Source organism: Sus scrofa, chromosome 8 (genome assembly GCF_054392235.1).
Source record: "Sus scrofa isolate SSC_HxYL_T2T_F1_AM1 chromosome 8, Sscrofa_HxYL_maternal_Yorkshire_Landrace_v2.0, whole genome shotgun sequence".
NCBI classification, from domain to species: Eukaryota; Metazoa; Chordata; class Mammalia; order Artiodactyla; family Suidae; genus Sus; species Sus scrofa.
In genome coordinates this window covers 121,793,685-122,370,400 of record NC_139390.1, presented here as the reverse complement: position 1 = coordinate 122,370,400, position 576,716 = coordinate 121,793,685, and the positions used below count along the sequence as shown (strand labels likewise).

General features: G+C 37.2%; 4 protein-coding genes, 3 long non-coding RNA genes and 1 other non-coding gene across 30 annotated transcripts; 6 read left to right on the top strand and 2 right to left on the bottom strand.

The window, feature by feature from the left end:
- Positions 1-8,609: 8,609 nt before the first annotated feature.
- Positions 8,610-8,691, top strand: LOC146401018 (small Cajal body-specific RNA 18). Its single transcript, XR_014814184.1, has one exon.
- A 17,947-nt stretch (positions 8,692-26,638) lies between these two features.
- Positions 26,639-106,672, top strand: NPNT (nephronectin). Of its 12 annotated transcripts, none has more exons than XM_084973276.1 (15): positions 38,996-43,236; positions 43,309-43,413; positions 44,054-44,318; positions 44,778-44,828; positions 58,863-58,955; positions 63,706-63,798; positions 68,294-68,413; positions 69,348-69,467; positions 71,086-71,220; positions 71,451-71,573; positions 73,221-73,616; positions 93,225-93,311; positions 94,053-94,151; positions 102,334-102,590; positions 103,979-106,672. In XM_084973276.1, the coding sequence occupies exons 7-15, from the start codon at positions 68,341-68,343 to the stop codon at positions 104,087-104,089; spliced, it is 1,401 nt and encodes a 466-aa protein (XP_084829402.1). In that variant the 5' UTR covers positions 38,996-43,236; positions 43,309-43,413; positions 44,054-44,318; positions 44,778-44,828; positions 58,863-58,955; positions 63,706-63,798; positions 68,294-68,340; the 3' UTR covers positions 104,090-106,672. The 12 variants fall into 12 exon arrangements, with proteins under 12 accessions (XP_020957362.1, XP_084829400.1, XP_020957363.1 ...); XM_084973277.1 differs by having other exon boundaries at positions 44,655-44,828; XM_021101703.2 differs by lacking the exons at positions 38,996-43,236; positions 43,309-43,413; positions 44,054-44,318 and adding exons at positions 26,639-26,937; positions 29,074-29,174.
- Positions 106,673-116,454: 9,782 nt separating this feature from the next.
- On the top strand, positions 116,455-133,611 carry LOC146401017 (uncharacterized). Of its 2 annotated transcripts, none has more exons than XR_014813259.1 (3): positions 116,455-116,501; positions 117,800-117,891; positions 132,248-133,611. It is a non-coding gene; the product is annotated as an uncharacterized LOC146401017 (long non-coding RNA). The 2 variants fall into 2 exon arrangements; XR_014813258.1 differs by lacking the exon at positions 132,248-133,611 and adding an exon at positions 121,612-124,750.
- A 42,242-nt stretch (positions 133,612-175,853) lies between these two features.
- LOC146401016 (uncharacterized) lies at positions 175,854-198,564 on the top strand. Its single transcript, XR_014813260.1, has 5 exons — positions 175,854-176,066; positions 181,820-182,050; positions 182,435-182,528; positions 183,219-183,336; positions 195,177-198,564. It is a non-coding gene; the product is annotated as an uncharacterized LOC146401016 (long non-coding RNA).
- On the bottom strand, positions 186,236-410,182 carry TBCK (TBC1 domain containing kinase). 6 transcript variants are annotated; one of them, XM_021101698.2, is made up of 26 exons: positions 409,872-410,182; positions 404,872-405,093; positions 387,707-387,779; positions 352,117-352,231; positions 348,919-348,992; positions 343,396-343,537; positions 336,681-336,741; positions 335,518-335,579; positions 335,269-335,330; positions 334,183-334,331; positions 330,225-330,363; positions 328,632-328,731; positions 325,762-325,811; positions 325,458-325,587; positions 324,370-324,468; positions 322,323-322,385; positions 321,471-321,597; positions 319,844-319,894; positions 317,924-318,007; positions 305,567-305,652; positions 289,014-289,050; positions 287,626-287,787; positions 268,831-269,006; positions 223,997-224,172; positions 213,946-214,105; positions 186,236-188,969 (listed from the first exon to the last, which is right to left on the bottom strand). In XM_021101698.2, exons 2-26 carry the CDS (start codon positions 405,062-405,064, stop codon positions 188,859-188,861), a joined length of 2,682 nt encoding a protein of 893 aa, XP_020957357.1. In that variant the 5' UTR covers positions 405,065-405,093; positions 409,872-410,182; the 3' UTR covers positions 186,236-188,858. The 6 variants fall into 6 exon arrangements, 5 of the variants coding, with proteins under 5 accessions (XP_020957357.1, XP_020957359.1, XP_084829391.1 ...); XM_021101700.2 differs by having other exon boundaries at positions 409,876-410,182; XM_084973265.1 differs by lacking the exon at positions 319,844-319,894.
- Positions 410,183-410,436: 254 nt separating this feature from the next.
- AIMP1 (aminoacyl tRNA synthetase complex interacting multifunctional protein 1) lies at positions 410,437-452,161 on the top strand. Of its 4 annotated transcripts, XM_084970625.1 has the most exons (9): positions 410,437-410,501; positions 411,991-412,063; positions 422,246-422,350; positions 423,646-423,779; positions 425,641-425,754; positions 428,253-428,417; positions 435,375-435,586; positions 438,677-438,845; positions 449,539-452,161. In XM_084970625.1, the coding sequence occupies exons 4-9, from the start codon at positions 423,671-423,673 to the stop codon at positions 449,703-449,705; spliced, it is 936 nt and encodes a 311-aa protein (XP_084826751.1). In that variant the 5' UTR covers positions 410,437-410,501; positions 411,991-412,063; positions 422,246-422,350; positions 423,646-423,670; the 3' UTR covers positions 449,706-452,161.
- Positions 452,162-459,312: 7,151 nt separating this feature from the next.
- On the bottom strand, positions 459,313-542,475 carry GIMD1 (GIMAP family P-loop NTPase domain containing 1). Of its 2 annotated transcripts, none has more exons than XM_084973284.1 (5): positions 542,339-542,475; positions 474,278-474,378; positions 473,464-473,566; positions 471,628-472,022; positions 459,313-462,876 (listed from the first exon to the last, which is right to left on the bottom strand). In XM_084973284.1, exons 3-5 carry the CDS (start codon positions 473,555-473,557, stop codon positions 462,616-462,618), a joined length of 750 nt encoding a protein of 249 aa, XP_084829410.1. In that variant the 5' UTR covers positions 473,558-473,566; positions 474,278-474,378; positions 542,339-542,475; the 3' UTR covers positions 459,313-462,615. The 2 variants fall into 2 exon arrangements, with proteins under 2 accessions (XP_084829410.1, XP_084829409.1); XM_084973283.1 differs by lacking the exon at positions 542,339-542,475 and adding an exon at positions 479,408-479,567.
- On the top strand, positions 532,906-572,872 carry LOC106504749 (uncharacterized). Of its 2 annotated transcripts, none has more exons than XR_002346840.2 (6): positions 532,906-533,028; positions 557,743-557,877; positions 559,294-559,376; positions 564,361-564,479; positions 567,728-567,946; positions 568,494-569,729. It is a non-coding gene; the product is annotated as an uncharacterized LOC106504749 (long non-coding RNA). The 2 variants fall into 2 exon arrangements; XR_014813257.1 differs by lacking the exon at positions 532,906-533,028 and adding an exon at positions 571,159-572,872 and having other exon boundaries at positions 557,742-557,877; positions 568,494-568,651.
- Positions 572,873-576,716: the final 3,844 nt, after the last annotated feature.

Here is a 576,716-nt window from a genome sequence, read left to right as displayed (position 1 = left end):
TGGCTTTTATACATAGTTCTGCTATGAACACTGGGGTCCCTGTATCTTTTTTAAATTAGTGTTATCATTTTTTCTAGATATATACCCAGGAATGGAATTGCTGGATCATAGGGTAGTTATATTTTTAGTTTTTTGAGGAACCTCCATACTGTTTTCCACAGTTGGCTACACCAATTTACCTGCCCACCAACAGTCTATGAGGGTTCCCTTTTTACCACATCCTCTCCAACATTTGTTTTTTGTGTTCTTTTTGATGATAGCCATTCTGACTGGTGTGAGGTGATACCTCATTAATAACTAGTGATGTTGAGCATCTTTTCATGTTCCTGTTGGCCATCTGTAAGTCTTCTTTGGAAAAGTATCTATTTAGGTCTTCTGTCCATTTTTGATTGGGTCATTTTTTTTAATATTGAGCTATACAAACTATTTATTTATATTTTGGATTGAAATATGTAGTTTTTACCTTAAAGCTGTCATTTTAAAACTTGGCCTTAAGGATTGTGAGAGGTCAGCTGAAGGGCAACTGAAGCTGGTCAAGATCCTATTTCAGGGATAACCAAGGAGACTTCCCTCCCTTCTCTGCTCCCTTTCTCTCCCACTCCCATATTACACTTTTGTACAATTATGTCAAATACTTGAAGAAAATTATTTTGCTTTACTTTTTTTCCTTTTTTTTTTATTTCCCCAATGCAGTTTTTTTTTTTCCTACTGTACAGCATGGGGACCAAGTTACATGTACATGTACACATTCTATTTTCTCACATTATCATGCTCCAACATAAGTGAGTAGACATAGTTCCCAGTGCTACACAGCAGGATCTCATTGCTAATCCATTCCAAAGGCAATATTTTGTATCTATTAACCACAGGCTCCCCAGCCACCCCACTCCCTTTCCCTCCCCCTTGGTAACCACAAGTCTATTCTCCAAGTCCATGATTTTCTTTTCTGTGGAAAGGTTATAGTAGATTCCAGATATAAGTGATATCATATGGTATTTGCCTTTCTCTTTCTGACTTACTTCACTCAGGATGAGAGTCTCTAGTTCCATCCATGCTGCTGCAAATGGCATTATTTTGTTCTTTTTTATGGCTGAGTAGTATTCCATTGTGTATATATACTACATCTTCCTAATCCAGTTGTCTGTAGGTGGACATTTAGGTTGTTTCCATGTCTTGGCTATTGTGAATAGTGCTGCAATGAGCATGTGGGTATACATGTGTCTTATTTAAGGAAAGTTTTGTCCGGATATGTGCCCAAGAGTGGGATTGCTGGGTCATATGGTAGTTCTAAGTATAGTTTTCTGAGGTATCTCCATATTGATCTCCATAGTGGTTGTACCATCTTACATTCCCACCAACAGTGCAGGAGGGTTCCCGTTTCTCCACATCCTATCCAGTATTTATTTGTGGACTTATTAATGATGGCCATTCTGACTGGTGTGAGGTGGTATCTTATGGTAGTTTTGATTTGCATTTCTCTAATAATCAGGGATGTTGAGCATTTTTTCATGTGCTTGTTGGCCATCTGCACATCTTCCTTAGAAAAATGTCTATTTAGGTCTTTTGCCCATTTTTCCATTGGGTTTTTGGCTTTTTTGCTGTTGAGTTGTATAAGTTGTTTGTATATTCTAGAGATTAAGCCCTTGTCAGTTGCATTGTTTGAAACTATTTTCTCCCATTCTGTAAGATGTCTTTTTAGCTTTTTTAATGGTTTCCTTTTCTATGCAAAAGCTTGTCAGTTTGATTAGGTCCCATTGGTTTATTTTTGCTCTTATTTCTGTTGCTTTGGGAAACTGACCTGAGGAAACATTTGTAAGGTTGATGTCAGACAATGTTTTGCCTATGTTCTCTTTCAGGAGTTTGATGGTGTCTTGTCTTATATTTAAGTCTTTCAGCCGTTTTGAGTTTATTTTGGTGCATGGTGTGAGGGTGTGTTCTAGTTTCATTGATTTGCATGCAGCTGTCCAGGTTTCCCAGCAGTACTTGCTGAAAAGACTGTCTTTTTCCCATTTTATGTTCTTGCCTCCTTTGTCAAAGATTAATTGACCATAGGGTCTGGGTTTATTTCTGGGTTCTCTATTCTGATCTATTGGTCTATATATCTGTTTTGGTACCAGTACCACACTGTCTAGATGACTGTGGCTTTGCAGTATTGCCTGAAGTCTGGGAGAGTTATGCCTCCAGCTTGGTTTTTTGTCCCTTAGGATTGCTTTGGCAATTCTGGGTCTTTGGTGGTTCCATATAAATTTTTGGATTGTTTGTTGTAGTTCTGTGAAAAATGTCATGAGTAATTTGATAGGGGTTGCATTGAATCTGTAGATTGCTTTGGGTAGTATGACCATTTTTACAATATTAATTTTTGCAGCCCAGGAACATGGAATATCTTTCCATTTCTTTACATCTTAATTTCCTTGATTAATATTTTATAGTTCTCAGCATTTAAGTCCTTTACCTCCATGGTCAGGTGTATTCCCAGGTATTTGATTTGTTGGGGTGCAATTTTAAAAGGTATTATGTTTTCATATTCCTTTTCTAATATTTCATTGTTAGTATACAGAAATACGACTGATTTCTGAATGTTAATCTTATATCCTGCTACTTTGCAGAATTTGTTGATCAGTTCAAGTAGTTTGGGGTTGAGTCCTTAGGATTTTCTCTATATAGTATCATGTCATCTGCATACAGTGATAACTTTACCTCTTCTCTTTCTGTTTGGATGCCTTTTATTTCTTTTGTTTGTCTGATTGCTGTGGTATTTTGCATTTACTTAAAGTATCTCTAATGGCCTTCTCTTTCACTAAGAATTTCTCAAACAACTCTCATGTTCTCTGAGCAGCATAAATTAGGCAAGTAGTAGTGAAGTTATTTTTTCTTCCAAAAAATCTGTCAATAATATAAAATTCACTTGCTAACATAATATTTTGTGCAAATACACCAAAAATGTTTAATACCTAACTTTCTTACTTCTGCCTGCATATTAACATGATTAGAAAATAGTTGTGGCTAGATAGTCATCAGAAAGTAAACATTTAGTCACCTAACTGTTATTCTCAAAATTATTTCACTATGTTTAAATGGAATTTACTGCTGACCACAGTAATTCTTATCTCTCTTAAAAGAAGCTATTGTTGCTAATATCTTCAAGAGTATTCAACAGCCCAAAATAAAAGTGGTGGCATATTTTTTAAAAGTACTGCTCAAGTAAAATTTAGCATTTGCTAGAAAATGGTCCTCATTCTTTTTTAAAAATTTTTATTTTTTATTTTATTTTACAGTTTTTGTTTTTTCCATTATAGTTGATTTACAGTGTACTGTTAATTTCTGCTGTACAGCAAAGTGAGCCAGTCATATAAAGATAGATAGATATTCTTTTTCTCACATTATCCTCCATCATGTTCCATCACAAGTGACAGAATATAGTTCCAGGTGCTATACAGCAGGATCTCATCACTTATCCACTCCTCATTCTTTTTAAAAAGGGTATATTGTCTCAAAGACTATAGCTAATAATAGGACTATATGTAATAATAATTGTAATTAGCATTGTTAAAGCACTAACTATGTGCTGGTTATGTGCTAAGCAGTATGCATAGAGTACTTTGTTTATCTAAAAAAATAAGATACTTAGGGGAGTATTATGTGTGGATATTCCTATATACATATATATGAGCATATGTATGGCATATCCACATGTATGACAGATTATATAGTATATACAATATATTTACTTAAACACATATAGAAAATTTCTGGGCAGATATTGAAACATAGTTAATCATCTTTACTGTGGCCATCACTGGTGGTTGCCTGCCCAATAGCTGTTGCCTTTCTTTCTTGCCAGCAGAACCCTGGTTTTGTTGAGGCAGCCATATGCCAGCCCAGGGAGGAGTCGGCATGGCCCTAAATCAGTCATGGCTGTCCCATTCTCTTTTGTTCACAGTGGGTCTAGGGACAGGAGTCAGTTCTCGTCTGGGGGATAAGAGATAAGGGGAAGTCTGCTTAGGACTTCTGGGAGAATCCCCACCTCAGAAAATAAGGATGTGTATTAGGAGAAGCCTCTTTTTCTTCTACCCTATTCCTTCCTGCTTAGAAAACTTTCATTTGAAAATGTACTGCCTAGAGCTGTGTTAGTCTCCTTGTGACAATGAGGTGTGAGGTTGCTGGTGCATGGTGGCTTCTTGATTATGTCACAAACTACAGAACCAATTCTGACGCTAGCTACCTCTGAATTTCATGTAAGTTAACAATAGCCACTATTAAGAGGTGTTCTTGTTACTTGTAGCCAAAGCATTCATGACTGATATAGTTGCTTCTGAGGAGTGGAACTGAGGGTGCAGGAGGGGAGAACAGAACAGTCTCTTCTATTTAATTACGTATTGTTTTGTTCTGCTTTAATTTATTTTAGAATATATGAGCAATACTTTCAAAATTTTAAAGCAACTCATTTAATTTTTTAAAAACTGCATTTCTGAATAACTGCTATATCAATTTGGAGAAAACTGAGAGCCATAATAATTCAAATAGTACCCTAACTCATTGCCCACTATTTATACCTGGACAGTCTTTGCACCAGTATACACATATGCCATCACTTGGAGTATTTGAGCAGTTAGCTAATTTTGAATTTTAACATCACATTCTCCTTCTTTCAAAACTATTTGTGAGCATTTGTGTCTCCCAAACAATGTCAGTATAAAATGAGTCTCACTTACATGTGTTTGGGAGTGGGGGGGTGGGGTGGGGGGAGATGTTTCGTGTGCCTGCTGTGATTTATTTCCCACCCACGGTTGTTTTCTGAAGTAACTGAGTGAGAATGAAGAGCCGCTTCCATTAGCTGGAGCTAATCTGATTCAGGGGATATTTATGCCAGGTAGGTGTGTTGACCAGAATAAGGAAGAAGGGCTGAAGCATCAGGTAACATGAGCTCAAGTGCTCACCAGAGTTTTTCCGAGAAAGAACCTTTATCTTTGTACAACCCAGCTGATGCTAACATCAATTTAACAGCTATAAGCCTATGAGAAGGGTTATAACGTCATCTGGCATGCATTTGTGCAGGATTTGGGAGACCAGGCTGGTCAGGGAATCCATTATTTTCTTCCCATTTTTCCTCGGAGCTCTCACATCTCAGGCTTCTTATCCCCTTAAGTGAGGGTGTAGGAAGTTGGTTCTCAGAAACGCCTGCCTGGAAATGACAAACTACCGCATCGCAAAGAAAGAGCTGACATCCCTATCCTCAAGAGCAAGATTTAATCAGATGGATACAGGGTGAAGATCAGGATCAAGACAGTTAGAGCCAGGTTGGTCATAATACTGCTGCTGCTATGACCCTTCCAAGGAACAGTCCTTGAATTCAGGATCACATTTGCTTCATTTATTTATGATGCCATATTCCATGCCTGTTCCATCATCAAAACCTGGTGAAGGTTTTTTTGGTTTTGGTTTTTTTTTTTTTTTTGGTTAAAGTCCTTGAAAATTTCACTTCTCTTTTTCAATTCCCTGAACTCTTTTGTAGCTACAATATCTTCTTTCCAGATCTTCACTTCTCCAGTTCATTCATATTATTTATAATAATCTTTCTTATTTGTGATCATATTATTTCCTACCTAAGATTTACTAGGAGAGAGAAACAAACATTTGAACAAATGGAGAGATTCCAAAATTATTTATTTAATAACCAAGGATGGGATCCTCATTTTTCCAAGAGATATTCCTTCCAATTTTTTGCCCCACTTGTCCAGATAAACATTTAGGGATATGGATGAAACAACCATAAATATATTATTTATTTTTTTATTCAGTTACCCTCACACTTAAAATCACAAATATAAAATTTTAGACTGATTAATTTAAAAATATTTCTTTTTCTGGAGTTCCCATTGTGGCTCAGTGGGTTAAGAGCCCAGCATAGTCTCCATGAGGATGCGGCTTCCATCCCTGGCCTTGCTCAGTGGGTTAAGGGTCTGGCATTGCCATGAGCTGTGGTGGAGGCCACAGATGCAGCTTGGATCCTGAGCTGCTGTGGCTGTGACTGTGACATACAGCTGTAGCTCTGATTGGACCCCTGGCCTGGGAACTTCCATATGCTGCAGGTATAGCCTTAAAAAGAAAAACAAACAAAAATATTTTTTTTCTCATCACCGAAGGAAAAGAATTATTTAAACTGTTTCCATTGCAGCTTCTCTACCACGTCTTTGCCATGATTAGAGCTCCTCTTTGTCATCTCACAGAAGCAGACATGAACTGCTTTCTCTGGGGGACTTAAAAGGAAGAATAACTGAGAACCATGAGGAGGCTCTGAGGGGAGATTAGGAGGCAGAACCTAAGTCTCCAGCAGGAAGTGCTTGGATAGGGCATCTCCTGGCCCTAGGCCCCTGGCTCTGATACGCCCATTCCATAGTCTGCTTAGATGTTACATTTTGAATGAGGGGTCAGAGGAATGTCCTGATTTTAAATAGTTTCATCCATGACTCTTCTTTTTTTAATTAAAAAAAAATTTTTAAGTACTCAATGAACTTATTACATTTATAGTTGTACAATGATCATCACAATCCAATTTTATAGGATTTCCATCCCACAACCCCAGCACATCCCCCCACCCCCCAAACTGTCTCCTTTGGAAACCATAAGTTTTTCAAAGTCTATGAATCAGTATGTGTTCTGCAAAGAAGTTCAGTCTGTCCTTTTTTCAGATTCCACATGTCAGTGAAAGCATTTGATGTTGGTGTCTCACTGTATGACTAACTTCGTTTAGCATGATAATTTCTAGGTCCATCCATGTTGCTAAAAATGTCAGTGTTTTATTCCTTTTAATGGCTGAGTAATATTCCATTGTGTATATGTACCACTTCTTGATCCACTCCTCTGTCAATGGACATTTAGGTTGTTTCCATGTCTTGGCTATTGAAAATAGTGCTGCAATGAACATTGGAGTACATGGGTCTTTTCAAGCCATGGTTTTCTCTGGCTAGATGCTCAGGAGTGGAATTGCTGGATCATAGGGTAATTCTATTTTTAGTTTTCTGAGCAATCTCTATACTGTTTTCCACAGTGGTTGCACCAATTTACAATGCCACCAAGAGTGTAATAGGGTTCCTTTTTCTCTACACCCTCTCTAGCACTTATTGTTTGTAGACTTTTTGATGATGGCCATTCTGGCTGGTATAAAATGGTTCCTGATAGTGGTATGCGTTTTTTGGCCATCTGTATGTCTTCTTTGGAGAACTGTCTGTTTAGATCTGCCCATTTTTTGGTGGGGTTGTTTTTGTTTTTGGTATTGAGCTGCAGAAGGTGTTCATAAATTTTGGAGATTAATCCCTTGTCAGTAGATTCATTTGCAAAGATTTTCTCCCATTCTGTGGGTTATCTTTTCATTTTGTTTAGGGTTTCCTTTGCTGTGCAGAAACTTTCAAGTTTAATTAAATCCCATTTATGTTTGTTTTTACTGTCAATACTCTAAGAGGTGGATCTGAGAAGATGTTGCTGTCATTTATGTCAGAGAGTGTTTGGCCTATGTTTTCCTCTAGGAGTCTTATAGTATCTGGTCTTATATCTAGGTCATTAATCCATTTGGAGTTTATTTTTGTGTATGATGTTAGGGAGTGTTCTAATTTCATTCTTTTCCATGTGGCTGTCCAGTTTTCCCAGCACCACTTATGGAACAGGCTGTCCTTTATCCATTATATATTCTTGCCTCCTTTGTCATAGATTAGTTGGCCATAGGTGCATGGGTTTAATTCTGGACTTTCTGTCCTATTCCACTGATCTATATGTCTGTCTTTGTGCCAGTACCATGCGGTTTTGATGATTGTTGCTTTGTAGTATAGTCTGAAGTCCGGGAGCCCCATTCCTCCAGCTCCATGTTTCTTTTTCAGGATATCTTTGGCTATTCTGGGTCTTTTGTGCTTCCAAACAAACTTTAGAATATTTTGTTTGAGTTCTGTGAAAAATGTCCTTGGTAATTTGATAGGGATTGTGTTGAATCTGTAGATTGCCTTGGGTAGTATAGTCATTTTGATAATATTAACTCTTCCAATCCAAGAGCATGGCATGTCTTTCCATCTAGTTCTGCCATCTTTGATTTCTTTCATCAGTGTCTTATAGTTTCTAAAGGACAGGTCTTTTGTCTCTTTAGGTAGGTTTACTCCATGACTCTTTACTTTAACTTATAGAAGATGCTATGACTTATGTATTCTTCTTAGTCTCAGTCTTTGCCCAGTCAGCTGAGTATAAATAAATGGCTTCGAGGACTTTTCCCAGTAAGAAAATCTCCAGAATCCCACAATAGAAAACAATGTTCCTTTTACCACCCTGTAATACTGTCAATCTTAGACCACTCAGAAATAGACTAACCCTGATGCACAGACAGGGCAGAGGCCTGGGCCACTTGGGCAGGAGACTGGAGTGAGAGAGGTGCTGTGAGCATCATGGGCTGAAGTTCCCCCAAGTGAACCCCCAGTACTTTCCTCACTGCTGTGGTGCTTGAGAGGGTTATGGAAATGTGTTGTGAAGTGTGGCCAGCAGACCAGGGTCAAGGAGATGAGGGACAGTGGGTTAGGTTGGAGATGGGGAGGTTTAAGGGAGGAGCCTTCCATCTCTGTAACTATGAGTCCTGGTCGATGGTGATGTGACCACTGTGCAGACTGAGTTTTGGGAACCAGGTGATGGAGTGTGTTCTGAGACGTGGCAAGGCGGGGTGGGGTGGGGTGGGGAATGGAGTAGTTTTTATGTTTCTTTTTTTTTTCCTGTAATCACACTACATCTATGAGTCTACTTCTAGCTGTAATAATCCAAACATAATGAGAGTTTACTGCCCAAGGCTCTATAGCCAATATACTGTTAGCTATTTCCTTCTCTTTTACAGGAGAAAGTAGGTTGTCATAAGGTTATCGTAAATGTAATTTTGTAATGATGGAGTGAGATAATCACTTTCCTACTGCCCCAGCATGCCCCTACAAACACATACACTTAAAACAGAGCTTTTAAATTGAAGTGGACTCTAACCAATTCAAACACACATGTCCTCCAGTCCTAGAAATACCCGCTGTGAATCCAAGTCTGTGAAACCATCAGGCCACAGGATCTATAGAGCATGGATTTCAGAAGCAGGCACACCTGAATTAGCAACCAGACTCTGCCACTTACTAGCTGTGTGACCCTGGGTGAATTACTTAACCTCTCTAAGTCGAAGGTTCCTGGTCCGAAAACCAGGGATAGTACTGACCTACCAACACTGTTGTTTTTCCTGGAAAAGTAACTGAAAAAATGCTGCTTAGTTGTCTAACTTCCTTCCCCTTTCTGCAAATAAAGGCCAAGGAATAAGTAGTGTATGCCAAGTGCCAACACCCAGTCAATTGCAGATACATTTTCTTTCCCTTCTGGAAACATGTCACTGTCTTTCATTAAAAACTACGGTTGTGGAGTTCTTGTTGTGGCTCAGGGGGTTAAGAACCTGACACTGTCCCTGAAGATGCAGGTTGGATCCCTGGCCTCCCTCAGTGGATTAAGAGTCTGGCATTGCAGCAAGCTGTGGTGTGGGTTGCAGATGCGGCTCAGATCTGGTGTTGCTGTGGCTGTGACATAGGTGGTAGCGTGGTAGCTTTGACCCTAAAAAGAAGAAAAGAAAAGAAAAAAAAAAAAAAAAAAACTATAGCTGTGGAGTTCCCTGGTAGCCTGGTAGTAGTTAAAGATTCAGTGTTGTCATTATTGTGGCTCAGGTTTGATCCCTGACCTAGGAACTTCTGCATGCTGAATGCATGGCTAAAAAACTATAGCTTTTTTTTCAAAAATAAGATATCTCAAGTGTTAGAACCATCTAAAACTCTTTAAATTTTTTTAGCTTTTGGCTGAAAATGACAACCACTAAGTTATACACAAAAGTTTAATGTAAAAGGATTGAAACAAGACAATGGCAGAGTGACATAGAAACTAGATTTCAAAAGAAAAAAAAATCATGTATGGTTCAGAGAGAATACAAAATCAAAATAATGGGCAAAAATAAAAATGTTGTAAATTTATAAAAATTTTATTTATAATTTTATACATAAAAATAAACATTTTATTTTTAATTGTTTGAAAACTAAAAAAAATCCAAGTTTCAAAGTCTTCAAAAGAATATTTACAACTGTATAATCAAACAAATAATTTTTTGGCTTGAACAGGATGTACAACCTTTTTTTTTAAATAATGGATGTAAACAGTTTAATATTTAAAATATTGCGTATCTTATGTTTTAATTGAAAAATTAACTATTAAAAATAATTCAAGTAGTTCCTGCTGTGGCACAACAGAATCGTCAGCATTCTGGGAGCACTGGGACGTGGGTTGATTTCTGGCCTAGCACAGTGGGTTAAGGATCCAGCATTGCTGCAGCTGCAGATTGGGTTCAGGCTGTGGCTCAGATCGCTTCCCTGGCCCAGGAACTCCATATGCTGTGGGGCAGCCAAGAAAGAAAAAAAAATCAATGTTTTTATTTTTTACTTATTTATTTAAGTTCTTTTTTTCTTTTTCTTTCTTTCATTCTTTTTTTTTTTTTTTTTTTTTTTTGATATTGTTTTGTCTTTTGAGTGCCACACCTATGGGCATATGGAGATTGCCAAGCTAGGGGCCTAATCCAAGCTATAGCTGCCGGCCTGCGCCAGAGCCACAGCAATGCCAGATCTGAGCTGTGTCTGCGACCTACACCACAGCTTAGGGGAACGCAGAATCTTTAATCCACTGAGCAAGGCCAGGGATCGAACCCACAACCTTATGGTTCCTAGTTGGATTCGTTTCCACTGCACCATGAGGAGAACTCCAAAATCAGTGTTTTTAAAATGAGAATATTTAGCTATTAAACTATTCCACTCCCAGAGATAAATTCTGATCCCGAAAAAATGGCCCTGGAAAGGTGAGGTCAAGCCTGCTAACTACACCCCATGAAGACCCCTCTCTCCAGCCCCCAACTCTGGGCAGGGTTAGGATGTAGCTCTGAGCTTTGATTCTTTTGAGGGGTAATGGTGGCAACAGAATCTAGTTTTCTAGGAACTTCTAGAGCCAGGCCCTGCTCTCATTTAGAAGTAAACTCCAACCCGGTTAGGTGATTGTATCAGGGGAAAAAATGAAAAACGCTACTCTCTGCTGAAAAACTTTTCACATCTCAGTCAAATTATAGGACAATAAAAAGGCATTTTGCTTTAAAGTCATGTATTGATCATTATTTATTGTATATACTTGATATGAATATTCTCTGCCTAATATATCACATTATGTTGCTATCAGATATACTACTTCATTGCTGTTTGTCCTAAAAATCTTCGATTAAGGTTCAAATGTGTCACTGAAAGTTTTTATTTCAATTTAGAATTTCACTTTACTGGTAGAGAGTAATTTATGAGCTTACACCTTATTTTGTGGAGACCAATTTACATATATATTGTTTTCCTTTTTAACGGCATTTTCCCCAAAGCCTGTACCAATATTTGAATTGTCCTTGGCAGTCATTTAAGGTCCTGTGAGGGTTCCAGGACACTAGGGCCCTGGGTCCAGATCATAGTGATTAGAGATACATTTTGAGATTTCTTCCAGTTCTCTTAAAGAACATCTCTATCTTTGGCCAATTAGAACACCAACTCTGAGCCTTTTTTTCCTATATTTATACCAAATAAACCCAACCCTCCTTGATTAAAAACAAAGATGGGCATCTGATCTGTGAACTCGACCAGCCTGATTATTTTTTTTCTTGAGAATTTGAGCCGAGAGACTCAGGCTGGGGATCATGTGCTGGTGGTCACTAGAGCTGCAAGGTCCTGTTGAATGAGAGACTCTGACGGCTATTGAGGAGCACACACAGAGAACCAGGCTGCAGACAAGGCAGGGAAAACAGAAGAATGTAGGCCAGAGAACCTGTAGCCCAAGAACAGCTGCAGAGTCTGGAAGCCTTTTCCGTTTCCAAGTCTAATTCCCCATGGGGCTCAACTGTCCTTCCTGTCTTGAATTCCATGAGGAGCTGCTATATAATGAATTCTCTTTTACATCAAGTAGGCAGAGTGAGGTTCTGATCTTGCAACCAAATGAGCCTGAAGCCCGAAGCCTTATTGTTTTAGAAATTCTACCAGTCTCACTCTGTTCATAGCAAGGGAGTATTTGATAACAACATCTTCTTTGAAATACTTCCACCCAAGATTTCTGGATTCATTCTTCTGAGACTAACAACATTTAAAACTCAATGTTAATTATAGTATTGGATTAGATATATATGGCCTTAGAGAAAAATCAGACCATCATATTTTGTAATTTAATTCCTTTGAAGAGAGCGAGTTATAAAATTTATGACTCACTTTACATTTGCCCTACACTTTTCAATGTGAAGATGCTTCATTTTCCTTGAAGAAGAAGAATGGCAGCAATTGGATGGCTTTGCCTGCTCCTGGCATCTGTTCACATTTACCATCTTCCCCAAGCTTATTCTTTTCATGGCAGTTTTCCCCTTCTAAACACTGTTAAACAAGTTCTGGGGGCAGTAGCATTTTTGTCCAGCTTCAACTTCTTTGGGATACAGCAAAAGACTACTTCTTTTCTTTCTCTCCCTCTCCCTCCCTCCCCCTCCCTCCCTCCCCCACTTCCTCTCTCTCTCCATATACATGGCATGCAGGCCAGAGATCAAACCCATGCCAGAACAACTTGAACCACAGCAGTGACAATGTTGGATCCTTCACCCTCTGAGCCACCAGGGAACTCTACAAAGGACTATTTCTGCTATGAAGTCCGTTCATTTACCTTTTAACCTAAGGGATAGGTATAAGTAAAATGAATTTGGGGAGATACATAAATAGGAAAATGAACAATATGTAATAAAAATAATTGCAGCAAAGAAATGAGTTAAGAATTCACTTTGTGGGGAAAATACACATGACTGCATAGGTTCTCAAGAATGTCCTTACAGCCAAATGGAATAGCTTGAAATTTCCTGTGTGATCATTTATCTTTCTGGGCATCTCTACAAATATGGTCTTTCATAGCCAAGGTATGTGTTTTTTGACAGCCACAATTAGGATGCTTCCACCCTTGCCCTAGTGAACACCACTCTCTCCCTCTACGTCTCTTGTTAATGAGCAATGTTATAGAGAGAGCAGTAAACATTATGGTTACCAGCAGGCTCTAATGCCAAACTGTTTTGGACTGTAGTTCCACCACTGAATAGCTGTGTGACCTTGCTGCAGTGGGACTCTTCACCTACTGTGCCACAGAGGGAACCCCCTGACATGTTAGGTTTTAATCTCCATTCTCCTGGCCTATCCTAGGGTTAATGTGATGAGTAAAAAAGGATTGACTCAGGAGTTCCCATTGTGGCTCAGGGGTTACAAACCTGACTAGTATCCATGAGGATGCACCTTTGATCTCTGGCCTTGCTCAGTGGACTAAGGATCTGGTGTTGCCATGAGCTGTGGTGTAGGTCCCAGAAGAGGTTCAGATCTGGCATTGTTGTGGCTGTGGTGTAGGCCAGCAGCTGCAGCTCTGCTTCACCCCTAACCTGGGAACTTCCATATACTGCAGATGCAGCCCTAAGGAAAAAAAAAAAAAATTTGATTCATTACCATGCAAAAGGCAACTACATGGTGACAATAATCAGTTTTACAGGTTTGGGGTAGGGGTTGTTTGAGAAAACGAAACCAAATTAAATGACTGTAAGGGATGAAGCTGTCTTCAGTCACAGCCCAAAGTCTGGATAGGACTTAGATGTAATGTAGTCCAACACACACAAGAGTTATGCAATAGATACTTGTTATTTATTGAAAAAAAAAATCTCTCTTCTAGACTTTAAAGAAATCTGAACTGATTGCACCAAGGGTTGACATAAGCTAAGACGACATCTCCTGCCTGGCAGGGAACATTTGGCTCCGTTCCTAGAATCTGAACCTGGGTATAAAATCCAGCCAGTGCTTGCTTTTCCGTCTTTTGAGTTGGTATGTGTTACTTTCATCTTTATTTCATTAAAAATAATAAACTCATTGTATCTCTACAGTCCAGGTGAATCCCTCCCTCTCTGGAAGCTTAAATTGGCTCTTCTGTTGGCAGAATTCATACCTGTTGTTGAAAGACAGAAGCCTCTGCTTCCAGCTTCTGTCACATTAAGAGACAGGAAATCCCTATGGCCAAAAAAAAAAAAAAAAAAAAAAAAAAAAACCTGTTGATAAAAATGCAGAAATGGTCCAGCATTCCTTTCTATCCCTGATGCTGTGTCAAGAGACAGAGGTGCAGACACTCCACAGCTGCAAATTCAGATAAAGCTTGAGCATGGACACTGATCCAGATCCTACATGTTGGAGTTATACCTTCTACGTTAGGCTTGCTTTTCCTATCAGCTACCATTAATTGAATGTTTTCTACATACCAGGCACTGTAATGATGGTGTTATATTTTAACTCATATTTTCTCAGCAACTCTGCAAGACACTTGTTGGTTGTTCTGCATTCTTTAATGAGATGGTCAGTCAGATGAGGCCACAAGAGGAGTCAGACGAGAGGCTCAGGAAGAAACAGAATTCATTACCTTCACAGGAGGCACACCAAGCAGGGACATATGGAAAAAACCAGGGTGGTTGGAAGGCAGAAGACAGGCATGGGGGAGGGGTTATTTATTGGGGTTTCCATGGAAAGGCAAGGCTGGACAAGGTAAATGTTTTAGGGTTGGTGAATTTGAATAATTTCAGTTGGCTGTGGCCTATCGGGTGGTCCCTAGTTGCCTAGCACCTGGCCTGGGGATGATTAAGGCAGAGGAATATTGCCTCTGGGATGTAAATGCCAGATAGAAGAGATAGGGTCTGGAGAGGTTAGTTTGCATATCAAAGTCATGCTCCAGGCTGTGCCCTTTGCCTTCTCTAAGAATGAGCCGGGCCCTGGAGGGTCAGTCTCTCTCCAGCCAGAAACATCACAATATACAGAAAATTATGTATATATAATATATTAGTATTCCTATCCAACAGAAGAGAAAACTGAGGTTCAGAGAGGTTCAGTCAGAGCTCAACTGGTATTTATCAGAGTAGGATTATTTGAAGTCTGACTCCTTAAGTAAAATTCTTCCAAATCACACTGGATCCCTAGATAAAAATTGAGACATACTGCTGGAGTGCTTTGATTTGTTTGATGGATTATTTTGCAGATTGATTGTAGTTAATGTGTGGTTAACCAGAACTGAAGACACTGTAATTAAAAACATTAATCTACTGAGAGTCTTCAACTATTCAATTTTAACAAATTTTATATTTTGTGTTATTTGCACTGGGAAGTAGGGCTTGCTCATTCCATAGATCATATAGCTTGAGCTGTTTATTGTACGATGTTTTGCTTCTTTTTTCGTCTGGGACAGAACAAGTAAAAATCGTCTTCACTGATTTAGGTTATACATAAGGAACTTTCCCACAAAGAGGTCTTACTATTGCATTTCACATCTTCATTTTGGAAAAGGCAATCTAGTCTATGGGAGACACATGTTGAACAGAGGGGCAAAAGTGAACCGTTATAAAGAAGGCGAACTACCTATATGTAGGAAAGATAGTACAATTCAAAATTTAAGACCTTCTGGAGAACAGACTTAATGTTGGAAGCAGGGAAAAAAATCTTTGATGGGAAATCCTAAAACAGCAAATAAACGACTAAGCTATAGATTTTAGGTCAAGCCTAAATCTTAACAGTTGGGAGACTTATTTTTATCTTTTTATTTATTGAATTTATTTTGGTCCTGCTTCTTTCCAAAAGGAGAAAAATCTCAAGAAATGACAATATAAAATAAAGGTAATAAAAGTCTGTTTCTTCCTACTCACAATACTTCTGACACCAAATGTGTGGATTTTCCATGCCAAGCAATTCTCCAGTTTTCTGTAACACCAGCTGGGTTTAATTCATCATGACGCTAACTACCCAGAGTTAACACAGACCCCACAGGCTAAGGGCTCAGTCCTGTAAGGCTGCCCTCAGTGCAGACACCAGTCCCAAGTCTCAGGTTGTCACTGGTACTTCTGACTAACCGCCTATAAATCAGAGGTTTCCATGATCGTCTCCTCTCATTCAAAACTTTGCTAGAATGTCTCACAGGACTCAAAGATATAACTCTACTTACTATTACCAGTTTCTTAAAGGGCTACAACTCAGGAACAGCCAAACGGATATGCATGGAGCAACATATGTGGGAAGAGGTGAGTAGCTTCCATGCCCTCTCCAGACCACCACTCTGCCAGCACGTGGATGCATTCCCCAACCTGGAATCTCCCTGAACCCAAGTCCATCGAGTGTCTTATGGAGGCTTCATTACATAGACACGGCTGATCAAATCTTTGGCTATTGGTGATTAAGTCCGTCTCCTGTCCTTCTCCCCTCAGAAATCCTCAGAGGGTGGGGTTGAAAGTTTCAACCATCTAATTGCACAGCTGGTTCCCTTGGCAACCAGCCCCAATCCTAAGGCTATCTAGGATCCCATCAAGAGCCACCTCATTAACTTAAACACAGGTGTGGTCAAAAGGGGCTTCTTATGAATTACAAAAGACACTCCTCTCACCCTATTATTCAGGAAATTACAAAGGTTTTAGGAGCTCTGTGCCAGGAACCAGAACAAAGACCAAATATCTATTTATTATATCACAACATGTCAGATATGAAAATAGAAGATTGGGACCAGTGAAAGAAGGAAAAGTTAAAATAACTCTTGTGGCAGAATTTAACTCTGAGCTTCCTGGTAGGCACTTTATATATATATATGAATGAATAAATGAATTATTCTTCCAAGTTTATGTGAAAATTTTACTTGTAAATAATATTAAACAAAAATGCCATATGAAGTTTAAAGTATTGGGGAAAATTAATGACAAACATATGTACTCTTTTAAGAAAATTAATAGATTTTTAGAGCAGTTTCTTTGGGGTTTTTTAGGATTTTTGTTTTGTTGTTTTGTTTGCTTCTTTGTTTTTGTTTTTAGGAGTGGACCTGATGCATATGGAAGTTCCTAGGCTAGGAGTCTAATTGGAGCTGTAGCTGCTGGCCTATGCCACAGCCACGGCAATATCACATCAAGCCACATCTTCAACCTACAGTACCGCAGCTCACGGCAACCCCGCATCCTTAACCCACTGAGCAAGACGATGGATACTAGCTGGATTTGTTTCTGCTGTGCCACAACGGGAACTCCCTAGAGCAGTTTTATAGTCGCAGTAAAATTAAATGGAAGGTTTAATTTGGAGATTAAATGGAGAGCTTTGCCATATACTCCATGCCCCACACCTGCATAACCTCCCCCATTATTAACATCCTCCATCAAAGTGGTACCTTTGTTACAGTCAGTGCACCTGCATTGATCATAGTCACCCAAAGTCCAGAGTTTACACTAGGGCTCTTGGTGTTGTACATTCTCCGCATTTTGACAAATGTAAAATGACATGTATTCCCACCATCTTGTATAACACAGAATAGTTCCACTGCCCTAAAAATTCTCTGTGCTCTGCCTCTCTTCATTAACCTGGGGCAACTACTGATCTTTTGACTGTCGCCATAGTTTTTTTGGAGCCACTCTTAAAAGGGAAACTTGATATAGTAAGTTTTCATCAGAAAAGAGAAGACATAAAAATTTTCTCCAAAGAGGCTAAATTTTTTTCTTGGCTCAAAATTCTGTAAGAAACGAATTATTTAATGGGATCAAGATACATACATTAGACAATATCCACAACAATCTTGCAGAAAGTGAAGGTACAGATCTAACTCTATCTTATAATAAACTTATAAAAACTGTAAGTTGAGCTGAGTAAGAAACGTCTTCCATTGCATATTCTTGCCTCCTTTGTCACAGATTAGTTGACCATAGGGGCTTGCATTTATTCCTGGGCTTTCCATCCTGTTACATTGATCTATATTTGTTTTTGTGCCAGTACCATACTGTTTTGATGACTGTAGCTTTCAGTATAATCTGAAGTCCGGGAACCTGATTCCTCCAGCTCCATTTTTCTTTCTCAGGATTGCTTTGCCTATTTGGGGTCTTTTGTGCTTCCATACAAATTTTTAAATATTTTGTTCTAGTCCTGTGAAAAATGCTATTGGTAATTTGATAGGGATTGCATTGAATCTGTAGATTTCCTTGAGTAGTATACATAATAGAAAAAAGTCTCTTCAATAAGTGGTGCTGGGAAAACTGGACAGCTACATGGAAAAGAATGAAATTAGAACACTCTCTAATACCATACACAAAAATAAACTCAAAATAGATTCAGGACCTAAATGTAAGGCTGAATACTAAAAAACTCCTAGAGGAAAATATAGGCAGAACACACTTTGGCATGAATTGCAGCAGTATCTTTTTGGATCCACTTCCTAGGTAATGAAAATAAAAACAAAAATAAACAAATGGGACCCAATTAAACTTAAAAGTTTTTGCACAGCAAAGGAAACCATAAATAAAATGAAAAGACAACCCACAGAATGGAGAAAATATTGGCAAATTAAGCAACTGACAAAGGATTAATCTCCAAAATATACAAACATCTCCTGCAGCTCAATATTAAAAAAAAAAAACCCATTAAAAAATGGGCAGAAGATCTAGATAGACATATCTCCAAAGAAGACATAAAGACATACAGATTGTAAAACAAAAAAACACACATATGAAAAGATGCTAAGCATCACTAATTATTAGAGAAATGTAAATTAAAACTTCTATGAGTTACCCCTTATGCAAACCAGAATGGCCATCATGAAAAAGCCTACAAATAATAAATGCTGGAGAGGGTGTGGAAAAAGGAACCCTCTCACACTGTTGGTGGGAATGTAAATTGGTGTAACAACTATGGAAATCAGTATGAAGTTTCCTCAAAAAACTAAAAATAAATCTACTATATATATATATCCAGCAATCCCACTCCTGGGCATCTACCTGGAGAAAACCATAATTTTAAAAGATACATGTACCCTAGTGTTCACTGCAGTACTGTTTATTTTTTTTTTTTTTTTGTCTTTTTTGTCTTTTGTTGTTGTTGTTGCTATTTCTTGGGCCACTCCCGCGGCATATGGAGGTTCCCAGGCTAGGGGTCCAATCGGAGCTGTAGCCACCGGCCTACGCCAGAGCCATAGCAACGCGGGATCCGAGCCGCGTCTGCAACCTACACCACAGCTCATGGCAACGCCGGATCGTTAACCCACTGAGCAAGGGCAGGGACCGAACCCGCAACCTCATGGTTCCTAGTCGGATTCGTTAACCACTGCACCACGACGGGAACTCCTGCAGTACTGTTTATAATAGCCAAGATATGGAAGCAACCTAAATGTCCATTGACAGAAGAATGAATAAGAAAGATGTGTATAATGGAATATTAATCAGCCATAAAAAAATAAATAATGGCATTTGCAGCAACAAGTATGGACCTAGAAATTATCATACTAAGTGAAGTTAGACAGTGAAAGACAAACATCATATGATATCACTTATATGTATAATCTAAGAAAAGGATACAAATGAATTTATTTGCAGAATAGAAACAGACAAATAGACTTTGAAAAACTTATTACGGAAGAGGACAGGATAGGCTTGGGAATTGGAATATTGCCAGTGAGGTATATGGAATGATTGGCCAACAGGGATTTGCTTTATAGCACAGAGAACTCTACCCAATATTCTCTGATAGTCTATGTGGATGCAGAAAAATAATTTGAAAGAATGGCTGTGTGTACATGTATAACTGAAACACTTTGTTGTACAGCAGAAATTAAAACAACCTTGTAAATCATCTATACTTTAATAAAGCTTTTAAAAAAATAGATTTTAAAAAGAGAGAGAGAGAAGAGCCTGCCAGCTTCTAAGTTAAGTTCCAAGAGACTAACTTGATCCAAGGTTAATACTTGGGAAATCCAGATGAGTTGTTATATAGCACATTCCCTACCTGGACTGGATTCTGTAAATATCATTTATTTTAACAAGTATTTTTACAAGCACTAAAGTTTTGCCTAAAGAATTGGTTTTCCATGTTGCTTGAGAACAGATCCATGTTTCAGAGACCAAAAAGAGTAACTCAATAATTTATTATGACCAGTGAAAAGCTTAACTAGTATTTCCCCCATGTGACAGTGAGATGCAAGAGGATTTTAGACAACTGAATTTACTCAAATACTTTGATAAACCTAAATTGAGATTCAAGATTCCCAGCACAGTATTGTCAGAGATGGATTAGGCATGGAAAAGCTTAAAGCAAGTATTGATAATTGCCTATTTTGGATATAGAGAAAATCTTAGAGAAGCATTAAAACCTTCCCGGCAGTAAAACCTTCCTTTGAGTTGAGGAGATAGTATTTGTTGAGCACTTACTACATGTATATACGCTTAACTAGGTACTTTATGCAATTTACTTAATCTAATTGAGTGAGTTATATGTTAAGAATTCCCAGAGAAATATATTGACTTACTGTATGATGAAAATCAAAGATGAAGTGAATTTTGGAAAATGATTTTCAAGTACTATGATTTTTCAGTGATATCATAGTGTTAAGCTTTTTTTCTGGAAGTAATTAAATACTAAGTTGACTCATTTCTTTTTTTCTTTTTAGGGCTGTACCTGCGGCATATGTTGGTTCCCAGGCTAGGGGTCAAGTCAGAGCTGCAACTGCCAGCCTGTGCCACAGCCACAGCAACACAGGAAACGAGCTCTGTCTGTGACCCACACCACAGTTCATGGTAATGCTGGATCCTTAACCCACTGATCAAGACCAGGGATCAAACCCTCATCCTCATGGATAGCAGTTAGGTTCAATACTACTGAGTCACAATGGGAACTCCAAGTTGGCTCCTTTCTTGAGGCTATGATAAAGACAGTGCTAGGAATTCAATTAAAAATTTTCACTTTTGTTCTTGACACATGGAAATACATATTTTTCAAATTCTCTTGCAGTAAAGTTGGAGCCATGTAACTAGGTAGTGGCCAGTATAGTGCCACAAATTCCCAGGTGTGATTGACTGGATTCTCTCTCTCCATGTGGCTACAGGAGAACTCCAGGAAGACAAAACTACTGGATGGAAGGAGCCCAGATCCCTGAATAGCCACTTGCAAAGGATCATTTAGGAGAGCTGTCCAACCTGCATTAAATTTTTGTACTAACAAAAGGAATTTAATTGTGTTAAGCCAAAGATATTGGGGGTAAATGCGTTAAAGAAGCTGATTAGTGTTACCACCCCTGCTTTTGTGATTCTAAAAATTTATTGTCAACATAGATGAATCTTTCTTTCATCTATGAATAAAAATTTTTTAAAAATTTGTATCAGATCATTAAGATACAAATTTAAAAGAGCTGAAAGGTAGGAGACTAAACACAACAATTTAATAACTCTTGAGACAGCTTTCTAAATTTGTTGGTCACTGATTCATGTCTATTTCAATTCAAGTACTATTCAAATAGAATTAAAGGCCCATCAAATAGTCTTCCATTGTCTTTACAGAATTATTTGAAGATGGATGAGAATCATTGCCAGTAGAGTTGTTCCTCTATATTTGCAGGGGATTGATTCCAAGACCCCCATGGAGATCAAAATCTACAGATGCTCAAGTTCCTTAAATAAAATGGTGTAGTTCAGTTGGCTCTGCTATATCTGTGGGTCCCCCCACATCTGCAGATTCAACCAACAGTGATCCATTTTCAATTCCATCTATCTCATTGGCATATTGTCCAAGGTCTATGCAAGGGGCATGCCCAGTTATAAAAGGCACTGAACTCAGACTGGTCCAATGCTGTGGTTTGCCATCAGGCATACTTGGCTCTCTCTCTTTTTCTAAATGTGGTTTACCAAGCAGAAGCCCATCCTTTTTTACCAGCAACATAGCAACATAGTTCGCAAATCACCTTATCAGGTTGCCAGGGGAACAGTGCTAAAAAGTTAACATAAGGTCAAATTCTCATGCAGAAGGGGAAAGGCTTTTGTTAACCCTTTATCTACATAGAGGTTTCTGTCAACTTGATTGTAATGGATTATTTTAATATATTCCTGGATTGTAATGGATTATTTTAATATATTCTTGGATTATTTATTAGTATTTTTAATATGTTCCTTTACTAGCATAATAAATGATATCACTAATCATTTATTAGGGGCTTTTGCATTGGTATTTATATCTGTATATATGTGTGTATGTTTGTACACATATGAAAAGAGTATTTTTCCAGGTTTAGATATCAAAGACTTCTCAGGAATAATTTGTAAGCATCCCTTTTTGGATACTTTAGAAGAATTTAAATAGTACTGGAATTATCCTTTGACGGGATGATAAACTCTGATTGTGGTTAGCTATAGCTGCTATGTGTAGGCTGGAAAGCTCCTGACATTTATTATGTTATTTTTGTAAAATCATTACCTATGCTTACTTGGAAATTACAATATATATCCACATAAAGGGAATATCATTGTAAAAAATGAAAATGTTAGTATATTCACTGCTCCTTGTTGCTTTCATAAGATACCTTAAGAAAGAGATGAGCTCAGGCAAGAACTGGTTGTTTTGTAAGCAGAAAGGAAAGGCAATGAGTACATCTAGAAATGTGGGGCCTCCCGGGGTTGAAAAAGACAACTACTTTTATGCCCTGAATATTAATATAAACATAGGGATCCAAGCCTTGTGGCAAGGATCAGAGTAAGGGTGTTGCTCTTCCAAACAACCCTATTATTTGGGCTAGCCTCAAGGTGGCCTCCATCAAGATGAAAGAGTAAGGTATGGATACAAGGAAGCAAAGAAAGAAAGCAGGCTTAAAAACCAGGACCAGAAAAGACTTTGGTTATGGTTATCTGCACAAGGAACTGACTGGAAGCAAGTAGATCAGAAACCTATTAGTGTTTTAAGGGAAACTTAAAGCCACAGAAACCCTGAGTCTGGCCTGAAAATGTGCTGTCTCTGTTAGGTCCTTAAAGGCAACACTGAGGAGTTCCCGTCGTGGTGCAGTGGAAACGAATCCGACTAGGAACCACGAGGTTGCAGGTTTGATCCCTAGCCTCGCTCCGTTGGTTAAGGATCTGGCATTGCTGTGAGCTGTGGTGTAGGTCGCAGAAGCGGCTCAGATCCCATGTTGCTATGGCTCTGGTGTAGGTTGGCAGCAACAGCTCGGGTTAGACCCCTAGCCTGGGAACCTCCACATGCTGTGGGTGCTACCCTAAAAAGACAAAAAAAACAACAACAACAACAAAAAAAAACAAGCAACACTGAGGCCTTCAAATTTGTACCAGTAGAAAAAGAACTGTAAATGATGTACAGCTCCCAAGGAAGGCAAGAGTCACTTCTGATAGGGCTCTGGAGGTGAAGGGACAAGAGAGTGACTTGCCACAGGCGGGGGGGAGGGGGGGTGTTGACTGTCTGACCCAGACACTTCCTCTGCTGCCAGAACAGAGCATCTCCATAATTCCCACTTAGCTGGGGGTCAAAATTGCTGTGAATGAGCAACTGTGTGTTCCTTATCCTCTTTTCTTAGTAGGACTTTCTGAAGCAGTAATCCTGTCCCTGTGTCACCACTGCATATGGGATAGGAAGAGCAATAGCTCGCCCAACAGCTTACATGACATTAAGAGAATTTGATAGAGAAAATACATCTTCTGGCCCTTTTGCTAGAACACCACCCCCACCCCACAGCCTCACTTTATTCCAACTCTGCTCAAATCTCCTCTCCCAGAGGTGACCAAATCACTTCTACCAAAAGTCAGAGCCCATCTCTTTCTACCACCTTATCTTTGCTTTACTCTCTTTACACCTTCATCCTCTCTTCATAGCATCAATTTTCTGGTTCTGCCACTGCCATGGAAACTCTTTCAGGGCACAACTCTGCCTCATTGCTGAAGTCCTAGCACCTAGGTGCCAATCCATTATAGGTTTGTAATAAATACTTGCTGGAAAAAAAAAATGACTAAAAAAATTGCAAGTTTCTAATTCCCAGGTGTTGGAAGATGTGTTTGATTGGTTCTATTTTGCTGTTTATCTGCATCATATTGTAACCAGTGACATTATTTGTGTGCTCGGAAATTGGGATTACTACTTGCAAGGTGGTATGAAACCCAAGCAAAACATCATTTTACCAGAGAGGTACAGATATTGCTAAAAGCATGTTGTTTGGTATGGTTCTTTCTTGTTTGTTTTTAAGACTGAGAGAGTGTGGAGTTTTCTTGCAGCACAGCAGGTTAAGGATCTGGTGCTGTCACTGCAGCAGCTTGGGTCGAGGCCATGGCTTGGGTTCGATCATACAGGCTTAGCTTTAAAAAGAAAAAAAAAAAAAGACTGAGAATGAAATATCACTCCCATGGGAACTGCATCTCTTTTTGTGAAATGGTTGCCCGGTCATAACTGCAGCACACTAACCAGTTGGAATTCCTTTAGAGCCCTTCTCATCCCATGATTCAACAAAGAATGATATAATTAGCTACGGCTGACTCAAGGGAGAAGCTGAAGTTCATCAGGCAGAATTCAATCCAACCCATTCCAATCTATTTCCAATGGCTGAATTTAAGCTTTGTGCCAGGCACTGTGCTGGGCACAGGGGATATGGCCCTTGCCCTCTTGTGGGTTGGATTAGTGTCTTGAGGGAAATTGAGAGTTGGTGGGGGAGCAATTACAGCTTCGTGCACTTAGTTGCCCTAGGGGAGGCATAGGGCTGTAGAAGCACATATTACAGGAGTCTCATCCACGCAAAAAAATCACAAAGGCTTCTTGCGTTAAGTGTCAGCTAAGCTTGGAACCATAGTATAAGTGGAGGGTCCATATGAAGAAGGAAGATGAATGGAGTGTTTTCTAGGCCAAAGAAAAAAATATGGGGGAAAAAAATAAAAGAAGGTGGAGCAACATCTTACTGCAGATACTGTCCTATTTTCACTACCACTCACCCTCCTTTCCCTCTATCTCTAGTTTTTAGCCTGTAGGTTAGTCCATTTCACCCTAGTCATCCATTGCTCAATCAGGAACCAATAAACAAAGACAATGGCTAAAGAGCAGCCACTGGAAGCTGGAAGCAAGCCTACATCACACTTACAAAAATTTTTCTACAGAAAAAATATTTTGACTCCTACATTTTTGGAGTTCATTAGAAAGATCTGAAATGGATGACACCAAGCTGTTTGCCTAAAATAATGTCCCAAGCCTGAACTGGCATGAATATTTCCTGAGATTAAAATAGAAACTTGTTTTGCTAACAGAAAACAACTTGGAAATCAAAGAGTCACTTAAGTTGAAACCATTATTTTTCCTTTTCTTGCAGAAAATACACTAAGAGATCAGGATAGTGAAGTCACTGTCAGAGAATTTTCCATTAAAAATTTAAAATTGGAGAAATCTCAAAAAGATAATAATGATGGGGGAGTCTGTAATGTAACAAACTCTTTCAATAAACATTAATAAGCACCTACTACATGTCAGGCACTGAACAAAGAAACCTGCTCTGGCAGAGTTTGTATCCTAGTAGAAAGAAGACAGGCCAAGTAAGAAGTAAGCAAATTCTATAGGAAACAGATCAAATAAGTGGTTTGGAGAAAAGCCAAAGTAGGACAGGCAAGGGACATCAGGAAGGGACAGGCTGCAATTTTAAATATGGTGGTCAAGGTTGGTCTCCTCAAAGTGGTGATCTTTGAGCAAAGACCGAAGTGAGAATGTGAGCCACGCAGATATCTGGGTCCGGGCAGAAGTAACAGTCAGTCAATGGCCTGAGGCAAAGGGCACGCCTGGAGTGTGAGAGAAAGGCACCGAGGCCCTTGATTAGGATTAGGACACATGCGATCGGGTCAAGAGGTATAGGAGGCCTTGGGCAGTCATTCCGGGAAGGGTTTGGGAAGAGAAGTGACTTGATTGGACTGATGTGTTCACGTGCAATTTAGGTTAATCACTGCGTGTTTTCACTTGAACACAGTCCTTTAGTACAATACGTTTTACTCTACAATAACAGCAATCATTGCTCAAAATGGTTTCTAAATGGTCTCCGCAAGATCAGGCACCACATCACTGCTAAGTAATAACTGCCCTCCCTGTCGGTCGGGCACGTGCCCCTGGAGAGGTAGCTGTTGATATCCCTCTAATGTGCTCAGGGTTGAGCCGGCAGAGAGAGAAACAGTCTGCAGTTCGCAGCCAAGCGTTTCCCTCCGTTGGTTACAAAATTAAAAAAAAAAAAAAAAAAAATCTGTTTCTGCCAACTCCGCGGGAGAAGCAAACTCCCAGAGTTTGCCTTTGCTAATTTGTCCAAGTCGTGCTTTGGTTTCACTAAATGCAGACACTGTTCAGCTCCAGTCCCACAGACCTCTCTCGCCTTGGACTTCGCCCTCTGGTGAAAGCTACGGCTTGTCCCTGCGGTCACCACCTGTTCGGAAGGAAGCCTCAGAGCATGCACCTTCGCCTGGAGCCCCTTTCCTCTCGGCTCACACTTTCCTGCCAAGCACCCAGCTCTCCCTCTCCCCGGCCAGGCTTGCAACTTTCCTCCCAGCTTGGCGCTCGCCCCGCTTGGCCGGTCCCCAAGGGACACTGCTTTCCCGCAGCGCCCCCGCCCCCGAGCTTCCCGGCGAGGGGCCGAGCGCCCTCACCCTTCATCCCTGGCCGGTAGAGCAGCTAGTCGAGCGCAAGCGCGCCCCCCGCCCCTGCGCCCCTCCCCGCAGGCGGCGCAGCTCCCCCTGCAGCACCTCCCCTCACGGGGAGGGAGGTGGAGGGGCCCCGGACGCCGCGCGCAGACTTGCTCCGGCTGCTTGCCGCGCCGCTCTCCGCTGAGATTGGTAGCAGTAGTCGCGGAGGCTGCGGGGGTTCCCGGCGCCCGCAGCTCCTCCGGGGTAGAGCAGGAGGCGAGCGCGCCTCTCCCGCGCCTCCTGTATCCCAACCTGCTCCTCGCGCGCTGCTACGCCGCTGCCCGGGACTCGCCGCTCGACATGGATTTCCTCCTGGCGCTGGTGATCGGGTCCTCGCTCTACCTGCAGGCAGCCGCGGAGTTCGACGGGAGGTGAGTGGGCCCCCGGGGCTCCCTCTCCTTGCCCCATCCCGTGCTAATTTCACCCCGGCCCTGGGGTCCTCTCTCTCTGTTCTCCGTCAAGTTGGGCCCCCGCACACCCTCGGCGGAAGCAGAGCCGTCGAGCCGCCTTTCTACCAGTGGAGGTGCCCCAGGCCTGGAGGGCGCGCCCCCTGCGCGTCTGGGAACCAGCCGAGGTCTTGCGAGCTGCCCACCCCCGGCTTGGGAATGAGGGCGGCAGAAAAAGGGAGGCTCGAGTCCGGCATCTGGGCTCTGAGGGCACTGGTGAGCCGCCCCAGAGGAGGTGACATGCGGGGCATCCCTCGGCCAGGAAACTCCCTGTTAATTTAAAGAGCTCTGCAGTGGGGAAACTTCCAGGTGGTCGGGGCTGTCAGGGCCGCTCACACAAAGAGTGGGGGAAAGGAAGCGACTGGGCTTCCAGGGGGGGACCTGTTTGCCTCCTCACTAGGTTTCCTTGAGGGAGGGCACACACAGTAATTATTGGGGGGGCGTAACGCTGCGTGTGTGCGTGTGTGTGTATGTGTGTCTGGGTACGCACGCACACACAGATCCCGAGACCGAGGGCGAGCTTGATTGCAGCGTGCTCTGACAGGTTCCAACAACCTCAGGCTCTGCTCCGCTCCGCTGTCATTCAGCCTGTCCTCCCGCCGCGGCGCGCGGAGCCCTCTCCCCAGCCGCCGCCGGATGTGTGTGTGTGTGTGTGTGTGTGTGTGTGTGTGTGTGTCGGGGGGGGGGGGAGCGACCCCGGTCACCCCCACCTCGGCGCAATTACAGACCAAAGTCGCCCTGAGCGCAGGTCGCTGCAGCTTGAGCAGAAACCTGGCGGGAGCAATCAGGAGAGGTTTTAGCTTGGGTCACACCGCCATCCAGGCGCCCTCCTACAACGGCCCCCCGCCCCCGCGCAGCTTGAAAGACTGCAGCACCTGTTTTACCTGCAATCTTGAATCAGTTCCACGGTGTATTGGGCTTTCTTGTACCTGGAAAGAACGGAGGGGAGCCAGTGGAGCGCTGAAGAGAAAAGGCGCAGCCTCTTGTTTACCACCTGGTCGGAGGAAATGGAAAGTTCGGGGTTATTTGTCCTTTGGGCTTTGGGGGCCAAGGGGGAGATGAAGGAAAGGGGGGTTGAAAGATGAGGAAGCTTAAGAAAACCTGGGTAGCAGCCAGAGGCTGTTTTGTTTTAAGGCAGTCATTTGCCCAATTCGGGCATGTTGTGCGTTTCTTGCACACATTTGCAACCAAAAATACATCACATGATTATGCGTAAGATTTTCATGTAGCCTTAAAAAGATAGCTAAAACAGACAATTAAAATATTGATCCTCTTGGGGGGGGCATTGAAGTGCGAATCTAAACAAGAAAATGATTTACCAAATAAGGTGTCAAAGTGGAATCTGGTGGTAAGCAGTATTCTGAAATTGAGTGCTTGCTTTAGTCCTTTGCATTTGAGAGTAGGATGACACGAATTGTTGATGCAGGAAAGTTTTAAACCTCAAGGACACTTGAGATGTTAGCTACACTTTAAACACTTCTTGGTTTTATTTAGACTTATTTCTCAAATACATTTTTTTTTTAATTCTGGAAAGTTTTTCTGTTGAGGAGTCGTATCCCAAAGAGTTTTGCTTCATTTGATTTTCAGAAACCTCCTGTCTTTCTTCTCCTCCCTACATGTACAGAAAGATTTTTTTTTTCTGCTTTGACATGTCTTATTTAATACTTTTCAGTTTATGATGATGAAGTCAAAACTGGCTCCCTCCTCCACCCCAGTAACAGGTGTGGGTTTTTGAGGAATCTGTTTTATTTCAAGCTTCAGAAACCATCCTGTGAGTGGCAGTCTTGAGAGTTCTTGGTTTTAGCTGGTGTTATTTCCCTGTAAGAAAGGATCCGCCCCTCCCTTTTTCCTCCTTGTTGTATATGTTTGTCTGATGTTTGAAATTAGATCATCGCAGAACTATTTCCCTGAAGGTGTTTTATCCTTTAATTTCTCCAGGCATTAAGGAGTTCACAGAAACTGTTAGGTGTGATTTACACTTTTTTTCTAAACTAATAGCACAGAACATTATCTTTCATTTCAAAAGTGTCTTTATTTCTTTCGAATCTTTTTGTTTGGTAGGTGGCCCAGACACATCGTGTCATCCATTGGCCTGTGTCGTTATGGTGGGAGGATTGACTGCTGCTGGGGCTGGGCCCGCCGGTCCTGGGGACAATGTCAGCGTGAGTACCATCCCTGGGACTCCAGCCTCCGTGGAGGGCGGGCTTTCCACCATCAGTCATGGCTTCACTCTGCAGAGGGCTCATTTCTGAGCAGGGCGTACTAGTGTGGTTGTGATTGGGAGTTTTCAGTCCCTGACCCCTTATTCTGCCCCTTTCCCACATGAGCTCTCTGTAGTAAGGTGCCAGTTTTGTTATTTGCAGAGAGCCACCTCAGATGCTCATTTTAGCGCTGGTCCCCAGTATCCCTAGCTCCAGTTTTCCCATCAGGCTTACTCTTTTCTTTGCTCTGGGCTTTGAGATGGGGGTAAGATAGTGAGTCTAGACTATGTTTACATTAAATAAACTCTGAACCTTATAGCACTTATAAAATCCTTACCTTAGCTGTTGTAGAAAGTGGCTGATTTGTCAATCTCTTTTTGAAGTGAGATTGTGTCGACTGTGTTCTAAATGGACCACCCAGTAAAATCAAATAACTCCTCTGAAAAAAACATTTTTAAGTCCTATAAATAATCAACATCATGTAATAAGTGCCAGATCAGAAACATGATTTTTACCTTTTCCATGATCACAAACGGATTTTTGTTTTGTTTTGTTTTGTCTTTTTCGAGGGCTGTACCTTAGCATATGGAGGTTCCCAGGCTAGGGTTCTGATCGGAGCTGTAGCTACCGACCTACACCAGAGCAATGCGGGATCTGAGCCGTGTCTGCAACCTATGCCACAGCTCATGGCAATGCTGGATCCTTAACCCACTGAGCGAGGCCAGGGATAGAACCCGCAACCTCATTGTTCCTAGTCGGATTCGTTAACTGCTGAGCCACGATGGGAACTCCACAAATGGATGTTTTAATGGTAGAAATCAGACCCATATCCCAGAAATTTGTTCCCAGCCTTTTATCTAAACCTTAAAATTTTATCCCGCTCTAACAAACAAACAAACAAATCCACAAACGATCAAGTAACTTTCTGAGGTATCTTTAGAGCACTAGGTTGGCATGTCTGGTTAGATGGTGGGAACTGAGTCCCAACTGGGTTCCATAGAGCTCAGTGTTTTATTGCTAATGAGAAGGGGGGAAAGATAGTTAAGGCTGGAGCTGGAAAGGGAGGAACTTGCTTTAGAAAAGTGTTGGACAGGTGAGCAATCAGGTAAACTTCAGCTCAAAAAACAAGATGTTCCCTTGTTTATTTTAATTTTTGAGAACTGCCTGTGCTCTCTGTCCTTAACTTTGTGAAGGAGGGAGAGTAACGGTCCCAGGTTGACGTCTCTGGTTAGGGATGGAAAGACAAAGGGGACTAATGTTTGTCTCCCTGCTCCCTGCAAGCCACTGGGTGAGACTTTTTGCACAGTTGGGTCATTGCTTCTTCATATAAAAGAAGGTGGTGGTAACTCCAGTTTTCGGTAAACAAAAGAACTCGGTAACGCTTCTGTGCCTCCACTGGTTAGTCTATTCCACGTTGTTTTTAAGGGAAGATGGTCAAAGAGAAGAATGGTACCTGGTGGATGTAGTCTTCTGCAGTTATGCCACAGAGGCAGAGGTATTTGCATAGCTGGAGGCTGCAGGTGTGGAATTTGAAGAGCAGTCAGATGTTGATAAGCAGGGTGAAGAAAGGATTCTTCTCCTGGTCCATACATACACCTCTCCTGAAGAAAGAACAGATTCTTTGCAGAAAGGGAGAGTGTTTCCTCCTCCTTCAGGGACTTAATGCTTAGCACACTCCCACAGCAAACGCTGCAATGCTTTGGGGTGTGCACAGCGCCCCCTGCCCCACAAGGCTGCACTGGCAGAGTGCCCTGAGCCCAGTGAAGAGCCCTGAGCCCCTTCCCTGCAGGCAGACTGCCAGATGACTGGCAGCAGCAAGCACAGGAGTATATTTGCACTCTGCCAGATGTGCTAAAAAGAACTGCAAGGAAAAAACTCCATCTCTGAGAGGTTTGTTGGCTGTGGAGTTCCCCAGAAAGGACCTCTCAGAGCTGTCCTACATCTCTTTACCTTGGAATTAAATTTTCTTGAATGCACACCAGCTTGGTGGTTCTGAATTTGAATGGATGTGAAGACCTTTAAAAGGTTCAGTGGCATTACAAAATTTAAACATCCAAGTGATTTCCTAGCATTTCAGTTTCTGCACAGTAGCCTTTTCCCAGAAGATACAAACACTATTCTATTATCTTCCATACCTTCATTTTGTTTCTAAAAGGTGGTCAAATACAGTGTTTGATAGTATTTCTCTTTTCCTTCTGAGGAAGCTGCAGCATGGCACGAGTTAATTCTTGAAACGGTAAAACATGTGTAAAATGATCCTGCACAGATTATCTTAGATTTATCTGGTGAAAGTTTGAGAGGCGGTGTAATGGAGGGAACGTGAACGCCAGAGCTAGACTGCCTGTGTTTAAATTAGTTCCACCTCTTACTAGCTGTGTGACCTTGAGCAGGTAATTCAGTCCCTCTGTGCTTTATTTTCCTCATCTCTAAAATGGACCTGAAATAATACAATACCTCCTAGGACCATAAGGCTTAAATAAGTTATGACTGTAAAGCACTTAAAATTACTCCTGGCACAGAGCAAACACTATACATGTGTTTGGTGAAATTAAAGAAGTGTAAAGGAATGCTGCTATTGACACAGTGTTGTGGGATGGGGATGGGACATATCCGTGCTATCAGATTCTTTGTCCTTTAGGCATAAATGTATTTTTGCATGTATACTGCCAAAAATAAAAAAAAAAATGGTTCAAGTTTCTCTGTGTTGCAATAAAATTAAAATGCTTTTAAACTAAAAAGGGCCAGATGGATCTTTACCATTAATAGTGTAGATGGCAGAGTTGTAAAAATGAGTTCAAAGATGGATGTTTCCTTGTCTGTGTTTTATTTTTACAGAACCTCAGATGGTCCAAATGCTTCTTGCCAATTCAGAGATTCCCCCTGTCCTTGTTGTGCCATAAACAGGTAGAGGAATGTGGGGCGGGAAGTCACTCAAAATGGGAAGGAAGAACAGGACCCAAAAGAAGCTTGTTGGGGACAAATGGAAAACTCCTGATTAATTTTTAAAGAAGGCTTTTGGGAAATTAAAACCTTGGTCCCTATGTTTGTTCAAGGAAAAGGCCTCACTACTCTTTAGTAATTACATCCAGCAATGGAGTACCTATAAAAATTCCAAACAGCCTCGGGGAAATGTCGTGTGAAAAATGTTCTTGCCTTTCTGACTGACCCTCAGATAATCTCACAGTTCTCTCCCATGAGAAGCATTCTCCCTTCCTATCAAAGATGCCCTGATTCTTGTTTTTCTGAATGATTCACTTTGGAATTTTCCTTGAAATCACAGCAAAGGAAAAGGAAACTATTGCCACCTCTATGCAGACCCTTCCAGTTCATTCCTTGGAAGATGCATCAGTTGGGGGAGGCTGTACCCTCATTGTATTATTTGTCAGATCTCACCCCCTGGAGCAGGGACCCTTTGGTGAGTGTTTGTTCCATCTGGTTGAGCATAGGTGAGATGTTTTGACTCATTATTCAAGAGAGTTGAGGAGTTCCCATTGTGGCTCAGAGGTTAAGAACCCGACTCATATCCATGAGGATGCAGGTTCTATCCCTGGTCTTGCTCAGTAGGTTAAGGATCCAGCATGCCCAAGGTTGCGTAGGTTGCAGATGCAGCTTGGATCTGGCATTTTGGAGGCTGGTGCATAGGCTTACAGCTCCAATTCAACCCCTAGCCTGAACTTCCATATGCCCGGATGTGCGGCCATAAAAAGAAAAAAAATTCATGGGAGTCAAGTATATACTTACACAAAATACTGCGTTGCATTTTCATTTGCTGCCCCCCTTCTCATGGACTTATTGGGAGAGCACAACTCACCTGGCAGGGTGCTTGCATTGCTTAGTCTCTCTCCTGACTGAGTCCAGCCAGACTTCCTGTCCTTCCCTCTGGGACTGAGGAAAGAAGGGCCAGAGAGGCCACCCACACTTGCGCAGGAGCTGTCTTCCTGCTCCTGCCACCCAACATTCCCACCCCGCTGGGGAAAGCACAGCCTATTCCAGAAATAGGCAGGTTGGGTTTTCATTGGTCTTTCCGAGGTCATACCCTTACCTTCTTTCTATCCTTTGATTCTTTGTTTTATATTCTTGACTCATAGATGGCTACAAGTTAAGGATTCAAAATTTGGTTTTCTAATTAATTGCCTTGGGCTTTGCCTTTATTGACTGCTGATGTGGCTCTTGATTCTAAAGGGGAAATATCTTAATGTGTTCATAACACACTGATAGTTGCCTTTTTACAGCACTCAGAACCTTGGTCACTCAAATTGTCGCAAAATACTTGTTTCTCTTCTCTTTCTGTGGTTATTCTTAATCTTTCCATCGTATTAATGCATATTTCATTTTAATCATTTTAACAATTTCTCTACCCCTACCAACTGGAGATCTCTGTAATCAAGTTTCTTCAGGGCTTGTATATCTGATTTTAAAAAGCTGTGTATACCATGGAAACAGTTCTTAAAGCACTAGACAACTTGGGACAACTAGGCTGAGCCCTGACTTTTGTATCTGATTAGCTGTGTAACATTTTCTCAGCTGAAATTTTCTTAGTTTACAAGTGAATTTCTAATGTGCCTTGCAGCTCTAAACTCTGTCTGAGAACTTCCTTAATATTGAAAAGTGTGTAGGACCTAGGCTTTGCATCTGTGTGCTTGTCTTTCTGCTTACTTGGAGATTTGGTTCTATACGTGGCTATGACAATGGCGTTTCTGTTGAAAGCACTTTGTAGTGGTGAAGAAAAACTCAAAATACAACTAGTCCTAGGTCTCAACAAAGCTATTCAGTTTCTGAGTTCTTTGTCATTGAGCAATTTGTCATTTTTGAAAGAAATTATATGAATGAGGATCATTTTGTATCACTTTTCCTAAAGACCAGGCAAACACAGGTGTTTTGTTATGTTTCTTTGGAGATTTTGGTAAGATGTAAAACCTACACCTAGAGTTTGACTTGGCTTTATTAGTTCTAAACCTCATTTCCTCCTACATCCTCCCTGAGGTTAGTAAAGGCTACAGCTGCGCAATTGTTATGTAAAGTGGAAATTCTGGATTCCTATCAGCACTAGTTGCACAGGTTAGTGCAACTTAAGGACCAAGAAATGGTAATTCATTCTGAATCTGTTTTGGAGTTGTCAAATAATTTCACTCGGATAATGTATATTACTGACTAATGATCGTGAACCATTAGGAAAAATGATGAGCAAATTGTTGAATTAATTATTTCTGTATTTCAAGTGAAAAGGTTATTAGTTTAAGCAAAGAATTTTGATTTAGTAAGTGAAATATTTAAATTTCATCTTTCATTCCCTATTCATATCTGAGTTTAGGAATCAGTCTCAGAAAAGGAACACACTTTATTAATTTTTGCTACCTATACTGGTCATTGCTTTCCTGTCCTTAGTAATAAAATTATATAGATTAGACCCTTCTTTGATTATTTAGGTTTTAAATACTTTAAAAGAGTCAAGACTAAATAAGAAATATTGGAAGTGGCTTTGAAGCCCACACATGGTGTTCCCCTGCAAAACTGGTTATGCCTTGTGAATGCCTTTCCTTTAGTAGCAACTTCCACTGAACATGAATCAGCATTTATAGATAAAGGAGGTTTTTATACCCATACAAGTCATACACACTCCGCAGTGATTGGGAATCTCAAGGCAGGTGGTGCCGCTCAGAGCAGGATTGAAGGTTGCCAGCAGATCCTGAGCCAGATTAATGGAGCTGAACACTTTGCGGTCTTGATGTTTAGCTTCCTCCTTTGATGTTGTGGTGAGATGGCAAAATCTCACGTTTTATTTTTTGGAGGTAAGAATAAATGCAAGGCAGTGGACAGTCTTATAGCTACCTTCAGCGCTACACCGGAATCATGGGGACGTGGTTTTTGCTTAAGATTATTCAACACCACTTTCCATGAAAAGGGTGTTTAAGAACAGCATGTACTTTGCCTAACTTCGAGTGGTTCTGGAATGCAGATTCCAAACGAAAATGAGTGTTGAAGAAGTTTGACTTTTTCCCACAGGTAGACGTAGAGGATGTGTTGTCTTGAAAGTTGTTTCAGAGAAATTACCTTATTCCTTCATTCTACCCCCCCCCCCCACCCCCGTCAGCAGTGGTCTTTATCTGCTCATTTCCAAAGAGCTCATAAATTAATTTGGCCAGATCTTAACCTTTATGGACTGGAATCTTTAGTGTTTCTCAACCTGGAAAGTCAGGCCGAGAAAAAAAAAAAGCCCTTTAAAGGCTGAAAGTTTAGCTACTCCACGTGCCCTCAAATCCCTCCCTGCACTGGGAGATACTGCAGAAGAGCCCAGACGCCCTGCGCATGCGCGTACACCTGGCCTCGGGCTCTTCTGCCAGAAACGACAGCTTGTTGCTTGGAAACTTTTTCTGTTAAGCTTTGGGATATGTATGTGTGCTTCCCCCCTTCCCCCCTTCCCCCCTATGGCAGTGGTAATGGTGGTTTTCATCTGTAGAATTCAGATTATATACATTTTGAGTCCATCGAATCAACAGCATGCTTTTAAAGTGACAATCTAGTGAGGTTGAGTGGTTCCCTGCAGTTTTCTTCAGTGAGTAATGGAAGATATTCTTCCTAGGGGCTGGGCCTTCCTCTGGGGGGGGGGGGGAGTAGAGGGGGCAGGGGGTAGAGGGGGTGGGAGCGGAGATGAGGGGGCAGAGAGGAGGGTTCTGAGGGTCTAACCCTCATTATTGCCCTTCCCCCACCACATAACAGATACTTTTGCCCCTTTCCCACTGATTCTGTGCAGTTTAAAATTTTGTTCCCAACAATCTGCTAAAAATATTTATTTTTTTATAAGAGAAAATGCATTCATGTTCTCAGATACCCCTCCCGTAGAACGATAAGTATTATTGGATTTTTGTATACCTTTCAGAAATATTTTACATACGTATGGGCAAATTCTTATATATCTCTACCCTACCTCTTTTCCGCAAATGAAAACTGCTAGGTACACCACTTTTACCTTTTCTTTCTTAGAAATACATATTTTTTTTCCTTCTTTATTTATTTTATTTTATTTATTTATTTTTTTTGTCTTTTTGTCTTTTCTAGGGCTGCTCCCACGGCATATGGAAGTTCCCAGGCTAGGGGTCTAATCCGAGCTGTAGCCCCTGGCCTACGCCAGAGCCGTGGTAACTCGGGATCTGAGTGGCATCTGCAACCTACATCACAGCTCACGCGATGTTGGGTCCTTAACCCACTGAACAAGGCCAGGGATCGAACCTGCAACCTCATGGTTCCTAGTCGGATTCATTAACCACCGCACCATGATGGGAACTCCAGAAATACATCCTGAAAGCCCTTTTTTTTTTTAGTCATCAGCACATGAAGAGCCTGCTCATTTTGTATGGATATGTAGTATTCCACTGCATGGCTATTCCATAATTTATTAACCAGTTTCTTATTGAGGGACATTTACGTTGATTCTAATACAAACAATTCCAAAATAAGCAACCTTGAACATACATTGAAAAAATATTGCTTTGCGTGTGTTATAGTATTTCTGCAAGATAGCTTTTATATGTAGTCAAATGACATGTACGGTTATAATTTTGACCAGTTGGTTAGTGATTTCTTGCTTGGTGGTAAGTAGATAAAGGAAAGACCTGGATCTCAATCCTGACTTAAGGCTCTGGTGATCCCATATCCAGAATCTGATCTGTTGCTTGATTCTAGGATGCTCTGATCTGTACTCTTTCCCCCCAGAACCCCTCTGACAAGTCAAGGAAGGTCCCGCTGCCCTGATTTTTAACCTCTGTTCTTGGGCCAGAGTGAATTGGTTGGGAATATGGGGTGAGGTTTGTCTATTTCCCAGGACCTCCACCTGGCTTCCTGCCTATCAGTTGTCTACTTTTTAAGGATGTGAGTCATTTTTAATTGTGAGAAAGACTCACTCATTCCTTTAGAAACTGCTTAATTCATTGACCTTTATTATCTTTGTAGTTCAGCCATCACTTTTATAGCTAGATGTATAGTGCTTGCTTTTCCACTAACCCAAAACCTGTGAGGAAGGAGTGTGTAACATTGCAGTATCTGAATAAAGTTTTTTGGGACACCTGTTATGACATAAGTATTTTCAGGAAATATTAAACTGTTGTACCAAAATACTTTAAAAAAAGCGACTTTAAAAATGTAGGGGCATATCATTTCCATTAATTATTCTAATCCTTATTCCAAGTATATCTTAAGTTGTCTTATTTTTAAAAAGGAAGAAATGCATGCATAAATTAAAAATGAAAAGACCCAGACTGGGAGACAGAGAAGGCAGTGAAGGTTAATCTTTCTAAGTTACTTGTTTTCCTAGTTTCAACCCCCAACAAGCAACTACTGTTTCCTATTGAACTTTGCAGGGATTTCTAGTCATTTCCAAAATTTTCCTTGATGGCATAAAATAAGAAGGAGTCTATATCTTCTTTTTCATATAATATTACATTTTGGATGCCAGTCCTTATCAATTCATGTAAACCTGACTCATTCTTTTAAATGTGGGTGTTTCATATTTCTTTTAAAAATGCATGTAATATAATTAAATTAATTTTAGAATTAATTAAAAATCCTTTATGTACACTTAGGTGATTTTCAATTTTTTTTTTTTTTACAAAATATTCTGTAGTGACTGTCTTTACATATTTATCATCACTGTTATATACATTCAGCTGTGGGAGAGTTGTAGAGTCATCCTGTTTTCATGTAAGTGCAATTATTGAAGACCTTTCATTTTATTTTTATAAATTTTCTTATATAAAATATGTAACTTAAAGGAGATTAAGTCATGGATAATATTAGAGTGGAACCCTTCCATTCAGTCACTTTCTATTTTTGATTCCTTAGAAGATACCTTAAAAGACAAATAGAATGGATTTATTCCTATGTTTTTATGTCCTACTTTGTTTGGGAAAGGATGTGAAGTGGCTTCCAGGAATGAATGCAGTAAACTAGGAAAATAGAGTTAACAAAGGTTAGAGGAACAAAAAAGATGGAATAGAAGTAGGATGTTGGGAGAGTTAATAAATGCAGATATATAAGCCACAGGATTTAAATTATGTTTTATAATTTGGCTCTTAGTCTCTGGTAGCCAAAGGTAAAAGAGAACTTTTTATTGCTCATATTATTCATGTTTGTTAGGGAGAAAGGCAAACCCTGTTATTTGGGGGCAATTATGGCTTTTCCCACCTAGAGTTCTGAAAGAAGCCTTTGATGTGGTCTTCAGAGAGTGGGAGTGAATGATGGAGTAGAAGAAGCTACAGCAACATTTTTATCATGATACCAGTGGTGGTTTTGTAAAGCTGTTCCATAGAAGATCCTCCAACCTAAGATGAGGCCCTTACTGTAGAAGTGCAGTTCATGGAAGGCTATTCAATATGCAGCTTAAAAAGCATTATATGTACTTAGCTTTCTGATGGCTCAGCACAATGGCCCAGAATCTCTGGCAGTGATGGGTGAACTGTTTAGGGCCTTGGATGGGCAATTCCGGGTTAGACAGGACCGTTTCAACTTCAGATCTCTAACAATATCAGATTAACTGTAATACTGATTAAAAGCTAGTCCATATGTTTTTTATTTTTTTTTAAGCCTATGTATTTTAAAGCTCATTCAGCAGTTGATGGAGCTGATACCTAAGGCATTGAGGATAGAGTATAGATAGGTATCTCCTAGGATCCCGTATAAGGAGGCTCTGCAAAGAAATCAGGGGGAGAATTTTTTTGTATCAGATTTGTATGAAATATTACTATAATATTATTATTATTATTATTATTATTATCATCATCATCATCATCATCTGCTTTTTAGGGCTGCACTCATGGCATATGGAGGTTCCCAGGCTAGGGGTCCAATCGGAGCTACAGCTGCTGGCCTACACCACAGCCACAGCAACACTCAATCTGAGCCACGTCTGTGACCTACACCACAGCTCATGGCAATGCTGGATCCTTAACCCACTGAGCAGGGGCAGGGATCAAACCCACAACATCACGGTTCCTAGTCAGATTCATTTCTGCTGAGCCATGACAGGAACTCCTGAAGTATTATTTTTGTATTCTTTGAATATTAGTATATAAAGTCATTACCAGTTTGTAAGTACTCATTTCCATGCAAATTATGACTTGGGGTAAGAGGTGAGCCACACACATTGCTCCCAACATCATTTATCCTAATTACACTGTTATGTGGAATAAAGGCCCAGTGAACCCAAGAACAACAAAATCTTTAACCAATGCTCATTGGTCATAGGTGTGAGAAGGAGCCAAAAAGATCCTTAGTTTTTTTTTTTTTTTTGTCTTTTTTTTTTGCTATTTCTTGGGCCGCTCCCGCGGCACATGGAGGTTCCCAGGCTAGGGGTTGAATCAGAGCTGTAGCCGCTGGCCTACGCCAGAGCCACAGCAACGCAGGATCCGAGCCACGTCTGCAACCTACACCACAACTCACGACAATGCCAGATCCTTAACCCTCTGAGTAAGGCCAGGGACTGAGCCCGCAACCTCCTGGTTCCTAGTCGGATTTGTTAACCACTGCGCCGCGACAGGAACTCCAAGATCCTTAGTTTTTACCCTAGTTCACCTGGATCTCTTGGAGGGATGCTTTAAATAAGCCACTTAGATGCTTAAATAGACTCAAAGCAGGTCTCCTGTCACCACACAGACACAGACTTCTTTTCACTGGGGCGTGAGGAAAGGCTAATTCTCATGCACTCCTGAAAATCCAGTGGCAATGGAACCAGAAACTCTGAGGCACATATACCCAAGGAAAATCTCTCTCTCTCTCTCAAAAAAAAAAAAGAGGGGACACCAATCCAGTGCTCCCTCTCCTTGGGAGAAACAGAGAAAGGGGACTGGAATGCCTTTTCTTGGAGATCAGCCCCAATCAAGAATCTAACCCGTCCAGGAACTGTCACCCTATATCAACCTGGAAAGGAGCTGAGGAGTTTACATGGCCAGGGCCAAGATCTCCCATTTATTTATGGAAATAAATAAATTATCAGTTCTCAAAGACAATGGATTGTAGCCAAGGAAATTTGGCATGAAAAAATTTCAAAGTAATATCAGTCACTGGAGAAAAATACCGTGGTGTATACCTAATGTGATTGACATTGCATCCCTGGGACTCTACCAGAGAGAATTGGTTGCAGAATATATACTTAAAGATTGGTTTGTTACAAGGTCTAGAGTTCAGTTAAGTAATATCAAATATAAAGAAATTTTATTTGTGCATTTAAAATTATTTAGTGAATTTTAATGTACTAAAGCTTCATTTTAAATTTTCCAGTTTCATCACTTCATCACTGATAATGCCTAATTGAGGTAATTATGGTCATAATATAATTACTAATAAAATTCCTAATAAAGGCAGCATAAAGGAGTACATTACAGCCTAGAACTGTTAAAGTGTTGTAAACTAGTGACAGATATCCATGTGTTCATTACATATTTTTTCATATATTCTCTCAAGAATTTTAGCTTTAACTTAGCCTGATGAAACACTGTTAAGTCACCTTAACTCTGATAGAAGGAAAAAAGAGATGAATAATCAAATTGGGTTTCTTAGCTTTAAAATATAGTAGTTGATTTTGTAGAAGGAGCAATTTTCTTCCTAATTATATTTAATTAGAAGCCCTCTTTTCTGCCCTATATTAACCAAAGGCTGAAGGCAGCCGTGGTAGGTACTAGAAACCAGGGGGGGAGCCAACTTGAGACCAAGGGTTTCCTGTAGGTGATTTGCATGAGGATAATCTAGAACCAACTGAATTTTAAAACTGAACCCTTCATTTGGTCAGTATGTCTTTAACAGACTTGTAGGTTAATGATAAAAATTCTCCAAAATTGACATTATTTTTCCGATTATAATATCATCAGATTACAAGGTTAAGGTTGTCTTTTGTAAGTATTATTGACTTATTCTGAAGTTGTAGGAACTATGTCATCATAGTTTAAATTTGCACTAATGTTCGCAAAAGAAGAAACTTTTGGACATTTCTGGGTTTATGCTTAATTTGCCAGAAATAATGTTGTTTTTCAAAAATCTTTAGCCTTGTTTTTATAGATCAGAGTTTTCAAACTCAGTTTCTATGAAGAAATCCCTAAATGGTCAAAGGTGTGTGTTGCTAAATTTACGGAAACTACTTCTTGGATAGACTTGATGAATATAAGCTTCCTGCCACTCAAAATATTTTTCTAAAGCCTTAGCACCTCCTGTTTTATTTCAGTGGTAAGACTTTGTAGTCACTTGGCAATTATCTGCTAAGTGTTTTCATGCAAACAAATAGCAAATAATAGAAAAGCACAAATTGCAGCTCATGCCTAATTGTATTTTTTTAATGTACATGAGTGTTTAGATTTGATCCTATATAACTTACTATGGTCATAGTTTCTACTGGATAAATTGTCCAAAGTTCATCTGATTACATAAATATTTCATGGTGTTTCACATTATTAATAATGTGGTTTCAAGTTTTTTGTCCCTTGGGTTGAGTTTTTAAATCACTGATGCATTAAAAGGTTCATTGCATCTTGGTGTCTATGTATAGCCAAAAATTAAGATATTCCCCTATAGTTTATTTCCCAATTAAGGCAGAATAGTTTTTTTCAACAATTAAACTGGGGGAGAAAATGTAGAATTATGAAGAAATGACTTGTAGATTTACTACATGTTCTGCTCTCTAATCTTGTGTTGAGGTCTGATGAATTCTTTAATACCGATAAAGTATTGGACTAAAAGTTGGGATCATCCAAATTCTTACTCCATATTCTTACTCGTGGGATCTGTTATACTGGATGTTGGTGTTATAAACATGCAGAGTCGAAGAGTGATCTTTGAATCGAGTTCATCAGGCTAATATTAACTTTTATTGGCAATGAGAAATACGTGAAATTTAGGGTAGGAATATGGAGAGAGTCTTAGACTTACTACTTGTTCTAGCTGGTGCTTAGGGTTGGAAGGTAGACCATCACCTTTAATCTGTGTACCTGGCATTCATCACCTGGAAGAAGGTGCGTGTATCATCCTTAAGAGGCTGTGTGACAATACACCAGAAGGTAGAGATACCTTTGGGTAATAAGGAGGCTCAGTTCTTAGGGGGTTTCTTATCCCTCTTTTCCTTAATGCTGTCCAAAGCCCAGGATTGACTCCAAATCTGTAACCTGTGTTTAGCAGGCAAGAAAAAGTCATCTCTGAATAGTTTAGTTTCTCTGGCTTATATCAGTCACAGTTTTATAAAGTCATCAGAGTGCTTATGATCTTGAATCATGCCTAATAACCACTGAGACCCTCAGTAAAGTGCAGTGTGTCACTGGGAGCCCTCAAGTGAACTGACCCAGTGGTCTGGTGCAGGTTGCAGGAGAAGGTTCTATAGTTGTGAACTCTCACTGGGTGGCTCGGCTGGCAGGCTTGCATGTGTCAACCACTGGGGCTCTTTGACAATGGCTATAGAGAAACAGATTATCAGGAGAGAATGGGACAGATTTTTCTATTGTATGTGCTGCTAAGGAATCCTATTTTAGTGTTTTTCACAGTGGGTTTATACCACAGAAAGTACATAGAGGGCACTTATTTTTGGCAACTTTCACAAAAATTGTGGTAATGGTTGCCTATGAAAATTTCCTCATGGATCAATAGAGAATAGATTCCAGAAACTTCCCGGAAATAATCCATTTGAGGTTTAACATTGCTTTGATTTAAAATGCAGTTTTGTATAGTTTTAAAATGCAAATTTTAGAATATGGGACATTGGCTAAAATTTCATGCTAGAAAGCCTCATTTAATGGATATACACACTGATACCATAAAACTTGCTGAATCTATCTGTGTCAAGACTGATTTATGGAGAAATGTGATCCAACTCTAAGATGTGAGACCAAAATAAACTATACAGAACTGTTTGGTTGCTTGGTACTAATTTAACTAGTTAGAAACTAATGATGTTTGCTATTCTTTATTGACTTGTTTTACCTTTGTTTAATTTAGTATTTTTTTCTTGATAAATTAGATGATTCAAAATTGGCACTTAAGAAGTATTAAAGAAACGGTATCCTTTTATATTTTCCCCTTCTTTTGCATAACCATAGTCATAAACAATTTTCCTTAATATGTGATCCAGAATATAATTTGGAACTTATGCTTCGATTTATTTTCACCTTTTGGCTTACTGTTACTGATATATTTCATTATTTTATTATAAGAAATGTATCAACCTCAAGATATGGTGAGTTCTTTTAAAGTTAACAACAACAATAAGAACAAAACATTCAGAGTTCCCGTCGTGGCGCAGTGGTTAACGAATCCGACTAGGAACCATGAGGTTGCGGGTTCGGTCCCTGCCCTTGCTCAGTGGGTTAAGGATCCGGCGTTGCCGTGAGCTGTGGTGTAGGTTGCAGACGCGGCTCGGATTCCGCGTTGCTGTGGCTCTGGCGTAGGCCGGTGGCTACAGCTCTGATTCAACCCTTGGCCTGGGAACCTCCATATGCCGCGGGAGCAGCCCAAGAAATATCAACAACAACAGCAAAAAGACAAAAGACGAAAAAAAAAAACCAAAAAAACATTCATTTGTTATAAGCTTAAGTGATAGCAGCAGAAAACCTCTAACAAGCAAATGTAACGTGTGCCTTTAAAAGTACAGAGCAGTCATTCCGGATTGATAGTTAAATTGTTACTTTAATTGAATCAAATTGGACTTAATAATTTTTTTCTTCTGGTAATACCCCAAAGAAGGCTCCATTCACCTAATTTTAAATTATACAAATAAATACACAAACGGAGAGTTATAGTGGATATTTTATGCTTTAAAAAAGGAAAGGCATTAATCCAAAAGAGAAATAATAAAATTATTTCTTCCCTTCCCTTAGGATCTCTAGGCTGGTTGAACACTGACCATTACTAGTAGTGTTTCCAGTTTCTTCCATTTACTTTCATTAAACTGGGTTATTTATCTATCTTCAAGTGAAATGGCTGAGCTTTCACACTAATTCTTGTTGCTACTGACAACCAAAGCAGCCATGCAAGAAGAAAATGCTGTGGAAGGAAAGAAAAAAAAAAAAAAAACCCACAAAACTTTAATATTTCCTCCCCAAAGTTGGAGAAAAAAGGGAACACACAGTATGTAAGAAACAGGTGAGTAAAGCTGTATCAATTTAAAAACTATCAGCCTTGGTTACTAACTGATTAAAAGTTTTAATTTTTTTCAGATATTTTTGTCTAACACTCATTTAAATAAAAGGATACTGTCTCTTGGAACCAAAAATTAATATTCTGAAAATGAAAAATTGGATTGGAAGGTACAAGTGTCACAAAAGGTCTGAAATATTTTGATTTAGAATTTGAACTATGAAAGAATAGCACAACTTCAATTATAGGTTAATATTTTTCTTGCAAAATGTTTTTTAATGACAAAACGGTGACTAAAATATTACTATTTTAAACATGTCCTAGATTTTTTTTTTGTTTCAGAAAAGCACTGAAAGTTGCAAATGTGTAAGTCTCCGGGAATGTAACAAGTTGATAAATACCCAAGTCCAGCCTCCTTACAGAGAAAAGATCTGGAATTTCTTTTTTTGGACATTTGTTTTGCAGCTTTCTACGTCTTAAGGCAGAGAATAGCCAGGATCAGGTGCCAGCTCAAAGGTTAGATGAACATATTTTTTGAAATAATTTTGGCTAATCTATGACTTGAAAGGATACTTCTAAATGATAACTTCACAGAGTTATTAATAAAACTTACACACTAGTTGTGTTTTTGAGTTGCTTTACGGGGAACTTTATTCCTTAGAGATGTGTTTCTTCTGTTGGTAATTTTATTTCCGTTATTACATTAAATTTTTCCCTTTCAATTTATAATTCCTTTCTCCTGTTTTATGAATCTAATAAATTGACCTCCATCCTAACCTAAAGGACAGTTTATATTTTTAATACTTAAAGAAGCAAATTAAACAAAAAAGTCTACCAAATGAATTTACTAACACCATCCTATCATTAACCCAAGGGAACTGTATCTCATATTCATTATTTCTCCATGGGAAAAATCAGGTAAGAAATCTTTTTATTGTATAAAGTATGTAAGATGTTATAATAGTACCTCTGAATATTCATGATATTGTGTTGGTACATAAAGTGTTTCTTATTTTAAATATTTTGGTGAGTGAACAGTGTCACCTGACAAACCTCCCTTGTGATACTTCAGTGGAAAATTTTGGTGAAATATGTGAAATTCTATTTAATGGAATTGTTGCCACGAAGACAACGTGCTTTAAACTGACAGATGAATAATACTATCATGTAGCATGGAAAATGGTTTTAAGGGGAGATTTTAATAAAAACATTTGGAAACAATGGAGTTCCCGTCGTGGTGCAGCAGAAACGAATCCGACTAGGAACCATGAGGTTGCAGGTTCGATCCCTGGCCTTGCTCAGTGGGTTAAGGATCTGGCATTGTCGTGAGTTGTGGTGTATGTTGCAGGTGAGACTTGGACCCTGTGTTGCCATGGCTGTGGTGTAGGCCAGCAGCTGTAGCTCCAGTTTGACCCCTAAGCCTGGGAACCTCCACATGCCACAAGTGTGGCCCTAAAAAAAGCAAAAAACGACAAAAAAACATTTGGAAACAAAATGGATAGTTCTAGAAATAAAAGTTAAAAAATTTGTTTGTTCAGGGACACTTAAAAAATCAAAGCATATGCGCCTTATGTTTACTACCAGCTGTAGGATTAACTAGCAGAGCTATGGCTGAGATTAAGGAGGCAGTGCCAGATGAAGAGTATAATGTAGGCTTTGTCACCAACAAATATGGGTTCAGGACCTGTTCCTATGACTCACCCTCTATGACATACTAGATATTTTGTTTATCTTTTCTGAGCCACAATTCCTAGTCTTAAACCTACTTGGCAAGATCGTCACTGGCCATAAGGAGAGGGCATCGCAGAGAACAGTTCTTGATAAATGTTTGCTGTTCCCTTGTGTGGCCAATATAAAGCACACAAAAGAGCTTTGAAACAGTGTTTTTTGTTTTGTTTTGTTTTGTTTTTGTTTTTGTCTTTTTGCCTTTTCTAGGGCCGCTCCCGCGGCATATGGAGGTTCCCAGGCTAGGTGTCAAATCCAAGCTGTAGCCACTGGCCTACACCAGAGCCACAGCAATGCAGGATCCGAGCTGCGTCTGCAACCTACACCACAGCTCAAGGCAACACCAGCTCCTTAACCCACTGAGCAAGGCCAGGGATTGAACCAGCAACCTCATGGTTCCTAGTCGGATTCGTTAACCACTGCGCCACGACAGGAACTTCTGAAACAGTGTTTTACTAGGGTCCATGATACTGTCCATGGTATATAACAAATTTTAAAATACGTTTTGTTTGCCATGCCCATAGTTTGGAAATAATCCATTGGAAGTAGTAGAAAATTTATCACATGATTCATTTCTAAAATAAAAACTGGCATTGGATAGCTGCCTGTGCTTCTGAACCATACTTTTTCCACTTCTTTAATAACGTCCATTTGCAGATGTCAGAGGGACATGGATTTTGGTCACCTAACTCAAGGAGAAGCAACTGGAAAGACTGAGAATTGTATTGTAGAATTACATTTAGAGTTACCTAGTGATTTATTTGACATACATTTGAGAGCTTACTAGCTGTAAAGAGCTCAGTTACGTTCTGAGAGAGATACAAAGATTAGTCAAGCATGGACTCCTGCTTATGAGCAGCTGATTTAATAAGATGGTGGGAGTTCCCGTTGTGGCGCAGTGGTTAACGAATCCGACTAGGAACCAGGAGGTTGTGGATTTGATCCCTGGCCTTGCTCAGTGGGTTAAGGATCCGGCATTGCCCTGAGCTATGGTGTAGGTCGAAGACGTGGCTCGAATCCCGAGTTGTTGTGGCTCTGGCGTAGGCCGGCGGCTACAGCTCCAATTAGACCCCTAGCCTGGGAACCTCCATATGCCGCAGGAGCGACCCTAGAAAAAGGCAAAAAGACAAAAAAAAAGATGGTTGTCTCTTATTCCTTCCAGGATTTGAAAGTAGGCAAGAGTTAGGGATAAAGAGTTGAAGCTGTTTAGAGGAAGAATTGCTTCCTGCTGGAGAGGATCAAAGAAGAGTTCCTGGACTCAGCAGTGTTTAGTTGATTGATTCATTCAGTAGCTACATAGTGAGGGCTGTTACCTGTCTAATCCTGGGCCAACCACTGCAGACATATCAGTAAGGTGAAGCTACAGATTTTCAGCAGGGAAATTACATAATCAGATTTCTATCTGAGGATGTTAAGCTGGTGCTCACGGGTCCGGTCTAGCATACAGGTGAATTTGGTTTTGCTCACAGTGTTTTAACTATTTCCAAAAAACACCAGGCACTTCTCTGTAAAAGGTGTAAAAGTGTGGGCATGATTTAATCTTAACCAGCAGAATGTGGTTGTAGGAAAGAATTTACTGGGAAAAATGAATGTATTTAACTTGCCTATCTTATGACCTTATTACATTATAGCTCTTAACTCTTGGTTAACGTTTTTAAAAGAAATTAATTGACATGCTTGAAAACACAAAGTGTAATCTGATTGTGTTGTCTACTGCTTACAAACTGTTGCTTGTTTGGCGTTATGGATAAATACTGATTCTTAGAGTACGAAGTTCTTTAGGATGATGATTGTCGTGTCCACTCCATCGCAGTGGACTGCCCTCGCATTGCCAGACTGCTCTTTCATGCTGCTTGTTCTGAATCAAAGACCCTTCACCATCCACACAGTGAATTCCTACTCATCCTTTAAGATTCAGCTCACATTTCCTCTTGCAAGCCTTTGCTGACATTTTTCCTAGTCCTGCCTGTCTGCAGAGAAATTCCTTCTTTATTCTTTGAACACCTTATACACCTGTCATGTCTGTCTTTGTTAGGAGATTGTATGCTATTTCAGAGCAGGCACTATGTATTTAAAGAGCTCAAAGTCTAGCGGAGAGCTAGATAAGAAAAATAACTGTGATAATATAGCATGACATAATGTGGATATATGTATAAATATATATGTATTTATAATTTAAAATTATATATATATGTAGATATATAATTTATGGCTGAAGTATGCACAGAGGTTCATAAAAGCACTGATGAGAGCTCCAAACTCAGAATAGGGGCTAAAGCAAATACTGTTTTTTTTTTTTTTCGTCTTTTTGTCTTTTTGCCATTTCTGGGGCCGCTCTTGTGGCATATGGAGGTTCCCAGGCTAGGGGTCGAATCAGAGCTGTAGCCGCCGGCCTACGCCAGAGCCACAGCAACACGGAATCTGAGCCGCGTCTGCAACCCACACCACAGCTCACGGCAACGCCGGATCCTTAACCCACTGAGCAAGGCCAGGGACCGAACCCGCAACCTCATGGTTCCTCGTCGGATTCGTTAACCACTGAGCCATGATGGGAACTCCAGCAAATACTGTTTAAACTGAATATCGAAGGCTGCCTAGATGTTAGTCCACCGGGCAAGGGGAAGAATGGCATTCCATGTAAAAGCGCGGAAGTATTAGAGTATGCTATTTCCTGGGAGCTGCTATTAGTTGGTGTATTTGTGGATGGGACTGGAGATAAGGCTTGTGAGATAGCTAGGAATCACGTCATGGATGTGGTGTTGAATGCCATTCGAAGAGTTTGAAGCAGTATGATGAGCTCTAAGTAAACATGATGCATCATTGGTGCGTATAAGGGGGAGAACGACGCTGCGAAATCTTGGTGAAGCTTGTGATCAGCAGGGTCCCTCTAACAGCAGATTAGGCCTGGATTGACATCCACAGTGCTGGAGGCAGGAAGACCGTGGGCCATTACTTATTTAATCAGTCCCTTACTGAGGGACATTTAAGTCATTTCCAGGTTTTCATTTAAGGTTCTTTAACAGATACATTTGGAACAATTAGTGAATTCATGCTTTCCTTTAAAAAAAAAAAATGCATGAGCCAAACTGACAAATGCCTCAAATCCTATAATTCTATGCACAGTCACAAAGTTGATTCCATTTTATAGTTAATAAATGGCTGGCTCTTTATATAATAGGGACACTTTAAACATAAGGATTTTGGTTGCTGGAAGAAGTGGTGATGGTTACATTTAAAATTTTCTGGTCTTTTGTGATGATTGCTCAATACTCCTATTCAAAATTAGAGCATCATGTCCTTAACTAAAACACATCGAATTTTCACCTAAAATGCACTTTATTATATCTCAGTGAATTCTTACATTATGATATGCAATGTCTTGTAATTATTTTTGAAAGAAATTTTGTGGCACAGCTTCCTTTCAAAACCTCTTCTGACTCTCTTAAGCCTGTGTAATTGATCACTTCCTCTTCTGTATCCTCTGCATGCATCTAGGACATCTTCGCTTACTTTCTTCTCTCCTTACTAGACTTGCCTACTTGAGGTTGAAGACTTGCTCTTATTGATTTTATTATCCCCCGCACTTAAGACAGTTTCTTAGACACTCTTGCTGTTCCTCTTTGTCATTCTTACAATTCTTATTATAGATAACATTTGTTTTAGCTTTAAGTATGAGTTGAGTACCGTTCTAAGTACTTTACTTGGATTTTTCTCATTTAATCCTCCCAAGAAACCCATGGGTAAATGCTGTCTGCACCGTGTTGGTTTACTATTTGTAAAGTAAAAATGGCCATGCTGAGAACTTCCTCTGGTTCAACCTATGATCTCCATTTTAGAGCAAAGAAGAGCTGGGTAGTCTGCATAGGTCACACATTTCCCAAGTGGTAGAGCTGGGACCCCAGCAATCTACCTCCAGCATCTGTGCTCTTACCCTCTTCTCTACAGCACACTGATAAGTGGACAACAGCTCATGGTTAAGAAATATTTGTCAAGGTATGCATATTAGCCTACCCATGTTTATAAATTTTCCCTATCTTTATATCTGAAAATTTGCAAATCCACAGAGGAGTTGGAAGTATAGCAACAGTAAATAGCCATGTACTCTTCATGTACAATTGTTAACATATTACACGTTTGCATATATGCACACACTCTCTTTATATATATATATATATATATATTACATATATATATATATGTATTTTACTGAGCCATTTGAAAGTAACTTACAGACATAATGGCTCTTAATGCCTACATTCTTCAGCATGCATCCATTATCACACTTAAGAAATTTAACATAGGTACAATCATATTATGTAATAAGCATTTTATACTTAGAGTTCCCAAATTATCCCCCGAATGGTTTTTATGGATTTTTTTTCTTTTTTATTGGACCCAATCAAGGGCTATTTATTGCAATTAGTTGACATTCTTCTTTGGTCTCCTTTAATTTAGAACAACTTTAGAACTGTTCGGTATCTAATTTTTTTTTTCTTGACAATGACATTTTTCGAGAGTCCAGGTCAAGTGCCTGATAGAATGTTGCACAATCTAAATTTATCCAATATTAGGGTTAAACCTTTTTTTACAAAAGTACTAGATAGATGATCATATGTTAGGACATTCCCATTGCATGTAAAGTCAATTTGTTCTTTTGCTGGTGATGCAAAGTCTAATCACTTGATTAAGAGCCCATCTACCTGACTTTTCCATTGAAAGGCACTCTCTCTCTATAATTAGTAACTAATCTAGGGGATGATACATTGAAACTGGATATCCTGTTTTCCAGCAATTCATCTTTAACATCTATGGATAATTTTTGCTCAAATTATTTCAGTGGTAGTTGTAAAATTATTTTTTCAAATTCTGTCATTTCTTCTGCATGGTTGCTGGCATTCTTCTGGAAAGAGGAGCTCTGTTTTCCTCTTTTTGTCTTTTTTTTTTTTTTTTTTGCTATTTCTTGGGCCGCTCCCGCGGCATATGGAGGTTCCCAGGCTAGGGGTTGAATCAGAGCTGTAGCCACTGGCCTATGCCAGAGCCACAGCAACACGGGATCCGAGCCACGTCTGCAACCTACACCACAGCTCACAGCAACGCTGGATCGTTAACCCACTGAGCAAGGGCAGAGACCGAACCCGCGACCTCATGGTTCCTAGTCGGATTCGTTAACCACTGCGCCACGACGGGAACTCCTGTTTTCCTCTTTTTTAGAATCATTTTGGACCCATGGATTCTTTTATTATTTAATGGTTATCAATTACTATTCTTATTCTTCTTGGTGCTTAAATTATCCCAAATCTGACCAGTGGGAGCCCCTCCAAGCAGCTCCTGTGTCCTCTTTACTTATTTCCATTGTTCTTTGACTATATCCTTGCTTTTCATCCCAGCAAAATATTTCAGCCCATCTGCCCCACCCGATTCCTTATGTAGTGGGATGGCATTTAGAAACAAAGATCTGGGTGTTATGTGTGCTCATTGCTACTGTTACTCTAGTTAAAAACAAATAAGCAAGCAACAAACAACAGCAAAAACAACCCACAGATCTACCTCACACTTCCAGATAAATAGTAACTTTTCTGATGTGTTCTTAAAGTCTCATTTGGCATTAATCTAAATTCCTGTCTTTAACCATAAGGAAAACAGAAAAGTTAAAATTTTAAGTAAACTGAAAGCAACAGCATTTTTCAGATTTCTTAAGTGAAAAGGGATAGTGTCTAGTTATGGTCAATAAAAATTAGCTTGAGATACAAAGATGCAGAAGCAGGAGGTTATTTTCTTTGGTCAACTTGAGGAATTAAAAGTTAAATAGTGAGAGATGAACTAGGTACTTGAGAAATTCCAGCTGGATGCTCCCAAAGACAAAAATAAAATGAGTTAACTAGATAGCTCTTGGGAAATAACAGTATATAGAGAGAGCAGTAATCCTTATTTATTATTTTAATTTCATACTCTAAATTAGTTAACATTTATAGTTAATTATTGGTTGAAATTCTTTGTCCTTTTTTTTTTTCCCCCAGGGCTGCACCTGCGGCATATGAAAGTTTCCAGCTAGGGTCAAATTGTAGCTGCAGCTGTGGGCCAACACCACAGCCACAGCAATGCCAGATCCTTAATCCCCTGAGCAAGGACAGGGATCGAACCCGCATCCTCACGGATACTAGTTGGATTGTTACTGCTGAGCCACAACAGGAACTTCATGAGTTGAAATCTTAATAAAAATAATGTTACATAAAATATGACAGCAAAAAAATCATGGATGGAGTAATATATCAGAAGGGATAACAGTTCTATATTTCATTAATGATTCAGAATCTGGGCTCTGTACAAAACAAACAATGGAGTAAAGAGATTATTTTATGTTGAGATAGTCTGGCAGGATTACTTTAATTTTCTTAAGTTATAGATTATATTCTTTTTTTTTTTTTTTTTTTTTTTTTGGTCTTTTTAGGGCTGTACCCATGGCATATGGAAGTTCTCAGGCTAGGGGTCAAATTGGAGCTACAGCTGCTGGCCTATGCCACAGCCAAAACAACACCAGATCCAAGCTGCGTCTTCGACCTACACCATAGCTCAGGCAACACCAGATCCTTAACCCACTGAGCGAGGCCCGGGATCGAACCCGCAATCTCATGGTTCCTAGTCAGATTCCACTGTGCCAAGACGAGAACTCTGTAGATTGTATTCTTAACTGCAACTTTTCTTTCCTACAAATGTAATTTAATACTTTATGCCTTTAATTACGCTTGATACTCTCTATCTTTCTCATCCTTTCCTGATTAGTGTTTTTACCATAATCTCACTCTCCTTTCTTCCAAATCCACTCAAAATGCTGTTTCTAGCCTTTTTCTGAATACCAGAAGAATTAGCAGCTTGACCATGGAACTGGATGAGAAATTTTTATTGAAATCAGGCAAGTCACTTAACCTTCTGTGCTTTTACTTGTCTGGTGGCAAAATGAAGACTATGTTTGTCTCTCTGCTGCCTTCTATGGATATTGTGGGGGTAAATTTAATCAGTCATGTAAAATGGTTTTGCATTCTGGATTCATGAGATCGTTTAGTACATAGTATTTTATAGTGATAACAATCACAGGCACTTTTATTTCAATTTTTTACTACAGAAGGAATTTACATTTGAAAACAGGATATTTGATGCTAGTATCCAGGATAAAAGAAGCCTGCAGAGTTGTTTTCCTCTGGAGATCTTGTAATCTGTAGGATTCTTCCCTCTGGATTTGTTGTACCTATGACATACCTATGTGTATAGGGAGGCTCAAAGCCCTTTCCCGTGGAGTCCTTGTAAAGCTCAGCCTCCATTTCTTCCAGGTCCATATAATACAGCAATGACTTGTCTAATGCTTCTTTCAGCAACTCTTTCTCTTCCAAGGCCAGTTGCTCTTTGAAAAAAGATATTTCTTATTGTATGTTCCTGTTCCCTTCAAATGAGTTTGTCCATATCTCAGTTCTGTGGAGCTTGTTAGAGGTCATGAGAGCTCTTGGAGATCTCAGTTTTGTATCCATTCATCCTTCTGCCTTGCCCATGCAGACTTCTGTGTCACCTTTGCTTCTAAATTATAGACCCCAGAGGACAAGGTTCTTTGTTCTGCTTTAGTGGTGCCATGTCTGAATGGCATCGTGATGTAAGACTGAAAAAATTACGAATGATTCTTAGGATTCTAAAGACAATCTCACTTACTTTAAGAAAATCCTTCTCAAGAGTTCCCACTGTGGCACAGTGGGTTAAGGATCCAGTGTTACTGCGGTTGTGGTATAGGTCAAAGCTTTGGCTTGGATTCCATACCATGGGTGTGGCCAAAAAAGAAAAAAAGAAAATCCTTCTCAAGTTACAACGTCTGAGGTTGAGTCGGCTTTTCTCTTGTCACTTTCCAGAGTCACCATCTGCTTGGGTATCTCAACATGTCCTTATTTTATTTTATTTTTTATAAATGTTGGCACTTGACTCCCAAGTATGATTAGATTACATAAGAAATATTATATAGAACTGATGTGAGAGTTTATTTTCCCCTAACTTATTTGATAACTTTGTCCGACTCAGTGTCAGAAAGCATTGCCCAACTCTCAGAACCCCAGTTACATCAGTAGGATGAATTTTTAAGAGTAAAATTTTAGATTGGAGTCAAACAGAAGAGGCTTGGACATGTGACTTAAAGAGCTATGTTTGCTTTGCCAGTTGAGACTTGTTTCTTTTTCTAGTTAAAGTAATGACTTAGGGTTATTTTAAGGGCACTTTGGAGACTGTGCAGCGGGATTGTTGGAGAGTAGATTTTGAGTGTGATTTGCCCATTTGAGCTTAATTCTGGTGCTGGATTAAGGTGGGTGGGAATCTGTCATTCATTGACTGTGATCCTCACCTGAATTTATTACCAAGCTGCTAAACCATTTGAAAACAGGATGCTAGTGCACAGGGGACCGAATATGGCCCAGGCTTCTTATCCCTGATCCAGGTGAGGTTCAGAGAAATGCTGCCTTTTCTGATTTTCTGTAGCGACAACAGACACATTATTTCCTACAAATCAAGTGTCTCCTCTCTTTTTTGATATTTTTAGAAGCTCATTCTAGAATAGACTAGTAAAAATAGTCCACTTAGTTTGTTTTTTTTCCTGACCTGCCCTTCACAGAAGGTGGTAAAGTTTGTTGTATGCCAGCCACTGAGAGCTCCCATTATAGTGTGGTTGATTTTCAGAGGGTGGTTCTGTTTACAGAATTTGGGAATCATTTTTCTCTAGTCTCAAAGTGAATATGTATTTTCTAATTTTTGCATATAGAAATGAAGTTCTTTAGATATTTCTGAATATGATATTATAGGTATAAGATAACTTTGAGAAGTTATATTTCTTTACTAGAGTTTCATCCTAAAATTTCTATTCTAACTGCATATACAAAGAAAGCTTGATGGTAAACACAGATGAGGTCCAGATTCCACAGCCTTGGGCTCAAGGATAGTCAGTTAGCGCTTGTAATTTTAACTGTATTGTAATTACACTTGACTGCAAGTAACACTGACACAGAGGCCAGCATCCTAAATTGCTAGGATGGCCATTTAGGGTTAATATTATTATGACTTCTAGCTCTGCCTCTTTTTCTTTCTTAAGATTCACCTCATGATCACAGAGTAGCTGCTGTAGGTCAGCTATGACTTCTACATTCCAGGCAAGGAGACAATGGTGGGCATACTCGTCAACCACCTTTTAAAGTAGCTTTTAAATTCCAAAAGCTCCATGCAATAACTTCTGTTAACATACAATTGGCCAGAATTTAGTCACTTGGCTACCCAAATGTGTCAGGGAAGATAGGGAAAGTACTTTTCCATTGCTAAGTCATTACCCACTCAAAAAAAAAAAAAAAAAAAAAAAAAAGGAAGAAAGAAGGAAAGGAAAGGAAAGAAGAAAAAAGCCATTCTATTTTAAAAGAAGAAGGGGGAAAATAGGTATTAGTAAGCACAGCAGTTTCTACCACCAATGTCTTTTATGATCTTTGATCGCATCTGCTGTTCTAAGCACTTGACGGTATAGCACCACCACAACTGTGGCCTTCTTAGAGAACCCACTCCATTGTCCTTCCCCAGCCTCCGCTCATATCCTGAAAGGCTATCTCTGCCTCTTACTTTTAAGGTACGAGGCATTTCCCGTCGGAGGCCTTTCCAGGGCTTCGGGCTCAGTTATTATTTGTCCCTTCCCCCTCTTTCATCTCATCTCTCTGTCATAGCCCCTGTTAACTCTCAGCCAACATATTAAAGTTTCACAGTTAATTTTCATACCCTCTGCAACTCCCTCAACCCCCACCCACCACTTGCCAATAGAATAATTCATCTTTTAAATGTTCAATACCTGTTTATTGAATCCCATTGCAGACCCAATGACAGCAAAATAGTAGAAGAAAGTCCTTTTGTGCACCATTTTTCAAAGGGTTTTCTTTTTATAAGAGGAAGAAAATTGGTTATATCATCACTGTTCCAATTAATAGCTATTGGTTAATATATAGGTCATTGGTTCCTTCAGTAAATGGTCTGTTGGATAGATGTGCAAACAGCAGTTTGAAAATACTGGCTCCCTAAACGCCAATGAAACATTAACAGTCTGGGTCTCTTGGAATGAGGGCATTTGATATGTCCAAGGTTAGGCCACGCCACTGAGAACAAACAGCAAAGGGGTGGGAGGGGAGAACCATAAAAACTTTTGTTTCTGAAAAGGTCCTGGAAGTACTATAAATGGATGCTTGTCAAGGTGATCAGTGGCTAAGAAGGCAACACAGGCTGGGTGCCTCATACTTATTTATTTCATAAAGTGTCCTCTTCCAAATGAACTTTTCCATGCTTTTAAGTGGTACTTTCTCAACTTCTTGTTCATGTTTTGAGAGATGTTTTCAAATTCCAGTTATTTGAGGAGGTTAGTACCTTGACCTGAATTTAATTATTTTAAGGTGTTTACTTTTTCAATATGACACTTCGGTTACCTCAGTGATACTTGACTCATTCAGGCTGTATTCATGTATACTTGTTAAGATTTATGGAACATCTCTTTTCAAGATGAAAAAAACTTTCTTTTTAACTTGAATTTCCTGGTGATTGGACCTAGAAATTGCATAAAGGATGGCTTATTTCTGGGCCTTGTTTTTAAAACTGCACGTACACTGTCTCCCAGGTATACAGTGACTAACGCATAGTGTTGGAAGGTCCTCCTAGAGAGTTCATTTCCTCTCCCAGAGCTGAACAGAATTGCTTCCTGTTGAACGTCATGCCATAATCTAAAATCGGATTTTTATGCATTTCCCCAGTGTGTTTCTCTGCCATTTACTTGTTACACTCTGCTTGTCCTTTCTTTCTGTAAGCTTTTACACTACATCCGTATAGAGCAGCACTAGGGCTAGTTGTGGTACAAGGTCCAGTTGGGTGACAGCTACAGGCAGGGGAGGCCTGAAAGGAAGATTGGCAAATAAGCCCGGGGCTTTCCAGGCTAGGGGAGGGTTGCTGAGAGCTGAGTGAGGAAATGTAGAAAACACCAAAAATAACATGCACGTCAGTTTCACAGGGGGGTTAGAGTTTTGAAGGAAAGGATGTTTGAGAATTGTCTGACACTGGGAACATCTCCCAGAATGGAGAAAAGCATGGGCTGATAGGGGAGGAAGCAGGTGTCAGGGACTGGAGAACACAGGGTCACTGTTGCCCCCACTCCCCTTGGTCTTCAGGACCCATCTGCTTTTCACCCAAGGGTTAATGAAGCCCATCCCTTCCTGCCAAACCCATGAGACATGCCTTCTGCACATCAGCGAGTGTCTAGTCCATCCTATGTATCATCACAGGCTGATAGCCTCAGAGTTTTAAATTTTTATCAAGTAATTCTGATGATGATGATGATGATAAGGTTTTCATTTCCTGTGGATAAAGTGTATATGCCTCAATCTGAAATTTAGGGAACATCATGGTCTGGTACCACTCACCTATGATTGTCTACCTCTTCCTCTTCCCCCAGCATTTACCCATCTCTTTAGCTTGACAAGCCTCCTCAGTGTCCTCTAAATAAATGATGGCCTGTTTTGCTGTACAGTTCTCCATTCCTTGGATGGTCCACTCTCTTCTCTGTCTGCCCGGGCTTCAAGATCCACCTCAAGATCTCTTCCTCGAGGCTTTCTATGTGACTCTATATGGATATGCCTGTGTGATGATTTCGTCACAAATTTCATATGTGCCCCTGATTTTGCTCATCAATAAATGTTGTCTTGAATGAAAAACATGATTGTTTTGTTTCTTCGTCTAGATTGTAAGCTCCTTGAGACCAGTGCCTACACTATAGAATGATTTTTCATGTGTTCTAATATCTGGTGTAGCACCATATGCATATTTGTTATAGAGCAAGATTACTCCATCTGGAACCATCACATTTGAGACTGGATAACTTGTTTTGTGAGGGTTTATCTGAGCCCTGTAGGATATCTAGCAGCATCCCTGTATTCTACCCACTAGATGCCAGGAGCCCCTCTTCCCAGTGTAACAATTAAAAGTGGCTCCATTTGTGCAAAATGCCCTCTAGGCAGCAAAAATACCCCTAGCTGAGCAATCACTGTGTAGAGTAAGCAGAATAAATTTGAACCTGTATCTTGGCAGGAGTTGAAGACTATGAAAAGATTTGAGTGATGATTTATAGCATTGTTGATGGAAGACCGGAAATGTAAAATAGAACTTTCTATTTTCTGTGATAGGCTGTGGAAGGTCTCTTATAGATTGATGAGCAATTACAATGCAACTTAAAGTTAAGAAAGGGCAGGATGAGAGAAATGTTCTTAAGTTGACATTTCGAAAAAAATGAGTTTCAGTTTTTAATTCATTTTGAACCATTTTGTACTTAGGAATACCTCTTCCAATAAAATAAGTATTTTGTTATTTAATTGGAAATTTATCTGAAGCTCACACTTACCTTTGAATTAAGAACTGCATTTCGAAGCATATTTGAGAAAATGTGTTTGAAATTATGGGTGCCAGTTATTATAAAGTTATAACTGTTGACAAACATCAGTTGTGTTTCTACATAATTTTCCAATTTTTCCTCTTTTTTGACTATTTGAGTATTGTCCTCACGTTTAGCAGAATTTCCAGCCCCAAGCAACACACACATACATAACACGTATATGTGAAAGTGTGTAGTCTAGACAGTGTTTACTCCTCCAGGACACAGTGATTTTTATATATTTCTGTTACTTACTTTAAGTTCTTAGTTTTTTTTTTTCTTTATCAAACTAGCACATGACATAGATACTGCATGGTTGATATACTGCTGACCTAGAAATAATACATGATATCCTCTTTTCACAGCTGTGTGCCAACCACAGTGCAAACATGGTGAATGTATCGGCCCCAACAAATGCAAATGTCATCCTGGTTATGCTGGGAAAACCTGCAATCAAGGTAGGGAAACCGTGTGACCCAAGTAAAGAGTCATGTGCCCTCTCTACACTTGCCTGATAGAAAAATTTAGGTTCTCATGCAAACTACTTTTCCATGACCATCGTCCTCAAATAGTTGAGATGCCATTTTGCTGAAAGATAAAAACGTAATAATGGTAAATCTTTTAAAATCTAATCAGAGGACAATTAAAAGAATTTCACCCTCTTAGTGTTAATAATGAAAATGTATTTCGAAAAAGAGAAAATTGCAGCATCAGTAACACTAGAAGCCTTACCTTCTGCTCTTCCTTGATCTTCCACTAAGTGGTTGGGAAGCGTCTCCGTTAGATGAAAACACTTTAATTCTCAAAGTCAGGTAGGAGGTCCGGCTTGAAATGTTGAGGTCCCTCTGACTCTGAGCTCTTTCATCTTTATGAGGAAATTCCCTTCATTTGTTGACCGGTTCGTAGTGTTTGTCAGAGAAACAAATATCTTGATTAGCAAGTTATTTTTAATTGGTGTCGCTTGCTTATAAAAGCAAATATTTATTTAGCTCTCATGTACTTTACATATATTACCGATTTTCATCACTCTAACAGCAGAGTGTTATTTATTATAATTAAGCTATAAATAATAGTATTGTTTCATTTTTCATTCGAAGAAACCTTGGGGATATTAGGTGTCCTGCCCAAAGTTCATAAAATGAGTTGGTAAAAGATCTACTCTGTCACCTTAGAGCTATTGTCTATATAATTCATGTCTCTTTCCACCAGTGTAATTTTGGAGGAAGAAAATATCACTGGAAATGTGATCCTCTGACTCATGCTGCACAACAAGGCTGACAAGGCTTGTCTTTTTAATTAATTTTACTCGAAACCTTTCTACCATTAGGTGTTTACAAAACTGAAGTAAAGAAAAGATAGGCTTAGATTTCACTAGAAGGATGCAAGTATAAAGGCGTCAAAACTTTCCACTTAGTCCTTCAAATAATATTCCCTTTCATTTTAAATGTCAGATGAAACAGTTAAGGCCTCACTGTTCCATAGATACTTAGTTGACCTCATCTGATCCAGAAATGATCTTGTTGAAATATTCTTGTTCTTCAACATCTGAAAGTCCTTGAGGTATGTCACGTAAACTCATCATTTATAGACATAGTTTTCACGAGAATCAGGAACACTGGTATTTGAAAGTATATGTGATTGTTCATGAACTGCCAGCTGAAATCCACATTAGTAGAATGTGACCTGTGCGATGGGGCGGGGCGAGGACAAGCTGTGCTTCTAAAGTGTGTTCTTTATTATCAGCTGCTTATTGATGACTGATGTTTTCCAAAACTTCTTTTCTGTCGTACAGTATCTATTTTTAAAGTGGAATTTGCCTACATACATGGGTAGTATTTTGAAATAAGTAGGGTTCTTATGATCTCACTTTCCTCTTTTAAAAATCCAGTTGATTTTTCTTCTCCAGTGTGAGTTGTCAAGTGGCAGCATGTTCAGGTCTGATTATTGAGTTGTCAGTGTTCTTCTTAGAGTGCCAGCGTGCTCCTTTTTAAAGTGCTGAACGTAAGCCATCAGAGGCGTCATTAATGTGTCAGCACCATAAAACTCTGTTGTCCCAATGCCAGGAATTTATACAAAGAAGATTATTACAAGAAACGACTGTTGAGATGGCAGAGAAATTCATTTAAATTTATTTGCAGGCGCTGCATCAACTTTAATGTGGTTCAAAGACACTAAAACTATCATTGGAACACGGATCCATCTCTGGGTATCTCTTATTTTCAGAAAATAGGTTTACCATGTACTTTTTCCTGCAATACGTACTTATTTCTCTCAAGAAAAATTGAAATATACTGAGTTGAAATCTTGCCTGCCCAAATGAAATATAGTTAGGGGGAAGAGAGTTTTATTAGTGGCAAAATGGGATTTTACACCTGCAGAATGGTGCTGCCACTGAAAATGTAATTTCAAGTTCAATCTTGTATATAAAACTCCAGACTACAGTAAACCTGTGTGTTTTAATCATCTCTCTCTTTTCCTTCCTTACCAAAAATGCAGCTCTAGCAAGTTCCTGATGGGAAGGTTTATATTGTTTGAGAGCAGGAACCCTTTGTGGGCTGCCTCTGACTTCTAGGTTCCCCCAAACTATTATTAAAATGATTTGCACATAAGCACACATTAAATACTTCTTTAGTGGCTGCTTCGTGTAATAATTCTTGGTCTTGAACACCATAGTGACTTGAAGAGTTCGAGGGAATTGTCTGCTACAGCTCCTTAGTCCCTGAATCCATGAACTGTCAGGGTGAGAGGCTGCTGTGAGTGAGCTGGTTAAGTGGGGTAGCTGTTAAGAGACCCCCAGAAATGTTATTAGAGCAAATTGTCTATATCTGCTGCATAACAAATTAACTCAGAATGTTTTTATCCAGACTATATCTTTTTTTTTCTTCTCTTTCCTCTTTTCTTCTCTCTTTCTCTTCTCTTTCTCTCTTTCTCTCTTTTTCTTTCTTTCTTTTCTTTCCTTCCTTCCTTCCTTCCTTCCTTCCTTCCTTCCTTCCTTTTAGGGCCAAACCTGTGGCATATGGACGTTCCCAGACTGGGGGCTGAATCAGAGCTGTACTTGCTGGCCTAACTACAGCCACAGCAATGAGGGATCCAAGCCACGTCTGTGACCTACACCACAGCTCATGGCAATGCCTGATCTTTAACCCACTGAGCGAGGCCAGGGATCGAACCCGTATCCTCATGGATACTAGTCTGGTTTGTAACCCGCTGAGCCACAGTGGGAACTCCTGGACTATATCCTTTAATAAAGTGGAAACATGCCTTCGAGATAGGGGTAATCAAACAGGTTTCTTTTTCCTTGAGAGAAATGTTCGGATGAGCTTAAGTTGAAATAATTTCCACAGGACTGGAAATTAACATTTGCTTCAACGTAGGTTTTGGTACAAGGCAAGTATCTGCTAAAAATGGTGCTGCAAGCTGTGTACTTTAGGAAATTCACCCCTTCCCTTCCCTCAGAATCTTGCTTGGTGGAGTGAGCAGCTTGAATAGAATACAAGCACTTAATAAGTGCTTTCAGAGCTTCCTGGGGAGCCTCAGGAATAGCAGGACAAGCCCACTTTGGAACTGGCTTAATTTAACAGCCTTGTCACAGGCTTAGTATGAACCTGCTGGTCATGGCTTGTGCCCTGAGTCATTCTTCGGATTTGCTATAGCCGGATCATGTGTAAAGTCGTGGGCTTGGACTGACCATATTCTATAACGCACACACACAAAAAAGTGCCTTTCACAGTAAATGAAGTTCTAACCTGAACTCTGGCAAGATTTGCTTTTTTCCACCTTAACTCTCTCTGGTAATTTTATTCACATGGCTTTTCCTCCTCCTCGAGTCTCTGTACTCATACAAGCCCCCTTACCCCCTCAGCCAAAAAGAGTGTACTATTATAGATAACACCCTTTTACATGACTTTCCCATTGGAGAATAATTTGGGGCATGTACTGTATCATCTCATTGCATATTTTCAGGAATAAAAGATATTCTTTTGAATGTACAGTGTGCTTTATAGTAATTTCAGAAGAAACAATTTGCAAATATCAATTCCTAATGTTTTGTTTGACATGGTTTATATTTCATATGTTGAATTCCTTATCTCAAGAAATAAATCAGTATCTTGTAGCCCAGAACCAGACAGTAAACTTTGGGAGCTAGTTAAGTCTGAGTTGATTGCTTTCCTTAGCACAGCAGTTTAAATGCTTTAACCCTAATATTAAGGTAGTTTCTTCAGGCCTGACTTTTTTTTTGCTTTTTAGGGCCACACCCGCAGCATATGAAAATATGGAAATTCCCAGGCTAGGGGTCGAATTGGAGCTACAGCTGCCAGCCCACGCCACAACCACAGCAACTCGGAATCTGAGCTGCATCTGCAACCTACACCACAGCTCACTGCAGTGCCAGATCCCCGACCCACTGAGTGAGGCCAGAAATGGAACCCTCATCTTCATAGATACTAGTCACATTTGTTTCTGCTGCTTCACAGTGGGTTATTCCAAGGCCTGACTTTTTGAAAGGTGTGGAGTCCCACCCCAGAAACCAGTGTTCATTTAATTTGGGAGGTTTAATTGTTCATAATATGATAGTCTTTAAACAGGATGTGATTGCCCTTTTGACCCTACTTTAGGCCTCACCCATCTTATAACATTTTGGTGAGCTAATAATGGCAACAGTTAATCTTTTTTGCAGAAAACTTCTTATGTATATTATTTTTCCAGCCCCAGCCATCTCAAGTATTTTAAACTATTGTACAAAGTAATATAGGAAAGATTTTAAGTTGGTCATTTGAGACCTAAGTGTACCTAAACAGAGCAAGTTGATTATTATCAATTTTTGTATAATCTGTTTTTTTTTTTTGAGTTGTCTCTTTCTTGATGACTAAAAACGACTATCTCATTTTGGGGGCTTAAAAATTGGTATGAGGGTGATGGAATGTAAACTTATAGTGTGTGTGTGTGTGTGTGTGTGTGTGTGTGTGTGTGTGTGTGTGTGTTCTTGGGAAGCAAGATGGCAGAGATAAGTTTTAAGGACAATAGAAATTAAAATTTAAAAAGAGAAACCAGAAGAACGAGAAACTTATTTTTGTCAAGTATCTAGGGCATTCTTTTTGAACTCCAACAACTTTATGTAATTGTTCAATATATACTTACAAAGATTTTTAGGGCTAAAAATGACATCAGTTCAAAGTTGACTCTTATTACCTTCTTCCTGGTGTGAAGACGAACACTCCTACCCAACTCCTCTTGACCAAGGCAGTGAACAGCCTCTTTCACAACCCCCGGATCATCAAGCCACGAGTTTACCTTCAAGGGGTGAGCGTGCCTTGTTTCAGGTGGTCTGCTCCTCCCACCTGCACGGCTTCCTGCAGTGTTGTCACTTCTTGCCCGTGTTCTGAAGACTCGCCCCAGGAGTGCCCAGTCCTCCGCATCCTGAGCATGCGAAGCCAGCAGCAGAAATTGCCACCTGGTGCCAATTCTCTGTGCTCTAAAAAGCCTGGAGCCTCCCTTGTCCTTTCCCTGCATCAAGTATCCGTTGCTTTTCTTCTTTTTTTCTGGGTTTCAAAATATTTTCTAAAAATCAGATAACAAAAGAACTTTTGTTTTTCTGTGTAGGTGAAGTCAGGAATTCCGAAGCAACTGAGACTGGGGTTATGATGGCTTTGGCTAAGTAGATTTTTGAGATTCTCAAGTCCTCTTCCCCAACAGTACATTTGGGATGTAGAGTTTTAGGTCACCTGGAAATCAAACGATAGCTTGGCTTCCTTCTTTTGTTGGACATTTTGTCATATTAGAAAGCCTGAGTTCTGCTTCTAGCACAGCCCTTAAATAGCTATATGATTACGTGCAAGTCATTTAATGTGTCTGCGTGTAAGCAAACCAATTGGTAATAGGAAAGTGATTCCTGCTCTCTTCACCTGCAGGGCTGGGGTGAGGCTAGAAACACCAAAAGTTTTAGCATCTTCATTTAGGCTGGAAAGTTTTGTAGAAAAATTGAGTGGCCGCCTGACTTTACAGTATTTCTTCCTTTTTTTTTTTTTTTTTTTTAAACTTGCACCACGGCAGTGACAATGCTAGATCCTTAACCATGGGCCACCAGGGGACTCCTAAAAGACATTAGGACTTTTTCCAAAAGATTTTATTTCTCGCTCACTCATAGATTTAGGAACTTATAATGACTGAGTTAAACTCATTTAAATTATTAATTACTGTTTCTGCTCATTAGGAACGTGATGCATTTGGATCAAAAAATTGGGGCAGTGAGATTAACTTCAGGGTGATTGAAAATTTAAAGAGTAAAAGTTATGGCAGTTGACATATTGAGATCTGCTTGCCTGTGACCTCCACTTGAATCAGATAAAATGTAAAAGCTTACGACTTCTGAGACATAACACAGTTTAAACCTCAAAGGGAAAAAAAAAGGTCCAAATTATGTTAAATGAATGAAAGATTATTTTCTTTAAAAATCCATTGGGTTATCTTACTCAGTGAATCTCTTCCAGATTTTCAAGCTCCTTGTCAGTGTTGCATGCTAATAAACTTTCTGATTCTTTTTTCTTCCTGAAGTATAACTATAATGCTATGCAGCTTGCATTTTTGTTCTGGATCAGCTCCTTTCCCCCACCCCACCCCACCTAAGCTCTTGAATTCATCAACTTGCTTAAATATACTCTTGACTGTAATAGATGCTCCTTCAAAATTATATAGATAACAGTGTAAGCATTTGTGTAAGTGGTTTAATTGTAAAGTTCTGTCCTTTGATGTGATGAAATAGGTATGTGATAGAATTCATTAATTTTCTATTATAGATTGTCCTTATAATGTATATTACATCATAAACTTCTAGAGAAAGAGCAAGATTTAAATAAGTTTAAAATGAAGACACTAAAGTTTTCTTTCCTAGGTTCTTTTATCAACTTTTAAGATTGATTTGTGAAAGTACAATCAGGAGGATTTTCTTGTTCTTTAAATTCTGTTTATTATTTTTGGAGCATTTATTATAAATTAGAAGTGTCATTTTTGAATATCTGACTTAATGTGGTAGTAACACAAGCATTACTAGGTCTATAGTCCAAGAAATTTTGGAAGCAGTATATATTAACTCAATTTTATAAGCCATTCAATCAATAACAAAAAGGTATAGTTAGCATAGACTAGAAACCCTGAAGCAAATTGAGGAAAAAGAAGTTCATCGCCAGGACATGAGTTGCTTTTACTCTTTTGAAGCTCCCTGATTTAGCAAAGTTCTGCTATTTGGTAAATATTGATGATTGTGGATTATTACAAAATCCTATTTTATCATCTCCACAGTGGCTTTTGTAAGGGTCAGTGGGAAGTTTGCAGGTGACACAGGCGTGTGGCGGAGGGGGCAGTGGAGGCAGTCCCTGGGGACATCAACAGCAGCCACCTGTCAGGGTGTCTCATGCAGCCCATCACCAGCTGTTAAGAGTACAGGTTTCTCAAATTGCTTTCAGCATATTTGGAAGCTTATGTGACAATTTAATAATAGTAAAATATCCAACAAGTGTCTCTGCATTTGCCCACTTAATGCTGCATGTTTACTTCCTTTTCCATATTATTTCATAAGTGATTTCCAGGTATGTTTGGGTCTTTTGGGGGAAATTTTGACATCTTACTGATTTTTTTTTTCATTTCCTTTCAGTTTCACAATTCTTAACCCCAACATGCTTTTTCTTCTAGGAAGGGAAAGATAAATTTGGATTGAAAATCATCAACATCCCCAGTCTGGATCATAGACTCATAGCAATCCTAAGGGGACCTTTATTGGCCAAGACTGGAGCTGCCTCAGCGGAGCTTCAGCTTTCGTTCATGGCCGTAGTGTTTGAAAAAATACCCATCAGCATAAATACACCTTGTATATGAGCCGCTTGGAGCTATAAACATCTAACCAGTTCCCATCAGAAACCCACAGAGGTTTCAGAGGCTCTTTAAAAATAAACCTAATGGCTCTTAATTGACACCTTTTATAGCTATCAATATTCTTCACTTGAGATAGAGAATTCAATCTTACCCTATTATTTTGTTGTACTATTATGTTATATTTATGCTTAGTACAGAAAAATATTAGTACACAAAGCCTTCTCTGACAGTGTATTCAGATTTAATTACTATTTACTATAATGGCAATCAGAGGTTTATCAAAGCCAGGTGTGAATCTGTAGGGATATTAGGCATGATAATTAACTATCTTAGAAATGAGAAAAGATTCCCTGACTCTAATAAGTATTGATCAGGTAGAAGACTATGAGAAGTGGAGTGAATTTTTTTCTGTCTTTCCTCCTTGATTTAAAAATATTACTTCATTTTAACAGAGGAAAAAAATCAAATTTTTGTTGATAACTGTAATTTGCAAATCACCTTTTTTGAGGAAATTAAAAAAAAATTTTTTTAAATAGGATCCTGTTTCAGGCAAGAGACTATAAAATTTAAAATTAAAGAAAGCATAGAAGATGACAGAGGTATCTGGTTTATTTATTTAACCTTCCCAGATTTCACCCTCTGGGGATCTGCTTACAGTTTTGTTAAGGTTAGAAAACAGACCAAGTTGGGAAGTCAGTAAAATATAAAAACAAGTTTAGATGGAATTATTATTTGGTGGTTTTAAAAAACAATGTAAGTTGGTGTTTAATGAAGTGTATATGTGTATATATATGGATAGATTTTTTTTTAATGAGCAGGTCAGATTTCAATTTGGTTAGATTTGAAAACAACTTGTAACTAGATATATCTATATTTCTGATTTGACGACATGGGTTAGTAGATAATTAAATTAGTAGTCAATTAAATTAAACTAATCAAGTGCCTACGCTGGCAGTCCAGACAAAATAAACATATGGTCAGATTTCTTTTTAATGAGGTCTATATTTTGGGCATAACTTTTCAGTGTATTTTTGTCATCATGAGTTTTATTTTCACTTGAGGCAATGTTCAGCTAGGATTAGAAAGTTCTTATAATGTGGTTTATTGCCTTATTTCATATTGATAGTTAAACCAATAAACCTAAACTACATAATGATAGTCAATTACGTTTTGTCCATTAGTATTTCTATATGCCCTTCCTAACTGCAGAAGGAATGAAAATATGGAAGGTCTCTGGTTTTTTTTTGTTTTTGTTTTTTGAAATTTATTTTGTGACTTGAATGCTAAAGTTTCTTCTTTAATCTGAGATCAGTATTGATTGTTTAAGATTGAGCAGGAGGAACCTCCATAGTGATCCTTCTAATTCAATGAGCTTCTGTCCTCAGCAAAAAAGAGCTTGTCTTTAGGAAGGTCAAAGCAGTCTAATGTTAAAAATCCGTACACTTTCTGCAAACTAAGATAGGCTCTCAGTGTCTTCTTTGAACAGGAAGGAATTGAAAGACAAAGATTGCATTGTTAGGAATGAATCTAATAGAAGAACCCAGATATTTAGAGGATATTGGAGTCAGATAGCTGGTTTATAAGCTGCTCTTTCTAGGGATGATAAGCCATGTGTCTGTGAGAAGAATCTTCCCAACTGTCTGTTGTAAACAGAGATTACACGTACTATAGTATTTAAGCTCAAGAAAATCACAGGGCCTTCCACCATTATCAGGCTTTTGGTCACCTCTGATAGGAGACTCCTGGTCACCCCTAGTGTAACTAGCATTAAAGTGAGGACATTGTGTGCAGGCTGTACCTCTTATGTACATGACTGGGTGCTGTAGCTTGGCTGCCTTCTCCTTCATTCTTCAATGCAGAGAAGAATTTTCAGTGACTGGCATTAGGTTTGAGGTTTTGTCATCTTTCTGCTTCAACCCATTCTTTTCAGATCTAAACGAGTGTGGCCTGAAGCCTCGGCCCTGCAAGCACAGATGTATGAACACCTATGGCAGCTACAAGTGCTACTGTCTCAACGGATACATGCTCATGCCGGATGGGTCCTGCTCTAGTATGTCAAGCATCTTCACTGTTTCAGAAGTGCTTTGGGCTTGATTTCATGCTGGGTTCAGGGAGTGTGTGAAAGTGGCTGCCCAGCTCCCCTCCCCCGCAAACAGGATGTGAGCGTGTGTTTGTATGCATGCCTGAGGAATGGAAAATCAAAATAAGTGCTGCCCATTTTAGACATCTAGCAGCCTTTACCATGGGTGCCAGTGTTAAGTTGATTTGGAAATGGTATTTAGAACAAGAATCGCTAATGTGTTCTAATGTGTTTTCTAATGTTTTTCCTACCACATGGACCCCTGTCTTCTATCTGGGCACAGAACTGTCCCACATAGAAAAAGAACAATAGTGACCACTTGAGGACTGTTGTACACTGTCCACAAGGATGGACAGTAAACTGTTTGCTGGGAAAGAATCTTTCCAGCCTGGTGATTGGGTATCAACCATCCATAAATACCTCCTCACTTCATTCTTACATTTCTTTTTCTTTTCTTTTCTTTTTTTTTTTTTCTTTTTCTTTTTTTTTTTTTTTTTTTTTTTTGCTTTTTATGGCCGCACCCATGGCATATGGAAGTTTCCAGGCGAAGGGTCTCATCAGAGCTATAGCTACCAGCCACAGCCACAGCCACAGCCACAGCAGGGCAGGATCCGAGCTGCGTCTGCGACTTACACCACAGCTCATGGCAATGCTGGATCCTTAACCCACTGCACAGAGCCAGGGATCAAACCACATCCTCACGGATTCCAGTCTGGTTCGTTCCTGCTGAGCCACAACAGGAACTCCCCTTCCCCATATTTTTAACTTAGGCTATTGAAGAATTAAGACCTTTTCATCTTCGTTGTAGATTCAGTGTCACTGATGGCTGGACAAGTAGAAAACGTAGTTATTTTAGGTTCAGGATATGTTTTCTGCCTCAGTCAGATGGTCACTCTCTTTCCAGGTGCCCTGACTTGCTCCATGGCAAACTGTCAGTATGGCTGCGATGTTGTCAAAGGACAGATCCGGTGCCAGTGCCCCTCTCCTGGCCTACAGCTGGCTCCTGATGGGAGGACCTGTGTGGGTGAGTTGCAAAATCAGGCATCTCTGTCAGCAGCCTCTGTAGGATAAGGAAGAAAGTGAAATGTGATGGAAGGAAGGAAAAAGGGTGGTTACGGAACATCAGGTAATTAGCTTTCCTTTAGAGGCTGTCACTTGTCTCCTTAGGGCACCTCTCACTATGAAAAGACCATGAAAACCTTGTTTCCCCTGAAAAATGAGGGACAGGAGGAAACCACACGTGCAAAGGCACTGACGTTTAAAGGGAGCACAGTGTTCAGAGAAACAGGAAGCGCTCAGGACTTCGAGAACATAAGAGCTGAGCAGGTAGACAGGGCTAGACTGTTTGTATTGCACAGGAGGATTAGATTTGCCCCCCACCACCCCGTAAATTAGGAAGGCAGTAAAAGATCATAGGTGAGAATCTGGGCTTTAATTTCAAACTTGGCTGTGCCATATACTTGATATGTAGCCTCAGGTAAGAGACTTCCTTTCTTTGAGCTAGCGTCATCTCATTTTAGAAGTGGGAGTAATTTCACATAGAACCTCTGTGAAGAGTGAATGAGGTCATGGATGCAAGGAGCTTAGCATAATACATCGCATGCTTATTGCACTGAGTGAATGGAGGCATTTAGGACCTCAAGAGATCTTTACTGAGTATTTTCTATATGTCATGTACTGGGCTCAGTGCTAGGGTATGCAGTAATGGACAAAGCAGACAAGCTTTTAATCCTCACAAAGCTGATATTCGAATGGAAGGGACAGTAAAGAAAGAAATATCCAATACACATTAACAAACAATACTAAGAGTTAATATGGGGTACTAAGAGACTGAAAAACAGAAAGGGTCTATTTTAGAAAATGGTCAAGGAAAGCCCTAAAGTAAGACTTGGACCATTGGCCACTGAAGAATCAGCCAAGCAAGTGAAAATGTTTTGGAGCGCTGTGGTGGAGAGGTTGGCTTCTTTAAGGTTTTGCAAGGAAGGAGGTCACGTCATTATGTACATTACGTCATTATGTAGTAGTGTGAGGGGTGGTGGCTTGAGATACAGCGGATGAGGTAGGTGGGGACTTAGTGCAGGGCCTTCGAAGGCGTGGTGAGAGATGAGGAATTCAGAAAGCAGGTAGAAATAGTTCAGAGATTTAAGCATGGTAGTAGTCCCATCTTATGTCTTAATCGAATCTGTTGTATACAGTTGAGTGGGAATGCTTTGGAGGGGTGAGACTGGCAGAGAAAAGGGCAGTGTGGAGGCTCTTGTAAGAGTCTGCTCTGGGAGATGGTGGCTTGGACGAGGCAGTGGATGAAGAGTGGAGTAAAGGAATTCAAAGACTCTGTCAGAGGTAGATTGAGCAGGGGTTGATGATTTGGGGGTTGTCAAGGAGATGACTCATGTTTCTGGTTTGAGCAACCAGGGGGGTGCAGGTGCAGTATGTGTGAGATTCGGTGCAAGAGGAGGATGGCTTGAGTTAGGACAAGGTGCAATTTGGAGACGTGGAATTATTGCAGGGCAGCCAGCTGGATAACATCGATGATGAGCCACTATGTGCCAGGCAACCATTTGCAGATAGTTGTTTACTTTAAAATTGACTCCATCTGAACCTGCTGTGGCCCTTCCTAAGATGCAGTTGACTTATGTTTCTAGACATTGATGAATGTGCTACTGGAAGAGCCTCCTGTCCCAGATATAGGCAATGTGTCAACACTTTTGGGAGTTACATCTGCAAATGTCATAAAGGCTTCGACCTCATGTATATCGGAGGCAAATACCAATGTCACGGTAATGAACTCCAACCATTGCTCTGTGTTATTTTCTCCTGTGGAGCGAAAAGGTCTCTTCATTATGGTGCTGATTGGGATGGCAGGGGCGGGGGAGGGTGCTGGCATCAAATTAAATGAACATAAGTGAAATTCAAATGCCAGTAGCTCTGGACTTTATTTCTTCTATTTATCTGCTGAATCATATTAATCTCCCAAATACACTGCTTCTTTTCCTCCTTCCTGATGCAGATATAGATGAATGCTCCCTGGGTCAGTATCAGTGCAGCCGCTTCGCACGGTGTTACAACATACACGGGTCCTACAAGTGTAAATGTAAAGACGGATACCAGGGCGACGGGCTGCGTTGTGTGTGTGAGTAATGCTCGTCTCCCAGCTCTAAATTCCACCAGAAGGTACAGGATTACACAAAGGCCATTCCAAAGGAAGATTAGTGATCAGATTAATTATCAACGAAATATAATTGCTCATAGCTACTCATACGAGTCTGTGATTTCCACAAACAATGAAATCACTTCCCCAGGAATTTTTAAAAATTAAAAGCTCAGTTATACATTCTAATCTTAAAAACATTCCATTCCTCAACTAAACTCTCTCAATAGCTTCTCTTTAGCTGGTAAGAAATGATACCCCCTGCCCCCCCCAATAAGAATTTGATTCGGCTCTAATCAGAAGGAAATGTATGTTTGGCATTAACATTCAGTGTTCATGGTGGGATAATCTGAATAGCGTCTCCATTTTTATTCCTCTGTTATAGGCCTCTAAGTCTACTATTAAAAAATCATTTCCTTATTTATTTTCTCTACATTCAGAGCTGTTTTGCTTTTTAAATTTTTATAAGTTCTATTTGGAGTATGGCTCTGTTAGTAGATAAACATGAAAAAGATACTCTCCATGATGAATACTTCACAAACCAAAGGCCATAAGTTAGCCTGCATTTCATGCAACAATAGATTATTTTTTAAGTTTCTGGAGTAAAATATTTCCTAAAAATCATGGGGCATAAAATCATGAGGATTACAGGATTTTCGAAGGGTCATGCCGTCATACTCCTAGTCTGGAGTATATCACTCCAAGAAGATTAAATATTAATTCCTTTTGGTGAATACCATCAGGGACAAAGTTTCCACAGATGATCTTGGTGACCTCTGACATTTTTTAAGGAAAGCAATTGTATAAATTAGTAGAGGGTAAGGAAAACCAAATATGAAACAATAAGTGGAGCACTTAATGAAAATGTATTTGTGTGAATTGAATTTGTATAAAGTATGGAAAAGTATTAGTCCTTAGACAATTCTAAACATGATTTTTTGTCTCTCTCTTTTTTTTTTTTTTTTTTTTGCCTTTTCTAGGGCCACTCCCGTGGCATATGGAGGTTCCCAGGCTAGGGGTCTAATCGGAGCCATAGCTGCCAGCCTAGGCCAGAGCCACAGAAACACAGGATCCGAGCCGCATCTGCAACCTACACCACAGCTCACGGCAACGCCGGATCCTTAACCCACTGAGCAAGGCCAGGGACCAAACCCTCAACCTCATGGTTCCTAGTCGGAATCATTAACCACTGAGCCATGATGGGAACTCCCTGAGCATGATTTTATGATGTATGTGTACCATGGGGACACTTAACATAGTCTCTCAACATACATCTCTCATATTTTAAAATTTTATAATGTCTGCATTTAAAAAATCTTACTGATTCTTGTTTCTTTTCACTTTACAAATACTTAAAATTTTTTGTTTCAAATAATACATTTCATTACGAAAGCAACAATATAATTTTTGTGTATGTCCACCAGACGGATTATGTGTGTATGATTGTATATGTGTATATTATATATACACATATATATTTTTTGTAAAACAGCATGACTTACAGTAGGGGAATATTCTAAATGTGGAAAAAGCATGAGGTATTTTAATAGATCTGTTTTGTACAATTTGGTATTTTACTTCTTAAGGAGAGATGGTTACACACTAATTTAAGTATATTTACTCTTTTAGATATTCCAAAAGTCATGATCGAACCTTCAGGCCCAATTCATGTACCAAAGGGAAATGGTACCATTTCAAAGGGTGATGGAGGACAGAGTAACTGGATTCCTGATGTTGGAAGTACGAGGTGGCCTCTGAAGACACCATACATACCTCCTGTCATTACCAACTGGCCCACTTCTAAGCCAACAACAAGACCTACACCAAAGCCAATGCCACAGCCTACCCCTCCCCCACCCTCACCCCCACCCACAGAACTCAGAACCCCTCCACCAGCAACAACTCCAGAAAGACCAACCACCAGACTGACCACCGTAGCACCAGTTGCCACTACGTCTCCAAGAGGGTTCACGGTTGACAACAGGATACAGACAGATCCTCAGAAACCCAGAGGAGATGTGTTCAGTAAGTCATAAATGTTAGCACATCTTTTGAGGGTTTTTTTCTTTTTCCAGTTTTATTGAAATGTAACTGACATACTGCACTGTATAAGTTTAAGGAGTACAGCATGATGGTTTGACTTACACATGTCATGAAATGATTATCATAGTGAGTTTAGTTAACATCCATTCTCATACAGATACAAACGAAAAGAAAAAAATTTGTTTCCTTGGGATGGAAACTCTTAGGATTTACTCTCTTAACAACTTCCACAGACGTCATACAGCAGTTATAACTGTAGTCATAATGTTGTACATTCCATCCTTAGTGCTTATGTATCTTATTTTTGCATGTGTGTCTTTTTTTTTTTTTTTTTGCCTTTTCTACGGCCACTCCCATGGCATATGGAGGTTCCCAGGCTAGGGGTCAAATTGGAGCTGTAGACCCTGGCCTATGCCAGAGCCACAGCAACGCAGGATCTGAGCTGTGTCTGCCACCTACACCACAGCTCACAGCAACACCAGATCCTTAACCTACTGAGCGAGGCCAGGGATTGAACCCGCAACCTCATGGTTCCTAGTCGTATTCGTTAACCACTGAGCCATGTAGGGAACTCCCAAGTGCTTATTTATATTATAACTGGATTTGTACCTTTTGACTGCCTTCATCCCTAATCTTCCTTTTCAAGTAACCACAAATCTGATCTCATTTTCTGTGCATTTGTTCTAAGATTCTGTATGTAAGTGAGATCACATACAGAATTTGCCTTCCTTTGATTTATTTCACTTAGCATTATGTCCTGAAGATCCATCCATGTTGTCACAAATGGCAGGATTTTCTCATTTTTATGGCTCATTTTTATTATTTCCATGTCCTCACCAACACTTATCTCTTGTCTTTTTGGATAGCCATTTTGACAGGTGTGAGGTGATAGCTCATTTTGATTTTGATTTGCATTTACCTAATAATTAATGGTGCTGAGCATCTTTTCATGTACCTGTTGGCCATTAGTACATCTTCTTTGGGCAAATGCCTATTCAGGTTCTTTGCCCACTTTTTAATTGGATTATTTGGTCTTTTGTTACTCAGTTGTAAGAATTAACTATATATTTTAGATATTAACCCCTTACTAGATGGATGATTTGCAAATATTTTTCCCACCCCAATAGGTTGTGTTTTCATTCTGGTAATGGTTTCTTTTACTGCACAGAAGCTTTTTAGTTTGATGTTATCTCGCTTATTTTTTATTTTGTTGCTTGTGCTTTAGGTGTCACATCAAAAAAATTACTGCCAACACTCGTGTCAAGGAGCTTTCTTCCTATGTTCTCTTCTAGGAGTTTTATGGTTTCATGTCATATGTTCAAGTCTTTAATTCGTTCCAGGCTAATTTTTGTGAATGGTGTAGGATAGGTATCTAGGTTCATTCTTTTGTATGTGACTATTCAATTTTCCCAGCATCATTTATTGAAGAGACTGAATTTTTTCCATGAATATTCTTGAATCCCTTGTTGAATATTATTTCACCATAGATGCTTGGGTTTATTTCTGGGCTCTTGACTTTGTTCCATTGGTCTATATGTCTGTTTTTATGCCAGTACCATAATGTTTGATTACTGTGTCTTTATAGCTTGAAATCAAAGTGTGATGTCTACCACTTTGTTCTTCTTTCTCAGAATTGCTGTGGCTATTTTGGGGTCTTTTGTGCTGTACATTTTAATACGCTTTTTATGATGGCATCCAAACCACAGGCCATGCCTTGAATAAGACTCATAAAAAGGATTACTTATGCAAAGTATAAATCATACATCCCTATTGTTAAATATTATAAAGAGATATATAAAAGTCAGTCAGCTGGGCAAATAAGAATGTGAATAGAAATGGAAGGAATATCACAAAGTCATACAGTAGATCGCAGCTCCTATCCAGTATGAGAATTCTCCTAACATACTCAGATTTACTTGAAAACTCTCAGAGATTGAGAACTTAATATACCACATACTATTTAACGTTTAACCTAAATGTTCATTCAATCAATAAATATTTTTTTTGTGCATTTTAGGGTGGCAAGCCCTGTGTTAGGCATGGGTTTACAAAGATAAAACAGAAAAGCTTATAACCTGGTGGGAAAGATAGTTGCCCACAAGCCATCTGTGGTGCTTTGTTAGTGAAAGAGATTTGTGTGGGATGTTACGGAGGAGAGAGAAGGTTCCCAACCTGTCTTTGGCTAGGGACAGTTTGGAGCATGGGGAGGCTTCTCGAGTGAATTGGGGCAAAGGGCATGAAGAAAGGGAGGCATTATAGTTAACGAGGACAGCACAACGAGGACAGCACAACATAGCATAGCATATGCAGGAAACTACCAACAAATTGGAGCGTTGAGCCAAGGATTGTTGAGAAACATTGGGCAATTATGCCCTTGTATTTACTGTAAACTAGTAGTTAGATCTAAATTGGAGCTAGGCTGAATTTAAGATTCCAGATTTTTAATGGGTGACTGGGAAAGGGTGATACCACCCATGAAGAGAGAGGCTGTACGTAAAGAAGTTTTGAAGGGAGAAGAGGTTGTTCCCTTATTACCAGACCAACATTTGTGATTTTTAACCTCTTTCTGAGCTTTTCAATGTGTGCTCTTTTTAAAAAGTCTCTCTTTTTTTCCCCCATTATGAAAATACACGTATGAATTAAAAATAACACTGCAGTTCACTAATAGATCAAACTGGGAAGACATGCAGTTCTGATGATGCTTGAGAGCACTCGTTCTAAGAGAGTGTGATCTTAAAGACATGCCCCGGGAAAGACTTACCTTGATCCTGTGCCAAGGCTGTTGCATGCCACAGATAGCATTGCCGCCTTGGGACACTCCTGCCAGAAGTTAAATTCCACTCCCATTTCATCCTCAGCCGTAGCTGCTGGTTAATGTTAACCTCATGAGGATCTTTGGGACACTGCTTAATTTGCTGTCTGGTGACTGCAGCGTATATTCCAAATAAGGGAGTGGTTCCAAGTTTTCAACTCAGAACAAATGACTCGTATTCATTCATTGTGAAAGCAGAAGGGAATCCTAGTGCCGTTTTAGGTCAACGCCATTTAATTCATTGAATATTTTCTTCACCTCTGGTGTAATAATTTCTTAAGCCATCCTTAGCCTCCACTGGTCCGAGAAGAGACTTTGGCGCTTCTCATTTCATGCGTTTTCAGGTAATATTAATTACAGCAACGGTTGGGCCATCTCCAGAGAGCCCCATACTTCAATTGTATGTTCCTTTACATTGAAAGGGTATATATTTGTTGAATGGAAGAGGAAGAGGTTGTTAAACAGGGCTTTTCTTTATAAGATGTGCATATCTATGTGTGTGCACATGCGTGTGCAGGGGAGAGAGAGAGTATTGTTCCCTGAGAGAAGACTATAAAGATATTCTAAAAGGAAATTAAAGAAGGAAAAAATTATAACACAGATCTGTGGCCCAGACTTCTCCCCAAATCCTAGGCTTGCTTATCACTAGCCTCTTTAACCTCTCCAGTGAGATGAAGGTACACATCTCAGACTCAGGATGTCTCATTGTTTCTGATCGTCACCCCAAACACACTCTATCCCCAGCTTTTCCCACCCCAGGAGATGGAACCTCCATCCAGCCAATTACTAGGCCAAAGAACTTGGAGGCATCTTGAGTTACATTTTACACCCACATCCAAGCCGTCTGGAAATCCTGTTAGCCCTTCCTTCAAATTGTATCTGAAGTGTGTCTTCACCTCACCATCTCCAGTGCTGCTGCCCGTCCACTGGGGTACAGATCTGAAATGCTTTTCCAGAGGGGTTTTGGAATATAACATTTTTTTTTTAATTTTAGAAAAGTAATAAGGTGCATATGCTGTGCATTACACACCAAAACATATTAATGTTTCTAAGGGAAACATGAATGTTTAAGCTAATGTGGCTACTGAAGCCATTTAGCTTAGGTTAAGTGAGGGTTAGTTTTGCCTCCTAATGAGTTAATGAAGCAGCTTTTGGATTTGAGAATGATGGGCGAGGAACCCTGGATCTGTTCTGCAGTAACCTTCCAGCCCATCCCCTGCCTCCATCCTTGTCCTCCTCTTCCCAACCCAGCAGAGGGTCATCTTTTAAAACTTAGATGAGACGTCCCTGTTCCATCCTTCATAAGGATGGAAGCCCTTAGCCCTTCTGCCATTTTACCAAGTCCGAAAATGGCATCTCCTAGCACTCCCCCTCCCCCCATTCATTCACCCAGCCTCCTCGCCGTTCCTCCAACTTCTCCTATCTTAGGATTTTTTCTCCAACTGTTCTCTCTTTTTGGAACACTCTTCCCCCAGCTATCAGCTTGTCTCACTTTCTCTCCTCCTCAAGCAAATCTCAGCTTAATCAGTGAGGCCACCCTGATCCGTCTTCAATATTGTGACCTCTCCTAACTATCACCAGCACACCTGAGCTCACAGCTCTCTCCTTTGTTTTGTTTTGTTTTGTTTTGTTTTAGGGCCACACCCATGGCATATGGAGGTTTCCAGGCTAGCGGGTCGAATAGGATCTGTACCTGCTAGCCTATAGCACAGCCACAGCAATGCCAGGTTCAAGCCACATCTGCGACCTATACCATAGCTCACAGCAATGCCGGGTCCTTGACCCACTGAGCAAGGCCAGGGAGCAAACCCGCATCCTCATGGATGCTGGTCAGATTTGTTTCCGCTGAGCCAGGATGGGAACTCCCTCTTCTGTTGGTTTTTTTTTTTTTAATTGCATTTATCACCTTCTATACTCTCTTGTCAGCTTATTTATAATGTCTATTTTTGTCTCCTCTGACTAGAATATAAGCTTTTTGAGGAGAGGGATCTTTGTTTTGCTCATTGTTATAGCTCAGGAATCTAAAATAATGTCTGGCACATAATCAGCAATTGAATACTATTTATGGAACATAGAAATGAATGAATAGATCAATCATAATGTTTTAGAATACAATAAATTATCGTGTAATCCCTTTTCCATACAAAAGCTAGTTTTTAGTTACACATTTAATCTATATTTGATGATTAAAAATATTCTTTCCTGATTGTTACTTATTTTTATATTCTGGGGAGCTTTTCTATTGTGCTTCCTCTATGCTTTTTTCTCCTTCTCCCTTCCTTCCTTTTGGAGATTCAGTGGATTATTAATTCTGAAAATTCGGTGTTAGTGAGAAGGAAAATGATGTTAGAGATAATATTTCAAAGTATATATTTTCTAGCTCCTAAAACTAGCTGAGATAATTTTTCTGTTATACTTTCATTATTTGAAAGTTGGCCTGTGTGAAGGTACACACATTTTTGAATGTAAGAAAAATTTAAGAAGCAACCCCTTAAAACAATGTTCCCTGTAGGTATTAAACAAAATACTCTTGAAGCCAGAATTTTATTCTTTCACTACTCCTACAAAAGAAGGGGATTTAAAACAGTGAAAAAAGTTATTTAAACTTCAAATTAGTAGTCCAGATAGAATAGCCATAATAGCCTTTTCACATTTTAATTTGGGACCTAAAAGTTTCATCTAAACCAACATCAATTAATTATACAAGTATAAGATACTTATGAAGTTTAAAAAAATTATCCCAATTATATCTAAAATCTCTAAAGGTAACTACAGACCCTCCTAATACCCATCCCCCTGTTGTTAGGATGCTCTGTCTTGTATTTAACCTGAATTCATGAAATTATAGTTTATACCTCTTCAGTATTGTCAGGTTACTTGGGGCTGATGGACACACCTGAGCATTGTCTCCAGACCCCCTCTTGGGAAATTACTAATCTGTTTATTCTTTGGGCTCAGTAATTTCTGTTTCATAAAACAATTCCTAGAAATAATTTTTTTCAACCCACATATCAATCTTTTTGGCTTGCCTTTGAACTATCTTTGCTTTCAAGGTCTGTCTTAAATGATGGGGTCCAAAGATACTTAATAGTCAGATCTGACCTGATATTGATTACAGGGGGGAATTTTTTTTTTTTTTGGTGGTGCCAAAGTTCCCAGGCCAGGATTCAAATCTGCGCCACAACAGTGACCCAAGCCACAGCAGTGACAATGCTAGATCCTTAACCCACTAGGCCATGAGGGAACTCCTGCAGGGGGAGTTTTTAGAAACATGCTTTTCTAATCTAAGTCTTTTCCTTCTGTTTTCAGGTATGTTATACTGCAGATTTATTTACAGTGCAGAGCTATTTTATCCTCAGATATTTTTTCCTCCAACATCCATACAATGTCTGGCACATAGTAGTCACTCAGAAGTATTTGCTGAATGAAGTGAAATGGACTCTTATCCTGGATCCAACTCTCTTTCAACTATTCAATAGACTATTGATTCCAATAGTCTGTCCCCAAATGATCAAAGCTATTTCAGATAATGGTCTTTCTCTTATTTGGATACAGCTTAACATAGCCATTGAAAACAAATATTTTCTACAAAACTCTAAATCTAATATTCTTCTAAACTTTAAGCACGATGTTGATAATTAGTTAAAAGACATTGAAAAAGACTGTGAAAATAAGGTTAAGGCATATGAAAAAGGAGAGAATTTTAACTACTGCTGAGGATAGAATACCTTGAATCAAAAGATCTAGTTTTGATTCTCACCTCTATTTTATTATATGTGAGTTGAGTGACTTTGGACAGGTTACTGTGTTTTCCACCTGAATTTTCTCACCTCTAAAATAGGGGTGATAACCCTAGTTATCTGTTCTCATAGAGTATTTTCAAGGGTCAGACATAATACAAGAAAAGCGTTTGTGAATTACCTAATATGAGATAAAAGATTACTGTATTTTATAGAAATAACTATGACAGGAACATTTAAATAATATGTAACTAAGGAAGTAACTTTTTATGTATGATATGAGATGTTAAACATGTATTTTTTAAATAATGTCAACTTGAGGAACCCTAGGTTTTTCAGGTTGTGTGAATTGAATTATATAATCAGACATAATTGCAAGACTAGGCCTACAGGCATCACTTGAGTAACACTAAAGGTACCTGATGGAGCATGAAATTATTTTTTCTTTGCAATGTTTGGATTTTTTTCTTTTTAAAATTTTTATTGAATTATAGTTGATTAACAATATTGTGTTCATTTCTGCTGTTCAGCAAGTGATTCAGTTAATTCTTTTTCATATTCTTTTCTGTGATAGTTGAATATAGTTCCCTGTGCTCTATAGTGGGACCTTGTTGTTTATCTACCCTATGCATAATAGTTAGCCTCTGCTAATCCAAAACTCCCAATCTTTTCCTCCCTCTTGGCAACCACAAGTCTGTTCTCTATGTCTTGTGAATCTGTTTTTTTTTTTTTTTTGGTAGATATGTTGATATGTGTCCTATTTTAGATTCCACATATAAGTGATATCATATGGTATCTGCCTCTTTCTGACTTCACTTAGTATAATCATCTCTAGGCCCATCTATGCTGCCACGAATGGCATTATTTCATTCTTCTTAATGGCTGAGTAATATTCCATTGTATATATGTACTACATCTCCTTTATCCATTCCTCTGTCAATGGACATTTAGGTTGTTTCCATGTATTGGCTGTTGTGAATAGTGCTGCTATGAACATTGGGGTGCATGTATCTTTTTGAATTATAGTTTTGTCTGGATATATGCCCAGGAGCAGGATTACTGGATCATATGGCAACTCTATTTTTAGTTTTCTGAGGAACCTCCATACTATTTTCCATCGTGGCTAAAGCATGAAATTGTTATTTCATCAATGGGACAGACTAGTTCTTCTCAAAGTGTATTTCATAGAACATTAATTTTCTGGAATATTATATAAGTGTACACCTAAAAAAAAATCTGAGGTCAAATAAATTTGGGAGATTCTAGGTTTCGTCAACTTAAATAGGTTTGGTAACTGTAGGACTTTTCAGTGTTCCAGTGGGCACTGTGAATCTCTTGGAGAGGCATATAATGTACATCATTTCCCAAGTGGATTTAACCATTGGGGTTAGAGTTTATTATAACCAACTTTGGATCAGGCTGGGCTGAACTAAGACCTATGGGGACCACGCTCTCCACACCAAATGGCCCATCCCATGGGCTCTCATTTGCATGGTTTCTAAGACCCGATGGATTGATCTTGGATCTGGAAGAGCCTGGCAGGGTTGGAAGGGGGTTAGGGAGTGCAGAACAGTGCTGGACAGACTTAGAGCGAGGAAAGCGGATTTAACTGTGGGCTGTCTATCCGAACACCAGAGGTATGCTGCAGGCGATTGCTAAAAAGTTAGACTAAGCCAGCACCAAAGTAAAACCTGGTATCAGAGTAGGAAGGAGCTATCACAGAGCAGAGCAAAATTTTTAAAAACATCATGCGGTAGTTCCCATCGTGGCTCAGAGGAAATGAATCTGACTAGTATCCATGAGGAGGCAGTTTCCACCCCTGGCCTCGCTCAGTGGGTTAAGGATCCAGTGTTACTGTGAGCTGTGGTGTAGGTCACAGATGCAGCTTGGATCTGGCGTTGCTGTGGCTATGGTGTAGGCCATTGGCTATGGCTCCGATGTGACCCCTAGTCTGGGAACCTCCATATGCTGTGGGTGCAGCCCTAAAAAGACATGAATGAATGAATGAATGAATAAATAATGTTAGCAGAAACCAAAGTAAAGGAAATTAGGGGAAAATACAATTCTCATTGAGTAATGCAATGAAATATAATGCCATAATTTTTTTAAAAAAACATTTAATGACATGGAAGGTACCTATATTATAAAAATGTTAAGTGAAAAGAATATACAAGATTGTATATACTGTTGACCCCAATTAGTTATAAAATACACATCTCCGTATGTCTAAATGAATATAAAGGTCTGACAGAAAAAAAGACCAACATAGTAACCATGGATATAGCCGGTTTATGTATTTGAGATGATTTTCACTGTTTTTTGTTATCTTCATGCAGTGATTTTTAATCTCCCTGTTCCTCTTGTCACAGGTCACAGTAATTTGTTATTAGCGGTCATTCCTTAGGAGAGGGGTTGGAGGTCATAGAATCCCACTCTCCCAGCTGGAGCATTGAGTTGTATGTTATGAAAAAGTACCCCCAGGGGATCCTGATTGTGAATCATGTTAGCTTTAATTAGGATGTACAGATTTTTAAAAAATTATTAAAAGTTTTATCAACTGCTATTTTTAACCTTTCAAAATGTCTTTGCAATTGCGCATGTCAGACCTGTGCTCAGAAGCTCGGAAAACAGGGAATATAATGGCACTTGGATCAGGAGGTAGATTTTTCTCAAATGTTATCAGAAGCCCAGCTGAACCAGAATAGCCTAGCATGCTTATTTAAAACGTAGATTCCTAATCCCTGCCACACATTTCCTAAATCAGACTTTCTAGGGAAGCACTTCTCAGTCTTTAGTGTGTACACGAGTCACACAGGGAGTTTGTTAAAATGAAAACTTTGATTCAGTGGGTCTAGGATAGGACCTGAGACTCTATGTTTTCAAGAGGCTCACAAGTAACACTGCTGGTCTGCTAACTATGCTGAACGGGGCTCTCTAAATCAGAAGGGCAGCTCCAACCCAGAGGAACCATGTCTTGAATGGAGGCAGAATTAGCCAGATGTGGATTGATTAAAATGTAGCAACTGTGCCTAAAGTGTAGTGTATAGCCTCTAGGTCATATAAAGGAGAAAGGTTGTTGCAGCATAAAGATTATAGAATATAATGTAATATGTATCAGTTGGTCTCATGAATGGCCATATCAGAGAAGCAGACTGACTGGTTGTTGCCGTGCTATTCCAGATCATGAGAATGTGTTGAAATTCCAAACCATCAGAGAGAACAAAGTCGTTCGCATTTTAATGATTGCTGCTTTGCTGCCTGCTGTCCACAGGTCCTTTCTCTAATTTCCCTTTTATGGATTTGACAGAGTCTGTGGCTGGTGTGATCACATAGTTCTCAGCCATGGAAATATGATCTCTTTTCTGATTCTGTGTGGTGATGAGTAAAAAGATGGTTTCTGCTGAGGGGTGAAAAGGTCTCCAAACTAGTTTGCTTTCTAGTAAACAGTGAGACCTAGAGAGACCTTGAGAAGTTGCCCAACGCCTCCCTGAAGATGAAATTTCAGTGAGTGTTTTGAAGGACTGGTTATAGGTCAGATTCTGGTGCTGTGAATTCTGCAAGTTTTTAAGACTTTTTATTTATATTTTAATTGGACCCTATGATGGCTGGAAAAGAAATATGTCTCTCTCTGGAAAGTATAAATTGAGTTCTTGGTAAACGTGACCCAAGTCAGAAATCAGCTTTTTTTTGGTAAGTTGTATGCACATTTGTCTATAGAGTTGTAATGAAAATTGTGCTTCTGGCCAACTCTGGGATTTGGGGCATGTTACTAAATCTTCCTATGCCTTTGTTTCCTCATCTAAGTGAGGATAATTATGGTATTTACCTCATTGGGCTATTGTGAAAATTAGATGAGCAGGTACTGATAAAACTCTCACCATAGTGCTTGGCACATAATAAGAATTCAATGCAAAATAGCTATACTACTTTTATTGATGTTGTTGAATTCATTTATATGGTAATGATAACATTTCCTACCTAACTCATAAAAACACAGCCCTATTTTGTGTTCTAGTTCTGAGTTGATATTTTTCTGATGCGTTTTATTATGGTTCATTACAGTTGTAATGTTCACCACATTTTAAATGTTATTTTGGCTAACCAGATCCTTTCGAAACAAATTGATTTGCAAGTGCGAGCAATTAGAGGAGCAGAGAAAATGAAAATAGAAAGCTGCTACTTCATAGATCGTTTACTTATGACCAAGTGATTGGAACATCGGGTTTTGTTTAGGAGTTTATATTTACCTAGTTGATCAGTTGTGATGTTAAAACAGAGACAGCTTCACCTCGGCCTCTTTACTTTGCAGATAATGACAGCAGCCTTTTCAGAGATGAATCTGTCTAGATGGGAAACTTACGCCATGGGCTTGATAAATGTCAGAAATGAAAGTTTCCTTTCTTTAAAGTGATTCCTTTGGACCGGGGGCATCAACGCATGTCCTGCACAGTGGGTGGGCATCTGTGCCACCCAGGTGTTCAGGCTACCTTCATCCAAGCAGCTGTAGTCAAATAGCAGGCAATGGCACTGCCCGTGTTCCCCCGCTCAGACTCAGTCCTGACAGGAACCAACTTTCGTGGCTTCCATTGGCTTAGAAAAGGGCAAGGGAACAAAATCTTTCCAGTGGCAAGACCTAGGGTTTTTTAGAGATGACAGAGTGGGGCTGAAAGACAGGGGTTCCAAGAGGCCTCTCTTTCCATCCCCACCCTCCAGCTTCTCTCCCTCCACATTCCCTGTCAGATGATCTCTTGATCTTGAAAACTTGAGTCATCACCCTTCAGAGCCATTGCTCCTGCCCACTGAGTGCAGCCAGGGATCAAACCTGTATCCTCCTGGATACTAGTCAGGTTCATTACCGCTGAGCCACAGCGGGAACTCCAAAAGAAACTCCTTTTAGATCATCTATTCTCCTGGGATTGCTCCAGGCAGGACTTCAGGTTGTCCTGAAACTATTAGAAGAGAAATAAAAGAGTCGTAAGAATTGGGCTTATTTATGATTAGCTGTGTTTATGTAACACCTTTCACTAGAGATTTAGTTTTTCCCAGATCTGTTCTTTACTCCCAGCCCAAAGGTGTGTCTTTTCAACTTCTTAGGCTTTTCCCACACAATACAAGCTTTGGCAAACAAGGGCTCATTTCTGTGGAGGCCGGCAACCCTTTGCTTTTTGCTAGTCGTGATGATGGCTATATTTTCTCTAACGATAGTTAAGGAAATTTCAGAATCTCTCTTCTAATCTTTTTATTTGCTTGTCTCAGGTGATTTAAAGCTATAATGCATATGTTCTTCATCTGAAGAGGGAAAGAAAGCGGCAGGGGCGAGGGGGAGGGGGAAGAGATTAAGAGACGCCTCTTGAAACCCTCGTCATTGATCCCCATTCCATCTCGAAAGACCCCTAGGTTTTGCCACCAGAAGGAGCCTTCAGGATATTAGGAAAGTTATATATGTACCATTCTCTTCAGATGAACTAAACCCCCAAGCGTAGAAGGAATTTAAGACAGTGTTATCTTTAATCTTTTAGTCCTACAACAAATGCCAGAACTGGCCTGCGTAATGTCATGGTAGCCACCCTAGAACAAAAGCAGAGCTTGCAAACCCACCTTTAATAAATTGTGCTTACATCTTGCTATAGTAGTTACTCTTTGGAAGAAGTCTGGCCATGGGAGGGTGTGTGATAATATTTACATTTACTTCACTGTGCTGACTTTGAATGCTTTTTGGTAAAAATATGCAACTATTTGGGAAACCTCATTTATGAACACAGACTATATATTCATATTATAGCCCTGGGGAAAATATATTTAGTAGAAAGTTCTGGGCCAGAGTTCCTTTTAAGAAATTTCCTGCTTATCTGTGTGGCTAATGCTTTTCACAGGTTTCAGGGTTCCCAGGCTTCCCAACCAGAGGAACGCACTGAGCCGCAAAGCCCAGTCCAGCCACGTTTCTATCTGGCTGTCTGCTTGCTTCAGTGCCTATACGTTCCCTTTGTTTCAGTTCTTGCGGAAATTGTAAGAAGCAATAGGCAAGAAATATGTTTTGGCAGATGAAACACTGAGCAAAGGCAGAAAAATTGGGGGGATATAAACCTTTTAAAGAACATAGGGACATTCTTTGGTTTATGTTAATTTGGTCATAGCTGCCCTTTGATAGCCACTCCCTCCTCCCTCCCATTCATCCTCTGGGCTCCAGCCCAAATGATGTACCTATCTTGGTTCTCTTGGTGCTTTGGAACTTCTAGTTTCTACTATAATAAAGTGTATCATCTTCAAGTGTTTTATTTTTTTTTAATTTTTTGTTTTCTTAGGGCTGCATTTGGAAGTTTCCAGGGTAGGGGTCAAATCAGATCTGTAGCTACCAGCCTACAACACAGGATCCAAGCCATGTCTACAACCTACACCACAGGTCACAGCAGCACCTGATCCTTAACCTACTGAGCGAGGTCAGGGATCAAACCCTCATCCTCATGGATACCAGTCGGGTTTGTAACCTGCTGAGCCACAATGGGAACTCCTCCAAGTGCTTTCTTAAAAGGCACTGCAGGGTCTGCCTACATCTCCAGCTTCATTTGGTGCCCTCCCTCCCTCCCTCCGCCTCTCCCCCTGTGAGTGCCACACCTATAATTGATGTTTCTGCTCACATCTCTTCGTTCTCTAGGGTATGAGCTCACCCTTCCTGTCACAGTGTGAGAATCACTTCTCAGAGGTTGTCCTGCGTCTGTCCTCCCAGCTGGCTTGGCCAGCCCCCTACTCCCCACCACCCAAAGCCCATACTGCATCCTCTACTTTTGCTTTAAAGTGTTCATTAAATGGGAGATTGTTAGAGTCTGTCTTCACCGCAAGAATGTGGATCCCAAGAAGACAAGAATGTGCTCATTGCTTTACAACAGGGAGCCTAGTGCCTCAGACCGAGGGGATGGCCAGTCTCTTGATTGAGAGCTTTCATAATCAGTGGATGGAATAAACAGATCGAGGAGGGATAGACAGGTGGTGGAGGAATTGTGTTGTTAGCATTTCTCTTGTCCTTTCTTCATCTTTAAAATTATACCATTCTGGTGTTCCCATTGTGGCTCAGTGGTTAGTGAATCCAACTAGGAACCATGAGGTTGCGGGTTTGGTCTTTGGCCTCGTTCAGTGGGTTAAGGATCTGGCATTGCCGGGAGCTGTGGTGTGGCTCAGATCCCCAGTTGCTGTGGCTCTGGTGTAGGCCGGCAGCTACAGCTCCGATTGGACCCCTAGCCTGGGAACCTCCATATGCCATGGGTAGCCCTAGAAAAGACAAAAATAAATAAATAAATAAAATTATATCATTCTGATTCTAAGAATTAATAGTCAAACCACAGAGGATATCAGATATGTATTTGTTTTTACAAAACATGTATTATGTATAAATTGACTATTAACCAAAATAAGAAGCAGGGAAGAATAATTAGAAAAATCATGTACCAGCATCTCTCCTAGTTATACTCTGTTTTCAGGCAAGCTTTGTTATTTATTTTAATTAGCATTTTCTGCATCGATTAGAATAGTATCTTGAATCAAAGCATTTGTTCACGTTTCACAAATACATTTCCAATTCATAGCCTTACATTTAAGAATAGGTTTCAAAACTCTTCAGCATTCTCTTGGAGCAATCAAAATACAAATAATGGACACACAGTTGCTGTGGGGCAGGGGTCGGTATACTTGCTCCGACAGCACTCCCTCTTTCCTTTCAGTGTTTCTGGTAAGTTTTTTCATAATAGAAATTCTTTATTTTTATAAACAACTTTAAAAATAGAAAATCATAGGGAGTTCCCTGGTGGCTTAGTGGTTAAGGATCTGGTATTGTCACTGCTGTGGCTCAGGTTCCATCCCTGGCCCAGGAAATTCCACATGCTGCAGGTACAGCCAATGAATGAATAAATAAATAAATAAATAAATAAATAAAGGAATTATGAAAGTCAAGACAATCCAACAAGTGAGAAAACATCACTTCTATTTCTCGTATTTGGACTACCTCTATTAGTATTTGTGTATTCCTATTTTAAATTAAGATTTAATTGACATATAACAGGTTCAGATGTACAACATAATGATTTCATATTTATGTTGCCAAATGAACATCACAAGAAGTCTAGTTTACACTTGTCACCATACATAATTACAATTTTTTTCTTGTAATTACAATTTTTTTCTTGTAATTTTTCTTGTAAGATTAGCTCTCTTAGCAACTGTCAGATATGCAGTGGTATTATTAACTATAGTCACCATACTATGCATTTCATTCCCATAACTTATTTGTAAGCAGAAGTTTAAACTTATTTGTTAGCAGAAGTTTAAACTTACCCATTTCACCCACTACCTCTGGCAACCACCAATATGTTCTATCTTTGAGCCCACATGGGGTTTTTTTGGGGGGTGGGGAGATGCCACATATATGTGAGGTTACACAGTATTTTTCTTTCCCTGACTTATTTCATTTAGCATAGTGCCCTCAAGATCCATCCATATAGTTGCAAACAGCGGGATTTTATTCTCTTTAATGGCTGAATAATATTCCTCTGTGTGTGTGTGTGTGTGTGTACGTGTATGCATGCACACACACCACATTCATTCATAATCCATCAGTGAGCTCTTGTTTGCATATGTCGGCTCATGTAAATAATGCTGCAGTGGACATGGGGGTACAGATATCTTCAAATGAATGTTTTCCTTTTCTTGTGATAAATACCCAGAATTGGAATTCCTGAATCATTTGGTAGTTCTTTAATTTCTTTGAGGAAACGCCATACTGTTTTCCATGGCAGCTTTACCAACTTAACAATCCTACCAACAGTGCACAAGGTCCCCTTTTTTCCACATCCTCATCAACATTTGTTATTTCTAGTATAGTTGACCCTTGAGCAACACAGGGATTAGGGGTACTGATCCTATGCACAATTGAAAACCCAGGGATAACCTTATAGTCAGCCCGCCATACCTGAGGTTCTGCATCCTCAGATCCAGCCAACCTCAGATCGTACCTCTAGTACATATTTCATGGGGAAAAAAATGTGTGCATAAGTGGACCTACACTTTCAAACCTATATTATTCAAAGGTCCACTGTATTTTTGATGACACCACATCACACCTATTAGAATGTCTGTCTCCTTGTGCTTTTGATTTGCATTTGCCTGATGATTAGTGATGCTGAGCGCCTTTTTATATTCTGGTTGGCCATCAGTATATCTTTAGAAAAATATCTGTTCAGATCTCATTATTAACCAACTTCTTACTTATTTTGCTATTGAGTTGTTTGTGTTCTTTATGTATTTTGGATATCAACCCCTTATCAGAGATAGGATTTCCCAATATTTTCTTCCATTCAGTAGGTTAGCTTTTCATTTTATTGATGGTTTCCTTTGGTGTTCAGAAGCTTTTTAAGTGGGAGTCCCACTTGTTTGCTTTGGGTGTCAGATTCAAAAAATCATCTCTAAGACTGATGTCAAGGAGCTTATTGCCTATGTTTTCTTCTAGGAGTTTTATTTATGGTTTCAGGTCTCTCAGTCAGTCAAGTCTTTAATCCATTTTGATTTTGTGTATGGTGTAAGAGAGTGGCCCAGTTTCATTCTCTTGCATGTGGCTGTCCAATTCTCCCAGCATTATTTATTGAGGAGACAGTCCTTTCTCCAATATATATTCTTGGTTCTTTTGCCATACATTGTGTATTTCTTATCATTGTTTTTTCTAATCTTTTTTTTTTTTTTACATAGTTGAAATCATACTGCTTGAATGAGTTTTCCCAACTATTAATGTCACTTAATGCTTTTACATAAACTGTAATATATACCCGGGAGTGGGTAGTAAACCTTGTCTTGACATTCAGCAGGATGCTCTTACCAGTCCAACCTGGTACGTGTGAGGAAGGAGGATTAGTACAATAACTTGGCCAAGCTGTAGGCTGGAGCACACAAGCTTGTAAGGACAAATAGCTGCAGAGCAGTTTAGGTGTCTAGATTCCTTGGAGTGTTTCCCAGGGAATTGCAGTGAAGGTGCACCTGATCATCCGCTGCTAAATTAAATGGTTCTTGGAAACCAAGTGCCTCAAATACTAATGAACCATCTGGCACGTTGCAGGTTGTGAGATGACTAATTCTTCAGTTTGCTGTTTTCCAAACGTGTGTCTTGGCCCTTCCTTTCAGCCTCCCCCATCCACCACCCCCCCACCCCCGCCCTGGCCTAGGCTTTCTTCAGTTCCTTGCATCCTCCAGACACTGTGAACTCCTTTCTCTAGATGTCAGGGCACTTTCCTTATACACTTGCTGCCTGAAACACTCCCTCTCCCCTACGCCAGCACTATTTTTTTGCTCAGAAGAGTCCCGGGTTCTTTCCCTCTCAGAATGAATAGTGCTTGCTCAGTGAGGGCCTCCTTGATCTCCCTTTATAAAACACACCCTGTGCCAGGAAACCTTTGTAACATTCTCCACCTGTACACCAAAACTCTATTTACCGTTTGACTGCCCTTCATCTAGAAAAAAAGGGGGCTGACAAACCATCATACTCCCCCTAAAATATGGTACTATAAGAATCGAGCTATTCCAATGCAGAGGTGGTTTGTGTAAGTTATGAGAAGAGGGAACAAAAAAGTGATTGCTCTGTGGAGTTTTGTTTTTCTAACTTTGTCATGAGAGAAAAAGCACGTGTGTCTATAACTCATAATATTTCTAGTAAATAAGAGGAGGCCTCCCTCTTAAAGGAGGGAATGGAAAGCTGGAATTGGACATCATTGCTGTCAGTCATCTGCGTGGGAAAGAGGGCACCCATTTGCCTTCTCAGAGCACCTGTGATCAGATCATGTCCCCAGATCTTGTCCATTGACCAGCCTCTCTTCTTGCATCCATCTCTGTGTAGATGGGTATACATGAGTGGGGAGTGGAAGAGGAAGGGGCTTCTCTGTTGGGACTTCTCAACAGAAGGAAAAACTCCAAGAGCAGTAACCTAAAAAGAAAAAAAAAAAAAAGAAAAAATCAGTGTAAATATTATGGGATTATTACTTGACTTGGCGTTCCCATGGTGGCTCAACAGTAATGAACCCAGCTAGTATCCATGAGGACGTGGGTTTCATCCCTGGCCTCGCTCAGAGGGCTAAGGATGCAGCATTGCTGTGAGCTGTGGGGTAGGCCGGCAGCTACAGCTCTGATTCCATCCCTAGCCTCGGAACTTCCATATGCCTCATGTATGGCACTTAAAAAAAAAAAATGGGGAGTTCCCTGGGGGCTTAGCAGTTAAGGACCCACCATTGTCACTGTGGCTTGGGTTCAATCCCTGGCCGGGGAACTTCTGCATGCTGCAGGCATGGCCAAAAAATATTGTTAAAAATAATGGGAACATTGTTGAAAAAGAACCCTTTTGACTGATGTCTGTTCCTTGATGTTCTAGTCTTTTACTCCCTGCCTTATAAAAACACAGCTAATTAAGTTCTGGCAAAGGAAAGGGAGGATTCCCTGGTGTTTGGCCAAGAACCCCCTTCCACTACCACTAACATTCTCACAGGCTCCCTGCCCCCAACCCAGCTACCCTCCCTGACGTCATCTGGTGTGTATTTTTCCTTCCTAAACTTCATCAGAATTCAGAGTTGTAGTGTCCATTTATCAATGTTTGCCTCTCCCATTTGAATGCAAGCTCCGTGGGGGCAGGTCCCTGTTGGTCTCTTTCACTCTCTCTCCTCAGGACCTGCCCCAGTGCTTGACATGTGGCTGGCAATCAAACCTACATTTAATGAATAATACTGATTTCTGTGAATCCCCTTTTTAAAGTGTATTTTTAAGCTCTGTCCCATTTGTCTCATTTGAGGAAAAGGGCTGACAAAGTCCGTGGCTTTCTGACAGGATCTTCCCATTCATTCAGTAAATACTTATTGAGTGCCTGTCACTAGGTCAAGCCCCGGAAATGCCACATGAATAAGACAGGATTGATGCCCTCCAGGACTTCAGAGACCAGCAGAGGGACAGACACACGTGTGTGTAAATAACTGCGATTCTTTATAAAAGATGTAATAGAGGCATGCAAACATGAGCCGTCAGAGTACAAAGGGGAGGAATTTAATTCTCTTGGAGCATGAAAGTTTTCACCCAGGCGGTGATATTTGTGCTGGGCCTTGAACAGAGAGGGGAAGTTTGGCTGGTTAATTAGCAGGAACAAGCTGGGATAGGGTCAGGAGACGTGAAAATGAATGGCATGTTTGGACAGTGTTGTGTGTTTTGGGGGGGAGGGTTGTGAAGTCTGCGCCAAGGAGCTTGGATTTGATCTTAAAGGAGCCAAGGAACCTGCTTAAGGCCGGGAGGCCATAGCATCTGCAGAGTTCACTGGAGAGGAGTCCACGCTTTGGTTGGAAAAAAATCAAACCATTCACTGCACTGCGATGGCAGGCCTTTTCCCACTGGAACAGCCTTAATTTAGAGCTCATAATGTATCTTTCATAGAGACCAGTTTTAGAATTTCATAGTGATATTTTGCCAGAAATTGGTAGCTGTTTTAAAATGTATTTTAATGTATTTGCCAGATAAAGACTTTTTAATGTATTTCATGTTGGACTTTAGAAACATTTGAAACCCAGTTTTAAAAATTGTACCCAGATAGGCGTTCCCATCGTGGCTCAGTGGTTAACGAATCCGACTAGGAACCATGAGGTTTCGGGTTCGATCCCTGGCCTCCCTCAGTGGGTTAAGGATCTGGCATTGCTGTGAGCTGTAGTGTGGGTTGCAGACGTGGCTTGGATCCTGCGTTGCTGTGGTTCTGGCACAGCCCGGCAGCTACAGCTCCGATTCGACCCCTAGCCTGGGAATCTCCATATGCCGCAGGTGCGGCCCTAGAAAAGACAAAAAAAAAATTGTACCCAGATAAATGTTACAGTACAAGATCTCTGCAGAACAAACTTCATGAATCTTCATGTGAAATGTAATGAAACATTTTGGATTCTTTAGATGAGTGAAGTGCCTGTGTCCTTCCCCCCAGCCCCATTGTCAAGTGTAATGCCTCTTTGTCAATACAGCATGGAAACAAAATACATCTCTCTCTTGCAGTTCCACGGCAGCCTTCAAATGACTTGTTTGAAGTATTTGAAATTGAAAGAGGAGTCAGTGCAGATGATGAAGCAAAGGATGATCCAGGTAGATATACATATTCTTAGTACCTTTATGATGATGTTTTATTGTTTCCCTCCATTTCATGAAACTTTTTTTTTTTTTTTTTGTCTTTTTGCTATTTCTTTGGGCCACTCCTGCGGCATATGGAGGTTCCCAGGCTAGGGGTCGAATCAGAGCTGTAGCCACCGGCCTACACCAGAGCCACAGCAATGCAGGATCCGAGCTGCGTCTGCAACCTACACCACAGCTCACGGCAACGCTGGATCCTTAACCTGCTGAGCAAGGCCAGGGACCGAACCCGCAACCTCCTGGTTCCTAGTCGGATTCGTTAACCACTGCGCCACAATGGGAACTCCAAACTTTTAAATTGTAGACTGGTTATATCTGGGAAAATCAGACTTTTTTTTTTATAACTTGGCTTCCTCTGTAGTTAAATAAGTTGAGCAAAAATAGCGAATCGTCATTATCTTCTTTTAAAAAAACAGTAAAGCAGCACTTAAGATGAGGAGGAAATCATACTTCGTAAGTGACGATGTAACAGGGTCATAATTTGGCGATGACTCTGTGTTCTATGTTTACAGCTGAGCACTCATGCACAATTGTGCTGAGAGAGGATTCCTGCTATTTCCTTGTAATCTCATGGAGAGACGTTCTAGGGGACAGTTAGGTGTGGATTGGACACTTGTAGCCCTAGTGCACAAATTTGTTTTTGTTGTTAGCTGTTGGGCTTGTGGTCTCCTCATCTTTCTGGTCATTTCCTTGCAGGGGTTCTGATACACAGCTGTAATTTTGACCATGGGCTTTGTGGATGGATCCGGGAAAAAGACAGTGACTTGCACTGGGAACCAGTGAGGGATCCAGCAGGTAAAACCATTTGTTTAACTTAACCCTGGTACGCATTTCAGGTGGATCCTCTCTGAGGACCCCATTTCTGCTAGTCAAGGACACTAACATGGCTCTGGGTTTACTTAATAGAGAGGGTAAAGAAGGCTTGTCCAGCATTCATCTTCCAGTTTATAGGTGAACTGAATTTGCTAGCCATCAATTAGAATTATAGGTAGACAGGTGTTTATTAAAAGACCAGCTAATTTCTCTCTCTCAAAAAAAAAAAAAAAGCCTGGTAAATGTAAAACATGTAGACCCATTCTAATATTCAATTTTCAAGTTATTTGTAGTGCCTCATGCCCAAGGGTAAAAGTAATACAGCAGTCCGGAAGCCATCATAAGCATCCTTGGCTGTTTTTTCCTTTGTTTTTAATTTTTAGGGCCACACCTGCAGCATATGAAAGTTCCCAGGGTAGGGGTCGAGTTGGAGTTGCAGCTGCTGGCCTACACCACAGCCACAGCCATTCCAGATCCAAGCCAAGTCTGTGACCTACACCACAGCTCACAGCAGCACTGGATACCTAACCCACTGAGCAAGGCCAGGGATCGAACCTGTGTCCTTGTGGATACCAGTCAGGTTCTTAAGCAGCTGAGCCACAATAGGAACTCCAGCTGGTTGTTTTCTCAGTTATGTCTTTTTTTTTTTTTTTTCTTGAAAGACATAGTAGAAGGAGACAGTGGAAATTTCTGTGAATTTGTGAATATCTCTCTGAAAAAAAAAAATGACAGTCTAATTTGGTTGCTGGAGAACTTAGTTAAAAATTACCACCACTTATTCCACAAGAGAGAATATCAGAAAGGTAGATTTAAACATACTCCTTTGGAAAATAAACAGACTTTTAAATGATATACTTCTTAAAGTTTCAGAATTTACAAGATGTTTTATTGTCGTGTCAGGAAATAAAGCTACATGTTACTGTCGTTTTTTTCCCCTCCCTTCAGCACTTAAATCTTTTATGGCTGAGACTAACTGAATGGAAGGGTGAGGAGTTTGGTTTCTTTTTTCTTTTTTATACGCTTAATTCTAGACTTAAGAATTAAAGACATGGAGTTCCCACTGTGGCTCAACAGAAATGAATCCGACTAGGAACTATGAGGTTGCAGGTTTGATCCCTGGCCGCGCTCAGTGGGCCAAGGGTCCAGTGTTGCCGTGAGCTGTGGTATAGGTCACAGATGCGGCTGGGAGCCTGCGTTGCTGTGGCTGTGGCATAGGCCGGCAGCTATAGCTGCAGTTAGCCCCTAGCCTGGGAACCTTCATATGCTGCAGGTGTGGCCCTAGAAAGACAAAAGATAAAAAAAAAAAAAAAAAAATGAAGGACATGAGGCATGAAGAAAAGTATGTTCTTTGTTTTGAAAGCGTAGTTCCTACATCCCATCCCAGGTACATAGAGCACAAAACATATAAAAATTAACTTGAGGAAGGATATGCTGTGTTAAACCAGTTCTTCTCAACTTTCAGTGTGCATATGAATCAGCTGGGGGCCCTGCTAACATGTAGATTTTGATGCATTTCCCAAACGCTCCTTGGGGATACTTTTGGGGCTCATCTTTGATGCACATTTTGAGTAGCAAGCTATGAAAGACAGTGCAAAAATATATTCGTTAGAGCCCCTAAGATCAAAATGGTACAGATACTAAAAAATGAAAATTCGAGGTAAGCTTTTACAAAATGAATATCCAATAAATTCCAATAAGTTTTTAGATTTAACTATAATTTTTAATGCCACCTCTACTCCCCCCCGCACAGTGTCATCTCTCTCATTCTCACTTTTGTGTTCACCCTGTCACTTATTTAAGGTTAATTCTGAGCAGGACATCATTATTAATGTCACAGATACCTGTGAATAAGGGAAAAACCAACATGTATTTAATACCTACTATAGTCCTGACTCATTCATCATCTCCATTTTGTTTACGTCCCTCATCTGCCCTGTGAAGCAGGTAATAGTGTTTTTGTTTCACAAAGGCCCAGAAGTTGCAGCAGTGTCTTAAGGCCACAGAGCCAAAGAATGGACTTCTGGGCCAGGCCCCTCTGTGCTGCCCGTGCAGCCACCTGGGAGGTTCAGTGCCAGAGCGTCTGCAGCATTATTCTGGGGTTTTCACTATCCAGTCTGGCCTCTGTGTGCTGGGCTAGTGTACACGATCTGAATAACAGATCTCAGGCCTGTAGATTTGAGTGACCGCTGACCTGGAGACGTTTGCTACTGAAGGAAGGATCTTTAGCAACCACGTCTGATAGGGTGGTGAATAATGTTCACGGTGATAGTGAATAACTCCGTCGCATAAGGCACCCCAGGGAGAGTAATTCATGCTAAACTCAGAGAAGAATTCATTGTACTGCTCTACAGACAGTCTATGTAAAATAGCTGATTTTAGAATTTACATGTTATTTTTGAGAACCAATTTGCAACACTATTCATCACATAAATGTTTAAAGTTGTTGTGACCCCAAATCCACTTGCCCTCTGATCAAAAAATGAGAAGAAAACTGGCAGTGGCATTGTAGACAAAAGGTTGGAAACGGTCATTTGGCTGCGATAATACGGAACAAATTGACAGGAAGTGGTGGCTGCTTGGATGACTGGAGAGCTTCTGGTGATTGGCCCTGGTCCCGCAAGGATGCTCTTCTGAGTTTGCTCCAGGCTTTTACCGCCAACTTGGATGTATTGGATATTGTCAGCATACTAGCCAATCGGTGGGTGACTTAAAACCAGAGGAGAAATCATCCGAAAGAGTAGATCAGTGGGGCACACTTGAGAGGGTGGAATCTCCTGGGGCTGAATGCAAGGTAAAGCTCGTGGTCTAGAAACCACCTGCACAGCCGTGGGAGAGAGAAGATGTGCCTTAGCAGTAGGCGTGAAAGACTTTATAGAGTTTTGGTGGGTGATAAAATCAGTATGTGTGAATGCTCTGTCATTGCTGCCAAAAAGCTGGGTCACTTCCATAGAAATTGGTATTTTTTCCAACATGGAAAACACACGTTGGTGGGTTCTTTCCAGTTTGAGAAGAAGAGAGGTAATTGTAGGTCACTGGGAAGAGAATGACCTGGATGGAAAGGCATCTCAAAGGCTGCAGAAAAACAGGGGAAAAACCCAGAACTGTTTAGCCTGGCGAACAATGGAGCAGGGCAGCTTTTCAAATGCATGACTGACAACATGTGTCAGTTGTTCTGTGACCACAGGGGGCTGAGAAGTTGGGTCAGTAGGTAAAAACAACAGGGGGATCGATTTTTGTTCCCTTCCAGAGGTCTTTTCTGTAGTCAGAGCTGTCTAAAGAGAGATCAGGCAGCCGTGGAAGTAGGGAGCTCTCTGTCAGTAGAGATGTTTGCCTGGGTGACATATGACAAGATGTTGTTTTGAGAACTGGACAAGGGTTGGATTAAAAAGCCTCTTACACCAGCTCTTGGAGCCTCTGGCTCAGAATGGAATGTGCCAGGTAGTCCAAGGAGCTCAGTGAGCAGGTTTCTGGCTTGGAAAAAGGATGGGAGGCCAAAGATGGCAGAGAGAAGAAAGGGTAGGAGGGCATAGCACATGTCAGGGTGGAATTGCAGGTAGACTTTCTAGAACATGCCAGGGAATTCTAACCATGTACAGACTCACATATACAGACTCACATATACAGATGGACAAATACTAACAAAGTTACTTTCTTTGCTTGTTTTTCTTCATGGAAGTTCAGGTGAGGTTGTGTGTGCATCTTACAGGCTAAGGTCAGAGAATATTACAAGGAATTTAATGAGTTGTTGTATCTTATTCTAATTACCGAATGAATTGCTTGTTTCCATATAGATTATAAGATTTGTAAAGGAGCATATGTTTGGATTGCCATGGTTCTGACTGATTTTGATGTAGTGCATTTCTTATCCAAGATCGAGATGTGCAAATATTCTTATACAATAATATCTCTACGAAGAACCTCCGTTAAACAAACTTACAACTTTGAGAAACAGCTGCAAAATAAGTGCATTTACTGGCTCCCCTTCCCAGTGCTCATTAGGTTCGTCATCACATTCAGGCTTGAACTTAATTGTGAGATAGTGAAATTAATCCATCCTCTAGGGATTGGAAAATTGTGCTCCTGACGGCCGGGGGTGATGTGCAACAGCCTTGTAGCTCTGGCCCTAAACACATGCTCTTCTTTTGTGCTATCAAAGGCTAAAGGTGAGCGTGAGGCCCTTTTCCTGGAACCCTAATCTCTGGGGATCAAGAGTTAAAGGCAACTGACTCAACACCCAGTCTTGCTCCCGATAGTTACAGGGAATTAATTCAAATATATAACAAATATGCCAGCATGTACATACACACATGTCTATTGTGGCATTAAAAAAAACATTATTTGAAGTCCATGAAATACCTAAAAATGGAAAAACAAATCAACGGTGAAAATAAAAGCTCCCTTCCAGCCCTGGCTTCTAGTTGCCTTCCCCAGATGCAGCCAGTTTCTCGGTTACCTTTTTGGAGATGTATTTTTCCACACAAGAGGCCCCTCTTCTGTACCTTGCTTCTGCAACGACATTATCTTAAGAGTTAACTTGAGTATGGACTTTGAAGCCAGAAAGCCTGGGCTGAAACCCAGCACCACCACTTCCAAGCTTTGATCTTGAGCAAGCTGCTTAAATGGGGTAATCAATAGTGTCTACTAAACATGTGTAAAGCATTTAAAGCAGTCCCTGGCCCAGAGTTACCATTGAAATAGTATTAGTGAGTTTCGTTGAAGATTGTCCTCTATCAGTATGTACAGCGGGACACCTTCATTCTCATTAATGGCTCTCCTTATGGGTTTTTTTTTTTTTTTATTACTATTATTTTGGCTGTGCATGTGGAAGTTCCCAGGCCAGGGAATGAACCAGTGCCACAGCAGAGACCCAGGCCGCACAGTGACAATGCTAGATCCTTAACCCACTGTGCCACAAGAGAACTCCTGGTGACTCCTTAAATGTAACTAACCAGCCATCCACTGAGGAACATTTGGTTGTTACCAGCATTTTGTTAGTTCAGACAATACTGCAGTTAAGTAACCTTGTGCAGATATCATTTCAAATATGTTTACATACATCTGTAGGATAAATTCCTAGATGTAGAACTGCCAGGTCCAAGAGACTCTGCAATTTGAATTTTGATAGATTTTACTAAAATACCCTTCATAGTGGTTGAAGCAATTTATGCTCCTACAAACTCTAAGAACCAACCCCCACGTAGATCCTATTAAGCAATTTTTTTTTTATTTTTGCCGAACTTATAGATGACATCTCATTTTAATTTGCCTTTACTGTGAAAAATTTACCATCTTGTCATACATGTAAAGGTCATTTTTTTGGTCATTGTCATTTATTTTTCTTTTGTGTTCTTTTTATTAATTTGTAAAAGTTCTTCATGTAAAAAGGAAAGCGGGCCTTTTTTTCATGTGTTGCAAGTATTTAACTTTTTGCCTGTCTTACTACTCCATATTTTCTTAAATGAACATTTGGAAGCCTACACTGGCTAAATTATTAATGACATACTTGCATGTCTGAAAAATATTTGTTGATAGAGAAAATAGCTGGGGTATGTTTATGAAAAAAGCAAGTTATAACACTGCAAAAAATGTTCACAGTCATGTACTTTTGTGTGCATGTATTTACATAGGAATACAAGAAAAGTTCAGAAACCAAAATGTTAGTAATTATCTCTGGGTTTGAGGATTATGCTTTACTTAATTTTTTATGTTCTGTTGTCTCTTTTTTTTTTTCCTGCAAGAGGCATGCACTACTTCTTTTATTAGAAAAAAAAAAATGAAGGTATTTCCATTTGAGGGGTAAACACTAGCAAACCATAATTATCTTAGTTCTACTTGGGCTGGTTTCTCAAATAGGCCAAAAAATACAAATTAATCACTGCAATTCTCTCATTTTCTGACCCCATGGTTAACAGGTAATTAATAAATTAAAATTTTATTGCCTTTATTTCTGACGAGTTTTATAGCCTCTATCATTTATCAAAAGAAACAACTTTCAATATGGTGATGCTTTAAATTGAATCCATATTTAGTGTAATTTTATATTTAAACAATATTTTGGAATCAGAAATGAAATTTTTATTTAGCAGGTAATTTGTTTGGAGTGCTAAATCAGTTTTGTCCCTTAGCAATTCTTCCAACTTCGTAATATTTCAGTTTATTAAAAAGGGAAAGAATTCTCTGTGGTAAAAATAACATCAGTCAAAAAACCTGGTGGCCACAGAACAGCTCTGCAGGGGAAGTGCAACTGTAGCCTCATTTATAGAGCTTTCAATATCTGTATAAAAGGACTGTATGGCTCTTTTATTAGGATGCCTTGGGTTTTGCTAGGTTGTCTTGTTGCAGGCAGCATCGAGTGAAGTGATATTAGTATACATTCCACAGGGATTTAAGATAATCCTGGTTTTCTTACAACTTGCAGGTTAACTGTAACAGCCTTATATCTTAGTTTTAACTGGAATACCTGTGATTCAAAAGCTGATTTATGGAGAGACATTTAAAATCCATCTAAATATTTTGGCTCAAAATATTGTTTGGATTTTATTTAGGGAAAATCAGGGCAGAAAGGAGTACAAAAAAAACCCTGTGTTTGTTTTTGGTGAGTCGAGTACATGACTCAAGGGGTCTATTTCTCTGTAGTTTGCTTTATTTTGGAAACATCATTGATTCAACAAATGGCATTAAACTGCTGCCATATGCTGGGAATGTAATGGGGTGCATTGGGGGAAAAGTTGGTTCTGCCATCAAAGAGTTTACAGTCTCTTGAGGGAGAGAAACGTGTAAACCTGTGCCAAATAGGGGTTCAGGCAGTTCTCACCTCAAACCCTTCCTCTGCCAGTCACTGGCTGGCCCTTACACCTTGGATGACTTCACCTCTCAAAGCCTTAGGCTTCTTTTGCAGATGCAGAAGCGAACAGGTGTTCGCTTCAAAGGCTTGTTAACAGGGTTAAATGCGATGGTCCCTGCAGAGCACTGGCACAGATGTGATGTGCCTGGCACTTCACAGGTACCCACACATCACCTACTTGGGCCTTTGGAGGAGGCTTGGAGGGACTTGACAGAGGTGAAGTCACTTGAAGAGTAGGACACCCCGATCTCCTCATGTCTTGTACAGATGAAGCAGACGAAATGATGGTTTCTCTTTTCAATGAAAAATAAGTGGAGGTTCTAGCAAAACAGACACACGTGTTCAGCATTCCAACCACATTTCTCCTGTAGGTAAGCCCGTGTTGAGACATACAGCGTGTTCCAGTAGACTGCAGTAAAACAGCCTGAGGGGAATGGCATTTGTCTTGAGTTTCAAAGTACTGCTTAGAACTTTCTCTCTCTTGTGCAGCAGCATCCCCCACTTAACTGCTGCTCAAACTTTTTTTCCTTCCCCTTAATTGTAGTTCTTCTAACAATAGGGGAAGCAAACTCTGTAGCTCTAGGGATCCAAGGCTTCAGCATGCCCTTTGCAAAGGGAAAGTTTTTGTTCACATTTTGTATTCCTGTATGTGTAATAGAAGATTTATGAATCATATTGTTATGGGTTTGTTTTTTATGTAGTAAGTGTTTTAAACTACTTAGCTCCAAATAATATTGATGCTCTGGAAAGATGTGGCAGGTTTCCAGAACACTTCTGCATCTTTTTGAGGTGAGAGAAGCACAGTCAACGCATTTTTAAAGGATCCTTCTCTCTTTAGAGATTTTTTTAAGTGAGGAGAGAAGAAACAGATCTAGAGCCCCTTTAAATCACCATCTGCTCTATTGCTTGGAGGTAGAAAATCCACCTATAAAATTCTTCCCGGCAACTTAGGTCAACCACCCTACCAGCCAGCCCGTGAGACAGTCTAGTCCTATGTCCACGAGGATCGGGAGTTGCTAAATGTGTCTGTGTCTGATCTTATTTAACTGAGAATATTCATAGTGTTAGGAGTACTAATTACTGTGTCTGTGGCATAATCTATAGTCCCCTGAGCCAAGGGAGCATTTTCTGCAAATACAGAACCACAGAATTTAAGACAGCAAGAAAATGTCCTATTTTTCTCCTTCAAAAATCCGAATTCTCTGCAAATGACTGTCACGGTCTGAAGTTTCCTAAAGCGAGAGGGGTAAACCTCCCGTCCCCACTGTCGTGCCGGAAGGGACAACGGCGCACACACACGGCCCTGCTCTTCCCCTGCAGGTGGACAGTACCTGACAGTCTCGGCAGCCAAAGGCCCGGCGGGACGGGCCGCTCGCCTGCTGCTCCCTCTCGGCCACCTCCTGCACTCAGGGGACCTGTGCCTGTCGTTCAGGCACAAGGTGACGGGGCTGCACTCCGGCACGCTCCAGGTGTTTGTGAGAAAACACGGTGCCCACGGAGCAGCCCTGTGGGGAAGAAATGGTGGCCATGGCTGGAGGCAAACGCACATCACCTTGCGAGGGGCTGACGTCAAGAGCGTAAGTAGACCGAGCGCCCAGGAGGCGCACCGGGAGCTGTCCTTTCAGAGGAGGCTTCCAGGGTGGCACTGGAAGCCTTGCTCTCTCCATGCAGACACATCGCCAGGGCTTTTTCCCAGCGTGGCGACCCCCCGCGTTGCCTCTTTCTGTGATCCCTTTGTCCCTTTTCCGTTGCAACCTCTGACCACCCTGGCGAACAGCCTCTATGTTTAATGGAAAAAAAAATTTCGGAGTTGCAAAAGTGAGAAAAAAATCTTCAAAGGGTGGGGGGGGGGTGGAGGTGGGCTTAACCGTACCCGCTTTTCCTTTTCCTCAAACCCCTCATACTTCAAACTTTGACCACCATGAGAGTTACACGAAGGTGGTGTGTTTTTTTTTTTCTTTTTTTCTTTTTTGAAGTGTTTCTTTAAAGTCCTTTTTTTCCCCTTTGCCTCAGAGATCATGGTTAAGCAGCCTTGGGTGGGAACCAGAACAATATGTTTGGAAAGAATTATTCTCTTCAGGCCAGGATGTGGGAAAAGCTTTGATTGAATATATAAATTTTATCTTAAGTAATCAAGTCATAAATGGCAATAAAATGATCTATAACACCCCGTTGAGATAGTGAACGTATTTGGAAAACGTGTCTTCTTTTATGTCAGTAATTATAAAACATATTAGGGAAGTCTCACTCTATACCTAGAGGTACAGTGTCTAGCAACTGTTTTTAAAAAGAAAGGATAGACTCCATGACCAGAGTCTTGGAGTCTGTTTTATTATTTGTTTGTTTGTTTTTAAATTTTTCTTCATTTTTACATTGTTGGGCGATACAAAGTCAGTCATGTCACATCATAACGTAGGTTTCTGTTTTTAAAGGCGCAAGCATGCTCTACAGAAGATAAAACACAAACAAGTTTTACATAAGTGAAACAACATGATTGAATTGGGGTGTTTGGTCCTATTCTATTTTAGGCAACAAAACTGTATTAACTGGGAAGAGGAACTAGAGAACATGTAAGACAGGCTGCGTGATTATGATCTTTCAGATCTTTGGCTCCTAATTTCTGCCACTTCATATTCCATCACACACTTTACTTCTGACCTTGGTAATCTCTGACAAATGTGTCCACTTGATAATCATTCCTAAATGGAAGTAGTCTATCATTCAGCATGACTTTTTAGAGATGAACTGATTCTGGGTAATGCGGTCCGATTAACAGTTTACTGATGACTATCAAGTTTCAACCAAAAGGCAAGCCTCAGGTAACACTGGCAACTCTGGCTAGTCTGTCCTTCTGTTAAGTACGTTTATTATTTAGTTTGGGGCAAGTTTGCCTTTATTTTGCTAAATGAGCAGGAATTGGAAAGGGGCAGAGGAGGCTTGACCAGTGTATGCATTCTCTCCCTAGGTCATCTTCAAAGGTGAAAAAAGGCGTGGTCACACTGGGGAGATTGCATTGGATGATGTGAGCTTGAGAAAAGGCCACTGCACTGAAGAACGCGAGCAACTCCAGAACTAGCAATGAACCCCCGTGTTGCTCCCTTTTCTTTTTCCGATATTCACTTCCTGTCCTCTCCTCCCCCTTATCAGGCCTAGAGGAAGAGTGGGTCAGGAGAAAGTCTGGTGGGTGACCCACATCTTGCTGGCCTGCTTTTGTGCAATCCCAATGAACAGTGACACCCTCCTTGAAATACAGGGGGGCATCTCTAGACGCATCCAAAGCCATCTTTGGGTGTTACCTTCCTTCCTGAATCTCTTTGAAGAAAGCCTTTGGCATGGGTGACCTATACTATCCTTCATCCTGGTTACAGGGTGTTCCTTGTAGCTAATTATGGGAGAAGTTTTCAAAAGAAATCTGTGCAAATGGCCATTCTGTTATTTGTTCAGTGTTGTACCATGAGTAGTATTGACTTTGCCTAAAATGCGTTGTACAATGTGCTTGTGAAATTGGTTTCTCCTCTCCACTTTGTTAGTTCTGGTCTGACCTGAACACTGACTTTTACTGCCTTCACTTTATAGAAGAAGGGTGTGGAACACGTGGCGATGCCTTTGTTCTTGTTACCTGTATTTTTCTCTTAAAGATAGTTATGTAGAGTGGGCACGTAATCCCTCATCAGTAGTCCTGTGTTCTGTGTATATGTGCTATGGATATTAAAATAGTTCCATGTTCCTAATATTTGCAAACTCTAGTTGCAAGGGGAAAGGCAGCTTGTGATCTCTCAAGTTAAAAAATACACAGTGGATTGTCATCCAGTTCCATGAGAAAATTGGCAGAGGTTGTCGAGTTGCGGTAGTAAGGGGATGAATGTTTTAATGGCCTTGAGTTTGGTCACTGCAAAGGATAGTAGACAGCTCAAGACAGGAAACTGCAGTTAACATATAAAACTCTCACCGTTTCAGGTTACACTTTAAAACCAACAGCTCTTACCCTAACAGCCTGGCTCTTTCTGGTAATCCATCAGAAGCTTTATGAAAGTTCTCGTTGTTTCAGAGGAAAGATTCTGTTTATGGAAGCAGGGTGTGGGGCAGCTCCGTTGAAACAGATTTTCATACTAATTTTTAAATCAGTGTAAATCTAGGCAGATCTAGATCATAACTTACGTATTGTGTCAGGATGGGACAGGAAGCAGGTCCCATGCTTTGAGGCACCGGATGTGCTGGAATGGGATTCATACTAGAGTCAACGGGACAAGATTGGCATTCTTAAGACCCGTGAGCCCCCAGCTTTATTTCCTCCCTGCAGGTTTTACCTTTACATTAACAAATACCTAAGTTTTAAAAGGCCATTTTTTCCTGAGGCTGATTTCTGATTAAATAATCAAAATATTTTCTGCTGTTTTTGCCAGGAGTCACAAAGATGATTAAAGGGTTGGAAAAAAAGATCTATGATGAAAAAGTAAAGGAACTGGGATTATTCAGCGTGGAGAAGAGAAGACTGAGGGGCAAACCATTGCTGGTTTTCAAGTATATGAAGGGTGGGTACAGAGAGGACGGCGACCAGCTGTTCTCCATATGCACTAAGAATAGAACAAGAGGAAACAGGCTCAGACTGGAGTGTGAGGGAACATTTCCTGGCAGGGACAGTTGTTAAATTAGAATCCTTTGTTTAAAAATGAAATTTTTTTGAGGCTTTAAAAAAATGTGATCATTTTTCTATTTAAGATGGTTAACGATGTTCTTACCTCAAGGTAGCATAACAGATTACAGAATCTCCCCAAAGATGTTTTGCTCCTATTCCTATATCATGAAAATCTCCAGAACTAGGTAACTTGGACTAGACTAAGGTCTAATTCAGGTTATTTCCCATGCGGCCTCCTAATGGAGAGCAATCAAAATCTACCAAATGCTGAGCTCACTAAAATGTCTCCCCCTTTATGGCAAACCTAGCAGTATTAAAAAGAAAAAAAAGAAAGACAAAATTAAAAATCTCTTTATTGCAAAGAGTATGATGGATAGATATTTTAGTATCTCAATAAGATCCTAATGTGTAGTATATGTATTTTTTTTTGCTTGGTAAAGGTGTAACCCTTTCAGTTGCGAAAGGGATGATATTTCAGATTTTTAAAGAGACCCTATCAAAGAACACAGTTTAGAGAGATTTTTATTTGGTTCATTCCCTCTGCAATGTGTGTTGACAGCTTAACTTGGCTACTGAAAAAGAGGGCCATGCCTACCACCACTGCCAGGACCTTCCCTTCACCTAATGATACAGGTTTCTCTGAGTGATTGGAATCTCCCAAATGGTATTATTTTTGGAACAATAGATACAATAGGATGTCTTTCATCATTTAACTTGGTGGAGGCAGGGCCAGAGGGGGACTATAAATCAGTAAGCCTTTGAGTAAGGGCCAGAAAATATGGCCTTAGATCCATTTCTAATGATTCATTTCCTTTTTGGTCATATTAACTGCACAACCGAAGATGAAAGGGGAAAACAGAAAATTTCACTTTTAGGTGCCAATAATACATTGCACTACACTGATGGAAGAAGTTATCCAAAGTACTGTATAACATCTTGTTTATTATTTAATGTTTTCTAACGTGAAAAATGTTAGTGGTTTTCCAAACAGCCAAATAAAAAGAATTTCTTTGTAAATTAAAACACTTAATACTAGTTATCTGTTTCTTGTTTTGAGTTTTTTCCTTAAACTGTAAGAATTATTGAGGTAATTTGATTTTTCACAAAAACCATTCATAGTAGCCATTTATAAGATTGGAGTCAAAGATATTAACACATAATTAAGCTTTCTAGGTTAAAAAAATGAGACTTTTCATCAGCACACACAGGCAGAGAGATCAGAAGATCACTGTAACGTGTGATAGCTCAGCAAATTGCTTTAGTTATGTTTCCTCATGTCATTTAGTTGTAAACTGCCTCAAATCCTTTTATGTAAAAGGCAGGATAAGCTATAAGGATAAGATATGAATAAAAGCTATAAGGACCTGTGCAGAGTTTTTAACTAGTGCTGATTTTGTTAATTTATGACATTTTACTCATTCTCTAATAACTTCTCCTAATGGAAAAATTAATTATAAGGAAATAGAACTAATGAAATCATGCAAGATCAAAATTAGTTCTCCTGAAGAATTATAAGAAGGTCAGTGCTTAATGGCTTCTTTCTTTTCAATATTCAGAGAACCTTAGTGGCTATAAAACTCAAGTTTTGGATAAATACGCACTTTAAGCAAAAGATAAACTGTAGCTTCCTTATCTCAGAGTGGTTTCCGTATCTCCGAGATCCTTCTTAATCATCCCCAGATCATCTGGGAAAGCTAAGGTGTTCCAGCTATGTTAAGAAGTTAAACCTCTTCTGAAACTGTTTTGAGATGGGAGGAAGCAGCTAAGTATGAGATCCCCAAGTCCAGTTCATCAATTTTCTTGAGAGATTTTACAGCATTTACCATGGTCGTGACTGTAGGGTACAAGAGTAAGCAGATTCCCCTTTGCAGGAAGGGTTTCCTTCTAAAGGGGAAGATGGACATTTAGCAAGGTTATATGAATAAATACAAAATTGCTATTCTCAAAACTGGCCTATGTCGAAGGCTCAAAGTGTGGTGGGTTTCGGGACCTTTAGCCCATTGCTTTTCACACTAACATGCATGTGTGTGGGAATCACCTGGAGAGCTTCTTAAAATGCAGCATTTGAGTCAGTGGTTCTGAAGTGGGACTTGAGATTCTGCATTTCTAACCAGGGGATGCCCATGCTGCTGGTGTTGGCACTCAGTTTGGATTACCAGCCTTTAGTATATAATACACTGAGGGCCTGGGGCCTTCACTGCTGTTAACATTCATTATTGGAGGCCCTAAAGGTCTGTGGCTGCAAGGTTTACGTTCACAAATATTCACTAAGTTCTAGTACATTTTTTTTTCCCTTCAAAAACCTTTTGGGTCTCAACAAATAGAGAATATCAATCAATAGACAAGTATTATTTTAAAAGAACAGTAATCCTGAATTTAATAATACAATCACTAAGAAAAACTGACCAACAGTCTCCCAAGACAACAGAAATAAAAGCAAAAATAAACCAATGGGACCTAATCAAATTGACAAGCTTTTGCGCAGCAAAGGAAACCATAAGAAAAAAAAAAAAAAAAAAAGACAACTTACAGAAGGGGAGAAAATAGTTTCAAATGATGTAACTGACAAGGGTTTAATCTAAAATATACAAACAACTTATACAACTCAACAGCAAAAAAGTCAACAACCCAATTGAAAAATGGGCAAAAGACCTGAATAGACATTTCTCCAAAGAAGATATACAGATGGCCAACAAACACTTGAAACAATGCTCAACATCACTGATCACTAGAGAAATGCAAATCAAAACTACTATGAGGTACCACCTCACACTGGTCAGAATGGCCATCATTAATAAGTCCACAAATAACGAATGCTGGAGAGGGTGTGGAGAAAAGGGAATCCTCCAGCACTGTTGGTGGGAATCTAAATTGGTACCACCACTATGGAAAACTATGGAGGTACCTTTGAAAACAATACATAGAACTACCAAATGACCCAGCAATCCCACTCTTGGGCATATATCTGGACAAAACTTTCCTTGAAAAAGACACATGCACCCATATGTTCATTGCGGCACTATTCACAATAGCCAAGACATGGAAATGACCTAAATGTCCATCGACAGATAATTGGATTAAGAAAATGTGGTATCTATACACAATGGAATACTGCTCAGTCATAAAAAAGAACAAAGTAATGACATTTGCAGCAGCATGGATGGAACTAGACACTCTCATGCTAAGTGAGGTAATTCAGAAAAAGAAAGACAAATACAATATGATATCACTTACATCTGGAATCTAATATATGGCATAAATGAACCTTTCCACAGAAAAGAAAATCATGAATAGACTTGTGGTTGCCAAGGGGGAGGGGGAGGGAGTGGGATGGATTGGGGATTTGGGGCTCATAGATGCAAGTTAGTGCCTTTGGAATGGATAAGCAATGAGATCCTGCTGTATAGCATTAGGAACTGTATGTAGTCACTTATGATGGAGCATGGTAATGTGAGAAAAAATAATGTATATGTGTATGTGTAACTGGGTCACCTTACTGTACAGTAGAAAGTTGACAGAACACCGTAAAATAACTATAATGGAAAAAATAAAAATATTAAAAAAGAGAAAAACTGACCAAGGTATTCAACAGCAGATTTGAGCTGGTAGGAGAAAAAAAAAAATCAGGCAATTTGAAGATTGGATAATTTCAACTGACCTATGTGAGGAATAGAAAGAAAGCTCTATAAACAACTAGACTCAAGATCAACAAGAAAATACAAGAGCTGAAAAATGCTATTAAACCACCAGACCTAACATCTATAGTGCACTGCACTGAACATAAGAATACATGTTTTCTCTCAATTGCATAGAGATGCTGACAGATATAAATCAGGCCATAGGCCATAAAACACTAACCCAAGTTTAAAAGGATGGAAATTATACAAAATGTTTTTACAACACAGTGAATGAAATCAGAAATCAGTAACAGAGGGAAATTTGAGAAATTAACAAACATGGAAATTAAACAATATGCTTCTAACTAATGGCTCAAAGAAGAAACCAGAGGGAGATTGAGATATATTTTGATATTAATAGTAATTAAAATACAAGATACCCAAAATTATGGGATACAGCTAAAGCATTGTTTATAGGGAAACATATTTGTAAATTCCAATATTTAAAAAATCTAAACTTCAACCTTATAAATGTAAACACAAATTAAATCACAGTAAGTAGAAAGTAGGAAATAAAGATTAAAACAAAAAAATTTAAAAATATTAAAAAAAAATCAGTGAAACTGAAAGTTGGTTCTTTGAAAAGATGAACATTTAGCTAGACTGAAAAAGAGAAAAAAGACTAAAAATCAGGAATAAAAGAGGGAACATCATTACTGAACTTAAAAGAAATACACAGAATTTTAAGGGAATACCATGAACGACTTTGTGTCAACAAATTAAGATAACCTAGATGACATGGACAGACACAAACTATTGGAAAAGGAATCAAGAAGAAATAGAAACTTCAATAGACCAGTCACTAGTAAGTAGATTTGTGCTAATAATGAAAAACTTTCCAGAACAGAAAGCCAGTGCCCCAACAGCTTCAATGAAGCTATGATGTAAACCAAATATTTAAGAATATTGTCTTCAAAAACTCTTTCAATTTAAAATTTTTTTAAAATAACTTGTGTGCCATAATCATCATAACAAAATTTTATAGCTTTTCCCTCCCAAACCCTCAGTGCATCCTTCCACCCCACAACCTGTCTCATTTGGAAACCATAAGTGTTTCAAACTCTGTGACTCAGTATCTGTTCTGCAAAGAAGTTCATTGTGTCCTTTTGTTAGATTCCACATGTAAGTGATAGCATTTGATGTTGGTGTCTCATTGTCTGACTGAGATAATGACCATGATAATTTCCAGGTCCATGCATGTTGCTGAAAATGCTGTTATTTCTTTCCCTTTAATGGCTGAGTAATTTTCCATTGTGTATACATACAACATCTTCTTTATCCACTCCTCTGTCGATGGATATTTAGGCTGTTTCCATGTCTTGGCTATTGAAAATAGTGCTGCAATGAACATTGGAGTACATGGGTCTTTTCAAGCCATGGTTTTCTCTAGATAGATGCCCAGGAGTGGAATTGCTGGATCATAGGGTAATTCTATTTTTAGTTTTCTGAGGAATCTCCATACTGTTTTCCACAGTGGTTGCACCAATTTACAACCCCACCAACAGTGTAATAGGGTTCCTTTTTCTCCACACCCTTTCTAGCACTTACGGTTTGTGGGATTTTTGATGATGGCCATTCTGGCTGATGTAAGGTGGTTTTGATTTGCATTTCTCTAATAATTAGTGATGTTGAACATCTTTTCATGTGTTTTTTGGCCATCTGTATGTCTTCTTTGGAGAATTGTCTGCTTAGATCTTCTGCCCATTTTTTGATGGGGTTGTTTGTTTGCATAAAGTCTTAATTATATGGAGGAAGATACACTTTCAAACCCATTCTATGAGACCAGTAAATAGAATAGTTTGGAGATTACTGCCATCTTAAGTCTTCGCTTTCATGAACTAGGATACGGCAAAAGCAATACTCAGTGGCTTATAGCAGTAAACATCAGTAAATAGTGAAAAAGAAGACCTCAAAACCAATATCTAAATTCACATTAAGGGACTAGAAAAACAGGTACAAATTAAACCCAAAATAGCAGGAGGAAGAAAATAAAAAGAGAAAAGAAAACACATAGAATCAGCACAAGGAAAAATTGATTCTTTGAAAAGATCAACAAAATTTTAAAACCTTTAGCTAGACTAATAACCAAAAAAAAAAAAAACCCCAAATATCTAAATTCAGAAATGAAAATGGGGAGTTACTACTCACCTCTCAGAAATATAAAGGATAAGAGAATGATATGAACAATTACATGCCAATGAATTAGATGAAAAGGACAAATTTATAGAAATTTAAAAAAACCTCAAGACAACAAAGAAAATATCAATAGACTTATGACAAGTAAAGATGAAGCAGCAATAAAATATACCCAAAAAAGAAAACTCCAGGACTAGCCAGATATCTTCACTGGTAAATTCTACAAAGAAAACATCAGTTCTTTACAAGAAATCGAGGATGAGAGAACACTACCTAATTTGTGCTATGAGGACAGTATTACTGATACCAAAGATATAACAAGAAAAGACAACAGCTGACCCTTAAACAACACGGCTTGAACTGCTCAGATCCACTTACACTTGGATTTTTTTCAATAATTACATATAGTACCACATTATCCAAGTTTGACTGAATCCATGGATAAAGAACCATAGATACAGAAGGCCGATTAGAAAGTTTACTCAGATTTTCAATTTCCACAGAGGGGGAGCAACACGAACCCCTGTGTTGTTCAATGGTCAACTGTATAAAACAATATCCTTTATGAATATAGGTTCAAATATCCTCAACAAAATATTAACATAATGAATCCAATAACATGTTAAAAAGATGACAGGATTTATGCCAGAAAGGCAAAGGTGGTTCAAAAAAAAAAATTTTTACTGGCTGTTCTAACTAAAGCACTTAGACAAGAAGTAAGATATATTGCAAAGTAAGAAGTAAAACTATATCTGTTTACAGATGACATGAACCTACATATAGACAATTGCAATGAATCCACAGAAAAGCTACCAGAGTCAGTAAACAAATTCAGCAAAGTTGCAAACTATGAAATTAACATTAAACTCAGTTTTTCTTTGCACCAGTAATAAGCAATACAAAAAGGAAATTAATAAAATTTCATTTATGATAGCATCCAGAAGAATAAACCAAGAATACGTTTAACTGGAGTTCCCGTCATGGCGCAGTGGTTAACGAATCGGACTAGGAACCATGAAGTTGCAGGTTCAATCCCTGCCCTTGCTCATGTCTGGCGTTGCCATGAGCTGTGGTGTAGGTCGCAGCAGACGCGCTCGGATCCCGTGTTGCTGTGGCTCTGGCGTAGGCCAGTGACTACAGCTCTGATTAGACCCCTAGCCTGGGAACCTCCATGTGCTGCAGAAGCGGCCCTAGAAAAGGCAAAAAGACAAAAAAAAAAAAAAAAAGAATACATTTAACTAAGGAAATGAAAGACTTCTACACAGGAAACTAAAAACACTGCTGAAATAATGTGATGAAATAAAAATTATATTTTATGGAAAGATGAGAAAATTTTTGTTTCAATTTTTCTCTGTTTGAACCTCCTCCATTCCATTTAGTGTGAATTGTGCATTTAATTTAACCAGAACTTAGGAGTTAAATGTCCTTAATCTTGTAAGAGGCCATGATGATCCATGACCCACTATTCACTCTGTACATGTAGATCTGGATTCTGTAATTTCTTAATAATATTGTCATTTGATGTAAAACTGTGCTCTGACCTTTAACAGGCAGAACAGTCCCCAGAGCTTTCTGAAAGACTACCTCCTGGGTTATAATCCTCAGGTCAGCTTGAATAAAATTTTCCATTTCTTTCTTAGATCAACTGTTGTTTAATTTTTTATCTACAAATGTAAGACCTAAATAAATGGAAAAACATTACATATTTATGGATTAAAAGATAATATTAAGATGTTGCTATTACCAAAACTGATCAACATATTCAGTACAATCCCTGTCAAATTCCAATGACCTTTTTGGAACAAACTGGAACACCAATGTTCAAACTGACACTGAATTTCAAGGAACTGCCAAATAGGGAAAATAATCTTGAATAAGAACAAAATTGGCAGATTCACACTTCCCGTTTTCAAAAATCACTGCAAATCTACAGTAATCAAAACAGTGTGATATTGGCATAAGGACAGACATATGAATAGGTGGAATAAAATTGAGGTCAGAAATAAACCCATACATATGGTCAATTGCTTTTTGACCAGGGTTTCAAGAGCATTCAATGGCCAAAGGATAGCTTCTTGCACAAATGGTGCTGGGACAACTGGATATTTACATGCAAAAAGATGACATTGGACCCACACACACACTACATACAAAAGTTAAGTCAAAATTGATCAATGACCTAAATATAAGAGCAAATACTATAAAATTAAGAAGAAAATTTACAGGTAAATTTTCATGACCTTCAGATTTAGCAATGGATTCTTAGGATATGACACAAAAAGCATGAGTAATAACAACCATAAAAAGAACAAAATAATGCCATTTGTAGCAACATGTATGCAACTAGAGATTATCATACTAAGTCAGAAAAAGACATTTACCGTAATATCACTAATATGTGCAATCTAAAATATGGCACAAATGAACCTGTCTACAAAACAGCAACAGATTCACAGACATAGAGAACAGACTTATATTTGCCAAGTGGGAGGGGGGGAGGGAGTGGGATGGACAGGGAGTTTGGGGTTAGTAAATGCAAACCACTACATTTAAAATGGATAAACAATAACATTCTACTTTATAGCACAGGGAACTATCTCCTGGGATAGACCATGATAGAAAAGAATATTTCAAAAAATGTGTTTGTGTCTATGTACACACACATATATACATATATAGTATAGCTGAGTCACTTTGCTGTACAGTAGAAGTGGCACATTATAAAACACCTATACTTCAATTAAAATTTTTTAAAGTATGAGTAATAAAAGAAAAATAGGTAAAATGGATTTTATGAAAATTAAAACATTTCATGCATCAAAGGACACAAGAAAGTGAAAAGACAACCCATAGAATGGGAGAAAATATTTGCAAATACTGTATCTCATAAAGGCCTAGTGAACAGAATATGTAAAGAACTTTCACAACTCACTCAAACAACCCATTTTAAAAATGGGTAAAGAATTGGAATAGATGTTTTCTCAAAAAAAATTTTATACAAAAGTCAATAAACACATGAAACAAATACTCATCATAATTAGTCTTTGGGTATTCTGAGACTCAATTTTCCCATACATGGGGGTATTCCCCACACCAACAAACAATTATCAGACACCCGTAGGGTGTGAAGAATTCAACTCAATTCTGAAATTATCTATCTGGAGATAGCAGCACATCCCACGAGTTAAGAATTCTATGTTACAAGACTGTCTTCCATGTCCTTGCTTCTGACCCCAGCTGCAAGCCCATACTGTTACCTGTGTTTCTGACTGAGAAGCTACAAATGGGAGGTGCCTACAACCCCCTCTTTGGGTGCAATCAATTTGCTAGAGTGGCTCACTGAATTCAGAGAAACAGTTTACTTATTTGATTACTGGTGTATTATAAAATGATATAACTCAGGAATAGCAGGATGGAAGAAATGAATAGGACAAGGTATGGGGAAAGGGCATGGAGCTTCCGTGACCCCTCTAGGCACCACTCTCCCAGCACCTCCACGTGTTCACCAACAAAGACGCTCTTCAAACCCTGACCCTTTGGGGTTTTATGGATCCTTCTTTACATAGGCATGATTGATCAAATCATTGCCAATTGGTGACTGCTTTAACCTCTCCAGCTCTTCTTCCCTCACCAGAGGTCAGGAAATGGGACTGAAATGTCCAACCCTCTAATCTCAAGGTTGGTTATCTTGACAAGCAGACCTGTCCTTGAGATGAGGTCCAAAGTTACCCCATTAACATAACAAAAGAACTTTCATTGTTTACTTCATTTAGGAAATTTCAAGGGTTTTAAGCACTCTGTGCTAGAAACAGGACAAAGACTGAATATATATCTCTCATTATAAATCATATCACAATTAGTCATTAGGGAAATGCAAATTAAAACCACAATGTGAGATCACTTTTTACCCATGAAGCAGGCGATAATCCAAACAATGGAAAGCAGCAGGCGTTGTGAGGATATAGCGAACTTGAGTATTACAGGTGGGAATATAAAATGATACAGTCACTATAGAAAATGGTTTGACAATTTCTCAAAAAAGTTAAACAGTTAAAATATGACCCCGAAATTTCACTCTTAGGTCTATACCCCAAATTTTGACAATAGGAATTTAAATACTTGTACGCAAATTTTTATAGCAGCATTATTCACATTAGGCAAAAAGTGAAAAAACCACATGTCCATTAACAGAGGAACAGATAAGCAAATTATGATGCATCAATTCATGGAATATTTATTCAGTAACAAAATGAATGAAGTACTGGTGAGTGTTGCAATGTGAATGAACCTCCAAAACATGTGAAAGGAGTCAGACATGAAGGTCACACATTCTGCTATTCCATTTATGTGAAATATCCAGAAAAGACACATCAATGGAAACAGAAAGCAATCCTCTGGTGGTTGTTAGAGGAAGAATGGAGAGTAACTGTTTAGTGGGTTTATTTTGGGTGATTAAAATATTATGGAAGTAACTAGAGGTCATGGCTGCACTAACACTTCGAGGGTAATAAATGCCACTGAATTGTTTACTTCAAAATGGGTAGTTTTTGGTCAGGAGTGTTATTTTATAAAATATTTTTTAAATTTTCAAATAATGTAGCAGTAAACATGAAGAATAAACAGATGAGAAACAGAAAAGAGCAAAATGATAGATTTAAGCAAACTCAGCAATCACATTACGTACAAATGATCTAAACATCCCAATTAAAGAGACTGTCAGATTGGATTTTAAAAAGCAAGACCCAACTATATGCTGCCTAGAAGACAAAAAATAAAAGAAAAAACTAGACAAAACTTTGGCACATGGAATATTTAAGCTTGTTAACCTCGTACAGAATGTTGCTTTATCTAATAAATGGCAGGACCTTCAGAATAAGAAAGTCATAATTGAGGACACTTAACTATAAGTGAGGCAGCGATCCAGGAAGGCCACATTTTAGAAACAAAGGGACGTTCATAAATTGGGGATAATTTACTCGAAATTCTTTTCAGGGCTCCAGGATGCAGAAACCTGAAAGCAACTTGGAACTATAGCAGAGGTTAGTGCCAAGTTAATTATTTGGAGTTAATTCCCTAAAAGTTAAAAATTGAGCCTTCACTCATAACCTGGTAATTTAATTTTGAAGAGCATAGAGTTCTAATTCTGTTCCACCGTTTCAGGCATATCTGCATTTTCCAGACCAAGCCCCCTCAGGTGTACTGGATCTGCTTGTGGATGAGTCTTTTCAGTTGTGTTGAATTATCTAAAGTTACAGTTCCCAACTGGGGGTGATTTTGACCCTCGGACATTTGGTAATGCCTAAAAATATTTCAGTTGTTGCAACTCAGGGGTGCTACTGGCATCTACTGGGTAGAGGGCAGATAGGTTGTTAGATGGCCTATACAGCACAGGACAGGACAGCTCCATTCAACATGGAATTATCTGGCCTACAATGGCAACAATGCCAAAGATGCAAAAGCCTGATCTAAATCAGTGATTCTAAACCAACAATTTCCAAAGAGTGCGCCCCAATTGTGCAGCACCGGTACTGCAGGGCTTGGGCTCCACATCTGACCTGCAGAGTTAGAAGCTCTGGAGGTGGGGCCCAGCCACCTGTGGTATAACAAGGTGTAGAGCTGATTCAGATAATGTTGGATTGAGATTAAGTTTCCTTACTAACTCCTGCTTTCTGCTGACTATCTAGACGAGTGACTTACGGGGAACTCATCCTCCGTGCCTTACTATCAGTACTCAACTCTTTATCACTGTTCTACCAAAAATGCTTTTTTTCAAAGGTAACTTGTGATCTTGTATATGGTTTCACTGTTCAACCCACATGGATCATCGCACCTGTGGCATTTAGCAACAGTAATCGCTGCTCCCACTTCCCTGAAATCCTCTGCTTCCTTGGCCTCCAAAAACTACACTCCTACCTTTCCAGCCAATTACTGGAAAAATCCAAGGAGCCTCAAACTTACCAAGTCCCAAACTGCATGATTTATAATTTATTATTCCTCCCCTTTTTCTCTCCCCCAAACCTTCTCCTCCTTGCTAATTCCCTCCTTTTCTGAATAAACGCAATACCCTATCAAAGTCATTAATCCTTGAAATCGGGCATTGCTTTTTTTTTTTTTTAACTTATTTCTATTAAGTCACTGACAAATTCAGATTGTTCTGTCTCTGAAACAGTGCTTCTGACTCTGTCCCACACGAAAAAAAATGCAAACTATTTGAGATGACATTTTTAAATTTGAAGTTAAGAGCAAGAATGATGATTTAATTCACAAGGCATTTTAAACGATGGGTCAACAGTACTGCTCTGTCCCCTCTCATGAACTAGTTTTGTCTCTTTGGCAGGCAAGAGCCACGGATCCAAAGCAGAATTTTTTTCAGTTATCTTGTTGTGCTGTATGTCCTTTGATGAGCTCTTTCTAATGTTATTCAATAAGGTAAGTCAAACAAAACAACAAAACATACCTGGGTTCCTGCAGGGTTGAACACCACGCAGTCCACGCTCCCTGAGCAACCGGTTGAGGGCAGGAAGCTTGGGATATTTAGGAATAAATAGGAAACAGCCTCTTGTTTTTTTGATAGAAATCAAGTGCAGAGCCAGGAGCTGTACCTCTCAGCGTTGCTAGTCAAAGCATGGTCAGCAGCCTAGTAGCATAGGCGTCACCTGTGTGCTTTGAGAAACAGACTCACCAGTTCACCTTAAACTTTAATGAAGCAAAATCCACAAATAACAAGAGTCCATGGGTGATTTGTATGCCCAGGCACCACTTTATAGTGCAAAGCTTTTCTAGAGATCTTAACTTTTCCCACGTGAACGCCTGTGAAGCAAACTTACCCAGACTTACCGTGCTTTTGAGTGGTGGGCTCTCACAATGTGGTCCCAGTAGCTTCATCATCACCAGGAAAATTGTCAGAATTGGAGTATTTGGAGCTCCTGTTGTAGCTGAGTGTTAAACCCGCGGAGTATCCATGAGGATGCAGGTTCAATCCCTGGCCTCACTCAGTGTGTTAAGGATCCAGCATTGCCATGAGCTGTGGTGTAGGTCACAGACATGGCTTGGATCCTTTGTTATTGTGGCTGTGGCACAGGCTGGCAGCTACAGCTCTAATTCGACCCCTAGCCTGGGAACTTCCATAGGCTGCAGGTGTGGCTCTAAAAAAAAAATAATAATAAAATTAAAAGAAAAGAAATTCAGTATCTCAGGCCACCCCACACCTACTGAATCAAAATTAAAGGAGAGCCCAGCTGTCTGAGTTTTAACTGCTACTACCTTAAGAGATGGCTGTTCTGGAACATAGATGCACAGAGAAGCTCTCTGCCTTTCTTTTTTTTTATGACTTTTATTTTTTTCCATTATAGTTGTTTTACCAGTGTTCTGTCAATTTCTAGTATACAGCAAAGTGACCCAGTCATATATATATATATATATATATATGCACACACGTATATATATTCTTTTTCTCACATTGTCCTCCATCATGTTCCATCACAAGTGACTGGATATAGTTCCCTGTGCTGTACAGCAGGTTCTCATTGCTTATCCACTCCAAATGCAATAGTTTGCATCTATTAACCCCAAACTCCCAGTCCTTCCCATTCCCTCCCCCTCCCTCTTGGCAGCCACAAGTCTGTTCTTTATTTTTTTTGGCTGTGCCTTCGGCATATGGAAGTTCCTGGGCTAGGGATGGAACCGGCCACAGCAGTGGCCCAAGTCACTGAAGTGACAACACCGTATCCTTAACCCCCTAGGCCACAAGAGAACTTCCCCTCATGGCTTCTTGAGTGTCTGTGAACACCGGCACTGCTGCAGACACGGTCAAATACCTAAAACGTGATCGAGGGCTAAATTGTAATTAGGAGAAGCTGAGTCGATGTTCCTTCATGAGTATTGTGACTAATAACATTTTGGATATCCACACAAAAATGTAGAGTTTACGAAGTGTTTTTCCTGCTATTTATTTTAATTCTCACTGCAATACAGGGACAGATCTATGACTACCTCCCAAGCAGATATGAAAACTAAGCTTGAGAAAGATGAAGTGACTTTCTAAAGGGCATGTTGATGAGAAGGGGCAGGGCCAGCCTTGGAATCCAAGAGCAGCATTGCAGAGATCTCTCACCAGCTGTTTGAAAAGTTAAATGGAGGAGGAGTTTCAAATGTAGCTGAAAACTCCCAAATATTTTTACTTCTGGGAAACAAATTTCAGACACTGAGATTAATAAAAAAGACTCTTAAGGAGATCCTGTCGTGGCTCAGTGGTTAAGGAATCCAACTAGGAACCATGAGGTTGAGGGTTTGATCCCCGCCCTTGCTCAGTGGGTTAAGGATCCGGCGTTGCCGCGAGTTGTGGTGTAGGTTGCAGACGTGGCTTGGATCCCGCTTTGCTGTGGCTCTGTTGTAGGCTCTGTCGTAGGCCAGCAGCTACAGCTCTGATTAGACCCCTAGCCTGGGAACCTCCATATGCCATGGGAGTGGCCCTAGAAAAGGCCCTAGAAAAGACAAGAAAAAAAAAAAAAAGATTCAAGAAAATTCACAACTCTTTCTAAAGTTTCAATAAGAACCACAAAAATATGAATACATAGATAAAGCAAATGATGCAAAATGTTAACATTTGGTGAATCTAAAGGAAGTATTTCTGAGCTTTCTTTGCCCATTTTCTGCAACTTTTACTTGAAAAGTAAAATCCACAAGGCTTTAACATGTGTCTGTGTGCTGAAGTAGATGAGATCCTATCTATAGGTAAGACGTCTTACCTATCATTGTGTATGTTTTTAGGACTTCTGGAGTTCCCTTTGTGGCTCAGTGGGTTAAGAATCTGACCTTGTCCCTGTGAGGCTGCAGGTTCAATCCCTGGCCATGCTCAGTGGGTTGAGGATCCCTCGTTGCTGTGGCTGTGGTGTAGGCCACAGCTCTGATTTGACCCCTAGCCCTGGAATATCCATATGCTGCAGGTGCACCGGTTAAAAGGAAAAAATAATTAAAAAATTTAAAAAATGATTTTAGGAGTTATGTCAAAATAGCTTCCAAGTATAAAAGAATGTATCTATGTCTGCATTGTGAGAAAGCAGGGAATAGACATATGAGTAACAAGCAAGGTGTATTTACATTTTTTCCTTTTGCAGTGAAGCTTATTAACTTATTCTAATATTCTTCATGGGATCAGTAATTCATTGTCAAAGGGGTGGCTCTGAGTTGCAGTTTTTATTAGTATGGTTGCTTTCAGTCTAGCCCCAGGCATAAGACCAGTCTCCCACAGAGAATCCTGAGGCATCTTTAGAGAACCTGGCTTTTTTTTTTTTTTTTTTCTTTTTAGGGCCACATCCACAGCATACAAAGTTTCCCAGGCTAGGGGTCTCATCAGAGCTACAGCTGCTGGCCTACGCCACAGCCACAGCAAAGCCAGATTCAAGCTGCATCTGTGACTTACACCACATCTCACAGCAAGACCAGTTCTTAACCCACTAAACAAGGCCAGAGATCGAACCTGTGTCCTCAGGGATACTAGTCAGGTTTGTTTCCTGCTGAGCCACGACAGGAACTCAGAGATTCTGGTTTTTGAATGTGCTGCGGCCCCAGTGCTATATAGGAATTCAACCCTGTAGCCAGGACCCACATTCGGCTACAACTCAGGACACTTCATAAGCTGTCCTTCTGCCTGTAATCACTTTCCTCACATTTCACAGCTAGGGTTTCTGAAAGCCTTTTTAAGTTAAATACTGAATTGGGGAAAAAATAACTAGAAAGACCTTTTTGAGACAACCAGAGAAATTTTGATTTAGATAACAGCATTTCTGTCAAAAGTGAATGTTGATGCCCACACGCACCCATAAGCCACTTGTAAGGAGCAGCCCTGCCACCCTAGGCTTGGGCGCTCTCAACCTCTCCTGTTCCTGTTGGACAGCAAGGAAACTGTGATAAGAGGGAACAATCACACATTGTTTACAGTTGACAAACACTTTTCCATTTACCATCTCATTTGGCCTCGTTTGACAACACACCATTCCCTCACTTGACCGCAGGGCTGGCAGACAGGCAGTATCAAGTTCCTTATTTCATAGACAAGACATCTGAGGGTCATCGGGTAACTAAGTTTCCCAGGGTCACTTGGGCAGTAAGGACCAGGTCTGATTTTCAAAGCGTTCTCATCTACTGCAGAGCCAGAGCAGCAAGTCACACCAGGGCCCTGCAGGACGTGGGCCAAGGCTGGAACAAGAAGAGGCTTTAGGGTCTGCACATCCACTCAGTGGCACCCAGAGAACCCAGCAGACATTTCTGAAAATGCCACGACTCATACATGCTTATTGGAGAATATTTGGAAAATTCAAAAAGAAAGGAGAAAGGAAAGAAGGAAGGAGGAAGGGAGGGAAGGAAGAAAGGCATGATACCGCAACCCGGAAGTAGCCATGGCCGCCATGTGAGCATATATTCTCTCAGATTTCTTGTTTTATCTAAACCCATGCTCTCCAAACCTTCAGGAAGAGGCTTATGACTAACAAAGCTTAATGCACAGCTTTCCTTGAAGTCGAACATGCCTCTACCTCCCCGTGTGAATGGCTGCATAGTATTCTATTGAGTAGCTAAACCACAAATATTGAGTGGTTTCTTCAGGACTTAGGACTGCCTCTGTAGACTCTAGAAGCCTAATTATGCTGCAGGAAATGATTCACAGTCCGTTTGTAATTGCTGGCCTCTTTCCTTTTCTTCACTTGCTCCAGTGAACCATGGAAACATTGCCTGGAGGCCTGGGATATAGGGCAGAAGGTTAGATTCCCAGAGAAGCCAGGCCTGAGTAGCTGGTAGTACTTTAGAAACAGAAATAGAGAAGACACCAGCCAGTAGGAATCTTTCTTTTAAATACCAAATAATTTCAATGAAAAACAACACAAAAACAGGGGCAGTACAATGTGCTGTTCCCTCCCAACTGCTCCACTGGCCACTTGCAGGGGAATTAGCAAGAAGCAGTAATGGGAGTTTGTAGGTCTGAAGTTTCTGCAGTTGAGTGCAGTGGATTATTTCTCTAAAGTTTTGGTAATGAAAGCGTCATAACAGTGAGGCAAAAGTTAAGGTTTAAAGGTCTTCGTGGGTAACTCAACTTCATTCTGGAATTCTACCACAAAAGGCAAAATGCCCGTGAGCCATATTGGAGATGGAAAATCAGGTAAAATTGTGGCCAGACCAGGGCAAATGTTGGAAAAACTAACTTGCCACTGTATCTCTAAATGACTGTGGAGCCCTCTGGAAATATCATTTTCTACATTTGTTTGCTTTAAAATGGCATTTTACTTGAAGAGCTACTTAACCTGCTGGATATTAGCCAAAATTGCATTGCTTAGGATTAAATAGTGCAAGAATTCTTCATAAAAACCATAGCAAGTCTGGGTGCTTCTGGTGATGGGTGAAAATAAAACAAGCAACACTAACAAACACAAAACCAATAATACCTCCTTGCCTTACTTGGCTTTGAAGAGTGTTGCTTTTTAGCCTTCACTGTGTTCACTGAACAAAAGAAGATTTTTTTCAACAGAGGTTAAAATTGTTTGGGAGTCGGCCTGTTCCCTTCCCATAGGCCTACTTGAGCAAACCGTCCTGTTTGATCGTGGACATGTGTCCTACCTCCTCACTGCTGGTTCACTGTCCTTTGGCTTCCAAGCTCGGGGGCCCTCCACTCTTGCATCCCAGTGGATTTACCTAGGCCGCTTTCCGGCCATCCTTTGCAATCAGTTCAAGCTAGGATCAAACACCGAGACCTATCAGCCATCCTAGAGCTAGAGTTTGCACTTAGATTTCACAGCAAGGCTCTAAACAGTTACGTGACTTTCAAAGAGCTGGGATGAGGATTCCTCTAGAATTACTTTGATTCAGGGTGCTCTTGGCCAGTTCACACAATTCTCCCTCATATGGCATATAGTCTGATTTCCTTGCAGAGTAGATGCTTCTTTACAAATCAGAGGTCCTGGTTCCCATTAGGAAATTTGAACACAATCAAGCTTTGGAATATATCTACCCACAGGTTAGGAAAAAAGCTCAGCTATCTCTTCTCCCACAGGGGAATGTGAGATGTGGGTCTCTGTGGGCCTCTCATTGTCACTGGCAGGCGGCTGTTGGAGCTGTTTTCAGCTGTATTGGGTTGCTCCAAAGGACCTCTTGATCTAGCAGCACTATTAACCTGGAGAAGTCACGCTCCAGAAGCAGAAAACAAAATAGGTCGAAGAAAATTTGCCTTAAGTGGTTTTTTTTGTCCCACCTCATGTTATATTGCTAACAAAGAGGAAAAATAATGACCTGGAAACCTCTGTTTTAAAGAAGTCTGTTCTCTGCCTTAAAGAGAAAGATGTACCTACTGTTTCCATATTTGCATTATGGTTAATTTTTAAAGGTCTCATTCTGGTCTAATAAGAACTATGTGGGAAATGGGGTTTTTCCAATGTCCTTTCAAAGCTTGATGAGAGCATAGTGCAGAGAGTCAATTGTCTGGTCTTCCATGGAGTATAAGGTCCTGTATCTCCAAGGTGTATATGCATTGCTGCAGGAATATGACGATCTTCTAAATGCCAAACCCTCCTCCAGTCTATGTGGTCAATAGGTGATGTCTGAGTTAGATCCTTGGCATCATTTTAACTACACCCTGAAGTATTTATACCACTACCTGTCCATTTAACTTTTTTGTGGGCTCCATTAAATATATCCTCTGACACCAATGACTAACAGTCATTCCACTGTAGGAAACAGATTATCTTAGTTTTCTATCATTGTCTAACAATATTTCCACAAACGCAGCAGCTTAAAACAACACACATTTATTATCTCACAATTTCTATGAGCTAGGAGTCTAAGCATGGTGTAAGTGGGTTCTCTGCTTCAGGGTTTTGCAAGGCTGCAATCAAGGTGTCAGCCAAGGATGTGGTCTCATTTGAGACTCGACTGTGGAAGGATCCACTTCCAAGCTCAGGTAGTTGTTGGAAGATTTCAGCTCCTTGCATTTGCCTTCTTTCTTCGGATGAAGGCTAGAGACTGCCCTTAACTCCTTGAGGCATCCTATAATTTCTTCCCACATGGGGCTTCCTAAGATAACTGCTTGCTCCTTCAAAGCCAGCAAAGGAGAGACAGCAATAAGATGAGTATTGAAATGTTTTATAATATAATCATGTAATCATTTACATGTAATCATACAATGATTCATTTAAATACATCTGATTTGTAACACACAAAGATTATCCTAAGTCCTGCCCTATTATATGCTTTTAAGTATATTGTGTTTGTTGTTCCTACATGGGAATAAAAAACTTGAATTATTTCTTTGCCTCCTTCAACATTAGAAGATGGTTCCTCTGCTTACAGCAGACTTTCAAAAAACTGTGCTCCTCCTTGGAGGAAAACTTTGCAAAATATTGTTTCCACTTTGATGTGCTAGCTTTTACCCTACATTGAGAAGCAAGTGTCTCTCTAGTCACATTTTTAGGCAATCACTGGGGAACAGATCTGCCATAAATTTCTCCTCTAATGGGTCACACTTGGATACAAAGAATACCAGGTTATTTTTATAAAAATGTTAAGTCTCTAGGTATTTTTAAAAATAGTATTAATGGGGCATTCTGTCAAGAGTACATAGCTATTCTTACCAAGTCTTTTCAAGTTGGTTGCAACTTGATTCACCCAAGAAGATTAGCCAGCTGTCTTAAACAAGTTTTTTTTTTTTTTTTTTCTTTCTTCAAAGCTTGTGTCGCCTTATTAGAACATCCCTAGGGAGTCCCACCCACAGCACTCAGTGTTAAATACTGGCTTGATTCCCACCCTTCTGATCGCCTGCTATACAAAATCTGTGATTTCTTGGGGCATGAAGGAAATCCTCCCATTGGTGGGAGGGTTGGCAGCTCCTGATATGGGATCACTGGCTATTTTGTCCAAGGTGCAGCATTTCCCTTTGACCAGCAATGCCATTTCTAAACTCACAGCATTTTCAGAGGAGATGAAAAATGCCATATTGAAACGTGGATTATTCTGGTTGTTCTAGTAATTTTAAAATCCTGAACTCATTAAATAATGAAGATGTGATTTTAGTTTATGAAGTTCTTAGCTGCTTTAACAAAAAGTGTCATTCATTAAAAAAATTTTTCCTCCTGGGAATCTGGGGTTAATGGATGCAAACTACTGCCTTTGGAATGGAAAAGCAATGAGATTCTGCTGTATAGCATGGAGAACTATATCTAGTTATTCGTGATGGAGCATGATAGAGGATAATGTGAGAAAAAGAATTATATGTATGTGTGACTGGGTCTCCTTGCTGTACAGTAGAAAATTGACAGAATACTGTAAACCAACTATAATGGAAAAGATAAAAATCATTTAATAAAAAAAAAAAATTCCTGTCAGAGTTCCCACAGTGGTTCAGTGAATTAAGAAACCAACCTTGTCTCTGTGAGGAGGTGGATTTGATCTCCAGCTTTTTTTTTTTTTTTTTTTCTCAGTGAGTTAAGGATCCAGCATGGCTGTGAGCTGCAATGTAGTTGCAGATGTGTCTGGGATCTGGAGCTGCTGTGGCTGTGGAGTAGGCCTGTAGCCGTAGCTCCAATTCAACCCCTAGCCTGGGAACTTCCATATGCTGCAGGTGCGACCCTCAAAAGAAAAAAAATTCACCCTTAACAAAACTTATGAAAAGGATATTTTTGAGTGTACAAGTTGTTACTTGAGGATGTCAACTCTTCTCCTTAATCTTTCGTCTGTAACCATAGTGTGTTTATATCTCAGTGCATAACGTTCAGTAATTTTCAAAACTGGCTATAAGATAGCTAGGTACTTGAATCGTTCTTCAGGATATTTCCTATTTCTAATATTTCCTTCTTTTTTATTTTTTAATTTAATGGAAGAATTGCAGAGATTTTTTAATATTTATTTATTTTGCTTTTTAGGGCCACACCTGTGGCATATGGAGGTTCCCAGGCGAGGGGTCCAATCGGAGCTACAGCTGCTGGCCTGTGCCACAGCTACAACAAAGCAGGATCCAAGCCATGTCTGCAACCTACACCACAGCTCACGGCAATGCCAGATCCTTAACCCACTGAGCAAGGCCAGGGATCGATCCCACATCCTCATGGTTCCTAGTTGGGTTTGTTTCCACTGCACTCCAGTGGGAGCTCCTAATGTTTCCTTCTATTCCACCACTTTTTTTGGCCACTTTTTTCTGCCTTGTCATCTTTTTTTGTCTCCGGAAACTTCTTTTCTGTTGCTTGCGGATACAACACTTGGATGTGTGCGGGACTGGGGATTCAAAACGGGGTGAGTGGTAATTGCCAGGAAATCACTGCATTTCCCTTCTCTCCTCTCCCTTCCCTCCACCTCCAAGAACAGTGACTGGTGTCAGGACAGATTCTTGGTCCATGGTTCCCTGTTGGGGGGTTTGGGGGTGTGTTCATGGGGCCTCGCTTCTGTCTCTCTTTGCCTCCCTGCAGTGTCCACAGGTTTTTCTCAATCTTGTAAGCCCCTCAGGGAAGATCTTTCCCCCAGAGGGGGATGGGGTGCAGTCATGTAATTATCCAGCTGCTCTGGCTAAAAACATCTCTTAGGTAAGTGGGGAGGAAACCATTTGGCTTGCAGATCCAAGCTGCCTTCTCAAATCTTGCTTTAGCAATGATACAACTAGTGCGTTGGTGTCTATTTGACAACTGGGTCTTTTTGGTTTGTCCCTCATCTAGAGGCGAAAGGGGGGCTATGAATTAATATCCTCAAATACCAACAAAGTGCTATCGACCTGGATCTGCCTCACAGTGAGAGAGTCTTGGGTGGAAGTCGGGGGCAATGGGAGTTTTGTGGGCAGCAGAGCTTGTGATCAGCTTCACAGGGCCTGCTCAGGAAAGCAGAAAAAAGCCGGATGTCCTATGAAATGAGGGCGTTTGGGATGTGAGCCACTAAGCCAAGTTTAGTTCTTCCTGATTCTATCCAAATCATAGCAGTGTTGCCAAAGTTTCAGTGGAGACTCTGGACAGGAAGCCAGGCTTGAGAAACCTGCTCAAAACATGCCTGGCGAATGCCCAGGGCACAACTCAGAGTCCCAAAAGGTGGACATCCTCCGTGAGTCCTGCTGACAGAAAAGGACAAGCTGACCATGGCCCTGATGGAAGTGGGCTGGCTCACAGCTTCAGAGTAACAGTGTGTCCCCAAACTGCTACCCTCCAAATTAAGAATCATGACTTAGACCAACCAAGCCCTTCAGGGAGGTAAACTCAAGGCTTCCATTAAAAAGAGAGGAGGGGGCCCCGCCTGACTGGGAAAGTTATGTAGAGAATGGACCATCCGCGCAGAAGCTACAATGTCCTGTTTCATCCAAATGAACAGCATGAAGGACTCCCCCAACCACCTGTCAGCCCTAGCCAAGGTTCAGGCTGAGCAAAGAGAAGTGTCTTGGACAGACAGGGAAAAGCAAGGTCTTTATTTTTCCCTCTTTGGTGATGGGAGCAAATTTATTGAATGAGATGCCTCAAAACCAAAGGAAATGCAGTGTCCACCCCTGGGTGCTTGACAACATCACCAAGAATGATGGCTCCAGCCCCATGGATCTGCCTTTGGATTCTCTTTGCAGCCTCCTCCTTTCTCCTATAGGTCTGTGCCTGCCTCAGGGAGCATGGGGTAGATGGAGTAGGTGAGAAGGGGCTGCAGGCCCCCACTGGCACTAACTGTGTTCTTATTCACCTCTACTTGATGGTGACTTGTCCTCATCCTGCAGCCCAGGGCCTCCTGGCTCACAGGCACAGGAGGCTTCTTGTTATCATCATTGTCACAGACTTTTTCCACACTTCAATAATGTACATCTCTGCCCATTACCAGCTGTGTGACCCTAGGCAAATTAGTCAGCCCCTCTGATCCTCATGTTCCTTATCTTAAAGAGATCATATTTTTTTTTCAGGATTTATGTGCATATTAATTTGAATAGTATAATATTTGTATTGCACTTAACAGAGCATCTGGCCATAAGAGGCATTTATTAAGTAATGTCATTATTATTATCCTCAGTACCATCATTAACACTGTCATTACTGTTATTACTGGTAGCTTATTTAGATTGCCTATGTTAATATGTTTGTTATACACCTCTGTGTATAAGTGGACCTTTGAACAACGTGGGTTTGAGCTGTGCCAGCCCACTTATACACAGATATTTCCACTAATTACATACTACAGTACCTCATGATCCATGGATGGTTGACTCCATGATTGTGGAACCAGGGATAAGGAAGGCAAACTGTGAAGTTATATATTCAGATTTTCAACTGCTTGGCAGGCCAGTGCCCCTAAATTCTCATTGTTCAAGGGTCAACTATATTCACATATACACACACCAATTTCTGCATCCAAACACTTAGATCTTTGAATGACTAGCACTTGTATTATATGGTATAGCACACATATTTTATGTACAGAATATATCTGTTATTTTTAGGGCAGCAGGATGAACACCCAATGAAATTTTATTCCTATAGCTAGTTTTGGAATAAAAGAACAGTATTTGGATTTTAATTCCCCATTTTCATCATTCATTTGGCTTGGGGAATAATATGGATGTCCATTATCTTAGTTTAACCAGGCTGTTGTAACAAAACACCATAGACTGAGTGCCTGAAACAAAAGCAATTAGTTTCTCACAGTTTTGGAGGCTGGGAAGCCCAAGATCAAGGTGCCGACCAACTGGATTCTCTGAAGAAGTCCTGCTTCCTGGCTTGCAGACTACTGCCTTCTCACTATGTCCTCACACGGCAAAGCTCTTCTTACAAGGGCACAAATCCCATCATGAGGGCCCCATCCTTCTGACCTCATCTAAACTTAATTATCTCCAAATGCCGTCACAATGGAGGGTTAGAACTTCAACATATGGATTTGGGGGAACATAATTCAGTCCAGGGCAGTCATGTTTAGCTCTCTCTAATCTAGATCAGTCCAACAAAGGATCTGGGTATTTCTCAAGATGGAGAAAGCAACATAAGTGGAAATAGTATTATGTGATACATTTGCTTTAGGAAACAGATCTAGCACAAAGGAACTCAGTGGCTAGTGTTTATAAGACCATGACTGTTTACTTTGGAATATTCAGTCATCTTAGAATGCCCATGAGTGAAAAGACATGTGGAATTCAAACCCCATCTGGGCCAGTAGGCTCAGATTCCTCAAGAGCATAAAACATTGGCATCCAAATTAACTAAAATCATTAATTAACCACAGGACAAGACGTGTTAGAAATGAGTTACATATTTTTCATGTTGTGTGAATCTAGAAAAGGTAATATAGGGACAAAGTGCATTCACTTTGCCAACAACTAGAAACATACCAGAGAAAAATTAGAAAGCCTCAAAGCCACACACACACACACACACACAAATAAAAATTGTTTATTGATGGCTGCTGAGCTGTATTGTTTTATTTAAACGTCACAACAACTTTAAAGAAATACTATTCTATAGATGAGGTATCTGAGGCCTAGGGAGTTTAAACAACTCATCCCAAAAAGAGGAGTTAGTAAGCGGCAGTGGAGCTCTGAAGTTGCAAAGAAACCATATACCACCTCACTACCCACTGAATTAGCACCACTGCTGCACTGGTTGTTTGTACTGTGTATAGATAGCACCATTTTAAAGCATGGCAGTTGAAGCAAATGTAGGAGTAGAGGTGGGAGCACATGGACTGGGCATTCAAATGACTCCTCTCCTCTTTTTTTTTGCCTTGGGAGCAGCAGCTTGATGTGGGATCTCAGTTCCCAGACCAAGAATTGAACACAGGGCACTGCAGTAAAAGCACTGAATCTTAACCACTAGACAACCAGGGAACTCCCGAGAGTCTCTCCTCTTAGAAATCCTGTGATGGGTTCCTGAACCATGTTATCCATTAGCATTTATGTCCTGTTGACCACTAACATATCAGCCATGTTTCTAAATAATATCTGGGCACTTTGACAAGCTGACATTTTTAAAGCAACAACAACACTAAATACAGTTTCCCTGAGTATCTGAGGGGATTGGTTCCAGGACTCATGCAGATACCAAAATCCAGGGATGCTCAAATCCCTATATAAAAAAGCACAGTATTTGCATGTAACCTGCACATATCCTCCCATATACTTTATATCATCTCTAGATTACTTATAATACCTAATACATGTAAATGCTATATAAACAGTTACCAGGCATGCAGCAAGTTCAAGTTTTGCTTTTTGGAAGTTTCTGAAATTAAAAAAAATATGTATCTTTTCCATCCATGGTTCGTTGAATCCACTAGACAACTAAACACAGGGCCAAGTGTTCTTTTCCTTTTCAATAAATTTCTCATTTAAAAGACAATACAATTTTTTCAGAGTCCAAACCCTAAAATACAGCAATGATTCCATATGTCTGGAACATTTCCACTTAAATAGCTCCCCTCTTAGGCTTCAGTGGATAAAGCCCCTCTCCGGGACCCTGTGTGCCAGGAATGGAGCAAAGTACTTTCCGTTGAACTAATCCTCACAGTCACCTTACACGTACCTGCTACTGTGTGCACACCCTCTTCCACAGATGAGGAAATGAATGGATACTCAGAGAGTTTTAATACATTATCCAAAATCACAGGGTGGAAGCAGAAATCAACCCCCAGCTGAGGGTTCCACAGTGCCGACCACACTGCTGGACTTTGTTTCAAAGGGGCAGGTATGTTCCCACCTGGGGCAAGAACCCACCAGGAACTAGCTGGGAGCCTGGGGCATTTCTCCCGGTGACTGTTTGAAAAGGTTTCGCTCTATACCAGGGCTGACACCTCTGACATCCACACTCAGAGTAGAAACAGTGACTATTAGTGAAGCAGGAAATCTTCCAATGATAATAAGGAGACCCCCCTCAGTGTGCCCTGCCAGCCCTGGATCCTGTCCGACAGGTGTATGGCCTCGAGCCACTGCCTGTCCTGTCTTCCCAGGAACAGCAGAGCAGCCGGGTCACCTGCACAAGGAATTAGAAGGTTTGCGTTCACCTCCAAGTCTTCCCCTCTGCATAAGCTTCAGTTAACTATACTCATTCCTCAATATTTTTCTGTTCCACAGATAAAATACCTCCTCTCTTATATTCACTTATAGGCAATGAATAACTACCTCATGAGGCATTGACTCATTTGTGTACCTGGGAGCAAAGTGAGACATAGCAAGATTCCACCCTAACAATAAGGAGTATTATTATCCTTATTTTACAGAGGAGAAAATTTGAGATCAGGGAAGGCACACAGTTAGGAAACGTGCCTACTGACTGATCCAGAGTTCACACGTTGATATTGCCTCCAGTGAGTTAGTGGCACAGGTCTAGAAGCTGAGCTTCTCAGCATTCCTTTCAAAGTCCTTCCCTGAGATGAACTGAGAATTATGTCACCTTTTCCTAATATACCTCAGTGCTGGCATTATGAATATATTATTAATGTATGTTGAAGAAGCAGCTGTCAAGGAAGGTGCTGTGGAATACAGAACAATTGGATGCTAGCGCCCGTAACAGCCCCAAATTTGATTTTCCTCAGATGGTTCTGACTGTACTAGCTTTTTATTCTCTTTTTTCTTTTTTTCTTTTTGGCTGCACCTGTGGCTTGCAGAAACTACCTGCCCCCCCCCCCAGGCCAGGGATCAAACCTGTGGCACAGGAATGACCCACCTCACAGCAGTGACAACACGAGATCCTTAACCGCTAGGCCACCAGGGAACTCCTGTGCTTACTCTTTAGTTCCTAACCTCTATTACTTCAGTTAGAGTGAAATATGTCTTTTATAGCATAACCATCTTCTTGCAAAATTAATCCTCCAGTTGAAAGCTGAAGCAGCCTCTCCATAAGTGAATCCTTCATCAGAGCTCACATGGCAATGCTGGCTGTCTGCACAGTGGCAGTGAAAGTGTCATCGAAGGTGCAACGAACAGCTCCTGGTCAAGGGCATCTTCACATCTCTCCCACCCTGAGTTTACCCTTGGGCTTTTGTTGGTGGCTTCCATATTATTCATTTCCCCTTCTCTAGGTGATGGAAGCCTGACACTAATTAGGTAAAAATGCTCTTTCCCCGCTTTTGACAAATGCTTCTAGTGGACTCAACCCCATCCTGAACTCCAAGATAGACTCTCTCCCTTAGCAGAAAGTGTTTCATGTACCAGCCTGTAATACATACTTGGGCAGAACAGCGTACTCCCCTTGCTCTCATGATGGATTCGTATGTGGGCCTTCTACCCAAGCTGGTCAAAAGCAAGTAGATCTCCTAGTTACTGCTGAGAAAATGAACAAAGAGACTCTCCCTTCCCTAGACAATGTGGTGTGAGGGGGACTGTCTTGTGGCAGTGGCAGCCACTTGCCACCATCAGGGATACATCTGGAGCTACCACAAGAACCCTGGAATCTGAGGATAAACTTGAAAAAGACAGTGAGAACCTGAGTCCATGGAGACATGGCTGAGCTGCCAGTCAAGACTCACTTGAGGTCAGACTTCTCTCCTGGCTTTTGAGTTATGTGAGCCAGGCAAGCCTCTGTATGGTCTAAGCCAGTTTTCTGCTCCTGTAACACAGAGGGCTGGGCTCTTGTCTGTGACGACAGAACTAATTTGTCTGTGCTTCTTTCACATCTGCTAACACTGTGCCTTGCTCAAACTAGGTGCAAACACAGTTTTGAAAAGTAGAAGTACTTCATTATTCATTATTCAATGCATCCATGAAATCAGCCTGTGTTGCTGTGGTGCTTATGACTCTCCTTGATAAGCGAATGTTTTTTAATAGCTAGACCTGTGCACTGATCTGACACAACAAGGCTGAAAATATTTAGTTTTCTAACAAACGCTGAATGATGCATGTAGAAAGCACATAATGAAAGTGAGATTTGTGAGTTGTATCTTGTTATCACACACAGGAGTGATTTTGGTCCTCACATCAAACAGTATTATGGCCTTTCATAGAAAAATGTGTTTTTATTTATTTGATGGGTTCATTACCTTATAAAGAACTGTCATATTACGAAGAATTTCTGGATCTGAGATCAAGATGGTGGAGGAGTAGGACATGGAGCTCACCTTCTCCCATGAATGCATCAAAAAAAAAAATCTACAGAGAGAATGATTATTACAGAATATCTACTGAAAACTTTCAGAAGACCTCAGAATTCTACACACAACTGGGTAGAGCAAAAGGAAAAAGAGAGAGAGAGCAGAGAAAAAAATGAATCGGGAAAGGACGAGTACTCCTAAGAGGGTGCTCGTAAAGAGGAAAGGAATCCACACACTGGAGCCACCTAACTGGCTGGGAGATCAGCCAGAAAAGAGCAAGAGCCTCAAAGCCTCGGAGAAAAGTGCAGCAAAAGCTCTGAGGAGGGCAAAGACCATGAGAGAGAAGTGCACAGATCATTGGTACTACCACCCGGGACACCACAGCCTGCGATACTCAGGCAGGGTCTCGGTGCTAAAGCTGAGGCTTTGGAGGTCAGTTATGGAGGTCAGCCAACTACTGTTGGCTGTGTGAAAAAGCCTGATGGGGCTAGAGAGTGCTGTGCCACGGCAGAGGGCCTGCAGGAGGAGACCTCTGCCCACCAGAGAACGAGGTGCCATTATTGGGTTTTGCAAGATGAGGAAGGGTGGGATGGCTACGGGAACTTTTTTTTCTCTGTGCATGCACAGGCTCTCAGGTGATAGGGTCTATCTTGCGTGGACTATAGGGGTAGCTTCCAACTTCTGCAGCCATCTTGGACTCCAGAGATGAGCATGGGCCACCACCAGTGAGGGTCCTGTAACCAAGAACCACCTGCCACCCTAGTCACCCTAGTGGTCACAGCCATGGAGGCCCTGAAATTGAGTATCACCCATTGTCCCCATCTCTCTGGAAACACTCATGCCCCACTGTTGCCACTGCCAAGGACCCTGTGATGAGACACCGCCTGCAGTTGCCACCAATTACCTCCACTGCCCTGGCAGCACACATAAGCCTTGCACCTGCACACCTCTAATCAAAACCCAAAGCAGTCCTCACACCAAAAGAATAGTAAACCCACAAAAGTTACCCAAGAAGGCTTCTGCATATAAATAGCCCTTTAGGACTACAGTAGATAACTATTTCTCCTAAACTCACAGTTAAGAAAAATACATGCAAAATGAAGAAGTAAAGGAACCATTCCCAGTTAAAATAATAGGAGATTTTCCCCAAGGAGCAAACAATGAAACAGATATCTGCGGTCTAAGAGACACCAAGTTCAAAAAGGAAATAGTGAAAATACTGAAGGAATTAATAACAGCTATTGACAGTAATGCATATTACTTTAAAAAAGAATTAGAAACTATATGGAGGAGCCAAGAAAAATTAGAAAATTCATTTGCAGAGATGAAACCTGAGTTAAAGCATGGAACAGCAGAATGAATAATGCAGAGGAATGAAGTGACGTGGAAGGCAGGATAATGGAAATCATCCAATAAATCAGGACAGCAGACAGAAACCAAATGAAAAAAAAAATGAAAGTAATACAAGAGATCTATGGGACAATATAAACCAGGACAATCTACACACAATAGGGATCCCAGAAGAAGAAAGAGAAAAGGAAATTAAGGATATATTGAAGAAATTATGGCTGAAAACTTTCCAAATCTAAAGAAGGAAACAGATATCCAGATAGAGGAAGCACAGAGGGTTCCAAACAAGTTGAACCCAAACAGACTTAACCAAGACATATCAAAATAAAAAGTGGCAAAATTTAAAGATAAGGAGAGGATTCTAAAGGCAGCAAGAGGGGATTAAGATGGCGGAATAGAAGGACTGGAGCTCAACTTCTCTCCTAAAAACAACAAAATTCACAACTATAGGCTGAGAAATCTTCACTTGAATGGACTAGAAACCTTAAAAAAGATATCCTACTCCAGAAGAAGTGGAGGAAGCCACATCAAGAGGTAGGAGGGGTGATTTTGTGATACAAACAACCCTATACCTCCCAGGTGGAAAGCCCCACAGACTGGAAACTAACTGGTTCACAGAAACTCACCTACAGGAGTGAGAGTTCTGAGCCCCACATCAAACTCTCACATGTGGGGATCTGGCACTGGGAGAAAGAGCCCCTGGAGCATCTGGCATTGAAGGCCAGTGGGGCTTGTGCACAGGAGCTCCACCAGACTTGGGGAAACAGAGACCCCATTCTTAAAAGGTGCACACAGACTTTCACATGCTCTGGGTCCCAGGGCAAAGCAAAGTCTCCATACGAATCTGGGTCAAACCTGACTGCAGTTCTTGGAAGACACCCTGGGAAAATAGGGGTGAATGTGGCTTGTTGTGAGGAAAGGACATTGGAAGCAAAGCTCTCGGGAATATTCAACAGCCTGCATTTCTCTGGAGGTGGCCATTTTGGGAAAACCTAGCCCCACCCCTCAGTCAGTGCTGAGAAGCCCCAGGGCAAACAACAATCCAGGTGGGATCACAGCCACGCCCCTCAGTAAACAGGCTACCTAAAGACCCCTCAGGCACACAGCTGCCTCTAATCCCATCCAGAGACTAAGCCCCACCCACCAGAGGGATTAGAATCGGCTCCACCTACCAGGGGGCAGGCATCAGCCCCTCCCATCAGGAAGCCTACAGCAAGCCCCCCTACCAACTTCAGCCACAAAGGGGGCAGCCACCAGAGAGGCTACAACTCTATTATCTATCAAAAGGTCACCACACCAAAAACCTATAAAAATGAAAAGACAGAGAACTATAACTCAGATGAGGGAGAAAGGAAAAACCCCAGAAACTCGGCTAAGCTGTGAGGAGATTCTCAGCCTCCAGGAAAAAGACTTTAGACTGTTGATGCTGAAGATGATGCAAGACATTGGAAATAAACTGGAGGCAAAGATGGATAACTTACAGGAAACACTGAACAAAGAGATACAAGATATAAAACTTAAACAAGAAGAGATGCAAAATACAATAACTGAAATACAAAATTCACTAGAAGCATCTAACAGCAGAATACAGGAGGCAGAAGAATGAATAAGTGAGGTGGAGGACAGATTAGTGGAAATTATGGATGTGGAAGAGAAAAGAGAAAAAAGATTGAAAAGAAATGAAGAGAGTCTCAGAGAACTCTGGGACAACGTTAAATGCACCAACATCCATCTTATAGGAGTGCCAGGAGAAGAGAGAGAGAAGGGGACAGAAAAAATATTCCAAGAAATAATAGCTGAAAACTTCCCTAACATGGGAAAGGAACCACCCACTCAAATCCAGGAAGCAGTACCATATAAAATAAACCCAAGGAGGAAGACCCCGAGACATATGTTAATCAAACTGACCAAAATTAACGACAGAGAAAATCTTGAAAGCAGCTAGGGAAAAGAAACAAATAACATCCAAGGGAACCCCAATAAGGTCATTGGCAGATTTTTCAGCAGAAACTCTACAGGCCAGAAGGGAGTGGCATGATATACTTAACGTGATGAAAGGAAAAAACCTCCAACCAAGATTACTCTACCCAGCAAGGCTCTCATTCAGATTTGAAGGAGAAATCAAAACCTTCACAGACAAGCAAAAGTTGAGAGAATTTGGCAACACTAAACCAGCCTTACTGGTTGGTACTAAATATTAAAGGAACTTCTCTAGGCAGAAAAGAAAAGACAGCAACAGGAAACAAAAATGCCACAAATGACAAGGCTCACCAGTAAAGGTATATATACAGTAAAGATATGAAATCATCCATGAACAATTATACCACCAAAATCAGAAATCATGAGAAGAGGTGGGTACAAATGCAGGACACTGGAGATGAACTTGCAATTAAGAGCACAACAACTTAAAACAATCTCATATACACACAGACTCTTATATCAAAACTTCAGAATAACTGCAAACCAAAAATCTACAATTGATACACAAACAAAGAAAAATCAACTCAAATACAACACTAAAGACAGCCATCAAACCAGAAGAGGAGAGAACAAGAGAAGGGAAGAAAAAAGAACAACAAAAACAAATCCAAACCAATTAACAAAATGGCAATAAGAACAAACATAACAATAATTACCTTAAATGTTAATGAACTAAATGCCCCAACCAAAAGACACAGACTGGCTGAATGGACACAAAAACAAGACCCATATATATGCTGTCTTCAAGAGACCCACTTCACTTCTAGGGACACATACAAATTGAAAGTGAGAGGATGGAAGAAAATATTTCATGCAAACAGGGATCAAAAGAAAGCTGGAGTAGCAATACTCATATCAGACAAAATAGACCTTAAAATGAAGAACATTTTAAGGGACAAAGAAGGACATTACATAATGATCAAAGGATCAATCCAAGAAGATGATATAACAATTTTAAATATCTACACACCCAACACAGGTTCACCGCAATATATAAGACAACTGCTAACAACCTTAAAAGGAGAAATCAATGGTAACACAATAATAGTGGGGGACTTTAACACCCCACTTATAGCAATGGACAGATCAACCAGACAAAATCAATAAGGAAACACAGGCCCTAATGAAGCATTAAACCAGATGGCCTTAATAGATATTTATAGGACATTCCATCCAAAAGCAACAGAATACACATTCTTCTCAAGTGCACATGGAACATTCTCTAAGATTGATCACATCCTGGGCTAAAAATCCAATCTTGGTAACTTTAAGAAAATTGAAATCATCTTTTCTGACCACAACACTATACGACTAGAAATCAACAGCAAGAAAAAAATCTGCAAAAAACACAAACACGTGGAGACTAAACAACATGCTACTAAACAACCAATGGATCACTGAAGAAATCAAAGAGGAAACTTAAAAATACCTAGAAGCAAGTTACAACAAAGATACGATACTCCAAAACCTACGGGGTGCAGCAAAAGCCATTCTAAGAGGAAAGTTTATAGCAATACAAGCCCACCTCAGGAAACAAGAAAAAGCTCAAATAAACAAGCTAACTTTACATCTAACACAGCTCGAGAGAGAAGAACAGACAAGACCTAAAGTTAGTAGAAGGAAAGAAATCATAAAGATCAGAGCAGAAATCAATGAAATAGAAACAAAGAAAACCATAGAAAAGATCAATGAAACGAAAAGCTGGTTCTTTGAAAAGATCAACAAAATTGATAAACCCTTAGCCAGACTTATCAAGCAAAAGAGAGAGAGGACTCAAATCAATAAAATTAGAAATGAAAAAGAAGTAACAACAAGGGCTTAATCTCTAAAATATACAAACAACTTATACAACATAACAGCAAAAAAACCAATGGATATCACAGAAATACAAAGGATCATAAGAGACTACTATATGCAATATATGCTAATAAAACAGAAAACTTAGAAGAAATGGACAAATTCTTAGAAAAGTACAATCTTCCAAGACTAAACCAAGATGAAATAGAAATGATGAATGGACCAATCACAAGAACTGAAATTGAAACTGTCATTAAAAAACTTCCAACAAACAAAAAGTCCAGGACCAGATGGCTTCACAGGCAAATTCTATCAAACATTTAGAGAAGAGCTAACACCTATCCTTCTGAAACTATTTCAAAAAATTGTAGAGAAAGGGATACTCCCAAACTCATTCTATGAGGCCACCATCACCCTGACACCAAAACCAGACAAAGATACCACAAAAAAAGAAAACTACAGGCCAATTTCACTGGTGAACATCAATGCAAAAATCCTCAACAAAATACTAGCAAACCACATTCAATGATACATTAAAAGGATTGTACACTATGATCAAGTGGGATTTTTCCCAAGGATGCAAGGGTTCTTTAATATCCACAAATCCATCAATGTGATACACCACATTAACAAACTCAAGACTAAAAACCATCTCAATAGACACAGAAAAAGCCTTTGACAAAAATCTAACACCCATTTCTGGTAAAAACCCTTCAGAAAGTGGGCATAGAGGGAACCTACCTCAACATAATAAAGGCCATATATGATAAACCCACAACTAACAACATTCTCAATGGTGAAAAGCTGAAAGAATTCCCACTGAGATCAGGAACAAGACAAGGATGTATGCTCTCACCACTACTCTTCAACATAGTTTTGGAAATCCTAGCCACGGCAATCAGAGAAGTAAAAGAAATAAAAGGAATCCAAATTGGAAAGGAAGAGGTAAAACTATCACTATTTGCAGATGACATGATACTATACCTAGAGAATCCTAAAGACTCTACCAGAAAACTGTTAGAGCTCACCCATGAATTTGGCAAAGTTGCAGGATACAAAATTAATACACAGAAATCGACGGCTTTTCTATAACAATGAAAGAGCAGAAAGAGAAATTAGGGAAGCAATCCCATTTACCATTGCATCCAAAAGAATAAAATACCTAGGAATAAACCTACCTAAAGAGACAAAAGACCTGTACCCTGAAAACTACAAGCCACTGATGAAAGAAATCAAAGATGACAGAACCAGATGGAAAGACATACCATGCTCGTGGATTGGAAGAGTTAATATTATCAAAATGACAATACTACCTAAGGCAATATACAGATTCAAATTACCAAGGACATTTTTCACAGAACTTGAACAAAATATTTTAAAGTTTGTTTGGAAGCACAAAAGACCCAGAATAGCCAAAGACATCCTGAGAAAGAGAAATGGAGCTGGAGGAATCGGGCTCCCGGACATCAGACTATACTACAAAGCAACAATCATCAAAACCGCATGGTACTGGCACAAAGACAGAAATATAGATCAGTGGAACAGGATAGAAAGCCCAGAATTAAACCCATGCACCTACAGCCAACTAATCTATGACAAAGTAGGCAAGGATATACAATGGAGAAAGGACAGCTTGTTCAACAGGTGGTGCTGGGAAAACTGGACAGCCACATGGAAAAGAATGAAATTAGAACACTACCTAACACCATACACAAAAATAAACTCAAAATGGATTAAACACCCAGCTATAAGACCAGACGCTATAAACCTCTTAGAGGAAAATATAGGCCAAGCACTCTCTGGCATAAACGATACCAACATCTTTTCAGATCCACCCCTTAGAGTATTGACAATAAAAACAAAAATAAACAAATGGTACCTAATCAAACTGAAAAGTTTCTGCACAGCAAAGGAAACTCTAAACAAAATGAAAAGATAACCCACAGAACGGGAGAAAATGTTTGCAAGTGAATCATCTGAAAAGGGATTAATCTCCAAAATTTATGAACACCTTCTGCAGCTCCATACCAAAAAAACAAACAACACCATCAAAAAATGGGCAGAAGATCTAAACAGACAGTTCTCCAAAGAAGACATACGGATGGCCAAAAAACACATGAAAAGATGTTCAACATCTCTCATTTTTAGAGAAATGCAAATCAAAACCACTATGAAGTACCACCTTACACCAGCCAGAATGGCCATCATCAAAAAGTCTACAAACAATAAGTGTTGGAGAGGGTATGGAGATGAAGGAACCCTAGTACACTGTTGGTGGGATTGTAAATTGGTGCAACCACTGTGGAAAACAGTATGGAGATGGCTCAGAAAATGAAAAATAGAACGACTATTTGATCCAGCAATCCCGCTTCTGGGCATCTATCCAGAGAAATCCATGACTTGCAAAGACACATGTACTCCAATGTTCACTGCAGCACTATTTTCAATAGCCAAGAGATGGAAACACCCTAAATGTCCATCGACAGAGGAGTGGATCAAGAAGATGTGGTACATATACACAATGGAATAGTACTGAGCCATAAAAAGGAATGAAATACCAGCATTTTTAGCAACATGGATGGACATAGAAATCATCATGCTAAGTGAAGTTAGTCAGACAGTGAGACACCAACATCCGATGCTTTCACTGACATGTGGAATCTGAAAAAAGGACAGACGGAACTTCTTTGCAGAACAGATGCTGACTCACAGACATTGAAAAACTTATGGTCTCTGGAGGAGACAGTTTTGGGGGTGGGGGGATGTTCTTGGGTTATGGGTTGGAAATCCTATGAAACTGGATTGTTATGATCATTATACAACTACAGATGTGATAAATTCATTTGCGTAATTAAAAAAAAAAAGAATGGTTCCAATGACAAAAAATAAAATTAAAGGCAGCAGGAGAAAAACAGTAAATTACAAGGGAATGCCACAAGGCTAACAGCTAATTTCTCTAGAAACACTATAGGCCAGAAGCGAGTGTTAAGGTATATTCAGATTCTAAAGGGGAAAAATTTGCAGCCTAGTATATTCTACCCAGCAACATTATCATTTAAAATAGATGGAGAGGAGTTCCCATGATGGTTCAGTGAGTTAAGAACTTGGCATAGTGTCTGTGAGGATGAGGGTTTGATCTTTGGCCTCACTCAGTGGGTTAAGGATCTGGCATTGCTGCAAGCTGTGCCATAGGTTGTAGATGTGTCTTGGATCTTGCACTGTCATGGCTGTTGGGTAGGCCAACAGCTACAGCTCCAATTCGACCCCTAACATGGGAACTTATGTATGCTGCAGGTGCAGCTCTAAAAAAGAAGTAGGAGGAGAAGAAGAAGAAGAAAGAGAAGAAGGAGAAGAAGAAGAAGAAAGAGAAGAAGGAGAAGAAGAAGAAGAAAGAGAAGAAGGAGAAGGAGAAGGAGAAGGAGAAGGAGAAGAAGAAGAAGAAGAAGAAGAAGGAGAAGGAGAAGGAGAAGGAGAAGGAGAAGGAGAAGGAGAAGGAGAAGGAGAAGGAGGAGAAGGAGAAGGAGAAGGAGAAGGAGAAGGAGAAGGAGAAGGAGAAGAAGAAGAAGAAGAAGAAGAAGAAGAAGAAGAAGAAGAAGAAGAAGAAGAAGAAAGAAAGAAGAAGAAAGAAAAAAAATAGAGGGAAAATAAAGAATTTCTCAGACAAGTAAAAATTAAAAGAATATAGCAATACTAAACCTATCCTAAAAGAAATATAGAAAGGTCTCCTCTAAATAGGAAAGAAGTAAGAAGATATAGGATGGAGGAAATCACAATTGGAAAGTAAGATAGGCCAGTATAAAGAAAAAATCTAAAAAAAAAACCAAAAAGAGGGGGAGGGGGGAGATCCCGTCATGGAGCAGTGGAAATGAATCTGACTAGGAACCATGAGGTTGCAGGTTCAATTCCTGGCCTTGCTCAGTGGGTTTAGGATCCAGCATTGGTGAGAGCTGAGGCATAGGTCACCAGACACAGCTCAGGTCTGGTGTTGCTGTGGCTGTGGCGTAGGTTGGCAGCTGTAGCTCCGATTGGACCCCTAGCCTGGGAATCTCCATATGTCGTGAGTGCAGCCCTAAAAAGACAAAAAAAAAAAAAAAACAAAAAAAAAACAAACAAAAAAAAACCTAACCAAACAACCCCCCCCATTTGCGAAAGCAATAGAGATGATAAACACAAAGGATATAAATAAAGGTGTAAAAAAGGACATAAAAATCATAAAATAAGGGATTTTCCTGATGACTCAATGGGTTAAGGATCCAGCATTTTCCCTGCTATGGTACAGGTTTGATCCCTGGCCTTGGAGCCATGGGCATTGCCCAAAAACCCATACAAAACCAAAATACCAGGAGTTCCTGCAGAGCAGCAGAAACAAACCTGACTAGTATCCATGAGGACATGGGTTCAATCCCTGGCCTTGCTCAGTGGATTGAGGATCTGGTGTTGCTGTGAGCTGTGGTGTAGTTTGCAGACATGGCTCAGATCCGGTGTTGCTGTGGCTGTGGTATAGGCCAGCAGCTATAGGCCAGCTCCGATTCGACTCCTAGCTGGGGAACTTCCATATGCTGTGGGTATGGCTCTAAAAAGACAAAAACAAAAACAAAATTATAAAATGTGAGGAAGGAGAGTAAGAAAATCTAGACTCTTTTTTTAGAATGTGTTTGAGTGTATATGATGATCAGTCTAAAGCACGCAGTTATAGGAAGGGATTAACATACTTGAAAAACAGGGCAACCAGAAATCAAAAACAAGTAAAACATTCACAAAAACAAAAGGTACAAACATAAAAGGAAATAATCCAACAAACAAAAAAAAAAGAAGAAAGGAAAAAAGGAGAAACATAGAATCAACCAGAAAACAAGAACAAGGTTGAAAATGAGAATAAATACCAAACTATCAATAAAAATTACCTAAATGTCAAGGGATTGAATGCTCCAATCAAAAAACATAGAGTGGTAGACTGGATGAAAAAACAAAAGCTTACAATATGCTCTCTAAAAGAAACCCACCCTAGGACAAAGGATACATATAAATTAAAAGCAAGGGATGGAAAAAGATATTTCATGCAAATGGAATAAAGTAGGTGTTATAATTCTCATATAAGACAAAATAGACTTTAAAACAAAGGCCATAAAGGAAGATAAAGGACACAATTTAATGATAAAAGGATCAATTCAAGAAGAGGACATTATATTTGTCAATATATATGTCCCTAATATAGGAGCACCCATATACATACAACAAATACAAACAGACATAAATGGAGAATATGATAGGAACACAATAATAGTAGGAGGATTTTACATCCCACTCACATCAATGGAGAGATCTTCTAGACAGAAAATCAATTAGGCAACAGAAATCTTAAATGACAGAATAGAACCCTTAGACTTAATGGATATTTTCAGGACATTACATCGAAACAAAATAAATATTATTTGCACATGGAAGTTTCTCTAGATGGACTGCATACTGGGGGACAAAACTAACCTCAACAAATTTAAGACCATAGAAGTTCATATTTCAAATATCTTCTCTGACCACAATGGCATAAAACTAGAAATCAACAACAGTAAAAGAAATGAGAAAAAAAATGACTACATAGAGACTGAACAACATGCTACTAAAAAGCCAAGGGGGTCAACAAAGAAATTAAAAAAATACCTTGAGACAAATAACAATGAAAACACAACCATACAAAATCAATGGGATGTTGAAAAAGCAGTTCTCAGTGGGAAGTTCATAGCAATAAAGGGCTTCCTCAAAAAACAAGAAAGATTTCAAATCAACAACTTTGCTTGCCACCTAAAATAATTAGAAAAAGAAGAAAAAACAAAATCTAAAGTCAGCAGAAAGAAGGAAATCATAAACATCAGAGAGGAAATTGATAAAATAGAGATTCAAAAAACAATAGAAAAAATCAATAAAACCAAGAGCTGGTTCTTTGAAAGGGTAAACAATATTGACAAACCTCTGGCCAGACTCACCAAGAAGAGAGAGAGAACCCAAATAAGCAAAATAAGAAGTGAAAAAATGAGAAATCTCAACGGATACTGCAGAAATACAAAAAAAAAAAAAAAAAAACCCATAAGAGAACACTACTAACAACTATATGCCAACAAATTGGACAACCTAGAAGAAATGGGCAACTTTCTAGAGACATACAGCCTGCCAAAACTGAATCAAGAAGGAATAGATAATTTGAACAGATTGATCACTAGAAATGAAATTGAATATTAAAAAAAAAAAAAAAACTCTGGCAAACAAAAGTCCAGGACCAGATGGCTTCACAGGTGAATTATATTAAGCATTCAAAGAACTGATACTAATCCTTCTTAAACTCTTTCAAAATATTGAAGAAGAAGGAATACTCAAGACATTCTATGAAGCCACCATTTCCCTTATATCAAAACCAGACAAAGACACTACCAAAAAAGGCCAATGTCTTTGATGAATATAAATGCAAAAATTCTCAACAAATTTTTAGGCAATTGAATCCAAGAACATATAAAAAAGATCATACACCATGACCAAGTGGGATTCTTCCAAGGTTCACAAAACTCATTCAATATATGCAAACCAATCAATGTAATACACCACATTAACAAAAGAAAAGTAAAAAGCCACATGATCATCTCAATAGGTGCAGAAAAAAGTACTTGACAAAGTTCAACATCCATTCATGATAAAAACTCTTACCAAAGTAGGTATCAAGGGAACATATCTCAACATAATAAAAGCCATTTATGACAAACCCATAGCCAATACAGTACTCAGCCTTGGAGGAAAGCTGAATGCCTTCCCACTAAAATCTGGAATAAATCAAGGATGCTCACTCTCACCACTTTTATTCAATACAGTATTGAAGTCCTAGCCATAGCAATCTGACAAACAAAAGAAATAAAAGATATCCACATTGAAAGAGAAGAAGTAAAATTGTCACTCTATGTGGATGTCATGATACTATATATAGAAAACCCCAAGGACCCCATAAAAAAACTATTCAATATGATCAAAAAATTCAGCAAAGTAGCAGGATACAAGATTAACATTCAGAAAGTGGTTGCATTTCTGTATACTAACAATGAAATATTAGAAAAGGAATATTAAAAAACCTTTTAAAATCACACCAAAAAAAAAATTAAACATCTAGGAATAAACCTGACCAAGGAGGTGAAAGACCTGTAGACTGAGAACTATAAAGCATTAATAATGTAATATAAAGAGGATTCAAAGAAATTGAAAGATTACCTATCCTCCTGGAATGAAAGAATTAATATTGTTTAAATGGCCATACTACCCAAAGAAATCTACAGATTTAAGGCAACTCCATCAAATTACCTATGACATTTTTCACAGAACTAGAATGATTAATCCAAAAATTTATGTGGAACCATAAAGACCCAGAATTGTCAAAGTAATCCTGAAGGGAGAAAACAAAGCAGGGGGTATAACTCTACCAGACTTCAGACAACATTACAAAGCTAGAGTAATCAAGACAATGTAGTACTGGTACAAAAATAGACATGTGGCTCAATGGAACAGATAGAAAGCACAGAAATAAACCCAGATACCTATGGTTAATTAATCTTTAACAAAGGAACAAGAATATAAAATGTGAAAAAGTCTTTCCAGCAAGTAGTCCAGGCAAAACTGGACCACTGCATGTAAATCAATGAAACTAGAACACACCATCACATCATGCACAAAAATAAACTCAAAATGGCTTAAAGACTTAAACATAGCAAAGACACATGTACTCCAATGTTCATTGCAGCCCTATTTACAATAGCCAAAACATGGGGAGTTCCCGTCGTGGCGCAGTGGTTAACGAATCCGACTAGGAACCATGAGGTTGCGGGTTCGGTCCCTGCCCTTGCTCAGTGGGTTAACGATCTGGCGTTGCCGTGAGCTGTGGTGTAGGTTGCAGACGTGGCTCGGATCCCGCGTTGCTGTGGCTTTGGCGTAGTCTGGCGGCTACAGCTCCGATTCAACCCCTAGCCTGGGAACCTCCATATGCTGCGGGAGCAGCCCAAGAAATAGAAAAAAAAAAAAAAAAACAATAGCCAAAACATGGAAACAACCTAAATGTCCATCGACAGAGGAGTGGATCCAGAAGATGAGGTACATATACACAATGGAATATTACTCAGCCATCAAAAAGAATGAAATACCAGCATTTTTAGCAACATGGATGGACCTAGAAACTATCATGCTAAGTGAAATCAGCCATACAATGAGACACCAACATCAAATGCTTTCACTGACATGTGGAATCTGAAAAAAGGACAGACGGAACTTCTTTGCAGAACAGATGCTGACTCATAGACATTGAAAAACTTATGGTCTCTGGAGGAGACAGTTTGGGGGGTGGGGAGATGTGCTTGGGCTGTGGGATGGAAATCCTGTGAAATCAGATTGTTATGATCATTATACAACTACAGAGGTGATAAATTCATTTGAGTAATTAAAAAAATTTTAAATAAAAATATTTACAGTTAAAAAAAAAAAAAGACCTAAACATAAGTTACCATTGTGAATCAGTGGTAATGAACCCCACTTGTATCCATAAGGCCTGGGTTCAATCCCTGGCCCCACTTAGTGGGCTAAGGATTTGGCGTTTCAGTGAGCTGCGGTGAGGTTGCAGACACAGCTTGGATCTGGTGTTGCTGTGACTATGGTGTAGGCCTGCAGCTGCAGCTCTGATTCAACTCCTAGCCTGGGAACTTCCATATGCCTTGGGTGCGTCCCCCTCCCCCCAAAAAAAGGTCCTAAGCATAAGATATGATACCATAAAACTCCTAGAAGAGAACATAGGCAAAACATTCTCTGACATAAACCATACAAATGTATTCTTAGGTCAGTCTACCAAGACAATAGAAATAAAAACAAAAATAAACAGATGAGACATAATCAAACTTAAAAGATTTTGCACAGCAAAGGAAACCATTAAAAAAAAGACAACCTAGGGAATGGGAGAAAATATTTGCAAATAATGCAAATGACAAGGGCTTAATCATCAAAATATACAAACAACTCATACAACTCAGCGATGACAACAACAACAAAAAAACCCAATTGAAAAATGGGCAGAAGACCTAAAGCGACATTTCTCCAAAGAAGATATACAGATGGACAACAGGCACATGAAAAGATGCTCAACATCAGCAATCGTTAGAAAAGTGTAATGCAAAACTATAATGAGGTACCACCTCACCCTAGTCAGAATGGCCATTGTTAATGTCTATAAATTACAAGTGCTGGAAAGGGTATGGAGAAAGGGAACCCTCCTACACCACTTGTGGGAATGTAAATTGGCACAACCACTATGGAAAACAATATGGAGGTTCCTCAGAAAACTAAATATAGAACTACCATATGACCTAGCTCTCCCACTCCTGGATGTAGATCTGGACAGAACTATAACTCTAAAAGATACATGCACCCTATATTCATTGCAGCACTATTCAGAATAGCCAAGACATGGAAAAAAACCTAAATGCCCATCAACAGATGAATGGATTAAGGTGTGGTACATATATACAATGGAATACTACTTAGCCATAAAAGAGAATGAAATAAAGCCATTGGCAGCAACATGAATGCAACTAGAGATTCTCATACTAAGTGAAGTACATCAGAAAGAGAAAGATAAATACCATATGCTATCACTTGCATGTGGAATCTAAAGTATGAACCTATTTACAAAGCAGAAACAGACTCATAAACATGGAGAACAGACCTGTAGTGTCCAAGGAGGAAGGGAGTAGAGTGGACTGCTATTTTGGGGCTAATAGATGCAAACTACTACATTTAGAATGGATAGACAATAAGGTCCCACTGTATAGCACAGAGAACTATATCCAAGCTCCTGGGATAGACTACAATGGAAAATAATATTTTTAAAAAGTCATACAAAAAAAATATGTATGACTGAGTCACTTTGCGGTGTAGTAGAAATTGGCACAACATTCTAAGTCAACTTTACTTCAATAAAAAAATTAAAAATGAAAGAAAGAATTCCTGGAGAAACTTCTAATTATTTATAATTTTCTATACAACTAAAGGGATTAAATGTTTAGAGTCTATTACCATGGTGGAATCTTGACATATATCTCTTGTACGAAATGATGTATTTTTTTGTGTGTACCCATTCTTGAGGAATACAAAAGCTTTTATAACTTCTTGCATTGAGGGCTATGATTTTCTTTCTTTCTTTTTTTGACCATGCTCACAGCACGTGGAAGTTCCCAGGCCAGGGATTGGACCTGCACCACAGCAGCGACCCAAGCCACTGAAGTGACAATGCCAGATTCGTAACCCACTGTGCCACAAAGGAATTCTGAGGCCTATGAATTTGATCCCTGAAAAATACCTGTGTCCCCTTGAGCAGGTTAGTTAACTTCTCTGGGCCAGATCTTCCTCGGTAAGACAGAAGAATGGGTCTCAGGGAGTTCCTCTGTTTTATTTATTTATTTATTTATTTATTTATTTATTTATTTATTAGGGCTGCACCCAGTGGCATATGGAAGTTCACAGGCTAGGGGTTGAACCGGAGCTGTAGCCACTGGCCTACATCACAATCACAGCAACAAGGGATCTGAGCCACATCTGTGATCTACACCACAGCTCATGACAATGTCAGATCCTTATCACACTAAGTGAGGCCAGGGACTGAACCCACAACCTCATGGATTCTAGTTGGATTCGTTCCCACCACACCATGATGGGAGCGTCCTCATGATGGGAACTCCTCTCTCTGTTTTAATATTACTTAGCTGCTCACTACAAGCAGTTGCCATTTGGAATGTTCAACGGTGTTTCCTTCCAAGGACTCAGAAGTGATGGGAATTGCCCTCATCCCTAAAGTGCCTTGTCTGGAGCCTGGAGCACCTGAGCCCTTCTAAGTATCAGTGGAAGGAAATTTAAGAAGGGAAGCGTCAATCCTGTTTAAATCAGTCTATCTGAAGAATGGCTTAAACACTACCTCTGTGCTTTACTCTGGCGAAGGGTGGAGGCAGGAGTGTGTTCTGGCCCTCACCTCAGGTTGCTTACTTCTTTGCCAAAACAAACCCAACGTACAGGCGATAGTAACAGAAATGACAGTTCACAATTAAGTGCCCATGTGTATGGCATAACCTGTGATGAGCTGATAGAATTTAGATGACCGGGATGCTCAGAGGGTAGAAAAGGTTAGAAGATAAAGGCCTTGAAGTGCTCCTGAAAAAGAAGGATTGGGGTGGGTGGGTGTGTCTGTGTGTGTAGGAAGACGCATCCGGGAGTTAAGGTAGAAGCTAATAGTGGAAGCTGTGCTCTGCCTTAGCTTCTGATTTAGTTACCTGGGACTCTTGCCACTGCTGTATCTTTAAAGCTTTTTACTGCTGTAGAAAATCGCCACTCACTGGGGCTGGATAATTACAGCCCTGACTTCAGCCTTAGCCTCAGAGTGCACACATTTCCTGCATGGCAAGGCAACACCATCGGTAACATAACCCCCACATTAGGGAACCAGTAAATAAATAAACCTTAACATTCCAGATCAATCCATCTAGTCTCGGACAATGACTTAAGGCTTGTACTGCGAGGTTAAATATTAGTCAAGGCTGCTGGAGTCTGCTCACACACTGAGATTTCCAAAGGAAAAGTGCATCAGCCATGAGCCTGGTCTGTGAAGACAGCCTGAGCCCCTCAAATGAGATCATTTGGATGTGAAGCCGTAGAAAGGGGGGCAGAAACCATGCAAGTAAAATGCCTTCAAAATACAGCAAATCCACTCATCCAGATAAAGTAGAACACTGCCCACAATTGTTTTCAAAGATAACACAAGTAAATGGAGAACCTCCGAGGGATTCATTGTCTTAATTTATACCCTAAGAGAAGTGTATTCAGGAGTGCTCATAATAATATCGGCTTCCATTCTAAAATGCTCTATGGTTTATATTCCTTCATTGATATCAACTTTATGACCCTGAAAGGTAGGCCTCATTTCCATCTTAAGAGGAACAAAACAGGTGTCAGAAAAGAAATTCCGTATTCAAAGATGCACCCTTCCAGCTGTACCCATTTCCACAGCATACAGAAGTTCCTGGGCCAGGGATCGAACCTGAGCCACAGCAGCATTGCAGTGACAATGCCAGATCCGTAACCTGCTACGCCACTAGGGAACTTTCTAAGTATTCATTTTTATAATGAGATTTAAGAACAAACCCGAGGATGCACTTGCCCAACCATGTACCAGGACGCTGTTCGTAATGACGAAACATTGTCCCACACTGTGGCTTTCTAAAATAAATTACAGTACACCTATACAGTGGAAAACTCTGCCATTAAAATCTATCCTGAGGACTCATGTCTACTGACATAAAAATATATTCATGCTATATTGCTAAGTCAGAAAAACAGTTACCAAATTGAGTACGGGGTAAGGTTCTCTGCAAAAAAGAAGTCTGGAATTTCTACCATGATCACTTTTTGGATGAGAACTATTTCAAAAGACATGAATTCCTGGGGCAGGGCCACTAATTCCCATTCTCGAATCCCTGTGGCTTAGAGACAGATGAGCTAACTGCCATCTAGAAAACTAGAGTGGGCCTTGCAGGAAGTTCACGTTTGCTCCACATCCAGGGGCTGCTTTCAGGAAGGACAGAAACTCTTGGATCTTAGGAACAAGTAAAAGGAGGTGGGAAAGGGAAGCAGGAAAACCAACACTCTTGCTCTTGGTGGTGGGAGGGAGGATGACCAGATGGAGAGAAGCATGAACCCCCATGGCTGGTAGCTGTCTCAGCAACTGGTCTCAGCTGGTGTCAAGTGGCAGTGAAGTTGGTGTAAGTGGAAACATGTCTTTAGCCTGGTAAAGTCGAGCTCTAGACCCAGATGAAGAACTATTTAGAGTTTGGGGCCAGGGGATTAACCTCTGCGAGGAATTGAAGGTAGGAGGAGGCTGGAGTAGGTAGGAGCCATTGAGCCCTTGAAGAATTAACCCTTAATTATTTAATAGAACCACTTGACTCTGACCTTATTATTTGACATAGCACTATCAGTTGCTATTTAGTTATTTGTTTGTTTCTTTTTGTCTTTTGAGAGCAGCACTCACAGCACATGGAGGTTTCCAGGCTAGGGGTCTAATCGGAGCTGTAGCTGCTGGCCTACGCCAGAGCCACAGCAACTCAGGATCTGAGCCACGTCTGCGACCTACACCACAGCTCATGGCAATGCCAGATCCTAACCCACTGACGGAGGTCAGGGACCGAACCCGCAACCTCACGGTTCCCAGTCAGATTCGTTTCCACTGCATCACAACAGGATCTCCCTATTGCTGTTTAAAATAGTTGGACCAAGGGTTTCCATTACTGGCAACAGAAGCCTCCTCATGAATCCACCCACACATTAAAGCACACTTGTGAAAGCACACTAATGTGCCAGGCATTGTGCCTGGGCTCTGTGTGTATTACTTCATTCAGTCCTCACACAGCCCCACGACAGACACATGACTGCCAGTCTCTGTGAGAACATAAGGAGGGGGGCTCTGGGGGCAGTGAGGAAGGCACTCAGGTTATACAACTGTGGGAGACTGGTCTGTGTTTGAACATAGACTGGCTGACTTGAGAGCCCCAACTGGAGTGTCTCAGAATGGTTCCATTTACATTTCTCATGTATCATTAGTAACACGTGAGATTGCTCAGTTGATGTACTATATCTAAGAATTAGTGAGTGAAAAGAATTGAGCCACAGTTCCAAGCACATTTTCTCCTTTGTGTACTCTCATATCCTCTGCAAAACCCAAACTCTGTGCAACTAGCTCGTTCAGAAAGAGATGCTGGGTGGGAGGATTTAGGAGGTGAGTGGGGGTGGGGAGGGGGGCAGCCTAAGAAGCTTATCTCCTGGCTGTTGAGCAAGGTATTAAATTTTCCAAGCCTCACTTTCATCATCTATAATAGGGGTGGTGGGGGAGACCTATCTTTCAGAGTCAGCACACTGAGTTAAGACAGATTCATACAGTACCCAGAGCCCGCAACACTGAGCCTAGCTGTCTAGAGCCTAGCTAGTTACAGAGAAGAAAGTGCTGACTGGGAAACAGTCCTGTGCTGGTTAGAAACACAGGCTTGGAAATTCAGGCTGACCAGGACTCCAATCTTGCCTCAGTTTCCTATTTTCTCATTAAAATGAAAATAATCACCCATTTATTACGTATAAGTATATATTACATAAATATTTATCTTTTATTTGGCCTCCATTCTGGACCATTAGCTGAGATAATAGTGAGTTACAACCATGTACAGATAATAGTTTCCATTATCTTGGAAAGTGCAGTCTAGTAGAGAGACAGAGACAAAAAGAAGATAGCAATATGGTACATGAAGTTCTAAGAAGAAGTTCAGAGTTCACTGGAAATGAATGGGAGTTAGATTCAGCCTGGGCTTTAGTGTCGGGGGAGACTCCCCAGTGGAAGGGATTTTAAGGTCAGCGCTGAGCTGGGATCCGGGTAGGAGGGATCCGGGTTGAGGTCGGCATGGGGAAGCAGGAGGGGAAAGAGTCCTCAGTTGCAGACTATTTAGGAGGTGAAATATGACAATGTATGTGAATTGCTTAATCGAGTGCCCAGCAATATATGCTCAATCAATGGTAGTCATTTCCTTATTTTAGAACACTTGAGATACATTTTTTCCTATTTACATTTCTAGTTTCAGAACGAATGTTTTCCATTAACTTTCAAGTGGTTTTCTGAATTCCCCAGAACTACTTTATATGCGGTCTTTTAAAGAACCGCCTTGTGCTCTGATTGAAGTCTTGGAGCAGCAGTCGAGAGGATGCCACTCTCCCGTTCCTCATGGTCAGTAAGTGGCAGCGAGAGCAGAGCCTCACTAAGTGAAGGCAACAAATGTTGGCCATTTGCTGAGGCTGCAGAAACACACCCATAACTTCCATCACCAGTAGTTCCATTACTTTTCATTTCTTCCAAGAGGAAGGGAAAACTTAGAATTTCATAATAGTTCACTGGTCAGATCATATTTACCTTGCAGACAAAGTCTAGTGATGCCCTACCTTGCTTCTGCTTCTGCTCTCTGGCAGGTAGCCTGTATCTTAACATATGATGATGATGCTTCAGAATAATTTCTCCTTTGAACCCGACGCTCCACTCTACTGGATTATTAGGAAAAGACAATAACATCCTAAGAGAATAACGTCTTAAGAAGAAGATGAACAAAGTAAAGTATATAAGCAGGAGAAGGTCCCAGACTGTGAAGAGCCTGGGAACCACTTTAAATGAAACCAAGTGCTGGGCCATCACGTCACTTGCACTGGTGAGAGTACCAGTGGAGCTGCTTGCTCCATTAGGCTGTGCAGAGAGGGTCAACAGTAAGGATATCCATCTGGTGTCATTAAAAGTTCAGGTGGCAGCTTTTAGAAAAATCAAATCTGAAATTGAAAAGTCTTTTAAACACTGTCATCAAAGGTGTAGAGCAATGGTGTTCTCATCCACGGCTGGTGGAAGTGTAAACTGACACAACCCCTTCGGAAAATGGATTGTCTGGTAGAGGGAAGATACACATCTTCTGTGCCTCTCGGCAGTTCCCCTCCTAGGGAATGTCATGCCCACAGAACATCTGCACAAGAATGTTTGCAGCAATACTGTTCATAATTACTCAATGCTGGAATCAACCTAAGTGTCCACCAAAAGTAGAATGGATAAATAAGTTGCATTATACCCATACAATGGAACATTATATAGCAATGAGAAAAAAAATTTATAGTTATAGGCAACAATGTGGGCAACTATAATGTATAGGAAAAAAATTCAAAGTAATACACATTATGTGATTGCATATATATATAAAGTTCAAAACCAAGTCAACCAAATTATGATTTTAGGGATGCCCAAATATCTAGGTGGTGAAATCAAGGAGGTGATTATAATGAAAGTGAAGATGGTGGGGAGGGAGGATATGACAATCAGGAAGGGACACACTGGAAACTTCTGGGGTCTAGCAGCGTCCTATTGTCTGACCTGGGAGGTGTTATCTAAGTGTGTGTTTTATAACTATTTCTTACTTGTATGGTTTTGTCTACTTTTCTATATGTAAAAATGTAAAAAAAAAAATTCTACGACCTTCTGAACAAACAGTGGCCTGTCAAGCAAATCATTAATAAACTCATTCTCTAATGAACTTCCACAGAGAAAATCATTCTCAAAGAGCTTCTGTTAAGCGCTTAATTTATCTCTAAATTCAAGACCTTTGGACACTGCTGGTTTGGCTATAACCAGGAAAGACTTCTTTCCAGACATCAGATAATCTGGCTCTCATTCTCTGAAAAGCAGGGCGGCAGACTGGAGGAAAGATTTTTCTATGATAACCTGTTGCTGGTGAACAAAACAAACTGGGGAGATCTGGTACAGACTAGAAAGTCAGTGTGTTTCTGAAATGAGGGTAATTTTTTCTAGAGAAACTTGGAAACATTAACCAGCGTCCCCAGGGGAGGGCCGCCTGATGTTGTATTTTTGCTTCTTTCTTGGACAGATTAGGAACAAAACTTGAGTTTCACTCTTGTCTACATGTCAGTATCTATTAAACAAATAAAGCAATATTAAAAACTAGAATTAATGAAAATGTGTTGTGCATTTTTTTATTGCTCTCATTAAGGACCTCGTGGCTTCATTACTCTAAGTGGACAGAAATTTTCAGGCACAGGTTATTGAATACCAGAATTATTCCATTTAGAAACCTTTTAAAATATATATAAATTAGCATCTTACACTTTATAATAGAGTCACATTTTATTTATTTATTTTTTAAATTTTTTTGTCATTTTGCCTTTTCTAGGGCTGATCCCATGGCATATGGAGGTTCCCAGGCTAGGGGTCGAATTCGGAGCTGTAGCCGCTGTTCTACACCAGAGCCACAGCAATGTGGGATCCGAGCTGCATCTGTGGCCTACACCACAGCTCACGGCAACACTGGATCCTTAACCCCCTGAGCAAGGCCAGGGATCGAACCCGCAACCTCATGGTTCCTAGTCGGGTTCGTTAACCACTGAGCCACGACGGGAACTCCTGGAGTCACATTTACATACAAACTTCATGTTTACAAGTGCAAAGGTAAAGAACTTCAAAGAATGGAAGCAACCATAACGGACTATATATCAATTCAGATAAATACTATTGTCCCTGTTCCCTATTTTTTTTTTATTTTAAAAGAAAATCTTAAGTGTCATCACATAGGTACACTCGACTCTTATTAGAGGCTGGAGATTGTCTGTAGTTCTGCACAAATATGAGTCTCTACATAACTGAGATTCCAACATGTTCCAGATCAAGTTGGCCAAGAAAGTCATACATCGCTTGAGTTTCATTGCTGGTGAGGATCAAACTCCCCAAGTTTTTAAGACCAGTACTCATCATCTGTGTTTTTATGCTGCTCTCTAGAGCAGGTGCATCTTTAGTAGTGAAGATCCCCCCTGGTTGAGTTTCTGAGTCAGATGAATGGAAAAGCTGGAGTGTTTCAGAACATGCCCAGGCAGATGAAGGCTATTGTCTAACCATGGGTTTAGGTCTGTCTGCAGCTGCATATTAAACAGTATGGATGAAGGATTTTGGTGCCCCCAAGCACGTCATATTTCACACTAGAGATTTAAAACTTCTTTCCATTCAGTTAAAGAAACAAATCAAAGAACATCTTTGTGGACATGTTAATCAAGAATATAACCTAGAGGAAGAAATCCTTTCTCTTTTCCTTTTGAAATTTGCCAGATTTAACACAAATCTAAGATAAACTAGTTCACAATCTACAAAAAAGCTAAACTAAATGTTTTATTTTTAATAAAAAAACTGTCCAAGCTGTGAGGAAAAAAAATAACTTTTTCAGGGAGAATATACAATAAACAATTTGGCAGATAAACACTGGGGAAGCAATCCATGCCTTTCAACCGAATACCTAGCCAAATGGCCAAATTCTGAGATCACAACCTTCAGACCATAAAATCATTCTACAAAGGCCCTGGCATGTCAGACATATGGCAGCACACTGAAGAAGGCTGTGGTCAGAAATCCATCAGTTTCCCTCTCTTTGAAACACTGATTCACAAAAACAATACCTGTAAGTACTGCCTTAGGCATAGAACCAAGAGGAAATGATGGGACTACAACTGCCACGATGACCTGAATCACAACAGGACATGATGGAAAATAAAATTCTAACACTGAGTCTTGCTGAAAAACAAACAAAAAACCCTTCTACTTTCTATGAATTTCAATAATCCCTAGAAAATGAGAGCAGACAGAATTTTAACCAAAGGTAGCCTCGTTTCCATATTTGGGATTAATTTGAATATGGCAAATTTCAATGTCAAAGCCATAATTTTCAAATCCCTCCATCAAGAGACCAGGGGTAGACATGTGAGCATAGAAAGTTGCCCAATAAGGGCTGCTTGGCTGCTCATCTGCCTTTTGGGTTGCTCTCAGGTTTTTCCCACTCTCTGCCTCGCATGAGACTTACCTGGTAAACTCTATTTTCTGGGCAGCCTTGGCTTCTAGGCTGTAGAAACACCCCCTTTTTCTTTGTTCTCTTTAGAACTAGGGGGGTTATGGATTTCTGAATGGCTGTATTGTCCCTTTTTGCCTTTTGGGGTCTTCTAGCAGGTCTACAACTAGTTCTTCATATTAACTACACTCTTTTCTACCATGTGGCCTGGGTTGTGTTTTTCTTGCCTGGATCCTGACACAGGACCTGACACAAGACAGTAACTTGTATTATCCAGCCACAGCCTCTCCCTTGAGGTTCTGGCCCTGACTGAGAACTAGCAGCTCGGTAGACTCTGGAGTAGAGAGAAACAGAGTGGTAGAAAAGGCAGCCACCGAGGCACCAGGGGGACCCGAGCTGTAGACTCTCCTGAACCATGACTGTGTTCTTCATGACTTCTAATTTTGCAATTTCCACTTTGTTCTAAAAGATATTCTGTTTCTCCTGAAAGCAGTCAGTGTGGGAGTTATGATTACTTCCTCCCTTTCTTACTTCTCTATATCCTAAGACATAGTGTCATAAGAATGTACCTCTGTTCCTCATAACAGGAAAGAGTCCATCACCTGAATGAGAGAAGCTGAGGTGGCAAATCTGGAAAGTGCTCTAGAGATGCAAATGCTGCAATGCATGGTGACGTTGGTCTCCAGGCCATACTGAAGGAGACACTAAGCTCATTTTTTTTCATTTCTTCTCTGTTCTAGTTTCAGGTAACACCATGAAATACACCAGCCATAATTTATGAGCTACAGTCTTGGACAGTGGGGTATACAAGCATAGCTGGTGTATCTTTTCCCATTCTTTTACTTTTAACTAATTTGTGGCTACACATTCAAAGAGGGATTCCTATAGGCAACATACAATTAAATGAATAAGTCACTTCTCTTTTCGAATTGGGATGTTTGGATAACTTTAATTTGATTATTCATATGGTAGAGTTGAAATCTACCATCTTGCCACTTGTTTTCTATTTGACCCATCTGTTATTTGTTCCCCATTTGCTTTTTTTTTTAATGTCTTATTTTAGATTAGTTGGGTATTTTTTATGGTTCCATTTATCTCTTTTGATAGCTCCTCGGTTATAACTTTTGGGTTTGGTGTGTGTGTGTGTGTGTGTGGTTGCTTTAGGACTGATAGGATAAATCTGATCATTGCCCAGTTTTAAGTAACATATCACTTCCTATACAGTAAAGAGCACCACAGGAGGATACTTCCATTTCTTTCTCCCTGCCTGGTGCTGTTGCTGGTGTATATATTACTTCTAAATATGTTTATGTTTGATTTAAACAGTCAACTATTTTTTTTTCTCTTTTGCCACCCACCCACCCATGGCATGTGGAAGTTCCTGGGCCAGGGATCAGATCCAAGCTGCAGTTGTGACCTACAACACTGCAGCAGTGCTGGATCCTTTAACCCACTGTGCTGGTGAGGGATAGATAGAACCTGTGTCCTGGCATGGCGAAGATGCCAATCCCCATTGCACCACAGTGGGAACTCCTAAACAGTCAACTATTTTTAAAAGATATTTTAAATAGACCTATGCCATAGCTGTAGCAATGCCAGATCCTTAACTCACTGCACGTGCCAGGGATTGAACTTGTACTGCCTGAAAAACAATACCAGATCCTTAAGCTACAGTGCCACAAAAGGAACTCCTGCAAGCCTCCATTAACACTTTAAATAGAGCACGTCTTCCCGCTGATGAAGAATTCTTTCAGTTTTATGTATTTTAAAAGTCTTGTTTCTGATAAAAACTTTCTAGACAACAGGCATAGAGGGAACCTACCTTAGCATAATAAAAAACATTTATGAAAAATCCACAGATAACATCATTCCAATGGTGAAGAATTGAAAATACTTCCAGTAAGAGCAGGAACAAGACTACGATGTCCACTTTCACCGCTATTATCCGACATAGTTTTGGGAGTCCTAGCTATGGCAATCAGAGAAGAAAAAGAAATAAAAGGAATTCAAATCAGAAAAAAAAGAGGTAAAACATCACTGTTTGCAGATGACATGATACTACACCTAGAAAACCTTAAAGACAGCACCAGAAAACTGTTAGAACTCATCAATGAATTTAACAAAGTTGCAGGCTACAAAATTAATACACAGAAATCAACTGCATTTCTATATACTAACAGGAAAGATCAAAGAGAAATCAGAGAAACCCATCACATTTACAATCACATCAAAAAGAATAAAATATCTAGGAATAAATCTACCTAAAGAGACAAAAGACCTATACTCTGAAAATTATAAGATGCTGATGAAAGAAATCAAAGATGACACAAACAAATGGAAAGATATACCATGCACTTGGATTAGAAGAATCAACATTGTCAAAATGACTACATTACCCAAGGCAATCTACAGATTCAATGCAATCCCTATCAAATCACCAAAGATATTCTTCACAGAACTAGAACAGAATATTTTAAAATTTGTATGGAAGCAAATAGCCAAAACAATATTAAATAGCCAAAACAATATTAAATAGCCAAAACAATATTAAATAGCCAAAACAATATTAAATAGCCAAAACAATATTAAAGAAAAAATGGAGGAATCAAACTTCCTGACTTTAGATGATATACAAAGCTACAGTCATCAGAGCAATATGGTACTGGAAGTTCCTTTGTGGCACAGCAGGTTAAGGATTTGGCGTTGTCACTGCATCACCTTAGGTTGCTGTCACAGGTACGATCCCTGGCTTGGGAACTTCTACATGACATGGGTATGGCCAAAAATACAATGAATTTAAAAACTGTAGAAAAATAAATGCTTCTTTAAAAAAACTTATGGTACTGGCACTAAAACAGAAATATAGATCAATGGAACAGATTAGGAGTTCCTGTTGTGGCTCAGTGGAAACAATCTGACTAGTATCCATGAGGACGCAGGTTTGATCCCTGGCTTCACTCAGTGGGTTAAAGATCTGGTCTTGCTGTGAGCTGTGGTGTAGGTCTCTGACACGGCTTGGATCTGGCACTACTATGGCTATGGCATAGGCCAGAGGCTACATCTCCGATTCGACCCCTAGCCTGGGAACCTCCAAGTGCCAGGTACAGCCCTAAAAAGAAAAAAAGAAAAGAAATAAAGAAAGGAACAGGATAGAAAGCCCAGAAATAAACCCAAGCACCTATGGTCAACGAATCTATGACAAAGGAGGCCATAACATACAGTGGAAGAAAGATGGTCTTTTCAATAAATGGTGCTGGGAAAACTGGAAAGCTATACATAAATGAAAATAGAACACTATCTAACATCATACACAAAAATAAACTCAAAATGGATTAAAGACCTAAATATAAGGCCAGATACCATAAAACTCCTAGAGGAAAACATAGGCAGAACCCTCTTTGACATAAATCACATCAACATCTTATTTGATCCACATGGGAAAATAATGACAATAAAGACAAACATAAACCAGTGGGACTTAATTAAACTTAAAAGCTTTTTCACAGCAAAGGAAACCATTAAAAAACAAAAAGATAACCCACAGAATGGGAAAAAAATCTTTGCAAATGATGCAAGAGACAAGGGCCTAATCTCCAAAATATGCAAACAATCATACAACTCAATAACAAAAAATAAACAATCTAATTGAAAAATAGGCAGCAGATCTAAATAGATATTTCTCCAAAGAAGACATATGGATGGCCAACAGGCATATAAAAAAATGCTCAATGTCACTAATTACTAGAGAAATGCAAATCAAAACTACAATGAGATACCATATCACATCAGTCAAAATGACCATCATTAACAAATCAACAAATAACAAATGCTGCACAGGGTGTGGAGAAAAGGGAAGCCTTCTACACTGTTGGTAGGGATGTAAATTGGTACAACCAGACCACTATGGGAAACAGTATGGAGGTACCTCAGGAAACTAAGTATAGAACTACCATATGATGTAGCAATCCCATTCCTGGGCATATATCCAGACAAATTTTTCATTGAAAAAGATACATGCACCCCTATATTCACTGCAGCACTATTCACAATCACCAGGACATGGAAACAACCTAAATGTCCATCAACAGATGAATGGATTAAGAAGATGTGGCACATGTATACAATGGAATACTACTCAGCCATAAAGAAGATGCCATGTGCAGCAACATGGATGGAAGTGGAGATTCTCATACTAAGTGAAGTAAGCCAGAAAGAAAAAGATGACTATCATATGATATCACTTATTTGTGGAATATAAAATATGGCACAGATGATCCTGTCTACAAAGCAGAAACAGATCAAGGACAAGGAGAGCAGACTGGTGGTTCCCAGGGCAGGGGGGAAGAAGGAGGGATTGGGATGGATGGGAATTTGGGGGGTTTCTGGATGAAAACTCTTATATTTGGAATTGATGGGCATTGGGCCCTACTGTATAGCACAGGGAACTGTGTGTGATTGGGTCCATTTACTGTATAACAGAAATGGAAGAAACACTGTGAATCAACCGTACATTAATTAAAGAAAAAAGTCTTTAATTTTCCTTCACTTTCATTAGCTGTATTTCCTGGGCATGGAAGTCTAGGTTGACAGGAATTTTTTTTTCCTTTTGGTACAGGAAGACCTCATTTTATTGCACTTTATTGCACCTCACATATATTGCTTTTCTTTTCTTTTTTTAACTAATTGAAGTTTTATTTTAATACTGCACCAAGTGAATCTATCAGTACCATTTTTCCAACAGCATTTGCTCACTTCATATGTGTGTCACATTTTGGTAATTCTTACAATATTTCAAACTTTTCCATTATAATTATATTTGCTATGGTGATCTGTGATCAGTGATCTTTGATGTTACTCTTATCACTCACTGAAGGCTCATACGATAGTTAACTTTGTTAAAGAATTATTTTTTATTTTTGTTTTATTTTTTGCCACATCCATGACATATGGAAGTTCCCAGGCCAGGGATCCAACTTTTGGCACAGGAGTGACCCAAGCCACAGCAGTGACAATGCCAGGTCCTTAGCCTGCTGAGCCACCTGGGAGCTCCAGCAACAAAGTATTTCTAAATGAAAGTATATAAAGTACATAATTTTTTAAGACATAGCACTATTGCACACTTAATAGACTTCAGGATAGTATACATATCACTTTTATATGCACAAGGAAACCAAAAAAATTCATGTGACTCACTTTATGGCAATATTCACTTTATTGAAGTGGTGGAACCAAACCCACAATGTCTTCAACATATGCCTGGACTTTAAAGAAAGGGTTCCACCGGCTCTTTTGCTTATTGTTTCTAAAGAGAAATGTACTGTAATTCTTCTCTTTGGTCCTCTATATATACTGTGCCTCTTTTCCTCTGGCTGCTTTTACGGTTTTTTATTTACTAGCAGCTTTAAGCAATTTGATTCTGATGTGCCTTAGTGTAGTTTTCTTCCTGTTACTTGTGCTTTGAGTTTGTTGAGTATCTGAAACTACATAGATATGGGCTTAGAGTTTTTATTAAATTTGAAAAAAAGCCTTTATTTCCTCAAATATTTTTCTTGTTCTTTCTTCCTTTTTGGGGGGATCTTCAATTACAGGTATATCAGGTCTCTTAAAGTAATTAAAATTAAATAATTAAGTAGTAATTAAATCTTTTTGTGTGTGTGTTCTCTATTTCACTTTAGGTTGTTTATGTTATTGCCTTAAGGTTATTAATTCTTTATTATACAGTGTCTAATCTGCCACTTTATGCTATATGTTTAACTTATGTATTATATTTGTCATCTCTAGAAGTTTGAGACTTTTGTATGTCTTTCCTATCTATCTTTAATATACTCATGCTTTCTTGAACATGTATATAGAAATAATGATGATTTTAATTTCCTTCCATACAAATTCTATCACTGTTTCTGGGTCAGTTTCAAGTCATTGATATTTATACTCATCATGGGTCATAAATTCTGCTTTGCATGCCTGATAATTTTTGATTGGCTGCCAAACATTGTGAATTTTATCTTTTTATGGGTGCTAGATATTTTTACATTCTTTTATACATTTTTGAGCTTTGTTCCAGGAACTTAGTTACTTGGAAAAAATCTGATCCTTTTGAAGCTTGCTTTAAAGCTGGTTAGGAGGTACCAGAGCAGCCATTCATCCAGGGTTAGCTGTGTTCCACTACTGAGGTAATTATTTTCTTAGTACTCTACCCCATGTCCCATACATTATGAGGTTTTTCCATTGGCTGGTGGGAACATGTTTGCAACCCTTATGAGCTCTATGAATTTTTCCACCTGTTTCTTTCTGATTTTTCTTTTTCTCACAAGTATGTGCCAATCCTTACTCAGTCTAGACCCCAGGTGAACCCTCTGCAGTTCTTTGGAGTTCTATCTCCTGACTTTTACTCTGCCTTGTGAAATTTACTCCTCTTGGCTTCTGCAAATTCTGTTCTGACTCCTCAACTCAAGGAGACCACTGCCTCTGTTTGCTACCTTTCTCTGGGTTGCAGCCTGCAAACTCTCCAGGAGGTAAGCTGGGGCAGTCATGCTCCCTTTCCTTTGTGATCAATGTCTTGCATTGTCTGTTGACCAATATCTAAAAATCACTTTTTTTTTCATGTATTTTGTTCAGTTTCTTGAGGTGTGTATTCATTTCCTAGGGCTGCTGTAAAAAATTGCTTTCTTGTAGTTCTAGAGGCCAGAAATCTGAAATCTGAAGTTATAGGACCACATTCCCTCTGAAGGCTCTAGTGGAGTTCTTTTCCCGCCATTGGTGGCTGTCCTGGCATTCCTAGGATGTGGCCATATCACCTCCATCTCTGCCTCTGTCTTCACTTTACCTTTCCTCTGTGTACCTGTGTTAACTCCCTTTGTTTCTACCTTTTCTTTTTTTTTTTTTTTTTTTTTGTCTTTTTTAAGACCACTCCCACAGCATATGGAGGTTCCCTGGCTAGGGGTCAAATCGGAGCTGTAGCCGCAGGCCTACACCACAGCCACAGCAACACAGGATCCAAGCCACATCTGCGACCTACACCACAGCTCACGGCAACGCCAGATCCTTAACCCACTGAGCAAGGCCAGGGATAGAACCCATAACCTCATGGTTCCTAGTTGGATTGTTAACCACCAAGCCACGAGGGGAACTCCTTTTTGTTTCTCCCTTATAAGGACAGTTGTGATGTTTAGGGCACACCTAGATAAATCCAGGATAAGCTCATCATCTTAAAACCCTCAATGTGTACATATGCAAAGACCCTTTTTCCAAGTAACATAACACTTACTAGTCCAGAGATTAGAACTTGATATCTTTGGGTAGATACTATTCAACCTACTATATGAGTAAATTAGGCCCCTGTTACTCCATTTTGGCCAGCAGCCAAAGTTAGTGGGGAAATATAGAATGGGTTACAAAAAAGGTATATGGAGTGAGGAAGAAAGAGATCCCAGAGGGAGTTCCCAATGTGGCTTAAGAACCTGACTAGTATTCACGAGAATGTGGGTTTGATCCCTGACCTCTCTCAGTGGGTTAAGGATGGAAGTGGCCATAATAGTATCAGTGCAATTTAGGAGGGGGCAGGAATCCTCAAGCCTTCCTCTCTTTCTAACCTGAGAGGTTTTGTGGAAAATGTTTCTAGCATTTAATTACCCTGCCTATTCAGTGCTCATTGACAAAATTGAGTTTAAAAAACAAAACAGAAAAGAAGTACAGATTAGAACAGAATTAAGGTCTAGGATGTGCAGTAGTCAGATAAAGAGTATCTGGAATTTAGCTTAAATCAGATCATTAAATTCTCACAAGATAGAGAGTTCCAGTTGTGGCTCATTGGGTTACAAACCTGACTAGTATCCATGAGAATGTGGGTTCAATCCCTGGCCTCGCTCATTGGGTTAAGTATCTGGCATTGCTGTGAGCTGTGGTATAGGTTCCAGCCGTGGCTTGGATCCCACGTTGCTTGGCTGTGGTGTAGGCTGGCAGCTGCAGCTCCCATTGGACCCCTAGCCTAGGAACTTCTATATGCTGTGGGTGTGGCCCTAAAAAGCAAAAAACAAAGACAAAAAACAAAACAAAACAAAACCTCATCACGAGATGAGTCTTATTACCCCTATTTTATGGGTGGGGAAAATGACTTTCAAAGAGGACAAGTGACCCACCCAATGTCACTCTAAGTTGTAGAGCTGGGATTGAAGCCCAGTCTGGCTAACCCTGGAGCCCAGGTCTTTCCTATGACCCAAGGCTTCCCCATTAGTTAGTTTAAAGGGTGAGAATCATCTTATCTTCTGGGCTCAGGGCTCACTTCTTTCGTGATGAGGTCAAGCTTTCTGGCCCAGGGAAAAGTCTAGACTGGTTTCCACAAAATGGAGCAAGGGAAGCTGTAAATGGAAATATCCATTGCTTGAGAACTATTTCCACTGTTGGAATCTCACCACTAGGTTATATGAGATCATGAATGAGCAGAGTAGGATTAGGATTGATTAGGAAGAGAAACGTGGAACGGGAGGCCAGCCCATTAGCTAACATGACCCCTACTGACATCAGGCCAGAAAACCTTTCAACTTGGGGGCAACACATTAGCCAATTTAAATGCTGTCTCTCCACCTCTCCGATACCTCCCCACCTCCCCTACCGGCCACTTCTATCTCCGCGCTCTGCCAGATTCGCGAGGCCATTTGTAAGGAAGGAAAAGAAGCGGGTGAACAGGCTGCGTCTCTGTTAACAATGAGCCTGCTTATTCTCATTATGCTTTCTTCTCAGGTCCTCTGTAAAAGGTGCCGTTGTTTATCATCTATTGCAATACCTCAGAATCAAATGTCAGTGACATTGATATGGGAGCATAAGAGCTCTTTCAAGGTGAAATGGGTGATACTGTGTGGTTTGTTTATCACACAGCCCAAGGGGAGGAAGGAAGGGAAACAGGGACGATGGAGCAATGTCCCTCATAGGGGGAGATGGGTGAGCCATGCCAACAGCCGGCCCTTTGCAGAACACCAAAAGAGCCATTGTTACCGACCCTGCTTTAGCCACCACAGGAGACTCAGCTCTGTTTAGAGACTTATTTCTGCTGCAGAACTAAGCAGTCTGTCCTGACACAGAGAGGCCTGGAGATCACACACGCCCGCCTGGCAGCCCCTGCTGGGTCGTGGGCTCTGCTGAGTCTCTATTACACATGGTGGAGGCTGCACCCACTGGGGTGGCTTTTGCCCGTTCCTACGACTCTTGGGTCTTCAGGGGTTCATGGTGGAGTTCTTGATGTGGGGGCTCCCTGACACTCTCCCTTTGGCTCTGTTTTATTTTGCCACTTTTCCAGCATTAAGGCCCCCATCAAAATGACTGAAAGGCAGCCGAGAGAAAGGAGATTTTTTGCTTTGGGTTCTCAAGGTATTTCAGGCTGAGTCCCTTGGGGACCGGGCTCCAAACAGATCCTGGCATTGGGAAAGATTTGGATTCTTTGACTTTCCTACTACTTGGTATAGAAAATTCAGTTGCGAGTTGGGATAGCAAGCAAGATGAGGTTTGTGTTACAGGACCCGGTGGCAGAAAGCCACCAGGAGCAAGAAATAGTGGGCATGGAGCCACTGAGAGGAACTGTAGTATCCTGTCTCTGAGGGTCTGATCTCGTGATGCCCTGGGGGAAGTGATAGACTCACTAGGAACCAGGCCTGACTAATGCCTGGAGATTTGGTTTCCAAGCCGATAGTGTCTGAGGTGAATTAATAGAACAGACGAGACTCCTCCAAAATTAATTTAAAAAAAAAAAAACTTTCTAGAATGAAATGCCTCATAGCTTAAAAAGTAACAATATGAGGGTTAAGCTGACATCCTGAGAAGGCAGCAGCTCCGTATGAGAAGACGTTTAGTGTGGGCCCCAGTCATGCCCGGCTAAATAAACAGGCCTTGAACTTCCCGGCAGCTGCAGCTGAAGCCCTCAACAGTTCTTTTGTTCAAAGAAACTGAAGGGTGCAATTAACAATTTCCATGACTGGGGCTTCATTGCCTTCAAGTTACAAGAGGTTAAACAAGTAGGAAAGAAATGAGAGACGCCAATATTTCAGAAATTATGACCTTCAAAGGAGGAGGAATAGGTCCAACCACAGGGAAAGTAATCAGAAATGTGATACCCTTTTCGTGAGAGCACAGGGAGACCCCAAACTGCCAAACCACTATATCCAAGGAGGCATTGCTGGGGCTGAAGTTTCCAGCAACCTTTGAATGGCTCATTTATTTTACTGGAGCTGAAGCTGATGGGGTAATTGTTAGGAAAGGCTGTGGATCTGATTGATGCTTGGGCAAGCGGGCTTGCACTAGCAGCCAGGAAGCCCTCAGTAATTACCCACTGCCATGGGCCGGGCAGACCCGGGGGTGCATGTGTGTGTGTTAGAGGTGGGGCATAGGGGGAAGGATGGTCCGTCTGTGTTTTTCTTTTTTTAAATTAATTAATTATTTATTTTGCTTTCTAGGGCGGCACCTGCAGCATATGGAAGTTCCCAGGCTAGGGGTCAAATCGGAGCTGTAGCTGCCTGCCTACGCCAGAGCCACAGCAACGCGGGATCCGAGCCGCGTCTGCAACCTACATCACAGCTCATGGCAACGCCAGATCCTTAACCCACTGAGCAAGGCCAGGGATCGAACCCACAACCTCATGGTTCCTAGTCGGATTTGTTTCCGCTGCGCCACGATGGAAAATCCTCCTCTGTATTTTTAAATCCAGGCCAAGATTTGTCTCAGGTTGGCCATAGTCATCAGACAGAGGTGAAGGCGTCAAAGTTTTCTATATACTAAACCCTACACTAAAGGTGAATTTCGGTTCCTTCTGTAGCTCAAGCTTCCACCCGCCTCCTACTCTATCACAATGAGATTGATGGTAACAGCCTGAATATCGCAGGCTTTCCCCCCAGGCAGCAGGGCCCAGAAACTCCACCTCTTTAAACTCTCGCCCAGTTTTGGAAACTCCCCTGGTGGGGTCTCACGTGACCTCAGAAACAGCCCTTTTATGCTCTTTTTGTTCTGGGTTCCCTGGCTGGCGAGTGAGAAGCCCCCAGAGGGTGGCGGTGCCTCTCCTTACCTCTGCTGGGCTGCATGGTCTTCTCCACAGTCCAGATGTCCGGGCCGGGGTGTTGTCTTTTTCTCGTGGCCCGAATCAGCAGGATCTGAGGAGCTGCTGCCGTTTCCGGGGTTCTCGCTGGGCTGAGGCCTCCTATCTCTCCCATTCTGTCAACTTTTGCCACCTAGGTAGCCAGGCTCAAGCTGCCGGGTCGTGCATGATCTGTGAGAACATAGCCTTCATCTTCACGCAGGGCAGATAAGAAGTGGGGAGGCTAGGTGGGAGGATCAGCCTTCTCATGCTTCAGCATTTATTAGAGCCACCTGAAGGCTTTGTTAAGCACTTCTGGGTTTAACCCTAGACTTTTTGATTTACTAAGTCTGGAGTAGGACCCAAGACCTGACATTTCTTGTGTGTGTGTGTGTGTGTGTGCGCGCGCGTGCTTTTTATCGAGGGCCATACCCTCAGCATATGGAGGTTCCCAGGCTAGGGGTCTAATTGGAGCTATAGCTGCCGACCAACGCCAGAGCCACAGCAACTTGGGATCCGAGCCACATCTGCGAGCTACACCACAGCTCACGGCAACGCCGGATCCTTAACCCACTGAGCGAGGCCAGGGATCGAACCCACAACCTCGTGGTTCCTAGTCAGATTCGTTAACCACTGAGCCATGACAGGAACTCCCCAAGATCTGACATTTCTAATGAATCCCCAGCTGATGCCACTGCTGCTGGCATGGGGATCACACTTTGAGAACCACTGTTCTAGATCAGCACTGGGCCTACCCAGGACCCCAATGCCGTTAACTATCTTACTGGTGATAGGACGGACATGCTTAGTAATGTCTGGATCTTAGCAGAGGGCCCACTTTAGGTTGGAGGTAGCACCTCCAAACCACCATAGAAGATACTGATCCTCCCATGTTTTGCTTTTAAAGCAGACATTACCTACCTATATGCTGGAAATTTAGGATTTGATTTAGGAAGTTCAAAACTTCATGGGGCTTATGTATAAATAGTTGACCAACACCTGCGGGGGGGGGGTGAGGCTGGGGGTGGGAGGGGCTCTCTTAAATGCTGAAGATTTGTGTGGCTTTCCTTCTTCTGACTACAAAAAGTATTCATGTGGGGGATAGACTTTTTTCCCCTTGGTAAACTGGTAAAGTTAATGACGTGTGGGGGTTCTGAAGGGTGAGATAAGAAGAACTGTAAAGCCAGGGAGAGGAAACAGGGGAAAAGTGGACTAAATGGATGCCTTCCTGCATTCAGCCTTTGAGGAATACTCTCGGAACTATAATTTCATCGCGGATTAAATGGGCTTTGAGCAAAGGACCTCCTGAAGTCTAAACCATGCCAGATGTTTCTGTCTTATGAGAAAACACTTCACTTACCAACTGGAACTCAACTTGCTGCAAATTAAGAGATTCCAGTAAATGTTTTAAAGGTCTTCTCTCATTTGATCCAGCAATCCCACTCCTTGGCATCTATCCAGAGAAAACCATGACTCAAAAAGATACATGTACTCCAATGTTCATTGCAGCACCATATACAATAGCCAAGACATGGAAACGACCTAAATGTCCATTGACAGAGGAGTGGATAAAGAAGATGTGGTACATATACACCATGGAATATTACTCAGCCATTAAAAGGAATGAAATACCAGCATTTTTAGCAACATGGATGGACCTAGAAATTATCATGCTAAGTGAAGTTAAGACAGTGAGACACCAATATCATATGCTATCACTTATATGTGGAATCTAAAAAAAGGACACAATGAACTTCTCTGCAGAACAGATAATGATTCACAGACTTTGAAAAACGTATGGTTTCCAAATGAGACAGGTTGGGGGTTGGGAGGATACGCTGAGTGTTTGGGATGGAAATGCTATAAAATTGGGTTGTGATGATGGTTGTAGAACTATAAATATAATAATATTCATTGAGTAATAATTTAAAAAGATCTTCTCTCAGCGATGTACCTTCTTTTGCTCTCATATATTTATCATCCATCATCCTATGGGGGAAGCACCAATTAAATCAGGCATTTGCTAGGCTGTTGAGTTACTGCTGCTGTAATTGGGTTTCCCATGTTTTTTCCATGGAATTACAGAGCTCATTACCATGGAATCTGCTAGGCCTGTGATGGATAAAAATGGAAGTTAGTATGGAAAAGCCAGGCTCCTAGAGATAGCTTATGTAGTGTGAGATTTGATCTTCTGGAGTTTGGCTTAAGGTGGCTCTTGGTGACAATGGAACAGGAATGGGGCCCTGGAGAAAGGAAGTGTGTGAGAGCTGAATCTCCCCGATTTCAGGAACTCCAGGGATCTTCATATTAATCTCATTTAACTGCTCCATGCTACAGGTGAGAAACTGAGGCCCAGAGAGTTGATAGCCACCCAGCCTGAGTGTGGGACCAGCGTGGGGCTCCAGTACTGGAGTTTCCTGAAGCCAGCCTCCTGCAGAGCACTCAGTGGCCCACCAGTGTTTAAGGAAATTAATGAGTGCTAGGTGAGATGGGTTCGGAAAATGCTAGGTTACTCATTAAATGAATATCTTTTTGGTAGAGTCCTTTTAAGATCTAGTATGAGATATGTATTATGAATCTCCAAGAGCAATTATGGTAGGTGGCCTCATTTTCCCCTCAGAGCATTCTGTAGAAGTATTACTCCATGGAATTCCCTTTGGGAAATGCTCTATTTTGGACATCATTCTTAAGGCATCCCCACTGGATCCATGGCATTTAGAACAGATTCGCACAAGACCCTGAGGGGAGCAAGTTTGTCTGATAAAATACGGGATACCAGGTTAAATTCTGTTTCGGGTAAACAACAAATAATTACTTAGTATAAGCATGACTCATGCAATATTTGGGACATGTTTAGTCTAAAAAAAATTCATCCTTTGTCTGAAATTCAAATTTAACTGAGGAATCCTATATTTTCATTTGCTGATCTGGCATTCCTTAACCAGGAGAGCCTTCACCAGAGTGGCTCTGGAAATGAAAGCAGGCAGAGAGGAAAGACCCTTCAGTGACAGGCAGGCTGGTGCTCTGCTTTAGGAAGGCGATAAGCACAGGTGAAAACACCAGCCCCTGGGCTCTCTGAGCCAGAGAGGGAGCCCAGGTGCTCCCAACCCATTGAGACCAGAGGTTCTCAAACACGAGTGGCTACGGCCCCTGTTTTGGAAGTTCATGGGGCAGTTTTCGTTGTGACAATTGGAAGAAATGTCAGATATCCTGTAATGTGTGGGACAGTCCATAGTTCCCCACCCCACATGCTTTTTGAGTGTCCTACCTAATATTCACATGAATAATTACTCTTATCTCCCTTAAATTCCAGTGTATGCATTTTATGCCGGTATAAGCACCAGACAAGCTTCTTTAATGTCTCCTAGGATGGCCCTGCTTCAGTATTTATGTGATGAACTATGTCATTCTATTATGAGTTACTTTCCTTTTATTGATCCTCTTTCTATAGTTAAGGGCATGTGTGTGTGTTTAATTATTAATGCTAGTAGGCAATATTCTCTGTGTCATTACCGGGGAGTAAAATAGGTGTTAGAAAATATTCATAATAAAAAGGGACTATTTGAGATCCCTGGTGGCCTAGAGGGTTAAGGATCTGGTGTTGTCACTGCAGTGGCTTGGGTCACTGCTATGATGCAAGTTTGATCCTTGGCCTGGGCGCAGCCAAAAAATAAAAATAAATAAATAAAAAGGGACTGTTTGATAGAAATCACTCAGCCACACTGCTTTTCTTGACTATGGTTAAGGTGCGAGTTCTGCTTGTTCATTGGTTGTTCTAGTTAGAATTAGGTTTGCCTGTGTTATAATAGAAAAACAAAACAGTAGTTTAATAATATGGATATTTATATCTATTTCACAAAAAAAGATATTCAGAAGTAGGCAGTTTGGGTTTGGGAGGCTTCATCCTTGCAGGTCTCTGCTCTGCCATCTACATGGTATTTGTTCTCACGGTCAAGGCGGCTGCTAGAAGGCATCTGCCAGTTGGAACACTCCTTTTGGAAGCCAACTTCCATTCTAAGGAGGACAAGCAGACACAGGCAGAGGTCTACGCAGAGGGGACAAAGGACCCCAGCAAACAGCCGCGTTGGAGCTGCCAGCCGGCAGCTGTGAGGCTATTCTCAGCCAGCACCTTCTAGCACCCCAGCTATCACCACGTGAGTCTGAAGAACTGCCTGGTTAATTCACAGAACTGTGATAAATAATATGTTGTTTTGAGCCACAATGTTTTATTACTTCCACTTGAGGGTGAAGAGAGGTTGGGATGCAGCAATTGATAACCTAAAGAGCATTCATTCATTCATCCATCCATTATTCATATGCTAAGCACTGTTCTAGATGCTGAGGATCCAGGTGTAAAAAGACAGAGCATGTCCCATCCTCACAAAGCCTACCTTCCAGCTGCCTCCTTCCCCTAAGCACATATTTCAAATCTTCATTATATTCTCCAGGCCACCATTCCCCTTTCTTTACAGAGAAATTGGAAACTCTTAGGGATGTGAATTCTTCTGACTTCTTTCTCTCTTAGCTCCATTTCCCCAGATTTACACCATCTCCTCTGCCTTTCACAGAGCCCTCCTTTCGGCTGCTCCTGGCAGAACCATCCCATCTCCTGCCTCTGCCAATCCAATCCGTCTACCTGCTCTGCTTCCCCTCCTTCCTCTCACTCTGTGTCTAGTTGCTTCTACTCCATGAGCTCCATTCTTTCATCATGTAAACAGATTCAAGTCTCTTTTGGTCTAAAAACAAACACAAAATAAAAAGCTCCTCTTTCACCCTCTAGCTTCTGCTCTCTCTCTCTCTCTTTTTTTTTTTTTTTTTTTTTTTTTTTTTTTTTTTGTCTTTTTGTCTTTTCTAGGGCTGCTCCCGTGGCATATGGAGGTTCCCAGGCTAGGGGTTGAATCGGAGTTGTAGCTGCTGGTCTATCTCAGAGCCACAGCAACTCAGGATCCGAGCCACATCTGCGACTTACACCACAGCTCATGGCAACGCCAGATCTTTAACCCACTGAGCAAGGGCAGGGATCAAAGCCGCAACCTCATGGCTCCTAGTCGGATTCGATAACCACTGTGCCACAACGGGAACTCCCCTGCCCTCTCTCTTTTTTCCTTCACATTCAAATATCTAGAAGTTGCAGTTTTCTTACGCTTCCTCCATTTTCTCACTTCCAGTTTACTCTTCAATCTCCAGAACCAGGTTCCATGCCGCTGAAACTACTCTCAGCCAAGTCACTAGAGATTTATTGAGCACCTACTGTGTGCCAGACTAAGCATTGGGGGTATGGCATGAACAAGACTGGACGGCCCTGCTCGCTTCAGCTTGTAGTCTGGTAGGGGGGACAGATTTTTAACAAATTGACTTGGAAATAGAGACACAATTAGAAATCGGGTTAAGTGTTCGAAAGAGAATGGGAAGGAGATATTGTCACAGGGAAGGGTTGTGGATGGTCTCTAGGAGGAGGTGACTGTAAACTGACAGTCACCATTTTATAATTCCCTACGTTACTTACCTTTCACCAGCATTTGACATTTGTAACCATTCTTTTCTTCAACTACACTCCACACCCTTGTTAAGCTGATCTCTTTCTCCAGCCCATCCAGCCCTTTTCCTCTCTGTCTCTGCCCATCCTTTATTAGGTATTGTTCAGGCTCCCACCCTCAGCTTTCTTGTCTCACTAATATCTTCCCCAGCCACTTACATCCACATCCGTAGCTCCAACCACTGCCAATGTGCTGAAGCTTCCAAACCTGTCTCTCCAGCCCCGATTACTGCCCCAAGCCCTTGCCTCATTTATCCAGCTTCCTTCCCAGCAGCTCCATCTGGGTTTTCACAGACAGCTCAAGTCCAGAGCTGAACCCAGGCTTCTCCTCCTACCACCCCTTATTGCCATCCGCACTGCTTCTTGATGAAGCCTAAAACCAGGGAGCCAGCCTGGATTCCTCCGTCTTCCTTCTGCCCCCTCACCCACACATAACATTTAATAAAAAATTGCTAAGTCCTGTTGACGCTATATCCTTACTCCTATCTCTATTCTTCCATTTCCATGCCCATTACTCCTCCTGTTCAGACCGACAGCTGCCCATCCCTGCCCACCCCACCTCAACATGAACAGAAGCCTCACTAGACTCTCTTCCCCCAGGTCTTTTCTCCCATCAGCCCTCTGCGCTGCTATATGAGAGAGTGACTTTAACATGTACAACTGATAGATCATGCTGCCATTCAGAATTCATCAATGGCCTCTGCTCTGGGTCCTGCTCCATGCTTTAGTCCCTCTCCCCACCCCAAGACCCTCTCCCAGAGGGATGTGCACAAATTGAGCCTGTGCCTCACCTGCCCCCCACCCACACCCCAGTTCAGAAATCCAGAACTCTGGGGTTCCCTGTGCACACAGTGCTGAGGGCCACCATCTGTGTCTTTACACGAAGGACAAGACATCGTGTAGTACTGAGGGCAGACAGTTTGCCCCCCTCGCACCTTCCCCACTGCTCTCCTCATCTCCTAGCACTGGACATTCTTTTTCCTCTGCTGGCACTGCCCTCCTCTTCAACCCATCAGAGTAAAACTCCTAGGCATTGTTGGCAGCTACTCCCTTTTCTTTGTATTTCTAGCCCCTCCTGTGCCAGTAGCCACCATGCATAAAGGAAGCTACCTCTATGAGCCAAGAAATGCATCCTGCTTGCTCAAGTTCAACATTGCTTACATTTCAGTGGCATGAGGATTTAGGAAAAGCATACCCCAGCATGGGTATGTGGTATCTTACATTAATACCCTGTGCATTGAGTCTTTTCTTTGTGCCAGGCACTTTGATAAGCATTTACATACATTATCATATTTACCTTCACTTTAGCCCTGTGAAACACACGTGGCCATTAAACCTGCTTTACAGACACAGAAACTGAAGCTCAGCAAGGCCAAATTAAAAGTCCCAGGTCACACAGCCAGCAAAGGAAAAGTCAGTTTCTCATCTAATGACTCTCATGCACATACCGCTGCAATGGCTCATGCCTTTCTGCATGCTGCATTAGAGTAGTGCATCAGAGCATTAGAGCTGCATTAGAGCACTGTCACGGTCGTTCCTCTTCCAGCCAGTACAAATGCATTTAAACACAGCAAGGTATTCTCAGGGAAGAAATTCCTGTATGATCTGCCACTGTTTGTCCTTAAAGAGAGAGTATAGAAAAATAATCAAAATAAGCAATTAACTTGCTAAATTTTACCTCCAATTTATTTAGTATGTGTGTTTGTAATAAGAGACATATTTAAGGTAGTTTTTTGAACTTAGAAGTCCCAATAAAAAATTTGTTCCAAGTGATTAATGTGTGTTGTGTGTGTGTGTTTAGATAAAGCAATTAGACTGCTTCTAGAACAGAAATAGAAAGGGAGCAACAATGTCATGAATTAAAATTTCTTCCCTCTTACCTGAACACATGAATCCTCAGATAGTCAAAATACTAACTTACTACTAAATATCAATAATTAGGCAGCAGAGGAAAGATTTATCATGGCACTTATGTGCTCAGAGGCATGAGAATCATGTGCTAATCCATGCATCAAGATAAAATTCCTCCGCTGAGGTGCCCGGGAAGGCGTGCTATCACCACCTGCAGCAGAATTAACTCACGGTGCTTTTAGGAAATGGATGCATGTTAAGAATGAAGGCAAGAGAACATGCTGGCAACTGGCCAATGGAAAAGCTTATCAAGGCAGAACTGCACAGCTCCTCACAGTCTCTGGGTAGATTTTCTGTAAAGGGACAGTGCAGAGCAGCAGCAGCTGGCCAGTGCCATGTCTGTCTTCCAGCAGGCAAATCCCCGATGGCTTTCAGGGCACCTGCCAAATAACTCTAGCCAACAGGTGCTGTTTCCCCAAAGATCAGCAGGAACTGCACCGAATTCCACAGCACCCGGCTAATGGCTGTTTAACACTCACACCCTCTGGATGGCCCTCAGCTTAGGGTAAGTTTCTCAAAGAAAGGGCCCTATTTCCTTCTTCTCTGGCCCTCATCATGCTCACTGCAAGCCTTAATACTTTTTCTGTCTTGGTTAGTTAATAACCAGTGGAAAAAGACTTCAAGTATGGAGACATCATGACATTGTGCTTTTAAGGGTAAACTAATGATAAGGTAAAAAGCACTCCTCTTGTAGGTTAATGATAACAAGCATAAAAATAACTACTTCTATTTTTATGTGCTCTATGTGCTAGGTCCTATATGCCTTATAATCATTTTCATCCTTACTCTTTACACCAAGCCCACAAAACAGGCATTGATCGATCCTGTTTAACAGATAGAGCAACGGAAACTAAAGGAGGCAGAACGACTTGCCTAAGGTCACACATTCAGTGAGTGGCGAAGCGTCTAAGTCCAAAGGGCAAAAGCTCCCACCTTGAAAAGTGATCTCGTTAGGGATAGTCCGGCTCACAGGGAAGTACCTGGCCCAGCTTTGCTGAGGGTAAGTGTAGTGTGTGCCACAAGTTATGTCATTGCTCACTTTTTTTTGGTCGTTGCTCCCTTATAAAATTCCTTTGTATGTGCCAACCCTTCTAACAGGGACCACATCTACCTCTTTAATATCACCCGCTGCATATCCCAGGATGCAGGCACATAACTGGTAACTTATTCATTGTCGACTGCGGCTTTTAGGTTGTGAACAGTGATTCTCTTCATTCCTTCCATAAACATCCTGGAAGCCCACTTATGTGCTGCTGATGTACTGGTTTCTATGGAAATAGCAAAATGAAAATGCTACTCATTTTGCCCTCAAAGAAATCTAGAAAGAGGAAAGAGTCATACATAGATGTAAGGAAGAGGAACCATAATCACGTGCTGTCTGTTCCTCTGCCCTGCTCCTCCCCACAAAAGGACGGAATGCTAATCTGACTGGTCTGCCTCCATTTTTGGGGATGACACTTACTGATGAGCAGGTGTAATGGTTAATTTTATGTGTCAACTTCACCGAGCCACAGGGTACCCAGGTATTTGGTGAAACACTACGGTAGGTGTGTCTGCAAGGGTGTTTTTGGGTGAGATTAACATTTAAATTGTCAGGCTTAGCAAAGCAGATTGCCCTCCCTAATGTGGGAATTGTGGTTCAACCACTTGAAGGCCTGAATAGTACAAAAAGGCTGACCCTCTCTCAAGTAAGAGAGAATTTTTCCTGTTTGATGGTCTTCAGAACTGGGCATTGGTCTTTTCCTGTCTTTGGACTTGAACTGACTTATTCTGGGTCTCAAACTTATGGCCTTTGGGTTGGAATTATACCGGTGGCTCTCTAGCTTGCCAACTTACCCTGCAAATCTTGGGACTTGCTGGCCTCCACAATTGTGTGAGCCATTTCTTGCAATAAATCATATATTCTCCCCCCGTTCCTCTGGAGAATCCTAACGCAGCAAGCTATTCTTCTCAGGAGTTCCATTGTGGCTCAGCAAGTTATAAACCCGATTAGCATCCATGAGGATGTGGGTTTGATCCCTGGTCTCATTCAGTGGGTTAAGAACCCTGTATTGCCATGCGCTGCAGTGTAGGTTGCAGATGCGGCTTGGATCCAGCATTGCTATGGCTGTGGCTGGCAGATGCACCTCCGATTTGACCCCTAGCCTGGGAACTTTCATATACCACAGGTATGGCCGTAAAAAGAAAAAAGGAAAAAAAAAAAAAAGGAAAAAATTCACTCTTCCCTTACTTCCATTGCAATAGTACAAATTATAAGTTGAAGTAAGTCCTCTTTAGTTACCTGGCCATCTTTTTTTCTTTGTTATTGTTCTTATCTCTTTATATGAATACTTAAACTTATTAGTCTTTTGTTTTAGTTTCCATACACAAACTAGAAAATAAGATTCCAAGATTTGGATTCTGCCTTCCCTTGAAGCACAAATGATACTTCACTGAGTCTAAGCTATGGTCTTTAACTCAGCTTTATAAAAGCTCTGCATTAGGGAGTGGTGGTCACTGGCCCAGCTATAGATTGGTACTTGGTTTTGTACATGGTGTTATTCCTGGTACATACATTTCATTTGGGAGCTTGAGAGAGAGGAGGATGACTGGCAGAATTTTTTAGGTCTTTCTGGCTTTAATACCACAAGACTACTAAAACTTTCCTACCTGACATAACCCCTAGCTACATCACAGAGATATAACAAGGTGTTATTATCAGAGTACAGCCATATGCTAAGGGACCCCAGGAACCATGAAGTTTCAGGTTTGATCTCTGGCCTCACTCAGTGGGTTAAGGATCCGGTGGTGCTATGAGCTGTGGTGTAGGTTGCAGACGCGGCTCAGATCCCGCGTTGCCGTGGCTGTGATGTATGCTGGCAGCTGTAGCTGCCCTAGAAAGCAAAAAAAGAAAAAGATTTGAGGGCATTGGGAAATGTATGTGCTTCTTAGGTTTCTTTTCCAATACTAGTTTAAGAAATAGCCTTGGAATATAAAGAACATAGACTGCTAAGCAAAGCATGTGATAGGGCTGGGCTAAAGTGTGTCACCACTATTTGCAAAGGGATTGATATACAACCTAGGTAAGGAAGGCCAACAACTTTGGCCATATCTGCACTAGGAAAACAACGCTTTTACTTCTCTATATGGAAATAGACACCCACACTCATTTATTAATTTTCTTAGGCATAATCCTTAAAGCCCACAAAATTCAAATAACTTTTCAGGTGCCTATTAGAGAATGTGATAAGCTCTGTAGTTTATACCCTATCACTAAGTCCAGACATAGCTTAAAACAGTCAAACAAACAAACAGAACAGGGTCAGGAGTTCCCTGGTGGTGCAGTGAGTTAAGTATCTGGCATGATCACTACAGTGGCTCAGGTTGGATCCCTGGCCTGGGAACTTACATGCCCTGAGTGTGGCCAAAGGAAAAAAAAAAATCAAAAAATCAGGGTCATATTCAATAAGTCTAAACTTATACTCCAAGCACCAGTATTCCAATATTTTATCTGTTCTTGTTAATATATTCTGTTTAGATGTGATCCTATCCATTTTAAATGGGCACCACTCTCTTCTTATAATGGTTTTGGGGTGTGTATTCAATTTACCTCTTTCCTCTGCAAGGCAAAATGGCTATGGGTCTCACACAGATGCTACTGAGTAGAATGACCTTCAGCAGGCGGAGATAAACAAGAGCTGCTTTTCATCTCCCAACCATTGATTTTCTGCAAGGCAAACCACAAAGCTGCTTTGAAGTCCAAGAGAGAGCTGCAAGGGAAGAGGGAGATAAAACTGAAGGAAAGAGTGGATTTGAAATAAAGTTAATCTCTTGCCATCTAGGAGTAGATGGCTATTGGCAAAGCTGAAACTGCCAGATTTTATCAGGAGAGAATTTAGATTACTCTTAAAAGAGGGTATTTTAAGTTGGTAAAACTGGGTGAGGGGAAGGGTAGAGTAGAAAACAAAGAGAAATCTGAAAGGATCTTGGATAAAACTTAATCAATTTAGCAGAAATGGTTGCTTTTAAGCAAATAGTAGCTAGTGTGTGGTGTACAATCTTACCACTGCTCATAAAGTCTTCTTTTGTGTATATGGTATATTAGGACCATATACATGGATTGTCAGAGTAATTATTTTTTGTGTCAAAATTTCTTTTTTGAAAACAACGTGGCAGACAAAATCTTTGGCCGGATAGTTTTACAGATCAGTTAGGACTTTCATAAAACTTGTAAACACATTACATTTGAATAATTTTCCTTTTACAAAATGCTTTTTCATGAGCTTCAGTGTAGGCCTGGGAGCCTGGCTGGATCAGTGCTATTTCTCTGTTTTACACATGAGGAACTAGAGCCATAGAGAGTCTCAGTGAATTGCACAGGGGCACTCTGAGAGCATCAGTGGAGAGGCCAGAAGAGTCCAGGTTTTCTGACGCCTGGTCTCCTCTTTCCATAGGCGCCCTCTAATTTGTGTTCTTAAAGGGAGAGGAAAAACTCTCTCTCTTCTCTTTCTGAAACATGTATTGTTTTTCTCAGGATGGTCTTTTGACAATTTACTCTTCATGCACTGGCTCTGGGATCTTATTCTCAAGGTGTCTGGAGGTTAAATTCTGCCAATGGAGATCGGGAGGTCCCACTCTGAGGACAGCCAGGGTGGGTGGAGGTTGAGCTTCCTAAATAGTGCTATAAGACATGAGATTTATCATGATTCTGAGGGGCTTAAGGGTACTAAGGGTTGTGAAATGAAAGATCCTTGAGAAAGTTCAACCCCTCTCTCCACTATGAACACCAAACAGCTGTTAGCCAACCTGAAACCCAGCTCATAGTTCTTCCTCATTCCAGCCTTCCAAGACCTGGGTAAACAAAAACACACATGCCATTTGAGGGGCAAGGCGTCATGGAGGAGTTAAGGTTTCACATGCCCTTGAGATAGCTGGATCACTCATGTGCTCTCATGGAGCAACAAAAACATCACCTGAAGCTGAGATTTGCCAGGTAGATGGTCTGTTTTGGAAATGACAGACTCTGAAGTTGCCACTGGAACCCTTTGGCTATTTTTACACAATGAATTTGTATCAGATATTTAACTGGGCATTTTGTTCAGTTCCTAAAAATCATTGCTTTGTTCTAGGTGGCAAGTGATAAAGTAAATACCCAATAATACGCTCAAAAAATTTCAATCAAGCTTTACAATACATAGCTAGTGCATTTTAAAAAGGCTCAATTAATGTCCTAGGCAGGACAAGCTAATTAAAAGGGCTAAATAATGGCAAGAATTAATTTCCTCATTAATTTATTTATTTTTGATTTAATAGAATTAGTTTAGCTGACAATAATGAACTTCAATATGAATTTTTATATTACTTCACTTACTCAAAAGGGGCAGTTTTAAATTCATTTCAGAATGTCATACATTAATTATTTATAAGGTACTTAATATAGAGCTGCTTGAGCTATTGTCATCTTGTGGGATGGTTTTTGAATGAGTATGTAACATCTTGCTTTACGTAAGTTATATAAACCACCAGTGAAATTTTAAATAGGTGTTATACTCCTGCATAAGATTCATGTTAAAATGACATTTTCAGAATTTATATTGAAATGAGTGGGTTAAGATGTAAATTACTTATTAAAATTACTCCTTTAATTCATTCACTTACACACACAAACTTTTAAAAATATGTGATTTACTAGTAAACATATTTTGGGATATGTACTTAAATGCCAAGTTAGCACATTTCATGTTCAATAAGTTTTGTAAAGTATTAGTTAACCAGCAGCCAGACAAATGTCTATAGGTATATTTATTTCCGAAGTCTGAACTAGCCCTTCTCTAATACCTGGGATGCTGTTAGACTTAATCCCTCTAGGATTTATATCAGTTAATTTAACATAAAAAGTGGGAGGGCTATTTTAAAAAAATTACCTTCTTATCAGGAAAACACTCATCTTATGTCTCTTTTTAGGTATCAAATGGTGGCATAAATCAAGATGATTGCCTGATACCAACAAGCCATGTTGATATGAAAAAAAAATCTTGTTACAAACTAAATATAGACAAACCACAGTTCAGGGGGATTATATAGTCATGGGTTATAGTAGCTCCAAAGTAAGGTTAAAAAAACCTTTTTAACCATGATCAGCCTCTATCAGATTAATTCAGGAAAGTACATAACTCCAACTAAACTCCTAGCTCTGTATCAATATTTTGTGGTGATTTTTTTTTTCCTGCATAGGAGGTAAATGAATAAATCATTTAAATGAATTCTGCCTGTCTCCAGCTCAGGGTAGGCCTTTGTGCCAAGGCAAATCTGAGGAAGACCTCTGCAGAGCACAGTCACACTGGAGCAGGTGGAGGACCGGGTGGACAACACTTCTGGGACCAGAATCTCCTTTTTAAACAGGATGAACAGGAATCAGGCTCAGAATAAGGAGTTAAAATGATCACACTGAGCATGGCATTTGATGTTTTATCCTACCATCTTGTACTGCCATACATAACTCATGATAATGTGAGTACAGAGGTTAATTTTAATCTTCATTACCCATTAACAAAAAAAAGATCCTCTTTCTAGGTTGCACATCAGTATGCAAATTACCGCCTGTATCATTTGGCCTCCATTCAGTAGTCATATTCCTCATGCGCCTTTCAGGTCCTTAATGACCCTATATGGAGTCCTGGCGATGCATGCATAGTACATAGGGTTATTAATGACCTTAAAGAAAATTTTAGAAAAGATATCATATCTGACAAGTAATAAATTATCAGGATTGTTTATCTCAGGGCATAAAAATATATTTTTTAAGTTAGCAAATGATCTAAATGACCTCTATTTCTTCTTTTATGATTAATAGACTGAGAAACAAGCTAACTAATCCCCTCTCTCCCTTGTTAGTTCCCCTCCTTGGCTTTCCATACATGACTGGGAGGCTGGTACAGGATTCCAATCTTTTGACCCTGGTCCCTGGCTAAGACACAGAAGGCAAAAGGTAAAGGACTCGACTGTGAACAAAGACAACGTGATTCTCTACCAGAGATGTGTTTAGTGGGTAATGCTGTCTTGGAGGTGAAGAGGAAACAATATAGAGCAAGATTTCCTGAGAACAGTGGTTCTCCCCTTAGACTGGATACTAAACTGCATTCTTTTTTGGAAATCTTTACTTTTGAATGGGTAGAATACAGGAAGGGTGATGAGAGTGGCATCTGCTAGGAGCTGATCTTAAGTGGCACTTCTACATCATAGAGTCAACAGGGAGTTAAATCAACATTTTTCTGTGCTTCATTTTTATAGCCTATGCATCATATAACAAATGGCCTGACCTACATTTGTAGTAAATGTGTAATGTGTTGAAAGAGGTGTCTTTTACCTTCTCTACCTGTATGCGGTCGACAGAAAAATGTGTTAAGGATTAGGAAAGCATAATTGTAATTGTGGATTTGTCTTTTACTAGCTCTGTGATTTTTGCAAAATCATTTCACTGTTCTTATTGTTTGGACAATCATGTTTGAATTGGATGATCTTGAAATTCCTTTTACCTTCATTATTTATCATCCATAGAAAATATAACAACCACTGGATGGTAAAAATCAGTAGTTCTATGGCAAATATTATTGACTGATTTTCAAAAAGAAAAAAATAGAAAAAAGCTGTGATTTATAATGTTTGTCTATTTCTACAGTGTAAATACTCCTGCTGTGGCCAATTTTAAGCTGCCAGTGTGAGATCATTGACTGTGGAATTGGGAAGAAATGGGCACATTCAGCTGTTCCAAGCCACCAGGAGCCAGTTCCAGCACGGTATAAGCCCTAAAATACTAAATTATTCTACCCTAATGGATTGAAAAGTATGCTAATATAGTTGAGAAAAAATTAATAATGATAAACAAAAAAAGTTCCTAGGTTTAATGATAAAATTAATGCATGGATTGTCTCAGTTTTTATTTATTTTTATTTTTGCTTTTTGGGGATGTACCTGCGGCATATGGAAGTTCCCAGGCTAGGAGGTTAAATCTGAGCTGTGGCTGTTGGCCTACATCACAGCTCATGGCACCACCAGATCCTTAACCCACTGACTGAACGAGGCTAGGGATCCAATTTGGATCCTCATGGGTACTCGCTGGATTTGTAACTGTTGGGCCACAACAGGAACTCCAAGGATTGTCTCACTGTCTCAGTTTTTAATACTTTTGATGAGTGACCCCACTATAACAGTTTTTTAAAAGAATGATAAGCCATGTAATGTTTTTTGAAAAGTCATAGATAAATATAAAGGCAATAATAGTTCCAAAAGTTGAATCTTTTAGAATGGCAGGAAGCAATATTTATAATCTGATCTAATGCTTTACATGAATTTGCTATTGCATCAAGATCAGTTTTAAGCCAAGACAGGACATTGTTTATATCTTCACCACCTGGAGGAGTAACATATAATATCAAAGAATGTTGCCAATACTGTGCCTTGGTACCCATCCATACACTGTTTATTGGTCACCATGAGCAGTAGAACAGAACGGTATTATTGAAATGCTAAAGACAATGCAAACTAAAGTGAGTCTCTGAAAGAGATGAGAAAGGATATCAAAGAATGTTAATCCAAGTGGAGACATTAGGCCTGAAAGTCACTAGTACGAGCTACAAATATCACAATCTATCTATAGAATATGGAATATGCCAAAGATCCAAGTTTAGTCTTCATGTGACAAGCATCTATCATAAGACATTAACAAGAAAATTACCCAGAAAAGATATAAATACATGCAACTTTTCAAAAAAAAATAGCTGTTTTAAAATAGCTTCTTAATAATGTGAACTATTTCTAACATTAAATGACATAGAACTGGTGTGAGATAAAACTGTCCAGTTTTATCTAATATTATTAGAAATAGTACACATGAACTGAGCACTTCAATAGAAAAATCTATCATAATATTACTGTTTTGCTTCCACTTTTGGCTTACTTATGAAGAAAAATACATTATTTGGTTAACAACAGGCATATGAAGAGCCAGCAGGTATACCAATGAGGTAATTATTTACGACTGATAGATTAAAACATCCACAATGCTATGGCAGGCAAGGCAGCAGTCTTCTCCACAAATAGTAGATTTCACCAGATGAGACTATTGCCTTAGACCCTTTTGAAAGGCTGTACCACACTTTTGATATTAATCTCTAAAGCAGTATTTTTTGACAACTATTTGGAGGAGGAAACAGAGGAGTTGAAGAAGTAAGTACCTGGCATCAACTATGCTTTCCAAAAGTTTGATATAATTCATTGTTCTCATTTGTAAATAGTCAGATGAGCACATGCCCTACAGTCTGTTCTAATTTGGAGATTTCCTCTAGCCTTTCCATTGAAGGCTGTCCTCCATCTGTCTAGCACAGGAGATCTATCTTTCTTCACTCAAAACACAAGGCCATGAACATCTCTCCTACAGCTTCCCTGATTTGGTATGAAGTTATTTCTAGTAATCTCATGAGTGAAGACTTCTTTGAAATTGTCACTTGGTAAAGTAGTCTTAATACCAACGCCCTACCAGCAAACCAAAGGCTTCTATCCCTACGCACATGTTAAAACCACAGTTTCTAGAGCCTGTGTTGATTGCTGATATCCCACAGAACTAACAGTGTTTCAGTTCCTCTTCATAGCTGCTATCAAGGAATTTCTGTTTATTTCTTTCAAACTATGTTAATTTTTAGATATTTTTAATATTCTCTCCAAATTTAACATTTCTATGTTTTGGAAAGGGAATAAACTAGCTTAGCTTATTCTGTTGTTAGAAGTTATCTGTTCCAGTTTCTAGGATTACAGAATTTTAGAGTTGGGTAGAAGCCTATTAGAGATCCTTTCTTCACTCAGTGAACTGATATTTCGATCTATATATTTCTTTTCTTCTTTTTTTTTTTCTTTTTAAGGGCTGCACCTGTGGCATATGGAAGTTCCAGGGCTAGAGGTTGAATTGGGGGCTACACCACAGCAACACCAGATCTGAGCTGCATCTGTGACCTACACTGTACTTGTGGCAATGCCAAATCCTTAATCCACTAAGCAAGGCCAGGGATGGAACCCACATCCTCATGGACACGATATTGGGTTCTTAACTGAGCCACAATGGGAACTCCTCAATTTGTTTATATATCATCAAGTACCAGATAAGTTTGACACTTGAAAAAAATTACCTGGTTGTTTCAATTTTTTCTATTCATATAGATTCTAAAATTCGTAAGCTAAGTATTCAATGTAATTTTACATTTATCATGCATCTCCAGTGTACTGTGTTGCCAAAGATAACAAGAGGTTTAAATTACGGCCTCTGACTTTAAAGGAGCTCATATTTTAAACAAGGTTCCACATGTGAACGGATGATTGCAAAATGGTGTAGTAAGTCTATTGTTAGAAGTATGAATGGAATGCTTTGATAGATTTGAGGTTCTTAATATAGCCTCAGCGAATACAGGGAAGTCAGAGGAGACTGGAGGATATGCTACTAGTGCTGGATTATGAAGCATTTACAAATGCATGCGTGTGTGTGTGTGTGTGTGTGTGTGTGTGTGTGTGTGTGTGTGTATGGGGCTGGTGGAGGTAATAAGGGAATTCAAGGAAGAAGGAAGAGATTGCTAGTGAAACAAAACAGTGCTAATAACGACAGTGCAGGAGTCAATAATACATTACAAAAGGACCTCTACAAATCATGGGTTATATACAAATCATAGGTTTAATTCAATGAGTAGTTGTTGAGGTCAACATTACTGAAACCACCTGTCATCAAAGAACACGCCCTACATCATAAACATGGCAGTGATTGTATGCTCTTTCTTGTTTTACTATTGAGAAGAGTAAATATTATTAATAATTTAAATGCTTAAAAATCTTTTTTTTTTCAAAAAAAGCCTAAAAGTATCAAGTTTTAAGAAGGACCAAATGCAAAATTGTGACGGAGGCTGCCTACCACTGTCTTCTCACCAGCTCTCCTCATAACACTCAGGTCTTTAACCTCTCTCGCTACCTTCCTCCCCATCCAGTTCAAATCTTAGCCACCACCCTGCCACCCCAGCTTTCTCTGCTTTCTCAGTAAGGCAAAAATTAAGACTCAGAACCATTCCTTCCAAGTGACCATCAGTGCTGCACTATGATTATGGGGTCAAATAAGTCATCAAAGACTGAAGGGAAGGATGGGAGTACTTATTTTCCTAACCTGGGTAGATAATAGCCCAAAAATGATGCTAGAGAAATTATGGCAAATTTTCTTTTCTCATTAATTTTCACATTTTTCTTTGTATATTACATAAAAATCACAGAATAATATGACCATTGAGTATGTCAGTGTCTTATACACAGTAGGTATCCAAAATGTATTTGGTAATTGACTCAATGTAATTTCATTGAACAAAACAAACAAAATAACATGGCCACTGGGACAACTTGATATCCACATGCAAGAATGAAGCTGGATATTTATGTCACTCTGTATTCAGAAATTAAAGATCTTGGGAAGAATCAATGGGTAATACTGATAATTGGTACAGGATTTCTTTTTTGGGCTTTGAAAATGTTTGGAAGTTAGGAATGATTGCACAATTTTGTGAATCTACTAAAAAACATGAATTGCACATTTTAAAGGGGTGAATTTTATGGTATGTAAATTATATCTCAATAAAAAGATGCCCCCCCCTCACAACCAGCAATAATAAAACCAGAGTCCAGAAAGTTAAATTGAGGCTGTCATTGAAATGTTCTACACAGGCAGCCCTAACACTGAAAAGGAATATAAGTTAAAGATAAAAGAATATGTTTTAGTTAAAACAAAACTGAAGATAGTCAAAAAGATATATTGTATCTTAATAATTCTAAAATGCATATTTTTCACATTTCTGAAGTGGAAATTAGTCATATAATTGACAGTATGTCACAGTTTATTTCACTGCATTTTTTTCTTCATGGCACCTAAAAATGTAATGTACCTTAGATTCAATGAAACACTTACTTAAAATTTTTTAAAATTATTATTATTATTTTTGGCTGTGCCTGAGGCATGCAGGAGTTCCTGGGCCAGGGGTCAAACTTGAGCCACAGTAGTAACTCAATCCACAGCAGTGACAACACCCAGTCCTTAACCACTAGGCCACCAGGGAACTCCAATACTTAATGTTTAGCAGAATGTGACAGAGGCTGCCAGCTGTCCTTCAGTGTGTTCCCCTCTTCCCACACAGTAAGAACAGTTTTTACTGGGTAGATGGTTGCGTGGCCAAAACTGTACTCCAGGTTTCCCTGAGAGCTAGTTGTGGCCACATGTCTAAGTTCTGGCCAATGGTATGTAGCAGAAGCAATATGTGCACCTTAAGGTTTGTGCCCTTAAAGAGAAGGAGCATGCCCTCCCTTCTCTCCTTCTTTTCTCCTTCCTTCCTCACTCTTTTCTCCTTTTCTCTTCTTCCCCCTCTCCTCCTTTATCCCCTTCCTTCTAAATTGGAGATGTAATGGTGGGAGGAGAGTGGTCATCTTGCTCCATGAGCTAGAAACCAGGTGTTGAGGATGGTAAAGGAATAAGAAAAGACACCTGAGTTCTCAATCATTATGAAACCAACATACTAGCCCCGTAGTGACCTTGCAGACATTTATGTGAGAAAGACATAAACATCTAGTTGAAGTCACTCTTATTCTGGGTTTCTTGGCTATAGGAAATGAATACATAACTTATAATATGAATGGTTTCTTTCATTTTTCTGGAGGTAAACTATTATTACTTTCTCCAATGAGCTAAATTCTTCTCCCTTTAAACACACACGCGTGCGCGCGCGCGCACACACAAACACACACACACACACACATGTCTGAGTCAAAAAGGAGTTGTCAATGTGGCATTTACTCAGAAGGAATGTATTGTGAATAGCTTTTCACTTTTCATTATCATGGAAGGATGATCTCAGCCCGCATTCAGTATATATTTGTAAGGAATACCTTTGTTGAGACTCTCTGTTCAGTGCAATGGAAAACAGCTTTTTCAGTGCAACTGAGATTTCTTGATAATGCTAAATCTACCTCGTCAGCTGAATTCTTCTGGCTTTGTGTTGGTGTGGTGAAAATACATGATCGGATTTCACTGTTAAGAAAATTCTTTCAGCAATACATGTACTGTCAAGTTTGTTGCCTGGATAGCTGAACATTTGGATCATGAGATTTAAAAAAAAAATGTCTCATGACAAAACTTTATGGAAATGCAATAACCTGGAAGTCTAGTTTTGTCTTAGAGTGGCAAGGCTGTGAAGAGCTGTGCTGCCGGGGTGATGCCACTTTGTCCTTTTGTCAGCCATACTCTTGTCCTTCATATCTGAGGAGATGGGACAGTGAGGAGGCCTGTTGGCTTGATCTTATTAATACCACCATCTAGAATACAGATTCTTGGATATTTCATCTTCACAAGATGAGCTGCAAACTGAAGAAAGAAGGACAAATTTTAAAAGGATACACACAATTGCTATTTCTCTAATCTCATTTTTTTCCTCAAGTTGTGAAAGACAAAACTAATGACATTACTCTTGTTATTATTGTATCACCAAATCATTAATTTGTTTTTTAATTAAATCACAATATATTTATACTCTGGGATAAATGTGGTATCTTTAGTTCTTTTTTATTACTCCACTGAACCACCAGGGAACTCCCTCTTTAGTTCTCTTTTAAACTTGTTCAAATAGGCAATAAATAGATACAGTAAATAATTCAAACAATATAAAAGGGTATACAGTGAAATGTAAATTCCTCCTACCTCAGCTCTCAGTTTCCCTCTCTAGAGAGCATTAATATTCTTATTTTTCATGTATCCTTCCAATGATAGTCAAAACATTCTCAAATCTACATTTTGAACATTTTTAAAAATACTGTTGTCAGTGTATTAGTTAATGCAATTACATGCACAATGTCCCAGGGAAGGCCCATAAACTGGTTTTGGGAGCAAATGCAATTAGCAGTTTGAGACCATAAACTTGGAAGGAATAAACTTCTGGAAGGAATGCTCCAAGAATTCTTCTGGATGCCTAGTAAAGCAGAGCTGTGAGAAATTATCAAGGCATACACATATGTCCCTGACTTGGCCCCTGTACGCCTATTCATGTTCACTGACTATCTTTTTCCACTCCTCGTCCTTTATGATGAAGCGGTCCTGGACCGTAATCAATTCCCGATAGATGGGATCACTTTAGGATTCAGAGCCTTTGGCTGTGCACCCTCTGTTGGCAACATGTTCTATTCCCCACTAGCTCCTTGCCTCCCTTTTAGTTTCTCTGCAAATCACTCACCCCACCCCACTCCCCCAACCCCACATCTGCCTAATTTCTACTTATTTTCCTACTCTTGTCTAGGAGCTAAGTTTCCACTAGGGGCCCTCTTCTCAGCCCCTCTCCCCCCAAATTTCTCATGCAAATCTCTATCTTTGGCTTACTACATTTATTTAAATTTCCTATTTAAGAGTCTGCTTCATCTTGTAAACCATAAACTCCCCTAGGCCAGAGAGATTGTTCTGTTTCTTTTTATCCCCAGTGCCTGGCACATGGTAGGGGCTCAATATATGCATGCTGGTTTGAACTAAACTATGATAAAGGAAGAACAACCTAGGGCAAAAATGAAGTGCAGAAGGTTTTCTTTGGCTCTCTGGCCACTCTCTCTCTGTAGGTGGTATTCTATTCCTCTTCCTTGGGTGTTGTGTCCTTGGGTTCTTTTCAATTACTTTATCATAATCTGATCTCAGATTCTTCAAGAAAAATAACAAATACCTGCTCACAGTGCCAGTGCTTTTTGGGAGTGTTTGAGGCTTAATACTGGTGAAGTCTGAAGCCAGCAGTCTAGACTTTATGGTTCAAAAGACTCAGTTGATGGTTTGGTCAGGATAACTTCAAGGCTTCATTCAGAGATTTTGCTTTGTTAATCTGGGGCTCAGGAATGTGTTTTTTTGTTTTTATTTTTAAACAAAAATCACTAGATGAAACAAAAGCAGGAAGTCTGTGGACAATTTTTTTTTGGTCTTTTTAGGGTCACATCTGCAGCATATGGAAGTTCCGAGGCTAGGGGTCAAATGGGAGCCGCAGCTGCCGACCTATGCTACAGCCACAGTAATGCCAGATCCAAGCCGTGTCTGTGACCTACACCATAGCTCACAGCAACACTGGATCCTTAACCCACCGAACAAGCCTAGGGATTGAACCCACATCCTCATGGATACTAGTCGGGTTCATTACCGCTGAGCCTCGACGGGAACTCCCCGTGAACAGTATTTTGAAAAATACTATCTTAGGCCAAAAGGATAAAGGCATCAGTAAAACAAGTGAAATAGATGTTGCTGGACTTGGATCTTAGCAATCTTCAAAACAACTCACAGAAATAGATCTCAATACTGCGAACACCAGTTATCTTCTCCACCATCCTCTGAAGTGCCCTAAGAGAGAGTCAAACGGCTATTCATATTGCTGAGCCCAAACTCTTTTAGAGCCACCTGAGGGCACCCTTAATGATAATTAATGTTGAAGAGAAATAGCACACCTGTATTTCAAAAGGTATCAAGTGAGCTAGCGTGCCAACGTGAGCTGGTCTTCATCCTGTTTTTCCCACTTTTTTTTCTCTTCAAACCTCAGTCCTTAAGAACAGAGGCATCAGATTCATCTGCCTAGAGTCATGTGCAGGCAGCACAGTCCTTGGTACCATGTGATTACTGAAACATCTTCCTTCATTCTCCTACATGCAGCAGTACACTTACCATTTAGGTCAGAATTCTAAGATAAACATATCATTACTCAAAAGGGCTTGCGGATAAGCAGTCTTGGCATTTACTACTTTTAAAACACTGTAGAAGTGGAAAAATGAGTAAGAAAGGACTTACTGTACATTTAACTAATCTCTCAAACTATGCTGTAGAGCTGGAAAGAGCTCCCACTGTGATTGTCAGGAGGGACATAACAATTACTGAGCTAGAAAACAGTAAAGGCAAAGCAGGCGAAACAGAGCACTTTCAGAACAATCAGGCTGCTATGATGTGGGAGGTCTAAGAAGAAAAGCAGAAATGGAGTGCAAGGAGAAGGCAAATTTTAGGCGCCTTGAAAAGAAGCAAGCCTGTGCTTCAGTAAGGAAAAAGAGCAAATGTTGAGTTTTCAGGTTAAGATTATGGCACTGTTCCAGTTTTCACAGTGCTTACAGTTCTGTACAGGAGATCACAACAAGGTATATCAAGCAGTGTGGCTATTACCAAAGCAGAAATTCAACATACTCCTGAATTTAACAGGGCTGAGGAGCTGCTGCTCCCTCTCCATTCCTTTTTCATGATTAATGAGAAGCCAGATGTGATGGCCACAGTTGTTAGACTGATCAGGGAGTGCTCGCTGAGGCTGTGGCTTTGACAGGTTAGGGAGGAAAGAAAGGGCTATGAAGCCACTGTGTGCAAAAAGCCACACTGCTCATGGAGAAGCTAGTTGGTGGAACAGAGGAGAACCACACAGGCAGGGTTCAGAGTTTCAGCGATCTTTCACTCTCCATCTGGCATTGCCAACTTTAGTGGGTAACCGTCAGGGCATTGGACTTGGGTGATGAAGGGCCTGGTGGAGACTGCAGCTGTAGCTTTTTGTAGCTGACTTGAAAGAGAAATCACAAGCCTAGACTGAGTGATATCCTTGGTGTAAGTGGTGGGATAAAATATTGGACCCGTGTCATGAAGCCGCCAGAATCATCCAGGTGCTTTTAGTTAGCGGCGATATCCAGCCTCACTCCAGACCAGAAATAGGTCAAGTTTTTTTGGATGAAGCTTCAGCATCAATTTTTTTTTTTTTTCACCTAGAATCCTAGGTGATTCTATTGTGTAGACAGGTTGAGAATCATTTTATTAGATATGGAGACTCATTTGCTGGTCAGGTTTGTTTGGGACCCTAAACTGCAATTTTTATAAGTATAGCCCTGTGTAGAGAGCAAGTCACTATGCAGCATGTTGTAGGGCTGGAATTTGTGAGACCGAGTCTTGTGTGGAGACAATGGGGTTCCTGAAACTGCACAACCAGTGGAGATCCAGTGGGCAACATCCTACACGGAGCTGGCAGAATATGGTATTTACTGGGATAGAATTTTGGGAATCACAGAGTGCAGGGGCAGCTGCATTTCTTGTGGCAAGTCCTCTCATGTGGAGGGGGCAAAGCTTTTGCATTTTTGTCATTCTCCTGGTTAGTGGGACCTGGTGGTGGTATTTGTTTCCAGAGCTTAGGTAGGCACACCTCAAATCAGAACTGTCTGAAAGTGGCAGGCTCTTTTGGGTGCCACTCCATCTTTTTTCTCTTTTTATCTTGCATCTTAACTTGGACTAAGAGGCTGGTATGTTTGTCTAGAGGAAGTCGAGTTTTACTGAAGCAGGAGAATGAGTGGAGGAAAGGTGTTTTTTTTTTTTTTTTGATCTGCCACAGCGTAGTGCAGGTTAACTAAGGCCAAGAAATTAAAGCCGAGACTAGGTAAGACTTGAGAGGGGGCACAGAACAGGATCATATTGTTTCTCACTGAGTGTCCCAGGACAGTTTTAGGTAGATCCTATAGTAGTAGCAGGATGCTAAGAAAACTGAGCTGCTGCAAGAGTCTGCAAGAAGTACCTTGTAGGACAGTTAAATTTCCAGATGTGAAAATTCAGCCTTGTGAGTTTTAAGTTCATATTGAGGACTGGACAATGGGCATAAATGACTGACTTACTGACGAAGCTCCAACTGAGAAGTCTTTCTCTTCCATTTTATTTCTTCATGCCTTTCCCCCCAAATAATGGTAAATTTGGGGTAACAGTTCAAAAGCGAAATATCACTTTTGGCTGAGTATGAAACTGAATAAGGGAATTGGCAATTTCTCATAATGAGCAGCTGTAGTAATTTCATTTTCTTGGTTTTATGGATATGAGGCTGATGCTGTATATCTTATGTGTCCTCTTGACTCTCTGGAACACTGAAACTATGGTACGCATTTAATATTTCTGGTATGTGTGGTGGGGGATAGGCTGATACTTTATGCAAATCATATACCTATTTCTAAGAGTTGGCTGGACAACTCAGATAAGCATATTTGAGATGAGAATTAGAATATGGTGTGATTTCTCCATCTAGAATACAGGGTGGTCCTGGGTCAAATACAACTTAAGCACTGTCTAGTACTGATTATTTAAGAGATTTCTAGGGTCATTAATAAATGTCTTGATCATTTTAATTGCCCAATTCAGTGATCTCAATCAGAAATATAAGAATTGTGACAGAGATTAGTAGGAAATAGGTAGAAATGATTTAATTAAGTTTCCAGTGATCTCTTCCTTCGATTATAGTGTCAAGTATGATTTTAAAATGTCATTTTTTCTTCGAATCATTATTATGTTTCTCCCATAACTGAGAAGAGTATTCTACCTTCTGCTAGTTTTCTACACTCAGATATTTTATAATTAACACACTGATAATCATTTTCTTAGAGTACTATAGAAGTTTATTTTCATAAATAAACTGCATGAGAAAATCCTTACACACTGCTCGTAGGAATATAAATTGTTGTAGCCATTATGGAAATCAGTATGGTGGTTCCTCAAAAATTTAAAAATAGAACTATCAAATGATCCAGCAATCCCACTTCTGGGCATACATTCAAAGGAAATGAAATCTGGATCTTGAAGAGGTATCTGCACTCCCATGTTTTTTGCAGCATTATTCACAATAGCCAAGATTTGGAAACACCCTAAGTATCCATTGACAATGAATCAAGAAAATGTGTTGTGTATATACAATGGATTATTATTCATCCTTAAAAAAGGAGATCCTGGAGTTCCTGTTGTGGCTCAGCAGGTTAAGGACTTGATGCTGTCTCTGTGAGGATGCAGATTTGATCCCTGGCCTCACTCAGTGGGTTAAGGATCTGGCATTGCTGTAAGCTTTGTTGTGGGTCACAGATGTGGCTTGGATCCGGTGTTGCTGTGGGTGTGGTAGAGGCTGCAGTTGCAGCTACAGTTTGACCCCTGGCGAGGAAACTTCCATATGCCACAGAAGTGGCAGTAAAATGAAAAGTTAAAAAAAAAAAAAAAGAGGAAATCCTGATATTTATGACAACATGGGTGAACATGGAGGGCATTATGCTCAGTGAAATAAGTCAGACACATAAAGATAAATACTGTATCATTTCATCCACATGTGGAATCAAAAATGGTCAAACCCATAGATGCAGAGGTAGAGGGTGATTGCCAGGGGTGAAGGGTCAGTGGGAGGAGACGGGCTGGTGTTAGTCAAAAGGAACAAAGTTTCAGTTATGCAACATGAATAAGTTCTGGAGATTTAATGCACAGTATGGTGACTACAGTTACTCTGTATAGCAAGTGTAATAATGCTGTATTGGATACTTGAAATTTGCTAAGAAAAAAAGAAGAAAGAAAATAGTAACTGTGAAGTGATGGATATGTAAATCAGCTTGATTTTGGTGATCATTTCATAATGTATACATATAGCAAAACATCAAGTTGTACACTTTTAATATACACAATCCTTCTGTGTCAATTATATCTCATTAACACTGAAAAAATTATAAAGTATGAAACCAATTTTCATAGTATTAACATCTAACAACAATTAGGCAATGGCTACTGTACTTCTTATTTCACTCACAGAGGTAAAATCAGCAGTGGGGCAAAACCAAGAAATGAATACAAGGTCAGTAATCGTCTTACACCCTACCAGAGGCACTTGTGACAAGTAAGAAGCAGGACAGGTAAGCCAGGTTATTACTCTAGCATATTATATACTGGAATGTAGTTAATTATGCGGTAAGAAAAAAGAATGGGAGAGTTTACAAAAATAGCCATTACATGGTCTAAGCTTTCTGGTCCATGTTTATTTTAGAGATAACTATTCTAACAGTGTCTGGAATATTCAGAATCCATGCTAGGGTGTATCTTAGTTGTCTATTCTTGGGACTTTGGGGATTAGGAAATGTGATAGTGTAAAGATTTTATCTTAAAAACGTTTTTTAGAGGTTGTGTTATATAAAGGGACATATAAATAAGTGTAGTGGATAATTCAATGTTTTCTTGTTTTAATTTTCTGTTGCCTATAATTTCTGTCTCCATTTCATCTCTTCCCATTGTTTACTTTTTTATTAAGAAAAATGTCCAAAAAATATGAAAATAGGCAAGAATGGTATGAACCCCTAGGTATCCACTACTCAGCTTCCACAGTTATAACTCATAGCCAATTTATTTCATTTATTGCTTCCACTCACTCCTCTCAACCACATTTACTGTTTTGATATAAATCCCACACATCATTTAGCATATAAGTATGTAGCTCTGAAATGACTCCAAAAATATAACCAAAGAACTATTATCACACCTAGAATATATTAATAATAATCCTTTAATATAATAAAATATTTAGTTAAGTGTCCAAATCTCTTTTTCTTTTTTACTTTTTAGGGCCGCAACCACGGCATACGGAGGTTCCCAGCCTAGAGGTCTAATCAGAGCTACAGCCTACATCACAGCCACAGCAATGCTGGATCCTTCACCCACTGAGTAAGGCCAGGGATCGAAACTGCAACCTCATGGTTTCCAGTCGGATTCATTTCTGCTGTGTCACAATGGGAACTCCCAAATTTCTAACTACTTCATAAATGTCACCCACTCATCCACCTATCCATCCATCCACCATCTACTTATCTGTATCTGCAGTCTGTTCATTTGTATCAAGATACAAACAAGGTCCACACATTGTGACTGATGGATGGATGTCTTTTAAGTTCCCCTTAAGTTACAGGTTTATTCTACCTCTTTTCATTTCTTTGTAGGAAGCCCATTTTCTCTTGTGTACACTCCAATCAGACTTTTATTTCCATTGCTCCCTCCAAATACTCTTATAAAGGTCAGTAATAATATTCACTTTGTCACATTGTCAAATCTAGTTTTAGGATTCTATTTGAACCTGACCCATCATTATCATTATCATCTGAGACATTTGATTATTTCCTCCTCTTTTCAAAACTCTCTTCCCTTAGCCTTCAGTATACCAATTTCTCCGAGTTCTCCCATCTCACCAGTTGAGTTTTCTGGTCTCCTTTGGTGGATTTTCCTCATCTTCATGACTTCCCCATGGCTGTCTTCTGTCTATCTACTTTCATCCCCTAAGTGATTTCATTTAGTTTTATGGCTTTAAGTCTTATCTATACGTTGATGATGTCACATTTATGTCTTTTGCCTCTTCCCTGAATTCTAAACTCATAAATTTGTTTCCTCAATATCTGCACCTAGATGTCTAATAAGCTTCTCAAATTTAACAGATTCAAAGGAGAATAACTGATTCCTACCTTATCTCTACCTCCAAACCCTTCTTAAAGTCTTCTCCATCTCAGGATGGTGCAATTCCACTCTTCCAATTTCCTAAGCAGTAAACTTGGATATATACTTGTTTCTTTTTTCTTCTCTACTCACGTATTATGTAGTTTCTAACTTTCAAAACATACTCAGAACCTGATCATTTCCCACCACCTATGCCATTGCCATGCGAGCCTAAGCAACCATTATTTTTTATGTAGATTCTTCTACATATTATCCTAACTGGTCTCTCCTGCTTGCATACTTGTTCCAATGGTCCACTAACCACACATGAGCGAGCCTCTAAAAACGTAATTTAGATATATAATCTCTATTTCCAAAGCACTTTAATGGCTTCATGTTCTATTCAGAATAAAATCTAAAGTCCTTACCAAAGCCTACAATGTCCTACACAATTTACAAATCTGCAAACCCTTCCTTCACCCCCATCTTCAACCCCTCTAATCTCATCTTTTAGTTCAAGCTACCATTACCTCTTAGACTACTGCAATAACTTGTGAAACTGCTTCTATCCTCATCCTCTACAGCTTTTTTTTTCTTAACATGGCAACCAGAATGATTTTCTTTAAATGAAAGTCAGATTATATAAAAACCTTTTGTTTCCCTATGTTCTAGTGACTTTGCATCTCACTCATAAGGGTTTCCTAGATCACCTTATAAAGAAAAACCATCGGCACTCTATTCCTTCATCCTGCCTTACTTTTCATTTCAGCATTTATAACCACTTGATACATGTATGTTTGTTTACTGACTGTCTCTCCCAATATACTGTAAGCTCCATTAAAGCAGGGACTTTGTTTTACCTATTATTGTTTTTCTAATGCCCAGAACAATGCCTAGTACATAGCATTTGCCCTATTATCTGCTGAATAACAGGTTCATTTATTCAACAATTTTTTTTTTGAATATCTACTGTGTACCAGGCACCATTCCAGGCACTGGTTAAACTGCCTTGCTACCAGTGGTGGAGACAGAAAGGATTTTAGGGCAAATAGAAAGGAAATTATCCAACTGGTTCTAGTAAGAGTTGAGTGCTATTTTGTTTTATCCTTTACTAATGGTTATTCACTCAAATCTTGTATATGTTGACAGAGGTAAGATGACTTAAAATGTCTTCAAAAGTTATAAATATGCAAACATTTATATAAAAAGGTAATGATGAAATTTATAAGTATAGAAATAATCAGCTATTGTGTGATAATTTTAACACAGAAGCCCATAGAGCAGTCAGATGAGAGACAATGTCCTCAGTCTATTTCCACAGTTAAGAAACTGAAGTAGATGAAAGAACATGAAGAGGATGCTATGAAAGTTCCACTCTCTACTCTTGACCTCCAGGCTTACTTCTTGGTCCCTACTGCCTTAATGAATTTCGTAATTTTTAGTGGTACATGGGCCATTCAAGAGCCTTATGATAAGTTGGGAGTGCCATTGTGATGCAGTGGAAATGAATCCGACTAGTAACCATGAGGTTCGATCCCTGGCTCTGCTCAGTTGGTTAAGGACCCAGCAATGCCATGAGCTGTGGTGTAGGTTGCAGACGCAGCTTGGATCCCTTGTTGCTGTGGCTGTGGCATAGGCTGGCAGCTGTATCTCCAATTCAACCCCTAGCCTGGGAACCTCCATATGCCACAGGTGCAGCCCTAAAAAAAAATAGGAAAAAAAAAAAGAGCCTTATGATAAGTTAATATTTTCAGGTGCAATTATAAATTTCTCTTCTTTGGAGTTCCCGTTGCAGTGCAGTGGTTACCGAATCCGACTAGGAACCATGAGGTTGCGGGTTCGGTCCCTGGCCTCGCTCAGTGGGTTAAGGATCCGGCGTTGCTATAAGCTGTGGTGTAGGTCGCAGACACAGCTCGGATCCTGTGTTGCTGGTGGCTCTGGCGTAGGCTGGTGGCTACAGCTCCGATTCGACCCCTAACCTGGGAACCTCCATATGCCACAGGAGCGGCCCTCGAAAAGGCAAAAAGACAAAAAAAAAAAAAAAAAATTTCTCTTCTTTGTCTGTTGTATTTTACTGTCTTATGTACAATTCTAACAAAATCTCTTGAGGAATAAAGGAAAAGCAGAGAATTTAAAAGTTTTAAAGCACCATATTTTGAATAGAAATGGAAAGAAAAATAAATATTTCCCAAAGTCTTGTATATGATATCTCAAAGTATATGATATCGCAACATATACATAAGTCGCTGTAGCTTTTGCTCTGTTATTTGCTTTGATTCTATCTCAGTAACAGACTTTTTTCTCCTCGCAGGTCCAGTTGGTGTTTTCCTTTCCTTCCTCTTCCATTTTCCTCTGATTTCTTGTTTTCTTTGTTGATCTCTAAAATCACTTGCACTAAAGCAAATTTTTCTTCTTTATAATCTACTTTCTAATGGAGAGAGTTGGATTTTTACAATTTCTTGAAATAAAAATAACTTTTATCTTTCAATAATGTCTTATTTAGACTAGTACCAGGATTTGTTTCCTTTTCTGAAATAATACATTTATAAGTTTTTACGTTTAGTTAAAGAAAAAATCCTACATCCTTTTTCTGTACTGTAGAATACTAAATGTTTATCTCATGAGTAGAAGGATTCTATAAACGCCCATCCAACTCTCCTTTGAATGCGAGTTGAACTTCTAAATGGTTGACTGACGTTTTTTATACTGCTGTCACATTAGCACTTCAAACTGAGTATGTCCAAAATTCATTACATTCCCTCCAAATCTACTTTATTTTTCTTTTCCTTAAAGGTATCAGCAACCTTCCCCAAAACCAAACCTGAAAACTTTAAGGTGATCTTCGGCTTTTTTTTAAAAAAAACCTCCTCTGGCTGCATATTCAATTGGGCAGGAAGGTGTGTTAGTTCTGTGATTTACCTTGTATCCATTCCCTCTTTTCCATTCCTCTGCTCCTCCTTCATTTTAGACCCCAGTTACTCTGGGATTAGTTCCTAAGTGGTTCTTGTGCTTTCAGTCTTTCCCTTTCCATTTTACCCGGTACTCTGCTGCTTACATGGTAATATGATGGCAGAACCTTAGAAAAGCCTGAGACCCCAGTAATTGTTGTATAGATATTTTCCCTCCTAGGGTTACTGCCCTTCAGCAAGATGAGTCAAGATCTGTGGATCCCGTCTAAGGAATAAATGTTTATCTATAGTCAGTAAGGACAACTGTTATACCTAAAAGCTCTTATTCAAAGTTTCATTTTGATAATATGAAGTCTAAAGTTTCTTCAAATTTTGAGAATGATGAATGATTAGACTTATAAGTGCCTATTCTTTATATAAATACATATATTTATTTATATTTAAATTAAAGGTTAAGGAGAAGATTATCTTTTAGTGTCCCACATAAGGTAAGAGAAGGTAAGCAGATGTTATTAGATGCCTTGAATCACATAGTAAAAGCAGTGAGGACATTTCTGGAATCTTCCTCTGAAAGTTGTGGAGCTTTGTCTATCAGTCTGAGACAGACCCCTCTGTTGTCTTTTTCCTAACAGTCACATGAGCTTTGACATGACATTGGGGGCTTGGAAACTATTTACAGAGTGGGAAATTGAAAGCTTGAGACAGAAGGTGAACTCAAGGTAGAATCTGGGAAGAATCTGCCGCTGAATGAAACAGACTGGGAATATATTGAGAGTGAAATTCTTTAACTGGTCTCTGGTAATTGGTATTTTAAAATTTTGATTTCATTAGAATAATGGGCAAAAGAGAAGGGAAACACTTTCAAAGTAATTTTCCAGATGACTTTCTAAAACACACCTGATAGTGTCACTTTCCTCCTTTGAAACCTTTAAGAGCTCCCTACTGCTAAAATGTAAACCCCTTAGCACAGCATTTAAGGCCCTCTATAACCAAACTTTCCACCTATCTTTCCAGCCTTATCTGTAGCTAAAATGCTCTTCAGAGAAACCGTGTGCTGTCTAATCAGCCTGTGCTATTTCTTTGCCTGGAATGTTCCCTCCTGACTATGGTCCTCCCAACATGTAACCTCACTGAAATACTACCCTTAATTTAAGGTCTAGGTCCATTATCACCTTCTCCACGAAGCTTTAGAAATCCTTCATTTAACTGGAAAAAATTGCTTCCTTCTCATTGATTTTCTAGAACTTTAATTATAAATCTCATAGCACATGCCTCATTTCACTTTGTGTTTTAATCAGTTGTATACCTGTCATCTTCTTAACTAGACTGGAAGTTTTGTAAGGGCAAGGGACTGTCTTTCTCAATTCTGTTTCTTCATAGCAGTGTCTATCATGTAGGCACTCAATGTCTGCTGTCTTAGCAGTTTATACTAGCATTTTTCTCTTTAATGTTCCTTTTTACCAATTTCTGCAAATGCATCTTATACTGCAAACTATTATTTTTCAGGTGTTCATTCTTAGTCATTAATTCATCCCTCAAATATTTACTGAGTGCTTGCTTCTTAAAAGGCATTATGCTAGGGGTTGGGGTACAACAATGAATACAATATAATCCCTATCCTCAGTGCGTTTGGAGTTCAGTAGGAGATGCAGATAAATGGATAGGCAATTACAATGCCATTTGATAAATGCTACAAAGAGCCATCACTTACGGTTGTACAAATTGTGCCTTACATGAAAGAACTTGGAAAAGGGGTAAGTGGAGCATGAAATGGAGCTCCATACTCTCCTTTCCCAGTTTTGTGCCCTTACATGGTGCTGTATGGCCCTGAAGGAAGGATGGGTTTTTATCTAACGTACACAGAAACTCTATATAAGAAAGTGGTCCCAATGCCACTATAAGAGTAAGTAAAAGATTTTCTTTGAGGGAGTTCCCATGAGGGAGTTCCCGTTGTGGCTCAGTGTAAACAAATCTGACTAGTAGCCATGAGGATGCAGGTTCAATCCCTGGCCTAGCTCAGTGCGGGCCTAAAATGACCAGAAAAAGAAAAAAAAAAAAAAAAAGATTTTTTTTTTTTTTTTTTTTTTGCGTGTGTCTTTTTGCCTTTTCTAGGGCCGCTTCCTGCGGCATATGGAGGTTCCCAGGTCAGGGGTAGAATCGGAGCTGTAGCTGCCGGCCTGCACCACAGCCACAGCAACATGGGATCCAAGCCGCATCTGCAACCTACACCACAGCTCATGGCAATGCTGGATCCTTAACCCACTGAGCAAGCCCAGGGATCGAACCCACAAACTCAAGGTTCCTAGTCAGATTCGTTAACCACTGCGCCATGACGAGAGCTTCAAAAAAGATTTTCTTTGAGCACTTGGGAAGGGTCCTTAGTCCCAGACTTGAGGAGTTAAAGAATGAATTCTATGAAGAAATGTTCTATGAAGTTCCCGTCGTGGCGCAGTGGTTGACGAATCCGACTAGGAACCATGAGGTTGCGGGTTTGGTCCCTGCCCTTGCTCAGCGGGTTGACGATCTGGCGTTGCCGTGAGCTGTGGTGTGGGTTGCAGACGCGGCTCGGATCCGCGTTGCTGTGGCTCTGGCGTAGGCCAGTGGCTACAGCTCCGACTGGACCCCTAGCCTGGGAACCTCCATATGCCGCGGGAGTGGCCCAAGAAATAAAAAAAAAGACAAAAAAAAAAAAAAAAAAAAAGAAAAAAGAAAGAAATGTTCTATGTACAGCTTTTTAAGACAAATGGCAATTAGGTGACTAGAAGTGAGAAGAATGCTTCAACTAGAGAGAAATACCAAGAGACAGTTCCTATATAAGGGACTACAGTTAATTATGGCCAGAATCTAAGAGGGTGAGGGAGAGCTTGGAAAACAGAGCAGAGTCCAGATCATGAAGGGCCTGACTAGGGTTTGAGCTTTGTTTTGAAGGCAATGGGAAGTCATAGAGGCATTCTGACAATGATTGGATTGACATTTCAAAAATCTCACTGGTTGTAGGGTAGAGCTGGGGGGGAAGAGGCTGCAGGCCAGGACAGTGGGAAGATGTAGCAGGTCAGGCATGAGATATTAATAACCTGAGTGAAGACACTTAGGAAATGGGTACCAGAGAATCTCAGGCCTACTTCATAGGATAACGAGACAAATGATAATATCCCATAAAATTTGTTCCATAGGTCAAAAGGTGAGTTAATTCACATTTCAATCAAGGTGACAAGGAGGAAAGTGTAAGAACTTCATAATTACCATTTTATGGGTCACATATACTTTTGGCAATCAGAAGAAAACCATGAACCTATTCTCTAAAAAATAATATAGCACACATGTATAACATTTTATATATAATTTTAATTATTCAAAGACCTTCTAAAACTCATGATAGACTGTAGGTTAAAATTTTTTCTTTATATTAATTCATTTAATTTTTAAATTTATGTAGTTGATAGTGAACTAGTATTTATGCATATGGCAAGTTGGGATCTTTCTCCACATTTACATACAGGTGTTTAAAAACAGCTTATACGTTTAAATAAGTTCTCTTAGGAATGGCGCCATGGAAGTTTTCTGAAAAGTTAATGTTAAAAAAATAGGTGAATATATTTTAGATATGACATAAAAATTTGTTCCTATTACATAAAAGCATACTGGCTCATATTAGAGGATAAGCCTCTTCTGATAAAATTTTATTATCTAATACCATCATGCATCAGGAGTTCTAACGAGTTTTGTGGCAGATTTTCCTATGACCTGCAATATTTGGAACCGGAATTTCAACACAATCATTTATCCAACTTCCGACAAATGAGAGCAAGCCACTGATCATATTACACATAGTATATTATGCTCTGAAAAGGATGTCTACAATAAAAACTCAGATTCAAAACAGGGCTGTGATGGAACACAGCCAAGTCCCAAACTTTAGGTCAAGCGGGAGGGCGACTATGATTAGTTTCTTACTCAGCCACAAACATTCCTGTGGTAAGGAGTAATTAATTAAATGGTGGGCTGTGGAGGGCAGGGTAGGTATGTAGAATAACACATACTGAGACAGAATAACTTTTATCTTGTGACAGGTCATGAATATAGGTGCCAGAGATCACAAAATTCAGATGATGATTTGGCAGTTTTTCCTGGAAATTGGAAATAAGCTCCCTCTAGCTTTGAAAAAATTGCTTGTACACATAATATATCCAGTAAAAATGTTAAAAAAACAAACAACCAAAGCCTGGGTTAGGTGTTTTAAGGTTCCTTTTACTTTAACTTCTATACTGCTTTTTACTTTAAAAAAACTTTTGAAAGCCTATGAACATAGGGATTCTACAGGTTTTAGTTTTTGAATCTTTTAAAGAAAGACATTCTCCATTACTTAGCAAATGCAGAGTTATACGGAAGAGTTTCCTAAGCCTCATATGATGTCTAATGTGTTCAAGTTGCATTAGTATCTAAAATGTTTCCTTATAATCTGATACAAACCCACAGACCAAAATTTTTGCTGACTAGAAGGCAAGGAAAAAGTCAGGAAGAGAGCCAAGTTTAATCATAGCCGATGCTTATAGGTCTAACAAGACCAAGAAAGAATTCCTTGCATATTTGGAACTCATAAAGGAAATTCACTTCCTATTCTTTATCAAAAGCTTAAGGTGCAATTATAAAGATCCCTAAAACACTTTCTAACAGGTAAAAGACCTCATACAAAGTAGTTAAAATTATTATATTAATCTGATGAACTACGTAGATACTATCAGGAAGTAGAGAAATTTGCTATAGTGATAACACATATGCTGAATTGGTTTAAAGTGTTTTCAGAGTCACATATGTGGCCCCCTTTGAGCACATACTTGGAGTAGGACAATCTCAGATGCATGGGGCAAAAGCTAGAAGAAGAGCCTGAGCAAAGAGAGCATAGGAGACAGAGCCAGAGAGAGGAAAAAGGACTGGCAAAAGGTAAGGGCTACTGGTGATCATCATAGTATCACAAAACTTGTGACACTATGGGATCCAGGAAGTAATGGAGCGGGACTAAAAGGTGGAAGCCTTCTATTACCACAGCACATACTAACTTCCAATCTAACATCCAAAAGACAAATAACCTTGGCCTCCAGGGGCATGTAAATGAACACAATTGGAGTATTATTTTAAAAAATAGTTGCAATGGTATACTTTGTTTATTATAAATCTGATTATTTTCATTTTAAAACAGATGACATATTTTAAATTTAATCCTTACATGCCAGGGTAGAAAAGCATTAGTTACTCACACTAGTCATAGAATCTCCACAAAAATCATCTCTTGTCCAGGTTTCTGAATCAAATGTTATTTAGAAATATTCATGTTATGCTCTTTTGCTTTTTTTCAGTTTCGCTTTGTTTTGTTTTAAAGGAAAGATTAGTAACACACATGGCTTATTACTGCACCTGGTTTTTATCTTCTCAGGTGAATATTTCTCCTGATGATAGAGAAAAAGCACTGACTTCATGCCAAGAACATATCATTTTAAGAGTCAGATGATCTGTTCCTAAAATTTTCCAAAGTGTTGTTGACAAGTCAAAGTGAAATGCAAAGATGCCTTCAATTTCTTTCTTAGATAATCTTTTGATGTGATATACTAGCAATGATGAAATTTTTGTGGTCTCATAAGCATTAAATATAATATAGATAGGAGTAATTCTATTTTTAAAGCCTTAGGTGTTTCAGTGACTAGCACAGCGATATGATATTTACAGTTTTTCTTAAGGGCTTACTGAAAGTAAATACCAGTTGAAGTTCCATTTTGCTCTGGTTGATGTTGTTGGCCATTTTCCTGAGACCCATCGCTAGCTCAAGAGTTGGATCTTACTACATTGTGGCTAAACATTATAATTTACTTTTGGGGAAGAGGTGGATTCACGATGATGTTTTGTCAAGCTGAGATATTTGAAACTTTGACCTTAAGTTGGAAGTAGGGCAGTGTGAGTAATGATTGCTATGAGTATCAAACAAACCATACATTTTTCCCTAGGTAATATCTGATTAATGTTAAAAATTAAAATTTCCTACAAATCTAAGTAATCTGCTCAAGGATATAACAATGTTCCTTTGGGTTCATTTAACCAATGACATGGATAGTAGACTATCTCTGCCTCCCCTTATTGGATCTGAATAGTTATTGCCTTAATTTTCAGATGTACGCACTTGCTCTCTGAGATTAATTTAGCATGTTTCACTTTTATAAGAGGTATCCTTTATGGGGCTTTCTATATATATCATTCTGTCCTGCTTCCCTTATATGCCCAGGAAATCTGGTTTAGCAAATAAAGATGAAGTTTCTCAAACATGAGTTTCTAAAAGTTTCTCGAATACAGTTTCTAAAAGATGACTATCTTTTCAAGAAGACAAGAGTGAGACTTGCCATGTTTTTCACTTAAAATGTGCCACAAAGCCTGAGTTGACTTTACGCCCTTATTTTGATACAGAGGTGGTCCTACTCCCATAAGCCCTACCAACAGATGCAATCTGTACTTGTTTGGTTTGTCAAATTAAACTTGACCATACAGCAACAAAGATCAGCACAAAATCTGATCCACCACTGGAACAGTGGTCTACATTTCAGAGACCAGGGCCTCCATTCACTTGAGACTATCTGAATTTCCTTTATGCTGACATAACTTTGTTCACAACATATCTGGATATGCTTGGTTACATAATGACTCACTGCTTTATTTAATCTGAAGGGTAAGGTGAATTAAAGATTAACTGACAAGTGAGATTTAGAAGGACTTAATTCTGGTATGAAGAAGCCTCTACATGGAATCCTAATTAAACTAAGATCTTTATAGTACTCCCTTTTGCCCTCGTCTAGGGGAAAGCAATGTTTTATCCAGATAAGAAATGGGAGATTCTAAAAGTTTTCTGATGTATTTAGTGTGGAAGCTAGGCCAAATACAAAAGTCTTATGAAGTTGTAATTATAAAGAAGCCAACTCAGAGCCAAAAAATGCTAATGAATTGCAATTACAGGAAATAGTTAATGAATACACAATTAAAACGGTATCATATATCTTTCTATTATAGTTTTTCAGTTACATGAATAAGCATTATTTATATGATATGTTCTTCCATATGATTTTAGAAAATACATTCAATACATCTGGTCATTGTAGAGTACTTCATTCATATTTGTATTATAGAAGATACTCCAGCCCTAATTTGTATGTCAAATGGGTGATTTTAATACTACCATATTTTAGACAAGTAGTTCATTTATTCTCTCTTGCAGTTGTTCAATGTTGTAAATTCAATATTGAAAGACTTTTTCTTTTATTGAGCTATACTTTTCTTTTCTTTTTTTTTTTTTTTTGTCTTTTTGTCTTTTTTGTCTTTTGTTGTTGTTGTTGTTGTTGCTATTTCTTGGGCCGCTCCCGCGGCATATGGAGGTTCCCAGGCTAGGGGTTGAATCGGAGCTGTAGCCACCGGCCTACGCCAGAGCCACAGCAACGCGGGATCCGAGCCGCGTCTGCAACCTACACCACAGCTCACGGCAATGCCGGATCCTTAACCCACTGAGCAAGGGCAGGGACCGAACCCTCAACCTCATGGTTCCTAGTCGGATTCGTTAACCACTGCGCCACGACGGGAACTCCGAGCTATACTTTTCTTTTATTGAGCTATACTTGATTTCATTTACTATTTTCATTTGTTGAAATTTCAGTCTAATTTTATTACCAGATCTTAACAAAAGATGTAAAACCAGAAAAATTACAATTAGTGCCCACCATTTTGCAAACAGAAAATTCCCTAGTCCAAATATGGGTTTGACATAAAAATCTCAGACATTCATAAAGATAATTTGTAACCATATTGACCAGCACTAACCATACTGCTTTCCTTACACAGCATTCAACTATCTTAATCTTTTCAAAATAGGACTGTGCCAGTTGCAGTGCACCACTTTTAGCTTAGAAAAAAGTTGCTACTTGCTTGGATATCACTGCTTTGTTTTTAATACCCACAGAGGAAAAAGATGAGACTTGATCAAAACAGCTCTTATGAAAGATTCTTCACTTCTGTTTGGCCAAAAACTGATAGCTCAGATGAACTGGAGACAGTCAGGCAGCCTGAAGATATCAAACCCTGGAACTTTCAGGTATGCAATTCAATGGCATTAAGTGTATTTGCAATGTAGTACAGCCATTACCACTGATTATTTCCAAATGTTTTTTATCATCCTGAACAAAAACTCTTACTTATTAAGCAAAAACTCCCTTTCACCCCTCCTCCAGCTTTTAGTAGCACTAATTTACATACTGTCTTCATGAATTTGCCTATTTTACATATATTGTATAAGGGGAAATCACATAATATTTGTCTTTTTGTGTTTGGGTTATTTAAACTGTTTTCAAGTTTTACCCATGTTGTAGCTTATATCAGAACTTCTTTTTATGGCTGAATAATATTACATTATACACATATGCTACATTTTATTCATTCATCTTCTGAGGGACACTTGGGTTGTTTCCACTTTTGCCTGTTGTAAATAATGCTGCTAAAAACATTGGCCCACAGGTATCTTTTTTTTTTTTTTTTTTTTTGTCTTTTTGCCATTTTTTTCTTGGGCCGCTCCCGCGGCATATGGAGGTTCCCAGGCCAGGGGTCAAATTGGAGCTGTAGCCGCCGGCCTACGCCAGAGCCACAGCAATGCAGGATCCGAGCCACGCATCTGCGACCTATACCACAGCTCAGGGCAACGCCAGATCCTTAACCCACTGAGCAAGGCCAGGGATCGAACCCGCAACCTCATGGTTCCTAGTCAGATTCGTTAACCACTGAGCTGCCATGAGAACTCCCACAGGTATCTTTTTGAGCCCATGTTTTGCAATTCTTTTTGGATATTTGTGTAGGAATGGAATTGTTGGTCATATGGTAATTCTATGTTTACATTTAGAAGGAACTGCCACACTATTAAACTGTTTACACAGAGGTTGCATCACTTTACATTCTCCCCAGTCATGCACCAGGGTTCCAATTTTTCCAAATCCTTGCCAACGTCGTCTGGGTGTGAAGTGGTATCTCATTTTAGTTTTGATTTGCGTTTCCCTAATGAATAATGATGTCAAGTATCTTTTCATTTTGTATGTCTTTCAGAGAAATGTCTAAAATGTTTAGAAATTTGTCCATTTAAAAAATTGGTTGACTTTTTATTGTTGAGTTGTAGGAGTTGTTGGTGAACAGGGTTAGGGCTTGTGTGTTAATTTTGTATTCTGATGACCGTTTTACATATATAATTTAAAAATATATTCTCCCATTTTGTGGGTGGCAATGATCACCAGCCACCACCAGAAGCTGGAAAAGGCAAAGAAAGATTCCTCCCAGAGCTTCAGAGGGAGCATGGCTGTCACCTTGATTTCGGACCTCTAGCCTCCAGGACTATGCTGTATTAAGTCACCCAGTTTGTGTTACTTTTTAATGGCAACCTGAGGAAACTAACACATGTTCAATTTTGATACCTTTTATTTCTTTTTCTTGCTTAATTGCTCTGGCTAGAATTTACACAATCTTTCTTTTTTTTTTTTTTTTTTTTTTTGTCTTTTTGCCATTGTCTTGGGCCGCTCTCGCGGCATATGGAGGTTCCCAGGCCAGGGGTCGAATCGGAGCTGTAGCCACCGGCCTACGCCAGAGCCACAGCAACGCTGGATCCGAGCCACGTCTGCAAGCTACACCACAGCCCACGGCAATGCTGGATCGTTAACCCACTGAGCAAGGGCAGGGACCGAACCCGCAACCTCATGGTTCCTAGTTGGATTCGTCAACCACTGCGCCACGACGGGAACTCCCCTACACAATCTTTCTTAAACCCTTCCAACAAACTGAAGAGCAGAGAACATGTGCCAACCCATGCTACTAACCAGCGTTATTCTTCTACCAAAGCCAGACAAAGACACTGCAAGAAAGGAAAACTATAGACAAATATCCCAGATGAACAGTGATGCAAAAATCTTCAACAAAATACTAGCAAACTGAATTCAGGAGCCTAATGAAAGGATTACGCACTATGACTACATGGGATTTATGCTAGGAATGCAACAATAGTTAAACATATGAGACTTAATCAATAAAATATACCACATTCATAGGCAGAAGGGAAAAATCCCACATAATCATCTCAATTGATACAGAAAAAGTATTTGACAAAATTCAACACCAGTTCTTGATAAAAACTAGAAATAGAAGAGAATTTCCTTCATGTGACAAAAGCTATACATGAAAAAAACCCAACTAACATCGTATTCAATGGTGAAAGACTGAAAGCTTCTCCCCTAAGGTCAGGAAGAAGGTAGAGATGCCTGCTTTTGCCACTTCCATTCAAGAAAGGACAGATTCTACTTGTTTTCAATGTTTCTATGGAGGATTGGGAGATTGGAGATACCCACTCTGCCATTTTGCTGATGTTATTCCCAAATGCCATCATCAGGCATAAGACAGTACTCGTTAAATTCACATATATGCAAATGATAGTACTGAAAAAAAAATAACAGCTGAAATTAATTGAGTGCTTACTACTATCAGGCATTGTCCTGATCTTATTGCCTAATGTGAAATCGTAACAACAATGCCATGAGGCAAGTATTATCTTTCCTTCCTATACTGGAAGACATCCAGTTCAACCATGGATACATAGTAGAATTCCAATAAATATGCTTTAAATTGAGACACTTTCAACTTGGTGGGGGGGGAAGCATTAGTAAAGGCACACAGAATTGTACAGCAGACAAAAAGATGATAGAACAGCATAAGTAAATGAATATCTAAATTGTTTTTAGTCACATGATGAGAAAAATTATTAAAGGCACATTTGTGGACAAAGAATGTCACTTGCTAGGATATTACAGCCATAAAGCCATCAGCCCCTATAGCAGCCCCTAATAGTGCACTCTAAGGGGAGTTCAGGGTGGAGAAAAACAGGATATTGGCTCTAGATAGTTAAGATGCATATCAAAGGAATAATTTTAAGCCTAGACTCTTGCACATTCCCATACACAGAAAAGCACTAAAACCATTAACTTGAGATGTCTGTTTTGTTTTTGATTAGCACTAAAAAATCTTTTGATTTTTTGTTTTGTTTTGCTTTTTTTTTTTTTTTTTTTTTTTGCTTTTTAGGGCTGCACCTGTGGCATATGGAAGTTCTCAGACTAGGGATTAAATTGGAGCTGCAGCTGCTGGCCTATGCCACAGCAACAGCGACAAAGGATCTGAGCCACATGTGCAACACTATAGCTCATGGCAACGTCAGATCCTTAATGCATGAGTGAGTCCTGGGATCAAACCCACATCCACATGGATACCAGTCAGATTTCTAACATGCTAAGCCACAACTGGAACTCCCTTTTGATGTTTGCATGTATTTGTTCTCAGCAAAAATCCTATATATCATGGCTCCTCCCTTATCTCTTTAGAACAGTCCCTGAGAGCTATCCAAAAGGCTATATCCCTGGCTTAAGTCCTCAGTAAGTCTGTCAAATAAAACATAATGCTCAAATTTTAGATTGTGCATTTTTTTCAGTTGACACATCTCTACACAAATATTTAAAACTGTTTCTCAAAAATCACTTTCTGTTGTTGGATTAAAATATTAATGGCTGAGCATACAATTTGTTTAGTCATTGTTGTTTACAAGTATGAATAATCATAAAGTTTGAAGAACCTGCTCATGATAGCATCTGGTATCTGATAAGTAAGACATTGGTTAATCTATTCAGAATGAAATGGCTCTTTATTAACTACCATTATTATCATATACTGATATTACTTTATTTAAATAGTCTTGGTTCCAGAGTTCCTTCATATGTGTTGAACTTTTAAACTTATTCACATTGTGATGGATTAGCATTTCACACAATGTCTTGCATATAACATGATAAATGCTTTATAATTGATCATTTAGTGAAAGAATATAATTATTTATTTATATATATGTTTTGACCTTTATTAGATACTATCTTTCAAATGGTGAATGCTTCATGCAAATAGAGCCTTAAACTTGTTAGCACTTAGAGCATAAAAGTTTATTTCAGGTCTGGGAAGAACTATTGCTCCTATTGAAAAATCAAAATAAGCCTATTAAAAAAAAAAAGAGGATAGGAGCTCCCATCATGGCACAGCAGAAATGAATTCAGCTAGCAACCATGAGGTTGTGGGTTTGATCCTTGGCCTCGCTCACCAGGTTGAGGATCCGGCATTACCGTAAGCTGTGGTGTAGGTCGCAGATGCAGCTCGGATCCTGCATTGCTGTGGCTGTGGCATAGGCCAGTGTCTACAGCTCTGATTAGACCCTTAGCCTGGGAACCCCCATATGCCATGAGTGCAGCCCTAAAAGGACAAACAGACCAAAAAAAACCAAAAAAACAAAAACCCATGATAAACGGCAGCATTCAGACTCAAAAGCCTTAAGTGTTCACTGAATTAAAAGTATAGCCTAGAGTGATACAGACATGTTTTAATTCTGGCTCTCACACAGGCAAACTATCTGTTTTCTTCTTATGTAAGATATATAAATAATGCCTCCCTTGTATAATTCTTACGAATAAAAAGAGATAACATAGGTATAGTACTTATCACAGCACCTAGCACATAAACACCAGTCAATAATTGGGATTATCATCATTGTAAAGAAAGGAGTTCCTTTGTGGCACAGCAGGTTAAGGATCCCATGTTGTCATTGCAATGGCTGAGGTCACTGCTGTGGCACAAATTTGATCTGTGGCCCAGGAACTTCTGTATGCCATAGGTGTGGCCAAAAAACAAATAAACAAAAAAAAACCCCACAATATTTCTTCCTAAGGCTGTATATTTCTTGGAACTCAGAAAAATTATGATTTTCAATAGTATTTCTGCAGCTTGAATGTATTGATATGCACTGTAAATGAAAATGGGTATTTTTCATGGGAATGATATGGCAATGAATTAATGTAGCAGCAATTGTATTGTGGCAGTAGTAAAACAATAATAATAATAATAAACTTACATTTAAATAATTTAGATCCCATGGCTTTAGTTCTAAGATGTTCTCATTTGGTTAAAATTGTACATTAGTTATTTATTATATTTTCTTTGAAATAGGCATATTTAGATTATTCCCTGTCAGACACTAGATCCAGTTATATAAAAGAGAAGTGAATGATTTAAGACTTACAGCTCATATCCATTCAGATACTTCTTTAGTTTGGTCAATTAAGCTTACTTATCAAAGATGACCTTTACTTAGTGTCAAAAGCCAACACTACCATTAGCCCTGTACTTTTGATATTTAAAATGTACTGTATGGTTAAAATGGTCTCAACCAAAAGTCTTAAAGTGTTCATTTGACTACATGTCCATTGGTCACCTTTCTGTATCATTCAGTGTATTTGCATAAGTTACCTACAGGGAGCAATCTATCTCTGCTTCTTTTCCAGGAGCAGATTCTTCTGTTCTTTTAGAAAAAGGGTCTCTCCTGGTTCAATGTTGCCTACATCTAGATATGATTTTAAAAAACAGCTTTATTGAGCTATAATTAATATACAATGACATTTACATATTCAAAGTATATATTTTGATAAGTCTGATTGAGGGATTTGTAAGCAAGCCCATTTGGCTCTCATACTCCATATTCTCTAACTTGTCTTTTTAGAAAAAAAACAAAGGAGATATTTTGACATCCAAAGGCTACTCTGTTTTATTTTTCAAAATTTTTTAGAACATAGGCAGAAGAGCCAAGCCATTTCATTGTTTCATATACTCCTCATATCTGAAAACTGATATTCTTTATCATCAAAAAGCTTTGAGGCTATAGTAAACAAAACACTCAAATCCAACAATGCCTTCATGGCCAGCTTTCAGAAACTTGAATCAAGCCCCAGTGTTTTTCTTCAATGAAAGGAACTGAAGCTACTTCTTGCAATTTCAGAACACAATTTTAAAAAAGCAAAATACAAAAAAACCAAGACCAAAACAAAACACCATCATTTGGAGTTTCCTAAGCTTAGGAATGCTGTGATGCTGCATGCACATTGAGGAAAAAAAGCTTAGATTCTTTTAATGGGAAAAGGTAGACAATCTCCTTTTCTGTAAGAATATAGACAGATCTTCAAAGCTCATTTGATTTGTGACCAGCTCCTAAAGAAGTATTCTTTTAAACAATCTGTTGTAATGGATGATGATGCCTATATAACATTTCTGAGTACACTTACCTCTGCTGTGTGCTTTGCCACATGCCCCACAATGACAATGACCTTTCCTCTGAAGCTCTGGAGCATGGCAGTGTAAGGGCCCTGGGTAAGCTCCCCTTCTGCAGTGAATGCAGTGATGAATGGAATGTTGATGCTGCCAGAAATATGACCTCGAATAAAACTGAGAGAAAAAGTTAAGGAAAACATTTATTTTTATGCAGACTTGAATGTGTGAGAGAAACTCACAGAGGTTTGATTCCCAGATGATAGTACCATTAAAATCAAACACAAATGGAGACCAGACTTGAAAATTCCCTGAGCAGAAAAAAACAGTTTAGTTACACAAGCAAAGCTTAATTTGGTTTATTTTGCAAGACAAGTGAGGCTAACTTGACCTGGGTCACAACTTGTTTATGCTTCTGAAAATCCTAAATGAAACTGAAATTGTTCTTCCAAATTGATATGGATAATCACTAACCAATTCCCTTTCATTTAAGAAAACTAATATTGTAACCAATCACTGAAAAATAGTCACTGCCTCCATACTGAGGCAGCTTATTGTTCAGCTGCTTTTTAACAATACACCTCTGAGCCTCATTCCATATTCTGGTTTGATTGCCCCTGCCTTGCAAACTGTCTTTTGGTGCATGGACAATAAACTTTTACTAATTACTACTTCAGTTATTCATCAATTTTACTTCTGATTTTTTTCTGAACTTTTGACAGTTATAAACATCTTCCATGACCATATGAATATTAAACAAAGTAAGTCACCTCTGCAAAAAAAAAAAAATGTGCAAATGGATTGAAAAAGAGAAAGGAATAAGACTAGCCAAAGATGGAAAGATTTCCTGATTATATTAAGCATCATGAAAGTGATCTGATACAGCACATCAATGGCCATTACATAGGTTGTATGATATTCATGGCTTTCAGTTCATAACTACTATTATGATTATTTTAAAGCTCTGAAAGTAATATAGCCAAGTGGGTATTCTCAGATCTAACTTGATATTTTAAAAGCTTATCTACTTTGGGTAAGCAACTGCTAAACTGGATTCTACTTAGAATTGTTAGATGTCACTAGCACTGGTTGGAAATATTTCTGTTGCTGATTTCTCACTTAGCTATTTCCATTCTTTCCAATTTTACTTTCTCTAAAAGGAGGTGGTTTTATTATATTGTATTTTAGAAGGGCTTTAATGATTTCATTGACCATCGTAATTTTGGAATTAAAAACTAAATTAAAAATATTTAGAAATAGCAAAAGATCTTAAAGAGAAAAATATGTCTCTGAAAGTAACTAAAAATTACAACATAAAAAAGTGAAATTAAAAAGATGAGTTTTCATATGGTCTATAGAGAAATATATTAAATATTATCATTAACCAAATAACTCTTCAAAAAAGCACAAAATAAATGCTGTGAAAACTGCTCTGAAAGAGAAGTGTATTATGCTTTGATAGGCTGTATCAATTTGAGGAGGACAGAGAAGGTTTCCACTGAGGAGTGACAGCCAAGGCAAAGTTTGAATAATTAATAAAAGTTAATTAGGTAACAGGATGGAACGTAAATGATACAGGGTGGTAGAAGGAGCAATCATTTCAGGTAGCAATGTTAAGCTTATACTGGGGAGGCACAGGACCAATAAGGAGAAATGAAGGAAGGCCAGACCCAGTGGAATATAGAGAGCAAAGACCGCATAAGGTAAGACAAGCCAGGAAACAGATGCAGAGGCTAGATCATACAGGGTCTTGTAGATCATGCCGTTAATATTTGTCTTTATCTAGGGCAATACCTATCAGAAAGTATTCGAAGCAGAGAAGTAACAGATCACATTTGCACTTTGGCAGCAATGTGTACAAAGGCTAGAAGGGGAATGAATATGAAGATTAGTTTATAACATGTCTAGGCAGTATCTTGTCTCCTCCGTAACGATCACTGATGATGACATGAAGAGATGTTTGTGTTCATTAGAAGCATTTCCCCCATACTTCCATTTATTTGTTTATTTATTTTTGTCTTTTTGACCTTTCTAGGGCCGCTCCCGTGGCACATGGAGATTCCCAGGCTAGGGGTCCAATTGGAGCCGTAGCCACCGGCCTACGCCAGAGCCACAGCAACATGGGATCTGAGCCGCGTCTGCAACCTACACCACAGCTCACGGCAACGCTGGATCCTTAACCCACTCAGCAAGGCCAGGGACTGAACCTGCAACCTCATGGTTCCTAGTTCGATTCGTTAACCACTGCACCACGATGGGAACTCCTATACTTCCATTTTAGATGCATTCTTTACAGAAAGGAAAAGTTGTAGAGTTTTACAAGGTTATGCCACAACTATTATTATTATTACTACTGATATTATTATGCAATTATTATTTCTTCCCCCCAAAACTCATCAGTCATTGCTGTAGAATGGAGAAAATTATTTATTGGAAGTTTCTCAACTGCCCCAGTTTGTAGGTTCACCTTTAGAACACGACTTCTCTCTTTCTGATTCTCTCTCTTTTCCCCTCATTAATGGAGAGAGGAGAAATTTGAGGCTCCTTCTGTCAAGAATGATGGTGGAAGTTGAACACATATCTTAAATTTCTAGTCAACTGTTGCTTCATCCTTTTTTTCTTTAAAGAAAAGTATTTGGCATTAATAATGAGGGAAAGGGCTGTAAAACATTCTGAAAATGAAAAGACAGGTAGAATGAACATTATCATCCCAGTGTACACTGTTTAGTTAGAGTCTTCTAGAATGAACAGAGAATTTATGGTCATGGGCATATCATCCCTGGATTTCATCAGCACTGGTTTTTCAAACATTTACAATTACTCAATATTCAAAATATCAACTGAGGTTTTCATGAACGGAAATGACTCTGTCCTCAGCATATAATTACTCTGATAGTACTTTAATCTTCAACAAAGATATACCTTAGACACAAACCATGAATCTAACAATTCAATCACTCCCAGCAAGTATCTACATCTGCCACTCTGAATCAGTTGCCAGATTTTCTGTGTTTATCAAACAGCCCATATCAGCTGTGAACATTTTCCCTTTCTAGTGCTTTTTCTGTAGCAAAAGCAATACAAATCCACCCTAGTCAGATGTTGCAGCGGACATACTTGTGTTGCCTGCCCACCCCCACTTTCTTGTTTGAAAGGACCTCAACTACTGACCCTGAGAAGGGGTGAGCCTAGGCTGTCATGTTTCCATCAGTATATACTGATCCTGCCACAATTAGGACTGACAGGATAGTAGGTAGGGGGAGGAGGAAGGTAGATACTTGACACAGGCTGTGTCAATTAGATTCTCATCCTTGAAAATCAAAATAAAAGATAAAAGTCACATTTGAGTCCCTCCTATACACAATTTATTCAGCCACTTGTTAAAGAATTAGTGGCTCAAGAAATAAAATTATTTCTTTTACAAGATAAATTCTATAAGTAATTATACACTATCTATATACTATACAGATACAGTATTTGATATCTGTATGCAAACACTCAGTATCTAATATCTGTATCTAAAAATCATAGAAGAGCATCCATATAATTTCGTAGGTTCCATATCACCAATTTACCATGAGATTTTTTTAAAAAGAAGATTTTGATTCAAGTTGCCTTTTAGTCACTACAAGTATGTCATAACCTCATCATACTAGAATTTTCTGTTGTGCATTATGGTTTGGTTTTTTTAAAAATAGATTAAATTTTAAAATGCTTGACAAAATATGATGGTGACAGCGTCTTTTGGGGAACAGAAAAGTTGTAATCCAAACCGCAGAACTATTTCAAATCTTTTTTAGGCTATTTTAATATTTTGGAAGATAGGACACAAAAGAAAAAGTCTTAAACCACAACTCCCCTATTCTTAGTTTAGTGCAATTAAAAAAAAAATCCTGGAAAACGTAAATAAGCACTCATCCAAGAACACTCTCATCATAAAACTTCTAGTGCAAATAAGACTGGATAAGCACAAATGCTTGTAGACAGGGTGGTCAAACCTCTAAACAGCCTTCATTAACTACGTGACTGGCAAACAGCAGAGGAGAACGAGACTGGTCTAGTTACATATTAATACAGTTACAATGAACATTCTCTTTTTAAGTAAGTTGGACAATGAAGACAATTTTGGTTATTTAAGGATCTTGTTTCCTTGGTAATTATTTACATTTCACTGCCTCCATTAGAAATTCTCACATGACACAAACGTCATACAATGAAGCAGAACTTCTTTAGGCAATTTCTAAACATTTGAGAGGCTGTCAGATTATATTGTAAAAAGTAGGCAACTGAATACTTTTTTTTTAGCCTTCTGAATCCTTCATGATCAAATTATTAGGTGTTTGAAAAATGAGCGAAGAACAGATTCTCTATACGTTGTGTTAAGTGGACTGAATTACTAAAATGAAAAAGAAGATAATTTCTCATATACAGTGACTGATTCTCAAAATCAACCCTGATCAGTCCTGGGCAATGACAAGGAGAGCAAAATGATAGGGAATACTCTGAAATAAGCACTTTCTCTGTGCTCCAAGGAGTTATGTTTTATTTCACTGTACTGCAGTGGAAGACAAGAATATAAAAGTTCTATAAGGTAGTATTAGAGATGAACATGCAACAATATATATTTTATGATTATGACTGTAACTTCATTGCTCTCCTCCTTTCTAGACAAAAATTTGGATCCTCTGCATTTTCCTTTTTGCATTTAGAAAAGCCACTGCTTGTCAGCATAAACACAGGAAGGGGGTAAACAACACCCACCTTTAAAGAGGTTCTAGTGAATGTACTACTCAACAGACAGGTATTACTCCATTTTATAAACTATAAACTTAAAAAGCTTCAGCTTCAAAGTACCCAGTTCAGAAACTATTAAGGTAATAGAAACGCAAGTATTTATGTGGTAATTGGCCCCAGTCATATATACATCTTGAAAGTGTAATTATAATAACGTCCACCATAATTTTCAGATTGGTTTTGGCAAAAACCACAATAAAAAACAATGGCACCCATAAACACTAGTTTTATAATTTTTCCGTGTTTAAAAGACATTTTTGGTATCGGGATTTTTGAGGATATATTTGAAGGAATGAAAAGTTACAAGACATGATTAAAGAAGTCAGCAGTAATTACAATGAAATCACTGCTATGGAGTAACAGTAGCTCTAAAAGCATAAATGCATCGGTTATTAGAGCAGTCACATGGTGAGGTGTTTGAATGGAGCTGTTTACTACCCTGATTACACTCTGTGATATACTCTAGTAAATGTGATTTTTCTTTGGCAACTAGTGACCTTATACCCTATCTTGCAGAAAGCTGTTTCCCTACACCAAAACATACCACTCAGCACAACATTCCATTTGTCAAACATTACTGAAAAGTATCCAAGTGTGTGCTTATAACAAAAAATAAACTTTCACACTAAACGAAATCTGGTAGCCCAATATACAAGTAGATCAGGAAAAGTACCTTAAATTTTTTTGTGACAAAAATATTTGGATTATTAGAACCTTATTAACAGGTAAGGATGATGTGCATTATCTTGTAGGTTGCTAAGGTAGAGACTTTCCTGCATTACTAAGTCAGTCTATATAACAATATTACAAGTAGATGCATCATATGTTAATCAAACAGATAGAAAAAAATATGTTCTAAGAATATATAGATAAATTACATAGGTAAATGTTCATATTCCAGAAGGATTTTCTTTAAAGATTTTAAAATTCCCTTAAAATATTTGATGGCTCAAAATTCAACACAGAAATAATTTATAATAATAATCTATAATATAATACTAATGTTTTCCAAATCCTAAAAGAACACAGCATTTCTCACTTAGTGACATCATACCTTTATATACAAAGGACACCAGTATCTTACCAGACCACTTCTAAAGGTATGCACAATTTTAAGTTGGTTTGTTTAACTAATGATAATTAGTGTTAAAGAGCTCAACGTAAAGGCTATACCTTTAGTAGATCAATAACCAAAAGGGAATATGGACTTAAACCCAAAGTTTCTTATTATATAACTAAACAGCATTAACGGATTAAAAAATTATATCTTTAGATGTCATCATTTTTCTTTGCTAAATCTATTGGTGCATTCCTTGAATAGCATCACCATCTCCCAAATTAGTTTAAAACCTCATTTGCGTCATCTCATTAGTGGCAACATCCAACATTCTATGTACTAATAAATCCCATCCTCCTATCTCTATTCTCATTACCACTTGCCAAATTCAGACACTCATTACCTTGAGCTTAGAGAATTGCAGTAGCTTTCTATTTTCTCCAACTTTCATCTTTCCGCTTGGAAATCCATTCTATTCACAATATTTTTGGATTAAAACTTTAAAAACAGGAGTTCCCGTTGTAGCTCAGTGGTAATGAGCCCGACTAGTATCCACGAGGACATGGGTTCAATCCCTGGCCTTGCTCAGTGGGTTAAGGGTCTGGTGTTGCCATGAGTGGCAGTGTAGGTTGCAGACGTGACTTGGATCCCAGGTTACTGTGGCTGTGGTGTAGGCCAGGAGCTGCAGCTCTGATTCAACCCCTAGCCTGGGAACTTCCATATGCCAAAGGTGTGGCCTTAAAAAAAGGTAATTTCCATGACTGCAGGGAATTTTTCATTTTGTTCACAAACAAATCCTCAATATCTAGCACGCTAACTACTGACTAGCACATGCTAAGACAGCCAGGAAGTATTTGTCGAATAAATGAATGTGAGATTAGATGACTGCTTCCAGCTCTAAACTCTGATTCTACTGACTTCTTGTAAGTATAGTCTTCCTTCTGGATTTAAAGGAAGAAAACCTCAGGAATCACTGGATCACGTGAAGAATACAAAAGGGCTTATTTATTGTCAGCTGTTTCCTTATACATAACTTTGAAGGGCACAGATAGCAGAGTGTGGAACACTGTGTCTGCCATCCTGCTTTTTTCCTTATATATTTTCTGGGGCTACAAAATTTACCTACTTTGCTTCTCCTACCCAGGGATTATTTACTTGTTGATGCAGTTTTGTTTGTACCACTCATTTAGTATTTAATACATATTGTCTTTACTGTTTATTTTTCTGCATGAAGTATTTTAATGTTTTATGTTCATACCAAAAGCAACCTAGTGAATAAGAACTATATTTTATACCCCCTTCTTAAAAAAATTATCCACAGCACTATAGAGAGTAATATTTATTGGTTGCTATTAATAATAATGGTATCTAAAAAAAATCAAACATTACATTCTAACTAATTTGGAGCACTTAATTTAGAATCGCTTTATTACTATGCACACACTTTTCTCTTGCCTTTAATTTCTTGAGAAAAGGATTTAATATTAATAGAATTTGAAGTAAATATTACTTATTTCCTCATAATGTAATCAAATGCATATGCATCATAAGAGATTATAAAAGGTCTATGACTTTTCCAGCCTTGGAAGGCCATAGGCAGGTAGCTCAGATACCTCAGACAAAGGGGATTTTAGAAACCACAGCTCTCCATTCTTCACTCTGTTCTTGATACTAGAAAAGACCTAGTGGTTACCAACGATTCTTAGAAGTCAACAGGCTTGGGTTTTTCTCTCAGTGCCCTAGGATTGATGTACAGGTGCCACTGCTTGTTACTTAGAGGTGAGACAGAAATAGAAATGGTAAAGTAAGGGGATACCAGAAGGAAAAAGTAAAGGATACCCTAAGGATAAATGGCCCAACTTTAAGAAACCTTGGTTTTAAGGCAGGCTTTGAAAGGAGATTTAGAAAATTTCACAAGTGAGGTCCTTTGGGAGGGCCATAAAAGTTAAGTGACTTCATTTTCCTTTCTTCATTCCCTTGGACCTATCCTTACTTTAAAGTGGCACAGAGAAATACTGATTCATTTCCTTGACTTGTAATTAGAGAGAGTAAAACAACTTAGCCAGTTTCTGCCTAGATCCAACTTTGAACCAAGTGTTGCCAGATAACATAAATATAGTCCTCATTGGGCAACTCATCTACACTTATCAGAGAATGATATGCAGGTGAGCTGCTCTGCTTTCTGCTGTTCTATTTCTATTTTTCCCCAAAGAAAACAAAGGAGAATATCACTAAAAATTAAAGTCAGGCTACAAGGTTTGGAAAACTGGACTGAATGTCACTTTTGTATTGTATATATTTTAATATTTCAAATACTTAAGTAATTTGAAGGAAAATATCAGGAAAGCAGTGTGTACATAAACTGTTTCAATCATTTTAGTAATAGTCTTTAAAACTGGAATAGAGCACTATAATGTTATGCTTTTTTGATGGTTTTATGAGACCATAACTAAAGGTTCAACCAAAAGAAACATAAACTAAAAAGTTTAAAAAAAGTGCAAGTGTTTTAAACCCTTGATGTAATACATAAGGGGAACCTCTATATCAGGGGGTCCCTGACCAGTCAACGTGAATTGAATGCTCCTTTTGGTGGTCCACTCACCTACTCTGCTAAAGAAACTTCTAGTTAGTTCCTGAAGCCCTAATAGCAGGAATATGAACATTTATATTCTCTCCAAACTCAGGGGTCTTACAGTTTAGAGAAAGCAGAAACTTTGCACAAAAAGATGATGATGTATCATTTGAAACAGTGGGCTCTCACACTGTATTTTCAGTAATCTAAGATCCTAGGGAATGCTTTGGGAGTTCTGTAAATGCATGCTTTGAGTTTCATTTTAAAATTTCATTTCAAAAATTAGGATTGAAATTATGCACATGAAAATTTATATGCCGGTTTTAGCATATAAGAAACCACCAATCTGCTAACACTTATCTACACCTGTAGTCAGTAAATGCCAAAAATGCTAATTTATGAAGAAACAATTATTAGAAAATTCTTTCTTTTTTTCTTTTGTCTTTTTTTTTGCTATTTCTTGGGACGCTCCCATAGCATATGGAGGTTCCCAGGCTAGGGGTCTAATTGGAGCTGTAGCCACCAGCCTACACCAGAGCCACAGCAACACGGGATCCGAGCGCGTCTGCAACCTACACCACAGCTCACGGTAACGTCAGATCCTTAACCCACTGAGCAAGGCCAGGGATCAAACCTGCAACCTCATGGTTCCTAGTCAGATTCGTTCTTAATATATTGATTTTCTAAGAAATATTTAATTTAATTTTTATTTAATTATTATTATTATTATTATTTTTATCTTTTTGCCATTTCTAGGGCCGCTCCAGCAGCTCCAGCTCTGATTCCCAAGCTAGGGGTCGAATAGGAGCTGTAGCCACTGGCCTTCACCAGAGCCACAGCAACGCAGGATCCGAGCCGCATCTGCAACCTACACCACAGCTCACGGCAATGCCGGATCCTTAACCCACTGAGCAAGGCCAAGGGTAGAACCTGCAACCTCATGGTTCTTGGCGGATTTGTTAACCACTGAACCATGACAGGAACTCCATAAGAAAGATTTTATTTTAAAAGAGAGTTACTTGGTCCAAAAAAGGTTTGAAAACCATTTACCTACATTCTAGAGTATAGAGAATCAAGGCAGATGATGAAACTGTAAGCAGACTGCACTATTACTATTTTGTAGCTTTTCATACTTTAATGCCAAGCTAAACCACTAGAAGTTATGATACATTTAATAGTAAAATATCACTGGAAAATACTTTAACATGTTCTCTATAAGCCAATATTTTGAAAATTGTAATAAGTAAAAGTTCAGTGTTGAGATCTGGCAAACCTTCTCTTTAAGCTATGAGGTAGACCAGGTAATAAATACTTCCTTTTCACCTTTGCCAAAATTTTATCTATACTGGGAAGGATTCAAATTCTCCCAAGAACAACAACATGCACCAGAAAAACACAAAAACCAAAAAAAGAGCCCACTATTCTGGTGTTGTTTGGAAAACATTTTAAGGTCTCTGGTATGTAATGTTATCTTACGAAACATTATGAAAGTATATCTTGGCATCCAGTTTGAAAGTTACTTAGCTATCTGAATTCAGAGGAATCCCAGATATGTTCATTGCTTCTACCACATGCCCTTTAAGTGGAAAGGAAGCAACATGAATAAAGCAGTACCACCCTTTAAAACCGCATGTATAAAGGATACTCTTCACTATTTCGGATATCAACTACCAGGAGCTTTGGTTTACTGGACTTGGTCTTCTTGGTGGGTGTTTTGAAGTGGCCTGTCACTGTAAGCTCACACAAATCAATCAGGTCTTCTGCTGAAATCCGGGGTGATACTTCTGACTTTAGGTCATTTAATGGAATGGATTCTCTTGACTGAAAAAAAAAATGCACAAACACCACAAATAATAAGAACAGTAGAGAGAGACAAACTATAGCCAGTATACAATATCTTCGGGTTTTTTAGATCAATCACCACAGCAAATGGGAGAACAGGAAATTGTGTCTTATTTTAGCAGTCCACAGTGCAACTGTCCACTACCACTGGTGTTTACTTTATTAGTCACACATATAGGAGAGCATGATTCTTTTGCTTCACTTCAGGTTGCTGGCTCAAATGTAAAGAGAGAAATGAGTCTGACTTTTCCTTAGGAGAGAGCACTATTTACCTTTAGAAACAGCTCCTTTAAGCACACTTCATTTTTCTTCAAGTATAACATACCGTTGTGAATTGCATTAATTATAGCTCTGGTAATGTGAGAAACTTCTTTGTGACCAGTAACATACTAATTAAAGGAACTGGTTCCAATACGTAAGGGACTGTCATTTTATTTATTTATTTTTTTCCAGCATGTGGAAGCTCCTGGGCCAAGGATAAAACCCATACTGTGACTACACTGGATCCTTAACCTGATGAGCCATCAGGGAACTTCCTGTATTGGACTTTTTTTTCTTCCTTTTTAGGGCTGTACCTGAGGTTTATGGTTCTTGGGCTAGGGGTCCAATCGGAGCTGCAGCTGCCAGCCTATGCCACAGCAATGTGAAATCTAAGCCTTATCTGCAACTTATGCTGCACCTTGCTGCAATGCCAGATCCTTAACTGACTGGGCCACAAGGGAACTACTGTATTGGGCTTTTATGACATGATTCATGTTATGTGTGAATGGTTGAATGGAAGTCAGATGTTCAGAAATGAAGAATACAATGCTTTCTTAGATATTAAAGCAAACTGACAACAAATCTTAATTGTAAAGGAGGTAAAATCAGACTCCAGACTATCAAACCAGTATGTGCCTGTTATATGCATAAAACTGATTCAGAATAAGGGCTATTTACAATTATTCTTCAAGTTATTTAGTAGGGAGGATTCCTCCGGCCCTGCCCCATAAAAGGCAATGCAGTACAACTCAACTTGATTCAATATAAATTAGTTGAACACTAGTAGTCACTCTTGAAAGCTTATTTAACATAATTCGAGAATTTAGAAACTTTCAAAACTCACTTGATTTAAAATATGGGAATTCAAAAGGAAAATCTTATTTATATGCTTAGTAAGTTTTCAAAATTGCGTTTAATTATTTAAACTTTCTCTCTTTTCTCATTTCCATCATGGGATTCCACATAAACAATTTCCTATTTATCCTATTTAGACTTCCTAGGAAGAAAGGAATAAAATCTTTGAATCACTTATTAGACAAACTTATTTTGAAAAAAAAATATCTTCAATAGGAGTTTGTCAGCTCTCATCTCTTCAGTTTCCCTAACTATGCCATAAATTATTTAGCGGTAAAGCACTCGTTCTCTCACTTCATTAGTTTTAAAATAGAAGTGGAAATTGCTTAGCTTTATGGGTTTATTGCTCAATAAAAATAGGCATTAGAAATTTTAACTTTTTAATACTAGGAATTAAAGCAGCTTAAACATTCGGAAATTAAAGGTGCTTCAGAAAGATTAAATCTCTATAGGTATATTCCCCAGCTTTCACATGAAGCTGTACCTTTATGAAGATAAAATAAAGAACTTCTGATTACCCTAGTTCAGCTTTCAATCATTTAGTAATGAATGTGGCATTTCAAAAAGAGGTTTTGTCTGAACGAAAGGTGTGTCTTGATGAAGAAAAGAATTTGACAAAAGTATTCTCTGTGAAGAGCTGATTAAGAAAGATTTGACCTTGGCTTTGGTTCCAATCAGATGCATCATTTGTGAGGAGTTTTTCAAAGGAGACAAGTGCCTTGTGAAATGGTAAGAACAGAAGGAGAAAGGAATCTGATAAATTCATAATGTTCTGAACTTTGTGTATCAGCAAAGAACTTTAATATGCTGCATGCATGTTCCTCTGCAAATTAACTTTAGGAGATTAGTAAGTTATATTTAGGACAAATTATACTACTTTGCTTTTGAAGAAAGTGACTATAGTAGTAAAAATACAGAATCTAGTTTTTCTTTTATTAGAAGGTTTATATGCAATTTTACTATTTATTGTATAATTTCCACTTGGGGGCATAAAAATAAAACTTTCTCTATGCAGTCTGGCTCTTATTTATATTATTGACATTGGCATTTTCTTGTGTGACTAGAGTTTCAAATTCATGGAACTTCATTTATGGACAATGGACAAAAATTTAGGGTAACTATAGAACTATTCTGAAATGTCTATTATTATTCCTGCCCAAGAACCTATATATACAATGTATACTAAACTTAGATATCAAATATCAGAAACCAATTGGTATGAGAATGGCTTTTTAAAATATTTAATATTTATATTTCTAACCCAGAGTCAGAATTTATTTAGCAGTGTTACTAACAAAAACCATCTTTCAGTAGAGGAGCTCTCTGAAAGGGTTATCTGGATATATTAGTGATATTGCTAAGCAAGCAAGCAAAACTCTAAACCTGGTAATAAGACAGGTATTTTGCTGTGTCCATTAAACTACTGGAAGAATGACTCTGGCATGGTACCTAACAGTCTGAAATGGTGGACTTTTTTAGTTTGTTTTTATATAAGGTGTTAGAGGATGTTCCAACTTCATTCTTTTACATGTAGCTATCCAGTTTTCCCAACACCACGTATTGAAAAGACTGCCATTTCTCCACTGTATATTTTCACCTCCTTTGTAGTAGATTCACTGACCATGGGTGTGTGGGTTTATTTCTGGGCTCTCTATTCTGTTGCATTGATCTATGTGTTTTTGAGACAGTACCATACTGTTTTGATGACTGTAGCTTTATAGTATAGCCTGAAGTCAGGGAACCTGATTCCTCTAGCTCTGTTCTTTTTTTTTCTCAAGATTTCTTTGGCTATTTGGGGTCTTTTGTGTATATATACAAATTATAAAAGTATTTGTTTTAGTTCTGTGAAAAATGCATTGGTATTTTGATAGGAATTGCACTGAATATATAAATTGCCTTGGGTAATATGGTTAACAATATTAATTCTTCAAATCCAAGAACATAATATATCTTTTCACCTGTTTGTGCCATCTTCAATTTCTTTCATTGTGTCTTATAGTCTACCAAGTACATGTCTTTTACCTCCTTAAGTAGGTTTATTCCCAGGTATTGTATTCTTTTGATTTGATGGTAACTGGGCTTGTTTCCTGAATTTCCCTTTTTGATAGTTCATTGTTAGTGTATAGAAATACAATATATTTTTGTGTATTAATTTTATATCCTGCAACTTTACTGAATACATGATGAGATCTGGTAGTTTTCTGTTAGTGTCTTTAGGATTTTCTATGTATAGTATTATATCATCTGCAAATAGTGACAGTTATATTTCTTCCTTTCTAATACGGATTCCTCTTATCTCTTTTTATCTTATTGCTGTGGCTAGGACTTCCAATATTATGTTGAATGAAAGTGGTGAGAATAAGCTTCTTTGTCTTGTTCCTGGTCTTAGAGGAAATGCTTTTTTTCTGAGTATGATGTTAGTTGTGGGTTTGTCATGTTATGTTACGGTAGGTTCCTTCTACACCTGCTTTTTGGAGTTTTTATAAATGTATAATAAAAATTTTAATAAATGTGTGCTGAATTACGTCAAAAACTTTTTAGGCATCTATTGAGATGATCATATAGTTTTTATTCTTCAGTTTGTTAATGTGGTATATTACACTAATTGATTTGTGGATATTAAAAAAATCCTTGGATCCCTGGGATAAATCCCACTTGATCATGGTCATATAAAATTTGTGGATATTAAAAAATCCTTGGATCCCTGGGATAAATCCCACTTGATCATGATCATATAATATTTCTAATGAATTATAAGATTCAGTTTCTTTTTTTTTTTTTTTTTAAGATTCAGTTTCTTAACATTTGCGGAACTGTAGACTTTTAATGAGGGTATGCCTATTTCCTCTTAAGTTGCATACACAACCAGCAAGATAAGGGTATAATTATATACACTTAAGTTTTAAGAAAAAAGGTCCTAAATAACTATAAAAACATATTAAATATGAAAATACAGAGCCAGTAACTAGAACACTCTTCCCGTATTTTCCGTCATGGATGCAGGCACTAACTTCAAGTTAATTACCCAGAACATAAATCTGAAAGTCATCAGATTCTTCCCTATTCTTCACTTCCGTCTAACATACCCCAAGTTCCACCAAAATAACTTTTAGGATTTGTTCCCTAATTCACTGCCCCTAGGGCCTCACATGGATAGGAGGAGATTTTGTCCCTCTTCCTATCTCTTTTTATCTCTGCTTCCCTCTTCATCTAAAGGCATCCTTTCTAATCTATATTCTAAATACCATTTGAGTTAAAAATAAAAAAATCTAATCATGTAAATTTTATAATTAAAAACACTTTAATGGCTTCTAGACACTGATAGAGTGAAATCCAAATTCCTTGATATCACATATAAAGCCTTTTATGAATTGGTCCCTGTCTATAATAGGCAGGAGACAATAGGCTTTGGAGTCATATTACCAGGACTCAAATTTTGGCCAGCCTACTCATCAGTATTTGACTTTGGGTAGGATATCTAACCTCTCTTCCCAATTTGTTCATAAATAAAGTGGCATAACAGCAGTTATCGGAACTCTCCTGGGTTACCGTAAGGATGAAACACTAATCTATATAAAGTATTTAAAATACTGTCTGACACACTGTCAGAGTTCAATAAAATTTTGCTTTCGCCTTTTTCTCACTCATCACACTTTGTACCTTATGTTTCGGCACTGCAAGACTATTTGCCTTTTCATACCACTGTGCCTTTGCCCACTTTGTTCCCTCTACTTAGAACGCCACAACATGTCCATCTAATAGATCCCTGCTCACCTTACAGGCATCAACTCAAATATTATTTTCTCTGTGAAGAAAGTCTTAAACTCCTGACAGGCTGATTTAGTTTCTCTTCTGTGTCCTCATAGGTGTCTGGTATACATCTTTATTGTAATAGGATTATGTACTTTCCACTAGACCAAAAGCTCCTCAAGGATAAGGAAAATAACTTCTACACCTATGTTTTCCATCTCAGAATATTACCTGACACATAAAAGGTATTAAAATGTATTTGCTGAATACAAATGAATAAAATAGCATTTCTAAATCTTCTATTACTTTTCCTGAGTACCTTTGTGCTATGGGGTATGTATAGCACTTGCATGTACATACCTCCAAACAACATGTATATGCCTTCATCACAGTAATTACTATACTCGTAATATATTATCTCTTTCTCCACCTGACTTACAAAAACCTTGAATGCAGGTTCTACATCTTTTCATCTTTGCTTCTCCAAAAGAAAGCACAAAATCTGGGACCAAAAAATGCAATAGATACATAATGAATAAATGAATGACTAAAATATGATAAAATAATGTTACAGAGCAGAATCTATTCCTATGTCTGGATTCCTAGAAAGACTCTTCAGGGATGGCAAATCATCAGATTCTCTCTAGCCTCTGGGCACTGTGACAGTTAATCAAGAACACTGACATCTATATCTACCTCAGTAATTTCTCACAGTTCACCTTTCCTTTCCTCAACTGAAAAATTGAAGATGACAGCTGCTACCCTATAAACTTGCAAAATGTACTCTAATTAATTGAAAGAAGGTAGATAAATACAAAGAAGGCAAAAAATAAACACAGAGAGAAAAAGAGAGACAATATAGTGGAGTACAAGGACTCAAGCTCATCTCCTCTCATGAAAACACCAAAATTACAACTGCTTAAAAACCATTGACAAAATAACTGGAAGATACCAAGAAAGATGTCCTACAACCAAAGACAAAGAGGTCACATCAAGACAGTAGGAGGGGCACTTTTGTGATATAAGCAATTCCATACACATTGGGTGGGTGACCCTTAGACTAAAAAATAACTGTATCACAGGAGTGAGAGTTCCAACCCTCATGTCAGGTTCCCCAGCCGGGGAGGTCTAGCATTGGAGGGAGGAGCCTCCAGAGCATTTGGTATTAAAGGCCAGTGGGGCTTGAGTGCAGGGGCTCCATAAGAATCTGGGTCACACCTACCTATGAGTCTTAGAGGGTCTCCTGGGGAAGCAGGGGAATGCTGTGGCTCACTATGGGGGCAGAATAGTGGAGACTGAGGTCCTAGGGAACAATTACGGCTTGAACTCCCCTGGAGGTGTCCATTTTGGAAAAAATCTGGCCCCACACATCAAGGCAGAAAATCTCCAGGCCAAACAACAAACAGGGTGGGAACAAGTCCCATCCATCACCAAACAGGTTGCCTAAAGTCTTCCCAGGCGCACAGACACCTCTAATCACACAAAGAGACAAAGGCACACCAACCAGAGGAATAAAACTCAGCTCTACCTACCAGTGGGCAAGCACAAGTCCCTTCCACCAGGAAGCCTGCCACAAGCTTGTTATCAACTTTACCTATAAAGATGGAAGACACCAGAAGTGAGAGACTATAACCCTGTAGTCTGCAAGAAGGAGACCACACAAAAAGCTATACAAAATGAAATGACAGAGAAACATGAGCCAGATGAAGGAACAAGAAAAAAAAAAAAAAAAAAAAAAAACCCAAAACCAGCTAAGTGAATTGGAGATTAGCAACTTCCATGAAAAAGACTTTAGACTAATGATAGTAAAGGTCATCCAAGATCTTGGAAATCAACTGGATTGATAAATTACAAGAAACATTTAACAAATAACTAGAAAATTTAAAGATTAAACAAGCAGAGATGAAAAACACAATAACTGAAATAAAAAAAAACTCACTAGAAGGAAGCAACACAGAACACAGGAGAGAGAAGAACAAATAAGTAAGGTGAAAGACAGATTGGGAGAAATCACTGATGCAGAACAGAATAAAGATAAAAGAATGAAAGAAATAAGGACAGTCTAAGAGAACTCTGGGACAACTTTAAATGCACCAATATTCACATTATAGGAGTGCCAGAAGGAGAAGAGAGAGAGAGAGAAGGCTGGAGAAAATATTTGAAGAGATAACAGCTGCAAACTTCCTTAACATGGGAAAGGAATCATTCACTCAAACCCAGGAAGCACAACAACAATCATATAGAATAAACCCAAGGAGGAACACCCTGAGACACATATTAATCAAAATGACCAAAATTAAAGACAAAGAGAAAATACTGAAAGCAGTTAGGGAAAAGCAACAAACAACACACAAGGGAACCCAATAAGGTTATCAGCTGATTTTTCAGCAGAAACTTTGCAGGCCAAAAGGGAGTGGCATGATATACTTAGTGATGAAAGGAAAAAAGCTCCAACCAAAAATACTCTACCCAGCAAGGCTCTCATTCAGATATGAAAGAGATATCAAAAAAGCTTTACAGTCAGGTAAAAGCTAAGAAAATTGAGCATATCCAAACCAGCTTTACAACAAATACTAAAGGAACTACTCCAAGTAGAAAAGAAAAGACCTCAACTAGAAACAAGAAGATGGCAAATAGGAAGGCTTTAGTGTTGTGTTTGGATTGCTTTTTTTCTTATTTGTGTCTGCAGTCTATTGCAGATTTTTGGTTTGCTATTACCATAAGGTTTTGATGTAAGACCAGATGGACTTAACAGATATTTATAGACTATTCCATCTAAAAGCAGCAGGATACACATTCTTATCAAGCACACAAGGAATATTCTCTAGGATAGATCACATTCTGGGCCACAAATCAAGCCTCAGTAAATTTAAGAAAAATTGAAATTATATCAAATATCTTTTCTGACCATAATGTGATATGACTGGAAATCATTACCACTACCCTCCCAAAAAAAACCCTATAGAAAGACAGGGTGGACACTAGATAATATGCTACTAAACAACCAATGGATTACTGAAGAAATCAAAGAGGAAATCAACCAATACCTAGAGGCAAATGAAAATGAAGACACATCAATCAAAAACCTATGGGACACAAATGACAGCAACATCTTCTCAGATCCACCTCTCAGAGTAATGAGAGTAAAAACAAAAATAAACAAATGGGACTTAATCAAACTTAAAAGTTTCTGTACAGCAAAGGACACCCTAAACAAAACGAAAAGACAACCCACAGAATGGGAGAAGATCTTTGCAAATGAATCAACTGACAAGGGACTAATCTCCAAGATTTATAAACACCTCCTACCGCTCAATACCCAAAACACAAACAACCCCATCAAAAAGTGGGCAGAAGATCTAAACAGAGTTCTCCAAAGAAGACATACAGATGGCCAAAAAACACATGAAAAGATGTTCAACATCTCTCATCATTAGAGAAATGCAAATCAAAACCACTGTCAGGTACCACCTTATACCAGCCAGAATGGCCATCATCAAAAAGTCTACAAACAATAAGTGCTGGAGAGGGGGTGGATAAAAAGGAACCCTATTACATTCTTGGTGGCATTGTAAATTGGTGCAACCACTGTGGAAAACAGTATGGAGATTCCTCAGAAAACTAAACATAGAATTACCATTTGATCCAACAATCCCACTCCTGGGCATCTATCTAGAAACAACTATGACTCAACAAGACACATGTGCTCCAATGTTCACTGTAGCACTATTTTCAATAGCCAAGACATGGAAACAACCTAAATGTCCATTGACAGAGGAGTGGATAAAGAAGAGGTGGTACATATACACAATGAAATATTACTCAGCCATTAAAAGGGACAAAATACCAGCATTTTTAGCAACATGGATGGACCTAGAATTTATCATGCTAAGTGAAGTCAGTCATACAATGAGACACCAACATCAAATGCTTTCATTGACATGTGGAATCTGAAAAAGGGACACTGCATTTCTTTGCAAAACATACTGACTCACAGACTTTGAAAAACTTATGGTTTCCAAAGGAGACAGTTTGGGGGGTGGGAGGATGTGCTGGGGTCGTGGGATAGAAATCCTATAAAATTGGATTGTGATGATCATTGTACAACTATAAATGTAATAAATTCATTGAGTAATTAAAAAAACATAAAAAAACAAACCTATGGGATGCAGCAAAAGCCATTCTTAGAGGAATATTTAAAGCAGACTCATCAAGAAAAAAGGGAGGGATTGAATCAGTAAAATTAGAAATGCAAAAGGAGAAGTTACAGTGGACAACACAGAAATACAAAGGATCATAAGAGACTACTACAAGCAATTATATGCCAATAAAATGGACAACCTAGAAGAAACAGGCAAATTCTTAGAAAGGTATAATCTTCCAAGACTGAACCAGGGGAAAAGATGGACAGACCAATCACAAATACTGAAATTGAAACTGTGATTAAAAAACTTCCAGCAGGGGGACTCTTCTCCCTCCCAGCAGCCCTGGGAGCTATTTGCTTTCCTATAACAAAAACTTTGCTTGCTTGCTGCCTGTGTATGTTCATGAAGTTCACTCTTTGACTGTGTGAACAAGAACCCGGATTCTGGTAACATCTTTCTGGCATCATCTTTTGGGGGGTTGTCTGGGATCTGATCCAATACACCAGTGCTCACAAGTGGTGAGCTTTCTACTTTTTTCAGTCTCATTTGCCTCTGAAAGGAGGGTGAGTGTGTGAATGAGTGTGCCAATCTGAAACTCATCCTGGACAGGAAGCTACTGCGAAGTCCCAATCCACGGTTCTGTTTAAGCTCCTGAGTGACCTCGTAGGGCTAAAAGGCAGCCCTTCTGAGTCCAACTGGGCCAGGAGTCCGGGTCGGTGGTTTAAACCGTCCTGCCACATGTCAAGAGGCACCAAAGGGGTATCCCAAGAGGGAGACAGCCGGAGACGGACGAAGCGAGTCACGAGGGAAACTTTCCTTCCCATTCCCCCCACCCTGAAATCTCCTCTATGTACTCTAGTCTTTGTAAAGCATTTGGGAAATCATAGATTACTATATTTCTGAAGGTTAGCAATTGTTGAGAGGCAAGTGAGGAACAAAAATGCTGTTTTTTTTGGTGAATTCTTGAAAGGTGATAAAGGGTTTAATGCAGCTGTTCCTAACCCCTTAACGAGATTCTCACTCCATGTTCCCTGCTTCCTACAGTATGTTAGGACCTAGCATTTTACAGTAAATGATGTTAGCTGAGTGGCCAGAGTCCAAATTTTGATGGAAATCTATCTTTTAGTAGTGTCCCTAAGAGGACAAGACACAAGGAGACCCCTTGCACTATGGGGGGTGGGGGAAATGTTAAGGGCTATACGGACAGAAGTCCTCATAATCCAGTTCCATAAGCTTAGGGAATTCCCCTTGAATTATAAATCCATCCCATTAAATCATACTTCTGGTCTTCTACCCTTTGCTATTTTTAGCTAGTTCAGCACCCCTTGGGCTCTAGGCCAATTATTACCACTTCTTACACAACTTCACCCTTGCCCCTTATGCTGGGTTCAGTCACTGTTATATTCTTCTTGTCAAGTGATGCCCAGTCGCCTTAGGGGTTCTTTAAAGGGCTGACTAATCCGATCCTTTATCATTTCCTTTGCTATTACCTAGAATGGAGCTGTGGGAGCAAAGGAAACAGACCTCTAGATGTTAAGACCACCCTGAGTTATTACCATGCCTGTGAGGGAGGAGTTCATAATTAGTATTCATCCGAATTAGGCCAAGTGTTTAACCTCAGAGCCTGGGCATGGTCAGTTTTGCTCTTTGCTATGTACTTTCACCCTGGTTGGAGAAACTGGCAACTGGTTCATCCAATTTACCGGTTAACTGTGGCTTTGTAGCTTTCCTAATATTAACAGAGGGCATGTCAGAGCGAGCATCTTAGGATTTCAAAGCTCAGGGCAGGGACTCTATGCCTGGGTTTTCTTCACCTCTGTCGAGAGACAGACAATGGGCAGGGACAATGGGAGAAGAGGCTACGCTGGTAATGAGTGGTTAATTCCAGTCAGCCTAAGGTTGGATGGAACATTTGACCACTAATGTCTATATGCTCTGTACAAGAGAGGGGACGCCCTCACACAACTGAGAAAGGACAATAGGTGCTGGACGCTATTCTTTTCTCTTTCTCAGATGGGAGCCACATCCTCAAGCCTAGTGCATGGCTCAATAGCAACTCCCCTGACATGTGCCTTGAAGAACTGGGAAAAGTTTGATCCTCAAACTCTGAGAAAGAAATGTGTAGGTTTTTTTTTTTTTTTGCACGAAAGCCTGGCCACTATATAACCTGTTGGACGGGGAGTGATGGCCATCTGAAGGCTCTCTAGATTATACTACTATTCTCCAATTAGACCTATTTTGTAGATGAGAAGGGAAATGGTGAGAGATGCCTTTTGTTCAGATGATCTTTACAATGAGGGAAGATACTAAACTGAGGAAGGCTTGTGGACTTCCCCAGTGCATTACACCAACTCCCTCAGGAGCTAGGTGCCCACCATATCCTGGCCCAACTGGGTCAGACCTTCCCAAAGTTAATCAGCCTTCTTCAACACTGCCCAGGGCTCCTCTTCTCCCCCCTCCAGTGCCAAAGTTATATCCCTCTTTACTCCCTTTGCAAGAGGTAGCAAGCGGAAAATAGGGACCAGTATGGGTCCATGGCCTTTTTTGCTTCAGGACTTAAGGCAGATAAAAATAGATTTGGGAAAATTTGCGGATGACCCAGACAGATATATCGAGGTCTTTCAGGGTCTCATGCAGTCCTCTGAGTTAGCCTGGAAGGACATCATGTTCTTACTAAACCAGACATTGACTATAAGTGAAAAAAATAAAGTCTTAGAAAATGCTCAAGGCTAGGGAGATGAGTGGTATGCTATAAATGTCAGAGGCAGATCAGAGAGGAATGAATAAGATTCCCCACAAGGGTGTCAGGTGGTTCCTACAGAGTGATCCTAATTGTTCTACTGATAAGGGGGATAAAGACAACTGGCACAGAAATCATATTTATTACTTTTATAGTTGAGGTACTATAAGCTGCATGAGTAAAGCCTGTTAACTACTCCAAACTATTGGAGGTTTGTCAAGGGGAAAGAGAGAGCTTTCTTAGAAAGACTCAGAGAGGCATTGAGAAAGCATTCACCAATGGACCCAGAATCAACAGAGGGCCAAATAATTCTTAAAGACAAATTTATAACTCAGTTGGCTCCAGATATACAGAGAAAGCTCTAAAAATTACCTTTTACCCCGACCTGGAGCACCTTCTTAGAGTAGCAACTCAAGTATATTATAATCGGGACCAGGAAGAACAGGAGGACAAGAGGAGAGACAGAGAAAAGGCTGAGGCTCTAGTTATGGCACTACAGGGAATAAACTTGGGAGTTTCCAAGGCGAGAGGACTAGGGCAGAGACCTAAGCCTGGAGCCTGTTTCCTTGGTGGAAAAGAGAGATACTTTAAATGGGAATGCCCCAAGGCTCAGGCTAAGCACCTAGGCCACGTCCCACATGTCAGGGAAATCACTGGAAGAGGGACTGACCCTGAAGACAGAGGTCCCTGGGGTTGACCCCTTAGTTCCCAGGATCAAGACTGACAGGACCCAGGGCTTTTCATATTGGTTCCTGTCCTTATCACCACTCAGGTGACTACAGATGTAGGAGGACAGTCTATTGACTTCCTCCTGGATACAGAAGCCGCCTTTTCCGTCCTCCTCAACCCTGGGCCCCCTTCAAATAAATGTGCCACTATTCGTGGTATTTCTGGCAAGCCGGTTACAAAATTCTTTACACAACCTTTGAGTTGTAACTGGGGGTCCATTTTCTTTTCTCACGCTTTTCTGATTGTTCTGGAGAGTCCAACTCCACTTTTAGGAAGAGATACCTAGTCAAAGGTTAATGCCTCAATTCACATGACAATGGAGCCTAATCAAGGTTTACGTCTCCCTTTGAGGGAAGTATTGACCCAGATGTCTGGGCCATAGGAGGAAAGATAGGAAGAGTGAAAAATGCTCAACTGGTGTCAGTAACTCTTAAAGATCAAAATTTATTTCTTTGCTAAAAGCACTATCTTCTGAGACCCGAGGCATGACAGGGACTTATCCCAATTATAAGAAACCTAAAAGAACAGGGACTATTAATCGAATGCAACAGCCCTTGTAACACCCCTATATCTGGAGTGCAAAAGCCTAACAGGGATTGGTGCTTCATGCAAGACCTTCATCTGGTAAATGAAGCAGTAGTCCTATTACCAGCAGTGGTGCCCAACCCCTACTCTCTCCTCTCACAAATTCTAGAAATAGCAGCCTGGTTTACTGCATTAGATTTAAAAGATGACTTTTTCTTCATTCCCTTGGCTCAGACTTCACGATTTATATTTGCTTGTGAGGACCCCTCATACTTGTCCACATGATGAACTTGGACTGTCTTGCCTCAAGGGTTTAGAGGCAGTCCTCATTTCTTTGGATAAGAAAAAAATGCATTTTTAGAAATTATAAAAGACAGTCCGTGGTTGCTTTAGAAAAGTAGAATGTGTGTGCTTTCAGTAAAGAAGGAATGAGGAATGGAATTGCATTTTATTAAGGGAAAAGAAAGATAGTCTATCTTTAGCTTGTTGCTCTGGATGGAAAAATAACGGGCAGACTAATATGGATACAGAAAGTGATGCAAGGTGTGTGGGAAGTGGATACTGAAAAGATTTTGTGCATGGTGGGGACTAAGTTTAGAATAAATTTAATTTTAAAAGTAAGGTGGTGCCATAAATCACATTCCTCACAAAGACAAGGTAACTTTCTATTATAGGCAGACCAAGGAAACAGCATAAAAAATTTTTCATGACCGGCTGGAGAAATCAGAAAAATCATACCGGTTAAAGGTATTTTAATCAATTTAATCAAATATAGGATCAATATATGTGGATCACTCCTGAAAAGGGTTATTTAACCCAGCCCGCATCTAATTGCTGGGAGCAAAATAAATATTATGTTGGATTTGGGGGGCAACACCTATCCTCTAATGAGCTAAAACCTTTAGGACATTTAGCAACTAAATATTGTTTACAAATCACTCAGGTCACATACAGTCCAGATATGATTCCTGCAAGGCCTGGAATCAACTGGGGATTTAATCCTGGAGTAAGTTGCCTATCCCTGAATGAAATTTATTAATTATGTGGAACTAATCTGTGGCCTTGGCTGCCCCCAGGATGGGTAGGGCAATGTACTCTGGGATTGGCTTTTATTCATGGCAACATTATGAAAACTCTGAGCTGAGCACCAGCCAACCTTCCCTATTTACATGCTAGATGGGCCAGATCAGTATTCTACTGGTATGATTACTTAACAGCGATAGTTGTGCCTTCATTGAGAACTACTGACATAATGCTGTGGGTGGAAGCCTTAACTAACTTTATTCAAGCTCTTAATGATACTGCAGAACTATTTCTACCCTAAATATGGAACAACAACAAATAAGAAAAGTAGTGCTACAAAACCAAATGGCTTTAGATATGCTCACTGCAGCTCAAAGAGGTACCTGTACATTATAAAATGTAAATGTTGTGCCTATATTCCTGATTATTCACAGAATGTGTCTGATTTTCTGCTAGATATCCAGCAGCAGATTCATGAGATGTCTGATCCAGCTCCAGCTTTTGGAGCTGCCCTCTGGAACTGGTTGACCTCCTCCCCTTGGGGGAAATATTTCCTCACCAGAGTCATTGTTGTGAACTTGATCCTTTTATTTGGACCCTGTGTAATTAATTGTACTTCTTGCTTCATTACATCCCAATTAAAAGCTATCAACCTTCAAATGGTGATAGAAGGGATACCCAATGGCATGTATTGAAGCCCACTTGACCATCCCATGAGCGGAGACCTAACTGCTTTCCCCTAATGACGCCCCTTTTCAGCAGGAAGCAGTCAGAGTGGTCGTCACCCCTTTTCTCCCCACAGTTAGAGTTTCCAACTCTAGAAGCGGGGATTGAGGCAGAATAATAACTCAGGTAGTCAGTGTAGGAGCAGGGACTTTGACACATTCTTTGATTTGGCTATTGATTAACATTTATGGCTTAAGGGCTCAGGGAGTAACATCCCCACAGGGCTTGTTTACTAGGACGTGTACCTACGCCCAGGTGGACATTAATCCCTATCCCCTTGTGACTCAGTTTACGTGAAGAAAGTTTATGGGAAGAAGTTTATGGTAAAGAAACCATGAAACTTACGGACATTTCCACCCTTAAAGCACTATTGGATAAGAAAGGATATAGGTAATTGAGCAAGGCCAATGGGAGAAAACCACATCTTTCTGGACCCCACCCTGGTATCCCCCATCTTTAATGGATAAAAAATTCTACAGGACAACAGAGAGTGGGGGGCTCTTCTCCCCCTTCCAGCAGCCCTGGGAGCTACTTGCTTTCTTGTAATACTTTGCTTGCTTGCAAATAAATAAATAAATAATAAAATAAAATAAAAAACTTCCAGCAAACAAAAGTCCAGGACCAGATGTCTTCACAGGTGAATTCCATCAAGCATTTGGAGAAGAGTTAACACCTATCCTTCTGAAACTATTCCAAAATGTTACAGAGGAAGGAACATTCCCAAACTCATTCTATGAGGTCACCATCACTATGATACCAAACTACACAAAGATACCAAAAAATAGGAATATTACAGGCTGATAACATAGATGCAAAAATCCTCAACAAAGTACTCACAAACTGAACCCAGCAGTACATTAAAGGGACCATACATCATAATCAAGTGGGTTTTCTCCCAGGGGTGCAAGGGTTTTCCAATATCTGAAAATCAATCAGTATGATATACCACATCAACAAATTGAAGAAAAAAATGATCATATCAATATGTGCAGAAAAAGCACTTGACAAAATCCAACACCCATTTCTCATAAAAACCCTCCAGAAAGTGGGCATAGACGGAACCTACCCTCAGTATACTAAAGGCCATATATCACAAACTCAGCTAACATCATTCACAGTGGTGAAAAGCTGAAAGAAGTCCCACTAAGATAAGGAATGAGACAAGGATGACCACTCTCCTCACTTTATTGAACATAGTTTTGGAAGTCCTAGCCATGGCAACCAGAGGAAAAAAAAGAAATAAAAAGGAATCAAAATTGGAAAAAAAGAAGTAAAACTGTCACCATTGTTGTTTGCAGGTGACATAATACTATATATTCAAAATTCTAAAGATATTACCAAAAAACTGTTAGAACTCATCAATGGATTCGTAAAGTTGCAGGTTACAAAATTAATACACAGAAATCTATTGCATTTCTACATGCTAACAATGAAGATCAGAAAGAGAAATTAAGGAAACAATCCCATTTACTGTGACATAAAAAAGAATAAAATACCTAGGAATAACCTATCTAAAGAGACAAAACACGTGTATTCTGAAAACTAGATGATGTTGATGAAAGAAATCAAAGATGGTACAAGCAAATGGAAAGATATACCATGCTCTTGGACTGGAAGAATTAATACTGCCAAAATGACTATACTATCCAAGGCAATCTACAGATTCAATGCAATCACTATCAAATTACAAGGGCATTTTTCACAGAACTAGAACAAAAAAAATTTAAATCTGTATAGAAACACAAAAGACCCCCAACAGCCAAAGGAATCTTGAGAAAGAAAAATTGGCCTGGAAGAATCTGGTTACCTGACTTCAGACTATACTACAAAGCTATCATAATCAAAAGAGTATGGCACTGGCACAAAAAACAGAAATACAGATCAATGGGACAGAATAGAAAGGCCAGAAATAAACCCACACAGCTATGGTTTACTAATTTAAGACAAAGGAGGACAGAATATACAATGGAGATAAAGTCTCTTTAAAAAGGTGAGTTGGGAAAACTGGACAGCTACATGTAGAAGAATGAAATTAGAACATCCTCTAACAACATACACAAAAATAAAGTCAAAGTAGATTAAAGACCTAAATATAAGACCAGATACTATAAACTCTTAGAGGAAAACATAGACTGAACACTCTCTGACATAAACTGCTACAATATCTTCTTAGAATCAACCCCTAGGGTAATGAATATAAAAACAAAAATAAACAAATGGGACATAAATAAAAGCTTTTGCACAGTGAAGTAAACTATCAACAAAATGAAAAGACAATGCACAGAATGGGAGAAAATATTTGCAAATGATGTAACTGAAAAGGGATAAATCTCCAAAGCATATAAACCACCCATGCAGCTCAATATCAAAGAAAAAAAAATCAAAATAGGCAGAAGTTCTAAACAGACATTTCCCCAAGGAAAACATACAGATGGGCAAAAAAATGCTCAATGTTGATAATTATTAGAGAAATAGAAATCAAAACTACTTCGAGGTATTACCTTACACCAGTCAGAATGGCCATTATTTAAAAAATCAACTAGCAATAAATGCTTGAGATGGTGTGGAGGAAGGGGAACCCTCTTACAATGTTGGTGGGAAAATAAATTGCTATAACCATATGGAAAACATTATGGAGGTCCCTCAAAAATCTAAAAGTAAAACTAACATACAATCTAGCAACCCCACAGTTAGGCATCTTTCGGGAGAAAACTATAATTCAAAAAGATACATGCATCCCAATGTTAATTACAGCACTTTACAATAGACAAGACATGGAAGCAGCCTAATGCCTGTTGACAGAGGAATGAATAGAGAAGATGTGGTACATATATACAATGGAATATTTCTCAGCCATAAAAAGAATAAAATAATGTCATTTGCAGCAACATGGATGGACCTAAGTGATTGTCATATTAAGTGAAGTTACACAGTTAAAGATCATATACAACTTAGATTTGGAATCTAAAAAAAAAAAAAAAAAAGGATACAAATGAACTTATTTGCAGAAGAAAAACAGACTCACAAACATTGAAAACAAGCTTATGGTTAAGAAAGGGGACAGGTGATTGGAGGAGGGATGGACCAGGGGTTTGGGATTGGCAAATGCACACTATGTAATGATTGGTTAATGGGGATATTAACCAATCAGGCATATTCCAGGAATGAAGGATGGCTCAATATAGGCCAATTAGAACAAGGAACTCTACTTAATGTTCTGTGATGGTCTATGTGGGAAAAGAATCTGAAAAGAATGGATGTCTGCATGTATATAAATTTGTTGTATAGAAGAAATTATCACATCATTGTAAATCAACCATACTTCAATAAAATATTAAAAAAATCAAAAACCTATCCTTAAGAAATTAGGTAAATTAATTTGGTGATGATAAAGATATGAATGAAGGAAAACACAGCTAAGTTCTAGGATTGATACTTTGGGGAGAATCAATAAAACAGAAAAATATGTATATGAACTGTGTATACAATTAGAAATATGAAAAATATAAACAAACATGTTTTTATATTCTTTTTATTTCTGTATTTTCTTTCTCTTTTTCTTTATATATTTCTAATTATCTATAAATGAAAAAGAATATAAACATGAGAAATATTTGAAAAAATAAAAAATATTGATTCAAAATATTCCCCAAAGAGTATAAAATATGAATAGTCTTATATATCTATAGGATTAACTACAGCTAAAAGAAATGATGAATGGTGCATGGGTGTTATTCAAAAGTCACATAAAGGTGAACAGACTTTTTAAATACAGGTAAGATTTTAAAATTTTCAAATGATTACATTAAAGAAAGGTGCCAAAGACATCTTTTTCCCCAAACAATTCTATCTCATATTCAAAAAATAGGGAATCCCTAGGACATAACAACTGTACTAAGGCAAAGAAAACACTGAAAGGTTATTTTATGAAGTTACCCTAACCTAATACTTAAATTTGAAAAAAATAGCACCAAACACACACACACACTAATATTCTTTATGAATACAGATTTTTTGTTTTTAAATCTCAAAACTAGAAAACTGAATGCAGTAGCAATTAAAAAAATGACATACTATATATAACTAAGTTGGGCATATTCTAGGAATGAAGGGTGGCTCAATATAGGTCAATTAGGAAAAAATTTTTTTCACCTTTAATTAGTCAAATGATACAAAGTATGCAATTATCACTATAGGTGACATTAAACCATGGTGATAAAACTTCATATTTATTCCCAATTTTATAAAAAGTCATGGTAACCACAAATCAGAAGGAAAGTTAATTAAAATGATGAAAGATTTCATTGACAGATGTTCTTTACCTCAAATATTTGACATTCTACTTGATGAACCACAGAGGCAGATTTATCAAAATAAAAATGAAAACATAAATTGTAGCTATCAGCATTACTATTTATTATTGCTATGAAAGTTGCTTTGAACAATAAGAAAATAAAGAAGAGGTATAAATATTGTAAATATATATATGTTTTTTAGATAATATAATAGTATATTTCTTATATACTTATACATAATAGTATATTTCTTATAAATATATATTTCTTAGATAATATAATAGTCTTAGAAAATCTAGAATAATCAAAGGAAAATCCAATAAAACTGGTAAGAATTTGTTTTAGTCATACACACACAACAAAAGCATTAGCTTTTTTCCACAGCAGCAGCAGCAGCCAGTCAGAAAACACATGAAGCTCATAACATCAAAATATTCTCCAAAATGAAATACTTAGAAAGAAGAGAATCACCTTTAAAGAAAATGAAAGAGTTGTGTGATGGGTACCTGAAAAATCTGAGAGACATAAAATACAATCTGGAAAGAAACATTCAATATTGTAAGATTCTTTATTTTTTCTTCAGAAGAGTGTATTAATATAACAATCAAAATCCTAAAAGGGTCTTCCTTTTTGATATTGAAACATAAATCCTAAGGTTCATTTGACAGACTAAACAGGTGAGAATGTCAAAAAAATAAGTGAGAATGTCAAAGAAATACTGAAAGATAATATATTGTTACCTATTAAAAATGAATAAACAACACTCTATGATACTACATCAGAAGAGACTAGATTAACAAGACATAATGGGATGTATAGAAACAGACTCCAAAACATTTAAATATTTGGTAAAAGAATAGGAAGCCATGTCAAATCACTGGGGGAAAGGGTATATTATTTAGGATACAATGTTGGCATCATTTATTACCTGGAATAAAATGAAATCATGTTTCTATTTTATACTGCAAAGAACAATGGTTTATAAGTGGAGCAAAAAATTATGTGGAAAAATTAGAATCACTGAAGAATAGAAAAAAGTACTTGATGACTAAAAATACTTGACAAAAAAGCACAAACAAGGTAATGAAATTTTTTTCCCTCACTAATAATTATAGAAATAGAAAACACACATATACACAATCATAATCATAGAAAGACAAAATGTAGTTTAAAGGTTCAGGATACCTTTGTTTTGCCCCTCCAGTTCACTCTCCACTGGTTTTTTCCTTGCTCTCTCCTGCGGGGAGACAACCTGTTTGGAACTACAAGAGGGACCCTATGTCCTCTGGCTTTCAAGGGAGTACAGACAATAGGGAGAGTAAGGGAGGATATATATTCCCCTGGTTCCCTGCTTGAAAAGTCACCTTGGCCTGGCTATGTTTGTTGGCCAAAGGTCACTGTTCCTCTCAAGATGGCTTTCTTTACTTGCTTCTCTTTCTTCATGTTCTGAAAACCTCTTCCTCCCTCATCCCTTTTGGCTTTTGGGTGGTAACAGGGCTGTTGCTAATGTCCAAAATTTACTGTATTATCTCTTATATTTTCATCAACATTCCACCATCATCTTTGTAACTATTTTATCCTAATTTGAGTGTACCATCTTTACCTGTTGGTTGAATTATGACAGTAAGTGTGTAGGGAAGAACTCTAAAATACACATGTTTTAGATATATAAATCCACATAAACTTTCTGGAAAAAAATTGGTAATATATTAAAAATATTCAAATACGCTTGCCTTTTAATAAAGAACTGATTCTTAGAAATTTGTTCCATGGACATAATCACAGACTATACAAGGCGGTATGGGAAAATACTTATCAAATATATTGTCCTCTTAAATTTTGAAAAACTTGAAATAATGTCAACCCATGATAAAAAGGATAGGATAAATGTATAATAATGAATATATATAAAGAAATACCATTTACTCATTAAAATCATATTTTAGAAAAAATACTTCTTAATAGAGAAAATATTCAGGATATATTACCAAAGCGAAAAAGACCCTATAAAACAATAAATTCACTATGATACCAATTTGGTGGTGCATATCATAGTGCATATGTGAGTGGCTATATGGATAAACACATGCATGTATGTACAAATATATTTTCATATACATAAGAATGATGCATAGAAATTATGAAGTGGTAGTCTGTGAGTCAGAGAAATTAACTTGAAATTCAAAATTTTAGCTGTGAAGAAAGAGGGCTGTTAAAATTAATGAAGGATACTCATTTGTCTCTAATCATTTATTATAATATACTACAAACCATTCCAGACACTTCTTATAAGAATATAGATACAGAAGTTCTAATGTTCAAAATGTAGTCAGCTATATTTTAAACTTCTTTCACATAAATCAAGAGATTTTGATTTTAATGAGATCATAAAGATTATGTATTTGCTACAACCAGGCTAAAGCCAGAGATCACTAAGATGTACTTCAGGTTTATAATACACAATATTATAGACCATGAACTGATAAATCTAAATGGATCCTTTCTTTTACCAATTAACATTAACCAGTCTTAAATAGGTTAGTACCCATTTAAAAATACTTTCTTACTGAAAATAAAAGTATTTCCAGGATAAATTAATTTTTCAATTCATTTAAGATCTGAAAAGAGTTCTAGATTCTAAAACATAAACTGGGCATGAAAAAAATGTAGCATTTAAATAAGAAAATCTATTGAATTATTTTTATTTGTTTGGCTATGTCCAGGGCATGCAGAAGTTCCTGGGCAGGGACTGTACCACACCATAGCAGCAACCTGAGCCACAGTGACACCACCAGATCCTTAACCCACTACACCACAAGGGAACTTCCTAATAAATTATTTTATTTACAAAAAGTCTGTTAAATATAACAGCAACTGCAACTAAAATTATCAGGTATAATTCAATAGATAAATTACTGCAAAAATTTAAATATATTCTATTTTAATGTTGTTACATTAAAAGACATCTTTGTATCTTTTTTTGGCTTAATATAACTTAATTTGCAATAAAAAGTAATTGCAAAAAAGGAAAAAAAATTGATAAAGGAGTTCCAGACAATATTTTCTGTGGTGAAGTAAATCTTTAAAATAATATCATAACTATAAAACGCATAGATGTGTTTTAACAATTATATACTCTATTAAAAATTCAAAAATTTTCTTTGGAATTTCTGGCCACATTGTCAGACATTCGAATGTGTTCGCAAGCATTTTTTTATAGGAAAAAATTAAAACAGATATTTTGTTGTAAAATCACACAATAAATTTACTGATTAAAACCCACAAGGCTACTCTAATTGAAATGATAATAGTGCTGTAAATGGTAAGAATACTATATATAAACAAGAATTAACCAATGAACGACAAATAGATTAAAAAGCCACAAGGTGATATGAATCTCTCAGGAAAGATAACTTAAAATTATTTGCTATTATACATTACTGTAAATTATTATCTCCTTTCCATCTAATCATATATAAATAATTTCTTAAACAATAAATTTCTTTAACAAAATTTATTATAACTTTGGCTGATAAATTTTCAGTAAGGTTTCATTGGTCTTCGAGACTAATCAATTTTTTTTCTCTCTCAAAATCAAAAATTCATACTTATTCAGTGAATTCTTACAATATTTTCACCCAATGGTGAAGAAGGACTTTAAAAATAACTCTGGCTTAAAGTAAATATTTAGCAGTTTCTAATAGGACTGATACCCTCTACATAAATAGAAATTAGGGCAGAGCCTAGATTTAGAGCTGGCCCCAAAAGCTAAAACAATAAAAAGACAAAGGTCAGGAGTCAACAACCATCATGGTTATCTTCACTTCCTACTGAATATCAGAACAACATGTTGAAAGACATTTGATTAAATGCTTAAAAAATCAGAATAAATCATTCTTTCAAAACATGATAAAACTCATCTCTTAAGCCAAAACTTATAAGTAAGACATAAGAAACACTTCCATTAAAACTAGGTGTATCCATATGAATTTTAAAAAATTCTGTTCTAGTCCTGTGAAGAATGTAGTTTGATAGGATTGCATTGAATCTATAGATTGCCTTGGGTAGTATAGTCATTTTGACAATTTTGATTCTCCTAATCCAAGATCGTGGAATATTTTTCCGTCTGTTTGTGTAATCTTTGATTTCTTACATCAACATCTTTAGTTTTCAGAGTATAGGTCTTTTGTCTCTTTAAGTAGGTTTATTCCTAAGTATATTATTCTTTTTGATGCTACTGTAAATGGGGTGGTTTCTCTGATTTCTCTTTCTGATCTTTCATTATTAATATATAGAAATGCAATTGATTTCTGTGTATTAACTGTAGCCTACAACTTTGCCACATTCATTGATGAGTTCTAACAGTTTTCTGGAGCTGTTTAGGGTTTTATAGTTATAGTATCATGTCATCAGCAAGGAGGGACAAACTGAAAGGTTACATGTGAAAGAATGAAAGTAGAACATTATCTAACACCATATACAAAAATAAACTCAAAATAGAGTAAAGACCTAAATATAAAGCCAGATACTATCAAACTCCTAGAGGAAAACAGACAGAATGCTCTGACACAAATCACATCAACATCTTGTTTGTGATCCATCTTCTAGATTAATGACAATAAACTAATTAAACTCAAAAGCTTTTGCACAGCAAAGAAAACCATTAAAAAATGAACAGACACCCCAGAGAATAGGGGAAAATCTTTGCAAATGATGCGACAGACGAGGACCTCATCTCCAAAATATACAAACAACTCATGAAACAAAACAACAAACAACCCAATTGAAAAATGAGTGGCAGACCTCAATAGATTTTTCTCCAAAGAAGACATACACATGGCCAAGAGGCATATGAAAAAATGCTCAACATTACTAATTATTGAGAAATGCAAATCAAAACTACAGTGAGGTACTACCTCACACCAGTCAGAATGTCCATCATTAACAAGTCAGCTAATAACAAATGCTGGAGACGGTGTGGAGAAAAGGGAACCCTCCTACAATGTTGGTGTGTATGTAAATTTGTACAACCATTGTGGAAAACAGTATGGAGGTATCTCAGGAAACTAAATATAGAACTACCATATGATCCAGCAAGCCCACTGCTGGGCATATAGACAGACAAAACTTTCATTGAAAAAGGTACACGCACCCTATATTTGTTGCAGCATTCTTCACAATAGCCAAGACATGGAAACAACCTAAAAGTCCATCAACAGATGAATGCATTAAGAAGATGTGGTACATGCATGTAATAGAATATAATTTAGCCATAAAAAAGCAGCACATAATGCGATTTGTAGCAACATGGACGGAACTAGAGATTCTCATACCAAGTGAAGTAAGCCAGAAAGAAAAAGACAAATACCGTATGACATCACTTATTTGTGGAATATGTAACAGATGATCCTATCTAAAAAGAAAAAAAAACAGCAACAGAAACAGATCATGGTGAAGGAGAGCAGACTTGGGGTTCCCAGTGGGGAAAGGGGAGGGAGTGGGATGGGTGGGCATTTTGGGGGTTTTTTGGATGCAAACTGTTATATTTGAAATAAATGGGCAGTGGGGTCTACCATACAGCACAAGGAAATGTGCTGTGAAATGTGCTGTCACTTTGCTATACAAAAGAAATAGAAGAAACACTGTAAATAAACTATAATAATTACGTAAATAGATAAGTAAGAATAAAGTTTATATTAAAAAACACTCAATGATAAAAAGTTAGGTAATAAAATAACAAAATCTTTATAGACCATTAAAAAAAATCTAAGTGTAAAATAAAGATGTCCACTACTACCATTGTTATTTAACACTGTTCAAAGAAATTATGTGAAGCAACTAAATAATAGATATAGGATGTATAGAACTGGAAAAAGCGAAACAATTTTTAGATGCTATATAACTGGAAAATATAAATCAAATGAAAAACTTATAATGACAGACTATTAATGTGGTAGATAAATGATGACAGTGAAAACTTACTGAGCGTTTACTATGTGACAGCAATGTTCTGAATATATTAACTAATTTCATACTTAGAATAATCCTATGAAGTATATAATACTAGTATCTCTATTTTATGGACAACAAGGAAACAGCTGGTGAGGCAGAGCTGGGGGTTCAAAAATTCTAGTTGGGGAGTTCCTATCGTGGTGCAGTGGTTAACGAATCCAACTAGGAACCATGAGGCTGCGGGTTCGGTCCCTGCCCTTGCTCAGTGGGTTAACGATCCAGCGTTGCTGTGAGCTGTGGTGTAGGTTGCAGATGTGGCTCGGATCCCACGTTGCTGTGGCTCTGGCGTAGGCCAGCGGCTACAGCCCCAATTAGACCCCTAGCCTGGGAACCTCCATGTGCCGTGGGAGCGGCCCAAAGAAATAGCAAAAAGGAAAAAGAAAAAAAAAAAAATTCTAGTTGGTGCGCTTTACCACTACACCAAACTGTTTGTAAAATAAATACTCTTTCTGTATATGTAACCAGCTAGAAAACATAATGAAATAAAATATCCCAATGATAATGGCAAATACAGGTTAAAATAGGAATAATCCTAATAAGAAATATATGAGAAAACTTTAAAATGCCACAGAAGAACTAAAAGACATGAATAAGTAGAAAGGCATACCCTGCTTTTAGAAAAAATACAACTCAATATCTTATGTTAATTTCCCCTACTTATTTATAAATTTAATTTTATAAATCTCAATGTTTTTGGTGGGGAGGAAGGAAAGAGACAAGCCAATTCTACACTTCACATAGAAACAATGGAAAATGAATGATATAATTTTAATAACCTCTTGGTACTGGAAATGAAACTGCAATAGACAAATATAATTAAAAACAGGATCCAGAAATGGATATAAAAACACATGGGTCCATAAAGGGGTGTCTGAATCAGTGGCAATCATTTATTTAAGAAAAATATCTTATTAAACTAACTCAAATACCTATTTGATCAGCATAGCTGTTTAAACTGTATTAACGAGATCAAGACTGTCAGGACTCTATTGTCTACTTTTTTTGCTAAGTGTTTTACTTAATTTCTGCATAATTTTGGAACAATATAATTCAGACAGATGTATTCTGGAATAATTCTAGTTTAGATGCTCATTTTGGCTCTGGGGGGAGTAAAGAAAGAAAGAACCTTTAGCAATGATTCTCTAGCAGATGTGAGAATGCTATATATGGACAGAAGCTTGTCCTTTTCTCATTATGTGCCTTTATTTGTTAAATACTGTGTTAGCGCCTGTAAAAATCAGGTTAACAAACCTACTTTTAGTAGTAGATTTATTTCTCATAAAACAAGCCTAATTTATTTATTTTGCATGTCTTAGAGGATATTCTGGGAGAATGGCTGGGGGAAAAAAAAAAAAAAAGACATTTATGCCCTGGGATTGTGAAAATCATTCAGCTAACTGAATCCAGTATATAACATCTGCCTCTGTTTTTGCTAACCTTTCAGGAGAATTGTGCCAGAATCTATTTCTCTTTAAGTGCCATGGAATGTCATTGACACATGAAATGAAATCCTGGACTCCCAGGTTGCATAAGGAAGAAGTCAGTGCAAGACCGCAGACATTTATTAGCAAGTTGAAACTGCTATCTATGCCCATCACTCTTCATGAAGAAAATATATTCCGTAGACTTACTCATGAAAAAACACGACTATAGGAGCTGTCTCAAATCAATAATGAATTCAATCAGGCTGCAAAGGAATAAAAATTGTCACCAGTATAACCTTCCTATCAACTGCAATGTAGAAATGCTAATGCTGTGTCAAAGCCTTGCCCTCGGTCTGTAGGGAAGTGTGCCTTGTCTCAGATCAGTTCAGCTGCTAGCTTTGGCTAATTCAAAGTAGGATACTCTACCCTAAATCATGACAATTGTTACTTTCCCCAAAGAGGACAATAATTCTTATTTATTTTCTTCATTTACGTTTTCCACCAAGAAACCCATCCCCCACACTTCTACCTCAAACTTCTAAATATCTTTCTTTTCTTTCCCAAGATCCATCCCCTCCCCCTCCAAAAAATCTTTTTTTTTTCCTCAATATAATATGCTCTAGGAATTTAGTGCTCTTTCAATAATTATTTGATTCTCGTCTGCTCTGGGTATTCTTCCAGCCCTTGTTTCACTTGCTGTATTTAGACAGCACTGCTCCATTCAGAACAGAGTGTGAATACTGAAATATCTACATTCGGAAAAGTAGCATTTACTAATTTGATGATTTAAAGTGAGAAGACTCAGGAATTTCTATAACTTTGAGGAAGATATATCTTTAATATGCAACTATGAATTTTGATTTCTCATAATTTACAGAAAAGGATAATAGCAAATGTTTAAAAATATAGCGACAAGATATGCAAAATGTAAATGTTTCAAGCTTTAGACTGCTGCAGTGAAACAACTAGATTTTTAAAATGAGAAAAAATATGGGAGTTATCATGGCTCAGCAGTTAATGAACCTGACTAGAATCCATGAGGACATGGGTTCAATCCCTGGCCTTGCTCAGTGGGTTAAGGATCTGGCATTGCCATGAGCTGTGGTGTAGACTGCAGATATGGCTCGAATCCCATGTTGCTGTGGCTGTGGTGTAGGCCAGTGGCTATAGCTCCGATTCTACTCGTAGCCTGGGAACCTCTACATGCCACGGGTGCAGCCCTAAAAGGACCAAAAAAAAAAAGAAACAGAAAAAGAAAAAATACGAAGGGTCAATGAGAAAAAGCAATGATAAACATGCATCACTAATTTACCTATTCTTGACCTGGAAATTAAGAAATACCCTTGAGTTATTTTGTTACATATATTTATACTCTGTTTCATTCGCAAAGGAATTGAGATTTTTGGTTCAGTTTACCCTTTCAAACAATCTAATAAATATTTTTTTTCCCCTTTCTGATACATTATTTTCGTCTGCCAAAATAGTTTTCTGGTGTGTTGAATTAAATTACACCCCAAATTTGCAACTGATATACTGTGGGAAAGGAAGTTTATAGAAAATGATAAAAATCTTGCTAACTCTGGACTTGAGGGGCTCTGTTTTAAATAACATTTGAGACTGGAAAATGAACAGCATGGTAGTAACAGGGGCAAGGCTGGGGCACTGCTGATCATTTCCTTCAAATGATCTGAAGATACATTCCCAGCCACCTTTCTCAATGTACCCTCAGTTAGCAAAATACTTAGAGAAGATGCAGTCCATGCTACTATGAAATGAGGACTGCGAAAACCTCTCTATAACTGTAAAGCTCTTAACAAATTAAATGATCATGTGCTTGGCATTTGGTGAGTGCTCAACAAATGTTTGCTGAATGAATAAAACAGTCAAAATTCTCTTAAAATGATAAAAAAGGAAAAGTAAAATTCAGTAAAGTTTTTTGGGGAAAAGATCATTGTCTATCTCTTGGTTCTTCCCTAATCTCTACCAACATTTTGCTTCTTCACATTTCTTATCTTTAAGCAAAACTCTTCATATTTTCAAGTTCTTAGGAAGGAGATAGTTTGTCACTTTCAATTCCTGATGCTTTCCACGTTATATGACAGTTTTGTTTATACTCATTCCTGTTCATACATTTATATCCCATAATTATTACTTGAATCACTACATACACTTAAGTTGATTAAATAGGGTTACTTTTTACTGATCTAAGAGCGAAAGCATAAAGTGTCAGTAGGGAACATAAGGTTTTTGAGTCCCAGATGAATTTCTCTACTTTATTGCCATACAAAAGACCTCTGAAATTCCAGTGCTATATGTCTTTACCACTGATTAAAAGTGGAACAAGCGGGAAGAAAAGCCGGGAAGAGAGAGAATTATAAGAGGGCTGGTCCTTGGCAGTAAAGGCAAGAGAAGAGGCTCAGAGAGTGAGTGAGTGGGCTGAGATTACTGAATAGCGGAGCAGGTGTAGTTTTGGCTTATGAAAGGAAAGTTAACTTGCTAAAAATATTAGACATAAATAACTATAAAACAAATAGTTTAGTACTAAAATAATACAAAAAATCAACATAGAAAATAACACTATCACCATAAGTATGAATGTCTTATCATTGTGGTTTCCCCCTCCATGAATAAACATTTTTGTTTAGCTTAAAAAAAATATGAGTCATGAGAAAATTGTGTACACATCATGTTAAGAATCACTCAGGGACTTCAGTTAAAACAGATTCTAGATGACACTCCTAAGAGATTGATTAGTAGAGATGGGATGTTCTTGGAGCCCCTACTATGCATTTTCAACAAGCATTACAGAAAGATCTTAAAAACCATATTTTACATACATTGTCTTATAGGAAATAGAGTAAAACTCTTATTAATTAGAGATAAATTTTTGTTAATTCATTCAAAAATGTTTATTGATTACTAGGTACTATTTATTTTCTGGTATGCGAGGCACTATGGTAGATTTTGGGGATACAGTGGAAAACAAGAGGTAAGTATAAAACATGAAAGTATATAATTACCAGTAAATTGCATGCTATGAAGAAAATGTAGATAGAACTGGTATGCCTGATGAATAAGGAGTTATGACTGAACACTTTGTTCAACTGACCAGTATAACCTTATTTGTGGTAAAGACTTCAATTAAATACACATATTTTGAAAGCACACTATTTCTTGGGCATTGAATTAGGTCCTGGGGGGGTCCTTAACATACCCATAAACTATCAGGAAAGAATATATGCAATTATTTCATTTATTAAGAGGTTATACTGTATCAAGCATTATATTATACTAAGCAACAAGAGCACAAAAATCAATAAGGTGCAGTTCCTAACCTTTAGGAATTTCATTTAATAAAGAAAATATAGGCAGATATAGAAACCATAAGGCAGAAATATATATAGGGTATTCCTAAAACTGGGAGAAATTTAAAGCATAAAAAAGCAAAAAGGAAAGACACACTAATAGAAGAAGTTGGTAAAGTAGGCAATGTAAAGTTTACAGGGCCTTTTAGACCATATCTTAATTTTTATTGTAAAGATAACGGGAAGAATGGCTGGTGTCTTTATAAAAAGGGGAAATTTGGACATAGTGACAAACAGGGAGAGGGAAGACCATGTGAGGACACTTAAGGGGAAGATGACTGAAATGAAACATTTACAAGCAAAGGAAAATGGATCATTGGCGAACACCAGGAACTAGAAGAGAGACAGGATTTTCTCCTTTCAGCTATAAGAGAGCTTGGCTCTGCCAACACTTTGATTTTGGACTTTTAGCCTCTAGAAGTTTGAGACAATAAATTGCTGTTGTTTTATGTTTTATGTTTAAAAACAATTAAAAAGATTATTCTAGCTGAAGTCTGAAGTATGGGTTAAAGAGGAATAGGAATGGATACAGGAAATTGTTGTAGGAAAGCAGGTAAGAGATGATGGTGAACTTGACCAAAATGGCATCAGAAATAGAAGAGAACAGATTTGTAAATAGTTTTCCTTGATTGACTGGATTAAGGGAGGCAAGAATCAAGGATGAATTTAGATACTGACTTGAACAAGTAGGGGAATGATAATGGTGGTTACTGATACAGGAAATGCTAGAGGAGGAGTAGCTTTAAGGGGAAAAGAAAAATTCAGTCTTGGACATGCTGGCTTAGAGGCTGCCTGTGAAACATCCAAGTGGAGTGTTGAGCAGGCGTTGGATATGGGCCTCCTAGAGCTAACAAGGGAAGCTTGAGCAGGAGCTAGTAACCGGAAGCCATGGTCACTGCTTGATGCAAGTACACAAGACTGTCCAACATCCATCTTGTGAGAGACTACACAGAACCCTGAGGAATGTGATATTAAATGACACAGAAAAGCAGGTTAAGACAGTGAAAGATACTGAGTGAAGAGAGGAGAGAGAAAAGATGAAAACAAGGGAATTGAAGTGTAGCAAAAACCCAGGAAAGATAATGTTTAAAAAAAAAGAGATCAAGTGAGATGAGAGATTGAAAATAATAATTTGAGACTTTTGTCAGGGGAATGGAGAAAGTGGAATTCAAAGTGAAGGCAGTGTAAGAATAGGTAAGATGTACACCCTCCGTGTGCATTTGTGTATGTGTATGTATATGTGTGCGTACATACCTATAAATAACAGAATAATTTAGTTATGGGAAAAAACTATTGTAGATTGGTGATATTCTCTATCTTTAGATCTATATGTAATTAAGACAATAATGTGAACTTCTGCACATATTCCTTTTCTAAGGATGTGGGTATATTTATCAACAAAAGTTTAAGAATTTGTCTACATGAGTTCCCTGGTGGCTCAGCAGGTAAAGGATCCATTGTTGTCACTGCTGTGGTATGGATTCAACCTCTGGCTTGGGAACTTCTGCATGCTGCTGGCATGCACCTCGCCCCCCCAAAAGAATTTGTCTAGGAATTTTAATGTAGTTTTCAGTTATCAGCTAACTGATAATAAATGAATAATCTGGCAACCTCATGATCATGCTAAATGGATTAAAATATAGTGATAGGCTATTATAAATGATTAACAAAAATAAACATGTATAGAAAACAAAAAGAATAACACTAAAGAATAAAAAACAACATGGATTTAAAAGTACTATTAAACACTAAAGAATAACAAACAGTATGGATTTCAAAAATAGTAAGGCTGCTTTATCTATTAAACTTCATTTTCCTTAATATGATGTTAATAGATACAGCTTTTACATATAATTTTAACCTAGTCAGTCCTTGATGAAGCATTAGATTCTGACAGACTACACAGTGTGAGCTGTTTACTTCCTTAACTTCAGAAAGAAGTTCTCATTAGCTCTGTCCAACTTGGAGGAGTTCTCTCTCTGACTAACAGAAATAAAAACCTGACTTAGCCACATCAAAGATATTATCCCTCTGAAGAGCAGCGCTGCTTAGGAATGACTATTCTTATCAAGACTCCCTTTTTAACACTGGACAGACTTCAGAAATCTTGCTGCAGTAGTTTTTGTACTCTCAACCAACCAAGGCATTTTCTGCCAAAGACTCAGAGCTTCCACTAACACCATTTTTCTCAGTATAAGGGCTCATAACTAAAAAAACAGTACTATGAAATTAACTTATATTAGTGCAGCTTAAGGATATGCCTCTTTGCCATTTCTTCTGATATTCTTTTCCCCGCTCCTCATTCAGCAACTTACATAGCCTCATTTTATAAATATGAAGTCATACATTTTTTCCCATGATATTTGCTATAGAATGGAATATACTTTTGAAAGCACTAAAGTCATCACTTAAATAAAATGTAATAATTAAATACCCCTTGGACACACAGTAAAATGCTATCAATAGCTAATAAGAAGAAATTATCTCTGGTAGGCTTAGACTAGAGAACTCAAGAAAGGTATATTCAAAATAAAAGATGATTAAATGTATAATTAGAATAACTATAGTAAGGTATTTAAAATATAAATTCAAATCCATGTATATAAGAGCTCCTTTATTTCCCTGCAGATAATTACAACTACTCAGCTTCTTTCAACTTTTTATGTACTTAATATTGACAAAGTCACAAACTCGTGTTATCATAAAATCTTGGCCCCTCCATACCTAACATACGAGAACAGTGGAAATCTATAGTCTAGCAAGTTCCCTCATTAGTAGAGGAAATGTGACCTATTCCAGTGAGTGGGCTCTTTACCAAAGTACAGTATGCTTTGGAAAAAGTAAGTAAAACAAAATTAGGTGAATATGCAATATTATTTTTATTTTCCATAAATCTTTTATTAGGATAGTGTTGAGATTTCTCACGGTGATAAATAAGAATTCTTGATCTTCTTTACTTACATAAACCCTATAAATCTTTCAAAAGCTAAGTAAAATAAAATAAATTGTGAGGGGCAATCAATCAATATCTAATATACGTAAGCATCATGAAAGTGATAAGAAAAACACCTACTTTAGCTGTACCCAGAGGTTCTGATGTGTGTGTAGGGTTCTTATACCTTTTTCTAGGTATTTTAGAATTTTCATTTGAAATGTCTTCCTTATCTGAAGAGTTAAGAAAGAGATTGTTTATTTTCTTTTTCCTTTTTTGGTTTATTTTAAATTTCTAGGTAGTAAGAAAATTTTGTTTTTATATATATTACTTTCTAAATGAATGAATATGATCTGAGAAATAGTATCTGTATTATTCCTACTTCTTAAAATTTACTGAAATTTATTTGTGGCCAAAAACATGGGTTTTTCTTCATTGTGTGTTTGTGTGGCAGTGAAAGCTCCATGATCCCTTGAAAAGGTTTGTGAGTACAGATGTATAACAAAATCTTAAAAATAACATCTGTCCAATAACTATTATACACATAGAATAACAGGAATTTCTTTTCATCACATGTGTATGGTAGCAAAATGAAGACAACAAGAATTGAAGGACTTGGATCAATTCTATAAATACTGCTGAATTGTTCTATGGTATTTTGAATCTCAAAGAATGGAAAACAATAGTAAAAGTACACTGTAGTAGTTTTCACTGCTATGATACTAAGTACTTTGAAAAATAATCAAAATCTAGCAAAAAGTACATAACCAAATAGAAAACACCAATTTTTTTTGTTTATTTTCTTTTTAGGGCCACACCAGCAGCATATGGAAGTTCCCAGAATAGGGTGAATTGGAGCAATAGCCACAGGCCTACACCACAGCCACAGTAACATGAGATCTGAACCGCATCTGTGACCTATACCACAGCTCACAGCAGTGCTGGATCCTTAACCCACTGACCGAGGCCAGGGATCGAACCTGCATCCTCATGGATACTAGTTGGGTTGGTTACCATTGAACCACAATAGGAACTTCGCAAACAGCAAATTCAATGATAAAAATGATCCCTGGAAAACACACAGCTATCCACATTCACAATAGTTCCACTGTATTCAAAAGACCTAATATATCTGACATACTTCTTCTTTAATATGTATGTAAATTTCTTGGAGTTGAAAATTATATGTGTGGGAAGTTTCCTGTGGTGCAGGATGTTAAGGATCCACTGTTGCCACAGCTGCAGTGCAGTTTGCAACTGTGGCATGGGTTTGATCCTTGGCCCGGGAACTTCCACACACCATGGGTGTGGCCAGAAAAAAGAAAAGAAAAGAAAAAGAAAATTGTACATGATTACATTACCTATTGCTTTTAAAGCTAATATTGAGGCTGAATCAGTAGCAACTTAAAAAAAAAATTCAGCAGTTCAGTGGTAGTGATAAGGTGCTGCCAGGCATCTCACTTGAAGAATTCTACGAATTTCCCACCATTCCTCAAATCTCATGGTCAAAGCACTAATGTATAACCCTCACACCCCATCCAATAGTTCCACTCAATGTTTGAACACTGGACAAGAATGTATATAAGTGTGTATGTGTATAAATATATGTCTATATACATAGCAGAGCCTTGGTAAGTAATTAATCTCAGAATGATGGGAAAAAAATTACTTGGTTTGCTCAACTATGATTCAGTCTCACTTTGGTGTACATCTTCGAGTTTGGACATACTGAAGTAAATACCAAAGAACAACTAAACAATAAAGTTTATTCTTTTAAGATGTAGACTGGGGAAAGGATAGGAAGAAGAGGTTAATAAAGGATATTGACAATTACACAGATATATTGTCTATATGCCCTAGGGAAATTGTGGCAGTTTAAGGTTAAACCACTATACATATTTTGTACATCTATCAGCAGACAAAATAATTGTTTTGTTGTTGTTTTTGCTTTGCTTTTTAGGGCTGCATCTGTAGCATATGGAAATTTCCAGCCAGGGGTCAAATCAGGGCTATAGCTGTAGCCACCAGGCTACACCACAGCCACAGCAACAGGAGATCCAAGCCATGTCTGTGACCTACACCACAGCTCACAACAACACCAGATCCTTTAACCCACTGAGTGAGTCCAGGGATCAAATCCGCATCCTCATGGATAGTAGCCAGGCTCATTAGCACTGAGCCACAGCAGGAACTGTCCAAGATAATTATTGATATTAACTTTCATAGCTTGTATCATAAACATTCCTCCCAATATAGAAAATTATTAATCTAATGCTGAGTATATTTTTTTCCAATCTCAAATGTTCTAAGTGTATGTGATTTCTCCATTTCTTTCCTCAAATTTATTCTCTTATAGTCTAAGCTACTTTTCAACATGATAAGAAATGTGAATGATTCATCTAGTCTCAACTGAGTATTACTATAACTAGGAATTCTTCACCTCATCTAGCCAGTTCACTAGTGAAGACTGTCTCCACTTGTACAAAGAACAAAACAACAGGTAAAGAACTAAAGAGCCCAGTGTTGTTGAGGATACAGGGAACTATGCATTTTCATTTACTGCTGTTGGAAGTTTAATTGATTTAAAACTCTTTTTCTGGAAAACCACCAGCAATATATTAAATACCTTTAAAAAAAGAGGTCACATAACTGCTTTTCCTTCTACCTTATTGTAAAAACATTTCAACTTATTTAAGAGGAGGTACATAGGTGATTGCATGACTGTATATAAATATATGCATGAGGGAAACAAAAGAAAATTTTAAAAAGTTAAATAATTATAGAGTAAGACATGATATATAGTAATATATACACTTACAAGAATAAAAAAGAAAAACACACGATTTATATTACTGATAAAGTTAACTTGCTTTAAGTAATCTTCTGAATTTTCTCGACTCTAAAATGGGGATAAAAATACTTACTTCAGAGAGCTGTTTAGGAACAAATAAAATAGAGTACCTGAGCACCTGAAAACTATAAATCATTGTGGTGTAGTTTTTAAATTGCTCAAACTATAAAAAGCAGTAGAGTTATTATCAAGATGAAACTTTGCAGACTAGCATTTATAACAGACTTTCAGATCTATTCTAACTTAAAGTATACAAATGTATTTTAAAGTTTTTATGTACACTAAGCTCATATTTAATCCATACTTAAAGCATAGCCATAAACTAAGGATAATTCAGTGAATGTTTTTCGTACTTTATGACAATAGTATAAACAAGCAGTTATTAATATTACATAAAAACCAAATTTTATTTAATGAAATTCTAGACTAGTATATATGTTCATAAACAAGAATAATAATTCTTGCTTATTCATGGTGTACATGCAACTAAAGCCATTCATCAATAAGCTAATATGGTGATTAAATTTTAAAGAAATTCAGTGTTGAGCAGTCTTTCTAAAATACATTCAGTTTTCAAAATAATCTATTTTATTCTATTCATCAGTTACATACTTTTACATATATATAATACATACACATATGCATACATAATATATTTATATTTTTCTCTCAGTTAATAAGCTGTAGTTAGAATCATCAAGTACAGTCTTAGTTATTTAAAGAAAAGTAGATGGGAAAGATTTTGGCACTAGATAAAACAATCCCTCTGGCAATTTTTGGGATCAAAATAGTATTAAAACTAAGAGGTAAAGGTCAATGTGAAGTTTTAAACCGAAATTACTGAGGTAAAACTGCCAGAAAAATTCTTTCTTTGGAGACAGCCTCCCTCTTCCTCACTCTCCCTATTGTCTGGCAGTTAGAGGTAAATCACTATACATATTTTGTACATCTACCAACAGACGCTTTATCACTGTAATAAAGCTAACATAGCCAAAGGGAAACAGAAGAATAGAGAACATCTCTTCTTTTGTACGTATTATTTAAATACAGAAGACTTTCAGAAAATTTTTATGTAGTTTTCAAGGTTGAAACATTTAACCTTTAATTATTAAATGTGTAATAATGATTGTTACAATTTTTTGAATGCTTATCACATATCAGACACTGAATTAGGTGTTTTATTCAAAAACCCTGCAAAGTAGGAATTATTATAATTAAGCTCACTTTTACAAACAGGGAACTAGAGAGGTTATGTGAATTATTCAAGACCATAAGACCAAAAAGGAACAGGGTTGAAATTTGAAACCAAGTTCATCTAACAGCAAAGCTCATGATTTGTTACAATAGTCTGCTTCTGGGAATCAGTATGATAGACACATGCATAAATTATAGTGTAATTTTCTTCTTATAGCTGTTCCCAAGCTTCTATTCTACACGTAACAGAGTGTAGTTTATGTTTCAATTTACAAAAGCCATTTTTTATCTGTTATAGAATACGACATGGAATATACAGTATACAAATCTGAACTGTGATTATCCTAAATCTAACAAATATGTTTTTTATAAGGTATACATATATAATTTCTTGTATCTACTTTCTTTTATTCTAACATTTAAATCTGAACAAAGAAGAATTCAAACAAACAATTCTAGAATGGAAAAGGGGGACAAAATTTGAGGTAAAATGTAAAAACAAGTAAACATATTTTGTATAAAGAATTACATAAATATAAAAATTAGACAACATAGACACTTAAAAGAGGGTTTTGATAAAATCAACATGGTATATGGATGGCCAAAAGGCACATGAAAAATGCATAACATCGCTAATTATTAGAGAAATGCAAATCAAAGCTACAGTGATGTATTGCCTCACAATGGTCAGAATGGCCATTATTGAAAAATCTATAAACAATAGAAATAAATCCTGGAGAGAATTTGGAGAAAAGGGAACCTTCCTACACTGTTGATGGGAATGTAAACTGGTACTATAGAGAACAGTATGGAAGCTACTGAAGAAAACTAAAAATAAAAATACCATATGATCCAACAATCCCATTCTTGGGCATATATCTGGAGAAAATTATGATTTGAAAAGTTACATGTACCCCACTGTTCACTGCAGCACTATTTGTCATAGCCAAGACATGGAATAACTTAAAACGTCCATCAACAAAGGAATGGATAAAGATGTGGAACATACACACAATGGAACATTATTCAACCATTAAAAAGAAAAATGAAATAATGCCATTTGCAGCAACATGTATGGACCTAGACATTATCATACTAAATGAAGTAAGACAGACAAAGACAAATATCACAGGATATTATCATTTATCTATGGAATCTAAAAAAATGATGCAAATGAACTTATTTACAAAACAGAAAGAGACTTCAAAACAAACATAATTACCAAAGGGAAAGGGAGGATATAAATTAGTTAGGAGTTCGGGATTAATATACACACACACTATTGTATGTAAAATTGATATTCAATAAGGACCTACTGTATGGGACAGGGAACTCTACTTAATAGTCCATAATTACTTACATGGGAAAAGAATCTGGAAAAGAATGGATATATGTATATGTCTAACTGAATCATTTTGCTGTACATCTGAAACTAACACATTTTAATTCAACTATACTCCAGCATAAAATAAAAGCTAAATTAAATCATGGTAATAAAATAGATAATTTTAAAGAGTGAATTTATAAAAACTGACTCAAGAAGAATGGATAATCAAATATCTCCCTGGTTAAAAGGCATCAGACTCAGGTGGTTTTACAGACAAGTTTTTTACTCAGTCTATAAGAAACAGGTAATTCCCCTTCTATTAACAGAGTAGTAAAAAAAGGGAGAGAGAAATATAATTTTAAGATCAAAGAATGACAAGGACAGACAGGAAAAGAAAACTATAGATTTATCTCACCTATAAGCATAGATGCAGAAATTCAATATTAGCAAATACTAGCAAATAGAATACAGTTGGCATTTCTTTTTGTGATCTACTACACTTTATCTCAGAAATGCAAGGGCCATTCAATATCCAAAATTTTAATAATGTAATACATTATCAGAATAAAATAGCAAAAAAGGTGATCCTAATCAATCCTTACTAATAGAATATGCATTTGATAAAATTTAATACTCATCCAGGTACTCTTAGTAATATGCAAAAAGAAAGGAAATTCATTACCTAAACAGAGTATTCGTCAAAAATGTCAAACTCAATGGTGAAATTAGAAGCATTTTCATTACATTCAGCTACATAAAAATCCACCCATTCTCATCACTTTTATTGTACTTTATATTAAGTGGTCCTATACAATGCAATAAGATACATATATACACAAAATCAGAGATATAATAATAAAAAAGCAACTACAAAGAGATATAGTTATCATATGTATAGTTGATTGGATTAGCTACATAAACTTCCAAGAGTGTTTACAATTTGTTAGATTTGAAAAAGATAATCAACTCCAAAACACTTGCTATTTACCCAAAGGAAATGAAAATGTAAAACCACACAAAAATGACACATAGGTGTCAACAGCAGCATTATTGACAACAACTAAAACTTAGAAGCAACCAAGATTTCCTTCATTTGGTGAATAGTTAAATGAACTGGAGTTCATCCAATGGGCTATTATTCAGCATTAGAAAATGTGCTCTCAATGGAGGAAACAACTATATGATATTCTAATGAAGGCAAAAATAGGGAGACAGTAAAAAGATCTTAGTGGCTGGGGGCAAAGTGGGGATGAATAAGTAGAACACAGTGGATTTTTAGGGCATATATGATGCATATATGTCATTTATACATATGTTCCAAACCCAGAGAATGTACAATACTAAGTGTGAACCCTAACATAAATTATGGACCTTGGGTGATGATACTGTGTCAGTGTAGGTCCATCATTTGGAACAAATATACCACTCTGTGAGGGATGTTGATAACAGGGAGGCTATGCATGTGTGGGGTAGGGAGTATATAGGAAATCTCTGCACTCTCCACTCAATTTTGCTAGAAACTTAAAAGCGCTTCAAAAAAAATAAAGTCTCTTAAAAAAGAATCAAACTAGTTTGTTGATTATAAAATGTAAAATAAACTGATCTACTAGTAATAATCAATTACAAAACATAATAGCTTAAAAGATATTCATCATAAAACTAACAAATTAATGTACTTCTTCTTATTTCTATCTAATAGAAATCTCTAAATTCACATGTTCAAAACTGAACACTTGATTTTTACCTTCCAATCTGCTCTTCCTACAATTCTTTATATCAGTAAATGAATACATCAAAACACCACCCTTCTAGCTTAGGCCAGAAACTTTGGGTTCATCCTTTATTACTTTCTCTTTTGTACCTCACATTCAATGAGTCAGCAAAATCTGTTGTTTCTGCTTTCAAAATATATTTACTGCTGTAATAGGGAAGAACAAATCTGACTCCATAATGTATCTGCTTTCTTTAACTGAAATCTTTGTATTCTATTGCTTTTCCTACAAGAATGCTGCCTATAGCCTGAAATATACAGATTAACCCATTCTCATGGCTCTGACCTCTAAAGGCACAACAATTTCCCACACATAGAGAGAAAAGCTGCAGAACACAGAATAATATTTATCTTGTTAGAGGACTATAGGAACATTGTGACCTGACCTATGTGAACAGCTTCAAGAACAAAGGATTCCAACATCAAAGAGTTGGAACAACAACCAACCACACCCTTTTAATACAAAAGAAGAAGTTGAATTTTAACTTGGGTAAGATGGTTCTTTGGAACTCTAGTCCACCATCTTCTCAGACAGCTGGCTTTCCAAATAAAGTTGCTATTCCTTGCCCCAGCAACTCATCTCCTGATTTACTGACCTGCCATGCAACAAGCACTCCAGGTTGGACTTGGTTAACACCACCTCTCATCACCTCTACTGCTACCCTTTGGTTACAAGCCATCATAGCTTTGTCCCTGGTCTCCTTGTCTTGCCTTTGTCCCTCCTATTTTCTATTTTCTGTATAGTAGCCAAATAATCCTTTTACATATAAATCTGACCCTGTTACCATTCAGCTCAAACTGAAAAATGAATGGCTTCTCATCTCAATTGTCATAAAGTTGAAGTCTTCTTATTACACAAGACCTGACCCACTGATCTCCGTAATTTTACATTTTCTACTCTCCTCTTCACTTATTCCATTCTATATATAGTCCCCTTACTGTTCCCCAACATAAAAAGAATGCCCTACATTGAACTTGCAAGATGAATTTTATTCCCCCTTAAGAAATCAATATAACTCACTCTCTCACTTCCTTTAGGTTTTGTTCACAACTTTCTTTGAATCCCTTATATAAAAATAGTAACTTTTCTTTAATGTTTTCCAACCATTCCCATCCTTGGCATTCTCTATTTCCCTTCTTCTTCCTCTTCTTTTAAAAATTGAAATATAGCTAATATACAATATTATAATAACTACATAGTGATTTGACATTTGCAGACATGAAATGATCACCATTAGAAGTTTAATAACCATCTACCCCCATACAAAGCAAGTAAAATGTTATTAACCATATTCCTTACGCTGTGTATTATATCCCTATGGCTTATTTATTTTCTAACTGGAGGTTTATACCACTTGATCATCACCTATTTCATACATAATCCCCTGCTGACCCATTCTCCTCAGGCAACCATCGGTTTGTTCTCTGTATTTATGAGTCTATTTTCATTTTGTTTTGTTATTTGTTTGTTTTAGATTCCATATATGAGATCATATGATATTTGTCTTTCTCTGTCTGACTTATTTCACTTGCCATAATACCCTCAAGGTCCGTCCATGTTGTTGCAAATGACAAGATTTCATTCCCTTTTATGGCTGAGTAGTACTCTATTATGTATCTATATATCATATCTTCTTTATCCATTCATCTATCAGTGGACACTTAGGTTGCTGCCATATATAAATAATGTTGCAATGAACCTTGGTGTGTAGTTGTCTTTTTGAATTAATTTTGTTTTTTTGTTTTTTTTTTCCAGGTAGATACCCAGAAGTGAAATGGCTAGATCATATGGTAGTCCTACTTTTAGTTTTCTGAGGAAACTCCATATTGTTTTCCATAGTGGCTGCAGCAATTTACAATCCCACCACCACTGCACAAGAGTCCCCTTTTCTCCACATCCTCACCAACACTTCTTATTTGTTTTGTTTTGTTTTTTTTTTTTTTTGATGATAGGAATTCTAACATGTATGAAGTGGTATTGCAGTGTGGTTTTAATTTACATTTCCATGATGATTAGTGATGTTAATCATATATTTGTTAGCCATCTTTAGGTCTTCTTTGAAAAATGTCTATTCAGGTCCTCTTCCCACTTCTTTTTTAAAAAAATTTAACATCTTTTATTAAAATTTTTTGTTACTGTTTTGCTTTTTTGTTTTTCGGGTTTTTTTTGGCTTTTTGCCTTTTCTAGGGCTGCTCCTGTGGCATATGGAGGTTCCCAGGCTAGGGGTCGAATTGGAGCTGTAGCTGCTGGCCTACACCACAGCCACAGCAACACGGGATCCAAGCTGTGTCTGCAACCTACACCACAGCTCATGGCAATGCCGGATCTTTATCCCACTGAAAGAGGCCAGGGACTGAACCTGCAACATCATAGTTCCTAGTTGGATTCGTTAACCACTGAGCCACGTCAGGAACTCCTAAAATTTTGTTTTTAGTTTTTGGAATTCCCAGGCCAGAGATCAAACCTGTGCCACAGCAGTGAAAATGCTGGATCCTTAACCTGCTAAGCCATCAGGGAACTCCACTCTGCCCATTCCTCAACTGGGTTGTTTTCTTAATGTTGAGTTGTATGAATTCTCTCTCTCTCTCTCTTTCTCTCTCTATATTGCTTCTTAGGGCCACACCTGTGGCATATGGAGGTTCCCAGGCTAGGGGTCTAATTGGAGCTACAGCTGCTGGCGTACGCCACAGCCACAGCAACATCAGATCTGAGCCACATCTGCGACCTACACCACAGCTCATGGCAACACCAGATCCTTAAGCCGCTGAGTGAGGCCAGGAATTGAACCTGCATCCTCATGGATCCTAGTCGGGTTCATTAACTGTTGAGCCACAAAGGGAACTCACGAATTCTTTGTGTATTTTTGATATTAGTTCCTTACTGGATATAGGTTTGCAAAGATCTTCTCCCATTCACTAGCCTGCCTTTTCATCTTACTGATAGTTTCCTTTGCTGCACATATATTCACAGTGGAATATCACTCGATCACTAAAAAAAAAGAAACCTTGCCATTTGTGACATCATGGATGAACCAGAGGGTATTATTTTACATGAAATAAGTCAGAGAAAGATAAGTACACATGATTTCACTTATATGTGGAATCTAAAAAACACAGTAAATATTTACTTTTTTTTTTTTTTGCTTAGTGTCTATACGACTTCCACTGCCAAATGCAAATTCTATGAGGGAAGATACCTTTTTTTTTTTTTTTTTTTTTTTTTCTTACTGCTATGGCCCCAGCAATTAGAATAGTATTTGTTCTACTTTATGGTATGTATTCAAATCTATTGTTGAAAAAACAGACATTGGTTTTTATATTATTCATTATATTTTTCTTTATGGTTGAAATATATCAGAAAAAGAATGAAATAAATTCTAAAGAAAAGTGAACTAAAACTTTAATGTTCTTCAGATAGCAACTGTTCCTGTAAATAATGTGGTATATTTTTCTCTTCCATTCTTAGTATTGTTGTTGATAAGGATAATAGATTTGACCTATGGGCACACAAAAACATTTGTTTTCTATCACAACGTTTTAGCGAATTGACCCAGAACTCGGAGACCTACTATAATTAGGAATGTATACAGGATTTGGGGTTTAGTGACATTTAAACTATTAAACTTTTAAACAAAAATCTAATTTCTGACAATGATGCAAGTGGAAGAATTTAAAACTATTTACTCAAATTTAAAATAAACAGCAACTTTTCTTAGCAAAATTTTACTTTATCACAAAATGAAACTCACATTTCTTGAACTGTCAATATTTCTTTCTGACCTTTTAAAATCAACTACCTCTCAACCTTTTTGCTTCACTCAAGAATTAAAATATAGTAGACAAATAGCATAGAGTATGAGTGACATCAGTGGAATGGCAGAGCAAGGATCTCAAAAAAGCTGCTCTTCCAAAATCATAATCACAATACTGGCAAAGATTATCAAATAAACTTTTTAGAACTCTGGAAATTAAACAAAGATCTAAAGCAATCTATGGAGTACATAATGAAAAGAAACACCTCCTCAATTTCAATAAGAGTGTGTTTGTGGTTCTTTGCCCATTCTCATTTCCCTCTCATCAGCTCCAAAGTCACCTTAAAAATCAACAGTCTCACAAACTAGAAGTCTAGCAACCACTGAACAGGACAGAATGGTTTTAGAGATCCCAAAAGTATCATTTCAGGGAATTGTGATTATTTGACCTGTCTTCCAGTTCCCTAGAAACCTCTCCTCACAGTGCTTGCCTTTATTTGACCTGACTCAAAGCTCTCTTGGTGCAAAGAGACCTTCCTCTGAAAGCATCTGTCAAAAACAGTCAGCAGCAATTGTTTAATATTGTAGCTGCCTGAGGTAGCCATAACTGTTGGGGCAAATAAGAAACTGACAATAATTAAATATTAAAATTAAAACCTGGGGAATACAATGTTTATACGGGGCTTTGAAAGATCCAACATGATACTGGGAATCTAGAAGTCTATCTCTGTGTACACAGGATGTCTGCCTGTCCAGGAAAGCCCTAAGAAGGTCCTAAGCTCTCACCTTTGGTTGACCTCAAGACATGAAATAGCTGTGTGAATATAATCATATATTAGAAAATAGCTATGTTAGAAGACATAAATAGTAACAGCATTATGAACTATAATGATATTAACATATATTAATTCAACATCCATCTTCTTTTAGAGTTTATAAATTAAATTTGCCAATACATACCAGATCTGTTTTGGGAGGATCTGGACACTCAGTGGAGAAATAAGGTGTTGAACTTCTGACTCCGCTGCTATCAGAAGCTGACTTTGGAGGTTGAGCATGCTGTCTGTAAGTAGCACTTTTAGGAGTCCAACAAAACAGGTTGATTGATTCTCGCACACAGCGTTCAATGTCTATTTCTGGAGAGAAAAATATTTTTTTAAAAAAGCACACAAAGAAATTTAATTTCTCTGTTTATGTAAAAACCACAATCTTTTATAAATGCATATATACAAATATGGCTAAGATGATAACTAATTAGAAAAGATGTCAGTAAAAAAATAATATAGATATTAATCAGCACATTTATGACTGGAATGGTAGAGGGTACTTTGTATTACTATGTAGATACATATACAGATATATTTGTATATGTGTTTGTATACTTCAGTATATTGTTATTTAAACCTCATAGAATATAACACATATCCTTATTTAAGAGTTTGCTCCATTAACTTTGATAATATTTCCACTTCCTCAAAGTAAAATATAGGTTGGGTGGAGGGATTCAGATGTTAATTCATCATGACTTCAAGTATGCTAAAAGTTTAATTTCCACCTATTAAAGAACATACAAAATAATCAGGGCAAAATTTACAAAAATCTCAATTCAGCATTTCTCTGTTTTTAAAATAATTTCTTGACTTAACTGCAGAAAAGTATGAGGCTTCATATAGACAGAAATTAAATCTACTTGACTAAAATGATACAAAATTTCATAGATTTCCCTTTCTTTCTCAGTTTTGAAATTTAAGCTTTTTTGACATAGAAGTAATATACATAGGAAAATTATTACTAATATGCCAAATTATTGTGCTTTTTGATAGGACTGTAACTCTTTAGGAGGTTAATATTCCTGATGGAGAGTAAGATGTTCCTCTACGAGGAAAATGGACTTATCATAGAAAGGCAGTAGTAATTCAAGAAACTGCTTAGGATGAAGTAGTTTAGCATGAACTAACTTTTCCCTTCCTATTCATCATATTAGTACATGGCAGATATTATCATTTCCTCTGCAGAAGTCCAAGTGTGTTAGTTCAGATAAGCAATGGAGAAAAATATACTACATGTTTTAAATTTCAAAAGAATAGGTCCCTATTTCTCTTTTTGAAATAATGAGCCTCTATATAAGGGGTAAAGGAAATAGTCATTTAAGTTGATTCTGTGAATAGTGCACGAGTCATGTGTTTAGAGTTGTCTGTTTTCATAAAGTGGAAAATCCTTAGAGAGGGGCAGAGGAATGGACACTTAGTGAGCATCTATAATTTGACAGGTGTTGTATACTTTCACTTAGCCCATTTAATTGCCTTTTTTTTTTTTTTTTTTTTTGCCATACCTGTGGCATGTGGAAGTTCCCCAGCCAGGAAATGAACGTGTAACACAGCAGTGACAATACCAGATTCTTAATCCACTAAGTGGCCAGGGAAATCCTAGCCCATTTAACTCTTACAGTGGTTCTTATAGATGTATTACAATCTCCTTTATTTCTGTTGAAGATGAAATATTAAAAAAATTTTAAGACATAAGGAAGCTAAGTGAATGTGTTAAGTGTTATTAAGAATAGAATGTCTGAGATTACTACAGGGTTAAAAGGTATCTTTCATTTCCCAATTCATTTAGATTTAGGAAGTAATAGCCAGCAGGTCTGGAAAGACCAGTTACTCAATTAAACATTCCTTTATCTTTTATTAGTGATGTTTGCCAACTTCACAGCTGGTTATTTCCATGGCTGCACAAAGAGGTCAAATTTCATCACCCCCATATGCTATTCCTAACATAAAATCTATAAAACAGAGTTAAATATAGTTCTTTTTTTTTTTTTTTTTGAGGCACGGGTCTAGCTATTTGAGAAATTGTCAATATTAGTGAGATGTATTCCTTCAAAAAACTCTATAACATTATCAAGTTGATACTCCACAAAGAGAAGAAAAAAGACACCAACTAGAAGAAAAATAAAAGTTATAAATACGTTCTTCTACTCAAGAAGGAAAAGATATGCTCAATTCATTAAAATTTTTTTCCAATAACCATTGTTAAGATAAAAATTTGCAGCTGAAGAGAAAAAAAAACTGTCATATTAAAAAAGTTTATCTACTTAACACTGTTTATTCTCCAAAGGAAAAGAATTTTGGACCATAGGTTTTGCATCTGCAGTGCTCAAATCAGCCTGACCTATCTGACACCCATTAAAAGCTGAGGTCAAGTCACTGATCCAGATAAGAGGTTGTAGTTCAGTACTTAAAACTCTGGCAATGGAAAAGTCATTTATATCTGCTTCCAAAATATCCTATGAATACCATAAAAGGTTTATAGTGAATCTTGAGAATTTATTGGCATCCATCCTGATTTGAGCCTGATTATCAGCAGTACTGGTAGATATCCCATTCTCTATTCACTTGACCTGTGTCACCCTTCCAACGCAAAATCTTTTCCAAAGTTCTTTATCATAACCAAAATCCAAAAGTACTTTGTAGACTGTACGTTAAAATATGTATTTATTCTTTTAAAAATAATCTCTCATCCTAGGGTACAACTGCATTCTATCTTGCACTATCATTTAATATAATGCATTGTGGAAAAAGTGTGTACCCTGGACTATAGTTTCAAACAGGTTTGATTTCAAACTCCATGAGGTACTTTGTGACTCAGAGCAATAATTTCTCTAAATCTCAGTTTATCTTCATCCATTATTATCGTATCTCTCAGAAATAATGAACTATTTTCAAAGTGATAAAGTGCAACATAGGTTTCATTTGGATGAGGGTAGGTGGAAGAGACATCTCATCCCTCTATTCTCTTGCTTTAATGGTCATAAATTACTTGCTAGATTTAGTGAACAGTTGCTGACATGGCACTTCTCTTTACCATCATCTAATTCCCTTTGGTTCTCCTCTATACTTGATCGCTGGAGTTCTACTGTGGTGTGGCGGGTTAAGGATCCCAGTGTTGTCACTGCAGTGGCTTGGGTCACTGCTATGGTATGAATTTGATCCCTGGCCTGGGAACTTCCACAGGCTGTAGGCATGGTCAAAAAACAAATAAAACAAAAATTTTAAAATAAATGATCTTTTTGCCTCTCTTACTGTGTTAAAAAGACAACTAGCTACTTAAAACCAAAATAACAAGATTGTATTGTGGAGTTTATTACAAATGGAGATGTAAAATATAGAACAAAGTAGACAGTGTGCTATATGGAAGGTAAATGGAATTACACTGTTGCAAAGTTCTTACATTTTCCATTAAGTTGTACAATATTTTGTTTTTGTTTTTGTTTTTTGACTTTTTGCTATTTCTTGGGCTGCTCCCGCGGCATATGGAGGTTCCCAGGCTAGGGGTCAAATCGGAGCTGTAGCCGCTGGCCTACACCACAGCCACAGCAACGCGGGACCCGAGCTGCGTCTGCGACCTACACCACAGCTCATGGCAACGCTGGGTCCTTAACCCACTGAGCGAGGGCAGGGATCGAACCCGCAACCTCATGGCTCCTAGTCGGATTCGTTAACCACTGAGCCACAACGGGAACTCCAAGTTGTACAATATTAAGTCTATGTGAAGTATGATAAGTTAAGACACAGATCATAGTCCCTAGAGCAATAATCAAAAAATAATTCAAGGAGTTCCCTTTGTGGCACAGAAGAAGCAAATCCAACTAGTATTTGCTAGTATAGGCTGCAGCTGTAGCTCTGACTCAACCTCTAGCCTGGGAACCTACATGTGCCTCAGGTGCAGCTCTAAAAATCAAAAAAAAAAAAAAAAAAGGAGTTCCCGTTGTGGCTCAGTGGTTAATGAATCCGACTAGGAACCATGAGGTTGCAGGTTCCATCCCTGGTCTCGCTCAGTGGGTTGGGGATCCAGCATTGCTGTGAGCTGTGGTGTGGATTTCAGACATGGCTCAAATCTGCTGCTGTGGCTGTGGTATAGGTGGGCAGCTATAGCTCTGATTGGACCCCTATCCTGGGAACCTCCATACGCCACAGGTGCGGCCCTAGAAAAGACCAAAAAAAAAAAAATCAAAAGACAAAACTAAAATTCAACAAAGATATTAAGATAAAATGTTAAATATATTTAATCAATCAAAGAAGTCAGAAAGGTAAGAAGGTAAACACAGAGCAGAGTCTACAACTAGAAATAAACCCAACCATATAAATAATCATATCAAAGGTAAATTGACTGAACATTCTATTTATTTACTTATTTTTTTATGGCCTCAATTGTAGCATATGGAAGGTTCCAGGCTAGGGGTCAAATCAGAGCTGCAGTTGCAGGCCTACAACACAGCCACAGCAATGCCAGATCTGAGCTGTGTCTGTGACCTACACCACAGCTCACAGCAACTCTAGATCCTTAATCCACTGAGCAAAGCCAGGGATTGAATCTGCATTGTCATGGATGCTAGTCAGGTTCATTACCACTGAGCCACAATAGGAACTTCTACAAAAGGGATATACTTTAAATATATAATATTTAAAATTAAAGTCACAGAATATATATGCAGTATTTAAAATTAAAATCATAGATAGGTTGAAAATATAGAAAAAATACCATATGAGAACTAAGCATAAGAAAGTTTATATGATTATAATAATATCAGAAAGAGTCCAAGATGAGGAGTATTACTGAGATAAAGAAGCACATTTTGGGAGTTCCCACTGTGGCTCAGCAGTAACGAAGCTGACTAGTATCCATGAGGATATAGGTTTGATCCCTGGCCCTGCTCAGTGGGTTAAGGACCCGGCATTGCTGTGAATTGCAGTGCAGGTTACAGACCCGGCTCGGATCTTACATTGCTGAAACTGTGGCATAGGCCAGCAGCTGCAGCTCTGATTTAATCCTTAGTCTAGGAACTACCATATGTTGAGAGTGCAGCCCTAAAAAGAAAAAAGAAGCATATTTCATAACGATAACAGATTCAGTGTATCCACATGACATATCAATGCTAAGTACATACACATTTCAAAAGAGAGCATCAAAATATAAACGCAAAAGCTGACAGTATTAAGGTTAAAACAGAGAAATCCATAACCATAGTTGGAGAATTTAATATCTCTCTACTATAATGTATAAATCAAAGAGGGGAAAAGCCCAGTAAGGACAAAGAAGACTGAATCATAACTATTGACCTACTTGACATTCATAGAGCACTTAAAAATGTAAACATTATTCTAATATGTATGTGGGACATTTGTTAAACAATTAGCTTACGTAAAGTTAAGTTTCAGTAAGTTTTTAAAATTGAAATTTTGGGGAGTTACCATTGTGGCACAGCGGAAACGAATCCAACTAAGAACCATGAGATTGTGGGTTCGATCCCCGCCCTTACTCAGTGGGTTGAGGATCTGGTGTTGAGTGAGCTGTGGTGTAGATGACAGATGCTGCTTGGACCTGGCATTACTGTGGCTGTGGCATAGGCTAGCAGCTACAGCTCCAATTTGACCCCTAGCCTGATAATCTCCATATGCCATGGGTATAGCCCTAAAAAGACAAAAGACAAATGAATGAATGAATGAATAAATAAATAAATAAAATTAAAATTTTGATCGAAAATTTTTTGCTCAAAAAAGTCACAACAAATTAGTTAATATTTTTAAAGGAATAATAATGAAAATACAGTATAACAAAATTTACAGTATAGCTAAAGATGTGCTTAGAGGGATTTATATTAGAAAAGATGAAAGTTATAATTACCTAAAATGAAGAAAGAAAAAGAGAGCAACATTAAATCCAAAGAAGGTGGATGAAAGGAAATAAAAGACAAAAAAAAAGGAAAGAAAGAAAAAGAAAAAAACCCAGAAATAATAATAAAAGTTAAATTAACATTGGAGAATAGTAGTAAACTTGATAAACTAAGCAAAATGGTCGAGTTTTTTTAAAAAGGAGCAAATTATCCTTATCAAGAAAGAAAGAAGATATGACTAGACAGAAATCAGATGTTAAAAGGATAGCAATGTTATACTATGAACAATTACATGCCAATAAATTTGCAAATAGAGAAAATACACAAATTCCTTGGGAAATGAAACTTATCAAAACCACAATTTGACACAAGAAGAAATAGGCAAGCTATGTAATCACTTATCTTTAAAGAAATTAATTCTTAATTTAAAAATTCCCAGAAACAAAACTCTAGATTGATAGTTTCATTGGTAAAATTTATCAAAATTAAAAGAAGAATTTCAACAATCTTATGCACCTGAGAAGATGGAATACTCCCAACCTATTTTAAGACTATAATCTTTAAATAATCTGATATAAACCAGTATAATCCTGACACCAAAATCTAAGAAAATTTAAAAACCAGTACTTCTCATGCACATATACATAAAATCCAAATATTAGTTAAATGTGGTAGGCTGAAAAACGGTCCCCTAAAGATGTATATATCCTAAGCCTCAGAAGCTATGAATATGTTACCTTGAAAATGTGATTAAATTAAGGATCTGGAGATGGGGAGATCATCCTGAATGATAGAGGCAGGCCTGATGTAATTATAAATGGTCATATAAGAAGGAGCAAGAGTTCAGACAGAGTAGAAAGAGATGTGACAACACTATGTAGCTTGTTCTAAAGATGGAGGAAGGGGCACAGACGAAAAAAATGCAGGTGGTTCCTGCATTTTAGAAGGTGGCATAAAACAAAATGGCTTTTCTCCTCAGAGCCTCCAGAAGAAATAAGCATTGCTGACACCTTGACTTTAGTTAGCTCGGTGAGACTGGTTTTGGATTTCTGATCTCCAGAGGTATAAGATAATAAATCTGTGTTATTTTAAGCCACTTAGTTTGTGGTAACTTGTTATACAGTAGCAACAGGAAACTATAAACAAGGGTTATCCTAGGGCTTATCCCACTAAAACAAACTTTTCTATTCACAGTATTTCTGACATCAAATGTGTGGGGTTTCTCCTCACACCAAACAACCAATTCTCTAACTCTGGATACCAGAAGGGTGTCCTACAATTTAATTCAATTCTGAGACCAACTGTCAGACAGCACAGACCCCACAGGTTAGTGCTAAGTCCCACAAGACTGCCTCCATCTCAGATGCTAGTACTTTTGATCAACTGGCTATAAACTGAGAATCTACATTCCCTTTCTCAGGTTTGATAATTCAGTATAATAACTCACAGAACTCAGGGAAACACTTTATTCATATTTATGAATTTATTACAAAGGATATAAACAGCCAGATAAAGAAGTAATAGGGCAATGTTCAGAAAGATCCTGAGTACAGGAAGGAGATTCTGTCCTCATGGATAAGGCGTACCTCGCAGCATGTGGATATCGGCACCAAGCCAGAGGCTCTCTAAACATTTTAGCTTAGTTATTTTTATGGGGGGTCATCAAATAGACATGAATAAATATTAACTCAATCTCCAGCCTTCTGTTCTCCCAAGAGGATAGGGATGGAACTAAAAGATCTGAGGTTTTATTCAGTACCAGTCCTCATCTTGAAGCTCCCCAGGAGCCCACCAAGGGTCATCTCATTAGAACAAAAGGCATTGCTATCACCCAGGAAATTCCAAGATTCAGGAGCTTTGTGTCAGGAGCCAAGGGCAAAGATCAAATATTAGAACAAAAGATGCTCCTAGCCTCCCTATCATTGAGGAAATTATAGGCATTTTAGAACCTCTGTGTCAGGAACCCAAGGGCAGAAACCAGATATATAGTTCTTCTTACGTCACATCCAGGAATGCAAAGTTGGTTTAACAAATGAATTATCAGTCAATGTAATTCTTCAACTTAACATAATTAAGGAGAAACACTATATGATTATCATAATAGATGCTGAAAAAACATGTGAAAACATCACTCACTGATCCACACTTTAAGATTATTGGCAATGAGTATCATGTACTTCAAGGAACATATGAATAGGAAGTTACTACTAGATAGAGAGGATTCTAACACAAGAAATCTGCAGTGGGAGACTAACTTACTAAGATTCTTCAGGTGCTAAAGAGTAAATAGCATCTGCAAATTCTCTCAGGACTTTGTCATGCTAATTATTTTGGTAAAGATCTAAATTTCAATAGATAATTATTTTACCATATTCTTGAATTGGCCAGCTGCTCTCTTTCCATTACTTAGAATTACATAGCATTTTAGAGGTGTTCAATCCATTTTTCACACTATACACAGGATCATTTTTCTAAAATACAAATCTGCTCATGTCATTTTTTTCTGTTTAAAATTTTTTAATTGCACACAAAGTCCATATTCCTTGGCATGTCATGTAAGGTCCTCATAATCAGGACTCCTGTCTTTCACCAATTACTATCATCACCAATAGTGATATGTCCCCAGCCCACGCACTCTAAGTATCTTTATCTCTCATACTACCCTCCAGTCATTCTCTCAGTATCCGACTTACATTGTGAGGGTCATGCAGTCACATAACTCTGTCATCCGTATGCTCTTTTCTAAGCCTCCAGTACTTGCTTTCTCCTCATCCTCCTACAGGGCTGGTACTATGTCTTGTCTTTATGGCTCCAGTGTATAGTACTATGTCTGTCATATAATTGTGTTTATTGAACATATGTTGAATGAATAAACTTACCTATCCTAAGTTTTCATAGAAAGTGGCCAAAATTTCCTGACAACCAGTTCATCTACTGTAAGTGCTTCATAAGTCAAAACAACTAAAGCAAAGTTGATGAGTCTCATTGATAAATATTATTGAATGTTATGCATAAGTAAGTGTACCCTTGCCTTTTTGTTCTAAATGTGGTCTTTTGTATAAGCCACATCTGTTGAGGTTTAACCTTACTGACATTATTATTAATTTACATAATATTTTTTGGAAGATTTATCCTTGTTATGTGTCCCTTGTCACATTCTTAGTTTAATTCATGCTTTGAACCTCATGAAGATCACACAAAAAAAATCTCCTTGTGCTTCCCGCAGGGAGTGGGGAAAAGTAGCCATTTAAAAACATGCCCAGGAGTTCCCGTTGTGGCACAGTGGAAACGAATCCAACTAGGAACCATGAAGTTGAGGGTTCGATCCCTGGCCTTGCTCAGTGGGTTAAGGATCCGGCGTTGCTGTGAGCTGTGGTGTAGGTCGCAGATGTGGCTTGGATCCCGTGTTGCTGTGGCTGTGGTGGAGGCTGGCAGCAAGAGCTCCAATTAGACCCCTAGCCTGGGAAGCTTCATATGCCTTGGGTGTGGCCCTAAAAGGACGAAAGACAAAAAAAAGAGAGACCAGATAATTTTTTTTTTTTTTTGTCTTTTTGCCTTTTCTAGGGCTGCTCCTGCAGCATATGGAGGTTCCCAGGCTAGGGGTCTAATCAGAGCTGTAGCCGGTAGCCTATGCCAGAGCCGAGTCTACAGCTCATGGCAACGCTGGATTCTTAATCCCACTGAGCAAGGCCAGGGACTGAACCTGCAACCTCATGGTTCCTAGTCGGACTCGTTAACCACTGAGCCACGAAGGGAAGTCCAAGACCAGATAATTTTGTTCTCTTTAACAAGGCCCTCAAGGGAAACTCTCTCACCAGAGCCTAAGTGACCTGGCGGAAGGAAAATACTTGACTCCAGCCTCTCTAGCCTTCCTGTCTCACCTTAGGGGGCCCAGCAATAGGAAGCACTGTGAAGGTCACAGTCAGGGGCATGGACTCAATAAAAGACTGAGACCTATTTCTAGAAATAAAGAACATTTCCCCTCCTTTACCTATCAGTAACGCTCCTGTATAATATTAGGGGAATGCAACTAAATGAACTGCATATTTCAGATCTTATTTAAGAAGGAGTCTCTAGGAATACTCAAAGATAACTGGGGAGACAAAAACAAGGATGCCAGAGGAAATTATAGTCTCTTACTAATCTTTAAGTTGTACTTGTCATTTTGTCTCTCAAAATCTCTATCAGGAGCTCAGTTTCTCATCCAGGAACCCCATAAACAGCCTAAGCACATAGCTAAAACTTTACTCACTATCTTTCCTAGTACCATGCACACTCGCTCATCCCTTACTTGCTCCCACTTCCTACCTCGGTTAAAGTATACCAAAACATTCACACACCTAACACTCCACTGAGTTCCAAATCCTATTGATTTAACAGAGCAATTCCAAAAGGGAGGTTGAATTTCCTCACTGAAAAATTAAAGAGCTAATGTGCAAGCTAGTCAGGTGACTTAGTGGAACCAGGACTTAATACAGCACATAATTAATATAATCCAAATTAGAAGTGTTAGTCATAGTTACAGGGTACCATTGGATCACCTTTAAATAATTATGCATGAATGCTCTGGGCCAATACAAGAATGATAAACCAGTAATAAGATTAATTATTAATTATACACATACATACCTAATACACATTAACACACACACACTCCCCTACCTGATATTTGTTGAATGAATGACTGAATATATTTTATAAACACAATCTTGGTTATGCAGTCTAAGGGGAAAGGATGGTACAATACATTACTGGGCTCCTTTAATTCACTCAGCCTTTCAAATCCATGATATGTGCATGCAATTACTGGCACATTTTGTGAAGCATCTATCATCTCTGCTGCTTAATGCCCACAATGAAGTGAGAAATAAATAGGAAATGCAATAAGCACTACTGATATATGGATACTTAAACTGTTTTCTATTCTTAACGTAATTGTCTTTATCATTTAGTGGCTGAGTAGGTAGATATTATGATGCAAAGCAGCTGGTGCTGATAATGGCACACAGCTCACTTCAGAAAAAAGAACAACGCAGCAGCTTTGAAGATTTAGCACAGGTCGGCATTAGCCATCATTTTCTCTTTTTCTTTTACACTTAATATGGACTCTGAAACAAACCCAGAAATCTGATTGTTTTTGGCAACAGAACCTTGTAGTTAAGTTCAATAAGCATTTTTTTAATGTGACTGAAAAATGTACTAAAGGGCTGATATTGTTTACACTGTTCAAAGTATTTTAATGTAGTTTCTTGTAAAAAAGAAAATTCTAGTTATTTTCTCCAACACTGATTAACTAGCCTATAAGCACACTGGCATGTTATTCCTTTTCTTTTTCTCTAATCTAGTCCATTAGTTTGTTTTTCACTTTGTTTTGACTCAGCATGCTCGCTGCACACCTAGAGAGGACATGTGGTAAGAAGCTATTTTCCATTCTGTTGAAGATCACCATTTAAGAGTCAACACATCAGATTATAGCTGACTCCTAAACAACTCAGGTTTTGAATTTCACAGGTCCACGTGTTCGCAGATATTTTTCAGTGTAAATATCAGTGTTCTACACGATCCATCGTTGGTGAACTACAGATGTGGAACAAAGTGGATATGGAGGAACCACAGATACAGAGGAACTGGTATCCAGAGGGCCGACTATAAATTCGACTTAGATTTTCAGTGGTAGCAGGGGTCAGTTCTCCTATGCCCACATTATTCAAGGGTCAACTGTACTTTCATTTTTGTATAGAGTATAACGCTAGGTAGAGGAGGGAGAAGAAAGAGGACCTAAGGGTTTTATTGTATTATTAAAATAAAAGTCACATATAGAACAATGTAAGTTAAATGCCATTTTAAATATCAGACATATACATTTTGGTCCTTACATTATCATTTGCATTATCCATCAGCAGTATATGTGGGGAAATTTTAAACATATAAAGATTTTTGAGGTTGCTCATTTTTTTTTTTTTTCCCATTTCTTGGGCTGCTCCCACGGCATATGGAGGTTCCCAGGCTAGGGGTCAAATTGGAGCTGTAGCCCACCGGCCTATGCCAGAGCCACAGCAACACAGGATCCGAGCAACGTCTGTAACCTACACCACAGCTCACAGCAACGCCGGATCCTTAACCCACTGAGCAAGGCCAGGGATCGAACCCGCAACCTCATGGTTTCTAGTCGGATTAGTTAACCACTGAGCCACGAAGGGAACTCCCCTGAGGTTAATCATTTTTAACATAGTTCAAAAGTATAAAATGTTCTGTATATTTTTTTAAATGTTTCAAAAACAAAAGGCACATATAAACACTCAACAATAAAACAAATTCTATCATTGGTGTCTGAAACAAAATATATTTAATAATTGATATGGACTGGAAGATAATTTTTGGACTACTCCAAAAAACTCAGAAAGCAGAATCCCTGTAAATCATAAAATAAACAGCTTTGGTATAGAGAATTGCTTTCCTATTAAATTCTTGAAACCCTGGGACCAGGTTTAAGATGTACTGGTACTCTAATCTACTCTCAATTTTCAAGATGAAGTAGAAAATTCTGAAAAATCAGCCCTTACTTTATTTTTCATCATAGTTTCCAACACATAAGAAACTTTTAACTTGATTTACATATTGCTAACCTAGCAGTATGGTACAAGAGCAACAACTAGATCAGTGTTAAGAGAATTTAAGCTTCCTGGAATCAGCTCACAATTTGAGTCTTTACCAGTTATCCTACCAGACTTGTATTTTCCATGGACATTTATTTTCACCTTATAAGTCATGTACCGTAACATCTGATTTCAAATTTTCCTCTTTTCCATAAAATAATGCAGTATTTTCCCCTCTCCCAAAACAAGGTGATATAAGCTAATGAGATTTTGAGAATAAATTTTCATGCTTTTATTTTAGTGAATATATGATCATGTTAATAAAAACAAATTACTCTTTCATACTCTATTCATAATCAATTTTAAACTCAGAAGAACTTAATATTCCATCTAAATTTTAATGTTAGTATGTAATTTTTATGGGTGTGGTAAGGAGAAGAGGACCTTAGCACAAATCTCCATATTTAGTTTTTCATTGACTGTCTTTTTGCAACTCCATGAAGATGTGCTTAGAAATAGACATGGATTAACATCGAGAAGCTATAAGCAGAAAATGTGAATAATTAATGCATTCTCAGCTTCAGGTAAAATGGTATTAAATCTGATAGGGCTAACAATATAAAACTTTCATTGAATAATTGGATACTACCATTGCTCTACTCATCCACCAAATCAGCTCTCCACAAGCCAGAAAAAAAGAAATCAAGAATAACTATTTGGAGCTTTGTGTTAAGAATTCTTTGCTTTGCTCCTGATCGAGCTCCTTGAAAGGAATGTACGGAAGCAAGAATGTTCCAGAAATACCAACAGAGCATTTGATTTTGGGACCTGATGTTCTCTTTAGGGGTACTTTTTTCATTCTTTTGAAAACATTGAAAAGAAAGAAAATACTACTACAAAATATTTTAAAATGTTCTTAATGTGGCCTACAAATCCTGCATGATCACTTTGTCTACCTCTCCATTCTCTTGTCTAGTCATTTTCCCTTATGCACGACATATACCCTCCAAATACTTGAGTTTTAACGAGGGTTTTGAAGCATTTTCTTCTCTCTGTCTCGAAGATTCTCCCCTCTTCACATCTCACTCTCAATGTCAATTAATGTCAAATATTACCTTAAACATCACTTAGAAGGTTATTTACCTCTCCCAGACTTGGTAATGTCCTGTTATAAATTCCTATTGTTTTCTGTAGCATTTACCACCATCATATCTATTTATTTAAAAAAGGGGCCACAAATTAGTAGCCTACTGGCCATAATCAGTTATACCTGGTTTAAGTGTTACAGTTTTTAAAAATTTGAGCCACTGTTTACAATTTGGAAATTACACATAAATACTATGATAACCCTATTTCATTTATATTTATTCCAAAAAGAAAAGCAAGAAACTGTTAATTAAACCCCACCCATGATCAAAAAAAAAAAAAAAGATCACTTCTTATTGCTCTTCTTTCCCACTTTTTCACCATAAGTATTGTCAAAAGTATCTAAAAAATCTAGGAAACTTCATAAATTGAACTGAATTGCTCCCTCATTCTCCTATTCTCATCACTTTCCAGTTCCATCTTGGGGATAAACAGGAAAATAATAAGACATGGCTTTAAAAAGTTTGCATGTTTTAGTACTTTGCTCTATTTCTTAGTTTTTAATAACCTATTTTCTTTCAGTCCCAACATATTTGTATGTTATTTGAAAAAGAAAATCAGCCTGGATTAGTTATTATAATACAATAACAGAGTTGCACAAAAAATGTACTGTTTTCATGAACTATTCCAGGCTATGCTAAATAATGATAAAGACTGCATTATAAAAGTTCTTTAGGTCAAAATAGATAAGTTTCTTTTTCCAGCTACTTAAGATATCAACATAATATTTTTGAGGAACCAGTGAAGTGATACATAATAGTGAGATACTACCAGTATGTCATGTATGTGTTGAAAATGAAAACTTGTGTGAAGACATAGGTAACACTGAGATAAAATATTAACATTTTACTTAAGACTTTCTTTCAACAGCGCTTCTATAATAAAATATATATATTACAATTAAGATGTTTCAGCCAAATTCTAATTTCTTCCTGAAAATAGGATTTGAATTTTTCATATGTGCAAGTCTCTTCAATATACTCAGTATTTCCTTAAAAAAGTTTATACATACATATTTCTTTCTTTTAATGTATCTATTTTAATCTCTGTGAATAAATTGTGTTCTTCTATAAAGATTTCCTAGTTTCTCTCTACAGGTTCTCTAAGAAAAACTCCTTTCCTGCTTTTAAAGACTCCTATCTTTTAAGATGCTCCACTCTATAACGATATGAACTCTAAGAATTTATTTCAACCATAATGACATAAATATGTTGAATTAACTTTCTGTTGTACAAAGGCAATATACCAACAAAACAACAACAACAAAAAGAATTTAAACACCACAGCTACTGCAAATCCAGTCTTAAAAAATTATCATTTTGGTTTTTTATTCAGATTATCATACTCATCTTGGGAACTGCTTGGATGTAGCTTCAAAAATGAGTTGTTTTTTTTTTTTTTTTTTTTTTTTTTAAGTCAGCCAGATGGACACTAAAGCAAAATAACATCAGAGAGAGCAGGTTGAATCCTGACAGACTTCATCTTATAACTGGGCTTAAAGGGTGGTAACCTTGGAAACCGTTCTCTTAACACCAGTGGCCAACATCCAGTATTGGTTGGCACTATGAAAAACTCAGTATTTTTTTCAAAATACCCTACCACCATTTTGAGATTATGTGAGAAATGCCAAATATATTGCTCTCAGGGTTATTTCCTCTAGTACTAAAATGACACACATTCCAATATATGTCAAGAACTTTTAGCAAAATTTTCTAGCACCACTTGTACTTCCTTGGAATGTAACATCATACTATATCATTTACTACAAGGGAACAGAAGTTGGAAGCAGTTTTTTGGCAAAAAATAGTAATGCCTTTCTGCCATATTCTCTCTTCAAGAATTAAAGGGTTAGTATAAAGTTAAAGAAGGAACTCAGAAAGACTGAAGTTTACACATTTTTTGCATGTTTAAAGTATTAAATGCTACGTGTACTTTAGAAAATAGTTATGCATACTTGGTACCAGGTTTTGTATCAAGTGCATTATGTATATTACCTTTTGTGCTCACCTTAGCACTAAAGCAGATATTACTATCTCCACTTTACTGAAACTTTCATAATGAATAGGATTTTCTTTCCAATGAGATTAAAAATCTGCCCAAGTTTACACAGCTACTATATGCCAGAGCTGAGATGTGAACTTTTATATAATTTACAGACTACTCTTTTCAGTGGCAGAACCACACTGTAAATTTCCTAATTCACACAGGTAGTGAGTGGTGCAATTAGGATTCAAACCTATATGTTTTGACTCCAAACACTGTGCTCTCTATCCATTCTATTATACTGTCTATGAAAAATGAAGAGATATTTTTAGTCCTAATATACATTTAACACTGAAGGCTTACTTGACTTCTTAAGTAATTCCTCAACTGATTTTGCTAACAAGGACATCTGTATAATTCATATCCACCTTAGCAATTTACAGAAAAAGCCAAATAGGGTGATTCTCTGTTTATTCTACCAATATGAAAGCATGTCATAAAAAAGTGAGGAAAATCATAATAATGATGATACTTACACAGAACTTGCTCTTTGCTAGGCACTGCTCTAAGTTATTTAGATATACTGATACATTTGGTACAACAACCCTAGGAGGTAGGTACTATTATTATTTTCATATAATCAGGGTTAAGGAAATAGATACAAAGTAATATCCCTGAGGTCATGAAACTGTAAGTGGTAGAGCTAGGCTATGAAACCCAGGTGACCCGGCTCCACATTCCATGCTCTTAACCACTAGGCTATTGGGCCCCTCTTCGGAGAGAGACAAAGCTGAAAGGACAATTAAAAACACACACATACAAAACCCCACAAACTTATTTTGTTTACAAGGTTACCAACGGGATGGTGTTTCTATCTTTTACCATCAACAAGTGTTTTGAATAGTGAATTCACTAATCTGATTCAGCAAAGAATTTAGTTAAATTTGTTCTGATTGCTTACTTATGCCTTTAAACTCAGTTAAGTGGGGATTTCAGTAAAGCACAACATATTCAGCAAGTGCAAATTAATGTTTAATCCTAATCTATCTTTATCTACAAAGTCTGTCTCAAGAATTAAGGTGAAACATAGAGTTAGCCTATCTATCCTTTTTTTTGGTGTGGACTTAATAAATGGCTTTTTCTTTCTTTAAATATGTTCTGAATTATGTAACATAATACCTTGCTTAGAAAGGGCACATTCAGTGTATTTGTGTGTATATTAATCTCACTTTTTAGAACTTTCCATGACCACTTCTCAGTTTCTTCAAGCATCAATTACAATTTAAAGGACTCAACATGAGGAAAAAAAAAAAAAGACATCTTTTAGATCAAATTAGGGAAGACATCCCAAATTCAGTGCACTGGGATTAAAAACAAAACAAAACAAGGCATACTGAAGGGCAGAGTTCGCATTTAAACTCCTCCCCTTTTTAAAGTCACATTTTCTTCCCCAACTGGAATCAAACACAGTAACCAAGTAAGTGACAAGCCAGAATAATGCAGTAAGGATCAAGGCAATTCACATCAATAGGAGGCATCTATTTTCATTAGTAAGTAGTGTTTACCTTTTTGATGAGTCAGTTCTAACATATATTCTTACTTTCTGATTTCAGAAATAATCTTATTTTAATGGACAAGCAGAGTTACCACTAATCTGCCTATGTAATATGAAAACAGATTGCTTCATCAGTAACTGGAACTTTTGTGGATGGAATCAGAAAGGTATTAAATTTGCCTGACTTGAAAATGCAAAATCATCATTCCTTATATATTACTTAGAGCTGACAAGATAAATTCCTTTAATCCTAATAAATCATCCTTTATTTATTCTGGCAAGTTAGGAACAATGGGAAAACATCTGCAGGGTACAGATAGTATTCATAGTTTGTTAAACTAGATCTCAGTAACTATTCACCTCCAACAAAAGAAAAAAAAATAACTTGATTTTCATAATATCCCAGAAAAATAACATAATGACTAAACTACTATTTATTCATATCAACATTATTAAAATTTGATAAATTAGAAAGATAGTGATACTTTTAATTTGAGGGGAAGAAGGGAGAAGTTTTAAATAAATCCAATAATTTTTATTATTTTCTTAAAAAGGAAAAAGAGAAATAGTGAAGTACCAAGTATAGCTCATCCATTAAAAATACAAATTGGGGTAAGTGGCAAGTTTCTTATTTTTCCGGAGAGTGATTATTAAATATATAATCTTAAGAAACCTTTCTTCTATTCATTGTTTGGTTTTCAGGCAGATTTATCTTGAGTAATTTTAAGTGTGTTTATTTTCAACAATTACTTGTGCCTGCCTGAAAATATGGAGAACAGCAATAAACTTATATAAGGTTTGGAACCAGTGAAATCGTTTGAAGAAAGAATTTTTCTACCTGAGAAACATTTGATTTCTGAAAAAAATGTAGGTTTTTTTCCTCCACAGATTGGTACGCTTTGGTATCCTATGGAACCATATTACTTTCATCTTGTCAACCACTGCATCAAAGCTTAAACCATAGTTGCATTCCGTATTTCACACTTAAGCATTCAACTCCGAGATTTACAAGCTCCTCACTTGTGAATACAATATTTGGCTTAACTAACTATCCTGCATTGTATAACACCGAATTTCCCTGGAGTGTGATTTGCTTTCTCAAGAGGATGGTGTTTCCTTTCCTCAAACTGCCAAATTGTTAACAAGCAGCTGTGGATAGGAGAGAGCAAAGTTCCATGTGAATTATGTCTTTGTATAAACTTCGATTCTCAAACACTTTCCCAAGTGGCCTTTATTTACTTTCTATCAGCTAAAGATAAACAAGCCTATCCTAAGCAAAAGGCAAATATGTCAAAGCACCCCCTCTCCTTTACCTTTTTGGTGGCATTACATGATAACATGAAGGTAAATGACAGTGAGCTAGTATGACCCAGTTTTGTATCTACAATTCTGGGCTAGCAGAAGAGGTAGTATACACAGGAGAGAATACTGAGAAGGAGGATGAGGCTCAAAATCAGAAGAGATATTGAAGGCTTGTATGCTTATTTTTGTAAATTGCTGTAAGAATTGTCTCATTTTCCTATAATTAAATTTCATTTGGTGATCCCATTTATTTTATTTTATTTTTCCCTTTCTGGCTGCACCTGCAGCATATGGAAATTCCCAGATCAGGGACTGAATCCAAGCCACAACTGTGACTACACCTCAGCTACTGCAACACAGGATCGTTCACTTGCTGTGTTGGGCCAGGGATTGAACCTGTGCCTTTGCAGTGACCTGAGCCACTATAGTCATATCCTTATCCCACTGTGCCACAGCAGGAACTCACTGGTGACTTTTACATATCTAGATCTATATCTCCATACCTGGTAAATCAGAGAAGAGAAGAATACACTCATTAAAGCCATTAGCCAAAAGCCGGTCACGCAGCTGCTGAAGAATCGCTACACCAATACAGAATGGAAAGGAGGAATTCCCAAGTAGTAAAGTATCCCAGAGGTGGAAAATTTTGTGCAGTGGAAATACATCTGTAAAATGACAAATATAAATAAATTAATTAAAAATTTAAAAAGTGAAACAGTAACAAGCTGCTTCACTAGACATATGATAATCCCCTTATGGTCAAAACTATTAAAGAATAAATACTACCAAACTGTTATAATAAAATGTTATTTGGCCTTGTAGGTTTACTGCTTCCTAAGGTATCTTAAAAAATTGAAAATCAGATTGATCAAATAGATGACATTTTCTAACCTCCATTATTAATTTCAGTTAGTTGTTCCATTCAATATATTTCTTCCTAGAATTTTCCAGTTATATTATTCTTGCACATTTATTAGAAGAATGTTAGTATTGTTATAGATTCAGTATCATTACACTTCTATTATATACTCTAAGAAATGCTTTTTGAAATTCCATCAATTTTCTATTTTTTTGCAACTTTCTTTTTTCCTTTAACAGTAGTCTGGATATCTTTCTAGGCCAGTGCATACAGATATACTTTAATATTCCATTTGTCATATGTACATACCTAAGCAGGATATCTACTATATTAATATATAATTGATTAAAGCATTACTTATTCACATAAACTGTTTAATTTCTAGAGGAAATCTAGTTTAGGAAATAAAAGTAATAGTTATTAGATAATCTGTAAAAATTGAGTCTGATTTGGTAGTAAAATTTGTCTTCCAAAATTTTATGTAAATATAGTTAATATTAATTTATTTTTCAATAGAGAGCAGAGATTTTTTTTGAATGTCATCACATGTAAGATAGGTTTTCATCCAATAGAAAGAACACTTTTTTTTTTTTTTTTTTTGTCTTTTTTTGAGCCACTCCCGTGGCATATGGAGGTTCCCAGGTTAGGGGTCTAATTGGAGCTGAGGCTGCCAGCCTACGCCACAGCCACAGCAACTTGGGATCCGAGCAACGTCTGCGACCTACACCACAGCTCACAGCAACGCCGGACCCTTAATCCACTGAGCAAGGCCAGGGACCGAACCCGCAACCTCATGGTTCCTAGTCGGATTCGTTAACCACTGTACCACGACAGGAACTCCAAGAACACTTTTTTGATATTCAGTAGTCAGAACAATTGAAAATTTTTTTCTACCCAACTAATACCTTAGAATTATCTAAATATGTTTATGTAATTAAATTAGCTTAATATTATTGTCACTGAAGTATACTGGGGAAAAATGGAGCTATTCCTTTGCTAATAAAATATAAAAAGAAAAGGGAAAATACTTACGAGTAAACATGGTGAGAAACCAAGGGATGGCATAAAGCTATGAGAGAAAAAGAAAGGGATGTATGGGAGAGATAAAGAGTAAATAAAAGAGGTAATTAGTATGGCTTCCAACAAAATGAATGGTAAAAAATGTTCTACGTTTTTATCTACTTCACTATTAAAATAAAAGAGAATATATATAATTACAATTATTGTCAAAAATATTCTATTATATAATGATATCTATTACAAATGCTGCAGATCACTCTTTTGCCAAGGCTTATTCCACAGAATGTCTTCATTTCACCAAAGGACACACTCAAGACAGTGTGTAATCCAAACACAACATTACTATGCTAATACTAATTTCGAGGTCAATTTTTCAAAGGAGAACTTTTGTTCTTAGGAGAAAAATATTCCTGAGATTTGAATATTCCTCACTAGCGTTGAGTTACCCATACTATTTTTTTTGAGACATGATGTGATGATATTTGAAAATTATCCAAAAGGTCATATTAAAATGTTAGGGAGTGGGAATTTGGGGTCAATATATGCAAACTATTGCCTTTGGAATGGATAAGCAATGAGATCCTGCTGTCTAGCACTGGGAACTATATCTAGTCACTTATGATGGAGCATGATAATGTGAGAAAAAGAATGTATATGAGTATGTGTGACTGGGTCACCTTGCTGTACAGCAGAAAATCGACAGAACACTGTAAACCAGTTACGATGGAAAAATTTTTAAAAATTAAAAAAATTAAAGCATATGCTTTCTATTAACATTTTCTAAATTAATGGAGAGTTTCATAACAGACTAAGAGTAACGAGATCTCACAATGCAATGATTTGCTTCTTCAGCTGAGTGACAAATTTATTTATTTATTTATTATTTATTTATTTAACTATTCTGGTTAATCCCAAGTTAACCAGAAATGAAACACACACATATACACATACTTTCAACTAATTTCGTGAGATTTTGAAAGTGAGAAGTCATTCTTAATTTCTAAAAGTAGAATAAAATATCCTTTGTTACTATTGAGTATCAAAAACCAATAATTTATAGAAAAAATTATAATACAAACCAGAATTTCTTCATCTCAGAACTATTTATATTCTCGGTTAGATAACCCTTTTAAAGTGGCAGGTTGTACTTTGTATTTCAAGATTTTTGCAGCAACCTAGCCTCTTCACTGGATGCCAGTAGAATTTGCTCAGTTTTCCAAAAATGTCTCAGACCTTACCAAAATCCCCTGGGAGGCAAAATTGCTCCTGAGTGAGGACTACTGTATAAATCTTAAAGAAACCAATAAGATTCCAGATATAAGTGATGTCATATGGTATTTGTCTTTCTCTTTCTGACTTACTTCACTCAGTATGAGAGTCTCTAGTTCCATCCATGTTGCTGCAAATGGCATTATTTCATTCTTTTTCATGGCTGAGTAGTATTCCATTGTGTACATATACCACACCTTCCTAATCCAATCGTCTGTCAATGGACATTTGGGCTGTTTCCATGTCTTGGCTATTGTGAATAGAGCTGCAATGAACATGCAGGTACATGTGTCTTTTTTAAGGAGAGTTTTATCCACTTATATCTGGAATCTAACATAAGGCACAAATGAACCTTTCCACAGAAAAGAAAATCATGGACTCGCAGAATAGACTTGTGGTTGCCAAGGGGGAGGGGGAGGGAGTGGGGTGGTTGGGGAGCTTGGGGTTAATAGATACAAACTACTGCCTTTGGAATAGATTAGCAATGAGATCCTGCTGTGTAGCACTGGGAACTATGACTAGTCACGTATGATGCAGCATGATCATGTGCGAAAACAGAATGTGTACATGTATGTGTAACTGGGTCACCATGCTGTACAGTAGAAAAAAATATTGTATTGGGGAAATAAGTATTAAAAAAAAAGAAACCAATAAGAAAATGAAACAAAGAGCTATAGTAATTGTGCCAACAAAAGATTAAACAGAAACACGCACACACACAAATATCCAACAAATGGAAAGAAGATAGATAAAAAGGAAAAAGAACAAAGAACTGATGGGACAAATAGAATAAAAATAACAAATTGGTAGATTTAAAGGCAACTACATCAATAATCACAATAGAAATCAATGGTTCTTGTGATGCTTAACTTTACGTGTCAACTTGACTGACATAAGGTGCCCATATATTTATTTAAACATCATTCTGGGTGTGTCTTTGAGGGTGTTTCTGGATGAAATCAACAGGACTGTATTTTTTCTTCAAATGTCATGAGGATGTTCATTTATAGCTCTATCTAAGACCCCCTTTTCTGAATTCCAAACTTGTACATTCAAATGCCTATTTGACATTTCCACTTGTAAGTCTGATAGATTTGCAAAACATGTTCCAAACTGAGCTCCTGAAGCTTCTTCCAAAATGTGTGTCTCCAAGTACAGTCTTCCAAATCTTAGGTAAGAGCAACTCTATTCTTCTAATTCCTCAGGTAAAAAAATTTTGGAATCATTCTTACTCCTCTTTCTCACACATTGTACATTTGTCACCAGCAGTCCTGCTGGCTCTACCTTCAAAATATATTCAGAATATGAAAACTTTTCACCACCCCTACTGATAATTTCCTGATTCAAGGCACCATATTTCTTGCCTAGATTATTATAATAGCCTGTGACTGATCTTCTAGATTCCATCCGTGCCTCTCCTTGGGCTTCTCTTACCATAATAGGTAGAATTATCTTGTTAAAATGTTTAAATCAGAACTTGTCATTCCTCTTCTCAATAGCATCCAATGGCTTTCCACCACCAACAATAAAAACTAACATTCTAACTATGTCCTATAATCCGATCTGACCCTCCAACTACCTCTTTGACCCTCATCTCCTTGTTCACTCTGCTCTAGCCACACTGGTCTCCTGGCTGTTCTTTCAACATCCCTAGCATGCCTATACCTCAGGGCTGCAGCTCCTGTTGTTGCTTCTGCTTGGATTGAGCTTTCCCTCAGTTCCTTAAGGCATTTCTTCAAAAGGCGCCTTTTCTGTTAGACTTTCCCAGGCTACCTTTTTTAAATATTCAGTTCCTCCTTAACCTGAACACTTAACCTTCATATAGCATATTTATCTTCTTTATGGTCTATCCCCTACTAGGATATAAATTCAATGAGGGCAGGCATTTTGTCTTTTTTATTTTTTATTTTTATTTTTTCATTGATGTACCCAGGGTCTAAGAAAATGCCTGGTACATGATAGGCACTCGAATATTTTTTGAAAGAATGAGATATATAATGAAGATAACTGAAAGGGATAGATTAAAAGACTAAGTAGTCACAAGATTATACAATTTTTGAGAAGTTTTCAATAAATATGAAGTAATGAAAAAACCAGTTAATCTTCATTGGGGTGTGTGTGTGTATCTCCTTCATAGTGAATGGTGAACAGTACTGAAAAAATATCAAACTTGAAAATTTGAATTCTATACCTACACTTTGACAACAACTATGAAAACAGCTATTGGAAAAAAGTAAAATGACATATATTCTAATTGATACTTGAAAAGCAGTAACTCGAGTTGAATAAATTTCTTTATATACAATAATTCCTAGGTGCTCAATAGCACCAGTCACTTCTCACCAGCTAAATTAAAGTTCAGAAAATAAATATAAAATATATTCTGTAAGACTGTAATACCTATTATTTATTGCTTGTATATTTTTCCCTCTTAAAAATCTAATGAATATTTTCAACTTAAATAATTTCTTAGTATATTGTAATACAGTCTGATACAGAAAAGACAACAAAATAAGATAATTCTGAATACTAGGATGGGTTCGGGGTTTAATTTTAAACAAAACAAATAATGAAATATTTTATTATAAGTATAAAATTAGTCTTACTAAGTTAGAGATATTATTAGCTATTTCCTGGTTTAAAGTTGGAAGCAAACCCAACAAAAAGAGATCATACAATCTTTTAACTTTTTTTCAGATCATGAAATTAGATATTTTTAATTTGGTTTAGTGAGTCTGCTAAAAGAGTCAGCTGAGTAAATACTGCCCCCTAGCAATAGTAAGAAAGAATAGCTATATTTAGCATTTCAGAAGGTTTTTTCATATTGTCTGGAAATGTCAAAATTAAAATAATCAATAGGAAAGACAAAGGCAAGGGGTCAGTAACTTGATTCTGAAAAGCAGAAAATTATGCCTCAAAACTTATAAATGTATAAAAATGAAAAAAACTAAAAAAGTAAATACTTCTTATACACTCTAGATGAGTATTTTTTCAAATGGATTTTTTTATTTACGACAAACTGTGTTCTCTCTATATACACAGACATACATAGTAACAATTATTACTATTATTAATACAAAAGGGAGCCCCTTCTATGTGAATTTATCTTTTATGAGCATATTTTATTTATCTCAAGTCAGAAGTAGTTTATTTTTAAGCTACTGTAAGCTTTTTACTATAAGAAGAGATGCTTGAAAAACAGCAGGTTTTCAAAGCAATAGACTATCATATATTTTCTTGAAACTTCAAAACTCTACAGTTTGTAATCTGATAGTTACTTATTTTTTGAACCTTTAGGATAGCTGTGAAGATTAGTTAATGGCTCTAAAGACCTGTCAGAAGATGTGGCATTTATATCAGTATAGAAATTATAATTATCATTCTTAATAACAGTACAGAAGCTTTTATAATAGGAAAGCACTTCAACAACCCAAAGTTCTGAGGTAAACTCTTGAAGCCATCTAACAAAACATACACAGGCTTTGGAATAAGAAGGTAGGAGTGGAAGGTAAAGAGAATAGAATCTTGAGTTCTGAGAACAATAGGTGTTTCATACGTTGAGGTAGCCTCAATTAATGCAAGGCATAGACCGAGGAAGCTAAAGAATTTACAGTCCTGATGGCTCTCAAAGTCAACATTCCTCAATCTCACGTGAGCTATTCTGAGTTCACAAAATTTCAAATATTCTTACATAAAATTTTTTTCCTCAACTTTTCCAATTCTACAGGATACTTTACTCTGTCTGACTCACTATTGCCTTCTTAACTACTTATGGAATAAAATAATATGATACAAAAGAAAATTCTTGAAAACCAAGAAAATGTTTCATAAAAGATTTGTATTGTTCCATTGTGCTATTTGCTTTCAAAAGACTATTGGCTTTTTCAACAACGAAGAAAGATGGCTTATGCTACATCAGGATAAATTTGGCGAAATGGGAAAGAGTTTCACATAAACAAAATCATACATAGTCCAGGTAATGCAGTAGTAAACAGTTCTCCTTATTAAACAGTACTCCCTGTCTCCTATCTTAGAATCTTGGGGAAACATCCTCGACTACAAAACCTGCCTTCATTCCTACCACCAGCAATAAGAAGACAATCGTTAGGGAGTGATAATTATATATTCATATGATAACTGAGTGATTCACAGAGCAACTCTTCACAATATTTTAAATAGAAAAAATTATACTTTGATATTTTTGTGAATCAGTAACCATGAAGCAAAAGATCATTTCTAATCTTTATCTTAATAAAGCAGCCAGTATTAATGCATTCTTATGTGTAGAAACCATTATGCTAGGTGCTGCAGCAGATACAAAGAATTATGAACACTTGCTGCATACATTTGAAAAGATAGATAAAACAGAGTAGTATGGAACACAGTGCCTGGCACATTAACGATTGTATTTGAATCAGTGTCATCTAGACTCTTGCCAGGGTTTGAAATTAAGCTTACAGAACTTGAATTTCCAAGTTCTTTGTTTTCTGACAATCAGAAACTTTTATCTATATCCAATTTTTTATCTACATTTAAATCACCTGGCTTTCTCTGGCAGATTACTGATGATAGATCCCTCAGTGATGATGCAAGTGTTTCTTTTAAACTATCCTGGTAATTTGTTTGGTTTGAGACTTGAAACTTCTTAGAGGATCTGAGCCTTCTTTCTTCAATTAACATGTGCTCACATTACATCATCACCCTTCTTATAAAGTATTTTCACAGAAGGATGGTACAGAATTAAAATGAATCATCATTATTATCATCTTTTATTTTTTCTATGATGTCATCCAAAGTACCTCATCATCTTTCAAGAAGAGAAAAAAAGATATAATTGATATACAGCACTGCATAAATTTAAGGTATAGAGTACAATAATCTAACTTACATCATGAAATGACTACCACAATAAGTTAACATCCATCATTTCATACAGACATAAAAATAAAAATTTTTTCCTTGTGATGAAAACTCTTAGAATTTACTCTTAACCACTTTCATATATTACACACAGTAGTGTTAATTATATTTATCACACTGTATATTATACTCAATACTTATTCATCTTATAACTGGAAGTTTTTAGTACCTTTTGACTACCTTCATTCAATTTCCCCTCTCCTCAGCACCTCACCTCTGGTAATCACAAATCTGATCTCTTTTTTCGTAGGAGTTTGTTTTTGAAATATAACTGATCTACAATACTATTTTAGTTCCTGGTGCACAACATGGTGATTTGATATTGCTATATGTTACAAAATGATCACCACGATAAGTCGTTACCATCTGTCATCATGGAAAGATGTTATATTATTATTAACCTAATTCTCCACACTGCACATTTCATACCCATGACTCATTTATTTTGTAACTGGAAGTTTGTAGCTCTTAATCTTCCTCACTCAATTTTTGTGCTTTTTTTTAAAAAAGAATTTTCAATGAACACAGTTGAGAATTCACAACTTCTCATTTTCCACCTTTACTAATAGAAGAAAATTGACAAAGGACAAAATTTCAAAATTATCAGACCAATCTGAAGATTGGTTGTGGTATTCCAGGCTCTGGTGAAATTATACCATTGGTCATATAGTGAAATTTCAAACTGTGAATGCTCAGATGATGTTTTAGATGAACACAAGAATCAGAGGAAGAAATGTTAACATTTGAATGGGAAGGACCTCCTCACACAATATTTTACAACATGAACCTGGACCATCCTAGTTTGCTAAAAAGATGTGGGAGAGTAATCTTTAATTTTTAAATGATATTTATGCACCAAAATTTGATATAATTTGAGTAGACAAATATGAAAGGTGGTATGTTTACAAAGTGATTGGAAGGAAACTGATGGTTAGAAAGCAAAAAAAAAAAAAAAATCAGTAGATTATTATTCTGTTTGTAAATCTAAAAATGAAAATATTTTCCAATTATGGAACAAAAAAGATAGCTGTTCTCCAACAAAGTTAAGAATCTTGTCAATGTTTTGTTCTTTTTTATAGTATTTTTTATTACTCAATAACATTTATAGTTACACAACGATCATCACAACCAAATTAAGAATCTTGTCAATGCTTTGTTCTAATAGTTGTATCTTGACTATGTGTATACAAGAGGAAGAACAACAGACAAGCTGGAACCTATTAGAGATGTGTTTGAAATCTGGTATGAGTATTTACATGATGGATATATGTTCCAGTTCATGCATGACAGATGAGCAATAAGTTCAAAGGACAGTGCCTATTTCATATACATATACTTTCAATATGTGGAATAAAATTTGGGGTTTGCTATGTTTAAATTCTTACTAAAATTTTATTAATTATTTTACTATGCCTTTATGCTAATTCTACAAATCATTTAAAAAATTAAACAAAAATAATTTAAAAGGTTCACTGGACCCAGATGATAAATGGTTCATTTCCTTTCTCTTGTATACCAAACGACACATTAGTTACATCTTTTGCAAGTAATGATTTTCCTAATACTAAAAACAAAGTATCATATAAAAAATAAGTAACTGCATAAACATAGCTTTATTTATTATCACTTGACTCACAATATTTAACTAAAAAACTATGAAGTAGAAATTAACAATAAAATCACTTTGACAATTTAGTGGTTCTGAAATCCACATTATCAGTTTGGGGAAGAATTAGCTATATATCCAAAGTGCCTTTCAATTATCTTATTGAGTATTATAAAAACTTTAAAAAATTCCAAATTATTAATTTTAATTTAAAAGACTCCAAAACATCTATGTTGCACAGAAAATACAAATAAAAGCACATAAAAAGATTAAAATTTAAAGTGGTGATTGGCAATCTCACCAACTCAAACGAGAAACTCTTTATTGTTAGTATCATACTTTCTGCAGCAAAGTATCTTTGTTAATTAATGCAGCAAAATAATATATCCATTATAGTTAGTAATACAATGCTTTTCTAAATGTAAATCATACTGATATGACAAAAAAAACACAATATGATCAGATTCTAATAAGCCAAAAAGGGTTAACTCCTTAATACTTACTAAGTTCCTGGAACTGTGCTAAATGGTTTACATGTATTATCTCATTTAATCATCATAATAATCCTAAGAGGTAAGATTTATTACAGCAACATTAACAGTAAGAGGTCTGGGGATAACTTAAATATTTAGCTAGTAAGTTAATGAGTCAGGATTAGAACCTGGTCCATTTGTCACCAGTGCGATTGCTTATTCTCAACACCAGCTTTCTCAAATTGTAGTCATGGACTCCTGGGACCATTCAGGGGCCCCAAGTTCAAAGATATTTTCAAGACAATATTAAGATGTTTTTGCTCTTTTTATTTTTACCATGTTAACATTTGTGCTAATGGTGCAGAACCACTTATGGATAAAACTGCTGGCACCTTATTGCACCTTAGGTAGTGGCAATAAAAAAGTATAATAGTCATATTCTTATGAAAGAGTAAAAGGTATTAATTTTATTAAATATCTTTTTTAATGTTCCATGAGACAAAATGGGAATTATGCATAAAGCATTTGTACTGTGTGCTGAACCACAAAGACTGCCTCGAAAAAAATTTGGGATGGATGGGTGATGGGGTCCTGCTGTACAGCACAGGGAACCATATCTGGTCTCTTGGGTAAGAATCAGATGCAAAATGGAAAAAATAACAATGGGTGTGTATGGGTGGCTGTGTCACTTTGTTTAGAGCATAAATTGAAGGAATAGTGTAAATCAACTATACTTTAATAAAAATTTTTTTAAAAAGCCTTGGACAACTGTTTGAGCTGTGACTCAACATAGGTACGTTTTTTAAGAAATGCCATTTTTTTACTTGAAAGAGTGATATAAAACAATTTTTTTCAGGTTTGGATATCTGGCAGACATTTCTCAAAAATGAAGTGAGTTTGTCACTTCAAGAAAAAAATTCTACCTGTCAGATGAAGATGAAAATTTTGGAAAACTTGCATTTGCCACTCTGAGCTTGGCGGCTTCCCAACACTTAATGAATTTTTGGATGAGGTCAGTGATAATATTAATGAATGTGATTTTTTTGACATCATATAATGAAATGTGTCATAGTTGAAAGATCTGCATAGTTCAGTGCATCAGTATATTCCAAATGACCAGCGCATGACATTACAAAATCAGGTATGGGTAAAAAAGCCATTCAAAGTACAAGACAGACTGATGGATTTGAATGCAATAGAGTATGAAAAGTTCACTATGTACCTTTAAGAAATTAGCACTGTCTGAAAAGGCCCTTTGCCATTACATGTCTGTGTAAGGCCACCAGATTTTCTTCATGTACTTCAACCAAAACAATGTACAGCAACAGGATTGAACTCAGAAGCAGATACGAGAATCTAACTTTCCTTCCTTAAGTAGAAACTGCAAAAATATATAACAATACTATTCTTCCATTATTCTTTTTGTTTTGGAAAAAATATTTTTCTCAAAAATATTATTTTGTTAACATGCCATGGTTCCATTACTGTCATTTTAAAATAAATTAATATATAACTTTAAAAAGTCTCAGTAAATATTGATAAACTCACATTAAAAACTCTTTGGGATATTCCATAATTTTTAAAAATGTAAAGGGGTCCTGAGATCCAAAAGTCTGAGAACTGCTGCACCATACTATATTTCCTTTTTTTTTTTTTTTTTTAAATTGAAGTATAGATGACTTACAATATTGTGTTAGGTTCAGGCATATAACATAGTGATTCAATTCAATATTGTTACTGGTTTTTTTTTTTTTTTTGCAGTTTATATCCATTATAGGTTATTACAAGATACAGGGTATAATTCCCTGTGCTATGCAATAAATTCTGTTGCGTATCTATTTCATGTATAGTACTTCCTCTGTTAACACCATGCTCCTAATTTTTGTTTTGTTTTGTTTTTTTGTTTTTTATTTTGTCTTTTTTGCCATTTCTTGGGCCGCTCCTGTGGCATACGGAGGTTCCCAGGCTAGGGGTCTAATCGGAGCTGTAGCCACCAGCCTACGCCAGAGCCACAGTAACGCAAGATCGGAGCCAAGTCTGCAACCTACACCACAGCTCATGGCAGTGCCGGATCCTTAACCCACTGAGCAAGGCCAGGGATCGAACCTGCAACCTCATGGTTCCTAGTCGGATTCGTTAACCACTATACCACGACGGGAACTCCACCATGCTCCTAATTTGTCTCTTCCCTGATCTTTTTCTCCTTTGGTGACGATAAGTTTGTTTTCTATGTTTGTGATGCTATTTCTGTTTTGTATATAAGTTCATTTATATTATATTATTTTTAATTCCACATATTAGTGGTATCATATAGTATTTGTCTGTATTTGACTTACTTTACCAAGCATACACTTCCTTTTAATTCTCTCAACCAGAATAAATTACATTGAAAACAGAGTGAAGATTTGCTAAATAGGGTAACTTACTGGATATTTAATTTGGGCGTATGCATTCTTAGCAAAAAGGTACCAAAATATTATTTTGTCTTTATTTATGGAATTAATAACTCTTTGGTTTCTAAGATAGGAGAGCTTCCTGCAAGGTAATTAAGCTCTATTGTGAGAAAGAGAGCTCAACAGGACTTTTTAATTCAAGGGCCTTAAAGAATCCAAGGTCAGTAGGTTAGGAACGTCAAGGACCACATAGCAATAGTCAGATAAAGGACATATCCTAGCACTTCGTAGATGAACTAGGATAGGTTAGTAGGAACTCTTCTTATGGGAGATTTCAAATAAGATGCACTTTCTTAATTTACCCTGTAACCATATCTTGGTAAAAATCTAAAAAGTTCATTGTCAACAGTCTCCTTTGTAGACTAAAATCTAAAATTCTTTAAGTAACAATAACAACATGAAGGCCAGGAGTGAATGAACAGATGAACAAACAAAACAAACAAAAATATTTCTAAGAAATTATTTCAAATTTTGTTAGTACAAACTGAGCTAAATATAAATTTTCAAAATGACAGTGATAAACTTACAGAGAAAGAGAAAATCAGTAGTAGTATAAGCATTCATTAAGACTGTAGCTAAATGGTTTTGCCAGCATACTAGCTTATCACTGAATTTGTTAGCTTTACCTTCAGCAGTGACAGTAGCTTCAAAAGGCATGTATATAATATGGAGATACAGCCCTTATCACTTCTCTTACTGGCTACCTGACAAGTTTTCATAATTTGCAAACTGAATGCTATTCTTTGTATTTCAGAAAAATAGTTTCCTCAATAATGAAGAAGCATACTTTCCTATTCTCATTCTAAAGGCTTGGTATATTCTCAGAAACAGAAATATACACCAAGACAGAAATGATAAAAATCACTCTGGCCCTAATTTTGCCAAATACACATTATTCACCCCATTTATATGTAAATCACATAACTACCATGATATACATAATCTAAGCATCACATCAGGGCACAATATTCCTAACTACTCAAGCTTCAGCAGTGTTCAGTATACCATGTGACCCATGGTAAATGGAAAGGAGCCAGAAGTCACAATCTTTCCTGCAATGGGAGCCTGCATTTTGATGATGGAAGATTAATGAGGGCTTACTTTGGCAGGATTAGTTATTGAGCAGGAAACTCAGTTTGAGACCTCATTACCAAAGTGCTCATCCTCGCCCTTGATGAATCCTAGCCTGTATTGTTGTTGGAGGTACAGAAAGTCACCTAAAGGATTGCCTTAAAGATAGAATACTGAAGGCAATAATTTGGGGAAAAAAGAAAGAAAGACTGCACATACAAAATAATGATAATATGCAACTAAAAATATGTGATTAACAGAATAAGAAAAACGTTAGAAAAATTCTCTATTTCTTTACACCTCAACCACCTAACAATCTTTCTATTAATATTTTAACTTTCTTAAAATAGTCATTGTCAATAATCTCTATATTAAAAATATCAAATCTATTTTCAAAATTAAATTTATTTATTTATTTGATTTATTCTGGGGGGCTGTGCCCGTGGCATGTGGAAGTTCCTGGGCCACAGATGGAACCTGCACCGTAACAGCAACACAAGCTGCTGCAGTGGCAATGCTGGATCCTTAACCTGCTGCATCACAAGAAAACGCGTCACAATTAAATACAAAAAGAGTCTCAACATTTTCACACTATCTACAAACTTGAGAAACAAGACAAGAAAACACAATAAGACAAACCAAAAAAAGAGGACAAAAGATTTCAAAAACAATCTTCCTATCAACATTTTATCTTTGTTAGATACCTTTCATTTTGCCTTTTCCCTGTGACAAAAGAATAGTTGTAGAAAAGGGAATTTTTCCAGATTAAGATATATTTTCTTTTCCCTCACTTCTCTTCGTTAACTCTAAGATTCTCATTAATAATAGAATTGTTCCCTACAGGATGTTTGGAAATGTATGTGGAGTCATTTTTCAGAAACATGTAGGTATTTTATTGTCACATGATTAGGGGATGCTCAGCATTTGCCACCTACTAGACATTATCATCCCACAAAGACATGCTCCTCATCCCAGCGTGACTCGTGAATGCCTCGTAAGACTCATCACACTAAATACATTAAGTCAATGTTACTTTCACATTATTATCATTTAAGTTTTTAAAAGAAGTTATGCAAAAATATCCCAGTAATTATAGGAGGGGGTCATAGCAGATAGGAAGCATAAATAGAATAAAGATATACAAAATTACTGATATATTAATTAACTCACCCTATGCAGCAGCACATTCACTCTATGTAACTAATGGACCCTCTGCTCAGATTTAACTAACATAAACATTTCATCACAAATGAAGTTTTTAAATCAAAATAATATATCATCAACAGAAGGGAAGGCCCCTTTCTACCACTGCTCAATTTTAATTCTCTCTTTTTAAACTATGATGTTTTGTACTTTCTATAAATTCTGTAAGAATTTCTTCCTGGATGGAAATTATAAATATGACATTCCACCTTTAGGTCTTCCAGTCAATCTAGAACTTATTTTTATGTATGGTATGAAGCTGACTTTGATGTCCACCTCCCTCCATAAAGTCACTCAATTGTAACAGAGCCATTTATTCAATAATATTTTCTTTTCAAATTGATTTATGGAGCTATCTTTGTCATATACAAAATTCCATATCTGGATGGGTCTGTTTTGTGTTTTCTGTTTTACTAGTTTATATTAACATCATTTCATTAGTTTTCTTTCGTTTAATATTTGCTTGATGTTTTTCAAATCTTTTTTTTGACCAATATTAATTCTTTATGTTTGTCTCTTTAAATAGCATATAGATTTAAATACCATAGGATTTTTAAAAATATCTAAAAATTTCCTTTATTACGCTTAGCTTAAATAGCTTAATTTACTTAGGTTAAACTCTTTCTACATTATTTCCACATTCGTACAGGGTTGGTTGACTTTCCTTTGTTCCACACTCTCCCCTTCTATTTAAAAAAGTTATAATACAGTCTCTTTCTATTCTTTGAGTGATTGCCATTAAAATTTTAATAAGGATACTTATCCCTCTACATTTCTTGTGGACAGAGATACTAACTGCCCTTTGTTCTGGATTATATTTTCAAATATGTTTGTATAAAAATAGCCTTGGTAAACAGAGATACAGTCTTTTTTGCAGCAATAGAGAGGTTTTCTTATAGCTTTGGAAGAAAATCTCTCTCTCTCTCTTTCCAGAGTAAAGGGAGGATATGCTGATTATCCATTAAAAAAAAAATCTCAGGGTTCCTCTGCTATAACACAACCCACTTCATATACCGGGTTGTTTGCTCTGTGCTGTCTGAATCCTCTGTGTTGTCTCTATGGGGTTTGGAAGCAAGGGAAACCAAGGCAAATAAGCTAATGCTCATGATGTTTGCTGGGCTGTGAGTGATAAAGTCCTTTGTCTCTGACACAAAAGTCTTGGGTTTTCTGCCAGTATCCATGAAACAGTAACAGGCTTTTATTTTATTTTAAGTAGGATAAAATCAAATCCCAGATCTGAAGGGATTCCTGACTTGATGTCTAAATAGAATGAGCATACTTATTTTCTCCTCAAATAATGCAAAGTCATTAGAACACTTTTAAGTTGAATTCCCAGCTCTCACCTTTCATATTGTTATCTAGAATTTTATTTCCATCTTGCTATTAGTCTTTCTCTACTAGATTTTATGCATAAATATTTAAGTCGTTATCTAATTATATTTCAAGCTTGTGAGGATTAGATGAGTGTTTAAAGAGGGCTGGGGTAGTGTTTGCTGCACAGAGTAAATATGTTCATATTTTTATGTTTTAACAATGGTTTTGCTTGCCAATTCTCATATACCATACTCTTTCAGAGTTCAATTTTTCTGATAAACTGAAGCAAAGATTAATTATTTTATCTTTTGTGATTTTTAAAATACCACCTACGTTCATAATATATCTAAGGATTTTATCAGACTGTCTTTAAAATTCCATACAAATTTTTCTGTATAAATGATTTTTGTCAGTCTATAACAGTGACTAAACCAATGTAGTTTTCTGTTTAGCCACTGAGCACAACTAGATGAATTCAAGAAAACTTTTGAAAATAATTATCCTTTTTCAGTCTGTATCTTAGGTTTTTTTTTTTTTTTTTTTTGTCTTTTTGTCTTTTTGTCTTTTCTAGGGCTGCACCCATGGCATATGGAGGTTCCCAGGCTAGGGGTCTAATCGGAGCTGTAGCCACCGGCCTATGCCAGAGCCACAGCAACGTGGGATCCTAGGCACATCTATGACCTACACCACAGCTCACAGCAATGCTAGATCCTTACTGAGCGAGGCCAGGAATCGAACCTGCAATCTCATGGTTCCTAGTTGGATTCGTTAACCACTGAGCCAGAAGGGGAACTCCATCTTAGTATTTTTTTTCCTCAAAAATCTAACACTATCATGAACTTGGCAGTCAGGTCCTCTATAATTCTTCAACTCTAGCCATAAGATTTAATCCAACATTGTATTACAGCTCACATTTATAATGTGAAGCAAGAAAGGTGAGGTTATATAAAAATGAATACTTAATATGATAATATGTATGGTTAATTTTTACAAGTTTTTTCTCTATCCATAATTAGAGAGCTTATTCTTATGTGTTTTATAATATATATATATATATATTTATTTTTGTGTTTTGTTCTGTTTTGTTTTTTGAGCCCTCAATGAGCCCTCGATGAGTAAGCCATGTGCTCAAATAAAAAGCATTTCCTCATAGGTCTAGAAGTAAATGACAGCATATATGTTAAGATGGTTACTCTAGGTCTGATGAAAACATCATGGAGAGTCATAGTGTAATAAAAGAGCAATGAACTAGGAATAAGTACACCTGTGTTTTAGTTTCCATTCTTCCACTGGAAGAAACCAGACTGGAGGCAGAGGGTTGTTAAATTATGTAAATTAAAGTTTTAGTTCTGAGACTATTTAGTTTTGTTACGTACCCAAACACTAAATTTCCTATCCATTAAATGCTAAAACAAATCTGCTTCATATACCTTGGAGATTTGTTTTGAGAATCAAATGAAATGTTTATGAACGGATTTTTAAACTACAAGACACCCTGAAAGTATTTACACGGTAAGTGTTATTATTATCACTTTACATGCATTAGAAGAATGTTAATATAAACATTTTTCACCCCTAATCTTAGCATCAACATGCTGGCTTCTGGGGCTTCGGAAGAAAGGCATGATCAGGAAACAAAGACTGTTTAGATAGAAATAAGAGATCGTCATCTCGAAAAGGGTTTTCTTAGGTTTACCAAACCCCGGGATACTGCACTCCAACTCCCTTTTAAAGAAGAGTTGTCACATACTCCATGTCACATGCTACATATGAGTAACAGACCAAGCTACAGCGTGGCTAACCTTTTAACGTCAACTCTGACTTTTGGTTTGATAAGGAACTATGAAGAAGCTAATGAATTAAGCCAAACTTTGGCACAGCTTCCAAGGTGATATATCAAGCAAAACACAAAAGCAGCTACTTAATTTACTCAGTGCAAATTTCCTAATTCTTCAAAAACAGGCCTGAATACTATAAAATACAAGTGAAAACTGAAAGCACAGTTAAAACAACATTCACACTAACAGGTTTTTCTGAAATAATTTAACACTATCAGTTTAAGATACCTTTCCATTACCTAAAGTGAGAATATGGACGATAAGCACACCAACTTTATAAGAGAAGGCTACAGTTAGTAGCAGGACTTTAGATTCACGGACTTCATATCACAACAAAACTTTAAAAATAGTACTCTTTCGTGCTGCCAGTTTCTGCTTTATCTTCTACCTCATTTCTACCAATGCACAAAGCACTTACATCTGGAATAAATCCAATCTCATTGAGGTGATTGCTTAGTTCTGGATCATGGAAGGCAATCATCTGAGAGAACACAGTCAGGTACTCTGAAATGACAATAAAGTTTAAGACAATTACTGTTTTGACATGGCATTTCAAATAAAAACATTAAATCCACATAAATTAAAGGTCTATTTACATTTTGCAATGAGACTTAGTTTCTCCATGAAGAAAACATAATTTAATAGATAATTTTCTGTTCTGTTACCACTTTAATCACTTACAGGTAGCTACTAAACAAACAAAAAGCTATGCCACAACTTCTTTTCTTTTTTTTTTTTTTTTTGTCTTTTTGCTATTTCTTGGGCCGCTCCCGCGGCATATGGAGGTTCCCAGGCTAGGGGTCCAATCGGAGCTGTAGCCACCGGCCTACGCCAGAGCCACAGCAACGCGGGATCCGAGCCGCGTCTGCAACCTACACCACAGCTCATGGCAACGCCGGATCGTTAACCCACTGAGCAAGGGCAGGGATCGAACCCGCAACCTCATGGTTCCTAGTCGGATTCGTTAACCACTGCGCCACGACGGGAACTCCCACAACTTATTTTCTAAGGGCTGTCAGTTCATTTCTTGAATGACAAATTATTCACATGATGTTTTCCTATTAAATTCAACAAATACATTTTCTCTAGTGATATTAAATCTTATATTTGTTATTTGTTCAGAAAGTCTAACAGATACTTAAATAAGGAACAACACAGTCGCAAATAGAAAAATACATCTCAAATTTGTTTATGTATATACAGATGTAGGCACTTGCTCCCATTCTAATTTATTTCCATCTAAGACTCTGCATCTGGCATATTTGTGAATAAGAATAACATCATGTTAGTCAGAAAGTAGGCATACAGTAGACAACTGAAAATACCTTTTGTTGATTCTAATCCTATTCTAATTCACAGATTTTAATTGGGATGTGAGGAATAGTTCCTTATTTTTTCCATTCTTTGCCCAAATAGCTATTTTTACCAATTAGTAAACTGTTTACTAATCTAAACGAGATATTGGCAACAATCCACTCAAGGGCATGTAATCATGATATTTTCATTAATTAAAAGCACAAGATTAACTTATACTGCTAAGAGCTCAAATTCTTTTTTTCTTTTTGAGATTGAAATGATATAACTCAATGAAAGTTTTCTCTTAATAACTTTAACTCCTTCCTTCAGTAAAGTACATCAATTTTTCAAACCAATTATTTGCTGAAAATAACCTCTAAAGATAGTATCTGTTTTTTTCCCCTTTTTGTTTCTTTCTTTTATCTTGGCTGCACCTACAGCATATGAAAGTTCCTGGCCCAGTCACCAAACCTGAGCCACAGAAGTGACAATGCCAGATCCTTAAGCACTAAGCCACCAGGGAATGCCAATGTGTGCCTTTCTTATTTAGATTTTTAAGTTTTTTATTCTTTTTTTTATTGTTATTTCCCCAACACAATTTTTTTTTCCACTGTACAGCTTGGGGACCCAGTTACACATACATGTATACATACTTTTTTTCTCCCATTGTCATGCTGTGTTGTAAGTATCTAGACATAGTTCTCAGTGCTACACAGCAGGAGCACATTGATAATCCATTCCGAAAGCAATAGTTTGCATCCGTTAACCCCAAGCTCCCAATCCATCCCACTCTCTCCCCCTCCCCTCAGGCAACCACAAGTCTATTCTCCAAGTCCATGATTTTCTTTTCTGCGGAAAGGTTCATTTGCGCTGTATATTAGATACTGGATATGAATGATATCACATGGTATTTGTCTTTCTCTTTCTGACTTACATCACTCAGAATGAGAGTCTCTATTTCCTTTTATTCTTAATATTTAAAGAAATAATACTAAAACCTCAACAATCTGTTAGTATAAGTAGCCTTTCCCTATCTTCCTCATTTAAAACTTTTCGGAGTTCCCGTCGTGGCGCAGTGGTTAACGAATCCGACTAGGAACCATGAGGTTGCGGGTTCGATCCCTGCCCTTGCTCAGTGGGTTAACGATCCGACGTTGCCGTGAGCTGTGGTGTAGGTTGCAGACGCGGCTCGGATCCCGAGTTGCTGTGGCTCTGGCATAGGCTGGCAGCTACAGCTCCGATTAGACCCCTAGCCTGGGAACCTCCATATGCCACAGGAGCGGCCCAAGAAATAGCAAAAAGACAAAAAAAAAAAAAAAAATTTTTTCTTTTAATAGACACTTTTTTTTTTTTTTTTTTTTTTTTTTTTTTTTTTTTTTGTCTTTTTGCCTTTTCTAGGGCTGCTCCCGTGGCATATGGAGGTTTCCAGGCTAGCGGTCCAATCAGAGCTGTAGCCGCTGGCCTACACCAGAGCCACAGCAACTCGGGATCCAAGCCGCGTCTGCAACCTACACCACAGCTCATGCCAACGCCAGATCCTTAACCCACTGAGCGAGGCCAGGGATCGAACCCGCAACCTCATGGCCTAGTCGGATTCGTTAACCACTGAGCCACGATGGGAACTCTGACACAATGTATTTTATAATTATTTGCCTTTAAGCAATGTCATACATTTTACAAAGAGGGGCCTCAAGGCCAAAAAGAAAAGCCAAAGCAGTGCTATATTCAATACCATGATAAAGCTGAATTCCAGATGAAATGTGAACTTTTACCCATAGGTGCCAGATAAAGAATGGCTATTTGATTAATACTTTTCCTTGATTTGATGTTTATTCTACTACAACAAATTCATTCTATCTATAGACTGTCTCATCTTTTCCTCTAAGAACAAGGAAGGTACAATTCACAGTAGCTGTAAGACTTACAGATTAAAATGAAGACTCAGGATCAGCTCCAAGGCCCAAGGAACTACTGGGTTTAACTTTTAACTTTTTTTTTCCCCCTCCTTCTAATTAGCAAAGGTATGTTTATAGTCCTAATCACCCAGAAGCCAGAGGTATGCAACATCAACAATCATAAGCATTCAACTTTATGTTGATGAAAGCATATAGAATAACCAACTTTTAAAAAGCATACATTTTAAACCAGAAAATCATGCCTCAGGCAATTCTCCACAGCTATGCTCCATTTTATTAAATATCTTATTTGAGCCTGATAAAAGAATAATTACTATGTGGGATTACAAGGGTAATTAAGGATCTACTTAAGAAATCTATTCCATCATAAGGACATTTCCCTTGTGTTCTGCCAAACATTGATGGTTGGATTTATATATGTGCTACAACTGTGTATATATACAATATATATATAAACATATATATCTACCTAAACAAATACATGTATGTGTATATGTATAAAATACACAGATATGTACACATATACTTTGCATATTATTATATACCATAAATTACTTCATATATGTAAATATAAATTATAAAGCTGACATAAGTTTTGCTTGTTTAGGATAGGCTTTAGAATGAGATAGAGTATGGCCTGTTACATTCAGAAAAATTTCTTTAAGTGGGAAATATGACAGAACTGATGAAATCAGCAGTATGTCAAATTTCAAGTCATTTCAAAAATGCATTTAAAAGTTCCTTAGGGAGTTCCCTGGTGGCCTACCAGTTAAGAATTTGGCATTGTCACTGCTGTGGTTCAGGTTTGATCCTTGGCTTAGAAACTTCTGCATGCTGCCAGCATAGCCAAAATAAATAAATAAAGTTTCGTAGAGAAAAATGAAAATAAAAATTGAAACTCATATGTCCTTTGATTTGTAACCAACCTGAGAAAATTTAAGAGGAGCTACAGAAAAACAGAAGTCAAACTAAAAAGATTCCACGGCTATGATGGCTGACTCTTATAAAATGTTCATAAAAATACTCTAGTTGTTGAGTTATAATAATGAAAATTTGCATCTAGAACCATAAAACAACTTCCCAAATAGTATTTTCTAACAGACAGGTGATCTATGTAAGGGTAAATTTAATTTTTTAGAAAAACAAACATGGTATTTATGAAATTTCCTCTTAAATTTCAAGTGAGGTTATAATGTTGTAGTATTGCACACAAGTAAGTCTCACATAAATTTTGTTTTAAAGAAATTTTATTCTTTTTAATTTTTTGCAAAGAGATAGAAAATGAAGTCTTTCTCCCTTCTAATCCTATCATGTTAAAAATTCTTATTCCCATCCCACAGAACAGCTTTTTTGTTTACTACATACTTTTAAGTGACAATTCCCAAAAAAGTCAGTGTAAGGCTTTTATATGACACTATCATATTTTTGTGCAGCTTCTTATAAATAAGCTATTTGTTTTCCTTTTTTTTTCTTCATAAGATATATACAGAGATGAAATTTCATTGGGTCCCACACATGGGTATCCTTATTTTTTCCCTTCTGCTTTCATTCTCTTAGCAGGAGTAAGGAGAAAATGAATGGTGATGGGCAACGGATTTAAAGCAAAAAATTCCCTATGCTCACAAATCAAAAACGGCATTCTCAATTCTGTAACTATCTGTTATTGTTCCATCAGGTTGCTAGCTTATCCTGAAAGTGATAAGTAGAGGTAAATATGCAGAGAGTCTTAAATCTCTTCTCAACTAAAATGTGCCCAAACTAAACCATTTGCTGACATTTTGATTCATGGCACTCAAAAGAAGTCAAAGTTATTTCACTGCAAATAAATCCAAATTCAATTATTTCCCATTACAATGTCTGTCAGCTGTAAAATTTAGCTTACTGCTTAAAACCACAAGAATAAGCACTAACCTTTATATCTAAATGTAAAGAGGCAGTTTCAAAAGAAGAAAAAGGAAGGAAAAAGGCAATTTTTAGGGGTATATTTAGGAGCCATTTTATTTTTTGCTCACATATCCTGCTCTAGTAAAAAATCTACAAGCAAACTTACTTTAATAGCTCTTCTAATATTTCCAGTAAAGGCAGAACATTTTTTGTTTCAGGAAAAAAATCTCCTTAGTCACATTATGCAAGACATTCTTGAAAATGCTCAATGTATTTCCTACTACCTCCCAATACCCTATCATTAATGCCATTCATGACAAAGATATACACTAAACTAGAATGATGCAATGTACTATCTATCCAAATATATAACCCTTATAGTGAAGTTGCATATTCTCCCTCATTCTTTGTTACTGTTTGAAGAGAAAGAGATTTATATTATACTCTCACTTGACAAATGAACTTTATACATTGATGTTGGTCTTCCTTTCTCTTTCCTTCTGAAAGACTTATTGAATGTCTACGTGTAGTGGGATTATACGTCCTAGTTTACCTGGGAGAGTCCTGGCTGCCAACTGTAGACTCAGTGTCTGGTGCATTGAGTGCCCCTTCAGCAAAACATCACAATTTAGCTATACAGTCATCCTAGTTATGGATGGCACGTTAAATGCTAGGAACATTACAGTGAAGAAGATACTGCTCTTGCCCTCAAAGGATTTAAAAACATATACAGGTAAACAGAAAATTGTAGAAATTTTCACCCAATTTTATTTCCCAAGTTTACAAGGTATTTCCCTCTATCTTTCACTTTCTGACTTGCAGGAACAGCATCTCATGGACCAAGTGTGAATGTGCCTTGGTTTCATAAACAGTACGAGAATAAGTTTCATGCTGTGGCAAAATTCCAACTGCTGGTTTGGTGAACAGGATACAATATAATGACTTTAAAAAACACTTTATAAGTTTTATAGGCCAGTTTTCTAGGTTGTTCCTTTTTTAAGTGCAAAATGGTATTAAACGTATAGTTGGGTTTTCCATGAAGGATCAGTTTCCATTCTTAAGCATACGGCTGTTTCTCTTCACTTATTTGAAGGCGACTTTTTACTCTTCAGTACCCTAAAGTATGTCTGTCCTGCAATTTACAAGCCTGTGTTCTAATATCACTGAAAGTAGTCCATCTATTCTTTTCAAATCTCTCTATCTTTTGGTACTCTAAGTTTCTGAATCTAAGAGTAATTTAGCAATCTCAGATAACTTTAAGGGGCCAACTAGAGTATTTTATTTTATTTTATTTTTTTGCTTTTTAGGGCCGTACCTGCAGCATATGTAAGTTCCCAGGCCAGGGGTCAAATTGGAGCTGCAGCTGCTGGCCTACGTTGCAGCCACAGCAATGCTGGATCCGAGCCGCATCTTCAACCTTACCACAGCTCTCGGCAGCACCAGATCTTTAACCCACTGAGTGAGGCCAGGGATCAAACCCTCATCCTCTAGGATACAAGTCAGGTTATTACCACTGAGCCACAACTGGAACTCCATTATATTATTTTTTAAAGTTCCTATGTGTTGGTACTTTATCAACTCAATAGTAATTTTGACAGGGATAATTTGATAGTGCCAAAAATGATTATGAATACTCATTTAGGCAGAAGTAATTAAATTTATTATCTTCTTTAAAATATTTACAGGTAATAAAAAATAGAACCATGGTTAAAAAATGAAACAAGATACTTTAACTAAATAGATCATTTTTCTCTCTTCTATAAGAGGCAAAGCAGTGAGTCATAAGCATATAGTTTGTTTTATAAAAAAATTTTAAATAAAAATATTTACAGTTCATTAGAGTATAATTATAAATTTTTTTCACAGAAGATTTAATGTTGCTAATGAACACAGAAACTTTTGGTTTCTGTGGATATAATTAAATGACTAAATGAATATGCAATTATAATTAGCTGTTGAATTGATTGGTTTCATATAACATAAGGTTTTTCTAAAACTTGTAGGAAAAAATTGTGCATGTGATATTTATGCCAATCAAAATCAATGTTACTTGGAAGTTTGAGGTTAAAAGTACCATAAAACACAGAGGAAGGGAGGACAAAGAAAGAGGGAAACCAATACAATGAGAACTGAATATTTCTAATTTTGAGCCTATAATAAACATTTTGAAGCAGGGTAAAGAACTGTTCTTCCATAAACGTTGGCAGCCAATCTCAGCGCACTGCTTCAGCTCCTTCTTCAGCTCTCGGGTCCTCTTTTTCTGGCTCCAGGAACCAGATTCTAAAACTGGCTGTTTTATCAACCCATTTTGCACATTTTAACCTCAGACTTTTTCCTTCTCTTCTGTATTAAAATGCCTTTCACCCTTTCACCATGCAAATTCCTACTCAAATTTCAAATTCATCAATAAGTATCCAGCCTTTTATGAAACCTTTCAAGACGTGCAAACGCCTCCCTTTGCCACCAAAAATAAAAAAAGTTAAAAATCAAAATAAACTCACCCTGCTTCTTCCTCTGTGCTAAAATAGTAATATGTATACTTATTTCATTGACTTATAATTAGTTATTTTCACATTTATTTCCTATATTTGGCCATAAAATCCCATGGAAAAAGATTGTTATTTAGCTTGAAAATTTCAATTCCTTAAACAGTGCTTAGCATAGAGTCACTGCAGAGCAATTACTTATTAAAAGACTAATAAATAAATTGAAACTAGGTTTTTTCTTTCTTTCTTTTTGCCACACCCACAGCTTGAAGAAGTCCCCAGGCCAGGGAATGAACTCACATCATGGCATTTAACCAGAGCCACAGCAGTGACAATGCTGGGTCTTTAACCCACTGAGCCACCAGGAAACTCCAAAACTCCTTTTTAAAAATTATATAACATACATTGTCAATATAAAACTGAATTAATGAATTAAAATACTGTTTCTTAGGAAAATACACATGCTACATTTTTCATAATATTAAAACAGTTATTGCAACTTTAAAAAAGTCCCAAAATTAATTACAAATTCAAGATTTCAAAAAAATTCATAGAAACTATAACTGAAAAATAGTAACATTTACAAAAGTAAACCTTAATTGTGGAGAGGTATTTTAATTTTAATAGTAAATGTTAAAGTACATTACTGATTAATCAAGTTAATAGGAGTCTTTTTTGGCATGTCTGACCAATCTCTCCAAATTTTTGTTGTGTATACTATGGTTTCTTTTGCATTTTCATATGTGAAATAAGATCTGGTCTTATTTATATGTATAATACGCCTTTTTAAAAGTATGTTAAATAAGCTCATAGCTAAAAATATGAAAACATCTTTTTCTTTCTTTTTTTTTTTTTGTCTTTTTGTCATTTCTAGGGCCGCTCGCGCAGCATACAGAGGTTCCCAGGCTAGGGGTCTAATAGGAGCTGTAGCCACCAGCCTACGCCAGAGCCACAGCAAAGAGGGATCCGAGCCACCTGTGACCTACACCACAGCTCATGGCAACGCTGGATCCTTAACCCACTAAGCAAGGCCAGGGATTGAACCCACAACTCCATGGTTCCTAGTTGGATTCGTTAACCTCTGAGCCATGGCGGGAACTCCCGAAAAAAAACCAAAAAAACACCTTTTTCAAGTTCAAAATTCATTATCAATACATAATGTATCTGTTTGTAATATGAATCAATTACTGGAAAAATGAAACTTCTTAGAGGTAAATCATTTCTGTATTTTAAAACAGGAATCTATACAGAACCAAAATAGAAGCTAATGTAGTAGAAGCTATCTAATATGGACCTCTGAGAGATGACCATCTAGCCAGGCATCATCCAACTATCTCATTATTAATACAACCAATTCCCTTTATAAGTCCTGTTTATGAGAATTCTCCAATTATCTTCATCTTTCTTAAAGTGTAGGAATCTAGCTAGGCACTATGCCTTAAAAGAGGCCTGAAAAATTTGGATAAAGATTATTCCCAGATTTTCCCATATGAAAGTTAATATTACAGGTCGATGTTAGCTTTAAAAATAACAGCATTATGCCAGTCAGAATGGCCATCATCGAAAAGTCTACAAATAATAAATGCTGGAGAGGGTGTGGATAAAAGGGAACCCTATTACACTGTTGGTAGGAATGTACATTGGTGTAACCAGTATGGAAGAGTATGGAAGTCCCTCAAAAAACTAAAAATAGAACTACCATACAATCCAGCAATCCTACTCCAGGGTATCTATCCAGAGAAAAGAATAATTTGAAAAGATACATGCATCTCAATGTTCCCTGCAGCACTATTTACAATAACCAAGACATGGAAACTACCTAAATGTCCATCAACAGATGAATGGATAAAGATGTGAGATATACATATATATATTACTCAGCCATAAAACTATAAAATAATGTCATTAGCAACAGAAACTATCATACTAAGTAAAGTTAGTCAGACAGTGAAAGACAAATATCATATACCATTTACATGTGGAATCTTAAAAAAAAAAAGGATACACATGAACTTATTTGCAGAGCAGAAACAGACTTACAGACTTTTGAAAAACGTAGGGTTATCAAAGGGGACAGGTTGGGGGGTAGGAGGGATGGACTGGGAGTTTGGGATTGGCCTATGCACACTGAGGTATTATGGAATGATTGGCCAATCTTTACAGCACAGAGAACTCTACCCGGTATTCTGTGATAATCTATGTGGGAAAAAAATCTGAGAAAGAATGGCTATGTGAATATGTATGACTGGGTCACTTTGTTCTACAGCAGAAATTATCACAGACTTCCAAATTAACTATACTTCAATAAAAATTAAAAAAATAACAGCATTATATTGGTGACTTACACTTAACGGAGGATTAAGGAATCACATTTTGTGTTGTACAAATACTAACCTGATTATTTTCTATCTTTAATCTTATCAGTTTGTCTTTGGCCACTATTAGACTTTTTTTTTTTTTTTCCTATTAGGCCACCCTGCAGCATATGCAGTTCTGAGGCCAGGGATCAGACCTAAGGCGCAGTCGTCAACTAAGCCGCAGCAGTGGCAACACCAGATCCTTAACCCACTGTGCTGGGCTGGGGATTGAACCTGTGTCCCAGAACTCCTGAGACACCACTGATCCCACTGAGCCACGGTAGAAACTCCCTATTTGACATACTTTATATCGCATAACTTCTGAAATCTCCTGGTATCATTCAAGGATTATTAAATCCACTCATTTTGGTATTACTGGTATCTGAAAAAGTATACTGTCAATGTCATAATAAATATTACTGATAAAGGTACTAAGAAAATTATGAATAAGTACAGAACACATCCCCATTAATAAGACACAAGATAACAATCTTACAGGAAAACACTTCATAAATTCTCAGAGGACACTACATGATTGAAGTTGGATGAGTTTACTAAATTAACCTATGAGTAAAACGTTACTTCATTCCTATAAAATATACTTGCTCTGGATTATTTAAAAAAAAATCAAAGGCAAAAGTTGTTGCCCTCTTAAAAAACATTATGTTAACTCCAATATAAGTCCACATTCTATGAATGTACAGGGAGGTGGGGATATTCATTTTAAACCAAATCATTTCAAAATAAATATATAAATAAAAATAGAACATACGTTTTGAAACAAACAGAGACTTGATTGTTCCAATTTCTAGTGCCCATCTACATTGTAGACACAGAGAACTGTACATGATTACATGCCTAGATGTGTAAACACAAACACTGAATTTTAAAAGAGAATTTAAATATTTTTCTTTATATGCCAATCTAAATGATGCTGGAAAAAAACAGTGTTTTTATGTTCTGTGCTATTTATACATATTATTTTCCTCTTATTTTCAGTCTTTTATCTTTTTAATTTACATTTCCCTTTCTGCTGCCTTTCTAATTATTTTCTCATTATATTTATCTCCGCTATGCTAGTTTTATATTCAAGTCTAGCTAAGTAAACATACTGCTGAGACCCCACTTACTCAGAATTTTGATAAATCAGTCATAGTTTATAGCTTTCTTGCTTTATCTGTTCAAATTGAATTATGTGAAACCATAATGATATAGATATAAATAAAACAGCGTCAGCAAGTTGTTTAAAGTTTAGTAGAATTAATAAGACATACACATATAAGAAAAACACTAAATGAAGGGGGTATTGGGTAAGTTTCATAAAAATGGTAAATGGGGAGACTGCAATCAGCTTTGTGATCCATTCCAAAAGAAATACTAAAGTATAAAAAATCCCCGTCCTTACAATGTTAAAATCTTGTTGGAAAGATAAGACATAAAACAACATGCAATGCCATGAAAGCAATTATACTAGCAAAAAGACCATAATTATGATAGTAATAAAATAGTAATAAAAACAATAACAATGAATAACAATTATCATTATTGAATTGAGATGTTTCTATGTGCCACGTATTTACATATTTTATTGTGTTTAACTTTTACAACAACGTTTGTTTCAGATATGAGGAAATTATACCCAGCAAATTTATTTGTTAAGACTCATAATAAGTAATGAAACAAATTTGAAACAAAGCTTGTCTGATTCAAAAGGGTATATTACTAAACTTCTGTTATACTACTTTCAAAAAAGACATCAAAAAATTATATTACAAGTTTGAATGTGGCTGAAGTAGTCCTGAAAGAATTCACAGAAGGGTTATTTTATTTCTTGGACTCTGAAGGAGGAAAGAGAAGAAAGAGGGAGGGTATTTTGGGTGTTCAAGTATGGTGAATAAGATGAATGAGAAGTGTTTTTATTATTCTCTTTAAGTACATAATTAAACAATGCTTAAACCTTTTATTTTATTTTATTTTATTTTTTGCCTTTTGGGGCCACACTCGAAGCACATGGAAGCTTCCATGCCAGGGGGTGAATCAGAGCTGCAGCTGCAGGCGTACACCACAGTAACAGCAAAGAGGGATCTGAGCAACATCTGCAATCAACACCATAGTTCATGGCAATGACAGATCTTCAACCCACGGAGCAAGGCCAGGGATGGAACCTGAGTCCCCATGGCCGCTAGTTGGATTAGGTACCACTGAGCCACGACAGGAACTCCCTTAAACTTTTTATTAATGCATGGTAGGCCTGCTCCACGGTGAAACTTTTTGTGGGAAATGTTAATGGTAGAGATAGATAGCTGGACTTTATCTTCTTTTCTCCCCCCTGCTTTTTAGGGCTGCATCTGTGGCACATGGAAGTTCCCAGGGTAGGGGTACGATCGGAGCTACAGCTGCTGGCCTACACCACAGCCACAGCAATGCCAGATCCGAGTCACATCTTCGACCTACACCACAACTCGTGGCAACACTGGATCCTTAACCCACTGAGTGAGACCAAGGATCAAACATGCCTCATGACTAGTCCTCTTGGCTACTAATCGTGTTTGTTACCTCTAAGCCAGGATGGGAACTCTGGACTTTATTTTCTTAAACCAGCTTGCCTGAATTTGAACTGAGGTGAGATTAGATATTATATAGTCATTAGAAAAATACCATAATTCTTTGTGGACTTGGAAGAAAGACTAAACTTGGAGGAATGATCTTTTCATGGGTTTTAATAGTAGAATGCCACCATATTTTATTGGGTCAAAACCATAAATTTAATTGACTATGAGTCACTTTTGTCATAAGCACTTCCCCTGTAAAAAGACAAGGAAACACATTTGCTTACCTTGTATTACATGTGAGTTGTCTTTCAAGAAGAAGTTATACAGGTATTTGGGGATAAAAGCAGACATGCATGCATAAGCCAAGGCTAAGAAAGAATAAGGCAAATATAACAGATTAGTTCATGAGGTAAATGATCAGCAGTCACTCACTCAGCACACATTCCTTGAACTTCCTTTTAAATAAGAATTATGTTAATAATTGATGGAAGCACTAAATTAAAGGGGGAAAAACCCCTACCATTTAAAATAATATTTTGGACAACAAAAAATAACCACCCTAGTAACTTTTCAATTTCAAATACTGTAGTAATCATTATCCACAAAAATAAAAACCTTCATTAGCAGTACTTTATGCAGTTTTAAAATATCTAAACAAAATCATTATTAATGAGCTACAGAAGCTTCAATACCCTTAATTTTTGTTGATGCAAACAAAAGAGCCTGAGAGCTTTGGATTTAGAGACACTAGTAATAAACTGTTCTTTCAAACCCATGTCCCTTAGTATTTTTAGAGCAATATGTGTGATAAGGGACTATGCTTAACAAAGCACAGAAAAACCTCTAGTCTATATTAAAGAAAAGCATCACAGAACAGGTATTTTAAAAATTATTCAAATAGTGAAATTTTAGATTTCTGGGATTTTGCTATCTCTACTCAACTCCAGAAATCTATGCAAATTCTGATACAAAATAGAATTTGAAAATATGGAGATTCTAAGACTGAGGTATCCAACGATTTTAGCTAATATGGTAACACTCTCTGTGTATGATATCATTAGGGATATTCATAATACATATTCAAATATTTATTGAAAAGCCTACTATGAAAAAGGCATTCTATCAGGAGACAGAAAACAAACAAACAAAAAGCTCTTGTCATTAAAAAAAGCTGCTAAGGAGTTCCTGTTGGGCTTAGTGGGTTAACCCAACATAGCATCTGGGAGGATGCGGATTCAATCCCTGGCCTCAGTGGGTTAAGGATCTGGTGTTGCTACAAGCTACAATATAAGCAGCAGATGCACCTTGGATCTGGTGTTGTGGTAGCTGTGGTGTAGGCCTAAAGCTGCAGCTCTGATTCAAACCCTAGCCTGGAAATTTCCATATGCTGTGGGTGCAGCTGTTAAACAAAAAGAAAAGAAAAAAATAAAGCTGCTAAGCAAAAATAGGGGTCTACTATATTAGCATGTAAATGAATATAAAACATACACAAGATAAATTTCTGAAATACAAAGTGCTATTATGGACTCAGGAGGGTAAGAAAAGTCTTCATTAAGGAATTAGTGGTTGAAATAAACATTGGAAATACCAGATCAATACTTTTTTCCTTACAAATTGTTTAGAAAGTATACATAGAGTAAAACCAATCTCTAAAAAGTCAGAATTTTCTCTAAAGTTTTATAAGAATGGTCATCCAAGTAAATAAATGCATTTAGAATAATCTATCAGAGTCTCCCTAAATCTTGGGTCATTGCCTGGTCACAGCTGAAACTCATTTTATTCTGTAAAATGAGTCTAGTAGACTATTTTACAGAAATTGAGAGTATCCACTAGGAAGAGATCAGGAATTTTACAATGAAAATAAAAAACTTTCATATTGGGATATTTTAGAATAATATGCACAATAATTATTCATTTTTTTGTTTGTTTTTTGTCTTTTCTAGGGCCGCACCCACGCATATGGAGGTTCCCAGGCTAGGGGTCAAATTGGAGCTGTAGCCGCCAGCCCACGCCAGGGTGATAGCGTCCTGTGTCTGAGCTGCGTCTGTGACCTACACCACAGCTCACAGCAATGCAGGATCCTTAACCCACTGAGTGAGGCCAGGGATCGAACCCACAATCTCATGGTTCCTAGTCGGATTCATTAACCACTGTGCCACTAGTGGAACTCCAACAATAATTATTTAAATGATAAATAAGCTTACCTTCATTATTGAAATTTAAATATAGGAATGGAGCACAAAGTGAGTCAAGACCTGATGGGTAGAGGTTGGAGAAAGAATTCAGATAAATATAATCCAGCAGAACTGTAGGTATATACCTTACTCAGTTCTCTGTATTACTTCTATAGAGATTAAGCATTATACATATTACTTATTCAGAAATATTACTTCATGGGTATTTGCAAGGAGTAAATGATAGTGACTGGCACATAGTAAAGCCCAATATAAATCAACTGCTATTATTATCAATGTTACTATAAGTTGAAGAAATAAATAATAGAAAAATGTAAAAATGATAGAAGGCTTGAGATATAGTCCCATCTCCGATTCTGACTGTGTGATCATGGCAATCACTTAACTCCAGGCAGGTTTTCTTGTTTAAGAGATGGAAATTTGTCTTATGTGTTTCTCTGGATGATGGAGAAAACTGTAAAAAATTGTGAAGTTAGCTGCTGTGTAGCACTGGGGACTCTGTCTAGTCACTTATGATGGAGCATGATAATGTGAGAAAATAGAATATGTACATGCATGTGTAACTGGGTCACCATGCTGTACAGTAGAAAAAAATTGGTATTGGGGAAATAATTTTTTAAAAATATTTTTTTTGAAAAAATTAAAAAAATTGTGAAGTTAAAATACAAACACATGACATAGTTCTTTTATTGAAAATAATGCTGTTCATATGTTGTCATGTTGAAAGAATGTACAAAATTTATCTAGAATTGCTAGGGAGATATAGAACTCTAAAATGAAGTTAGGAAAAATAATACCTTCATTATTAAGTTTGGCAAGAAATTGATGCAGAATTGAAAAATAAACACTATTCTTTATAACAACAAATTCAAAAATAAGACTGAGTGGAATGGGTTTCTTGTTCATGAATTTATCAATGACCTCAAAAATGGAAATGAGAAAAGCTAAAAATCAAGGACATGGAGCATTAACGATATTTTAAAAAGAGAAACAATAAATAAAGTGAGTAGTTTAGTATTCTCCAATTTCTTTTTCTTTTCTTTTCTTTTTTTTCATGGCCACACCATGGCACATGGAAGTTCCTGGGGCCAGGACTTGAATCCGAGCCATATATGTGACCTACACCTACAGCTGCGGCAATGCTGGATCCTTTAACCTACTGTCCTGAGCCCACCTTTGCAGTGACCTGAGCTACTGCAGTGGGATTCTTAACCACTGCACCAGAGTGGGAACTCTTTCTCAATTTCTAATATTAACTGTCAAGAATATCATTAACTGTCAAGAATATCAACTAGCCCAATATTATTCATGGTGCAAACTTATTATTTGCATAAGTATTGAAAAAATGTATATACAAAGATTACAATAGCAGAAAATATTCTTTATACTTTCCTAATCACTATGATGGCAAATCTGTCTCATTAGATATGTATTTAAGTAATATTCAGTAGGCATTCAGACAAAGCTTACAAAAGTTTTCATATAAACCTCTCAAAAATTGGAGCATAGCTTTAGTATTTTTTCTTAAAGATAAGGATATTTTGATATTTTAATTTTAAAAATTGTCAGTCAGACAATATGCCCCAAATACTTGAAAAAAAGAGTCTTAATTTTATAACTGGGGAAAAACGGTTACCTTGCCAATACACAAGATCTGGATGGGAGACCACCCAGGCTTTTAATACACGTCTAAATTTTGCATGACCTTCTGGTGATGATAGCAGTTCATCATACTGATGACAACGAGGAATATCCACTTCAATCTGTAAAACAGCATAGAGTGATCTCCAATAAGCCCCAACATAAGGAAAAGAAGAAACTGCATTATGAATTTCAGAAGAGGCAGCCTACATAACCCTGGTATTCAAAGTTTTTTGTTGTTGCCTTGTTTTTTGTTTGTTAGGATAGCACCTGGGGCACATGGAAGTTCCCAGGCTAGGGGCTGAATTGGATTTGCACTGCTGGCCTATACCACAGCTCACAGAAATGTTAGATCCTCAACCCACTGAGGGAGGCCAGGGGTCGAACCCACATTCTCGTGGATACCAGACAGGTTCGTTACTGCTGAGCCACAATGGGAGCTCCTGGTGTTCAAGGTTTTTGAATTTTATATTAATCCTCTGGAACCAAAAAAGTTGTAAGTATATTTAAACAAGGAAAACAGATCATTCCTTTTGAATATGTATGTATTAATTTAGTTTTCAAAAGACCTTCCTTTATAGTCTGGTCCAAATAAAGAACACATTCTTCACACAAAAAAGTACATTATTAGGAAAAGTTACTTGGCCTAACCTCCTTTAAGGAACAGTTCTAATTCACTAATGAGTTAGAATACATCTTAGAGAGCGAAGAATTATGTATCTCTAACATCATATGAATATGATGGCTGCTGAGTATTCATAATAAAAGGAGGAAAATTCCTCATGCCTTTCTAAGATTTAAAGATTTGGCAGACATTTTAGGTTGTTTAAGAAAATCTAAATCATACTTGTCTATCTGTAGGAATTGGAGTATCTTTGTCAATCGCATCATATTTGGCATGAATAGCCCCCTGCAAAAAATAAGAGAAGATATATTACTTTCATCATAACTTCAATAAATTATAAATTTAGGCAAAATCTACTTATAAACATCTATCTTTGAAAATGCACCCAAATATAGATAGGTAGATTCAAACTCAAAGTATACCCCTTAAAAAATATTCTACATTCCTGACGGTCTGTGATAAAAGTTTGAGACAATTTACCATTTTGCTAAGGCAGATGCCTGAATCATATACAACAGAAGACCAATATGCTAGATGAGTCACATAGCAAATGAGTATGTTTATCTGGGAGTATTTTCCAGCCTTCCCAAAACAGCAGAGCTTTATTCATTGTTATCTCACACACAGTAAACTTTGTAAGAAAATTTTTTTCTTAATTGAGGGAGGGGAGAGAGGGTCATTCTAAAAGAAAATTTCCTGTTAAAGTTGATAATAAAAGCAAATATAAAATGAAACTGTCTAAAGGAATAGTAGTTTAGCACTAGAAGGCAGAAGCTTGGAATGATTACAGAGTGGTATATCATGGAGTCATGAAATCATTAAGGAACTAAAAAGATCACTAACATTTTTCAGTTAAACCATTATGAGGGAATAATAAAATAATAATCAAATAAACCACTTCAATTTTGGTCATGTTCCATTGGATCAAGCATGGAACAATTCTTATTAGTCTGGATTTGGGATTCAAACTCTAACACCAGGAATCAACTTCTCTTGCATATCTATTTAATTAAAGATTTGGACAATCTGACCTTAGAAGTCCTCCTGAACTTTAAGCATTATATGGTTCTATAATTCTAACTATTAACATTATGGTATAGAACACTAGGCATTCTTATAAAGAAACCAACCAAACTCAAAGATATTTAGATTCTCATCAAGGGTATCAGGAATGAAGAAAGGAGTTCTTTCAATAGAGAGTTAAAAGGATTAAAAATATTTGGGGAAATTCACATACAAAAATAGGTAATGGATATATAAGATATCTATAAGGGAATGTATGAAGGCAAAATGACAAAGAATGACAGGAAATGAAAAAGATCTGGCAGGACTGGCCTATTATCCTGACTGCTGTCACCAAAGTTCTCTGATAGTACTGCAGGTTATCCTAATAATTTTATGACACCTCTCCTTTCCTCACTGCCACAGGTAAGGTGTTACAGAACTTAAAGTAGCTATTTCTCATAGCAGCATGCTTCTGGTGAGACAGATAGATGGGTCAAAGCCACTAAATTATGTTCATGATTTCTGATAAGGTTCCAATTTAGAGTGGATGATTTCTCCAAACTTAACAGAACTACTTGTAAACAGGCAATCCTATTCCTAGATGAACATACTTATAAGCAGGACTATATACTTATAAACTCTCTCTCTATATATATATATATTCTGATATATTTTAAATATTCTGATTTTAAAGTTAATAATCCAGATAATTTATGAGTCCCATTAAATAAAATTTTAAATAGAATAAATAGAATAAATATACCTTTAATTCAATTTTTCATTTTATCTAGTGTATTCTTTTCCTCTATTCTGTTCACTTAAAACTGCCAAAAATTCTTTTTTTTTTCTGTCTTTTGTCTTTTGTTGTTGCTGTTGTTGTTGTTGTTGTTGCTATTTCTTGGGCCGCTCCCGCGGCATATGGAGGTTCCCAGGCTAGGGGTTGAATCGGAGCTGTAGCCACCGGCCTACGCCAGAGCCACAGCAACGCGGGATCCGAGCCGTGTCTGCAACCTACACCACAGCTCAAGGCAACGCCGGATCGTTAACCCACTGAGCAAGGCCAGGGACAGAACCTGCAACCTCATCGTTCTTAGTCGGATTCGTTAACCACTGCGCCACGACAGGAACTCCCCAAAAATTCTTAATGCTCATATTTTACTACATAATTTTCTAACAACTTGAAAAATATACATTCAGAAAACACCTCCATTCTCTTTCTTTCTTTGCACTATTAATGAGTTTCTAACTTCCTTTTTTTTTTTACCTCAACTCCCAGAAGAGCAGCCCAGGTTAAACCTCTCATAAGAGGAGGAATGTCAACTCTTGCTTCTTTCCAGATTTGATTTTTTTTATAAGGATAAGCCTATAGACAAAAAAAAGATATGAAAAATATCTCAAATTATCAGGGCCATCTTTTTAGTCTAGACAGTTCTGAATAAACCAGTGATAAAGTTGAAGGTGAAATGTAATACATTTCTAAGTATCTGAAATTACTTGGTCTGGTGTTATTAATAATACATATAAATTAGCAGTGGAATGGTTCCCTATCTTCTGTAAATCTCCTATTATACAATCAAAGAGAGGAGCTGATTCTACTGTTTTTAATCATTCCTCTCTATTTTGTGTTTTGGGAGAATTAAAAGTGATTCATATGGAGGCTAATATTATCAGTCTCATACAGGTGAAATAATGTATGCAAAGTATTTTGTAAAATATCTAGAGATGCAGAAAATTTTAAATAAATATGTTATTATTATGGCTACTTCTGTATCCTTGCATATAAAGTTGTTCTGTTGTAAATTTGTACATTAGGAGCTATTTCTGGAAGAGAATTATTAGGACAAAGGATATGGATGTTGTTAAACACTCTCGACACATACTTTCAATTGGTTTACAGACTGCTTCTATCAATTTGCACTACTCTGTAAGAACAAGAGCTCCAATCTCAATATGCCTTTACTCACTTCGCTAACTCAATATGCAAGAAGACTTTTAATTTTTTTTCATTTCTAGTAAGGATACATATTTTGAATAGATTCACCGACTAGTTTTATTTCTATAGTGTTCTTTATGCATTTCTGTTTTGATAACAGTGCTTTTTCTGTTGGTTTTTCAGCGTTCTTTAAATAGTAGGGATATTAATATTCTGTCTAATATGATGTTGCATAGATTTCTGCATCTTGTTTACTTTTTAGTTTCATGTACTATGAACAGGTATCGTTTTCATAATTAAAAGTTAATCAAAAAAGAAAGGTCATGAGTTAGTGTTCTAATGACATCAAGATTCCCTTGAAATAAAAAACAAGGATTGTATATGGGTGCTTATAACACTTTAAAATTTAGAATCTCTACCTTTAGCAGCCTGTCAAAGAGAATGATTCTGTTTAGTTGGTATTCTGTGTCCCTCTCTCGGATGATTAAAGGGAGAGTAGCAGCTGCAGACAGCTCATTATTGCTGTTTGAATGAGGTAAATTAGACTGACTGTAAAAGAAAAACAAAAGCACAAAAATTGATAAAAGGGTTTAAAATTTAAAAAAATTGCAAACATCATATCCTTGTGTCCTATTTAGGAAATACTTTTCAAAGAAAATGTATAAGCTTCTTACCAGTGTAATATAAAGAAAAAATAAGTGTAAAAGGAGACTATATACTCACTCATCTTCAAGTAGTGGGTAAAATGCTTCTCCACCAACATCTTTTAATCTCTGTGAATTTAAGGAGAAAATATTTATGATATTTAGGCTCAGAGAAACACTGACCCATATTTAATGGAAAAAATAATATAAAATTATGAATTTATAAAAGTACCAAGAAAAGTGTACAACAGAATCTAAAATTGATTCCTAAGATAACTATGCAAATATATTATGCCTCCACTGATTAAATTTAGCTTTGAAGAATAGTTTCATTTTTTTTTACCTCCAGGTATTTCTTGTAAATGTTAGACACTTATTATAATAGCTTTCCAAACACAATTCAGAATTACCAAAATTAGTATGAAATGTAATAAATGGATAAAATGTTTTTAAATTATATGAAGATTCTTTTAAAAGGTACTTTTGTATAAATATTCCTTATAAAGCTCAAGTCAGATTTATTTTTGTTTTGACTTTAATACAAACTAAGACAAAAGTAAGGTGCCAATAAGAAGGATTCAAAAGAATTTCTCACACCATACTTTTTTTTTTTTTTTTTTTTTTTTGTCTTTTTGCCATTTCTTGGGCCGCTCCCGCGGCATATGGAGGTTCCCTGGCTAGGGGTCAAAAGGAGCTGTAGCTGCCAGCCTACACCAGAGCCACAGCAACGTGGGATCCGAGCCGCGTCTGCAACCTACACCACAGCTCACGGCAACGCCGGATCCTTAACCCACTGAGCAAGGGCAGGGATCGAACCCGCAACCTTATGGTTCCCAGTCGGATTCGTTAACCACTGCGCCACAACGGGAACTCCATCTCACACCATACTTTGAATATGAATGATTCAAACAGCTGATAAATCAAATGACAAAAAATTCAATTCTTTTACTTCTTCCACAAAGTCATTATAATAGATGTTATCCCAATAATAACACTGCCAGGATTATAGATATTCTACAAAAATGTAAGAAGGGGAGTTCCCATTGTGGTGCAGCAGAAACAAATCCAACCAGTCTCCATGAGGATGTTGGTTTGATCCCTGGCCTCCCTCAGTGGGTTGTAGATCTGGTGCTGCCCTGAGTTGTGGTGTCAGTCACCAATGCAGCTCTGATCTGCGTGGCTGTGACTGTGGCTGGCAGCTGTAGCTCCAATTCAACTCCTAGCCTGGGAATTTCCATATGCTGTGGGTGTGACCCTAAAAGGCAAAAAAAAAAAAAAAAGTAAGAAGGTAGGTAATTGTAAAGTAAAACTTAGACACAACTAAGCAGGGTGATTAAAATAAATGCCATCCTGTCCGCTGCTTTGCTTCTTAGCTCAACTTTCAGGTGGAAGGCAGAGTATCTGTTCCTCTGGGGACTGATATAGAACTTCAGGCTCTGTGCATAGCCAGCCTTTTATTATCAGAGTCACTGTAAGTTGTTCCTGGAATTTATTAAAGCCAAAGAAAATCCAACACTGAGAATCTAGCAAACATTGGATTCATGCCCAGCTTTTCTCTAAAATTTAACATGCCATGCATTTATCCTATTTTGCCTTTAAACTTTTATGTATTTCTTTCATGCATTAAAATTCTAAGTTGAAAAATAAGATTTTTCACAAATTTTACTGCATTATTAATGTACACATTTTTTTAAAATTTAGGTTTTACTGTCCTGAAGATCATACATAGTATTCATATCTTTTTTTGCTTTTTTCTAGTTAAAATTTTGGTGTATTAAGGGCTAAAAAAGGCAAAAATACTTATATAGAAAAGCACAAGGTAAAAATTATTATTTAGTTCCTATATTATTTTAAAAATCAGCAATATTAACATTTTTTTCTTAATTATAGAAAAAAGTAATCTAAGTTTCAAAAGTGGAAATGTAAGGAACTGAGGAATAAATAAAATTGAAGCCTGTATTCATTTAACTTGTATTCATACAATTTGGATTAGATTTAAATTTAAGAACAAATTAAAATAAAGTCTGTTGAAACCACATATTTTAGATGTACTTTATTATTTGCTGTCTTGTATTGTTGCTTATTTTGTCCACTATACATGTTTTTTCTCTTCAAAGGGGTGATAAATTTAGGGTATCAAATGTAATGATTACATATTTTAATTTTCTATTCCTAGCATTATAGAAGAAGAGAGATTCTAAAACCCTCCTACTATATAACATGTATAATATTAAAATGACAGGTAAAGCCTAAAACAGGAGGAAAATGCAATGACATATGACATAAAGTTTAGAGAGAAAGGAGGTAAGCTAGTATTAAAGTACACTGACAACTGTGGTGTAGGGTTTTAGAGTACAATTTGTACAAAAAGCAATCACTACGAAGTGCAATACTGCTAAGTGAGATAACTGAGGTATGGCTGTACAGCCGACAAAGATTTCATACCTGAATACATTTTTAAACTTCTCAAATCAATAAGAAATCACATAATAAAAAGTGGCAAGAGATATAAACTAGCAATGTACAAAGAGGTAAGTAAATGGCCAAAAATATGAAGACTCATAACTGCACTATCTTCAGGGAATTAAAATTAGTATTATAGGAAAATACCATTCTATACCTTCTACAACGGTAATTTTTAAAAATTTGATACCATGTGTTACCATGTACGTGGAGAAATGAGAACATTATCCAAAGAGAGTAAAAAGATAAAGTGCTAAAACCACTTCTGTGAACAATCTGACAATATATATTAAGCTGATGATGTACAGATCCTGTTTTTCAACAATGCCACTCCTAGGAACACACCTTAAAAAAAACCTCACATATTTTATAGTATCCAGGAGGAATTTAAGACTTCATATGTATTTGTAAGTTTTTATTTAAAAATTTAAAGAAAAGAAAGAGAAAAAATGATCTGAAGCAAATTTGCCAAAATACCATTCTTACATTTCTTAGCTGGCATAATGACAACGTCACGGTGGTATCATCTAATAGTGAACTTCGATCTCGACCTTGTCCAAAGCTTTCCCCATCTTCAAAGAGAAAACTGAAAGGAAATTAAAAATAATAATTATTTAAATGAGCACAGAAATCCGATTGATTGTTTCTTCTAGAAAATAAAATTTATTCTAAATCATCAATCTCTTTAACAAAACAAGAAAATTTCAGACCAAATGGGTTAATAAAAAATGTAACAGTTGAAATTTCTTCCAACAATTCTCAGTTTTAAATATATGCTGAAATAGTATAAATATAAAGCATTTTAGAAATGCAAGAGTATGATTTATACTCTTTGTTCGTCACAGGTACAATAATAAATTTACTCTATTGACAATAGGTAAATGTGCTTCTGAGGAAGTTCATATAAGTAAAAAATGATAAAGAGAAGAAGAAAGAAAAATGCTAATGATGATAACTTCTCCCAAGAAAGAAAGCTGAATAATAAATGCATGAAGTTTGTTTAGAATTTTAGAGAATTCCTTTTGAGACTTTTTATAATCTTCAAACGATTTATTCTTAGAATTTCCATCATCTTAATTCCTGATTTTCTACTTAATTGTGTGAACTGTATAACTGAACTTAATATTTAGAATTCAGTTTAAGAGGAGAAAAAAGTAGAGAACCAGTGGTATATTCAAACAATTAACCTAAAATTTAACATATGAAAAAAAAATTTCAGTAGATTAATTTCCAGTTACCTACAAAGGATCAAATCTAGTCCTAAAATCTAAAACTAAAACTATAGCAGCAGTGGAAACTCAAGAGATTCAGGTTTTCATCTTTATGACTAAATATGACTCTTGGGGTTATATTGTTACTTAACTTCCAGGTAGTTTATAGGAGAGTGGCCAAGACTTTATGCATCCTGCAGATTTTCTCAACAGTGAATTAACACCGTGATGATCTCCAGGGAAAGCAATGAGGCTACCAACCATATTTTAAGATTTTATTAGAGATAGAAAATAGCTCCTCATAATGGACACATTAGCCCAGTTTACTAACTTAAATATTACTATTCTATTTGTACATTTTTCATTTATTGATCGTCAACTATTGTGAGATGTTCCATAACAACTTTACTTCAAATAGATCATAAAGCAAAGTATTTAAAAACAATATTTATTAAGAATTGTAAAGACAATTGATGATAACACTGCAATCAGAAACTTCAGGCAAGGAGTTCCCATTGTGGCTCAGAGGTAACGAACCCGACTAGTATCCATGAGGATGTGGATTAGATCCAGCATTGCCATGAGCTGTGGTGTAGGTCACAGTCTAGGCTCAGGTCCTGCATTGCTGTGGCTGTGGTATAGGCTGGCAGCTGCAGATCTGATTCGAACCCTAGCCTGGGAACTTCCATATGCCATGGATGTAGCCCTAAAAAGGCAGTAAATAAATAAACAAAAGAAACTTCAGCCAAGAAAACAAGGTATGGACTTCTAATTGTTTTCATAATCACTTTCTGAAATGTCTATCAAAAGAAAATGATATCAAAATGTTATACTAGAGTTTTCTCATTTCCAAGGGAAGTTTTCTTACTTGGGGAGTGTGCAAATAGGTGGTTTGGATCGAATGATTTCCTTGTTCATAAGCTCTTTTTCCAAGTCACCTCCAGCTAAGCACCAAAGGTAATATACTTCTTCAATAGATCTTTCTGCCAAGTAATCACTGTTTATATCTATTAATGGCAAATTAAAAAGAATCATAGCTATCACACTTTCCGTTTTCATTAAAAGGCAACAGGCAATAACAGTTGACATTCTAAAAAAGTAAAAACTGAAGAACATAGTAAAATTTCCTTTAGAATATTCATACTACAGAATGCACAGAGGATGAAATACAGATACACATATTGGTTATACACTGTTTCTTTGTGGAAAAGTATAATTTTTACACTCTGTCAGAGACATATGCTGAACTATGTGGGAAAGAAAGGCAGAAAAAAACACCTGGACAGGTAACCAACACAAACTGCCCCATCTTTCATGTCTTGAGGCAATCGCTGCCTTTTCTGAGAGGTCTTAGTGGATGTCTCAGGCAGGATTTGCTTAAACTATACTATGCTCATATCGACCTTTATTTATAATAGTAATTGTGTGACTAAATGTCTGCCTACTTCCCCATCTGGCATGAATGAAACTTGAAGATACAATGTATGAAACACAGTAATTGAGTGCTTAGTAAATGTTTCCTGCCCCCACTTATGCCATGATAACTTTTCAGTAAAAAGGTAACTAGCTAGAGTCAGAAATACACATCCTGAGAGCTGTAGTCTTCACAGAGGAACGAAAAGAGAAAAGGTGATATTCTGGTACAAACATGGAATATAATACTACGGATTTCCTACCAATAATAATACTTTTTGAGATCATTTATAATAAATTATTTGAGATATGATGTATAAATACTGATGTAGTAGAAATTTCATTGAAAATTAGATTATTTGATTTTAGCATTAAGATCTGAGATGAAAACAGGACTTTGGTTTACATAATAAAAAATTTAAAACTTTTTTTGGTGCTACTTTCTTTACTCGATCTTTAAAGTTCTTGCTCCAAAGTCATTAAAGGATGAAGGAAGTCATTTAAGGATTAAAGGAATTGAAGTCATTTAAGGATTAAAATGTTAGGTTAGTTACATTTTAATCACTTCCAGAATTCTTGTTTTTATAAAATTCTTTTCAATTATGGCTTATTATAGGCTATTAAATATAGTTCCCTGTGCTATATAATAGGACTTTATTGTTAATCTATACTACCTATTTCATATATTACACTTTCTATCTGTATTACACTTTCTATCTGCTAATCCCAAACTCCTAATTTATCCCACCCTCATCTCTTTTTCCTTTGGTAACTACAAATTTGCTTGCAATGTCTGTAAGTCTGTTTCAGTTTTATAAGTAAGTTCATCTGTACCATATTTTAAATTCCACATATTAAATGCTATCATATATTTGTCTTTTTCTGTCTGATTTATGTCAGAATGATAATATCTAGGTCCAACCATGCTGCTGCAAAGGCATTATTTCATTCTTTTGTCTGGCTGAGAAGTATTCCATTATATATGCACCACATCTTCTTTATCCATTCACCTTTTGATGGACATTTATGTTCCTTACATGCTTTGGCTATTGTAAACAACACTGCCATGAACAATGGGGGGCATGTATCTTTACAAATTAGAGTTTTCTCCATACAGATGCCCAAGAGGGGATTGCTAGATCATATGGCAACTCTATTTTTAGTTTTTTGAGGAACCTCCCTACTGTTTTCCACAAAGGCTTTAACTTCTGACCAACAGTGTAGAAGGCTTCCCTTTTCTCCATATCCTTTCCAGCACTTGTTACTTGTAAACTTTTTAATATGATCACTCTGACCATTGTAAGGTGATACCTCATTTTAGTTTTGATTTGCATTAATCTAATAAGCATTGACATTGGGCATCTTTTCTTTTGCGTATTGGCCATCTGTATGTCTTATTTAGAAAAGTATCTATTTAGGTCTTATTTTTTTGGATTTTCTTATTATAGTTGATTACAATGTTCTGTCAATTTCTGCTATACAGCAAAGTGAACCACTTACACACACACACATACACACACACACACACACACTTCTTTTCCTCACTTTATCCTCCACCATGCTCCATCATAAGTTATTGGATAGAATTCCTTGTGCTACACAGCAGGATCTCATTGCTTATCCACTTCAAATGCAATAATTTGCATCTATTAATCCCAAACTCCCAGTCCATCCCTCTGTCTCCCCCTCCCCTTGGCAACCACAAGTTTCATGAGTTTGTTTATTTTTTGTAGATAGGTTCGTTTGTGCCATATATTAGATTCCAGATATAAGTGATATCATATGGTATTTGTCTTTTTCTTTCTGACTTATTTCACTTAGTATGAGAATCTCTACTTCCATCTGTTTTTTTTTTTTCCCTGCAAATGGCATTATTTGGGGTTTTTTTATGGCTGATTAGTATTCCACTGTGTATATATAGCACATCTTCTTAATCCAATCACCTGTTGATGGACATTTAGGTTGTTTCCATGTCTTGGCTGTTGTTAACAGTGCTTCAGTGAACATGGGGGTGCATGCATCTTTTTCAATGAAAGTTTTGTATGGATATATGCCCATGAGTGGGATTGCTGGATCATATGGTAGTTCTGTATTTAGTTTTCTGAGGTACCTCCATACTGTTTTCCATAGCGATTATACCAATTTACATTCCCACCAAGAGTGTAAGATGGTTCCCTGTTTTCAATACCCTCTCCGGCATTTGTTATTTGTGGTCTTATTAATGATGGCCATTCTGACCAGTGTGAGGTGGTACCTCACGGTAGTTTTGATTTTCATTTCTCTAATAAATAGCAATGTTGAGCATTTTTTCATGTGCCTGTTGGCCATCCATATATCTTCTTCGGAGAAATGTCTGTTTAGGTCTTCTGCCCATTTTTCAATTGGGTTGTTAGTTTTTTTGTTGTTGTTGTTGTTGTTTTGCTGTTGAGTTGTATGAGTAGTTTGTATTTATTTTAGAGATTAAGCCCTTGTCAGTTGCATCTTTTGCAACTATTTTCTCCACTCAATAGGCTGTCCTTTTGGGGTTTTTTTTTATGGTTCCCTTTGCCGTGCAAAATCATGTAAGTTTGATTAGGTCCCACCAATTTATTTTTGTTTTTATTTCTATTGCCTTGGGAGACCTACCTAAGAAAACATGTGTATGGTTGATGTGAGAGAACGTTTTGCCTATGTCCTCTTCTAGGAGTTTTATAGTATCTTGCCTTATGTTTAAGTCTTTAAGCCATTTTGAGTTTATTCTTGTGCATGGTGTGAGGCTGTGTTCTAGTTTCATAGATTTACAAGCGGATGTCTTGTCTTCCCAGCACCACGTGCTGAAGAGACTTTTCCCATTTTATATTCTTGCCTCTTTTTTTGAAGATTAATTGAACATAGGATGTCTGAAAAAATTTATTCCTGGGTTCTCTATTCTGTTCCATTGTTCTGTATGGAGTCATTTTTTAACTGGGTCATTTGCTTTTTTGTTATGGAGTTGTATGAGTTGTTTGCATATTTTGGAAATTAAGCCCTTGTCAGTAGCATCATTTTCAAATACTTTCTCCCGGTCCAGAGGTTGTCTTTTCACTTTGTTTATGGTTTCCTTTGCTGTGCAAAAGCTTGTAGATTTGATTAGGTCCCATTTGTTTATTTTTGCTTTTATTTTTATTGCCTTGGGGGACTGACATAAGAAAGCATTGCTACGAGTTATGCCAGAGAGTACTTTGCCTATGTTCTCTTTAGGAGTTTTATGGTGTCATGTCTTAGTTGTATTTTAATCATTTCCAGGATTATTTAATTCTCAGATAAGTATCAATAAGGTCTCACTAATGTAAATATATATATATAGTTATAGTTATTAAATTTAAAACTGAAACTAGGATAAGGGTATTTCCTTTAAAAACAAGGCTTATATTCTTTGTCTTATTTTTCATTACCTTTACACAACTGACTTATGTCCTCAGGCAGAGTTAAATCAGCACACCTCAGAGAAGATGAAAACAGGCTGGCAGGTTTCGTAAAGGGAGTATATAAGGGCGACACTTCACTGAACACCTTGTCCTGCATCAATTCGTCTGGGGTTGGCCTTAAGAAACACATTTAAAATACGAAGTATGAATGAAAGTCATTATTAATTTCTTAGAATAATGGAACACCTTCGAGGGGATAGTTAAAAGTCATAAACACCTTATTAGTAAAGAAAATAATGAAGCTCTCCTCAGTAGAGTCTAAACGTATATCTTAAAGAAAAAAATAAGCAATTGTAATTAAATGCTGAAATTTTTTTTACCTGTATTCTCTTTGTACTTTATGATCTACTAAAACTTATTCCATATGAGATATCAATTTTTTACTTTTAGTTTGACCACAATGTACCTGTTTTCCTGAATATCTTAATTAAAAAATAAAATTATAAACTTACATACCTTTTGGTTTACTTCCTACTCTCTTAGTTTAATGCGATATATTTATCAAAAACTATGCTTTTACTATCATTCTTCTCTTCCTAACATGCCTTGATGAAGATGTTTTCCTAAAGGCAAATTAGAATACATTGTTTTCATATCTTATATACTGAGTTTAAGGACAGCAGTATGGTTAACAGTGACCTCATCTAATGAAAATAAGTCATGGAACTTCTAAGAAATCCTTTTATATAATCAACAATTCTTAACTTGCCTCACCATTTATCTAAGTGTTTTTCTATAATACATATTTGCAATACTTTCATCTCATTTTTCTCACATCATTTTATTAAGGCATATCTACATTCTACAATTTAGCCTATTTTCTGGTTGGAAATGAACTAGTAACTCCTTTTGGTATATGGCAGTTTTCTGACCATGGTTTAATTTTTTTCTTCTTTTATTAACATACATTAAAGCTATAACCAGCAGTTATGATATTGATATCAATTATATATTACTGTATATATTAATATTCTTATTTAACCCATCAGTATTAAAAAATTAACTACTTATATGTTAAGATCTCAGTAATAATACCAAACTCTTAATATCAACCTCTTGGAAGGATGGAAGGTGAGGCACTTCTTCAAAAGATGTGTCACATTTTCAGGAAGCTCCTGGTAAATAAAGAGAGAAAAGAATTATTTTAAATGATCCATCAAAAATTTATATTTCTTTATTTGGACTTTACACAAATTCATATTAATTTGTCACTCTCTGATAAAGCAACTATCTAAATAGAAATAAACATAGTTTTAAAACAGTTTGCCATTGGGAACTTTCAGTAACAGATTAATGACAAACCTTTATAATGTCCAGACAACCATGCTCTTCAGCCAGAACTATTATAGTATCATCCACACAGTCTATAAAATAGAAAAATTATATGAATTAATGTTGCTTTTCTAATTTATCAGTCTAACTGGGAACTGAAATTGGGTAATGCAGCTTTGGAACTAGAGTTATTAAAAGGCTTAAGTCCTTGTCAATTTTCCCTATACGTTTTAATAAAAAATAAAGACTTCAAACAACAGATATTAACTGAATCATAGGCACTGAAAGACAGCATAGTGAAATAAAGCAGTGATTCAAGAAGGTAAAAATTCTCTTTCTATAAATACACACACACATATTACTCTTTGAAAAGGCATTATATTTTATAAGATTAATTTATTTTTATTAAATATAATTTAGAGAATATATACATATTTCTCTGGAATTTAAAGTATAAGTTTTAGTCTGCAGATAATATTTATAGACCTCCAAGACCCCTTAATAGCTATACTGTCAATCCTTGCAATTAAAGTGGTAAATTTTATGCAATTTTATTTACAATTAATTATTATTTAATATTTATTAATATTATTCTGTATATATTCTTATTTGTAAACTCTATTAACCTGCACACAAATCTGTTACTCTTTTATGCAAAGTGAGCTATCAGTGATTTTCTCTTTCTTACCACACGTTTAATTTATTCCACTCTAAAGTAGACTACACAAATTTTTAAAACTGTGAATTACAAATATATGGATCTAATTCATAAGTAAAATACATGAGGTTGTTACAAGTAAAAACAAATATCCTTCCTCAGTCATTGTTTACAAATGATTCATCAAATAGAAAGCTCAAAAGTTAAATACACTACATTGTCTACAGGTAACTGCTACAGAGAAGTAAAATTTTGTAATCTTGTATTGTGATTTAACAAATTAGTTTACTTGGTTAGATAATAAAGCTAAGGTTATATCCATGTACGCCATAATTCCTTAGTGAATAATGAAAGCTCTACTATATCAGAGGCAATCCTTATGCTCTGTTAATTCTTACCATGATCATTAGAAAATTGAAAAGCGAGGATATTTCAGTATATTCATTCTTTTAAAGAACACATTTTCAAGGTGCATGATTATTGTCACTAAAGATTATGTTTATAGTTGAAAGATAATCAACTATGAGATACTTACCCAATGTAAGCAAAAATTTTAGTCTTTCAGAAATATCCAAACTCTGAAATAATTTTCTTCCCTAAATAAAATGGGAAAAGAAATTCTCATTAACAATGACATCATTTTTCCCAAGGAGGCCCTTTTTTTTCAGAGCTGAGAATGATTTTACCAGGTACCTCTATTTCCCTTCAGAGTTTTTATTAGATATTTTAGTTGGCTCCACTGAAGAAAAATCACTGATGACCTAACATTTAAAATGTTGCAAAATATTTCACATTTAAACATTTCATATATTTAAGGACCATTACATTTTAGTTTGATCTCAAGCATTCTTCATTTTCTTTTTAGGGCCGCATCTGTGGTATATGGATATTCCCAGGCTATTAGATCGAATCAGAGCTACAGCTGCAGGCCTACTCCACAGCCACAGCCACAGCCACAAGGGATCCGAGCAGTGTCTGTGACCTATACCACAGCTCACAGTGACACCAGATCCCTAACCCACTGAACAAGGCCAGGGATCAAAAAAAAAAAAACCCACATCCCCATGGCTACTAGCTGGATTCGTTTCCACTGCGCCACAATGGGAACTCCAAGCCTTTTTCATTTTTGAGATCCTGGTTGTTTAGAGTCAAGTTGACAAGAGTCTTAATTGATTAAGGGACCAAGAGGCCTCCTTGGAAAGATTCATATTACCCTTTCATTTACCTAATTCCTACTTATATATTATGGCCCAAATAGTCTGCTGCTTCCATTAAGAAGCATTCCATCTCACCTCTTCCTCTTCCCACAGTGACTTAGACCACCATCATTGTGTTTCTGTAACACCTGGTATATTTCTTTATTTTAAAATTCATACATTTATGGAGTTCCCATTGTGGCTCAGCAGTAACAAACCCAAGCTAGTATCCATGAGGGTGTGGGTTTGATCCCTGTCCCTGCTCAGTGGGTTAAGGATCTGGCATTGCCGTGAGCTGTGGTGTGGGTCACAGATGTGCCTTGGATCCTATGCTGCTGTGGCTGTGGCGTAGGCAGGCAGCTGCAGCTCCATTTTGACCCCTAGCCAGGGAACTTCCATATGCCACAGGTGAGGCCCTAAAAAAAAAAAAAATTAAAAAGACCTGAAAAAAAAAATTCATTTAGTTGTTTCCTTATTAGTCGGTTTCAGGGGGCTCCTTGGAATGGAATCTGGACTCAAATACTTAAAACTTCAGTGATTTATGTTGAGCAACTACTGTGTGCCAAGTTGAATTTTCTACCGTGTGTTTGTTTGTTTATACTAAAATTGATTTATAATACTGTACTAATTTCTGCTGTATAGCAGAGTGTCTCAGTCACACGCAATATACGCATTCTTTTTTAAATATTATTTTCCATCACGGTCTATCCCAGGAGATTGGATATAGTTCCCTGGGCTATACAGTAGGGCTTTGTTGTATATCCATTCTAAATGTAATAGTTTGCATCTACTAACCCCAAACTCCCAGTTGTGTGTGTGTGTGTGTGTGTGTGTGTGTGTGTGTGTAAAACACCTGGCAAATTACCTAACTACCTTAAGCCTCCCTTTTCCCATTTATAAACTGGAGTAATAACTATACATGCCACAGAGGTTGCAACGAGGGTTATATAATGTATAAAAATGCTTAGCATTATATTTCTCTTACTATAAACAAACTAAAATTATATGGTCATTAAAAAGACTTAGAAGAAGGCTTAAGGAGATAGCTTAGTCGTTATATAAAGAAAGAAACCCTGATTTTTATTTTTTTTAATTGAGAGGAAAAATTTGTCTAAAGACCTATGAAATTAGAACTAAAAGTAGAGACATCACTGAAAAAAAGTTGCCATTCCTCTCTCTTCTCAATTTCTTAAGTTATTATCAATATTAATCTTCTAAAGTGCATCTTTGATTTCACCAACATCTTGTTAAAAACTTTAAATGGTCCCCCATACTTTATATAATAACTAAATATAAACCTCTCAATACATCATTCCAAGTTCCCTAGGATATGGCTCCGATATAATTTTTCAGCCTAAATGCTTACTACTTATCTACCCTCTGATGAAAACACAAACACACACACACACACACAAAGAAGCAGTTAAATTTGATTAGCTGCAATACTGTGAATACACTCTGCCTATTCAGGCCTACAGACTGAATTGTATTATTTCCCCACTAGTAATTTTTTCTTTGTGTCCATCAAAATTCAACACAGTCATCCCTTACTACCCAAGGGGGATTGGCTCCAGGACCCACTCAGAAACCAAAATCCACTGATACTCTAGTCCATTACAGAAAATAGCATATAGTATTTGCCTATAACCTACACACATCCTCTCTTATATTTTAAATTATCTCTAGATTACTTATAATACCTAATACAATGCAAATGCTATGTAAATAGTTGTAAATACAAGGTAAATGTTAGGTACATGACATTTCAAATTGTTATCACATGGCAAATTCAAGTTTTGCTTTTAGGAACTTTCTGGAATTTTTTTTTTTTCAAATATTTTAAATTCACAGTTGGTTGAACTCCACATATGCAGAATTCACAGATACAGAGGGCCAATTCTATTCTTTATTTCACTTTCACACCTGAGTGTTAATTTAGTGAGTTAAAGAATTCAAAATTCAAAATTCCTTCCAGCACTTTGATGGTACTGTCCCATGATTTTCTTGAATTCATACAGCTAAGAAGTTTAATGCCAATCTAACTGTTATGCTCTGTAGGTAATGTGACTTTTCTATATACCACATGTTAAGATTTTGTCATTAACACTGATAAAGACATTGGAGTTTAGCAAAGGCAGCTTAGCATCTTGGTAAAAGGTACATAAAGCTTTGGATACAGATTGATGGATACAAATCTGCTTAACTACTTATTACTATGTAAGTAGGGTAGGTTGTTTAATCTCTTTGTACCTCAATTTCCTAATCTATAAAAATAGTAATTAGATAAGCTTTATAAGATTGGTGAGCGTATTGATTAAGGTAATAGATGTAAAGAGATTAGAAAAGTACCTGGCTCTTACACAGTGCTCAATAAATGTTACCCTTGACTTCATCATTGGTCATCTCTAAAAGTTTAGTATAAGATTTCCAGGTATATTTTGTTGTTGTTTGCATGTTATCATTTTTTTTTCTTTTGCCTTGCGAGGTAATTAGTAGGTTTTTTCAAACTAAGAACTTTAATCTCTACTTCTGATACCACTGTAAGATAGATATTAGAACATCTGAATCTATCTTCCCTGTCTTTTAAAATTTCTATTTTCAATTTCTGTATCTCTTTGTGTCATATTCTGGGAGGATTACTCAGTGTTCAGTAGGTCCAGTTTCCTACGATCCTTCTATTTCTTTATTTCAATACTTACATATTTCTTTATTTCAATACTTACATGGGAGTTCCCGTCATGGCGCAGTGAAACGAATCTGACTAGGAACCATGAGGTTGCGGGTTTGATCTCTGGCCTTGCTCAGTGGGTTAAGGATCTGGCGTTACCTTGAGCAGCAGTGTAGGTTGCAGACATGGCTTAGATCTAGTGTTGCTGTGGCTGTGGCATAGGCAGGCAGCTGTAGCTTCAATTAGACCCCTAGCCTGGGAACCGAACCTCCATTTGCCACTGGTGCAGCCCTAAAAAGCAAAAAAAAAACAAAAAACAAAAAATAAAACTCCTGTATTGGTCCTTTTTTTTTTTCAGTAAATATTTTTGGTTCTGAGTTTCTATAATTATTTCATGGATTGAATTGTTTCCTTTATCTCTTAAAGAACAATATGTTTATTTAAAAATCCTTTTTTATTGTAAATTGAATATAAATTCTATACATTGTTTCTTTTTTATAGTAGGGGTCCACTTTAGATGTTTGGTGCTTCTTCAATATGTACTCATCTTTTAAGAGAATCCTCCTATACATTTTTTGGACTATGGAAACTTTGGGGTGGCAGAGCAGCTGTATTGACTTTCTGGTAATATGGCAAGAGTTTTCCATCAAAATGCTATAACGTTTCAACTATTTCCTTAGAATGTCTGATGTATCAAAAGTTCCCTTCATTAATTGTTGGTGTTTTATTAATTTATACCTTGATATTTTGTATCAAATAAGGGTTTGATGAGGTAGAGAAAGATTTAAGCCATTCTAAAACTGGACTGTCTGAACTTGGAGTACCACTTAAAAGCTCATGAAGCTCCTATAATGGAATTAGTATTTCCTTTCTTGGAACTCACATAGCTCTCTGTGTTTATCTTCAACATTTATGGAACGGCATTAAATTCTGAACTTTTGAAAATACATCTTAATCACATTTTATCCCTGTTGCATTGCTATACATATAGTAAATACTCATAAACATTTGTTGAATTGAATTACTCATATAAGACATACCCAGATCAGTAATAAAGAATTTAAATATAGGTGGAGTTCCTGTTGTGGTGCAGCAGAAAGGAATCTGACTAGGAACAATGAGGTTGTGGGTTCGATCCCTGGCCTAGCTCAGTGGGTTAAGGATCTGGCATTGCTGTCAGCTGTGGTGTAGGTTGCAGATGCGGCTCAGATCTGGCATTGCTGCGGCTGTGGCATAGGCTGCCAGCTGTAGCTTCAATTGGACCCCTAGCCTGGGAAACTCCACATGCTGTGAGAGCAGCCCTTAAAAAAAAAGGCAAAAAAAAAAAAAAAAGAATTTAAATAAATGTGATGATAATAAAAAGGAAAAGCTATATACTTCACACTCCAATAAAATTCTTCACTTAGGCTATGATTTTAAACAAAAATGAGATTTACTGTTATTTCATAGCAATGAAAAATTAGATGGTCTAGGCAAAGGATCAGAAAACCTGGCATTTTCTCTTAAGAAAGCAGTGCCAATGTGTAAGGTACCATGTTATTATGACTATTTAAGTATTAATAATAAAAGCTAACATTTATGCACCCTTCGCAATGCAACATCCTGTACTAAGTACTTTTATATATATATACGTATTTCACTTAATTTTTCCAACAGCTTCACAATAGAGATACTAATATTATTTATGGAAGTGGAATCAAAGCCTTAAGAGTTAGTTTAGTTACCTTAAACCTCACAGCTATTTTTCACCGCATTAGATTTCAAACACAGTTCTCTCTGACTACAAAAGCTAGTCTCCTAACTATTACGCTTTACTACCTCCACTATTAATTCTTAAAATACATAAAATAAACAAAATAATGTTATCTGAATTCTTAGATACGGTAAAGATCAATGAGTTAATACTTTCAAAATACTTTAAAAATCCCTTGAAAAACAGAATAGATAGAATAATAAAAATTCTTGCCTCTAAAGACCTCAGTGCTCAAGTAAGGCAGACAAATGTGACAAATGCTGTAAAAGGAGAGCAAAGAAGATGAGGACTAACTGGCAGGTATTTGGAGGTAGAATCCACAAAATATCTGCTGTTCCTCCAAATCCATCTTCATCTTCTTTCTTGCTATCTAGACATTTCTTAGTTTCTCTTGCACTTATACGTGGCCACATGAGTAAACTGTAACTAATGAAAACTACAGAGTTGATATCTGCAACTTTTTACAGCATCTTCTTAAAGACAATTGCCATGAATTCACTCCTCTCCCTTCCTTACGGCTAAAAAAAGAGGATAAAGAGACTACCTTTGGAAACCAGATGGTGAGAATGGTGGGGTCATCCCTGATAGCCTAGGTTTCTGCATGATGTAGAACAGAGCCCACCCCAACTTTCAGTGGACTGTTATATAAGGGAGAAAAACATTCGTTCTTTAAGCTACTGCATTTTTAATTCCTTTGCTTTTAATAGCTGAACAGTCTTTATTACCCTAATAGATACAGAGGATATTGGGGGAAGGCCTCATAAAAGGTCAACTCAATTACAACATGAGTTTTATAAGGGACATAACAGAGAAGGTGTTTAAGGAAGAAAGAATAAAATGGTAAGGAGAGAGAGCATGAATATACCAAAGTATAATTTTTCACACTTTAGTACAGTGTAAACATTTTTTTTGGTAAAACCCACAGCATATGGAAATTCCTAGGCCAGGGATCAAATCCAGCCACAGCTGAGACCTATGCCACAGGTGTGGCAACACCAGGTCCTTAACCGACTCCCCCAGGCCAGGGATCAAACATGCGCCTCAGCAGTGACTTAATTACTGCAGAGAAAATTCTGGATTCTTAACCCGCTACACCACAATGGGAACTCCTGTGTACATTTTTAATATTTAATAAAAGTGCTAATATTTCTAGATAGCAAAATAATATATAAATAGTCAAGCAGGATTTTTTTTTTTTTTTTTTTTTTTTTTTTTTGTCTTTTTGCCATTTCTTGGGCTGCTCCTGTGGCATATGGAGGTTCCCAGGCTAGGGGTCCAATCGGAGCTGTAGCCGCCGGCCTACGCCAGAGCCACAGCAACGCGGGATCCCAGCCGCGTCTGCGACCTACACCACAGCTCACAGCAACACCGGATCGTTAACCCACTGAGCAAGGGCAGGGATCGAACCCGCAACCTCATGGCTCCTAGTGGGATTCGTTAACCACTGCACCACCACGGGAACTCCTCAAGCAGGATTTTTAAAAAGTCAAACTGAAATTTAAGGCTTTTTGCTCATATCTAGTCAATTTGCGAAGCAAAAGCATACTATCACTAAATAGCTTTCCTATCCAAAAATATTTTTCTAACGGATACCCAATTTATTTTTATTCATTTAAAATTTCTTTATACCTACCACACAAAGCTCAAATAAAATGATTCCAAGAGACCAGACATCTGATTTGGGGCCAGAAGGCAATGGTTTTTCACTTGGCACATGATCACTGGTTTTGAAAATTCCTTGTGCAATTACCTCAGGTGCCAAGTATGATGGATACCTACAATGATATATTTTTAAAAGAAATAATAACTATGAGATATAAAGGGTGAAAGAAGTATGCAGTGACACATTTTTACTATCAGTATAGTATGATCTATATAAAAGCAAAAGTGATTAAATTAACATTTGCTAGGAAAAATTCTAAATTAATCATAACAACACAAATATTTATGTCTAGGAATCAAGAGAAAATATATGACTCTAAAATAATTTAAAAACTATCACATCTATCTGCAACATTAGTTCTTTTCTTTGTTTTCTCTTTTAAGACATTGCCTTCTTGTAGCATTCCAGATTTCCTGATGTCTCTCCTTTCTCCTTACTGCCTATCTCCTCTTTATTCTTAACTCTTATTTAAAGCGCATTTTATCTTTGAAAATAGTATATGTTCTTTTATATAGTAGGAATGTAAAAATCTATAAATTGAAAGGTAAGACTCTCTCCTATCTCTGTACTCCAGTCACCCATATATATATTTATGTGTAAATACATTTTAAAATTTATTTTTATTTTTTATTTTTATTAACTTTTTTTTCTTTTTATAGCCACACCTATGGCATATGGAAGTTCCCAGGTTAGGGGTCGAATTGGAGCTGCAGCTGCCTGCCTATGCCAAAGCCACAGCAATGCCAGATCCGAGCCACATCTGCTACCTATCTGAAGCTTGGGGTAATGCTGGATTCTTAACCCACTGACCAAAGCCAGGGACAGAACTCACCTCCTCACAGACACCATGCTAGGTTCTTAACCTGCTGAGCCCCAACAGGAACTCCGAATAAGTAAATAAATTTGACCACCCATCATCATTGCCCCATAGGGAAGCACACTATACACACTATTTTGTATCCTTTCCTTTTCACTTAAAATACATTTTAGAGATTATTCAAAAAAAGTACATATACATTTGCCTCACTCATTTTGAAAACTGCCAATAATTTCGTTGTATTGATGCACTTAATTTACTTGATGCAACTCTGAAGGATATTTTGGAAGTTCCATTCTTTTGCTGTTACAAGCAATGTGATGTGGATGTACTATAAGTATTTCATTCCCCATAAGTGTATGCAGAGATGAAAGACAAATTCCTAAATGTGGCACTACAAAGTCATAACATAGAGGCATTTTAAATTTTGGTATATATTTCCAAATTGCCCTTTCAGGTTATAGCAATTTATATTCTCATAAGCAATATATAAGACTGCCTATCCTCCATACCTTCACCAAGATAAATTTTTTGAAAACTGTTTCAGTAAATACAAAAGACAGACTATTAAATATGCCTAATAGTCATATAACATAAGGTATAAGGAATAAAGCTTAAAAGAATACCCATGTACCTACCAAGCAGTTTAAATAAATAATATCAAATTATCACTAAAGATCCCTCTCTGCTTCTCCCTAACTATATCTCCCTGGTATCCCCCAAAAGGAACAGAAAATTGGAATTTTATGTTTATAATTCCCTTCCATTTCCTTTACAGCTTTACCATGTTTATAAAAGACATATTGTTTAAGTCAAGCATATTCCTGAATTTTATATTATTGGAATTATGCTGAAAGTATTCTTTTGTGATTTGCTTTTTTAATCAACATTATTTGAGCCATTCATATGCTGCATGTAGCTTTGTCATTCATTTTTACTTCTATTTTACGAATACATCATAATTTATTCATTCTAATGTCAATGGGCATTTATTTCCTATTTTTTAATATTATAAACAATGTTATCAAAAATACTGTGTGCAGTGTACATCTGCAAAAGTTTCCCCAAGGGTAAAAACCTAGGATTAAATTCCTAGGCCATAAGACACGTGTACTTCCAACTTTATAATATGATACCAAATGTTTTTCAAAGGGGGTTGTACAAATTTACACTCCCACCAGCAGCATACGACAGATCTTACTGCTTACTTCTTCAACAGTTATTGGACAGCAGTGACAAACTTTCTAAGGTTTGGCCATGTGGTACCAGGACCTATACACCACTGTAGTTTTAATTTTATTTCCTTGATAACTGGAGAGGCTGAGGTACCTTTTTATACACACAAGTTTGTACTATGACATCATTTTATCCTGAGGTGATCATACTGCTCTTCTGAATGAATATGTGAAATCTCTGGAGACAAGTGAAGTCCAGTAGAAAAGCAATGAACTTGATATGATAATACCTGTGTTCTAATTTTAGTCCAATCACATATTCTTTATATGATTAGCATTTCTTTTTGTTTTTTGGGGTTTTTTTTGCCATTTCTTGGGCCGTTCCCATGGCATATGGAGGTTCCCAGGCTAAGGGTCTAATCGGAGCTGTAGCCACCAGCCTACGCCAGAGTCACAGCAACGCGGGATCCGGCCGCATCTGCGACCTACACCACAGCTCATGGCAACACCAGATCCTTAAACCTCTGAGCAAGGCCAGGGATCGGACCCCAAACCTCATGGTTCCTAGTCAGATTCATTAACCACTGAGTCGGAAGGCAGCTCCATGAGTAGGGTTTCTTAATCAGAGTAATAACACCTACCTTTCAAAACTGTTAAAAACATTAGTAACACATAAAGAAGCTTTATAAAAATGAAAACTATGACACAAATGAAATGTTTTATTTTTATGATCACCAGCATGACACATACAGAAGGTAAACTGTTCATTTTTTTGATCCTGATTTCCAGGACATCTAAGCCTTAAATAATAGCATGGATAGTGAAAAGTCAAGCAATACTGTAGGTAAATTGTTATACCTAAAACTTCTGACTGGTGATCTTTAGAAGTATAGAGGTGACATTTGCTCTAATCTAATTCCCCTTTTAATCAAGGACTTATTAATTAGTTAAAAATAATAAACCTTAGGAATGTTCTGTAATACAGATTATCTCCTTTCAAGAAGTGTCTCCTTAGCATAGCATTTTAACACTCAAAGAAAATTACTAGAACTCTGCTGTGAGTATGACTGGTGAGATAAATACAAGCAGCTTTCATCATCTGTGATGTTTTAACAAGGTATTAAGCTACTGGCCAACTGAAATAAATGCCCAATTTCTAACTCTTTACAATATTTTGAAACAGATGTTAACATTTTACTTTGTTGTTCCTTAATATTTGTCTTTTGAATCAACTGCAAGCTTCTTCTGGTGTAAATATTTTCTTTCATGCCTTAGCTGTTTGATCGCTTTATTTTTCCTGGCTAATGTTTCACATTTTGTTCTTTGATACTCTCTGATTAGACCTTTTGGGTCTAAGACTTCAAAGTAAGCCAAACCAAATGGCACATGAGACCAATTCTACCCAAGCATTTTAAACTTATATGTAACTCTTCAAAATGCTTAATGTGCTTTAAGAAAAATCACTTCCTTTCTTCTATTCATCGCTAAAACCTAAAACACCTTTAAATAAAAGGAAAAAGTTCAAGTAATTTTTGTTTGTATTGTTTTTGGAGTTCTCTCTCATGTACATTTAGACAAAATAAAGAGGTACATTTACCACAGTTGCCTAAAATATATTTCAAAAGGCAATTACCACATGTAACGAAGACACTGAAGCATTGCTAAGAACTTATTTTTATTATATTCAAAAGGTTTTTTAAAACAAATACAGCATAGGTGATTTTGACAAAATATTGTTTCCATGCTTGTGAAAATAATTGTTTGTTGCCTAAAACCACAAGTTCTGGTAGGCAAAATTATAAGATTATGAATTTATGCACATTAAAAAGGAGGCCATCAAAACACAAAAATTTCTCATTAAATAACGAGGTTTTTGATGATGGGTACCTGTCTTACCATTTTGTATATCCAGAAGCCAGAAGAAAAGGTTTTTGATAAATATTACTTAATAAATGCAGCAGTAACTAAGTATTTTAAGATTATTAGCTAGGGCCAAACTAATGAAAATTTTAAGTAAGAAACCTATCATCTAACTTATAAAGATAAAAGGTAATTTATAAATGAGATTTTAAATATCTAATTAAGTTTTTAAGCAATGTTCTTCTGCAGAAACACACTCCATAACAAAACAAAAAATATTGGACTCCAAATCACAACTCCCAATAATGGAGTGACAGAACTGACTTTAGAGAAACCAAAGAGAAGAACCCAAATAGATATTACTAAAAACAATCACATGGTAGTTAAAAGATATTCTAAGGTCTCTAGGTAATAGTATTATATCAATTTTAATTTCCTGGTTTTGATAATAATTTGGTGGTTATATAAGAAAATTCTTCACTTTAGGAAATACAAACTGAAGTATTTAGGTCTAAAAGGCCACTATCTACATTGATAACTCTTAAATAATTCAGAAAAAAAGTTATATTATACACACATACACATATATGTGTAAGACAGAATAAAGATAAAATAAATGAAATGTTAACATTTAGGGAATCCTAGTGAAGGCTGTATAAGAATTCTTTTTACTATGTTGTAACTCCTAAAATAATATGAAAATTAAACACTTACAAAACAATTCTATAAAAGACAACCATACAATATAATACAAATATCTACATCAAAAGTATCCCATTGAGTACAGGATGAAACAAACTTTCATTCCATTTTTGGAAGTCAACCTAAATTTAGGATTTCATATCAGAAGTGATCAAATAAACTTCTCCAGACTTAAACATAGATTTTCAGGTATAGAATCTAACCAATTATCTCTGATATCTATAGTGAATCAACTTGAGGCTTAATGTACAATTACATATCAGAGAACAGGGAATTAAAACTTGGAGACATTAGGAGTTCTCTGTGTGGCTCAGCAGGAACAAACCCAACTAGTATCCATGAGGATGTGGGTTCGATTCCTGGCCCCACTCAGTGGGCTATGGATCAGGCATTGCCATGAGCTGTGGCATAGGCCACAGATGTGGCTCAGATCTGGTGTTGCTGTGGCTGTGGGGTAGGCTGGCAGCTGAAGCTCTGTTTGGACCACTAGCCTGAGAACTTCAATATGCCGTGGGTGTGATCCTAGGAAAAAACAGACAAAACAAACAAAAAATATTTAGAAATATGAGTAGGTAATACGATTGTGCTATTTCAAAGTCTTCTGAGGAACACACATTATCATTAAGTGAGAATTTTTTCAGCCTTCTTGCCTAAAATTTACCTAATTCAGAATGAAATAAAGTTAATTTTAGTAAGCACTGTAAAGTGAGGAAGGTCAATAACCCATTAGTCTCTATACCAATTCAATTAAAGATCAACATCAGGGAACTTTTGTATGTTCGGAAAAACTCATTGTTGACTTGCAAAATTAAGACGTTTAATTTCAAAAAGGTAGTTTTATGTCAAAAAGTAATATGACAATATATTAATAAAATACATACTTTAACAAATATTAGAAGTTTAGACAGAACTCAGAAAAAACAAACAACATATTCTTACCCAATTGGAAAATCTACATCATCACCATAAGCTGTCATGTGATAAAGTCCAAATTTAGCCAATTTAACATGTCCCTAAATTAATAAAGGAAGAAAAAATCACTATAAAATATCTTAATATTAATGGTAATGAAAATTATGATTATACGTTTTATAAGTAAGGACACAATCATAGAGTCAGACACATTAGAAATAAATTTTTTATTAAAAATTATGTCAATGTTTGAAGTCTGCTTTGTATTCATTACTAACATAAATATATATATACAAGTGTCATACAGACACACATATATGTAATATATATATCAAACTGACAAATAACATTTAAAAATTTTTGCTGTTTATATTTTCTGGGCTTCTTTAGAAAGCAAAAATGTCTTTAGCTGCCTTGAACCCTTATTTAGAATATTTTGTAATTTTCACAAAAGAAATTTTTTTCAGGAAATTGCAAGTCCATCCATAATGTTACAATTTAAACTTGACAAGGAACTTTTGAACTTGAAAAGATCAGTTCACAAATGATTAAGATACTAGTAAATTTGCTTTATTTCCAACAATTTTTATATTTTTTGAGAATAACCATGACTATGATAAAAGTGAGGTTATTAAAAGGCAAACACAAATTTTATGTCTCAAGTTTTTCCTCTTTTAGATCTTTAAGACAAAAAATTAAATTGATTTTAAACCTGGTTTGCTTTTCACAGAACTAGGACAAACCATCCAAAAATTCATATGGAACCACAAAAGAACCAAAATTGCCAAAACAATCCTGAAGAACAAAAACCAAGCTGGAGGCATAACTCTCCTAGACTTCAGGCAATACTGCAAAGCCATAGTAATCAAGACAGTGTGGTGCCAGTACCAAAACAGACGTAAAGACAAATGGAACAGAATAGAGAACACAGAAACAAACCCAGACACCTACGGTCAATTAATCTTCGACAAAGGAGTCAAGAGTATAAAATGGGAAAGAGACAGTCTTTTCAGCAAGTATTGCTGGGAAACCTGGACAGCTGCATGCAAATCAATGAAACCGGAACACACCCTCACACCATGCACCAAAATAAACTCAAAATGGCTGAAAGACTTAAATGTTAAGACAAGACACCACCAAACTCCTAGAAGAGAACATGGGCAAAATATTTTCTGATATCAATCTTACAAATGTTTTCTCAGGTCAGCCTCCCAAGGCAACAGAAATTAAAGCTAATAAATAAACCAGTGGGACCTAATCAAACTGACAAGCTTTTGCACAGCAAAGGAAACCATAAAAAAACCCAAAAAGACAACTTACAGAAGGGGAGAAAATAGTTTCAAATGATGCAACTGACAAGGGCTCAATCTCTAAAATATACAAACAACTTATACAACTCAACAGCAAAAAAGCCAACAACCCAATAGATAAAAGACCTGAATAGACATTTCTCCAAAGAAGATATACAAATGGCTACAAGCACATGAAAAAATGCTCAACATCACTGGTTATTAGAGAAATGCAAATCAAAACTACTATGAGCTGAGCTACCACCTCACACCAGTCAGAATGGCCATCATTAATAAGTCCACAAATAACAAATGCTGGAGAGGGTGTAGAGAAAAGGGAAGCCTCCTGACTGTTGGTGGGAATCTAAATTGGTACAACCACTATGGAGAACAGTATGGAGGTACCTTAGGAAACTATACTAACAAACTACCATATGACCCAGCAATCCCACTCTTGGGCATCTATCTGGACAAAACTTTCCTTGAAAAAGACACATGCACCAGCATGATCATTGCAGCACCATTCACAATAATCAAGACATGGAAACAACCTAATGTCTATCAATAGATGATTGGATTAAGAAGATATGGTATACAGACACAATGGAATACTACTCAGGCATCAAAAAGAACAGAATAATGACATTTGCAGCAATATGGATGGAACTACAGACTCTCACACTGAGTGAAGAAATTCAGAAACAGAAAGACAAACACCATATGATATCGCTTATATCTGGAATCTAATTATGGCACAAATGAAACTTCCCACTGAAAATAAAATCATAAACATAGAGAACAGACTTGTGGTTGCCAAGGGGGAGGGGGAGGGAGCGGGAAGGATTGGGAATTGGAGTTAATAGATGCAAATTATTGCCTTTGGAATGGATAAGCAATGAGATCCTGCTGTACAGCACTGGGAACTATATCTATATGATGGAGCATGATAATGAGAGAAAAAAGAATGTATACATGTATATGTGACTGGGTCACCTTGCTGTACAGTAGAAAACTGACAGAACACTGTAAACCAGCTACAATGGAAAAAATAAAAATCACTACATAGAAAAAATAAAAATAACAAAATTGGTTTGTTTTCTTTTTCTCAAGAATTCTATTTCTCAGAATTATAAAACGTTAATATTTTAAAACAATTCAGATTGGTTAGGTACTCTTCTCTCATAAGTATGAAATTAATAAGCACCATTTTATCTTTAATAACGTAGGGTATGTACTAAAGGCCTGGAAGAAAATCAGAGAAAAAGAATAATCCTACTAATACAGAAAATAATCCCCCCTCATTTCCTCAAAACTATTTTATATGTTTATGAAAAATAATGAAATTATGATTATTCCTGAAACAAACACCTTACTACCCATAATGCTCTTAGAGGGGGTTACTGGCTTCTTATTAATCCCTCATAAGATTTCAATGCAGAGAAGCAATTTAAAAAAGAAGCTAGGTATAAACAACTGGTATATAAAGAAAATAAGTGAGGAATAAAATAAAAAGAGAAAGTGGGAAAGAAGAATAAAGTAGAGAAGACAATTCAGTTGTGCTATGAGAAAAATATTTCATGTAAATATAGAATCTTTCTCAAGATGAAAGAAAATTTAGAAGAAGGGTGGATTGGGAAGTTAGAATGCATATATTTTAGAAAATGAGTTAAAGGAAAAATAAAACATGACATTAGAATATGAGTCTGGGGAAAAAACAATGCATGTCTAGGACACCTGGATTTATATAATTTAGATATACTTGGCTTTTTTAAAAAAAGAACCTCAAGAATAATACATTCATATAGTCTTTTCAATATAAATACTCTTAAGACATATTCTAATTCTACAGTCCCTCTGACCAACTGAATGCGCCTAATTTCAGTACCTTCTAAGCTGAACTAAAGAACAAATACTTAATGTATTATTTGATGATTACCTTTCGATCCAAAAGGATATTATGAGGAGACAGTGCCCGGTGTACTATACCATGCTTGTTCATATACTGCAAGCCCTGAAGTACCTCAAACGCTATGCACAAAACTTTTGGATAGCTGCAAAGAAAAGAAAATTCACAGATCAATAGATTAATTACAAAACACATATAGAATCTGTTTTAAGAAATAAAAATGAGTTTTGGTGATGAAATTCAAAGAGCTATGTTTTTATTTTTTCTCCTCTTTTCAGGGAAAGTAGGTTCTATTCATTTTCTAAAATATCTACTTATACATATTTTTGACTTTCTGATTGCCACAGAATTGATCTGACAAAGAACCTACAGCTTCCTAAAGCAGGGTCTGTTTTTCCAGGATGGGAGTTTAATTTTGGTGGTGTGCAAATGACCTTCTGCATGTTGGGCTTTGCCAAATTATCAAGACAGCTCCAGATACATGGCAGAACCAAGTCAGTGAAAACCACTTATCTTGTTCAAGACAAAATACCTCAGTCCCTAAAAAAATAGCTACAACGTATTTTACAGTAGATAGATATGAGCTTACTTTCCATATCAATGCACAACCTCCAGTAATTTATGATTTATTCAACATTGCTTTCTTCCTATTCTGTCATAAGTCATCATCCACAGGGATGCTGAGTTTCTTTCTCTTTCTCTCTTCCTCTCATTCCGCTTTTTTTTTTTTTGAAATAAAATATCATTCATATAGAAAGATAGGGAGAATATTCAAAAAAGTAGGGAGACTAATTCAAACACACCCTGCTAAACCACCAAATTAACATTTGGGTATACATCTCATTTCTTACTATTTTAAAAAATATTTTAAATTAGATCTTTTTTGAAATTAATATCTGGGGGTAACTACTAAATCAGCTTTTTGAAAAGGTATAAATAACAAGCTAATAGTAGAGATACAGTGAGATTATTAAAAATTAGTCAACCTAAAAGCAGGCAGGATAAAAGAAAAACAAAGAAAAATGGAACAATTAGAAGAGATTTACTTCAGATGTACCAGCCATTACATTAAACGTAAATGCTCCAAACTCACCAATTAAGATTTGATTATATTCAAGCTGCAAGGAATCTACATTAAACAAAAGATTTAAGTTAAAAAAATCACTGATTTCCCTGGGATTGGGTGGAGGGAATGGGTTGACTACAAAGGAGTGTGAAAATTTTACCTGGTGGAATTGTTCTATTCTTAATTTTAATGATAGCTATAGAACAGAGTGGATCAAAGTGATTGAGCTGTACACTAAAAGGGTAAATTTTAAGGTATGTAAATTAATCTCAATAAACCTAACATTAAAGAATAGGCTAAATATAATTTTAAAAAAGAGTAATTGTAGTATGATTCCCTCCTCTAAATTAACACCACAAGAAGAAAGGATGAAAAGTTAAAATTCCTCTCTCTTCTCATCCTAGTCTGGCTTTCCAGAAGTAACCACCTTTAGCAGTTTCTGCTTTTAATTCTTTTGGTGGTTAGACTTTTATATTAATGAACTCTTCACTATGCAAGATTATATAATTAACATGTCCCCATTTTCCTTTTCCAACTCCTGATGTTTACTACTTATATTATTTTATATTATCAAATGTTATAAGGGAGATAAAAGAAACTTCACTTAGCCTTTCTTATAGGCTAAACAAAATGTAAATATATAATATGACATAGAGTGATTAAGTACTAAGGAGGAAGAGTAGGAAAGAGAAGAGAGAAGGTGGGTTGCTATTATATACATGGTATGATCAAGGAAGGAAGGTCTCACTGAAGTGACATATGTGCAGAAATTTAAAAGAAGGGAAAAAGACATGCATCTCCCTGGGAAATGTGTGATTCAGGCAGAGAGCACAGTAAACAAGTCCTGAAGCTACTGTGTAATGTAGTAGAGTGAGCAAAGGGTAAGGCTGGTAGGAGATAAGGTCAGAGAGGCAGCAAGGAGCCAGACCTTCCATGGCCATTTAGGCCTTTGGCTTTTTACTCTGAGAAAAATGGGAAGTGATTGCTACATTGCTATACAACGTTTAGTAAAAGTTCACTGTAGAACTAAGCAGAAGAGGAAATAAAAACATAAGCCATTTAAACTCTAGCTCTCAAGAGAAAATGTCAAATTAATCAGGACTTAATGGATACTATATTTTTATAATACAACTCTATTCATGAAGATTATCATCAGTCATCATTTTTACACCTCATATTACTCTTTATGTGTATTTTTGTTATTTAGCTAGAATACATCCAGGAGAAAATTTTTCATAAGAGTGGCATAAGTAAATATTTTAAAGCATGGCATGTCTTAAAATGTCTTATTACTGTCTTTAAACTTAGAATTTCTCCATTGTCTTTGAATATTCTTTATTAATGGCAAGAAGTCTAATATCAGCCTGATTCTAATTTTTTTGTAGATACCATGTTACTCCTCTCTGGGGCTTTCAGGATTCTTTTATACTTTAGCCTTAGACTTATAAAGTTTTAGCCCAATATGTCTAGGGTGTGGGCAGCTGAGAATTTGTGCTTATAAGCACTAGGTATGCCCTTTTCATCTGAAAACTCACATGTTTTATTAACACAAAAACAATAACAAGGAAAAGCTGATTTGTTATATATTTGACTATTTCCTCCCACTACTGTATCTTTCAGTTAGAACTAAACTTACTTCTGTGCCACAACAGCCAGTACTAAGCAAATAAGAAATGTGTAAAATAAAAACAAAAATTAATAGAGAACTCAATATCTGCAAAAAAAAGCCAATTTTTAAAGGAAAAGACTCCAAATTTCAAAATAACTACAATTACATTGATAAATATGTGCACATGAAAGAATGCAACCCCCTCCTTCTTAAAAACAAAGAAATACTTTCCTTGGGATTGATTAACAAAATATAAGAACCTAGTTTTCTGAAGGTTATTTATTTTTTTTATTTTAATTTTTTATGGCCACACCTGTGGCATATGGGAGTTCCCAGGCCATAGATTGAATCTGAGCTGCAGCTGTAGCAATGCTAGATCTTTCAACCCACTGTGCTGGGACAGGATTGAACCTGCACCTCCACAGTGACCTGAACAGTTTCAATCTGATTCTTAACCCACTGTGCCACAGTGGGAATACCAGTTTTCTAAGGTCAGTTGCTCTGTGTCAGCCTTAAACTAGTGATCTCTCTTGTCCTTATTCTTCTCTCTGCATCTCTGTCTGTTTCTGCCCGTGTCTTTGTTTCTCTTTCTCTCTCATATACACACATTGCGCAAAATCTTAAAAGATGATGCCATATTCAGCTGTAACACTAGAGGACCTCAGCTGCACACTATTTCAATACAAGATGTCTCTCTTGAAATTAAAATCAAACTTTTAAAGTGAATTATTCATGAAACCAGTTCTGAAACAGCTGAAAACAGAAGACTGTGTCTTCCACTTTTTCTAGCTGCTTTTGTTATTTGATTAAGATGTAATTGTAAATACACATCAAAAAGTAGTTTCATGCTTTTATTAAGCTGATAACCATTTGCACTGAAACAATTTTTTTTAAATATAAACATAAAGCTGAGGCTCATGACATGCATTTTCTTAATTATTAATTGAGACTATATATGAATTACAGTCAATAGACACAGTACTCCAGTTTAAATCCGGCATACTGCTATCAGATCTGCTTTTCTGCCCTTTGTGCACTTAGGATTTAACTTTTAAATTTATGTTAAAATATAAGGTATAAAGGAAAAGAAAAAGATAATGGTATCTTCTATAACAGGAAAAATTCAGTATTTGTGGAATTTTGTATACATATTTGTTTTTAAAGCTGTATTTAATACTACCAAAAACTTAAATTATAAAATCTTAAAAAAGATTTCTTTCAAGCAGCTAATGTAAATATAGTGCAGCAACAAGGTAAAAAAATCATATATCCAATAATAGTATATCGCAGTTTAATTAAAAATGGACTCAAGAATGAGAGTTAGGATAAAGAGAATAAGATTGGTACAATTGAAAAAAAAAAATGTTGGCAGGGCACAACATTCTCCACAATTTCCAAGTCAGAATCTTGTTAGTAGAAAAATCCATCGCTAACTTGAAAACTGTAAATTAAACTTCAAGTCAGAAAATATTCTTTCTTTTTTCCTTTTTTTGCTTTTTTCTTTTTATAGCTGCACCTGTGGCATATGGAAATTCCCAGGCTAGGGAGGAACCACAGCTGCAGCTACTGGCCTACACCACAGCCATGGCAACACCAAATCCAAGCCACATGTGCAACCTAAGCCACAACTTGTGCCAACACTGGATCCTTAACCTACTGAGCAAGGCCAGGGACCTTCTCACAGACACTATGTTGAGTTCTTAACCCACTGAGCCACAACAGGAACTTCTATTCTCTTTCTTTTGAAATTATTAATTACTATTGTTACTCCCAGAGACTGAGAGGGTAGCATTTACTTTATTACCATTGTCCCTGATACTCTGAAAGGTTTAATGAGCTTAAAAATCCTTGGTGATTATAAATACATTGATATGACCAAAAGATAGCTTTCAAAATAATGATGAATAATTTCTGATAAAGCAAGATGATATTCTGAGATACTTTCATTTATATTCAAACTCATCAATTAAGTAGCTAATAACTGCTTGGTACTGCATTTTTAGGTTCCATGGATACCAAGAAGAAAAACAGATCTCGACAATCAAGACGCCTACAGTATAACTGAAAATACAGATTTATAAACCAATAATTTTAATACAGTTGAATTCAATAGAATTTTGAGACAATTATAATCTTATAGTTAAGTTAGGAGATGAAAATAAAAATTAATCATTCTTTTCCTCTGTCTTAAGAGGAAAACACAAAAATTTATTACACTGGTGAGAACAAAGCAAGTATGTTCTTTTAAGTATAAAAGAATCATAAATCTTGGAAAAGTAAGATTAAAAACTAAAAGAAAAAAAAACATAAAACATCATTACCACCACCACCAAGAACAAATGTCGATAATTTCTAGGCATGAGTCAACTTGATTGTACTTGGATTCTGAATATGGCTTAATGAATTTCAAATCTATTAAGTTAGTACAATATAAAGTATGTTTTGCTTATCCATTTCCAGATGCATTTCAAAAGAAGTTTACACTGTGTGCTTCTAATTCAATCACCTGTAAATTATTTGTAGCTATTTAGCTTAGTTTAAAACATACCAAGGCCAAGACCATTAATTTAATTATCTGTAAGAATGGGTTAGCTTCACATATTCACAGCCACAAATATTTATCTAACTCCAGCCAATATCCTGAAATGCAGTTTGTCATGAGACATTGCTCAACCTCTAGTTACTCAAAATATCTTGATTTTCAACTACAACCTCCTATACTTCTCTGTTCCCCATTTCTGAGGACCTGCTAATTTCATTACAACCTTGAGAATCCTATTCTCTTAAGCCTCCTCTGTTATCTCAGCCAGTCCTTTATTTATTTATTTTTGAAATCCTTCTTTATTCTAGATTTATTCAGTCATTTCATTTTTTTTTTTTTTTTTTTTGTACCAGGATCCTTAACAGCTTCTCATCCAATGGCTCTACCTCTGGTAGAATTGCAGTTGTCTATATCCTGTCAGTACATAGTTGCAGGGCTTATTAATTCTTTGGTAATGGCTTCTGTGCAGGTTTGTCTCTCTCACTGTACCTTGAGGAAGTGATACCTTGAGTACCTTGAAGTTTATTTAACTTACAATTCTTACGCCTACCATTGTGTCTACAAGTTATTCCATAAAAATGTATCCAGTAAAAAGTGTGCAATAAATGTATACGATGACATCCATAATGGTGCAAGAGGGTGCAGATAACAAGATTAAATTCATGACCACTAAAAAATATACAAGCTCAAAAAAGCATATTGGACTAGCAATGGATCAAGAGTGTTATTATCTCTTATAAGAGTGTGTATTATCCTTCACCGAGTCAAAAAAACATAAACTGCTCAAGCTCACACAACGGCTACCCAAAAAGAAGTACTAATTTGCTGAAAATATAATTCTCCTTCTATTCTTTTATTTACTAAAAGAAGAGTGAACATCATATAGTGGGTAATATAGTAATTTTGTTAATATCTGGCTAAAACTGCAAAGCAGACTAAGTTGTTAAGACAGATTCCTACAATTTTTCTAGCTTAAAAAAAAACACTTGTTCATGTTTTATACTTGAGTACATTATATCTGCTTATTAGCTAGGGGAGACAACATCTTTATGAATTTGAGTTATTTCATCCAAGAAAAAAGGATGTGTCTATTTGTTCAAGTCTACTTTAATGTCTTTCAGAGTTATTATTTTCTCTCTCTCTCTCTTTTTTTTTTAATAGCCGCACTTGTGGCACATGGAAGTTCCCAGGCCAGGGGTCAAATCAGAGCTGCAGCTGGGGCTTATGCCAGAGCCGTAGTAACACTGCATCTAAACTACAACTGCGACCTACACCAGAGCTTGTGGTAATGCCAGATCCTTAACCCACTGAGCAAGGCCAGGGATTGAACCCACATCCTCATGGAGACAACAGCAGGTCTCTAACCTGCTGAGCCACAATGGGAATGCCTAGAATTTTCATTATTTTTTAAAAAAATTATTGGAATTCCCTTTGAAGCTCAGTGGGTTAAGAACCTGACATTGTGTCCATAAGGATGAGGGTTCAATCCCTGGTCTCGCTCAGTGGGTTAAGGATCTGGAGTTGCTGAAAGCCTGCAGCTCTGATTTGGCCCCTAGGCTGGGAACTTCCATATGCCACAGGTGCAGCCCTAAGAAAGAAAGAAATAAAAAAGAAAGAAAGAAAGAAAGAGAAAGAGAGAGAGAAAGAAAGGAAGGAAAATTAGTTTTATTGAAGTATAATTGATATAAAAAACTGCACATATTTAACATATACAATTTGAGAGGATTGGACATACACAAACACTTAAGAAACCATCACCACAATCAAGGCAACAGACATATACATCACCTCCAAAAGTTCCCTTGTGTCCCTTTTTGTATATATATGGTAAGAATAATAAATATGAAAAATATATAAGAAAACACCAGGCGAAAAAAATCAATGATGAGAATTCTGTCGGATTTAAAACATACCATAAACATTCTCTTTTACAACCCAAATATCCATCAACAGATGGTTAAAGAAAATGTTTTGTATACATATGATAGAATATTATTCATCTTTAAAATAAGAAAATCCTGGAGTTCCCATATTGTGCCTCAGTGGGTTAAGAACCCAACATAGTGTCCATGAGGAGGTGGATTTGATCTCTGGCCTCGCTTGATAGGTTAAGGATCCGTCATTGCTGCAAGCTATGACATAGCTTGCAGATTCAGCCTGGATCCAGTGTTGCTGTGGCTGTGGGGTAGGTCTGCAGCTGCAGCTCTGATGTGACCCCTCGCCTGAGAACTTCCATATGCCATGGGCCCTAAGAAGAGAAAAAGTAAAGAAAACCCTGCCATTTGTGACTAAATGGATGAAGTTGGAGGGCATTATTCTAAGTGAAATAAGCCAGACACAAAAGGACAAATTCTTACATTCCACTTATATGATGTATCTAAAATAGTCAAACTCACAGAAGTAGAAAATAGAACAGTAGTTACTAGGGGATAGGGAGACAAGAAAATGGGAGTTGTCAATTGGTATAAAGTTTGTTATGCAAGTTTATTAAGTTCTAGTGATCTGCTGTACAACATTCTGCTTAACAAACTGCACTCTTAAAAAATTGTTAGACCTCATGTTAGTGAGATGACACAAATAAAAATAACTCAAGGAAACTTTGGAGATGCTGGATATGTCTATTACTTGATTTTGGTGATGGTTTTATGGCTACATGCATATGTCCAAACTCATCAAATGTATACATAAAATACTTGCAGTTTTCTTGTATGTCAATTATTCTCCAATGAAACTGTTGAAAAATCAATGGAAATGAGTAGAAATTCCTATCAGGGGAGTTCCCGTCGTGGCGCAGTGGTTAACGAATCCGACTAGGAACCATGAGGTTGCGGGTTCGGTCCCTGCCCTTGCTCAGTGGGTTAACGATCTGGCGTTGCCGTGAGCTGTGGTGTAGGTTGCAGACATGGCTCGGATACCGCGTTGCTGTGGCTCTGGCGTAGGCTGGTGGCTACAGCTCCGATTTGACCCCTAGCCTGGGAACCTCCATATGCCGCGGGAGTGGCCCAAAGGAATAGCAAAAAGACAAAAAGACAAAAAAAAAAAAAAAAGAAAAAAGAAATTCCTATCAGCCTCAGACCATTAGTTCTTTTCAGTACTTGCAAAGTTTCCAAGAAGAGACGTTATTCAGAGTGCAAGAAATAGAAGCCAAGAAAGAGAATGAGAGGTCAGGATTGCTGAGACAGATTTGGAAGTCATTCATACATAGGTGGTAACTAAAACCACACATGCTATTTCCTCAGATCCACAATCCATGATATTTCTAACAGCCTCTCCAAAGCCAAAATACCCATACAGTCAGCAAACCAAAGGAGGAAACACACTTCTGGATTCTATGAGTTCAAGATGTTCTCACACCTTATAAAACGAGATCACTCCCACAGAAATTTTCCTTTTGGTCTAAAACTTTCTTTACTTGGTATTAGCCTGAGGTAAAATGTCAAGAAAGAAGAAACACAAATGAAATATAGTTAGCCACTGTGTGACTTAAGAAATGGAAAGGAAAAATAAAATATTAGTGATTAACATTCAGATAATAAAACAACTGTATAACATTTGTTATCTTTAACCTAAACCTTCCTTCTACAATTTCAAAACAAAAGAGCTCAACTAGTATAGAAATTTTAATGATTCACTTGCTTATAATTTCAGAATTTGAAGAGGGGATATTTTCAGTGATGAGTTAATGTCTCTGATGCTCTTAATTTTCCTTTTATCATTTACTAAATTTTGACACTTTTTAAAAAAACCACAATATTTAACAGAGCAACTTTTTCTAAAGGAAAAAGAAAACAAGAAAACTCTTGGAATTGAAAAAGGAAATAATTCATTTCACTTTCATACTAAATTTAGGAATTAATATGCCTCAGATTCAGATGCTTTGAAAAGGAAGTTGCATTGATTAACTGCTCATCGAAAGACTACTATGTAAGAGATCTAATTCCTCCCCCCAAAAAAACAAACAAACAAAAAACCAACTCATTTCATCTCCCTAAGCTGTTCACGTGAGACTGAGCACATTTTATAATTCAATTCTCACTCCTAAAAACCCAGAGTTGAAAGCTGTAACTCTGGAATGTGACTAATTCTCAATAGAATTCAATAAATTGGGAAATTAACTTTTCAACTTGAATACTAGATAACTTTTCTTTTTCAGCAGAAAACTAATTTGATAAAATCAAAATACATATGGAAAGCATAGTCTAGTGGTTTGAGGTGCAGACATAAAGCCAGGAGACTCTGTCACTGATTTGCTATGCTTGGAAAGTGTTCCAACTTCATCCTGCCTCAGTTTGCAAATTTATAAAGTGGGAAATATAACACTAAGCAGGGTCCACATGGGGATCAATGAGCTATTATTGCCCCCATAGAAATGCTGACCATCTTTAAAGCAAAACAAAGTCCAAGTCCCCCTCAAAAGAAAAAAAAAAAAAAAACCCAAAAAACTACGGTCTTTAAAATGAACTGTATAATACCATTTTGTTTACACACACACACACACACACACACACACACACACACACACACACACACACATATATACTTCTATAAATTAACAAAGATTGTAAACTGGGCTTTTCAATTATATGAATGATACAACAAAATCAGAAGAATGATTTTCTAATTTCTCTGAGAGAATAAAATCACCATTTGATAGTCAGGAGTGGAGGATCTCACGGTAAGCTGGGTACGTTTTTGCCCCATCACTGTTTTATTCTCCTAAGTAGCCTTACTATTGCGGCACAGAAAACTCCAAAACCATTTTACTCATCAGAGCCACTAACACAAGCACTGAAAAAGTATGGGTAATAAGTTCTACTTTCCATGCCCTGGAAGCATTTGAGATTACATAAAGCTGTAACTTTTCTCTAAGACAAAACCTGTGATGGTTCAGTTTGGTTGGGTATGTACTTTAGTTCACTTCAAAGTTTTTCATTTTAATTAAATTTTAACTTCTTTACATATTTCTGTAAACAAAGAATAAACATATTTCTATTACTGTTCAGAATTTTGATGAGACCAATTCACATTCTTTATAAGGACAAACATTTTACATTTTTTAAGCAATCCTATCCCAACCCATCATAAGAATGAACAGGAGAGGGCCTGTATTTTATGCACTTGATTAGTAAAATTTCTGCAAGATGGTGTAGTGCAAACAAAAGTTTGTCAAACTGAAATTTTCAACTCAATTCTGTGTTGATTTGTCTTAAGCAAATTATATGAAAATTTTCTGTTCTATTTAACAGAAGTGGAGGTAATACACTAATCATATTTTGACCGAAGAATCCAAAAATAATCAAATTTTATTTTTAACTACCTTTATCAACCTTGTAAGCTTCCTAATTAATTAAGAGTGATGCTACTGTTAACTTATTTAACTCCTTATATATATCATTCCCTCAGTATATACCAAATGTGTAATTCATCTTATTAAAAAATGTAGAGAGAGCTCATTTAGACAGCTCCTAAAACTTCTGTCAATTAATTATTGACACAATTTTTCAAGGATAACATTTAAAAGAGGAAAGGAAAATTTATAACTACCATACCACTGACCATCATCTTAATTAGTGTCTATTAAAGTCAGTCGGTTTCTGTTAATAAATGTTTTAATAGATTTTTTGACGTCATCTGATTTTGACACCACAAATAACAATTACTTATGTGCCAAACTACACAACATTAATATTATCTCAAGGTTTTTTAACTTTCCTCAAAAAGTCTTTAAGCAAATATTATCCCAAGATTAAGAATAAGCTCACTCTATAAAGGCAAAAATCCGTTTTGAGAGAAAAAGACAAAGAGCCATGGATAAGTCTTCCCCTTCTTAGCTTGAATAGCTTTTGCGTGAACTAGATGTATGCCTGCTAACACAGCAGAGAGGGTCTTTTTATACATGACCCTCCATCCAGAAATAGCTTCAAGAAATTTTGGCCAATTATTGTTTGAAAGAACTTCTAACCTTTAATTATGCCAAAACTCAAACTGTTTTGGAGAGTACAGTGACATCCAGATGAGTAATTTTAAAGAACACCTTTCAACAAGTTAACTCTTCTAGGTATCTGGGGGATAGTTTTGCTATTTTGACAAGTTCACCCCTACAAACTTGCTCAAATTTTAAATTTTTATGGGGGACACATTTGGCTTATCCTATGATAGAGAAGGACAGTTGACAGCTTCCACTCTCAATTCTGTTTTCAAACAAAGATAACTTCTACCATGTTTTATTTTGCTGTCCACCAGGGCTCAAATCAAGTACATGTTCAAGCAACTGCTCAGATCCAATCTTTTTCTCTGAGAAAAGTTCTAACTCTGCTAGCAATTATGGCTGAAACCCACCCCCATGCAGAAACAGGGTCACCCTCCATTCAGTCAAAAATACCTGTCTTTGATTAAAACATTAAAAAGTATTTATTATCCCCCAAAAAAATGGCCATCTCTGTTTTCCGACTATCTCATCTCAGATGACCACTAGAGAGAAATTGTCAAGACACCTTTGCTATAACACAAGCACCCAGGATGGTTTCCGGCACCCTGTCTACCTGAAACAGTTTCATATCTCTGTTCTAGGGGCTATAAGCAGACAATTATGCTCTAGGCCTCACATTCTACTTCACTGGATCTCTTGATCTTTCAAAAGGAGGATTTAATCTCATACACTTAAGAAAAATGTTAGATGCTAAGCAGTTTAAGGGATTTACTGCTAAGTGAGCAACATACTCTTAACATCTTATTGCTGATATTTTTATAATGGCCTTGTTTTCTGTGACCTCACTAAACTCATTTTCTAATTCAAAGAGTTCTTTTTAGATATCTTAGGATTTTATACATAAATAACCACATCAACATTGAATAGAAATATGTTTACAACTCTTCCCTCGTCTTCCTCTTCCTCCCCTTTTTACTCTTCTTCCTCTTCCTCTTCCTTCTTAAAATCTTTACGCCTTATATTTGTTTTTCTGACCTATTTCATTTGTATTTTTATATACTATATGACTATGCCACTTGAATTTTTACATACTTGCTAGCAAACAATTAGAAAATAAAACAATTTTACCTACAATCACATCAAAATATATGACACTTAGGAATAAATTTAACAAAAGAACAAAAACTCTACATTTTAAACTATAAAATATTGCTGTAGTGTAGGTCACAGATGTGGCTCAGATCTGGCATTGCTGTGGCTGTGGTGTAGGCCAGCAGCTACTGCTCTGATTCGACCTCTAGCCTAGGAACCTCCATTGCTACAGGTTTGGCCCTAAAAAGACAATAAAATAAAATAAAATAAAATAAAATAAAATAAAATAAAATAAAATAAAATAAAATAAAATAAAATAAAAACAAAACTAAAATACTGCTGAGAGACATTAAAGAAGACTTAAAAATTTAGAGAGAAACAACATGTTCATTTATTGGAAGACTCGATATTGTTAAGATGTCAGTTGTTCTCAAAGTGGTCCACAGATGAAATGCAATCACAATCAGAATACCAACTGACATATTTAGAAACTGAGAAGCTTATTATAGAATTTATGTGGAAATGCAAATAATCAAGGATAGCTAAAGATATCTTAAAACAAAAGAACAATGTTGGGGAGTTCCTGCCATGGCGCAGCAGTTAACGAATCTGACTAGGAACCATGAGGTTGCAGGTTCAATCCCTGCCCTTGCTCAGTGGGTTAAGGATCCAGCATTGCCGTGAGGTGTGGTGTAGGCTGCAGACAGGGCCTAGATCCTGCACTGCTCTGGCTCTGGCATAGGCCGGTGGCTACAGCTCTGATTAGACCCCTAGCCTGGGAATCTCCATATGTCATGGGAGCGGCCCTAGAAAAGGCAAAAAGACAAAAAAAAAAAAAAAAAAAAAGAAAGAACAACCTTGGGAACCTTACGTCACCTAACTTCAAGATTAACTATAAAGCTAGAGTAATTAAGACAGAATGGTGCTGGCATAAGGATAGAAAAAGAGATAAAGGAAACAAAACAGAAGGCCAGAAACAGACCTACAGTTACACAGCCATTTAATTTTCAATAAAACATTAAAGCAACCTAATGGAAAAGAAAAATGTTTAAAACAAAAAGAGCTGGAACAAGTGGATATCCATATAGAAAAACAACTTGAACACCACATATAAATACTAAATTGAGAAAGATCAAAGATCCACCATAAAATCTAAAGTCATAATGCTTCTAGAAGAAAACATATGAGAATATTTTCATGACTTGGGAGGAGGGAAAGGTTTCTCAAAAAGCAATACCTATAAAAGGGAAAACTTATACATTAGATTTCTGTTAGTAAATAATAATTTCTCTTCATCGGGATACACCTTAATTACAGGCAAGACAGAGTGGCAGAAAATATTTGCAAAAAATATCTAGCAATGTCAGAATTCCTGCTATTGTAGAGAGGGTTAAGGATCTGGTGTTGCAACAGCTGTGGCATAGGTCACAGCTGCAACTTGGATTCAATTCCTGGCCCAGGAGCTTCCATATGCCATGGATGCGGTCAAAAAATAAAATTAAAAAAAAAAAAAAAAACCTAGCAAAGTATACATATAGAGAATACAGAGAATGTACAAAGAACGCCTATAAATCAATAATAATAAGACAAATAACCCACTGAAAAATGGGATCCCCCAAATTGAACAGATATGTGTGTCATAATATGAATGCCCAATAGGTAAACAAAAAGTACTCAACATCTTTAATCATCATGGAAACGCAAATTAAATCTACAGTGAGATACCACCTTATACTCACGACGGTATCTAAAAGAATGAAAACATCAACTGCTGGCAAGGATAGGGAGGAACTAGAACTCTCAAAACTTGTTACGAGGAATATAAAAGGTAAAATGCTTTGTTAAAAGGTCTGGTGGTTTCTAATCGTATTAATCGTACACTTATATACATACACACACATACATATATAAGCCACCAGTTGTACTATAGACATATACCCAGAGATATGAAAACATTTGCCTAGAAAAAAAGACTTATGAGAACTTACGAGCAACTTTTAAAATAGCCTTTTTAACAAATGGAAATAGCCCAGGAGTTCCTTAATAGAATAACTGCTAAATAAACTGTGGCACATTCAAAAAATGTAATACACCTCAACAATAAAAAGGAATGAGTTACAATAAATGAAATCACAGATGACTCTCAGATACATTAGGATGTGTGAAAATATCCTCACACAGAAGAGTAATATGGTATAAATTAATTATAAAAAGTGCTAGAATTAGCAAAAATGATCTAAGGTGAAAAAAATCAGAAAAGTGATTGTCTCTAGGAGTTGGGGGTGGGGTGAATGGCAAAGATTTACTGGGAAGGGATGTGAGGAAAATTCCTAGGATGATGGTAGTGAACTAATCTTGATGTGTATTTGGGCCACAATGTATTATATATGCTTTTCGAAATCCATTAAATGATACACAATTTTTTCCATGTTTCACTGAACACAAATTTTACTTAAAAAGAAATCATAAACATATACTGAATTATATTTAATGATATTAAAAGACGTAGGGATAAAGTACATTCATATGTGCAACTGACTTTGAAATGCATCAAAATACAGTGAGTTAAAGAGCGGGATGGACAGATATGTGACAAAGCAAAAGTTGGCAAAATGTTAATTGTAGGATATGGTATACTGTACAATTCTTCCAACTTTATTATGTTTGAAATTTTTATATTTAATATTAGCCAAGAAAAAAACTAAGGTGATATAAATGACGAAACGATGACCAAAATCTGTAAGAATTTGTCGACATCAGATTTGCATTAAAAGAAATTTTAAAGGAAGTTTTTCAGGCTGAAGGAAAATGATACCAGATGGAAACCTGGATCAAAACAAAGGAATAAAGAGCTTAGGAAATGGTAAATATGTAGTTAAATGCAAAAGAATTTTTTCTTCATTTCCCAAGGTCATTAAAGAAACTGTTTAAAAAAAAATTATGTAAATCAGATTTACAATTTATATAAAAGTAAATATAAATTGTGAATAGAAGTATATTGTTATAAGATTCTTACAAATTAATTCATAGAAGGTGATAAATTAAAAATGCATATTATAATATCTACCACAATCACTTTAAATAAAAGAAAGCATAGCTAGACAAAACTGTAAACCAGCTATAATGGAAAAAAATAAAAATCATTACATAAAAAAAAGTATAACTAAAAAACAAAAACAAAAATAAAACAATTAAAAAAACACCACCTCACACCAGTCAGAATGGCCATCATTAATAAGCCCACAAATAACAAATGCAGGAGGGGATGTGGAGAAAAGGGAAGCCTCCTGCACTCTTGGTGGGAATGTAAGCTGGTACAACCACTATGGAAAACAGTATGGAGGTACCTTCGAAAACTATATATGGAACTACCAAATGACCCAGCAATCCCACTCTTGGGCATATATCCAGACAAAACATTCCTTGAAAAAGACGCATGCACCCATATGTTCACTGCAGCACTATTCACAGCAGCCAAGACATGGAAACAACCCAAGTGTCCATTGACACATGATTGGATTAGGACTATGTGGCATATATACATAATGTAATACTACTCAGCCATAAAAAAGAACAAAATAAAGCCACTTGCAGCAACATGAATGAAACTAGAGACTCTCATACTGAGTGAAGTAATTCAGAAAGAGAAAGACAAATACTATATGACACCATTTATGTCTGGAATCTAATATACAGCATAAATGAACCTTTCCACAGAAAAGAAAATCATGGACTTGGAGAACAGACTTGTGGTTGCCAAGAATGAGGGGGAGGGAGTGGGACAGGTGGGGTGCTTGGGGTTAGTAGATGCAGATTATTGCCTTTGGAATGGATTAGCAATGAGATCCTACTGTGTAGCACTGGGAACTACGTCTGGTCACTTATGATGGATCATAATAATGTGAAAAAAGAATGTATGCATGTATGTGTAACTGGGTCACCATGTTGTACAGTAGAAAACTGACAGAACACTGTAAACCAGCTATAATGGAAAAAAATAAAAATCATTATATAAATAAATAAAATAGTGAACAACAACAGCCCCCCCCCGAGCCTCTTACAGCCTGATTTCAAGTACTTGTGTTCTTTCACAAGTTGACACCTTAAAATTTATCAAGTCAGTAATTTCAAACATTCCCCAATAGGCAATTGTACTGATTAACTTCAATTTTATTACTATTTCATCCTTTTTTTGCTTTCATGGGTATAGACAATACCACAGAATAAAATTCGAGGTGTTCCCTTAAAGTTAGTGCCACTCAAACACAAATCTCCTGGGTTAGTTTACTAAAGTGATCTCACTCACTGAAGGAATTAATTTGTTAATAGGAGAAAAAACAATGAGTAAAAAAAAAAATGATGTGACAGCTGACAGTTAAGGCTACACACAGATGCTTTTTTTAAAATAGAAAGTTTTCATAACTTAAACACAGATGAGTCCTATCATTCTCGATCATTGTTATTAAAACAAAAAACAATCTTTTGAAAGTATATAATTCCCAACTCTCTAGTAAAATTAGAAAATGCAGATATTTCACCTTTTATTTATAATGTGTTAAAATAAGTGAATGATTCTTAAAAGTTAAAAACCCAATACATTTCTTTTCACAATGATGCCATCCATTCAAATCAAAGTGTAGATTATCTTCATTCAGTTAACTTTTTAGACCAGATCCTGCAAATCAGCTGCCCACTGGCCAAACTCAGCCTATTATTTTGTTTCATTTAGATCATGGTGTTTTAAAACTTATTATTACTTAAAAATGTTTAAAAATTCAGAGATTTCACCTAAGAATCAGACTTTGAGTTCCTGTGAAAATCTGAGAGAGATGGTAACACCAGGACACATTCTCAAAGGGCAACACCAGGGCTGGAGCTGAGTATTAGCTGCCTCTTTTCAATGTGTTACCTGCTCTCCGGTTTAACCTAGTTTCAGCTCAGTATACTTTACTCACTTCAATTACCTGCCTGGACTCAAATGAGTTTATAATCCGTTACATATATTCCTCATCCCAAATCCAGTCTCCTCTTCTTCCTCACTCTACTCCTTTGTCTTGTGTGAGGGCTCACACTCTCCCTCTCTCAAAATAACATGCAATTTTATTACTTTACTAAAAATTTCAAATGAGGATAAATTTGGCTTAAAAAAAAGTGTCTCTAATAGAAAATAATAAATAAGTCAGCATTCTATATCAGCATATTTACATGGTCTCTGGCCACCGTTTCTTTACATGGAATGGACACTGAGGTAGATCCCTCTCCACAATAAGAATTTTATATTAGGAGTTCCCGTCGTGGCACAGTGGTTAACGAATCCGACTAGGAACCATGAGGTTGAGGGTTCGGTCCCTGCCCTTGCTCAGTGGGTTAAGGATCCGGCGTTGCCGTGAGCTGTGCTGTAGGTTGCAGACGCGGCTCAGATCCCACGTTGCTGTGGCTCTGGCCTAGGCCGGTGGCTATGGCTCCGATTCGACCCCTAGCCTGGGAACCTCCATATGCTTGCAGGAGTGGCCCAAGAAACAGCTAAAAAGACAAAAAAAAAAAAAAAAAAAAAAGAGAGAGAATTTTATATTAATAAACAAAGGGTATACTTTACTCTTGACTATAATTCTGGAAAATGGCATATAATAAAGTTTAAATTTAAACTTTATTAAATTTTAGGGTTTTTTTCCTGAAGATAACTGGCAACTTAAGTGACTCAGAAAAATTTCTTTTGCCAGTAATACAGAGGATAAAGATTTTATAATTGTTAAAAGCAGTAACACTGCTGAATTGTTTATCTTCTTAGAAAGTGAGGTATAATTAATAATAAGAAATTTAGATATAAGCGAGGAGGAAAAATTTTGGTACTTAATCTGTATAAAGAATCTGGTAGGTGGCATCTTCCCAAGATTCCTGTCACCTGGGTATTCATTCAATCACTAGTCTAGGTACTGTTTTCAAGGAACTTTGCAGATGTAATTAGGTTGCTAAGCCCCTAATCTTAAAGTTGGGGGAGGTACTTCAAGTTACCCAGGTGGGCCAGAGTAATCATATGTGCCCTTAAAGAAGAGCAAAGCAGAAGAGTCAGAGATACTGGCAGAAGGGGTCAGAGGTTCAAAGCATCAGAAGAGGTTCAAAGCAACAGAAGGAGTTCCTGTTGTGGCTCAGTGGAAACGAATCTGACTAGTATCCAATGAGGGCACTGGTTCGATCCCTGGCCTCACTCAGTGGGTTAAAGATCTGGCGTTGCCATAAGCTGTGGTGTAGGTTGCAGACGTGGCTCAGATCCCACGTTGCTGAGGCTGTGGTGTAGGCTGGTAGCTGCAGCTCCAATTAAACCCCTAGCCTGGGAACCTTCATATGCTTCGGGTGTGGGCCCCTGCTCCCCCCCCCCCCAAAAAAAAGAAGGACTAGGCCTGCTGATATTAGCTCTGAAGATAAAGAAATGGGACCATGAGCCAAGGAATGATGGTTGCCTCTAGAAACCAAGAACAACTCCTGGCCCAAACAGTGAATAAGGAAACAGGGATCTCAGGCCTACACTTGCATGGAACTAAATTCTACCAACAACTGGAATAAGCCTGGAAATGGATTCTCCCCGAGTGCCTCCAGAGGAAATGCAGCCCTGCCAGTGCCTTGATTTTGGCTTTGTTTGACCTGAAGCAGAGAAACCACCCAAGCCCAACAGAATTTAGAGCTATAGAACTATGAGAAAATAAAGTTGTGTTGTTTTAAGCTGCTAAATTTGTAGCAATATGTTGCCCAAAAAACAGACAGCTAATACTTTGCTGATGAGTGAAAAAAAAAATCTTTAAACAAGCAATAACTGAAAAAGACCAGCAACCATTGGTTTATAAAGTCACAACATGTTTCATGAATTTTTGGAAGCAGCTGTAAGATCTACTTAAATACCTCCTTGAAAAGGAATCGCTCATCAGTCTCAAATCACACACACTTTCTCTAAAGTACCTGTTTTCCTTACTGGCCCTTTGTGGGTTCCTGGAAATTATGCTCTTGGAATGCTCTAATTAATAAAAGTGTTTTGCCCATTTGAGGCCTTGAATCACTCTACTTGTCTAGATAGTTTATGCAAATAGTGTGCTTTATATTAAACACCCGCTTTCCTTGAAGGTGGGTGTGGAGGGGTTGGCGCATCATTAACTGCAGTCAGTTACACAGGCGCTATGTACTTTTGCGACCAACCCTCAATAAAACTTCTCACTCTTAGGCTCAGGAAAGCCTCTCTGATAGGCAATACTTTGCACATGTTGTCACAATTTGTCATTGTCGGAATTAAGATATCTTCTACAACGCTCCTGGGAAAGAACTCTGGAAAGCAGGTGCCTGGTTTTCTCTGCAGTTTGCCCCACTGTCTTCTCTTTGTTAATTTTGCTCCATACCCTTTGCTATAATAAACTGAGTATAAGGTAGCCATGGGTATAACAACATCTGAGTCCTATGATGCCTCTATTGAATCACTGAACCTGGGCGTGGTCTTGGTCACTAATGACACCACACTTTTCACCATCTCAGCCACAATGACTTACTAATACAAAAGAGAACACCAAATATGACACTTTCCGTAAGACTAAGAAATTTTCCCCAATTTTTACTAACCAAATTGTGGTAGGCAGAATTCTAAGATGGCTCCAAAGATGCTTCCTGATGTACACCTGGCACAATCCCCAAGTCTATGAATATTACGGATTTTACTCTCATAATCACATTATGTGCTAAGGTGTAGCTGATCTTATCATATAAGTCTTTGAAATCTGGATCCAGAGGTTAGAGACAGGAAATAAAAGAGATTCCAGGCATGAGAAAGACGGGTGATACGAGGGACAGTCTCCAATGCTAGCTTTGAAAACGGAGAAAACAACATGATAAAAAATGCAGATAGCTTCTAGGAGCTGAGAGCAGCCTCTCATTTGACAGCATTCAAGGAAATAGGGACCTCAGTCCTGCAAGGAACTGAATTCTGCCAACAACTAACGAGCTTAGAAGTGGATTCTTCCCAGAGTTATAAGAAAGGAAATCAACATTTTTTTTTCCTCTAATCATTACATTTTTAAAGAAAATAATATATCTTGGAAATAAATCTATTTCCAAGAAAATAATAAACAAAATTCCAAGGTAATATTTATATCACACTTTTCACCAAAACTCATTTGTTTAGGGATTAAAATTATGACACATGACTAAAAGAAGATAATAGGGAAACAGAATTCAAACTGTATGACTAAACTAAAAACAAAATTAGTTCATTCAATAGTTAATTTATTTAAACAGTTAATTTATAACACTACATGTAAGCTCATACTAATAACTTTGAGAGACAGAAGGTAAAAAATACTGTATGCACGTTAAAAACGTGAAGAAGCCATATCTTCCTTAATTAAATAATTATAGGTAAACAAAGCTAGAAAGGGAAAGGTACCTTACAACTAGAGAGATACTACATAGAATTTTAGAGGAGAAAAATACAGTTTTTTCTTTGGTTCAGTAGTATCATATATATAGAGAGAGAGGTAAGTGAATTACTTGAAGGACAAGTGCTATATACATTGTGCCAAAAACTGGAGATACACTATTGGGCAAAAAGATAGCTTGGTCTTCATGGTGTATTTCAATTCTCCGGCACTTAAGCTCTTCAACGACACACTGGCAATGATAAAAACTACGTGAACAATTTACACACTCTTGGGAAATAATGTAGAGAGATATATTGAAGACAGATCCTATGCCTATAAAATGCATTTTCTTCACACACATAAACACACACACACACACACACACACACACACAAATGGAAAGGCACCAAATGTTTTTGACCAGGGAATAAACTGATCTTTAACAGTAATAATATAGCAGCAGAAAGCAGGGGTAACAGGAGTCTGGAAAGACTAAAGGCAGGAAGACCAGTTATCAGAATGCTGCTATGCAATAGTCAAACTCTCTGTTAAAGAAGGCTTGAACTAAAGAATGTGGAGGACAGCAGAGATGTGAGAAACATCACCAAGGTTGTATTCACAATATCTGATGACAATAGAATATAGGGTACAAGAGAGGGAGAAAGCAAAAGATAGTTGCAAGATTCCAAGCCTGAGTGAAAAGCAACTTTTGGGGAGTATTATTTTCTGTCTTTAAAGAAAACAAGTGAAATAGGAAGAAAAACATACATCAATTATATAAATCTCTAAGCTACTTGACTATACTGTGATAACTTCAAATGCATTTTGAAACTAGAGCCTTTTTTTTTTTTTTTTTTTTTTTTTTGTCTTTTTGCTATTTCTTGGGCCGCTCCCGCGGCATATGGAGGTTCCCAGGCTAGGGGTTGAATCAGAGCTGTAGCCACCGGCCTACGCCAGAGCCACAGCTACGTGGGATCCGAGCCGCATCTGCAACCTACACCACAGCTCACGGCAACACCGGATCGTTAACCCACTGAGCAGGGGCAGGGACCGAACCCGCAACCTCGTGGTTCCTAGTTGGATTCGTTAACCACTGCGCCACGACGGGAACTCCTAGAGCCCTTTTAAAGGCAAAAAATGTATGAGAGCATTCATACTTCTATCATTAGGTTATATTCTAAAGTAAGAATATCTACTATCTATATTTGATGACTATGACCTGTGTCTCATTATCCATCCATGGAGTACATTTTAGAATGTGTTTGAAATTCTTTCAAGAATATAATTCAGTGAGTAGGCAATCTTTTAATAGGGACAAATAAAACTTACTCATCCAAGTAAGTCAGATTATGTTTTCCATCAAGCTGGTGAACAGCTGCAAGGCATAGCCTGCTTCCCATCAAAGTCTCATGTATAACCTCTGCAATGCTGATGGTTCTCTGGGAAATTTTCAAAACTGTAACCCTAAAAACATATGGCAAACCACATTTTATTAAAGAAACATGCATGCACTACTCACCCTGCCTTCACTTGCACATTTAAGGACAATGGAGGAACTTTACCGCAAGTGCCAAAACTCTGCTGAATATCTATGAACTATACTTGCTGGCACTTTTATAGATTAAGAAAAAGTGCATGTTCTGAATAACACAAATGGGAACTACTTTCCAAATAGCACCTAGACTTAAAAGGCAAACTATTTTCCTCATGTTTGCTATTAAGCAGTGACAAAGGCGTATCTCTTTTTTTAACAGTCTCTGGAAAATATTTTAGAAAGGAGATGAAATTTAAATTTATCCACTTTTCAGTATCTTGAATCTTGCTCTAAGGTAGCAACTGAATAGATTCACAGACATTGGATATGAGATGACTACAAACAAACCTTACAAACACTGAATTTTTTTTCTTGTGATATACTGATTATAGGAGTTTCATTGAATACTGTCCAAGTTTCCAAACAATTTTGATCATTTAACTGAAACTGGAGAGAAATATTGGCAAGAGAGAATTCTGGCACAAATAACATATAAAAGCCACTGAAAAGAGAACAGTATTATCCAAAAATTGATTCCTCATACTCAAGCTTGAATTGATTCTAAAGAAAATGATGTTGGAGTTCCCGTCGTGGCGCAGTGGTTAACGGATCTGACTAGGAACCATGAGGTTGCGGGTTCAATCCCTGGCCTTGCTCAGTGGGTTAAGGTTCCGGCGCTGCCATGAGCTGTGGTGTAGGTCGCAGATGCGGCTCGGCTCAGATCCCACATTGCTGTGGCTCTGGCATAGGCCGGCGGCTACAGCTCTGATTCAACCCCTAGCCTGGGAACTTCCATATGCCGAGGCAGCAGCCCAAGAAATGGAAAAAAGACAAAAAATAAAAAAATAATAAAATAAAATAAAAGAAAATGATGTTTCCCTTTAAAACCAGGTTAGCAAACTACCCTCACAAATAATACTCCCTTGTAAGAGACTGACTCGATAGTTAGCTTGATGTCATAGCACAAAGTTATTTTCAGTTTGGAGAACATGAATTCTCAAAAGCATTTTATAGCCATTAAAATTGCAAAAAGAAAGAAATAGTGAGATTTGAAACCTCAAGTTTCGGTTGTAATATATTTGTAATTAAAATGACTACTAAAGTATTTCAGTATAGTATTGCTTAGTTCAATAATATTACACTTATTATGAAAAAAGTTCGTGAGTAAACTGACACAAGACTAAGTTTCTAGTTTTCATTCCTCTACTCCCCATACTACCGATTTTACAGAAGATATAAAATTTTCTTCAGAATATAAGCCTAGTAATATTACGCTTTAAATGATGCTTAAGTTTGGATAATCAACTGCAAATAACTACCAGACAACTGGCAGCTTACAGTTTTACATCAGTTAGAGATAGATGGACAAACAAAAACCATGGATCTCTAATTGCAACTCCATCTCAATAGATTTCCTGTTTATTTTGCATCAGCTTTTCTTAAAGGTGCAGGGTGCTTACTTTTGGCAAGAGGGGAAATAGCTGATTGGTAAGCCATAAGAACATCTCACTTTCCATAAATAGGTTATAGAATTAATTAAAATTATAGCACGTCAACTCTGCACATGAAACTTGTTCTGCTGTTAGAGACTAATGTAATCCAAATATGTGGAAAGTCCAATAGTTTTCAACAAAGCTAATTTAGATGGATGGATCAGATAACAACTTGGAACCTGACAGAATTATTCCTACTCAAAGGCAGTAAGTACTAAATGTTATATTCCAAAATGAACAAGGAATATATTAAAATTTAGTCTATTACCAGAATGATTAAAAATAGTAATTTATTTAATAAATGTTCAAATATATCTTACTTGAAGAAACTGCAAAGTTCCCTAAGATTACCATATGTTCTATTTTAAATGAATAAAAAGGATATTAGAAAATGTAAATGGGAGGGGGTGGGGTGGTTGGGGAGCTTGGGGTTAATAGATGGAAACTATTGCCTTTGCAATGGATTAGCAATGAGATCCTGCTGTGTAGCACCCAGAACTACGTCTAGTCTAGTCACTTATGATGGAGCATGATAATGTGCAAAAATAGAATGCATACATGTATGTGTAACTGGGTCACCATGCTGTACACAGAAAAAAAAAAATTGTATTGGGGAGATAACTATTAAAAATAATAATAATAAAATGAAAAAATAAATAAAAATAAAATGTAAATGACATGAAATAAGAAATTTGCATTTAATCCTATTGATGTTCCACTGCCTACTCAAAGAATATGCTTCCATCAATAACATTTTATCCTCACAAAGAAATAAACATACAAAGGAATTGAAGAAAGCTGGCTCTTCTACACCTTCACACTATTGCAACAACTCAACGAGAGTGCTCATTGTTATGAAATGTATAGGTCTCTGTGGCAAGATGTCGGGAGGGCCTAGTTCCCTTTGCAGTGCCCTTTGGCTGGCCTGAGCCCCAGAGTCAGTTCCCCGTGCTCATCCAGCACCCAAAGGCTGCTCCTGCAGCTCATGCTGCTTGGAAGAAGCCAGCGTAGAAGGATTGGAATTCACCTCCTCTCATGAAAACAACAAAATTACAATGAACTGATGAACTACCTTGAACCAAAGAGACTGGAAACTACCAAAAAAGATATCCTACACCAAAAGACAAAGAGGAGGCCACACTGAGATGGTAGGACAGGTGATTATGCGATATAAGTAACCCCATACCCACCAGGTGGGGGGGGCGCACAGATTGGAAAGTAACTATATTGCAGAGGCTCACCCATGGGAGTAAGAATTCCAGCCCCTCATCAGGATGCCATGCCTGGGTGTCTGGCATTGGGAGATGGAGCCCCAGAACATTTGGCATTGAAGACCAGTGGGCTTATGTGCAGGAGCTCCATCCAATTGGATGAAATGGAGACCACTCTTGAAAGGGTCACACAGGCTTTTATGTGCACTGGGTCCCAGGGCAAAGCAGAGACTCCATTGGAATCTGGGTCACACTTGCCTGTGGTTCTTGGAGGATCTCCTGGGAAAAGAGGGGGCAAGGACACTGAAGACAAAGGTCTCAGGAATAATTACCAGCATGAACTCCCCTGGAGGTGGCCTTTTTGGAAAAATCTGACCCCACCCATCAGGGCTGAGAAGCCCCAGACCAGACAACAAACAGGGAGTCCCATCCATCAGCAAACAGGCTGCCACCTCCAATCACACCCAGAGACAAAGACCCACCCACCAGAGGGATAAGAATCAGCTCAACCTACCAGTCTCTCCTATCAAGAAGTATGCAGCAAGTCCCCATACCAACTTTAGCTATAAGGGGGCAGACATCAAAAGCAAGAGAGGTTATAACCCTATTGCCTGAAAAAAGGAGACCACACAAAAAATCTATACAAAATGAAAAGGCAGAGAAATATGACTCAGATAAAGGAACAACAACAACAACAAAAAAAAACCCCAAACAAACAGAAAAAACAGCTAAATGATCTGGAGATTGCCAAGCTCCATGAGAAGGACTTTAGACTAATGATAGCAAAGATGATTCAAGATCTTGGAAGGAAATGGGAGGCAAAGATTGGTAAATTACAAGAAACATTAAACAAAGAATTAGAAGATTTAAAGATTATGCAGAGGTGCACAATACAATAATTGAAATACAAAATTCACTAGAAGGAACCAACAGCAGAATACAGGTGGCAGAGGAACAAATAAGAAAGGTGGAAGACAGGCTGTTAGAAATCACTGATGTGGAACAGAAAAGAGAAAAAAGATTGAAAAGAAATGAAGGCAGTCTAAGACAGCTCTGGGACAACTTTAAATGTACCAATATCCAATTATAGGGGTGCCAGAAGGAGAAGAGAGAGAGCCAGAGAAACAGTCCAAAGAGATAATAGCCAAAAACTTTGCTAACAAGAGAAAGGAATCACTCACTCAAATCCAGGAAGCACAATGAGTGCCATATAAAATAAACCCAAGGAGGAAGACCCCAAAACACATATTAATCAAACTGACCAAAATCAAAGACAAAGAGAAAATACTGAAAGCAGCTAGGGAAAAAAAATAACATACAAGGGAACCCCAATAAGGTTATCAGCAGATTTTTTAGCAGAAACTCTGCAGGCCAAAAGGGAGTGTACATGATATACTTAAAGGGATGAAAGGAAAAAAAACCTCCAACCAAGATTATTCTATCCAGCAAGGTTCTCATTCAGATTTGCAGGAGCAATCAAAAGCTTTACAGACAAGCAAAAGCTATGAGAATCAGTACCACTAAACCAGCTTTACAACAAATACTAAAAGAACTTCTCTAGGTAGAAAAGAAGAGGCCACAGATGGAAGCAAAAATATTACAAATTACAAAGCTTACCAGTAAAGGCAGACATACAGTAAAGGTAGGAAATCATGCACATACAAATACGCTACCAAAACCAGAAATCATAAAAACAGGAGAGCACGAATGCAGGATCTTTGAGTTGCATTTGCAATTAAGAGACCAGTGACTTAAAACAATCTTGTATATATATAGACTCCTATATCAAAACTCCATGGTAACTGCAAACTAAAAATCTACAACAGACACACACACAAATAAGAAAAAGCACTCCAAACATAACACTAAGATAGTCATCAAACCATTAGAGAAGAGAAAAAGGGAGGAAAATAGACCAACAAAAACAAATCCAAAACAATTAATCAATGGCAATAGGAATATACACATCAATAATTACCTTAAATTTAAATGTACTAAGTGCTCCAACCAAAAGACAAAGACTGGCCAAAAATAAGACCCACATATATGCTGTCTTCAAGAGACCCACTTCAGTTTTGGGACACATACAAATTGAAAGTGAGAGGATGGAAGAAAATAATCAATGCAAATGGAAATCAAAGAAAGTTAGAATAGCAATACTCATATCAGAAAAAATAGACCTTAAAATAAAGAATGTCATAAGAGACAAAGAAGGACATTATATAATCAAACCAAGAAGATATAACAACTGTAAATATATATGCACCCAACATAGGATCACTTCAATATATAAGACAACTGTTAACAGACTTAAAAGGAGAAACTGACAACAACACAATGATACGGGGGCTTTCACACCCCACTTACAGCAATGCACAGATCACCCAGAGAAAAAATCAGTAAGGAAACACACTCCTTAAATGATGCATTAGACCAGATGGACTTAATAGATATTTATAGAGCATTCCAGAATTCCTATTGTAGTGCAGTGGAAAGGAATCTGACTAGGAACCATGAGGTTGTGGGTTTGATCCCTGGCCTCCCTCAGTGGGTTAAGGATCTGGCGTGGCCATGAGCTGTGGTGTAGGTCGCATATGCGGCTGGGATCTCGCATTGCTGTGGTGTAAGCCGGTAGCTGTAGTTCTGATTCGACCCCTAGCCTGGGAACCTCTATATGCTGCAGGTGCAGCATTAAAAAGAAAAAATAAAGTAAAATAAAATGATTGTAAGCCAAAATCAAGTGGGATTTATCCCAGATATGCAAGGAATTTTCAATATCCACAAATCAATCAGTGTGATACACTACATTAACAAACTGAAGAATAAAAACCATATAGATCCTCTCAATAGATGCAGAGAAAGCTTTTGACAAAATCCAACACCCGTTTCTGATAAAAACCCTCCAAAAAGTGGGCACAGAAGGAACCTACCTCAACATAATAAAGACCATAATGATAAACCAACAACTAACATCATATCATTCTCAACGGTGAAAAACTGAAAGAATTTCTGCTAAGATCAAGAACAAAACAAGGATGTCTGCTCTCACCACTAGTATTCAACATAGTTTTGGAAGTCATAGCAATGGCAATCAGAGATGAAAAAAAGTAAAATGAATCCAAATTGGAAAGGAAAGAAGTGTAACTATCACTGTTTTCAGACGACATGATACTTACCTAGAAAATCCTAAAGATGCTACTAGAAAACTGTTAGAGCTCATCAATGAATTTGGTAAAGTTGCAGGATACAAAATTAATACACAGTATTTCTGTTGTGGCACAGCAGAAATGAATCCAACTAGTATCCATGAAGATGCGGGTTCAATCCCTGGCCTCGCTCATGGGTAGGGGATCCAGCATTGCCCTGAGCTCTGGTCTTGGTCACAGAGGCAGCTTGGATCCTGTGTTGCTACGGCTGTGGTGTAGGCCAGCAGCTATAGCTCCAATTCAACCCCTAGACTGAGAACTTCCATATGCCATGGGTGTGGCCCTAAAAAGTAAAATAATTAATAATAATAAAATTTAATTTAAAAATAAAAAAATTAATACACAGAAATCAACTGCATTTCTATAAATTAACAATGAAAGATCAGAGAGAGAAACTAGGGAAATAATCCCATTAACCATCACATCAAACAAAAAATATATAATACCTAGGAATAAACCTACCTAAAGAGTCAAAGAACCTCTACTCTGAAAACTATAAGGTACTGATGAAAGAAATTCAAGATCATACAAAGAGATGGAAAGATGGACCATGCTCCTGGACTGTTAGAATCAATATTGTCAAAATAAGTACACTACCCAAGGTAATCTACAGATTAAATGCAAGCCCTAACAAATTACCAATGGCATTTTTCACACAACTAGAACAAAATATTTTAAAGTTTGTTTGGAAACACAAAAATCCCAGAACATCCAAAGCCATTCTGAGAAAGAAAATTAGAGCAGGAGGAATCAGGATCTCTGACTTCAGCCTATACCACAAAGCTACAGTCATCAAAACAGTATAGTACTGGCACAAAAACAGAAATATAGATCAGTGGAAAAGGATAGAAAGCACAGAATTAAACCCACACACCTAAAGTCAACTAATCTGTGACAAAGGAGGCAAGAATACACAATGGAGAAAAGACAGTCCCTTCAATAAGTGGTGCTAGAAAAACTGGACAGCCACATGTAAAAGAATGAAATTAGGACACTCCCTCACACCATACACAAAAATAAACTAACAATGGAATAAAGACCTAAATATAAGACCAGATACTATAAAATTCTTAGAAGAGAACATATGCCAAATACTCTCCCACATATACCACAGCAATATCTTCTCAGATCCACCTCCTAGAGTAATGACAATAAAAACAAAAATAAACAAACAGGAACTAATTAAATTGAAAAGTAAACCCTCAATAAAATGAAAAGACAACCCACAGAATGGGAGAAAATACTTGCAAATGAAGCTAATGATGAGATTAATCTCCAAAATATAGACAGCACATGCATCTCAACAACAACAACAACAACAAACAGGAGTTCCCATCATGGCTCAGTGGAAACGAATCCAACTAGTATCCCCGAGGATATGGGTTCGATCCCTGGCCTCACTCAGTGGGTTGGGAATCTGGCATTCGCTGTGAGCTGTGGTATAGGTCGCAGACATGGCCTGGATCTAGTGTTGCTGTGGCTGTGTGTAGGCAGGCAGCTGTAGTTCTGAATGGAGCCCTAGCTTAGGAACTTCCATTTGCTGTGGGTGCGGCACTAAAAAGCTAACACACACACACAAAACCAAACAACCCATCAAAAAATAGGCAGAAGATCTATACAGACAATTCTCCAGAGAAGACATACAGATGGCCAAAAAAAACCATGAAAAGATGTTCAACATCGCTAAGTATTAAAGAAATGCAAATCAAAACTACTATGAGGTACCACCTTACACCAGCCAGAATGGCCATCATCAAAAAGTCTACAAATAATAAATGCTGGAGAGGGTGTGGAGAAAAGGTAACCCTTGTACACTGTTGGTGGGAATGTAAATTGGTACAACCAGTATGGAAAACAGGATGGAAATTCCTAAAAAAAACCTAAAAATAGAATTACCATATTATCTCACAAGCCCATCCCTGTGCACCTATCTGGAGAAAAGCATGACTTCAAAAGATACAGGTACCCCAAATTTCACTGCAGCACTATATACAATAGCCGAGACATGGAAGCAACCTAAATGTCTATTGACAGAAGAGTAGACAAAGAAGATGTGGTACATACATACTATGGAACACTACTCAGTCATAAAAGGGAATGAAATAATGGCATTTGCAGCTACATGGATGGGTCTAGAAATTATCATACCAAGTGAAGTTAGACAGTGAAACATAACCATCATATGCTACCACTTATATGTGGAATCGAAAAAGGGTATAATGAAGTTATTTGCAGAACAGAAACAGACTCAGACTTTAAAAAACTAATAGTTACTTAAGGAGACAGGTTTTGGGGGGGAATGGACTGGGGGATGGGATGGAAATGTTCTAAAATTAGGTTGTGATGATGGTTGTACAACTGTAAATGTAATAAAATTCACTGAATTAAAAAAACAATCTTTAAAGCTAAAAAAAAAAAAAGAAATTTATAATCTCTAGAACAAGGATAAAGGATGAAAAGCAAAGAAAAGCAAAACTTTTCAGGAGCCAATGGAGTTAATTCTATTGGCAAAGCAACTGTAATTGTATCCTTATACAGTACCATTGAGAGTAAAAAAAGTTAAAGGATATAGTTGAGGTAAAATAATGAAAATGGAAATTTGTCTTCAGAGTCACCACTTCTCTCTTCTGCTGCATTTCTTCTAGTAAATGAAGAAATGAGGGGCATATATGGGCAGCGCGGGAAATGTGGAGATCAGAGGGAACATCCTACAATTATTACTATCCTGATAACACAGGAACTCCTCTACTTGTGGCTTATAAAGTCCTCTGGAATGGCTGGGAGCACAAGACCACAGGTGACATCAATTTATAGGATGTGGAGCAATTCCAATTGTAACACACCTATGCCCTCTGGTATTTCTAGATAGTCCCTTAATACCCAACCCTCTCTTCATAGTGTAAACATCTTCCTTCCTTCTGCCCCAAGTACCCTAAATACCCAATTATTAAATAATTTTAGGGACTTTATTTTCCAGTTAGTGTTAATCCTGATTTAGTATTTCATTCCTGTTTTCTCCCCCCTTTTTAAAAAAAATACTCGTGTGATATCTAAGACTTGTGATAGCCAGCCTCTAAGATGATCTCCAATGTCCCCTGATTCCTGAGATTCACATTCCTGTGTAGGCCCCTCCCACACTAAAATTAATCTTTGGGTCCCTTTAGATATAGCAAGGTATGGCTCCTGAGGCTAGGTCATAAAAGACATTGCAGCTTCCACGTTGCTTTCTTTTATCTCTTAGACTGCTCATTCTGAGAGAAGCCAACCATTATATTGTTAGAATAGTCAAGAAGTCTGCAGAAAGGCCCTCAAAGCAGAGAGGAAATAAGCTTCCTGTCAAAAACTGGCATCAAAAGAGTGAGATAACTTAGAAACAGATCTGGCAGCCCTAGTCAAGCTTTCAGATGACTACTGTCTCAGCTGATATGACTGCAATGTCTTAAGACCCTGAGCTAAAAATGCCCAGATCAACATTCCTGAATTCCTGAGCCAGATAAACTGTACATAAACTGATAAGTGCTTATTGATGTATTAAGCTGCTAAGTGTTGAGGTAACTTGTTAAGCAACAATAATTCATAATATTTCTCCTTATAGAAAACAAGAAATACAAACAAGTACGCCAGTGTATGAAGCATCTTCATTAACAACATATTACGGCTTTATCAGAGATTCACAACTCTGGCCAAGTAAACAACAAATTAAAAATTTAAGGTATAATTTACACAGGTGAAATGCACACTCCTAAGTGTATGTCAGTGAACTCTGACACATTTTGCAAGAACATGGACCATATGATACTAATGAAGATGTAAGAATTTCCATTCCCCAGGTAATTCCCTCAAGGCTATTTTTTTTCCAGTTTTTTTTTCTTTTCTTTTTTTAATTTTATAACCATTTTTATTTTTTCCATTATAGCTGGTTTACAGTGTTCCGTCAATTTTCTACTGTACAGCAAGGTGACCCAGTCACATATACATGTATACATTCTTTTTTCTCACATTATCATGCTCCATCATAAATGACTAGATATAGTGCCCAGTGCTATATACAGCAGGATCTCATTGCTTATCCATTCCAAAGGCAATAGTTTGCATCTATTAACCCCAAATTCCCAGTCCATCTCACTCCCTCCCCGTCCCCCGTGGCAACCACAAGTCTGTTCTCTACATCCATGATTTTCTTTTCTGTAGAAAAGTTCATTTGTGTCACGGCTATTTTGAATCATTTTTGTCCTCTTCCCAACCAGAGTCAAGCACTGCTTTTATATCTATCACTGTAGATGAGTTTTGCTTGTTCTAGAACTTCATTTAAACAGAAGAATATATTTGTCTGGCTTCTTTTGCACTTTTTTTTTTTTTTTTGTCTTTTTATCTATTTCTTGGGCCGCTCCCGCGGCATATGGAGGTTCCCAGGCTAGGGGTCGAATCAGAGCTGTAGCCACTGGCCTACACCAGAGCCATAGCAACGCGGGATCTGAGCCGTGTCTGCAACCTACACCACAGCTCACGGCAACGCCAGATCGTTAACCCCACTGAGCAAGGGCAGGGACCAAACTCGCAACCTCATGGTTCCTAGTCGGATTCGTTAACCACTGCGCCACGACGGGAACTCCATGCACAACATGTTTTTAAGGTTCATCACGTTGCTGCGTGTATCAGCAGTTCATTCCATTTTATTGTTGATTAATATACCATGATTTGCTTACCCATTCTCCCAGTGATAGACATTTGAGTTCTCAGTTTAGAGCTACAGTGAATAATATTTCCAGGAACATTCTTGTGCAAATATTTTGGTAGACATATATTTTTCCTTTCTCTTGACTAAATACCAAGGCAGGGCTGGGACTACAGGGAGGCAAAGAAGGTATCTCTTAGGCACAAATAAGGTCTTCTACCTAGGAGTAGGATTGCTGAATCATAAAATAGACATTTCTAAAACAATTTGCTATTTAAATTATAGCATTGGTTTTACACTTAAATTTGTCAAGGGTTCTTCTGTCAAAAAATCTACCATTTAAGTAATGAGGAATAGTAGGTTAATATATTAGTATAAGAATAGATGCAAACTATTGCCTTTGGGAGTTCCCATCGTGGCTCAGTGGTTAACAAATTCGACTAAGAACCATGAGGTTTCGGGTTCAATCCCTGGCCTTGCTCAGCGGGTTAAGGATCCCGTGTTGCCGTGAGCTGCGGTGTAGGTTGCAGACGTGGCTGGGATCCTGTGTTGCTGTGGCCCTGGTGTAGGCCGGCATCTACAGCTCCAATTCGACCCCTAGCCGGGAACCTGCATATGCCATGGGAGTGGCCCTAGAAAAGGCAAAAAGACAAAAAAAAAAAAAAAAAAAAAAAAAAAAAAAAAAAAAAAAAGATGCAAACTATTACCTTTGTAATGGATAAACAATGAGATCCTGCTGTCTAGCACTGGGAACTATATCTAGTCACTTACGATGGAGCAAGATAATGTGAGAAAAAGAATGTATATATGTATGTGTGACCGGGTCACGTTGCTGTATAGTAGAAAATTGACAGAACACTGTAAACCAGCTATAATGGAAAAAATAAAAATCATTTAAAAAATATAAAAATAAAATAAAAAATATACTAGTATAAAAATAAAAATATATACTTATAAAGGCAATTAGATACTATATTATCATATGTGATGCATATTAAATAAAATATAACTTGAGAATAACTTCTTCTAGAATGATCTCTAGTTCAAATAAAACTTGTTTTACAGAGATGGAAAATGATTTAAGAGACATGTCCAAGGCTGCTTAGCTACTTAGTGGCTTTTTCATCATACATATTGCATTGTAAGTCTTTATACAAACTTAACTCAGGCTCGGACAGATGTGACTACAACTGGCTTTCAATTTTAATGCCAACTAGCTCTATGAACTTATTTTTTTTAGCACTGATGGCCTACAAATTAAGGTATAAATTTAAACTGGTGAGCAAAGAGTAATACATTTTTTAACTAAATAATTAAAGATCTGTGACATGCAAAAATTACAACTATAAAAACATATTTATTTAATAAGGTTAAGATGTTTCTAAATATATAGAACAGTCATTTTTATTACCATGGCTCGATGAGTCTTCTCTGAAAAAGCAAGTGAGGAAATAGTATATTTGACACCTGCATCTTTCATTCCAGAGACCACTTAAAACTAAACCATTTAAAATAGTAAGGAAAGTACTTTTATTCTATTCATTTGTTTTGCCACTACTAAATTAAAACCATTTAGTTAAGATACACATTTTTTCTCCCTTGAAAAGGATTGATTTTCATCTAGAATATAGCAATAATCAAAAAGCATTGACCAAGAATAAAAACATTTCTTTAGGGACTTCCCATTGTGGCTCAGTGGGTTAAGAACCTATTATCCATGAGAATTCAATCCCTGGCCTCTCTCAGTGGGTTACGGCATAGGTCGTGGATGTGGCTGGGATCTCACATTACTGTGGTGTAGGGCTCAGTTGCAGCTCCAGTTCAACTCCTGGCCTGGGAACTTCCATATGCTGCAGGTGCGGCTCTAAAAAGAGGAAAAAAAAAAAAAAAAAAAGAATATTTCTTTAATCTAGGATGGATAGTTATGATCCAAAGACTCATGGCAAGCAGTTTTCATTGGTTTAGTATAATTTTATTCATTAAAGAAATATTTGGAGTTCCCATCATGGCTCAGTGGTTAATCAATCCGACTAGGAACCATGAGGTTGCAGGTTCAATCCCAGCCTCTCTCAGTGGGTTAAGGATCTGGTGTTGCCACGAACTGTGGTGTAGGTTGCAGATGCGGCTTGGATCCTGTGTTGCTGTGGCTCTGGCGTAGGCCAGTGGCTACAGATCCAACTAGACCCCTAGCCTGGGAACCTCCATATGCCATGGGTACAGCCCTAGAAAAGAAAAAAAAAAAAAAAAAAAAGAAAGAAACATTTTTAATAATTTTAAGATAATTTCAGAAAATTTCAGAAAATCTGTGAAGAAGCTCATTTAATAGTATATTTGTAATAAAGTTTAGATCCAACACATTCTTGCCTAACACTCATGAGATAGAAAGTAAATTTCATGAGTCATTGAAATAACTGAATTCAAACATATCATTAGATTCCACCCAAGCCATGATTCTTATTTCTCTCTACTCTTCAACCTGTCCTTTACTCAACACAGTTCACTGTGTTCCTAGGAATATCAGTAACCTGTGAGAAGTTACCATGTACTTCTTTCAGAAAAATACTCAATCTCAGCTGGAGAAATGCTTATTACTAAAAAAGCACTGCAAATTTTCATGTATATCCTCTTTAATAATTTTTTGTCAAGCATTTTGGTGAATGACTATCTTACAAAAGTTGAACGCTGGACAATGTCAATGTTGAATCTCTATAAGGCCTGTGAATTAAATCTCCTAAAATAAAAATTTACACCTGGATATTATCATTAAACAAGGAACAGAAGAAACTAAAACCCTGCAGTTTCTAGTTAAAAATGCCTTTTTGTTTGCCAATTTCTGCTTTTCATTTAATTGTCCTGCTATTACACCGTACCTCACAGGCTTCCTTTCTCGAAGCAAGTCTTCTAGACTCTGCTCACAGTGCTCAGCCACCACCACCAATCTCTCTGAGTAAAAAAAAAAAAAAAAAGCAAATCCACTTTATTTAATACAATCTTTTAATAAGAAAATAATATACTCCACTAAAGATATTAACATATAGTACAAATGATTAAATGATATTTTAAAAGAGCTTTTCAAAGTCTATATTAACTATGTAACAAGCAAACATATAGAATAACAAAATTAACATGTAATAACGCAATACATTAAATAACAATTTCTTTTAATCTTGTGTTATCCTCTAGAATTTCTCCCATGTATATCAGGAAAAACAGGTGGAAAGGTTTACCTTTGGAAAAAAAAATGATTCTTCTTCTGACAAACTAGGAGAAGGAAAAGCTTGGATGAAGATATAAATTTTGAAGTGAAGGGGAAATTGGGAGCTAGGAACAAACTGTCTTGACAGTCTGGTTCAAACGCAAGGTCTTTGAAACTGAGTTCAGAAACTTGAGAAAAGGAGAAATCACAACTACAAAATAGAATAGAAAATCAACTTTGGATTATTTATAAATCATGCTGAGATTAGTAATAACATGAAAGTGTTAGTAGGCACAATCTATATTATGACATAATTTTTATTTTCCAACAGATCAACTGTCTAAGAATATGACAGCACAGTTTTGAAGGGCAGTCTATACATTTTTTTTAAATATAATTATCAGTTATCTCTAGTAACTAATACATTAGCAAATCACCAAACTTTTTTCCTTTTTAGATTAAAGAATGTAAGAGGAGCAAGAAAAAAGTACAACTGGGTTGACAAGCGGCTGGGGATTTGCTAAGGTTATTTCAGGAGAGATCAAGTTTTTAAAAAAATTGGGGTTCTATGAATATCTACGTAAAATGAGTTCTAAGATAAGGTAGAAGGTTAACACAAAATACAGATGGCAGACTAAGACACAATAAAGAAGTAAATGTAGAAAGAGACTGGAAATAGTGATAACTGTGAAGAGATCTGGTGAAAATGAAAAGTGGAAAAGGTACAAACATGAAAGAAGAATTTCAGAGCAGGAGATCCAGAAAAGGAATGACCCTTAGTAAGGACTGGTCCAAGATACATTCTTGCCTGATGGAAGCAGAGATAAAGGACACTGGTATATAGGCAATCATGCGAAGTGTGAGGACAGGATATTGTACGGGTCACATCTTGGAAGCTGATACTGGTGGTGGCGTTATATAGAATGATACGAAACACAAAAACTAAAACCACTTTAAATGAAAGCTATAACTTTCAGATTAAAACAAACAAACAAACAAAAACCTTTAAGTGATCCAAACAGGAATTAAAAAAAAAAATTGAAACAACATTAAGGGGAGGGGGGGAGAATTAGAAAACCACGCAATAAAAGGTCTACTTCTTCAATTCAATAAAGAAGAGCATGCAAAGTTGAATTCCAAGCAATTTAGTATCACAGTGAATTTCCAGGAGGAAAAAGCAAATAGTATTGTCAAAAATCAAAATGGGAAGCTGCATTCCATTGCTTTTCATCACCACATTTTGTCAGTTTTCCTTACACCTATTCAGTTACATTTCCTCAATCTACCCTTAGACTAGTACCTCTTCTATCCAAATTTAAATGCTTCTCATTCCTCTACCTTTGATTCTGGGTCTTCAGACTTATTACTCCCAGAACTTTCTTCTGAACTGCAGGCTTTTATAGCCAATTTCATACTTTCATATAAAAGTCACCTTAAACTCAACAGAACTCAAACTGAATTTATAGTTTGTTCCTGAAGCCTATTTCCTTCAGTGCTTTCAGTAAATGGAACCACTACCTTGCTAGCTGCTCCAGCTACAAACTTAGGAGTAACCTCCCTTTCTTAAAATTCAAACAAAAAAAGCCCTGCTATTTCTATCTCCCAAATGTTTCCAGAATCTATAAAGTTTGCTTCATCTGCCACAATCTGGATCCAAGCCAACATCATCTCTTACTAGATTACTGTAACAATCTCTCAACTGATCATCTCATACTAATTCTTATTCATTTCCAACGTACGTTCATACTAAAATCTAAGTGATAAAATAATAATTGATAAATCAGAATATATAACTCCCTGTGTAGTTTTACTTTTTGTTATTTTGTTTGTCATTCACTAACTTCCAGGTACACTGGTCTTCTGCACATGGATTTCCATTGCCTAAAATGATTTCCCCATTCCTCCTCTCAGTTAACTCCTATCATGTTAAAAGCACAGACTGTTGTATCTGGGCTCAATTCCCAGGTTTAATTATGTGACTTTGAGGTTTGCTAGCCTGTCTATGCCATACTCTCCTCTTCTGTAAAATGAGGGGGAAATAGCACATATCTCACATAGCTGCAATGAGGCTGAAATGAGTTAATACATAGTAAGGACCTAGCAAAGTGCCTGCCACATAACAAGTACTATCCAAGTGTTAGCTATTATGAGTATTCATTAGTTAAATGTGAATTCCTGAAGGAATACCTTCCTGGTCTCCCCAAATGAATTTGCTCCTTCTATAACATAATCTACTCTACATTGTACTTTTCGTTTGTAATACTGATTTCAACTCCAAGGATTTGCATATGTTTTTATTTATCTTTGTTCCCCACCAGATTATACATTTCATGATGGCAGAAAGAATGCTGGTCTTGTTCAAAATGTATCACCAGTGTCTAGAATGATACCTCAAACACATAAGCACATAATTTAAAAATACCTGTTAAATGAATTAACTTGACCAAAGGCACACTGTGGCCATGAAAAATGAATGAGTTTCATACAGTGGTAATCATTATCTAAATAGAAATCTGTCCTGTGTAGAAAAGTATGTTGTTAACTAGGCAAAATAATGCCACAATAGCACTGATTTAAATATAAAACGAAACAGTCAGAATACGTTAAAATGTTTCTACACCATTAATTAATAATTTTAAATTAGATATTCATAAGTCTCCATATCTAAGAGAGATTTTCAAAGTGTTTTGCATCAGCCTAAAATATTTTAGGCTCAAAGCGATTTAGAAAAAAAAAAAATCAGTCTTCTTCAGGAAACGCCTTTAAAATATTACAAAACAGTTTGCCAAAGCTTCAGGATCCTATGGAACTTTGAAGTATTACTTTAATACAGCAGAACCATAATCCTTGGCAGAATATCTAAGATTCTCCCAGGCGTAATGGAGTGTATACCAAAACAACATTTCCTATGTGAACCAGTTTTTTCAAAAAAAAAAAAAAAATCATTAGAAAGTATTCATCATGAAACTCTGGACAACTGTTTGAAAATAACTTCTGTTTGCTATAAAAACAGTATAGCTTCATGAAATAAAATATGACAAAAATATTTGGGAATGATAATGTGCCAAATTTAAGTCAAACAATGTAGTGGCACTATTTATAAAAAACAAATGCGACACCAAGATGAACTTTAAAAGCGTAGAACATACAAGAACCACGAAATAATCTTTCTTCTAACAAATATTGGATGAATGTCAAGTATCACTGGAGAGTACATACAGTCTGAACTGTATGTTTTAAGTTAATTTTAAGATATGGACGAAAATTCAGTATTAAGCAATAGATAGATAATAAAGTAGCTGAATAAGGAAAACTAAAGGCAAGAATTAAAGAAAACTTGTTTAACTTAGAGAAAGAGGTAATTCATGAATGTGTTAGGATGACATAAAAGGTTATCAGAAAATAGTTACTGCATCATTCTTTTGTTATTCACAGAAAAAACTGAGACTAACTCATTACTTTCTATACAGTTATTTATTCATTTTTGTCTTTTCGCCTTTTCTAGGGCCATTCCTGTGGCATATGGAGGTTCCCAGGCTAGGGGTCTAATTGGAGCTGTAGCTACTGGCCTACACCACAGCCACAACAACTTGGGACCTGAGCCATGTCTGCAACCTACACCACAGCTCACGGCAATGCTGGATCCTCAACCCACTGAGCAAGGCCAGGGATTGAATCTGCAACCTTATGGTTCCTAGTCGGATCTGTTAACCACTGAGCCATGATGGGAATTCCAGCTCATCACTTTTTAAATATAATTGCTAAATAAATATTTATAGTTTTAAACTGATAAAGAAAAATTCTGTGCTTAAAAACAGTATTGTTACTACGTCACTGTGATGGTTAGGTCAGTTTTATGAATCAACAGGGCTAGGCTATAATCTCCTGTTATTCAGACAACTGGGTGCATTCGGGAAAATATGGCCATAGACAATCTCCAGTTATTCAAACACTAATCTGGGTGTTATTGTTAAGGCATTAAATAAATGATCAAAATCTATGATTAGTTTACTTTAGATAAGGAAGATTATCCTAGATAATCTGAGTGATCATGATTTAATCAGTTGTAAAGGCCTTAAGAGCAGAATTAAGTCTTCTTTTGGACTGTGACATTAGCTGTTGTCTAAAACTTCAGCTTGAAGACTGGATAGCCACATGTAAAAGAATGAAATTAGAACACTCCCTAACACCATACACAAAAATAAACTCCAAATGAATTAAAGACCTAGATATAAGACCAGACACTATAAAGCTGTTAGAGGAAAACATAGGCCAAACACTCTCTGACATAAACGACAGCAACATCTTCTCAGATCCACCTCTTAGAGTATTGACAATAAAAACAAAAATAAACAAATGGAACCTAATCAAACTTCAAAGTTTCTGCACAGCAAAGGAAACACCAAACAAAATGAAAAGACAACCCACAGAGTGGGAGAAAATCTTTGCAAATGCACCAATTTACAAGGGATTAATCTCCAAAATTTATGAACACCTTCTGCAGCTCCATACCAAAAAAACAATCAAACCCATCAAAAAATGGGCAGAAGATCTAAACAGACAATTCTCCAGAGAAGATATACAGATGGCCAAAAAAAACACATGAAAAGATGTTCAACATCACTCATCATTAGAGAAATGCAAATCAAAACCACCTTACACTGGCCAGAATGGCCATCATCAAAAAGTCTATAAACAATAAGTGCTGGAGAGGGCGTAGAGAAAAAGGAACCCTATTAGACTCTTGGTGGGATTATAAATTGGTGCAACCACTGTGGAAAACAGTATGGAGATTCCTCAGAAAACTAAACATAGAACTACCATTTGATCCAACAATCCCACTCCTGGGCATCTATCCAGAGAAAACCTTGACTCGACAAGACACATGTACTCTGATGTTCATTGCAGCACTGTTTCAATAACCAAGACATGGAAACACCCTAAATGTCCATTGACAGAGGAGTGGATCAAGAAGATATGGTACATACACACAATAGAATATTACTCAACCATTAAAAGGAATGAAATACCGGCATTTTTAGCAACATGGATGGACCTAGAAATTATCATGCTAAGTGAAGTCAGTCATACAATGAGACACCAACATCAAATGCTTTCACTGACATGCGGAATCTGAAAAAAGGACAGACTTAACTTCTTTGCAGAACAGATACTGACTCACAGACTTTGAAAAACTTATGGTTTCCAAAGGAGACAGTTTGGGGGTTAGGGGGGGATGCGCTGGGGTTGTGGATTGGAAATCCTATAAAACTGGATTGTGATGATCATTGTACAACTACAAATGTAATAAATTCATTGAGTAATAAAAAAATAAAAAAATAAAACTTCAGCTTGTCCTTCTCAATGACCTCTTGGATTTCAGATTTGCCTACTCAGCCCCCACAATCACATAACCCAACTCTAAGCAAATAATCTCTATTTATCTAGCTATCTACTAGTGGTTCTGTTTCTTTGATGGAACTCTCAAACTGATATAGCACTTAAGCTGAAATGCATATGCAGCTAGAGATACAGAATAAATTATTTTATATGTCCTTAACAATTCTATTATTCTCTACATATATTCTAAATCTATTAGGTAAAATAATTTTGGGAGTTTCCATCATGGCTCAGCAGTTAAGGATCCTGCCCAGTATCCACGAGGATGTGGGTTTGATCCTTGACCTTACTCAGTGGGTTAAGGATCTGAAATTTCCATGAGCTGTGGTGCAGGTCTCAGACGCGGTTTGGATTCTGTTTTGCTGTGGCTGTTGTGTAGGCCGGTAGCTACAACTCTGATTCAACCCCTACCCTGGGAACCTCCATATGCCATGGGTGTGGCTCTAAAAAGACAAAAGAAAAAAAAGAAAAAATAATAATTTTGTTCTTGACTCTCCTAGCAATAACCAAAAGACTTCTGAATAATCAGTTCTAAAAAAGGATGGAATGCATTACCATCTATAATCATTACTCTATTTCTAAATACTGCTGAAATTTTAAGTTCAAAAGAAAAAGATTAAATTTGTTAAGTATTTTCATGCTTTACTGCTGAAATTTTAAGTTCAAAAGAAAAAAATTAAATTTATTATTTTCATGCTTTATTATTTTTCTTTCAAAGATATTTTACTCAACTTCTCTTTTAATACATCAAGTTCTCAAATTCTAATGTGCACTAGACATGAGATCAAATAAAACACCCTGCTGAATTAGTAAGAAACTAACATCATCTTGAATCAGTCTTGAATGATCTATAGGAAACAGTGAAAACCTGACTTCTGAGCTAATCTAACATGTAAAAACATAATGTTACTAAAAGAGACCACATGCCACACGTTACTCCAAGTAATAAGGGGAGGTGTGGAGGTGGGGTCCTAACAATGACAAGATGTGAGATATCTGCATGGCAAGAACAGAATAAAGGGGGAAAGGAACCAAGACCAAAATTCTTTGAGGAGACAATTAAGTGGAGTCCAAACCAAAATCATGTGGTATTTCATCATTGAGAAGTGCGTGTTGTTCACTAAGGAGATGGTTAAATAGAATCTTTTCAAATATTTCCAACTAAATGCAACTGAAAAGACTGAGATGTTTTGGAACAAACAGACCTTCACATCAACACTATTCTAATTTAGTTATTTACCGCTTGTGCATTTCAGGACAATGAACATTGCCACTAATAAAATAATAGTAATAATAATAATAATAATAATAATAAAATTAGATTTCCTTTCAATAATCACTGGTATTTTTGTTCTTGCCACTTGAACTATAAATGTATGAACTTTCTATACATTTTTGACCTATGTTGCCCTAGAAGAGAGGACCGTTCAGATCCAGAAGAAGGGCAAGTGGAGGGAACAGAGTTACCAGCAATACGGTGGCTGGACCTTAAGGGACTTCCCAGATTATTAAACTGGCTTCAATATTCACACAGTTTAACAGATATGAGAGGATGAGTTCCTATCTTAAATTGATAACTAAAAAAAAAATTCCCAGGCAAAGCTGGCAGTAATGTTCCCCAAAGGGATTATGTCATAAGGGTTTTGCTAGTTCAGTGTTAACATGGGCTCATTTAGGTAGAGAGATGAAAAGAAGGAGCTCAAGAAATATCTAGAACATTTAATCCATGAAAAGAAGAAAGTGATCCTCCAAATAGACTTCCAGACACAATGGAAAGAAACAAAGGGCACTTCAGGACACAAGAACAGAGAAATCCTAAAAACTGAGTAAAAGAGAGGAGACAAGATGGTGGAGTAGAAGACCTTGAGTTCATCTCCTCTTGTGAAAACACTAAAATCACAGCTAACTTCTAAACAACTATTAACAAAAAAGACTGGAACTTACCAAAAAAGATAATCTACACTTAAGACAAAGAAGAAGCCATACGAAATGGTAGGAGGGACCCTTTTGGGATATAACCAAATCTCATACCTGCCAAGAGGGTGATGCACAAACTGGAAAACAATTATATCGCAGAAGTTCTCTCATACAACTGAGAGTTCTGAGCCTCATGTCAGTCTCCCCAGCCTGGGGGACTGGCATTGGGAGGAGCCCTCAAAGCATTTGAAGCTTTGAAGGCCGGGGGGTGGGGGGGGGGCTTGACTTCAGGAGCTCCACAGGACTGAGGGAAACAGAAACTCCACTTTTAAAGGCACACACAAGGTTTCATATGCACTGAGACCAAGCACAAAGCAGTGACTCAAGATGGTACTGAACCAGACCTACCTGTGGGTCTTAAAGTGTCTACTTGGAAGGCAGGGGTTGGCTATGATTCACTGTGGGGGCAAGGACACTGGTAGCAGAGGTACCAGAGAATATTCATCAGCATGAGCTCAACCAGAAGTCATCATTTTAGATCCAAGACCTGGCCCTACCAAACAGCCTACAGGCTCCAGTGATGAGATACCTCAGACCAAACAACCAACAGGGTGGGAACATAGTCAGGCTGCCTAAGGTAGTCCTGAGCCCAGAGCAATCTCTAAACACATCCTTTGATGCAACTCTGCCCATCATAGGGACAAGACCCAGCTCCACCCACCAGGGGGCAGGCACCAGTCCCCCCAACCAGGAAACCTGCACAAGATCAACCTCACCAACCATGGGGCAAACACCAGAAGCAAGAGGGACTACAATCCTGCAGACTATGGAACAGAGAATACAAACACAGGAAGTTAGACAAAAGGAAATGGAGATGACGGAGAAATATATTCCAGATGAAGAAACAGATAAAACCCTTGAAGAACAACTAAGTGAAGGGGAGACAGGCAACTTACCTGAAAAAGAATTCAGAGTAATGACAGAAAAGATCTCAGAAAAAGGAATGGAGGCACAGACTGAGATGATAAAAGAAATGTTTAACAAAGAGAAGATTTGAAGAACAAACAGATGAACAATACAATAACTAAAATGAAAAGTATACTAGAAGGAATCAGTAACAAGCAAACTATATAAGGCAGAAGAACAAGTAAGTAGCTGAAAGACAGACTGGTAGAAATCACTGACTTAGAAAAGAATAAAAAAAAATGAAAAGAAATGCAGACCGTCTCAGAGACCCCTAGGACAACAAAAAATGCATCAACATTTGCATTACTGGGTTACCATAAGGAGAAGAGAGAAAGGGCCAGAGAAAATATTTGAAGAGATAACAGCCAAAAACTTCCCTAACATGGGAAAAACAATGCTCACTCAGGTCCAGGAAGCTCAGAGAATCTCATAGAGAATAATCTCAAGAAAGTACAGGCTGAGACACACACTATTCAAATTGGCAAAAATTAAATACGAAGAAAAAATATCAAAAGCAACAAGTGAAAAGCAACAAATAACATACAAGGGAATCCCCATAAGGCTATCAGCTGATTTTTCAGCAGAAATTCTGCAGGCTGGAAGGAGTAGCACAATTTATTTAAAGTGAGAAAAGGGAAAAGACTATAACCAATAATACTCTACCAAGCAAAGTTCTTGTTCAGACTCCATGGAGAAATCAAAAGCTTTACAGACAAGTAAAAATTAAGAGAATTGAGCACCACCATTAGATTTACCACAAATGCTAAAGGGACTTTTCTAGGTAGAAAAGAAAAGGCCATAAATACAAACAAGAAAAATACAAATGGGAAAGTACACTGGTAAAGGCAAACATATAGTAAAGGTAGGAAATCAACATACAAAGATGATAAAACCAGCAATCATGAGAAGAGGAGAATACAAATGCAGGATATTGAAAATGAATTTGGAATTAAGAGATCAGCAGCTTAAAACAATCTTATATGTATACAGATTGCTATGTCAAAACCTGATTATAATAGCAAACCAAAAATCTACAACAGACACACACACATAAAAGAAAAAGAGTCCAAACACAACAATAAAGATAGTCATCAAATTACAGGAGAAAAGGATAAAAGAGTAAAGGAAGAAACACAACCTACAAAAACAAATCTAAATCAATGAACAAAATGGCAATAAGTACATATATAGATAATTATCTTGAATATAAATGGATTAAATGACCAACCAAAAGAAGTAGGCTGGCTGAATAGATACAAAAACAAGGCATATACATATACAGTCTTGTAGACCCACTTCAGATCAAGAGACACATACAGACCAAAAGTGGGGGGTGAAAAGAAGGTATGTTATGCAAAAGGAAATCAAAAGAAGACTGGAGTAGCAATTCTCATATTATACAAAATAGACTTAAAATAAAGACTGCTACAAGAGACAAAGAAGGACACTACATAATGATCAAGAGATCAATCCAAGAAGAAGATATAGCAATTGTAAATATATATGCACGCAAGACAGGAGCACCTCAATATATAAAGCAAATGTTAATAGCTGTAAAAGGAGAAACTGACCGTAACATAATAATAGTAGGGGACTTTTAACACCCCACTTACATCAATTAATAGGTCATCCAAACAGACAATTAACAAGGAAACATAGGCCTTAAATGACACATGAGATCCAATGGACTTGATATTTATAGAACATTCCATCTGAAAGCAGCAAAATACACATTCTTCTCAAGTGCACATGAAACATTCTCCTGGACAGATTATATGCTTGGCAATACAGCAAGCCTCGGTACATTTAAGAAAAGTGAAATCATGCCAAGCATCTTTTTGACTGCAAAGTTACGAGATTAGAAATCAACTACAAGGAAAAAAACTTAAAAAAACACAAATATGTGAAGGCTAAACAAGTAATGTATCACTGAAGAAATTAAAGAGAAAATTAAAAAATACCTAGAGACAAAAGAAAATGAAAACACGACAATCTAAAACCTATGGGATCCAGCGAAAGCAGTTCTAAGAGGAAACAGCAATACAATCTCACCTCAGACAACAAGAAAAATCTCAAATAAACAACTTAACCTTTTGCCTAAAGCAACTAGAGAAAGAAGAACAAACCAAATCCAAGGTTATAAGAAGGAAAGAAATCATAAAGGTCAGAGTAGAAATAAATGAAATAGAGATGAATAAAATAGAAAAGATCAATGAAACTAAAAGCTGGTTCTTTGAAAAGATCAACAAAACTGATAAATCCTTAGCCAGATTCATCAAGAAAAAAAGAGAGAAGGTTCATATTAATAAAATTAGAAATGAAAAGGGAGAAATTACAACTGGCACCACAGAAATAGAAAGGATCATAAGACTACTACAAGAAAATATATCAAATAAAATGGACAACTTAGAAGTGAACAAATTTTTAGAAAGGTACAACTGTACCAAGACTGAACCAAGAAGAAATACAAAATATGAACAGACCAATCACAAGTACTAAAATTGAAAGAGTGATTACAAAATGTTCAATAAACGAAAGTCCAGGAACAGATGGCTTCACAGGCAAATTCTAGCAAATATTCAGAGAGAAGAGTTAACACCTATTCTTTTGAAATTCTTCCCAAAAATTGCATAGAAAGGAATATTCCTAATCTTCTATGAGATGACCCTCACACTGAGACCAAAACCAGGCAAAGATACCACAAAGAAAGAAAATTATAAGCCAATATCACTAAAAACAGAGATGCAAAAATCTACAACAAAATACTAGCAAACCAAATCCATCATAACATAAAAGGATCTTACACCAAGATCAAGTGGGATTTATCAGGAATGCAAGGATTTTTGAATGTCCACAAATCAATCAGTGTGATATACCACATTAACAACTGAAAAATAAAAACCATATGATCCTCTCAATAGATGCAGAAAAAGTTTTTGACAAAATCCAACACCCATTTCTAATAAAAACCCTCCAAAAACTGGGCACAGAAGGAACCTACCTCAACATAATAAGGGCCATATTTAACAAACACACAGTTAACATCATTCCCAATAGTGAAAAGCTGAAAGCATTTCCTCTAAGATCAAAAATAAGACAAGTGGCTTAGCAGAAACGAATCTGACTAGTATCCATGAGGACTCAGGTTTGATCCCTGGCCTCACTCAGTGGGTTAAGGATCCGACATTACTGTGAGCTGTGGTATAAGTCACAGACACAGCTCAGATCTGGCACTGCTGTGGCTGTGGTGTAGGCTGGAGGCTACAGCTCCAATTTTCCCCTCGCTGGGAACCTTCATATGCTGCAGGTACAGCCCTAAAAAGACAAAAAACAAAACAAAACAAAACAAAATGAAACAAAACAAAAGACAAGGATGTCCACTCCTGCTACTTTTATGTGACATAGTTTTAGAAGTCCTAGCCATGGCAGTCAGAGAAGAAAAAGAAAGGAATCCACATTGGAAGAGAAGTAAAACTATCACTGTTTGCAAACAGCAAGATACTACATGTAGAAAACCCTAGAGATTCTAGCAGAAAACTATGAGAGCTCATCAGTGAATGTGATGAAGTTGCAGGATACAAAATTAATACACAGAAATATCTTGCATTTCTATATACTAACAATGAAAGATCAGAAAGAGAAATTAAGGGAAAATCCCATTTACCATTACATTAAAAATAATAGCATACCCAAGAATAAACCTATGTAAGGAGGCAAAAGACTTGTACCTCTGAAAACTGTAAGATACTGATGAAAGAAATCAAAGATCATACAAACAGAAAGATATACCCATGTTCTTAGATTGAAAGAATTAATATTCTCAAAATGCCTATACTATCCAAAGCAATCCACAGATTCAATGCATTCCCTATCAAATTACCAGTGGCATATTTCACAGAAGTAGAACAAAAAAATTTTAAATTTGTATGAAAACACAATAGACTGTGAATAGACAAAACAATCCTGAGAAAGAAAAACAGAGTTGGAGGAATCAGGCTCCCTGACTTCAGACTATGCTACAAAATTACAGTCATCAAAGGAGTATGGTACTGGCACCAAAACAAATACAGATCAGTGGAAAATGAGAGAAAGACCATAAAGAAACCCATGCACCTATGTTCAATTAATCTATGACAAAGGAGGCAAGAATATAAAACGGAGAAAAGACAGTCCCTTCAATAAGCAGTGCTGGTAAAACTGGACAGCTACACTGAAGACTGAAATAAGATTCTCTACAACCATGCACAAAAGTAAACTCAAAATGCATCAAAGACCTAAAAATAACACCAGATACTGTAAAACTCTTGGAGAAAACCACACACAGAACATTCCTTGACATAAACTGAAGCAATATCTTTTTCAATCCACCTCCTGGAGCGATGAAAATAAAAGCAAAAATATACAAATGGCACTTAATTAAACTTAAAAGCTTTTGTACAGCAAAGGAACCCATAAAAATGAGAACCCACAGAATGGGAGAAAATATTTGCAAATGAAGCTAACAAAAAGAGAATAATCTCCAAAATGTACAGATAGCACATGCAGCTCAATTTAAAAAAAAAAAAAAAAACACAGGGATTTCCCATTGTGGCTCAGCAGATATGAATCTGACTAGTACCCATGAATAGGCAGGTTTAATCCCTGGCCTTGCTCAGTGAGTTAAGGATCTGGTGTTGTCGTGAGTTGTGATGTAGATATGGCATTGCTGTGGCTGTGGTGTAGGCCAACGGTTACAGCTCAGATTCGACCCCTGATCTGGGAACCTCCATATGCCATAGGTGCAGCCCTAAAAAGACAATAAAATAAAATAAATAAATAAATAAATAAATAAAATATAAAATAAAATAAAAGTAAAAAAGGTTAAAATTAAATTAAATTAAAAAACAAACAACCTAATGAAATAATGTGCAGATCTAAAAAGACATTCCTCCAAGAAGACACACAGATGGCAAAAAAATATAAAAATATGCTCAACATCACTAATTATCAGAGAAATGTAAATCAAAACTACAATGAGGGGGGAGTTCACACTGTGGCAGAGCAGAAAAGACTCTGACTAGTATCCATGAGGAGGTGGGTTCAATCTCTGGCCTCACTCAGTGGGTCAAGCATCCAGCGTTGCCGTCAGCTGTGGTGTAGGTCATAGACTCAGCGTGTTGCTGTGGCTTTGGTGTAGGTCAACAGCTGTAGCTCCGATTTGACCGCTAGCCTAGGAACTTCCATATGCCACAGGTGCAGCCCTAAAAAGCAAAACAAACAAACAAACTACAATGTGGTATCACCTCACACCAGTCATAAGGGCCACCATCAAAAAGTCTACAAACAGTAAGTGTTGGAGAGGGTGTGAAGAAAAGAGAACCCTCCTATAATATTGGTAGGAATGTAAATTGGTGTAAATAGCATGGAAGTTCCTCAGAAAACTAAAAACAGAGCTACCATATGATCCGGAAATTCCATTCCTGGGCATACATCCTGACAAAACCATAATTCAAAAAGATACATGCATTTCATGCATGCAATGTTCACAGCAACATTATTTACAGTAGCCAAGACATGCAAGCAACTTAAATTTCTATTGACAGAGAAATGGATTAAGAAGATGTGGTACATATATACAATGGAATACTGATCAGCCATAACGAAGAATTAAATAATACCATTTACAGAAACATGGATAGACCTAGAGATTATCATACTAAGTGGAGTAAGTCAGAAGACAAAAATAGGGGTCCCACTGTAGCACAGTGGGTAAAGGATCTGGCTTGTCTCTGTGGTGTTGCTGGTTCAATCCACAACCTAGCACAGTGGGTTAAGGATCAGATTTTGCCACACCTGTGGTACGGATTGCATATTCGGCTCAGATTTGATCCCTGGCCCAGGAATTTCCATTTGCTGAGGTGCAACTGAAAAAGGAAAAAAAAAATTTTAAAGCAAAAGAGAATTATAATATGATATCACTTATGTGATAATCACATTAAAAAATCATACAAATGTACTAATTTATAAAACAGACACAGACTCATTAACTTTGAAAACTATTTTATGGTTAACAGAGTGGAAAGATGGCAAGGGAGACATAAATTAGAAGTATGGAATTAATATATACACACTACTATATATAAAATAGTTAATAAGGACCTACAATATGGCACAGGGAACTCTACTCAATATTCTGTAATAACCTATGTGAGAAAGAATGTGAGAAAGAATAGATATAGGTATACACATAAGAGAATCACTTTGCTATATACTTTTAAGTAACACAATACCATAAATCAACTATACTCAAATATAAAATAAAAATTTCATTAAAAAATAATTATGGTCACTCACTGCAGACGATAATAAGATTCTACTATATTGGCAAGTTTGAAGTGGTTTTGGAAATAGGCCAACCCACACGTTGAAATTCTTTAGAGTTTGTAATTGGATGGAGGTGTGGTAGGGTTGGAGGCTTTCAGGGATTGACAGTATCTATCAATTATTTTGTTATATTAAAAGCCCTGGAGTTCCTGTCATGGTTTGGTGGTTAATGAATCCGACTAGGAACCATGAGGTTGCGGGTTCAATCCCTGGCCTCCCTCAGTAGGTTAAGGATCTGGCGTTGCCATGAGCTGTGGTGTAGGTCCCAGACACAGCTCAGATCTGGCACTGCTGTGGCTGTGGCGTAGGCCAGAGGCTACAGCTCCAACTGGACCCCTAGCCTGGGAACCTCCATATGCTGCATGTGCAGCCCTAGAAAAGACAAAAAAAAAAAAAAAAAAAGATAAAAAAGATAAAAGCCCCAAATTATTTCCACTATTTAGTTAAGGTCACTGAAGCCATTTATTAAATAAAAGTTTTGCAAAAAGATTTTTTTGTTTATTTTTAAACTTCAACAACAAACTTGCCAAAAGTTCCTATGCTACTTAATTGCTCAGTGCCTCAACTTCTTTATCTGTAAAATAAAAATAATATTTTCTACCTCACGGTAAGGTTGTACAGATTAAACTAATTAATCTAATTAATTAAGTGTAAAGCACTTACAATGCTGCCTAAAGCATAATAAATAATAAATATTAGCCATTGATAATATTTATTACAAAAATATTTTCTACTCGAAGTCTATAAAATTTCAGAGCAACTACTTATAAGAGGTATAACCTAGAGTACTCGAAAGTATTATTTAGTCTGTTTCTCAGCAAAACAATAAAGAAAATACATTTTGCATTTTTTTGGGGGGTCTTTTTAGAGCCCCATGTGCAGGGCATATGTAGGTTCTCAGGCTGGGGATTGAATATGAACTGCAGCCGCCGGCCTAGGCCACAGCCCTAGAAATGCCATAATCGAACCACATCCGTGACCTAAACTCCAGATCCCTTAACCTGCTGAATGAAACCAGGAATGGAACCCGCATCCTCATGGATACTAGTCAGATTCTTAACTCACTGAGCCACAATTGGATTCCCCCATTTCATAGTTTTTTGATAGTCTTTAATATTAGATTGAACTACATGAAAATGTTATTTTTATAGGAATAAAAACAGTATAACATCAGCAAATATATAGGATTAATTTTCAAAAAAACACATTTTGTTAGAAAAATTAAATACATTTCACCAAAATGCGTTTAACATAATTTTAAGAAATAGAATCCCAGCATGCTATTAAGCTTTCAAAATTAATTTTTAAATAATTAAAACATTGCCTCCATAAGCATCTTCTGGGTGCTGCAGATTGAACATTTTTGTGCCCCCACCAAATCCCTATGTTGACAAGTAACCCCTCAGAGCGATGGTGTTTGGGGTGAAGGACTTTGGCAGGTGATTAGATCATAAGCCTGGAGCTTCATGAATGGGATCAGTGCTTTTCCAGAAGAGGCCTGAGAGCATTCCCTTGCCCCTCCCACCATGGGAGGTTTCAGTGAGATGGCTCTCAATGAGGAAGTGGGCCTTGCCAGACATGGAGTCTGCTGGTGCCTGAATCTTGGACTTCCTAACCTCAAGAACTATGGAAATAAATGCTTCTTGTTTATAAGCCACTCAGTTTATGGTGTTTTGTTTGGCAGCCAGAATGGACTAAGATACGGGCTATGGAAGAAACTGACTCTACTATTAAAGGCAATAAACACCTTCCTAAAAAACACTGACTTTTTAACCAATAGAGGTCAACTTTTCTAAATGGAATCCTATATGAAAAGACTAAGGCAGCTCACAAAGGAAAAAAATTGGTGACTCTTTTCATTCAAAGCAACTTAGCCCAAATTATTACTTTTAATCATGAAATACATTAAAATAGATAATTTTAAAGTTTCTAACATTAGAACTTTCATCTCCTTACAGAAGAAATGCGGTTGAAAAAAGGTAGTTTCTTTGAAACAGAAAATTAAAATTCTTGATTCTCATATCTGAGAAATATTAATCATTCGATCATAGTCAGGAAAACTGAAATGACTCAGGTTGGCTGGAGAGAAAGGTGAGGGCAAACATACACACACATATTGGTTACTTTATATGTTTATAACCTAGCCAGAGTCACAGGGTAGAGAACGCAGAAGAGGAGAGAACAAAAACTCACCATGCTTTCCCCTAGAAATATCCACATACTGGCACAGTCTGGGGTGGGTGATGGTCTTAAGGATTTGAAAGCGCCCTAAAATTTTGATGGAATTTGGTGTGAGAGGAAGCCCGTTGCTTCCGCAAACATCATGTGGCAGAGCTGAGGCAAAGAAGGTAAAGGCACCCATTTCAGCATCCTTCAAGGGAAACATTTTCAGAGTCTTAGATCTTCCAAGGTAATCTAGAAAAGGAGAGAATTTTTTGAAAGATCAACTAAACATTAAGCAAGTGTTTTCTCACCTTAAACATGATTAACTACACATAACTTGAAGGAAAATGCTAATCTATATATTTTACAGTAAAAAAAAATCAAAGTTTAAAAATTTCAAGATAATATCAAAGAGGAAACACCACTGAATCATAAATTTACATTGAAACTCTAAATAAAGATTTTTCAGACAGAACATTCCCTCTTCAATGATATCTGACAGTTTCAAGAGTTTAGAAAAAGTCTGTTATTGCATATTTTTTATCAATAAGGCTCTTCTCTCTATCTGAAACATAAGTAACCCATAGATTATCAAGAACTTTTCCTTTTCTCAGGGTGAGGGAAGTCAGGAAAGAGGGAATAAGGATACAAAGCAGAAACTTTAAATAATCAAGGACTGTATTAGTAGTATTAAAAATTAAACTAGATAACAGAGCTGTACGGTTACTTAAATAACTAATCAATTTTTGTTTTTGTGCTAGGTGCTTTACAAGTGATCTGTTTTATTCCCCTCAATGATCTTGACAGATGCTTCTGCCTCCAGGTTAGAAACACATGTTCTATGTGTAGATTCTGAGGGGTCCAAGCAGCGTAGATTCCCAGGCAAATGATGCTCCAGAGTTATATAACGGCACAGCCTGGAGATTAAGAAACTCACAAAATCTGAATCACATTATGGCAACCACAACAAAAAAGGTCCCCCAACAAAAAAAATCTCTCCTACCCAAGTGTCTCACTAGAAAGACATTCCCTTGGCAAAACACTACATACTTCACTTCTCTGCTTTCACAATAAAAATCTGGAATGCTAAATCAAGATAATAGACTGCTTTTTATATGTCTGCCCAGAAACCATATTAAAACATTAAAAAGAACAGTTTTAAAATGTATAAACTCATAACAAGGAAGAGGACAGAAAAAGGCCCTGAGCTGATGAAAGACTACAAGAAACTCCTGTAAAGCATTTTGCATATGGAAGAGTATTGTCACAAGAAACAAAGAAGGAAACTACAACCTATATATAAATAGCCAAAAGGTTTGCTCAGCCTCTTCGGATTCGGAGAAGGCAGGAACAATGTCGAACAGCAGTCAGAAGACTGAGGAAAGAAAGATAATTTGAAAGGCTGAAGAACAGAAGAGTCAGCAGAATATATTTTTGAATATATTCTCCCCTCATATGTAATTACTCCTGCTGTATTATCAGATGGTCTTTCTTAATTCTTAAATAATGAACTGCCCAGGAATGATCAGATAGCTGATGAAAGATTACAACATAAACGGCAAATAATAAAATAAACCAAAAAAGTGCCCTGGCTCATATGTGAGTAATTAGCAATACCAAGTGTTGAGAAAAAAGGGAACTGGAGCTGATAACTTTGCTGCTGATGGAAGCAATGAAATAAGAACTTTGAAAAACTGTGGAAAACTGTTCTAAGGTTAAAAATACCCTTTATGACTCAGAAATTCCACTCCTGCTGGGTATTTACCAAAGAAAGATTAAGATGTTTGTCCATAAAATTATTTGCATGAGAATGTTCACAGTAGTTTTAATTGTAACAGCACAAGGCTGGAAGCGATGTAAGTGTCACAGTTAATAAACCAGTTGTAGCATGTTCATCCAAAGGAATGCTATTCAAAAACAACAAAAAAAGGAATATACATGCCAATATATGGATGTATTTCAACAATACTGATGAAACTAGTAGACATAGAAGAGTTCATATCCCATTTACATATAGTTCCAGAACTACAGTTCTAAACTGTACTGATAAAAAAGGAGAATATAGTGTCTTGGGCAGGGGAGATGGGATTGAATAGGGCAATAGGAACTTTTTGGAGAATTAAACATGTTGTTTATCATGATTGGGATTGCGGTTGTCACATGATTGTTTACATGTATCAAAACTCATCAAACTGGTCTCTTAAAATCAGTGAATTTTAATATATGTAAATGTCATCATATTAAAAAAAAGAAAAATGAAACAAAATTAGGAGAATATGAGAAAAGAATAATTTTAAAATGAGTGCTTGGAAATTAAACATATGATTCCCAAACTAAAAAGGTATTGGAAAATAAAGTTGAGACAATTTCTCAGAACTTGGAGCAAACAAGCAAAAAAATAAAAACATAAAAGGTAACAGACCTAGTGAATCAAGCCAAGAATTCAACGATCACCTTGCCAGCACTTCCAAAAAAGGAGAAAAGATAAAAATAAAGAAGAATAAATTATGAAAGATACAAAAGGAGAAAATTCCTGGCAGTTGAAGGGACATATGTACCCTCAAATTTAAAAAGCTTCTAATTTCAAGATGAATAAATAAAAAAAAAAGAAAGACCCACACTGAGATATTTAAACTAGCTCTTTAAATGAGTTCATTGTAAGGAGAATAAACTCATACCAAGACATGCCATCCACAAATTTTCTAAGCATCAAGCATAACTAAAAAGTTTAATCATTTCAGAGAGAAAATAAATAGTTTAGGCATTAACAAATCAAGATCCCACTGGCATTCTCATGTTCTGATGAGCAGTAATGGAAGTTAAAAGATGAGGAACACTTGAAAATTTGTAATTTTGTTTCTATATATGGCCAATCTATCAATAATTTATAGCTGTACAAAATTAAAAAAGAAAATAAAATCACCATCCACATATCTTTTATGAAAAGCTCCCTTAGGAGGTATTCTATCAAAACTGAGGAGAAAGACAAGTAATAAAAGATGTAGGGTTAAGAATCAATGTAAGAATCAATGTATCTTATTCAAGAATTCAAGGAAAATAACCTAGTACAGAAGCTGTACAAAAGGACTAGAAAACAATCTGTTCAAACTAAGCAGAAGGAAGTGGGCTCCAAGGGGAATGCCTTCAAGCAGAGAAATGGCACAGAAGCTCCTCACACAGAGTGAGAAGATGGGGTGAACAAAGCATATACATCATTCCCTCAAAGAAAGTACAAAATCCTTTGTAAAAGTGAAAAGGGTCAAAAACTATATGAGAAATATATAATCCAAAAAATTAAGCACACTTAACCATGGCATAATTTTTGATATCAGAGAGAAAGAAGAATCAATTTGACATTAGAAATTTTCTCATGAGTGTGGCACATAAGTCATTAAATTAAAATACTGGGAAGGAAATATATCATAGCAAGCTTGGCTCTGCACTGCAGATTATTTACAAAGACATAATTAATATTGTAGCATTTTACTTGTTTTTAGCACATAAAGCAAAAGGCAATTGCAGTTATGAAATATCTTGTAACTATTATTAACTTTGACAGTGTATTAAGTAAAGTTCCATCTAAAGTAAGATGGGAATCAATATGATTTGTGCAGTGATAAAGGGTAAGGTAGAGTCACTACTTTCCTCAGTCTACCAAAAAAAGGAGTCAAATATGCATATTTTTGATGTTGAAAAAAACAAAAAAATACTCTGATGTGAAAAAAATTTTTTGATGTGAAAAAAGTTGTTTACATATATTGTTTAAAATTATAAAACTAACCAATACAAAAACTAAATTTGTGGGAACTATCCTAAAATTGGGGGAAGAGAGATGGTGGTAGTGTGCGCTATCTTAAGAAGTCAATTTAAAAAAAGAATTAGCAATTTAGCTTATTATCCAACACACAGACCTAAATATTAGAAAACGTTAAGTGGTTAGCTCTGAAGGAATGTGACTGAGGATGGGAAGGAGGACACTGAACTGCTACATTTTATTATGCAATCCTTTTATACTATAATGTGATCTTCGATTAGACACCTCGATCACTTAGACAAATAAAAATCAAATAACAAAATACAAAAAATGCAAATGATTCAAAAAGATTAAAAAAACTAGCATGAATGATTTCATCAGTGTTCTGCTTCAACTATGTCTTAGATGGTGCACCTGAAATGGCTCATACATAACAATGCACACACATGGATGTGCTCACACTTGGTGAGTGGGGGAAAAAACAGTGGGAAAAAAATAGCTGAGGTGAGAGATTAGTTGAGTAAAAACAACATAAGCAGTTAGGTTTGAAAATTCATTCATTCCACAAATATTTTGAGGTTCCTATTTTAAGTCAGGTGTTTTTCTAGCTTCAGGACCAACCAGGAAATCAGGACACGAAATCTGCCCTCAAAGAACTTAAAATGGAAATGGATCAAATAAGGGAAAAAAAGGGTCAAAAAAAGGACAAGAGATGCTTATTTCATTATGAATAAAACAGTTTACACATTTCTTCAATGGGTTAATACTACTTCACTTATTTTATATGCTTTCCTTCAAAAAGCTGTCTCTCTGTCGCAAACAAAAACAGGAACAAGAGGCCTTGAAAAGCAACCACTGACAATTCCAAAGCAACTTTCATTTGTTCACATTCTTCCACTGCACAAGGGAATGTCACATCTTGACAAATGACTAAATCTCTGAAATCCAGAAAGCAACCAAAGCAAGAGTTTGGAATCTCTGCTGAGCAATGGAGAGCCGATTTCACATTCTCTAAGCTCCTCTTGCAAACTTCCCCTGCAACAGTCAGGCAGCGGTTACTTTCAAAAAGCTGCCAGCAGTTCACAGAGGTCTCGAGTGTGTAGCGGGAAGGCGGGCTGAAGGTAAGGAAGGAGAAGGTACTAAGCAACCAGCAAACTGCACTGGTGGCTTCTATCACTCCGGGCGCAAGTGCAGGGCCACTCGCTACACCTAACCTTCCTCTACATTCCCAACAGTCCCACCCACTACGACACAGAAAACTGGGAAACCCAAATACCTGCCTCTGGGTTTGGGGACGCAGGCTGACCAAAGACAAGGGGATGGAGCTTCTACACAGGGCCCCAGCGCTGTCGCTGTGGCTGGTGTTGCCGCTAATCGCTTAGGGCACCGGGCTCCGCATTTAAGGTGCTACTACAGAAGACACTGCTTCTGGAATGTCGGGAGCTCAGAGATTGCCCTTTGCCCACGAGCTAAATCAGCCAGAGTTGCCAGCTCGGAATCTGGCCAGGAACGCGAGCCTGGCGCTTTCCGGTGACGGCTCCTAGGTCTCGCCCAAGCCCCAGCTCTTCCAGGCCGTTTCCTCTGACCTCACAGCCTCCGCGAGGGCACTCTAAGGAAAGACCCCGACGTCCGGCGTCTTGCCTCTTGCCCAACCTGGCGACGAAATATAGCGATCGAGGAAGAGGTGCAGAAGGGTTGGCGTTATTGGCTGGAGGAATGAGCGACGGGGAGTGTGATGTGGCTGCGCACAGGACGAGGGCCACAGAGCTTGCTGTCGAGTCTGCGGACCGCTAAGGCGTTTAGCAGGGACACCTAACTGGGTCCTTTCTCACTGCCGTCGTGAGCGGGAGGCAGTCCCTTCCTGCTCCGGGCAGAGGCTGCCGGGGTTCCCTGTCCACCAATTCATGTGAGTGTTTTCCGCAGAGGGTCTCGGGATAGGGGGATTACGATCATTTGGAGTCCCCTTTCCCTTACTGGCCTTCGGGAGGTAGAACCCGGCCGGCAGGTGCTAGGAGGGAGTCAGCTCGCAGCGGCGCCACTCTTGGCGTGAGGAGCCAGGGAAGAGCCTGGGATCTTTTGAAGGAACCAAGTTTGGGAAATGGAATGCGAGGTCAAGGGGAAGGATGTTACTGGAAAAGATATTGCACAAACATGTTTATTTGAGAGAGAGAGAACTGGGATGGGGAGGGCGGTGACAGGAATTAATTTAATCTACAACTTACTTAGCGCCCGCCATGTCCAAGCCCTGTTTTAGGCTCTGATACAAAGCAATGAACGAAACAGACAAAAATTCCTGGCTCCCTGTAATTCACATTTTATTGAGGGGGACACACACTAAACAAAGTTAAGAAAACATACCATATCTTAGGTCGTAATGAGTTCTGAAAAGAAAAGTAGCAAAGCAAGTCGGAATTTTATTGTGACCAGAGAAGGTTACACGGAAAAGATGGCTCTCGAGTTAAGAGCTGTCAGAAGCAAGAGAATTAGTCTTAAGGATATTTTTGGGGACGTGCAATCAGTCATAAGGCATAGATTTTGCCAAGACCATGGGGCAGAAATCTCTGCTGAACAGCAAAGAAACCTTACGTCAGAGTTGAGTGAAGGGGTAAAAGCTGGAGACAGAATCTGAGAGTCATGAAGGATCTTCAGCGCATTTTAAGCCTTTGGACAGTTTTGACTAGTTAAGTTATGTAATCTGATTTCCTTTTAAAAAGGGTTTTTCTGGCTGATCTCAAGAACAAAGTGGAGTACCCAGTGGGGCTCAGTGGGTTGGTTGGGAACCTGACACAGTGTGAGGATGCGGTGCCCTTCCTGGCCCCGCTCGGTGGGAGCAAGTTCCCTAGTAAGTCGCAGAATGGGCTTGGGTCTGGCCTGGCCTGACTGTGGCTGTGGCCTAGACCTGTAGCTGCAGCTCCGATTAGACCCCAACCTACCTCCTGGAATTTCCATTTGCCACAGGTATGGTGGTAAAAAAAACAAAACAAAACAAAAACATAATTAAGTAAATAGAGGGGAAGGAAGAAGACCAGGTAGGAGGCTTTTACAGGAATCCATAGGAGACATTATGATGGCTTAACTAGGGGTGGTAAGAAATGGCCAGTCAGATTCTAAGTGCTCTTAATTTAGAGCATGAGCATATTAATGGATGGTGAGTTAATGTTCTCTAATTAGGCTTGGGAAACACTTTAGAAATGACTTTGTGAGGTTTGGAGTAACAAACACAAGTTAAAGTCATGGCTTTACCATTTAATATATGAGTGGATTTAGACAAGTTACATAATTTCTCTGTTTATCTATAGAAGAGAAATAGTGCCAGATAAGATTGTAGAGATGAAATGACAATGCATGGCCCATTGAAGTAATAGCTAATATTATTAACTGTGTTCTATGACAAGAATTGAAAAAAGTACAGTGGTGAGTGCCAAAGGAAAGGTCTGGTTAAATCCTACTGAAGAAAATCTGAGTCAGGTAAAAGATGACCTTGTTTTATAAGAGAGCTGTAGGAGACCTTCACATACCCCTTTTAAAATCTTAGCGTATATCACTGAAAAGGTTTTCTGTGTTAATGACCACAGTATCTGAAAAACATGGGCTGTCTTTTTGTAGCCATGCTCTCATTGCCATCCCTTAAACCTTCCAGAATACCCTGTGTCCTCATAAGTAATGGGGAAGAAGCCTCTCTGGTGAGTGAAGAAAAACAATCAAAAATAGGTACAAATTCCCAGTTATAAAATGAATATGTTATAGGGATGTAATGTACAGCATGGTGACTGTAGCTAATACTGTGCTGCAGATTAGAAAATAGCTAGGATATTGGATCTTGAAGGTTCTCATCACAGGAAAAAGAAATTTGTAATTATACGTGAAGGTATTAATCTTAGAATATGTGATCATCTTGGAATATGTACAAATATCAAATCATTATGTAAAAACTTTAAAAACTAAAACAAGTCATACAGCTAATGAATGGCAGAGCTGGAGCTGGAATTTGAATTCATTCCCAAATTACATTTTAAAAAAAACAAAAACACAAGGAGTTTCCTTCTGGCGCAGTTTCCGGTGTTGTCACTCCAGCAGCCTAGGTCACTGCTCTGGCATGGGGTTAATTCCTGGTCCAGGAACTTACACAGGCCCAGAACATGTCCCCCGCACCCCCCAATACCCCTCCCCAAAAAAGAAGAAAATGAACTTTAACAAAAAGCATAGTTTTAGATCTTTATTTTGACCTAGGTTACTAGAAGACTGCTGGAATTACTGCTGGTTGTAGCTGCTGTGTACTTTGAGTGTCTCTAGGATGTATTGTTTTCAAAAAATACAATTTTATTATTTACCGTTTTAAAAATCCTGACTTTTGACACGTTTTAAATCCTAGTAGAGGTGTTAACCTAGTGATACATTGTGTAGAACTGTAATAAAGATGTTCTCAGAGTAGGATAACTTGGCAATTAGGAAGCAAATGGAAGAAAGAAGTTTGGGAGGTGAGAATAGGGATGATGGCAGGAGAAAAGATGAAAAAAGTGATTAAAATTGCTACATTTCATCAAGTATGATATGCACATTTTTTTCTCATATTTTCAGTTCTGAAATAGTGGGGTATTCTATGATTGTTGATGTTTTAAAATCACCATAGACTAAATAGCAATTGTGACGTAGTTGTCAATGCCCTCACTCAGCAAGCTTGATCATAACTAATAATATTGTCATCAGTTCATTTGAGTTATGTGCACTGTTGGTATATAGTTGTTGACTTTAATCTCTTAAGTATCCTTTAAAAGATTATTTAGCGTTTAAAATAAAAAGTTATTGTGTATGCAGAAATACATGGAAACATAAGAGTGATAAAATAAAAATAGTGCTAAGTTTAGAAGTGTTTCGGTGCATGATAAAGGCTGTGTGTAACTAAGTGCAAGATGATACTGAGTCTGTCAAATCAGCCATATTTTTTCTTTTTCTCTCTCTCTCTTTTTTTTTTGGTGGGCGGGGAGGCTTTTTAGGGCCACATCCGAGGCATATGCAGTTTCCCAGGATCCAAGCCCCGTCTGCGACCTTAACCCACTGAGCAAGGCCAGGGATGGAACCCACATCCTCATGGATCCTAGTTGGGTTTGTTAACTGCTGAGCCACAAAGGGAACACCCAGCCATGTTTTTTTCTTAATGGTACATAAAATAAAACAACATCTGATGATTGGAGCCTTAGGTTGGTATCTTAGATTTAATGAAATGCAGTACTTGGCATGTCTAAGAAGAATATAAATTTTTACCTAATTGCAGTCTGAAACGGTGAAATCAGATATTTGGAGAAGTAGAGAAATACCTCCAAATTTTTGTAGAGTTCTCTATACTGTAAAGTAAAAATGAAAATCTGCGCTTAAAACTTCTATTTCAAAGCAATAATTTATATTTGGTTCCTAACATTGAGAAACTGGAGTAGGGGTTTGTTATTTAAAAAAAGGGGGGATAAAAAGACCTGGCGATTAAAATCAGAATAGAGGAGACCCCTGAGGAGATTGCTGAGGTAAGGGGAAGCCATTTAGAAATAATAGGAATCTCAGAAATAATCTTTTACGTGTGTGTCTGTATTTTAATGATTAGGATGTCGTCTAAATTCACAAATTTGGTAAAATCAGCTTTACCTAATTTTATGATTAGAGGCATCTTACAGTGGCATTTTAGGTTTGATGTAGTATGGTGATTATGTTGAGATGGACAGCATTAATGTGAAAGGGTAGAATAATTTATATAATATTTTTCAAAAGCTTTTTATCATAAAAATGTCTACTTCTTATTACTTGGGTTTAGTAGAGGGAAAAAAAATCTTGCCTCTCACTATCCAGACGCAGTTGTCATGCTCAGGATACTGTTTTCTCTGTTTCTCTTCTCTTTCCCTATAAATGTTTTATATTTGTGATTACTGTGCACAGAATTAAACATTACATCTATTTTAATTTCATAACCTTTTTGTAAAAATTTTGGCACAGATTAAACCAAACTGTTTTAGAAAATACTAGTTCCAATGACTGTTAATAGGTGTTCCTTGGTTAGGAGTCTGTGGGTAAATATTTTAGAAAATGCTTCAAAACTATATCATTTACAGAAATTATAACTTGGGCATCAAAAGAGCTAATTCCAAAAAAAGACAGACCTATGTTTCAGTTCTCATTTACTAACTAGCCACATGACCTGATCAAATTAATTTTATTTCATTTTCTTCTGTGTAATTGAGATAATTATAGTATCCATAGAAGATCTGTGTAAAGTATTTAGCCCATGATAAATGCTCTAAAAAGCATGTATCTTTTAATAACATTTTCATCTGTGAGAAACCATATGTATTTTAGCATATTAAATGCTCTGAGAAGACTAAGGAAATCCAGCAGGTACTCAATGTAAAATTGAAAATCACTGTGGAGTAGTTGGCACATAGTAATGAAATGAGCACTGGGTTAAATGGTAAAAACACTTGAGCTTTAGCACTATTGCCCTGAACATAACCGCTTTTAAAGAAATTTCTCCAACAGTTTTTAGTGTTTCCCCAACTTGTCTGCAGCTTAGTAGGTACAAAGAACATGTTTAATTTTGCTCTCTTTTATCAACTTGGTACATTGCTCAAAATTAGGGCCCATAAGTAAAAATTGGGGTCAGGAACTGGTTACTTATGTGACTGGCATGTCACATAAATGGCAGACAACAGGGAATGATAAGGTCTGTTTTGCCTTGCTTAAAGGCATTCACATTTAGTTGTGTCAAATACTGATCTGTCTGGTGACAATTGGTAATCCCTAGAAGAGATTAGAGGTCAGGACCAAACTGTTAACATTAGCATTAAAGGGACAAATCAAGAAAAAGGAGCCCCCTGTAAGAGATGTTAAGGAAGTAGGAGGTGAAGTCAGATGAAATATCCTCATTTTGTAAATTAAGAAAATGAAGCATACAGAAATAAAATAACTTTACCAAGTGTGTTCCATGATCTGTAGTGTGTGATTCAACCAAGATTTGTTGGCTATAAATGCTTTTTAAAAAAACTGCTGTCCTGCCAGTGCTGCCAGTCATTATCTGCACATTACTAGAAAGCATTCACATGAACTTAGGCATCCTACTTGTATTTTTGAAAAAGTTAAATGGCAGTTAATCAACAAGTACTAGAAGACGTGTTTCCAGAGCTTCTAATTCTAAAAACATAAATAGCTCTTACCATTTGAGAAAAGTTTTGTCAACGCATAGATCTGATTAGAAACTAATCCACAGTATCTCACAAGACATTATAATATTGGTGTCATGGATAATATTGCCAAGAAACTGGCTATCTAGGAATAGAGAAAAAGTAGATGCTAGTCATCAGCTAGTGTGTTTTATAGTCATTCCTCAGTTTTGTTTTGCCCAGAAACTTATTGCCAGAACTATAGTACAATCACTTTCCTCTTTTAATGAGGCTTCCTTTGTAGTAGAATAGTCTTTGATATTGTGGTAGTTAAAATAGTTTAAAATAACCTAATATATCATTATGTGATAAGTATTTTGAGTGATGATGATTTCTGGAAACTTGGAAAATTATTCATTATTCCGTAGTCAGTTGAGGACTTTTTCATAAGTAATTAGAACGCAGAGCATTTTCAAGTTTCAAATTCACATGCTCGTTAGCTAAGTTTGTGATTTAGTAAACTTTCTTAATAGACTTTTTAAGAGTAGTTTTAGGTTCATAGCAAAATTAAGCAGAAAGCATTATGAATTTTTCTTTTTTTTCCTCTTAAACCAGAATAGTTTTCATCATTCTCATAAAACATTTTTCCCTTGGTATTGTTGGCCAGTAGTGCACCTTCTGTTAAATGGTTTGTAAGTTCTATCCTGGATTGCTGTATCCTCTGAACTAGAGCTGAGAACTGTTATACCAGACCTTGGAAGACCTTCTTAAGGCATTCAGACTGAAATCTACTGTATGCCACTGAGTGGTCTTTCTTTGTGTGCCATTGTTTAATCTCAAATCTGGTACCTTTTGAGTTACCACAGTTAAGATAGGGGAAAATGTGCAGATATTTTCAGGTGGCTGTTGTCTTTTGTATTTGCAAGGGCAGGAGTCCTTTGGTATATTTTGCACACTATTATGAACACAAAATTTAGAATTATATAACTATATTAATATTTATCACCCCCACAGACTTTATCACTCACACAAAGAAAGTAACTTTTGGCTTAGCCAAATTATATATTTCTAATATCAATCTTTATAATTTTTTTACTATTTATTACATCCTTAACACTTAAGAAATCATAAAAACCATGCCTAACAATTTAAAGAATACCATGACATTGGTTAACCCACTATACATACTGTGAGCTTCTTGAAGGTGAGGACTTTATATATATATCTGGCGGGCTGCATGCCGCAGGCCCTCAAGGCCTGTTCTTATCCACCTTCAAGACCAAAGAAAAGAGCCTGGAATCAGCGACAAAGATATCAGAGGTTTAAGGGATGGGAAGATCTTTTATGTCTGAAGCAAGGTCTTGGATTGATACCCCACTGCGTGCAGCAGATGGCAGGCAGGACCTGGCAGCAGTCTTGGGGTGGCAGAAGTTACCAGTTATAGGGAGAATTGCCTTCAGCTTAGCTCTTTGGTTATCAGGGAAACTAGCAGAGGGGCATAGCCCTCACTGCCTCTTTGATAAGCTATTATGGAGACATTTTGATCTGAAGGTTAGAACAGTCACTAGCTGGGTCGGGGCAAGTGTATAGGAAGGTCAGTCATGTGAATTAGGGTGTAGGTGAAGCAGTCACTGGTGTGGAAGGCACTGGTTGAGCAGGGAGAGCAAGAGAACAGCTATCTTGGGTGGCCTGATCCTATTTTTTGTTGTTCTGAAAATTTTGTTTGATATCTGACATATAGTAAGTTATCTATGTACCAAAAATCTTAAGTATTATTTATAGTATCTCATTTTGCCCTGTATCAACTCTATGAGGTAATATTATTGAACTAGGTCTGCTTGCTCAATGAGCATCAAGCAAGAGGCTGAGATAAGGTTTACAACCAAGAAAGAATTTATTCACTAACCAGGAGGCCAGAGAACAAGTTTCAGATCCGCCTCCCCAAAAGACAGTGGGTTGGGATATTTATGGGATAAGCAGGGTGGTGTTAAAAATGGGGAGAGGTGATAGGAGGCTGAGAAAGAGGTGAGATTATCTATGTTCTGCACAGGCACCTTTGGGTTACGTGTTTCTGCATATTCAAAATAGAGGCACTAAGCATGATCTGAGAATAGAGTTTTCAGACCCTCTGACGTCAAAAGGCCATTCTTTGGATGCCAGTACGTGTCCATTTTTAGGGTCAGTGATTCCAAACAGCCCCAGCCAGCTCGCGGGGTGCTAACTACAAATTCCTGTAAAACATCTGTATATCTTCTTTGGAGAAATGTCTATTCAGGTCTTTTGCCCATTTTTCCATTGATTGATTGGCTTTTTTGCTGTTGGGTTGTATAAGTTGTTTATATATTCTAGAGATTAAGCCCTTGTCAGTTGCATCATTTGAAACTGTTTTCTCCCATTCTGTAAGTTGTCTTTTTGTTTTCTTTTGGGTTTCCTTTGCTGTACAAAAGCTTTTCAGTTTGATGAGGTCCCATGGGTTTATTTTTACTCTAATTTCTATTGCTTTGGGAGACTGACCTGAGAAAATATTCATGATGTTGATGTCAGAGTGTTTTGCCTATGTTTTCTTCTAGGAGTTTGATGGTGTCCTGTCGTATATTTAAGTCTTTCAGCCGTTTTGAGTTTATTTTTGTGCATGGTGTGAGGGTGTGTTCTAGTTTCTTTTTTTTTTTTTTTTATTTTCCCACTGTACAGCAAGGGGGTCAGGTTATCCTTACATGTATACATTGCAATTACAGTTTCATTGCTTTGCATGCAGCTGTCCAGGTTTCCCAGCAATGCTTGCTGAATAGACTTTCTTTTTCCCATTTTATGTTCTTGCCTCCCTTGTCAAAGATTAATTGACCATAGGTGTCAGGGTTTATTTCCGGATTCTCTATTCTGTTCAAAGAACCAGCTCTTGGTTTTATTAATTTTCTCTATTGTTTTTTGAGTCTCTATTTTATTGATTTCTTCTTTGATCTTTATCATTTCCTTCCTTCTGCTGACTTTAGGACTTTTTTGTTCTTCTTTTTCTAATTCATTTAGGTGGAGGGTTAAGTTGTCAATTTGGGATCTTTCTTCTTTTTTGAGAAAGGCCTGTATTGCTATAAATTTCCCTCTGAGCACTGCTTTCGCAGCATCCCATAGATTTTGAGAGGTTGTGTCTTCATTATCATTTGTTTCAAGGTAGTTTTTAATTTCCTTCTTGATTTCCTCATTGACCCATTGGTTTTTTAGTAGCATGTTGTTTAGTCTCCATGTAGTAGGTTTTTTCTCTTTCCTTTTCCCATGGTTGGTTTCTAATTTCATGGCACTGTGGTCAGAGAAGATACTTGAGATAATTTCTATGCTCCTAAATTTATTGTGTCCCAATATGTGGTCGATTGTTGAGAATGTTCCATGAGCCAAACGCCCATCAACAGATGATTGGATTCGGAAGATGTGGTATATATACACAATGGAATACTACTCAGCCATAAAAAAGAATGACATAATGCCATTTGCAGCAACATGGATGGAATTAGAGAATCTCATACTGAGTGAAATGAGCCAGAAAGACAAAGACAAATACCATATGATATCACTTATAACTGGAATCTAATATCCAGCACAAATGAACATCTCCTCAGAAAAGGAAATCATGGACTTGGAGAAGAGACTTGTGGCTGCCTGATGGGAGGGGGAGGGAGTGGGAGGGGTCGGGAACGTGGGCTTATCAGACACAACTTAGAATAGATTTACAAGGAGATCCTGCTGAACAGCATTGAGAACTTTGTCTAGATACTCATGTTACAACAAGAAAGGGTGGGGGAAAAATGTAATTGTAATGTATACATGTAAGGATAACCTGACCCCCTTGCTGTATAGTGGGAAAATAAAAAAAAAAAATTATAAAAAAAAAAAACAAAAACAAATTCCTGTAAAACAACTGGGCTGTGAGGAGCTGGGAAGGTCTGCAATTAATAACTAAAGCAAATGTAATCAGTTAAGGCAGTTTACAAGCAGCGCTTTACAAGCTATTCCCCTATCTGTTGTTCTGTAAGTGAAGCTCAAGAATTTCTTTTAGTTATCAGCCTCTGTTAAATCTATGGGGCACAGTTTCAACATATAAAATTATCCCCATTTTAAAAAATAAAACTGAGGTTCAGAAAGTTTAACTAAGTTCTTAATACTACTGTTAAGTCCTAGAGGGGGCAAAGAATACAATTCGATCCAAGATCTCTGTGATTTACAAGTCTGTGTTCTTTTTATTAAATAGCTTTTATCTTCCTATTCTTATTAAATAAGTTCTCAAGGGAGTTCCTGTTGTGGTGCAGTGGAAACGAATCCCATAAGAACCACGATGCAGGTTTGATCCCTGGCCTCTCTGAGTGAGTTAAGGATCCGGTATTGCCGTGAGCTGTGGTGTAGGTAGCAGACATGGCTCAGATCTGGCGTTGCTGTGGCTCTGGCGTAGGCTGGCAGCTGTAGCTCCGATTAGACCCCCTAGCCTGAGAACCTCCATATGCCATGAGTGCGGCCCTAAAAAAAAAAAGGAAAAAAAATTAAAAAAAATAAGTTCTCAATATTCTCTATAAGGAGGAATGAAAATAGTATGTGCCTCATAATATTATAATGATTAAATAAGATATTCTGAAGTGCTTTAGAAGACCTGACAGATAATAAAGACAACGTGAACATCAGTTTATTATTATTACCTAGTAATATTTAAAGGAAATTGGAGATGGCTTCATACATAATTATTTTTTATATGAATGACTGAGTAAGATTCCTCTCTGTTTTCAGTATTTTAAGACTTCATGGCCTAAATATATGTTTTCTACTAACATTTCTGTTAATAACATCTTTTTCTTTTTTCTTCTTTATTTCTCATGTTTTCCTTATCCAATTATTTGGTTAAAACTAAATTTTTTTTTTCCTGAATGTTTCAGGTGATATCTGTTTCTAAGTCCTGGTTTTATTTGCCAATTTGCAATTTAAAGCTAGACCTTTATCTAAGCCAATATTTTAAAATTTATGGCTCAGGGGATAAATTATACTTACTTTATAATATTTTAATGTATTATAATTAAATATATTAAATATATTTATATACATGGTATATTAGTATCCTGCAATATTTTAAGTTAAATCATAAGAATTACCTAAAAGTTGGGTGGTGTTATACATGCTTATTTCTGTTTGAGTGAGAGATTCATACATTTGATTTATTCTTTAATAACCCATGTCTCTTTAGTGGGTGAGATAGGTTTATTGAACATTTTTATTGAAAAATACCTTTAATGTGGCTTACTTACAAAAATGGTTGAAACTGATTCTCAGACCATCTCCTTCTAAACAAATTATTAGCTGGTCTTAACTACCTGTAATTCTTTTCCTGTTTTTAGTTTGTGATAATAATATTTTGGTTTTACTGGGATGGCAAGTCTTTGCATTTTTTATTTCCTAATCTCTTCATACCATTAGCTAACAAAGATTTTGAGGATTGTTTTATTACTTCTCTTTATTGCTTTGTTTCCCCTTATGTATGCATGTATTTACATGTCTGCTCATTTGTGTTTCTTTGTTTTGAGACAGGGTATTCTATCTTCTTAAACCGAGGCTTGTGCTTCAGTATGTATTATAAAAGCCATATTTTTAAACTGATTTTTGTAATTGTATTTTCCACATACTAGGCTTATCTCAGTAAAATTATATCTTTTTTTTTCTCTTAGACTAGGATTTATAATCTCTATTTTGCAAATTATTGTTAGTCTTAGTTTTGAAACTGTTTTTCTGTGAGTCATCGCATGAGTTTCATGTTTTTGCTTTATAAGCAACTTGGCTGGTATTGATAAGATGACTTTCTAGACCTACCGTTGAATTTATGAGAACTATTTTACACTGAAATCTATTTATTTCATATCACTTAAAATATAAGTTTGATAGGGTTTTTAGAGTATCATTAATTTCACGTTCATTTTAGTATCACTTATCAAATTTTTCATTGCCAGGGGAGGAAAAGTTACAAATTATGCCAAGTCAGATACTCATTATTTGACTTATTTGTGATAGCTATATTTCACCTATTGAATATATTTGATCATTACTTATTGTATTAGACTAAAATAGAAACATTTCAAGCTAAAAAAATACTGTAGCTAGGATACTAAAAGTTCACAAGAATATGGCTTTTCCTCATTGATTTTCATCAAACATGTCCATTTGTATTTTTCTCAAAAATTCTGGCTTTGCAATCATGTGAGGAACACCAACAACAGAATATTCAGTATCCACTGAAATTTGTGACAATTGTCAGAGAATAAAAGGTATATCACCTTCAGTTTCATTTTTGTACCGTTTTTGTCTCTATTTTTTAGAACTATTAAATAATAGTCCATGTAGCAGTTTACTGTGGCTTTCCCAGATTACCCTCCCATTTATGTATTTTCTTTATATACTAGCAACATTAGTTTTATATTTAATTGCTTCCGTATCATAAATTGTCAACTTCAGCACAAAACTTTTTGAGGGTTGATTTTGTTTGTTTTAGCCACAGCATGCGGAAGTTCCAGGGCCAGGGATCGTATCTCTGCTACAGTGGCAACCTGAGCCTCGGCAGTGGTAATGCCAGATCCTTAACCTGCTGAGAAAACAGGTAACTCCTGGTTTTCTTTTTAAAAGAAAGTAAATACCTCATAGTGTTCTTTATATAGGATAATTATTGCCTAATAATTTGAAATTTTAACACAGTCTTAGAGTTCTCCTGTAGCACAGCAGGTTAAGGAGCCAGCGTTGTCATTGTTGTGGCTTGGGTTGTTGCTGTGGTGTGGGTTTGATCCCTGGCCCAGGAACTTCCATGTGCTGTGAGCATAGCCAAAAAAAAAGCCAAAACGTATTTTATTTGTCTATTATTAGCCAATTTTTTCTTCATCAGAAATACTACCGCTTATTGAGTGTGCATCATTTATTTACAATCAGAATTATTTCAGCAATGCTTGTGTCATTATTCTTTGAATTATAAATTGATGTTAAGTTAGGTAAAAAAAAAAAGCAGTTCATGGTATTATTAATTATTAACCTTGTTCTTTGTCACTGTGACTGTTTGTCTTAATATTTGGCAGTTTGAACTTTAACATGATGAATTAATCTCAAAATGTTTGCTTATGTATGCATTTTTCTGCAATAGCGAGGATGTTTTCTAATTTCTATGAATTATTATTATAAAATTAAAATTCTAGTTTGTTTTACAAAGGTTATAGCATATATACTGACATTTCTAAGTAGGTATATGATTAATATTGATGTTTTCCTAATTGTTGATCTTTTTCTTTTAATATATGTCTTGCCTAATTTACATGTTCTTCCTTAAATTTGTACATAGTTAAATAAACAGTAGAGATATCCAGTATACAAAAGAAACACTTAAAGAAGGTATTCAGGAGCTCCCTAGTGACTTAGCAGGTTGAGGATCTGGCTTTGCCACTGCTATGGCTTAGGTTAGATTCCTAGCCTGAAATGTCCACATGCTGCAGGGGCACCAAAAGAAAAAAAAGAAGCAGTTTAGCAATGCCCTTTATTTTGGAACACAGCACGAGTATGGTACTCATTTATCCCTTAGTTAAGGTTATTATTTCCCTTATTTTTCCTGTTTTATAATATTCTGCAGTATTTTAATGCTTTCTTTAAAACTTTTTGATCTAAAATATAATTAAATGGCATGTTTTCTGCTTTTAGGGAAAATTTTGATTTACTTTTCTAAACAGAATGAGGAATTAATATATTAACTTTTGTGCCTTTAGTTTGTTGCTCTGCGCAGAAAAAGTGTTTTTCTAACATACTGTTCTGTTATAGTAGAAAATGTTTTTCTTTTCAGACTGCTTGTTCATGGTGTGCTGTACAACGCATATATTCCTTCTACAATATAATTTATCACTTTGATTTTTCACTTAGGATTTTCTGTCGTTTCTTCACAAAAATGGCAACCAGTGATGCTGTTCTGAAGAGACTGGAACAGAAGGGTGCAGAGGCAGATCAAATTATTGAATATCTTAAGCAGCAAGTTGCTATTCTTAAGGAGAAAGCAGGTAAGAAACTTTAAATTTTCTAAGGAGGTACTTGAATTCATATATTGACAAAACCAAAAAAAAAATGTGTTTACCACATACATTATTACTTTACAATCATGGTAGGAATGTAAATTGGTACAGCCACTATGGAAAATAGTGTGGAAGTTCCTCAGAAAACTAAATATAAAACCACCATATGATCCAGCAATCCCACTCCTGGGCATATATCTGGACAAAACTGCAATTTAAAAAGATGCATGCACTCCTATGCTCATAGCAGCACTATTCACAATAGCCAAGACATGGAAACAACCTAAGTGTCCATTGACAGATGAATGGATTAAGATGTAGTATATGTACACAATGGAATAATACTCAACCATAAAATGAACAAAATAATGCCACGTGCAGCAACATGGATAAAACTAGAGATTCTCAGCCTAAGTGAAGTTAGTCAAAAAGAAAAAGACGGATAACCATGATATCACTTCAGTGTGGAATTTAAAATATGGCACAAATGAATCTGTCTAGAAAACAGAAACAGACTCATAGAGAACGACTTGTGGTTGCCGGGGGAAGGAGGGAAGAAGTGGGATGGATTGGGAATTTGAGGTTAGTGAATGCAAACTATTACATTTAGAATGAATAAGCAATGAAGTCCTACTGTATAGCACAAGAAACTATATTCATTATCCTGGGGTAAACCATAATGGAAATATAAAAAAATATATAAAAATATAAAAAAAGAGTGTAGGTATATGATTACCTGAGTCACTTTATTGTACAGCAGAAATTAGCACATTGTAAATAAACTGTACTTCTATAAAAAATTTAAGAATACTTAATGTTTATATATACAAAATAGTTAGGGTCTAGGCTTAAATAATGAACAGAATTATCATCTATACAGAGGTACAATGGGTCATTGCAAAATCCTGCAGGATGTGAGACGATTTTTCATTTTGTGGGAATATCTAGCATATTACAGGACATCTGGCATCCCTGACCTTTGTCCAATAAATGCCAGTAATGACTCCCATTATTTGTGACAAACCAAAAATCCTTTCACAGATTTCCAAAATCCCACCTAGGGAGTAGTACCAACCCCACTGAGAATCACTGCTTTTCTTTTACATACCCTGTTGCTCATCTTTAATACATGTGTTATATATTGAACAAATCTTTGAAGTTATTTTACTTATTAAATGTTTGACAAGGTTGATGTGGTATACCTTCAACACACATACTATATAATGAGCAAATCTTAGAAGTTAATTTATTCATTGAATTTTGACCAGCTCAACTTCTGAGAGAAGAAAGAGAAATAAAAGATTCAGCCCCTTTGACAAGGTAATGACTGAAAAGGAAGAAAGGAGAATAGATTTTATTGTTTGTTATCATTATTATATCTTAAGGGTGTTTTTTGTTCTTTGTTTTTTTTTTTTTTTTTTTTGGTTTTGGCCATTCCTGAGGCATATGGAAGTTCTGGGCCAGGGATCAAAACCATACGATAGCTGTGACTGACTAGACCACAGCAGAGACAGTGCTGAATCCTTAACCTGCTGAGCCATGAGGAAATTTGTCTCTCTTACAGTTAATCTATTACTGATACTCTGAGCCAGGTTCTTAAGTTGTCATAAGCATTTTTCTAAAAGCGAGGAGAATGGTTGATAAATAAAACCTTTTCTATTGTTATTATTTCATAGATCTTCTTGCTTTTAAATATCATATTGTTTTATAACTACTAAACTGATATAAAGGAACTAGTCCAGCATTTGATTACTGTCTTTGTTTATATTGGCTGTGCTCTTTTCAAATAGTAGTCATAAAAACCCTTTTAGAAAACACAGCTATGTTAACTGATGGTTTTTCATCCCAGTTTTGCAGGCAACTTTGAGAGAAGAGAAGAAACTTCGAGTTGAAAATGCCAAATTGAAGAAAGAAATTGAAGAATTGAAACAAGAGCTAATTAAGGCAGAAATTCAAAATGGAGGTGATTAATTATATAAATTATAGGTTGTTTGGATTATAATAATAATGATTATTCATTTATTGTTTATTGAGTAGGTTTTATGCTTGATTGCTTACCTTATTGTCGCAGCAGCCTTTCTCATACATTTATCCTTCTATATTAAAGAGAAAATAGAGACTTAGAAAAGGCAAATGATCTTGCCTAGGATCCTGGAAAAAATATCAAAGCTGAGGTTCATAAACCTATTCTTTTTTTCTTTTTTTTTTTAGGGCTGCATTTGCAGCATATGGAAGTTCTCAGGCTAGGGGTCTGATCAGAGCTGTAGCTGCTAGCCTACCCCACAGCCCACAGCAATGCCAGATCCGAGCTGCATCTGTGACCAGTGCTGCAGCTCACGGCAATGCCAGATCCTTAACCCACTGAGGAGGGCCAGGAATTGAACCCGTGTCCTCATGGATACTAGTTGGGTTCGTTACCACTGAGCCACAACAGGAACTCCCATAAACCTATTCTTTTAATCTCTGTACTATACTTCAACTTGATTCTCACTGACCCCTATTGAATAATTGTTAAAAATAAGCCATAGTAATATTTAGTTAACATTTATTGTTTTGTTATATGATAGGCACTGTGTGTCAGGTACTTCATATACATTCTATATTTTATCCTTAAAACTATATATCTCTAAATATCTTTGTTTTATACATTAAAGCTTGGTATATATAGTATATAGTAATTTGTCTGAAATTAAATACTATTTTTAAGTTATCAAAATCAGCAGATAATTATTTCAACTATCATGTACATAAAATTAAAATTTTTACTGAATTATTTTAAGGATGTCTAGATAAATTTACATTATTGTAGAATAATAGTAATAATAGTTTCACAGAGAAACACATGGAAATTTACTTATAATTTCAGAGTACTGCAGGGAAGAGCATTTGATTGTATTGTAAAAGATTCTTTCTAGGTGAATTAAGAGGCCCTGGTGTAGTGAAGCCCTCTCTTACTACTTTTGACATTAATTATGTCAGTAAGTTATTTTTCTATTCTGTAGTATAATTTCTGCCCTTAGTGAGCTAAATAAAAGGGAAAAAAATCAATAATGTATGCTTAAAACTATCACTGAAGAGAAGATTGTCAATGGAAAATATGAGGCTAGTTGACATTTTCCAAGACTAGGAGATTTGGAATATAGGATTCAGTAAACAAATGAAATATTAGCAATAAAATTGCTTTCATTCCTCCCAGTTCTAGAAGATTGCCTTGTAAACATTAAACTTTTAAACTCTGATCTTATTAAGAAAATGCTAAAACAAATCAACAGCTTGATTAAAATGCTGAATTCTGTATAATGCTGAAACATAAAATAGTGATAGATGGAGCTTCACGTTACTAAAAAAAGCAATAGCCTCTAAGGAACTTTAAAAATACCTCTGAGAAGTGGTCTGAATATTGGCCAGAATATAAGCCACATCAGAATCCCTCACAAGATTATGTTCTTCCATTTTCACTAGGCAATGAGTGTTTTTTGTTTTTTTTTTTTTTTTTTTAACATTGCTGAAGCAATTTTCTTTGCTTTTTTTAAAAGGTTTTTTTTTTGAAGTAGAGCTGTGGGCAAGTAATCAGATGCTGTCTCTCAATTCTGATATAAAAATGACTATTACTAAAATACTTTTCCAGTTTATTGTTCAAGTAAAAGAAAACCTGAGTGAAAAATACTCTATCTTGTCAAATCACGAGGGTGTATTCTCTGGGGATAGAGAGCTTGGGTATAAATTCTTGTTTCCTTACTCACATGTTCTACCATATGACCCAGCAATTCTGCTCCTGGGTATATATCCAGGAAAACTAAGAACACTAATTTGAAAAAATACATGGACCCTAATGTTCATAGCTGCATTATTTATAGTTGCCAAGATATGAAAGCAACTTAAATGTCCATCAACAGATGAATAAAGAAAATGTGAGATACACACACACACACACACACCCACACACACATACCCAGGAATACTTCTCAGCCATAAAAAGGAATGCAAATTTTCCATTTGCAGGGACAGTGATGGACTTGGAGGGTATTAATGCTAAGTGAAATAAATTAGACAGGAAAAAAAAATACTGTATGTGGAATACAGAAAAAAAACAAGCTAGTGGATAAAACAAAGAAGAAGACTCACATATTTTGAGAACAAACCAGTGGTTACCAGTAGGGAGAGGTAAGGGAGGAGGGGCAGTATACAGCTGAGGATTAAGAGATACAAATGATTATGTATAAAGTAAGCTACAAGGGTATATTGTACAACATGGGGAATATAGCCAATATTTTATAATAACTATAAGTGGAGTATGACCTTGAAAAATTGTGAATCACTATATTGTATACCTATAACATATAATAATACATATCAAACATACTTCAATTTAAAAAGTGCATATTTGTAATTTATAGTCTTGTAGTTTTCCATTTGTTGTTTTAATCTGAATGACATTATCTATTTCATTTTCTTTGTCAGTGAAACAAATACCATTCCCATCTGGTACTGCACTGCAAGCCGATTCTATGGTTTCTGAAAATGTGATACAGTCTACCCCAGTAACAACTATATTGTCTGAGGCCAAAGAGCAGATAAAAGAAGAAGGAGAAGAAAAGAAGGTGAAAGAGAAAGTTGAGAAGAAAGGTATTTTTTACTTTTAAAGTAATTTGGGACTTGACTGGTTTATCAAATATCAAAATTTTTTATAATATGTCAAAAAGAAAGTTCAAGCTTTTACAAACTAGAATAAAGTTAAGAGAAATAGGGTATTAGGACATAGAAGCTGGGTCCTAAAGGATGTGTGATGGTTGACCAGGGTGGCAGGGCAGGAGTGTGGCATTTAGGTAGAGGGACCAGCATAACTAAAAGTACAGAAAGTAGAAAGTGTAGAGGTCCATATATAGTTGAGTAGGACTGAATTTAGGTGTGTATATAGGGGATAGTTTCAGAGAAGTCACAGATAGAAAGTTAGCTTAGAACTAGGTGTGAAAATAAGAAAGGATATTGCAAAGCATCATGTCTGAACTGAGGCGTCGGCATGTTAAGATTTTAGGAACCTATAAGAACAAGTAGAAAGTATTATCACCATCTACTTAGGCAGCCAGACTAGAGATCTTATAGTCAACCTTTACTGTCCCTGTCCGTCAATTTTCATATCTAATTGGTTACCAAAGCCTGTGTACAGGCACACCTTAGAGTTATTGCAGGTTCCGTTCCAGAACACCACGATAAAGCAAATTCTATAAGAAAGCAATCACACAAATTTTCTCATTTCCCAGTACATATTAAAGTTGTATTTACACTCTACTGTAGACTGTTAAGTGTTCAGTAGCAGTTAATATATAGTGTATATACCTTAGTAATACTTTATTGCTTAAAAATGCTGATCATCACATGAACCTTTAGCAAGTCATAATCTTGCTGGCGGAAAGCCTTGCTTGATGTTGATGACTGCTAACTGATAAGGCTCATGGTTGCTGAAGGTTGGGGTGCTTGTGGCAATTTCTTAAAATAAGTGAGGTTTGCTATAGTAATTGAATCTTTTTCACAGTTTTTCTTCAGTGCACAATACTGTTTGATAGCATTTTACTGACAGTAGAACTTCTTTCCAAATTGCAGTCAGTCTTCTCAAACCCTACTGCTACTTTATCCACTAGGTTTATGTAGTATTCTAAATCCTTTGTTGTCATTTCAACAGTCTTCACCTATTGTAGATTCCATCTCAAAAAAAAGCACTTTTTGCTCATCCATTAGAAGCAATTCCTTATCCATTGAAGTTTTATCCTGAGATTGCAGCAATTTAGGTATATCTTCAGGCTCCACTTCTGATTCTCTTACTATTTCCAATGTATCTGCAGTTCCTTCCTCCATCGAAGTCTTGAACCACTCAAAGTTATTCCTGAGAAATGGAATCAGCTTCTTCCAAACTCCCGTTAAGACTGATATTTCATTTCTTTCCATGAATCATGAATATTCTTTTTTTTTTTTTTTTTTTTTGTCTTTTTGCTATTTCTTTGGGCCGCTCCTGCGGCATATGGAGGTTCCCAGGCTAGGGGTCCAATTGGAGCTGTAGCTGCCAGCCTACGCCGGAGCCACAGCAACACGGGATCCGAGCCGCGTCTGCAACCTACACCACAGCTCACGGCAACGCCGGATCGTTAACCCACTGAGCAAGGGCAGGGATCAAATCCGCAACCTCATGGTTCCTAGTGGGATTCGTTAACCACTGCGCCACGACGGGAACGCCCAAATCATGAATATTCTTAATGCCATCCAGAATGGTGAATGTTTTCCAGAAGGGTTTCAATGGACTTGGCTTAGATCCATCAGCGTAATCACTCTCTATAGCAGCTATAGCCTTACAATATGTATTTCTTAAAGAATAAGACTTTAAAGTCAAAATTAACTTCTTGGAGTTCCCATTGTGGCTCAGCGAGTTAATGAACCCAGCTAGCGTCCATGAGGATGTGGGTTCGATCCTTGGCCTCGCTTAGTGAATTAAGGATGCGGCATTGCTGTGAGTTGTGGTAAAGGTTGCAGATGCAGCTCAGGTCCTGCGTTGCTATGGCTGTGGCAAAGACAAGTAGCTGCAGCTCCAATTTGAGCCATAGCCTGGAAACTTTCATATGCCGCAAACGTGGCCCTAAAAAGCAAAACAAACAAAATTAACTTCTTGATCCCTGGACTGCAGGATGGATGCTGTGTTTGCAGGCATGAAAACAACCTTAATCTCATGTATATCTTCGTCAGAGCTGTTGGGTGACCAGATGCCTTGTCAATGAGCAGTAACATTTTGAAAAGAATCATTCTTCTGAACAGAAAGTCTCAACAGTGGGTTTAAAATATTTAGTAAACCAAGCTAAACAGATATGCTGTCACCTAGGCTTTGTTGCTCCATTTATGCAGGACAAATAGAATAGATTTAGTATCATTCTTAAGAGCCCTAGGATTTTCAGAGTGATAAATGAGCACTTGCTTCAACTTCAGGTCACCAGCTACCTTAGCTCCTAGCAAGAGTCAGCCTTTTCTCAGAAGCTTTGAAGCCCCATTGACTTCTACAGTATGGATGTGAAAGTCTTAGGTGGCATCTTCTTCTGATAGAAGGCTCTTTTGTCTATATTGAAAATCTGTTGTTTGGTGTAGCCACTTTCATTAATTATCTTAGCTACTGCTTCTGCACAGCTTACTGCAGCTTCTACATTAGAACTTACTGCTGCACCTTTAATTTTTATATTATGGAGACAACTGCTTTCCTTTAATCTCATGAACCAGCCTCTGCCAGCTTTAAATTTTTCTTTTACAAACTTCTCATCTCACCCCTCAAAAAATTGGAGAGAGTTGGGACTTTGCTCTGGGTTAGACTTTGGCTTAAGGGAATGTTATGGCTGTTTTGACCCTCTATCCAGACCACTGTAACTTTCTCCATATCAGCACTAAGGATGTTTTGTTTTCTTATTACTCATGTCGTCACTAGAATAGCACTTTTAATTTCCTCCAACTACTTTTCTGTGCATTCACAACTTGGCCAACTGTTTGGCATGAGCTCTAACTTTTGGCCTGTCTTGGATTTCACCATGCCTTCCACTCTAAGCTTAATCATTTCTGGTTTTTTATTTAATGCAAGGAATTTGAGACTCTCCTTTTTACTTGCACACTTAGAGGCCATTGTAGAGTTGTTAACTGGCCCTATTTCAGTATTGTCTCAAGAGGGGCCTGAGGAGAGGGAAAGAGACAGGTTCGGCTTGTTGGTGGAGCAATCACAACACACACTTATTATGTTCAACATTTTATCTCAGCATGGTTTATGGTACCCAAAACATTTACAATAGTAACATAAAAGATCGCATCATGGATCACCATAACAAATATAATAACGAAAAAGTTTGAAATATTGCAAAAGTTATCAAACTATGACACAGAAACAAAAAGGGAGCAAATACTGTTAGAAAAATGGTGCCAAGAGACTCACTTGATGTAGAGTTGCCACAGACCTTCAATTTGTAAACAACACAATATCTGTAAAGCACAATAAGGGGAAGCCCAATAAAATCAGCTTTGCCTGTAGTTCCTACCACCAAAGCACATCTGGAGCCCAACTCTCTGCCTTCATTTTGTTAGATGCTACCAAGTAGTTCAGGTTCTCATGATCTCATCTTAAATTAGTGTTAAAGTCTCATGCTTTCTAGTTTACCCTTAATTTAGTATAAAGCTATTTTTCTAATCATAAATCTGACTTCTTTTTAACCTACTCTTTATTCCTTTCTGGACTTCATTTCCCCAGATATGCCTTAAAAACTGCCTTTAAAATTCATTATACAGCCTTCTCATAATACTTAAATTTGTTTAAAATTTTTGGAAGATATAAAATACCTGAGGGATTTATGAACTGCCTAAGCCATTTTAGCACCTAATGCTTAAGTTTTTTTGGTAAGCATCAATAACCTCTTTTAGTTAGAAGTAGTTAAATGTTGTACATCTTCTCCTACATAACTTCACCACTAGGTGGTATGGTTACAGTGAAACCAAGTCAGACTAATTCTTTTCACTTTATGAAATTCACTAAGTAGGCACAAAACAATCACGCGGCCTATTCTTATAAGTTTGATGAAGTCCATCTTCAAAGAGGATCCATTATTGTGGCTGTAGGATCAGTCCAAAACCTCGTAGTCCATTGAGACAACAAAGTCTCCCTTTGGGGAAGGAGGGAGCATACAGGACCAAACGGAGGTCTAGGTCTAGAATGCCTCTGCCCAAAAGAACTTTCTCTTCTGTATAGCTGCGTTATCCAACACAATAGACAATAGCCACATGAAGCTATGAAATACTCAAAACGTTTCTAGAATGGCTAAACTGAATTTGTAATTATTTTAAACTTAAAAGTAAATAGCTATATGAGGTTATCAGCTACTGTATTGGACAGTGCTGAAATAGAGGGCTGTTCTCCGTAGATATTTTGCTGCTAAGATTGCCTGTTTCCAAAATTCAACTCAAGCAAGCACTGTGGTGCCCATACAGTCCTTCTATACTGCCACGTGTGAGCATCATTCATTTGTCAAGGAAGTATTTCTGAAGTCTCTTATGATGACTTAACAAAGTTCTTGTATAGATTTTGATATTTGTCATCACCTCTGGAATGTGGATTCCTGATAAAGGTATTTCAAATGCCTAGGAAGTAAAGTTTAAAAACATACATGACTATAGCTATATCTTACTGTTATAGTAGTATATATATAGTTTTTTGTTTGCTTGCTTTTTAGGGCTACACCCTTGGCATATGGAGGTTCCCAGGCTAGGAGTCCAATTGGAGCTGTAGCTGCTTGCCTGAGCCACAGCAACATGAGATCTGAGCCGTGTCTGTGACTTACACCACAGGTCACAGCAGTTCCGGATCCTTAACCCACTGAGCAAGCCCAGGGATCCACCCCGCGTCCTTATGGATACTTGTCAGGTTCTTTAACTGCTGAGCCGTGAAGGGAACTCCCTAAATCTAGTATTTTAAGATAAGTGTATACTTTCTTCATAAAATATTAACTGCTATTAAGATATTGATAGTGATTTTGTATATATATTTCTGTATCATTTAAGTTTTTACCATTTAAAAAATCATTGCTAATGTATTACATGGGAAATGGTATGTTTTAAAAATTTTCTAATGAAATGAAAAATTGTCCATCATTTTGTTTTTTTTTTTTTTTTTTTTTTTTTGTCTTTTTGCTATAACTTTGGGCCGCTCCGCGGCATATGGAGGTTCCCAGGCTAGGGGTCTAATCGGAGCTGTAGCCACCGGCCTACGCCAGAGCCACAGCAACGCAGGATCCGAACCGTGTCTGCAACCTACACCACAGCTCACGGCAACGCCGGATCGTTAACCCACTGAGCAAGGGCAGGGACCGAACCCGCAACCTCATGGTTCCTAGTCGGATTCGTTAACCACTGTGCCACGACGGGAACTCCCTGTCCATCATTTTGAACTAGCTCTACCTCCTCTTTTGTAAACGTTCTATAAATTACGAATGTCCTTTGCATAAAATCATGTATTCCCACTCTAGGCATAATTATTTTTCTCCATCTTTCTATATTTCTTTGTGTATATAATGTTTTTTACATGTACATTATATACATCTGTCTTTCTTCAAAGAAGTTTTTAGTGCCTGGCTAGTGTGAGCCCTCATCTTGCTTTTTTCAGTGCCTGAGATCTCAGTAAATATTTGTTTAAAGATGAAACAAAGATATAGTTAAGAAAGAATGATTGGAAAGCAAATAAGATTTTATTTTGTTTTACATTTTTTATTTTCTGCCAGAGAGGCTAAGTGTAAGTTTTAGGATGACGAACTCTTTACAGGTTGCATTTTGTCTCAGTGGCTAAAGTAATCTTATGCTAATAGTTATATTCTCAGCATATAAATACAAGTAGAATTTTCGTTTATTTATTTATTTGTCTTTTTAGGGCCACACCCATGGCATATGGAGGTTCCCAGGATAGGGGTCCAATCAGAGCTGTAGCCACTGGCCTATGCCATAGCCACAGCAACTCGGGATCCAAGCCACATCCATGACCTACACTGCAGCTCACAGCAACACCAGATCCTTAACCCACTGAGCAAGGCCAGAGATCGAACCCACGTCCTCATGGATGCTAGTCAGGTTCATTAACTGCTGAACCATGACAGGAACTCCAACAAGTAAAATTTTTAAAACATATCTGAAGAAAATGTTCCCTTCCACTCAAAATAGCTCTAGCAAGTCTTCAGGGAAATATAAAAAATGGATAAATTAATTGTATATTTAATTGATTTAAGTGATAAGAGGAACATTTCATCAATGAAATTGTATTTGTAGTTCATTCTGTCAGTTGGCTACTTATTGTGTGTCCTTTCTAAGTAAAGGATTTTTCACTCTCTAAAGTTGGAGTAAATCTTAAAAGGATTTTCTACACCTCCGTTTTAGAGAAAGGCTTACTTTTTCTGTAAAGGGCTATTTAGTAAATACATTTAGCTTTGCAGGATATAATGTCTCTGTTACAACTCCTCCATTCTGCCATAGTACCAAACCATCCATAGACAACTGTGTAAATTAACGAACATGATATTTTTCTAATAACTTTTTGAGGAGCTCCCACTGTGGTTCAGTGGGATCAGCAGCATCTTGGGAGCACTGGGACATGGGTTTGTTCCCTAGCCTGGCACAGTGGGTTAAGGATCTGGCTTTTTCTGCAGCTATGGCTTAGGTTTCAACTGCAGCTCAGATCTGATCCTTGGCCTGGGAGCTCCCTATGCTACAGGGCAGCCAAAAATGAAGAAAAAAAAAGAAGTTTTGATAAGCAGTGGGATGGATTTGCCTTTGAGCCATAGACCAACAAGTACTCTGACTTTAACTAGAGACATAGACAGTTAATTCAACAGAGAAGTAGCTACTAAAAAAGGGTTCAAGATATTGTAACAGGAATAATTCTTACCTTGTTATTTAAAGGAAATTTAAATGAAGATAGGAAATAAACACTTTCTTTTTTTCTTTTAAACTCAGAAGATCAAAGCTGTGTTGATGTTCATAGTATATTTTTATTTTACTTCTGATAGTTACCCATTCCTAACTATTTTTTAGGTGAGAAAAAGGAGAAGAAACAGCAATCGGTAGCAGGAAGTGCTGACTCAAAGCCTGTTGATGTTTCCCGTCTGGATCTTCGAATTGGTTGTATCACCACTGCCAGAAAACACCCTGATGCAGATTCTTTGTATGTAGAAGAAGTTGATGTTGGAGAAACAGCTCCAAGAACCGTTGTCAGTGGCCTGGTGAATCATGTTCCTCTTGAACAGGTAATCTGTGTAGCTAAAAGTATTTCTACATGCACATCACTTTCATTCCTTCTTTCTTAATGTCTTTTCATGTTATTTGTAGCAGACCATACAGCATTAGCCAGTTTTGATTCATTGATGAGTTTGTGAGGAATTCCACCAAAAAGTGCATAAAACTCCTAAAAACTTGGAAAAGATCTGTAAAGATCAAATTTATGAGCAGAGGAAGAAGAAATGTATTTTTTTCCTCAGTTTTTAAAAATACCTTTAGTTTGGTATTTTATATAAAATACTGTGTGTGTGTGTGTGTGTGTGTGTGTGTGTGTGTGTGTGTGTAGTCGTCATTGTTCCATCATGGAATTTTAAGTTCCTTGATTGTCACGTAATAAAAACTCAGAAAGCACCAATCTAAAAGTTGGAGAGGAAATTTTATTTGTTTATAACTCAAGAAATATTTTCAGGAGTTCCCATCGTGGTGCAGTGGTTAACGAATCCGACTAGGAACCATGAGGTTGCGGGTTCGGTCCCTGCACTTGCTCAGTGGGTTAACGATCCGGCGTTGCCGTGAGCTGTGGTGTAGTTTGCAGACGCGGCTCGGATCCCACGTTGCTGTGGCTCTGGTGTAGGCCGGCAGCTATAGCTCCGATTCGACCCCTAGCCTGGGAACCTCCATATGCCGCAGGAGCGGCCAAAGAAATAGCAAAAAGACAAAAAAAAAAAAAAAAAAAAAAAAGAAATATTTTCATACCTAAAGAAGAAAGAGGAGAGGGGATCATAAAGATTGAACTTGTAATTTTTAATGGTATTCCTTTATTCAAAAAGATTGGATGTTTTGTATTTTATTAAATATTTAAACATATTTCCAATGACAGTGGAAAGAATCAAAGACAGTGATAGTTTTTAATTAGCTCTTTCTAGACATCTTCTATAGTAAGTTGAATTACTACCTATTGCCTCTGCCCCATGATATGTCAGAAATATTAGAAAAACCGTAGACTTTAAGATAGTTGTGCCTCTGTTCATTTCCTTCTCTGTTGTTTATTGGCTTTATGAATTTGCACAGATCCCTACATGTATTCATTTCTCGATGCTAATATTTATTTGAGCACCTGCAGTATACCAAGAACTATTCTAGGTAAGGAGTACAGCAATGAATTAAAATAAGTAGATAGATTTGTCTAAAAAGACAAAAATCTCTGCCTTTGTAAAGCTCATATCCCTATGAGGGAGTGAGAAAATCATATTGTGTGTTAAATAATGATAAATATCAGGAGAAAAAATAAGTGGGGAAAAGTCTAGGAAATATTTAGGCTAGGAAAGATAGTGTCATTTTATATAAAGTAGCCAGGGAAGGCCAAAAAAGTGAGATTTAAGTAAAGGCCTAAGGAAATAAAGAAAGCAAGTAATTCTGTCTGATGGGAGAGCATTTTCAGGCATCCCTGAATGAGAAGTCTATGTTCAGAGAACATCAGGAGGCCAGTGTCATTGTAGCAGAATAAATAAGGGGAAATGTCATGGGAAATGGAATCAGAGGTAAGGGTGCCAAGTGATGTAAAGGTCTTATAGATCATTGCAAAGACTTTGGCTTTGACTTTTAGTGAGATGAAGGCTATTGGAGGATTTTTGAGCTAAGGAGTAGTATAATCTGTCTCACATGTTAGTAGTGTCATCTGGTTGCTTTGTAGAGGCGAGAAAGATGGAATTAAGGAGATTAAAGAAAGCTCCTATCTATGAAAAAAAAACTTGGCACGTGTGTCTTTTTCTTTTTAACAATAATTTTGTACAGAATGGGGACTTCTTCACAACTGCTTATGAAGTTTGATTCATAAGGAGTCTTGGAGAAAAAAACCAACTGATCTTGAGCTAGCTCAGACTGGAAAAACTCCTCCTCATTGGGGCTTTAACTTTTTTGTTGTCATAAGTTACAGACTATTTCTTCTCTCCAAAGGCTGCCATTCACAACCGTATGCATAGCTATTTATATACATATCTGTATCTAACCCATCAAGTCAGTACTAGTAAGCAGTCTGTAAAGTACAGCATTAGCCCCCAAAACTACATACCAAGTTTTGTACATTCGTATATTTTTCTGAGGTAAAGTTCCACAGCTCTTAGCTGATTCTTAACAGATTGCATCATCTTACCAACCCTGTTGTTTTTCTAATACACATTTGCTGTAACTTTCTTTTAAGTCTCTATATATGTGGCATTCTTGTTTGAAGAAAAGTCTAATTCTCAAAGACCTCAAAAACAGGCCTTTTAAAATTGAGCCTTAGGCCTGTGTTTTTTGTTGTTGTTTTAATTACGAAATTTGGGGTTAAATTTGCACATTTATTTATAAAACCATCTTTTATCTAGAATATGTGTCTCTCCCCCCCCCACAGTGATATTCTTGTATGTTATTTTATTTTAAACTTGTTGAAATAATTTAAACAATTGTGTTCCTTGTTTTTGCTTGTTGAGAAAAAAATTAAGAAACTTCAGCTTTTGAAGTTGGAAGAAATTTCTCTACTTGTGTAACAATTGTAGAAATAGCCCTAATTGTTGATTGTAGTGTGCATAATGCTTGAATTGTTAAATGATTCTTATTTTTTAATTTAGGAAATGAATCTTGCATAGTATTGGAAATGATCAAACATGCAGGAAAAAGTGATTGTGCATTTATCTTAGTACTAATGTTAAACTAAATGCTTTTACACACATTATAATTTAATCTTTGTTAGAAGTCTTTAATATCATGTCCCTCATTTTGTGAGGAAATAGGGAGATCAGCTTTATACAGTCTCATTGCTAGTGCATTGCAGCTGAAATTCAAAACCAAATTTTGTTTCATTCAATCATTTTTTAATTTATTCGTTCAACAAATACCTAAGTGAAAGGCCTTACCTCTGCTCTTTGATCTCTCTTGCATTGTCAGTTTGTAAAATGTTTTTTTTTTTCATGTTGATATAAGGCTTTTTAACATAAAAGGTTTTAGACACAGAAAAGGATAAAGCAGCCACACAAATAGAACATTTGATATTTAACATATTAGATGTACCTTAATGTATTCTAGATATGATTATTCTAAATCTCTATGTATCTTTAATCATCAATTTATATTTCATACAGATGCAAAATCGGATGGTGATTTTACTTTGTAACCTGAAACCTGCAAAGATGAGGGGAGTAGTATCTCAGGCAATGGTAATGTGTGCTAGTTCACCAGAGAAAGTTGAAATCTTGGCACCTCCTCATGGGTCTGTTCCTGGTGACAGAGTTACTTTTGATGCTTTCCCTGGTGAGTATTTAATAGTCATTATTTAAAATAGTTTGGAAGTCATTATTCTCAAAGGTATGCTTGGAATGTTTAAATTTAAAATGAATCCTGTGTATGACTTATAAGACTTTATGTTAAATGATTGTTATTATTGATATTATTATTGAGTTTAGAGAGATTGATTCAAGATGGCAGATTGACAACAACCATCCCCTCCCTATGAATACTCAAGTTACAGAAAACACCAGAGAGATTTTATACTAAGTGAAATACTAATTTTGATACCTACGTACCAGAGAGTGTAATATGGATACGGACTAATGTGCTACAAAATCGTTTCAGGTGTAGATTATCTCAGAATGCAACACAGAAAGATGAAGAGATGACAAGTTTAGACAGGAGAAAATGTGTAATTCTCAAAGTCAGTCTATCAATATACTTGAATATACTTTTGTTAGACTTTAGGATATAGAGGAAGTCTCTAAGTTGAAATTCATATTTGTTTTAATAATCTAAAAGGAAGTTTCATTTCATATTGCTTATTTTCTCCAGTAAAAGTTCCTGAAACATGAAGCATCATAATGTGTTAAGAAAGGTTTTTCAAATAGGTCTTTGAAGCAGAAGAGAAAGGATGCTTGGCAGATGTAGAATAAATATTTCTTTCATAAAAGAGGGAAGATCTCATAAGAGGAAAAAGAATTAGAAATTAAAAGACTGTGTTTACAGAGACTGTTGTTTGACTAGAGTAAGGAAAAGCAGAAATAAATTAGGGTAATAAGTAGAATTAGGTTTTTAAAGTCAGAACTGATTTGAAAACATTTGTAAAAACAACAGAGTTGTAATGGAGTAGCAAGGTTTATATGATTATATAGACCTGATTTTTAAATCCTCTTAACTGTTTTTGATGAGATACTAGGATATGAAGAATTTTAACATTGGAATAATAAGATTTTTAAAAATGAATGAAAGCATGAATTAACGTCCATGAAACTCATCTACCCACTCATTATCAAAAGTAGACTTAATCTGAAAAGCATGTGCATTGTTGAACAAGTATCCATGACTTTGAATGCATGTTTCTATCTTGACCCTTGGTGGATTGGAAATCATAATGGTCTGTGCTCCAAGAACCTTTTTTTGGTAATTAAGATTTTTGGGAAAATCTTGGTCTCAATCATTTCTCAAAGCAGCATAATGGCTTTAGGTTCTAGGAGCACATGATCACCTCTCTACTTAGCAGGTTATCAGAACACTTCCCCAGACTTCATGCTTTTGGGTAATCCATTATGTGTCTACCTGACACACCGGAAATTCTATTTCACTAAATTGGAAGAGAATGAAAATGAAGGTGAGCTTTTTCTTTTAAGATTTAGCATACATTGGAAAAAAAAAAAAAATCTTGTTTTACCTTTTCAGATTAACATTTGCCTTTTTATTTAAATACTTAAGATTAATACTTTTTTTTTTTTCCTCCTTTTTTAGGACCACACCCTTGGCATATGGAAGTTCCCAGGCTAGGGGCCGAATCGGAGCTGTAGCTGCCAACCTTTACTACAGCCACAGCAACGCCAGATCCTTAACCCACTGAGCAAGGCCAGGGATCGAACCTGTGTCCACATGGATGCCAGTCAGATTGGTTAACCGCTTAGCCACAATGGGAACTCCAAAATTAATACATTTTAAATTTTGTTTCTTGATGTAATTATAGAGTCAGATGTTTAGAACTGGAAAGAGTCATCTACTTTTCACACACTGTTTTACAGATTTAAAGACTGAGACCCAACAAAACTTAGTTATTCACTTAAGGTATTATAGAGTTTGTAGAAGGATCAAACAATAGATGTGCCTGAATCTCTAATAATATTAGCATTATTGTTCATTAGTTATTGCTTGCTATGAATTCATATGGACTGTTTCATTAGAGAAATCTTATAGATCTTTTACTTTTATACAAACTTTCATTCCCTCATCTTATAGAATTAACGGTAAATATTGGAGCACTTGAATATATAAGTGTATTGAATTTTTTAGTTACTCAGTAACTTAACATTAGAGACACTAATAACCCAGTGTGGATTTCTTGACTTTACTATATTTTTGAATCTTTCAATCTATTTGACTGTGTTTGTATTTACATTGTAGTTCTTCCTTGGTGGCTTAGCGCATAAATACGTAGGTTCACTTTTACAAAAAATGAAATGTGTAAAATGAGAGAAGGGAAAAACCTAACATTAAAATGGCCCATGAGGTTTGAATTATTCTCCTATAACCTATAATATGTTTAACCAAGCTGAACTGCATCAAATATTGATAAACTTGAGGGCGTGATGTCGGTTAAAACTCATCCTGCTTATGCTTCTACATTAGTTACTGCTTCTGTAGCAGTAAATCTGAAAGGAAATAACAGTTAATACTAAATATGCAACAGATCATTAGTCTTACTTTTTTTTTTCTTTTCCCAGAGAGAGCCATGATTTATCAGTGCTTTATTTTTCAGCATATGTTTTACATTTTTAAAACTTAAGGTGTCTGCTGGTACATTTTGATGTTTGTTTGATGTGCTCAGTGTCTAGAGATTTACATTTCATGTTGCATATATTAAGTATGGCATAGAAATTGCATTTGGGGCCCAATCTTTGAATTGCTATTTGGCTTTGAATAGGCTTTTAAATTTTTTTTCTTGCTTTTTTTTTTAGGGCCGCACCAACAACATATGGAAGTTCCCAGACTAGGGGTAGAATAGGAGCTACAGCTGCTGGCCTACACCACAGCCACAGCAACACTGTATCCGAGCCGTGTCTGCAACATACACCACAGCTCATGACAATGCTGTATCCTTAACCCACTAAGCCAGGCCAGGGATTGAACCCACATACTCATGGATACTAGTTGCGTTCGTTTCCGCTATGCCACGACAGGAACTCCTAGGCTTTTAAATTTAACGACTGTTTTCTACATCTACAAAAGCATAGTTTCCAGAGAATTTAGAAGATGCCTGATAATATTTTTTTAATGGCTAAAAACCCTCCCCACTAGTTTTTTTATCAGCACTTTTTTATCTTTTTCTGTCTTTTCAGGGCCACACCCTTGACATATGGAGGTTCCCAGGCCAGGGGTCAAATCAGAGCTGTAGCCTATACCACAACCATAGCAACAGAGGATCCAAGCCATGTCTGCAACTTACACTACAGCTCGTGGCAATGCTGGATCCTTAACCCACTGAGCAAGGCCAGGGATCGAACCTGTATCCTCAAGGAGCTAGTCAGATTCGTTTCCGCTTAGCCATGATGGGAACTCCTCCCCACTACTTTTTTTAATCTTAAACATGTGAAACCATAAATTTTAGTATTCAAATATGGTAACTAATCCCTAAAGCATCAAGCAGAAAGAACTTGAAAATAATATTACAGTCAGAAGAAAAAGGTATTAACACCCTTTTTGTTTTGTTTGAGAATGTACTGTTTTCAGTCTAATAATAACTGAGAATTTGCATTCAGACTTTTAACTTCTAAGATCATACTTATTTCTTTTGATATAGTCTTAATAAATATAAATTGATGGTTAATCACAAAGCATGTATGATATGCAAGAGTCTTTTGGTCCCACTTATTCTTTAAAATTAAATCGAGTTTGTTTTTTATATTGAGTTGTATGAGTTTTTTATCTATTTTGAATATTGATCCCTTATCGGCTATATTGCTTGTAAATATCTTCTTTTATTCAGTTGGTTACCCTTTCATTTTGTTGGTGGTTTGCTTTGCTATTTTATTTCTATTTTTTATTTTCTTTTTCCTTTTTTTTTAGGACCACCCCCACGGCATATGGAGGTTTCAGGCTAGGGATTGAATCAGAGCTGTAGCCAACAGCACATGCCACAGTCACAGCAATGCCAGATCTGAGCCACCTTTGCGACCTACATCACACCTCACAGCAATGCCAGATCTGAGCCACCTCTGCGACCTACATCACACCTCGCGGCAATGCTGGATCCTTAACCCACTGAGCAAGGCCAGGGGCTCTCGTGGAACCTGCATCCTCATGGATGCTAGTCATATTTGTTTCCTCTGAGCCATGCTGGGAACTCCCTGCAAAAACTTTTTTGTTTGTTATGGTACAGTTTTTTTAATTTTTGCTTTTATTGGTCTTGCCTAAGGAGACATATTCAAAAAAGGTATTGCTAAGACTGATGTCAAAGAGGTTACTGCCTTTGTTTTCTTCCAGTATTTTGGTTTCAGACTTAACATTTAAGTCTTTAATCTGTTTTGAGTTTATTTTTGTGTGTGCTATAAGGAAGTGGTCAAGTTTGATCCTTTTACATGTAGCTCTTCAGTTTTCCCAGTACTATTTATGGAAGAGATTATCTCTATCCTGTTGTGTATTCTTGCCTTTTTTGTCATGGGTTAATAGATGATATGAGCATCAGTTTATTTCTGGGCTCTCTGTTTTGTTCCATTCGGCTGTTTGTCTGTTTTTGTGGTAGTACCATACTGCTCTGATTACCACAGTTTTGTAGTGTAGTTTCAAGTTTGGTGTAGTTTCAAGCATGACACCTCCTTATTCTTCTTTCTCAAGATTACATTGTCTTTTGTGTTTCCAAACACATTTTAGGATTATTTATTCTAGTTCTGTGAAAAATGCCACAGATATTTTGATAAGGATTGCACTGAATCTGTAGATTGCTTGGGATAGTATGGACATTTTGGTGGTAGTGATTCTTCCAATCCATGAGCACAGTTTATCTTTCCATTTATTTGTGTCATCTTCAGTTTCTTTCCTCTCTGTCTTAGAGTTTTCAGAGTACAAGTCTTTCAAACCCTTGGTTAAATTTATTCCTAAGTATTTATTCCTTTAGATGCAGTTGCAAATGGGGTTGAAGATGTAGAGAAAAGGGAATACTTTGTGCACTGTTGGTGCTAATGTAAATTGGTGCAGCCTCTATGGAGAACAGTGTGGAGGTTCCTCAGAAAACTAAAAGTGGAACTACCATATGATCCAGATTTATTTGAAGAAAACAAAAACACTAACCCTGAAAGATATATGTCCACCTATACTGCTGTTCATTGCATCATAAGTTAGCCAAGATGAAGCAATGTAAGTGTCTATCAGGAGATAAATGGACAAAGAAGATGTGCCATGTATAGACACATGCACACACATATACACATAGGAATATTACTCAACCATATGAAAGGATGAAATTTTGCCATTTGTGGCAACATGAATAGACCTTGATGGTTATTAGGCTTAGTGAAATAAGTCAGAAGAAGACAAATACCTGTGATTGCACATATATGTGGAATCTGAAAAACAGCAAACAAAAAACATGGATTTGTAGATATAGATAATAAACTGATAGTTGCTAGAGGGAAGAGGTATGGGGGGATGGAAGAAATAGATGAAGGGAATTAAGAGGTACAAACTTCTTACTATAAAATTAATAAGTTGTGGGTTATAATGTATACATAGGGAATACAGTCAATAATATTGTAACAACTTTGTGACAGTAACTGATCTTGTTGGGATAGTCATTTCATAATGTATAAAAATATCTAATCACTGTGTTATATACCTGTAACTAATATAATTAAAAAAAAAAATTTAAACCTGTCTATATTTGATTCTCCTTGCCAAAACACATTTCAGTCAGGTTTCTCTCTCCACTGTTCCACCAGAACTTCTCTGGTCCAGATCACCAATTCTTTCTTTCCTGTAGCTAAATCCATGGCTAGTTCTCAGTTCTTTTCTTACTTAACTTTAACTTGGCTTCTCACACCACACTTGCCTGGTGGTCCTTATGCTTCGCTGACTGCTCTGCTCATCTCCTTTGCTTCCTCACCTCCTGACCTCTTTTCTTTTTCCTTGCTTGGCCACTTTCTTTCCATGTTCATTCCCTTTGGCCGTTTGATTCAGTCACTTCTCTAGCTGCCTGCTAGACTTCTTCACTAATATGTCCCAAGGGAGAAGAATACATATCCCAATTTTTTCCCTGGATTTCCCTTTTTCCATGGCATTTCCCATCTCATCTGATAGGAACTCTGTTTACTCTTCCATTTGCTTACCTGCTTTTTATTTTCTCATACATCTTCTTCAGCAAATGCTAGTGACTGTAGCTTCTGAACATATATAGTCATTCTCATCCTCTTGACCACTACCACTTTGATTGATCCTCACACCAATATCTCTTATCCAGGTAATTGCAAAAGTTTTCTAACTTATCTCCTTGCTTTTTCCTTTGCCCTTTTTCTGTCTGTGTTCAGTTATAGCTGAGAGAGCAATGTAGATCAGATATATTACTCCTCTGTTGAAAATTGTTAAAAAGCTTTTCATTTGACCTAGAGTACAAATTCAGGTCCTTAAAATAGCCTCTCGTTATCACATTAATCTCATGTACTTCAGCTCTTCTTGAATCACTCCTATTGAGCCACTGGCTCTTTCCCTAGGTAGTTGCATGGCTTGGTTCCTCATCCTGTTCACATCTTTCAGATGTCACCTTCTTTGTTTTATTTTTCTCCAAAACACTTATCATCTAATATACTGTACATTATTTATTATCTGCCCACATGGAAATAAATGTAAGCATCATGAAGTCAAGATTTTTCTTTTTTTCTTTTTGTATTCACTACTATATTCCTATCATCCAGAAAAATGTCAGGCATACAGTAGGAGCTCAATAAATTGGTTAATGAATAAATAAAAACAGACTAGTAAAACATGTATAAAACAAACCACCTCCCACCCCCCCCACCCCCCAGTATTTGGAGAACAGACCTGTGTATCTGCCTTCATTATTGCCATGATCATTCCTATCAAATCAACAAATCGATTTTCTCTATTGATTAGCTTTGTAAAATTAACTGACCCCATATGCAAAGTTTATTTAACTTTATGTATCACAAAGGGTGATAGTTCAGGAGTTCCCGTCCTGGCTCAGTGGTTAACAAATATGATTGGCATCCATGAGGACGCAGATTCAATCCCTGGCCTTGCTCAGTGGGATAAGGATCTGGCATTGCCATGAGCTGTGGTGTAGGTCACAGAGTCAGCTCAGATCCCACATTGCTGTGGCTGTGGCATAGGCCAGCAGCTGCAGCTCCGATTAGAACCCCTAGTCTGGGAACCTCCATATGCTGCGAGTGCGGCCCTAAAAAGACAAAAAAATAAAAAATATATTTAAAAAAAAGATAGTTCAAAAATTCAGTTAATGAACAAAATAATTACATTAGTACTAAGCTTTTTTATGGCCATGGCAGTTATCAGGGAAGCTGATGATGCATGAGCATTCTATGTAGTAGAATGGCCTAATTAAAATTGTTTCAGGCTGTTACTCTAGATTTGTGAATGCCAGGGACTCTGGAATGTGTATTTATTGCTTTTTGTAGGTTTTAAATGCTGAGATAGTAGTCACAATGTTTTACATCATTACAAACTCCTATTTGAGCTAGTTCCTGTTCCCTGTGTGTTTTGTTTAGATTGAATTGGCCTAAAGTGAATGATTAGTTTTTTATACAATATGTGTAACCATTTCCAAATGGTGATTATTGTCATGTGCTCAACAGTTATATAGAGTCTCTACAGTTTTTATCTCTAAGATCTTTTATTGGTATCATCACTGGGTAGCCATGTGGAAAAAAAAAAAAGAAAAATTAAGGAAATAAGAAAAAAAGATTTAGAAGAAGGATAGAACATGCAAGAATGATGAAATACTTCTCTGGAATATAGAGGTCATTTTTTAAAAAATCTCTTAAAATATTAGGTATGCTTTTTTGTGGGAGGTGACTTTCATTTCAAACTAGCTTTATACCCTACCAAATTGTGTGTTATTGAGAAACATTTTGAATTAGCGAGATGGTTAACACTGCCTCCAAGACTTCTCAGCTCTGATTTATATTTAGTAATCATAATGTAACACGTTTTAATTACAATCTCAAATGTTTAGTTGTCTGAATCATAGTTTCACTAACTGATTCGTCAAAGCCTGACAACCACATTCAGAATTTTAGGTATTGAGCCTGATGTGTTGAAAACAACAGTCAAGATTTGGAGGTTCCTCTCATTAGTTTCTCATTCACTTTTAGTTCAAGTCATTGTTCCTTGAAAATTATTAGTCTTATATAAGAAGCTTAAAACTTGCAGATTTTAGCTCCACAAGTGCTGGGTGACCTAGGAACCTTTCTGAACGTCAACTTTTTCATCTATAAGAAGAGGTTTTTAATGGTATCAATTTTCTTGTGAGTTTTGTGAAGTTTAACTTCTGAAACATTCAGCTCCCTGCCTAGTATTTTAACTTCTTAGCTGTAATATTTGTAACTATTTTCTCTTCTGTAAAATGGGAGTAATTAATAGTGTCTATTTAGTGTACTGAGAGGATTAAATGAATGAATACACATAAAACACATAGTTCAGTGAATGGCACCTATTAAGCACCATGTAAGCATAGTTTATGTATTATTTTGAATATTATTTTCTAAATATGTTAATGTCTTCTAGATCTGAGAAGCTTAATTTTGTGCTTCTCCACATCTTGTTGTATTTCGGGCTTATGTCTACATTCAGCAGAAATTTACCTGCACTATCTACGGTCTTGATAAAAAGCTTTTACACAAACCTTGGATGATTTGCTCTTGAATTCATTATCTGTTTGGCAACATCTCTTGGGTCTAGGGTGGGGGGATTCGTAGTTAGTACTCAGCCCTCTCTGAACATGTGTCTGCTTTCAGCTTTTCAGAATTCTGGAATGCCCACTTCCATGTGATCTGTGTAAAAAGCACAATAACGTTAGTAGACTAAGCAATAGTTTACAAACAAAAAGCATTCTCATAGATACTTCATATATTGGGATATTTTTCTATTTTATTTATTAATTAGTTCCTCTTGTCCAGTAGCATAATCAGATGCTCTTAATGAAGTAAGAAATCTTTATCCTTTATACTAGTAAGTCTTTTCAGTTTTAATTTTAATGTCTGTTCCACTGTAGATGTAATTAACTAGTCTGTCATCTCTGAAAATCTGCTTATCAGAGACAGTTTTGTGTGTTCTTGCCAGTTTCATGGCAGTTTCTAAAGAGCTAATAAAAAGATTTAAAAAGTTATTTCTGTTTATTACTGAATTATGCTTCAGTAAGATTTTTGTTATTACCTCCAGGGAAATTGTATTCCTTTTGAAGCTAACACTTAAGAGATTTCGTTAAGCGTCTTTATTATTTCTGGAACCAATACATTCAGATGTTATTCTTGAACATCCCCAGCTTTTAAAATCATGTTATATTTAAGTTTTATTTTCTCCTTCCTCTTCATTCATTACATAGAGGGATTTTTTTGGCATATTGATGGTCTTTAAGCCTAGACCAGATATATTCTACAATATATTTGTCTTATTGATTGTAAACTTTATAGTGTGAGTTACCATAAAGAGAGGGGATGTGGTATTATGCACATGTAAAAAGGTATTATTTGTTTCTTTCCTAAAGCGCAGTGTATTAGGAGACAACCTGCTGTACTAACAGAATAAGGACTTTGGTATCAAATCAGACTCTGTTTGTTGATTGTGTGACTTTGAGCAGCTTAACTTCTTTGATCCCCAGTTTCTTTATATATAAAATTAGAGACAGTGTTGTGTGAATTGAAAGCAACAACATATATTCCCTAGTGCTCAGAAAATGTTAGTCCTTGTCTCCTTACTTTGTCTTTCCATCTCACCAAATGGAATGGGCAGCAGATGAAACCCAAAGTAGTTATCATGTTTCAGACTTCCCATATGACTCACAACATAACTACTTGGCATTGCTTCTACGGAGAGGTTATCATATTTAGCTAGATAACCCCAACATTTAAACCGTCCTGCAGTATTTATACGAAATCTTTAAGTGCTGTAACAACAATCTAGTCATTTATTTTTAATTTTTTTTTTAATTTTTTTTATTTTTATGACATTGGTTAATTGAAATTTTTTTTAAGTTGTCATTTCCCCAATACAATTTTTTTTCTACTGTACAGCATGGCGACCCAGTTACACATGCATGTACACATTCTATTTTCGCACATTATCCTGCTCCATCATAAGTGACTAGACAGAGTTCCCAGTGCTACACAGCAAGATCTCTTTGCTAATCCATTCCAAAGGCAAGAGTTTGTATCTATTAACCCCAAGTTCCCCAACCACCCCACTCCCTGCCCCTCCTCCTTGGCAACCACAAACCTGTTCTCCAAGTCCATGATTTTCTTTTCTGTGGAAAGGTTCATTTGTGCCTTATATTAGATTCCAGATATAAATGATATCATATGGTATTTGTAGTCATTTATTTTTTATGTTGAAATATATCACAAAGCATAAGCTGCTTCTGCTATGTGTAAAAATTTAACACATTGTGCGCTCATCTTTTCACATTCTTTCTTTATATGAAGTGATAAAATTAGTGCCTTACATTTTCATTCTAAGTGTATGGGAAAGAAATTCACTGAGCTATATTACCTGCACTGTTTATTATAAGAGTAAAAATAATATCTTTAATATTTTTAAAGAAATGACAAGATATTTTATTTTCACAATCAAGAATATGAATTGCTGACATCATAAAAATAAAATAAGTGTTAAAAGTAAATGTTAAAGTTCTGATCAAGTCTGAAGATCAGAAATTGTATCCAAGACAATTAACTGGAAATCGCTATGGACAATGTATGTAATATGTTAGCTGTGCTTTCTTTTTCTCCTCCAACAGGAGAGCCTGACAAGGAGCTGAATCCTAAGAAGAAGATTTGGGAGCAGATCCAGCCTGACCTTTATACTAATGATGATTGTGTGGCTACATACAAAGGCGCTCCCTTTGAGGTGAAAGGGAAGGGAGTGTGTAGGGCTCAAACTATGGCCAACAGTGGAATAAAATAAAATGCTTCGGTTACTGAAACACATTGGAGAATACTTAATAACAATAAAAGGAAATATATGTCACTTGTACCTAAGATACACCTGACTCATGTTTGTGTTATTTCTTTTCTAGGCTTTCATTGTCTTTTACCTGATGTATATTGTTTTCAGTTGGTTAGAGAAACACTACATTTTTGCCTATGGTTTTTGATTCTTTATGATTCAGGGAGGAAATTTCATGTGCTTTGTGATGATTTTTTTTTAATGGATATGTTGGCTAACCCATTGCTTTTTTATATATATTCAGATAACTTGAACTAGATTAACATTTTGTTTCTTGTTTGTAGACACATGTTGCATGCAACTTGAAGCCCTTGGATTTTTAGTATATTGTGTATCTGTTATAAATGTCTTCTCTTTAAGAATGTCAAGTTAGGATTTTTGTCAGGCTTATTAACTAGTCATTTTATAATGAAATTGAAAATGACCAATTTGATTCTAGAGACCCAAACATTGTAAAAGCTAGGAGACATAGCATTTGAACATTATTACTATTGCTTGTCTAAGTTACCCAGATTTGTATACTTAAGTCGTTAATTTGTATACAGTCATTATTTTTACAGAAAACTTAATTATGTTTTATTTGTATTGCTGGGTAGAGAAAGCTCTTATAGAATGAACAAAAAATAATATCATTGTTAGTGAACTGGACGTAACCCTTCTGGCTTCTGACTGGTATTCAGCCCTTTAAGGTTTTCGACAATACGAGATGGTTTTGGGCCACAGACTAAATAGCTGGTGCCTCTTAACATCTGTGTATGTATTACAGACTAAACCAGGAACAAAAAAGCAACAACTGACTGTCCCCCAAGATACTTTCTTATATAATGTTAACCCTCTATCTTACAGTGAGTACTGACAGTACTAATTATTCTTATAGATAGAAATTCCTGGTATATTATTCTCATGAGATGAGTCATTTTGGGGACATATAAATTTTAATATAAAATTGGAAGGTTTTTTTTTCTGCCCTGCTTCTGTGAAGAGCATTTAGTACTCTTCAGGTACAAGAACATTAAATGTCTGTCAAACAGATAATTCGTTGTTGCTTTTTTAAAAATATGCAGATTCTCATTACACCATTTACAGAGCATTCAACATAACACATTGAATTTAATAAACATGTCAGCAAGATAGGTTTGTATAGGGCATCAGAGAATGTTAGTTTAATGAGATCCTAATGTCTAGGTGATAGCTTGCAACTCTAAAAACCTACATTTGTAGGTGATTCTCAGAGGTGCTAAAAAATCCATAGAGCATAATAGTATTGGTTTTGAAGCCAGATGACCTGGTTTTGACTCCAGCTCTACAGTTTAAGTTGCCTTTGTGATCCAGGGCAACTCTTCAGCCTCTCTATACCTTACTTCCCTCATCTGTAGGTTGGATATAATAATAGTACTTACTTGGTTGAGTTGTGTTAGTTGTGAAAATGTATATTTTTACACATAATAGTTGTATATTGTGTTAAATCAGTTTATGTTAAGGATGTTCCTTTCCAGAAACTAGTGTTCCTATCTCTTATGTCCCTTTTCCTGGTATCATAGTTCCTGACACGTTGAATTCTTGTTCAGAAGATTACTTGGTGTATGTGAAATGGACATAGTTTCTTAAAGAATATTTCATATAGTCCCTGTCTTTCAACAAACCTGATAGTTCTCTATACCAGATGTACTATCTCTTGCCTCACTAAAGAGATTCGTTATTGAGACTTTCTTTTCCCTCCCTGCACTCCCACCAAAATCCAAAATATTTAGATACTGGGCAGCCCTGTTCATTGTTGCCTTTTCACTGGTTTAATATTATTGATAAAGTTTCAAATAGTTTTGTAATTTTCTTAGACTAGGAAGACAATACTTCTAACTGTTGTGTGTTCAACATAAATAAAAGCAATCATATTTTCAAGTTCTTGGTGGACAGAGAGAGGAGCACCTCACTATTGCTTTATGACAGGTCATTAAAAGGGCATGAGGAGTTCCCGTCATGACTCTGTGGAAACGAATCTGACTAGCATCCATGAGGATGCAGGTTCGATCCCTGGCCTCGCTCAGTGGGTTAAGGATCCGCCATTGCCATGAGCTGTGGTGTAAGTGGCAGATGTGGCTCAGATCTGATGTTGCTGTGGCATAGGCCAGTAACTACAGCTCCAATTCGACCCCTAGCCTGGGAACCTCTATATGTCATGGGCGTGGCCCTAAAACAGCAAAATAAATAAATGCGCATGAGTATACTTACTAGGGAAATTATATGTTGTACCTTTAAAAATATAAAAAATATGGTGTACAGTATTAGCTGTGTACTTTGGCTACATAAATTGTGATACAAGTTCTGGTTCTAAGACCTATGCAGTGATGTGTAAACTAAAACTTTATTACCAAGATACAAAATAAAAATTAAGCAAATTAATGTAACTCACCTAACAATAATATTATTGCAAATTTCTGTCTTGTGGAGAAAGCTTTGCCTTAACAAAATTTTAGTTAAGGAAGAACTATTTCCATCTGTAACATAAGTTAGGGGGATAGATTAATATCTGTCATGGATTTTATTATAGAATTATTAGATATTCAATGCTTTATAGTTAAAAAAACCTAAACTCTAGTAGTTCCTGTAAGGAGATTAGGGCAGTTCCTTTAGTGGAGTATTTAAAGAGATTTTAAAGGGAGAGATGAGATCATTAAGCATTCCTTTGGAGTGGTTACAAAGAGAATACATCAAATTTTTTCTTTTTGCTGAAGAAGTCTTAGGAAGAATCACTTGGCAAAACTTGGCTACTGCTGCTGGCAGCAGTTGCCTTTCTAAAAAACCATGTATATGCCTTGATCCTTTGAGTAGTACACTGCTATTGTGGGCACTATTTCTGTAAGAACAGTCTATCTCAGAAGCCTATGTAGGAAGCAGGTCACTAAGTTCTAGATAGGTAGATTGGTAGATAGATAGATAGATAGATAGATAGATAGATAGATAGATAGATAGATAGATAGATAGATAGATAGATAGATATAATTTAAACCAGAGCAACTCTGTAGTTGTACCTATTTGCAGTACTTCTTGGATGACAGCCCAAAATTTTACAATAATAATGAAAATAAAGATAGTTGCTGATGGCGAATATGCCCCTATACAAAACTGGATCTTCTTCAGATACCAACTTTTTGGAATGGAAAAGAATTGGTAACTTATATACATATTGTTGCTTTGTACTTTTTAAAGTTAGGTTTTAACTTATGGATAAGTTTTGGCTGAGATAATTCATAGGAGTATAACTCTTAAAAAAAAATTGGAGAAAGGACCCAGAACAATGAAATAATTGTTAGTTTGAAAGTGAGCCATCTGGAGTTTCATAGTGTGAATTAATTATTGTGTATTATATTTTTTCACTCTTAGGTATTCCCCTGTTTGTTTTTTTCTTTCCCCTTCCTTATTCCCACCCCTCTTAACATACCTATTCCCAGTTCTCTGGATTTTTTGAGTGAAATATGCATGTATGTGTTAGTTTATGTCTCATCAACATCATTTTCTATCTGGAAGGCTATTGTCCTTAGCAACAGCAGCAGAAACAAGCCCAGGGCTCAATAATTGCAAGAAAAGAGAATGATCCTTTTAAATGAAAGGGCTAACTAACTACTTTTCTTGCCTTTCCCATTGCTTCATAATGCTTACAGAATTTTTCAAATAGCAGTTATTAATTTCTGCTCATTCCTACAGTGGCATTCACATGATGAACCTTCCTATCAAAGCTGCTCTGATGAAGTTTTACATTTGTTTTTATAGATTGTCTCATTAGAATATCATACATCCCAGTAGAGAAGTGCTCTCAATATATGCATCCAGTTAACTTTTCAGGCCTCAGATATTTGGCTGATACTTGTTAATTTAAAACCCACTCAACTTTTCACACCTGGGGAATTTGGAAAGAACAGTGTAGGAATCATCCAAAATCAACACCACAATTTGATTTCTCTTTGAAAAGGAGTAATGAAAAATGCATCCCAAAAGTCACTTTTAGTAAGTTTAGCAATAAAGAATGATTCTGGTAGAGATAACTTTTTCTGTAACTTTTGGTTTCATATGAAAGGATAACATTTTCTTTTAAAGCTATGAATTGACAGTAATTCCATGGTGGAAAATTGAGAAACATTTTTTAAATAAAGTTTGAGAATCTGGGAAATAGCAATGCCACTTAAAAACATTATTAGCCTCCTGTAAAAGAATTATGATATGCCTGAAAATCAGTAGAAGAGAAAATCTAAGCACGTTTTTACTTAAATGCAGAGCATAGATAAACATAAAAGGAAGTCTGAAATTGCTAATTGAGCTACTGTAATCTAGAAGAATAAACCTAATAAAGGTCAGAACTGGTGAATATTAGAGATGAACCCCTCATGCCCCAGGATGGGATGTACTAATGAGGCACTAATCCACACAGAAATTTTAAATGTACTATCTTTTTAATCATTAAAATGTTCAAAACACTTTCAGATATAAAGTTTTGTAGAGATTTTTGTCTTCCAGTTAAGAATAGCATACAGATAGGGCACCTAAAGGAATATAAGGAAAGATTACAAATTGTAGAGTTATAATAAGAAAGGCAGCAGAGTACCAAAGATGAACTTTCTGGACATCATTTATTTTCCCTGGGCTAATTCTGGTCACATGGTTGTTCTGTTACAAGTTGTAATTATCTCCAGTAATGATGAGTTTGTTCAGTGGATACACGTGTCGTCATCCAGAAAAAAAAGCTGAATAATTAGCTTCAGGTAGAGCATGGCACAAGATGTCCACTTTCAATGCCTTGCTATTTTTATGGTTCAACTACCACATTTCCAACAAATTATTTGCCTACATCCATTATGTTATTCTGAGGACTTGGAATTGCTATGGTTCATGGAAGACTGTGTCTGGAATTAATGCCTCTGGGATACTAGTTGCACTAAGTGAGATGCTAGAATTCAGAGTATATTATTAGGCAAATGCACTAGCTAGAAAGATGTGAGAATATGAGAGAGAATAATGGTTAAGAATGGACCTTCTAATATGTGTATATTAAATAAAAGAGATAATGATAAACTACAAGGAATGCTCAGTGTAAATCATAAAAAAAGACTTTTGAAACACAAGGGGCAATCTGTAAGGGGAGTCTTGAGTTAAATAATTAACTATCTTAGCAAAATCTAGTAATATGGGGAAAAGAAAAGCATTCCAAAGACTTCTTCCATGGGAAGATGCTGTAAGGAGTAAAGGATAGGGAGGAAATGAAAATTTTCTAAAAATCTTATTTTAATAGTTGAAGGTATAATTTAGTGGAGAAAGCATTCTTGTTTAGGAAAACAGTTCTTACTTTGTTATCAAACAGTAGTAGAGAAGATGAAATTGATTCTGAATTCAAGGACAATAAAATAATTCTTTCTTATATATAATGGTTTTATTTTTTCCATTATAGTTGGTTTATAGTGTTGTATGAATTTTCTACTGTACGGCAAAGTGACCCAGTCACACATATATACACACATTCTTTTTCTCATATTATCCTCCGTTATGCTCCATCACTAGTGACTAGATGTAGTTCCCTGTGCTATGTACAGCAGGATCTCATTGCTTATCTACTTGAAATGCAATAGTTTGCATCTATTAGTCCCACACTCCCAGTTTATCCCACTCCCTCCCTATCCCCTGTGGCAACCACAACTCTGAATTCCAAGTCCATGAGTTTATTTTCTGTGAAAAGGTTCGTTTGTGCCATATATTAGATTCCAAATATAAGTGATATATGGTATTTGTCTTTATCTTTCTGACTTAATTCACTTAGTACAAGAATCTCTAATTCCATCCATATTGCTTCAAATGTCGTTATTTTGTTCTTTTTTTATGGCTGAGTGGTATTTCATTGTGTGTATGTACCACTTCTTAATCCATTCATCTACTGATGGACATTAGATTGTTTCCATGTCTTGGCTATTGTGAATAGTGCTGCAATGAATATACAGGTGCATGTATCTTTCTCAAGGAAAGTTTTGTCCAGATACATGCCCAAAAGTGGGATTGCTGGGTCATATGGTAGTTCTATATTTAGTTTTCTGAGGTACCTCCATGCTGTTTTCCATAGTGGTACCAATTTACATTCCCACCAACATTGTAGGAGGGTTCCCTTTTCTCCACACCCTCTCCAGCATTTGCTACTTGTTGACTTGTTAATGATGGCCATTCTGACCAGTGTGAGGTGGTACCTTATAGTAGTTTTGATGTGCATTTCTCTAATAATTAGTGATGTTGAGCATTTTTTAAATGTGCCTGTTGGCCAGCTGTATACCTTCTTTGGAGAAATGTCTATTCAGGTCTTTTGTCCATTTTTTAATTGGGTTTTTTTTTACTGTTGAGTTTTATAGGTTGTTTGTGTATTTTAGAGATTAAGCCCTTGTCAGTTGCATCATTTGAAACTTTTTGCCCATTTCATAGGTTGTCTTTTTTTTTTTTATGGATTCCTTTGTTTTGCAAAGGCAAATTTTGATTAGGTCCCATTGTTTTATTTTTGTTTTTATTTCTGTTACCTTGGGAGACTGACTTAAGAAAATATTTGTACAGTTGATGTCAGAGAATGTTTTGCCCATATGTTTTGCCTAGGAGTTTGATGGTGTCTTGTCTTCTGTTTAAATCTTTAAGCCATTTTGAGTTTATTTTTGTGCATGGTGTGAGGGTGTGTTCTAGTTTCATTGATTTACATGCAGCTGTCCAGTTTTCCCAGCACCACTTGCTGAAAAGACTTTCTTTTTCCCATTTTATGTTCTTGCCTCCTTTGTCAAAGATTGATTGACCATAGGAGTCTGGGTTTATTTCTGGATTCTCTATTCTGTTCCATTGGTCTGTATCTCTGTTTTGGTACCAGTACCACACTGTCTTGATTACTGTAGCTTTGTAGTATTGCCTGAAGTTTGGGAGGGTTATGCCTCCTGCTTGGTTTTTGTTCCTCAGGATTGCTTTGGCAATTCTGGGTCTTTTGTGGTTCCATATAAATTTTTGGATTGTTTGTTCTAGTTCTGTGAAAAATGTCATGGGTCATTTGATATGGATTGCACTGAATCTGTGGATTACTTTGGGTAGTATGGCCATTTTAACAAGATTAATTCTTCCAACCCAGGAGCATGGAATATTTTCCATTTCTTTGAATCCTCTTTAATGTCCTTGATTAATGCTTTATAGTTCTCAGCATATAAGTCTATACCTCCTTGGTCAGGTTTATTCCTTGGTATTTAATTTTTTGGGGTGCAATTTAAATGGTATTCTATTTTTGTATTCTTTTTCTAATATTTCATTCTTAGTATATAGAAATGCAACTAATTTCTGAATGTTAATCATATCCTGCTACTTTGCTGAATTTGTTCATAAGTTGGAGTATTTGTTGTGTGGAATCCTTAAGTTTTTCTATATATAGTATCATGTCATCTGCATAGAGTGACAATTTCACTTCTTCTCTTCCAGTTTGGATACCTTTTATTTCCTTTGTCTGACTGCTGTGGCTAGGACTTGCAATACCATGTTGAATAAAAGTGTGAGTGGTCATACTTGTCTTGTTTCAGATTTTAGCAGGAGGTCTTTCAGCTTTTCTCCATGGAGTATTATATATGCTGTGGGTTTGTCATAAATGGCTTTTATTGTGTTAGGTATGTTCCCTCTATACTCACTTTGATAAGAGTTTTTATCATGAATGGATGTTGGACTTTGTTGAACCATCCTTGTGAACCTGGGATGAATCCCACTTGTCATGGTGTATGATCTTTTTTATACGTTGTTGGATTCATTTGGCTAAAATTTTGTTGAGAATTTTTCCGTCTATATTCATCAAAGACATGGGCCTATAATTTTCTTTTTTGGTAGTATCTTTGTCTGATTTTTGGTATTAGGTTGATGGTGCTTCATAGAATGTCTTTGGGAGTGTTCCTTCTTCTTCAACCTTTTGGAAAAATTTAAGGAGGATGGGTGTGTGTTCCTCTTTGTATGTTTGGTAGAATTCACCTGTGAAGCCGTCTGGTCCTGGACTTTTGTTTTTAGGCAGTGCTTTATGACATATTCAATTTCATTTCTAGTGATTAGTCTGTTTAGTCAATCTGTCTTTTCTTGATTCAGTTTTCGTTGGCTGTAAGTCTCTAGAAAGTTGTCCATTTCTTCTAGGTTGTCAAATTTGTTGGCATATAATTGTTCATAATATTCTCTTGTGGTTTTTTGTATTTCTGTGGTATGCATTTTGATTTCTCCTTTTTCATTTCTTATTTTGTTTATTTGGGTTTTTTCTCTCCTCTTCTTGGTGAGGCTGGCCAGAGGTTTGTCAGTTTTGTTTACCTTTTCAAAGAACCAGCTCTTGGTTTTATTGATTTTTTTTCTATTATTTTTTGAATCTCTATTTATTGCTTTCCTCTCTGATCTTTATGACTTCCTTCCTTCTGCTCACTTTAGGTTTAGTTTGTTCTTCTTTTTCTAATTTATTTAGATGGTGGATTAAGTTGTTGATTTGAGATTTTTCTTCTTTTTTGAGGAAGGCGTGTATCACTATGAATTTCCCTCTAAGCACTACTTTTGTGCATCCCACAGGTTTTGAATGTTTGCGGCTTCATTATCATTTGTCTCAAGGTATTTTTTTAATTTCCTTTTTGATTTCCTCATTGATCCATTGGTTTTTTTAGTAGCATGTTGTTTAGTCTCCATGTAGTCAGTTTTTCTAATTTCTTTTCCTGTGGTTCATTTCTAGTTTCATTTCGATGTGGTCAGAGAAGATACTTAAAATAATTTCTATATTCTTAAATTTGTTGAGGTTAGTTTTATGCCCCAGTATGTGGTCAATCCTTGAGAATGTTCCCTGTGTACTTGAAAAGAATATACATTCAGACTTTTGGGTGTAATGTCCTGAAAATGTCAATTAAGTCTAACTTGTCTACTGTGTCATTTAGGATCTCTGCTGCCTTATTGGTTTTTTGTCTAGAGGACCTGTTCATTGATGTGAGTGGGGTTAATTCTTAATGGGTATGAATTAGAGTAGGACTTCCAAATTATCAAGAAGAAAAGCTGAATTAATAGTAACTTCATCAAATTGGCAAAACTAAGAAAAAGAAAAATGTAAGAAATGAAGTAATATAAAATAAATAATAAACTTAAGATGGATAAATATCCTGTATGCTTTTATAGGAGGATTTAATATAAAATGTCATTTGTACACACACTGCAAAATAATTTTTTAGTTAGATAAAACGTATCTGAAAATATATATATAAATGAATGATTGGGAGTAGCCAGAAAGTATTTTGAGAAAAAAACAAGAGAAATGTTTCCTCTTAGGTATCAAGAAGACTATAAAGCAATTTTAATTAAATCATTATGGTATTGACAGTAATATAAATAAAATAGATAATGGAATAGAATTAAGAATCCAGGATAGATCCATAAATAAAGGAGGTATATATTTATATATCTATCTCAGTAGGAAAGGGATGAAATATTTAATAAATAGAGCAAATACTTTTGGTACCTATCAAAAAGGAAATGAAACTAAAACCCTATCTTATATCATGTATACAGAAATATATGACCATAATAAAATTCACATTTATTTTGGCAAATGTTACCATACAGAAAACTGAAGGACAAAAATGTAGAATAAAGAAAGTTTACAACATGAAAGACAGAGGACTAATACCAATATATAAGTTGAGTTTTTGCAATTTACCAAGCAGTAAGTACTAAGGAAAAAGTATTCTGCAACACTTGTTAAAGATGATAAGGCAGACTTTATTCAGGACCATCACAATAGGTATAGGGACCACTGGAATGGAAATTTACAGTGGAGGAGAGAGATTAGGCTCAACTCTGAATACAGCATGGGCAGTAAGGCAAAGGAGCAGGGTGGGGCTAAGTGGATGGAAAATTACTAAGAGGGAACCACAAGGAAGGGTCAGAGGGAGTCTGGGTAAACCCACCTAACAGGATCTTTACTGAATACAGGTCAGGGTGATTAGACAAGGAACCTGATCAAATATTGAAGGTAGAGGGTTCTGTAGAACTGACTTAGGGTTCTTGCTAAAACCAAATTTAAAAGAAGTAGATGGGCCTAGGAGAAAGTTATGGAGCCTGACTAAGGTTTTTGTTAAGCAAAGAACATTTATGTGAAGTGATCCAATAGAAAAATGACAAAAAGAAAAAGTATGAAGAGACAGTTTCATGGAAGAGTAAATCTAAATGACCAATGTGCTTATAAAAAGATGCTCCAATTCAATAGTAGTCTGGGAAATGCAAATTAAGGTAAACAGTAAGATACGATTTATATTTACCAAACTGGTGTTAGCAATAGGTGTGTAAGATGATAACATTGTTTGATGACAAGAATATAGGAAAAGGGTTTTCAAATGTTTAAAATTCGTTGCAACATTTATGAAAACAAATTTAGATACATAAAAATTAGAGTGTATATGTAGTTCAATTCATAAATCCCACTCTTGGAAATATAATTTCCAGAAAAAAAGTCAATATTATATTAAAATATATGTACGAGCATAGTTATTGGAGCATAGCTTTGGATGTCAGAAAACTGGAATGCACATCAATAGAGGAATATTTACATAAATTATTACATATACACCCTGAAATGTTATGCATTCTGCTATGCGGTCTTTAAAATGGGTGAATTAAAGCTAAATTTTAGAGTTGGAAGAATTTATATGAGGTGATGTTAAGTGAAAAAAGATACTGTAAAGAATATAGTATGAAAATGCCTTTTTTTAAGCCCCACGTATGTTTTTGTGTGATTATTTGGACATGCAGGAAATACAAATAGTGTATACCATGCTTTTGTTGACTTGAGCTATCGATAATGGGCTGATTTGCATGAAGAAGAAAAGAGGTAAAGGCTAACTGGAAAAAGCAAAGTCTGACTACTAAAGTCAAATATGTAATACGATCCCTTTCAAGGTTTTATATATAAAAATAACAATAACAACACAGAGAAGAACATCACAGAAGTCTTCCTCTTTGAAAGTAGAATCATTAACCTTAGGCCAGCCTCGGAGATCTTGAATCCTTAATGATTCTGTACATCCTTTCCTGAAGCTAATTAGTATCTGTGTTCTACAAGGGTTAGCTGACATCATATGAATGAAGGATGTGAAAGAGTCAAAACATGAATTTTCCACTCTTCGTGGAAACTAGTCACTGCAGTTTCAACTTTTTGGCCTCAAATCTCTTTCCCTGGTCACCAAGCCACCAACCCCTAGGAAAGTGTCATTTTTTTACTTAACTCCCAAACTCAGCTGCACTATGGAGACTCCCACTTCACAATCCTGGGCCTACAAGAATAGGAGGGGGCCATGAAGAGAAATAGATACTGTTTCAAGTTGGGATTTGTATCATGCTTTCCCTTAGAAACACTTTATAAATTCGTGCTAGAATTCAAGTAATATTATACATTAAGTATGCTTTTGAGGACTAGTCTGGGAGAATAACCACAAGCTATAATCCTGTTTTTAACGGAAAATACAGTATACTACACACTACAGACAAACAAGCAAACAACAACAAAAAACCCAAACAATTTACAAATTAACTTGATGAGAACAAGCTGTTTGTAAATTGGGGACTATCTTAGAGAAAAGATTTTATAAATGATAAAGTTCATGTACAAATGTTAAACATGGGGGTGATCTGATTTTGACTTGGTGATGAACTTGGCCCATGTGATTGACCAGAATTATTTTCTTTGGCTCCCCACTGCTGTCTTTGAGATTACCCTGGAGCACTGCGCTAAGCCAAAGTGACCAGCCTTCCAAGGTAAACTGGAAACCTCTTCAGTCAAAGCTTTATTCATATTGGTTATTACAATTGTTACATTTATTTCTGCTGCAGTATTTGGCTCTAAGCATTTACCTATATTTCCAAACCTAAACAGGAACCAGAGGTTATAAGATAGTGGAAGAGGAAGTTAACATTTGTTGGGCATCTACCATGTACTAAGTTGTTTAATCATTACAGTAACTATGAAGTAGGTATTTTCCATGAGGAAAAAGACCTTCACAAGTTTTTAATTTTTCTTGCCTAGTATCAAGTAAGTAGTGGAACAAGCTTTTCAAATAATTTATTCATTGCTAACTTTTATTTAAGTATAACAAATATACTGAACAGTTCATAAGTCAGAGGTGTTGTTGAATTTTCACAAAGAGAACACAGTCTGTGAAACCAGCTCCAGATCAGCAAATAGAACATTACTGATCTCAGAAGCTTCCCTGTTGCTTGCTTTCCCTCACTATCCCCTTCCCAAGGGTTACTACTCTCTTCTGATGCTTCTCATATCAGAATAGTTTAAATTACATTAGTTTTGACTGTCTCTGAAATGTATACAAATGAAATCACTTAAGTATGTGCTCTTTTATGTCTGGCTTCTTTCTTTCAGCATTTTGGATAATTCATTCATCTTGTTAATGCAGGTGTAGTTTGTTCATTCTCATTATTTTATAATATTTCATCGTATGAATATACCACAGTTTGCTAATCTGGACATTTGGGTAATTTTTCAGTTTTCAGCTATTATGAATAGTACTGCTAGGAACATTCTTGTATACATACATGTCTTGTAGTATACACATGTGTATTTTCCTGTTGGATATATATTTTGGGGTTTAACTACTGTGTCATAGGATTTGCCTTAGAAATCTTTACTCCTTTATTTTATTTTTAACTGCCAAACTGCCGTTTTTCAAAGTGCTTATACCAGTGTGTCTTCTCCGTGGCAGCATATGGAAATTCTGATGATCCGTATTGATCTTACAAAGAAACTTTTGAAACCAGGTTGCTAACTCTAAAACCCAGCACCTAAATCTTATTTAAACCTTTCACCTAAATCTTATTTAAAGTTAAGAACTTGGTAACAATTTTCTTTTATAAATTCTATGATTCTTTCTAATATTTTTAGTCTTTGTTCATTAAGTGAGTCTCCTTTTTTATACTGGAAAATGTATTTGTGTTGAATAGACTTTAGCAGAGTTAGCAGTGTATCAGAGGCCTCACGTAAATACTCTTCTTCACTGAACCCAGCCTCTTCTATTTTTTCTGCGTGAGTGAAAAGAATGGCAGTATAATTCTTCCAGGCTTGTCCCAGAAGTTCCTGAAAGAGAAAAGAATTTAAATGGCTATTTGCTTTGCACTGTATTTCTTCAAGATAAGCAGAGGAGATACTATGGTTTAAAAGACAGTCAACAGATTTGTACTTCATTATATTTCTAAAAACTTCATTTTATTTCTTTAAACAAATGGAGAGAAATTGTGGGCTTTCTTTTTAAAAAAGTCTTTAGTTCTCCATTTTATTTTTTGTTATAATTTATGTATATACAACCTCAAAACTGCATATTATTGGAGTTCCTGCTGTAGTGCAATGGTACCAGCAGCGTCTCTGAAGTGCTGGGGTGCAGGTTTGATCCCTGGACCAGAACAGTGGGTTAAGAATCCAGCCACAGCTGTGGGTAGGTCACAACTGTGGCTCAGATCTGATCTTTGGCCAGGGAACTCCATATACCACAGGGCAGCCAAAAAAGAAAAAAAGACAATCTGCATATTATCAGTGCTACATGTGATGTAGTTACACTTACAACATTCAGCAATCATTTAGACTTGCCTGCCAACCTGAATTGTTAAAACCACTGAATTCCTTTAAGTCAGAGGACCTTGCCCAGGCGAATTGTTGTATCTTTTTTATGTAAGAATGTTGTGTTATCATCATCAATCAAAGCATTTTCTAAGGATTTATAATTATATAACCTGGTTACAATCTATTGATTAATCAAATGACATGTAATGGAAGTGCTAAGATTGAAATACATTTGGTAACTTGGAACAACTACAAAATATTTCTGTGATTTTCATCTTCTTCACATGCCTAGAATCAAACCCAATTTATTGGATGACTTCCTCTACTGTGGGTGGAAAACACTGGTATTCTTTTGTTTATTAATGTGTAGAAGTTGGTTATGTAATAAATTCTTGTTTGATTAGTGAAAATAAGCTGATATGAAGCAGAAGTAATAGCATGTGGCAGATCATTCATGCAATATGAAAGGTGTCTGGAAGTAACCATTTAACTTTTTTCAATATATCCAAGGTTATATGAAATCAAGACAGTGTGATAGTAAAATTCCCTCCATTCCAAACTCTCCCATTACAAAAATATTTACAAAGCTGCTACCAGTTTATAATAGCAAGAAAAGTATGAAATGCTTAGTAGTAAACATAACAAGAAATATCCAGGACCTTTAAAAATTAGAAGAAAAAAAGAAAAGAAAAACTTATATTTAGTGCTAGATATTATGCTAAGCACTTTACATACTTTATCTCTCTTGAAGTTTAACATGATAATTTATGGGAGATACTGTTATTACCTCCATTATGATATGGAGAAAGTAATGCAGAGAGGATGAGTACCAACCAATAGGTGATTAACACAAAGTCTAGTTTATAAAAATCTTGAAAAAAGTGAAAGCTTGAGAAACTGTTTTGAAGGTATATAACAAGTATAAGATTCATATTTATAATATTGTATAATTGAAAAGAATGAAAAGAAGGGGGAGAAGAAGAAACGAAGAAAAGAGAGGAAAGGATGGCGGGAAAGAGGAAGGAAGAGTCAGGGCATATAAATCTAATATGAAAATATGGGGACTGTGGGACCATGTATTTAAAATTAGAAACATCTCAAGACTATGGTTATCAATTATAACTCCTAATAAGTCTGACTTTTATCAGAGCTATTTATTTTTACCATTATCTCTATAATTTGATCTTCTTTGAAGGCAAAGTCTGTGTCTTTCTATATCAATCAAAGGCTCTAATACATTATAAACTCTTGATAAATATCTGTTGGATTAATGTGGAATTTAGACCCTCACCATCATCTCAAATAGAAAGTTTTGGGTTTCATTTATTAGTTTTGAGGGCTCAATTTTGAAATTTAATCTTTGGGACACACAATTGTACTTTTCCATAAAACTTCTCTGTTCTGTAGTTCATTATCACAGATTCGCCTGTAGTCTGTGCTTTCTATTTTGTATTCAGAGAGACTCTCTCAAGGTATAGGTCCAAACTTTTTCCTTATATATTTCTAATCTTAGAAATGCCCTGCTTCACAACTCCCTTGTGGCTCAGCAGTTAAAAGATACGGCATTATCCCTGTCTTGGCTGTAGTCACTGTGACATGCGACATGGATTCCGTCCCTAGCTTGGGGAACTTCTGCATGCCATGGGTGCAGCCCCCTCTCCCACCAAAAACTGCTCTGATTCAAGAAAATCTGAGTTGACATTTCAGGATCAGTAATAATTATTTTAACAGAAAGAGTCTATACATTACAAAAGAATTTTCCAAAGAGGTACTTTAATTGGCATTCTCATGTACCTTTAAAACATAAATTAGCAAAACTTTAAACCCAGCTTTTAAAGAACTTGTGTAAATCTAAGTATATGTGCAATGTCGACATCACCTTTTATCTAACAGTGACATAGCAAAATTACCAGACCTTTTCAGAGTTTTTTTGTATATTCTCTATACTCTAACATATCTCTCATGGGAAAAAAAAAGTCAGAGGATTGCAAAATAAGTAAGGGATGTTGTGAGCTGAATTGTAATCCCTCTCTCCAAGTCAATGTGTTGAAGGACTAACTTCCAGTACCTCAGAAGTGACTTTATTTGGAAATACAGTTCTTGCAGATGAAGTTAATTCAGAGAAGATCATTAGGGTGAGCCTCTAATCCAGTATGTCCTTACACAACAGAAATTTGGAAAGAGACATGAATACAGGGAGAACACCAGGTGAGCATAAAGACATCCACCTATAAGCCAAGGAGAGAATCCTTGGACAGATCCTTTACTCACAGTTCTCAGAAGGAACTAACCCTGCTAACTAACATCTGTTTTAGACATCTATCCTCCATAACGGATAGACATGAAGTTTCTGTTGCATAAGCCACCCAGTTAGTGGTACTTTGTTATCGCAGCCCTAGCAAGTTAATCCAAATGGTTGTTGAAAAATTAAGGAACTGCTAAATATATCAGGTCTAGTTTCTGGGAACAAAAATATTTCTGGGCCATTTGCATCTGAATCACTTGGGATACTTGCTAAAAAAAAATGCATCAAAATCTTTAGGAATGGAGCCTGGGAATGTGAATTTTAAAAAGCACATTTAAGTGATTTATTCCTTCCTGCAAATACTTATCGAGGGTTTACTTTGTTCCAGTACCAAGGAGTGTAACAAGACATACATTTTCTGCTTTGATTTAGTGGAGATTCTTGTTTACTAAGTGAACTTAGGGCTAAGGAAGAGGGACAGTCAGGAAGAAGAAATACTTTCAATTAACTGTATCACAAGATAGAAAATATATTGTCACTATAGAGGCAGACATTTAACTTAGTTTTGGGTGCAGGGTGGAAGCTTTCTGGTGTATGATGATGCCTCAAGCAAAGGAATTACGAAGGGAGTTCACAGGCAGTAAGGACATACCAAGTAAAGAAAGTAATTGAGCACTGTTGGGAAAATTGTATAGTCTTGGGGTTTTACTTCTATACAAGGATAACTATTGATCCTTCATCACTCTTGTCTCTAAGTTTCTCAAATTTAGAGCCAGATCTGATACTCACCCAGTACATTATTGATATATTCATATTGATTATCATTGATATTGGAATGTTTCATACAAATTAATAAAGAGTGATCACCCTTAACCCCTTGAGTGCTATTCACAGACCTACTCCCTGGGTATTAGTTTATGCACAGGCTATATTTGTTATTAAATATTTTTACAGTATCACCATAATAAAAATTCATGCTCAATAAGCTGTTTAGCTTCGTGGTTCTCTCTTGAGTTATATATTTTAACAGAATTCTCCTCTTGCTAGGTTAGTACTTATTACATTGAATAGTATAATATTCACAGCAAGTTTTTAGTTCCTGGCTTTCGGTATTGTAACTTTAACATATTCCCTTTTTGACTCCATCAGACATTTCCTATACTTTAAACCATAATACCATTTAGGAAAAATGAGTTAAAGCACCTAAGGATAATAGATTTGTAAGCTTGACACCACTTACGAGTCCATGTGTTCAGCCACTGGGAAGTTTTTACATGTAGATAATTATTTATGAAAGGATGCTCATGTCCTAAACTGTGAGAGAAATTGCACATTTGAATTACCGCCAAAAATAGAAGAAAATGGTTGATTTAGGTTGTATTCTTTAGATTGATTTTTGGCTGGAAAATGGTTGAATATTTGAAAGTAATGTCACTTCGTGTATAGTTATCATGTTAGTGGCCAAACATGTTCTCTGTGGACCCAGAGAAAGAATAATCATGGTTGATTGATACCTCACATAAAAATCCAAAAGCAAGATAAGTTAATGTAAGTTATCTGGTGTTAATAATTTAAATATAATACTGAGCTACATGAAAATTTTATAATCAATCATGAATTGTTTGGTTTCAAAGTGCTAATGGGTATGAATCCATCTAGGCCTTTTGGGACAACTAGTTAGGGTATAAACTTTGTTTTCCAGGAATTATGTTCATTTTCCCAGGACCTCACCAGCCCTGCCCCATTTGTTTGTGGTTGATGAAATCATAGCATCTGGACTTTTTCGGGGGAAACTTTTTAAAAAGCCAACTATTACATCAGCTGAGAAAAAAAATTATCATGGATCAGGAGGACAATAAGGACCATTCTTTATATTTTATGCGATTTCCTTACTCTCTTCCCTCTTAAAGCACTACATTTTTCTTCTTAGAGAGCCAAAACTGAATGATAAGACCTCGTTAGATCAGATTTAGAGAATAGTCAGTCTTACAGATCATCTGTCCAAATTGTCTTATTTTACAGATGAGGTTGTTAAGGCCTTGTGCTGTTAAATGGCTTGGCCAAAGCCACAGAGCTGATTATTGGCAGGCCTGGGTTTGTAACAGAGGTCCCCTGACCACCAGGGCCATGTCCTTCCCACTGAATTGCAGCTTCTCAGTTTAACATTACTAAGCCAGTGATTTTTTTCTCCCCAGATTTTTTTTCTAAATTAATAAGGAAGTTCTCATAAATCAGGCCTGTCTAAGTTTGATTTCACCCTTACTTTCTCCTGAAACCTATCAAAATAACCCCAATAAAGGCTGCACATATGTCCCAATTTTAGAATAAGACAAATACTAACAGTAAAGTCATAATGATCATAGTTAACATTTACTATGCACTTGCCATGTGCCAGTGTCTTATTTAATTTACTGTTATGATAATATGGCCTTAATCCCAAAAGTAACACAGTAAACTATCCTTTCCCAATTTACCAGTGAACAGATTGACGTTTAGAGAAGTAACTTGCCCGAGGTTAAAAGCAACTGGCTAAGGAGGAACTTGAATACAGGTGTAACTTACTCCAGGACCCATGCTTTTCACCTCTCTACTATGTTGCTCATATCTAGTAGTACATGTGAATAAGTACTCTTCACAATCTAGGTAGTAATGATGATAGTAAAATAATAATAGTAATGACAATTTTATGTGAATATACTGTGAACCTGCTATAAGCTGGGCACAATGCCAAGCACATTATGTTTATTAAGTATAGCCCTCAGAACTCTTTAACATAGGTAAATTATTTTATAAGTGAAGAGCTGAAGTCAAGAAAGTCTTAATTGCATGTATAGTCATACACCTAGAACGGTAACAGGCTTATTTTTCCAACAAAATTCTATTGAACAGCTAAGCCCATGATCTCTGTTTAGTATGTTCAAGCCTTGCATTGGCCTTTCTGTGCATACCTACCTATAATATCAGCAGTTAAGTTGTTCACTTGAGATCAAAATGCATATTTGAAGCCTGATTGTATACAGTAATAATACATGCAATACAGTAATAGCTATGGAAAGAATTTAGTCAATTCCTGGATTCAGTTCCTACAGAAGTTTGGCTACATGCTATCACTTTCTTTAAGGTGACTTTTTTATATATGCTCCGATCCATTATTTGGGAATTTTTTAAAAAAAACATTCAAATGATAGGTAACATTCACATGAATTATTCCCATTATTTCCCAATTTGGGGGAGATGACTCACTGATGTCATTTGCTTTAAATTAATGAAGGCCTAACATAAACAAAGAAAAAGGGACATTTGAAGAAACATTTCAGTTGTCACAGCTGGCAGCTTATAATCCCTCTGTAAAATATTAGAGCACAAATTGAGAGCTATTTAAAGAGACAATAGGGAGTTCAGGAAACAAGAGGTCACTTCTCTGGCACTGGCCTTGCAGACTCCTTCCATGGAAGGCATCAGTACCCCCAGAAAGGGGGAAAGGAAAAGAGAAAAGGCAGATGTTCTAGTCCCCATTTTGCATGAGCCAGGAAGAAAAAGAAATCCAGGGTGTGTCTGGAAGCAGAAGACCTTAACAACTCCTTGCTCCTTCCTAACAGCTGCTGGTCCTGTTGAGTATTCAGACATTATGCAGCTGCTCCCAATCTGTGAGCACATCCAGATGGCTGCCACTAGTATGTGAGGCACCTTCAGGAAGAAGGTCATAATCAGCCAGGCTGTGCTTAGGCCATCCTCAACCTAAGATCAAGGTGTAAGCCCAGAGTATGGGACTGCAGTACCCCAGGGGTCACGGCCCCTCAGAGAATTACAGAATCTTGGCTGCTGCATTCTTTTGGGAGAGAGAATTTATTTATTCTTGGAAAAAAATATTCTGGATCTGAGTTTTGCTCTAGCCCATCTCCTGTCTGCCTTCAGCTCCTGAATTGGACACTGACTTAAGGAAGGCAGCCATAGAGAAGAAGGCTGGATGCCAAATACCCTTTAAAATGATCAGCGATATGTATAAATCAAGTTCATTTGTATTAAAAATTAGAGGATTACAATATTGTTCCATATCCTAAAACTGGAAAAATCTACTTCCAAAATGTATATGTTTTAAAATATCCTTTTTGGCTCAGTATAGGACCAAGCAGAAAGAAAAATCTGGAGACATATGGAGAGAGTCAGGTTAGTTTTTGAGAAATATTTATGCATTTACTGAATTTACTGAATTACATCCATCTACAGCTTAAGCTAAATGACTATTTAATGGCAGCTTTAAATTAATTTTTAAAACTTTAAAAACTATACTGACGGTAGGGCTGCAGTGCCCTCCCCCCAACTTGATTTCTACCAAAAATATCATTTGAAATGCAGGGTTTAAGAGGTTGGGGGAGATTTATGGGCTTTCTTAGATTCCGCATTGTTTCTTAATTACAATCATCTTCTCTTCTTTGCTTTTGTACAGAATGTCCTTGACTTTTCAGGAGTTGGATGATGAGGATTATTTTTTATACTCTTGTCACCCTAATTTTTTCCGCTAGTTTCTTGTGATTACACATATGGCTTTTTTTTTTTTTTTTTTTTTTTAAGAAACATGCAGTTACTGAAAAACAAAAAAGTGCGTCTGTCATTTAGAACAATCTTATGCCTTTACAGTTAAAGGAAAATATCTTTCTTTGAAGTGAAGCATACTATCTTTCTATTTGTAACAGATTCTGCATCAGCATAATCAGAGATTGGACAGAAAGAAAAGTAGCATTTATACAAATTCATTTGGAATGAAAAATGTCTACTCTCTGTTTTTTGTGTAGTTTACCTGTGGACTTTCTAGTTAGAGATGAGTTCTCTGAGTTCAGTGACATAATAAGACTAGTGAGTAATACTAGTCAAGTCTAGTAGTTAAATTTGAGTGGCCCCAGTCTAGAGAATCAAGAAATTGAATAGACTAGAGCAGCTCAGTTTGTGGTTTCCAGGAATTGTTGGTTGTACATGGGCCTGGCTCATATATGTATATATTCTGTATGCAGATATTATTTCCTCCATCTCTTAGCTGTGGCCATACCCAGGACCTTTCCCTTCTCCCCATCTCCTCTCCCAGACTGGCTGATTAAGCTGTTGACTTAGTGACATAATAAGTGGACAAACAAGGATGAAACACTAGGCAAAGGTGGCATGTGTTCATCCCAAGGTCCCTGAGATCATCTTATGGCTAGAATGGAGCAGTTACTGACCATACAGTGGATGAGACAAGCAAAGCCTCTGACATTCCTGCTATCTTTCCAATAAAGTATAAATCTTCTGTGAATGTTTACCATGGTGTAGGTCTCAGAGATGCCTCCTTTTTCTTGGATTGTGCTGTTTTGGCACAATGTTGTCTTAATTTTGTTTATCTACTTGTCTCTCTGAGACTGTGAGCTTTTTGAAGGCAGGGATCATATATTACCAACTTGTCAATAAGCTCTGAGCCAGAACTCAATACAGTGTTCAATGACTGCATCACTGGGCGAGCCCCCATTTGTTGGTGACGTTGTGCCTTGATGGTGAATGGACATAAATCAGTATTTTGGTTCAGTGGTTCCCAAATATGACTGTTTTAGAGAAATATATGGGAAATTTATGCAAATATAGATATGGGAAGCTCCACTCTTGAGAATCTCTTTCAGTAGGGCTTGGATGAATCTGTGTTTTTAACAAGCAGCTCAGCTGATTCTGATGCAGATAGTCTGAGACCATGCTCACTAACTTAATGAGACTCACAATTCTTAGGGGTCTAAGACTTGGTTAACCTCTGAAGTTCAGTATCTCATTTTTAAACTATGACTCACTTGTAAAATGACTGACTGAATTCCTCCAAAGGAAGTTGTAAAAAGGACTCTTGGTGGGAAAATCAAGTAATTTTTATCAGTTATTTCTATATGACCAGCACTTGTTTTAAACTTACTTTAAAGCTACTCTTTTAACCAGTCTTTCATAGTTCTTTCCTATTACAATAATGCCCTTCAAACGGGAATAATGCCATTAGTGTAAATGCTTCTTTGTATTACCTGAATCAGCTGGACTGGGGAAGATTCTTCCTGTCCACAGAGAGGCACATCTGCTCTCTGGACCAGCAGGGCAAGGTGAAGACCCTCCTGCCCAAAGTGACGTGCCAGGGCCTCTCTGACCTCCTGTTTCACATGCTTCTTGCTCAGCATGCTGTGTGGATAACCTGGAGTGTCCAACACCTGGACCTGCAGGGTTATCTCTTGCCCCCCTCGACGCATGAAGGCATGGAGGTGACAACTGCGCCCAAGAGTGCAATCTTTGGTCACAGAACTTGGAGAAAAGCTGCTGTGGAAGTCAGTGCTTCCCAGAAGAATGTTCCCAGCAGAACTTTTTCCACTTTGAGTCATGCCAAAGAGGGCCAAGTTGATGGTCAACTTGTTGGAGTCCATTATGGCTGTAGGTAAACAAAGGCTCAGTATAAGGGATCGGCTTCTACACTCACCCATTGTAAGGCTTCTTGCAAGGCTTAGAGCACTCCAAGTATTTCCTTTAATTTATATACGCCTCGTTCATAGTGCCTAAAGCATGGAGGAGCACTCTAATAAAGATGAAAGTGACAGAGGAAAGATGGAAATAGTAGTACAAAAAAACCCAAATTACATGAAGATAATGTAAACCATGTTTAGGAAAACTATGTTAACTTATCAGTGTGATAGGTGAGCTGCTTTAGGAATGGGTCCTGAAGTCCCCTCAGTTCATGAGCAGAGGTAGCAGCAATATTTGAAAATTATTCACTCTTGGAAGAGAAATAGGAACAGTACAGTGGAAGAAACAGCCTTTCTTGCATTTTAAACAATGTTCTGTACCTCCCCACTTGCTATCTCCCCATCCCTTAAATACACAAGTGGCATCTGCAAAAAATTATCTTTCCTGACTTCCTGCAGGCTTCTCGCCTATGAATCATGAATAATATTAAAGGAAGACTTCTGTTCCTGTTTATTAATTTTTTTGTAACAACCAGGCAACATTCTGATGAAAATGAGAACTACTTGTAATTTCTTTTATGAAATAATCATGTCCATGGTTCCTTTTGACTCTTTAACAAAGACAGTAAAGTATTGTGCAGTTCGGTTAGGAGGGAGGAGAAGCTTGAGATAGTCTATTCCATTTACAACACTCCTAAAATGTAGCTAACTTTTTTGCACAGAAAATAAGCCCCTTATAGCATTTTAAGGTCATCCATCATTTTCATTAGATCAATAGGCAGGAGTTCCCATCGTGGCTCAGTGGAAATGAATCTGACTAGTATCCACGAGGACGCAGGTTCCATCCCTGGCCTCACTCAGAGGGTTAAGGATCCAGCATTGCCATGGGCGGTGGTGTAGGTCACAGAGGCCGCTCAGATCTAGCGTTGCTGTGGCAGTGGCATGGGCCAGCTCTGATTTGACCCCTAGACCGGGAATCTCCATGTACCACGGGTGTGGCCCTAAAAAAAAATAATTAAATAAAAAGGCAGAGCTACTGACCAATTGCCAGACGTGCTCAATCTGCTGATTCAGAAATAAAGCCATTTAATATTGCATATTTATTATTTATTGCTTATAACTTATACTTCTACTATAAAGTTTTAAGTACCTCTGGTCTTTCTTGGTCTCTAATAGCCTTCACCCCAATCTCTCCAGACCCTGATATGAATGTCTTGAAGGAACTTCACACCTCATACAAAACCCACTCATCTTAAGGGTCCCAGTAGGAGACTCTAGGTCACCCAACTCATTCAGCTACGACAGCTGCACCACAATCACTCAGATTGCTTTTTAATCCTGAATTAGACTATGATTTTTTTTCAAGAATTAATTACAGAATCCCAAACAATTTGCAGTATAATCACATACCTTTTCTAACCTTAAAAATGCTTTCTCCGCAAAGACTTCCTTCAGGCTGGTACAGTTGCTCTTTGGTCTGAACTTCAACCTCTGACAGTATCATTGCACCACTCTGAGATTGACAATATATGTATTTTATTTAGTTAATCTATTACCAGGTTTCTTTCTATAAATGATTAGTTGTTTTCCTCTAATCAGCACTGACTTCTTTTTACGTCACCTGACAGACTTGTAATTTCAGTAGGCACTTCCTGAAACTTCTATTCCCAGGATTAACTTCTTTGTTTACAAGCATTGATAATAGATAGCAATTTATCTTATAGCCTAAAGAAGTGTAGGATTTGCAAGTATTAAATAGAAGCTGGACATTTGAAAGCAATGGTCACATTTTTTTCCATTGTAATTGACATATCACTACTTCATTAAAAAGTTTCAACAAACACATATGTGATATATACGCCTTATATTGACTTCATAACAGTATTTAGTTCATACATTCAAAGTTCTCTAAGAACACTCTTGGCTATTTCCATCTAATCGAAGTTTATTATACTGATGTTATAATTAGCATGATAGTATCAGCACATGCGGTTTTCATATCAATGAATGATAACACGGGTCAGAAAAAGAGTACAGTTAACTATAACATAAGGCCAAATAAATTTTACTTAAAAATTGGTATTTCATTTTGTTATTAAAAGCTTAAATTTTATTCCCCCCCCCCATTTTTTAGGGTATAACCCCTATTTTCCAACATCCTTTCTTAGTGTATAAGATGTAGAAATCTTCATATGGTTATATTCTGGTTCATCTTCTTGCATACCTCTCAAAAAGTCTGTGAAGTATGTATTTCTGTGGAAGGAATCTTGGAGACATCTGGAATGCCTTATGACTTCATGGGAAGAAAGTTAAAAAGTCTTCTTCCTGTGTGGATATGACAAGGAAAACACAAACGAGATTCAGTCATCTGACAAGCACATTTGGCCTTCTTGAATGAAGCAGAAAGAACCTCCCCCAGGTGGCAGTAGCAGCCTGTTTCCTAAGAAGTGATTTTGAACCAGAATTTATTTTCATTTTCTTCCTCAAACCATAAACTGACATTCTTCAACTAGGCAATTTACATCAACACATATTAATTGTGTGGAAAATCTTTTGAATAAAAACAAAACTAAGCCTTTGTCCCTGTGTCCCTTATAGAAAGTGATAAGTGTGAAAGTCCTTAGTTTTCAAAGTATCCTCTTTGAAATTATAATTTAAATCATTTGCTGATTGCCAACAGTTGATGGTTTAAAAAATAAAGTTCAGAGTTTATATATGTGATGAAAAGTTCCAGTGAGACAGCAGAATTTAAAAATAATATTCAACAATATTCAAAAATAGCATTTAATGGAGGTTTTAGATCTGAGTCAATCAGAGATCATATAGAAGGGTAATGCATTGATATTAGATAATGTTTAATGATTGTAATTCTTTTTTTTTAAATTAGGGTGAAAAAAACAACTTGAAATATTACTGTCACTCTTTTCAGTAACTTGGCTAAACATAATGTAACAAGGATAACTTCAATAGCTAGCTCCAGAATTTCTCTGAGAAAAGGGACTGTCTCTGTTTGAGAAAAACAGTTTAATTAGCTCCTTGAGGTAGAAAAGAGGATCCTGAGAACATGAGGCTAACTCACTAACAATGATAATCCAACTGCTGGGGATGAGGGCGGATCCCCCCCAAAACCGTAGAGAAGATCAGGGTATGTAGAGGATAGAGAGAGGGAGGCAGGGAGGGAGGGAGGCTGGGATAGAAGAGGAAAGAGGAGAAGAAAGAGGAGGGAGAGGAGAAGGAAGAGAGAGTGAGAGCTATAACATCATAATATGAAAGGAAGCTGGATCTCCCATTTGTGGAAGTGACCAAAGGACTATGTTAGAAAGAGCAAATGTTCAATTTAATTTTTTACATTTCTGGGATCTAATGTCAGCCGTGTTCATAAGTACCTTGCATGAAGGTGGATTTTTATTTTTGTTTTGTTTTGGTTGTTGTTAACATTTTACTTTATTTTATTTTATTTTGATGGAAATTAATGGAAAGGCCTGAGTCCACCATCAGTTAGCCGAGGACAAGGACCGCAAAAGTTGGAGATTGTAAAATGGCATCTGAACTGAATCAGGAAAGGCAGGAGGTTGAAGCTGGAAGGACACTAGTCCCCAGGAGCTTCCAGGAGTCTTTGAGAGGATCTTAAACTTTCCACAATCTATGAAATGAGATATTATGTGGTAAGGGTGACTCTAGCTGACCTAATAATAATTATATTTTAAATTAAACACACACACACACCCCGTATTAGTTGCTAGGGCTGACATAACAAAATGCTATTGACTGAGTGGTTTAAACAACAGAAATTGATTTTCTCCAGGTTCTGGAGGCCAAAAGTCTGAGATCAAGGTGTCAGGGAGGTTGGTTTCTTCTGAGGCCTCTCTCCTTGGCTTGTTAATGGCCATCTTCTCCCTATGTCTTCACATGGTCTTCTTTCAGTATGTCTGTGTCCAAGTTTCCACATTTTATAAAGACAGGATTAGGGCCCACCAATAGGACCTCCTTTTAATTTAAAGGCCTTATCTCTAAATACAGTCACATTCTGGAGTGTTGGGTATTAGGACTTTAACATAAGAATTTGGTGATAGATATAATTCAATCCATAGTATATACACACATTAATATCAATCATTAATTAATATGTGTGTGTGCATATACACACTCAAAATCATTTTCAGTTATGATATAGTGAGTCATTATATAAATATATGCCATTATTGAAGAAATGACTACAACTTGGAAAACAAAAGAAAAACCAGTAGAGCTTGAGTTCAAATGAACTCAATGGTCCTTAGCCTTATTCATGAAAAAATTTCTGCTAAATTCTGTTACCTTAATTTAGACCCTTTTTGCTAAAAGAACTTTCTTATTCACCCTTAAGAAATAAAACATTTGAAGTTCCTGTTGTGGCTCAGTGGTTAACAAATCCGACTAAGAACCATGAGGTTGCGGGTTTGATCCCTGCCCTTGCTCAGTGGGTTAAGGATCTGGCGTTGCCGAGAGCTGTGGTGTAGTTTGCAGACATGGCTTGGATCCTGCGTTGCTGTGGCTCTGGCGTAGGCCGGTGGCTGCAGCTCCAATTTGACCCCTAGCCTGGGAACCTCCATATGCCGCAGGAGCAGCCCAAGAAATCTCTAAAAGACCAAAAAAAAAAAAAAAGAAAGAAAGAAAGAAAGAAGAAAATGTAAAATAATTTTGTTATGTCAAATATCTTATGTGCTCTATTCTTCCTATTTAGGAAATAACATGCACTCAATCTATATAGATACATATAGTTTATTAACCAAATGCACAGAAGCAGAGGGACTTATAATGATTAACAAAGGTACTAACTCTTAGCCCTTGAGACAAACACGAGACTGGCTTCAAATTCTTAGAGACTCTAATTATGACATGTACATTATTTAATTTCAAACATCTACACATTATAAATTCTTATAGTAGTGTCCTGAAATTGAAACTTCTCTTATGGTACAAAGCATCATGAAAGCCGTGGATAGTAGGTAACAAATAAAGTTATGGCCATGGCTGTCCCTGATTCTTTCTAGACTTGATACCAGAAAACCTCCCATTTTACAGAAGTGATTTTTGATTTTGAAAAATAATTGAGAAACTCAGGTCAAGAAAAGTAGACCTTACGTAATAACTATAACATATCTAACATGTTTATAATCTTCTTAAGATAGCTAATTTTTATTTTCCAAGAAAATACAAAATGTTTTTCTTCCTAGCAACAGCTGTGGTATGAAGCTAACTTCCCAGATACTGTCACTAGAATTTGTTGATACCAAAATGTCTGAAACATCGGGATCAGTAAAAGATGCTACTGATTACTGTAGAAAGGTCAGAAAATCCTCTAACCCCCTTAGTATCTTTCCATCCCATATTGAGTTTAGGTAAGGTGTGGGTATGATGTGTTTGCCCAATGATGGATTGTACTCATCAACTAAGCTGTGCATGAGACATCATTCATGACAACAGGACATTTTTATCAGGCTTCAATCAAAGAGTGTCAGCTACATGGCTATTAAACTCAGATCTTGGAGTTCCCATCATGGCTCGGTGAGAAACGAATCTGACTAGTGTCCATGAGGACGTGGGTTCAATTCCTGCCTTGCTCAGTGGGTTAAGGATCTGGCATTGCCATGAGCTGTGGTGTAGGTCACAGACACGGCTCAGATCTGGTGTTGCTGTGGCTGTGGTGTAGGCCGGCAGCTATAGCTCCGATTCGACCCCTAGCCTGAGAACCTCCATATGCCGCGGGAGCGGCCCTAAAAAGACAAAAACAACAACAACAACAAAAACATCAGGTCTTGGGTGTTTTCAGGTGATAAACTATTGAACGACAAAGCTTTACCCTATGGTAGTCCTTTATTGAACTTTAAAAGATGAAACAGCGGCAGGTCACTAAATGTACTTTTGTGGCCTAACACAGGAAATTGAGGTCGCCAAATTCCTAACACTGAGGAGTGACTGAGATACTGAGAAGGGAGTCAAATGAGTGTCATCATTTGCAGATTTCTATGCAGTGCAGACTACTTAAGAACAGAGTGTAGAAAGAAAAGTCACTGGTGGTGATGCAAAAAAGGAAATATCAGTTTCACATTTGTATGTATGTGCAAATGTAATACTGTATATAAGTTCAGCATACTTTAATGGAAAGCTAAGACTTAGGTCACACATGTGCCAGGCACTATTCTAGACACTTTAGTATATTAATTCACACAACTACCCCCTCTGAAGTGCTTAGTATTATTAAGCCATTTTAAAGGACATTTCAGGCAAGAGAGGTTAAATACCATGCTCATGATCGTACAGTTTATAAGTGGCAGAGGTGGAGTTATGCTTTTTTATTTTCCAGAGTGTAGTTGTTGATACACATCTGCCCATCTAGTTGCTATTTTCATTTCAGCTGCAGCACTTGGCCAGGACAACAGGGCTGTATGCCAGAGTGTAGAGAAAGTGAAGAGGCGCATGGGAAGAAGGCAAAAGGACATGGGGATATATATAAACCAGTACTTTATTTTTATGCTTCTTTTCCCAAAAATGCTTTGGGAAAACAGTTAAAACATAAAATCAAGAAATGATGCATTTTTAAAGAGAAGAGTTAAAGTCCAAATTTAGCTGAAATTTGGCTCATGGGCTTTGTTTCTATTTTGGGTCCAATCTTATTTATCCAGGTCATTTTAATCATAAAGACTCCCCCAAAAACCCCAACCTGTAAGAGCAGCAGTAGTAATAATAATTATAACAGCTGTACTTTATGGGCAATTACTGTGAGGCAAGCATGTACTAGGTGTTTTATGTGAATTTTTTAAAATCTTTATTTATTTTTATTTTTTTATTTTTTTTTTTTGATTTATAATGATTTTTATTTTTTCCATTATAGTGGTTTACAGTGTTCTGTCAATTTTCTACTGTACAGCAAGGCGATCCAGTTATACATACATGTACACATACTTTTTTTCTCACATTATCATGCTCCATCGTAAGTGACTAGACATAGTTCCCAGTGCCATAAAGCAGGATCTCATTGTTTATCCATTCCAAATTATGTGAAATTTTTTATGTAATTCTCCTGACAAGGCTGCCTTGTAGGCACAGTTATTGTCACTTTTCTGTTAAGGAAATCAAGGCTCAAGAAAAGAACCTCCCAAGGTCATTCGGCTTAGAAGTAGCAGAAGGGGAACTCCGACCAAGGTCAACCTGAGTCCAGAGACCATATGCTTATTCATTATACATGAAATGGATATAAATACAAAAGGGAAATGTTAAGTGCTCCATACAAGTCTTTTGCTTATGTTCACTTAATTCTGTTCATTCCCAATAATTAGCATAAATAACCACATTGTTAAAATCTTATACTGACCTGGTGTTGTACCTCTGTGATCATGGCCCTGTGCAGTACATCACATCCTGCCGACTCTGCACAGAAATTAGCCAGCGTGATTTAAGAGTCAGAGGCAGAGCAGGCAAGAGAGTGGGTGGTAAGTTTTAAGAATGGTTTTCAGGTGCTCACCACATGAGCTAAGTGCAAAAAAGACAAATGCTGAGGTCGATATGTTGTGTGGTCTGTGAGAGATGAGGTCAGTAATCTAACACTGTGGTGGTAAACTTTGAAAAGAGACACATGATATTTACATAATTCCTAAAAAGTGAAATTAAAGAGGTCTGGATAAGCGCCACTGTCTGTGCCAAGCATGATTATATGAAACTGAAGTCATTGCTTTACAGTATTGCTATAAAATTGCTGGGGCTAAAAAACAAACTGGAGACCCACAGTATTTGGAGACATTCATCTGAAACATATTGTTGTGAGCTTAGATGTGGTGGAGGAATTGAATTTGGTCTTCTGGCCAATTTGGGAAGATATACAGGATATTACAAATAGAATAAAGATCATGTTTACATAGTCCAATAGTAAGCTTCTAATTTGGCAAAAGAAATAGCAAGAAGTAGATTGGGTACGTAAGTGGCAAAACAGCTTTATGGCCCAAGGTGGTCCTTTGTATGAAACTAATTTTACTTTCAGTCCTGTTATATAATACTTGTTGTTAAGGGCTAAGTCAGATATTCTTTAAAGCAATTCTAAACTCTGTGGTATGCACTAATTTACATTATAATAAGAGGGCAAAGGATAACATTTAGAGATGTTATGCAAAATAAATGCATAGATGGCATCACAACCTGGTGTGACAGTAAGATATTGTGAATGATATCTACAACACATAGTATGAAAATATATATTTTCTCCTCTGCTTGTTTCTCTTATGCATTAATGGTAAGTGAAATAAATGTAATATTAAGATAACCATTTTTTAAAATTTATTTTTAAGTGAAAATATGATAGAAATGTATTTATTAAAATTAATGCTGGGACTGTCAATATTAAGATGACCTGAAGTCTTATTCACATTGAACTTGAAGATAGCTAATTAGTCAATTCAAAACACATTATCATGTGATTATTGTGAGCTGGGTACCTCATTTATTTTCCCGGAATTAGAGGTTTGATAAAATAATTACATGGCGATTTTTATTTTATTTTATATATATTTTTTCTTTTTTTATAGCCCCACTTGCAGCCTGTGGAAATTCCCAGCCTAGGGATCGAATTAGAGCTGCAGCTGTCGGCCTGCACTACAGCCACAGCAACAGCAACATGGAATTTAAGTCACATCTCTGACCTACACCACAGCTTCCACAGCAGCTTATGGCAACACCAAATCTTAACTTACTGAATGAGGCCAGGGATAGAACTCATATCATCATGGAAAGTATGTTGGGTTCTTAACCAGCTGAGCCACAACAGGAACTCCTATAAGGCAATTTTAATTCTACAGGATTTGTTCACATATTCCTTTAAATTTCTTATGTTGCATGATGCAGATTGTGCTCAAAGACTCAAAAGTAAAATCTTTTCAGAATCTGAACACATCTAGGCTCCAGGTCATTGTTATAAAATTAGAAGGCTTAATTGCCTTATTTTCTTCTTTATTGACACCTAAATGAACAGTTAGTTATAATCACTCAAATAAATAATTATTGAATGAATACCTTTATGTGAGTGCCAAAGAAGAGAAACTAAATAAAATATAAAGAACACAGTTAAAATTCAAGAAAGTCTTTGCAAGAAGGTCACTTCCTTACAAAATGCCAAATGACCTACTTTGGAGACTTACTGTAGGGGTTAAGACCCCTACAAATTCAAATGCAACTGACATTTATTAAACATCCCCAGAATGTCTCACTGTAGTTGATGTTTAATAAATATCAGTTGCATTTGTCTTTATAATAAAGCAGATTTTAATAAAGCTGAGTCTGCAGCTCACTCCAAACTATTTTTGTGTGTCCTTACAAATATGGCAGTGGAGGAAATTAAAGGTAATTAATTATAAGCAGGGAAGAATGGGTTACATTTCCTGTTCCCTGCTTACACATAGTTTATATAGTGGCCTTCTAGGGTGAAATAGATATATGAAATTTACATTAAATTACATAGCTATTTAAAAACTATAGATCTGAATTTCAATATGCTCCACTAGCAATTAGCTATATGAAATGGATAAATTTTGTGTCTTCCCTCAGACTAGTTTTCTTTTGTATAAACTGGAATCAATAAAACGTTGTAAGGCAAGTAATATAATGCTGTTTATCTGAAATAAATAGGCAGCCAGATATCTCTCCAGCAAAGATGGATTTATTATGGATTGGCAGAGAATTGCAATTTGGGGTCTGCAACCATGACAAACTACGTGCAAGTCACTGCACAGCCAAGAAAAGAGAATGCTTTTAGATAGAGAAAGGAAGTTGAGAGGACTGTAGTAAACAAAGAACCCTTGGCTTTTCATTGGCTGAATTGTTGCCAGGAAAGAAAAGGAGTTTCTCTTCTTCCTTTTGGGCTTCTCAATGTTGTGGGGAATGAGAGTTCCCCCCAGCTCTATTTAATCGAGACTTCTGTTTATTGATTTTTTTATAATGCATATAAATTAAATGAAATATTAAAAGAAAAAAACTAGTGTAGTACTTGACATATAAAACGTATTCGGGAATGTTTAACATGTCCCAAATGGAAATGATCACATTTGTGTTAATCCTGTCTTCCTCTTGTGTTCTCCAGCACTCTTAAGTAAAATCTGGAATTCATGAATAATTTTTCCCTTTATCTTAACCTAATTCATCCAATTTCCAAAGACATATCATTGATTTTTTTTTCCCTAGAAACATCTATCCAATGTATCTGTCCCTCTTCTCCAGCCCTATTATACTGACTAACTTCAGGCTTTTCTGACTGAGTGCTTAGACATAATGAGATACTTTCTTGAATGATGTTTCTGCCTTCCTTTCAGTCTTCCAGTGTATTCTTCATATTGCTGCTAGAAAGACCTCTCCAGAGTCAAAAGTGACCATGTGTAAAAAAGTCTTCACAACCTCCACATTTCTATAGGGTAAAACTCAAACTTCTGAGTCCTACAATTTACTTTTCTCTCCACTCCTCCTGTGTTCCACAGCCGTTAATGCTTTAGACGAAGCCTACACCTCTTCTCGCCCAATGTGGTCATAGTGTTCCCCCTCCATATGCGTACATATGCCATTATCGCTGTCTGGAATGCCCTCTGCCCCCCAACTCCCACTTAACTCAAATCTTTGTCTGATTTGCATGGGTATTTGTAAATATCAATTCATCTTTCAAGACTCAAAAAATATTTAAAGTATAAGGATAAGCATATTAAAAATATGAAATAGAATTGAGAAACAAATCCTTACATTTATGATGAAGTGATTTTCAACACAGTGCTAAGACAGTTCAAAGGCTGAATAGTGTTTTCAACAAATGGTGCTGGAACAATTGGAAATCCACATGCAGAAAATGAAAATGTATCCGTACCTCACTTCATATAAAAGAAATAACTCTGTGGATCGTAGACAAAATAATTATAACTATACTACTCTTAGAAGAAAATGCAGGTGTAAATTTTTATGACTTGGCTTAGGCATGGTATTTTATTTTATTTTACTTTATTTTTGCTTTTTAGGGCCACACCTGCGGCACAGGGAGGTTCTCAGGCTAGGGGTCCAATTGCAGCTATAGCTACCGGCTTATACCACAGCCACAGCAACAAGGGATCTGAGGTGCATCTGTGACCTACATCACAGCTCATGGCAATGCCACTGAGTCACTTGGTCACTGAGTGAGGCCTTGGATTGAACCCACATCCTCATGGATGCTAGTCGGGTTTGTTAACTGCCAAGCCATGATGGGAACTCCTCCCAGGCATGGTTTTTTAGATATGACATCAGAGCATAAATGTCAAGGAAAAAAATAGATAAATTGAAGATGATAAAGAAAGTGAAAAGACAACCCACATAATGGGAGAAAATATTTTCAGCTCATATATCTGATATGGGACTTCAATCTGGAATACATAAAAATTCTTACAACTCAATAATAAGACAACCCAAATGAATGATGGACAAGGAATTTGAATAATATTTCTCCGAAGAAGATATACAAATGCTAATAAACACGTGAAAAGATGTTTGGCATCATTAGTCATTAGAAAAATGCAAACAAAGGCCAAAAAGGAGCTACCACTTCATACCCACCAAGATGACTAAAATAGAAAATAGATGAACAAGTGTTATGAGGCTGTGGAAACACCGAAACCCTCTCACATTGCTGATGGCACAGCCACTTGGGCAGTTCTTCAAAATGCTGTGTAGAGTTACCATATAACACAGAAATTCCATTTGTCAAGAGTTTAGCTAAGCTCACCCATAGTATTGCTGCCTTGGCATCCACTTTGTTTGACCAGGTGGCCTGCAGGGACCTTAAACTGATACTAGCCCCTCATGAAGCACATGTACTTTGGTAACAGCATGCAGAGTCATAGGCAGTTTTAAGTTCCTACCATGACGCCCCAGAAGTCCTTGTGACTCCTTCGCCCCTTAGTGCCTGCCTTCCCCTTGTAAGTCCTTAGGCAAGACCCTTGAGGGGCCTGCCAAAACCCCACTCTTTCAGCTTGAATTGGTCAATCTAGCCTTAGGCTAAGAACCCCCAAACATTCCACTTGCAGACCCTAATAAAGGCATGTGCCCCAGGTCCTATCTCTCTCTGTCTGTGCTCTGCCTTGACCTTTCCATGCGGCCTCTCAACATGCACCAGGTACTTTTTCTGAGGACCTGTGAGTAACAAACTCCCCCTTCTTTTTCGCTTATGGTCTGTTGTTGAACCGTGACTCACCGACCAACACCCTGGGTTCCACTTTGGAAGTGTTAATTTGACAGGTTCATGACACCATTCCTAGATATATACTCAAGGGGAATGAAAACATACTGCACACAAAAACTTACATGGCTGTTTATAGTAACATTATCATAATATCCAAAAAGTGTAAGCAGCACAAATGTCCATCACCTAATTAATGCATAGATAAAATGTGATATATAATGGAATACTATATTTATATGGCAATAAAAACACATAAAGTAGTGATACATGCTACAGCATGGATGAGCCTTTAAAACATCATGTTCATTGAAAGAGGTCATATATTCTATGAGTCCCTTTACATGACATATCCAGAATAAGCAAATCCACAGAGACAGAAAGTAGATTAGTAATTTCTAGGAGGTTGAGCAAGAAAATGGGGAGTGACTACTAAGGGCTATCGAGTTTCTTTTGGCATGATAAAAATATTCTAAAATTTGGTGATGGTGATAGTTGCACAACTCTGAATTAAGCCGGTGTTTTAAGAAACAACTCCTCAAGCTTATTGTTTTGTTCCCTTATTTGCTTGTTTATTTATTTCAAGTTGCACGGGAGATGATAAAATCATGCCAGGAGCTGAATACGCAAATTCGTTGTTCAACCCCTCAAAAAACATTCTCCAAATCTTAGCTGCTATAGAATGTCAGAGATAATTCTGAAAATGTGGACATGGTCTGTTACTTTCAACAACTCACTGACTGGTTCAGGACTTTCATGTTCCTGGAATGATTTAGAACAAAGATGTCTGAGGAGTGGGAGAGAAGGAGGTTTCTTAAAATGCTTTCTTGAGACGGATTCTGAGATCACATCAGAGCTGAGTGAGGACAAGTGCCTTAATCAGTTACTGATGTTTGCAATGGTTGTGATGAAGAGAGAGCAGGGGGTACTTGAGCCATTTCCTTATTTTCCATCTAAAGAGGTCTTCTATTTAAAATTGGTGCCTTTGGAATCTTATTCTAATTCTAGATTCTCATGCAGTAATTCATGGAGGTGGGTAGGAAAGAATTTGTATTTTTTTAAGTGTCTTTTATGTACCAGGCACTGTTAAGACACTCAGGCTAATCCTCACAAGCGCCCCCCCCACCCCCCTTGGAGTAGGTGTCATTGTCTCACTTACAAAAGTTTAGCACTATTTCCTAGCTTGGAGTCAATGTGGTCCATTCATTTGTATTTTATACTTGGTTTACTTGCAAAAGTCTATGCTCTTTCTACTTGGTAAGGCCAGAATGGCAACAGGAAAAAGATGACATACACAAATGGGGTAACTGAAGAGAATTCATAAGAGAACTATTTATAAAGGGGAAAAACAAACAAAATTGGAATGGTACCCCAGGCTGAGAGTGAGTGTGAGGCTACCTCCCTGGAAGGGTTAAGGAAGGAAGTAGCCTTCAGAACTCAGAGAGTTGGGGTTCCTTGAGCTGTGAGCTCCAAACTACAATGACCTGAAAGAAAAAAGAGAAGGAGAAGTAAGTCCTCCTCCTCCTCACTCTCTTCCCACCCTCTTCTCTCTTACTGGTGACTCCCACTGGCTGCGGGAACCCACTGAGGAAGTTTCTCAAGGGAGTCCATTAATAAAATTCATAAAGATCAGACTTTTGGCAAACAGAGAGGCATAGAGTAGAAGCGCTGGAAGATCCAGAGGGCAAATACTGTTTAGCAAAATATCCATTATTCATAAGGTACTGTTAGGTAGTGGCACTAAGTGCTTTCTTTGGATTCTCATACTCAAAAAATAACTGACCCGCAAAGCCTAATGTGATTCCTTTTTTCTTTTTTTTTTTTTTTTTTTTTGTCTTTTTGCCTTTTCTTGGGCCGCTTCCGTGGCATATGGAGGTTCCCAGGCTAAGGAGTCTAATTGGAACTGTAGCCACTGGCCTACACCAGAGCCACAGCAATGCCAGATCTGAGCTGCGTCTGCAACCTACAGCACAGCTCATGGCAACGCTGGATCCTTAACCCACTGGGCAAGGCCAGGGATCGAACCTGCAACCTCATGGTTCCTAGTCGGATTCAGGCTGCACCTCAAGCCTATGGAAGTTCCCAGGCTAGGGGTCGAATCGGAGCTGCAGCTGCTGGCCTACCTCACAGCCACAGCAACTCCAGATCTAAGCCATGTCTGCAACCCACACCACAGCTCACAGCAATGCTGGATCCTTAACCTATTGAGCAAGAACAGGGATTGAGCCTGGACTCACATGGATACTAGTTGGGTTCTTAACCCACTGAGCCACAACGGGAGTTCCTTTATTGTCTGTTTTAAGTAAGTCTTCATTATGCCAATACTTCTAAGAAGATTTTTTAAAGCTTTTTACGGTGTCCTAAAATCATTTGAATCATGATTAATGTTTTTGTATGCTTATCATTCCTGCTATTCTACTTACATCACTACTTAATAACTAGTATTTAAGTCTTGTTCTTGAACTAATTACTCAAAGCCAAAGTGTTCATTTTCTTCAATTTACAGAGTAACAGATGCCAGAAATCCTGGATTCTAGCCCTGGTGTTGCTACTAACAGGCTCTGTAATCCGAGGCAAATAAGCTGAATTTTCTGGATTTGACTTTCCCCAAAAGGGAACTTGAGAAAGATGGACTAGATATTTCTAAGGTTTTTTCAAGCTTTAGAATTAAAACTTCAGTATTGTAGAAAGAGAGTGAGAATGATCATCCAAATTAGGCTCAGCTCAGAAATTACCAGAAAACTCTAGCAGGTTTTTAAATTGCAGTGTCTGAGATTAATGAGCATATATGTAGAGTAGGTATATGGAGGCAATCCTGATTCCCACAAGGATATAACTCAGCAATTCACCGACTTTAAATTGAGACTAATGCCTGTTAAAGAGAAGAGGAAAGGGAGCTGTCTTTTTCCATATTGGAAAATTATGGAAAGGAAAAGACCTGTAAACTGTGTCTTGTGTTTTTCTCCCCCGCCTCCAGTTGGCCTACTCTCTCCCACCCATGTCCCATCAGCACCAGTCTGATGGAGCAGGACGGTCAGCTGTTGGGAGTTAGCGGCAGGGCTGAGGTTTTGCAAATGACCTCACCTTGTTTTGAATTTCTGTCTTGCATCTGCTTTTGGCAAACACTGCTGTATTTTTTAAAAAGTCAGTCTATTTGTAATATAATTGATGAGCCTTCCATTCTTTTTCCAGTGCTATATTGAGATTGTTTTATATGGAGAAACAAGGAAGCCTGGCTTCCTTTCCCATAACATCTCACTGGCTCCTACTGCTATTCTAATAAGAACTCTATAGTTTACTTTCTCCTTTATCCCAGTTAGGCAGCATAAATATTTTCCTGTGCTCCTTTCTCTGGTTTGCAAGATCTTTCTCTCTTCTTACCTCTATTTGTGGCCTTTGCTAGAGAATCAATGGTGTACGTGGGTCATGGAGCCATTCCCATCTCTCTTCTAAAGGACACGTTGTACAGGGGCTAGCATAGGCCCTCGAGAATCCTTATGGTCCCTCTGCTCCTCCTCCAGTTAGGAGAGAGAACTAGTTTCAGTTGTTATCTCAGGGATTCTCCCCCTTTGTTTTGTGACATTTAACTCCCATATTACTTTCTCTTCCTTTGCTTTAAAGATTTTTAAGTTGGTGAGTACAGTTCTGGTTGTGGGTATTTGAAGTATTGTTTGAGAAATGAGTCTGGGCTTAGCAGGGAAGAATGCTGTGATCTCTTTAGACCAGCTGTGGGAAGGAGGAAGATGGAACCTTGAATCCTTAGTCCTTACTTTGTGCTGAGGTAGAATCAGTCCCATTTTCACTTGTAGACTGTTTAAGAATTCTGTCATGCCACGTGTCATTGCTGTAGGGTTTTGCGACTCAATTCCAACACTGAGGGAGGGTCCCCACATCACCAAGCAAGTGTCTGGCAGCAGCTGAGTATGCTACAATTCCACTCAATCCTGATGCTGTCTCCTTGGGGCTATATCCCATAGGTTAAGGGCTCAGTCCTACAAGTCTGCTCTCTCTCTTCACATACTAATCTTGGACTTCCAACCAACTGGCTATAGACCTGAGGTTCTACACCACTCTCTTCTCAGACTTGATTAATTAGTTAGAGCAGCTCACAAAACTCAGAGAAACATTTTATTTACTAGATCCCAATTTATTACAAAAGGATGTAACTTAGGAAAAGCCACATGGAAGAGATGCATAGGTTAAGGCCTGGGGAAAAGGCATGGAGCCTCCACAGTCTCTCCAAGCTCTTCCCACGTCTCTACTTGTTCACCAACATGGAAGCGCTCAGAAACCTGTCCTTTTGGGGTTTTACAGGGTTTCATTACAGGCATGATTGATTTAGTCATTGGTCATTGGTGAGTGGTCCAACCTCCAGCCCCTCTCCCCTCCCTGGAGGTTACAGGGTAGGACAGAAAGTTCCAATCCTCTCATCACTTGGTTGGCTCCCATGGCAACCATCCTCCATCCTTAAGTGAGGTCCAAAAGTTACCTCATTAATATAACAGAAATTACCATTACCTCTCTCATTGTTCAGGAAATTCCAAGAGTTTTAGGACCTCTGTGCCAGAAACAGAATGAAAACCAAATATATATTTCTTATTATAAATCATCATATAACAATTGCACTTGCTTTTAGAAACTTTCTATACTTCCTTCCCATGGCCCCCACACTAACTGAACTTGCAGTTTTTAAGAACAATGACCATATATGTTTCATATCTGTATTCTCCTTAGACCTACCTAATATTCGGTCTGGCAGATAGTAAGTGCTAATAAAATTACACGTATGTGGAAAATGAGATTGATTTCCTTCTGTTTATCTAGGCTTCCCCCCCATCTCTCACATCTAATTAGCGGGTGTTATTTTACTTTCTAATATTTCTCAAATCTGCCCGTAACATGCTTCTTCCTGCTGCCTGAAAGCCTTCTTTTCTCCTCTCTCTCTGATAAAATCACTTATCCTTCAAGTAGTCTCTACTCAGAAGAGTTTCCTTGCACCTTTTTGCCCTTCCTCTGAACCATGTTAAATTTCTCTCCTATGTGCTCCTAATTCTGGATCTAGACTCCTCAAAGTGCTTACTACTTTGTGCTACTACTGTTGGTTTTTCTGTCCAGCTCTCACTCAGATCCTGAGATTCTTGAAGTCAGGAAAAGTGTAGCACATGGCAATATAGGAGGCTGTCAATAAATGGTTTTTGAATGAATGAATAAAATGATTAAGAGCTGAAAGTGTAGAAAACTCAGATATTTTATTACCCCAAGGGTATCCAAGACTAAATTTTGTTATGTGTTACATTATGGCCCTGACGGTTCATTAGATAATGTTTTAATTTAAATAACAAAATGTTTCTCTAGAAAATGCACTGCCATGGGTTCGGTTACTTCACATTTGAATTTCATTATCACTCTTGTCTCAATTGGAAAAGATCATTCCTTCTTCTCTCTAGAGGGCATGCAGTGAGTAACTTTATGCTGTTCTGATAAACTTACATAATTTACAGGAAGAAAATTCTAGTTAGAAATTCAAGAAGCCAAAACCAAGAATTTCATAACTCACAGGGATAAAATTTCTCAGAGGGAGTAGAGTAGATTTCTGTATACTCATTAATTTTCCCACTCCAAAGAAAACTGTCCTGAGTGGTGATCATTTTCTGTAAAATCACTTGCATGGAAATGGAAGAGAAAACACACATAAGAAAAGCAATGAAGACCTGAGAAGCACTCTCTCCTCTATAGTTTAATCACTGTTCCCATGAAAGTTTTGCTTCACAAGTGACTTTATTTTTAGTCTATGTTAGAAATTACTTAGTTGAGTGATAGGCTGTTTAAAGACAAAATATATGCTGAAGATATATAAAAACAATTTTATGAATGTGTTCTCACTTTTAGTTTTCTCCTTCGTAAAGTGAAATGAAACTAGTTGGTAAAATGCATTATATATAAAAATAATGAGATTGCTAATTTATAATGTGCATACTATAAAAATGTGACTTCTAATCTTAAGTATAATCTAATGTGAAGTTATTTTAAATGACTCCTTAGATTCATATGAAACCCTCATATGAAAACTAACATGATGCAGACTTTATTGTGGTTTGAGTTTTATTCCTGCTTAAAATCAGAAGCTAATTATTCATAGAAAGTCTTTTAGAAAGATTGTTGGTATTCAAAATCCTTGAGGAAAATTTTTTTTCTTTCAGAATTGAAAATCAAGGAATTCCCATGGTGGCTCAGCGGTTAACAAACCCGACTAGCATCCATGAGGACATGAGTTTGATCCCTGGCCTCGCTCAGTGGGTTAAGGGTTTGGCATTGCCCTGAGCTGTGGTGTAGGTCGCAGACTCGGCTCAGATCCAGTGCTGCTGTAGCTGCGGAGTAGGCTGGCAGCCACAGCTTCGATTAAACCCCTAGCCTAGGACCCTTCATATGCCGCAGGTGCGGCCCTAAAAAGACCAAAAAAAAAAAAAAAAAAAAAAAAAAAAGAAAAGAAAACAAAAACCCCAAACTGAAACTCTGTTAAAAAACTCCATTAAAAAAAATAACACCCTATTTCTCCTTTCCCCAGCCCTAGTAACAACCATTCTATTTTCTATCTCTATGATTTTGGCTCTCCTAGGTACTTTATATAAGTGGAATCATACAGTATTTATCTTTTCATGACTGGTTTATTCCACTTAGCATAATGTCCTCAAGTTTCATCCATATTGTAGCAATGTCAGAATTTCCTTCCTTTTTAAGGGTGAATAATGTTTCATTTTATATTTATATATCACATTTTATTTATTCATTCATCTGTCAAAGGACACTCGAGTTGCTTCCACATCTTAGCTATTGCTAGTAATGCTGCTGTGAACACAGGTGTACAATATATGTCTTTGAGATCCATTTTACTTTCTTTTTTGTGTGTTTAATTTATTTTTGAGGCTAAAATGTTTTAATTCTTTTTTTGTTTATTTCTTTGTGATTACCTTGGGGATTACATCCTAAACTTAACCCACTCTAATTTGAATTTATACCAGCTAAACTTCAAAATATATAAAAACTCTACTCATTTGCAGCTCTGTCCTCACCCCTTTCAGTTACTGATGTCACAAAATTATATGTTTGGTCTTCATGTGTCCAAAAATATAGAGTAATAAGTTTAATGCATTACTCTCTTAAATTACATAGAAAAAAATGTGGAGTTACATACCAAAGTTATAGTAATACTAGCTTTTATTTATTTATTTATTTATTTGTAATACTAGCTTTTAGACTAATTGTTCTTTTAAATGTGTTCACCTCTTATATAGAAAACAAAAAGTGGCATTACAAGCCATTATTACAATAATGCAAGTTTTTATAATTGCCTATTATTTACCTTTCTTGAGATCTTTAATTGTTTATTGTTCATATGGCTTCCAGTGTCCTTCCATTTCAACCTGCAGAACTCTCTTTAGGATTTCTTGTAGGGCAGGTCTAGTTGTAACAGATTTTCTCAGGTTTTGTTATCTAGGAATATACTAATTTCTACCCAACTTTTGAAGCAAAGTTTTGGTGGATAGAGAATTCTTGGTTAACAGTTTTTTTTTCTTTTAGCAATCTGAATATATCGACGTAATGCCTTCTAGCCTTTGAAGTTTCTGATGAGAAATCTGCTAATTATCTTATTAAGGATCCCTTGTATGCAGTGAATCACTTCTCTCTTGCTGTTTTCAAGATTTACTTTCTGTCTTTGTCTCTTGACATTTTTATGTTGTCTTGAGGTGGGTCTGTTTGAATTTATTCTGTCTGGAATTTTTTGTCATTTTTGCATGTTTATACTCATGTCTTTCACCAGATTTGAAATGTTTTGAGCCTTTATTTCTTCAAAATAAAGCAAATTCTTCACTTTTCTTCAATCTTTTTTCTTTTATTGTTTCTTTACTTTTCTTTAATCTTTTCTCTTTTATTGCTTCAGACTTAATCATTTCAGTTGTCCAGTCTTCAAGTTTTCTGATTTGTTCCCCTGCCTGTTTAAATCTACCTTTGAATTCCTAGTAATTTTTTATTTAAATTATTGTATTTTCAATTATAGAATTTCTTTTCTAGGTCTTCCATCTTTTCATTGATGTTCCCATTTTGTTCATATAGTGTTTTCTTGACTTTTTCCATGTCTTCCTGTAGTCCTTTGAGCATTTTAAAAACACTAATTTTGAAGTCTTTCTGGTATTTCTGCTATAAGGTCATTCTCAGGAACCAAATGCTCATTCTCAGGGATGCATGGTGACTTTCTCATTTCTCCTATAAATGCAGTTGCCTTCGAATGCCCTAGTCTTTTATGTGTGACCCTCAAAAGAGGAAAAAACAGAAATGAAGAGGAAGGGGGAAGTGGTTCCCAGCCTTTTAAATTCTTTGGAAGTCACTTCAGCCAATATGGCATTGATGGTTGCCTACCCCTATATTGGCACCTCTGTGATCAGAAGCAGCAATAAGCAGCAATATTCATTGCAATATTTGGAACACAAGGTCCTTATTGCCTACCCTGGCACTTGCAAGCTGGGTGTGTGTGTGCAAACTACTCCAAGAAGACATGCACAGCTGCCTTTATAAGTTAGAGATGGAGGATGGGTAGCTGCTGCTTAGCTAAGAGCTGAAATTGACAGAAATTAATCACAATTTATTATCTAAGTCTTCCCCTGGAAATTGAAAAACTTTAACAGACTCTATAATTCCAAAATTGTTACTTCAGACATATTCTGCAGTTGTTGTCTAGATGGGGAACAATTGTGATCTAGATGGGGATACAAATCTCTAGTGCATCCTACTCCATCATCTTTTCAGATGCTTCTGGGGAAGTCTTTTAAATTAAAACATGTTTATACTCTTAGCCAATTGGTTCAAGTCATATTTCTCATAAATATCAGTATATTACATCCAGTAGACAAATTCATTTCACACTTTGCATACATGGAGATACATCTTTCAAAAAGACTTTTAAGGGATGATATTTTAAGTCATTTTTCCTAAATATGATGACAAAGGAAAAAACTGTTCAAGCGACATTGTTATTGAGATTTAACTAACTGAAAACAAAAAATAAAATTGCAAAGGAATGTGAACTCGTGCATATGGACTTGTCAGTATGTGTGTGGGATAAAGAGGGGAGACCATGAAGAAAATTCCATTCAATTCATCTAAATGATTAAATAATAAACAGTGGCCACCAGGTCTTGTAGCTAAGTCAGGCACATTTTTAGCTTTGGAACAGTCTTTATTTCATAGAATGTAATTATTTTTGTGTATAAAATCTCATTTAACCTCCCACACACAAACTAGTGTTATAAACCCAGACTTTCCTCTTAAAATAGAAGATGCAACTTATCTCTTATGATGTTACAGAATTAAATAAAACATGAAGCATTTATAAAATTAAAATATGTATTAATAATTTCAGTCCTAGCCTTGTAACATTTCAAGTGGAAACATCAAATCATGGTTGTACCCACATTTACTAATGATAAGGCATTTCTTAATACCAATTTATTTGTTCACTTTCCTTACATTTAACAAAGTAATTTTTATACTTATTATCTGATATTGTGCAAGGCAATGTGCGTGAGTGTGGGGTAGGGGATAAAATTGGGTGTAGGTGGGTCTTCTTTCCCATATTAAACTTTAAAAAAACCTACACTTTTCTTATTCATTGATATCTCCAAAACATCATTCCAAAATAAGTTTTAATGAGGATATAGAAACCATAAACTAATCCTACAAAACATGCAAATCAGTATTCAACAGTCTCATCTTTAACTTTTGATATTTACAGATACGAATTTATACATGAAGGTAGGGGACTGTCACTAAAATAGAGTCCTACAATCACTGTCGTTGTTTATAATCTATATGCAAGATTAGATTTATACTCCATGTTTTGAAATGCAGAGAAATGTATGAAGAGGGCAGTGTAGGTTGAATGATGGCAATAGTAACAACTAACACTTACGTAGTGCCTACCGTATGGTAGACACCCCCAAGCACTTATCCAAATTAAATTAATAAAACCTTAAATCAATCCTGTGGGGCAGGTTCTATTACTACTTTCATTTTACATGTGAGAGAATTAAAGTGCAAAGAGGTAAAGTAACTCATCTAAGGTTATATAGCTAGGATATTGCTGAGTTGGGATTCAAAATCAATTATATTTGCTTCCTGGATCTTTACGTCTGTTCCCTTCCCCAAGTTAGAGAAGTTTTTAGCTATTATTTCTTCAGACAAATTCTCTGCCCCTTCTATCTCTCTTCTCCTTCTAGGACCCCTTTAATACTACTATTAGTATGCTTACTGTTTTATCTGCAGCCTCTTAAACTATCCTCCTTTCTTTTAACTACTTTTTCTTTATTTTTTGGTTCAGCTTTGGTAATTTCCACTACTTTATCTTCCAGATTGCTGATTCATTCCTCTGTCTTAGCTAAACTGCTGATTTCTTCCAATTTTTTGTTTATTTACAATTTTAATTTTGGTTACTGTATTCTCCAACTCTGTTTAGTTCTTCTATGTATTTTATAACTCGTGGTGGCAATTCTCACTAGGTTCATTCATTCTTCTCCCAAGTTCAGTGAGCATCTAGATGATCATTACTTTAAACTCTTTTTTAGGAGTTCTCATTGTGGCGCAGTAGAAATGAATCCGACTAAGAACTATGAGGTTGCGGGTTCGATCCCTGGCCTTTCTCAGTGGGTTAAGGATCTGGCATTGCCATGAACTGTGGTGTAGCTTGCAGATGTGGCTCAGATCCAGCATTGCTGTGGCTGTGGCATAGGCCAGTGGCTGTAGCTCCGATCAGACCCCTCGCTTGGGAACCTCCATATACTGCAGGTGTGGTCCTAAAAAAAACAAACAAAAAAAAAATAAACTTTTTTAATGCATAGAGAAAAAGATACATGATATAGTAGATATATTATTAAAAATTACATGGTATTATATACATATTTGAAATGACATGACATAATGGAACTATTGACAAAGAACCGTAAGATTCACATAGGTGGAAGCAACTAATGATACCTGTGAAGAAGGTAACCGGTGTGAGAGAAAGCTTTGGTGTTCAGGGGACATTTTAAACTTAAAAATTCACTTGGCAAGAAGGAAATAGGAAAGACTTACTAGATTGAAGCAAAACTTGGTCAAGGACACATATGAAGGAGAAAAATAGAATTAGGGAAACACTGGGAGACTAAAACTCAAGTTGCAGTTGTCAGCAGAGGAGTGGAAACAGTGGGAGAGGTGGGTGGGAGCCAGAATACGTGTTGTGTAGTCTACAGTAGATGCTTTATCTTGGTCATTGAAAAATTTTGAACAGTTACATTGGGGCATTTTTATTCTAGAAAGATAACCTGAATGAAATGAAAGATAGAGTCATTCTATGTTATTATCCCAAATAGGCTACCAAATCAAACATTTATATCTCCTTTCTGGCTCTATTTAGCTTGATCTTCTCATGTTATCCTGTAGCATTCCTTTTTAGGAGAAAGATCTTGGGAAAGATGGTAAATTGAGTGAGACTGAATATGATAAAAAAAAAAAAAGATCGCATTCTCTACATTCAATGTTAGAACTGCATTGTCCATAAATCACAGTATTTTGTCATGAAAAGGAAGTGCACCTGATTTTTGGTATAGGAATAAATATCCTGATTTATGTATATATCTGGATAATTACATGCAGTATGCACCTAAACTAATGAGGAATTGACTGATTTAGGAATCTCCAATTTAAATACACATCATCTTAATTTCCTCTTCAATATATTTTCAAAGAGGCATAGCTTATATTAAGTATATATAAGCACTAAATACAGAACAAGTTAAACTTTTGTAAACTATAAAAATATGTATAAGTAGTCTAAGTTTGCTTAAAATTTTTAAAGAATTTCTTTTGTAAGAAAAAATACTTTCTTTTTCGTGTTATAAAATATCCAGGTGTGATTACAAGGTCATGCAAAGGGAAAAGAAGAACCCTCATTTTGCCATAACAGCATTTAATGAGTGGCTTTATTTTTCAGTATGATTTGTCAAAAGGGTATAGAACTACTTAAAATCATCAAATTACTTGAAATAGGCCATCTCATTAATGACTGAGACATCAGAATAATAGTGTTTATATTGTCTTGGCTCTTCTATTGTAATGTAATATTTGGGGAATTACTTTACACATAAGAAATATAAATCTCTTATTCTTCGCAGAAAATAAATCAATGAACTGAACATATAAATGAAAATTCACTGTAAAATACTAATTTTATTGTATAAAATTTCAATTAGGCAAAGCTCTAATGTGTAGAAAATAAAGCAAGACATTATGCCTGGAAGAACTTCTAATTAAAGTTAGTATCCAAAGTTATATTTTTGAGAATGATACGTGAAATTCTGAAGATAATAGTTCTTTGAATTAAGCCAATAAATTTAGTAAGGTTGATGATTCTTGCCATTTGGGATGATATCTATAAATATGTATATATGACTACAAATTCTGGCATTATTTGGATTGAAACCTGAAACCTTGAAAATGTTCATAGGCTGCTGCTTTGATGCTTTTTGGAATTTTGAAAGGTGGATTGGTGTTAGAGCAACACTTTTCCTTTGGGCTCTGAATTCTTTTATTTGACCATTTCTAAAATAAGGAAAAATGTTACTTAGCAGTTGTGAAAAATTATATAACTGGACTCTATTATAATAATAAATTCACGTTATGGTAGAGGGAATGCTAATGCATAATATCCTGAACAATTGATACAAATTACGGCATATTTTGAGAAACCATGGATAGATTAATAAAGGATGAATAAGTGCTCAGAGGTTCAGAGCCGTAGATGCTCACAGAGTGTAGTAGAAACAATAAACACGTCAAAATTTTATAAGTTCCTAAAGGTACCTTAATGTAAACTTAATTGGGTTATCCATTTGGTCAGTGATCACTCCAACAATATTCTTTAAAACAGAATTGAGGGGTTCCTGTTGTGGCACAGCAGAAATGAATCCGACTAGGAACCATGAGGCTGCAGGTTTGATCCCTGGCCTTACTCAGTGGGTTGTGGATCCAGCATTGCCATGAGCTGTGGTGTAGGTTGCAGACGTGGATCGGTTCCAGTGTTGCTGTGGCTGTGGTGTAGGCTGGCAGCTGTAGCTCTGATCAGACCCCTAGCCTGGGACCCTTCATATGACATGGGTGCGACCCTAAAAAGCAAGAAATACAAAATAAATAAAGCAGGATTGATAGCCCTCTTTTTCTTACATTGACTCAAACACTACTTTTGTGTAATTTTCACTGACATGGAACTTCAGGAATTAGGAAAATTTAGAAATAAACCCGGAGTTCCCGTCTTGGCGCAGTGGTTACCGAATCCGACTAGGAACCATGAGGTTGTGGGTTCGATCACTACCCTTGCTCAGTGGGTTAACGATCCGGCGTTGCCGTGAGCTGTGGTGTAGGTTGCAGACACGGCTCGGATCCCGTGTTGCTGTGGCTCTGGCATAGGCTGGCAGCTACAGCTCCAATTGGACCCCTAGCCTGGGAACCTCCATGTGCCACGGGAGCGGCCCAAGAAATGGCAAAAAAAAAAGAAATAAACCCTAATTAATCCCTCCTGGTATAAACCATGTTAAAATAACACCTGAAATTTATCTTTATTTACCTTCTTCCAAAATGAGAAAGAATGGCTGACAATTAGCCATTGTATCATGGAGCTCTAGCACCTGTCCAAGTTAACACACTGACAGGGAGAAAATGCCCTGAGACCTGGGATAGTGATGGGAGAATAATTCACAAACAAATGCCTGGCTGTCATGAGACAGGAAGAGGAGATATACGCAGTCCTGGGTGTTTTGCACAACCTCACGATCCCAACCCTTGCCTATCTTCCTGTGTTCTTCTGTTAATGTGTGTGCGGTAGGCTAATCAGCCTAATCCAGTCTCATTTTCACTCTCCATTAAAAAGTTTTTCACATTGCTGTCTTATATTACCCCTAATTTAAAGTCTTTTTTTTTTTTTTTTTTTTTTTTTTTGTCTTTTTGCTATTTCTTGGGCCGCTCCCGCGGCATATGGAGGTTCCCAGGCTAGGGGTCAAATCGGAGCTGTAGCGGCCGGCCTACGCCAGAGCCACAGCAACGCGGGATCCGAGCCGCGTCTGCAACCTACACCACAGCTCACGGCAAGGCGAGATCCTTAACCCACTGAGCAAGGGAAGGGACGGAACCCGCAACCTCATGGTTCCTAGTCGGATTCGTTAACCACTGCGCCACCACGGGAACTCCTAAAGTCATTTTAAACCAATTTCTTTTTGTTTGGTTTTCAACAGAGAATAGCTAATTAACAGTTTCTGTGTAACAATTCATTAGATTTCCTTTTCCTTGGTAAAGAATAGAGCATGACTTTGTTTTCATTCATATCTTGAGCAACAGGAATTTCCTGCTTTATTTCATAAGGGTATTGAAAGGATTCACCAATTAGTGAACTTAAGATTCTTTGAGCTCCATAGAGGAAAGTTGTTACACATAAATATGAAATTTCCACTGGGAATAAAAATTAAAAAGAGAATATCTCTTTTTTCACATGCTTATACTGTCAATTTTAGCTGTCAAAGTATTGGTTCTATTTTTATTTTTTGGAACAGGGCTTTCTAGAAAATGGAAATAGTAGATTCAGTGAGAGTGAAATAAAGCCTGTAGTTCTCTGTGCCTTCAGTGGGTAATATTCTTCATGTTGATTTCAATTGTATTTTAAATGACTCGCAGATTTTTTTTTTCCTCTCAGGCACAATACAGTCTTATTTCTTGAATTTTATAAGAAACGTTATCTCAGATATACAAAATCAGAAACATGTGCTTTAGAGCTAATAGTATTGTTATTCTATATGGTCAGCTCCAAAGACTACATAAAGCTTGGCTAATTTAAAATGAAATAGAAACAGCTGTTTTAAGGAATGTACTATATAAGCTCTCAGTTAAGGTTATATTGTATTTCTCTTATTAATTTTGTGTGTTTTGAGATAAAGAATTTATTAAAGAAATAAAACCCCCTTTTGCAAATGTGCTGTAACCATACTAAAATGGACGGTGCATAAAATCATAAAACTCAGGTGTAGTCTTTTCTCTCCCTTTTACAAGCAGGAGCATGGATTGTTTTTTCTGCAATAGTTATTATAAAATTGCTTTTTTCTTCACAGTAAATTACAAAAAGAATTAAATATTGAAAATTATATTTCAAACCTTATGACTTAAAGATTGCTTCGACAAACTCAAAGGAGTAACATTGTTTTTAAAAGAGATTTAACACACTCCTTCTCACCACATGCCCCTGAGATTGATTACAAACACAATAAAGGTGTGGATTAGTGGCTCATTATCTAGACAACTCATCAACCAGATCTTAAAAGTGGATTGGTAATAATTCACATATATCTTGGGTATTTCCTTTTTCTGTTTTTTTTGTCTTTATTATTATTATTTTTTCCTAATTTCTCTTGATGTACTACTGGTGTGTGACTCTGGTATACTGTGAAACCTGAATATCCATCTCAATTTTTTTTTAGAATTTTTATGCTAGAATGTATTTCTTTTATGACTAGAAAAAGTACACATTAATATAACTGCCATGCCAATATATGAATATACATTTAAAAATTTTTTGTGCATCTATCATTTAATTATTACTAGGAACCCCAAGAGTACACATGATTGATTTTCATGTCTTGAGAATATTTGCTGGGATGTAGTTAGTGATATAACTCACAATACTATTATTATACCCTACATATGTTGCATTTTTGAGTAGTTGTGATATACTTGTGTTAATAATTGTTTCCTTCTAGGATAACACTTTGAAGATTGTAAGCTCTCAAGTAAGTGACTCAGCAGCAAATAGAGAATGAACTTTCTCATTCTACTTAATATGTGTCTGCATTTTGCCCTAGATTGCTCAAAAGCTCATGAGATGACAGTGTTCCATTCTAGAAGTAAATAGCAAAGCAAATGAATTAGAATATATTACAAGTGTTATATTATTATGTTCTGAGTCAAATAAAGGCATGTGGACAGATATGTTTACTCAAATAATGTTCTAAAAGGGCCAGAATGGATTGCTGTATTCAATTAAGGAAGCTACAACTAAGTAGGTTATTTTCCATGATCTTACTGCATTTTTACTATTTATGACGCCCACATTCCTAGGGGAAAGGGTTGGGTGTGGTTAGGAGAGCAGTACTGATAGGGATGGAGTAGCCACAGGTAGTTGTAGAAGTCTCAGTAAGGGACCATAGATAGAGAGGGAAACCTAGGGAAAGTTGGGAGATCACTGAAGTTAATCATTGCTCAAGAAAACCATCAGAACCAGGCAGGATTGCTTAACTAGGGGAGGTATGAGAATTGCCTCAGGTCATTGGCTGGGGGATGGGATGAGGCCTGCGTGCCTTCGTACAGATTCAGACCAATGGCAGGAGTTTGAGGACCACCCATCTGCTGATTTGAATACATACCCTAACAGATACTAAGGAGGAGCTACTACTCCCAGAAAGAGGAAAAGGTGGTCTTTTCCCACCCCCATGCCCCTTGGATGATTAAACTGTAGCCCATCGGACCCTCAGGGCAGAGCCTCCTTGCCTGCTGCTTGCATCTCTCACAAGCGTCCTATCCTAATAAATCCATTTTTTGCATATGACTTTGTCTCTCACCAAATTCCTTCTATGCGGAGGCATGAAGAACCTGAACCTCAGTGAGTCCAGACACAGGGTGAGTGATTCTAATTTAAAACTGTGGGTTCTGGAGTTCGCGTTGTGGCTCAGTGGTTAAGGAATCCGACTAGGAACCATGAGGTTGCGGGTTTGATCCCTGGCCTTGCTCAGTGGGTTAAGGATCTGGCATTGCCGTGAGCTGTGGTGTAGGTTGCAGACACGGCTCAGATCCTGCATTTCTGTGGCTCTGACATAGGACCCCTAGCCTGGAAACCTCCATATGCTGCAGGTGTGCCCTAGAAAAGGCAAAAAGAAAAAAAAGAAAAAAAAAAAAAAGACAGTGGCTTGAAGTCCCAATCTAGGTTTAGGCTGTGTTTGAGTCCCATCATGTGGATTCAAGTCCTAGTCTGTGTTCTGGCTAGATTCATGCCATTAGTGCTGTCAGTTTCAGTACTAGGTACAGTCTCTCCTCATTTACCCTTTCCTTGTCTTGGGAGCAATATTACCATTCACTCTGCCTTTGATTATTTGGGTGCTTACAATCACTTCATCTTGGGTGGTTTTTTAGTTTTTATAGTTGTAGTAAACTTTCCCCTAAAAAATGGTATCAAACTAAGATATTAAATATTGGTTAAGTTTATTTGGCAGGAGTTTGGACTTTAAGGGTGTTTGGATTGCTTTTTTAGAAATAAAGATGGTGACTTTAGTTTCATATCTTGATAAGAAAACTTTATTTCAAATAATTTGTTTTAAATCACTAAAATATAAGCATGTAGTATTAGCATTTGGCATGCACTTGCTGAGAGTTAACTTTAAGTTTTAAGGGTTAAGTTGAGAGTTAAGTTTTATTTGGGGTGAAATTAGGACTTAAGCCTGGGAGACAGCATCTCAGGTAGCTGTGAGAAACCCCTCCAGGGAGGTGAGGGGGGAAGCTATGATGTTTGAGTTTTTGCAACAAAGGGATGTTGGAAAAGGGATGGTACTAGGAACTAAAGATTTACGGATAACCAGGTTTGCGGAAGATTTACAGAAAACCCATTCTATGGGAAGACTTAAAGATGTGGTCTTACTGGAATCACTCCTTTGATAATGCAACTCAGCTGTGGGCCAATCATCTTTGTTTCTTCCCTGAGTTCCCTCAGGGCTCACTGCCCCCCACCCCTCAGAGTGGCTGTCCTCACAGATGACCATGACATCTTTTGTTGCCCACCAACTACAGCCCAGGAGGCAGTATTTAAGAGCTAGTTTTTCCAGGGCACGGAGTGCCTCACTCCTGGTCTCCATCCTGAGCTCCACTCAGAGGGTGCTGCGGGTCAAGCAGCTGCAGTGGCGCATGTTTTACTCCATGTAGAGGCTGATGGCAAGTGCCCAACTTCAGTTCACACACTGTTCTGGCTACTTGGGAATTGCAATTTTGGCTACAAAACTGTCAAAAATCTCTGCCCTAGTGGAACTTGTATACTAGTGGGAGATGAATGAGTTTGGAGTGTAAATCAATAAACAAGACACTTAATATGGTAATGTGGAAAGAAGAATAGGTTAAAGGTTGGAGAAGCAGGTAGCAATTTTTAATAGGAAGATTAGAATGAGACCCACTGAAAAGTTGACATTTGAACAAGGACTTGAAGAAACTGATTTGTATGGATATTTGTGGAAACTGCTTTCCAAGGCCTGAAGTCAGGAGCTTGTTTACAATGCTGGAGAAATAGCAAGAAGACCAGTGGAATAAAAGAAGGGGGAAGTAAAAGGAAATATGACCAGAGCTCTAATAGAGAAGGAAGGCTAGATTGTGCAGCACCTGTAGGGTCTTTGCATTTATTCATATAGGATAAAATGGTCTTCTGTTATATCTGGGCCACTGCCAGCACACTGGTTTTTAAATCTTAGGAAAATATGGAATCACTGAATAATTTTGAGTAGAGAAGTGATAAAATATGGCCTATGTTTAAAAAGGATAATTGTGTTTAGAAAAGCCATAGCAGGGAGCTAGGGTGGAAAAAGGGAAATTATTTGCAAGATTATCAACTAGTCTAGTAGACCGATTATGGTGACTCAGACCAGGGTTGCAGCATAAGTGAAAAGAAATTATCAGATTCCAAATACATTTTGAACACAGGATTTCCTGAGAGATTGTTTAGTGTAAAATGATGAGACTAGAGTGACTAGATTGGTGAGGGAATGAATAGCAGGAATTTAGTCATGAACATGTTAATTTTGAGACCACCTTTTAGATAGCTAAATAGAGATATCAAGTACTGAGTTGGATGAGTGAATATGGAGTTCTAGAGCAAAGTTTGCATTGGAAAATTAACTTTTGGCGTCATTGGCATATAGATGGCTTTTATAAGTGAGCTCACCGAAGGAGAGGTGTATATATAGAGAAAAGGGCCAAAGAGTAACCAAATCTGCTCCAACATTTAGAAATCAAGAGAACAACCAACACAGAACTTTGCATAGGAGAAATAAATAAAGTAGGAAGAAAATCAAGAGACTGGTGTGTTGGAATTGAAGAAAATATATTAAAGAAGGAGGATAATCAACTAAGTCAAATGCTGCTGAGAAAAAAGAGGATAAGAACTAACCATTGGATTTAGTATCATGGAGGTTGTCAGGATTCTCCAGAGGAAGAGAACCAATAGGACCCATCTCTATCTATCTGTCTATCTATCTATCTATCCATCATCTAATAACTCCTGAGAGATTTATTTAAAGAAATTGTCTTACAAAATTGTGGGGACCTCTAAGTCTGAAATCTATGGGGTATGCCAGGAGGCTAGAGACCCCAGAGAGAGTTGATGTTGGAGTGTTGGGTCTGTAGGCACTGCAGAGGGTGAATTCCTTCTTCCTTGGGACCTCAGTCTTTTCTCTTACGCCCTTTAATTGATTGGATGAGGCCCACTCACATTATGGACGGTCATCTACTTTACTCAAAATTTACTGATCTAAATTTAATCGCATTTAAAAATTATTTTTACAGCAATATTTTCACCATTAAAACCTGGCGTTTGCCAAACAACAAGTATCAAACCTAGCCAAGTTGATACATAAAATTAATCACAGAGGTAATTGATAGAAGTGAGAAGGTTTTATGGATATTATACACTACTATACCCCACAGTGTCAGAATAGTCTTTAGCTCAATAAATGTTAAATAAATGGATTTATGTTTATTTTTCCCTTAAATATAATATCCTCACTCCAACCAAATTAAGTAACATGTGCCAAAAGGAAAAAACATTAAGAAGCATTTTTTAAGTTTTGGTTTGTAAAAACACAGAGATTAAGGAGTCGCAGACATTATTTTAAAATTGGCTACTCAGAAACCGAAAGGATAATTCTGTGGTCAAGTATAACTGAAAAACATAATAAAAATGGTCAGATAATTCAAAAATATTCTAAAAAGCCAAATTTTATGTTTTCTGTTATATTCCTGTATTGTCAATAGTTACAGTTTCACGGAGTTCCCATCATGACTCAGTGGTTAACAAACTCAGCTAGTATCCATGAAGACACAGGTTCAATCCCTGGCCCTGCTCAGTGGGTTAAGGATCTGGCATTGCTATGGGCTGTGGTGTAGGTCACAAACACGACTCAGATCCCATGTTGCTCTGGCTAGGCTGGTGGCTACAGCTCCAGTTGGACCCCTAGCCTGGGAACCTCCATATGCTGCAAGTGTGGCCCTTAAAAAAAAAGACAAAAAAAATTTACAGAACAGTTTTTGATATATCTTCTCTAGAAAAGCTCGAAAATAAAGATGATAATTATTGATGCATTGCAAAATATTGGAAAAATGGCTCTTAGGTAAAATTCATAGATAATTAAATATTTTCATTGGTAACATTGAGCAGATTTAATTTTGTGTCCCATTAAGTTTTTGCTAGAATTGTCAAGTTAACAAATGGAAAATTTTCATTCTTTTTTCCCCCCTCTCTAGTTAATTAATGTCTGGTAACATCTGAACTCCCAAAGTTATTCTCATTGAGTGATTTCCTTCCTAATACCATTTGGCTTTTTACATTCCAAAAGCTGGACTTTCCACAGTGATTTTCAGGTTTTTCTTAAAGGTCTTAAAATAAGTATCACTCTTTTTATTTCCTCTCTTAATCTAATTATACTTGGTTGATTTACCTGGTTTATTGGTTAAACATTGATTATTTTACCATATCCTAGATAAAAAGAATGTTTATGGATTACCATTAAAGTTCCTAAATTAACTAGACTGAAGGTATGTGATGAGATAAAAATAGAACACTTCAATATACAGATGGCCAACAAGCACTTGAAACAATGCTCAACATTACTGATTTTTAGAGAAATGCAAATCAAAACTACCATGAGATATCACCTCACACCAGTCAGAATGGCCGTCATTAATAAGTCCACAAATAACAAATGCTGGGGGGGGGTGTGGAGAAAAGGGAACTCTCCTGCACTCTTGGTGGGAATGTCAGCTGGTACAACCACTATGGAGAACAGTATGGAGGTACCTTAAGACAAAATACATAGAACTACCATATGACCCAGCAACTCACACTCTTGGGCATATATCTGGACAAAAGTCTACTTGAAAAAGACACATGCACCGCATGTTCATTGCAGCACTATTCACAATAGCCAAGACATGGAAGCAACCAAAATGTCCACTGATAGATGTTTGGATCAGGAAGATGTGATACATATACACAATGGAATACTACTCAGCCATAAAAGGAACAAAATAATGCCACTTGCAGCAACATGGATGGAACTAGAGACTCTCATACTAAGTGACGTCAGAAACAGAAAGACAAATACCATGTGAGATCACTTATATCTGGAATTTAATATATGGCACAAATGAACCTTTCCACAGAAAAGAAAATCATGGACTTGGAGAATAGACTTGTGGTTGCCAAGGGGGAAGGGGAGGGACTCGGAGGGACTGGGAGCTTGGGGTAAATAGATGCAGAATATTGCCTTCAGGATGGATTAGCAATGGGATTCTGCTGTGTAGCACTGGGAACTCTGTCTAGTCACTTATGATGGAGCATGATAATGTGAGAAAAAAGAATGTATACATGTTTGTGTAACTGGGTCACCATGCTGTGCAGTAGAAAAAATATATATATAAAGAAATTTAAAAAATGCCAAAAAAGCACATCTATTTAGGTATAAATTACAATAAAATGCCCTCATTTTAAGTGAACAGGTCAGTGAGTTTCAACAACTCAATATACCTGTGAAACCACAATTCTATGCAAGATGTAAAATACTTCTATCAACTCCAAAAATGTCCTTGTATGCTTTTCCAGTCAACCCCTCCAGCCTTGGAGACCCCTGCTCTGAATTTTAAGACTAGAACGTCGTTTTGCCTATTCTACTTCCTCATATAAATGGAATCACACAATTAAAAAAAAGAACACTTCAAACATTCCAGCTCTCATTACAGCTTAGTTTCATGATATGCTTTGTCAGACTATGAAAACAAGATGGTTTTTCTTTACGTAACATTGCTACCTACACATTATCATATTGTGAATGCTTAGTTATTCCCACTATTTAAAAATGATTCAAAAGAAAATCCTATTCACAATTCATTAATTAAAAGAAAACTACAGTTCTTCAGTCATTTCTGAGAAATAATAAAATTCTGACTATGTTATTGATGTTAGGTTAACCATTCTTGGTATTGAAATAATACATATCCTTTTAAAACTAATTTGTTGCTTGATGTCCATTGACAGTATAATTTTAAGAGTTAAAATGAAACAAAAAACTTCTAGCTTATATCTATCCTCTGAAAAAAAAATCAATAATTTCTTTTTGCACAGTTGTCAAGATCTTTAAGACCTAGGGTTAGCATGTATTAGCCATAAAATAGCTGGTTATTGATTGAAAACATGAGTAAGTGAGAGTGAATGAGTACATTAATGAGTGATTTCATTAAGCATTAAAATTAATTAACAAATTAATGGTTGCTAGAGGGGGTGGGGGAGGGAAAAGGTAGGTGAAGGAGATTAAGAGATACAAATTACCAGTCACAAAAGAAGTTACAGGGATGTAGTGTATAGCACAGGGAATATAGTCAGTAATCTTATAATAATTTCGAGTGTAATCTATAAAGTTATCAAACCACTATGTTATACACCTGAACATAAAATAATATTGTAAGTCAACTAAACTTCAATTTAAAAAATTTAAAAATAAATAAATGCCTTATCTTAAAAATACATACTGTTCTAAACATTGTAAAATATATGGAAAGGGATTCTACACCATGGCCAACACCTCAATTTTAGCCCTGTCAAATTCCTTTTGGACTTTGAGCATCCAGGACCATAAAAGATTAAATTTACACTGTTTTAAGTCACTAAAATTGTGGTCATTTTTTTCAGCAGCAATAGGAAACTACTAATGGAAGATTCCTAAGCATGCAAAATAGTTTCCTAAGAAAAGTTTCAATGTAATACATATCAATACATAATAAAACATGACATTTAGTGAAGTGTTTTTAAAATATCTATAAATTATAAGATCATTATGGCCCAAGACTCCTCTAAACAAATAATTTTATGTAGTAGTCCTAAGCTTGTCCCTTGCTTTTCCACAACTAACTAAAAAGCAGAGACTTTGTTTTGATATCTATAATCCATTTTACATTCAAATATTATAATTATAGAACTTAAAGCTGGAAATAACTGTTTTTCTCATGCATGAAACAGATCCTTGCAGAAGAGTAATTGAGGATTAATGAGGAAGAACAAACAACTGGTTACATAATTTTTTAATGATGGATGGCTCACTTTAAAATTCAGTCCAACTCCTGGGAATCCACTCCTACCAACTTGCCACTAGTTTTAAGAGATCAAGTGTCACATGCATTTAATATATTTTAATATGTATTTTAATAACATTAAAGCTATTAAATATTTGATATATTTAATAATATATGCCTTTAATAGTACTCATTAAATAATATCATTTCTCTAGCTTACTTAGCTATTACTAGCTCCTTCTCTGTGTTCTTCTGTTATTTTCCAGTGTCGCTCTTGTAGTCTTTATCTTCCCACAGATTCTATCATTTCTATATTTGTTAATTTCATAGTGGGTGATAGAATCTTTTTGGTAAGTTACAAATAGAAATAAGTCTCTTGGAGTTCCCGTTGTGGCGCAGCGGAAATGAATCTGCCTAAGAACCATGGGGTTGTGGGTTTGCTCCCTGGCCTCACTCAGTGGGTTAAGAATCTGGCGTTGCTGTGGCTTTGGTGTAGGTCGGCAGCTGTAGCTCTGATACCACCTCTAGCCCAGGAACCTCTGTATGCCTTGGGCACGGCCCCAAAATCCAAAAAAAAAAAAAAAAAGAGAGAAATGAGTCTCTCTCTCTCTCTCAGATACACACACACACACAGGAATTCGAATTATTTAACTAAGAATATAATATATTATCTGCTCAAGATGGTTACTTAGGATAAGAAATACAATTTTGGAAATCATTTGTATGTGAATTGGAGCTATGGGACTGAATGAAATCACCTAGGGAGGATAAGAAGAAGGTGTCTAATCAGTCCCGGTTCACGGCAGCATTTGACTATTGGGCAGAGGAGGAGTCAGCAAAGAAGACCGAGCAGTTGTGAGCCCTAAGACAGGAGAACTAGTCAAGTGTGGTGTCATAGAGCCAAGACGTGAGTGTTTTAAGAGATGCTTGGTCACTGTCTTGAATTCTGCTGAGAGTTCACATAATATTAACATACTTGGCCAACTGGAAGCACTACTAATTGTGGCAGAAAGCGTTTTGTAATTTCCTTTTTTTTTCTCCCAGACACACAAGTATACTTCATTTCCCAGCTTCCCTTTCCATTATATATGGCCATATAAATAAATTCTGTCTGGTGGAACTCTCCCACATATGATTCTACTTCCCTGTCCTCCAAATGAATGAAGAGAGCTCTGAGAATCTATAGAAGGGTCCTGGGTCCGTGAATCGCTGGAGGAGAGAGATTCAGAACATCTGGCTCTGAGTTGCTGCATGAACAAGCAATAGAATTTTATTGTGACCCACTAGGATGTTGGGTCTGTTTGTTATAGCAGAACCTCCATTGACTAATACAATAATCTTGGCAGTAGTGAACCCGTAGGAGTGGTGGATTCTAAGTCTGATTAGAGAAAGTTATGTAAAACATCCAAAGGCATTTTTGGACTTCATTCTGATCATTTTCCAGGTGGCTGTGGCAATTTATAGTTAGCCAATTTGAATGCTTTAATTTCTCCATTACTTGAAATAAGTCGTCTTTGTGAGCGGCCTCATCAAATATCAGCTAGGCTAAATCTTCCTAATTGCTTTCTCATATTTTCTCTTCTTCTCGTCTAGTTTATGTAATAAATTTTAGAGGTTAAAACGTCTAACAGTTGACCAGAGAATACCATAGCAAGCAGTCTGCTCCGTGCTGAGTCCTCTGGCAAAGATCATCTCCTCAAATGGCCTGCTGGTCTACCAGGGGCAAAAGGCTCCCTGATACCCACCAGCCTATACAAACGGATTCCATTCAGGACAGCACCAGGAGGGTTCCGTCATCTCTTCTACCTCGAAGAACATCATTACACTTCCTCTTTTGTTTTCCAAAGTTCAGACTATCCCAAGCCTCACAAGAAGGGATGTGGGAGGAGAAGAAAAGTTTTCTTAACTCATTTTTATTCAATAGAAATCAAAAGATAAGGCCTACTGTTTTTCATTCATCCTGAGATGCCTATTTTGTCACATTTTACCATGTGGAAATTGAGATGCTTCTAATAGACTCAATGTAGTTAGAAAGCATTATGTCATAATTCAGTTGGCGCCAAGTTTCTTTTTTACTTGTCACTTAAAATGATGGTCTTACAACAAATTAATAGTGTTTGTTTTTTTCTGTCTTAGCTATACTTAAAATAGCAATTTGTTTTACAATTGACAGTGTCTTTGACTTAATGAAATATAGTCATCACTGCATATCTTGTGGATCAGCAACCTGTTGTTTAAGTTTACATACAGAACAAAATTTGCCAAGCTATTTTTTTATTGTTCTAATTTGTACAAGCTACATTTTAAAACATTATGTATTGTTTCAACATGGAGCAAACTTCTGCATATTTGAAGTTCTAGTGTCTTTCCTACAACAGTGCAGCCACTCCAGTGATTATTAAAATGGTGTCACTAGTATTGAGGGTGGCATTTTGGCTTCCAAATCTGTCATATTTACTCAAAAAAACAAACAAACAAAAAAACAGCTCTCAGTCAAGATCTTACCCACATCATTTAATTCTTTTCTTCCAAAAGAAGCAGATTTCCCATTGTTTTTTCCTAGAAAATTCATCTTGGCCATTTGGCAATGTGATGATGTGGCAAAAAGGGATAACAGTCTTCTCAATGAGTTTGAAACATTTGAAGTTACCCAGGCAGCTTTAAAACCAATATTTCAAACTCTATGGTAAACAGGGTAGGACATTCCTTCTTTTATATATTCTGACAGTATTTCATTATGACTGCTGCGTCCATATGTGGTATGACTAAGTGTAGGGAAAGATATTTTATCCCAAACCAACTCTTTTATGCTTTAACATGGAGAACTAGTATGAAGATGAATCATACTGACTTGCATTGAAGCTATATTCACAGTTCAGTTATAATAAATGGTGGACTAAATACTTTTTTGGACACCTATGTTTTGACCGTGAGATGATAAATCATTTCATGGAAAAATGAATTAGATTTCCCAAATTTATACAACAAATCAGGGGCAAAACAGAATGTCATCAATTTTTAATTCCTTCCAGCCCATCAATCAAACTTGCAAATCAGAGTCTTCTTTCATCTAAGGTATAGTTCATAGGATCACCTGCAATGCCCACTATTAGCTTTAATCTTTTAAAAAGATCAAACAGAAATGGTTACAGAGGAGCAAAAGTGGAAATTCAAATATATCAAGAAATCTCTAGTGAGGTGCATGTTGTGTAACAAGTGTTTCTGACCTGAGAGGTGAGAATGACAGCATGGCAAGATGGTTTAAAATACTGATTGGAAACAGGAAGTATTAACCCAAATTAGTCAAATTTAGTAAAAGTAGACTCATTTAGACTCAGTTTCAGCCTATGTCGTGGCTGGAGAAAAAACATCTAAATGTTTTATGTTAGTTATGGTTTCCTTAAAATGTTTTAGAATTTTGGCAGAGTAATCTTTTAAAAAGTCCACGACTTTACAAAATTTAGTAAAACCAGTAATTGCGAAGGGTAAAGAGAAAAGAAACAGGAAAAAGTGGAGACAGGATATAACAACTGAAACACATGTCTGAGCTATAAGCTTTAGAGGCAAGCAGATAATATAACGAGGACAGGGCACCCCGAAAGGAAACTGCTTTGTGCCAAAAGTTTTCAAGTTTAGTTCCAGATTAAAGAATATGAATGTATATTGACATGAAAATTGAATTTTGCGTGAGGGGGACAATGTACACTGACTGAAATGCAAACGATCTTTTTTTTTCTTAAAATACTTAGATTGATTCTTTAAGAACTTCATCACTCTGAAGGAGAACAGAATGGAGCAACTATTTTCATGCTGCTTTGTGATTTTTTTCTCATCGCTGCTTAGTTAAACACATTTCCCCCTTTTGATAGACAAGATGGAAATGAACATAATTAGGGCATGTGCTAGAACAGAGTTTCTCAGCCTTGGTACTGTGGACACGTGGAGCCAGATAACCCTTTGTGGTAGAGGCTGTCCTGTGCCACATAAATGCTTAGCACCCTCCCTGGTTTCTACCCACTAGATACCAGTAGCAGCTTCCCACAATTGTGACAGCCAAAATGTCTCCACATACTTTCGCTGGGGTAGGGGAGAATCACTCCTAGATGAGAAGTACTATGCTAGAGGCAAGTGTAATATATGAGAGGCCCATTTGGTCATATAAAACTCTGATTATTTTGTAACTGCCCATGCATGGGATCTAAGTGCCCTATGTTCATGCAGAAGGAAATTGGTGAGCCCTTAAATGGCCCCTCATGGTAGGAGCTGAAGAGGTGAGGTGGGAGCTGAGGGGTGGGGCAAGGGAAGAAAAGGTTCCACTCTAATCAAATATGACCTCTTTGCTTGTATCGCCAAAGATTTTATTCCCATGTAAGGTCACATTCACAGGTACTGTGGGTTAGGTCTTCATTTTTTGAGGGGACATACTTCAACCTATAACAGGGTCCAAAAGGGGAGAGGTTTGTTCTCAAATGGTTCCAAGAGAAATTGCAACTGGGGAGGCTTCAAAAGCATTAGTCCAAGACCCAGGCCCATTGAGGAATGGGTAATGAATAGGGTATAGACGCCAACACTGAAGCCTCATTACTCCAATACTGAAGCCTCGTTACCCCAATACTGAAGCCTCATCTTGTTGTGGAATCTTTGGGGGATGAGAGTTATGACTCCAATCTGCAATAAAGAATTCTTTTGTACTTTGTGACTTTCATGTATGTGTGACCCCCTAACAGGGAAGTTGTTTAATGATGGACAGTACCTTCTTCCTATTCAATATTAGGGATGGCAGATTAATGATACTTCTCCTCCTCCTTAAATTGAATTAAAATAACTTGAGGAGATTAAAAAAAAAAAAAAACCCAACTATTCCAAAGGTTTGGGACAAGTGTAAGGAAACCAAAATGATGGTATGGGAGTCTGGAACTAGAAAGTAAATAGGGCTTTGTTACCATCACCTTGACCTGATGGTAGAAGCAGTTACTGGAACAGAAAGAGAAAGGGAGAGGGAGAAGGGAAAAGGGGGAGAGAGGAAGAGAGAGACAGAGAGAGAGACCACTGCTGAGTTGGAAGTCTGACAGGGGACTTTGGTCAAGGAACACGGCCATCCCATGGACACTCTGCTTGCAGGCAGCCTGAGCTAACAACTATCCGGATCTCTTCCCTCCCTCTTTCTTGCCTAGGCTACTCAATTGGTCAAACCCACCAAAAGCTAGAAAGCAGCCCATCAACATAGTATATACAGATGGAGCCTCTGCCACTGGCTCTAACTGCCCACCCCCCATCAAGCCAGCGCATAAGCAAGTTTAAGAAGGGTGACGAGTGGATCGGAACATCCTTATGTATCTAGCATACATAAGGATTTTTAAAAAATATTTTTTCTTCTTCTTTTGTCTACTAAAAATTACAATTCAGTTTTTATTAATCTTCCATATTTTGGCCACTTTATTAGAACAGGATCTCCTGCTCAGTTAATGTTCATTAATCTTTAAATAAAAATGACCAAACAATTCCACAGTGCATCAGACCGGTAGTCAACATATAACGATGTTTATCTCTCGATTATAGAGACATAGGCTATTTTGTAGAAAAGTGTGTCATTTCATGATGCTACTGCAATATTTGGGGGCTACATACCAAATTAGGACAAGAGGCAGGAGGCAGGAGACCTTGGTTCTAGTCCTAGATCTACAGATAACTTGAGAAGTGATATTCATGGAGGTAAATGAATGTGTTTTTGTTTTCAACTATAAAATGAGGGAGTTAGGCATCTCTTATAGATAATTTTATAAACTTTAACTTCTCTTATTTTGTAGTAATTATTCATGATCACATCATATTCATTAATACACTTGCTTTGATTATATAGTCCCCCCTCCAAAAAAAAAAAACCCTTATCAATTTGTGAGACCACCAAGAATTAAAAACGTAGTCATATGCAGTTAGCAGTTTTCACAGAGAATTTGGATGATTCAAAACAAGGAGACAAATATATTTGAAAATCTCAACTGTTTAAATGGCTTAAGTTCTTTCTGATCTTAGAATGCTGCACATGTTATTTTCTCTTCTGGAAAGGTTCCTAGCCTGGCTAACTCCTACTCTTCAGGTCACAGCTCAGCTGTCAATCAGAGAAGACTTCCTTAACACTTCTCAACCTTTTCCCAACTTTTAAATAAGATCCTTTCATTTATTTTCATTCTTAGAATCTATTTCTTTTCAGTTTTTTGTTTTTGTTGTAGTTCATAGTTTGTCAGTGTATTTAACTTTCTAAAAATTTGACTGTAACTTCATGGTGGTATCTGGATATATTTTAAATCTGTCTCCTGATGCTTATCACAGTGCCTTGCCCAAATTAAGTAAGTATCATTCTCAAGTGGTTGAGTGAATAAATTGAGATATGTTGTCTCTGGACTTGTAATTACTTACATTCAGAAGAGGAATTTGGGCTTATGAATCCTTGTATAATTTAATATAAAATGTGATTTTTATTGCCCCGGGGTTCATCAAAGAAACAGCAATTAGGGGCTTGATGACCAGAGAATAGAAGGTGGCCAGCTTCCTTTGCTTAAGGCATGAAGTATCATCATAGATGTGTCAAGGAGATAAAATGTGTAAAAGACATTTATAGAAAAGGCATGTTAAAAATAATACAATAATGGAAATAAAATGATGATGCAATAGTAAGATAAATAAGAGTGTTCTAAAAAACTTATCATTCTAAACCAAGTTTTCTCAACCTCCACACTCTTGGCATTATTTTGGACCTGATGTTTCTTTGATGTGGTGGAATTCCCTGTGCATTGCAGGGTGTTTAAAAGCTTCCTTGGCTTCTGCCTGTCAGTTCCAATAATGCCCCTCCAGGTGTAACAACCAAAGTCATCTCCAGACATTGCCAAACGTCTCTTGGAAGTCACAATTGCCTCAATTGATAACCATGCAATTGAGGACCCTCAGAATTAACAAACAAACAAAAAATCCCAAAACCAAACCAAACAAAGCCAAAAAGCAATTACCCTTACACTACACATTCTCATTTCATTGTTCCAAGAACCTTAAAACTTTCATAAGGGATATCAGGGTCATTTCCATTTAATATATAAAGAAAAGAGAAGAGAACAAACTAAGTGACATTTTAATGCCACACAGTAAAAGGCAGAGTGAGGAAAATGAACCTAGGTCTTTTAATGCCAATGCTTGTGCTGTGCCCACAAATCTATTTTTGCTAACTTAGAAAAAAATTAAAAAAAAAAAAAGAAAGAAACCCCAAACTCCAAAACACTCACTGGGAGAATTCCAGAGCAGAGATGAGCACCTGCTCCTGGAGACAGTGAGGGCCATGGGAGGTGAGTGGGCTACAGCTATACCACATACCTCACCCCTAGGTCTGAATGTCACCACTAGGGATTCCAGGGGCTGAGACCTAATTTGGCATGATTGGTAGCCATCATCTGAGCCCTCCTAACTACACATTCCCAACCCTAAGAAGAGAATTTTCAGATCTTCCCTGACCCCTTCTTTTATGGGGTGACATCTAGAAGAAAGCGATTCTATTTTCTTTTTCAACTTACATTTATATTGACACTGTATGTTTTAAGAAAAGAATTCGTAATACTTTCAGTGGCAGTCGTGCTTTTAGCAACATTAAATTGGCTTTATTTTCTACTTGATCAGGAATAGTTTGGGGAAGAGGCAGGGAAGCAGAAATAGAAATACAGAAAGAGAAACACCCATCGTCACAGACCAAGAAAGATCAGAGAAAGAAAGAAACAGAGAAAGACAGAAAGTGACACATGTAGACACACACATGGAGCCATAGAGAGAAGCACACCGAAAAAAGCACATAGAGATTCAGAAGGAGACAGATACACTATGCGTGAGGAGGGTAATGACAGATGGGGGCTTGGGGAGGGGAGAGGGAAGGATGGGAAAAGGTCCTGAGATGCAGGACTCGTGAGGAGTTGTGAAAGGCTGGGACACTGATTAATCTGCTCTCTGGGGACTTGACCCAGTAACAGACCTGATTTCAGAAATGCTTCAGGCATTATTGTTCAGCATATCCAGGGTTATTTCTCTCATCCTGAGGAACACTGTGAGTCTGTACAACTGGAAGAACTCTCAGGCTTCTTTGAATGATAACCCTTTGAGAAAACAGGACACGAAGACCCCCGTTTCCTTCTCTCTGACTTTTCTGTCCCCTTCTCTATTTCCCTCTGGTCCCGCAAATCCAAGAGCAGCTGACTTAAGTATATGTCAGGAAAGGTTCAGTGCCGGTGAGGCAGGCGGCAAGCAGCTGTGTGCAGCCTGGATGGGGGCGGGGGGCCGCGGTGAGCTCTCTGTTTGGGAAGGCCTCAAAAGTTTGCTCCCCCTGGGCCGTTCAGACCATTCTAGACTTCTAGATGGAGGCAAATAGCACTGAAGCAGCTACCATCCAGTTTATAGGATTGCAATTATAGTGGAAACCTGACTATGCTGGGAAGGGCTTTAATGCCTGATCCACATAATATTTGATACCTCCCCCTGGATCAGAAAGCCCCAAAGTCAATGCTCAGGATCCAAATAGTTTCTAACTAGCTTCTCAGCTGACAGCTGGAGCCAGCCGTCAGAGGTTGGACCAGACTGTGTGTAGCTGACAGACTATAGAACAGTTAACCTTCAGGTGAGAAATTGAGTGGACATTGAAAGAGGAGGAGTTAGTTATACTGTACGATAAAAAATAATTTCTGTCTGTGGCTATGGTGCTCACCCCAAGTAATCTGTTCCTTCTCTCAGTCAGTGAATCTGAAATCAAAATACTGCCAGGAATATAATTGCTTCTGGAGACAGAGATTTCAGATTACATTGTGACAGTGCACTATTCTATGAAGAACCCACAAGTCCTAGATCTAGAAAGACATTGGTGGTTTTCTAGTGCAACTGCTTTCTTTATTCAGGAGGACACCCAGAACCACGGAAGTTGAGGGACTTGTTTAAGATCATGCAATAAGTTGGTGGCAGAACTGTGACTGGAACCCAGGCTTCCTACTGTTCATCCTGTTTTATTTCCATATAGGGTAAATAGTAATATTTTAAATAGAAATTGATGGTCTTTTTGAAAATTCCCAATTAATAGTCAAAGGAACATCGATGCAAAGAATTGCATGTTTAAGAAACAGAATTAGGAGTTCCTGTCATGGCGCAGCAGGAAACGAATCCAACTAGGAACCATGAAGTTGTGGGTTCGATCCCTGGCCTCACTCAGTGGGTTGAGGATCTGGTGTTGCTGTGAGCTGTGGTGTAGGTTGCAGAGGCGTCTCGGATCTGACGTTGCTGTGGCTCTGGTGTAGGCCAGCACATGCAGCTCCGATTGGACCCCCTAGCCTAGGAACCTCCATATGCCACGGGTGCAGCCCTAAAAAGACAAATGACAAAAAAAAAAAAAAAGAAAGAAACAGAATTGGAGAACTAAAAATACATATATATACACACACATATATATACACATATATACACATATACACATATATATGTGTGTGTATATATGTATGTGTGTATATATATATCCAGCATCTAATCTAGCCCAAGATGTGTGTAAATACATATGTGTTGAATGAAATGAAGAGGGTCAAATTATTAGCACTCTTCTTAGAAAGTTCGGGTTGTATGAAATGGCCATACAGTGTTTTACCTTGGTGAAGGATACAGGGCTCACAACGCAAGGGTGCCATTTTGAAAGGGTATCTTTCTTATATAATTAAAACTAATGGAAAATTCACTAAGCAAAGAAGTGCTGAAGATATAAGGTGCTCAAGAGATGAACAGATGCAAACCATATGTAACTACTTAAGAAAGTACACTCGCAGCACATGTGAAGCTCCTTTGTTGTCCCTGCAGAATGAAGTAAATCCTGTTTCCCAAATCTCTTTATTTTGGATTTTTCCCAATGTTAAAAAAAAAATCCTTCCCTGTAAAATTCAATAGCATAGACTACAACTCTGGGATTTCATAGAAGCGGTAGATTATATGAGGAGAATTAGCCCTCCACCCCAGCACATCACTCTTAATAGAATATTTCATCAAATTTTGCCACCAGCAAAATGGAACAGGGGGCAGTGTTCCTCCTTGAAGTTGAAACAGCATGGAAAGTTTGAATGAAGCAGATCTTTGTCACATTTTTCAGATAACTAGAGTCTCTGGAGTCTAAAGAGTGGTAAAGGTTTAATAGGATTTCAATGAATCTCTCAGGTCTCCTTATACTTCACTATATTTTACCATGAATCATGTAAAAGTTCATCAGATCAACTCATTTCTCAGCTGTGTTTGTGTCTTAAAACCTTCGCTCTTGTTTGGAAAATCTGTTTGTGATGATCTGTCTGTGGTTCCAGGTCACCTGAGCATTTAGGTGCTGTTCTATTTATAGCTCCCAAAATGTACCCCACCCACCCACCCACCCCAGAGGCTACATCATCCTGTCCTTTTGACATATTGGAAGGACAGAAATATTGCAAAACAGCTCTTTGAGCATCTCTATTTGGGGCAATAAATTGCTAACTGAGCATAGAAGGCCAAGGATTCCTTTACCATTGCTCCCTGTATTAGCACAAATCAAAATCATGCTTACATATTTTATCTTTGGCTAGTCTTAAAATGACAATTTCAATTTAATAAACCTAATATGTAAAAAACAAAGTTTTCAAGGGATTTCAGAAGAGACTAAATTAACCACTACATTAATCAGAGAATGAAAATTTTGAGTTACTGAAAAATTAAAATTACTGAAAATTAGAATACTAAAAATTAAATTTACTGAAAAATTAAAGATTCCTCAGATAGTATTTTATATCTTGGCAATATATATTTCAAAGATTCTTATGTTAAATGATTCTAAAAGGACACATTTAAAGCATATGAATATTCTACATTTTAAAAGCTATCTCTTTTGTTCACATACCAAACTAAATGCCACCAAGAATTTACCAAACATTATTCCATTTAAGCTCATAACCTTTTGAGAGGGGTATGAATACATGCATATTAAAAATAAGGAATATAGGAGTTCCTGTTGTGGCTCAGCAGTTAATGAATCTATTATCCATGAGGATGCGGGTTCAATCCCTGGCCTCACTCAGTGGGTTAAGGATCTGGTGTTGCTCTGAGCTGTGGCATAGGTTGCAGATGCGGCTTGTATCCTGTGTTGCTGTGGCTATGGCATAGTCTAACAGCTACAGCTCTGGTTCGACTCCTAGCCTGGGAACCTCCAAATGTGGTGGGCGTGGCCCTAAAAAGAAAAAATAAGGGATATATATTCATTTCAGAAAGATCAAAGGACTTGTCTCAAAGACACACAGCTAGGAAGAAATAGCGTAAGACTTAAATTTTCTCATTGAAGCACTTAAGACATTGAGACTATTTTAAAATATTTTTTTCCAGCATATTGTCTCTCAAATGCTTGATCCCTCAGCAACCTTCAAATGCTTTTGGGGTTCACTTTGGAAGGAAAAGACTTATTTATAATATTATATAGGGCTGGGAAATATATCTTTATGAAAATTGTGTTTATGAAATTGTGGACTGAGATCAAAAAATAAACTTGAAAGTAATGTATCTTTGGCATACAATTGGATTGCTTATAAACCATCCCAGAAGATAAGAATCAATTTAAGCTCTTAAAAAAAAAAGATTATGCATCTTCTTTATGTCAGCCATTCCATTGCTTAACAATTCTTCTACTCAACTAAAATAATTTGTTTTATAATTTAGAACTATTCATGTGTGGAGTAGGTTTATTCATTACTAAACTAGAACCTGTTAAGAACAAAAATCTTCATTGAATCTTCTTCATGCTGACTTTCAGGTTACTTGATCTTTATTTTTGTTTCTAACACTTGATATCAATTAGATATTGTCCTTAAATAAGTACAGTGTAATATTTCTCCTTAAGTCTCAAACTTTAGACTTAACTCATTATTACAGCAGAAGTTCAAAAAGTACCAAATGCAATATGAGCATTGTTTTACAGATCAAGTCAGATACATATTTAAGGATTACAATTTTAAAATATTATTTTATTAGTCCACCATCATCTCTCATCTGTAGTGTGTCATCTTTTTGCTACTGCTAGTTTCTCAAATCTTTGCCATCTAACGGACATTTCTGTTCTTTGTTACCCCTTTTCCGGGCTCCTCCTTAGTCCACAGCAGTGGTTCTCAAATTTTAGCAAATTTCGGAATCATCTACAGGCCTTGATAAAACACAGGTTGCTTGCCCACTTTTAGAATTTCTTGTTCAGTAGGTCTGGAAGAGTCCCACTAATGTGCATTTGGAGCTGGTTCCCCGGCAATGCTGATGTGGCAAATCCAGGGCCCACATTTTTTTTTTAAACTAATTAATTTTTTTTTTTTATTTTCCCACTGTACAGCAAGGGGATCAAGTTATCCTTACATGTATACATTACAATTACATTTTTTTCCCCACCCTTTCTTCTGTTGCAACATGAGTATCTAGACATAGTTCTCAATGCTATTCAGCAGGATCTCCTTGTAAATCTATTCTAAGTTGTGTCTGATAAGCCCAAGCTCCCGATCCCTCCCACTCCGTCCCTCTCCCATCAGGCAGCCACAAGTCTTTTCTCCAAGTCTATGATTTTCTTTTCTGAGGAGATGTTCATTTGTGCTGGATATTAGACTCCAGCTATAAGTGATATCATATGGTATTTGTCTTTGTCTTTCTGGCTCATTTCACTCAGTATGAGAGTCTCTAGTTCCATCCATGTTGCTGCAAATGGCATTATGTCATTCATTTTTATGGCCGAGTAGTGTTCCATTGTGTATATATACCACCTCTTCCGAATCCAATCATCTGTCGATGGACATTTGGGTTGTTTCCATGTCCTGGCTCTTGTGAATAGTGCTGCAATGAACATGCGGGTGCATGTGTCTCTTTTTTTTTTTATAATTTTTTTTTTTACTTTCCCACTGTACAGCAAGGGGATCAAGTTATCCTTACATGTATACATTACAATTACATTTTTTCCCCCACCCTTTGTTCTGTTGCAACATGAGTATCTAGACAAAGTTCTCAATGCTATTCAGCAGGATCTCCTTGTAAATCTATTCTAAGTTGTGTCTGATAAGCCCAAGCTCCCGATCCCTCCCACTCCGTCCCTCTCCCATCAGGCAGCCACAAGTCTTTTCTCCAAGTCTATGATTTTCTTTTCTGAGGAGATGTTCATTTGTGCTGGATATTAGACTCCAGCTATAAGTGATATCATATGGTATTTGTCTTTGTCTTTCTGGCTCATTTCACTCAGTATGAGAGTCTCTAGTTCCATCCATGTTGCTGCAAATGGCATTATGTCATTCTTTTTTACGGCTGAGTAGTATTCCATTGTGTATATATACCACCTCTTCTGAATCCAATCATCTGTCGATGGACATTTGGGTTGTTTCCATGTCCTGGCTCTTGTGAATAGTGCTGCAATGAACATGTGGGAGCATGTGTCTCTTTTAAGGAGAGTTTTGTCCAGATAGATGCCCAAGAGTGGGATTGCGGGGTCATATGGAAGTTCTATGTATAGAATTCTAAGGTATCTCCAAACTGTTCTCCATAGTGGCTGTTCCAGTTTACATTCCCACCAACAGTGCAGGAGGGGTTCCCTTTTTTCCACACCCCCTCCAGCACTTGTTATTTGTGGACTTATTAATGATGGCCATTCTGACTGGTGTGAGGTGGCATCTCATGGTAGTTTTGATTTGCATTTCTCTTATAATCCGCGATGTTGAGCATTTTTTCATGTGTTTGCTGGCCATCTGTATATCTTCTTTGGAGAAATGTCTATTCAGGTCTTTTGCCCATTTTCCCATTGATTGATTGGCTTTTTTGCTGTTGGGTTGTATAAGTTGTTTATATATTCTAGAGATTAAGCCCTTGTCAGTTGCATCATTTGAAACTGTTTTCTCTCATTCTGTAAGTTGTCTTTTTGTTTTCTTTTGGGTTTCCTTTGCTGTGCAAAAGCTTTTCAGTTTGATGAGGTCCCATGGGTTTATTTTTACTCTAATTTCTATTGCTTTGGGAGACGGACCTGAGAAAATATTCATGATGTTGATGTCAGAGAGTGTTTTGCCTATGTGTTCTTCTAGGAGTTTGATGATGACCGCATATTCCATGTTGATGGCCATTTCCATTTCTTCAGTTGGCCATGTGGTACATTGGATAGGTAGAACTTTTATAAAGCAACTCTTTTCTCTCAGTTTTAATTATCCATAGTGACAGCGTTTTCATTCATCCTTTTGCCCCTGAGCAACCCCCTCATGATCCAGTAGAACTGTAATAGCTATACACGGAGGGAAGAGATTTTTCTCTCAGGCTATTTATAATATAAAGTTCTTTCTACCAAGGTTTGTGCCCTGCTTTCTGGGACCCAGAAAGGCAAGGAAGAACAACAGCTCTGCCTTCTTTTAAAGAACAGTTTCTAAACAAAATCTGGTGAGAGAGCCAGAAATGTATAGGATCTTCTGTGCCTTGTACAACTTTTACCTTTGTACATTCAGAGATATATGGTAAATCATTTCTTGTTTCCAAGATGCAAGCAGAAAAATGTCAGAATTATTGGAGCAATTCTTCCTAGTATGCAAACTCATAGTAATTTAGCCTCGGGATAATTTCAAGACTTGGGCTACGCATTAAAGTTATGGAAGGAGTGCATAAGGCAAACCAGGCTTAGACTCCTATTGGTAGAGCTGAAGCCAGAAATATCTGAAAACCTACCTGCTTTTTCTTCGCTTATGGCAAGTCTTAATTGATTTCTCTATTGAAAAGCCTCTTGGCTTATGATTTTAACATGCTTTCTCTTGAATCATATAAAGGGAGAATTTCTATCAAGGGTGTTTTATTTGACTCTTGTAACTGAGCATCAATCACATGCCAGATAATAGAGTCAATGTTTAAAAGACATGACTCCTGCCTTTGGGAACTTACACAAAATGTAGACATGGCAGGGCGACATAAGATATTTTTCTACATAATTAGAGCTACCTAGGGAAAGTGTATTTCATCACACACTCTAGAAGATTCTTTGGCTGAGGCCCTTTCATAAGGGATTAACCTTCAGATGCATTCTCCTTCCTCCCACCAGATGTGTATTTCTCTTACAAACACTCCCAAATAATCCAACCCTTTATATAGTGAACTAAATTCATTGCAGTAGAGAATCCTTTCTCTGTCCCAAGGATTTATTTTTCTATGAAACACCTAGTCACAGGAGGTCAATGTCTGTATGTTTCTGTGGAAGGTCAGAGTACTGTGAAAGGGGTAAATGGGGACCGTAAAAAGGACAAGCAGCAATCCTATTAAAAATAAATACATAAAAATATAGACAAAGTAATTTCTTCCCCCAACTCTTGCATTTGCTAAACTGTCATTTTAGCAACAGTGTATTTGCCATATACTGGTCTTGAGCTCATTAATCTTTAAACACATTAATTATCACTGCTATGACTAACTCCTTGGGATACTTATGTACTGTAAACAGTTCTGGTATTCTTTGCAAACATCTACTGTGAAGGACCCCTTGGGTTCTGGTGCATTGCTTTTCCTTACCAAACATTTGTTCTTTTGCAAACCATGAACATACCATTTTCCTTATGCTACTCTCCTGTGTATGACAATAATAATGATATATGCCCATGGGAAAAATAAATTAAAGAGTCTTCCTTCCATTCAGCATTGTTACACTATAATAGGCAAACTATGAGCCTCTTTTGCATACTATCAAGGAGTCTTATTATCTCCCTGGAAGGGAATCACTTTGGCCTTATTTATTCCACTAATTAATGTTGCATCTGCATGGCACATGTCTACTTATTGCCACCAATGCAGTCACTTTAGTTCTCAACATATTAAACACCAACTCTACCACCTCTGAACACATTGAGGAGATTTCTTCCATCTCCAGCTCCCAATGTATACTTATGGGCAGGCAGCCTGAAAGGAGAAGTGTGGGGGATGCTAACATTGTCCATATTTGTTAACAGGAACCTCCTTCTGGTGAATGAGGGAAGCTTAATCCCATGGAAGTATGGTTTCAATTTTTCATTGAAATTACAATCAAACAAGTTGCCAGCACACATTTTTCTTTGTCAGATGTTTCCCTTATGGTAGATTTGGAGTACTCTTGGGCCGGCTTATAAACTTTGTCCTCTGCCAGTGTTGCTACAGACTCTTTTCTTTGTTTTCAAAGTAATTTCATCTTTTTCTCCAAGAGGTGGATACATTTGATATACAGTAGTACCTGACAGGAAAATGTCTCTTCAACACAGACTTTTTGCAGGACGCTGATGGAAAGGATGACACTTTACTGGCTCTTCTTCAGCTCTCTGTAGGGAACTTGGTATGATAAAAATTGCAAGAGCCAAGGGCCTGCAATTTCCTGATTTTCTAGTACTTATTAAAATCGTATTTATCAAGGTTGACTTTTGGCTGCTGGTTGAACTGGCTCTCCTGGAAGGAATGGCTTTTAGAGTTCTGCTTTGGGAACAGGGGATCCTATGAACATTATAGGACAATGTAGTCTTGGGAATGACTGTACTGTTTTCAGACTCATGAAACCACGAACTTCTCAGGAGAACTGAACCCAAGTTGGAAATCATTCACCTCCTTTTCTTTGAGCGATCAGTGTCAAAGGGAACTAGCAAAGGATAATAAAGACCAGTTGTTTTCATCTCTGGTCCCAGAACTACGTCCCTAATGGGTGAGAATCTACATCACAGAAACTGTAATGACATTGGGAATTGACCATGTTTTGTTTTCAGCCTATCTCCAAGCAAAGGTGTGATGGAATTGTCTTGTCCTGAAGCTCCGGTCAAGTGAATCTTTTGGCAACTGCTAGACATTACCATCTGGACCAAATCATTTCTTTCTATGTCTTTGCAGGTGTTCTTTTCTAAGGTGACTGCCTTTGCTTTAACTGAAAAGGAGGTGGGTCCTAAAAACAGAAATAGTATAGCTATTAATTCTATAGCTGACCGGAGGGGGATTCTTCTAGTAAGAACTTAATACACCATATAAAAAAGACCCATAATAAGAGAAAGAAACAAGGTCTGAGTTAGCATGTTTTTGTCGAGGGAGAACTAGAAAAGGAGTTAAGAAGGCCTGGGCTTTGCTCCTGAAATCATGTGTGACCAAAGACATCTTTGGATATCATCCTTCCTTTTCACATGTAATTATACCTCACTATTATCATAACACCACTGAGTCTTAGGAATGGAAGGGACCTTGGAGTACTAATATCTCTACTTATTTTGGTATTATTTTTTGGGTCAAATGATTATAAAAGCTATATTTTTAATTTATTTTTCCTTCATTATTGCAAAGAACAAACTGTAGAAAATATTGGGAGATAGTCAGAAAAAAACTACTTAGATGAAAAAGACGTAATCCATTCCTTCTAAGAAATCCATCATCTCGTGGGAAAGAGTTATTCTTTCATGTAGGTATTCAACAAACATTTATTTCACACCCTGTGCTAGATGTTGGGAATACAGAGATGAAAAAGTATAGTTTTTGCCTGACTTCAAGGATCTTTTTTATTTACTGGCAAGATAGATAAATAAATAGTTAAAAACTGTGATAAATTCTTGGTGAGTGGAAAGCCCTGAGAACTATGATGAGGTTGGTGTCAAGGGAGGTTTTTCAGAGGAAATGCCATTCGGTTTGAATTCTCTACCGTAAATAATGAAAGGGGTGAATGAAAGTGAGAAATGTGTGGACTGAGGGTTGAGCATGTGGGGCAATTGCCAGATGACATTCAGGAGGAAATGATTTTAAAGGACCTGACACACACTTCTGGGCATCTTACTTAATTATAAATGGAAGACTTTTCCTGGTATCAGTTTGTTCATTTTCTCTTACATATTCATGGAGAAGAGTTGTCAGGGGCTTGTGTAAAAGTCACCCCTCTTAAACAGATATAGAGATATTAAGATATCACAGATATGGAGGCCAAACTAGTAGTTATCAGAGATTAAACCAGTGGTTATCAGAGACCAAACCAGTGGTTATCAGCGGAGAGAGGGAAGGGGGAGGGGTGATATTGTGTATCAGAGTAAGAAGTACAAACCATTAGGTATAAAATAAGCTGCAAGGATATATTGTAGAACATTGGGAATATAGCCAATACTTTTAATAACAGTAAATGGAGTATAACCTTTAAATATTGTGAATCACTATGTTGTACACCTGTAACTTATAAAATGGTACAGCAGCTATATATACTTCAATAAAAATATAGTATGTATGCTAGAAATATCTTCATAATGAATATATTTAGCTACCACATACCTATTTAAATGTAACACTAAATTTTGACCTCGAAAAAAGGTCACTCCTCTTAGCCTTGTGCTGAGTCTCTGAAATGATGCATAGAATGACTGCTACGATCATTGCTACTGCCATCATGATCACACTAAAACACCACCAATATATTGCTATGATCACCACCACCACTGTGGCCTAAATATAGCCTGCATTGCTATTATTATCACCACTGATAACCACTAAAACCATCACCGTCATCACTACCATCACCATTACCACTGCCAGGTTACCACTGCCACCAGCAGCAACCACTAACACTGTCACCACTTCTGCCATCACCACCGTCACTGCTGTAAACTCAACCATATGTAACATCACAACTGCCACTGCTATTTCTAACACAACTACCATTGCCACCAACACTCCTATTCTTATTCCCAAAACCATTTTTTTAGATTTTCTGAGACATTATAATGGCTACATGCCCCATGTCAGAGTTCCTGCTTGCATTAAATGCATGATACGGTAGCATTTTCAATGTCAACTAAATGAGTGCTTTTTTTCATAGTGGCTAAAGAGGCTCACACAGAAAAACTGAATTTTAAATAAATCCTTTTCTGAAGGGACAACCAGCAATAACACATACTATTATTCTTTATTTAAGGTATATTTACCAGAGGGATCCTCCACATGTAAAGAGCTAATTTATTCCCTGGAGGAGTAGAGAATTTAAGATGACATATTATTCACATGTGATGGTGACCGCATATGACTCCAATACTTAGTTTTATCCAAAAAGCATATTCTTTCTAAAGATTTTGCAGTTGAGGTTTAGAGCAAGAATATGTCTTAGAATGAGAAGGTAAGAGTTCTGTGGTTAAAAGTGTCTCATTGTTTCTGTCAGTTCTTATATATTAAAAGGTTAGAGAAGCAGCTCAAGTCAGAAAGAAGTATGCCCAGGACAGAGTTGATGATGGAGACAAAATAAAAAATGAAAGGAGGGGGTGTCATGGTTTTTAAAACATGTTTATATGATGGATTTCCAGGAAATAGTATTTTAAATTAAATTTAGAGAATTTTTTCTGCAAGAAAAAGATGGCAGAAATACTCATATGATTTGCATGCAATATAAACATCACAATCCCAGTCAAAATGATTTTTTCACTCAGCATAAACTTAGGACTCTTTCAAATTATTGTCAGCATTAATAGTTTTTCCTTTTTATTCCTGAATAGCTTATGTGGTACATGTATTACATGGTGTGTATGGTACATAGTACCACAGTTTATTTAACCATTCATCATACAGAATGTCAGTTTTTTTTCATACTTTCTGTCTTTATGAATAAAGCTGCTATATAGGTTTTATATGTGAAATAAGTTTTCATTTCCATGGGATAAATTTCCAAGAGTGAAATTGCTGTATCATATAGTAATTGCATGTTTCACTTTATAAGAAATTAACAACTTTTTCCTATTCTATAAAATTGGATTGTGGTGATCATTGTACAACTATAAATGTAATAAATTCATTGAGTAATTAAAAAAGACAAAAAAAAAAGAAATGAACAACTTTTTAAAAAGTGGTTGGACCATTTACATTCCTATCAAGAATGTTTGTGTGATTCAATTTCTCTACATTCTTGTCAGCATTTAATGTAACTTTTTTTTTTTTTTTTTACTTTAACCATTTTGATAGATGTGTACTGGTGTTTACTGCGGTTTTGATTTGAATTGCCTTAGTAGTTAATGATGTTGAACATTTTCATGTGATTATTTATCATTTATTTATCTTCTTTGGTGAAATACCTCTTCATATTTTTGACCATTTTTAATTGACTTGTTCATTTTTTAAATAATTGAGTTTTCAGAGTTCTTTATATACTCTAGATACTTGTTCTTTGTCAGATATGTTGTTGGCAAGTATTTTTTCCCACTCTGTATCTTCTCTTCTCATCCTCTTTATGTAGTCTTTTACAAGGCAAATATTTTTAATTTTGATAAAGTCTCACTTATTAAATTTTCATTTTTGATTCATGCTTTTGGTATAAAGGCTAAGAACTCTTTTCCAGGCCATAGATCCTGAAGATTCTCTCATATTTATAGTTTTACATTTCAAACATAAATCCATACCCATTTTGAATTTTTGTGTTAGGAGTGAGATTTAAGTTGAGGTTTATCTTTCTGTTCTTGGATGGTCAATCACACCAGCATCATTTGCTATAAAAATTAACCTTCCTCCATTGAATTGCAAATCTGACTAGGAACCATGAGGTTGTGGGTTCGATCCCTGGCCTTGCTCAGTGGGTTAAGGATCTGGCGTTGCCGTGAGCTGTGGGGTAGGTCAGAGACGTGGCTTGGATCCCGAGTTGCTGTGGCTGTGGTGTAGGCTGGCGGCTGCAGTTCCGATTCGACCCCTAGCCTGGGAACCTCCATGTGCTGAGGGAGCAGCCCAAGAAAAGGCAAAAAGACAAAAAACCAAAAAACAAACAAACAAAAAAAACATTGAAAATATTTGTGTGGGATTATTTATGAGTTATCTGTCCAATTTTATTGATTTACATCTGTTTATGCCTGCACCAGTAGGACACTGTCTTGATTACTGCAATATAGTAAGCTTCAATGTCAGATAGAGTGATTTCTTCTACTTTATTGTTTCTTGTCAAAATTATTTTAGCTATTCTAGGGCCTGTGTCTTTTAATATAAATTTTAAAATAAGCTTGACTACAGCTATGAAAAAAATCTGCTAAGATTTCGATAGGAATTTCATTAAACCTGTAGATCAATTTGTGGAGAATTGACATCTTTACCGTTGAGTCTTTCAATACACAAATATGGTATGTCTCTCCATTTATTCCAATTTTTGAATTTCTTTAATCAGTATTTTATAATTTTCAGTGTATATTTCCCGTATGAGTTTGTTACTCTATACACATAATATTTTATTTTCTTTGGCGTGATTATAAATAGTGTTCTGTTTTTAATTTTTACTTCTTCAAGCTTATTGTAGTATATAGAAGGGTGGATGCTTTTGTGTGTTGGTATTTTATCCTGCAGCATTGCTAAATTAATTTTTTCTCTGTGTGTGTGGCATTTTGGGAATTTTCTATGTAAACAATCATGCAGAAAGGGATATTTCATCTCTTCCTTCTCAATCTATGTTTCTTTTATTAATTTTCTTGCCTGATTTCAGTGGCTAGAATTTGCAATATCATGTTGAATGAGTGGTGAAATAAACACCCTCACTGTTTTTCTGATTTTAGGGGAAAGCATTCAGTCTTTCACCATTAAGTATGTTGTAGGTTTTTAATATCCTCTTTGTCAAGTCGAAGAAATACTCCTTTATGCCTGATTTGCTGAGAGTTTTTATAATGAATGGATTTTGGATTTTGTCAGGTGCCTTTTCACATCAATTCATCAATCAATATGATCATACAACTATTTTATTTAGCTTGTTGTAATGGTGGATTTCTTTGATTATTTTTTTTAACTGCTGCACCTGTGGCACATGGAAATTCCCAGGCTAGTGGTCAAATTGGAGCTGCATCTGCAACCTACATCAAAGTTTGCAGCAACACTGCATCCTTAACCCCCTGAGCGAGGGCAGGGATCAAACCCAAATCCTCACAGAGACAACATTGGGTCCTTAACCTGCTGAGCCACAGTGGGCACTCCTCTTTGATTAATTTTTGATTATTTAACCAGGCTTGAATATCTGGAATAAATCCCATTTGACCATGCTGTACAATTCTTTGTATACATTATTGGAGGCAGTTTTGCTAATGTTTTGTTGAAAATGCTTATGTCTAAATTCATAAGATATATTGGTCAATAATTTTGGGTTTCTTTTGGTTCTGGAATCGTGGTAATACTGTCCTCATAAAACAAATTGGAAAGCATTTTCTCTTCTGTTTTCTAGAAGAGACTGTGTGAAATTGATGTAAATGTTTTTGAAATGGTTGATAGAATTTTCTAGTGAGACTATCTGGGCTGGATATTACTTTCTTGAGAGCTTTTAAATTACAAATTAAGTATATTTATCTACTGGTTACAGAACTATTCAGATTATATATTTCATTTTGAATGAGTTTTGGTAGTATGTGGTTTTCAAGGAATTTCTATTTCTTCTAAGTTGTCAAATAGTCGAGTACAAAGTGTTTCATAGCACTCCCTTATCATCCTCTTGGTAACTGCAGGCTCTGTTGTGATATTCCCTACTTTACTTTTGATATTGATAATATATATCTTCTCTCTACTTATTTTGTCAGTCTTGCTAGAGTTTTATCAATTTTCTTTATTAAAAAGGTAGCATTTTGTTTTATTGATTATTTCTATTGTTTAAATTATTTTAAATTTTCATTGGCTTAAATTATTTTAAATTTTCATTGATTTCTGCTCTTTAATATTTTCTTCTTTCTGCTTATTTCAGCTTTTATTACTCTTTCTTTTCTAGTTTTTTGAGTTAGGAACTTAGATTATTGACCAGAGACTTTTGCTTACTTCTAAGGTAGGTATTTAGTGCTGGAAATAACCTTTTTTGGTACTGCAGCTTTAGTCACAGCTTGCATATTTTTTACATGTGTATCTTCATTTTCATTTGGTTCTATGAATAAATTTTTTTCTTTGACATTTTCTCTTTGACTCATGGACTATTTGTATGTTGCTTGATTTCCATGTTTAGAGATTTTCCTGTTGGTCTTCAGTTACTGATTTCTAGTTTGATTCTATTATAGTCAGAGAACACATTGTATACTACTTCAGTTATTTTAAAATTTTGTATAGTTTTATTGCTCAGGACATGGTCTGTCTTGGTAACAGAAGGGTTGGACTTGAGTCCTGACATCATATCTTGGAGGTGCATCCTGACCAGATGCCAGGTACATGGTCAGAACTTAGTTGAGGAGACAGATCCTAGGTGAGGATGAATCAGATGTAAAGCCAGAGTAGACGGTGAAGCACCACAGAGGATTTTCCTATCAGCCAGTGATTTAAAAGAGTATGTTAAAGCAAGAAAACAGACTTACATAGTAGAGTTGTGTTGTCATAATTCAGAACTAGATGGTTGCACTAGAGAAAGGCAGAATAAGAAGAGACAAACTTAGGTCAAAAAGGCAAAAGGGGAAGAATTAGCAGAGTGTTTGGGGTGGGGGTAATGAGAAGTCTAAGCAAGTTTCTGAAGAGGGAATGGAGTCAAAGATTATTCAAAGACAGTTAAGTGGAAGTGACACACTCAAATGAATGACTAGCAAGTAGCTGGGAACATAAGGCAGGCTTTCTGATTATACATGCATTACTTTTTCCACACTGGTTTTCCAAATATATGAAAAATTAACAAACAAGTTATGGAGATTCCTGAAAAAGAAAAAAATACTGTCACAAAATTTAGAAGAAATGTAACCAAATGTAACAAGGCTTCTGTTTGGTTGCAACAATTCTATGCCCTCCTTTGATAAATAAAGCACTGCTCAATGCTGTAAGCAAATAAACCTGAAATCTTGGTAACTTGTAACAATTCTTTCTTTTTTGTCCATGTAAAGACCAATCAAGGGTGGTGGCAGTAGAGGCTGGCCTCTGCTTCATGAAGTTATTCAGGAATCCAGATGGAGTGTGTCTCATTTTCAATCCATGGCTTCCAAGGCATGGAACTGCTGCTGGTGAATCAGGGGAAAGAAAGTACATGATTTCATAGATGGTATCTATGAGCCAAGCTTGGAAGTTGCATTATTTCATCCACATTTTACTGCTTAGACATTAGTCAGATCATAAATTCAAAACTAAAGGAGACTGGGAAACAAACCTTGGTTTTGTGACTAGAAGAAAAGTGAAATAATTTGGTGAACAGCCACTTACTATGTGCCACATGTCATTTATCCACTAAAACCTCTTTATATATTGTACCTATATTACCACTGGTCATCTCATCAGCAATTATTCCCATATTCCTTGATTTTGTAAGTTGTTTTGGCAAAAGACTTTGTTGACACTCCTAAAGGTTATGGATGGGATTATTATTCCACTGCTACAGCTTAGAGTTTTAAAGGAAGCCATTGGATGTGTTGGCAACAGTAAGTGATGTCCAACTCATACTCAGTAGGGCAAGTTCTCATTTAGGGATACAAGAGCTTCCTTAGTCACATGTATACTTTCCTTTGGTGATAACATGTCCATGTAGAGCAATGAGAAAGGATGCTGAAAGGCTTCTTCAGTGAAAATGATTTGAAACTGTTGAATAAGAGCATTGTTTCACAAAATGTTCTTGTAGAACACAGTTCTTGGATATACTCCAAAGTGGGGAGTAAATGTTCTTTACCCATAAAGATTTAGAAAATGGTGAAACTCAAATATGTCTCTTGACATATGTTCACATTGCATATGAACATAGTAAGGATTCTAAATAATCCTGCCATAAAGAAATATTTGGTTTTAATTTAGCTTTCTTAACACTAGTCATAGATCACTGTGTTTTAGTATCATATGCTATTGTGATACATTTGTGGGCAAATCCTATTTGATTCACACTGCAGTCAAATATCCTAGTTTTGAATATCACTTTCTATGCAGAAAGATTTTTTTTTGTATTTATTAGTAAGAATGAACTTGCACTTTTCATATTAGTAATATTGTTGTGTAGCATTTTAAAAACAGGTAGAATAAAATAGATTTAGCCATGCTTTCCCTTTTTATCCTCCTTTCTTCATTCATAAGTATCTTTAATGCCAGTAGGGTAAACATTGATTTGTAGTTTTCCCCTTCTTCTCCCTTAAAAATATTTGTATTATGTAGACGTTATTTTCTTCTTAGGCTGCCACCATTATTTTAGGAACTTTGGAAGTCTTTTTTTCTACTATCAATAATTTTTTTATTTTCTGTAGAAATCTTTTTCACCTGGGGTTTACTTCTCTTTGGGTAAATAATCCTGAGTCCTTACCTCTATCTCTAGTTCTTAAATTTTCTTTTTCTTTTTCTTTTGTATATTCTGAAGCTGAACCAGAGACCAAGTCTGAAAGAGTGCTTGAGGTTGAGATCAGAAGCATTTCTAATGGGTAAGAAGCCTTTTTTCAGAAGGTGGGGGCAATTTACAACATCATCTTGGAGTGGTAGATGCTACCACAAGATGGCACTAGTTTGTTTTTAGTTTCTAATGATGAAAAATTTGTGATTTTTATACTGGCATAAAAAAACAAAATAGAGCTTTTACTGTCTTTCAAAAATGACCTTGGTTACTTTATTTGCTCTCATTTTTATTATGTTTTACACATATACAAAAATGATTTTTACTGGATTTGGGGGATATAATATTATGAAGGTACGTATGCCAAACATTATATTTGGAATAAGTTAGAATTTATTATTTATTTCATTAGATACCTTTTTGGGAGAAACTACCTTGCTTTACTTTTTCTCCCTTTTCTCTTTTCTTGGCATAGTTACTGGTAAACTCTAAAGATACATGAACTGATATTATACTGAAGTTCACTGATGGATTTTTGCACCAATCTATGCCTGCTCTTCTTTTTTCTGAGGGCTATCAGTCAGCACCATTTGTGCACATTAACTGCTATCTCCAGACAGTAGGCTTTTTAAAAAATTACTCAAAAAAAAAAAAGGGAAAAGAAAAAAAAACCATGGTCCACCCACTGGTAGTGGAGTATTCTTTATTCTGGGGAAACCCATAAATTTGGATTAAAACAACAAGAGATCAAGATATTTGGGGGACTGTATGGTGATACTGGTTTGTCTCTCAGGAAATTTTAAAGGACACTCCAGTGTTCCAGGGACTATTTAGTCTACTAATTCACATGAATTTGCTTTAATAAATCAGGTCTTAAATTATCTGGTTCTGTGCTTCCAGTATGTGGCTACTAGCCACATGTGGCTATTTAAAATAAAGTTCATTAAAATTAAACAAAATTAAATACTTCTTTAGACACACTAGCCACAATTCAAGTGCCCAACAGATGCAAGGTGACAGTGGCTACTGAACTGGACAGAGCAGAGCATAGATTTCCATTACTGCTAAAAGTTAACGTGAATAGTGCTAATCTAGAAATTATGATTATTTCTTGTTCATATATGAAGGACCAAAAGGTATAACTGCATACTTGATTATGAGTCACTTCAGTTTGTTTGGATCAGTCTTAGTTGCCTGGATATCAGATGCTTTTCTAAATACCTGCGTAATCTATTGGAAAGACTCTTGGATAGGGAGGGTACTGGAATAATCAGGGCTTGGTCCAGCTAGAAACTCATGATTATGAAAGAATAATTTGCTTTCTTTAAGTTATTTTTATCTGTGGAAAATTAAACTGTGAAATATATATAGAAAATATCAAGTTTGACTGCTGTCAGTAGAAAGGTCTGCTTACAAGGGTGGCCCTTGATGGGCATTGATAACATGGTTTTCAGGCGTCTTCTCACCATATCCTCATTAGAATGGCTCACCATGCCAGAAATGCTCGTACAAATAATACGGTTTCTGCTGAACCCTTGCTTTCCTTCTGGGAACCTGGAATTTGTGTCTATGCCAGGCAAAGCATGCCTACATGACTAGCTCCAGATAGAAACCCTGGTGCTGAGCCCAACAAGCTTTCCTCATAAATGACATATTACTTCTCTTGTCACAACTCATTCCTGGGGAAACTAGGCATATATCCTTGTGATTCCATCAACAGATGACTCTGGAAACTTGTGTCTGGTTTCCCTTGGTCTTTACCCCATGTGCCTTTGCCTTTTGCTGATTCTTCTTTGTATCTTTTTGTTATAATAATTCATAACCATGAGTAAAACTATATGCTGAGTTCTGTGAGCTCTTCTAGCAAATCACCAAACCTGGGGGTGATTTTCGGGACCTCATAATTATATTGAAGTTTGAAGTAAAAAAGATTGGAAATAAATTTGAATTCCAATGTTTCCATATGCTTGTATATCATTACTAGTAATTGTAGGGGATTGAAAAAATATTTCTTGAAAAAATGTAAAATAAAATTGTTTAGGAGTTCCCATTGTGGCTCAGCAGAAACAAATCTGACTAGTATCCATGAGGATGCAGGTCTGATCCCTGGCCTCGCTCTTTGGGTTAAGGATCCGGCATTGCCGTGAGCTTTGGTGTAGGTCACAGACATGGCTTAGATCTGGCATTGTCGGGGAGGTGGTGTAGGCTGGCAGCTGTAGTCCGATTTGACCCCTAGCCTGGGAACCTCCATCTGCCTCGAGTGAGGCCCTAGAAAGCAAAAAATTTAAAAAATAAAAAAAAACTTTTCATCTTCAAATGCATTCCACTTTTGTGATCAGTTTATATACTTATATAACACTTACTGGATGCGCTATAAAGTTTTCACGTATTAATTCATTTGACTATTGTAACATCTTGATGAGGTAGGTGCTATTGTCATCCCATTTTATAGGTGAGGGAAATCAGAGGACAGACTGATTAGGAAAACTGCCCAAGGACAACAGAAGTACATAGAAAGGATAGAATTTGAACCCATGAAGTCTGGCTCGATACACCTATGTTCTTACCCTCTATGCTATTGTAGCGTCCATAAAGTTTGATAATGGTTTTCTTTTTGCCCTTTGTTATACTTTTCAATGACTCTGCGGTCATGAGGGACAACCTTTGGGCATTTCCTAGAAACAATTCACATATGAACTTAAGGCCCCCAAATGTTTTGCTACCCCAGGGTGTTTTGATCCAAACTTTCCAGATTTGGATGTCTGTATGAGGACTCTGGAGAATGGTAAAAAAAGGAGAAGGAAGAAGCCCTCAATACTATCATCAGTTAACTTTGTAAGAAACCAAGCATTTATTCTCCCTGGGATATGCTATAAAAAAATGGGTTGTGGAAATGAGAAGAGAGGGTGAGTTAACATTTGGAATTCAGAGATGACTGAGTTGCACAACAAAGGGAAAGATAAATTTTCATGTTTATGTAAAGATTATGACATTTGAGCTGAGAGAGCATTCACTGCAAGAAGATGCTTATAAAAGTGACTTTTAAAATAAAGGAGGGAAAGCTCAGATCCTACTCCCAGCAGTGGAAGCCAAGGCCGTATTTCTCAGCCCCTGCCAAGATCCACCCAAATGTATCAGATCTTCAGTCACTTAAACCTGTGTAAGAAGACAGATTCACATCCAGGGACTTGTGTTAAGAGAACTCTTGTTTCTTTAAACATGATCCAAGGAGAGATGGCTGCTATTCTGTTTCACTGAAATTCTTATCTTAGCCATTCCAGCTCATATTTTCAGGCAGACTTGAAAGTTTTCCTGAAGATATTCAAAAGTCCAAGAAGGGCATGGGGTCCTCTGTTTTCACCAGGTCAGATCTTCCTTAATCCCTGTGTATTGTAGGGATCCAAAGTATGCCTCAATTAATATCAGCAAAATCACAATAATTTTGTCTTAATCATTTTTAGACATAATTTATCCAAGAGTCTATAGCTTTTCAGTTTCATTTTAAACAATGTTTTTTGACTTTTTTTTTTTAGGGCCACACCTGAGGCATATGGAGATTCCCAGACTAGGGGTCTAATAGTCGTGGCTCAGTGGTTGGCGAGTCCGACTGGGAACCTGGGGTTGCGGGTTCCAGCCCTGGCTTCGCTCAGTGGGTTGGGGGGTCCGGCGTTGCCATGGGTTGTGGTGGGGGTGGCAGGCGCAGCTCGGATCCCGAGTTGCTGTGGCTGTGGCGTAGGCTGGTGGCTACAGCTCCGATTTGACCCCTAGCCTGGGAACCTCCGTGTGCTGCGGGAGCGGCCCAAGAGATGGCAAAAAGACAAAAAAAAAAAAAAAAAAAAAGTCCATCCTTATAAAAGTACAGAATATGATTTTAAAAAATAAAGACAATTATCCCCCTGTGTGAAAAGACTGAAGACAGATGAATTCATTTGGAGTGCACATTGTTAGTCTTCCCCTGAGATCTTGGAGGCATGCTTACTGAGGACAGGAAAACCTCATCACACTTTTATATGTTCCAAAGCATGGAGGATGAGGGCCTAGAAAGCCTTATTTTATTTATTTTTTTAATTTATTTTTTATTTATTTATTTATTTATTTTTTTATTTTCCCACTTAACAGCAAGGGGGTCAGGTTATCCTTAGATGTATACATTGCAGTTACAGTTTTTTCCCCCACCCTTTCTTCTGTTGCAGGAAAGCCTTATTTTAAAGTGAAGTTAAATTAGATTTGTAGTGAACCAGCAAGTTATAAAAGCCACTAATGATAGCAAAGCAAATGTGCGGCAGCTCAATTTGCCAAGCATTCTGGCTTTGCTGCCTTTTATGTGGGTGGTTATGCTTTCTCCAAATTATTTTATAACTATCAAGTACTAATGATGACTCAATCTGACATGTCAGTTGACAAATATCATTTTCTTCCAGCGTAATCCAACCCCAGATGTCATTTGTATGTACTTCATTCTGGTTGTTATTTCAAAGCGACAACAAATATTTCTCCTTTCTCTGTATCTGCCTCATCTAACTACAGACCCTGTTTTTTGGGGCACTTGACAGAAGAGGGAGAGAACTTTTTTTTAGGTGGAATGATCCCTCAAAATTTGTTCACTCCCTGGAAGAAGAATAATAAATGATGGTGAGACAGGTAGGGAATCAGCAGTCCCAGAACTGAACTAAGACTTGGTGAGTGTATCAAGGATCCCTAATCAAAACATGCCATGCTCTGCGAAGTAAAGTCCAGCTGAGCAGAGCCAAAGAACATGTCTATTTTCTAGATTTTTTTTTTCATTTTATATTTGTTTCTAATACAAGAGATAACCTATAGAAGAAAAAAAAACAATACAAATGGCAAAGGAGGGTTTTAAATGTTGCTACTTTGGGAAGATGAGAAAATGCCTAATGAGGTAGTTGCATTCCAGAAAAGCAGAGAAAAAAATAATCTTGTGAGATTTTGAAAGGTAGAGATTAACAAAAATATTAATTCAAAGAAATAGAAATTTTAACAGGTACTCATTAATATTTCTCACATTAAAATTTTTTATGTTAATTGGATAATCTTGGCCATTTGTGTCTATAAACTCATTATAGCATAGATTCGGTTGTATTGTTGGTCAAATCATGCTCCATTGTTAACAAACAGAAACTATAAAAATTAGAAGTGTTACGTAGCACGGTTTATAACATTAGTCATATACCATAACTTGAACTTGATTGAGCCCTTATAGTATACAAAGTGTATGATAGATACGTTTCTATATGGTTTACATGAATTTTTTAATTTTCTCCCTGTAACAGTCTATGAAATAGGTATCTTTTATTGTCTCTGAGGTACAGGAAGTTAAGTTGCCTGCCCAAGTTCTCACAGCAAGTAAGTGGAGGGGTAGAGATTCATACACCAGAGCTCACGTCCACAACTCTCGTTTAATTCTGACCTCAACATCATTACCAGAAAGAGGTTCAACTCTGAACACATAGATTAATGCTGAATACTTTTAACACATGGCACACAAAAACATCTAAAGGCAAGATGCCACAAAATCCTGCTTTTATGGAACCGAAAGACAGGTCTGATGTGGATTTAAAATAATTTTTATGTTTGTGGGTGTTTATATATTGTTTGTGTCAGCCAGAAATAGAATCAAGTATTAAGTATCAGGACCAAAGCCAAGTAAGTTGAAAATGCCAGAAATAACTAAAAGCTCAGGATGAATTACACCCGTTCTTTAGGGCACTCTAGGGTATTTACAGAGGATGTTTTGAGTCCAGCTCTTAAGGCAAGAGCATTGTAAGGCATCGAGTAAACGTAGCACTGCATAATCTTCATTAAGTGCTGTCTGAGAAATGGTTTACATTTGACTTCATATTGTAGTCTATTGCTTTATAACTGACTTTTACAATACAGGCTTAGAATAAAAGGTGTATAGTTAATAAGTAGACATTTTAGCCGATTAGATGGTCTGAAACAGTGGATTTAGAACTGTCACTTTGATGCAACCTTATCCCTCCACCCAATGTCTATCCCTGGGATAAATGCAGAGATGCTCTGGATGGGGCAGAGGAAGGGATGGGGGCCTGGAGGTCAAACAGTAGGGTCTCCTTTTGGCCTGTGTACTCAGATAGCCCCAAAGTTACCTGCATTACATGGCTAGGGCTCTCCACAACACAGACTGAAGCTAGAACCCATGAAAATATGTGGAGGAGTTCCTGCTGTGGCACAACAGGGTTGGCAGTGTCTCTGAAGTGCCAGGAGATAGGTTCGATCCCTGGCCCAGTGTGGTGGGTTGGGGAATCCGGCATTGCCGCAGCTGCAGGGTGGCTCACAGCTATGCCTTGGATTCGATCCCTGGCCTGGGAGTGCCATACGCTGCAGGGTGCTAAGAAAGAAAGAAAGAAGGTAGGAAGAAAATATATGGAAACAAAATCAAACTTCAACTGAGATGATTATAAATTTTAAGGAGATAAAATTTTAACTGACTTTATTTAAAACTATTTCACTAATTTCTGCATATTCCCAAATTGAAGCTCTCTGTTGCTGTACAGGGAATCAAATTGTGTCCAAGGCTGAGTGGGGGAAGAGGGGACACTTGGTTATTTTAACTACTTTTTTAAAAATGTTATTGCTATATCACTTGATAAACATTATTTAAGCTAATTTTCAATATTAACAAGGTGTCAGATCTCCATCTGTGTTTTATGGAAGATCAAACAGGAGCTTATCTAGAAATCTTGTGAGAGTACAATTCCACTTATAACTCTCTACAAGGCTGACCTCTGGGGACTTTTATAGCCTCCTAGGACTTGGGATTTCTAATATAAGCAGAGAAGATCATGTACATTCTTCATTTAAAAGTTAGTAGAGTTCTTGAGTTTTTCAAAGAAAGCAATGATTTAAGATTTTTTTTTTTTTGTCTTTTTAGGGCTGCACCTGCAGCATATGGAGGTTCCCAGGCTAGGGGTTGAATCAGAGCTGCAGCTGCAGCCTACACCACGACCACAGCCACACCAGATATGAGCTGTGTCTTCAGCCTACACCACAGCTCAAGGCAACGTTGGATCCTTAACCTACTGAGTGAGGCCAGGGATTGAGGCTGTGTCCTTATGGATATTAGTCAGATTTGTTTCTGCTGAGCCACAACAGGAACTCCCCTAATATAAATTGAATCAATAGCATATCAGGTTTTTAAAAGGCTTAAAAGTTAATGTAATTGTAACTGCTTTTTCATATCTATGAGGAACATGTGGAGATGGTGCAGATTTATGGGGAAAGAAATTTTTTATCTTTAGCTACGTTGACTTACAGTGAAAATCACAAGGATGAAAAGCTCCATGTAAATCAAAATACATGCAAGGGTGGTGTCAAGGACCCAAAGGGATGTCCTGTTGTCTCAGAATTATGGTTAAGCATCTGTAGCTGAGAAAAAAAACAAAAGGCTGATATTCCACAATTTCTGTTTAGAGAATCTCAAACTTGCTGCCACTTTCCAGCAGTGTGCTTGAGCAGACTAACTTCTGCTTAGCTTTCTTACCTTATGTGAAGATTGAATGAATTAGAACAGCTCAATATTTGTTCTTAGCTCAAAGAGCTCAATAAATGCTCAATAAGAGGTCAATATAATCAGTCATTATTATTGTTGTTAATATTATTTTTCCTGAGGTTATTTTGGGTTGCTGAGAAGACAACTGTGTATTACATGTGATGACAGCAAGGACTTGTGTAGTGTTTTCTATATTGCCCCTAGTAATTAATATCATCCTTTTTCAAAGTGTAACCTTAATACATTTTTCTAGCAAACTAAACAACTTTGGTATTTAATAATCTATATTTAACTATGTTCTTAAAAGTTTCAGAAAACTGAACAATTGAAGTTCCCTTTATGGCTCAGCGGTTAATGAACCTGACTAGGATCCATGAGGATTTGGGTTCAACTCTTGGCCTCACTCAGTGGGTTAAGGATCTGGTGTTGCTGTGAGCTGTGGTGTAGGTTGCAGATGTGGCTCAGATCCCATGTTTCTGTGGCTGTGGTGTAGATCAGCATCTGTAGCTCTGATTTGACCCCCAGCCTGGGAATTTCCATATGCCACGGGTGTGGCCCTAAGCAAAAAACAAACAAACAAACAAAACTATATGGTTATAAATATTATGTATCAGCCCCAATAATAAGCTTGATGATAGACAAATATGAATATCTATGATATACTTTCACATATACTCAAGGATACACACGAAGAGGTTATACACACACAAACACACACAAACATATATATATATAAAATCACACAAGTAATGAAGTAATGAATCCATCAGCTGGATGGTATGGGTAAGATTTATATATAAAATCCATAAAATAAAGAAGGTCACAAGAGACCAAGAAAGATGCTACATAATGATCAAAGGATCAATCCAAGAAGATATAATAATTGTAAATATAAATGCACCCAACATAGGAGCACCACTAAATATAAGGCCATAAAGGGAAAATTAACAGCAATACAATAAGGGTAGGGGACTTTTAACACCCCACTTATATCAACGGACAGAACTTCCAGGCAGATAATCAAAAAGGAAACACAGGCCTTAAATAACAACCTTGACCAGGACACTGGTCCTGGATTTAATTGATATTTATAGGACACTTCACCCCAAAGCAGCAGAATATACATTCCCTGCAAGTACACATGGTACATTCTCTAAGATAGGTCACATCCTGGGCCACATACCAAGTCCTGATAAATTAAAAAAAAAATGAAATTATATCAATCATTTTTTTTTCCCTGACCACAATGCTATGAGACTTGAAATCAACTACAAGAAAAAAAAAAAACAAAAAACAAAAAACACAAACTCTTGGAAGCTAAACAATGTGCTACTCAACAGCCAGTGGGTTGAGGAAGAAATTAAAAAAATTCTTAGAGACAAATGAAAACAAATATATGACAATCCAAATCTCATGGGACACAGCAAAAGCCGCTCTGAGAAGGAAGTTTATAGCAATGCAATCTTATCTTAGGAAACCAGAAAAAAAAAATCTCAAATAACTTAACCTTGTATCTAAAGCAACCAGAGAAGGAAAATAACCAAAGCCCAAAGTTAATAGACGGAAAGAAATCATAATGATCAGAGAAGAAACAAATAAAGTAGAAACAAAAAAAAAAAACCAGAGAATGATCAATGAAACCAAAAGTTGTTTCTTTGAAAAGATCAACAAAATTGATAAACCCTTAGCCAGATTCATCAAGAAAAAAGAGGGTGCAAATCAATAAACTTAGAAATGAAAAAGGAATAAAAACATTGAAAAGGTTATAGAAATCTTTCAAAAGCATTTGAATATAATAAAACAGGATAACTAGAAATAAATTGAAAACATATATTCTAGTTTTTTTTGTTATTGCTTTTTTTGGCCATACCTGCAGCACGTGGAATTTTCCAGGCCAAAGATCAAACCTGTACTTCAGCTATGACCTGCACTACAGCTGCAGCAATGCTGGATCCCCAACCTGCTGTGCCACATGGGAACTTCCAGATATTCAAGTTTTACATGGGTAAAATTATAAAATAGTTTTGAAGCATTTAAAGGCAAGCCTGAGGAGTTCCCTGGTGGTGCAGTGGGTTAAGGACCTGGCATTGTCACTGCTGTGGCTTGGGTAGCTGCTGTGGTGCAAGTTCAGGTCCTGTCCAGGGACTTTCCACAGGCCATGGATACATCCAAAAAGAAAATAAATAAAAGGAAAATTTGATTAAATGGAAATGTGTACTATGTTCATAAGTATGAAGATTCAGCAGCATAAAGATTTCAGCTCAATAAAATTTATATGCATGTAATATATATATTCAATGTGATTTCAATTACAATTTAAACATGGGACTTGAGAAATTGATTCCAAACTTAATAGGAAAGGGTATAAGTCCAAAAACAACTGAGTTAATTCTAAAGAGGAAGAAGAAGGAGTAAGACATACTTCACATATTAATTACCAAGATTTTTTATATACTTAAAGGATGTAAACCAGTATGATGTTAACTCAGGAGAGGGAGAGTGCATCGAAAGGACAAAAGAGAAAGTAGAAATGAACAAACAAAAATCACACAAACATTGCAAAATGGGAGATCAGTTCAGGAGAGAAGTGTCATTACAATATGTCAAACTATAATAAATGATATTGGAACAACTACTTATCCAAGTGTGAAAAAATATATATACATATTCAATTCTATTTGATTAAAGGACTTAAAACTTTTTGAAAAATATGAAGAATATCTTCATTGGAATAGAGAAACTTTCTTAAGTCACACAAAAAAGAATAAACCGTAAGTCATATATAGATGCATTTAACTAAATGTGAAGATGTTTATGACATAGAGAGCAAAGGATAAATATCTAGTTTATATATATAAACATTTTACAGATAGAGACAAGACAACCCAATACAAAAAGAGAATTGTGAATAGTTACCTGCTTACTTTGCTGGATTAAATACAATTGATTAACCTCACATATTACTGTGAACAAGTAAATGATTTACCTTGCCTTAAAATTATGGGTATAGAAACTATCATTTGAAGATGTGGAAAGTATATCAATAGCTGAAATAGCCCTTTTCCATTCCAGTCTCTGGATTCTAAAAAATCTGTGTTTTTGGAAGAGTCAGAGAAGTCAACTTGAATGACATTTGAATGACAATTCTTCTGGACTGTATAGCAAACTTTATATCATCTCTGGGTGCCTGAAGCACAAGTGATGCTAAGCAAAGTTAAAAGAGGCATTCAATCCCATTTTAACAGGTACATCTGAGCATATTTAACTTATAAATAGCAACTGATCATTTCCATTGGTCCATAGTCCCAGCCTGTTCTCCACAGAAACTTTACTTCTCAACCCCAAAACAGTGGGCAAAGTATATAAAGATTCAGTTCAGGAAAGAGGAAATTCAAATGGCTAGTAAACTTTGGAAAGTTTAGTAGTAAATAAGATGCCAGTTAATATGATAACGAAATATCATGACATAGCCCTCGATCAGCAGCAAATTCAAAATCTGAAAATTCTAAATTTTTAACATCGAAAAGAAAAAGTGAGGACTTCAAAAAATAGCACTTGCATACAGTGATGTTAGGACTATGAATTTTGGAAAATATTTTGACAACAGTGTTAATAAAAATGCTGAAAATTTAGCAGTTCTACTTTTTGGTATATATCCTGGAGAGGAACTCTTGGCATTTGTGCCCAAGGAGACATTTATAAGGAGCATTGATTTTAGCAGAGAAGATGAAAAAATATAAATATATATCAACTGAGTGAATAAGTAAACTGTAGTATATTTAGCTAATGAAATACACCATTATAATTAAAAGAAAGGAGATATAGCTACGTATTGACATGCATAAAGCAAAAAAAAAGAAATAATGAGTAAACAAAAGAACATATATCCCGTAATAAAACAGCCCATATATTGACCTGATTATCTCTATTACTCTCATCTCTATTTCTATGAAGAGAAGGAACCAAAACATGAACAAGAAAGTGTTAATGAGACATAAGATAAAGAGGTGGGGAAACATGGGAAGGTAAATGTACAATGACAACTTCAAATATATTAGTAATGGGTTATTTCCCAAGAAGAAACAAACAATAAACAAACAGACCTATACCAACAGTACCGAAGTAAACATATTCAAGTATTAGCATTTGTTAACTGTTTATGGTAGGTACATAAGTATTTGTTATTTTATTCTCTGTAGTTTTCCATTTTAAGAGCAATGAAAAAATATGGATATAGTATAAGGAATCAACCTATAGCTGAAAGTTAACTGTGGAGTGTTCTACTTAGCCTGACAATGATCAGCACACTTTTATAAAATATATCCTAGGCAGCCAAAATGTTTTCCTCCCCTGATATCTTAGGAAGAAAATTACTTTCAGAAGTGGGTCAGTCCAGGACAAAGAATTAATATGCTGGTCCCAGGGCAGTTGTTTATTTTACTTATCATCACCATATGATTTTTCACATTTAATTATTAAACAAAAAGGCAGGGTTAAACTGTGAAGATAATCATATGGCCTCATCGTAATGAATAAAATTGTTTCCAGTAGAATTACGAAGGATGGAAACATCAACCCAAATATTTGATATTTATAAATAGAGGCTTCTTAAAGATTGTGAATAAATTTTGGGGTCAGTAGTCATTTCTGAACATTTACAGAGTACTTTATGATGCTGAATTTTCTTTATTATGTTAGTCTCAACATTGAGCATAATTCTCATACTTGATAGGTTGATATCACTCAACATTAAAATGAAGTGTCCAAATATATAATTTAATACAAAAGTTTACCCATCTCTCAGGTTCTATTTATTTTTTCAAGTCTAAGTAAAATCTGGAATAAAATATTAAAAATGTTTGATGCTTTTGAGTGAGTCTTGACAGCAGGACAACTGTCAGTTTATGTTAGAAAAAATTCAAAAGGAACTGAAACAAAAATCAATTTGCAATGCACTAATGATCTTATGATTAAATTGTTCCATTTCTCAGGAAAAAAACAAACAGTCTGATGCACTGAGTAATCTGTTGCATAATAGAAGGCACTTTCTGAATATCACATTTTTTAAATCAAGACATTTTATGCTCTTTCCTTTACACGTTAGAGAAAATTTAATGTTCTCTCATTGTCTCTTAGACAGGGCTCTGTTGTGTTTTGAATATGGTTATTTTCAGTAGTACTGAGAGTAACTTTGATGAGCCAAAAACTCGAAAGCTGAGTCCTTGAGATTGTCTTCAAAATGAGGATTTTCAACCATGAGTGATGGCCAACAATCAGCTTTGGGAAGCTGCTCAATGAATTTCCCTTACACTTGTTGCTGTATCACTGACAAGGCATTGACCCTCTTGGGAGATCCCATCTATGTCTTCTGCCCTGATCCATGGGAGGGGCACTTGTGGCTTTAATTTTCCAGTCTTAAAGGATGACCTTGTGATATCAGAGGCTAACTTGAAGCCCAGAAGGTGATGCCCTTCCTCTGCCAAAAATTTAATATGTCTCCTGCTTTCCCAGGGTGGCTTTCCCTATCTTAGTAATATGCTATGACCTGCTCTATTCTTTGCAATGTTCCTTGTATCTCAACTTCTTCTGCCAAGGTCAAAGTGTTTCTTCTTATGCTGAATGAAGTAGCTCACTAACTCATCTAAATCTTCAAGAAAACAAGTGTAACCATTTCTTTTTAGTTTTTCTTAGATTCTGATGTTGGATGAAATGAGAGGGAAGCACTGCTAATAAAAAATGCCTATTTTATCATTATGATTATTTGCTAATTCTAAGAAAGAGATACAGACAAAAGGGGAGATAAAGATACAAAGAAAGAGACAAAGATTAAAGTAGAGAAACATGAGAGATGAGAAAGGGAGAGACAATGAAAAGAAGAGGAAAAAAATCAAAGGGGGAAGAAGGGGAAGAGAAGAGAGAAAGAACCTGAGAGACACTTGGTGTGCTTGTGAACACATGTGCACACATCTAAAAGATTCCACAACTTTGTTTGTTTTCCAGTTAAATTGGATGTTTTAGTCTTCATCATGGTTTTTCAGGCATTTTAAGTCTAAGTAGTCAGACCACTTCAGTTGTTTTAACACCCGAAATCCAAATCATTGGATGGTTAAAACTACTCAATTGGGTCAACCATTTAGCAATCCCGGGCACTGAGCAAGTGATTGATGTGGTATAGGAGGCCGACTCAAACTGTAATTTGTTACTTCAGAGAAAGAAAGCTAACAAATTCTTTTGGGAAACCCAAGAGGGATTGGATAAACTTGTGTTAAATGATAGGATACAAATACGGCATTACTGGGTGGTTACTCCTAAGAAGAGTCTTCCACACATGGAAGGGAAAAAAGACTACAACTGTTAGTCTGCCTAAATATATTCCCAGCTCTGTGTTTCTGAAAGAGACAAACAGCCTCCAAATGTTGGGCTTGAGGAATTATCACATCCTTTGCTCCTCAAAATGGCAGCTGTTTGAGAACTAGGCAGAGGAGTCAGAAAAATTTTATTGTCAGCCTTATTGAAAGTAAAGCTAGATTGGCAAATGTAGCTTGATTGTGGCCTATCTGGCTTCCTAATAATTTTTTTTCCAGATTTATATTTGGATTTACTTGAGTGGTAAGCCCTCCAGAGAAGAAATTTATCCACCCAGCAATTCCTCACCCCGGTGAGCCAGGAAGCCCAGATCAGGGCACAAGAGGAGGCTTCTTTTGTGTATAGTGACTTACCATGTTAACGCTGACCACTGGAGAAGTGTGGATCAGTGAACATCAGACTCATCAATACATCAAACAGATAAATCACTGTTCTCTGGTAGAGAGGAACAGACGAGATCTAGAACAAAGATAGATGCTTCTAACCAAGACTTCTGAAAGAAGTTGAAACTCTCATTTTATGGACCAGTAGGAAAAGGGTGAGAGGATATGGCTTCCTCCAAATTACACATTGAAGGGACTCTTATTTTACTCACAGTCTTGGTAAAACAACATGTGTGAATATGGGAAACAAACTGGCTCAGCTTTTGGGAGGGCTGATAAGAGGGTCTGATTTTCTTATAGAGAAGAATGTGAGACAATGGAGTGAGGGCTGTAGTGGAATTTACATTTGTGGAGCATCTACTATGTCAAAACCATTCTAGGCCCTTAGTACTGAAAGGATGAAAATGCAACCTAACCCTCCCAGAACCCAGGAAGTTAATAAAAAGCTCTAAATGCCGCTGAATTCCAGACCCTGCTCGCTGCCAGTAAATAGGTAGAAGGTCACACTTCCTATTGTTCCAGGGCCTGCTATCCTGGCCTAAGTAAGATAACAGGAAATGAGTTGACTAATCGCTTATGTGGATTCTGTAAAACTGACTGGCACCATGGAAGAATTGATTACACATTGAAAGCCCTAGTGACCTATCTCAACTGCAATCTGTCACTCTGCCCAGGAGCCCACGCAGATGCGGACCTCCGGAGCTCTTTTAAAATGATTGGTCCACGGAGCGCGGGCTCTCGATATTTTATAATGATTGGTTTGCGACGCACAGGCTTTGTTGTGAACCCCATAAAAGCTGTCCCGATTCCGCACTCGGGGCCGAAGTCCTCTACCCCTGCGTGGCGTATGACTGTGGGCCCCAGCGCGCTTGGAATAAAAATCCTCTTGCTGTTTGCATCAAGACCGCTTCTCGTGAGTGATTTGGGGTGTCGCCTCTTCCTAGCCCGGACGAGGGGGATTGTTCTTTTACTGGCCTTTCAGTACCAACAAGCATGAGGTTATTCCCTGACGGATAGTTCAGAAAAAAGCAGTAAGGTCTAAGTCCAAGTCATTCTTTTGTCAAATCTGATTGTCTTTCCACTATGCCACTCTGCTGCTGTAAATGCCACTGCTACCACTGCACAAACCTTCAAGAGGATAGCATCTGACATCCATTACCAGGTTGGGAGACATGCTAAAATTATTCATAATAGCCAAAGTTAGAAAGAGTGAAAATGCTCATCAATTGATAAATGGATAAACAAAATATGGACTATCAATACAACAGAGTATCAGTCAACAACCTAAAGGAGTGAGATGCTGATACACACTACAGCATAAATGAACCCCTAAAAAATTATCATAAGTGAAAGAAGCCAGACAAAAAAGACCACATGTTGTCACTGTCCAAAGGCATTGAGGCAGAAAGCAGTTTAACTGTTGCCTAAGAGTGGGTATAGTGGAAGGAACTGACCACAGATTGGCACAAGAGAACTTTTTAGGTTGGTGGAAATGTTTTAAAATTGAATTATGGTGATGATTCTAAAACTCTACAAATTTACCCCAAATAATTGAATCGTATATTTTAAATGAGTAAATTTTATGGTATAAAAATTACGTCTCAACAAAGTTGTTTAGAAATTTATTTTTATCAAAGGGAGAATGAATTGCAGATGCCCCCATTTCCTCAGCTGAATGAACATTTCCATTAAAGATTGCTTGAGAATTCTTGGTACCTACTTTTTATATTACTAATATGGCATTTAAGATTGTATGTGAAAGGAAATCCTTGTTTAGAAATCATCACTCACACATCAGTGTGAGATAATATTCTGTTTCAGTAAATGTTGAGGAAACTGACTGGAAATTGTCTAGGTTTCTACTCACAAAAGGAGAGAACTGGGGAACTCTTCTAAGACCAGCTCTCCTCCACCCAAACAGGTGGAAAGCACTCGGAATTGGATGACAGGAGAGACAACTGTGGGTGTGGCTTTTTCTTTCCCCTGTGCATTCCTGGGTTAATAACCACTTATTGTAGCTAGGCCTTCGGATAAGTGCTTCCCAACTGTTTTCTCACCTAACACCCTCAATAGTTTCCTAATGGAGACTGATAGTGTTGAAAGCTGATCGGCTGCTCACCAAATCCATTTCTTTGTCCTGGGCACCCAGTGAGACCAGGATCCCAGAGTCCTTGTAGTTAGGAGTGACTGTGAGAGCAAGCACTGAGTTCACTGGTGGGAGAAATGGGCAGAAATGATTGTATTGCTTCCCGGTTCAGCCAATTAAAATTTTTTGATAGTTCTCTGGTGGCACAGTGGGTTAAGGATCCAGTATTGTCACTTCAGCAGCTTAGGTGACTGTTGTGATATGGGTTTTATCCTTGGCCTGGGAACTTCCACATGCTGTGGGCATGGCCAAAAAAATTTTTTTTTTTTTTCCCACAATGAGCCTTCGTTTTTCTCCCATCTGCTGATTGGAAATCCAGGGAGACCTCAGAAGCCAAGTGTTGAAAGTGATAGAGCCATAAGATGGAATCACTTTTTTTGTGAGATGGACCCCACTGATCAGAAATAACTTCATGAGACTTTACATCAATTAGAAATAAATTTCTCTCCTGTTGGAGCCATTTCCCAGCTTTGTATGTGTTAGAATATCTAGCATTACTTTAACTAATGCACTCTTCTTATCTCTTTTTTAACAGAAGACTATGTTGAGATTTAAGGAGGACAACTAACCTGTGTAGATTCAAGTATTAAGGAGGTGTCAGAGTCACAAGCTGTACCCAGATCATCTGATTTAGAGATTATGCTCTTTTCCACTGTGTTACATTACTTCTCCTTTTTATGAGAGTTGAGTAGTAGGTATGTCAAGAAAAATCGATTATCTAGAATCTGAGCATTTCCTAACACTATATATTACCACCCTTGTCCAAGGTCCATCATCTATTTCCTGGATTATAGCACTGTCCTTCTCCTGCCCTTGCTCTCTTACCATTTATTAATCAGCAGCCAGAGTGATCCTGTTAAAACATACGGCCAATCAAGTCACTCCTTTTCTCAAAATCTTCTAAGGGCTATCATCTGTCTCAGAGTAAGAGTTATGATCCTTATGCCATGGTCCATTCTATCCTGTCACCTGGGCCCCTCTTACCTCTCTGATTACCTCTCCTATCTCTACCTCCCAATTCCCTACAACTCCTTCCTCACTTACTGCAGCCTTGTCAGCCTTTTTGCTAATCCTTTCCATTCACCTTTGCCCCTTATAGTCACATGATTTGCTTATTTCCTTCAAGTCTTTACTTAAATTTTCATTTTTTAGTGAGAATTTCTGTAACCATCCTGTTAAATTACAACCCCTTTCCTTGATTAATTTTCTGTCTCCACATCCTGTTACATTTTTCTCAGTAGCACTTAATATATTGAACATACCATGTAATTCACATCAAATTATTTTACTGTTTGATTCTTCTACTAGAATGTGAGTTACAGGAGAGCATAGGTTTCTAATTCTTAAAACTTTTTTTTGATTATTTTATCTCCAGTATCCATACAGATGCCTAGAACACAATCTTTTCTGTTCCATAAGCCCATGTGGAAGGAATGAATGAATGTGCATCCTCCATACTATAGGAATAGGATGGAGTTATTAAGTTTCTATGTGCTATACTGAGGGTCTTCCAAACTGGGGAGAAGTCCAGTCATCACGACAGACTTAAAAGCTTTCTACAACATCAATGGAAATACATTTGTGTTGGAATGTTACATATAAGAAATCCTTTCAGAGATAGTACTGTAAGTGATTGGGATGAAAAAGCTGAAGAGCCACTGAGGTGGTGAAGGAAAGTGAGACCCTTCATGGCTTAGTTAGCACCAAACCATTTTTCAAGGAGGATGAGCCAAGTTATCTGCAGTGCCAAGGGCTGCCAAGGACGGCATTGCTTAATTACTCAGTACAGGAGGGTGGAGGCCACAGCTGTCGTTAACTTCTTCTATGATCTTAACCATATGCAATGCTCAGTCTCTCTTACAACTAAATATGTATCTACTGACTCACCAAGTATTTATCTAGCACCTATTTGGCAGATTCTGAGTGCTAAGAATATAGTTGCAGATGAGAAAATGTCCTTTGTTTGTGTGGAGCCTGTATTCTGGTGGAGAGGCAAATTAGAAGTAAAATGAAATAAATGTTATTTAATATGTTGATGTGTGTTTTGAAATAGAGTGAAGTGCTAAAAAATGGATGATGGGATAGAGAGAGACTGGGAGAGGGAGGTAGACATTGGAGGACAGGAAAAGGGTCAAGCCTTTAGCCACAGAGTGTTACCCAGGGTTTCTCTGAAGGTATCTCATCAGAACAAAACAAAGGAGGTAGTCGTATGAAGATCTGAAGAAAGAACATTCCAGGGTGAGGGAGGAGCGTTCAATGACTGACACAGGCATGAGCTGAGACAAAGAGCTGGAAGGAGACTTGAGTGACTGGAATGTAGTGGGAAAAGGAGAGGTGCGTTTGAGATGCTCCCAGAGGTCTGAAGGTGCAAAGTCTTCAGGCATTCGAGGAAGGTGATATTTAATTCTCATGGCAGCAGGGAATCTTTGGAGAGTTTGAACGTAGTGTAATTGAAGACGATCATTTTTAAGGGATGCCAAACAGCCAAACAAAAGTTACTGCATGTCCCCTTCTAGGATTGTCTGCAGATTCCCACACTTGACTCACGGGAGACAGATTACAGGAATCTAGCCCAGGCCTTAATTTACTCATTGGTAAGAAGATACTTTTATCACAACTTTGAACTATGGCAGGGTGACTCTAAAACCTGGGATCATACTTTTCTGAGGGGAGTTTCAATTAATTATTTGAATGGTGTTAGGAATAAATGTCCAGTTTTTAAAAGGAATCTGCTTAAACAGCCCACCAAATAAACTGAAATGGCTCCATTGACAATCAACACTTTGCACTAAATGGCTGAACGATTTCCTTTTAAAATTAAACATTTTAATGATCCACAGAAAGCAATCAAATACACTTAACATCAATAAGAAGATAGGCTATGGTTAGGGAGCCTATCAAATCCAAATGGGCAGAGTGATAGAGAAATAAACTATGTTGCATCAAAAAGGCTTGGTCTTACAAGGTCATGCAAACTAGGGAGGAACATTAATGAAATTGTAATGCAAATTTCCAATTAATCAATTGTTTACTTGACTTTGAGGAGCTAGGAGGAGATTCAGCACTTGTGAGGACAGAATGCCAACAGGAATTTATAAATAGCTCAGTCTCTGAGAAAGCAGTGTTATCTGGAATAAGCACATTTGATGGGTTTTGTATGAGCAGCTTATTATCAAGTCTAGCAGAGTTACTTCAAAAGCCTCCAAGATTGAGATGTTTTTGTATTTTTTCCCCAGAGAATGGCACTATGGGAGTGAAGTGTGGGAGAGTCTGAAGGATAAGGAAAAATAAGACCCCAGTGTTACACACAAAAATTCAATCCAACAATAACAAGGAATATGGAAGCCCTAAATTAGGATGGGTGTGGTGCTTGTGTTAGAAATATAGTTGAGTTATCACATGAACTACTGGTAGTTCAAATATAAACAGGTTTGTTCTAAGTTTTGGGGGGATGGGTCTTGCTCTTCTGTAAAGTTGTATTTATAGAACAGTCATCCAGTATTTACTGATGTGAGTACATCTATCCTTTATGCGTTATTCTCTGGTATATATCCAATGTCTGGCACATGGTGGGAATTCGGTAATTATTCACGGAAATAAATGTTAAAATAAGTTAAAAATATGAGTCTGTTTTTTTGCCTTTAAAAATTCAGAAATAACAGGGTCATACCGTAGAAAAAATTAAACAAGTCAGGCTAACTTTAGGTAATGCCTTTGTTGTGTGAGTACTTGGGGGAAATTGTGCAGGCAGTTGTCAAGTGCCTGTATTGAAAAGTGTATGAAATGGATAATTAGTTGCAGCCAATCCTTTACTTGACGAAGGTAGAGTAGAAGCCAGGGACAGTAGAGGGAGGTCAAAAGCATAAGCAAAGGTAAAATGTTGGGAGAAGTTGTGGATGTATTTTGAGGAAGAGTAGAGTTCAGTTTAGTTGGAGAGTAGAGTGTCATAGTGGAGAGAGATGGGTACCGTGGGAAGGACTTTGGAGTCACATAAAATACTGGTCCTGCTCTCACTTCAGAAAATAGAGTAACCTTTATGATCATCAGTTCCTTCATCCTAAAAGATGTTAATGTTCTTTCCCTATGTTCTTTTAAACTAATAATAAATGCCTACATTCACTGAAGTCTTACCATGCATTCAGCACTGTTCTAAGTGCAATAATTCTGTGAATTTTAATGCCTGTGTGAGACTCTTGACATTGATGACTTTATTAAACCCTCACCAAAATTCTAGGATATAAGATTTGTGAGGATAAAATGGAATAACATAATGCAGTGCTTGGCATATATATATATATCTCCCCGGAAAAATGCACTTCTTTAGCCATTCCATCCCTTCTCTTGTAAGTAAATCGTGGGAGTTAAGTGTGGAAGGAAACTTGAGCCAAACTGCAGAGGGGCCTTACTATTATTACTTTATTCAGCCAACAACTTGTGGTCTTTGAAGGTTTTGGAGCTGGGAAGTGACATGTTTATAGCTGTGATTTCCCTTTGCGAACAATCAAATCCTGGGGGTTGGATTTTTTTCTCATTGCTTCATCAACTTTTTGAGAGATTAAATTTTCAATGCCAGTTGCAAATTTATCAAGCATTCTTCTTTTAAAGAAATGAAACATCCCTCAGATGATGAGAGGGTCTCAGTAGCATCTTTGAGATCTGCTCATTTACTTGTCAATGTTAGGTTATTCACCCTAACCCTAACCCTAACCCTAACCTAGAGAGCTGAGCCAAAACTATTAGTCTTGACTGTCTTTCATGCTATTTTTTCCTGAAAAATATTGGGACACGCTTCACTATTTGTTTCCCACCTCAATCAGTTTAACAGTCTTACTTTTTTCTTCCCACTGTCTATCAAATACCACCGCAAAGCCCACTTTCAAGAACTCTGCTCTTTTTCTAGGAGGCACCAATTAGCACTTATTTTTGTATTGCTGGATGAATTTTAGTCTTCTTCATTAAACAGAGACCACTGAATGGACATTTTAAAATCTTTGAAAGTATTTCATATGTCTCTTCTCAATCTCTTCTTTCAGCCTTTTATCATTGCTATGTGTACAAACCACTGAATAAAATTTATAAGACAATAAAATAAATACTATCATCTCAGGATAAACCTCTTCATAAACCTAAGATAGATTCAAAGCTAGAATACTTGTAAACTCTCGAACTTTTAAAAAGTATACCTGTTCAAGGATTTGCTTGTTCTATTTTTAATTGAACAAGCTTGCTGTTAATTATATTATTTAATTGAAAGATTGTAAAGTCAAGATTAAAATTTAAAAATATATTTAAAACTATTGAAAGTCAAAAGGCTGATGAAAATTCACGAATATGTATTTTGTCAGTCTAAAGCAGAAGGATAGGAACCATGAATTGGAGTTCACAGATAGAATATCCCTTTCGTGACGTTGTAGAATATACTCAATATAGTAAGGTGGTTTGAAGGCCGTTTAGAAAAAAAAAAAAAAAATGCCCTGATCTGATTTCTCACAATTCTTGCTTCCTCCAGACAGATAGCTGCAGGTCCCTACTCAAAAGAAATACATAGTCACCATGGCTAACACGTGTGTTTCCAGATGCCGTTTCCACAAGTGAGTCTACACTAGTGGTGATGAATGGCCATGCTCTAAGGCTTTGTTTCAGTCCACTCAAACAGGAGGCAGTGAAGTTTAATGGAAAACATTGGGTTCTTCATGGCCAGAGCCTGTTTGCTTGTTTATTGTCTCGCTCTATTGTAAGCTGCATGAGGGCATAACCTGGTTTTGCCCCAACACTTCCTGGCACATAAAATGCACTCATACCAATATGAGGTTTTTTTTTGGAGTGACTTTGTGTTGGATCAGCATTTTAGTGTAATGCCTTTCAAACTGTGAAGAAGAACTCATTTGTTTTATTTTTCATTTTCCCATCTGCCTCATATTGATACTTTTATAAAATACAAAAAGTGAATTACTAGAAAATAAAATCTAAAGACAAAAAAAAAACTCTGATTTTTTTCATTGTTAGGTGAAATAGACACAACTTTTCTGTTAAGTTGTCTCAAGATTCCTAAATTCTTTTTCTTTACTTCTCTTGTTGAGAATGAGTAAAACAGTTTATGAACCAGCTGCTGTCAAAACAAACAAACAAACAAAAAAACCCACATTTTAAATAGCTCTCCTTCATTGGTACTTAGCCTAGCACTAACTAAACTTGGTCAATCTGTTTTAAACTCCTCATCCTTTGGGTTTGTTTGGTCATTTGTAAAACAGAGAACAGAGCTGATTCCTTAGAGGCTGGTACCTAGAGGTACACTGCTTTGTTCTTATATCCTGGTAAATCTAATCAGAACTTCTGAAGGAAGAGTATCTGAGAGCTATGAACCAACATCAGGCTCAGAGCTTCCTTTCACCATCTCCTAATCTGAGATGGATCCATAAAGCCTTTGTTCTGGAACCATGAAACTGACCCTTCACTGGGCTCATCTTTGAAAACTAATAAATGTTCCTTAGCATCTCGTCCTCCTCTGAAACATTGCATATTCCGTTTCCTGCTTTTTATTTTCTTTGTAGCACTTAGCAATAACATACTATTCATTTCACTTATTTATAATCTGTCTTTCTTAAATGTAAGCTCAGTCAAAGCTGAAATTTCAATCATTTTTTGTTCATTAGTGTGGGAAAAACACGCAATTGTACTTAACACATGATAGAGAGAATTTTTTGAATAATGAATAAGTGAATCTCAATTCATTTATATTGTCTCTTAATGATTTAATGTGATGACTCTTGCATGTTCACTACTTCAAGAATTTGGAATACTTCATTTTCCTTGAGTTTTACTATAGTTTTAGTGGAAAAATTCAATATTTGAGGAAATTTAAACACAACTTTGAAGCTTTTTCAACTTGGCTATTTATAATTCCAGGTGTATTTTCCCCTAATATTTCAAAAATGCTTTTAATGTGTGTCAAATTCAAAGTTCTCCTTCAAAAGCATAGTTTGGATTCATCTCAGTACAATAGAAAAATACAAACCAAATCTATTTTTAATGTAAAAAGCATGGTTTAAAAATATTCATATAAGTCATCAGGATTGAGTGGAATCATTTTATATTTTCTTTTCTTTCTTTTTTTTTCTTTTTTTTTTTTTTAAGAGCTGCACATGTGGCATCTGGAGGTTCCCAGGCTAAGGGTTGAATCAGAGCTGCAACTGCTGGCCGGCACCAGAGCCATAACAACACAGGATCTAAGTTGCATCTGCAACCTACTCCACAGCTCATGGCAACGCTGGATCCCCGACCCACTGAGCAAGGCCAGGGATCAGACCTGCGTCTAATGGAGCTAGTCTGATTTGTTAACCATTGAGCCACGATGGGGACTCCTCATTTTATATTTTCTAAAAAAAATTACTTTTAAGCTGAAAAAATGAACATGAGAAATTTCAATCTTAAGGGGATATATATATATATATATATATATATATATATATATATATACATATATATATATTTATGTATTTTAAAAAAATTAATGAGAAAAATTCAAGTATCTGTTTTCATATACTTATTCCAGTTCTATCTCAACCACATTTAACCATGACACTGTAGTATTGTCAGCAATAAAACCAAACTGAATTTTCTAATCCCACATTTATAGTATGCAGAGAAAAGGCACAAAATTCTTTTTATTTATGTCAAGCAGTCTTTAGTTTTCCTTTCAGGAAATTCAAACAATGCAACTAAATAAAACACAAATCTGCCTTATGATGTTGCCCACTACAGAAAAAAAAAAAAAAAGGAATTCAAACATATGTAAAGATATATAAACTTTAATTTTTTGGCCATATGTGCCTTAATAATTAAAAAAAAAAAACCTGGAGTTCCCGTCGTGGCTCAGTGGTTAACGAATCCAACTAAGAACCGTAAGGTTGCGGGTTCGATCCCTGGCCTTGCTCAGTGGGTTAAGGATCTGGCATTGCCGTGAGCTGTGGTGTAGGTTGCAGACGCAGCTTGGATCCCGAGTTGCTGTGGCTTTGGTGTAGGCCAGAGGCTACAGCTCCGATTCGACCCTTAGCCTGGGAATCTACATATACCACAGAAGCGGCCCTAGAAATGGCAAAAAGACCAAAAAAAACAACAAAAAAAGAACAAAACAAAGTTCCCATATGTTTTTTGTTCTTTTGTATTCCCATATTGGCCAGTCCACTTTTTATTTTTTTTTTTCCTTCTATTACCGGATTGTTTTATTTCAGTATTGCTATTTTTAATACAGTTTTTATGTTTAGCTATAATTTTGACTTTTCCACAAAAGGGCAATTTGTTTTTTATACCCATTTTAAGGTGTTTAAGTTAAACATTGAAAGGCAGGGGACTGATGGGATCGCGTATTCTCTCTTCCAGTGTTCCTCTTGCCTGCATACGCTCAAGAAGTAGAAATTTGATCCGTCCAAAACTGATGAAAAGTGAAACTGGACCTCTTCTTCCATTTGCTTATCTTGAATCCCTTCCCACCAAGAAAACTGACTTGATGGACAGGTGAAATTGAGAAGATGGTCATTGCGCATTTCATTTGCTTGGCTTAAGTACACCTCCCCTGCCACTCTCAGACCTCTATCTGCTTTGAGGAAGCTGCTTTGCTTTTTTTCCCCTCTAGGGTCGTCCTTAGGGTAAGTGCCCCTTGTTCAGGGCCTGAGACCCGGGGCCTGCATTGCAGAGCCTCATCTCAAGGCTCACATCTTTGGGGTCCCAGAGCCTAATGGGAGGGATTCTGCGTAAGTGTTTCTGCTCTGAAGACCCCAGCTCTTCTTTCAAAAATAATCTTGATTTGGAAGAAGACAGTGAAAAAAAAAAAAAAAAAGAAAGAAAGAAAGAAAACACACACACACACACATCCTGGTCATTGATCAAGCTGTATTCTTTAATCCAGTATTACCAATAAGAAAATCAGTATTTTGGCAAGGACTTAATGTCTATTTGACTAAATATTTATCTGATTAGTGATCTCAGTCAATTCAGCACATGGGGTTGGGATGAATAATCATATCAGAAAAGTGGTTAGAATTTTGGTAGGTGAATATAGGGAAGGAGATGCAGAAGGTGATTTGAGTAGAAGTGGACAGAGTGGTTACCTAGTTCTCCAGGGTGGGTTTATGAATGATAAATCTTTTATAACTGAACCATAGGATGCTTTGGGGAGCTTTAATGGAAAAACATTGAGTAAAATAGGGTAGAAATAAATATTAGTTTATATTTTATGTGATGAAGAACCATGGAAAAATTTTAACTGATATCCTCAGATACTTAAAGGATAAGTAAAAGATATGAGCAGTATGAAGGAAAGTTTAGGAGCAGGAATTGGAATAATGGGAGAAGGAGGGAAGGAAGAAAAATGAGAGAAAATTAGACGAGATATCTTATTCAGCTGAAGAGAAAAAAAAGTGAAAACTGAAGCATTTGGCATAGAAAAGAGTACATGTATTAGGAATGTATTTTAGTGTATTGGGGTGTATTTTAGAGGTAGAGAAATTGAAGTTAATTATTGATTGGCTGGGAAAAGTGCAGAAAAGAGAAGCAGAATTTGACAAATTTTTAAACCATATGAATTGGGAGAATGATATTTCATTAATCAAGTTAAATAATATATATTTTAATCCTTCCTTCCTTCCTTTTTTTATTTACCCTCTCTTCCTTCCTTTTTTCTTTCCTACTTTCCTTCCTCCCTTTTCTTAATTCTGTTGTGCTCTAATCTATTGAGCACATGCTAAGTACATCCTTTTTAATTTTAAGCTTTTCATTTAATCTTTGTATTAATAAAAGGAGAGAGATTTTAGTTAATTGGTTGCTGGATTAATTAATTAACTCAAGGCTCAGAGAGCTTGAGTAACTTGTCTAACTGGGGTGTGTGGGCACTTGGGTTGGAACCTAAATCAGTCATGTTCTTTGTTTTTAAAGGAAAACCGTTTCTCACCTCAGAGCACTCCTGACACCAAATGTATGCGTTTTCCATAAAAACTCCAGTTCTCTGTGGACCCCAAGTGAGTGTGCTACAATTTCATTCATTCTGAAACTAACTATTCAGAGTTAGCATAGATCCCCCAGGTTAAGGATTCAGTCCCACAAGACTGTCCCCCCACTTCAGATGGGTCTCCAGATTACTCAGACTTCTATCTGGCTTGGCTGCAAATTGCAGTTCCCATGACCACCCCTCCTTAGTTTCCGTAATTTGCTATAATGGCTCACAGAACATAGAGGAGTGCTTTACTTTCTGTTATAGGTTTATTATAAAGGGTACACATGGACAGTCAATTGAAGGAGTACATAGGGCAAGGTCTGGAAATATCCTGAGTGTAAGAGCTTCTGTCTCTGTGGAGTCTGGGATTTACCACTCTCCTGGCACATGGATGCGTTTCCCAATCTGGGAGGTCTTTGCTTAAGAGGTTTTTTTTTTGCTTTTTTAGGGCCGCACACTGGGCATATGGAGGTTCCCAGGCTAGGGGTTGAATCGGAGCTACAGCTGCCAGCCACAGCCACAGCCACAGCTCCAGATCCAAGCCACATCTGTGACCTACACCCAGCTCACAGTAACACCAGATCCTTAATCCACTGAGCAAGGACAGGGCTTGAACCCACAACCTCATGGTTCCTAGTCATTAGTTTCCACTGCGCCATGACCATGACGGGAACTCCCTGCTTAATAGTTTTTAATGGAAGAAGTTCCATTATTTAGTTGTGATTCAATAAATCATTGGCTACTGGCGATTAACCTGATCTCCAGCCTCACTCCCCTCTCTGGAGGTTTGGGGTGGGCCATAAGGTCCAGTCTTCTAATCACATTAGCATAAACTCAGGTATTTTTATGAATTAAAAATGATGTTCCTTTCACCCTTACCACTCAGGAAATTCCAAGGGTTTTAGAAGTTCTCTGCCGGGAAACAGGGATGAAGACCAAATATGTATTTCTTATTATGTCATAGTATCACAACTTTCATATGGTAATTTTTAGGAAAAGATGACTTTCATGTGAGGTGACTGCAACACTTCAGAGAAACCCAGAAAGAAGCTGGAAATGTGGGTTTGGGTGCTCAGGAAGAGACATGGATTTGGGAATCGGCTATAGAAATGTGAGGATAAAACTATGGGAATTGGGTGAATCATTAAGAGAATGTGAGAAAGTGAGCTGAAGGGACAGCTGATGAGAGGACCTTGGGCAATGTCCACATGGAAGGGCCCAGTGGAACACTCACAATTCCTCGGGGAATTTCTAGTGATTTAGTCCATGAATCACTGACTCAATTATACCTGATATTATAGAGAATTAAATTTTTTTTTAATTTCAGAAAAAGATTAAGATTAAAAAAATCATTAGAGATGTATTTAATTAATTAATTTTTGCTTTTTAGAGCCACACCCATGGCATATGAAGTTCCAAGGCTAGAGATCAACTCTGAGCTGCAGCTGCCAGCCTACACCACAGCCATAGCAACTCGGGACCGAGCCACATCTCAAGTCATGGCAACATTTGGTCCTTAACCCACTAAGTGAGGTCAGGGTTTGAACTTATGTCCTTATGATACTAGCAGGATTTGTTTCCACTCTAGGAACTCCCTAGAGATGTATTTGTAACAAATAAACTTTTACATTTATAGAATTATTAGAAGCACCTTTATTTACAAAATCACATCATGACCACTGGCATGGGGGGGTTGCAATTTGAAAATTGCCAAGCCAGTGACAAAAATTCATTTACTGAATATAATATTTCATTGGTTTGTTCATGACTTTATTTTTGTCTTTTGTCTTCGTGGCATATGGAGGTTCCCAGGCTAGGAGACAAATCGGAGCTACAGCTCCCAGCCTACCCCACAGCCACAGCAACCCCAGATCCCAGCCATGCCTGCGACCTACACCACAGCTCACAGCAATGCTGGATCCTTAACTCAATGAGTGAGGCTAGGGATCGAACCTGCAACCTCCTGGTTCCTGGTTGGATTCATTTCCGCTGCACCACAACAGGAACTCCTGTTCATGACTTTTTAATTTATCAACTATTTACTGATTTCATACCCTGCTCAAGGCAAGAAATGTATGTATTGATAAAAAGTAAGATTTCAAAAGTGCTATTAATAAAAATGCTTGGATATTTTTAAAATGCAATATTCCTCAAGATACACCTAACCAAATGTTTGCCTGGCCACAATCCTATGATGGAGTGTGTGTGACTTTAATAAGTTAAATTATACAGGATGGGCTGAATCATGTCTCCTCCACCCCCAATTCATGTTAAAAGCCCCAAATCCCAGTACGTCAGAATCTAATCATATTTGGAGGTAAGGTCTTTAAAGAAGTGAATAATTTAAAATGAGGCCCTAAGGGTGAGATTCAAGTTCAAATATGAGTTGTGTCCATATTAAAAGAGACCGAGGAACCAGGGATCTGGGCACAGAGGGAAAGCCATGTGACAAGTACAAGCTGAGAAGGCCTCGGGAGAAATCAACCCTGCTGGCATCTTGATCTTGGACTTTCAGCCTCCAGAACTGTGAGAAAATTAATTGCTATTGTTTAAGCTACCTAATCTGTGGTATGTTGTTATGGCAGCCCTACCAAACTGTGAAACTAGGAACTCACCTTTGAAGACAGTGAAACTTTTGCTGATATTAGGAGGGAGCATTTCAGGATTGAAAGTGTGGATAAATATGATTTAGATTCTGACAAAATATATTAGCCTCTTGAAAAATTTAAGCTGAAATTTAATGCGGCTTGGTGGGGGAGATGGGCTACACCAGGTCTCTGACCAATTACATGAGTTTTGTTTATTGAAGCAATGGGCAGAGGCCATGTTAATATTTAATCGTGAAATATCTTGCCTTTGGTGCATAGAGGAAAAAAAAAGCCATTTAGAAAAATTTTGGCTTTTCTCTTCTGATTTTATAACCATATCTATGGTGATAGGCAAAGCTATTTTGAAAAATAATGAACATATAAAATGCAAACCAGCTACATTTATCCTTCCACAAGAACTTGTAAAGATGCCTGAAAAGCACAGAAAAATGCTCCTTTTAATGTTTTTAGGAGGATAGCTTAAGGTTGTTTTCAAAGTTTCAAGATCCAAATGCAAAGGACTCCACTTCTTTACAAGTGGTTTAATCCCATGGGTTGTGTGGTTATAATCCAGATGACTCTCTTGAGGGGCAGGGAGAAGCAATGCCAATATTTTTTTTGTGTGTTGAAAGGACCATAAAGGAGAAACAGATCATACTTTGTGGGTTGATAAATAGCTCAACACACACAGCCAGAAGAATGAGCATTATGCACATTGCACAGCTAACCTTTTTTTTTTTTTTTTTTTTCCAAGGCAGAACTGAGGGAGAGGCGTTGCGGTTTTGCTCTTTCTCAGTTCTGATCCCTTGCTGGGTGACACGGCAAGGGTGAAAGGATATGTCAGAATTTAAAATGTGACATCAAAACAAAACGTTTAAAATAGGACAAAGATCTAGGTAGGGGACTGTATTTTTTTTCTCAATTTCCATTTTAAAATAAAAAATTGAAAGTGGCTTCAGAAATTATTTGAAGCAAAACATGGGTGGTCCCATTTAGAGGACATGTGAAAAGAAAACTGAAGTAGGAAAAATGTTGTGAAGAAACTGCTTTGCTTGGGCTGATTTTTTACTTGATAGATAACTTGGGGAAGGATCTATTTGCAGAAGAGCTCACTCTAATAGTGAGCAGGGAGTGCAGGAGAAGGGGATTTGTAGATAATAAAAGTATACCAGATGCCTGTGAAAATGCCGTTGTGAATACTCCGGGGAGTTCAAGAGCATTCACACACAGAGATCCTCTCTTCCTTTCTCTCTTGTTGTGTGAGGTATTCATTAACAGCGAGGGAGCACAAACTCACTTCACATGTGTATATGGGTGTGTGTGTGTATGTGTGATCACATATATATATATGTAATCCTGGGAGAACGTCACTGGTGATATTTTCTTTCCTCTTATCCTCCAGAATTGTCTGGTCTAGATTGGCCTAAATGAACTTTTATTTTCTCATGTAAATGAAAACACCATTTCTTAAACACATCAAAGCCCATTTGAATTGGGTCACATCATAATTTATTTTATCAAACAGACTTTAATTTTTCCCAGATTTAAAAAATTTCCAGATTATTCCAAATTTTGTGTGCCAAATTCTGCCCTCAGTTATGCACATGCAGCTAATTGCATGCACGTAACTGAGGGCAGAGTTTGACTTTTGCAGCTGAACGTTTCTGGAGCTCTGATTTATTTTCATGGAAAAGCACAGACTTTAATCTCTAAAAAAAAAAAAAAAAAAAAACTTCAAAATGATTTACATCACTTTTCCAAAGTTGCTTTCAGGCACTGATTAGTTAATCCACCACGCCCTGGTGTAATCACTCTTTATCTTTTTGCAATTAGACTAGTGTTACACAGATGACCTTTTATTTTTTTTGCTTAAAGCCACATAAGCCAGGCAGTGACAGAATTAAAACTGAGCATTCTGCGTTCTGTGATGATAGCTGGAACTATTTATTAACATTACATAATTGTGTGATGAATTTGTTTTCTTGATTGTTGCTTCTTATTATTCAAAATAATAATGGCTTTATAATATTTCTTCCCTAATTATAAAGGTAATAGAAATAACTTAAGAAATATGGAAAAGTGTAGGGAATAAGATAATCACCTGAATTCTAACCAGTACAAGAGGGCCGTTTATATGCCTCATCTTCTAGGAATGTACTCTTCTCCCCTAAATTTATGTTGATATTAGACATGTTATTTTAACCAGCATGTTTCACCAGGGAAATATTAAAAATATTTTCACATCAGGTAATACAGACACTCCTCTTTTAAGGCTCACACACTGTTCCATTGGACCAGCAAGTCTTCAACCAATCAGTTATTTTCACAAGAAGAAATACGATTCTTTACTATAAACTCTGTTGTTATGGACACATTTGTTAATTAAATTGATAACTGGAACTCTTTTCTCTTTTACCTAAGGCACAAATCTCAGATTACTACCAAATCTATTTGTTCTCTCTTAAAACTGTAATTCGAGTTGCATATCCATAGAATTATACTCAGACATGAAACTTGAAAATGTCATGGCATTGGAAAAGGTGAGTAACACAGGTATGTGAAGTCCTCAGAAGATTTTATTTTGTAAATTTTTTATCAATACCCAACTTTAATTGGATGTTCTTCTAAAAATCTCTGAACTAATATGGATTTTGAGTTTTATCTCCATTTCCTTTCCTTAGCAGTTCTTAGGAGATTCGAATAAGCAATGGAGTAGAAAGTCTCGGATAATCTGTACTTGGGGCAATTAATTACCAAACATTAAATTTGGAGTGAGGTGTTTATATTTACATAAATAGCATTTGAAAAATTAAGAGGAAACTCCATATTGGCTCTGTATGTTACTATTTTATTTTTTGTTCCTCTTACTCCTAACCTCCTAATATACTTCTATACTCCTGCCTAAAAATTCAGATCTATTATCAGCCTCGTATTCCTCTTCTGATCTTCTTCCTTGTAGCCTACTCAAGGACATTGTTCTAGCAATGTTCCGTTCTCCCTCTCTCAGTGTCAAATTTTCCCTCTATTGAATTATTTTCATAAATGTATAAATGTACAATTTTTCCTTTATCTTAAAGATATTTATCTTTATTCATTTTCTATCCCACCTACCACCCCATTTCTTGGCTCCCTTTTGGAGCAAAATGATTTTCTTTATTCTCTGATTTCAATTCTTCTTTCTCTTTTAATGCAAACTAATAGGGCTTTCTCCTTCACAAGTCTTCTTGAGCTCACCCATGACCTTCATAATCTTAAATATTATAGTCAGTTCTCAATCCTCATCTTACTTGACCTGTTGGTATCATTTGACACATTTGATCACTCCCTCTTCCTTAGTAAAGAAATTAAGCAAGTTTCTAGAATGCCATTCTTTCTTAGTTTTTTTTCCCATCTTGCTGGTTGCACCGTCTCAATTTCCTTGGCTGGATTTTCCTCCCCATCTTCTTAATTTGGAATATTAGATTATTCTCTTTTCTCCTCCTTTTTGTCTACATTCATGGCCTTAAAAACATCTATATGATAATTACTCTCATGTTCACACCTCTAGGACCCATCTGTCTTTCAGACTTAATGTTCATATATTCAGTGAAATTTCCATTCGGTATTCAGTACCACTCAAACTCAACATGTCCAACAATCAACTCCTGGTGTTTCTCACCTACCCACAATTCTGCTTCACTAATCTTAGTTCTGGCAATTCTTTCCCTACTGTTGCTTATGAAACTAGAAAGCCATCTTTGGCTTTCACACCCCACATCTCATCATTCAGGAAATCTTGTTAGCTCCAGTTTCAAAACACATTCAGAATCTGCCCATTTCTCAGCCCTTCCACTCAGTCACTAGAATCCCAAGACAATTTCACCATTACTCTTGTCTTCTCAGAGTCTCTTCTCAACAAATAAACCAGAGCGAGCATCTTAAAACTTGAATCATACCATGGCACTTATCTCCTCAAAATCCTGAAATAGCTCCCCATTGTACTCAAAGAAAACACTGTGATGATCCATAAAATAGCTACAATGTTAGGACCTTCTATTTCCTCTCTGAATTCTCCTACTACTCTGTCCTTTGTTCAGACTCCTGCAATCACACCAGGCTATTTGCGATTCCTCACATATGCCAGGAACTCTTCCACCTTGAGATCTTTTCTTTGCATATGCCTTTGACCTGTAACGTTCTCCTAGATATCGGCATGGACAACACTTTTGTCTCCTTCAAGTCCGACTAAATCCCACTTTCTAAATGAAGTCTACATGACCACGTCATTTAATACTACAACCCATCTCTTCCATCTTTGGCATTTCCTGTCTATCTTATCATACTCTGCTTTGCGGTGTGTGTTTCATAACATTTATTATCTTTGAACATACTCTATTTGGTTAAAAATTAAAATTTGTTTAATTTTTCTGCCTCCCACTGGAATATAATCCTTGAATATAAACTTGGGGATAGGGATCTTTGTTGTGAGTGGTAGAATTATGGGTAATTATCCCATTATTAAAATTATAAATAGAGGAATTACTGTTGTGGTTCAGTGGTAATGAATCCATAAGGATGAGGCTTCGATCCCTAGCCTTAGTGGGCTAAGGATCTGGCATTGCCATGAACTGTGGTGTAGGCCAGCAGCTGTGACTCTGCTTTGACCCTTAAGCCTGGGAACTTCCTTATGCCACAGGTACGGCTCTAAAGAGCAAAAAGAATCCCCAAAACAAAAACCTATAAATAGAATAACTAACCAAAAAAGCAAATTATGAATACACTAATGATGAGAATATGTAGAATATGTCACAGTTGATTGTGGTTAATCTAATTCTGTGCATGTGATTCAGGGGAAAAAAAAAGGAGAAGCAGGGTAAAAAGGAACCATTAAGAGGAAACAGTGTAAACTTAGTGTTTTTAGTTTATAAATTTTTCTACTCTTTGAGAGATTTGAGGAGAGGACTGAAGAGGCTATAAATGTTGCTGTCTGAATCTTGATTTAAGATTGGTTAAGTATTATGCTAATTTTAGGATAAAAAGGGAAAATTTTGGCTTTGAAATGTAAACATATAGATCATTGGCCCATCCTATTAACGCTGCTGAAATTTCCCTACAGCTGTAGCTGATTAGCAACTAAAAATGTCAAAGTTTATTTTGAGAATATTGAGGACTACTCTAGGGTCTTGAAATAATTAGTTGCTCAAGTCCTCATTAAGAAATAGAGCATATACAAAGCTATAAAACTTGGCTAGTCAAGAAAGCAAAATGCTTTTGAGCATTTTATTCAATGAGGTAAATTAGCATGCTTTGTTCCAATTGGTTAACCAAATGTTGAAAGTATGGCAGACTACTTTGGAAGGAATGAAAATTTCCCCAGCTGGAAGAGGAGGAGGGGAGGGGCAGTGAACTGCCAGGCCCTCGTTTTATTGCAAAGACTAATTGCTTATGTCCACCGATTGTGTTGCCAATTATTTGTTGTAAAAAAGAATAGTCTCTGAGAACTTGCTTAAAATATGATTTAATTTCAGCATTTGATGAAGCACCTAATGTTGGCTGTAAAACAAGAGAAAATATTTAGATATAAAAAAAAAATGAGGTTGAAATTCTTTAAGCTTTAAAGTGTGAGGTAGTTTGTATTTTATTGGGGGTTGAGGAGCCTCAAATAAAATACTCTGCTTTATAATGGTAAACTAATTTATCAGATAGATGGAGATGAAAATGCAAGCTTTATTGTTAATCAAAATCTGATCTGAAGAGAGCGCTTGGATATGCAGCCACAATAGCCTTCCTAACACTTTGCCACTTTCAGAGACATTTATTCAGCTGGCATAAGTAATGTTTGATGAAGGCAGATCTCCCTCATGGGTCAGGATGTGTACCACCTACCACATGACATGCAGACCTGAAGGCAGGGCCCTTGCATAGACGGCTCCAGAGAGAAAAAGAAGGGAAAGGCTGAGTTGACTTGCTCAGTGATTTCTTCTACATCCACCAATTTGACCAATTGATTCTTCTCCCAGAAGAAAAGGTAAGTCAGGGTAGAAAGAAAGAAACCCTTCAGGGTTTCCCCAGCTGGAAACGGGGAATGGAGGCTATATCTGCCCCCTACCCCAACACACTTTACTCATCACATATGCGTGATCTATTATGTTAATAGCAATTATTCCATGAGTTTCAACATGTGTGTTAGTGGGAAGGGGAGAATGGGGATTATTAAATTTCAAAATTTCTACCTCCATTTTTCAGACAAGTATTCAGAGAATTGCAAATCAGAGTCTCAAAATTGTTGGCATGTACACTGCTGTGAATTCATGTTTATGAGTTTGATGGCTCAGCCATGGATGACGGAGAAAGAGGAAAATGCAGCAGTGCTTTCATTAATGAGCAGAGGCCAGAATGTTGAGAAAATCCTCTGACTCTGCTGAAGGCAGTACTGCTGCCATCTGCTGGACTCTGAGTAGGAGAGCCCCACAGTGATAGGAGTCAGTTCAATTTCTCACCTCCCTCCTACTTAGCAGGCATTATGCTATGCGCCAGGTAAGGGCATCTAAAGAGAGTATGTTCTCTGACCTTAGGAAGCTAAGAATTTAACAGAGAAGAGAGACCTCCCTCAGGAGGCTGTGATAAGAATGGCCCTACTGGGAGAACCATGAGATGGTGGGATCCACTGCCAAGAGGAGTATCAGGAAAAGACTTATGGAAGAGGTGACCTGAGTTTGTGCTGGATGCAAAGGTAGGGCGTTCAACAGCGAGAGATGGGGAAAAGGGACTTTTAAGTAAACGCTGCTCCAAACAACTTGATTCTGTTCCCTCATGAAGAGTCTAATGAAAGTTCTTCCTCTTTTTAGAAATAATCTCTCTATTTCTCTCTTGTGATTGGCCTTTCTTTTGTTTATAATTGTTCTCATCTGTTGTTCATATTTTTTACTAATATTAATGCTAACGGTGGAAATCATGGGTTTTGTATAACTAGCACGATATGGCCTCCCTCGCAATGGCCCTATTGGCTATCTCCTGTGCTCTGCCCTGAAAAACATGAGGAGACTGCATTTCAGTGAATTTCTTTGGTCTGTGGTTTACCATAGCATAAGTTTATGAGGTTGAGTTTTACAAATTCAATTTTAATCAGATATTATTTTTGTCCTAAGCACACTCTTAATACCACAAATAAAGCTTTCACCAGTTTAGAAGCCACCTATAACTCAATAAATGTAATTAGGTTTAAATGATGCTGAGATTTCACACGGTCCCTGCTCAGCACTTGTGATTTTATATTCTGGGCCTCTGGTGTTAGAATAGTGGTCAACTAGATATTTCCCCATTATAAGCTGCAGTATGTTAAGGACCCAGCAATTTAAAAAGTAATAATTTTTGATTTGGCAACAGCAGAATAAAATGAAACCATTGCCAGCATTAAGATTGACATGACAGATGGTACTTTCAGGTTGCAGATGTGAATGTACATTGGAGCTATTTTGCCTGAATTTCATTTGACTTTCCTGTGGTCGTTGAAATGGGTATCTTTCAATCTTTGTGTCAGAGGAAGTTGCTTTGTATGGGACTCGAGTGATAAACCTGTCAAGTACAATGAAGTTTGTGATTCCACTGGGCCCCATGATAAAAATTGGGTTTGAACCTGCCAAACTCAGTGAATTTGGCTGATTCTGGGGATAGGACTTACCGCATAGATTTGGATAATGCCTACACATATGTTTAAAATAACCTTGCTTCAAATATGTTTGTGTTTAAGACTCCTTCAGTAAAGGATTTGTAACCGTAAATAAATACAATGGAAAACAAGTTTAAACAAACGGTTTAAATTTATTTATCCATTTAGTGTTTGAAATACTCTATTCTCCACCCAAAGCTACATTTCCTTCTACCACCATCTCTCCTTTTTAAATCCAAAATGTTCTTAACATTAATTTAGAAGATGTGTAAAGCCAGGCCAAGGAATCCGAGACAAGACTATAAGATTCAGTTAGAAAGTGTAAGGAAATAAGCCAAATTGGAAGCTATGCCAGTCCCCTGGATGATGTGGAAATTCTGGATAAAGACACTGCTTTGGAGATGTAACAGACTGGAAGTGACGACATCTTCTTGTTGAGCCACAGAGTCACAATATTTTCCTGGCCTTGGGTACCTTGCAGTTTATCTGGAGAGATATGGCTTGTTTGGATGAAAATGAATGATAATACATTTTATCAAAATATCAGGTGCTGGGCCAAAGAGTGGGGCAGATAACAGGTGTACAACATCAAGGGCTAATGTGATTGGGAACAGATTATGAAGAGGGTAGGATTTAATTTAGGTCTGACTCTCAAATTTTGTTTTTAACTTGGGGAATCTCATAAAGGTGGAATTGAAGTGTGTATAGTGCTTAAGCTGAACAGGTGTTAATAATCTTGCAATAACTACCATTTGTTAAGAACTATGTATCAGACATTGAGGTCAGGTGCTTGCATTATTTTACTCAATCTTTGACTAAATAGTACTTTAGTCAATTTTCTGTGACTTAAATACTATTTCCTCCCAATGTCCCAGATGGCAACTTCAAGGACCCAAAATCACATAGCTACTATAGGATAGAGTCCAGACTCAAGGCAAAACCAGTCTGATTCCAAAGTCCAAATGCTCAACGATGCTGTTAGTGCCAGCCTATAGCTAATGAACAATTATGGGCAAGTTGTAGTAAGGCAGTCAAGGTTATGGTACAGAGAATTTCTTTCCTAACATGAAGCATATGTTAGTTTGGAAAGAAATGTCCCACATGGTAATTGTAAAAACGACTTAACAAACAAAAGAATGTTTATCACATAATGTCAAATGTAAAAAGAATATAATAAAAGTGTACATGGTGTTTACAATTAGGTCAAAACTCTGCATATAGACAAAACCCTTTTAGAAAAGTTTCAAAGGAAAATAGTTTTCTTGGAATGGTAAGAGTCATAGTTAATTTTTTATTTGAAACTCTTTTACAGTGTTGAAATTTCATCATTAAGATTTTTATAAATTAAATTAGAAAGATTAAAGCTATTAAACTAAGCCAGTGAGAGAAATGTAAACCTTGGTGCTGGAAAGTGAAAATTTTCATTCTCAAGTGAAAATTACAGCTTGTTTGGAAACATTAAATCAGTTTGGGAGGTCAGGACATAATTGAAACTCTGGCAGATAAAGTTGAGTTTATGAGGGGTGAATTTTTAATTCTTTTACTAGGAAATGTCTATCTTTCCTCTTCAGAAATCTGCATTAAATTTGCCATTTCAGAAGATGAGAATGGTTATGGAATAGGACCTCATACTCCTGCTTTCGTCTTCACGCACCTGGCTCTGAGTCCCCTTCCCCGCCCCTCCAATTTAGCAATTAGGCACCTTCCACTCTTGCTGAGTTCTCTTCCACCACACCTGGTGTCTGAGCAACTCCGCTTGACTTCCAGGACTCAGAAAGGAACAAGAGCTTTTTCAAAGGGAAGAGAGAAATGGTGTGAGTTTTTTTCAGGCTGTAATAGTTTCTTGAGTGTGAGAACTGCTTGATGATTCTAAATGCTCGAAGGAGGTATAGTTGAAAGGTCTCAGGAAGCTGAATTTGAATGTGTTGGTAGAATTTACAGTTTTGTTTTGACTCCTTTTTCTTTAGGGACAGTGAAAAATTGTAAATCATCTTATCCTCCTCTTTTTTTTTTTTTTTTTGTCTTTTTGCCATTTCTTGGGCCACTCCCGCGGCACATGGAGGTTCCCAGGCTAGGGGTCCAATCGGATCTGGAACTGCTGGCCTACCCGGAGCCACAGCAACACGGGATCCGAGCTGCATCTGCAACCTACACCACAGCTCACGGCAACGCCAGATCCTTAACCCACTGAGCAAGGGCAGGGACTGAACCCGCAACCTCATGGTTCCTAGTCGGATTCATTAACCACTGCGCCACAACGGGAACTCCTTTATCCTCCTCTTTTTAACTAACCCACCTAATTTAGGATTACTCTCTATTCCCTTTGCAAATATACTGACTTACACTACTCCACGGAGAATGTCCAAGCATTGGTACAGTCTAGTACACTCCCCCTCACTTCTTTTGCATCATCAACAACCAAACCTGCACAGGCAAATAGTACTTATTATTGGGGTTTTATTATTTATTTATTTATTGCTTTTTAGGCTCACACCTGCAGCATATGGAAGTTCCCAGGCTGGGGGTAGAATGGGTACTGCAGCTGCCAGCCTACACCACAGCCACAGCAACGTGGGATCCAAGCCGCATCTGTGACCTATGCCACAGCTCAGGGCAATGCCGGATCCCTAACCCACTTAGTGGGGCCAGAGAGGGAACTCACATCCTCATGTAAACCAGTCAGGTTCATTACCGCAGAGCCACAAAAGGAACTCCATGGGTTGTATATTTTAATAAAGTATTGCCATGCACTTATGAAATATGTGTGCAAAGTAAATGAAAGTTGTAAAAAATGAAGTTGGATAGTATTTTGTGAAGCCTACAGGTGTGCAGATAAAAGCAATGATAATGAATTAGTTTTGGAAGAGATGGGTTTCTAAAGAAACTTTAGAGGGATTATGTGCTCAGATTTTATTGCAAGTTTAAGTTTTTGCTTTAAGGAAACAGATTTTAGAAAGAGTGTGAGAAAGCCATTATTTGCCATAAATTTGAAGAATGGACCAGACTCTACATAAACAGATTTGCCCATGAATGTACATGCTTGTTTGAACTAAAATAAAATCTTAAAGGTATGTAATTTTTATTATGATTCCCCAATGTGATTTTTTAGAAAATTGATAACTGACCATTGCCTGTCTCATACATGAGAGATGAGAGAGCTTTGATCACATCACCTTGTATTCAGTGGTAAAGGCATAGCACGTTAAATGGCAACATTAGAAGTAAAGAGTTGGATATTTTGAAAGGTCCTTAATCATTTTGAACCTCTTTGAGAGCTATATTCAATTAATACTAAAAATACTAAACCTGCTTTAGTCCTCCCTTTTTCATTAATTCTCCAATGGTGGAGACTAGCTGTTAAACAAATACACATTCTCCTCATTCTTTTCCAAACTGACCCAGAGGTTTCAGCTGCATGTACAGCCAGCTGAAAGTTAGAAGACCTTATTTCCTGACCTTTATTGCTGCTGGTGCTAGGTGTGACCTCGTGTATTTGTTTTCTATGGCTGCTGTAACAAATAAGAACACATGTAGTAGTTTAGAATAACGTAAATTTGTTATATCCTGGTTCTGCAGTTCAAAAGTCTGGGATAGCTTGCCTAGTTTCTCTACCCTGGATTTTACAAAGACAAAATCAAGGTGTCAGTGGCTGTGCTCTCTTTGGATGACTTTGGGAGGAATTCACATCCAAATTCGCTCAGGCTGTTGGCAGAAACTAGTGTCTTGAATTTGTAGGATGGGAACCCTGTTTCCTTGCTGGCTGTCAGCTTCAGGCTACACTTAGCCCCTAGAGGCCTCTCACTGGTGGTTGCATGTGGGTCCCTACATCTCAGGGCCAACAGAGATGTGTGTGTTGAGTCATGCTGGGAATGTCTCTGACTTCCTCTTATGCCATTGCTTCCTTTTGCCTCCAGTTAGAGAAAGTTCTCCACTTTTAACTGCTCATATGGTTAAATTGGCCCCACTTTAATAATCTCCCTATTTTAAGGTCTGTGACCTTAATTATGTTGGAAAAGTCCTGTTTGCCATGCAACTTAACATATTCACAAATTCCAGGGATTGGGGTTGGGCGTTTTGGGGGAGCCGTTCTGTTTACCACAATGGATGATTTTGGAATTCTGGCTAATGAATGGAACTAGAGGTGTTGTGAAGGACTCATGGAAGTTCTCTTTAAAGGAGGGATGCCTTTTTCATTCTGTGCTCACCCTGCTGAGTGCAGTCTCCTTGAAACCTGAGGCAAGGACCACATCCCAGGGATGGGAGAAAGGAAAGCTGAAAGGACCTGAAATCTTTTGAAAAGTCAGTTCATAAGTCCTGGGTTGCCTAGCTCTCTGGATTCTTTCAATGAAAGAAAAACTTTTTATTAAATCCCTATTATTTAAATTTTCCTGTTATGTATGGTTGAACCTACTGCTGAGAAATATGTCCTCCAAACTTTGTTCTTTTATATTATTTTTAAAACATTAAAAAATTAATTAAATTTAATTTTTATTAAAGTATAGTTGCTTTGCAGTGTTGTGTTAGCTTCAGGTGTACAACAATGTGGTTCGGTTAAACATACACATGCATCTATTCTTTTTTCAGATCCTTTAACCTTATAGCTTATTACAAAATATTGAGTAGAGTTCCCTATGCTATACAATAGGTCCTTGCTTGTTATCTATATTATATATAGTAGTATGTATATGTTAATCACAAACTCCTAATTTATGCTTCCCCCTTCCCCTTTGGTAACCATAATTTGTTTTCTGTGTCTCTGGGCCTATTATTGGTTTGTAAATAAGCTCATTTGCATCATATTTTTCCTAGATTCCACATGTGAGTGATATCCTATGATTTCTTAGCTTATTACAATATCTATAGCATAGATTGACAGAATTAAATATATTTGGCTTCTCAACTCATTATATTTAATATGAATAATAACTGTTATCCAAGGTTTTGAAATGACATATTCATATATAGTTATAAAATATTTATTGCTTGTGAGATAAATTCATTTTTCTTAATAATGCCTGATTCTCTTCTCTGTTTAAAATGACATTCCATGCATTTAGGTTTAGTTATTTTTCCACTAGAGTAAAAAATAGACAAGTTTGACTGTAAGTCTGAAGCTAAAATAGACAGGAAGTGCCCCATTTTGGTTTAGAGGATATGTTCAAACTTTAAGAAAAGAATACTAAGACTTAATGAAAGGCTCATTATCATAAATCTTATTCATTTAATCAATTGCTTTCCATATTGTCTTAAAACATTTTCTTATAAGGTAAACATTAGAAGAATATGCATTATCCCCAATTAAACAATGCATACTATTCATTTGCCTTGTTTATTTTGAAAACATTGACAGTTTTCAGAAATTTAAATATCCTTTAAAATGAATTATCTAGGACATTTCTGGTACTTCCATAGGCTTATATGGATATATATTTGTAAACTGTAGATAATAAAAAAGGACTATTTCTTAAATTTGGACCTCATTAAAATGACCCTGATGACAAAGAACTTTTTAAAAAATTGCTGTAACTACCTAGCCTTTTCAATTAACTGCTATTTTAAACACTAGCCATGAGCAGTGTTTCAAGAATATTTTCTGGGACTAAAACTTCCTTGAGAATCTGATGAATGCTATAGCTCATCTTCCCAGAAAAATGCCCATATATTCTCACATGAACACTTTTTAGGCAATTTAATGAAATAGTCATAGACCTTGTGAAATCTAACGTAAAACTTGTGTTAAGAACCCTGAGGTATGTTGAATTCGGAAGGGTCTTACACACAAATTTATAGACTATATGAACTATCTTGTTTCCAAAATAGGAGGTTACTAAGCAGTTAACCATTAATACCTGGATTTTTAAACATGCTACTGAAATATTCTCCAGCATTCTGAGTTACCAAAAAGGTTACATGTTTTAAAACCACTTTAACAAGATAGGCATTTGTGCATATACAGCTTGTGTCCTCTTTTTCTCTTTTTAAGATTCTGTCGCTCTGTTCTACCAACAAAGAAAGACGATAGCATACTCCATAGCGGAACCTTTCTGCGATAATGGAAAGGAAGCAGTAGATAAATATATTTTCCTGTGGTCCAAAGTAAGCCCACTGAATACAGAAGTTATTGTTTTTAATTGTAAAAATAATATTGGAAACTTTTTTTTTGACCTCAATTTACCTTTGGACCTTTATCTCCAGGTAAAGTTCTCATAATTTTTATTTTTCTGAAATGATTGAGTTTTTGATATTGAATTTAGCATTCCTGACAAGTTTTGTACAGCTTTTTCAATTCATCAAAGCATTCATCTTTGGCTGTAATGTCCCCTCTTTCTAGATTTTGTGTAACTTTATGTGCTCATCAGAGACCACAATGTTTGTTTAGATCAGTGCTTCTCAAACTTTGTCTCAGGATCCCTGTACACTCTTTAACATTATTGAAGATAGCAAAGATTTTTACTGTATTAGAAACTAAAGCAGAAATTTTAAAATGCTATTGCAAAACAGGACTACAGAGTGTACCAACTTTTTTTTTTATGTTTACAAGTAGACAAAAGGAAAACTCTAAGATTTCAAAATAATGATTTATGGATGATAATAAGGTTACAGAGATTATAGCAGATATAAAGTGAAGAAAGCTAGGAAGGCCACAGACATATGGAGAACAAACTGAATTAATTTCTGAAAATGTGCGTATATTTATATTTGAAAGCTTCCATCTTAAATATTTTTTAAAAGAATGCACAAGGATTTGTTTTGTTGGCTAGCACACCAATGATATCACACATTTAATTTCTCAAAACTACATTGTACACATTAAGAGCAAATAAGAAATAGGACAAAAAATATTTTAGTGTTTTTAGGAAAATAGTTTTGATTTTGTAGCTACGTGAAAGGAATTTAGGGACTCCTCAGCACTCTGGACCATGCTTTGAGTAGCACTGGTTTACATGTTGTCTCTCTCTCCCTTAATGTAATGATTTGAGATGTTAGGGACAGATTCTTAATTTTAGAAATCTCCCATTGCTTTTGAGCAATATTCTCTTTGAGAATCGATATCTATGAGATCCTATTTTTTCCCTTCTTCTCACCTGTTCTTTTTTTTTTTTTTTTTTGTCTTTTGTCTTTTTAGGGC

Coding starts and splice junctions, on each gene's coding strand:
- NPNT (XM_021101703.2), top strand. CDS start 26,867: ATGGATTTCCTCCTGGCGCTGGTGATCGGGTCCTCGCTCTACCTGCAG. Junction 71,221..71,450: donor AGGCAAATACCAATGTCACG/GTAATGAACTCC, acceptor TTCCTGATGCAG/ATATAGATGAATGCTCCCTG. Junction 71,574..73,220: donor CGACGGGCTGCGTTGTGTGT/GTGAGTAATGCT, acceptor TTACTCTTTTAG/ATATTCCAAAAGTCATGATC.
- TBCK (XM_021101698.2), bottom strand. CDS start 405,064: ATGTTTCCCTTGAAGGATGCTGAAATGGGTGCCTTTACCTTCTTTGCC. Junction 343,538..348,918: donor GATGTAGATTTTCCAATTGG/GTAAGAATATGT, acceptor ATATCATTGTAG/GTATCCATCATACTTGGCAC. Junction 319,895..321,470: donor AGATCTTGTGTATTGGCAAG/GTAACCGTTTTT, acceptor TCTACCCATCAG/GTCTTGACTCACTTTGTGCT.
- AIMP1 (XM_021100269.2), top strand. CDS start 423,671: ATGGCAACCAGTGATGCTGTTCTGAAGAGACTGGAACAGAAGGGTGCA. Junction 423,780..425,640: donor TATTCTTAAGGAGAAAGCAG/GTAAGAAACTTT, acceptor TTTTCATCCCAG/TTTTGCAGGCAACTTTGAGA. Junction 428,418..435,374: donor AGAGAAAGTTGAGAAGAAAG/GTATTTTTTACT, acceptor ACTATTTTTTAG/GTGAGAAAAAGGAGAAGAAA.
- GIMD1 (XM_084973284.1), bottom strand. CDS start 473,557: ATGATACTGTCAGAGGTTGAAGTTCAGACCAAAGAGCAACTGTACCAG. Junction 472,023..473,463: donor CATTTTTAAGGTTAGAAAAG/GTATGTGATTAT, acceptor GTTTACCTACAG/CCATAATGGACTCCAACAAG. Junction 462,877..471,627: donor CCCCAGTCCAGCTGATTCAG/GTAATACAAAGA, acceptor TTTCTCTTTCAG/GAACTTCTGGGACAAGCCTG.